Source organism: Erpetoichthys calabaricus, chromosome 11 (assembly GCF_900747795.2).
Source record: "Erpetoichthys calabaricus chromosome 11, fErpCal1.3, whole genome shotgun sequence".
In the NCBI taxonomy this organism is placed as follows: domain Eukaryota; kingdom Metazoa; phylum Chordata; class Cladistia; order Polypteriformes; family Polypteridae; genus Erpetoichthys; species Erpetoichthys calabaricus.
In genome coordinates, this window is record NC_041404.2 from 141,584,249 (window position 1) to 142,006,748 (window position 422,500).

A 422,500-nucleotide genomic window follows, 5' to 3' on the forward strand; every position below is an offset into this window, starting at 1 on the left:
TCTGCTGAGGACTGAAGCTGATGTCATAAAACTGACCTTTACGTTGGACAACTTGGGAGTTTTTAATCTAGAAGTGACGCACCGTCCAAAGACGTCTTCCTCTGGTTTACCGTGTGGTGCTTTTGTTTTAGTAGAGACCTGCTGTACATTGGGGTGGAGATGATTTGTTGAATAATCAACAGGAAGTGGTGACCCACTCAGGTGCAGTAAACCCAAGAAAACTAAAAACTTTACAATTTAGCCCGTGTTAACGAAAACAAACAGAGTGACACGGTGGAGCAGTGTCAGTGCCGCTGGCTTTACAGTAAGGACTTACTGTACTGGTGCATCTCAATAAATTAGAATATCATCAAAAAGTGATTTTAGTAATTCAATTCAAAAAGTGAAACTCACATAATATACAGATTCCTTACACATGCAGTGAAATATTTCAAGCGTTTATTTTCATTTTGCCGATTATGGCTTATAGCTAATGAATACTCAAAATTTAGTATCTCAGAAAATTAGAATATTGTGAAAGTTAAATATTGTAGACCTCTGGTGTCACAACTCCACTCAGCTAATTAACCTAAAACACCTGCAAAGGGGTCCCGAGCCTTTAGATGGTCTCTCAGTCTGCTCCAGTAGGCCCATTCAAGAATTTGGGGGACATAAACTAGTTTGCAACTAGTGCAGAATGCAGCTGCTAGAATCCTAACTAGGAAAAGAAAATCCGAGCACATTTCTCCAGTTTTGATGTCACTACACTGGTTACCTGTGTCATTCAGAATTGACTTTAAAAATACTGCTTATCTATATATATAAAATCCCTATGTGCGTCCAGGTGTCCGTGTGTGGGTGTCTTCTGGTGACGTGCGCATGCGCGGGGCACGATGCTATGTGCGATATTACTGTCAGAGAAAGTTAGAGGCGTTTTACGGAAATACAAACCAGTATTACTGCGAGAGGAAATTAAAGGTACACAATACAGTGACGCATATTACAGCCACATACAAGCCAGTATTACTGTCAGAGGAGATTAAAGGCATATTACCGACGCGCACGCCTGTATTACCACCAGAGAAAATTAAAGGTATATTACGGACGTACAAGCCAGCGGACGTACAAGACAGTATCCTTCAATAAGGGCGCGCACAAAAAGGCGAGCCTCAAAAGGACAACCTCAATTGGGCGCAGCGAATAAAGGCGCGTGTAAATAAAGCTCTGCACCTGTTGCTCTTCACATATTCCAGAGCCATTTGAACTAAATTATCTACGCGCCCTTATTGAATAGAGCCGTACAAGACAGTATTACTGTCACAGAAAATTAAAAACACACAATACACAGCGGTGGCCCACAAAGAACGGTCAGCTCAGCAAGTAAACATCAACAAAAGAAAGGCTGAAAGAAAGAAAAATACGACCAACAAAAAGAATGAGGTCAAAGTCCCTTGCCATTTAATATAGACTGTTCCTACTAATGTTTATGCACTACTGTTCTAGCACCCGTTATTGTAAAGAGCTAAATGACTAGTGGTTTATAAAGCCTTAAATAATCTCGCTCCATCTTATATATCGGAATGTCTGACACCCTTATATTCCAAATCGTAACCTCAGATCCTCAAATGAGTGTCTGCTTAGAATTCCGAGAGCTAAACTTAAAAGAAGTGCTGAGGCAGGCGGCCTTCTGCTGTTATGCACCTCAAATCTGGAATAGCCTGCCAATAGGAATTCGCCAGGCTGATACAGTGGAGCACTTTAAAAAACTGCTGAACACATATTACTTTAACATGCCCTTCTCATAACTTCACTTTAATTTAATCCTGATACAGTGACCCCTCCTCGATTGCGAGGGTTGCATTCCAGAACCCCCCGCGAAAGGTGAAAATCCGCGAAGTAGAAACCATATGTTTATATGGTTATTTTTATATTGTCACGCTTGGGTCACAGATTTGCACAGAAACACAGGAGGTTGTAGAGAGACAGGAACTTTATTCAAACACTGCAAACAAATATTTGTTTCTTTTTCAAAAGTTTAAACTATGCTCCATGACAAGACAGAGATGACAGTTCCATCACACAATTAAAAGAATTCAAACATATCTTCCTCTTTAAAGGAGTGCACGTCAGGAGCAGAGAATGTCAGAGAGAGAGAGAGAAAGGCAAACAAACAGAAATCAATAGGTGCTTTTTGGGCTTTTAAGTATGTGAAGCACCGTGCGGGACGCATGTCGCTTGACAAAGCAGCTGCAAGGAAGGGAGCAATGTGAAGGTAGTCTTTCAGCATTTTTTTAGACAAGCGTCCGTATCCTCTAGGGGTGCACACAGACCCCCTCCGTCAGGAGCAGAGAATGTCAGAGCGAGAGAGAGAGAGAGAAAAGCAAACAATCAAAAATCAATAGGGCTGTTTGAGCTTTTAAGTATGTGAAGCACCGTGCGGGAAGCATATCGCGCAACAAAGTAACCACAAGTAAGCCCAGCAAGGAAGGGAGCAATGTGAAGGTAGTCTTTCAGCATTTTTTGAGGAGCAGCTGTATCCTCTAGGGGTGCGAACAGCCCCTGTGCTCACAATATATTTGAGGAGTTTTATTTAATACATAATACGTGCTCCGACTGGGTAGCTTCTCAGCCATCTGCCAATAGCGTCCCTTGTATGAAATCAACTGGGCAAACCAACTGAGGAAGCATGTACCAGAAATTAAAAGACCCACTGTCCACTGAAACCCACGAACCAGCGAAAAATCCGTGATATATATTTAAATATGCTTACATGTAAAATCGGCGATAGAGTGAAGCCGCGAAAGTCAAAGCGCGATATAGCGAGGGATTACTGTACTCTGTATATTCAATTCATTATAATAAATATTCATGGTGGCTCTAAAATCCGTACTAACCCCTACTCTCTCTTCTGTTTCTTTTTCTGTTTTTTTTGTGGTGGCGACCTACGCCACCACCATCTACTCAAAGCATCATGATGTTCCTACATTGATGGATTAAAAGCCAGAAGTCTGCATGACCATCATCATCAAGTCCTTCCGTGAGAACCCTAAATACAAAGAGGACTGTTTTCATTTATGTGAGGTAGAATGCCCAGAGGGGACTGGGCGGTCTCATGGTCTGGAACCCCTGCAGATTTCATTTTTTTTGTTTTTTCTATCCTCCCTGGCCATCAGACCTTACTCTTATTCTATGTTAATTAACGTTGTCTTATTTTAATTCTTACTTTGTCTTTTATTTTTCTTTTCTTCATTATGCAAACAACTTTGAGCTATATTATTTGTATGAAAATGTGCTATATAAATAAATGTTGTTGTGGACTACGGTTGGAGTCAGTGCTTCAAGAGCCACCAGACACAGACGTGTGTATCCGGGACATGGGCTACAACTGTCACAGCATTCCTTGTGTCAAGTCACTCCTGAACAAGAGACAAGGTCAGAAGCATCTTACCTGGGCTAAGGAGAAAACAGACTGGACTGTTAACAGCTCAGTGGTCCAAAGTCCTCTTTTCAGATGAAAGTCAGTTTTGCATTTCATTTAGAAGTCAAGGTCCCAGAGTCCGGAGGAAGAGCGGAGAGGCACAGAGTCCAAGTTGCTTGCGGTCCAGTGTGAAATTTCCACAGTCAGTGATGATTTAGGGAGCCACTTCACCTGCTGATGTTGGTCCTCTGTGTTTTCTCAAGTCAGTGTAGCCATCTACCACGAAATTTCGGAGCACTTCACACTTCCCTCTGCCGACAAGCTTTAAGGAGATGCAAGATTTCATTTTCCAGCAGGACTTGGCACCTGCGCACACTGTCAAAAGTACCAATACCTGGTTTAATGACCACGGTATCACTGTGCTTGATCGGCCAGCAAACCCGCCTGACCTAAACCCCATAGAGAATCTATCAAGAGGAAGATGAGAGACATCAGAACCAACAATGCAGACGAGCTGAAAGCCGCGATCAAAGCATCCTGGGTTTCCATAACACCTCAGCAGTGAAACAGGCTGATCGCCTCCATGCCACGCCGCATCATGCAAAAGGAGCCCAGACCAAGTATTGAGTGCGTACTTGGACATACTTTTCAGTAGGCCAACATTTCTGTATTAAAAATAATTTTTTTATTGGTCTTTAGTAATATTCCAATTTCCTGAGATACTGAATTTTGAGTTTTCATTACCTGTAAGGCCATAATTGGCAAAATGAAAAGAAATAAACGCTTGAAATATATCACTCTGTGTGTTATGAATCTATATAATATAGGAGTTTCACTTTTTGAAATTAATTACTGAAATACACTTTTCGATGATATTCTAATTTATTGAGTTGCACCTGTAAGTGTGACATGCCTTCCATGTAAAACTTGTTTCGAGACGTAAATCTGGCACTGCCTTTAGGCAACAATGTGATTCTCCCCAACTCGCCTCAAAGCAACTGCATTCCTATAATTCTCACCCTCTTTAAATACTTTACTATAACACAAAGCAGAGTTTATTTAGAGGACGTCAGAACATGTGACTGAATTTAAAATCTGTATGCCCTTTATGGGGACAGGCCCTTTGTAAATATGACAATTTACATTAAATTTGCTGAGCGGACGCTTTTATCCAAAAGTGACTTGCAGACCAGGTCAACATAATCAAGTCCACAGCAGACCGTAACAAGCGTGACATGACAAGGGTACAAAAAGGAACATCACAAGCGATGAGCTCTGAGCAGAATACAAGCGACTCACAACTCTAACAGCTAATCTCAGTTAGGCAGAAATTCACCCAACACGCAAATCTACACCAGACTTCTTAAACACGCCAGGGGAAAAAAGTATTCGGAATGGAGGTGGGCGGCTTGTTCCACCAATAGACCAATAGCGGGGGGGGGGGGGGGGGGGGGGGGGGGGGTGGGGGGGGGGGGGGGGGGGGGGGGGGCTACACGTGAGGCGTCTGGATTGAGATTTGATGCCATGCAGACGCATCGAAATTGGCTTAAACGTTCTACGTATGGCCTCTTTATTGGGTAGGCCTTTAACTGTAATTCAGTTTAAAACTTGTGTTGTTTTGTAAAAAGCCCTTCTTTGACTTATTTAATTATTTATTGCATCTATTTTTTAAAAATGTATCAGTGCCATCTCCCTAAAGAAGGGAAAGAAACCTCCATTCTACCCGGTCAGCAATCAATGCCACTCACTAATAAACATTCTGTGTTCTAGACAGGCAGATACACACACACTCGAGTACACCAGGGCTCTATGTACAGTGTGCACATGCACATATAAAGATTATGATTTTCTTTTTTCTTTATACACGAAGGCTGCACACCATCACATTCAGGCGCTCCACCTCAAACCCCCCAAAAGAGTTTAAGAGCGAAACTTGACACCTCTTATTGAGGAACACGAGCCTTTTAGTCACCCTGCACAGCTGCCACCACCGCCTTCCTAATTCTCTTTTTAGTTAATTTTCTAATCATCTGACAATCACTCTCATAATGAAAGGGACGCCAGGGTCAGACACTTGGAAATCTCATCAAAGAGCAATGCGAGGCCCGCGTTGTGAAGACGATACTCGTTTTTGGTTCTCCTTAAGCGGTTAAGCCTGTCTAATTGCACAGATCACTAAAGACTCTGGCATGACCTCTGGATCAGTGACGGTGAGCCGTGGAGGTTTTCACTCAAGAGACTGGGGCAGTCTGTTCAACCAAGTGGACAATTCAGCCTTAAAATATATAAATCAGAGACCAGGGTTTTTATGGGGTACTATTTTTTTTTAGGGTTTATTATTAGAGGGTTATGCTACAGACGGGAATTGGGGGAAGCCAACCCCTCTTCCATTGGCAAGGGAGTGGACTTCTCGACACAAAAGAGCGAAATCCCAAGCACCTCTTACATTAGAAGCACTCAGTCTCGCGGCTCCACTCACGTGACGTGTACCTTTGGTGCGCTGTTATTTGCCATTTTTAAAAGATTCATGCCTGATAAAATCCCCTCTGAGAATATCGTTCTGACTCCTGCTGTCAGCTAGTCTTCTGTGCGAATAATTTATTTAAAGAGGAAGGCAAAAAAAATGAAGGAAGGGGAGATCAAGATGACTTTCCGGCTCTTTTGGGATGGGGTTTGTGATGCTGTCGTTCTCAAAAGATGGGGAAGTGTGGGTGTGTTTGTTTCTGGGGGGTTTGACTGAAGATCCAGTGCCTACAGAAACACATCACACCAAAAAAGTTAAAATCCCTACCTTTTGTCACATTAAGCCCTTTAAATGATAAATTAAATAATTACTTTCAGCTCTATGTACACTTTATAACCCTCTGCATATCAAAGTGAAAATAACATTTAAAAATTATTAAAATTTAATTAGTGAAATAACCGGTTTGGATATGTGATCAACCCCTTAGACCAGATGCTCTTAAACTTTTTAATCGTGAGGACCCAAATACGAAAACTGGTCCCATACTGGAACCTGAGAAGAGGATGTCACAGGCGGCTGGGGGTGGAACCCAGCCGGGATGCCCGGAAGGACCGGAGGAGGGATTACGCCTCCTCCAGACTGCGATGGGTGACCACACTGGTGGCTTTGGGGACCACGGGAACTGAGCTCGGAAAGCTCAACCCTATGGGGGCCCGTGGTCACCCCGATGGCTGAGAAGCCCTGGCCCTCAGCACTTCCGCCACACCCGGAAGTGCTGGGGGGAAGAAGACCAGGAACACCCGGAGTGCTTCTGGGTGCGCAGCCAGTACTTCCGCCACACTGAGGAGTGCCGGCAGATGCTAAACAGGAGGCACCTGGAGCACATCCGGGTGGGGATAAAAGGGGCCGCCTCTCTCCATTCGATGGCTGGAGTCGGGTGGAATTGGACAGAGTCTTGGAGGAGGCAAAGAGAGGGACTGCATTGTGAGAGGGCCTGGACTTTGGGGGAGTTTAGGGGTTGTGTGCACTTGTAAATATGGAGTTTGTAAATAAACGTGTGTTGGGTGATGAACCATCGCTGTCCGCCTGTCTGCGTCCGGGCTGCTTTCCACAAGGATTAACATCATACTAGAAACGCACACCATAGCATACGTCGGTGTAAGAATAGGAACGGAAAACAGTGAGAAAGGAATTCAGAAATCAAGAAGAAATAAATACTTCTTGAAAGACACAGTGTGCATGTAGAATTTCCGGCCAAGTAGGATTACATGTGAAAGTGATAAATAAATCAGGCTTTCCGAATTTACATACTATGGCCATGGCATCCTGATAGTTTTGTTGCATGTATCTTGGACTTCCTGGAAATGTGGACGGTAATATGATCATTTTGCCTACACGTACGTTGTTATTTTCAGAGTTTGCTTGCAGTGCGTCTGTATTCAAACATTGTATTGTTCCACGCGCAGATCTTGTTGACATAATCTGAGATAGTTGAGACGCGTGCCCTCTGTTTTAACATACGCATCTACGACGTACTGTTGGAATAGTTTGCCACTGGACTGCAAAATACTAAATGTATTCCTCATAGCTAATCTGTATGCGTAAAATTGGCATTGAGTAAGCCTTATTCGCTTGGCGGTTCTTTCATCGGGAACATGTTATAAATCTTTGTGCCAGCCAATGTCTCCGTAAGGGAATAAAAGTGGGTAAACCATAGGATCGCAATTCATATTGAGCGTGGAAATCTGTTTACAGGAGTTGCGTATGGGATAGATACAAATGTCCCTTTCGGCAGGCGGTTCGCCATTTTCTCCGACGAAAATTGCTGCAATGTCGGGGCATTGTATCGTCGTAAATTCTGCCCAGGGTTTTCCTTGAAAACCATTCGTACAGATGCTGTGGGATTGGACTGAGCGGGGTTGATGGTTCTAAGCATGGAATCTAGCTGGAGAAGTACATTTTCGCTGCATGCAGAGTTTGCTTTATTTTGTAAGGGCACTTTAGTAGCTTGCGCTGTGTCAAAAACATACAACTGTCCATATCCTGGAGAGGTAGAAGTGTTAGCGTATAGTGGAGAGATTTGGTGATAAATTTGCCCATGTATTTTAAAACAGTATGGTCCGTGGCCTGGAGGTTGAGTTATCTATGCACCCATGGAAGCAAAGCTAGAGTTGTATTCTCGAATGTGTGTTAATTTTTAGCTTCTGATGTTTGCTGTGTAAGAAGCTGTTGTAAAGACACAGGTGGCTCCCGCAAAGCTGGTAAAGCTACTTTACCGTTGTGGCAGCACCTCGAGTACTTGTTGGATGTATTATGCTCAGAAAGCCAGTATAGTGAATGACATGGAAGATGACGAATAGGAATCGAGAAATGCCGTGTCTGCTGCGTGTGGGTGGGACCGGTTTTGAAGTGGAAGCAGGACGAACCAGAAGAGAAATATATATAAGAGACTGGCATCGAAGCCACAAATTGACAAATAACAACAGCCATCATATAATAAAATACACTGCCGATCAAAAGTTTTAGAACACCTCAGTTTTTCTTCAAATGTCATCAGTTGAAATGCAGTGCATGGCCTAAAATGGTGAAAAGGTAAGCAGTAGACTTCCAGAAGTTTAAATTTAAAGTTTAGATTAGCAGAAACTAGAAAAAAGGAAACTTCAGAATATTACAAACGGGCCTTCTTCAAGGAACAACTAATAGATGTTCTGCATCAATTCACATAAATGAAGCCTTGCAAGCGGAAGCAAACAATTTGCACAGGTGTCCTAACTTCTGTTGATTACTTAATAACCCTCCATGTGTCTTAAAGCAGAGTTGGAACAGACTGTCACTACACCCTCTGAAGTCCTACTTGGGACAATATATGGCAATTAACAAATGAAATGAGACAGAGCATTACCACCCTTAGTCGTGTAGGCCTTTCATTTAGAGAAATTACAAAACAAAATCAAGTGTGTCGTCAGTGAGTAGAGTGGTGTCCTACACAATTCAAAGGCAATTGGAAACTTGAAGAAACTCTGATAGGAAGAGATCTGGCAGAGCCAAAGTCACCAGCCAATCAGATGACAAGTTTCCTGGGGTCACCTGCTTGTGAGATCACAGCACAACAGCTTCAAGCACAGCTTAACAGTGCAGGTTGACAAAAGCGAGCGTCAATTTGGACTGTGAAGAGGAGAGTTTGTGCTGCAGGTCTGACCGGGCGAGTGGCAGGAAGAAAGCCAATCCTTAAACAGGGCCTTCAAATAGCAACTGTGGACTACAGCAGACTGAGAGAAAGTCTTACAGACCAATGAATCCAAATTTGAAATCTTCAGTTCATCATGCAGGGTGTTTGTACGTCATTGAGTTGGTGACAGGATGGTTCCTCAGTGTGTGTCGCCAACTGTCACACATGGAGGAGGAAGTGTGATGGTCTGGGGTTTCTTTTGCTGGAGGCAGCAGAGTTGGTGACTGGCATTCTGAATCAAACAAACAGTTTGGCTGTTAGATCAACAGAAGGGGGCTAATTTGATGAATCAAAAATTTGTACACTTAATGACTCCTTGACTTCCCGTATACATTCGTGTATAAGCTGGGTCTTGACACCTGAAAAATCGATCATAAAATCAGACCCCGACTTATACGCCCGCTCAAAAATACGACACTAATTTTTTTCCCCATCTTCTTGCTTCCTCCAAACTCCCACCAGTTCCTCAGACACAGCAAAGTTTGTTGCAGCAGCGCAGTTATCAATTTCTTTCGCCACTTCAACGACTTTTAATTTAAAACAAGCTTTATATTTTTTTCTGATCGTAGATAAGGGATGCTCTTACGATACAGGTGCATGAAAACAGTGCAAACGTCGCTTCAGAATAGTTCTGGTATTACCGTGTGGTCATGTAGGCACAATAGAGAGAGAGGGAGGTTAGGGGCACACACGCTGATACAGCGCATTGCCGCACCCACATAGAAAAAAAAGGCCATGTGCTCCGTGGTTACTCTCTCAGGTGGGCGGCCATTAGCATATCGGAATCTCTTACACCAATAGCGTGAGTTTTCTGCATTCGACTTATACGACCAACATTATAAAATACTGGAAATTATACGGTAAAATCAAGTCCGTGGGAGAACTTAAAAGTGAGTATATACTGTATTTTTTTTTTTATTTGCCATTGTTTATTTGTTCTATGTTTTGATTTCATGAAACATTAAGACATAAAACTGCATGTATTTCCATTAAAACTTTAAGGTGTTGTAAAAGTTTTGACCGGTAGTTTAATTTACGCTTCAGTCAAGGTGGGGTGCGGCATCAGGAAATGACAATTTTTTGAAAGGATAGTATGAGTGATCACTTAACTTAGTCACTTGACTCTTGATAAGGCAGTGAAAGGCAACCTTTTTCGAGTTGCGGCGCACTAAGTCCAAAAATTTTGTTTCGCGGCGCACCTGAGGGACTGCTCATAAATAAAGTTGTGACGACACAATCTATGGACAATCGCCAATAAAAACAGTTAATTTTACAAGTTTGAAAGACATTTTATTAATAAAGGAATCAAAGGATAAACTGAGTTTACTGTGTTGATCAGCGGTGTCAGAGCGAAAATAAGGTTGATTTTTCCATAGTAATACTCAGACGATTAAGTGGCGAGAGCTGTAGCTACAGCGATACTCTCTCGTCGGCAAGAGCCGAAATGTAGCGTTTGTATTTTCTCGTTCTATATTTGCTCTGCCTTCTCCTATCCGTACAGTGAGCGAGATCTTCTAACAACGAGACTTTTTAAGTCTCACAAGATGTGTTTTTGACACCGCTGGTGTTGATATTATGATGAATGGTGAACAGCGAAAATTTTAACTTGCATTCAAAATAAATACATTAGTTTATTCGACAATCTGATTAACCATTATCTGTTTTTCCATCCATCCATCCTCTTCCACTTATCCGAGGTCGGGTCCCAGGGGCAGCAGCTTGAGCAGAGATACCCAGACTTCCCTCTCCCTGGCCACTTCTTCTAGCTCTTCCGGGAGAATCCCGAGGCGTTCCCAGGCCAGCCGGGAGACATAGTCCCTCCAGCGTGTCCTGGGTCTTCCGACGGGGCCTCCTCCCGGTTAGACGTGCCCGGAACACCTCACCAGGGAGGCGTCCAGGAGGCATCCTGATCAGATGCCCGAGCCACCTCATCTGACTCCTCTCGATGCGGAGGAGCAGCGGCTCTACTCTGAGCCCCTCCCGGATGACTGAGCTTCTCACCCTCTCTTTAAGGGAGAGCCAACATAAAATTAAAAAAAAAAAAATTTTTTTTATTTAAATTTTTTCCAACATAAAATATTTTTTTTTTAAACATTATCTTTTTAATCAACCAAAAGTTCAAACACACTAGCAATTTTAAATATTTTACAAAAGTTTTCGTGGCGCCCCTAGAAAATTCCGTGGCGCGCTGCGCAACGGTTGCCCGACAATGTGATAAGGAATAAAGTACTCCAAAATAATGAATTAATGCAGCGTATTTGCCTTGTTGTATTAGCATCATTTTTATATAGCGGTTTTCAAATGAGCTTCACCTTTTTAATAATAATAATTAATAATTCATTACATTTATATAGCGCTTTTCTCAGTACTCCAAGCGCTATCCACCCAGGGAGGAACCGGGAAGCGAACCCACAATCTTCCACAGTCTCCTTACTACAAAGCAGCAGCACAGCCACTGCACCACCATTTTTCTAAATGAGTTCACAAATACTGTAGTTCAACGTATCCTGGTGTTTTTATTTAACAATTCAACAAAACTGAGTAAACAGTAGTACCATTATTCCTACTTGCATTTCATTTAGTGATAAGATTACATTCTGATGTCTAATTTGGTGAATTGTGTCATTTGCAATGTGAAGTCCTACTCAGAGACGCAGTGCTGAATGTCTAGAGCTTGTGTTAACCCTTTGATATTTCTTGGTGTTCTTTCAGTCCTCGGTGGTCCAACAAACATGTCCTTCACACTAGCAGTAGACTGAACTTGAAGATTCATTTAATGGCGTAGCAGTGAATTTGCGATGAAGCACCGAGACTGCTTTTAGTGTAGAACGTATAAATCTCGCCTTTCGTCAAATTCTTGTGCCATTTCCGTTATTTTCACTTTAACATTTCCAGCTAGCGGCACGGCCTCTTCAATCTCGACATGTTCTAAGCCTAACCATAAACCAGGCAACCCCTCCCCTTCCTTACCTTGTAAACTTGCACATGGTGGCTGCCTGAAACTTCCAGGCCAGCACTAACACTCTGAACTCAGCGGGATCGACGCAGAGGTCATTGCAGAAGCGTTCCATGCCCTCCTCCAAGATGGCATCGTCCTGCTCATCCTTGTAGCACTTGAATAGCTCTTCAATCCGCTGCAAAGAAAACTCCTCGCCGTTGGATATCGCCTTGTCCCCGGGCGAGGCCAGAGGCTGGGCGAAATCCTGGCTCATGTCTGGCTTCTTGGTGCCGTTGGCCAGGTCTCCGGAGCTCTTGCCTGCGGGGCTCAAGTCCTCCTTGTGGCTGGTCCCTTTTTTACCCTGCGACTTGCTGCTCGGCTCCTTGTCACCACTTTTGCTTCCCAGGGAGGATGATGGGTTTTTGCACTTGGTGACACACTGGCCCATTTTGCTCAAAGGCAACGGCTCAGAAGCGGTCTTCCCACCTTCAGGCTGAACTCCCTCTCAACCGGTGTCGAGCTGCGAGCCTCAACATGCCATCAGCAGCTGTTTTGGGGACAGAAAACAAACAAGGAATCAGTGACGCGTGAAGACATTAGATCACGTCATGGTGAGCAATACCACTCCACACAGAAAGGAGGCCAACTTCCTCTCAGTCCAGAAGGGCCTGGCACAGATGACGCCTGACCCCCCACTTCCACCACACTCCGATAACCCCTCCCCTTCCCACATATAATCGGGGCACCCAGAGGAAGTGGCCGTCATTTGAGGGACCAGGCGTAAGAGGAACCGGAACTCCACATTTGCTGCTACTGATTTTGAGAGGGCGATTGCTGAACGTTTACGTTTTGTAAAATATTCTTTACTTTTGAGTTCAAATTGGGCGGGTACACTGAAGTGTGGGGGTGGGTGGCACATAACACTTGACCCCGTGTTTGCATTTTCTTTCCCTATTGTATATTATAAAAAAGCCAATGTCTTCAACGTTCAGTGCTGAACATTTAAGGGTCTTTTGACCAATTATACACGTGGCTCCTTATGGGTGTGTGTCTGTCCTTCAAGCTCATTTGGCACAGCCTGCCTGATGCCACGTTAGACCCACAGTGCTACCAGGATTCACTCGTGGTCATTCAGACACATTATATAGTGCATTTGATGGCAATTACCTTCTAAAATTGATGTCATTCAGCTTATATGTAGATAAACTAATAATAATAACTAGCCAACCCGCGGCGTAGCATACGCCGCATAATTATGTATTGATGGGTGAACACTTCCTGAAAGACACAGTTGTCCAAATGGGGTGGGTTTGAGGATACAACTGTAGGTGTATGAAAAGATGGAACTCTGGAGAGGGCAACATACAATTGTCCGTGACTGACAACTGGAAGACCGCCGTCGCACCCTCATTTAGCGATTCACATCCGCGACAAACATGATTTTTCTTAGATGGTCCTGTCGCGTCCACCCTCGCACTTGAAGCATACACACTGCCTGGTCATGTGCCCGCTCGCAAGAGCAACTCACAGAGACCCGCCCACCAACTGTAAGACCATGGGATACCCCTTGCAAACTGTTTTACATGCCGCGTACGGTGAGTCACATCTGCGACAAACATGCTTCTTCTTAGATGGTCCTGCCGCGTCCACCCTCGTTCTCGAAGCATACACACTGCCTGGTCATGTGCCCGCTTGAAAGAGCAACTCACAGACATCCGCCCACCAACTCTAAGACCATGGCGTGTAAAACAGTTTGCGATGGTGGACGCGGTCGTGCGTCATAACCGAAAAGAATAATGAAAAGTCAACGTGGCTCAGAGGTGCATGTGGAGTGTAGCAGAGACGAACGCGAATGACGCCCTGTTTTGTGAGTTGCTGTGTCCGAGTTGGCGGGCGTGGCTCTGCGAGTTGTCGTTGTATCCAATGGTCTTAGAGTTGGTGGGCGTGGCTCTGTGAGTTGTCGTCGTATCCAATTATCTTAGAGTTGGTGGGCGTGGCTCCGTCCTGCGTGCTCCATGTGTGTCTTGCTCGCTGGCGGCTTAGTGAATTATATATATATATAGATAATATGGGTGGAGTGGTGGCTCTGAGGCTAAGAATCTGCGCTGGTATCCCGAAGGTTGCCGGTTCGAATCCCCGTCACTGCCAAATAGGCCACTGCTCTGCTGGGTCCTTGAGCAAGGCCCTTAACCTGTAATTGCTCCAGGGGCGCTGTACAATGGCTGACCCTGCGCTCTGACCCCAAGGGGTATGCGAAAACTACCAAATTCCTAATACAAGAAATTGTATAAGGCGAAATAAAGAACAAAAAAAAAATAATAATAATTCATTATATTTATATAGCATTTTTCTCAGTACTCAAAGCACTATCCACACAGGGAGGAACCAGGAAGTGAACCCACAATCTTCCACAGTCTCCTTACTGCAAAGCAGCAGCACTGCCACTGTGCCACCTGTGAGGACTAGAGCAGAAGGAGCACGACTTGTTGGGTGGGAACTGGAGGTGGGCTGAGTGCACCAAAAACATTTCTCTTAAGTGTGTATGAATTAAAACACAAAAAGAAATAATACAGCAGCAGAGCGGCAGAGTTCAAATTACAAAAACAGACTAATCATGTGCATAACTGCATGAGACAAAAGGGACGGCAAACAAAAACAACATGTTCTGAAGCAAAAAGTTACACAAGGCAAGCCATACGGCGGGGGTAGAAATGAGAATGCGTGGCGCTATAAATGTGAAGCACACAGGAGGAGGAGGAGGAGAAAGAATGTCACTCAGATGTCACACCAAGAACATCTGGGCTTTATGGAAAGAGATAACCGTGGTGATGACAGAATGCAGGCCTGCTGTCCTGAGATGCACAACTGGAGGGCCGCATCACCGTCTTTATTTGGTGTGCTCGTTGAGGATGGTGCCATAAAGAAAAAGACCAGCAAAAAAACACATTTACCCAAATCCCTGAAATTCACATTAAGTGTTTTAAACAACACCAAGCGGTACCCTGACAATAAGGACAGCCCTCACTACAGGGGCTACATGGGCACCACTCAAGCATTTACATTTATTCATTTGGTGGATGCCTTTTATCCAAGGTGACTTACATTTATGATACGTGTCTTTGGTTTTCCAATTCAAGCACAGGCAGGTGAAGCGACCTGCTCAGGGTTCACACTGGTGTCAGCATCGGGATTTGAACTCACAACCTCAGGTTTTGAAGTCCAATGCCTCAACCACTACACCACACTGCCCACATGAAGACAGAGGAAGCCGCACCAGCGCACAGGTGACCTGCTTGAACTCACAACCTCGGCTTTACACACAGACACAGTCATATAAGTAACACACGTTAACCGCTCGTGCCACTGGCGCCAACAAGCAGTGTGCCCATCAGGTTATGCTGTATACAGTACATCTGGGTCCCAACATGCGTCCTCTGGTGGGACAAGTTTTGTGTTAAAAAAAAAAAAAAAAAAAAAAAAGGACCTTCTAAAACTCATCATAGGGTGTCAAACTCCAGGCCTGGAGGGCCGCAGTGGCTGCAGGTTGTCATTCTAACCATCTTCTTAATTAGTGACCAGTTTTTGCTGCTAATTACTTCTTTCAATTAGCTTGACTCAGGCCTCTTAGTTGTTTCTTTTTCCTTAATTAGCGGCCAAACAATAATGAGACACGAAACAAGGTGCCACATGACCAGCTCACCTCTGCCCATCACACAGAATCTGAAAATAGAGAAAGGTGGAGGTCTCAGTAAGGCTGATCTCCCAGGTCATCAAAATGGTGTTCTTGGAAAAAAAACATAAAATCATCAGTTTTGGAAATGTCTGCTGTGGCAGAGTGAATAATTAAATAACGGGTTTAATTAACAGCAAGCATTGGCTTCTCATTAAGAAACTGGTTGGAGTTTGAAGCCCCAGTTTAAACTGGTCATCTGTTGGCTCGTTTCACATCTCATTTCTGTTTGGCTGTCATTTAATGAGGAAACAAATCACCCTAAGTTCTTGTCTATAAGCCGGACTCATGTATTAGCCGGAGACCAAAAATCATACGAATTTTTAAAATAAAATCGTATCATAGATAAGCCGGACTCATGGATAAGCCGAACGTACTATAACCTATAACTAATAGAAGGGAGGGAGGTCAGTGGTCTCACTCGCGCCCATTTAATTTCTTTAAGGGGGGAGAGAGTGTGAGATATTGCCGTCTCTCTCACTCCCCGCATGGCGCGGTTGGAGCGGCCGGAGCGCGTTCTTTCTGCTCTGGGCGTCGCCGAGTCAACACGAGCGCGTAGCGGTCATTTAAAATTGTGATTTTATATGTAAGCATATTTAAATATATATCGCGGATTTCTGCGGACAATGGGTCTTTTAATTTCTGGTACATGCTTCCTCAGTTGGTTTGCCCAGTTGATTTCATACAAGGGACGCTATTGGCAGATGGCTGAGAAGCTACCCGGCTTACTGTTCTCTCTCTCTTGCGCTGACTATCTGTGATCCTGACGTATGGGGATTGAGCAGGGGGGCTGTTTGCACACCTAGACGATACGGACGCTCGTCTAAAAATGCTGAAAGATTATCTTCACGTTGCTATCTTTTGTAAAGCTGATTCCTGAAAAGACATGCTGCACAGTGCTTCGCATACTTAAAAGCTCGAAGGGCACGTATTGATTTTTGACTGAAAAACAAACTCTCCCTCTCTCTCTCTTTGTCTGCTCCTGACGGAGGGGGTGTGAGCTGCCGCCTTCAACAGCTTTGTGCCGCGGTGCTTCGCATACTTAAAAGCCAAACAGACATATTGATTTGTTTGCTTCACTCCTTTGAAGAGGAAGATATGTTTGCATTCTTTTAATTGTGAGACAGAACTGTCATCTCTGTCTTGTCATGGAGCACAGTTTAAACTTTTGAAAAAGAGACAAATGTTTGTTTGCAGTGTTTGAATAACGTTCCTGTCTCTCTACAACCTCCTGTGTTTCTGCGCAAATCTGTGACCCAAGCATGACAATATAAAAATAACCATATAAACATATGGTTTCTACTTCACGGATATTCTTATTTCGCGGGTGGCTCTGGAACGCAACCCCCGCGATGGATGTATAAGCCGGACTTATGTATAAGCCGATATTCTATTTTTTCATTTTCACAACTTTTTTCCTTAGATAAGCCGCGGCTTATTGACAAGAACTTAGGGCAATTCAGAGGACCGAATCCTTAAAAGCAGGGCTATTAAAATGAAAGGGAAAGAAGTTCACATTGGCAGTGAAAACTACTCACTGATTAGGAAAAGGGTTAGAATGAAAACCTGTAGCCACTGTGGCCCTCCAGGCCTGGAGTTTGACACCCCTGAAATAAAGGAAATGGGGGAGATAAATATTGAAGGGGAAAATAAGCCCATTAAGAGTTTAATTTTATTTAAATGTCTTTAAAAGCCAAAAAATTCCTTGCAAAAAGAAACTTCTAATTGTAAATACAGTAAACAGGCAGGACACCCTTCAGAGAATCCCGACACGGTGCTTCACATTCACTGCCTACATGTTAGACAGACAGACATGACAATATTAAATACAGACAGACAGGAATATGAAAGACACAACATGACAGCTCTGTCTACTACACAAAAAAGATAAATGAACGGCACTGTATGTAGAAACAGCACCTCACATAACATATTCGGCTATGCCACTTTCTAAGCCTGCTTAACCCAGAGTAGGGTCGCAGGTTTCTGGAGTCAATCACAGCAAGCACAGGGCACAAGGAATAAAAACTGTGGACAGGTCGGCAGTCCATCATAGGATGAACACACACACACACAAAAAGGGACCAGTTTAGTGTTACCAGTCCAGCTAACCTGCATGTCTTTGGACTGTGGGAGGCCCCGGGACGTGGACCCTCATCTCCTTACTGGCAAGGCAGCAGCAGCACAACCACTGCGCCAACTTGCTGCCCAGCATCTTTCATATTTAAACTGACAGATATACAGTCGACATGAAAGGCACTATATAATCCAGGGAGGTATGAAAGGCAGTATATAACATAAATAAAAGACCTTAAATGTCTTATTTGTATCACAGTGTGCCTTTCATACATCCCTGCATTAACTATACAGTGCCTTTCAAGTCCATCTACTGTATATCTATAATACAGCATCTTTCATATTTTCATATTTCCACCCACCCATATATATAGTGTCTCGTCTCTTTCATTATATAGTGCCTTTAAAATATTTTCTATAGGGTATTTTATGGTTATCTAATTTACAGAAATAAGACACCATATACTGTAACGGAGACAAGAAATCTTATATATATATATATATATATATATATATATATATATATATATATATATATATATATATATATATATATAAATAAACGTCTACACATGGAAATGCGTGTCTGTCTGTCTGGCCCAGAAGTGCGAGGCTACAGCATGAAGCTCAAACAAAGCAACTCTGTCTCCAAAGTGAAAGCGCTGAGAAAAAAGAAACTCACTTAGCTTCTAATACACAAGCGAGGCGAGCACATCGGTAAAACGAAACCTCCGAGGAGAGAGAAAAACTCACTTAGCCGCTGATAGACAAGGGAGGTGAGCACGTCAGCAAAACGAAATTGTCAAGGAAAGAGAACCTTGCTTAGCCGATGTGACTAACTGATTGAAGTGCCACAATCCATAGTTTCTAGGAGGCTTTTTACAGCACAGGCTTACACAGCTAGTATATTATATACAGTAATAGCTTCAGATATAAAAGGAACTATATTATACACAGAGTAGACAGACATGAAAAGCATGATACAACAAGCAGATGTAAAAGGCACAATACAAAACAAAGAAATGGAAGGTTTCATGTGATCTTATATATAAACGTCTATGCGTGGAAATGCGTGTCTGTCTGTGTCTCCGGCCCGGAAGTGAAAGGTGGAGTCGGGCTAAGGGCTCCACCTTCGAGGATACACAAGCGAGGCGAGCACGTCAGCAAAAATATGGTATCCCTTTTACATTTCCTCTCACCGCTAATGCAAAAGCGATGCGAGCACGTCAGCAAGACGTAACCTCCTAGGAGAGAGATGCCCAGAGAAGTTCCTTTTAATTACCTGACATCTCTATCAATTTTTTTTCTGACAATACCAATAGTTTCTAGGATCCCGTGCTGCCTTACACAGCTAAATATAAATTTATAAAATCCAATCATCTGTCAGTCGGTCTGTCTGCTTTTCATGAGAGAACTACTTAATTAGATTGGATTTTTTTCTAGAATTTGCTTGAACATTCCAGTTGATTTGCGACTTACCTCATCGCGCTAAGAATCATAGGTCACGTATGGTACCGATTTATTCACACGAATCCAAGAAAGATGCAGCGGGCCGAGGGACGGGGCCCTGCTCACTCACCCGCCAGTCTCGGGGTGCATCCTACCTCTGTTTAGACTAATGAACTACTTAACGGATTTAGATCGGGTTTTTTTCTATAATTTGCTTGAACACCCTGGTTGATTTTGCTACTTGACTCATCACACTAAGAATTACAGTTCGCTTGCAGGAGCGATATATTTGCGCTAATCCGAGAGAGAGGCTGCGGGCCGAGGGAAGGGGGAAACATGACGTCAGGAGTAAGGAGCCGGGCAGGCCCTACTCACTCATGTGCCACCCTCCGTTCGAGTTGGTCTACCTCTGCGTTTTGGAGTGAGTGTACTGTGCCTCCACTTAGCTAGCGAAACCAGTTTGTTTTTTAATTTTTAAAGTTTGTCCTGTTTCACTACTACACGGGTAGAGCTGTGGGGGACGGCTAGTATATATATATTGAATAGTTTACTGTCAAATAATGCAAAGAGTACACGACACGTGTTTCGCCCTCATTTGGGCTCATCAGGCGTACACACACTACTGCTCCCCTCTCAGGGATCGAACCTCGGATGTCAGCGTCAGAGACGAAGCCCCTTTACGCTGCCCCACGGCATGTGGTTCGTTTATTTGACAGCTTGTAGGTCTGGAGTAATTACATTCATTGCATTTGTAATTGTGTAGGTGGTTACCTACCCGGTAAGGCTTGTGGTTGGTCTGCCATTCAGCAAACATCTGCCACGGTGCCCTCTTCAGAACCACCCACACAATTCAGGTCGGGACTCAGACTATGAATGCAATGTGTATGTATATATATGTATTATTATATATATACACTGCCTGGCCAAAAAAAAAGTCGCCACCAAAAAAAGAGGTCACACACTCTTAATATTTCGTTGGACCGCCTTTAGCTTTGATTACGGCACGCAGGTAGAATACCTAGAGGGGGCTGGGTGGTCTCTGAACCCCTGAAGATTTTATTTTTTTCTCCAGCCGTTTTTTTTTTTCTGTCCTTCCCGCCCATCAGACCTTACTTTTATTCTATGTTAATTAGTGTTCCCTAATTTTAATTCTTATTTATTTTGTCTTTTTTCCCTTTCTTCATCATGTAAAGCACTTTGAGCTACATAGTTTGTATGAAAATGTGCTATAGAAATAAATGTTGTTGTTGTTGTTGCTTGGCAGGCACCGCAGGCAAAGCGGCGTCGTGCGTTCCAAAAGGAGCAGTAAATCTAGGAAGTGTTGAACCTGGCTGGCGTGATAAACCCATCAAAAAATGTAAATATTTAGTGCTTGTGTACGACTGACAAAAAAAAAAAATTAGAGTCCAGATAAAGAGTAACAATCAGTGTCATTTCTTGCAAAAATCACACGAAGATCTTCGCAAACAGGAAGGACGTGGATGCCATTTTAGGGCACAGAGAGCTCTGCCCAGCTTAAAAAAAATATGCCTTCACCTTCACCATCACCCCAACGACTTCAGATTTAACAGACCAAATCACAGCAGCAGCAGCACAGCAGCACTCCGACTTGTTCCTGGGCGTACGGTTCCTCATAAACATTCATCTTGTTAAAATGTGTCAAGAAACGTCTGCCACCTTTAATCAGAGCTGCTTGCTTCCTTTCCTCTGAGTCCCCCCCCCCCCCCCAAAGCGTTTCACTTCTGAACACCAAATGACAAAAGTGTGAAGCGTCTCCCACGGCAACAGATACTGGCACCACACATGCGGCTCAACAGATTTTATTTTTTTTTTTTTTTATTAATGTCAAATATGTTTAAGCAAGTTCTGAAAGCGCCTGATTTATCACCAGGATCTCAGAGTCACACCACGTCTGGCACTTGGCCCACCCTGATCAAAAAGAAAATAAGCGCGGGATCGCATTCAAGTGTGGAACGACGGCACTGAAGTAACAGACCGGCCACTGGAGAAACAGCCCCCAGTAATTTTCCTATGGACATAAAAAGAACAACTCAGAACACGCTTTCCGCAGACCCGCTCTCACTCCACCTTCAGACGGCAGGGTATGGCAAATGCCATGTGTGTCTATGGCTTGATTAGCCAGGCATCAGTTCACCAAAGTGGGAACTCGTCCCAAAAGAATTAGGCAAAAAAAAAAAAAAAGATAGAATTCCACAAAGACCACTCTCTCCACCTTCTGGAGTCTGGAAGTGCTAGAGCACATCTGTCCAGCAGGAAAAACTGGGATTCAAAAGATGGTGGGGCGTGAAGTGGTGATCAGAGACCCCCCCAACCCCCAACTCTTCTCATCAGCAGGAAGGCACTGCCGCCCAATGCCAGTCGCCTCATTGTTGAAAACCCGCAGATATCCCAATTTACCCTTCTCCCCAAAATCCAAAGTCCCGGACACCCTATTGCTTCTGCATGCACCACTATTAACTAAGCTTCCTTCCTTGACTGTCTTATGAGACCACTGGTTGACAGTGTGTGTCCCCCTTCATGCTTAAAAGATACCAGCCATGCTCTCCAGTTCTTTGATGGCTTCAGGTTTCCCTGTGCTTACTGCTTTGTCTTTACCATTGACATCACCTCCCTGCACACACTCATTCCTCACGATGAAGGGTCTCATTGTCCTCAGACGGGCATTCAACAGACATCCATTCCAAGATTCTCCCATCAGACTGGCAGCACTGGTTCTTACTCTCAATGCCTTCTGTTCTGATAACTTTTTTCACCAGGTCAGTGGAGCTGCAATGGGTACTACAGTAGAATGGGACCTATGTAGCTATGCCAACGCCTTTGTCAGCTGGTGGATAAGCGTTTCTTTTCTTTCTACCAAGGCTTTGTACCAGACATGTAGAAAAGATACCTCCCATGATTGTGTCGGTGCCTCCTCTTACTCCACAAGCCAGCTACAGGGATTCATAAATGATTCTACTGCTGTCCATCCACCTCTCAAGTTGACAGTCGATGTTTCCACCACAACGCTAACAGTCTTTCTATTAGCTTTCTAGGGTTCAAAGCCTCTTTCTATCACAAGGCAACCGACACACTCAAGTTATCTTCTCTACCGCTCCTTCCATCCCCGGCATACTCAAACCTCTCAACCCCCTTTCTCAGTTCCTCAGACTCTGCTGCCTCTGAAGCAATGAGGTTGACTTGTAATGAAGCACTCGGAAAGAGGAGTTCTTCATCCACAGAAGACATCCATCTCCTGTTGTGGTCAGGACCCTCAATCAAGCCAGGAGTAGACCCCTGTAGCATCCACCCTGGTAGTGAACCCTGCCCCACTGGACCCATCATTCATCACTAACCCAACCCACTCACTTCTCCTGCAGATCTCCAAATGCAACTTTCCCATTTTGCTGCCTGATCCTTCCACGAGAGCCTTTTCTTCCTAACCCTCCCTCGATCTCCTTCTGTTGATGACTTAACCTACTTCTCGAGCCGCAGCTCACTTCACAGAGGAGAGCCCAATGCCTCACTAGGCACTCGTGGCTGTAACCGAAACCGCCGAACCACCTGCAAATGTGTCACCATTAATACTTCAATATGATCATCTTCTTTCGGCTGCTCCCGTTAGGGGTCACCTAAGCAGATCATGTTGTTCCATATCATCCTGTCCTCGTCATCTTGCTCTGTCACACCCAACACCTGCTTGTCCTCTCACCACATCCATAAACCTTCCTCTTACCAGTCAGCTCTATCCTTACCACCCTTCTCACAATATACCCAGCATCTCTCCTCTGCACATGTCCAAACCAACGCAATCTCTCTCGCCTCTCTGACTTTGTCTCCCAACCGTCCAACTTGAGTTGACCCTCTAATGTCTTCATTTCTAATCCTATCCATCCTCGTCACACCCAATGCAAATCTTAGCATCTTTAACTCTGCCACCTCCAGCTCTGTCTCCTGTGCCACCGTCTCCAACCCATATAACACAGCTGGTCTCACTACCGTCCTATAGACCTTCCCTGTCACTCTTGCTGATACCCGTCTGTCACAAATCACACCTGACAATCTTCTCCACCCACTCCACCCTGCCTGCACTCTCTTCTTCACTTCTCTTCAACAATCCCCATTACTCTGTACTGTTGATCCCAAGTATTTAAACTCATCCACCTTTGCCAACTCTACTCCCCTCATCCTCACCATTCCTCTAACCTCCCTCTCATTCACACACATGTAAATCATTGATCTGATCCGGCAGGTAAATTCAATGTTAAACAACAGGACTCTTTGCCAGTCTGAAAATCTAATTTCTTGTAAGTAACAATTTATTTATAAATAATAATAATTCATTATATTTATATAGCGCTTTTCTCAGTACTCAAAGTGCCTATCACAGTGCTGAAAATTAAGACTTAATAATAAAATTAAATATTAAAACAAAATACAGAGCAATGACAATACAAAAAACACCCACAGATGACAGCACTACCCAAATGCCAGTCTAAACAAACGCATCCCAAGTTGACACCCAACGAGTTCAATAGCACTGCTACTTTGCAGTAAGGAGGTTGTGGTTTCACTTCCTGGGTCCTCCATGCGTGGGGAGCGCTGTGAGTATTGAGAAAAGCACTATATAAATGTAAAGTATTATTATAATTATTATTACTATAACAGATTCTGCTGATCTCAAAGTCAGTGGAAGACTGTTCCAGAACCTTGGAATATGTGGGCTCCAGAGACCGCCCTTGAATCCACATGGAGACAATCTGATCCATACTTGGCCAAAAACGTATCCTTCCCAGAAAATAAAGCCAGATGAAATCCAATTCTCACCAACAAAACCACCACGTTTTCCCTGCGTCCCCTCCGAGGCAGACAAACTGGAGCGCCCCAGAGGTGAGCAGGTATAATTTCAATAGAAGCGGCGAGACAGATGCTTTCTGTTCACCCAGATCATACCCCGTCAGTTATTCGGCAGCAAAGTCGAATGTCAAAGAGTGCTCAGCGATCACAACAAAGCAAAGAACTTGAACACCATTCACAAATGATCAACAAAAAGAGAAACAAACGCAAGCAGAGCTGAGAGTGGCAGACGGCAAGCCAAACATAGGCACAATCTTGTCCAAGCAAAAGAAACGTGTCCAGCCATCTACAGAGGTGAGAACAGGGAGGCAAGCAAGCAGACAATTTCAGGAAGCACATCCAAACCATTAAAATTTAAGGCCTTACAAAGCCTATTGTAGATCACATCCCCTTGATCAGAGGCACACGGATGTCTCTGTGTTCTCTCACAGGATTTCAAAGACACTTTCCAAAGAAAATCAGAAGAAGCGAAGCTCATTCTTGGCCTAGGATCACAATATTTAACACAAATGGGAGGACCGTGTAGAAAAAGTGACCAAAATGAACGCAAATCCCCTTATATGAAAGTCTACAATGTGCACTTTAGTCATGTCTGAATTGTTTGGTTTGTAATTTTAAACTGCGAATCAGACTGTGGGGTAAATCAAAATAAAATGTGTCTTTGTCCCAAGCATTTTGGAGGGCACTGTAGCTTTATATATAGAGAGATGAGTATAACTGTCTGGGAGATCTGGGGTCCTGGGTTCGATTCCCGGGTCCTCCCTGCGTGGAGTTTGCATGTTCTCCCCGTGTCTGCGTGGGTTTCCTCCGGGCACTCCGGTTTCCTCCCACATTCCAAAGACATGCAGGTTAGGTGGATTGGTGATTCTAAATTGGCCCTAGTGTGTGCTTGGTGTGTGGGTGTGTTTGTGTGTGTCCTGCGGTGGGTTGGCACCCTGCCCAGGATTGTTTCCTGCCTTGTGCCCTGTGTTGGCTGGGATTGGCTCCAGCAGACCCCCGTGACCCTGTGTTCGGATTCAGCGGGTTGGAAAATGGATGGATGGAAAAAGCCCATATTATAGATCTGCATCTTTATCATAAAAACATATTTTTGTATCTTCTTACTTTGCTTTAAATATTCATAGATATAAATGAGATTACAAACTACTGTACATCAATTATTTTTTTAAATGTATGTTTATTGGGTGTTTGTGTCTCTTTCAATAATTGAAAGCAATGTCCCTGTTGCATATTACCCACATCACCCACCTGACATCCATCCATCTTCTAAACCTGCTCTATCCTGAACAGGGTCACAGGGAAGCTGGAGCCTATCCCAACAGGCACCAGGTACAAGGGAAGAACAATCGCTGGAATGGACCCCAGTCCATCACAGAGTACCAACTACTACATGTTAAATATTTTTTGCTAATTATGTTTTGGGTACTTCATTGGAGTATCTGGTGTCAAATGCCTGGATGTTCTTCCACTCATCAATAGTCCTTTACCTTTATTAGCGGAATACGCCTGTATATCAGGGGTCGCCAGCTCCGGTCCTGGAGGACCAGCGTGGCTACAGGTTTTCATTCTAACCCTTTTCTTAATGAGTGCCCTGTTTGTGCTGCTAACTAACTTCTTTTGAACTCATTTTAATTGACTTGTTCTTGAAGACTCTGATCCCTTAATTGTTTCTTTTTCCTTAATTAGCAGCCAAACAATCATGAGATTCAAAATGAGCCAAAACAACTGGTGTCCATCATACAATATCTGAAAATAAAGAAAGGTGAAGGTCTCAGGAATGTTGAACTGCTCAGGTCCCCAAAACATTTTCACAGAAAAGAGAAAATCAACAATTTCGGACATGTCTGCTAATGCACCAAGGAAGCAGCAACAAGGCACAGAATTAAAGAACGGGTTTAATTAACAAGACTCAGCACCTTATTAAACAACTGGTTGGAGTTAAATTGGTTGGAGTTTGAGGCCCTGACTTAGCTGGTCTTCTGTTGGCTCACTCACTTCACATTCATTTCTGTTTGGGTACCATTTAAGGAAAGAAATGAAGCAATTCAGAGGAACGATGAAGAAATCTTAAAAAAGCAATTCAATTAAAATGAATTCATAAGAAGTTAATTAGCAGCACAAACAGGGCACTCATTAAAAGAAGAGTGAGAATGAAAACCTGCAGCCACGGTGGTCCTTCAGGACCGGACTTGGCGATCCCTGCTGTATATTGTGTGTGTGTTCCTTGCACATTTGTGTATCTCCACATATTAAATACTTTGTGACGAGACTGACCTGCTCCATTTTCCCCATGAACACATCTCGGATTCAAATACACAACAGATTTTTAAATCTGCATCACCTCCACTTCTACTTTTCCACTTTTATAAAATGATATGTTAACACTTTCCGGCACCCCGTCTATCATTTTCCCCGTGTCACCAACTTTTTTTAATTAAAAGTGCAGCTTTATTGGTGGGGGATATTGAAAAGCATCAACAGCACACTCCTCCATTTACCTGTCTCCATCTGCACCACCCACCTTCATCAAGCGGGGCGTGTTGCTCTTCTTCCTCCTACAGAAGAGTCCACAGAGACATACGACGACTAGCATGAAGAGACAGATATGTCCCACCCTCATTATTCACTCAGTCCCTCCAGCTGCTGGCACCACTAGAGCAGCACTTCAAAAATTTGTAAAGTGATAATGAAGGAACTAAAACAGCACAAATGCTGTGAACTGTTAAATTCTTTACAAGGCAATTAACAACCAAGATCAAGTTTCTGGTGAGTAAAAAAAGAGAGAAGCCATGATGAAATACTGAATAAGAGGAATGATGCAAGCAAATGAGCCATGAAAAATGGTTGAGAGTGTGGGAGTGGCGCGGACAGCACAAGTGCAAGTCATGCTAAGCTACAATGAAACAACCTGAAAGTAGCCCACCATCTTATAAGGAAAGAGGGCAGTGACTTCTGTCCACACTGGATCTTAGACTTGAGAAGCAAACTTCTGTAGAAAGACGAAAACAGAAGAAAATGAAATATGAAAACGGCTTTGTGAGTGAGTGCTGCTGCTGCTGCCCTGTAATGTTGGACTGCAGGGTTCCTGTAGGTGTGACTCCTACAACTTAAGAGAAAATCAAAACTGTTTTTATTTTTTTAGGGTGAATCTCAGACTGGACGGACCGAGTTTCTGGGGATGCCAAGCTGCATGAGTGGTACTCACGGGAGTGCGGCACAACTTCCTCCGACTTGCTAAGATAGTGTAATGTCAATGAAAGATCGTAGCGTGACTGGGCCTTTTCAACATTTTTCCTACAGTTTACTTAACCAGCTTAAGCAAAATGTCACATTACGTGAATTCTGGACACAGGGTGTATCTGATGACTTGCCGACTGCCATTGCTGATGTCACCACCGGACACAAATGAAAACTGCAACCCACGTCACATTTACTGAGTCATCGCTTGCCTTCCAGGACAGTGGTGCTGACCCTATTTTTATCACAGCCAATAGCTGATGGAGCTGGCGCTATATGAGGGGTTAACAGATACAAGTGAGTTCAGCTGCAGTCTCTTCCCTTTTCCTTTTTAATTTCTTGTATACAAAGTATAGGGAAAGTATTGTAATCGTCCAAAAATTCGACCTCAATATTTTGATGAATCTCGATGTTTTAGACCTCTCTGCATCCGATTTACTTCCTTGTAGGGAAAGTATTGTAATCGTCCAAAAATTCGACCTCGAGATTTTGATGAACCTTGATGTTTTATACCCCCCTGAGTCCGATTTACTTCCTTGTAGGGAAAGTATTGTAGTCGTCCAAAAATTCGACCTTGAGATTTTGATGAATCTCGATGTTTTAGACCTCTCTGCATCCGATTTACTTCCTTGTAGGGAAAGTATTGTAATCGTCCAAAAATTCGACCTCGAGATTTTGATGAACCTTGATGTTTTATACCCCCCTGAGTCTGAAAATACAGTTTCTGGAATTATGTATGTGTGTGTGTGTGTGTGTGTGTGTGTGTGTGTGTGTAAACCAAATAAACTTGAGTTCACTTTCAATTAGATCAACCAAATTTTGCATACAACTATCAGGTACAAAATGTAAATTTCTTTCAACCGTTGAGCTATTTCTGCTACCGGAAGTGGTACTTTTTTTATTCATGCAGCTGCAGAGTCCGATTTATTCACCTTTACTTTCATAATAATTGCTCAATACATTATTAATTTGATTTGATTTGTTGTTGATGGTTCTTTAATGTACATAATATAAAAATAGAATCATTGTCTTGCAGTTTACTCCTCAAATATCCCTCCCCATATCGGAGTATATGAGAAAGTCTGAGGGAGAACACTCCCAACTTTTTCCATTCTGTAGTGGAATGTAAAACACGAACATCAGACAGAGAAGCTTTTGTTCTGTTTTTGACGTTCAAAGTGGGGTGTTCCGGACTCCTTGCATTGTAATTCTGGACGAGCATTCATTGGCTGTCAGCTCTCATGCACACAAGGCCACCCTTACAACTAAAGACAACATCAAACCTGTTTGAGGGGCGAGTCACTGGTCACGTCAGACTACACAGCCGGCCGACCTTCATGACAGCGCTCTGCCGACGGCCTCCGACTCGCCAAGATTATTAAAATGAAGGCTACGCCAGAAAAGTCACATCATGTGACCCCAGCCTCTAGGTGCGTGTTGTCTCTGGGAACTGAACTTTCATTTCCGGCATTCAAAGCTCTTTAGCTAGCTGTGGCGACATGTTGCTTTTGGATTGGCATATGCAATTAAGAACTTCACTCAACTCGGTACACGTGACTATAATGACCTGTAAGTCACAAGGGACTGACTTTCTGAATTGAAGATCTGACCAACAACCACCCAAAAGCTCACATAATTTCGTAGGTCAAATATTTTACCTTCAATTCTAAAGCTCAGTCCCATGTGACCAGCGTTTCAAGATTCAAGATTTTTTATTTGTCACATGCATAGTTATACAGGACAACACGCAGTGAAATGCATCCTGATCCGCTTGTGCAAAGTTATAAGAATCAGTGAGATTAACAAAAAAGTGCTAGATTGAAAAATAACAGTATAATAGGACATAATAAATAAGTAAAATTAAGTGAATAAAGTAGAATTAAGTGTTAAGGTGCAATAGTGCAGTGATTACTGTGCAAAACCAAAGTTAGACAGGTGCATAGTTAAATGACAGACCAATTCCAAAACAAGGTAAGGGTAGACGGCATAGTACAACTTACAGTCCAGTCTAAGTATGTGGAAGGTCATGGATGAGATGGCATGTTCTGATTTAACAGTCTTATGGCTTGAGGATAGAAACTTCTTCTGAGTCTCTCTGTCCTGTCCTGGCCAGGATGCTATAAAACCTTTTGCCTGATTTTAACAGATGAAACAGGCTATTGCTGGGATGACAGGAGTCTTTGATAATTCTGAGAGCTCTGGTCCTGCATCTTCTGGTGTAAATGTCCTGCATAGATGGTAGAGCTGACCTGCAGTAGCGGTCTGCTGCACGGATGACTCTCTGTAGGGCTTTAAGGTCCTGAACACAGCAGTTTCCAAACCAGGATGTAATGCTCTGTGTCAGGATACTTTCCACAGCGCCAGAGTAGAAAGTCTTTAGGATTCCTGAAGAGACCCCAAACTTCCTAAGCTGTCTGAGATGGCAGAGTCTCCGCTTTGCCCAAATGGTCTGAACTTGGATGTGTTCAGACCATGTCAGGTCCTCGGAGATATGAAGCCTCAGGTTTTTAAAACTGTTCACCCTTTCCACTGGAGTCCCGTTAATGATGAGGGGCTTATAGTCCCGCTGCTGTCTCCTGCTGAAGTCCACCACCAGCTCCTTGGTTTTCCTGACACCACAATGTCAGGTTCGCAACTTCATCCATGTAGGCCGTCTCATTGTTGTTTGCGATAAAGCCCAGTATCACTGTGTCATCTGCAAACTTCACGATAGTGTTGGAGGAACACGTGGCCGTGCAGTCATGGGTGTAGAGGGAGTACAGCAGGGGGCTAAGAACACACCCTTGTGGAGCTCATGTGTTGGTGGCGATGGTGTTGGAAACACAGTTACCAACCCTCACTGCCTGTGTTCTGCCTGTGAGGAAGTCCAGTACCCACGTACACAGGCGGTTGTTGAGTCCTAAGTCCCTCAGTTTCACGAACAGCCTACAGGGTATTATTGTACAGTGGTACCTCGGTATACGTCTGCTTTGGAATAAGTCCAACTTGGTATATGTCCTGTTTGGACTTGAAAAATTTTGCTTGGTATACGACCTTTGTTTAGAATACGGCTCGCATGCTAGAACACCGCGTGTGGTATAGCGGGTCCGCGGTTTCAAAAAAAGGGCCAGGTTTTAACTCGTATAGCCGTGTCGTTCTCCGTGGGCGTGATTGCAAAACCATGGGGAAGTTAATGAGGTAATTGGAGCGAGTCACACCTGCACAGGTGGGCTGTGATCGGGAAGAGTGAGACTGCATTTTTAACCTCGGATTTTATCGGATTTATTTATTGTTGTTTTTATCCCCACAGAACATTTGTTTTTATGGATGTTTATTAAATAATTATTTATTGAAACCAGATGTACTGTACTTTTTGTTTGGACACCGATTTTTGTTTTAAATAAAAGCACTTGGCATTCTTGCACTATCCCCTGGCTTCATTTGAGAATTGCCCTCATTTGTCAGCTCATCTCGGTGACATTACCGACGCTGTCGGGTTCAGGACTCCCCGTAAGGACGTATAGGAGCGTGGAGAGACCTGCATCATCACACCGTGCACTACCCTACGCTGCCTACGAGCGTAAGTATGCCAGTTGCTAGCATTCAGCGAACAACCCGCGCTATAACTATGTGAATTTTCACGTGATTTTGTGTTTTTTCGCATAAATTTGAATTGATTGTTGAAAAGTATGAAGGTGGCATGCGTATCCGGGACATGGCTGCTGCATACCGTATGCTGAGAACGATGGTATCTACGATTGTGACAAACAAAGACTTTACTAAAAAGTAAAGTGAGGTTAAATTTTAATTTATTTCATATACTGTAATTGCTTTTGTATTTATGTATTTTAGTATTAAGCAGTGTTTAAATTATTTTATATAACCCCATCAATGTATATAATATGGCAATAACAATAGGATTTTTTTTTTTCATGGGAACAGATTAATCATTTTCCCTTTATTTCTTATGGAAAAAATCTGTTTGGTATACGTCCCGTTTGGTATAAGTCAAAGGATCTGGAACGGATTAACGTACACCGAGGTACCACTGTATTAAATGCTGAACTATAGTCAATGAACAACAGTCTCACATGTTTCCTGTTTATGGTTTTTCCAATAGTTTCTATTTAATAATATTTTAGTAAAATAAATGCATGTTGTTTGCATGTCTTGAACATAAGACTGGACAACTGTACATTTGGATTGCACAAGTAACGTGACAGTGTTTTTTGTTTATTTTTTTCCCATGGCCATTTTTCACACTGTAAAGCATTGGTCACCATTGGTTTGTATTATATCTCATTTTTTTTTTAATCTTTGTTCTCCATGAAAACACAAGATTAATTTTTTTCTGGGCCATCACTACCAGCAACATCAGGTAAGTAACATAAAATGTCGCAATTGGATGGAGTGTTCAGAAAAATACAAAGCACCAAACCCTAAACAGAAGCTGATGTCAAGAAATACGTGGGACTGAGGTTCATTAGTCCTCAATACAGTTAAGAGACAAATTACGACCGAAAAAAGCTGAGGCCAAGGGCCCTAATAAAACAAAGGGGTAGTAATGTTCTAGAAATTACCAAGACCAGCCGCTACAGGGAGTACGCCTTTGTTTGTCACCTACAGTACCTGCGGCAGCACAGCCAGCCACAGAACGATACGCTCAGCACACAAGCCGTGAGAGAAGCTCTGTACCTTCCTGCACTGATGCGACACCCAACAAATGGCCACAAACTATCAATAAATAATAAATATCCCTGGGCTCAGTCTTTGGGGAACTGATTGGCTGTACCCCCCAGAATTATTTTTGAAGCCACACTTCACACAGTTGGCACGTCTTTTTTGTTTCTGTTCTGTGCAGGTGGTTCACACTTTCTTCTTCCATCAGGAAGATATAAGTGCCCCACAAATAATAATAAGTCTTTCGTTATTATTTTTACTGTTTTACAGGGTCTCATGTTTTGATTAATTATTATTACGGTTTGTTCGATTGGCTCTTCTCCACATGGTTACTTCTTTTGTATTCGGCCAGCGGCCACCAAGACTCAATGATTGGTTTATGCTGCTCTGCTCTGGTAGTTAAAGTATGTGTACTGGTGACCCCACACCGGCCCAAATGTAATACCCTGCATACTTTGTGACCAACATGTCACCAAATGGCAAGTCCCAAATGAAGCCGTAAAGCTGGCGCACGACTGTATAGCTACTTGTGTTTGGACCACCTTGGACCACCTGAAAGTGCACAGCACCGAGCTTTATACTGTGGCAATGACATCATCACTTGTCACACACTTCCTGTGGTCAAGTGGCGGCTACTACAAACAAAAGATCAAAAGGTGCTGGTCCTCAAGTAAGAACAAAATGGCAGAAATTAAAATAAAATTATTTTTTAAATTATGTTAAAACCAAAAAAAAAAAAAAAATGTAAAAAGGTACTAACAGAGTAACAATCGGCCTGGCACCAAAGCCCACATTACATGACAACAATGTTATTGAACACAAAATACAATGCTCAGTCATAACAATTTTCACTAATTAATGTAAGGGCAGCATGATGACACAGTGGTTAATGCTGCTGCCTCCTGTGTCCTGCATTAGAAGCCCAAGCCTGTCCATTGTTCTTGTGGAATTTTGCATGTCGTAGATACGTGGGCTACTCCCGATTCCAAATTTGCTCCCTAAATATAAGAGTGAGTTTGACATTCCTGCCTTGAACCCAATGCTGCCATGACAGGTTCCACCAGCACCCTGTGACCATGAACTAGACTCCTTTTTATTGAGATGTTTGCCAAAGGCCAGTACCAATTTGAAACCCCCCACCCTGATTTCAATTTGTTTATGGACCTCCCATACTTTTTTTTTTTTTTTTTTTTTTTTTTAGACTGACAGCGTCAAGTTGAATCAGCAGGAGTTCAAAAAAGGATTTGGAGTGACGGGCAGTTTCACAGGCCTGACAGGTAACACGGGCGGTGAAACGGCTGCAGGGCTGGGTGCGGCAGGACAGCGGGCCTGAGTCAACCATCCTGGGAGGAATCCATTCTGCACAAATCATAATACCAGCTAATGTTTCAGTGTTTATCGGAGATGATGAGGATGTCGTAAAGCTTTGAAAACAGGAAGTATGAATGTGATGACACCTTAGGAGCACCGAGTCAATGTGGGTGTGAGTTAAAATGATAAACCTGCACCTGCTTTGTGCTCAGTGATGGACTCCAGCTCCTTGTGACCCTGAACTAGATAAGCAGGTTCGATTATGGAAGATTTGCTGTTTTATCATGAATAATGAAGTATGGGTGATGCACGATGCTATTTGAAAGGCTCTGTGTATGGTCACTCTGCTTTTCATCTAAAAGCCTTTGTGACACGTGGCCGGAAAGGTCCTGGTAACCTCAATACCAAGAAAGGTCACAACTCCTGCTATAATGCTAAGCATGGGAATCCCGGAGAAATCCAAGCCCCTTCTGCTCCAGCCTTCCCAACTGTTCCTCACACTACAGAGACTCAGAGCCTCCTGACAGAAGCATCATTTGGAGGTCCGGTTCAAGTCAAAGGTCACAGTTGTCACTGCTGGAGTAGCATCTACAGTATGTTCTTGGCCAGAACCTTCATAGTTTAATGTCGGCGGTTTTTCCCAATCAGTGAGTCCATTTGTCGGGCAGACCACAGTTTGTGAGACTCCGGGCCTGAAGATTGTCTCTCTGGGACTGGGACAGCCAAGTCAGAAATTTTCTTTCTTTTTAATTTTCTTGATTCTTAGTCATTCTGGTGTGTTTTCAGAACACTATTATGTCTTTGATATTTACCTATTTACTTATGTATGTATGTATTTATTTATTTAAAGAGATTCTGTAAAATGCCAAAATTTCCCCTGGGGTCAAATAAAGTTCTATCTATCCGTTTTCCCTCTGACTTAATCCCACTGCTGAATTACCTGAGCTCCTTTACCTTTTCTTATTATAAAAAGAACAGGGGTGCAAGTTTACCTTTATGAGAGATGTACAAATATTTGCATTTCTGTGACAGCTTTAAATTTGTCGCTCTCATGTCATTCTTCCATTAGTTCATCTTTTTTCCTGTGGACTTTGCTCTTTTAATTTTACCCTAATAATGGCAATTAATGATGAGTAGGCAAGGGGGACACTGAAGAGATGGACAGAAGTGACAAAACTTGCCTTACAAAATGTTACTGAAACACACGGTGACAAGTTTGTATTTTTTGTGTCTTGGTTTTATGGATGTTCATCGTCACGATTTTCACCCTGCTTTTCCTGTCATTCTTGTTTTTTTTTGTTGTTACAGTAATAACTCCACCCCAAAATAACTTTTTTTTACCCCCCCCCACAAAATTTGTAGAAATAGCCAAGAGAAAAAAAAAACTTCTAACGTCATAATATTATGGAGAATAAAATTCATGACACATCAGGCTTCTATGGGGAGTGACACTGAACAAAGAGCTGGCAATATCAAAAGGAACATGAAAACAATTTCAATTGAGTCATGTCGCATAAACCATAAGACAAATATTCAGTCGTAGACTCACACCCAGGAGTATCACGTGAACGAACACTTTGGCCCCAAGTCGATACCAAAATTCAGAAAATTTATCAGTACTAACTTTTATATTCGGTACTACACTCCCACATGACTAGAAAGAGATAAATTATTTCAAAAGGCACAATAATCCGTGAGAAATTGTGAGTAAACACTACATCTGAAAACGACTCACTGTGGTGACGATACAAGATGAGAAGAAAAACAGCAGAGTGTGGAAATGCCTTGAAATTGAAGTAGAAGAATTTCAGCATGCGATTCTGGGAATTGTGCTCATTATTTAAAAAAATCGGGAGTGGTCTCCCCTTGACTTTCTTGCATACTCCGATATTAGAATGGATATTTGAGGAGTAAACTGCAAGACAATGATTTTTATATTATGTACATTACAGAACCATCAACAAAAAATTCAAGCAAATTAATAATGTATTGAACATTATAAAAGTAAAGTTGAATAAATCGAGTTCTGCTTCTGCATGAATAAAAAAAACAATCAAGTATGTGTTCAGGTAAAGTACCACTTCCGGTTAGCGGAAACAGCCCAAAATGCGATAGAAATCAACATTTTCTACCTAATACTTGCATGCAAAATTTAGTTGACCTAAGTGAAAACGTACTCAAGTTATCGTGTTTACACAGACAGACAGATACCCAGACATAATTCCAAAAACGGTATTTTCGGACTCAGGGAGGTCTAAAACATTGAGATTCATCAAAATCTACAAATGGAATTTTTGGACGATTCCAATACTTTCCCTATAATTTGTATACGAGAAAGTCAGGGAGGTCTGAAACATTGAGATTCGTCAAAATCTTGACATCGACATTTTGGATGATTACAATACATTCCTTACACTTCAAACACGAGAAAGTCAGGGAAGTCTAAAACATCAAGAATCGCCAAGATATCTTGATGGAATTTTTGGAGGATTCCAATACTTTCCCCATACTTTGTACACAAGAAAGTCAGGGAGGTCTAAAACATCAAGATTCATCAAAATCTCGACACTGAATTTTTGGATGATTATAATAATTTCCCTATACTTTGCATGCGAGAAAGTAAAAAAACAAAAGTGAAAACACATGCACACGCTTTCGTTATTGCCACCTTAATTTGATTCTGCAATAAATTCGGAAATAGATTTGTGCAATGATGCGATGCATGAGTAGTGAGCTGGGAGATGAAACGATGATGAGATGAATTGCTTCTTAATGCAGCGCCCGACAGAGTGCCCGGCATTCATTCTCCATTTACAGTAAGCATGTTAACAGATATCTGTCTGAGCAGCCACTCATTTTCTAACTGGCATATACAATTGAAGGTCAAGGGGGAAACCTCACACGCATCCCAAATTGTGCATATAGGACTGTAGGGAATTGCAATGCTAAAAACAGACGTAGCAAGTTAAAAAAAACCCGAGATGGTTTTCAAATCAAGAGGCACTTTGGCTTGTACACACCGTTTGTTAATAGCAAAATAAAACTCATTGTTTCAATGCTTCGAAGCACAAAGCCTACATACCTATTGATTAAATATGGACTGCGTTAACAGAAATGCTGAATCGACGACACACACAGTTAGCAGGATGGACAAATGGCACACTCCATGGCTGAATACGAATCTGCAAACACTACATTTGTGGCATTCGTTTGGTGTACAACTCCTAAAATGTGCTGCACGTAGGAAAAGCAAATGTCATATATTTGAATGGCTAAGATTTCTAATTCTGAGTTGGTATGCAGCCTTCTGCACAAACATTAGGAAGTTTGTCTTTGTGGTATAGCGGGTCCATAGCTCAGATGAAAAGGCCAGTTTTTAAATAATCGCCGCAGTCATGGCTTATTGAGATGGCGTGGTAGTGTGGCCGGAGCGGTTCTCGGACGCTACGTGATGCAGGCATTTCCTTGCTGAAGTGCACAAGTGGGGAATCGCCCGCATCCATAATTGATGCTGAGAGCTGCTAACTGCCACACCTGTGCCACGTCCCCATAATAAATAGGATAAGCATTAGTGCGGAGGGGGAGAATGATGAGCGAAAGAACGCAGGTTAGAGGAGGTGAAAGAAGAAAACGCTGGAAGCAAAGGAGTCGGTGCATGCGTGTGAGAGAGAGAGAGAGAGAGAGAGAGAGGGTGGGCTTGCTGATCAGAGAAGGCAGTTGGGAAGTGAGCCCTAGCAGGGTGTTTGGCTGACACCCAGGGGACAGCACGAAGTGGTTGCTCCTGCTGAGCACTTTGGAGGAGCAGGAGTGACCGGAGGGTGGTTGGCTCGTCATATAAGGTAGCGGGAGTTAGGAGGCTTGGGAGGTGGAAGCACCAGTGTGAGCACCCTGGTCGCTGGGGAACCCAAGTCAGTCTGGAGAGCCCTACGGAGCCAGGGACCACAAGGCTACAGACTCGAACGAGAAGGTCAGCTGCAGGTAGGGTGACTCCCCTGGTGCACGGCCCGGATAGAAGAAGCAGGGGAGCTGCCAGTAGTAGAAGGCACCGGGTTTTGTTTCTAAGGGACTGCTTCTAGCCATTGGTTTAACCTCATTTTTAAAGGATTTTAACCTCCACATTCTTCACTGCTTTAATGGATTATTTATTTGACATATTGAACCACTGCACTATTTATTTTTATTTTTGGTTTTGTTGTTTTTAATAAAAACACTCTTGCCCCTTTTACACTATCCCCTTGCTTCATTGGTGTCCTCACTGTCCAGCTCATCCGGATACATTACCAAAGGTGTCGGGTTCAAAAGCTCCCAAAAGCGAGATGGGAGCATAAAGCTGAACCCGCATCGTCACAGACGACACACAGAGAACCACGGACACATGGAATACGTGACCAAGTAGTAAGGTCCCGGGTCAGGAGGACTTTAGGGGCCTTTAAAATTCGACTTGATGTTATTTTGGAGTAATTAAGTGGATTGGACTGGAAGGCTTCTTTAGGCTGAATGGCGTCTTCTCGTCCAGATTGACCTAATGCTCAATTCCACAGTCTGATTGCTCCTATCAGATTCTCTAAAAACAGAACGACAAACGGAATTTGACAAGAGTTCTGAAATAACGGAATACTGCAAAGCTGACAAGGCAGACTTCAAACCAGGCAGTCTGGCCAAATATTAAAAAAAAAAAAAAGAAGCACAAGATTTGACCAATTAAAGTATCAGGAGTCTGTGAACCTTTAAATTTGAATTAATTTGACTCCTCTGTTAAACATTATTATTGAGCAAGTTTATTTAACCAGCTAATAATGCAAACAGAAATTTTACAATTACAAATGCCGTAAATCCGACTGTGTGATTCTATGACAAGCCAGATTTTTAAAAGTAAGTACAATTATTTAAAGAGATTGTTTAAATAAAAAATATCCAAAATTATCCCGGAGTTTACGAATTTAACAAACACTATTAGTAATACTGATTTTAAGTAGTGCTTGTGGAGAGAAAATGTCGGAGAATAAATTTGGAATCTACACATCCACCTTAATAGAAGGACTAGTGTCTGCATGTGTTCATTTGGTTGGTTGGGTTAGCAGGAAAAATTTTAAAAAAGGCAAAAGATGTAGAAAGGTCAAAATAATCAAAAATAATAATAAAAATTGCAAATAAGGGTCTAAACATAAGAAAATGCATCTAATCAGCCTATTCAGTTGTCTTACATTACATGCCGACAACAGCAGAGCGGTAGTCACTTTCCTGCATGTGAACAAAGTTTATAGCTGCAATGCTAATGAGTGATAACTTCACATGGAGAAAAAGAACGAGTGAACATAATGAAAAGACACACGTCAGAAAATCAAAGGCTAATGCGGTAACCACTACTGTCACATATCCACAGCAAAACACTCTGACTACATGAGTGGTCAGATCGACAAACAATGTGGCAAAAATGGGCAGTTCTATACGAGGAGGAAACATCAGCTGTGAGGGAACAGGATCAAGCGCGTATAAATATACCAGACCAAATGGACAATCAAAAACAGGAGGTCTACAACTATTACTGGGAATTCAACCCGTCTTGGACAGGGAGCTCAGCTAGTGTCAAAATGAATCAGGAAATCCTTCACGATATCATCCTTTATAAACTCTACCTTGAAATCCCGTGTTATAACGTCCCCCCGGACTTCTTGTTACACTGGACAAATCCTGAGGTCTACACACATTAAAAATTCAAGCCCTGCATTGTATTTGGATATTTATGAATGTCAATACTAGTTTCCTTAAATGACGGTTGGGTAACTACTTGATGGATATGCCAGTATTTTAAAGCCAGTGTTATTGTTAGTATTTCAATATTTGATATTCCATTATAGAAAAAGAAACAATATTGCTCACTTGAATAATGGAGGTCCCTTTAACAAAAAGACGTTGAATGGGATATTTGTTTGCCGTGGTATTGAATAAGTATCATGCATCGTAAAATTTCAATGGGGTTGGAATTGAATATAAAAATTCTGGTATCATGATATCCCCTCTAACATCATTTCTTTCTCTAGCACATTTTTATATAATATATGTAACTTAAAGTGCTTTACAAGAGGAAAAACAATCCAAGAAAAATACATAAAATGAAATATACAAAAAATAAAAAATAAACACAAACCTTCATCTATATCTATCTATATATATATATAAAATCCAACATCTGTTTGTTCGACCGCTTTTCACAAGAGAACTACTTAACGGATTTAGATTGGGCTTTTTTCTAGAATTTGCTTGAACATTCTGGTTGATTTTGCGACTTCTCTCATTACGCTATGTATCATAGTTCGCTTGCGTCAGCAATTTACTTGTGCAAATCAGAGAGAAATGCAGTGGGCCGAGGGGAGGGGGGCGGGTCCCTCCTCACTCATGCGCCAGCCTCAGGGTGTGTACCTTACTTCTGCTTAGCTACAAGCATAAGAGAACTACTTAACGGATTTAGATTGGGTTTTTTTCTATAATTTGCTTGAACATTCTGGTTGATTTTGTGACTTCTTTCATTTCGCTATGTATCATAGTTTGCTTGTGGCACTGATTTATTTGCGTGAATCCGATAGACACACAGTGGGCCGAGGACCTCCTCATTCACATGCCAGCTTTGGTGGGTGTTTCTTACCTCTGCTTAGCTAGCGAACGAGAGAACTACTTAATGTATTTAGATCAGGTTTTTTTTCTAGAATTTGCCTGAACATTCCAGTTGATTTTGCGACTTCTGTCATCGCGCTAAGAGTCATAGTTTGCTTGTAGGAGTGATACACTCGTACTAATCTGAGACAGAGACTGCAGGCCAAGGGGAGGGGTAAGCGTGACATCAGGAGTGGGGAGCCGGCATGGCCCTCCTCACTGTTCTGTTTCACTTCTACGCAGGTGGAGCAACGGGGGACAGTTAGTAACACATATAATAAACAAACATTTAACAAAAATATTGTTAAATAATCCACTTTTTGAAAATCTCCTTTGTGAGCAGCTGGTGACTGTGCTCAAATGAGATTAAGCTATGGAATTGAAGACCGGACTCCCTTGTCATTCATTGATCAGTCCTGACCAGTAATGGCTCATTAATTGGACATGGTGCTTCACATCCTATCAGTGTGGTCTGACAAAAATGAAAAATTAGGAAAGAAGCTTGATAAGGTGAAAGCCTCTGAGGTGCTTCAACAAGCAGAAAGGTCAGGTCAACGATGCATTTTAATAAACTGCCTTGAAAAAATGAGAAATATGGCATTGCAGCTTAATGACCAACAAATGATGGGAGAGGCAGGTCTTCCTTTCAAAAGCTCGACTCCATTTCAGCGCACTCCCCAGCCATTCACAAGAGCATTTTCTGGAGGTGGTTCATGTAACGATATTTTGGCCAAAATGCATTTGTTTGCTTGCTGTGAGCATATGCTTGAACAACTGATAAGTAAATTATACAATACGAGTAACTGGATTTTTTCCCCCGTATGGATGTTTTCATATAATACTAGGGGGCTTTGCCCCCTGCTTGCTTTGCTAGCTAACCCCCCAACTCTGCCGCTCCCGTTGTTAAGAAGGGGTTGAGCGCACTCCAAGGAGACGCAGTCGCTCCTCCGAAACCCCCTCTTAAACGGTGATACAACGGGAAACAAAATATATATATTTTTTTTAACCTCCTCTTTGCTCGATCAGCTGCTGGCTTGCAATTGCTCCCGTGCCGCACAATCTGCATCTCGCGCAACGCACTTTTGTCATATCACCTACGTTCATACATTCAATCTCTTTTCGCTTTTACCTTTTCGTCAATATTGCACTGAATTTTGGTTCCGTGTTTGGAATTACATCGTGCCAACGCAACGTATAACTGCCCGTGAGTGAATATCGTTTCTCTCTACAAGAAATGTGTCTGATAATAGCATTCATACAAATGAAAAATGATTTCTCTTGTGGGATTTCACTTTCACCAAACAACAAATCTTTTAGTTCTCGCAGATACAGTGTAACCTCAGTTCACGACCATAATTTGTTCCAAAACTCTGGTCGTAACCCGATTTGGTCGTGAAACGAAGAAATTTCCTCCATAGGATTGTATGTAAATATAATTAATCCATTCCAGACCATACGAACTGTATATAAATATAAATTATTTTTTTTTTTTTTAAGTTTTTAAGCACAAATATAGTTAAGTAAACCATAGAATGCACAGTGTAATAGTAAACTAAATGTAAAAACATTGAATAACACTGAGAAAACCTTGAACAACAGAGAAAACTAACACTGCAATAGTTCGCGCTATAACGCTACCAACCGCTGGCTAAAAACACTTTTTTTTTTTTTTTAATGAGTTTTAAGCACAGGGAAAAAAATGAACATTTATTAAATTACGGATTTTTTCAAACCACCAAGAAAAGTAACATTCCAACAATGCACGCTACGAACCAATCGCTGTAAACAGAAGTGAAAACAGAGTCAAGCCCAATGCATTCTTTAACCACCTTCCTACCTTATGCGTCCAGCGCTCTCTCTCTCGTGCTGCCTGTGTGTGCGTGTGTGTGTGTGTGTGTGTGTGTGTGTGTGTCGTGCTCTCTCGCTCCTCTCTCTCTTGCTCGGAGAGACTGAACATGTACAAACCGAAAGGGAAACTGGCTTGTTCGTATACCGAGTGTGTGGTCATGAACCGAGGCAAAAGTTTGGTGAACTTTTTGGTCGTAAACCGATTTGTACATGTACCGAGACATTCGTGAACCGAGGTTCCACTGTACGCCTCTTTATTGGGAAGAAACACTACTTTTTTTTCCCCTCATGGCAACACGAATTAGACGATCTACAAGTCTCCGACTTAAAAGTTTAAATCTGAACAATATATTCGATCTCTTTTCGCTGTTCCGTTATTTCAGAGTAATAATTTCCGTTTGTTTGAGCTAATGCGATCTTTACTATTCTCTTTTTGAAACTTTCAAATTTTTGTACTTCCATTATCTCTAACCTGCTCTGCATGTGTACCGCGCCAACGTTTTTTGAATCTTTTAATTCTCGCGGAATAAGAAGATAAGAAAGGAAATAAGAAACACTACTTATTTTTCCCTGATGGCAACACGAATTAGATGATCTACAAGTCTCCGACTTAAAGTTTAAATCTGAACAATATATTCGATCTCTTTTCTCTGTTCCATTATTTCAGAGTAATAATTTCCAATTGTTTGTGCTAATGCGATCTTTACTATCCTTTTTTTGAGACTTTTGAATTTTTGTACCTCCATTATCTGTGACATGCTCTGCATATGTATCGCGCCAACGTTTTTGAATTCTTCACAACTTTCTACTTTGTCATCTACTGTTTTATTTCTGGCCCTGGGCGTTGGTTAAATCTCTTGGCACAAAGACTCATCTTGCGGGACGTGAAAGAGAAAATCACGTCTCGTCTCCTTCCAACCTTCCAATATTTTTTTTTATAATAGAGAGATAAAGCAGTACAGTAGGCCTTGTTGAAGACCATTGTACCAGGAACTTTGTTCACTTCTGTTCTCCATGAAAACACGAGGTTAAACATTTTTCTTGGCTGTCACTACAAACAAAAACAGTTGGTGACAGTTCCAAAAATGACCATTACTAGGGGGCTGTGCCCCCTGCTCTCTTCGCTAACCAGCCCCTGGGGGTGGGCTCTGTCTCGCGATTGAGCCACTTGAAGGCCGTTGGGGCGCTCCTCCATTACAGAAAGTGATTGTATTTAAAGGGTTGGCATATAGAGGAGTATGTGGGGCGTGGGAGGAAGACGGTTTGGTCCTCAGTTATTACGAATAGAAAATCAGTTACTTGAGTGTTTCACCAAACTGTCTATTTTAAATAACAATGAATAATAAAATGTAGTAAAAAGTAAAAGTAAAAAACTAAAACGTAAAGTAAATAAATTAAATTACATTATCAAAAACAATATTATGAATTACTTTATCCTCTAACTTACATTGTATAAATGTTGCTTCTTTACATTTCTGTTCGCATATTGTTCAGGATAGTTTCTCTTTCTCATTTATTGGACAATTTCCTTTGTTCTTGATTTTTATTATATGCAGATCTTTTTTTGTTCATTTTCTTGTTTCGATGTTCTTTATCAGCTCTCGCCGCTCTTTTTCTATTGCGGTCTAAAATTTGACATTCTTGAATCGATAATTTCTGCCTTGCCATCATAACCGACTGCGTTGAAGGGTGGGTTAGCAGCACTGAGTGTGTCACGTGGTGGGACGGAGGGAGGATTTATGCAGTAGGAGAAATGACTGACCGAGCGGTGTGGAGGGGAGTGGTCAAGGCTGACTAACGCAGACACAATGGAAAACTTTAATATAATAGAGAGGTTGTATCTCTTACTGCATGTTTTTTGTGGTGATGACCGAGAAAAATGTGTAATCTCATGTTTTTGTGGAGAAAGGAGATAAAAAAAAAAATGTAAGACACAAAACGGAGATTAAAAAAATTCAAACAATAGGCTTTGTTGAATCGAACAACAGCAAATCATTAAAAAAATCCATAAAAGAAGGTTGTGTCGCCTAATCCACATGTCAGATGTCCAGGCGTATGCACACAGCATGCCAAACAAATGTATTTTGGATAATTTATTTTTGAATAAACTATTTAAAAATGCATTTTTGGGAGAGTATTCCTTTAATGTCGGAGCTTTTAGAGGCATGGCCACTTGTCTACATGTGCATTAAAAAAGGAAATTAGTTTACTTGAAGTATTTACCTAATTAAAATTTTTAAAAAACGTATTACAATTACTTCAATAGTCAATCAAATGATCAGGTAAAAAGTTTAATTATCTACTCCTTTTACCGTATTTATTATGTCACATATAATTGGTGCAGGTCTTGTGAGCGGACCTAAAGACAACTGGCAAGCACAACAACTGCATGATTGGGAGCCGATAACTCACGGCTGTTACGAGGACGACGATTAGCCATTGACACTCAAAGCGAAGAACAAAATAGGAAGACTGCATTTGATGAAAACATGCAAAAAAATGTGGCACTTTCTTTAAAATGAAATCAAATTAAGCACGGTTTCCTTTGTGGGACTACATAACTTTTTTTGTGGAAATGTAGAGCTTGTTTATCAAGTTGCGGTTGATATTCTTCAATTTCGGGAATTCCGCATTTTGTAATTTTAAACCGTCCAGCACAATATTAGGCAGTATAGTACACTTGACGATTGTCAATTTCAAATTTTAAGCATTATGTTTCACCAAATAAACAAAACATGTAATGTGAGGGCTCTTGGGCCTCTGTATATCTTCAGAGTACCTCAAATTTGATCTAAACGCAACATACGTGTAACACAACCTTTTTGTTTACAAATTAAAGCCCTGTCGGTAGTGTTCAATGACCTTGGGCTCAGCTCCTCGTTCTTCAGGTGTCTAATGTACTACAAACTTCATGGGGGGCCTACCACTCACTCCAAGCTCCTCAATCCAAACCATCGACATATGAGGTGGAAAATCCATGGTGGAACACACCCCACCAAACAAATCCCCCAAGTGGTTCAATGAACTGGTGAATTCAAAGGGAAACTGCTGCTTGACTTGCATCAAGGAAAAGAGGTACACAAATGTGCTGCTCTCTGGGAAGGTGCACAATCGTGAAAGGCATCAGGGACGATGGAGTGATATGGGGAGGGGGCGATTGGGTTCTTCGGTGCCCTGGTATTGAGGTACAAAAGCTGGCATTGACACTAAAGTCAAAAGTTTAAATATAAATGACTGCCCTATAAAGGAGCGCAGTCTCTTGAGAACAAAGCCTGCTCTGCCCTTTCTTAAATGGTTCCTCTGTGTTATTAGACTGGTCCAGCATGTCCATTGATATAGAACCCCCGCCACCCACCCAAGCATTTACAGCAGTGCATCACCTCACATCTAAATCCACTCCCTGACTAGACACAGAGGCTCTTCGGTGCCGTCAAAGTCAATAACCTTAGTTCCTTGGTTTTGCTAATGAGCTGCAGACAGTTCTCAATGTCCCCCTCCTGACTCCTCTCCTCTGTCTCATCCCCCTTGCCAGTACATGCCGTTTGTGACATTTGTCGTAAAGGTAGGTCAAGCAGGCAAAAACCACCACCATGGGATGAAAAAAAATCAGGCCTCCACCAAACATACTGAGATGTTTTTAGATGGCACATGGGGAAGAACAGCTGTCACGTAACAGGCCGGGTTGAACTGGTGCAAAGACATCGGGTGTTAGGGAGGTGAAAGTGGTCACAAACACACAAAGGGGGCTCAGAGATTTTTCCGTTAAGCAAGACGCAAGCTTGCCCTGCTCACTAATCATGGTCACACGTTGCACGTCAATCAGCAAAGGAAGAATTTCACTGAACTCCACACACGTGACAACAATGGGCCTATAAAGTTTACTGCACACCCCATGAGGTTGGTCAGCGGGCAGGCAGATGCGTTGTTTTCTAACTTGTTGGTTTGGCCGACGTGCTCCGCATCTTGGGTAGGAGGCCTGCCTCCTGCTAAGCTACCTGGAGACGTGAGCCCAGGAGGCCTGTGCATTTCCCACGCTTCACTGGGACAAGTTAAGACACGCTGCAGCAAAGTCACACAAGAGAAGAGATGGATGGAGCCGTGACTGGAGGCTACATCACCGTGCGCTTGTAAAGCCAGAATCCACAGACAGATGGACCGACCAACTGCCCGTCAGCTTCCTCCTCCTCACCTGAAACCAGGAAGCTCAGTTCGTTCAGTAAATACCAGCCTGTGGGCCCCGAAAGAAAGCAACTATGTCGCTGCTATGCAACACGCCAGCCTGTTTACAAGGCAAACAACCCTTGGCCATCCAGCAGACAGCTTAACCCTTTCAATTTTCACGGAGGGAAGTCAACTTGTTTGGTGGTTAAGAGTCACTGGGAAGGTCCGACTGTGGGGGAAACTGAGAAAAGGAGCCAAAAAGACACTTTTTTGTGTTATCTTGCCATCCATTTCCTGAACCCCCAATTAATCTCATTTTTAGGTCCAATTTAGTGCAGGAGTGGACAGCAATGGAAAGATGGGATTCTTTGGGGCTGCAAACTCAAATGCGAAGCGGCACCACTGTGCCACCCTACAGCAACCATTTGAGGCGAGGAGTGACAGGCAGAGTGGTCTCCTTCCTGGGCAAAGGATTGCTTTCATAATGCATCACCACAGATTTTCACTCGTCACTGGATACTTCTTTCAGAAATTTTTACGTTTAACAAATATGAACTACAATTCGCCACAGGCTCTCGACATCCAGCAATTAACAACGGTACAAAAAAAAAATCTATTTTTACCAAACCTGCTGTGTATGAGAGCCATCTCAGACACCACAAGCCTGTCTGAGTGCGTTTATACCAACAAAACATTGTTTGTTCAGAATAAGTACTTATAGACACTTTCACATCAATTCTATTTTTTTTAGTCTTGCACCTCTTTAACCCCCACATATGAGATGCCATATCCTCACAGGTGGCGCAGTGGTAGTGCTGCTGCTTTGCAGTAAGGAGATTGTGGGTTCGCTTCCCAGGTCCTCCCTGTGTGGAGAGCACTTTGAGTTGTGAGAACAGCGCTATATAAATGTAAAGAATTATTTATTATTTCATCTTCATGTCTAGTCATGTAAGACCTCAAACATTTTGGTGCCCCCCCCCCTTATTTTTGACCTTCTAGACCCAAAGAACCCTATTTTTGAGACCATTTTCAGACCATACCTTATGTAGGAAAGGACACCCATATGATAAAAGAGTAAACCAATAGGTGCCCTCAGAAAAAGAAGTTTAAATCCCAACAACATCTCCATACTTCTGTCAAATCACCTATGTCCATATATTTGAGCTCTTTTCGCTTTTACCTTTTCGTCAATATGGCATTGAATTTTGATTCTGTGTTTGGAATTACATTGCGACAATTCAACGTATAACTGCCCGTGAGTGAATATCGTTTCTTTCTCTCTACACGAACTGTGTCCGACAATAGCATTCACACAAATGAGAAATGACTGAACCGTGTGCGTGATGGTAAATGTTTTAGATGTGGGCGGGATATTTTCCAAATCTCTTTGCATAAAGTCTTGTCTCGCGGGATTTCACTTTCACCAAACAACAAATCTTTTCATTCTCATGGAATCGCCTCGTCATTGGGAAGAAGCACTACTTCTCCCTGATGGCAACACGAATTAGACAACCTACAAGTCTCTGACTTAAACTTTAAATCCGAACAATATATTCAATCTCTTTTCGCTGTTCCGTTATTTCATCGAGTAATAATTTCCGTTTGCAGTAATGCAATCTTTGCTATTAGTTTGAGACTTTCGAATTTTCGTACTACGAGGGCAATCCCAAAAGTAAGGTCTCCTATTTTTTTAGAAATACAAACAACCGTTTATTTCCTATAATGTTTACATCATTTTAAAGGTTAAAGACTTACTTGTTTTTCTACATAATCGCCATTTCGGTCGATGCATTTTTGGAGACGCTGTGGTAGTTTTAGAATGCCCATGTCATACCAGCTCGCCGCCATGTCCTTCAGGAAGCGTTGAACCTCATCTTTCACCTCTTCGTTGGAGCAGAATCGCCTTCCAGACAAATGTTCTTTCAACTTAGGGAACAGGTGGTAGTCACTGGGTGCCAAGTCCGGACTATAAGGTGGGTGGGTGATGAAGTTCCAACCGCCGATCTTTACGCATGTTTTCCTCAACCTTCGCGACTGTCTCGTCGGAAATTGACGGTCTCCTGTGCAAACTTCGCACTTGGCGGTAGCGTTCAACGGGAGCTCCATTTTCAAGGGCTGCCAAGCCAAGATTGAGCATCCCAGCGAAGCCGCACATGCTTGTTTGGGAGTGGAGGAAGCACCAATCACAACAGTGTGGCCAACAGCCGTATGAACAGTTTCTCTACGTCCCCACCGCTTTGGAGACCTTACTTTTGGGATTGCCCTCGTATCATTAACTCTAACCTGCTCTGCATGTGTATCGCGCCAACGTTTCTGAATTCTTTACGACATTCTACTTTGTCTTCTACTCTGTCATTTATTTCCAGTCCCAGGCGTGGTTACATCTCTTGGCACAAAGTCGTCAAGTCTCACAGTGACGTGAAAGTGTCTCCCTGAGAAAGTCACGTCTCGTCTCTCTTCCCAAGACTTTTTTTATTATAATAGAAAGATATTGCAATTCTATTCTATTCTCTGTTACTTCCGAAAATATAATACACTGTTAAAAAAGAAAGGAAAAAAAACCACACACACACCTAATAAACACAAATTTAACTAACTCTTTGATGAAGTAAATAAAGTAAATATTTCAACTTTCCTTAACTAAATCGCCGAACGCACCCAAACATTATGCACATTCCCTGGCTTGTTCTAAATAAATGCTTACCTAAGAAAACATCATAATGAAACAGTCTCGCAGACAACTTGCTAGGATTTTCTAATTCATCATCATGTTAACAGCACAACGTACTTCTGCAGGCTCCCCATAGTGGATGCAGCAATGTAAAGGGCCTCTGCAGGTCAGACCTTCAAACAATTAGAAACATGCAGGCCAAGTCCCAGTGGGGATTCACAGTATGCTCCAGAACACTGCCACCCTAAAAATAAATGGGTCCTAAAAATAGAAGAGTGGGTACTAGAGATAGTCAGTCACTTGATTAGATCATCACAGGTTGCAGGAGCCCAGCCTGACTGTACGCCTGGATATAGCGGTGTTATGGCGTGTATATTCTCCATCTTGGGACGACAGGCACTAGATTGAAAAGTAAGCCACAATCGGGCCTTGTCTATAGGATGTCCAGCGATGAGCTGCTTATGAACTTGAACGAGAGGCTTCATACATACAGCAATGACTATGGGAATCGCCTTCATTTTTTGGTTTACAATTCTATGTATTTTATCCAAGTCTTTTTTTCCTGATGTTCTAACTCACATTAACCTTAGCTTAGAATGACTGCCCTACAATGCCAGTTGGGAGGATCTACCCCAAAGGAAATGGAAACAGTACAGACAAACACTCCTGACAAGATATGGAGTACTTTCGAGATCAAAGCTATCGGTAGTTAGCCAATTAGCTCCGTGTAACAACACGGGGTCCAGTGCACCATGTGAAATACGGCGAAGGACAGACCACCTAAAGGTGAGGGAGAGACTCTACTCAGCTGGACCGGAGTGACACTGTCCGTGTGTCAGCCTGACTCAGACCTCCTCCCTCCCTGATGCTTCTTCATCTTCCTTATCTTTACATCGAGTATTTCGTAAGCTTTCTGACTTTGAAACATGGGTGTATTTAGGGTGTTGTATTTAGAGTTTGCTTCTGTTGTTCATTTTTTTTTTTTGGCTGCTCAATATTGCTTTGCCTTAAACTTCAATACTTTGTTCAGCCATCTTGTGTAATTGCTGTAATACTGAGCACCTGATGTGGGCAGGTAGACCCTTCTTCCTCACTGGGTTAGTGGCTGAGCAGGGCCACTTCCAATAGAAGGCAGCACGGGAAGGAGTTACATGTTGTTTATAGGGGTATCAGCCTCCAGGGTCTAGGGCAGGGGTGTCAAACTCCGGGCCAGGAGGGCCGCAGTGGCTACAGGTTTTCATTCCGACTCTTTTCCTAATCAGCGACCAGTTTTCACTGCTAATTAACACCTTTTCCCTTCATTTTAATAGCCCTGTTTTTAAGGATTCAGTCCTCTGAATTGATTTGTTTCTTCATTAAATGGCAGCCAAACAGAAATGAGACATGAAACGAACCAACAGATGACCAGCTAAACTGGGATTTCAAACTCCAACTAGTCTCTTAATGAGAAGCTGATTCTTGCTGCTAATTAAGCCCGTTATTTAATTCCAATGGCTTGTTGCTGCTCTCATTCTGCCACAGCAGACATTTCCAAATCTGTTGATTTTTCTGTTTTTTTCTGTCATATTGTGGCTTGTTTGAGGTTTCATTATTGTTTGGCTACTAATTAAGGAAAAAGAGATAATTAAGGGGCCTGAGTCAAAGTTAATTAAAACTAAAACAAAAGAAGTTAATTAGCAGTAAAAACAGCTCACTAATGAAGAAGATGGTTAGAATGAAAACATGCAGCCACTGTGGCCCTCGAGGACCGGAGTTCGACACCTGTGGTCTAGGGGGGTCACCCATGTGTCTAACTCAAGTTAAAGGTAGGGAGGTCCCTAAGTGCAGTAACAAGGCATCACTTATAAACAATCCTCAAGTGCGTGTTAACAGTGCATGAGTGGGCTAATCCAGAATGAATCTGTTGGCATGGTAGACACCTGTAAGTCACTGGGCACACACTCGCCCACTGGCATGGCATTGATTTTATGCGTTTTCACACCTAGTGTGTTTGGAGTGTTTATTCTTCAAACTCTGGAATGGCTGCCTTTGTAGATAACTATGTTTACTACTTGCGCCGCCACCATCTACTCAAAGTACCATGATGTTCCAACAATGATGGATAGTCTGTATGACCATCAGCATCAAGTGATTCCGTGAGAACCCTAACTACAAAGAGGACTATTTCATTTATGTTAGGTAGAATGCCCAGAGGGGACTGGGTGGTCTCGTGGCCTGGAACCCCTACAGATTTTATTTTTTTCTACAGCCTTCTGGAGTTTTTTTGTTTTTTCTGTCCACCCTGGCCATCGGACCTTACTCCTTTTCTATGTTAACTAATGTTGTCTTATTTTAATTTCTTATTTTGTCTGTTATTTTTTCTTTTCTTCATTATGTAAAGCACTTTGAGCTACTTTTTGTATGAAAATGTGCTATATAAATAAATGTTGTTATTGTTTAAAGGTTGTTGGTACCTTTAAATCTCATCAAAAAAGTGCCGTGTGCCTCCTGAAAAGTGATGAAATGAAAAGCAGTTGCCCCCTGTAGACCTGCATGCCTTTCATACGTCACCGAGTAAAACAAAGCAATTGTGACAAAAGGTCACGTATTGCTTATCCTACAAATATGGCCCGGACACATTTGTTGATAACACTAAAGAATTGGATTTGAGTGATTTTTCAAACTCTCCCATTTTTTTGAATTCGTATCACACACATTTCCAATCACGCACTCAGTCATTCAGCCGATTCAACTGGAGAGAAGTTGTCACGCACCATGTGTCCCACACTGAACACGGACCAGAGAAAGCAAAGGAGAGAGTCGTCAGAGGAGTTCAGAAAGAGAATGATAGACAAGCATGTGAAAGGCAAACGCTAGCACACCACCTCAAAGCAGCTTGATGTTTCTGGGATAACAGTTGCAAATATTATTGAGGAGTTTACAGTTCACGGGACTGCAGCCAACCTCCCTGGACATGTCTGTAAGAAGAAAATATCAACCCCAGAATGGGCAGAAGGATAGTGAGAGTAGCAGACAAAAAAGCCAAGGACAACTTCCAAAGAGATGAAAACTGAACTCCATGTTCAAGGTCCATCAGTGTCTGATCTGTTGCTTTTTGAGCAACAGTGGGCTCAATGGAAGGAAACTCCGGAGCCTCCCACCGTTGAAAAGAAAACGTACAAAAGCCAAACTGGAATTTGCTAAAATGCATATTGACAAGTCACAATGTCTTCTGGGAGGATGTCCTTTGGACGGATGAGATACAACTGGAGCTTTTTGACATATCCACAGAATAAAAAAAATATATAGCTTTCAAAGTAAAGAACACCGCAGCTGCTGTCAAACATGGAGGAGGCTCGCTTATGTTTTGGGGCTGCTTTGCTGTGTCTGGCATAGTGGGGGGCCTGGGGTCTGTGCAGGGAACAATGCAATCTCAAGACTGTCAAGAAACATCCTGCCCAGTGTCAGAGACCTCAAGGATTCTCCACCAGGATAAGGAGCCAAAACACACAGCAATAAGCACCCAAGTATGGCTAAGAGCACAACAGTAGACTATTTTGAAGTGGCCTTCTGGATTATCTATGGAAAGAACTGAAACATGCAATCTGGAGAAGACCCCCTTGAAACCTGGCCCAGCTGGAGCAGTTTGCTCAGGACGAGTGGGCCAAACGACCTGTGGACATGTGCAGAAGTCCCATGGAGAGCTCCAGGAATCGCTTTGTGTGTAAAGGTTGTACCACAAAATATGAGGTCAAGTGTCCGATTATTTTTGTCCGTGCCATTTCCATATGTGTTACGATTTGAAATATTCTGTAGAATCCAAACTCAACAGCAAAATCCGATTTCTGTTAAACATGAAACAAACAACGATGGATGCCAACTACTTTTGTCGGTTTCAAGTTATTTCAGAGACAATTGTGGGTTCTTCTTTTTTGTGGAGAGTTACCAACCGATCTGAAAATGTCAAGCACACTCTTGTGTGGACCATAACAACTGGAACAAGACCCTTGGGCAAACTGTGGTCTCGGTGCGGTACCAAGTCAACCCTGGAGCGATTCACGTGATCCAGCACTGGACCAATCTAACTACAGGAAAATACTGTGCATTATGGGTAATTAGGTAATCTCCACACATACGTATGTAGATCGCATAGAACACCTTGCACAAGTCAATCAGGTCAATCCTAGCAACTGATTCAGCCTCATAGCCTCTTTATCTCTCTCATGATTGGATAAGCAGTTGACCACATTAAAAAGTAGGCTGAAATTCAGTTGTGATTGGGCGGATTAAACCAACCACACACAGAGTTGGTGAGAAACAAATACTTTGATCGGCTGACAATTTAAAATCTCCCAATCAGCAGCACAAAGGGGATGCGTGTGAAATCTCTTCCCTTTCAAAGGTGATTTTCATTTTGGGAAAAGCCAGAAGTCGCAGGGCGCCAAATCTGGGCCCCCACCCCCCCAATCCCGAGTCGCCTGGGTGAGTTGACGTGATGTTTAGGACAGACTTGCACCGTCTCTGTTGTTCGCAGCCTGTACACGTCCAACATTCTCAGGTGTTCTGCCTGTTGTAGGCCTTCCAGAATGAGGATCACTTTCAGCAGATTCTCGGCCATCTTTGAAGTGTTTGTGCCACACTTTTATTTGCGTTGTACTCATTGCATCGTCCCCGAAAGACTTCTGAATCATCCAAATAGTTTCAGATGACGAATGTTCAAGCTTAATGCAAAATGTGATGCGGATTCATTGCTCTGATCGCTCAGTCATTTTGAATGTGACAGCCACACAGTACACCTGCTTACTCAACAGCATCTAGCGCCACCCCCACCCCACTGACTGGTCCAGTGAAGTTGTCATCGTTCACGCATGCGCATTCCAGGCCACTCTCCTTGGCTGCCAGTTTACATTGATGCCGCCCAAACCATTCTCATTATATTAACAATGGCTGGACTTTTCTCGGACAGACCTCGTATGTACTGTGTGTGTGTGTCTGTGTGTGTACACATACATCTATAGATGGACAGATTGCACTTTATTTGTTCCACTGGGGAAATGACACTTTTGACAGAAGCTCGCTCGATCAATCAATAAACAAATATTGTCAACAAACAACAACAATCACCCTAAAGTACACACCAGAATTACTAAAAAATAAAACATCTGACTTGGATAGAAGGCGCAATCCACAATGAGGCGCTCTGAAGACGTATTGCTTGTAGGTGTAACTGAGCACAAGCAGCAGTTTATGTCACCCTTTGGCTGAAGTCCTCAATGCTAGTGGGTCACAGAGAGGATTGTTCATAATGGCACTCAGCACTGGAGGAGACAATGAACACAAAACTCTCTCTGGCGGGTCTTAATTAAGTTATTGCTTTAAGTGAGGCCCACCGAATCAACGTCACCTACCTAGCCCACCACGACACTGAAAACTGCCACTGGCCGTCACAGAGGTGGAGAATGTGTTAAGGATGTCACTACGCACATTAAAGGAGCACAGTCTACAATAATAAAGATTCCACTCTGCCCTTTCCCCCACAGTTCCTCTGTGTTACGAGAGCAGTCCAACCGGTCACTGATGTGGACCCCCTTGCCACCAACTCTACATCAACTCCTTGAATAGTGACTGGACACAGGTTTTTTTTTTTTTTTTGTGTGACAAAAGTCAATGACCAGTTTCTTGGTTTTGCTGATATTAAGTTGCGGACAATTCTTTGGACACTGAGAAACAAAGTCCTCCTTCTTGTCTTGTATCCATTGCTACTAGAAAAGGTTTTGGTTCCCTGCAATCCCATATTGGAAAAAAAGGGGCTAGGAAAATTAAAGGAATTTATAAACATTGTATATACCTCACACGTACAGTACATATGCTCAACTTGTACCTTTCCAAGCAGTACAAACTCCTACATATATGGGTAGCTGCAATATCAGCATCTATTAATATACGCAAATATTTGCATACACACCTACCTACAAGTCTTTAACTGCTTTAAGCTAACATACATACACACCATCTGAAACAGATGTAATCCAGTTTAGTATCCCAGGAGGGGTTTGTTCCAGCGTGTACCCTGGTAACACTGGGCACATGCACATATACACACACACACACACATTAACTCCATAACAATACCCCTCTCTCCAGTTCACATACCAGGAGAAGGTGGGAGTGGAGGATACCATCATCTACATGTTACACCAATCCCTCTCCCACTTGGACAGAGGCAGTGGTGCAGTAAGAATTATGTTTCTGGACTTCTCTAGCGCCTTCAACACCATCCAACCTCTGCTCTTATGGGATAAGCTGACAGAGATGGGAGTAGATTCATACCTGGTGGCATGGATCGTGGACTATCTTAAAGACAGACCTCAGTATGTGCGTCTCGGGAACTGCACGTCTGACATTGTGGTCAGCAACATAGGAGCACCGCAGAGGACTGTACTTGCTCCGGTCCTGTTCAGCTTATATACATCGGACTTCCAATACAACTCGGAGTCCTGCCACGTGCAAACGTTCGCTGACGACACTGCTATTGTGGGCTGCATCAGGAGTGGGCAGGAGGAGGAGTATAGGAACCTAATCAAGGACTTTGTTAAATCATGTGACTCAAACCACCTACACCTGAACACCAGCAAAACCAAGGAGCTGGTGGTGGATTTTAGGAGGCCCAGGCCCCTCATGGACCCCGTGATCATCAGAGGTGACTGTGTGCAGAGGGTGTAGACCTATAAATACCTGGGAGTGCAGCTGGATGATAAACTGGACTGGACCGCCAATACTGATGCTCTGTGAAAGAGAGGACAGAGCCGACTATACTTCCTTAGAAGGCTGGCGTCCTTCAACATCTGCACATAAGATGCTGCAGATGTTCTATCAGACGGTTGTGGCAAGTGCCCTCTTCTACGCGGTGGTGTGCTGGAGAGGCAGCATAAAGAAGAGGGACGCCTCACGCCTGGACAAGCTGGTGAGGAAGGCAGGCTCTATTGTAGGCACGGAGCTGGACAGTTTGACATCTGTGGCAGAGCGACGGGCGCTCAGCGGGCTCCTGTCAGTCATGGAGAATCCACTGCATCCACTGAACAGGATCATCTCCAGACAGAAGAGCAGCTTCAGCGACAGACTGCTGTCACCGTCCTGCTCCACTGACAGACTGAGGAGATCGTTCCTCCCCCAAACTATGCAACTCTTCAATTCCACCCCGGGAGGGTTAACGTTAACATTATACAAAGTTATTGTCTGTTATACCTGCATTGTTATCACTCTTTAATTTAATATTGTTCTTTATCAGTATGCTGCTGCTGGAGTATGGGAATTTCCCCTTGGGATTAAAAAAGTATCTATCTATTTATCTATCTATCTAACTCCCATGTTGCTAAAGCACTCTGTCTCAATTCTCTCAAGCAATCCTGGAATCTTCACCCTGATGACTTTTTACAGGATGACAACCTGCCCACTTGGGAAAGTGTGTGCCAAAGACCAGTGTGATCATCAAAACCAACACGAGTCCTCTAGTGAAGGATTTGCAGACCCCATCCCAGACCTCCAACTAAGACTACACAACATCTAAGCGGCAGACTCTGTTCCTTAACATGAGACCAAAAGCTAAAGAAGCCATTTAAGCTCTGAGAACAAGACTACTTTGCTTTCTGTTTTCCGTCTTGCGTTAACACGATTTTTTGAACCTACCTGGAATGGAGTCTTTCTTTGACATGCCCGTCCCAAAGATCTTACCCTTTTAATTTTTTTTTTTGCCTTCTTTGAATGTCAAAGCCGGTGTCAGAGCCTGTTAAAAGCCCATTGGGTCACTCATTGTGCGATTTTGGGCTATATACGGTTAAAAAATAAATTGTTATTTAGAATCAATCATTACCACAAGCTGTACATCTCTGGGAATGTGGCAGCAAACGCCACACTGGAAGAAGGTGCAAAATCCACAGGGCAGTGTGGGTGAAGTGTTTAATGCTTTGGATTTCAATCCCTGAGGTTGTGGGTTCAAATCCTGCTACTGACACAGCGTGACCATGAGAATGACACTTCACCTGCCTGGGTTCCATCTGGGAAAAACGAAATGTAACCAGTTGTATCTCAAACGGTGCAAGTCGCCTTAGAGAAAGGTGCCAGCCAAACAATAATAACTAACTAAAACCCCACGACTCGGCATATATATAAGCCAGCAGGGCTAACCACCGCACCACGGAGCAGCCCTCGTATTTCATAGACCGTGTAAACGAATGGACAGACGTTATACAGAAATGTTCACACAAATACCAACTTTACACAGGTACACAAAGGCTATGTGCCATCAAATATGCGCGCACGTGTACGTGCAGTAAGTTTACACAAACAAACACACACCCACGTCAATTGCTTTAATTCTAATATGCCATCTAATAGCGAAACTGCCTACAGCCGTACACCGCCGGGTAAGTTACACATACAGATTTATGTGTTTATCTTGTCATGTGTAACTACGTCTATGCACACAACGTTGCCAATGACCAATAATTGCCAGAGGAAATCAAACCAACGCAGAAAAAGGAAATCCGCATTTGCCTCTCATTCCTTCCCCATTCACACGATTAAGTGATCGATGTAAAAACTTACAACTAAACGGACACCTTGAAACGAGTGGCAGGCCGATTAACTGCACTTTTTGGACAGACACATTTGAGAAGATGCAAAAAAGGACTCCGATCACACATCACGCCCACCAAGACTTTTCCGTTTTTGGGACGCACCACTCTGCAGTCTCGTGCAGGAAAGAGGACAGAATTTAAGACTTGTTAAACGATGCCAGCCGTGAAAGAGAAACTTACACAGAACCCCCACCAGATGCAGAGGGGAAGACACTGCTGTGTCTCCGGGGCGAGCACACCCTGGGGCGCCCTGACGCAGGCGCTCCACAGGACGGATCAACGAGTGCAGGTCTACCTTAAACCCCCGGAGCGGCTTTGCGATATTCGTGACGATAACACGGAAGAGCCTCTCCGCTCCTTTCAAACAGTTTCAAACACGCACATTTTCCTCCTTATTTTTATCTGGGTGTCGATGGGGTGGCCCGTCTCGCTGTTTTTGTCTTTATTTATTTATTTATTTATTGAAAGAAACAGTTCAAAGCTCAGCATGCCCCTCGGCGACGCCTCACCTGCTCGCCCTGCTCCGGATAAGGTATCCTGCTAGGAAGCGCAGCCCATGGTCCCGCTGCTCTTATCCGCCTTCGGTTTCCACCTCTTTCTTTCTTTCTCTCTCACTCTCTCTCTTGTTTGACGACTTTTAATTTTCTTCGCCTCTCCTGGACGATTCCATCTCCCAGGCCCCTCAGCCGAAAGCTCACGCTGTCCCGTAGCCCTGCCCCAGAAGGTACCGCGCGAGACGGAACCGTCGTTGTTGTCTCGGCGTTTCTTTGATTTCTTCGTTTTTTTCTTTCTCGCTCTCTCTCTCTATTGAGTGGATATTAATGGGAATTTTCCCTGCATCACTTCCTGCAGCCAGTCGCTGTTGCTGCCAAGGGGCTCAGCTGCCTGCGTGCTACGTCAGTGGGACGTGTCTGCGCGAAACGCTTGCATCGGTGCGTAGCGACGCGATGTGACGTCACAAGGAGGCGCCAGATAATCTTGCGTGCCCAAACGCTTCACAACATCATCTCCGATGTCCGAAATGGGAGCACAGCATCGCGCAATGTAGAGGTACGTGGCACTGCGACCTTCTGTTTGTCCACTTTTTAGCATTTATTGTCTTGTTTGGTTATGTAATTTATTTTAGTTTTACGCAATCTTATGGCATAATATTTCTATTGTACCACATGTAGGCGATCACGATTGTCATTCAATGAATGGCCGGCGATTCGAATTCTCCAAACTGTTTCACTTTAGGCAGCGGAGGACCAGGAGGGGGTATGACTGTCATATATTTGTGGCGTTCGCCATCCAAGTGCAGAAACCCCTTTCACTGACAGTTTTGCCATTTCCACGCGGTTCAAGCCAAGAAGCGACGACTGTATTGCATTTCATCAAGTTGATCTTAGAAGACATTTTCGCCGTGTTTCTTCTGGGTGTTTGCTTTGACAACTGGGAAAAGAATGAGGGACGACATGGCCATTTAAGTAAAGCTGATGGCGAATGCGGTGGCTCTGAGGCTAAGGATCTGCGCTGGTATTCGGAAGGTTACCGGTTCGAATCCTCGTTACTGCCAAACGAGATCGCAATCTGTTGGGCCCTTGAGCAAGGAAGGCCCTGAACCAGGGGTGCTGTGCAATGGCTTACCCTGCGCTCTGACCCCATTGGGTATGCAAAAACTAACAAATTCCAAATATAAGAAATTGTATAAGGCGAAATAAAAGAACAAAAAATGCAATATTCTCAGTACTTTAGTTATCTGCTACTATCGGTATGGCTGTTTACTTACTTGATGTGTAGGGTGTAGGGTGGAGGACATTTAAGCCAATGGCTTGTTCTCGTCAAAATGTTCCTAATTTTCTGAGTGCCAATGTAAGTGAGACTGTCTAGTGTACTGAGGTGCCCAAGTTTCGTCTCTTTGCATTGGTAAAACATTAGCTTGGTTTGCTGCATTTCTTCATGCTTGTCATGAACTTCTCTTGGATGAGTCTACCTTGACTGAGCTAAGAGAAGAGTCGCCATATAAGTCTGGTTTTTGACTTCTGGGGTGCACGTTATATCTGGTCCAGCACACCCAATGGCAGAGGATAATGATGTTATTGTGATGTTCCTCCATCCTGATTAGTGGGATCTTCCACTGACGGTGTTTGCAATATGGTTCAAGTTCTGTAAATTCAGGAATGATTGTGAGCACCATTTGTTAGTTCGTTCGCCATGTAATAAGCATCAAACATTTGATGAGCATTTCACTGAAGGAATGAACTGCTGCAACTGAATTCTCCATGGTTAAAACCTCCGAAAACCTACGTCCAGAAGATAGCAGAAAAATTGATTCTTGGAAGAATAAAAGTAAGTGTGCTGAAGCATAACTGATATGATGTCACAACACACACAACTTCTGTGATATCTGATGTTAGTGAAGCTTACAATAAACTCGCAAACATCTTGATTTCTAACTCATACGCTTGTCATGTTGGCCTTCTTTATTGAAGAAATTGAATGGTATTAATTTGACTTCTGATAGTGATGGCGATGGCTGTGTCATGAACTGCTGGGTATCTTGAGAGTCCCCTCGGTGGATACAGGCTGACCTATTCGTGTCCTTTGCTTAAATGGATGCCGTAATTGTGTATTTCTTGATGGTGGTGAAGTGCGTATTTAATGACCTTGGTGGAAACTAAGGGAAGTTGCAACCAAACCAAATGCCCTGAAGCAAATGTTGACATGTAAAGCAAATAATAGGATACCCTAACAGCTTTTAATGAATGCCTGAGTGACATTCAGGTCTGCAAGAGTGTGAAGAAAGGCACTTTGCAAAAAAAAAAAAAAAGTCCTCCGCTCTGAGGAGTCGTCGGGCACAGGGTGACAGGTACAGTCCCAGAACTTTTCAACCAACCCTTGTACATAAGATGCCTGAGTGACATTCGGGGACACAGGTCAGCCAGATGAAGTGAATAATCCTTTCTCATTTTATTTACTGGTATGTTTTTTGTGACCAGCTTGCTTTATTTTCTCTGTTGATGTCAGCTTTCTTTCGCCGACAACCTCCAGAATTTGCAGTGCATTGCGTATTTTCCTTGATCTGATCAATGATTCAGTGATATTGGAGACTATTAATGGGGAACTATGGCTGTCTTGATAGTGACTGCGTGGCTGTTTCTGAGAAGGCACTAAGCACAAGGTCTTCAGTAAATAGCACCAAATTACACAGCAGTGGGAAAAGATGGTGATGATGATGATGAAGAAGGTGCATACTGAAGGTAGAGTTAGCTTTGGGTTGGAGTCATCTGTTTGATACAGTAAGTGAGCCAGACATTTTCTTTTAATGGAGAGAAACCTGACAATGTAGGAGATGGAAATCAAAGTTTCCAGAGTAATCCAAACCTATTTGACTCTTAACTTAACATAAAGCATAGAACCAATATATAGTACATGCACAAAATAAATAAATAATTAATATAGTGGAATACCAGGACACTTACAGCTCTCAAAACTCTGACACAGACCGGCACAGAGGCACAAGACCAAAGCATCACACGTTTATTTTTCGTGGGGTATTGCATTTTCCTCGCTCCCCACTACAGAGCACAATACAGAAGCACAAGCATGAATGCTCAATCCCATTCCCATCCCCATCGTCATCATCATCATCCTCCTCCCAGCGTGGAGTGAGGCGGCTCCTTTTATTCAGCACCTGGGGTTGCTCCAGGTGGTTCATCTGGATTACCTAGAATCACTCCCAGGTGTGTTGGAAGTCCATGATAAGGCTCTGCAGCTCCCCCTGGCGGCCCCCACAAAATCCAACAGGGCTACACCAAACTCCAGCTCCCAGCGTGCCATGCGGGAATCCTCGGTGCCCCAGTCGCCCAAGAGGGTTGCCCTCTAGTGTCCCAGGTGAGGTATGGCCTCAGCAACCCTCTCTACCCCTGACCTTCCATTCCATTGGCATCCCAGTGAGGTAATGGCTGTGGCTCCCTGCCATAATATATATTAAAATTAATAAACAAATGGGTATTGCTAGCTAAGCAGAGGCAAGGTACGCTCCAGAACGTGGTGAGAGGTAGACCGACTCAAATGGAGGCTGTCGGGTGAGTGAGGATGGCATTCGGCCCGCAGCCCCTCTCTTGGACTCGCATGAATAAATCGGTGCCGCAAGCAAACTATGATACTTGGTGCGATGAGAGAAGTCGCAAAATCAACCTGAATGTTCAAGCAAATTATAGAAAGAAAAACCCAATCTAAATCCATTAAGTAGTTCTCACGTAAAATGCAGATAGACGTTGGATTTTTTTATATACAGTATAATATAAATGTCTATGCGTGGAAGTGTCTGTCTGTCCGGCCCAGAAGTGCAAGGCTATAGCAAGAAGCTCAAAGAGCTGGCAAGGAGGTCCCAAGTTAACGACTTGGAAGAAGAAAGAAGTGCGAGGCTACAGGATGAAGCTGAAAGAAAGCGACTCTGTTGCCAAAGTGAAACCGCCGATGAAAGACAAACTTGCTTCGCCGCTAATACACAAGTGGGGCGAGCACATCGGCAAAACGAAACCTCCGGGGAGAGAGAAACTCGCTTAGCCGCTGATTTGACAATGAGGGGTGAGCACGTCTGCAAAACAAAACCACCGACTCTGCATTTCAATTTTTTTTCTGACGACATACACATACAGTGGAACCTCGGTTCCTGGCCATAATTCGTTCCAAAACTCTGGTTGCAACCTGATTTGGTCGTGAACCGAAGCAATTTCCCTCATAGGATTGTATGTAAATATAATTAATCCGTTCCAGACCATACAAACTGTATGTAAATATACATTTTTTTTATAGTTTTTAAGCACAAATATAGTTAATTAAACCATAGAATGCACAGCGTAATAGTAAACTGTAAAAACATTGAATAACACTGAGAAAACCTTGAACAACATAGAAAACTAACACTGCAATAGTTCACGCTATAGCGCTACCAACCGCTGGCGAAAAACACTTTTTTTTTTTTTTTTCAAAGAGTTTTAAGCACAGGGAAAAAAATGAACATTTGAAAAAAATCCGTAATTTAATAAACCACCAAGAAAAGTAAATTTGCAACAATGCACGCTACGAACCGATCGCTATAAACAGAAGTGAAAACAAAAACAAGCCCAGTGCATTCTTTAACTGCCTTCCTACCTTAGATAGATAGATACTTTATTAATCCCAAGGGGAAATTCACAAATGCGTCCAGCCCTCTCTCTCGCTCGCCTCTGTGTGTCTCTCTCTCTCTCGCTCGCCTGTGTGTGTGTGTCTCCCTCTCACTCGCCTCTGTGTGTCTCTCTCTCTCTCTCTCTCTCTCTCTCTCTCTCTCTCTCTCTCTCACGCGCCTCTGTGTGTTTGTCTCTCTCTCTCTCGTGTGTGTGTGGCGCTCTCTTGCTGCACAGGTAATGCACAGGGAGAGACTGAACACGTACGAACCGAAAGGGAAACTGGCTTGTTCGTATACTGAGTGTGTGGTCGTGAACAGATGCAAAAGTTTGGCGAACTTTTTGGTCGTAAGCCGATTTGTACGTGTTCCGAGACGTTCGTGAACCGAGGTTCCACTGTGTGTATATATATATATATATATATATATAATTTTATTTTTTATTTTTTTATCTCGACAACACCTTTCCAGGTCGATGGACAGGTCATGGTGGACCATTGCCATGGCCTCCACACTCCCCTGATTTGACACCCTGTGATTTCTGGTTATAATAATAGTAATTCTTTTTGCAATTATATATCGCTTTTCTCACTACTCAAAGCGCTCAGCAATTGCAGGTTAAGGGCCCTTGCTCAAGGGCCCAACTGAGCAGAGTCCCTATTGGCATTTACGGGATTCGAACCGGCAACCTTCCGATTGCCAGTGCAGATCCCTAGCCTCAGAGCCACCACTCTGCCTTATGGTGAAGGAGCGCGTGTGTACTGTATAGCAGGAAAGTTTGTGATATCAATGACCTGCAGGACAGAATACGGACTGTGGTGTCCTCTATTCCCTGCGAAATGTGTATCCGAGCTTTAAGCAGTACTGTTGCTCGTTGGTTTTTGTGTGTTGAACATGAGGGTGAACAGGCTTGCACATATGAAATGTGTTTTATGAATTAATTGTTTCCGCCATTCAAATGTTAACATAATATTGACTCACCCTGTACATATAAAGACTTTGGTGGAAACTAAGGAAAGTTGCGACCAAACCAAATATTGTGGAGCAAATAACCAAGTGAAGTTGCTGAGGTGGATACCCTAACAGCTTTTAATGAATGTGTGAATGACATTCACAAGAGTGTGAAGAAAGGCACTTTGCAAAATAAAAGGTCCTCTGCTCTGAGGAGTCGTTCTAGGACACTACCTGTCATTCTGCGCCAGACGTTTCAACCAACCCTTGTGCATAAGAAGACATATTTTGGACAAAAAGGAACAGAAAACAAACCATCCTGTAAAGTGTGTCACGTGTTTTGAATGTCACTTGGAATGCGATGGTCTCCTATTTTTCTGGGTTATATAATGTTTGACATTTATCATCGCATGTGCATATTACAATAACATTTTTACTTTCGTGTCTCAAATGCAGATTTTTAAAGTCCTCAATCATGCCATTTACAAGCATCCATATCGTTGCTCGAGTCTCTCTAAATATATGAGAATTCTGCTTCTGTAATTCCATGCCATTAGACGTTAATAACTTGGGTAATCTGAATGTGTTACACTTGCGTTTTGACATGAGGAGGTTAAAAAGGTTTAGTGCCCTGCTCCAGGTCAGTCAGTAGTACACTGAACTGTTGGCTTGACTGGCACCTGAACAGAGAGGCGCACTCCTCTTGGGCTGTCTGCATTCTAGTTTGCTGATTTTTGTCGTCTTTTAAGATGTCTGGAGCAACACGTCAAGAAGTTCTTGGTCTTTACCGGAAAGTCCTCCGTATAGCCCGGCGTTGGCAGTCGCAGTCTGGCTTAGACAAGGACTCTGATGTGGAGAAGAAGTACATCTGCCAGGAAGCCAGGAATTTATTTAAACAAAACAGAAATGTAAGTATGACTGGCTCAGCCTCAATATATTCCGTAATTCTACAAGTCATTTTGTTGTTCTTATGGAATGGATAGCATGGAGAAGCGGAAAATCTGTAGAATATTAAAGATCTGCTTATGAACTGGAATGATAATTTTAAACGCCCAGCTAAATAACCATCGCCTGAATGTATCCTTATAAAGCGCCATGATTTTGTGGGCAGTTCATAGAGTAGGCCGAAAACGAGTAAACACATCCATCCATCCATCCATTTTCCAACCCGCTGAATCCGAACACACGGTCACGGGGGTCTGCTGGAGCCAATCCCAGCCAACACAGGGCAGGAACCAATCCTGGGCAGGGTGCCAACCCACTGCAGGACACACACACACACACAAACACACCCACACACCAAGCACACACTAGGGCCAATTTAGAATCGCCAATCCACCTAACCTGCATGTCTTTGGACTGTGGGAGGAAACCGGAGTACCCGGAGAAAACCCACGCAGACACGGGGAGAACATGCAAACTCCACGCAGGGAGGACCCGGGAAGCGAACCCAGGTCTCCTTACTGCGAGGCAGCAGCGCTACCACTGCCCCACCGTGCCACCCAGTAAACACATAGCATAAAATAAATTACTAGCAAATTGGCAAATAATGATGGAAGTGTATTGGGGCCACATGGAAGAAAAAATATTTTGTGATTTAAAGTCAAAATTTCAATCAGAATTTCACTGGAAACTTCCCTTCCTGTTGCTTTAATGAAATCAGAACTCCACAGTGGCCCAACCAACCTTTATTGGTTTCAACGTGATCAGGACTTCATCGACGATCCTCTTATTGCTTCGACACGATTGGGACTTCATACCTCTAGGGTGGTGCAGTGGCGTAGCACACCAGGGTGGCTGGATGATGAGCGGATGTGAATTAACACAAGCTGGTCCTTAGTGTTCATCACAGATTTCTTCAAATCCAAGCCGTGAATTTCAGGTGCCATGAACCACCAACGCACAAATGATAAAGGGTGGGTGGTCAGGGGTCCCTGGTGGAGTTACAGGAGCATTGCCAAAGGGTGAATGCACGATAATAGTTTTGCATCACTTTCTGAGTTCCTTTGGGGGATTTGGGGTTAGGGGGGTGGGGGATAACGGCCACAGATGCATGGCAGTTCAGAAGTGTTTCATGGCACACCAGAAAAAGGTGCAGGCCCACGCAGCTTAGAGGGAACATGGGCTCTTGTGCTCTGTTGGTGCCAGTTTGTTATAAGCCATTGTTGGCACCAGACCTATGTGTATTACCTGCTGTGTGTGTGTTTTTGTTTTGCTTATTCTCTGGGTATCAATACCTTTTAATAAAAACTCTGCACTGTGGTGGATACTGAAAGTCTGTCACCATTTGCTGTTGCTGTTCTTTAACAGCTGATACAGGTACCCTACTGATGCTACTCGGCACAAACTTTGTTTCATGGCCAAATTATTTAAACAAATTGACTAAAAAGGAAGAAAACTAACAAGAAAGTAAAACTTCTGATTAATGGTCCATCACAGTGAGGCACTATATAGGCGTACTACTGTTGGTGTAAAGGACCCCCGTTGTGTTTCTTGACACACTTCTGCTGAATAATTCATTGGCCGAAAGTCCTCAGTGTTGATGTGTCACAGAGAGGATGTGCAGCATTGTTCACAGTGACACTCGGTTTTATCTTCATTCTCTTCTCCACTACGAACTTCAGCGGGGCCCAGACTGCGTCCCATAACTGAGCCTGCCCTTTTTGATTAGCTTGTTATTTCGGTGGGCCTCTCTTGAAGTGATGTTACCAGCCCAGAAAAATGTACCGGCCACTGACCAGGGTTGGAGAATGTTCTGTTGTATTATGTTGAATGACATAATATGATCTGCAAATCAATTTAGAACTTTTATGTAATGTGTTTTTCTAGATTTTTTGGTTGATATTCTGTCTGTCTCCATTAAAATGAAACTACCATAAAAATTAGAGACTGTTCATTTCTTCGTAAGTGAGCAAACGTGCAAATTCAGCACGGGATCAAATACTTATTTCCACCACTGTAAATCTGCATGGAGGTTTTAGGCAGATCATGAAATTGGCTTGTGCCCACTTAAAAAAGTAACTGATGATAAAAATGAATGAATGATTAGAACAAAACAGGATTATAAATATGATTGACCCAGCCTTAATTTTATAAACAGTCTTGATGTATTATGTGGCTTTGCCCAGTAAGTTTCCAAAGAGAATGGGCCTCTGCTATAGTGGCGTTGGTTAATCAGAAGTACCTGAAGTACTATAAAGCTAGCTGAGTACTTATCGGTATATGGTATGTATTCATTTATGTATTGTAACAAGGTGCTATATAGGCGCCCGACCCGACACAGATAGACACGGAGGCACGTATAAAATGCACAAAGACTTTATTTTTCTTCACCCGTGGGCGCACGTCTTCCCCATGACCCACAGGCAATACACAGTCCACAAGCACAATTACCACAGCACCAACAGTTTCTCCCTTTAACCACCACTTTTCCTCAAGTTTTGTCTCCTTCCTCCCAACTCTGGGTCCTCGAGTGGTGGTGGCTGGCCCTTTTTATAGCCCACCTGGAAGCGGTCCAGGTGCTTGACCACCTGGTCCTAATTGCACTTCCGGGTGGGGCTGAAGATTCGTCTAGCCAGGCTGTTGACTCCATGCAGCTCCCCCAAGCGGCCATCCACACCTCCAACCAGGCTGTGGAGGACTCCATCTCCCATGGAGCCATGCGACAGGCTGGGGGATCACCGTCCGCCAGGGAGGCTGCCACCAAGCGTCCCAGGAGAGGTATTGAGCTGCCCATGGTTGCTTCCCCAGAACAGATGCAGAAGGGGCGTCCCTGCCGGGCATGGGACCCGGCTGTCTGCCACAGTATTTTATTAATTTCTTCCTTGCTTCCTTCCTAACCAGGGGCTAATATTATCAGTTCGTTGAAGCTCCTTACTCTTCAATATGCTGCATATAATTGCCTATCAATGAAACACATAATGTTAGATTAGGTAAACTTAATTATCCTAAGGGGGAATTTAGGTGTGTAAGCAGTAGAAACATAAAACAAAGATCTCAACAGGACAAATGATACAATCAATCAGTCCAGTAATCTTCTTCTATAATACGCTACCGTGGCTGTTCGTTTGTCTGTCCAGGATTTTAAATCACCTGTAGCTCGCAAACCATTTCACATATTGACTTAAAATTTGGTACACATATACTACGTGACGTCTACTATCCGCTTTCGGGGTGATGATTTTATTACTCTTTTTATTTTATTTTATTGTGGAATCAACTCTCGGCAGCGCGCAACAGGGCGGCCGTGTGGCAGATGCATACAGGCGCCGTTCTCATTCCCTACCACCTTCGCTAATCATTCTTGAGGCAGATTGAAGACTTAAGTGCCAGATTAAAGAAAACGTACTAAGTAATTGCAACACAAACACTGACTTAATCAGTTTTAACACGAAAAGATGCCGACGAAAGAAGAGAAGCAGCGGGCCGCTAGGGTGAAGTAAAGAAGAGCTGCTCAGGAAGCAGCAAGCACATCAACCTCTGATCAAACAAATGCTAAACGTACAGAGAAAGAGGATGAATACTATGAATGCTCAAGTTAAGTGTAACGTGCAGTGCGCCGTTACTGGTAAATGTATATTATGCCAAAATTGCAAAATGAACTTAAAATATCAGCATTTAGTTTGAGATGCCTACTTTGGGAATAGATGACAGTGAATTGGATTGAGCTTCTTCAAGAATATTATATATGTGAGTGAAAACTTTAAATGTATAAAATACCAATCCTACTCATTGTTTCTCTTTTAGATTACAGATCCACAGTTGATCAAGAATTGTATTGAAGAATGCAATGCTAGGATAGAAATTGGTAAGCGGTTTCCTGCATCTTTCTCATCGTTATTTGTGTTGGTAATTTTTCGAATGTGACTTCACTTTCTGGTTAATTTTATTAATTGCATGCATACTCTGGAAGATCAGCCTGACTACAGACAGACACCAGGGCACACAGAATTCCAAACACATGCTTTTTATTTTGTTTTTTCACTACACAGTCCTTTGCACCTCTCACACAGTGCACAACCCACCAGCACTATTGCTCATAGTCTTTTCTTTCCTTCTTCTCTGCTGTCCTCACTCCTCCACTTGCAAGCTCTGTCCTCTGCCTCCCAACTCCGGCTCCCTGAATGGAGTGAGGCGGCCCCTTTTATAATGCACCCGGATGTGCTTCAGGTGCTCCTTGATGACCTTCCTGCAGCACTTCCTGGTGTGGTGGAAGTGCTGCATGGGTACCCAGAAGCACTCCGTGTGTACCCTCTTCCTGGTCTGGCAACACTTCCTGGTATGGTGGAAGTGCTGCATACCATTACTTGTGAACCATCCAGGTGCCCCCCCTGGCGGTGGCTACGGGTCCCCTCAAGGTTGAGCTTCCTAGCTCTGTTCCCATGGCCCCAACACCCACCAGGGCAGCTGCCTTCTCGTGTTCCAGGGGAGGTACTGCTCCTCTTCCGGTCCTTCCATCCTCCAGGCATCCCGACTGGCTATGCACCCCAGCCATCCGCCACGATACATACATACATACATTAAAGGACAATCCTAATATTGTTGGCCTTACTTGCGCCGGTTTCACAGTTGCGGGGCTGCTGCCCATCCTGGGAGCCAAGTGTGGACCAGACGCTAGAGCAGTGCACGTCCTGCTGCCCCCCACACCCATACTTCCACACTCACATGGGGCGGAGTTGGAGTTGCCAGCTAACCTGAACTACGTGTTTTTGGGGATGTGAGAGCAAAGCCAAAGTACCAAAAGAGAAACGATCCAATCAAGTGAAAACGACAGCCCGCCTGTAATATTAACAGGAAACATTCAACCTCTAATATAAACGCACACTCCAGAGAGCCCCATCATGAGTCTTGTGACATCCAGATCCTTGATTGTCCACTGCGATTTACCTGAAGGCAAAATGGAAGAACAGTTCAAGTGCAGGGTGAGTGGGGTCTTATGTTGTTGAGATGGTGTAACACCTGATGTAAGATTTTCACCACCATTTCAAATTTCAGTGATTGGAATGTGAGCAGTTGCTGCGTCAGACTCTGATAATTCAAGGGAGTAGTCTGTGGAAGTCATTTGGTACTTTGGTGAGAATGCCCCTTTTTGTTTTTTACTTAATCACCTGAAAGAGTAGAAGTGGTGATGTACCCTGGGAATTACTATACAGTGGAACCTCAGGTCACGACCGTAATTCGTTCCAAAACTCTGGTCGCATCCTGATTTGGTCGTGACCCGAACTAATTTCCCCCATAAGATTGTATGTAAATACAATTAATCCGTTCCGGACCGTACAAACTGTATGTAAATATATATTTTTTTTTAAAGATTTTTAAGCACAAAAATAGTTAATTATACCATAGAATGCACAGTGTAATAGTAAACTAAATGTAAAAACACTGAATAACACTGAGAAAACCTTGAACAGAGAAAACTAACATTGCAAGTTCACGCTATAGCCTTACGAACCGATCGCTGTAAACACTTTTTTTTTTTTTTTTTTAATGAGTTTTAAGCACAGGGAAAAAAATTAAAATTTGAAAAATGCTTAATTTATAAAAAAACTAACCATAAACAACCAAGAAAACTAACCTTGCATAAGTTGAGTTCTGTCATGAAGGACGTGAGGTGGAAGCTGGGTGGAGAGGAGGTTACAGTTTTGAGGGAGAGTCCCTCTGCGCGATGGAGGGATGTTCTCCTTCAGGTGTTTTCTCTCTTGTGATTTCTTGGATTTCTGGTGTTTTTAGCTGTTTAGCTGGTGGATCAGACTTCGCCAAATAGCGGTCTAATGTGACTTGCCTTTTCCTACGCATTAAAACTTTTCGGAAATACGAGACGACATGGTCATTAATCATGTTTATCACTCTGTTCGCAACTGCTTTGTCAGGGTGGTTCTTCTCGAAAATATCCTGGCACTCGTTCCGTTTTTCCATGATGGCTTTTATTGCATCATTTTTTATAACCGCCCTTTCCTCTTCTTCCCCTGAGGACTGCTCCTCGGTGAGCAACTTATGCTGCTCCTGCTGGAGTTCAGCGAGTTCCTCCGTTGTCGGCTCCTCCTTGTGATCCAGGACCAGCTCCTCGATGTCCACTTCAAAACCCATGCTCTTGCCCATGGACACAATCTCATCCACAACAGGAGGCTCAAATCTTTCTAAATACTGTTCAGGAACGCATTTGGGCCAAAGTTTCTTCCAGGCCGAGTTCAAGGTCCGGTATGTGACGTCTTCCCTGGCTTTATCAATGAGGTTGATGCAATGAACGATATTAAAACACTATCCGCTGCAAGTTTCTTTTCGTTCAACCACACTAGCAACGGTTTTTCCACCTCTTCCAGCACTTGAGGCCTCTGCTTGGTTAACACTGTAACTCCTTTTGCAACATCAGCTGCTTTAATGGCCTCTTTCTGCTTTAGAATAGTCGAAATCGTAGATTTTGACTTTATGTACTCGGCAGCAAGATCAGTAACACGAACGCCACGCTCATACTTTTCAATCATTTCTTTCTTTAATTCAATTTCAATTTTTTTCGAACCTTTCTTCTCACCAACACTACCCCTCTTCACTTGCTTAGAGGCCATGGTTAATTGCAAAATTAATGCAAAAGCACACGAAATAGAGCCCAAAGAGTTCACAGCGGATGTACACACGTCTGACCGAGAACAATGTACAGGGAGAGACTGAACACATGCGGAAATCATCGGCGTGTACAAACCTGAAGGGAAATTAGCTTGTTCGTCACCCGAGCGTGTGGTCGTGAACTGATGCAAAAATTTGGCAAACTTTTTGGTCGTAACCCGATTTGTACATGGTCCGAGACATTCGTGACCCAAGATTCCACTGTACTTGGGTGGCTGGGCCAAGCTATATCACAAGCAGCATCATTGACAACAATGGATGTGTGCGCCTCCCCAAGTCCCCCCACATCCACTCCCTGAAGCTGACAATTAATGACGACTCTGCAGTGATAATTTGGGGGGTTATTATTCTTTCCCTACCCCAAGAGGCCTAGGCACTGGTGATCAGGCCGAGGTTGGCAGTGTTGTTAGTAAATGTGAATTTGGAGTCTTTTAAATTAAAGTCATTCAGTTCTCCATTTTCTGACCTTTGTATTTTTGTGAAGATGTTGGGAGGTCCTGTGCCAGCAGCAGCAGTCATAAGAGAGGAACCGAATCACATAACCAGACTGTCTGGTAAATGACTCAAGAATCCAAGCACACTGCAAAGGTCACTTAATAAGAAATCCTCAGGCTTTACTCAAAAGAGATCAAAATAACTGAATTGTGGAAGTTGCACTGTTTTATTCCTTTTTTTAAAATCTGTTTCACTATAAGAATGAATTGCATGTAGGAAGTAAAATTTTTAGATTTGAATACACAATGGGAGGTCTGAAACTTGAAGGTGCCCCTTATGAGCGGATCTGGGAGTCGTTGTGGACTCGTCACTACCTTCACCACAGGTGGCACAGTGGTAGTGCTGCTGCCTCGCAGTAAGGAGATCATGAGTTCACATCCCAGGTCCTTCCTGTGTGGTAGCACTTTGAGTACTGAGAAAAGTGCCATATAAATGTAACAAATTATTATTATCCGTCCATCCATTTTCCAACCCGCTGAATCCGAACACAGGGTCACGGGGGTCTGCAGGTGCCAATCCCAGCCAACACAGGGCACAAGGCAGGAAACAATCCTGGGGAGGGTGCCAACCCACCGCAGGACACACACAAACATACCCACACACTAGGGCCAATTTAGAATCGCCAATCCACCTAACCTGCATGTCTTTGGACTGTGGGAGGAAACCGGAGCACCCAGAGGAAACCCACGCAGACACGGGGAGAACATGCAAACTCCACGCAGGGAGGACCCAGGAAGCGAACCCAGGTCTCCTAACTGCGAGGCAGTAGTGCTACAACTGCGCCACCGTGCTGCCCACATTATTATTATTATTATTATTATTATTGCACCAAGACAGTGGACAGAAGCACAAGAAGACTAATAGAATATGTAGCACCACTCATGAGTGGAGTACAAGTCAGGAGATGTTATACTTAAGCTATGTAATTACTGGTGAGGCCTCACCTGGAGTACTGTGTGCAGTTTTGGTCTCCATTTTACAAAAAAAGACATAGCAGTGCTAGAGGAAGTCCAGAGAAGAGCGACTAGGCTGATTCCAGGACTGAATGTTTTGAGCTATGAGAGAAGATTGAAGGATTTGAATCTTTTAATTCAAGAAAATCAACATTACTGTGGTGGGTTGGCGCCCTGCCCAGGATTGGTTCCTGCCTTGTGCCCTGTGTTGGCTGGGATTGGCTCCAGCAGACCCCCGTGACCCTGTGTTCGGATTCAGCGGGTTGGAAAATGGATGGATGGAAATCAACATTAAGAGGTGACATGATGAACTGTTTAACGTTATAAATGGAATTAGAGCAGTAGATTCTTAATAAATTCTTCAACACAAACACTGGGACACAGACGGAAACTGGTCAGAGGTAGATTTCAAATAAAGTCTAGGAAGTTGGAAACAAAACAGAAATCATAGACACGTGGAATAAGTAACTAGTGTGATAGACAGAAGACTTTGGGGAAAGATGTCATTTTGGAGGGATTGGGTGAATACGACTGGCAATTGGCCTGTTCTCCTCGAAATTGTTCTAAAAACGTTTGGTAAGCAAACTACAATTTATCTCACATTTCCTTTCTCTTTGTTCTATGCATTTTTTAAACCCTCTTGTTCCAATATGGGGTTGTGAGGGTTAAAGCCTGCTGTGGCAGCATCAGGCATAAGGCAGGACCCAACCAAAGATGCCAGTTCATTGCAGGGCACTCTCAGTCACACACCCATACTTGCTGACCTGCACACACGTCTTTAGGATCTGAGAAGCAAACAAAGCAATTGGTCTGTATGCCTCCAGTCTTATGTAGCCTTCGGAGTCTGACTTTGTCCTTATGTTTTGCAATAAACTTTTTTAAAAAAAATATATATATTCTAGTTGCCTGCAGTGGGTTGGCACCCTGCCTGGGATTGGTTCCTGCCTTATGCCCTGTGTTGGCTGGGATTGGCTCCAGCAGACCCCCGTGACCCTGTGTTCGGATTCAGCAGGTTGGAAAATGGATGGATGGATGAATTCTAGTTGCATTTAGTTGATTGAGCACCATTTAAGCATCAGTGCATTAACCTTTTTATGAATAAATGGCAAAAATAACTCCTCTACACTGTTCACCAACGTTGGTGTTCCGCAAGACTACTGCCTAAGCCCACTTCTATACAGTCCATTCACCTATGACTGTGTCAAAGCATGAGGGCAACAGCATCATCAAGTTCACAGATGACACCATTGTGATTGGCATCATCAGTGACAATAATGAGGCTCCTTATAGGAGGGAGGTAAAAGAACTGACTGAATGTTGACAAAACAAAGGAGGTCATTGTTGACTTCAGAAAGAATAATAACAAGACCAATTGTTTTTTTACATTAATATAGCACCTTTTCTCACTACTTAAAGCACTTTAGTGACAGGGGAGCCACTTCAAGCACCTGGGTGATGGGACATCAGCCATTTTTTGCACTAGTATGCTCGCCACACATGTGCTGTTAGGTGGTGAAGGGGTGAGAGAGAGAGACAATTAGAGACAGGTAATGATTATGGGGCCAGAATGACTAGTCCATGGAAGGCAATTTAGCATGGACATCGCGATACACCCTACTCTTTACAAAGGATGCCCAGTGATCAAAAGGCTATTATTTCCCAAGAGGTTTAGGGGTGGGAACCAAAACACTAATGAACCTGTACCACTGTACTACTGAAAGTTTCCTGATCAGATGCATCATGGTGTACTTTGGTAACGTGACTTGCCAGTATTGAATGGACATTCCTTTGGAGGAGACAGCATATTCTAAAGTCATTGGGGCTGACCTTCCACAGTTTCATACCATCTGCTTACCTAGACGTCGGAGGAGAGCTGAATCCATCGTCTCTGATGACAGCCATTCGGCTTATTCAGTGTTTTGCCTTCGGGGAAAAGTGTCACTGGAGCCTCACTGCGTGCACCATTCTCTTGAGGGTCAATTCTTCCCCCTGTCCATAAGGTCACGGAATTCTTGTTAACCCGATCTCACCTGCCTGGCACTGTGTGCTGTACCCACCTGCTGGTTTATATGTAATTGTATGTTACTTTTTTCTCTTATTTACTATAAGTTACTTATTAATTCATTTATCTTCTGCTATTCTTACTTATTTATTGTATTTATTTATACATCACTGACTTTCCCTTGCTCTTGCAGTGTATGTGACAATAAGGGCTCGGTTGTACTTCACGCTTAGAACGCGTACGCGTCATGACTACCACACGTTTCCAGCGTTCATTTGACGCATCCTCTGAGCAGGTCCTCAGAAATTAACACGATGCATGTGCGAGTTGCAGTACCAGCAAAAAGTCGGGCACGCAGTGTGATAAAATTTGGAATGTGACGTCAGAGTCTCTGTTTACTATCTACATGCAACAGAAAGTCGCTATGTGGATCCTACGGGATGTGCACTTCGATGTTTGATGAATGGTTCGATGTGGTGAAGCAAAATGCCGACATACAGATGCATTCGTGGTGCTTTTATATTTAAGTGTTGCATATTCCCCATCGTAATGACACGATACATTTTAAAAGTCTTACATACCATCTTTTGTGCCATCTTTTTTCTTTTTTTCTTCACAACAGCAACATAATGTACGGCCACAGAGAAAAAAAAAACTTAAGGACATGGTGAAAAGGTGTATTTTGTGATTAAAGTGGAAATTTCAGCTTTAATCTTGAAATGTCCACTTTAACCTCGTAGTTTACTTTATCATTAAAGCAGACCGTCATAAATGTCATCCCAGTTTTTAATCGCAATAAGCTTCTGGGACTTCCTCCTCACCTGACAGCAGCGGCAAGCAGCAATAGATAACCACACTTAACACATTAAATGTATGACATTCCAACTCTCCGCACATTTAGAATCCTTAGATTTATGCTTGATATCACTTTCATGATGAAATGCATCAAAATATGATACATTCTACAGATAAATCATTAATTTTGTTTAAATAATGAACAACTGTTAATAATTACACGCATGGGGGTGACATGATGGCGGAGCGGTAGCGCTCCTGTCTCACAGGGAGTCACATCACTGGTATTCCCTGCCTGGAGTTTACATGTTTTCCTGCTGGGTTTCCACAGAGTGCTCCGGTTTCCTTCCAAAGATAGGCAGATTTGGTGACACTAAAATGACACCAGTGTGTGAGTGTGCTTGAATTCACCTTTACGATGAGCTGATGTCCCGTCTAGGGATTGTTTCTGCCTTGTGCCCAATGCTTGCTGGAATGGGTACATCCCTGGATTGATGGATTTAATCATTAAACATCCTTTTCAGAGATCTTGCGGCAAGGTGTCATCGGAATTTAATGGATGTTCCAGGCAATTCATAACACAGCGAAGCCGAACCTTTTCTCACCATGGTAATATCTTGCACTGTCACCTGGTGGATTCTTCCAGATTTATGTAAAGTACACGTGCAAGTGTAAACAGTAAAAAGCTTGCGTAGCAGGAGCGTCCACTGGAGCATGAGTCGCGTCGTGTGATGTATTAACCCGGCCCAAAGATCTCGTAATCTACATACACAAATGAACAACCTTTGTTAAAAAACACAACTCCTCATTTTAGCACCTGTTTTCCATGTTAGTAGTAGTAGTAATTGTCGTATTTTGACAAGTGCATGCTGGTAAGAGTAAGAATTTAACTAACATGTCTCCACTCTAGGGCACCATGATGAACAAGAATGTATTCAAATTAAGAACTTCATTTTATTTGATAGAGAAACCCAAATTGACCCACAAGATGTACTCCTTACTTGTTCCCATTTCGCTCGTTCAGTTGTTAGAACATCTCAACAAGCTCGCCCATTCTGTTCATTGAGTTGTTAGAACATCTCAACAAGCTCGCCCATCCTGTTGATTGAGTTGTTAGAACATCTCAACAAGCTCGCCCATCCTGTTCATTGAGATTGTCCTAAGTAAAGTCGAGATTCGCAGATCCCTAAAGTCCTGTCCTCCACCGCACTACTTTGTAATTTATTCTGTGTATCTGTGGTTCCTTGCGTGAATAAACCATGAACTGGTTTATGGAGATTCAGTAATGTGTGGATGGTTTGCACTCCTTTTCTGGAGATTATTCTTGATGTGTAGAAAAACTTAGCAAAGTTGTCAGTCCAAGGATGATAAGTGAGAGTGTTTCTCTTTCTTCTTCCACAGGGCTTCACTACAAGATTCCCTACCCGAGGCCGGTAAGTCATGGAAATGTCAAATAGGATTTAATTTTTTTGACAGCGTTTGTTGAAAAGTTGTAGAGCAGCAAGAATCGGCCTAAAGTACAAGAAGTCACTTCGTATGGAGACTTGCCTGTTGTTCTTGGAATTCCCTTCCTTTTATTTTCTGTTATCTTAATAGCAGTATCCTCTTCTCTTGTATCATCCACTGGCACATCCAGCTAAGTTTTTTTCAGGGTGGCTGGCCGGCCACATCCTCATCCTGTTCCAGTGAGCCTTAGCCACCCACCGCCTCCTCATCGGCAGCACTCTTGTCAATTCAGCTCCAGTCCAGCCTCTCATCTCCTTTATTGAAACTTGGCACCCACACCTTAACCATTCTCATCTCGGTCCTTTTCATCTTTTCTTCAGGTCAGCTTCTACTGAATAATTGAAATCTTTGCCTGCATTAACGGTCAGCTCATTTTCTTTGAAGCTTGTAGCAGATTCACAGGGGGACCACTGGATTAATCAATTTAAAGGACACAAGGCCTGCAGATATCAAACATCCATTCAGGTAGTTCAGCTAAGCTGGTGGCCGATGTTAGTGAGACGTTGGGTTTTGTTAGATGAGAATCAATATTGTGTGTCCGGCGCCGTTTGTCTAAAGAACCTGAGCCGTCAGATAAAAAGGCCCGAGCTCCACTCCTTAGGGGATTGTTGGATGAGCTGCTATTTAATACCAAACGTACAATATTCACTCAGAAAACAAACAGTGCACCCTCACAAAATGGCCACATTGGGTCACTATAACGAGGGGGACCGACTAAAATTGGGATGTGTGGAAGGCGCAGAGCATCTAACAAGACTCATTAAGAGTAACTAAGTAACATAAAGGACACACACACACAGACTAATACACACTCCTTGAGCAAATTCAGGGCCCACTCTACTTATACTGGGTGGAGTCCCCACTTACTCTCCAAACAGCCTCAATTCTTTGTAGCATGGATTCCACAAGATGTTGGAAAAGTTCCTTCAACATTCAGGTCTACGTTAACATGACTGCATCATCATGCAGCATCTGCAGACTTCTCAGCTGCACATTTGTGCTGTGTGGCTCCTGTTCCACCACAACACAAAAGAGTTCTATATTCAGCTCCGGTGATGAGAAAAGCCACTGAAGAACCCTGACCTCCTTGTCTTGTGCATAAACCCAGTCTGAGATGACTCTTGCCTTATGCCATGGTGCTTATCATGCTAGAAGTAGCCATAGATAATGATGTCAGTTTTGGCCATGAAGGGATGCACATGGCCAGTGACGATACTCTGATAGGTCCTGGCACTCAAACGATGATTGATTGATAGTAATGGGCCCAAAGTGTGCCATTAAAACATTCTCCCCACCACCAGCCCAGACTGCTCACACGAGGCAGGTTGGGTGCAGGGATTCATGCTGTTGATGCCAGCCATCTGTGTGCCTCAACAGACCAGGCTACGTTTTTCCAGTCTTAAACTGTCAAGTTTTGCTGAGCCTGTGCCCAATGCAGCCTCGGCTTTGTGTTTTTGGCTGACAGGATTGGAGCCTCAAGGTTTGATGTGTTTACTGCTCATCACACACATTATGAGTGGTTACCTGAGTTACTGTAGCCTTTCTTTACAACTCTGGCCATTCTCCTGTGAACTCTGTCATCAACCAGTTGTATCCGCCTTTCAGTGACTGATGTTTGTAGAGTTTACTCAGAATGGAGCGAATAAACAAAGTGAAAATCCCAGGAGCTCAGCAATTCGTTACAGAACTCTTCAAACCGGCCTAATCAGCCCAAGTCTGAAATCACTGGGATCACGTTATTGGGTTTGATGAGAACATAAACTGAAGCTCCTGACCTGTATCTGCATGATTTTACAATTTGCACTGCTGCCACATGATTGGCTGATTTAGATAATAATTGCAGGGTGTTGTGATGTGAGATTTTGCATACAAGTTGATAAATATTTTGTATGTTGTAGGCAAAGCAATGTAATATTAGTGTTACATTAGTGAGAAGCATTCATGCTTACAAATCCCAAGCCACCCTTTGAATTTTACGACATATGGTTTTGGGGGCAGGTGTGACGATGTTCTATTCTCCCATTGGTCCAGACTTCTTTTGTTTTAGTTTTAACAAGGGGGCTTCGCTCGCCTACCCCCGGCGTTGGGTATCCTGAAATACATTAGTCGAGCTCGTTCATTTTGGAGCCGTGCCCGCTTTACCCGCGGCATTTCAGACGCGCGTTGTAGGCGCCTGCGTTCATTGAGTTTATCCAGGCGGGCTTGTGTTTGTATATCCGTCAGTCGAGCTCGTTCGTTTTGAACCCGTGCCTGCTTTGCTTCCGCAGTTTCAGACGCGCGTTGTAGGCGCCTGCGTTCATTGATCTTATCCAGGTGGGCTCGTGTTTGTATCGTTGAGCTGTATTGTGTTTGAATTTGGTATAAAGCGTTCATCGGTTTGTACAATCCCAAGCAGCACATTATTCCTAACTTCACTCTGCAGTAGTGCCACTCACAATATGGCGGTGACGCCTGGGCCTTCCGTACTATGTCGGGTTTCACTATGCTGTGTGGGCGCCTTTGCCTTTCGTACTTTCCCGCGCCTTCTGACGCACGATGTAGGCGCCTGCACCTTCCGTACTATGTCGGGTTTGCCTCTGCTGTGTGCTGTGGACGTTTAGGGTTCCGTATTTTCTGGGCTTGTTGCTTTATTTCTTATTTCTGTTAGTTCAGCTCTTTCATTGTTGGCGGTGTATAGCGCATTGTAGGCGCCTGTGCTTTCCGTACCATCTCGGGTTTGATTATGCTGTGTGTTGTGGATTTTTGTGGACTCTGTAGTCTGTCCCATTTTACTCTGGGGCAGGGGGCTGTATCCTCTTTTTTTGTGTGGCTGTGTCGTTACCGTTTTCCGTACTATCTCGGGTTTGATTTGTGAACCTTTGTAGACTCCGTAGTCTGTCCCGTTTCACTCTGGGGCGGGGCGCTGACTCCTCTTATTTGTGTGGCTGTGTCGTTCGTAGTCTCTCCCGTTTCACTCGGTGGGGGGCGGGTGGGGGCTGATTCCTCGTTTTTGTGTGGCGCCTGCGCACTATGTCTCCTGCGTCCATGGGCATGTACCTGCGTCCATATCTGGTTTACCATTCTCGGTTAGTAATATGGATTAACTTGACTCAGGCCCCTTAATTGTCTCTTTTTCCTTAATTAGTACCCAAACAATAATGAGACATCAAACAAGCCACCATATGACAGCAAAAACAGATTTGGAAATGTCTGCGGTGGCAGAATGAGAGCAGCAACAAGCCATGGAATTAAATAACGGGCTTAATTAACAGCAAGAATCAGCTTCTCATTAAGAGACTGTTTGGAGTGAAATTGGTTGGAGTTTGAAATCCCAGTTTACCTGGTCATCTGTTGGCTCGTTTCACGTCTCATTTCTGTTTGGCTGCCATTTAATGAAGAAACAAATCAATTCAGAGGTCTGAATCCTTAAAAACAGGGCTATTGAAATGAAGGGAAAAGGAGTTAATTAGCAGTGAAAACTACTCACTGATTAGGAAAAGGGTTAGAATGAAAACCTGTAGCCATAGACACCCCTGGTCTGAAGTATGGCTGTTTGGAACTGGCTTGTATCAGAAGTCTTTAAATACCACGACGCCCTATTGGCTCTAGGGGTTGGACAGAAGACCTATAAATTTGCTCATCTCCCTCACTCTCTCTCTCTTACCAAACTGCTGAATGATCATCACACACCATGAACTGAAAAGGACAACACAATGAAGAGCGCAGCTCGGCAGCCATATTGAGACAGGCATGTGGCCTGTTCTGAAGAAAGCTGACCACCAATGATGACTTAACTAGAGACGTTTTAAGTAGCTAACAAGTCTGTGTGCCGCCTGAAACTACACATCACCATTTATCAGGTTGTATGGTTGCCAATATTCAAATGTACTTTGCATATTATTATTTATGAATATTACCAATAAAACATTGTTCAAATTGTAACTTAACTCCTGCTTGTCTTTTACTACGCCTAATTGCCTGAGGTTATAGATGTAGAAGGGAAGGTGGGGAGAAGTTATATGGTACAATACCTTATATGCAGTGGTAAGTCTGTGAGATTTGAGGCATTCTGACAAAGGCTACATATTAATAATACAAAAGGGGAAAGTAGAGTAAAATAATACTCTACCAAGACAAAACACAGGGATAAGCAGGAGTGCAGGTGCTCCTAATAATTTGCTCGGGGAGTGTAATCCCAGTGCTTTCTAGTGCCTAAAATCATACACAACATCCAATCTTTCAATATGGTGCGGCTTCCACTTGACAATTTTTCCATCTTCTTTATAAAAAAAATGTCTGCTAACTCACCCTCCACTAGAAGTTGTCACAAAGCATGTTGGGGTGCATGGATTTATGCTGTTAACGCCAACCATCTGTGTGCCTAAAATCATTCAGACACTCCTAAAGGTCAGGAGCCATTGATTTAGAAGATTTTTGTTGACATCTCCTTGTCCTCTTGTTTTCTAGACGCACCTCCCTCCAATGGGCCTGGCCACGCAGAGCGGACGCCGACTACACAGGCAGGTGGAACTGAGGAAGCAGGCAAAACCCATCTACCTGCACTCTCACCATGAATCGGGATGAAGGTCACAGGGGCGTCTCCAGCAGGTGGAAACGGCCATAAAGTTGTTTTCAGTCGGGCTTTATGCTTTAGGCGGCAGTGGGTTATGGACTTCACACCAATTCAGGTGTCATACGGATTTCAATTTCATGAGTTGTTTCCTTTTAAATGTGAAATCTTTTGATTTGGTACTGTTTAATGATAAAAACAGAATTTTTCCAACAGTTATTACATTTTTCGGTGTCACTCACTGCACTTGTGTCCCAATCCAGGTGGTTCGTCTTGTGGTAGGTGCGGCAATGCGCTATAAATGCATACTCACAACATCTCTCTCTCTGTTTCATTTTCCATGTTCAAAGCATGCTGTGCCCTCTTCTGTTGTGACTTGTTACACTCACTTGGCTTTCTTTATCAAGACTGTTAAATAGCCAAGGTGGCCCCCTAGTGGCTGCTGCATTGCTTTTAAACTAATGGTGTGTTTACACTACCACTCCAATGTGACCAGATATCCACGTATTTGGGCTAAACACTCAAAAATTGCACGATTTGGCTGCTTTTGTATGTGGTACTGAATTCTGATTCAGTTCTGATCGTCCATAACTGATGCAAGTTTAAATAGTTAGATCTGTTTTTTTTTTTTTGCTCAAGGATGTGGCCCGATTACGTAACTTTTGTGCATCGTGCTACACGTTAAAAGGTTGAGACGACTGCACAAATATTCAAATGTTATTAATTTTTCCATTTTCTGCAGGATAAACTTTTCTCCTCCTGAGACTTTTAAATTGTTTATTTTTTTGTCTTCATTTTATGGTTGTTGGAAATGTTATTTTTTCGTGAGCTTCACCTTTTTCCAACAATGTTTGTGTACTGTTGCTGTTTGCGCAACTACAAATGGACAACTGGAGGTGATGCGGTGATGGATACGAACAAACTACTTGAGATGTGTTATGTTGAGTCGCTGGTTGACGACTTCTTGCTTTCGACTTCTAGCCACATTATTTCTTTGTGATTTGGTTGAGAATGATTGGTTAGTATGATCCTTGGCCTGACTGAGAAAAGACTCCGCTTAATCTTCTAAACGCTTTTCAGACACATCTGCCTTATTCCTGTCCTGCCAGAAATGTTCACCAACCATTATCGGGCATCAGTGCAGCTAACGATCCTTGTCCCACCATTATTGGCTCCTGCCATTCTTGGCTCCTGCTGTGTATCCAAATTCTTCTCCGAATGGAGGAAATCTGGCCAGCAAATGTCAAGTCTTTATGCCAATACCATAACTCTCATTTTAACATCTGCAGACGAGACCCAAGGAGCTCCTTGTTTGTGACTTCCCTGCATCACAGCACCTGGGCAGTGCATACTTTTCACATAAGCTCGCTCTGTTTGTGAATGCGCCAACCACATTTAGAATGTGGGATGGAAACATCGCAGACTTTGGCTCGGATTTCTTCAGCTATCAAGGCCTGGTAGTGTAAATGTGTCCTTTAGATCAGTGCTTCCCAAACTCGGTCCTGGAGACCCACTGTGGCTGCAGGTTTCTGTTCCAACCAGTTAATTGGACTCCTGGGCTAATTAATTGAACTGTTACTTCCCACGTTCTATGTTTTGGGAACAATATAGAAATTAGAAAACAAAGTTTGGTAAAAATCAATATAAATATCTATATAAAAGCTAAATACCACTGACTCACTCATCACGAAATCTCCTGAACCATGTGGACTTGGGACTTGAAATTTGGCTCATAGGTGCTCGCTAAGAAACGGTTTTAAAAATTTCGTGGTCCAAGCGCCAAATTTCTTAGTTTTTTTTAGACCCGTTTGTCTGTCTGTCTGCTTTTCATGAGAGAACTACTTAACGGATTTAGATTGGGTTTTTTTCTATAATTTGCTTGAACATTCCGTTGACTTTGTGACTTTTGTCATCGCGCTAAGTATCAGAGTTCGCTTGCGGTAATGATTTATTAGCGCGAATCCGAGAGAGACTCATCGGGCTGCAGGCAGGGATGCGGGGCCCTCCTTACTCGCGCGTCTGCCTCGGGGCGTAACCTTAACTCCGCTTCGTTAGCGAACAAGAGAACTACTTAAGCAGTGGTTCCCAAACTTGATCCTGGGGACCCACTGTGGCTGCAGGTTTTTGTTCCAACCAATTTCCATTTTTCATTGGACTCTTAGTGTTTTGGAGTCAGTGTAGAAATTACAAACTAAGTTTGGTAGATTTTTATTAAACTAAAAGTATTTTCAAACCTAATTTTCATTCTGATTTTCCAGGCGTTCTGGTTATTTAATCGATTATTTACTAATTAGTGAGTCTCACACTGTCGTTGCTGCTTTCATCAACCTGGGTGTCAACTGTGCTGGATGTTAATTGTCACTATTAGGGTTAAATGTAAATGAAGGGAGCAAACTACACAGGAAAAGGGGAAAATAATAGGAAAACAACAAGAGAGTTAAGCATTTATAACTTTAGAAAAAAAAATAGAAATTATTCTAAATGTCTTATAAATGTAAAAAACATATTTGTTTTGTTTTTCTGAATGCAGAATAAAAGAAGAGTAAAAAAAGACTAGCTAATTAAATGAGTTGTTATCTATTATCACCGATTGTGAATCTGGCTGGAACAAAAACCTGCAGCCACAGTGGGTCCCCAGGATTGAGTTTGGGAACCACTGACTTAACGGATTTAGATCTTTCTTTTCTATAATTTGCTTGAACATTCTGTTTGATTTTGCGCCTTCTCTCATTGCACTAAGAATCACAGTTTGCTTCAGGAGCGATATACCTGCGCTAATCCGAGACAGTGGCTGTGGCCCGAGGGGAGGGGGAAGAGTGACATCAGGAGTAGGGCGGGGCGTTCCTCACTGTCCTGTTTCACTAATATGCGGGTGAAGCCGCAGGGGGTGGCTAGTTTATATATAAAAAAACAAGCAGTTATATGGGAATAATGTATTTTTTTCTTTTTAACAATATTTACATCTTGATTTTCATTCTACTTTTCCAGGTGTTCTAATTGTTTAATTAATCCATTATTTACTAATTAGTGGGGCCGACGCTAAAGTATTTTCAGCCTTTGATTACTCCGTGTTGTTTGCCTGGGTGTCTGCGCTGCTCGTTTTTAATTGTCATTAATAACAGACAATGAAGCACAGAGAAAGGGTAAAACATAATGAAATCAACAAAAAAAAAAGTTAAGTATTTAAATCTGTAGCAAAAGCAGAAATATTTCTAAATGTCTTATAAATGAAAAAAAATCATGCTGCTGTGCTTTTCTGAATGTAGAATAAGACAGCTGATTAAATGAGAAATTAGGTGTTGTCACTGTTATGAGTCTGGTTGGAACAAAAACCTGCAGCTGCGGTGGGTCCCCAGGACCGCGTTTCGGAAGCACTGCTTTAAATTCAAATGCGAGCCGAATTAGCATTTTGCTCCCAAGGATTTACCAAAATTCAGCAGCACTGAAAACATAATTTGGTTTGTTTGGACTCTGACCAGGTTTGACGACGGAGTCACACAACAACACAATTAATAGCATTTGGGGTTAGTGTGTGTTTCAGCCATCACGTCTTTCACACTGAAACTGACCAAACCTGCTGGTGATGATGATTTCTAATATTTGTAGACTAGTCCTTTAGCCCGTTACAATAACGGGCGCTAGAACAGTAGTGCATAAACATTAGTAGGGAGAGTCTATATTAAATGGCAAGGGACTTTGACCTCATTCTTTTTGTCGTATTTTTCTTTGTCTTTCAGCCTTTCTTTCGTTGATGTTTACTTGCTGAGCTGACCGTTCTTCGTGGGCTGCCACCGTCTATTGTGTGTCTTTAATTTTCTGTGACAGTAATACTGTCTTGTGCGTCCGCTGGCTTGTACGTCCGTAATATACCTTTTTCTCTGGCGGTAATACAGGCGTGCACGTCGGTAATATGCCTTTAATCTCCTCTGACAGTAATACTGGCTTGTATGTGTCTGTAATATGCGCCACTGTATTGTGTACCTTTAATTTCCTCTCGCAGTAATACTGGTTTGTATTTCCGTAAAATGCCTGTAACTTTCTCTTGACAGTAATATCGCGCATCGCACCGTGCCCCGCGCATGTGTACTTCACCAGAAGACACACACACACGGACACCTGAACGCACACAGGGATTTTATTAAAGAGGCTATGAAGTAAAAACAATGTATCTATTCTCTTTAATTTATTTAAGTACTTGAACTTACACATATATGGCTTTAAGATTTATATTTGTATTACATTTTTTTGAAACAAGCATATTTAAAGCATTTTCATTTGTTACATTCCTGTTGACATCATAGGAACTTGATAAAGAGCCGACATCACATTGGAAGCCCACTTGTCCCTTTGGGTATACAGCTTTGGGACCACAATGTGGATTTTTTTTTTAAAGTGCAAATATAAAGAAACACACACAGGAGATCATCAGCAGCTGTGAAACTGTTATACACGTTCTCATTTTGTTTCACATAAAAAAGGATAAATCAAAAAGTGAAGACAAATTACAGAGACAAACCTGCAGGGTGATCATACCTACTACGCTACATGGCTTCAAGCACTTCTTATCCAACATTTTCACCAAGTCTGTATGGTGCAGTCAAGGCAAACTCGCGTCTGCTGTACTTGTCCACACCAAAATGCCGTATTCGGATGTTGGTGATCACAAAAGGGCAGAATGTTTGTATAATTTGGAGAAAAAGTTAATTGAAAGAACAACGTAGGGGCAGAGGAAGCAAATTTGACAGAGGAAACAGATTTGTTGTTTGTAGTGCTGGCCAAGAGCATTTTGTAATCATATGTATTAATGTAGAATACAGAGAGCAAAGTTTCTGATAGAAGAGCTGCCTGTGGTAATCAATGCTGGATAACATCAAAACTCCGTGTAAAAAATCTCACATTACTCATCCATCTATCTACTGTTTAATAAAATGTGAAAGTCTGTAGGTGTGTCCTGTCCCTCCGAGCAATCTGATTGGCTCGTTTGTCTTTGGCGTGATTGGTCAGTTTGGCTTTGGTGATGCTATCAAAAGTGGAATTGCAAGGGCGAGATACGCAAGGAGGAGTAAAGGCGTTGGAGGCCCGCTGAGAGTCGCCAGCAGAGACGGGAAGTGTAAAAGAAAGTGGACGGGAGGCGAGCAGGACACCTTGAAATAATGGAGGAAGCACCTGGCAAGTGATAGATAGATAGATAGATAGATAGATAGATAGATAGATAGATAGATAGATAGATAGATACTTTATTAATCCCAATGGGAAATTCACAATGTTCAGACACATGGGGATAACAAAGCAAAGGTGCATGTCAGGTCATCTACTCCTATGCCCGCAATTGCACAAACACGTATTTTTACCAAAATATTGTTAAACAATTTCTGCAAGACACTCATGAACAAAAATGGGACCACTCAGACACAATCGAGCTTTGAATTGAACTGAAGTTCCTCCTCCACAGCTCATTTGTTGGAGCTTCAGGTGATGTCAGCATTGCTGAGTGCAGTGAGAAATGAGTACAAGTAACAGATAGCAAGAGGGGACGTTATCATGGAGAGAATACGCCACAAACTGTGGTGCTCCAACAAGCACAAGCCCAATTCACGCGTGTGGTGTCACAGACTGCCGTGGGTATAAATTTACATCTGTAAATGTAACACCAGAAGGTGGGCTGCAATTCAGATGCTCGGTGGTGTTTGATCCCATTCCATTTTCGTGTCTACAAGGGAGTAGTTTACTGTGGGACATGTTGAGCACACAACTAGATGGCCTGACGTGTGGAATTTGAACATTTTTGATATTCTTTGCTACTGTCCAGATTTGGTGACCACCGACACCTACTCTGTCACAAAGTTTATCTCTGCTCTCTGTGAAAACAAGATTTCACTTTTTTTTCCCTCAGCCCATCACTACAAACCACGTGGGATAAGTAACAAAAAAATGATTTTTGGGTGAAGTATTCATGTTGGCTTTGAAGTGTCTGTGCAAAATAAGTATTCTTATTTTATTACAAAATTTTCTTTGATTTCCCTCCCGCAGTATTTTTTAAAAAGATACATTTTCACATTTTGCAGGTCTCCTGTGCCACTTCATCATCTGTTAATGCCTCGCGTCAAGCCCCTGTAGCCCCCTTAATCGTCGAGCTGACAAAGACTGGCCACGCCTCTGTTTGTCCAGTGCTTCTGCGGCTTGTCTGACGGGAGCTCGATGGACAGCACATAGTTGGTGGAGTGCCCGGTGGTCGAGAGAGTTCCTCTGCGGGCACTCGTTTTGTACACCGGACAAAAGTAGACATTTTCGTGTAAAAACTTGCTGCTCTCTCCTGGCTTTAGCCAGATAATGGGAAGGGGGTCGTACAGGATTTTTGGGAGAGACTCGTCAATGACCATTTTCTGGCGGTCCCATCTGGCACCTTCTAAGAAGAGTCCTTTGATATAAGCACCATCTTCTGGTTTCGTCTGCATTTCGCTTTCTTGAGACATAACCTAAACGATGCAAGGAAGGGTTCAAATAAAAAAGAAAGAAACATGTCAGAAAGGATCATTTAAAGAAAATGTTAAACTACTGATGTGGCTCTCTGTTCATGCAGGAAGATTTTCATGTTTTTTTCATCCTTTACATGATTTACACGTTCAAAAGCTTCAAGCAGCAGCGATCCATCAGGCCTTACCTGCGAAGGGCTATGGTAGAAGTAGGGTGTTGTACTGTGTTAGCCATTATGGATGTATAGGGAAGTCAAGTAAAATGACACCTTCTATTGGCTAACTGAAAAGATTACAATATGCAAGCTTTCAAGGCAACTCCGGCCCCTTCTTCAATGCAGATTGGTGGTCTTTGTCATTAGTCTTGAATCTGAAGGCATGCAGTGCCCTCTGTTGGTCGATCAGAGAATTAGCATGGCAGCTCTTTTTACTTTCTCATATACAAAGTATTGGGCAAGTATTGTAATCGTCTAAAAATTCGATGTTGAGATTTTGAGGAATCTTGATATTTTTCACCTCACGGATACAGATTTAATTTCTCGTAGGGAAAGTATTGTAATCTTCCAAAAATTTGATGTTGAGATTTTGAGGAATCTTGATGTTTTAGACCTCACGGAGTCCAATTTACTTTCTCGGAAGGAAAGTATTGCAATCGTCTGAAAATTCGATGTTGAGATTTTGAGGAATCTTGATATTTTAGACCTCACGGAGTCCGATTTACTTTCTCGGAAGGAAAGTATTGTAATCGTCTAAAAATTCGATGTTGAGATTTTGAGGAATCTTGATATTTTAGACCTCACGGAAACAGATTTACTTTCTTGTAGGGAAAGTATTGCAATCGTCTAAAAATTTAATGTTGAGATTTTGAGGAATCTTGATATTTTAGACCTCATGGAGTCAGATTTACTTTCTCATAGGGAAAGTATTGTAATCGTCTAAAAATTCGATGTTGAGATTTTGAGGAATCTTGATATTTTAGACCTCACGGAGTCAGATTTACTTTCTTGTAGGGAAAGTATTGTAATCGTCCAAAAACTCGTTGTTCAGATCTTGATGAATCGTGATGTTTTAGACCTCACGGAGAACGATTTACTTTCTCGTAGGGAAGTGTTGTAATCGTCTAAAAATCCAGTTTTCAGATTTTGATAAATGTTAACGTTTTAGGCCTCCCTGAGTCTGAATATACCATTTTTGGAATTGTGTGTGTTTGTGTGTGTGTGTAAACACAATAACTTGAGTACGCTTTGAATTAGGTCAACCAAATTTTGCATACAAATGTTAGGCACAAATTGTAGATTTTGATCAACTTTTGGGCTATTTCCATTAACCGGAAGTGGTACTTTACCTTTAATTCATGCAGCTGCAGAGTCTGATTTATTCAACTTTACTTTTACAATAATTGTTCAATATATTACTGATTTGATTTGTTTGTTGATGGTTCTTTAATGTACATAATCTCTTTATATAATACGCTACCATGGCTGTCCGTTTGTCTGTCCAGGATTTTAAATCAGTTGTAGCTCGCAAACCGTGTGACCTATTGACCTGAAATTTGGTACACATATACTACGTGACGTCTACTATGCACTTTCGAGGTGATGATTGACCTCCAAGTTTATTCCTCTTTTTATTTTTATTTTATTTTATTGTAGAATCAACTCTCTGCAGCAACCAGCCGGGTGACGCATGTGTACGGGTGCCGTTCTCATCCCTACCACCTTCACCATCACTTCCCCTACCTCATTATGTTTTAAATCAATCTTGAGGCAGGTTTAATTTTTCCATTAAGCTGGCAGTAAAAGTCTTCAAGAAAACGTAGTAAGGTAACTACAGCAAACACTGACGTAATCAGTTTTAACGTGAAAAGATGCCGACGAAAGAAGAGAAGAAGCGGGCCGCTAGGGTGCAGAAGAGAAGAGCCGCTCAGGAAGCAGCAAACACATCACCTCTGAGCAAACGAATGCTAAACGTACAGAGAAAGAGGATGAAAACTAGGAATGGTCAAGTCAAGTGTATAGCGTGCAGTGCGCCGTTACTGGTATAAAAATATAATCCTTGTCTTGAGGAGTAATATCCATCCCCATATGAGTATATGAGAAAGTCAAGGGGAGACCAATCCCGATTTCCCCAACCCAGTTTCTTGTGCCAAACTGAACAATTCATTAACGACTCTTTTATGAATGTCTCTGTCCTTGTAAAAGTAAGGAAGACAGAAGCGGTGAGTGGAGATCACCAGAAGATTAAGTAACAAGCGAATATCGAAGCCACAGGTGTCAAACTCCAGTCCTGGAGGGTCGCAGTGGCTGCAGGTTTTCATTCTAACCATCTTCTTCATTAGTGACCAGTTTTTGCTGCTAATTAACCGCTTTTGCCTTAGTTTTAAGCATGAATCAGGCCCCTTAGTTGTCTATTTTTCATTAATTAGCAGCCAAACAATAATGAGACACAAAACAAGCTGTCACATGACCAGCTGTGCCAATCACACAATTTCTGAAAATAAAGGTGATGGTCACGGTAAGGTCGAACTCTCAGGTCACCAAAACATTTTGATGATGTTCTTAGAAAAAACAGAAAAATCAACAGTTTTGGAAATGTCTGCTGTGGCAGAATGAGAGCAGCAACAAGCCATGGAATTAAATAACTGGTTTAATTAACAGCAAGAATCAGCTTCTCATTAAGAGACTAGGTGGAGTTAAATTGGTTGGAGTTTGAAATCTCAGTTTAGCTGGTCATCTGTTGGCTTGTTTCACATCTCGTTTCTGTTTGGCTGCCATTTAATGAAGAAACGAATAAATTCAGAGGACTGAATCCTGAAAAAACAGAGCTATTAAACTGAAAGGGAAAGAATTTAATTAGCAGTGAAAACTGGTCACTGATTAGGAAAAGGGTTAGAATGAAAACCTGCAGCCACTGCGGCCCTCCAGGCCTGGAGTTCGACACCCCTGATCTAAGCGATGTCTCCAGGCAGCGGAGGAGTCTCAAAATGTGACCGAGAAAGTAGAAAAAAGCGCGCCGTATCACAGTGTGAGAATGGACCAGACATAGACAATGGGGTTCAGGCCCACTCGTCCTGCATCTACTGACAGTGCACACCAAAAAAACAAACTATATAATTTAATTTGAGCATCTTAATTATGAATATTAAATGTGAGTGCAAACGCTTTGAAAATGACAATTTTCAAACAGAAGTAGTTTTAGCCTACAATAAGTTCTTAATTTCCAAATTAATTTGAGTGACATTGTGTCCTGATTACAAATATTAAATTTAAGTATTCAGGCTTCCTTTTTTTTTTTTTTTAATCAGACCAATGGTAAATTGCTCACAATATATTAACTCTTTGAGGACTGAATATTTTTTGCAGGCAACTCACTTTTCTGAAAAGCACACAAAGGTTTCACATGTAAATGACGTAAAACGTCTGTTGCTGTGGCTGCTATCGGCGCCTGTTCAGGGTCTCTGGTGACTGTGTAGGGGCAGCTCGATGGCCGGTAGGAATGTGTGTTGGGCTGGCCGTCTTCGTATGGCAGTGCAACGCAATCTGACTTGTACCTCTTGTCATCGTAAGTGGCGGTCCTCCCAGGTGAACGTGGCCGTAGGCGCATCAGCTACACAGGTGTGTACAGCACCACGATCAGCTGAAGCCGGTACCTCAATCTCCACCTCCAGATCACTTGCCTGAAAATCGGAGTCCTACAAGTCCGAGTCAGATTTGGCAATAATAAGCAAAACGTCGTCCACAGAGTATTTTGCTTTGTTCGTTCGCTTTGGTCTCTCGCCAGATGTCGATGCCATTTTAGTGGTCGTTCGTGCTTTGCTACTCACACATGCACAATCGAGGTAAAATCAATGAAGCTAATTTTCCTTCTAGTAAAGAGAGTTGAACTAAAACATAACAGCAAGTTTTACGGCTCATTACTGTCCTCTACCCCTGAATTTTAACAACAGTCGACATCTGCTCCGAAAGAGTTAAATATGTGCGCTTTATAACTGACGCCATGGTATCCATATGACAACTATTGTAGTGTCCTCCTTGGCATCAAACTTAATGGCACGCCGAGGTCACAGCATAGATAGATATATAGATAGATAGATACTTTATTAATCCCAATGGGAAATTCACATTCTCCAGCAGCAGCATAATGATACAATAAATAATATTAGATTAAAGAATGATAATAATGCAGGTGAAAAACAGACAATAACTTTGTATAATGTTAAATGTTAACGTTTACCCCCCCGGGTGGAATTGAAGAGTTGCATAGTTTGGGGGAGGAATGATCTCCTCAATCTGTCAGTGGAGCAGGACGGTGACAGCAGTCTGTCGGTGAAGCTGCTCCTCTGTCTGGAGATGATACTATTAAGTGGATGCAGTGGATTCTCCATAATTGATAGGAGCCTGCTGAACACCCTTCGCTCTGCCACAGATGTTAAACTGTCCAGCTCCATGCCAACAATAGAGCCTGCCTTCCTCACCAGTTTGTCCAGGCGTGAGGCGTCTTTCCTCTTAATGCTGCCTCCCCAGCACACCACGGTGTAGAAGAGGGCGCTCGCCACAACCGTCTGATAGAACATCTGCAGCATCTTATTGCAGATGTTGAAGGACGCCAGCCTTCTAAGGAAGTATAGTCGGCTCTGTCCTTTCTTGCACAGCGCATCAGTATTGGCAGTCCAGTCTAATTGGAATTCTAATTCTAATCCATGCCGAGTGTTACTTCATCTCTGACAGAGAATTCAGTCTGTTTGGTCTCGAGCAGAGGAGACAATGTGGGGACCTACTCCAGGTCTTCAAAATCCTCAAAGGCATCGACAGAGTAGGTTCAGACAAATTCTGTCAAGTAAACAGTGAATCGCGTGCTCAAGGGGACGATGGGAATATGCATTTAGGTCTGAAGCCGGGGAGCAGTTGCAGGGAGTCGGGAGCAAACCACCGAGACGTGGAGTTGAAGCAGAGACCTTTATGAAGGCTCTGCAGGGGCCACTTGCTAATATTCCTAAAGTCCTGTTTTCATTTTGTCATTTTGAGTGTTGTTTGATGAGGGGAAAAAAATGAACTGAAATGAATTCAGCACAAAGCTGCCACATAACAAAAAAGCGTAGAAGAGTGGAGGAGTCTGAAGACTTTGCGAATGCTCAGCAGGTTAGTTGGGGATGAAGGCGGGCAGCGCTCTGCGCCAGTCCCCACTGAAGAACGCCTTACTGTTCATTCTTTTAGTACACGGGCCTAGCTGCATAAGATGGCGCTTCTTTGTTCCTGTTTTTATTTTGGGGTTTGTCCGTTTCTTCACCTTAGCGATAGCACTGTGTGTGTGTTTAATTGTACGTGTAATGACTTACCTCAAATTCAAAGCCTATATGGTCGATCGGGATTGTGTATTTCCTAGCAAAATTTTGGGATACTCCAGTAAGGAAAGACTGAGTGAAGTAAAATCCTGATATCCAGAATACATTGGGAGGTCCGTTGTCAATCCAGTCCTGCATGGAATAATTGAAAAGAAAAAAAAAGATCAACATCCCATAATGTACAGGACACAGGCTTGGGTGAGTAAATGATTTAATTGTTCAGCTGACGCTCTTATCATCAGTGTCTAATAATTTAGCAAGTTACATTTTCTGTATTGGGCGGCACGGTGGCGCGGTGGGTAGCACTGCTGCCTTGCAGTTAGGAGACCCGGGTTCACTTCCCAGGTCCTCCCTGCGTGGAGTTTGCATGTTCTCCCCGTGTCCGCGTGGGTTTCCTCCCACAGTCCAAAGACATGCAGGTGAGATGCATTGGCGATCCTAAATTGTCCCTAGTGTGTGCTTGGTGTGGGTGTGTGCCCTGCGGTGGGATGGCACCCTGCCAGAGGTTTGTTTTGTGCCTTGCACCCTGTGCTGGCTGGGCCTGTGTCCCTGTGTTGGGATATAGTGGGTTGGAAAATGACTGACTGACTATATACTGTAGCAGACAGATACATCACTGAAAAAGACATTATGTAGGAACATCTCAGGGATGATCAATAGAATGGGCTGCACCCACGCCAGACTTCAGAGTGAAGTGTCCGAACACTTGTGTCAGCGGCATATTCCAGTTTTTTGTTTTGTCATTCTGAGGTACCGAGTGTTGGTTGATGAGGGGGAAAAAAATTAAACTTTTTTTTAGCACAAGGCTGCAACATAACAAAATGGGACATAAGTGACATTATGTGACAGTCTGAGATCTGAAAGGCACTAAATACACGGATAGTTGGCTAGCTAGATATGGAAGACACCACATTTAGATTGTGTGTGTGTGTGTGTCCTGCGGTGGGCTATCGCCCTGCCCAGGGTTTGTTTCCTGCCTTGCACCCTGTGCTGGCTGGGATTGGCTCCCGTGACCCTGTAGTTAGGATATAGCGGGTTGGATAATAGATGGATGGATTTTCTGTATTTCTGTGTTGTCAGTGGAGATTAGTGGTGGGGCGGCACTAAAATGTTCACTTTAGTATCGATACCAGCTGTTGCACCCCATTACTGGTACCAAGTCAGCTCTGAAGCAAATAACAGACCACTCCAAAACCCCCCAACTTAACTCCAGCCTGCTTGGTGTGCGGCCCGATTGCACTGACCTACACACTGCTTCTCTCTTCAGACCCCAATCTTGTCCATGCAGTAAGGGGGGTAAATGGACGTTTTTCCACAAATGCAATAAAACGAGTGTTGAGAGAGGGGCCGAAGACGTTTACTTCCAGTACCGAACATGCTGGTACCACACCGTTTTTAAAATTTGTGTTTTTCGGTATTCCCCTCGTACTGGTATACTTCACAACCCAATCGCAGACCACTGAAGTGATTGGGTCTTGTAATTCTATACAGTGAATGCTATTCTGTAGTCCATTTACCTGCTAGTTAAAGTCGGTAAGGGTCTTCATTTAAAGTAAAGCACATGGCTGACATTACCTGAAGAACATGTAGGCGTGCAAGGAGATCGGTGATATAGCTGCCCAGGGGCTTCAGGGAAGGGTAGGACTTTGAGGCCCACATGGCCGGCACCTTGCCGATAAGCATGCTGCTGAAGACATTCTCCAGTTCGGCAGACATGAGCACTTGACCCTTGAGGGCTTTGCGTATGTTGATCAGACTGCTGCGGACCACCTGTGTGAGCCTGCAAAAGACAACAAAGCTTTGTTTTTTCTGTAGTCTGTCTGCTCACCTGATGACACAGAGTTCTGCTTGGACTTAGCAAATATAAAAGAGAAACAGTCTAAGATAAAAGGCGTCACATACCATAACTGGACACGGGCATTGGTGGTCCTGAAGTCGTTCTGCTGCAAGGCTCCTAATGGTGTTAAAGTGAAGTGGGTGGGGGGGGGGGTGGGGACTCCAGCTGACACAAAGTGGCCCCCGAGCCCCACCATGGGTGTCTTTAGTACAGGGTGATGAGGAGCCAAGAGCAAAGCAGCCATCAGGCCACCCCTGGAGCTGGTCATGTTGAGTCACTGCAGGCCCGTTTTAGTTGTGACTACCATACTAGATCTGAAGGGGCAGGGCTGGGATCTGAACCCGGGTGTGAGCACATATGGGGGACCAGAAGCACAGCGGAGGGCCAGCTTGGCCTGGAAAAGGCCATCTACTACAAGGATTCAGATGATGGATGGATGGATAGATAGATATGAAGGTGCTATACAGCATCTTCAGAAAGTCTTCAGCCCCCTTCACTGTTACTTGTTAGTTATCCTTGTGTTAAAATCATTTCAATTCATTTTCTCCCTCATCAAGAATCACTCGGTACCCCTAAATGACAACATGAAAGCAGAACTTCTGCAGATTTATTCAAATTAAAACACTGAAATATCCCCACATTGACAATGCCAAGCATTCAGAGCGTTTACTCAGTACTTTGGCAGCCATTCCAGCCTGGGGTCTTCTCGAGTCTGACACGACAAGCTTGACACACCTGAATGTAGAGATTTTTCTTCCATTTTCCTCTGCAGATCCTCTCAATGTTGGTCAGGTTGGATGGAGACCCTCAGTGGACAGCTATTGTTAGGTCTTCTCAGAGATGTTTGTGTTCCAGGTCCAGGCGCTGGCCAGGCCACACAAGGACACGCTGGTGTAAGCCACTCTGTTGTTGGAAGGTGGACCTTTGGGCCAGTCTGGGGGGTCCAGAGTGCCCTGAGCAGCTTTTCATTCAGGGTATCTCTGGACTTTGACCCATTCAGCTTTCCCTCAAACCTGGGTAGTCTCCCAGACCTTCATGCTTCACTGTCAAAATGGTACTCCGCAGGTGATGAGTGGTGCCTCGTCCCTCCAAACATGGCGCTTAGAATTGCAGCCAAACAGTCCAATGTTGGTCTTATCACACCAGAGAATTTTGTTTTTCATAGTCTGCAAGTCCTTTAGGTGCCCAAGAGGGGTGTCATGTGTCTGTTACAGAACCTGACAGGCCTAGATTAGTGGAGTGTTCTTTCTGGAAGTTTCTCCCATTTCCATTCAAGTTCTCTGGAGCTCCGCCCTAGTGACCATAGGTTTTTTGGTCACCTCTCTTACCAAAGCCCCCCCCCCCCACAATTGCTCAATTTGGCCGGGCAGCCAGCACCAGGAACAGTCACGACTGTCCCAAACATCTTCCATTTAGGAATCGTGGAGGTCACTGAGCTTTTGAGGGTTGGGGGGGGAGGGGTCCAGTGCTGCAGGATTTGTTTTGTAGTCTTCCCCAGCTCTGTGCCTCGGACCTTCTACAGGCAGGTGTGTGCCTTATCTAATCAGTCCAGTCAGACTGGCCACCAGACAAGGTGTAGGAACATCTCAGGGATGATCAATAGAATGGGCTGCACCCACGGCAGACTTCAGAGTGAAGGGTCCGAACACTTGTGTGTCAGCGGCATATTCCAGTTTTTTGTTTTGTCATTCTGAGGCACCGAGTGTTGGTTGATGAGGGGGAAAAAATTAAACTTTTTTTTAGCACAAGGCTGCAACATAACAAAATGGGACATAAGTGAACGGGTCTGAAGACCTTCTAAATCCACTGTAGGTGTTGGGCACCATATAACAGTTACCTGTGAATGTCACTAAATGGTAGCTGCATGGATGGCACCATATAGCAGATATATGAAAGGTAGTCAGGCAGTGTACAGGATACGGGTATAGATGAAAAGCACTGAATAGTAGACAGACCGTATATGAAAGGCACTATATAACAGAAATAAGTGACAGGCACTTTTTAAGACAGATAAATGTGATGGGCACTATTTAAAACAAATATCTAGATAAATATCTAGCACCTTAATGTGACGGACACTATTTAGACCAGATATCTAGATAAATATATAGCGCCTTAATGTGACAGGCACTATTTAAAACATGTCTACATAAAGATATAGTGCCATAATGTGACGGGCACTATTTAGAGCAGATATCTAGATAAATATATAGCGCCTTAATGTGCTGGGCACTATTTAAAACATATTTAGCTAATATATAGTGCCTTAATGAGCTAGGCACTATTTAAAACATATCTAGATAAAGATATAGTGCCTTAATGTGATGGGCACTATTTAAAACAGAGATCTAGATAAATGTATAGCGCCTTTCCTCTGTATCTTCTCCACCTCCCCTGACCCTGTGCCATACCTGTTGAAGCGGATGAGCTCCTGCCTCAGGACGGTGTTCATGGATTCCTCGTAGATGACAGGGTACTTTTTCATCACCGTCTCCAGGTCAAAGTCCGGGGGCAGCTTTGATAAAATATCTGATGCCAGCTCTTCAACAGTTTCCTGAGGTAGATGATAAAATAAAAAGAAAAATTAAAACAAATATCCATTGATTTTATCATATTGTTGATCAAGCTGCCCTGTGGGACATCCTGAGATTTCGCTGGATCCCCCCAAAGTTGCTGGATATCATGGCCGGCCTGTACTCTGGTACTGTGAGTGCTGTGCAGAGTGGAGGAGAACCTCTGCATTTTTCCCAGTTGATTCTGGGGGTCCATCAGCTGTGTGTTCTGCTCCTACTGTGTTCAGTGCTTGTATGGACTGGGTGTTGGGCAGGTCGTGGGGTCCAGTGGCTCTGGGGCATCGGTTGGTGAAGAAAGATTCGCTGATCTTGACTTTGCTGACGATGCTGTGATCTTCGCGGAGTCAATGGAGGCTCTGAGTGAGGGGTCTGAGGGTCTGGGCTTGCGAGTGTCCTGATAAAAACCAACATCAGGACTTTAATGACCTCTTGGGCATGGCCATCAGCAGTGTGTCTGTCTGAGGAGAGAGTGTCGACATTCCTATCCAGTGACATTCCTGTCTCCGGTGACTTGTCCTATGAAGTCAGTAGACGGATTTAGAGAGCGGGGGGGTTGGTCATGAAGTCACTAGAAAGGGGTGTGTGGTTCCCCCGATATCTCTGCAAAAGGACGAAGGTCCAAGTCTTTAGAGTCCTGGGGCTTCCATTTTGTGAGACATGGACGCTATGCAGTGACCTGAGACTCTACGGAGAGTCCTTGGGTCCCGCTGGTTTCACTTTGTGTTGCTCATGGAGTCCCGAATGAGGCACATGACCTGCATTGAGAGGGAGCATCAGTTACGGCACAGCCAGCCTCATTGTTGAGGACCTGAGTGGCTGGACCAGGCCAAGGGGATGCCCACGTCACACCTGGCTGCGGCAGATAGATGGGTTATTTCCGGGGGTGGGATTGGACCACGTGTCTGCCTGAGGGGGGATCTTAAGCTGTTTCATCGTATGGTGGATGCAGCAACACACTGTACCAGTGCATGTTCCCTGACCTGATTTGATCATGTGTGTATTATTCCAGTTTGGGACAGTGTCAGAAGTACATAGAGAGCAGAAACCTTCACTGCAGAGGGTATCACGGGGTCCACTCTCACTTTAACACAGTGGGCCCATTAACAAGATATGGCTGGGCAAAGAAACCCAGAGAGAGAGCATGCCAATTTACACCAAAACTGGGAATCAAATGGGGCTACAGCGCTACCTGCTGTGTCACCGTGCCTCCCTGGTGATCAAAAATTCCATTCCAACTAGATGTGTCACACTGTAAGCTGCCCCACCTTATGAGCTTGTCATTGATAGCAGAAGGAAATTTCTAGTTGCCTTTTGTAACAAATCACCACTTCAGTCCCAAAATGAATGTCTGAATAATTTATAAATGGCAAACTTTTATTTGCTGTAAGTTTCAATCCAGTAGAGGGCAGCAACGATTCTCATTCTGGTCCTCCTACTTTGGCTCCTCTGGTCTTACTTTCTAAAAAAACACACAGCAGCTTCTCCAATAAGCGAGTCACTACACCAGCCAGAAGGAAAACTGGCTGCTCGAAGACAAAGAGCTGAGAAAGTAAAGCAGAGGTTGACGAATCAAAGCCAAGGAAGCAAAACAACAAGAGACTGGGAAGAGGCAGAGAAGTCAATCGGGAAACCGGTAGTCAGATGTGGAAGGAAAAAAAACAAAACATCGAGACCAACAACACAAGGCAAAGCTCTCCTGAACATGGCTGAAGAACTCTGCCACCGTGTAGAGCCTTCATGTTCTCTCACGTCTGTGTGCACGGGCTGTCAACCACTCACCTGGGAGGACTTGCCGCCTCCTTCCGACTGCCTGGGCAGGGTCAGCAGGACCCCCTCAAAAAGCTGAACGGTCTCCTGGTTGTCTTTGGTGATGTCGGCGTTCTCATGGAGCCCAAACACCTCTGGCTCGGCGATGATGGGGAGATTGCGGATGTACTCGACGTAAGACTGTGAAAGGAAAAAAAAACAGAGGCGGGCTCAGGTGGTCTCCGGTTTACAAGTCGTCCGATCTCTCTTTTTAGTGTGAAGTCTAATCCTCCTTGAAGTGATTTCTATGGTTTACTTGCATTCTCAGACCTACGTAATCCAGTTCAGGGTCATGGGAGTCTGTACTGGTAGCAGTGGGCACAACACAGAAACCAGTTCCGTGCCAGACCATCACAAAGGGACAGTATGCAGTAGCTCTGAATGTTTACATCAGCAGTGTCCAAACAGCGTAGGGTGGGCAGTCCTGGGTCTCGCACTCGTGTTGTCCGGCAGCACTGAAGTCTCACGCCTGTCACTCTCGTCTGTCTGATATAGTGCCTTCCATCTGCCATATCTGTCTATCTAATACTGTAGTGCCCCATTTTTATTCTTTAATATTGATCTGTTCTATATCCTTTCAATACTATCTGGTCATCTGTTTTATACTATATATTGCCTTTCATATTTATCTATTATAGTGCCTTTCCTATCTTTTTGTCTGTCATATAGTGCCTTTCACATTTATATGCCTTACATCTTTCACATCTATTATAAAGTGCCCTTCTCATTTACATGACTTATGAGGTCTCTGTCAAATAGTGTCTTTCACATCTTTTTATCTGTCATTTCCTATTTATGATGGTGCCTTTCATGTCTGTTATATATTGCTTTTCCCATCTGTCTAAGTACCTATAATATAGTGCCTCTAACATGTATATGTCTTATAATATCTATGCATTATATAGCACCTTTCACATCTATCTATCAATTATGTAGTGCCTTTCACATCTATCTATCTGTTGATTATATAGTGCCTTTCACATCTATCTATCTATCTGTTATATAGTGCCTTACACATCTATCTATCCATCTGTTATATAGTGCCTTTCACATCTATTATATAGTGCCTTTCACATCTGTCTGTTGATTATATAGTGCCTTTCACATCTAGGTATCTATAAATTATATAGTGCCTTCCACATCTAGCTATCTATCGATTATATAGTGCCTTTCACATCTATCTATCTGTTGATTATATAGTGCCTTTCACATCTATCTGTTGATTATATAGTGCCTTTCACATCTAGCCATCTATCTTATATAGTGCCTTTCACATCTATTTGTTGATTATATAGTGCCTTTCACATCTAGCTATCTATCGATTATATAGCACCTTTCACATCTATTTGTTGATTATATAGTGTCTTTCACATCAATTATATAGTGCCTTTCACATCTATCTGTTGATTATATAGTGCCTTTCACATCTATCTATTTATCTGTTGATTACATAGTGCCTTTCACATCTATCTATCTATCTATCTATCTCATACTGCAGTTGTGTGTTTTTCAACCTTTCTGGTGTTGCTGTCCACCTTTTCCCACCAGAGTGGGAAGCCCCTTGGTAAGTTGAATGAGATCGTTAGACTCACAGTGACCAAAAGTGGTTCACACTGATGTAATTCCTTTCAAATCAATTATATAGTGCCTTATGCATCTATCATGAAGTGCCTTTTACATCAATATATCATTTCTTTTATATAAATTATATAGAGCCTTCCACATCTATCATGACATCTATCTGTATTATATACAGTAGTGCCTTTCATATTCCTCTTTTACACATTTCTCATTAAACATGCTGTACATCTGACCAGTTCATGTTAAGTGTATTCAATGACAGAGAACCCTAAATGAGCCCATCACCCTGGGGCTTCTATAATTACAGTCCATGTGTAAACGTCAGGGCCCCCTCTTTTAGTGTTGAGGTCAGGACGTCGCCAACAACCCCCTGGACCTCCTAAATGTAAATGCTGCACACCCAACAGATTTTAGGTCTCCATTATTTATCCCCCAACAGGAAGCCCGCATGCTGTTGAGCCCCTCCTGACCGTCTCCAGACCCCTGTTGCACTGGACTGCAGTCAGGTCAGCTCAGCAGTCACTTTAATCACGGATGCCAGGCTGAGAGGGCAAACTGGCAATCCGGTGTGGTGCCCCTCGGACTCAGAGAGCCAGCTGTCTCCCCCGCATGTTAACCACACAACGATCAATCAGGGAGATCCTGCTGCCCATCATGGCAGGAGAGAGCATGACGCCACTTGGCAGCCATTCTCTCTCAGATGCCACCACAATGCCAGTATCTTTCCCAACGAAACTGATGGCAGATATTCAGGACTGCTGTCCAGCCATGCCTTTGTTGGATGTGCCACAGGATGCATATTGCCAGTTTAGCAGATACTAAAGACCCCATTGTGTAGCCCCCACTATTTTGTTCTTCCTTCTTTCTGTTTTCGTGTAAGGAATTCTAAGATTGTGATTTGTAGGTAACTGGATAAAAATGTCAAGTCAAGAAAACAAAAAACAATACCCTGGCTGCTAAAATCCAAGTGCCACACACACACACACATCTAACAAGAAGATGCCCTCACTGATTAGGTGGCTCTCTTGTTTCACAGCTCGGAGGTTTGGACCCCCAAGCAGATGTGCACACCACTCACCTGGTATGAGCCAGGAGGAGGAACAAAATACACATTTCCTGACAAAAGCCGATATCCGTCCTGCTGCACCAGCTCCTTGCTGTAGAAGATGGAGAGCAGGGATAAGAGGAGCCGCCGGTCCTTGTCGTCCGTCACTCTCCCACCATAGTTGCACTCGCCTGTTGAAGTGAGACAGAGACATTCAGACCTCAGGCTCTCACTTCTGAGACCCACTGCTGTTAATTGTGGGAGGTGTCATACCACAGGTGGCCACTGGAGGGCGACATTGTGTCACATACCTGTCAGATACGTCAGCGCCTCGAGGGGGACGTCTTCATATTCGTTTAGGAACATCTGAATCTGCCGCATGCTGATCCTCAGGTCCGACTCATTGAACTCATACGGGATGTTCCAGCCTGGAAAGAGGAGAACAGGCGATTAAAAGTCGAGAGGAGGATGGCAGGTGTAAGACGCCATTTAGGCACATCACATTCACCACTCCTGTCCCAGGCCAGGGAGCCGTGACAACCCTCCATACAGACCCTGCATCCTCATCACAAATATCTTTAAGGCGAGAAACAACCAACAATCGCCCCATCCCTGGTTGACGTATCGTACTATTCATCGGATGAGCCTCCCGCCCCCTGGAGTGTCCTACCCAGAGGTCCGAAGTTCCTCCTCTCCTGCACCAGCGCGTGGAAGAAGCAGAGGCCAAACAGCAGCTTCTGCCAGACGCCCTGCTTCGTGCAGCTGTTGAAAAAGGCCATGTCCGAAATGGGGTCATTGAGGTACGAGCGCAGAAGGTTAGCCCTGAGACCCTTGGGGGGCTCATTGGTCATCTTCACGCCATTCTGGAGAATGCTGACAGGGAACTTGTCCGAGGGGTAGCTGGTGAGCCAGAGCCTGCAAGAGAGAGAGAGAGAGAGAGATGGACACACAGCATGAAACACTCCTACTTTAGGAACACTGTTTTATATAGCGCCTTTCTAGGTAGAGGCCCTCCCAGTAGACAGTGAAACATGACGTGTGGCGGCACAGCATCAGAAATGAATCGACATAGAGACCTCTGTCCAAAGGTCCACTCTGCTCCATCTAAGTCCTCGGTGTGGACATCGGCCATCACTCTGTCACTGAGGCAATCGGGAAAGGCCAATGGAAACTCTGCAGCATCGGGTGCAACGCCCCATCTGTCATTTAGCGTCTTACACGTCTATAAATCTACCTGTCATCGAGCTTTTCATATCTATTAATTATATCGGACAGAACTACTGTACAGTGTCTTTTATCTGACTGTCTGTCTTATAATGTCTTTAAAAAGTTCCTTTCATATCTGTCAAATAATGTCTTTCATATCTACTATATAGTGCCTTTCATGTCCATTATATAGCGTCTTTCATGTCTGTCTAGCTAGCTGTCTATCAGCTACTGTATATAGTGCCTTTCAGCTCTTGCTCTATGATCATATATCATATGTTGTATCCATGTATCTATCTACTGTATAGTGCTTTTCATATATTCATTTATGTATCTGTTATGTAGTGCTCTTCATATCTGTCTATGACTGTATACTGTGCGTTTACAGGTTTCTGTCATTCTTTCTATATAATACATACTGTAATTCATATGTATTACTGTATATAGCACCTTTCATATCTGTTACTGTATATCACTCCTTTTAGTTCTCTTTATCATGTTTTTTTCAAATCTATCTAAATGTGGTGTCTTCCATATCTAGAGAGCCAACTATCAGTGTGTTTAGTGCCTTTCTGATCTCAGACTGTCACATAATGTCTTTTTCAGTGATGTATCTGTCAGCTACAGTATATAGTCAGTCAGTCAGTCAGTCAGTCAGTCTCCAACCCGCTACATCCCAACACAGGGTCACAGGCCCGGCCAGCACAGGGCACAAGGCAGAAACAAACCCCGGGAAGGGTGCCAGCCCACCGCAGGGCACACACACACACACCAAGCACACACTAGGGACAATTTAGGATTGCCAGTGCACCTCACCTGCATGTCTTTGGACTGTGAGAGGAAACCCACGCAGACACGGGGAGAACATGCAAACTCGGGTCTCCTTACTGCAAGGCAGCTGTGCTACCCACTGCGACACTGTGTCACCCACAGTATATAGTGCCTTTCATATATTCATCTATGTATCTGTTATGTAGTGCTCTTCATATCTGTCTATGACTGTATACTGTGCTTTACAGCTCTCTGTCATGTAAGGTCTTTCTATGGAAGACAGATCTACGTACCGTTATTCATATCGATTATACAGCATCTTTCTTATCTGTTTTACTGTATGTACTGATAGCTCCTTTTCATTTGTTGTCATGCCTTTCATATCTTATCTAAATATAGTGTCTTCCATGTCTATTCAGCTAATTCTCAGTTTCTGTATTTAGGGCCTTTCAGATCTCTGCCCGAAATATGAACTGTTTTTCAGCTATGTATCTATCTACTATATAATGATTTTCATATCTATTGTAATTTATCCATCCATGCATCTTTTATATAGTGTCTTCCATGTCTACACTATTACTGTATATAGTGCCTTTCAGATCCATCTTGTATAACTTCTCCCATTTTTGTGTTTCTTTTACAAAGTGGCTTTCATATGCTGATTGTCAGTTACTACATATAGCGCCTTTCAGATCTGTCCATCTGTCATGTTACATAGTGTCTTAATCTAGCTAAGTGTTACTGTATTTAGTTTCTGTCTCCACTATATAGCACCTTTCATATCTAGTATAATGTATTCACATAGGTATGTTATATGCCTTTCATATCTGTCAAACAAGTGACTACAGTATATAGCGCCCTTCAGATCTGTCTTGTGTAACATTTTTTTATGTCTGTGTTTCTGTCACAAAGTGTCTTTCATGTGCTAATTGTCAATTACTGTATATAGCACCTTTCAGATCTCTCCATCTGTCATGTTACATTGTGTCTTTATCTAGCTGTTGCTGTATTTAGTGTCTCTGTACTATATAGCACCTTTCATATCTACTATAATGTATTCACATAGGTATCTGTTATATGCCTTTAATATCTGACAATCTAGTGACAACTGTATATAGCACCTTTCAGATCTCTCCATCTGTCATGTTACATTGTGTCTTTATCTAGCTGTGGCTGTATTTAGTGTCTCTGTACTATATAGCGCCTTTCATATCTACTATAATGTATTCACATAGGTATCTGTTATATGCCTTTAATATCTGGCAATCTAGTGACTACTGTATATAGCGCCTTTCAGATCTCTCCATCTGTCATGTTGCATTGTGTCTTTATTTAGTGGTTGCTGTATTTAGTGTCTATCTGTACTATATAGCGCCTTTCATATCTACTATAATGTATTCACATAGGTATCTGTTATATGCCTTTAATATCTGGCAATCTAGTGACTACTGTATATAGCGCCTTTCAGATCTCTCTGTCTGTCTGTCATATCATCCTGTGTTATATCGCCTGTCATTTTCTATCCATGTATCTGTTATGTAGTTCCTTTCATATCGATCTAACAGTCTACCTCTAATTATTACATTTTCACACCCCGTATAATATAGTGCCTTTCACACCTTTGAAATGAGTATATAGTGCCTTTCACATCTATCTAAATGTCTACTTCAACAGATCATTTATTTCAGATACAAAGTGAAGTAAAAGCCAGCAGTGCCATCCTTTCAAAGCCTGTGCCCACCTCTGTAATGCTGCTTTCCATGCCAGGATGTAACCACGAGCCCACCTTTGATAAATGTGCCCCTACTTGACAGGGCCGGGACCCCCGTGTCCATCCCCTCTAGGTGACAGTCTCTCTTGGAGAAATTTTAGCCACAGGCTCATCCCACCATGGTGTGCTAAGATGCACCTCTGGGGGTCTTTTCTGCCACTGCTATCAGGCAATTCAATGTTTCCACCTGATGTACTCGTTGATTTTTTAAATTTTTAATGTTTCTGCTGTTTTATGTATCTGAATTTCCTCATAGGCTTAATAAAGTTTATCTGATTTAATAATTGGGGGGTCGACCTGTGCAGTCCTTCATGGGTGCACATCGTCACCCACACAGAGCCAGTCTGCCATGCCAGGTCACCCAACCCTCACACCTTTGGCATTTGGGAGAGAAAGGCAGCAGAGACCGGCAAAGAACAGCAGCGGGCCTGAGAATGAGACTAGAAAATGGCTGGCAGGGTCTTTGACCTCGAATGCCCCCCTCGCCCCCCCCCCCCCCACCATCGTGACTGTGACAGACAAGCCCGTCTTTACCTGAAGCTTGGGTTTGTGTTCTCCGGTGTCACAACCTCTTCACAGATTTTTTCCAGAGCTGGCATCCAGCTGGTGGCCAGGTGGCAGTTCTGTAAGACCACCCAGGTGCCCGCCTTGATAGCACTGTGTATCATGTTAGCAGCGATGGGGCCTTGCCCCTGGCCCAGGGAGATGGTCTGGATTTTCGAGCCGCCCATCTCCAGGTCGTCCGCAAACTTCAACAGACCTGCAAAAGAAGCCAAAAGGCATTAAGAGAGCCACAGACCCCCACACAACGAGTCGCTGGCCTCCTTCCTGACTGGGGCGCTCATTCCTTTTTTGTGTCTTTTTTTTTTGTTCATTTTTGATTTTGTTATTTTTCTGTTAATTTTGCTTCTGTTTATGATTTGCAGGATTTGTTTGCTTTTTAGGCCTCCACATTCATGCCTTTGTGAGGTGCCTTGTGGTTTGTGGGTGTTACCCTAAGAGGCGGGGCCACCTGTCCATCACCACAAGGGACGGCCCTCAGCCCTATAAAGGCGGCGGTCAACCCAAAGTCCTTTGTGGTTCATTCAGATGCCCTTGGATTTGTGATTTACTGGATTTGTGTCCCTTTTGCTCTGTTTTTACTGTTTTGGGCCTTTGCCTTTGTGCTCCCTGGGGCTGATTTTGTGCTACAGGGCATTTCTTTATTATTACTTATTATTATTTATTCATTATGATTACTTTTTATTTAGCTGATAGTTTTATCCAGGGCCACTTTCAGTACACCATCAGAGAGATACAATCAGTTCAATTTCTTTTGTTTTTCCAATTGGAGCACATGCAGGTGACGTGACTTGCTCAGGGTCACACAGTGTCAGTAGAGGGACCTTAACTCCCACCCTCAGGGTTTTTAAAGTCCAAAGCTGTAACTGCTACACCACCCTGCCTGCCCATTAATACATCTGTGTATGTATAAATATTACATGGGGCCTCTGCATTACTAGCTGGGGTTTTTGGGTGGTATTTCTCCCTCTAGTGGGCATTTTGAGTATTTTTGGGACCTCTTGAATTCACATCACCTCTCTGCCTACACCAGTCCGGTGTTCAAAAAGCCCCTCACTAAGCTTTGATGCGCCCGCGACCAGCTGTTTTACAAGAATTCATCTTTGTGTTCATCGGCAGCTTTCAAAAGCCCTGAATTTGCTCCATTTTGTCTTTCAGCCTAATGGACGGTGCCGGCAGATTCTTTTTATTTGCCCTTCCTGCTGGTTCTCCTCACTTTTGTTTTCTTAGCCGCAGAATCAACTTCAATCTGTGAGAATCAAATGAGGTCTGCTGATTGGGCGCCTGCCAGTCAGGTGCTGCAGAAATTCACTCAAACCTTTGCTAGGGACCACCTGATAGGGTCGGGTATCTTGACAAGTGCACACTGTTAGGGTCACTCGTCACGTCTGTGTCCTACAGAGCAGATGCCTTAGCAAGTCTCTGCCTTATTGTCCCTCTGCTGCTCCTGATGCGCGCGCGCGCACACACACACACACACCTTCTGGACACTTCGTGGGTCACGCAGCTCAGGCAGAGCCCTCTGATCTCAAGACCACTTCCCCTCTTGTTTCAAAATAAGAAGAAAGAAAGGGTAACCATCCATTTAATTATAGTGCCTTTTACACTACATATCAATCTATCTATTGTACAGTGCCTTTTACACTATATATCCATTTATTATGGAAAGAATTATTATTATTATATAGTGCCTTTCACACTATCAGTTATTTTCATACTGTATATCAAGCTATCTATTGTACAGTGTCTTTTACAGTATATATCTATATATCCATTTATTATATAGTGCCTTTCACACTATTATATAGTGCCTTTCATACTGTATATCAAGGTATTATACAGTGCCTTTTACACTATATATCTATATATCCATTTATTATATAGTGCCTTTCACACTATTATATATTTTCATACTGTATATCAAGCTATTGTACAGTGCATTTTACAGTATATATCTATATATCCATTTATTATATAGTGCCTTTCACACTATTATATAGTTATTTTCATACTGTATATAAGGCTATTATATAGTGCCTTTCATACTATTATATAGTTATTTTCATACTGTATATCAAGCTATCTATTGTACAGTGCCTTTTACAGTATATATCTATATATCCATTTATTATATAGTGCCTTTCATACTATTATACAGTGCCTTTTACACTATATATCTATATATCCATTTATTATGCAAAGAATTATTATTATTATATAGTGCCTTTCACTCTATTATATAGTTATTTTCATACTGTATATCAGGATATCTATTGTACAGAGCCTTTTACACTATATATCTATCTATTCATTTATTATATAGTGCCTTTCACACTATGCATTATATGGTGCCTTTCACTCTGTATATCTGTTAATCTATTATATAGTCCATCCATCCATTATCTGACCCACTATATCCTAACACAGGGTCACGGGGGTCTGCTGGAGCCAATCCCAGCCAGCACAGGGCGCAAGGCAGGAACAAACCCCGGGTAGGGCGCCAGCCCACCACAGGGCACACACACACACACACACACACACACACACACACACACACAATAAATAGTCAGATTTTGTGAAATGCACTAAGTGGTGCCTTTCACACTGTATTATATAGCGCCTTTCACACTGTTTCAATCAATCTATAATTATAGAGTCTTTCACATCAATCTCTATTATTGTTCTGTTCATTTATCATTTAATGTATTATTGTTTCTGCTACATTTAAGGATATTTATGCACCATCTTTATTTCCTCTGTGTTTTCCCAAGGGGCAGGACCACCCCTTGCCTCTCTACTAGGGACTGCCCCCAATCTCACAAAAGGCAGGCTGGGAAGTGGAGACCCTGCGACTCACTGAATGCACTTTGGAGGAGTTGGGAGGCTGTTCCCCGAGTATTGGATTTCCTCTTTTTCTTTTCCAACTCTTTCTGCTTCTGGTTTAGATTACGATTTAGAACTTTGCACTGAGACTTGCTTCTTTTTTGGATTGCCTGTTTGGCGACTCCTTTTGCCTCTTTTGATCCTTTTCCTTTAGCCTGGGGTTTATGGTAATCCTCTCCCCTTATATTTTGGGTGTCTGTTCACATACGAGAGTGAGTGGAATGGAAACCTTTAAAGTGTGACAGAAATTCTAAACGTTGTGCCAATGTCATGTAAGTTGGTAACATAGTTAGTTAACAATGACATTAGGAGTGTCCAGCAGGTGGCAGCACAGGGCAGATGAGCTTCACACAGGGAACCACAGCCACATGGAATAAGTGACCAGGTAGTGTGGTGGACAGGAGGACTCGAGGGACCTTCAAAACTCGACTTGAGGAGTGAAGTGGACAGGACCTGGCGAGCTTTGGTGGGCTGAATGGCCTCTTCTCGTCCAGATTGTCCTCATGACATCCTAGTAGCCTTATAAAGATGGCAGCCCTCCTTGAAAACTGCACCAAGGAGAAGCAGCATCCCGCTTTTTGAACCGTGAATGGGTAATGAGGGTCCAGCATGGCGATTTGTGGGTCTGTCACTCCTGCAAGTGTATGAATGGAGTAGGAAGTTCTGAAAACGGGGGGAGTTTGGTGACAGACCCTCCTCGACTGCTTTAGTGACATCACCGTACTGAACCTTCATTCACTGATGAACCCCCCCTTTTCTATTCCAACGTACCTTTGGTTTTGTTGAATTTCTATCCACGATTTTTGCCTTTCGTTTTTGTGCTCGTGTTATTCGATCTCCCGGTTTTGACCCTTTTCTGTTTAAACGTCTACCTCCTGGTTCTCCCTAACTCGGTGTGCAGACATAGCAGATCTACAGTGGGATTTTTTTACGTCTTTTTACCTGCCATTGGGTCGGCTCCGGGCGAGAGGACGAATATCAGAGGCGCGCAGCAGTTGGAGTCGTCGTAGCTCCCTGCCAGGTCAAACGTTGGTGGCTCGATGAAGGTGCTCCCCATGTTATCCGTTATAAACTCTTGCACCGCCGGGATGATCTTGTCGGGTCGGAAGCACCGGAGTACCACCATGCGGTCCATGCCGATAAGCCCCGCCCACTCATCCGGAAATGTCTCCTCGTGCGGCTTGGCGGAGTCGTAGATCCGCTTCCAGTTCGGGACATTGGCCTGGACGTGCTCCATGAGCCCCCGCAGGTTCGGCAAGTTGGAGGCCCGCACGATCTCGGACCAGGACTTGTCAGAGAGCCAGTCGGGGGCGGGGTTAGGGTGTGGATTCTCCAGAGCCACGCCTCCGGTCAGAAGGAATCTCCAGACCTGATCGTCCACCTTCCCTTTGCCCTTCAGGATGCCAATGGTGAGCAGGAGGGAGAAGAGCAGCTTGTCCTTCTCGAAGAGGGAGCGGCAGACGTTGTTGTAGATGCTGACGGTGAAATGGTCGATGATGTTCTCGATCCTGCCCTGCAGATCCTCCGTCTTCCTGCTGTGGGCGATGGAGTGCACGTAGAGGTTGATGAACCAGGTGAGCGAGTACTGATACATGGGCTCGATGTTGGCCAGGTCAGAGATGCAGAAGAAGATGATGGACGAGTGGATGGCGACAGGCCGGTAGCCCATGCGGGTGGCGTCAATCTCCTTCTCAGTGATGGAGGCGATCTGCTGCTTCTGGGAAATCTCCTCGGACAGAAGCTTCGACGACGACAGGACCTTAATGGCCGTCTCGTCCTCCAGGATGTTGCCCTGGGAGGAGGAGAGGACCTCGAGGATTTTGTCTTCGATTTCCTTCAGCTGCTTCTTGTTGGCGGCACTTTCCACAATGAGCTGGTTCTTCTTCTCTTCCAGCTCTGGCTTCTCCTTCGCCGCCACAATCCCCAGCAGCTGGTCCTCGAGGCCCAAGGGGGTGATCATGAAGTTCAAGAGGCACACCTTGACGGCCACCTCCGGCAGGTAGTGCGGGTTCCGTAGACGAGTGGTCATGTAGAACCTGAAGTCCTTGGAATACTCGATGATGTTCTCGCCCAGGCGAATGTACTCCACGCCTTGCTGTTTGAAGGTCTGCTTCAGCAGGATGGGCTCCAGCAGAGCATCCAGTTCTTCTCCGATGTTCTCCAGAAGGACGGGGTTCCCAAACTGGACGGCGTTCTCCAGCGTCCTGACGTAATTCGGGTCGGACAGTTTGATGGCAGACAGCTTGCTGGCCTTCTCCATGTTCTTGATCCACTTATTGGCCTGACCCTGCGGATCGATCATAAGGGGCCAGCGCCTCGAGTTGGACACGATTATGCCATTGTCAATGGAGAACAAGTCCACTGGGAGGCCGGCAATCTGCCAAACTCGGATTTTCACCGGGTCCCCCAGGGTGCTGCTGAGGGTAAAATCGTCCGAGCAGGGGATTCTCTTCTCCTTGCACAAAATGTGCCACTGCTTCTGGCACTCCTGCCGGTAGTCCACTGTGAAAGCCCCCAGGTACGCCACCATGCCCGAGGACAAAAGCACGTCGCCCGTCAGGTTGACGTATCTCACCCCCAGCAGTCGGGCTGCCTCAGTCCATCGGTCCTTCTCCCCTCCCAAGCCCCCAATCAGCTTCTCGGCCCGCACCAGCTTCTGAGAGCAGATCTCGATGTTGCTCTCCAGGTCCTTCTTCTTGTTGTTCATGACCTGGAAGTCGTCGTTGAGCACCTGCAGCCTGTCCTGGACGGCCTTCAGCTCCGCCCTCTTGATGTTCAGCTTCTCCATCTGGACAGCGTGCTCGGCCTCGGCCTCCCGTAATCGCTCGCGCTTGGGGGCCACGATCTTGGCCACACGGTCGTATTCCTCCATGGCCCGCACCCACTTGCACAGCCCCTCGCAAGCGGACGAGACATTTTTGATGATGGCCGGCTGGAATTCGGGGTGGTCGATAAATTTCTCTCGAATCTTTTTAATGTTAGCCGCTGGGATGTTGTCCTTGTCAAAGGTTTTCAGATTGTCGAGGAACTTCATGTCACCAAGCAGCTTTTTGGACGAACCCCAGTAGTCTTCGATCATTTTACCTGCAAAAGGAGAAAAGGAACAAAAAGCTGTGAGTGGCAGATGGGAATCTGCTGAAGAAATGATGTGAGCGCCAGATGTGGGTAAGGGGAGACCCTCTGGTCAGTGCTGCTGCCCAGGGTTCAAGTCCCTGCCTGGTTACCCTCTATGTGGTGTTTGCATGGCCTTCCTGTGTCTGACTGGGCTTTTCTTAGGGTGGTGCACCCACATACCAAAGACATGAGGGTCAGGGTGGTGGACCACTCTAAATTGGTTTGGAATGAGTGTGCCTGGTGATACACTGCGGTAGACTGGCACCACGTTCACAGCTACTATGGGCGTGTAAAGAAGTCTGCCCAGCAACAGACTGGGTTAGTAAAGGAGCCTTGCATTCAGTATGGGTATTACTGTGCCTAGAAATACACTGGCACTTCACTCAGGGTAAGTATGGTTGTGTGCATGTGGCCAGCAATGAAATGCCAACATGTTCAGGGTAGGTATCGGTGCCCTGTAATGGACTGGCACCTTGCTCAGGTAAGTATGGGTGTGTGCAGGACTGTGCTCAGTGAGGGACTGGTGTCCCTTTCTGGGATCTGAAATGGACTGGCACTTTGTTTAAGAAGTATGGGTGTTGGTAAGTGTGCCCAGCAATCCATATAAGAAGGTAAGTAAGAATGGGTACCCTATGACAGACTGGTCTGGGTTAAATCTGAGTCTTATCCATGAATGTGGCCTGCAATGGACTGGTGCCAGCTTGAGAGAAAGAATGCTTGTGTGCCCTGTGATGTACTGGTGCCCCATTCAGAATAAGTATGGGTATTTATATTAATGTGCCCATTCAGGGTAAGTATGGGTGCCCGCTAATGGACTGGCACCTTGTTTAGAGTAAGTATGGATGTGTGCAGGAGTGTGCCCGGCAATAGAGTGCTATCCCATTCAGGGTCACTATGGCTGCCCTTTAATGGACCAATGCCCTTTTAATAGTAACAATGAGGGTGTGCCCCATTTCAGGGTAAATATTTGTATGAGCATTTCCAGCAGTGCCCAGTTCAGGGTAAAGGGGCTGTGTGTGGGTTGTGTGTGTAAATGTGTCCTGTTCAGGCTACGAATGGGTGACTTGCAATGGACTGCTTCCCCATTGGGGGTAAGTGTGGGCAAGTGCATGGGTGTGCCAAGTCATGGAGTGGCATACCATTCAAGGTTGCACCCAAAGCTCTGCAGGTGGGTTTCAGGTCCCAAAGACCCTTTAATTCATAAAACAGACAGCGAGGCTGAGTCGCTGCCCTAAGAGTTACCGGCCCACTTGGTGTTTTTAATTCCCCTATGAGGGTCTTGACCTCATCTTAGAATTTTTCAGATCTGAACGATCGGTACCTGAGCCGCTGGGATCGGGCTTGCGCTCGGGTTTGATGCCCTTCATGACGCAGATGCTCTCCATGACGAGCTTCACTTGACTGGGCGGGTTCTGCATGGACTTCACGACGGTGATGTCAGCCGGCTTGAGGGTGTCCAGTGCCGCCAGGGCCGATTCTAACGCTGGCATCACTTCGGCCAGGTCTCCTTCACATTCATCCTGTAAAGCAGGAGAGTTAAATGTTTAAATCCGACAACCCGACCGAGCAGGAATGTTACCATAATAGCAGCCGAGCCGCACGCCGACAAACATCGGCCGTATGATAGAAAACGCGTCCATTCAAGCATACGAATACAACCAGAAAAGTAAAGCGGACAGCAATGGGGGAATTTCTCTGACAAAAATATGCAAATGTGACAATATCTCTCTGTTATAATAAAAAAAGAGAGACGAGACGTGACTTCCACAGAGAGACACTTTCACATCACCGCGAGATGGGACTTTATGCCAAGAGATTTAACCAACACCCGGGGCCGGAAATAAAAGACAAAGAGTAGATGACAAAGTAGAACGTCGTAAAGAATTCAAAAACGTTGGCGCCATTCACATGCAGAGCAGGTTAGAGATCATGGAAGTATGAAAACTCGAAAGTAAAGATCGCATTAGTGCAAACAAATGAGAATTATTACTCGGTGAAATAACGGAACAGCGACAAGAGATCAAATATCCATCCATCCATTATCCAACCCGCTATATCCTAACTACAGGGTCACGGGGGTCTGCTGGGGCCAATCCCAGCCAGCACAGGGCACAAGGCAGGAAACAAACCCCGGGCAAGGCGCCAGCCCACCACAGGGCACACACTAGGGACAATTTAGGATCGCCAATGCACCTGACCTGCATGTCTTTGGACTGTGGGAGGAAACCCACGCAGACACGGGGCATGCGAACATGCAAACTCCATGCAGGGAGGACCTGGGAAGCGAACCACAGGTCTCCTTACGGCGTGGCAGCAGCGCTACCCACTGTGCCACCGTGCCACCCGAAATCAAATATATTGTTTGGATTTAAACTTGAAGTCGGAGACTTGTAGATCGTCTAATTCGTGTTGCCATCAGGGAGAAGTAATGAACAGGCCTATCCACTAGAATTAAAAGATTTGTCGTTTGGTGAAAGTGAAATCCACATACGCGAGTGACAGAGACGCAAAGTTGCGGACGTGTAGTGCAGGACTGGGGGGGGGTTGGCGAGCTTCGCCCCCTAATAGAAGTAAAAACACAACAATATGTCATCATAAATAAGCAAACGCGTCATGAAATATATTTTTGGGGCTTAGTTCTGTACAGTCGCGGCCCAAAGTTCTGAGAAGAACCCCAAGTGTTGGTTTTCACAAAGTTTGCTACTTCAGTATTTTTAGATCTTTGTGTCAGATGTTTCTATGGGACACTGAAGAAGAATTACAAGAAGTTCAGACGTTTCAAAGGCGTTTATTGACAATGACGTGAAGTTTATGCACAGAGAGTCCATATTTACAGTGTTGGCCCTTCTTTCTTTTTCAAGACCTCTGCCATTCGCCCTGGCAGGCTGTCAGTCCATCAACTTCTGGGCCCAATCCTGACCGATGGCAGCCCATTCTCGTATAATCAGAGTTTGTGGGTTTTTATTTGTCCCCCCGCCTCTTGAGGATTGACCACAAGCTCTCCACTGGGAGTTTCCTGGCCATGGACCCCAAATTTCAATGTTTTGTTCCCTTTGTTCGCTTTCTCCCCTCCACTCCCCCCAGTAAACTCTGTCTTTCCTTCACACCCTGCACTAGCCCAAGGTGAAGCAGGGCAGTCTCCTTTATACCAGACCTGGGATTACTGATGTGCCATCCAGCAAGCACTTCCGGTTCAGGTGGAACCTCCTTAAAGTGGGGACACCTTCTCCTGCCACCTGCACACACAACCCAATAGGGCTGCAAATCGGAACTACAACTCCCATGCAGCTCTGTGGGTGGGCACACGGAACACCCACCAGAGAGCTGTAGTCACCTATGGTGCTCTGGGGGAACACATGGAAAACGCGGGAGGCAAACTGGTGCCACCCTTCAGTTATCAAGGCCACCCGGGCAGGATTGCTGACCAACCGGAGTCTTCTCTGTCACTGGAATGAAAATCTACAGCCAGTGCGGCCTCAATCCCCCCCCAGGTCAGAATCTGACACCCCTGATCTTTCGGAGCTTGTTGGGCTGAATGGCCTCTTCTTGTCCAAATCACTCCAAAGGGACGCAGCTCAGGTCCTAACATTCACACAAAGGGGGCCTGGAGTGTAAAAGGCGGCCGCCATTTCATCAGGTACAACCGGATGAGCTGGGGTTCTAAACCTTCAGCCTGCAGTGAGATGACAGTGAAAGGCGCTTTACAAATAGGGCCATTGTGATGGGAACAGGACATTCAGCCCAACAAGCTCGTCCATCCTATTCATCTCAATTGTCCAAAAAACAAACCAAATTCAAGATCTGAAGGTCCCTCAAGTCCTGCCATCCGCCACACTGCTTGGTGATTCGATCAGTTCTCTCAAGCGAAACACAGACAGACATCGAGGCGGCACCGACGACCCACCTTGATGGCCTTGGCAGCAGCGGCTGCTTTGTTGGCCACTTGCTCATCCGCCTGCACCAGCTCTTTCTTGGCGTCCACCTCCACGGTCTCCTGCTCAATCTTGACCATCATCTTCTCGGTGTCGGCGGACGTCTTTATCAGCTCAGGCTGCAAGGCCGTCAGCTCCTTCTGCATCACGGATACCTGCGAAAAAAAGAAAAGAGGAATGGTGTGTCCCGGGTCCTCCCTGCGTGGAGTTTGCATGTTCTCCCCGTGTCTGTGTGGGTTTCCTCCGGGTGCTCCGGTTTCCTCCCACAGTCCAAAGACATGCAGGTTAGGTGGATTGGCGATTCTAAATTGGCCCTAGTGTGTGCTTGGTGTGTGGGTGTGTTTGTGTGTGTCCTGCGGTGGGTTGGCACCCTGCCCAGGATTGGTTCCTGCCTTGTGCCCTGTGTTGGCTGGGATTGGCTCCAGCAGACCCCCGTGACCCTGTGTTCGGATTCAGCGGGTTGGAAAATGGATGGATGGATGGAATGGTGTGCCATCTCACATCGACAGAGGCGCCTACTCCACGATGGCATGGATGCAAATCCATTTTTTAAAAGGGATGTGGCTTGAGACCCGTTCACACTCAATGAGTAAATCCACTGGAGTGTTAACACCACCTCCGAGAGGAGTCCTGTGAAGTGAGGACCTTTCTGTCCCAGCTGAGGAGCAAGTCCAGCCGGGTGTCATTGTAGAGCTGCGGATTGCAAACCGAATCTGTAAGTAGTTCTCCTGGATTTTGGGGAATTTTGAGAAAGGTCTAGCAGTAGATCCCTATAGTTCTGTGATTCAGCAGCTCCACTATGCAGCCAATCAGATTGCACAATTATGTCACATAGAGGGGGGTTAAGAGGTCGCTGGAAAGGGGAGTGTGACGTTCCTGATATCTCTGCAAAAGGACGAAGATCCAAGGCTTCCTGTTTGTGAGACATGGACGCTATCCAGTGACCTGAGATAAAGACTGGACTCCTTCGTGTGTGTCTTTACGGAGGGTCCTTGGGTGCCGCTGGTTTGACTTTGTGTTACTCACGGAGTCCCAAATGAGGCACATGACCTGCATAGTGAGGGAGCGTCAGTTACGGCACTACAGCCATGTGGCGCGATTACCCGAGGGTGATCTGGCTCATTGTTGAGGACCCGAATGGCTGGACCAGGCCAAGGCCACCATGGGGGGGGGGGGTCATGAGGTCCCTGAAAAGGGGCGTGTGGTGCCCCCGATATCTGTGCTAAAGGACGAAGGTCCAAGTCTTTAGAGTCCTGGTGCTTCCTGCCTTGCTATATGGTTGCGAGACATGGACGCTATCCAGTGACCTGAGAGGACTCCTGTGTCTCTCTGGAGAATCCCGCTGGTTTGAGTTTGTGCTGCTCACGGAGTCCCGAATGAGGCACATTGTGAGGGAACATCAGTTACAGCACTATGGCCATGTGGCACGATTCCCTGAGGGTGATCCGCCCCACAGGACCCGACCAGGCCAAGGGGATGCCCACATAACACTTGGCTGCGGCAGATAGAGGGTCATTTCTGGAGGGTCTGCCTGGGGGCCTGCAAACCAGAAATCCCAAGCTGTTTTGTCAATTGTACGGGAACGCTCTGTACCAGTGCATGCCCCCCCAACCTGACCTGAACTGAGCTGTTTACACACCGTGAAATCTGGGGAGCCTGCAGCACTACGTGACAGTGTCGGCACACGAGAGAGAAAGAGAGAGAGTCATGCTACAGGACACGCCCCCTGCAAGACACACCTACTCGACAGCCATCATTATTCATGAATCAGGTAGCTCCTCCCACACCCCTAATATTAACCGCAGAGTGAGGACATTTAGTGAAAACAAAGTGCCCTCAAAAGAAAGATGCAGAGAACCGGGATGAAAGCGTAACATCAGTCGGAGGAAAGGGACGATGAGAGTGCGGCTGTAAAACCGTTTTGTTAGTTTTGTTTTTCACAATCTGATTGTTTGATGAAACAAAAAAAAAATATATAGAGCCTCCAAAGAGCTAAAGGACACAGGTGAGAAATGGGATTGGCAGCCAAATGCATAGCGTAACCTCCAAGGGGGGAGATACGGGCGACGTACAAATTCAGATTGGGGCAGCTGGTAGGTGGGGGTCATCGGAGGACGCTAAAACATTGTAACGGATGTCCGTCAGAAGATAGGTGGGCACGCTGCCAAACTGAAAGGAAAGGTAGACATCTGGCAGATGCCACACGCAGACGGGCAAATCAAGTTTGGAGATAATAAGCAGGACATTTTATAAAGGGGGTGGCAATGCAGTGCAGAGGATACCGAGACCCTCACAGACTGATCTGATGTGAAGAGGACAGAAAAAGAAAGAATCAAGCTGAAGTTAAAATGGCCGCCTTGGCCTCAGAATGTGCTGTGAAATTCGGCGAGAATGCGACTGTCCAGTAGGCACGCTGGGCCTGTGCCGAAAATGTTTTTTTTTTGGACTTTACAGTGCATCCGGAAAGTATTCACAGCGCTTCATCACTTTGTCCACATTTTGTTATGTTACAGCCTTATTCCAAAATGGATTAAATTCATTTTTTTCTTCAGAATTCTCCACACAACACCCCATAATGACAACATGAAAAAAGTTTACTTGAGATTTTTGCAAATTTATTAAAAATAAACGCCTGGCATTCACACCAAAGAGTTCAATCTTTGTCTCATCAGACCAGAGAATTTTCTTTCTCATGGTCTGAGAGTCCTTCAGGTGCCTTTTGGCAAACTCCAGGCGGGCTGCCATGTGCCTTTTACTAAGGAGTGGCTTCCGTCTGGCCACTCTACCATACAGGCCTGATTGGTGGATTGCTGCAGAGATGGTTGTCCTTCTGGAAGGTTCTCCTCTCTCCACAGAGGACCTCTGGAGCTCTGACAGAGTGACCATCGGGTTCTTGGTCACCTCCCTGACTAAGGCCCTTCTCCTCTGATCGCTCAGTTTAGATGGCCGGCCAGCTCTAGGAAGAGTCCTGGTGGTTTCGAACTTCTTCCACTTACGGATGATGGAGGCCACTGTGCTCATTGGGATCTTCAAAGCAGCAGATATTTTTCTGTAACCTTCCCCAGATTTGTGCCTCGAGACAATCCTGTCTCGGAGGTCTACAGACAATTCCTTTGACTTCATGCTTGGTTTGTGCTCTGACATGAACTGTCAACTGTGGGACCTTCTATAGACAGGTGTGCGCCTTTCCAAATCATGTCCAGTCAACTGAATTTACCACAGGTGGACTCCAATGAAGCTGCAGAAACATCTCAAGGATGATCAGGGGAAACGGGAGGCACCTGAGCTCAATTTTGAGCTTCATGGTAAAGGCTGTGAATACTTATGTACATGTGCTTTCTCAATTTTTTTACTTTTAATAAATTTGCAAAAATCTCAAGTAAACTTTTTTCACGTTGTCATTATGGGGTGTTGTGTGTAGAATTCTGAGGAAAAAAATGAATTTAATCCATTTTGGAATAAGGCTGTAACATAACAAAATGTGGACAAAGTGATGAAGCGCTGTGAATACTTTCTGGATGCACTGTATTTGCCTTTTGTGGCAGGCGGCCAGAATTCTTGCCCGGCTGGGACACCCAGAGTGTTTTGGGACAGTTTCTCCCCCGGGATGACTGACAGAGGGGCATCCATCCATTCAGGGGGCACATAGACCTTTCCAGGGCCTTATTTGGCCACACATTTGCCGTACCCAGAAGTGTGGCCGTAAGAAGCCCAGAATCCCTCCAGGTGCCCTATAAAGAGGGGGTCAGTCCCCACCATTTGACAACCAGAGTCAGGAGGGAGGAGACAAAGCCTGAGGAGGAGTGGAGGCGGATGAAGTACGGAGTTTTGGTGTGGCACGGTGTTGGCAATTTGTGCACTTTTGCTGTAAATAAATACGGGGGTTGAGTTGAACCCGTGTCCTGCCTGTCCGTGTCTGGGTTAGGGTGGCTGTACGCCCCCTGGTGGCGTCACACTTTCAAGAATCATTTGAGATGGTCGTGTAGCTCTCTGGGTGGAGCAGCGGTTACCAACTAAATTTCATGGAATGTCTCCTGAAGACGCATTCTTTTCATGTCGATCGGGTTGCGTTTTGGTTTTTGCACAAGGGGTCGACGTCCGCTCACCTGTGAAGCTGCAAACTCCAGTTTCTCCAAGCCCACCAGGTAGCGGTGCCTCATGGTGTTCACCTCCTGCCTCTTTCGGTTCAGTAACGTTTTAAAGGTCAAGATGAGCTCCAGGTAGGAGGTGGGCGTCACGTAGTTGTGTCTCCTCAGGGTGGCGTAGTACTTCTCGGACAACTGCCGGACGCTTTCTTGAAAGTACTTACACATGGAGACCACCCTGAAAAGGAAGAGAGAGAGGGAGACAGAAGTTCACATGTGGGTTGTCAGAGTAACATCATGACCACCAAGCACATCACTTAGCGTTCCGCTGCTCAGTTGGCCATCACCTGGGGGGGCGACAGTCATTCCTGAAAGGTGCTAGATACCACCACTGCCACAACCGGACCCTGCTGATGGCACTGCACTGCCAGCCCCAAGGTCGTGGGGTTCACACCCCTGGTGAGCCCAAGTGAGTCTCGTAGCACGTCTGGGGGTCCAAATGGAGAAGAAATAATCAATGCCAGCAATTGTATGTCATCTCGGAATTTGAAAAGGTTTGCTGGTAGCCCCCAGAGAAGTCATTTGTTTTACCAGGGCCCACCTTGTGGAAATCGGATGTGCGCGGCACCTTCACAAAGACGTCTGACCCTTCGCTTTTTAGACATGTTGTGATTTTGCAGCCTCTGTGCTAAAATCATTTCAAGTCAACACTCCAGAATAACAAAGTACAAGTAAGACTTAGGAATCATGTCAGATTTATCAAAAACTAGCTGTCCCCCCCTGCAGCTCCACCCGCTTGGTGGTGAAACAGGACAAACTTTAAAAATCAATAAAAAAACTCTCTATTATAACAGGAAATCCTGAGACGAGATGAGACTTTGTCTTTTTTTTTAAAAATTTTATTGAATTAAATGTAATCATTCCATACAAATAGATCAACTGTTACAAAAAAAATAGGATTAAAAACAAAAACAAATAAACCAGAGTCCTGTGGTTGCGAGACATGGACGCTATCCAGTGACCTGAGAGGACTCCTGTGTCTCTCTGGAGAATCCTTGGGTCCCGCTGGTGTGACTTTGTGCTGTTCACGGAGTCCCGAATGAGGCACATTGTGAGGGAACGTCAGTTACGGCACTACGGCCATGTGGCACGATTCCCAGAGGGAGATCCGCCCCACAGGACCCGACCATGCCAAGGGGATGCCCACGTAACACCTGGCTGCGGCAGATAGAGGGTCATTTCTGGAGGGTCTGCCTGGGGGCCTGCCAACCAGGAATCCCGAGCTGTTTTGTCATGTGGGTGGAGAGGGTACGGGAACGTGCTGTACCAGTGCATGCCCCCCAACCTGACCTGAGCTGTTTACACACCGTGAAATCTGGGGAGCCTGCAGCACTACGTGACAGTGTCGGCACACGAGAGAGAGAGAGAGAGAGAGAGTCATGCTACAGGACACGCCCCCTGCAAGACATGCCTACTCGACAGCCATCATTATTCATGAATCAGGTAGCTCCTCCCACACCTGAGAAAGAGAGCATGGCGAACAGAATAAAATTTAGTAATAGTAAAAATAAATAAATTGATGAGTTTAATAGGCAGATACAGATAAATGGAGAAGAAAAAGAAATGGGGAGAGAATCTGCATCCTCAGTGCTTTAAGAGCTTCTTCTAAGAGGTTATTGATCAGATCCTGCCAGGTTCTGCACAGATCCTCCAAGTGAGAATTTGATTTTTTCCAATTTCAAATAATATACAACATCAGTTCCCCACTGACTTAAAAGAGGAGAGTTAGGATTCTTCCACTTGAGCGAGAGAAGTCTGCGTGCCAATAGTGAAGTAACGGCCATTCCAGTTTGTTTGTTCTTCTCCACTTTATGCCCATCGGGAAGACCACCAAACACAGCTATGAGTGGGTTAGGAGGGATTGGGACCCCAAGGCTGTCTGAAAGGCATTTAAAGATTTTTGTCCAGAATGATGTTAATTTGGTGCACACCCAGAACATGTGACCAAGTGAGGCTGGAACGCGATTGCAGATTTTTTCAAGTCTCGCCCTCCTCTCCACCATTTCCAGTTCACGGCCCACGCCCGCGGTCCTCTCGCCTCTCATTGGTGTGAATGCTTTTGTCAGACACAGTTCCTGCTCCCTTAGCTTTTCCTCACTTTAAGTTCCCAATTAAAGAAGACTTATTATGTCCAAATCTTATTGAATAATTTCATCACGATGTGTTATCAACAGAAGAAATGAGTACTAACGTAACTCCGTACTAACCCCTACTCTCTCTTCTGTTCTTTTTCCGAGTTTTCTGTGGTGGCGATCTGCGCCACCACCACCTAATCAGAGCACTGTGATGTCCCTACATTGATGGATTAAAGACCAGAAGTCCACGTGACCGTCATCATCAAGTCCTTCCATGAGAACCCTGAATACCACGAGGACTGATTGAGGTCATTGATGTTAGGTAGAAGGCCTAGAGGGGGCTGGGTGGTCTCATGGCCTTGGAACCCCTGCAGATTTTATTTTTTCTCACCTAACCCTAATTTTTTTTGTTTTTTTCTGTCCTCCCTGGCCATCGGACCTTACTTTTATTCTATGTTAATTAGTGTTCCCTTATTTGAATTCTTATTTTGTCTTTTTTCTCTTTCTTCATCATGTAAAGCACTTTGAGTTCCATCATTTGTATGAAAATGTGCTACAGAAATAAATGTTATTGTTACACAGGCAACGATGAAGTCAAACGAATTAACGCGAAAAGTGTCGATCGCTTACACAGCAAATTGGTTAAAAGCGTATCAATAGACTCTTCTGAAACAGTTGGTGGTGATGGTGCGGAAGATGAAAACATCAACTTACAAAATCACGAAGAATATCTACAACCGTTAACACCATCTGGTCTTCCATTGGCCGAATTACTGTTGAAAGAAGGATGTATCGTAATGTTATTGTGTCATTTATGGCTATGCAGTAGGACAAGATTAGTTGTATTCAAAATTAGTCAAACAATTCTAACATGTAAAATTAACAGGGTGGCATGGTGGCGCAGTGGGTAGCGCTGCTGCCTCACAGTTAGGAGACCTGAGTTCGCTTCCCGGGTCCTACCTGCGTGGAGTTTGCATGTTCTCCCTGTGTCTGTGTAGGTTTCCTCCCACAGTCCAAAGACATGCAGGTTGGGTGGACTGCTGATCCTAAATTGTCCCTGGGGTGTGCGCTTGGTGCGAGTGTGTGTGCCCTGCGATGGGCTGGCGCCCTGCCCGGGGTTTGTTTCCTGCCTTGTGCCCTGTGTTGGCTGGGATTGGCTCCAGCAGACCCCTGTGACCCTGTAATTAGGATATGGCAGGTTGGATAATGGATGGAAGGAAAATTTTAACAGGTGACAAAAAAGGTAATGCAGTCCATCTAACATGAGACACCAAAGGAGATCTTGATATGCCAGTCGTATTTAAACGTTTACAGTTTCCCGTTAGAAGAGCTTTTGCTCTGACAATTAACAAATCACAGGGGCAAACATTTGAAAAATCGGTTTATGTATTAGAGAGAAGGAAACGGAGTTCAATCACAGGCAGTCATACGTTATTCACCGTAATGTAAAATACAGTAGTTGGTTCTATTATGCATACTGTATGTAACAATTCTCATGAAAAAAAAAATCTGTTTAAATTGTACATACGCGAGCGGTAGAAACGCAAAGTGGCTAGTGCCAGCCCAGGGATTGGCGAGCAAAGCAAGCAGGGGGCATAGCCCCCTAGTTTTAAAAAATGTAATTCTGGCCAAGCAGAAGGCGGGTACGCTCTAATGTCAAATGTCACCACTGTATCTGATGGTGCTCAGCTCTGACTGGAGAGCGTCCCCACACGTGGCTGTGATATCTCTGCCAATCAATCAGCAGCTACCCTCTAAAACACACGGAGCTCTGATCTCTCTCGCAAAAATGTCAGACGTTACTCCATAACAATTTGTAGATGAAGACGTCTGCTGAACAAACAGGTATTCTGGGCCACATTCATTCTGGATTGGATGTTTTCTTGGGGCTCGTTTATACTTCACGCTCAGAACGCGTATGCGCACACATCATGGCTGCCATGCATTCCTAGTGTTCATTTGACGCGTGATTTGGAAAGGCACACACCTGTCTATAGAAGGTCCCACAGCTGACAGTTCATGTCAGAGCACAAACCAAGCATGAAGTCAAAGGAATTGTCTGTAGACCTCCGAGACAGGATTGTCTCGAGGCACAAATCTGGGGAAGGTTACAGAAAAATGTCTGCTGCTTTGAAGGTCCCAGTGAGCACAGTGGCCTCCATCATCTGTAAGTGGAAGAAGTTCGAAACCACCAGGACTCTTCCTAGAGCTGGCCGGCCATCTAAACTGAGCGATCGGGGGAGAAGGGCCTTAGTCAGGGAGGTGACCAAGAACCCGATGGTCACTCTGTCAGAGCTCCAGAGGTCCTCTGTGGGGAGAGGAGAACCTTCCAGAAGGACAACCATCTCTGCAGCAATCCACCAATCAGGCCTGTACGGTAGAGTGGCCAGACGGAAGCCACTCCTTAGTAAAAGGCACATGGCAGCCCGCCTGGAGTTTGCTAAAAGGCACCTGAAGGACTCTCAGACCATGAGAAAGAAAATTCTGTGGTCTGATGAGACAAAGACTGAACTCTTTGGTGTGAATGCCAGGCGTCACGTTTGGAGGAAACCAGGCACCGCTCATTACCAGGCCAATACCATCCCTACAGTGAAGCATGGTGGTGGCAGCATCATGCTGTGGGGATGTTTTTCAGTGGCAGGGACTGGGAGACTAGTCAGGATAAAGGGAAAGATGACTGCAGCAATGTACAGAGACATCCTGGATGAAAACCTGCTCCAGAGCGCTCTTGACCTCAGACTGGGGCGACGGTTCATCTTTCAGCAGGACAACAACCCTAAGCACACAGCCAAGATATCAAAGGAGTGGCTTCAGGACAACTCTGTGAATGTCCTTGAGTGGCCCAGCCAGAGCCCAGACTTGAATCTGATTGAACATCTCTGGAGAGATCTTAAAATGGCTGTGCACCGACGCTTCCCATCCAACCTGATGGAGCTTGAGAGGTGCTGCAAAGAGGAATGGGCGAAACTGGCCAAGGATAGGTGTGCCAAGCTTGTGGCATCATATTCAACAAGACTTGAGGCTGGAATTGCTGCCAAAGGGACATCGACAAAGTATTGAGCAAAGGCTGTGAATACTTATGGACATGGGATTTCTCAGTTTTTTATTTTTAATAAATTTGCAAAAACCTCAAGTAAACTTTTTTAAGTTGTCATTATGGGGTGTTGTGTGTAGAATTCTGAAGAAAAAAATGAATTTAATCCATTTTGGAATAAGGCTGTAACATAAGAAAATGTGGAAAAAGTGATGCACTGGGAATACTTTCCGGATGCACTGTACCATCTTCTGTGCCAATGCTTGCTGGAATGGGCGCATCCCTGGATTGACGGATGTAATCATTAAACATTAGACCTTTTCAGAGCTATCGTGGCAAGGCGTTCTGGGAATTTAATGGATGTTTCAGGCAATTCACAACACAGCGAAGCCAAACCTATTCTCACTGTGATGATATCTCGCACTGCCACCTGGTGGAATCTTCTAGATTCACGTAAAGTACGCGTATGAACAGTACAGCGCTTGAGTAGCAGTAGCGTCCGCTGGCATACGAGTCGCGTGGCGTGAAGTATAAACCCGGCCTTCGTCACTGTGGATGAAGTGCAGTGGACTCGCTCAGATGCACACTTACTCTTTCTTCACGTCATCCTCCAGCTCCACCTCCTCCAGAAATTTATTGGCTACCATCTCCAGGGCGTCGGTGGGCCAGGCCTGGAACCAGTCGATGGTGCAGCAGTTGATGAGAGAAGGGAACATGCGCAGCCGATTCCGGAAGGCGTCCCCAATGGGACTCAGAGCTGGAAGAGGGAGATCAGAAGAAAAGATGAGGGTTAATGTTCTTGTCTATAGCGCCTTTTATCACCGCACACACGTCTAGGCGTCTTACAGAGCATAACAAGACGACAGCAGAATACCAAAATGGAGGAATCTGTTCAAACAAGCAGACACCAGGGGGCGCTAACCCGGCACGCCGATGCACACATTCAGTGCCCTCTCTTTTGATTTCTCTCGTTTGATTTCCGCAGTTAATAAACCTTCACTCTCGCTTTGTTAGGCCTTCAAAGATGACAATGCTGCCCACGGAGCGGCGTGACGTCCGCCCAGCCATCTGCTCCTTACAGCCCGCCAGCTCTGGCAGATGTGCTGATCCTCCAGATGAGTCCTTCATCCTTGTCCTCAATATCTGATGCCCTGCTGTCTCCTTCATATCATCTTTTTCATTAAATTTGGAGTGTCTGTTGCTGTTTGAGGTCTGCTTGCAGTGAAAGGCCAGGTTGACTCATCAGAGCTTGGGCGTCTTTGCCGTTACAATTTATTTCTTCTTGTGTTTAATTCGTGACGCCAACTCCACTCAGTTATTTTAAACCTCGCAATTGAATTGGAGACTTTATCGGTTTTGAGGGCCGTGCTGACCTCCAATCCTTCCTGTCCAGGGTTTGCTCCTGCCTTGCGCCCAATGCCGCTGGGGCAGGCCTCCCACCAATCTGACAGCGTTAAGTTTTGGATTTGTCCATCCATTGTCTTTATCTGCCTTTTCCTTTGCGGGGTTATGAGGGCAGGAGGCCACTCTGGGACTGGCAATGGAGGGCTGCAGGGGGTCCGGCCAAGGCCTGCTTTTATCTGCCACTCCTAAGCAGAGCCCACTCTTAATTTGTAGCATCACACCTTCATTTACAGGTCAGCAGACAAGTTTTACTGTGAATTCAGTTCCGGTTCTGCCGTCACTACATCTTCAGTCGTGGCCAAAAAGAGAAGGACCCAAGTTTTGATTTTGACAAAGTCTGCTACTTCAGTCTGCGGTGGGTTGGCACCCTGCCCGGGATTGGTTCCCTGCCTTGTGCCCTGTGTTGGCTGGGATTGGCTCCAGCAGACCCCCGTGACCCTGTGTTCGGATTCAGCGGGTTGGAAAATGGATGGATGGATGGATGCTACTTCAGTGTTTTTAGATCTTTGTGTCAGATGTTTCTGTGGTCTACTGAAGTAGAATTACAAGCAGTTCAGAAGTTTCAAAGGCTTTTATTGACAATAATATGAAGTTTATGCCCAGAGTCCATATTTGCAGTGTTGGCCCTTCTTTCTTTTTCAAGACCTCTGCAATTCGTCCTGACATGGTGGCAAACAACTTCTGGGCCAAATCCTGACTGATGGCAGCCCATTCTTGCATAATCAGAATTGGTGGGTTTTTGATTATTTACCCGCCATGGGCCCTGCGGTGGACTAGCGCCCTGCCCGGGGTTTGTTTCCTGCCTTGCGCCCTGTGCTGGCTGGGATTGGCTCCAGCAGACCCCATGTGACCCTGTAGTTCGGATATAGCTGGGTTGGATAATGGATGGATGGAAGATATTTGGTTGTCCTGGTCATTCCGAGAGATGCACACAATCCTCATATCTGGCCTTAAAACTCTTGTCTCCATTTAAGCCGTGTTGTAATGTGTTCATTTCTAGCACGAGTTTAACTTCCCGTTCTTTTCTCTCTTGTTCTGCTCTGAAGTTACCCATAATCCCTGTGACTTTAAAGTCCCCCTCACAGTGTCCATGGCTGCTACAGGAACATCTGTGTTGCCAGGCTTGACGTGGCACCTGTGGAAGTTCATTCTTTGGCCGAGTGTTTGCCCAGTTTCTCCCATGTAGAGCGCAGTGTCGGGACATTTCAGAAGGGGTCTGCGTTGCCTCGAAAGCCTGCATATTGTAATCTTTTTAGTTAGCTAATAAAAGGGGTCATTTTGCTCGACTGGGTCCTTCTCTAAACTTTAGGCCACGACTGTAGCCCACATCAAAACGTCACCACCAGCCATGACTAAGCCTAACGGAGTTGTGGGAATGGCGACACCCTTTCAATTTTCACTCCGACGTCAAGTAGGCCAGCATGTTCAAATAATAACCATGTAGTCGTGGTCTGCCCCCCGCCCCGAGCCACTGGCCCACCTATAGCTACACTACTGGCTGCACTGGCACTCCTTCCATCAGTTTATTTGCTTGCCCTGCTCAGTTCAAATGGTGTGGCATCTCCATCCCGGTGAACATTCTTCGAAACAAAATTCAGTTGATAACTAAAGTTGGAGTGTCTGGGAGTTTTAGTCGGTGTGTTAGGGACTGGGAAAGTGACAGATGTCCCCCCAAATGAAACTCAAGTGCTGCAAGTCCATCTCTGGAGCTTTGGTCACACTGAAGGTGAGCTCCCCTCAGATATACTAACCCTAACCCTAACCGGCCCCCTCCAGTTAAAGCGCTACAGAAGATTGGTCAGCATACACACTGGCCCCCCCCAAAATACCCCCGCGAGCCCACCCATACTCACCTAGGACGATGTGCAGGTTGGCTTTCACCCTGTCGATGAAGTAATTATACATGGACAGGGGAGTCGCTTCTATCTTCTTGCCCTCCATCCTGGCCACCCCTTGCATTTTCTCAATGATCTCGGCCCGCTCGTCGGCCGGGAAGATGTTGGGAACGTCGCCGGTGTTGAGCAGCATGTTGATGTCCTCCACGAAGCCCTCGTCCTTGATCTGCGAGTCACTGAAGAGGAAGACCGTACTCTTGCCCTCCGCCCCGGCCTTCAGCATGACCCTCTTGAGGTCGTCCCGCCACTCCGAGGTGCCGTAGTTTTTGGTGATCTCGATCTGGAACAGCTCAAAGTCGTTGATGAATGTGGCCAGCTTGGTGGCGCTTTGCCGGCCCGAGCCCCCGATGCCCACCAGTAAGAGGTGTCCGTTGTCCTGCTTCAGCACGCGGCAGATGCGGGAGATGTGCTCGATGGCGAACTTGAACATGACCAGTGACATGGGAGCCTTGCTGACGTTGTTGAACTCCTCCAGGTAGTACTCCATCACCCCTGTCAGCTGCCTCAAGTCAGTGATCTCGTCGTAGGCCCGGGTGTCGGCGTCGGGCTTCAGGTAGTCCCCAAAAAAGAGGCTGCGGATGTTTTCATCGTTGACCTTACCAGAGGGCGTCAGGTGGCTGAGCAACTGGACAGAAAAGGAAAAGAGGAGGAGGATTAGTGTAACGATAAGAGGGGGACGTACAATAACGATAGAGTAGTGTCATCACCCCCTCTCTCTGCCGTGACATCGGGGGGAACATTGTTTTCATTTTTCTCCCCCCTTTTTATTCTCCAACTCCGTATCTCTTCCTCTCCATCTCACACTACTAGTCTGGGAGTCTCCACCTTAGCAGAGAGGCCTGCTAAAGACCCTAAAAGCAGGCCAGGACCCTCCAGGTCCCAGCCAGAAGAGGCTCACAAACTGAAAGCTGGATGGCTATCCTGAAATGCATTTGATGTTTCTCAGAATTAACATTTTAGCATCAATTTCAGACATCGTAAAATGCATTTTGAGCTGCCTCTGCTAATAAACTGCACCAAAAAAATGAAAGGACCACTTTGACAACCCATGGGAAACAAAATCCTGCTGGCTCTCTCTACTGATCTGGACTGATATGGCAATGTGTGAGGATGGAAATGAAAATGATCAACCAACAGAGGGCTGAACTCAAAGAGAGAAAATGATGCAGCGGGCAGGCAAGCGAGCCCATTTGGCCGAAATGTCATTAAACCCCCACCCACCTCCCCGACAACGTCAAAATGAGATGACGGATGGTGTCCTGAGGGATCTCCTCCCAGATCTGGACCAGGGCATCACTGAGCTCCTGTACAAGCTGAGGTGTAGGAGGGACTGAAACATAATGTCCCACCCAGAGGTGTTCTACTGGATTGAGGTCAGGTGAGTGAGCGTGAGGGTAGTCAATGGCATCAAGTCCTTCGTCCTCTCGCCACATGAGGCCGGGCATTGTCGGGCACCAGGAGGAACCAGCATAGGGTCTGACAATGGGTCCAAGGATTTCATCCCGATACCTAATGCCAGTCAAGGTGCTGTTGTCTAGCCTGTAGAGATCTGTCTGTCCCTCTATGGTTATGCCTTCCCAGACAATCACTGACCCACCACCAAACTGGTCGTGCTGAACGATGTGACAGGCAGCATAACGTTCTCCACGCCTTCTCCAGACCCTTTCCCGTCTGTCATGTGTCTGACTATCCCTCTTCTTCTTTGCCATCCTCTTCCTCTGTATACTCTCCTGTATTTCCTCATTCCACCACCAGGTTTCCTTTTCCTCCTTCCACTGTCCAGATGTCACACCAAGCACCCTTCTTGCTGTCACCCTTACTACATCTGCTGTAGTTTCCCAGCTGTCTGGTGACTCTTCACTGCCACCCAGTGCCAGTCTCGCCTCCTCCCTAAACTCAACCTTGCAGTCTTCCTTTTTCAACTTCCACCATTTGATCCTTGGCTCTGCCCTCACTCTCTTCCTCTTCTTGATCTCCAACATCATCCTACAGACCACCATCCTATGCTGCTGAACTACACTTTCCCCTGCCACCACTTTGCAGTCTTCAATCTCCTTCAGATCGACTCTTCTGCATAGGATGTCATCTACTTGTGTGCATCTTCCTCCACTCTTGTACGTCACCCTATGTTCCTCCCTCTTCTTAAAATACGTATTCACCACAGCCATGTCCATCCTTTTGGCAAAATCCACTATCCTGTGACCTTCTTCATTCCTCTTTGACACCATACCTACCTATCATCTCCTCGTCTCCTCTGTTCCCTTCACCAACATGTCCATTGAAATTCGCTCCAATCACCACTTTCTGTCCCTTGAGTACACTGTTCATCACTTCATCCAACTCACTCCAAAAATCTTCTTTCTCATCCATTGCACACCCAACTTGTGGTGCATATGCACTAACAACATTCATCATCACACCTTTAATTTCCAGCTTCATAATCATTACTCTGTCTGACACTCTTTTCACCTCCAGAACACTCTTGACATGCTGTTCCTTCAGAATAACTCCTACTCCATTTCTCCTCCCATCCACACCATGACAGAACAATTTGACTTCACCTCCGATCCACCTGACCTTACTCCCCTTCCATTTATATCAACCTTCCTTCTCTCCATCATATCTGCTAACTCTCTCTCCTTACCAGTCACACTGCCAACATTCAAAGTTTCTACCCTCAGTTCCACTCTCTTTACCTTCCTCCTCTCCTGCTGCCTCCGGACATGTCTCCCCCCTCTTCTTCTTCTCCTTCAGTACTGGTGGTGGTCGTTGTTAACCCGGTGCTTGACCGATCCAGTATTGAAATTTGTATTGTTGTTCGCATATTGATTTGGCAAAATTTTACACCGGATGCCCTTCCTGACGTAACCCTCCCCATTTATCCGGGCTTGGGACCGACACGAAGAAACACACTGGTTTGTGCATCCCCTGGGTTTGCTCCTCACCCTCCATGTGTTCTAAATTTGCTGTTGTAATTCCACAATTCACACTCATTCAGTACAAATGAAAGTATTGAGTAGTGTCTAAAAAAACGGATTTCATTTCTGAACTTAACTGAAATATTTAGTTGTTTTTAAAAGCTTTTCATTCTGATGCTTTAATCAATTTTAGTACTGTTCAACAAAAGGGTAACAAGGAAAACAAAGGAATATTTTATTTACAGTCAAAATGTAGTTTTAATATTTTGGATTTTTTTTTTTTTCTTAGTCTGATCCCATTTTTTATAAAATTGAAAACCATTTCTGGTCTTAACTCTATTTGTAAATGAAGTCCATGCGCCTCTCCTTCTCCATGAAAATCTCCGTCACTTTCTTGTAAAAGTCCCTCCTTATTTTCCTTTAATTTTAAAAATCTTAATCTTCCATTTTGGCAGTCAGTCGGAACCAAAAATAAAAATAAACGGCCCGCTGCAGCGCACTTGACTTTCTGATATCGCGAACTTATCGGCGCCTCTGAGTAGAAGAACAGCAGCAACGAGCACCTGTTGGGCTCACATGCGCCCCCTTCAGGGCGGTACGGTACCGTCTGCCTCTCCTTGTGCCTTTTCACTGCGGTTTTGTGTCCGATCAGCAAGACTAAATATGTCACCCACATTCATTAAAGATATTAGTCAGACTGTGGAAAGTCGGGGTGTATAATAAACGTGTCTGCACACATCATATTGGCGACATACTGAGAGACAGCGACAGGCACGCGCCGATTGAACACATCAACCCCGTCAGTGAGGAGAGCGCAGTCCGACGGGAGGTGAGACTCGTCGCTGCCGCCCCTCGCGTTTCTCTCCTCTATTTGAACAGGAAATGCGCCAATTCAGCGATTTTGACTATAAAAATGATCAAAGTTATTGGAATCATACAGAAAACAAATTTATAGCACAGACGAGTGGACACATTTATTTTATGTTATCATTATTCGTTTTTTTTTTTTTTTTACTTTAAATGACCGCACGTCCCTGACCAAATCCACTGTCCCAGGAGTCTCTCATGCCAGCCTTTGTTTTAATTTTCGCTTATTTTTGGAGACAACCGAGCTGCCACCCACCCAAGCCGTTAGCTTCCCTCAGGCCACACTTTACCTTGTCCAGGCTTTGCTTGAAATAATTGGACGTGGTCTCCTTGATGATGTGAAAGAAGGTCTGCCGGTCTGAGTTGTCAATTAGCCGGTCGTAGAAGACCCGGTAGACTTCGTGAATCCACAGCCTGATGAGTTTATCACCTTCCTGGAGGAAGAACATTTGATTCAAAATTTGACAAAAGGAACTCGGACATTCAGATGGCAAACCCCGTGGGACTGGGAGGGGGCATTGTTTTCATATATGAGTGCAGGTACAGAGCGCTGTGACAAGTACAACACAATACAATACAAGTTATTTGTGTAGAGCCCAAAAATCACACAAGGAGTGCCGCAATGGACTTTAACAGACCCTCCCTTTTGACAGCCCACCAGCCTCGACTGTTTAAGAAGACCCCCCCCCCCAATAAAAACCCTTATAAGGAAAAACAATGGAAGAAATAATGACAAGTAATAAATGACAAAATGAGTTCACATAAATGCGCAGATTTGTTTAAACAGGCGAGAAGACAAAATGATTCACACAAATGGCCCCCTGTAATATCTCTCCATGGATCAAGCTGTGGCCCCGGGGGACAATGGAGGAGAGGCAGGGCTGTCTTAACGCTGGGCAGTTACCCAGAGGCCCCATGCTACTCTATGGATGTTGTGACTTGCTGAGTGGTTGTGTAGGTAGGGGGTCCCAGTGTGCCGCTTTGCCCTGAGGGGGCCTGAGGAGGGGAAAATCTTTGCTGTGTTAACCCTGCGTGATGCTCTTTAGTCCACAGCTGTCACATCGATGGAATAAAACACCACCAGAAGGGGGCTAAGCGGATTCTTTTTATTTGCCACTGTCACACACGTGGGCATGGGTGGCAGCTAAAGGGCTCTCTTGAGATAAGGGGGTGGACCAGGGGGTGGCAGAGTGGACTGAGCCTTTCTCTTTTTTTCCCTCTACAGACCAAATGCCGGAACCTCCACCTGGACCCTTCAACGTCACTTCCGGTCCCACCCCTTATGATGTCACTTCCTCTACCCATCTTTAAAACCCACCCCGTCTGTGCCAGACCTCAGTTCTGTTTTGGATTCTTCTTGTCTGTAAAGGCCATTTTTTCTGCAGGGGTTCTTTCATCAGATTGGCTGGCCCAGCATTGACTCAGCTGTGGAATGGCCAATTGGATGAGGCGGCTTGATGGCCGAGGTCCTCAGGACTCTGAACAAATCCAAATCATATTATGGGATTGTTGATCTACTGTTCAATTCTGCTCTGTGCTGTAATATTTTTATTGCACTGCTAGGGGGTTTGTCTCCAGCTCGCTTTGCATCTCTGCCGCTCGTGTTGTGAAAAGCGGGGCTGAACGCACCCCAAGAAGATGCGGTCACTCCTCCAAGACCCCCTCTTAAACGGAGATACAATGGGAAACACAAAGTTTCTTTTACCTCTTCTTTGCTCCATTAGCTGCTGCCGTGTGATCTGCATTTCGCGCGGCACTTCAAACGTTTAAAAGCCTGTACAGCAGCTGTCCTACTCTTTCTCTTTTATTTCCGGCCCCGGGCTTGGTTAAATATCTTGGCACAAAGTCTCGTCTCACAAAATGTGAGTCCTTGATATTTTTTTAGTTTATAATTTAAAAACGGAATAAGAATCTAAAAATCTAACAACATCACATGAAAGTTCGATAAATTCTGAAAAGAATGATAGCAAACATATATATGTAGATTTTAAAATAAGCGTGACAAAAAACGTGACATAAAATCATTGCACTTTTAGGCTTAGGATTTTATTTATATAGAGTAGATACTGTATTGTATGGAATACAATACATATCGTGTAATATCGTTATTTTTTTTAAACGGTCTCCTCGAGATAACAGACTCATTTTATCGTGATCTCGAGAAAACGAAACATAACCTTTGATCAGGTTCGCTCAGATTGCAACGCCTATACAGCTGAAGCCTTGCTAACCGTCTTCTTAAATGACAGACACTAATGTTATTATTTTCTAAACTAAGGCATAAACATATTTCAACCTGCGTCAGCCCTTGATTGAACAAAACTGTGACACACTGTTCAGTACAGTTCTGCCATTTCAAACAGGACGTGGCTTCAATACGCTACACATTAAACTTTAGATACAATTATTTCATAATTTTGAGAAAACAAGACCTTTTCTTTTATCGAGATTTCAATAAAATTATTCTGTTATCTCGAGAAAACAAAGTTCATTTCTTGAGATCTCGATAAAATGAGTCCGTTATCACGAGGAAACAATTAAAAAAAAATAACGATATTGCACGTCCTCTCTCGGCTTCCGTAGTATTGTACTGAGGACGACTTCTGCTCTGTGTATTGTGTTGACCCCCTTTTTTTGACCCCTCACTGAATGCCCAACCAACCTGGAAAGGGGTCTCTCTCTGATCTCCCTTTCCCAGGGTTTCTTCGATTTTTTCCGTACTAGGGTTTTCTTTTTGGTCTTCTTAGAGAGTCCAGGATGGGGGGCTGTCAAGAGGCAGGGCCTGTTAAAGCCCACTGCGGCCCTTCTTGTGTGATTTTGGGCTACACAAAAATAAATTGTATTGTATTGTATTTGTAGTGCGGCACGGTGGCGCAGTGAGTAGCGCTACTGCCTCGCAGTTGGGAGATCTGGGGACCTGGGTTCGCTTCCCGGGTTCTCCCTGGTTGGAGTTTGCATGTTCTCCCTGTGTCTGCGTGGGTTTCCTCCGGGCGCTCTGGTTTCCTCCCACAGTCCAAAGACATGCAGGTTAGGTGGATTGGCGATTCTCAATTGGCCCTCGTGTGTGCTTGGTGTGTGGGTGTGTTTGTGTGAGTCCTGTGGTGGGTTGGCACCCTGCCCAGGATTGGTTCCTGCCTTGTGCCCTGTGTTGGCTGGGATTGGCTCCAGCGGACCCCCGTGACCCTGTGTTCGGATTCAGCGGGTTGGACAATGGATGGATGGATGGATGTATTTGCAGTTGGATACAAAATCTGTACATTTTGGTTTAATTTTCCATTATATTTTGTTCGAGACAAGACAACAGATGAACTACATTCAGGACAAATCAAAGCATGTCTTTTTTTCCCCCAGTTATACCTCACTTTTAAAACAGCTGTTCCAACATAGAAAGGAAGACGTGCTGGTGGCTCAATTACTTTATAACCTGGGAAAGGAAGACTGAGCCGATGCCTAATTATTTTACAGCTTGGGAAAGGAAGATCTGCCGACACCTCAGGGAACATAAAAGGTTTAATTGTTTGGGAAAACGGGCAGTGAATTAATTCTTCATATTGGCAGCCAGCCAATCAGAATATCGATCAATCACATCTTGCAAAACCCCCCCAGTAGAATTTTAGAATAAATATGCCTCATCTGAGGAGTGAGGAGAAAAAAGTAAGGACGTAAGGAAGTAAGGAAGGAGGGAGGAAGAAGAACGGACGAAGACGTCACTGGTCGTCAGAAAAGCATCCTGAACATTGATTGCTAAATCAAACGCCTCCCTGTGACATTCATCCTTGTCCTCTTTTTCGGAAGGTTTTTCTAATGGCGATACATATCCAGACTTTCCTATCAGTACCTATTTTCTATTATTCTTTGTTCCAGTGGTATTATTATTATTCTTGTAATAAATACCATGCTGCTTTTCACTTTCTGTGCTTTGTCTTAATGTCTATAGAGTGACTGAAATAATAAGTTAAGATTTCTTTGAGCACCTGGTGCAGCCGGATATTTGCCAAACGCTCTGTGCTGCAAGGTTTATTAAGGCTGAGGGTGAGAGGGAACAGGACATAAAGAAGGTATTCTTGACTGATAAGTGGCCAATAGTCAAGAGTGCTGAGTCTTTGTAAGTTTAAATGTATTCTCGTAGACCAAAAGTAATATTTAGTTCTGAGATATCATTAACACATCGTATGTTGTTCGTGCCGATAAGTAAGTCTCTTGAAGTGCTGAATGCCAGGCGGTGTTATTCCTAAAGCACTTGTGTGGTTTAAAGTGCTAGATTAATCAGCGTGTGTGTGTCATTCATGGGGCACTGTTGTGATTAGGGTCTGCGTGTCTGCATATATCTGTGTATGTGTGTGTTCATCTTAAAGTGCAACAGTAGACCAACCCGATAAACTTGACGAGTACACTTACCCTTGAGGAAAAACAGGTAAACGGTACGATAATACAGCATTGTATTGTAATTATTTAGCACACCACCTGTGTGTCTGACTGACCTTCCACGTGATTTGATCCTTTTGTGCTCGGTGGCCTCCCCTGGAACGAGTCATCTGTCTTACCACCCACCAGACGGATGCACAAACAGAATGCATCTCAAACCAAGTGTTCCAGAATGGGGGCCTACCTGTAAGTGGGTGTGCGGACACAGCAGCACACCTCGGATCACCCGGGAGAAGTCGCGCAGGTTGAACACGTAATGTGATTTGCTGGGCGTAGGAAGGAACACTTCCATGGCGGACTTGTAGACTGCCATCGTCGCCTGCACCATGATCTTGCCGAGCCTGAAACGCAGAAGCGGTTAGTCAGTCAGTCAGTTTTCGCACTTAGTGGACTCTCATCTCACTCCGGAAAATCAATCGTTTACCTGAGGAAAGCGACGTCAAAACCTCTGGAGAAGTGCCAGTCCGTAATGGAAGTAAAAATCTTGCTGAGGGTTTCATCGTCGAATGAGTCGATGGAGATGATGTTCAAATGGCGGGTGAAGCGACCTGTGGAGAGAAAGGGAAAGTCACCCTGCTGTGGGCTCCATGGATGCCTTACCATCACCATCCTTAAGAGGGTGCTACCCAGCTGAGTTATACAATTATTAGGAGATACGAGTGCAGTGGATGTGGTGAAGACCACCCTGAAGATGTAATGAGAGCACCACTTTGATGGTAGGCACTGGGCAAGTGACCTCTTATTGTACCCAAGGGTTTGCACCCCATTTTCTGTTTCATCCATCCATCCATCCATCCTCTTCTGCTTATCCGAGATCAGGTTGCGGGGGCAGCAGTTTGAGCAGAGATGCCCAGACTTCCCTCTCCCCGGCCACTTCTTCTAGCTCTTCCGGGAGAATCCCAAGGCGTTCCTAGGCCAGCCGAGAGACATAGTCCCTCCAGCGTGTCCTGGGTCTTCCCTGGGGCCTCCTCCCAGTTAGACGTGCCCAGAACACCTCCCCAGGGAGGCATCCAGGAGGCATCCTGATCAGATGCCCGAGCCACCTCATCTGACTCCTCTCAATGCGGAGGAGCAGCAGCTCTACTCTGAGCTCCTCCCGATTGACTGCGCTCCTCACCCTATCTTTCTGTTTCATTGTTATTTTTAAAATTATTGATGATGTGTTCTTTGTTTTTACATCATTTTTGTTAATACCACTATGTTAATTAATTGTTTAGTATCTAAGTTGTTGAATCTGTTTCTTGCATTTTGTGGGTGGTCCGACTCGCAGGATCTTCATTGTTGAGGACCTGAATGGCTGGACCAGGCCAAGGGGATGTCCACGTAACGCCTGGCTGTGGCAAATAGATAGGTGGGACTGGATCATGTGTCTGCCTTGGGGGGGGGGGTTGCCAACCAGGATCCTGAGTTGTTCTGTCGTGTGGTGGGTGCGACAGCATGTTCTACAAGTGCATTCACCCCACCCCGACCTGACCTTCATCTCCTCTAATGTCCTCTTTTTTCATCTGCCCTGGCTTTGTCTTCCTCTTCCTCGCCTGTGTATGGTACCTGCTTTTTCCTGTTCAGTTGCACACCTGATGAAGGCTTTACAGCTGAAACGCGGTGCCTTCTACCTTCTTATCTTTTCAGCTTGTTTTCCTTTGCAGACGCACGCTGATGTAGCGCTACGCCAACTCCATAAAACAGAAGATACGCAAAAGCCAAGGAACCAACCCTGAATGAAACTCAACAAATGGAGAGGCTGTGAGAGGCTGGTGAGCTCCAACATTTGAAAAACTAAAGTGGGGATTTGGGAGAGTCTTCAGGTCTACAGACTAAAGAGTAAGAATACAGTCAACCCGCGGACATTTCAGAACTGGCCAGGCCCACCAGCGTCCACCCGGCACTCTACCTGTTATGTCGTTTCTTCCTCCACCAGGTGGCCCCATCGCAGAGATGAACAAGACATCCACAATGTCCAGTCTGGATGTGTCCTTCTTGTCGTACCAGTGGCCATGATCTACCCACTGGCGCAGCAGCTCAATGGGGGGCTGAGCGCCGTACACCTCTTTGGCAGGCATGTTGAGGTCATCTGTAAAAACAGAGAGATGGTGAGGGCGGGCTGAGTTGGTGGGGCTGTAAGGTTACACAAATGGATGTCACCAAACCTGAACCCCACCCCCCCCCCCCAGGACTTGCTCAGAAGCAAGTATATAAAGTCAACAACAGAAAATTGCTGGAAATGTTGTGTAATGTAATGGGGCCTTCAAAAGAAATCCAAAAATAACCAGTTAAGCATTCACAGATTTTCTTTTATGTATGCGTAACCTTGGATGCTTTCGATGATCGCGTCACCAGCTATTTGAATGATCGCTCCTCTGATGTCACATGTGGCACACTTCTGGCTACCGGAGACACAGCGATGGTAACAATATGGTGACGTCCATAACCAAAACAACACAGCATCCGCTAAGACACGATTGTAATTCACAATGTAACCATTGCACATGGAAGGAGCATCGTTAGTAAAGCCAAACAGTTCTCTGTATTAACAAAGCAGAAAAATACCTCGGAAAATAACAATATTATATTTGGAGATAAGTTAATAAAAATATATATACAGTACTGTGCAAAAGTTTTAGGCAGGTGTGAAAAAATGCTGTAAACAAAGAATGCTTTCAGAAATATAAATAATGATTGTTTATTGTTATCAATTTACAAAATGCAAAGTGAATGAACAAAAGAAAAATCTAAATCAAATCAATATTTGGTGTTACTACCTTTTGCCTTCACACCAGCATCAATTCTTACAGGTCCACTTGCACAAAGTCAGGGATTTTGTAGGATTCTAGTCAGGTGTCTGATCAACCAATTCTACCAAACAGGTGCTAATGATCATCAATGTCACACGTAGGTTGAAATACAGTCGTTAACTGAAACAGAAATAGCTGTGTAGGAGGCTTCAAACTGGGTGAGGAACAGCCACACTCTGCTACCAAGGTGAGGTTGTGGAAGACAGTTTCACGTCATGGCAAGATTGAGCACAGCAACAAGACACAAGGTAGTTCTACTGCATCAGCAAGGTCTCTCCCAGACAAAGATTTCAAAGCAGACTGGGGTTTCAAGATGTGCTGTTCAAGCTCTTTTGAAGAAGCACAAAGAAACGGGCAAAGTTGAGGATCGTAGACACAGTGGTCGGCCGAGGAAACTTAGTGCAGCAGATGAAAGACACATCAAGCTTATTACCCTTTGAAATCGGAAGATGTCCAGAAGTGCCATCAGCTCAGAACTGGCAGAAACCAGTGGGACCCAGGTACACCCATCTACTGTCCGGAGAAGTCTGGCCAGAAGTGGTCTTCATGTAAGAGTAGCAGCCAAAAAGCCATACCTCCGACGTGGAAACAAGGCCAAGCGACTCAAGTATGCACGAAAACATAGGAACTGGGGTGCAGAAAAATGGCAGCAGGTGCTCTGGACTGATGAGTCAAAATTTGAAATATTTGGCTGTAGCAGAAGGCAGTTTGTTCGTCGAAGGGCTGGAGAGCGTTACAATAATGAGTGTCTGCAGGCTACAGTGAAGCATGGGGGAGGTTCCTTGAATGTTTGGGGCTGCATTTCTGCAAATGGAGTTGGAGATTTGGGCAGGATTAATGGTGTTCTCAATGCTGAGAAATACAGGCAGATACTTATCCATCATGCAGTACCATCAGGGAGGCGTATGATTGGCCCCAAATTTATTCTGCAGCAGGACAACGACCCCAAACATACAGCCAAAGTCATTAAGAACTATCTTCAGCGTAAAGAAGAACAAGAAGTGATGGTATGGCCCCCACAGAGCCCTGATCTCAACATCATCGAGTGTGTCTGGGATTACATGAAGAGACAGAAGGATGTGAGGAAGCCGACATCCACAGAAGATCTGGGGTTAGTTCTCCAAGATGTTTGGAACAACCTACCAGCCGAGTTCCTTCAAAAACTGTGTGCAAGTGTACCTAGAAGAATTGATGCTGTTTTGAAGGCAAAGGGTGGTCACACCAAATATTGATTTGATTTAGATTTTTCTTTTGTTCATTCGCTACATTTTGTTTATTGATGAAGATAAATGATTAACACTTCCATTTCTGAAAGCATTCTTTGTTTACAGCATTTTTTCACACCTGCCTAAAACTTTTGCACAGTACTGTATATATGTGTGTTTATATATTATATATATATATATATATATATATATATATATATACATACACATACATATACAGAGGGAAAATAAGTATTGAACGTATCAATGTGTTTCTCAGTAAATATCTTTCTAATGGGGCTATTGACGTGACATTTTCACCAGATGTCGGTAACAACCCAAGTAATCCACACATACAGAGAATACAAAATAAATAAGTCCATACATTAAGTTCTCTCTATAAATATAAAATCCAATGTCTGTCTGTCTGTCTGCTTTTTATGAGAGAACACCTTAACGCATTTAGATCTGGTTTTTTTCTAGAATTTGCCTGAACATTCCGGTTGATTTTGCGTTCTTCTCTCATCGCGCTAAGTATCAGAGTTCGCATGCTGTACCGATTTATTTGCGCAAATCCGAGAGAGACGCAGCAGGCCAAGGGAAGGGGGGGGGGCCTCCTCACGGGGCATGTCTTACATCTGCGTAGTTAACGAATAAGAGAACTACTTAATGGATTTAGATCTGTTTTTTTTTTTTTGATAGAATTTGCTTGAACATTCTGGTTGATTTTGCGTTCTTCTCTCATCGCGCTAGGTATCACAGTTCACGTGCTGTACCGATTTATTTGCGCAAATCCGAGAGAGACGCAGCAGGCCGAGGGGAGGGTGGCGGGGCCTCAGGAGTAGGGAGCCGTACGGGGTCCTCCTCACTCACACACCAGCCTTGGGGTGTACCTTCCCTCCGCTTAGCTAGCGAATGAGAGAACTACTTAACACATATAGATTGGGCTTTTTTCTAGAATTTGCTTGAACATTCCGGCTGATTTTTGCGACTTCTCTCATTGCACTAAGAATCACAGTTCGCTTGCAGGAGCGATATATTCGTGCTAATCCGAGAGAGAGGCTGTGGGCCGAGGGGAGGGGTGACGTCAGGAGTGGGGAGCCGAGGGGGGCGGGGCGGAGCCCTCCTCACTGTCCTGTTTCACTACTATACAGGGGGAGCCAAGAAACCAGCTGAGTATTTAGAAAGCAATCCTGATAGCTCCCCATCAGTGCAAATGAATATCCGCTGGTTTAGTCCTAACTGATGGTTTCTCATTCCCAAGGTGTCACACAAGAAGCATCTCATGATGGGTAAAAGCAAAGAGCTCTCTCAAGACCTTCGCAGCCTTACTAATGGCATTGGTGACAGACGTCTTTCTAACTTTTTCATTGTTCCAGTGAGCACCGTTGGGGCTGTAATCCGGAAGTGGAAAGAACATCATTTCACCATAAACCGGCCACGACCAGGCAAGATTTCTGACAGAGGAGTCAAAAGAATCATCAGAAGAACCAAGAACCAAGGACCACTCACGGGTGGAGAGCTTCAGAAAGACCTGCAGTTAGCAGGTCCAGTAAGTAAAGCACTCCACCGCCATGGCCTCTATACACACCGGTCTCCATTCAAGACTCCACTACTGAAGAAAAAAGCATGTTGAAGCTCGTTGAAAGTTTGCTGCTCAACATTTGGACAAGCCAATGAAATACTGGGAGACTAGAGTCTGGTCAGATGAGACCAACATTGAATTCTATGAATGTCATTACAACACACCATGTTTGGAGGAGAAATGACACTACACATCACCTCCAAAATACTGGCAGACTTCCTAGAATTGCAGGAAGGATGAATGGAGAAATGTAGCGGGACATTCTTGATAAGAATCTGCTGCCATCTACCAGGATGCTGAAGATGAAACGAGGGGGTGGGGGGACATTTCAGCAAGTCAAGGACCCCAAACACACAGCCAAGGAAACTCTCAATTGGTGTCAGAGAATAAGCTGCTAGAATGGCCCAGTCAGTCACCCGACTTCTAAAATCTATGGAAAGAACAGAAGATCAGAGTTCATAGAAGAGGCAACCGAAACCTTCAAGATTTGAAGACAGTTAAGGTGGGAGAAGGGGCCGAAATCCCACCTGAGCAATGCATGCGACTCGTTTCTCCATACAGGAGGCGTCTTGAAGCTATCATCACCCACAAAGGATTTTCTACTGAGTATGAAATACATTTCAGGAAGCGTGTTCAATTCTAATTTCCGGTGTCATTCCACTTTATCACACATAATTTATGGACTTATTTGTGTTGATTTCTTTGTATGTGTGGATTACTTGGGTTGTTACCGACATCTGGTGACAATTTCATGTCAGTAGCCCCATTAGATTTCCTGAGAATAATGTTGACGCATTCAATGCTTATTTTCTCCACTGTACATTTGGAAATATAGTGCATAAAGTGGGAATTATTTTGTTTTGAAGACTTTGGGTGTCCATACAGTAGCACACCCTAAAAATGACAGCAGGGGAAATTACTGTTTTACTTCTGGAAGTTTCATCTTTTCATATTACATAACATAATAACCCTAACCCTAATCCTAACCCTAATTGCACAATTACTGAGAAACACATTGACGCGTTCAATACTAATTTTCCCCGCTGTATGATCAAAACACGCTGAAACAGCAGTGCTAAGGACTGTGCCACCCCAACATATAACAGCGTGCATGCTGGGTATCTGACACCAGCACCATGTGATGTGATGGGCGCCACGGAGAGATGTTTGCCATTAATTAGAAAAGCCGAGCTCTCAAAAAGGCTGGATTTCCAACTTCCCGTTCTTACATACCAACGTAGACCACTGACTTCTTGCCCACAGGTGGTCCGAACACCCCCTTCCGTCTGCGGTCCAGTTTGCTCATGATGATGTCCTGGGTTTGGTTGGCGGAGGTCCTGGCAGAGAAGTTGATGCAGTTGGGTGTGTACTTCTCCTTGGGGAGGCCGATGAGGAAGTTATTGTTGATGGCGGACTTCCCTGTGCCGGTGGGCCCCACGAACAATACGGGGACTTCGTGCTCCAGGTAGGTTTTCAGGAAGAACTGCTGGCGTGCCGTTTCCATGGTCGGGATGATGAGATCGGAGACCTTCAGCAGGAGAGAAGCAAAAGCAAGAGAATAAATGCGACGGGGTGGACGGGGCAGCAGGAGGGGCAGTCAGAGAGTCAGACGCACCCACCTTTGTGCCGGGGGCGATGGTGGTGTCGTTTTTTGTGATGCAGTCTGTCCAGGAATTCCACTGGCCGCTGGCCTGCTTGTGGAAGTAGTAGTCGTAGACATTTCCTGCAGGTTAGGGTTTAAAGAAATGAGCATTAGCTTTACATTTTCTCAATTGGCAGATGATTTTATCCAAAGCGACTTACAGAAAGAGGTCAACATAATTGAGTCAGCATCAGTCTGGGGGACTCTTTACGGGACGAGTGTACAAACTTGACCATCACGTGTGAGGAGCTCAGAACACAACAGAGCGACTCAAGACTTGCAATTCTTATTGTGGCTACAATGGACCTGGCGCGGAGGTAAAGTGACGTCTGCGGCTGATTGGCTCCTTTTAAATGAATAATCGGCAGACTCGCGTCCTCAAGTGGGGCGAGAGCGGCTCCCGCGCACGATGTGGGAGCAGACGGCCCTGCACTAAGTGCAATGTTCTAGGATCGCCCGCGACTGTAATTTCTTAAAATTTGAGTTTATGGGGCCCTGATGTTAAAAACTGACCCAGGGCCCCTAATATTAATCACATCCCTATGTTATTTTAAAAATGTTTTTTGAGCCCTAATGTTAAAAATGTGTTTATTTATATATATTTTCCCCTCCCACTATCCTTACCTTAAAGTTTGCATTTATGGGGACCTGAGGTTAAAATTTGAACCTGGGGCCCTAATATTAATCACACCCCTATGTTTTTTTAAAAATATTTTTTTAGCCCTAATGTTAAAAATGTGTTCATTAATATAAATTATATATATATATATATATAAATTATATATATATATATATATATATATATATATATATATAAATTATATATATATATATATATATATATATTCCCCTTCCCCTATTCTTACCTAAAAGTTTGTGGTTATGGGGACCTGATGTTAAAAATTGTGAGCACCTATGGGCCAAGGGCAACCGACATTCCAAATTCCAAGTCCTCCTGGTTCGGGAGATTTCGTGACGAGTGTCTCAGTGCTGTTTGGCTTTTTTATAGATAGATAAACAGATTTAGTGACAACTTTTGGAGGGCTGCACCGTCTTGAACCGCCTCTATTTTCATCGAACTGCTTGGACACTTTGCACCGTCCCATTACTTCATGTGTGCTGTGTCCTCATCTGCCCCGCTCATCTGGATTACGTTAGAGGGTGTTGGGTTCAAGAGGCTCCCAAAAATGAGGAGGAGGCTTGGAGCCCACCCACACCGTCACAGGCGCCAAAGCCATTATCTGTTAAGAGTGACAATCACAGAACAAGAGGACTTCAGATGCCTCTTTAAACACACTGAGGGCATCAGCTGCTCAGATGGAACCAGTCGGGAACTCCAAATGAAGAGCCTGGATGGAGATTTGATGTCATGTTGAGGTGATGCCACTCACTACGAGACTTTGGTGGGGAGCACAGGAACTTGTTAGCCCCTCCATTGACACAACGTGGTCAAGTATGCGGACGCTCCTCCAGACGATTGGGTTCAGGTGTTTCGTTGTTAACAGATGCCTCATGTCAGGCACATAATCTGAAGAGTACTGAAGAGCTCAGACGTGAAACGCTCTGCCAGGTCTGCCCCGGTCAACTGTGAGAGGTGCTGTCGTGAAGTGAAAGGAGAAACAACATCTCAGCTATGACATGGCTGACCACACAAACTCACAGAGCCTCATCATCCAGCCTCCTGCCAACTCAAGCATGAAGACCCTGCCCAGCGTATTGCCACTCAAGCATGTAGCCCCACTCAACTTTCTGATGGGCACTGAATGATTTCTAACACCTGAACATTATGTTAAAATTTCCAGACCCCCTTTCCCTGACAATTTGATTTTTAGGTGTTCTGGGCATCCTGGCAACAACCTTGGTGTTACTTCAACAGCATTACGACAGGAAGCTCTGGCCAGCAATTCGTTCTTTCAAAGCTGCCTTCCTGTCATGATGCTGAATTCTGTAAAAAAAAAAAAAAAAAGAAAACTTTGAAGACGGGACGCCCTCCCCTGGCCTGGCAGCAGGCAGTACCTCTCTCGGGGAAGACGTTGTTTTTGGTGAGCTTTACGCTTTTTGGCCGAGGGTTATTATCGTCCATGCCCATGATCAAGTTGCGGTAGAACAAGTCAAACTTCTTCCTGCTCTCGCCGTTTATTGTGCCACCGATGGTCCAGACAACCGAAAAGAGAAAAAGGCCCTGGAGCCACAGCGTCATCTGCTGGCTGGACATGGGATCTGCGCCAGTCTTTCCAGTCTCTGCTATCTCATCTACAAGAAGAAAACCATGAAAATCAGCCTTTGAAAACAGTAATGGACTTCAGCAAAGTGAGGAGAGCAAGCTGTGGGCATCCATTACAAACCGCCGACTGGCTCATTTCACAAATTTACAAAAGGCTAACAACATCGCAGGACCAAATCTCAAGTCGGCTTTAAATTCAATAATACAAATGGCATCGGATCTAAGCCCCTCGGTCTGACTCCTGTGCCCGGCACCCGTCTGTGTGCACATCACCCTGTGCCTGTGTGTGTCTGTGTGTTTTTCTTCAGGTACTTTCCAGCCAATTCCAAAGTGGAACAGCCCGGGAACAGACTGGCATCCCATCTCAGTTTATTCCTGCCTTGTGCCCAGTGCTGCCAGGACAGGCTCCACGCCTTCGTGACCTTGAACTGGATGAAGTGGGTTTGAGACTATTGTGTTTTATAGAAATTCTGACTGGTCAAATGTCAGAATTGTTTAAAGTCCAAATAATAATAATAATAATAATAATTCATTACATTTATATAGCGCTTTTCTCAGTACTCAAAGCGCTATCCACACAAGGAGGAACCGGGAAGCGAACCCACAATCTTCCACAGTCTCCTTACTGCAAAGCAGCAGCACTACCACTGCGCCACCTGTGAGGACAATACCAAATAGACAAAAAAAAAAAGTTTACCCCCCCCCTTACCACATTCAGAATACTTTTACATTGTATTATATAGCGCCTTTCTGTAGCCAGTGTGACCAAGCAGCTAAGTTTGCCACAAGCGTCTCAGTACAGTTGCCACCGCTGACTCCCTGTGTGACCACGAGCAAGTCACTTAACATACCAGCCCCCCAATTCTACAGATTTTTAGAGCCACCCAGGATTATGTTCATTACTGATAGGCACTATAAGAAACAAAGACTGTTAGTTTGTTGGTTTCAATATGAAATGGCATTTCGACAAATACACCAGGAAAGAAAACAAAAGTGAATTTAAAATTAGAGCACAAGAAAGTTGGGTGGTCAGATACAAGGACTGAGCTATCAACTTTTTGCTTTAAAGGAGGGTATCTTAGCCACTAGGGGGCACACTGCTTTATAAAAACTGCTTCCTCCTGGTCCTGCCCATATTGTCCCATTGAGTGGGCATCCTGCTGCTCCAACGTGCAACACTTTATTTTATACTGCATATCCCCATGTTATTCCACAGAGGTGGTCCAAAGCGCAGTTATGATTCAGCAACTAAAGGGCACAACACCTTTAAGAAATATTTTATACTGCCCCTTTCTTTATTGTTCCTATGAGCTGGCAATATAATGTTCTAAGGTAGAAGGCATTAGCCACTAGGGGGCACAATGCTGATTACAATCTGCTTCATGTTGTTCTTTATGAGTTTGTTCATTGAGCTTGCATCCTGGTATTAGGAGTCCAAAGTGCAGCACTTCAGCCACTAGAGGGCACAATGTCAGTAGAAAGCCATTTTATGGGGCACTTTTCAATATTCTCCTACCGAGCCAGTAATGCAGTGCTCAAAGGTGTAATACATCTGTCACTAGGGGGCACAATGCCTACCTACCTACCGCAAGCTGTTTCATATTCATTTCAATTGACGTTTATTAATAATATTTATATAGCGCTTTTCTCAGTTGGCTCTAAAAGGAAATTTGGTTCGCTGATTGGACCTTCTAGGTTACCTGCTCCATGAAACAAAGTACAGTACTTTAGCAAGAAGGGGGCATAATGCCTATAATAAATGATTTCATTTTAAATATTTCCTTATTGTTTCACTGTGGTGGTAACAAGGTGGTACTAAGTACAGTGATTTAGCCACTAGAGGGCACAATGCCCGATTTTAAACTACCCCTTTCTCAATTTTAAGTAATGTGATGGTCCAAGGGAGAATGCATTAGCCACCAGTGACCAGTGGGCACAATGCCTACAGCTAGCTATTTTATATAGTATATTGCCTGCAGATATTATTTTGTTCTTTCTATAACATGAGCAGTGCCACATTAAGTGACTCGCTCCTCATCACACAGGGAGGCAAATGTGGAAAGTGAACTGGCAGCCTGGTGGTCCAAAGTGCAATGCTTAATGCCAGTTGGGCGCACACTGCACAATAAAAGATTATTTCATTTTGCAGATTTCACTCTTTGTCCCCTGAGATGGCAACAACGAACTCCAAAGTGCATCACTTTAGCCACTAGGGGGCACCATGTCTATGACAAACCACTTTGTATTGTTTCTTCAGCTATTATTCAAATGTTTATCTGCTGTAGTTTTTAATATTTCCTTATTGTTTCACTGTGTTGGGTAAAAAGGTGGTACTAAGTGCAGTGATTTAGCCACTAGAGGGCACAATGCCCAATTTTAAACTACCCCTTTCCCTATTGTAAGTAATGTAAGGGTCCAAGGGAGAATGCATTAGCCACCAGTGGGCACAAAGTTCGTTATGAACTCCTTCATGTTGTGCTTTATTATTCTGGTGGTGCAAAATGTAGCCACTAGAGGGCACCATGCCTACAGCCACTAGGAGGGCACGTGCCTTCATTCCTCTCCTCTACATGAGTGTTCTGCTTTGTGTCTGGCACAGGGGGGCCACAGACTTGAGTTTTCGGACCTGGGGTTCAGTTCCCAGCCTGCCCAGTCATCTGGCTGTGGGTTTTGTGCCTTCTCTCCATGTCTGTGCCCTCGGGTTTCCTCGCATATCCCTGAAGACTCTAAATGGGCAGAGTCCAGGTGTGTGTGAGTGAGTGTGCCACGTGGTAGACAGGCCCGACTGGTTTTAGACCCTTCCCCATGACCCTGTAATGGAATAAGAAGATCCATAAAAATGAATGAATGAATGGGGGGGCTCAGCAGACCAGTATGGGGGTGACGCTGCCTCACATCTCCTGGCACTCAAGGTTCTGTGCTTTGACGTTCTACTTGTGTGTCAGGATGCGGGTTCAATGCAGAGTGTTGGCATGATTGGTGTGGAGTCTGCATGTTCTCCCTGTGCCCCAGTGGAGGTGCACTTTAGACTAAATGGTGGCTACACTGGACCAGTATGAATAACTCTGGGCTGAATTGAACACATGGTCCCAAAAGGCCACTGTCACTCAAGCCTGTAGCCCATCCTGCCACCAGTCAAGCATGCAACTCCAGCCAGCTTGCTGCATCTCAAACAAGTGGCCTCCCAAGCCCATTGCCATTCAAGCATGTAGGCCTGCCCATCTTCCTGCCAGTCAAGCATTTAGGCCCGCTCAGCTTGTTGCCACTCAAACATTTCAGGCCTGCTATTGTTTCTGCCACTCAAGCATGTAGGCCGACCCATCTTTCTGCCACTCAAACATTTCAGGGTCGCCCATCTTTCTGCCACTCAAGCATTACAGGCCCGCCCATCTTTCTGCCACTCAAGCATTACAGGCCCGCCCATCTTTCTGCCACTCAAGCATTTAGCCCCACCCATCTTTCTGCCACTCAAGCATTTCAGGCCCGCCCATCTGTCTGTCACTCAAGCATGTAGGCCCACCCATATTTCTGCCACTCAAGATTTCAGGCCCGCCCATCTCTTTGCCATTCAAGCATTTAGTCCCACCCTTCTGTCTGCCACTCAAGCATTTAGCCCCACCCATCTTTCTGCCACTCAAGCATGAAGGCCCGCCCAGCCCATGAAGCACTTTCTCACAAACTGAACGTTGTTTTTTGTGAGCTTCACTCTTTTTGGCCGAGGGTTCTTATCGTCCATGCCCATGATCACATTGGGCTGGACTGAACACCGAGCTCCTGCTCCAATGGTCCCACTACAAAAAGAAGGGGGGTTTCAAAAGGCTGCTGTCACCACCCGTCTGAGTGTAAACTGCCGCCTTCAGAACTCCCATCTTTAATTAATGGCACATAAAAGTGATGCGGCTGACTGCCGGCCCACGCTAACGTCCCCCCAGACATGGTTAATATTTACACATGCCCCCAGAATCAACATTATCAGGGCTACTCATTGAAAAGGACAGCTGCAAGCTGCTGTTCACAGACAATTTAACATCCCGCCTGCCGTGTCACGTCTGAGACATCCCAGTGATGACTCTGGAGAGGAAAAAAATCGAGGAAACAAGGCAACCGAGCTGTGACTGCCACTTCCCTGCAGCTGGTAAGCGGAGCCAAGAATGAGGTGCCACCCACCAGCAGCTGCCTCGAGCCCCCCTGACCCGTCACATACCTAAGAGACACGTGAAGAGCTTCATGGTGCTGAACGCCAGGTGAATCGGCGACGTCTGCACCAGGAATCGGCACTGAAGGCGGACGAAGTCCAGGCAGGGCTGCACGAGCCAAGTGAACATGTCGTTGACCTGAAAACACAAAACGGGGGGGGGGGGGGGGGGGGGGGAATGTTAGCTGGACTGAACCTTTTAGGGCTTCTCACTCCTTCAAAAAGGAGGTTTAGTGGGGGGGGGGGGGGCTGGGGGCAATGCTCAAGGAGCCACCTGGAAATATCCTGCAATTTATCCGGATGGGCATTAAGGTTGGCGCTCTTGGGCACAAAGCCACGTCCTGTTCATGATGCCCACAAAGATTTGGTAAACATTAAAATTATACAAAGTTATTGTCTGTTTTTTTATCAATCTTTAATTTAATATTTTTTTTTGTATCAGTATGCTGCTGCTGGACAATGTGAATTTCCCTTTGGGATTAATAAAGTATCTATCTACAGTATATCTTTCTGTCCTTGTCATCTTGCTCTGTCACACCTATCACCTGCATGTCCTCTCTCAACACATCCATAAACCTTCTCTTAGGCCTTTCTCTTCTCCTCTTCCCTGTCAGCTCTATCCTTAGCACCCTTCACCCAGTATCCCCAGCATCTCTCCTCTGCACATGTCTAAACCAATGCTATCTCTCCTCTCTGACTTCCAACCTGAGCTGACCCTCTAATGTCCTCATTTCTAATCCTGTCCATCCTCGTCACCCCCAATGCAAATCTTAGCATCTTTAACTCTGCCACCTCCAGCTCTGTGTCCTGTGCCACCGTCTCCAGCCCATATAACACAGCTGGTCTCACTACCGTCCTGTAGACCTTGCCTTTCACTCTTGATGATACCCGTCTGTCACAAATCACTCCTGACACTCTTCTCCACCCTCCCTGCACTCTCTTCTTCACTTCTCTTCCACACTCCTCATTACTCTGTACTGTTGATCCCAAGTATTTAAACTCATCCACCTTCGCCAACTCTACTCCCCTCATCCTCACCATTCCACTGACCTCCCTCTCATTCACACACATGTATTCTGTCTTGGTGGTCCTACTGACCTTCATTCCTCTCCTCTCTAGAGCAGATCTCCACCTCTCCAGGGTCTCCACAACCTGCTCCCTGCTCTCACTACAGATCACAATGTCATCAGCAAACATCTCAGTCCACGGGATCTCCTGTCTAATCTCGTCTGTCCACCTGTCCATCACCATTGTAAATAAGACCAGGCTCAGAGCCGATCCCTGATGTAATCCCACCTCCACCTTGAAACTCCATTTCATTTGGTTACAGACATCAATATCCTATATTATAGGCCTGCAACACGTTCTAAAAAGAGTCGGGACGGTAAAGCATTGACCCCTTTGCAGCACCGCCCTTCCTTCTCACAACACCTAAAAGATGTTTTGGCACTGTAATCCCACCTCTGTCACTCTTACCACAGATCTCACCACAGTCACACTCCCCTCGTACATGTCCTGTACCAATCCTACGTACTTCTCTGCCACTCCCGACTTCCTCATTCAGTACCACAGCTCCTCTCGACCATTTTAATAATAGTAATAATTAATGTTATTTATAAAGTGCTACTCAAAGCCCTTTACATAGACAGTGGGCAGCCATGTCAGGCCTCCTTAATGTGTAGCACCCACCTGGATGCCATTCCTGTGCCAGTATGCTCACCACACATTACCTAGTAGGTGGTGAGCCAATAAGGGACAGGGGGGGATTAGGGGTCCAGAATAGTCATGGTGGGCCGATTTAGCCAGGACACTGGGGATGCCCATGGCTCTTTTATCAATCTGTTTTTACGTCTCATCAGAAGGATGGCACCCGTGTTTACAGCATGGTGACCCCAGTTTAAGTACCCCCTTGCTGGGCTCACCGACACCTCTTCCAAAAGTAACCCAAAGCTTTTTCTGGGTGGTCTCCCAAGCCAAGTATTGCCCGGGGTCAAACCTGCTTAGCTTAGCTTTCACTCTGCACCTCGGTGGCGACAGACCAAGCCGGAGGTACAGTATGCGACTTTAGGACATTGTGTCACATCAGCCTCATTACCAGCTCTCGATGTTCAGCGCCAAGAGTGTCTGGCAGGGTCTCCATGTACGAGTCCTTGAGCGGTGCCCAGCCGAGCTGATGGGGCTCCATGTAGATCATACCGCACCTGCAGAGAGGGGACAAACACTCGCGTCACAGGAGAAGCAGCAGCTGGGACTGTCACCTGGTGTTAAGGGGGGGGGGGGGGGGGGTTTGGCTCAGGGCACCTGCTGACTGTAGCTGGGGACGCCTGCTCCAGATCCGCTGGCTCAAATATCAGACTCATCTTTGGGCTCATCTGAATGATTTCACCGCTCATGAGGCAAAGCTGAAAGAAAAAGGCAGAGAGCCGTAAGTACAGGAAACGGAAGACTTCAAAAGGGCCGCCAGCCAGTGCCCCCCCAAAAAAAGAGCAGCAGGCACCTGCTCAACGGTGTAAGACAGCAGCGAGCCGCCAGTGGTGGGCTGTGAACTGGCTGCTCTGCCTGGTGTGTGGTGTGGCCCACCGGCAGAGGACCGCAAAAGAGACCACGTCATGGGGGCAAGTCCTGCTGCTATAGTTCAGTCCTTGAAGAGCACCGAGCAGGAAGGCGCTATATAAGATCACAGATGGTGTTTGAGGAGAGCTATAGAAAATAAAAGGGCAGCGTGTAAGGTGGTGTGGTGACTCATGAATGAAAGGCGCTATACAATACAGCTGGCTGTAAAAATCCAGGGGTTGAGTGTGTGATTGATTTTAGGAAGGTGCTATGCCAAAATACATGGAAGAAAAAACGCCCCGTGCAAGGCAGCGATTCAGTGATCCAGTTGTTAAGGTTGTGATTCATTATTGAAAGGTACAAAGTGTGGTGAGGGGCGACGTGCAGGGCCGTGGTTCATCACAGAAAGGCGCTATATAAAACACAACTTGCTGCAAAATGCAATTTCTACTGTCATGATACACCATAGAAAAGTGCTATATAAAATAAAATGTATTAATATTACTTTAAGGCTATGATTCATTAGAGAAAGGCGCTATATGAAATGCTGGTTGCTGTAAAATCCATTTCATTCATTATAGAAAGGTACAACATAAAAAAATAATGTAGTAAAACGCAAAAAGTAAAGCTGTGGTTCATTGCAGAAAGGTGCTACATAAAATGCAATTTCAACTGTCATGATACTGTACACTATAGAAGGGCGCTATATAAAACGCAGCTTGCTGCAAAATCCCATTTTTCAGCTTCACTCCTCAGTGGTTCGATATAAAATGTAATAAAAAGAACAAGACTGTGAGTCAATAGAGAAAGGCGCTATATAAAGTGATGGTTGCTATAACATCCAGGTTGTAAGGTTGTGATTGGCTATAGAAAGGCACTACATGCTACACCGATCCCTCTCCCACTTGGACAGAGGCAGTGGTGCTGTAAGAATTATGTTTCTAGACTTCTCTAGCACCTTCAACACCATCCAACCTCTGCTCCTTAGGGACAAGTTGACAGAGATGGGAGTAGATTCATACCTGGTGGCATGGATCGTGGACTATCTTACAAACAGACCTCAGTATGTGCGTCTTGGGAACTGCAGGTCTGACATTGTGGTCAGCAACACAGGAGCGCCACAAGGGACTGTACTTTCTCCGGTCCTATTCAGCCTATATACATTGGACTTCCAATACAACTCGGAGTCCTGCCACGTGCAAAAGTTCGCTGATGACACTGCTATCGTGGGCTGCATCAGGAGTGGGCAGGAGGAGGAGTATAGGAACCTAGTCAAGGACTTTGTTAAATGGTGCGACTCAAACCACCTAAACCTGAACACCAGCAAAACCAAGCAGCTGGTGATGGATTTTAGGAGGCCCAGGCCCCTCATGGACCCCGTGATCATCAGAGGTGACTGCGTGCAGAGAGTGCAGACCTATAAATACCTGGGAGTGAAGCTGGATGATAAATTAGACTGGACTGCCAATATTGATGCTCTGTGTAAGAGAGGACAGAGCCGACTATACTTCCTTAGAAGGCTGGCGTCCTTCAACATCTGCAATAAGATGCTTCAGATGTTCTATCAGACGGTTGGGCCAAGCGCCATTTTCTACACAGTGGTGTGCTGGGGAGGCAGCATAAAGAAGGACACCTCACACCTGTAAAAACTGGTGAGGAAGGCAGGCTCTCTTGTAGGCATGGAGTTGGACAGTTTGACATCTGTGGCAGAGCGACGGGCGCTGAGCAGACTCCTGTCAATCATGGAGAATCCACTGCATCCACTGAACAGGATCATCTCCAGACAGAGGAGCAGCTTCAGCGACAGACTGCTGTCACCGTCCTGCTCCACTGACAGACTGAGGAGATCGTTCCTCCACCACACTATGTGACTCTTCAATTCCACCCGGGGGGGGTAAACGTTAACATTATACAAAGTTATTGTCCGTTACACCTGCATTGTTATCACTCTTTAATTTAATATTGTCTTTATTAGTATGCTGCTGCTGGAGTATGTGAATTACCCCTTGGGATTAATAAAGTATCTATCTATCTATCTAATGCAATTTCTACTGTTGTGATACACTATAGAAAGGCGCTATATAAAATTAAATGGATGAAAATGACTTTAAGGCTGTGACTGATTAGAGAAAGGTGCTATATTAGATGCTGCTTGATGCAGAATCCCCTTCATTCATTATAGAAAGGCACCACAGAGAGCAGGGTAGTGAAATTCAACATGTACGGCTGTGGTTTGTCAGAGAAAGGCGCTATATAAAATGCAGCTTGCCGTAAAATGCAATTTCTTTATTACAAGAAGGTACTGTACAAAGCAGAGTGTGACGAGATGCAACATGTAAGGCTGTGGTTTGTCAGAGAAAGGCACTATATTAGCACAGCTTGCTGTAAATTCCCATTTTTCAGCTTTTGATACACTCCTCAATGGTTCGATATAAAATAAAATGTAATAAAAAGAACAATTTTAACATACAGGTTGTAAGGTTGTGATTCACTATAGAAAGGCGCTAAATAAAATGCAGCTTGCTGTAAAATGCAATTTCGAATGTTGTGATCCACCACAGAAACATTCTATATAAACTAAAATGTATTCAAAATATTTTTCAAGACTGGGACTCATTAGAGAAAGGCGCTATATGAAATGCTGGTTGCTGTAAAATCCACATCATTCATTATAGAAAGGTACAACATAAAATAATGTAGTAAAACACGTGTTAAGCTGTGGTTCACTACAGAAAGGCGCTATATAAAACGCAGCTTGTTACAAAATGCACTTTCTAATGTGCATAAAGTGAAGTGTGTTGTAAAATGCAGACGTGACGGTCTCTCTGTCACGTTTCTGTGACGTTGTTGTGCAGCCCGTGGGCTCGTGTAGCTGAGGTGACTTACAAGATGACAATACGGCACCATTAACTATTACCGTGCTGTAACGTGAGCACCACCGGGTCAGCCAGCACGTCAGAGGGGTGAACTGAACCCCCATCTTGTGGTTTACAGTCCAGTGCCTCCGATTTAGATCTGAACTGGGGTCCTCCCAGTTTCAAATGTCTTCATTTGCTGGTCCAGTCCCCCTCTTCTACTCTACCGTAGTCAATGGGAGGCAGAGGCTCAGCGGAGATTTGAACTGGGATCTTCCCAATCCACCTGGCTGTGCCACCCTCCTTACTGGGCTCAAGGCAATGTGGACACCTAACACCAGGAGTCGATAGGCTGAGCTGGGACTTGAACCTGACGCCCCCCTCCCCGGTGGCGTCTTGGAGACCCGCTGATTATGGCTGAGCTTCTGTCTGCTTCTGGGGGGACTTGACAAAATGGAATAGGAATTTAACAAATTACAGCGGTGGGTTGGCATCCTGCTCAGGATTGGCTCCTGCCTTGTGCCCTGTGTTGGCTGGGATTGGCTCCAGCAGACCCCCGTGACCCTGTGTTCGGATTCAGCGGGTTGGAAAATGGATGGATGGATGGATGGATTTAACAAATTATGGCTTACAAAGCAAAGAATCGACCAAACGCTCATCTGCCAGTGAGAGCCCTCGACGGCCTTTTGAAGCCCACTTGCCTTTTTGTTGTCATCCAGCACGGTGTTCATATTCTCAATCCAGACGGCGTCGACGGGCCCATCGAAAATGATCCACTGCCTGTCTTCACTGGTGGTGCTGGCCTGCTCGCGGAAGGTGGTCGCCAAGACCCCATCTGTCCACTCATGGCTGACCGGATCGAAGCAGCCATACAGCTGGCCCATGGTGATGGCCTTGGGGTTGATCACTCGGTACTCCACGGCCGACTCGCTCATCAGTTTGGCTTTGAAACAGAAGAGAGGGGACAGGGCTTCATTAATCCATTTAAAGCAGGCCGGACCCCCATTTATATCCTTTATTTGAAATTTTATTAGCGGCCTTTGTTTTATGAGTGCCAGAAGAGGTAGAAGTGCCGCTGCCTCACATAAAAGAGACCAGAGTTCACGTCCCGGGTTCTCCCTGTGTGGAGTTGGCATGTGCTGCCCGTGTCTGTGTGGGTTTCCTCCTACAGTCCAAAGGAATGCTGGGTAAGTGGACTGGTGAGGCTAAACTGGCCCCTGATGTGAGGTGTGTGTGTGTTCACCCTGCAAAGGACTGGCACCCTCCCCAGGGGTTGTTCCTGCCTTGTGCCCTATGAGTGCAGCGTTAGTCTCCAGAAGGCGACCCACCTCAGGATTAAATGGGCTCAAGTATTTTCTTTTACTTTAAGTACTTTGAGCATGAGAAAGGTGCTATATAAATAAAGTATATATGATAGCCCCCTCCTCCCTAAACTATGAACAAAGACTTTATGGAATTTTGTGTATAGGAAAAAGATCTGCTAATACTCCTTGTAATGACACGTGGACTTACAGGTAGGTGGTGCCACCCTGAGAAGAGAGCGGGCGCTGTTTGTGAACTTCCTCTTCTTCTTCCTTTCGCAGTTCTAAAGAGCAAAGCCTGGAAGACACCTGACCTCATTCCTCATGCAGCCCCAGACACCCCGCTCCTTCTGGAAGATTCCCTATGGTGTCGAACTCCTGGCCTCTGCTGCTAATTCACTGCTTTTCCCTTCATTTTAATAGCCCTTTTGTTAAGGATCCAGTCCTCGGAATTGATTCCTTTTTTCATTAAATGACAGCCAAGCAGAAAGGAGACGTGAAACGAGCCGACAGATGACCAGCTAAACTGGGATTTCAAACTCCAACCAGTCTCTTAACGAGAAGCTGATTCTTGCTGTTAATTAAGCCCGTTATTTAATTCAATGGCTTGTTGCTGCTCTCGTTCTGCCACAGCAGACGTTTCCAAAACTGTTGTTTTTCTGTTCTTTCTAAGAGCACCGTCAAAATGTTTTGGTGACCTGAGCAGATCAGCCTTACCGACACCCTCGCCTTTCTTTATTTTCAGATATTGTGTGATGGGCACAGGGGAGCTGGTCATGTGGCGGCTGGTCATGCGGCGACTCGTTTTGTGTCTCATTATTGTTTGGCTGCTAAGTAAGGAAATAAAGACAACTAAGGGGCCTGAGTTAATTAAAATGAAGGCAAAAGAAGTTAATTAGCAGCAAAAAACGGTCATTGGTCAAGAAGATGGTTAGAATGAAAACCTGCAGCCACTGCGGCCCTCCAGGAACGAACTTCAACACCCGTGGTCTACATATTCAGACCCCTCAGAGGAAGGGACCACGCGCTTTGAGACCTGATTGACTTTAGTGATCTGAAACTTTCAAACTACCCAATTAAGTGAGTGCACTGTTCTGATTCATTTCAAGTCTGCCATATTTGGGGAATTTTTTGGGGGGGTGTGCCATGTCCCCTCAGATCCCAACACAATTATATAATTGTCATTGACATTATCTGCAGTATGTATGTATGTATGTGTGTAAATAAATAATACAATTGCTTCTTTATTAATTATACAGTGCACACACAGATAGATAGATAGATAGATAGATAGATAGATAGATAGATAGATAGATAGATAGATAGATAGATAGATAGATAGATGTGAAAGGCACTATATAATAGATAGATAGATAGATGTGAAAGGCACTATATAATAGATAGATAGATAGATAGATAGATAGATAGATAGATAGATAGATAGATGTGAAAGGCACTATATAATAGATAGATAGATAGATAGATAGATAGATAGATAGATAGATAGATAGATAGATAGATAGATAGATAGATAGAAAGGCACTATATGATAGATAGATAGATGTGAAAGGCACTACAGTGGTGTGAAAAACTATTTGCCCCCTTCCTGATTTCTTATTCTTTTGCATGTTTGTCACACAAAATGTTTCTGATCATCAAACACATTTAACCATTAGTCAAATATAACACAAGTAAACACAAAATGCAGTTTTTAAATGATGGTTTTTATTATTTAGGGAGAAAAAAAATCCAAACCTACATGGCCCTGTGTGAAAAAGTAATTGCCCCCTTGTTAAAAAATAACCTAACTTTGGTGTATCACACCTGAGTTCAATTTCCGTAGCCACCCCCAGGCCTGATTACTGCCACACCTGTTTCAATCAAGAAATCACTTAAATAGGAGCTGCCTGGCACAGAGAAGTAGACCAAAAGCACCTCAAAAGCTAGACATCATGCCAAGATCCAAAGAAATTCAGGAACAAATGAGAACAGAAGTAATTGAGATCTATCAGTCTGGTAAAGGTTATAAAGCCATTTCTAAAGCTTTGGGACTCCAGCGAACCACAGTGAGAGCCATTATCCACAAATGGCAAAAACATGGAACAGTGGTGAACCTTCCCAGGAGTGGCCAGCCGACCAAAATTACCCCAAGAGCGCAGAGACGACTCATCCGAGAGGTCACAAAAGACCCCAGGACAACGTCTAAAGAACTGCAGGCCTCACTTGCCTCAATTAAGGTCAGTGTTCACGACTCCACCATAAGAAAGAGACTGGCCAAAAACGGCCTACATGGCAGATTTCCAAGACGCAAACCACTGTTAAGCAAAAAGAACATTAGGGCTCGTCTCAATTTTGCTAAGAAACATCTCAATGATTGCCAAGACTTTTGGGAAAATACCTTGTGGACTGATGAGACAAAAGTTGAACTTTTTGGAAGGCAAATGTCCCGTTACATCTGGCGTAAAAGGAACACAGCATTTCAGAAAAAGAACATCATACCAACAGTAAAATATGGTGGTGGTAGTGTGATGGTCTGGGGTTGTTTTGCTGCTTCAGGACCTGGAAGGCTTGCTGTGATAGATGGAACCATGAATTCTACTGTCTACCAAAAAATCCTGAAGGAGAATGTCCGGCCATCTGTTCGTCAACTCAAGCTGAAGCGATCTTGGGTGCTGCAACAGGACAATGACCCAAAACACACCAGCAAATCCACCTCTGAATGGCTGAAGAAAAACAAAATGAAGACTTTGGAGTGGCCTAGTCAAAGTCCTGACCTGAATCCAATTGAGATGCTATGGCATGACCTTAAAAAGGCGGTTCATGCTAGAAAACCCTCAAATAAAGCTGAATTACAACAATTTTGCAAAGATGAGTGGGCCAAAATTCCTCCAGAGCGCTGTAATAGACTCATTGCAAGTTATCGCAAACGCTTGATTGCAGTTATTGCTGCTAAGGGTGGCCCAACCAGTTATTAGGTTCAGGGGGCAATTACTTTTTCACACAGGGCCATGTAGGTTTGGATTTTTTTTCTCCCTAAATAATAAAAACCACCATTTACAAACTGCATTTTGTGTTTACTTGTGTTATATTTGACTAATGGTTAAATGTGTTTGATGATCAGAAACATTTTGTGTGACAAACATGCAAAAGAATAAGAAATCAGGAAGGGGGCAAATAGTTTTTCACACCACTGTATATAATAGATAGATAGATAGATAGATAGATAGATAGATAGATAGATAGATAGATAGGAAAGGCACTATAAGACAGATAGATAGATAGATAGATGTGAAAGGCACTATATAATAGATAGATAGATAGATAGATAGATGTGAAAGGCACTATATAATAGATAGATAGATAGATAGATAGATAGATAGATAGATAGATAGATAGATAGATAGATAGATAGGAAAGGCACTATTAGATAGATAGATAGATAGATAGATAGATAGATAGATAGATAGATGTGAAAGGCACTATATAATAGATAGATAGATAGATAGATAGATAGATAGATAGATAGATAGATGTGAAAGGCACTATATAATAGATAGATAGATAGATAGATAGATAGATAGATAGATAGATGTGAAAGGCACTATATAATAGATAGATAGATAGATAGATAGATAGATAGATGTGAAAGGCACTATATGATAGATAGATAGATAGATAGATAGATAGATAGATAGGAAAGGCACTATTAGATAGATAGATAGATAGATAGATAGATAGATAGATAGATAGATGTGAAAGGCACTATATAATAGATAGATAGATAGATAGATAGATAGATAGATAGATAGATGTGAAAGGCACTATATAATAGATAGATAGATAGATAGATAGATAGATAGATGTGAAAGGCACTATATAATAGATAGATAGATAGATAGATAGATAGATAGATAGATAGATGTGAAAGGCACTATATAATAGATAGATAGATAGATAGATAGATAGATAGATAGATAGATAGATAGATAGATAGATGTGAAAGGCACTATATACTTTTTGCACCATTTGTTTATTTGTTCATTTACTTGTTGTGTTCTGCAGGGTGCGCACAGAGTCCGTATACCCCTATCTTTGGGAGGATTTTGAAAGCTAAAGGTTACCTCTTAGGAATCCAAAACATCTGTATGGGTCCCTCCATGATCTCTGTATAGCCGAATGCACCGCCAGGTTCTCCTGCTCATGTTCTGCAACATTTGCGGAGTGACTTTCTGGAACGCTGCGCGAACCGCATGTTTCAGTTCATCGTTCGATGAATAACGGCGTTTCCGCACGTCTTCTTTGATAAACCCCCAGAGTGCATTATCTGGAGTTGTGAGATCAGGGCTTCTTGGAGGCCACGGAAGAGGAGCGAGATTGTTGTTTGATCCTCGTCCGATCCAGCGATACCCAAAAACATCGTTGAGGCGATCAGGCACGGTGATTGCGAAATGGGCATGTGCCCCGTCTTGTTGAAACCAAACACTGTCAAGGACGCCCTGGTTTCTCAGTTGCGGGATGAGCCAGCCATTCAGCATTTCCAGATAACTGATTTGGTTAACAGAACCATCAAAAAAATAAGGGCCAAACAAATGCTGTGCTGTCATTCCGGCCCAGATCATCACGTGTGGTGGGCAATGCTCAATTTCTTCAAAGAAATGTGGATTTTGTTTTCCCCAGAAGAACACGTTTTGATTGTGGGAGCTGCGATAAATCACGCACTCGTCAGAGAACATAACCTTTTCTTTCTCAGCATTTGTTGGAAATTGGTGCAGCATCAGATCACAAGCTTCCTGACTTGTGTCACCCATCGCTTCGTCTTGGAACAACCGCCACGTTGTTGCGATTTCTTGAGCGGCAGCAGGTGGCAGCACCAGACGGGATGTCGGAAACACACCTCGAAATACCGGGAAGACTTGGGCTGATGTCCACAGGAACCAAATTGTCATGAATATTCCTGTAAATGCTCCTAAAGATAGGGGCATACGGACTTTGTGCGCGCCCTGTACATATATGTCTGCACTGAAGGAATGCTTTTAATCTCATTGTACATGTGCATAGTGACAATAAAAGGCATTCTATTCTATTTCCCTGACTGTGATCGTGATCGTGCCCACCATGGACTTTCTTTCTTTCTTTCTTTCTTTCTTTCTTTCTTTCTTTCTTTCTTTCTTTCTTTCTTTCTTTCTCCCTCCCTCCCCAAAGGCACTTGGCAAGTAATAAAATCAGAGAATGTCTACATGTGGAAAGCTCAGTGCACAGCGGCCCCCCAGCTAAAGGCCATACCTGCACAGAGATCACCGAGCGCGCCCGCCAGCACTTTGTACGCACAGGTCTTTCCTCCCAGGGGATCTCCGACAATCATAAATCCGTGGCGCACCAGCATCATCTCGTAAATCTGAGGAGGCGAGAAAACAGAAAATTGGAAAATAAAATGTGGCCAAGGCAGCACCTCATGTTAGCGCGTCTGTGCGGCTCTTCATTACCGAGGATGGATGGCAGTAAACACGCCTTGATGGAGCCTCTCCCTTCATTCATTTCGCATGCATGGAAAGAACCACGAGGGCATTCAGCCAATGGTAATCACACAGATGAAAGGCCCACTCTGTCTGCTTGTAATACCAACAATCTCCAGCAGGGGGCCGCTGCATGTTCAGTTGGGGCCACTAACAGATGACAATACCTGAGAAAAGCGTCACAGTGCTTCAGTGTAGAAGGTCACTGCACATGCAGCTCATGGAGGCTCCCAGACGAGGACAGTGTGGGTGACAGCAAAGGGCTGCCTTGATGGCATTTATCAGCTCCCTGGGCAAAGCAGTGCACTGGGACCCCTACCTACACAACTACCCAGCAAACCACAACATACATAGATTAGCATGGGGTCCCTATGTTCGTGGGGTAGGGGGGCCCCCAGGCAACTGCCCAGCGTGCCCATGCGTTAAGACGGCCCTGGTGACAGCAGCTGGGATACTTAAGACAAGCTCAGGGGGAAGTGACCTGGTGAGGGTGAGAGAACGCCACCCCTCCTTGACCCACTCTGAACCCACACTGCCAAGGACTGGATTCAGGATAGAAAGCTATCACAGCCCAGGACTGGCATGTGTGATCAGGGAGCACAGGGTGAGCATGAAGTCCTCCAGACAACCGAGACTGAGAGTGGAATGGATGGCACACAATGTGGCTCAGCTTAGGGTCACATCATATGAGGAGTCGTAAAATGGCAGCAGAAGTATACCAAGGCCATTGCTTCATGCCATTTATTGACTTCCAAACTGTAGCAAGAGATGAAAGGGTATCAAGAACAATGAAGCCAACCTGAATGATTTTCCCGATGAACCATGGCACCGGCTGGAGTTTCATTTTTCTAATGTTGTCGTGCAGGGCCTGCATGAAGAGCTCATAGTCGGGTGCTGGGAGGACCACACCGGGGAAGAGGTCGGAGATAATGCCCTGAGAAAGAAAATGCAGATGAGAAGTTTGTCAGTGAGTTTACCCTTACTGCTGTGAACAGGGGTGTTAGGCTTCGACCCACAAAGCAGGCCAGGACCTTCACTATCCTGACTAGAGATGGCCTCACCCCAGGCAGCCAACCTTCCAACTACCTGAACAGGCCTAAAACTGGGCCTGGCATATTAGAACTACCAACTATACTTTATATTCAGAAAATGCACAACAATGCCTTTGTCATGGGAGAGAATTACCATCAGCCTGTGGCTTGATAAGACAAGTCCAACAAGAATACTTAATTAAAAAAACAAACAAAGCAAGGTATGAATTAAATAAGTCCCAATATGAAATCCAAGAAATAAAAAAGGGGAACAGAAGCACAAAGTCCACAAAACCGCCTCCTCCGCCAGAAGATACAGATGGTGGGCGGTCTTTCAGAGGTGATGTAATCGTGTCCCCGCCCCCCCCCCAGAGGGGCTCCACCCACAGAAAATACAGAACTATGATAATAATAATAATAAGATCTAGTAGCACATATGAGTGAGCGTAATGAAGCAATTGTTAAAGGCTTGTCTTTTTCCTTCTTTCTCTCAAGCGTGAAGCACTGTGTGATGGTTTTTCGCCGCTTGGCCCTCATCAGTGAAGCTCTGCGCTGCCCGCTCACTGGCACAGTCGTCTATTATGTTAGCCAGCCTTACAGGATGCTAGTGCAAGAAGTAATCATTTATTGAATTATTAATTAGGCAGTCCGATTTTCATACATGGGCCCTTCCGATCTCAACTCAGTTGTTAAGAATTGAATATTTAAGAACTGATTAACTGAAAGGCCATCGATCTTAACAGCTCAGGATTAGGACATAAGAATGAAGGAAGGGCTTATCGCTGGATGGCAAATATGTCCTGCCAGCAAAAATATTGTTATGGAAATAAGACTGTTATGGGGATGTCTTCAGGGGCAAGAATATTGTAATGAGAACATCACAGGCCTCATATATAATGGCGTGCGTAGAATTCACACTATAACATGGCGTAAGCACAAAAGTGGAAATGGTTGTACGCACAAAAAAATCCAGATGCATAAATCTGTGCGAACGCCAACTTCCATGTTCTTCCGCTCCATAAATCCCGGTCAACGTGAAAAGTAACGCACGTGTACGCGCCTGCTGTCCTGCCCCAACTCCTCCCAGAATTACGCCTCTTTGAATATGCAAATCAATATAAATAGACCTTAAGCTCAGCCTTCTGTGAAAAGACAATGGTAAAAGCACGGGGGAAAAAAGAAGAATTTCAGTGAATACCAAGTGGAGTGAAGGAAAAAATGTATTTGTTGGTTTAAACAGTGATATAGACAACAAAAGGAAGTTGATCGAGTGACACAGCGTGTTGGAGAAACTCAAAAGCTCAAGTTCACAAAGTCGCACAGTGCCCGAAATAAAAAAAGAAGTTGTCAGAGATCAAAGTCGCCGTGAAAAGGCGAGTTGTAGCCCACCGTCTGAGTGGGTACAGAGAAAAGAAATAGGGACACAGTGGGGAAAAAGCACGAAATGTCAGCTTTAATCTCAACATTTCCACTTTAATCACGTAGTTTATTTTGTCATTCAAGTAGAACATTATAAACTTCATCTTAAAATTGTTTAATTTACTACTTTCTCTAATCCCATCGTAACTAAAGTAGCACGTTAAATGCTTTGTTTTGTATTTGATCTTCTATGTGCTCTGTGTGTGTGAATCACTACGTGCTTCTTAAACGGGCTTTCTCTTCCTCCAACAGGACACAGAATCCATTACATTCGTGATATTACAGCTCTCTGAATAATTAAAATACTGAGATGTATACTTGATATAATTTCCATGAGGATAGGAGTTAAAGCATGTTATTAAACATGGGAACACGGTGGTGCAGTGATTGTTCCTGTCTCATGCAAGATGCTTGCTGTGCCGTGCGCGACCTTTGCTGAAATACTTTATTGCAGCAGTACTGTCTCTTTCAAACGTATTAACCCCCAATTCCTGTCCTTACTTTTCTTTCTCCAAATACCCAATCGCCACACAATCAGCTCTGTAATAGACGTTAAGCCATCTGTAAGCTTGGAACGCAGATTCTTCAAAACTTTTAAGGAACATTGAAATATCTTCATAGTACGTGTTTAATTATTCTATCCATCTGTCCTTCCAGTGTCATTCCAGCCACAGCAAGAATACAGCATGAGGCAGAAACAATCCATGAACGGGGCACCAGATCGTCGCTAGCACTGCAGCACTGTGTCCTCACATGTTTAATTGTTAACAATATAGATTATTTAAATGAAGTTTTATCTGTATAATATAAACATGTTTTCCTGCATTTCATCTTAAAAATGATATCGTCATCATATGTAAATACGCGCTTTATAAAGTGGCTCAGGTTGTGCAATATTATAACTGTATTGCAAGTTTACAGTGAGGTAATTGTATTTATAAGTACAAACAGTTCTACAAGGAGCACTTGATGGACTGATTGAGTGCGTTTAGAGTTCTTGGGATGAAACTGTTTGTGAACCGCGAGGTCCCTACAGGAAAGTCTCTGAAGCGTTTGTCGTATGAGAGCAGTTCAAATAGACAACATGGCTGAGGCAGCGTGTGCTTGATGCTGTAAACTGATAATTCTTTGCTTTAGAGCTGTGATTCACACTCAGATACAGTGATATAAATACTCCGAGTGGTGCAGTGAGAGTAATATGAAAAAAGATGATCCGCTGTGGCAACCCCTAATGGGAGCAACTGAAAGAAGAAGAAGGTGCAGTGAGAGTAACAACGTTAAAGCAGTTATGGTATTTGGAATAGTTTGGGCATTCCCTGGACCATTATATTGTTACGGGTTAATTACAATCAGATGCCTTAAACTAATAAACAATATGCAGTTAGTTTCAGTGTATTTATAAAGCCGCGTCAGGGATATGGATCTAAAAAAGAAAGGGAAACCACATTGGAACAAAAGCACTGCTTTGACGCTGGGTGCCGGCAATTTGCAAAACTGAGCGGAGAACTTGCGTACGCAATGATTGGAGCTACTGTGGAAATGTGCGTGACTTTACGCCAAGTTTAGGTTTTATACATTGCGATTTGAGTGTGGAAATGGGAGTCCGCAACATTTTTGTGCATACGCATCATTTATACATGAGGCCCCAGGTGATTGTTATGGGTAGAGGTGCTAAGTGGGGAAAACATCATGGGAACCTCTGTACAGTAGATGTTGGGAAACTAGTCTGGAAAGGGGGGCATTTGGAGATAAGAATTGTAATATATTCAGGGCTCTCTGGACACTCAGGGCTCACTTCATGAACTGAGACAGGCTTTGTGTCTCTGCTGTGCAAAAGTCTTAAATTCTGTCTGCCTTTCTGAAGACTCTGCTTGTTTTTTCTGAGATTTCTCCACAACAATGACATGTACTGTAAGTAGACGGGATTGTTCTGCTAGTAAAACTGGCCAGAGCTATTTGAAAAGTAAAAGGATGGAAGGGACATCGTCAAAAGTCGAAAAACATGGGAATAGAGTCGCACTGCTGCCGAAGCCAACTTGCAAGACAAACTTCAAAGTCAATAACTCTAATATGAGTCGAGTCCAGAGAGAACTTTTGAACAAAAACAACGATTGACAAACACGTGTTTTGGAATCCGCCAACTCGGATAATGAAGTGAACCTTTCCAATGACCTTTAAACCCCTCAAAGTTCATGATCTCTGAGGACACGCTCCTGGAAACGTGGGAGCTAACCTAAGGACAGGTGAATGACCTGGTGACTACTGTAATTAAACATAAAGGTAACGTTAACATCACAAATAAAATAACAAAAAAAACAAAAGTGAGCTTCTGATGGAAAAACTAAAGAAACATCCAGAACCTGCTGCATCCAAAAAAAAATATGAGAACAAAATAACAAAGGAAAATATGAAAAGAAAAAATTAAATAAGTAGTCCGATTAAAACAGGGTCCAACTTTATCCCCTTGTTTAGGAGTGCGCCCGAGATAAGATTTCCCAGTAAACACAACGATTTATTGCAGCAAAACCATAATGGTGTGGCAGCAAGACACAAAAATATTTAAATAATGCATTCTGGTGATAAAACAAATGTCATACTCGGATTCCTTGGGGTAAGAAACACCCCCCCCCCCCCCGTCCCCCCCCCCCATTAGATGCATTCTTTTTCAACAAAATTTCAGAGAAAACTTCCATTTTAACAGCAATTTTATCTTCAAGTCGGTGGAAAATGTAAAAAGTCTGAATTAACGGAAGCCGCCCTCATTCTTGGTGTTCATAAGAAATGTAAACATTCACTTCATGAGGTAGAAGTACATAATAAACAAAAATAGCTGTGACAAATTTTTAAAATGTGTGCTTCAATTTCAATACTTGCAGTTTAAAAATTCTCGATTGTAACAGAAATTTGTCATTTGTCACCCTTTGATAGGCCCAAACAGGGCTACTGAAGGATCAGGAATCAAAAATGACCTCCTATTCATAATGTGGAGTGGTCTGCCTGCTACTGTAAGAGATGCCCCTTCGGTCTCAGCTTTCAAATCCCGGCTGAAGACTCACGACTTCAGTTTAGCACACCCTGACTAGAGCTGCTGAATAACTGTGCAGACTGCATCTCTGTTGTTAGTCATCAGCACTAAAACAGAAGTAACATGATAGTTAGAATTTGTTATTAACCCTCACCTACTCGGTTTCTCTTCTCGGTACTCAAATGTGGCACTTGGTGCCACGGCCCACCTGCCAAGTTGTTTTGCCTGCCTAAGGTAAAGTCATCCCTGATGGAGGATTGCAGGAATCGCCGGGTAGAGGGGTCCTTTCATCGGATTGGCTGGCCCAGTGCTGTCTCAGTTGTGGAATGGCCAATAGGGGGAGGCAGCTTGATGGCTGAGGTCTTCAGGACTCTAAACAAATCCAAATCCTATTATGTGAAATCATCTCCTGTTGGATTCTGCTCTGTACTTGTAATATTTCTGCTGCACTACTGTAATCTATTGAGAATGACTTGTGTTCTGTTCTGTGTATTGTGTTGTATTGACCTCCTTTTTTTGACACCCACTGCATGACCAACCTACCCAGAAATTAGTCTCTCTTTGAACGGCCTTTCCTGAGGTTTCTTCCATTTTTTCCCTACAAGGAGTTTTTTCTTGTCTTCTGAGAGAGTCAAGTCTGGGGGGCTCTGAGAAAGCAGGGCCTGTTAAAGCCCATTGCGGCACTTCTTGTGTGATTTTAGGCTATACAAAAATAAATTTTATTGTATTGTTTTACATATAAGTGGGAGTGTGTGTGTGTCTGTCTGTCTGTCCAGTCCAGAAGTGAGAGGTGGAGTCGGGGCTCCAACTCTGAGGAAGCAGAAACTAGCTTAAGGAAATACACAAGAGAGGCGAGCACATCGGCAAAATGAAACCCCCGAAGAAAGACAAAGTCGCTTATCCGCTAACATCGACAAAACAGTATACTTTCTACTTTTTCTCCGGCCGCTAATGCACAAGCGATGTGAGCACGTTGGCAAAATGAATCCTCCTAGGACAGGGGTCCTCAATCACAGTCCTGGAGGGCCGCAGTGGTTGCAGGTTTTTGCTCCAACCCAGTTGCTTAATTAGAAAGCAATTCTTGCCAATAATTTAATTTCATGGCTTGTTAGTGCTTTAACTCTGCTATGTCAGTTAATTCTCATATCCTAGATTTTCTTCCCCTTTCTAAGGATAACATCCAAATGATTTGAAGGCTAAAATGGAGGAGTAATTCTCAGTGCTTTACTTTTTTCTCTTCACTTTCCTTCCAAGTATTTAATTAAACCCAATAGTGCATGATAAATACACACAGGTGTAAATGGAAACAAGCTAAATTGAGACATGCTGGTCTCTTTTGTCATTTGCATGCTATTGCTAATTAGTAGCGATTAAAAACCAAGAATACAGCTGTTTAAGACTAAAATAAGAAATAAGGGTTCAAAATCTTAATGAGCGAGACAACTAAAGTGAAGCAGAAGTGTTACTTGAGCAATACGTGCTTCTTATTAAGCAATTGGGTTGGAGCAAAAACCTGCAGCCACTGCGGCCCTCCAGGACCGTGATTGAGGACCCCTGTCCTAGGAGAGAGACACCCAGAGTAGACTACTGCAATGTGGTGTTCACTGGATGTTCAAACTGTTCTCTATACAGCCTCCAGTTAATACAAAATGCGGCTGCAAGAATTATTACAAAAACTAGAAAATACAAACACATAACTCCAGTTCTTAAATCCTTACACTGGCTCCCGGTTAAGTTTAGGGCAGATTTCAAAATCCTTCTTTTAGCATATAAAGCATTAAATGGCCAAGGTCTGGCTTACTTGTCTGAACTTATCATGAATTACAAAGATGAGTGCACATTAAGATCTCAAGATGCTGGTCTGCTTATGGTTCCAAGGATTAATAAAATAACAATGGGAGGTCAAGCTTTTAGTTACAAGGCCCCTAAACTGTGGAGTGGTCTGCCTGCTACTATAAGAGATGCCCCTTCGGTCTCAGCTTTTAAATCCCGGCTGAAGACTCACTACTTCAGTTTAGCACACCCTGACTAGAGCTGCTGATTAACTGTACAGACTGCATCTGTGTTGTTTGTCATTAGCACTAAAACATCAGTAACATGATAGTTAGAATTGGATACTAACCCTCACCTATTCTGTTTCTCTTCTCGGGTACTCAAATGTGGCACTTGGTGCCACGGCCCACTTGCCAAGTTGTTTTGCCTGCCTAAGGTAAAGTCATCCCTGATGGAGGATCGCAGGAATCGTGAGAAAGAGGGGTCCTTTCATCGGATTGACTGGCCCAGCGCTGTTTCAGCCATGGAATGGCCAAATGGGCTTGATGGATGAGGTCTCCAGGAGTATAAATTATCCAAATCTTATTATGTGATATCATCTACTGTTAAATTCTGCTCCGTACTTCTAAAAAATTTTTAATTTTTTATTAAGGATTTGCTCTGTTCTGTGTATTGTATTGTATTGACCCCCTTCTTTTTGACACCCACTGCACGCCCAACCTACCTGGAAAGGGGTCTCTCTCTTTGAACTGCCTTTCCCGAGGTTTCTTCCATTTTTCCCTACAAGGTTTTTTTTGGGAGTTTTTCCTTGTTTTCTTAGAGGGTCAAAGCTGGGGGGCTGTCAAGAGGCAGGGCCTGTTAAAGCCCATTGTGGCACTTCCTGTGTGATTTTGGGCTATACAAAAATAAATTGTATTGTATTGTATAGTAGGTCCTATCAATGACCTGATTTCTCTACATTTCAATTTTTTTCTGATGATTTCAATAGTTTCTAGGACCCCGGGCTTTTTACAGTATGGGCTTACACAGCTAGTAGACCTTGAAATTGTCTGAACCGATACCCTACATGATTATGTTTGTCATTTTTAACCCTCTCGTGGTGGCACTTAGAGGGCTAGGACCACCAATAAAGAATCATGTATCTCAACATTGCATGACACGACAGTCCACATGTTTATCGTCACAGATCCCTCTTTTTTGTGAAGTTTTGTGAAAAGGAGCACCTTTTTTACCCCTCGTATCACATTAAGGGGTGAACCCGTAAGGGTCGGTTGATGTGGCAGCACAATTTCAAGTCCTTCTGACTCATCTGAAGTAAACCTACTGCTTTACTTGTTATCATAAGGGTGTCATTTCCTGCACAAAATATTGTACAAAAATGGTTTAAGAATAAAGGTTTTTAGGGTCTAAAGGGCCCAAAATATAGGCGAACCCTAAAAAGCTTGAGGTCATGTATATCTAGACATCCAGACGAGTCCAACAGTATCTCTTATACGTGGGGGTTTTCTTGTACCAGTGAGTCAGGAGGTGCTGAACACAGAAAATAAAAAGACTGAAATAATTTAATTTAAATAATTCTTATGAACACATTATTAAAAATTGACCATAAATCCCCACCTCCCCCCAATTGTTCAGAGATGACCCTCTCAGCGGTGCTTGTGCCTCATTTGTCCCCCCAGCTTACCTGAAACAAGGGTACATCTTGGGCCAGGAATTTGGCCAGGTTGACGTCCAGCAGGGCTCGGAGCAGCAGGACGCTCTCGTCCTCCTGTTGATACTTCAGCTTCAGGTTCCCTGCGGCGGTCAGCACGGATTTCACGGCCCGCATGCCGTAGTCGTAGTGGTGCTGGGATGACAGCTGCTCTGAGCACAGGCGGTAGGTGGCTACGATTTTCTGGGCAAGGCTGAAGAAAGAGAAACCGGCAAAAATGTCAGAATCCTTGAATATTGAATAGAAACAGAACAAAGTGTGGGGGTGTTATGTTGAACCCTGGCTGATGTTTATGCTGGATTTATTTAGTTTAATTTTGTTAATTATTTAAGTAAGATTATATATTCTACTAGTCATTTAGCATGTTACAATAACGGGCGCTAGAACAGTAGTTCATAAACATTAGTAGGAACAGTCTGTATTAAATGGCAAGGGTCCTTGACCTCATTCTTTTTGTTGGTCGTATTTTTCTTTCTTTCAGCCTTTCTTTTGTTGATGTTTACTTGCTGAGCTGACCGTTCTTCGTGGGCTGCCACCGTGTATTGTGTGTCTTTAATTTTCTGTGACAGTAATACTGTCTTGTACGGCTCTATTCAATAAGGGTGCGCACAAAAAGGCGAGCTTCAAAAGGGCGACCTCAATTGAGCGCAGCGAATAAAGGCGTTCGTAAATAAAGATCTGCACCAACAGAGTAGAGTCACTTCAGACGTTTACAGGCTTCGAAGCGGTAGCTCACTAGAAATGATGCCTTAACCCTTAAACTGCCACATACTTTTTTTTGGGGGGGGGGGTTAATGCATCCTGGACACCAAATACTTTTTTGCCGCACTTTTTAAACGGCACAATTCACAAAGAAAATGTGAAATTTCAACGGATCACATATTTTTTTTTCATGCAATTACTACAACACTGATCATTTCACACACTGCCAATGAACTTTAAGAACTATTAAAAAAACTACGGCAACAATCTATTATTCTATGTAGAAGATGCAACTGACGCCATTGATGAAATTCAGTAAATCACCAAGCCAACTGCGCTTGAACTGGCTGCACACAAGCACACAGAGGTAAGCGTTGATGCTGGCAGGCCAGTCTAGTGCAGCGGCTCAATCCCAGGGACAGTGATGCTGACTCGCTAGGGGGCACCAGTGGTCACGAGCTGGCTGCTCGACGAATGTGCGGCACGGACTGATCAGCTCCGGCGTGCTGGCAAATTGCACTGAGACACGACTTTAGCCGGTTACAGAGTTCAATGAGTGTACGTTGCCGAATATACTCAGGTCCAGTGTGCTTCCAAATTGCAGTAGAAACCGACTTTAGCCGGTTGTGGCGTTCAACAAATGTACCTGTGTGGATAGCGCTTTGAGTACTGAGAAAAGCGCTATATAAATGTAATGAGTTATTATTATTATTATTACTTTGCCGAATATACTAAGCTCTGTTGTGCTGGCAAATTGCATTGGGAACCGACAATAGCTGGTTCCAGCAGATTAAGGGTCAACTCAGAGACATTTGAGTAACTACAAGCATTTGTTCCTCCTGAAACAACACATCTAGCATTTATCAGGCAGTATGGTTGCCAATATTCACATGTACTTTGCTTATTGTTATTATTTTATGCACATTATCAGTAATATATTATTTAAAGTTGTTTTGTCTTGGTAGAGTAATATATATTGCTCTACTTTCCCCTATTGTATTATTAATATGTAGCCTTAGAATGCCTAATCTCACAGACTTACCACTGTTTATAAGGTATTATTGTATATAACTTATCTCCACCTTCCCTTCTAAATCTATAACCTCAGGCAATTAGATGTAGTAAAAAGACAAGCAGAAGTTAAGTTACTATTTAAACAATGTATTTTTGATAATATTCATAAATAATAACAAAATGCAAAGTATATTTGAATATTGGCAACCATACAACCTGATTAAATGGTGATATGTAGTTCAGGCGGCACACAGTCTTGTTACTTAAATGTCTCTAGTTAAGGCATCATTGGTGCTCAGCTTTCAGCCACATGTCTGTTCAAAATGGCGGCTGATCTGTGCTCTTCATTGTGTCGACTTCATCACAAGTTAGCAAGAGAGAAATACTTCTTCATCATATGTTGGTTGGTAAGAGAGAGTGTGAGCTTAAACAAGTAAATATTTAGATTTTCTGTCCAGCCCCTACAGCCAATAGGGCATCGTAGTACTTAAAGGCCTCTGAGACAAGCCAATTCCAAACAGCCATACCTCAGACCAATGGGGGAAACAGAACATCTTAACACCTGCCCCCAAACCATATGTTAAAGTACACCTTAGCCCATTTACGGGGGTTAGAAATGACTTTAGCAAAGAAACACTTGGCAAACTGGATTAAAACACATCCCCCAAATCCTGTCGTAAAATTCAAACAGACCCATCCCTAAGGTTAAACACTAAATTACATTGCTTTGTCTAAATTACAAATAAAGATATACAGTACAAAATATTCATCAAGTTATATGTAAAATCTCACATCACAACAAAAGTTATAACTGAACTCCTGCTTGTCCTTTTACTCTCTGCCTGAGGTTATAAATGTAGAAGGGAAGGTGGGGAGAAGTGCTGCAGTACAATACCTTAGAAACAGGGGTAGGTCTATGGGATTTGTGGCATTCTGATAAAAGTCTACACAATAAAAAATATAAAAGGGGAAAGCAGAGTAATATAGAACTCTACCAAGTAGACAGAACGTGTTTCTTAACTCCTGGTCTTTTAGTTCACTCGCACAAATATCCAGAGACTCTTATTAAAAATGGAAACAAAAGATGAACATAACCACTGGATTTCTTGGTCTCCAAAACCCCTAATAAGGATATTTCAAGTATTTGTAGAGACCAAGGAATAGCTGCCAAAAATAAAACAAACACATATTGACAGCTATAACAAGCTCGCCAGGGCCGGCGAGATTGGACTCCCACTGTCTTCTGTCAAGCTAGACCTGGCCGCCTGCGCTGACGCTCAGTTACGAATGCTGGGTAACACGTAGACTGGGCCCGACGGACCTCTTGCACGTAGAGGGTCCACACAATCCAAGCAAAGCACAAGGTAAGAAGATAACTTGTGGCATCGATTGATAAGATGCTGAAGAGGAGATGTTGGCACAAAAATCAACTTTACTTGGATTTTCTCCACACCGTCTTGTTTGCCTAATGAGCTCTTGTGGGACAGGGTGAGTGGCAGCAGCAGGATGAGCGTTTTGAAGAACTCCGGCAGATGAAAGTGTGCCGTGGGCAATGTCAGGAGGCAGACATCCTTACCTTCTGGAATCAATGAAGCCCATGGAGTACAGCGAGATCTCCCCAATTAAGGCATAGTCTGGGACCATCATAGCCACGGTACGGAACAGGGCCTGCAACCACAAAAAGTGTTGTCATGCACTGAAGGTCAAAAAGTCAAAAGCCCGCAGTCACAGACACAACATGAGAAAGAAAGCGAGTGCCCTGATGGGAAAACAGGATACAGAGACGATTCAGCTACGGATTCAGGGGGTGTCCCCAACAACAATCCCATCAACCCTTCTTAAGCGCTCCAAAGGACACTGGATGGCCTGTCGGATCAAATCTTTGAAACCTCAAGGCTCTGCGGCTGAAAGGCGGCTCATCTCCTACCTCACCGAGTCTTCCCGACCCACCATTGACAGCTTAGCTGGGGTTCAAGTCACCCACTGTCGGCTCTCTGTGCAGCTGCAGACTCCATCACTTTAATAAAAGCCTTTGAGTTGTCATACAGCATAGCCAGGGTTCAAGTCCCCCTTGTGGGCTCCATTGGTGGACTGCACATCACATGACTCAATCAAAACCACATTCAAGTTACCAGGTGGTTCAGCTCATCCGGTGTAGTTACCCACCATGGGATTTATTAATTCATATTAATTACTTACATTTATATAGTGCTTTACATTGACAGTGGGGCGTAACTTCAACCACGACTAATGTGTAGCACCCACTTGGATGATGCGACGGCAGCCATTATTGCTCCAGAATGCTCACCACACATTAGCTATTAGATGGTGAACGGTGAGAGAGAGAGAGAGATTAGGGACAGGGAACGATTCAGGAGATAGAATGGTCATGGTGGGCAATTCAGTCAGGACCCTACTCTTTACGAAGAATGTCCGGGGATCTTTTATGACCACAAAGAGTCCGGACCTCTGCTTTACATCTCATCTGAAAGACGGCACCATTTTGACAGCACAGTGTCCCCGTCGCTGCACTGGGCCATTGGGATCCACATTCAGACAACAGGGTAGTTGCCCCCTGCTGGCCTCACCAACACTTCCTCCAGTAGCAACCCAAGCGTTTCCAGGTTGGCCTCCCATCCAAGCAGTGGCCGGATCTGACCGTGCATAGCTCCAGGGGGATGTAGGTGGTATGTATGGCTGCTAGCAAGTGGTGGACGGCACATCACATGACTTAATGAAAAGCCCTTTACCTTCAAGTTGTCAGGGAGTTCAGCTCGTCCCGCGTAGCCGGGGTTCATGGTGATGAAGACGGAGCAGGTGGGATTGAGTGAGAGCTCGGTTCCCTCGAACAGGAAGCGCTTTAACTTGCGAATGATGGCCTGCTGAATGCTGAGAATCTGCTGGGCAACAACTGACAGCACTTCCACCTGTGCAGGGAAAGACAAAGAAAATGCACTCGTCTTCATTTACGGCAGGCCTTGAAAGGTGTAGAGGAAGTCGGGCTACTAGTCTCCAGCCGGCTGAGCCCTACTACATGGGTCACGCTCACGGCGTTCAGTCACATTACTGAAATCAGAGGAATTCACACAACAAAGAACAGAGCCAGCCGTAAATCCTTCAGATACTTCAGACCTGATATTCTGCCCCTTTATTATGGGATGGCCACTGCATCCTGGGTCTTTATCTTTATCTCGGGGCATAACGTGAGCTACCACAGGTACTGTATGCTGATGACACACAACTGTATTTATCAACAGCGCCTGATGACCCCGACTCTCTTGACTCACTGACCCCCAACGTCTTACTTGTGTTTCTGACTGGATGAGTAGTAATTTTCTCAAACTAAATAACAAGAAAACACAAATTTTAGTGATTGGATTGAAAAATTGTTATAATGAGGTTATTAGAAATAGACTTGATGCATTAGGATTAAAAATCAAGACGGTGGTAAAGAATTTAGGGTGTGATATGTGGCCGGCTTTTCATTCCGGCCAATACCCCCAGGCCGCCAGGTGGAGCCTTCCCTGCAGCATGGACGTGCCCCGAGTTCCAGCAGGGACTCATGGACTATGTAGTTTTTATGCACAGCTCTGCTGGATGCCTTGGGGACCACCAGGAGTCGCTGTAGGGAAGCTCGTGGACTCTTACATGCCCCATAACCCGGAAGTGCGTCATAATCCCATGACAGGAAGAAACGGCGTGCTTCCGGGTTGAAGAAAAGGACTGTTTACCCTGACCCGGGAGGAATAAGGACTTGTGGGTTGTGGAACAGAAACCACTTCCGGGTCAGGGGGTATAAAGGACCATGGGAAAGCCCAGTACGCTGAGCTGAGCTGGGTGAAAGGGTGGCAACGCGTCTGGGAGAGGAGGATTGATTATTGTATTGATTATTGATTTATTTATATGAGTATTGGGGAGTGTAGGGTGCTTTGTGCACGGTTTATAGATAAAATAAAGTCATATTGGACTTTTATATGGTGTCTGACGTCTGATCAGAGGGTTCAAGGGGTCACGGAGGCCTCAAACTATCACAAGGGCTAACTAATGACTCGGACCTGAACTTTAAATCACATGTTAATCAGATTACTAGGACAGCATTTTTTCCATTTAAGAAAATAGGGGGCTGTGTCCCCTGCTCACTTCGCTCGCCCACCCCCGGGTCTGGTTTACCGAATATACACTGCCTGGCCAAAAAAAAAAAGTCGCCACCTGGATTTAACTAAGCAAATAGGTACGAGCCTCCTATTGGATAATTACTGCGTGGGCGATTATCTTCAGCTGGCAACAAGTTATTTAACCCTAACTGGTGCAATGAGTGGCTTCTCATTTCTTAAACAACCATGTTGAAAGACATATCTCGTGGTCGTGGAAAAGATGTTAGTCTGTTTGAGAAGGGTCAAATCATTGGCATGCATCAAGCAGAGAAAACATCTAAGGAGATTGCAGAAACTACTAAAATTGGGTTAAGAACTGTCCAACGCATTATTAAAAACTGGAAGGATAGTGGGGACCCATCGTCTTCGAGGAAGAAATGTGGCCGGAAAAAAATCCTGAATGATTGTGATCGGCGATCACTTAAACGTTTGGTGAAATCAAATCGAAGAAAAATAACAGTAGAACTCAGGTCTATGTTTAATAGTCAAAGTAAGAGCATTTCCACACGCACAATGCGAAGGGAACTCAAGGGATTGGGACTGAACAGCTGTGTAGCCGAAAGGAAACCACTAATCAGTGAGGCAAACCGGAAAAAAAGGCTTCAATTTGCTAGAGAGCATAAAGATTGGACTCTGGAGCAATGGAAGAAGGTCATGTGGTCTGATGAGTCCAGATTTGTCCTGTTCCAGAGTGATGGGCGCATCAGGGTAAGAAGAGAGGCAGATGAAGTGATGCACCCATCATGCCTAGTGCCTACTGTAGACTGTGATCTTGGTGAAAAATTAATGCAACACTGGATGGAACTAAATCTTGTGATATTGCAGAAGCTTATCGAAACAATGCCACAGCGAATGCGTGCTGTAATCAAAGCTAAAGGCGGTCCAACGAAATATTAGAGTGTGTGACCTTTTTTTTTGTTGGCGACTTTTTTTTTTGGCCAGGCAGTGTACAATTTAAAGAGATTGTTAGTTTCATGGGAATTGTTACAAATGCATTATTTCCACTTTTACTTTAAAACTTTTGTAAAAACAATACTTGTCCTTTTATTTCCGACCCCGGGCGTGGTTACATCTCTTTCTCGCAGGACGTATAACGGCGCTCGCATTGTGAAGGGGGGTGCGGCTGAACGCACGCTAAGGAGATGCCGTCGGATCATCTGCTGGCTTTCTGCTGCTGGTGAGCTGCCTGTTCTGCTTGTCGCTTGTCGTTGTTTTAAGAGCTGGGAGCACTTGAAGCGTGTCTTATGTACATGGGATTTCTCAGTTTTTTATTTTTAATAAATTTGCAAAAACCTCAAGTAAACTTTTTTCACGTTGTCATTTTGGGGTGTTGTCTGTAGAATTCTGAGGAAAAAAATGAATTTAATCTATTTTGGAATAAGGCTGTGACATAACAAAATGTGGAAAAAGTGATGCGCTGGGAATACTTTCCGGATGCACTGTACACACATTTAAAAGATCGAGCCATGGCCATCCTGAGGTCGCTCCCTCTCCTGGCATTTTTTACCCCCCAGACTCCCTACCGCTCCGGCCATTGCTGCTGGCTGGCCGGACCCCCTTGATGAGGAAGACTTTGCGTTCTTTTGAGCAGGAGTCGGGCCCGGTGCGTCAAGTTTGACTGATCTTCCCAGTGAGGCCGGGTCACCTCTGTAAGAGACTCGTGTTTGTAACTGGCAGAGCAGCAATAAAGTTTCAACTCCTTGAACTCTCCTGTGCAACTTTGTGACCCAAGATTGACAAAAGGCTTTGATCGAGGAGGTGACCATAGGGCCCAATGGTCACTCTAACTGAGCTTCAGAAGTCACCCGCTGGGATGGAAGACTCTGTTGGAAAGAAGCCCACCTCAGCAGCACTCCATCCATCAGACAGTTATGGCAGAGATGCTAGAAGGCCTAGAGGAACACGAGGACAAAAATTCTCCGGTCTGATGAGACAAAAATGGAACTCTTTGAGAAGAACCAGGCACTGCTCATCACCTTCCTAACACCATCCTGATGCTGAAGCATGGTGGTGGTGACATCATGATATGGGGGTGCAGGGGCAGGGAGACCAGTCAGAATTGAGGGAAGGACGAATGCAGCAAATTACAGAGAGGGCCTTGAAGAAAACCTCAGATTGGGGGGACACATTTCAGTATGACGATGACTCAAAGCAGACAACTAAGACATCTAGAGTGGTCCAGCCAAAGCCCAGATTTAGCTCATTTGTGGAGAGAGCTGAAGACAGGAGTTTACAGACACTTGCCATCTAGTCAAATGGAGCTTGAGAGGTTCCACCAGGAAGAATGGGATAAACTACCCAAATCCAGGGGAGCAAAGCTTGTAAAGACTTACCAGGAAGACTCAAAGCCCGGAACTGCTGCCACAGGGGCTTCTACAAAAAGTACTGAATTGAGGGTCTGAATACTTCAAGGAAGGAGAAATCTCACTTTTAATTTCTAATGAATTTGCAGACCTTTCTGAAAATGTGTTTTCACTTTGCCATGATGGGTTATTGAGTGTAGATTGATCTATAGATGGAAAAGGTATCCATTTAAAATTAAATCTACAACAGCATGAAATGTGAAGATTGTGAAGAAATCTGGATACTTTCCAAATTCACTGTGTGTTTGCTCAAAAATAAAAACCACAACCATACTTTTCCCTGCAGACAAATGTGGACCTGTCGACACTCGGTGGCACAGACCCCTTGCCAGCCAGCTCCGTGCCACAGCAGTTTGCCTCTTTTCGGTATTGGAGGAGGATGATCCATTGGTTTGTGCCACCTAAAGTTCAAGTGAGGTTAGATTGAAGGAGGAGGATTTCCAGAAGTTTACAGAGCGAGTCAGGAGAGGTCCGGTAAGAGGTGAAGATCAGAGATGGCACCAGACAGAATAACCTCTTCTGGATAGAAATCAAGGTAAGAGAAGAAGAGAGGACCAGGAGAAGAAATAAAGGAGGCAAAAGGAGAAGACAAACAGAAAAAATATTAGATAAACAGATAGGAAACATTCATCCAAAGAAATACTTAAACTGGAGGGCAGACCCAAAGCATAAGGAGGAAAGTGCCAGGGACATTTACAGGACGCCAAGTGACAGAAGGGATTAGCAGCCAAACACAAAGAATAACGTTTAGAGAGCTGAGGTATGCTGATAGTTGGGGTTTGTGGAGGATGTTGAAATATTGTTAAGGTTTTCTTTACACAAAAACAGTTGTGGAAATCTCCAGAAACCCGGATAACCGTTGAGAAAGATCTGGATGAGACACGGGACAGCTGCACTATTAACTAAACAAATGAGCGTCAAATGGTCTCCTCTCGTTTGTCAAATTTCTTACGTTCTATAGGATGCAAGGAAGAAAGTGACCCACCTCAATGCGGTTAAACTCATCAAAGCAGGCCCAGGCCCCGGACTGTGCGAGGCCTTTGAAGAATTTGCTCATTGCCTTGTAGTCCAAGCCGTCAGAGCAGTTGAAAACAACGCACTGTGGACAAAAGAAAATCACACAAGAGTCATAACGTGATGTAAAGCATAAAAGTCAAAGAGGAAAGCCTGGATTAGCACAAACAGTCCCATCCCATCATGGCACTGTGGGGTCTACCACTGCGTTCTTAACACTGTGATGGTGGGCCTAGCAGAGACCGCAACTTCAGGAGGTTTGACATGGTGGAGTAATGGAGACATGATAGTGGGCTGTGCAGTGGCATTAACACTGTGAGGAGTGACACCAGAACTAACACCACAGAGAGCCCCGTGCTCTAATATAATGGATGACACCCAGGGGGCTCATTAATCCTGAGACTTGAAAGAGATACTGATAGAGAACCGTGATGGAGGGCACTGTGGAAATCCCCCTAAACTGTTAGGTGGCAGCAGGGAGACCTGTTAACAATTCATGGCTCCCTACTCCCTTGCCAAATTTCCCACCGGGGGACAAGGAAAATTTCATTTATCTATCTCTTACACGGTGCGTGTCATATCCATCTATTATATAGTGCCTTTCTCAGCATCTGTCCATCTATTATATAGTGCCTTTCATATCTATCTATTATATAGTACTTTTTCCATTAGCTATCTATTATATAGAGCCTATCTTCATATCTATCTATTATATAGTGCCTTTCACATCTATCTATCATTATATAATGTTTTTAATATCTATCTATCAATCATATAGGGCATTTCTCACTATCTATTATAAAATGCCTTTCATATCTATATCTATTATATAGTACTTTTTCCACTAGCTATCTATTATATAGAGCCTATCCTCATATCTATCTACTATATAGTGTCTTTCATATCTATCTATTATATAGTGCCTTTCACATCTATCTATCATTATATAATGTTTTTAATATCTATCTATGTATCATATAGGGCATTTCTCACTATCAATTATAAAGTGCCTTTCATATCCATATTTATATCTATTATATAGTACTTTTTCCATTAGCTATCTATTATATAGAGCCTATCTTCATATCTATCTATTATATAGTGCCTTTCACATCTATCTATCATTATATAATGTTTTTAATATCTATCTATTATATAGGGCATTTCTCACTATATATTATAAAGTGCCTTTTATATCTATATCTATATCTATTATATAGTACTTTTTCCACTAGCTATCTATTATATAGAGCCTATCTTCATATCTATCTACTATATAGTGTCTTTCATATCTATTTATTATATAGTGCCTTTCACACTATCTATACATCTAAGATAAACGAGGTGATGGAAGGCGTACCTGTCGCTGTAAAAGAAGGTTAAGACCCAGGACTGCAGGGACCCTGAACCTACAAAAATAAAAGTGGGCAGCAAGTGGCGAGGTCCGAGTACTTTCTGAATCCACTGTACGTTCATATCCACAAGGGGATCATTTAGCAGTGTCATGTCTCCCCCAAGACTCCTCCCCTGGCTGGGATCTTTTGTTCATTTTTGACTCTTTGATTTATGTCATTTATGTGCATTATTCTTTTGTTTAATGTATGTAAGCTGTCTGCGTTATGGTCCATATGTCGGGGGGGCACCTGCCAATCGTCACCAGGTACTACCCTCCAGCCTTTAAATCCAGAGGGTCTCCCACAGTTCCTGGTGATTCATTTCAAACTTCTTCAGCATTTCTAAGCTTAGTTTTGTGCTTTGGGGATTCATTTAGATTTCTGACCATTTCACTCCGTGTTTCGATTTCGCCATGGGATTGAGTATTGAGACTTGTCCCCCTTGCTGGCAACACTTTTTGGCCTTATGTGCTTTACGGAGCTTTTTGTGAAATAAACCTTTTTTATTTTATGTAGCTTTGGTGCTTGCCCTTTTATTACTTGCCGGGGTTTGCTGGTATATCCCCCTCTAGTAGACATTGTACAACAAGCAGCAGTCTCTGAAACTGCACAAGTGAACTGATCTCTCTGACATCTCACATGTGCACAAATACGAGGCGTATTTCACGTTCTTGATAAGGTCGTCATTTGATTTTCTTAAACTTTTCATTTTAGTTGTGCTCATCTCTCAGGGATCTTTGCGTTTTTGACACCACATGAAGTGCAGTGTTAGCTGCTACCAGGCTGGACTGCACTTGTGACTAATGACTGGCTGTGACGGTGCAGGTCCTGCTCCATGCTGCCAACTCTCCTTTGGGAGCCTCTTGAACCCGACACTGTCGGTAATGTAACTGGATCAACTGGACAATGAGGACACCAGTCGAAGCAAAGGGAAGGTGCAAAGTGCAAACAGTCCATGTCCAAAACAATAGTGCAGTGCTCAAAACATCAATAAATAAATAATCCATTAAAAACAGGGTGAAAATATGGAGGTTAAAATCCCAATAAATAACTCCATTTAAAACCGAGGTTGAAATACTGGCTGGAAGTCGTCCCTTCTTTAAAAGCCCGGTGCCTTCTTGTTTTAACTGGCGGCTCCCCTGCTTCTTCCATCCGGGCCCTGCCACTGGGGAGTCGCCCTACCTGCGGGTGCAGCTGACTTGCCTTCCGACCCCTGGCTCCGTATGGCTAATCCGCCTGACCAAGACTCGGGTTCTTCAACGACAAGGGCGCTCACGTCGGGACTCTCCCTCCTCCCAAGCCTCCTGCGGTGAGTCGTCCTCGATCCTGGTCACTCCTGCTCCTCTGAAAAACTCGGCAGGAGTGACCCAATCCATCCACCCCCGAGTGCCAGCCAAACCTCCCAGCTGCCTGCTCTTCCTGCTCTCTCGCGCCCACACTGGCTCTCAGCCGCCAGCCTCCTCCTCTAACCTCCGCTCTCTCTTTCGATCTTTTTTACCCCTCTACACTCGCGCTCCTACTATTTAAAATGGGGACAGGCGCGGCGATTAGCAGCTCCCGGCATCAATTACAGACACGGGCCATTCCACCCCTGTGCACTTCAGTGCGGAAACGTCCATGCCCGTATCGCGCCAGGGAACCGCTCCTAAATAAGCGATTACTTATTTAAAAAACTGTCCTTTCCTTCTGAGCCGTGGACCCGCTATATCACACTGGCACTTCAATGCCAGTTCTCAGTCCCGTCTCAGCCTGCTCCATTTTCACTGGTGTGGCATCCCTTTAACTTCCAGCAACTGAGTTTAGAAAAATGGCGTTGTGTTTAAATGGAACCCCGGGTGGTAAGCGAGGCAATGCACTGTAATCGACACACGCTCCCAACCTCCTTCTCCTCCTCCTCTTCGGTCACAAGTGAGTGGTCCTTTCATGGAGGCCAGGAAGCGTGATAGGGACGGTCATAGACGTTATGGGTTGGCTGGCATCCCGGTTTTGATGAATGGGGTCTTTCCTGGCTGGGAGGCCCCAGTAATGGAGGGGTGGCACGAGTTTGCTTGCCAGTTTCAGGCATAAAGAGAAGCAGCCTGTGTGACAGACGAAGCGAGAACAAAATGGCGTAAAGAAGCCGAGTGACTTCTGGATGAGCACAAAATGGCAGCCAAGCTTTTCGACAGACCATGTGATCCCTCCAGCACAACAGGTGGAAACACCTTTCTGGTGGGTCTTCTGTGTGCCCACCCCCTCACAGGGCTGAGTGGGAGTTGTAGCTCCAATGGGCAGCCCAGCTGGGTGGCATGAACTGGTGGGAGAAGGTGTCCCCAGTTTAGGGAAGTTCAGCCCTGCCGGGATGCAGTGTGGTGGCACCGGTATAAAGACGACTGCTCTGCTGCACCCAGAGGAGCGGGTCTTGGGTGCAATGGAAGGACAAAGGGGAGTGAAGGGGGAAATGTTTGAAGGGAAATTTTATTGTAACACGTAGTGGAGAAGAAAGACGCCTTGTACAGTTAACAAAAAAGCCTAAATCATGTCTGGAGTTTGGGGTGCTGCTGCGCCCCCTACTGGCCACAGAACGTTTCTTAAATTAAGGACGTGGTTCATTATTTTTTTTTGGAATAGCCAAGTCAAGTGTTTACTTACAAGAACCTGAAGCTGCAATGGGGAAAAGCGAAAATTCTGCTCATTTACTGTTTTTAATTGAATTCAAGGCGAAGAGGATTTCAGAATGACAGCTGCGGGTCCCCACTGCTCTGCGACGCTTTAGCTCTTCCTACGGGCAGCTATGGGCTGTTGTGGCAGCCCCTGATCTCAGAGGCTCGCTGTCTGCCTGCTTAGTCCATAACTGCGATGCTTGCGGCCTTTTTACATTTTTTCATTTATCATTCCATTAATACGAGTTCTACGGCTTAGAGCTCATTTGCAATCCCACACAGGCGACGGGGACCCAAAGGTGGTTTGTGACCTTCAACGACTCCATCTGCTGACATCTTCTTCTTGCCATCCGTATTTATGGCATTGAAGCAACAAGAGGCATTTCGGTTACTTTAAAACGAGCCAACATGTCAGTTAATCCTCCCCAATTGTTTGCCGCACAGCACTTATTAGTCAGAAACTCTTCTGCTAGCAGGCATCCATCAGAGCGAGTCATCAGCAGGCTGGCTTCTCCTTTCTTGGTCTTTTTTAAATGAACTCTTCTTGACAGGCGTGGTCACTGCGCCATTTTTCTGCCCCACTGCTACCTTTAACTCTTTGAGGGCTGAATTGTTTTTTTTTCCTGTTTTCTGAAAGGCACAGCAATGGTTTCACACATAAATCAGCATAAAAGGTCTTTTGCCACATGCTGTGGCTTCTGTTGGCACCCGTTTGGTGTCTCTGGCGACAGCGGCACTGCGGTGGCAGCTCGACAACCAGCAGGAATATGGACAGCAGTAGCAATCGCAGTGTAACGCAATCTGGTTTGTACCTCCTGTAATCGTAAGAGGCAGTCCTCCCAGGTGAACGTTGGCGTAGGTTGTGACAGATTGAGGCCCTTATCGTCCTCTTGAACCCTCGGACAATACTCCAGACACCATGTAAAAGTCCAAATATTACTTTTATTGGAACAATAACGTGCAAAAGCACCCTCCACTTCACAATACTCATAAATCAATAAACACTATACTAATCAATCCGCCACACTCCCAGACACTTCGCCACCCTTCCTCCCAGCTCAGCTCAGTGTACTGGTTTCCCAGAGTCCTTTATATAGTCCATGACCCGGAAGTGTTTCTCCCTTCTGTCCATGTGATCATGAACACTTCCGGGTCGGATAAAAAGCTCCTTTCTTCAACCCGGAAGCACGTCGTTTCCTCTTGTCATGTGATCATGACGCACCTCCGGGTTATAGGGCAAGTAAGAGTCCGGCAGCCTCCCCACAGTGACTCCTGGTGGTCTCCATGGTATCCAGCAGGGCTGTGCATATAAACTACAAAGTCCATGAGGCCCTGCTGGAATTCGGGGAACGTCCACGCTGTTGGGAGAGCTCCACCTGGCGGCCTGGGGGTGAGGGCTGGAATATTTAGCCGGCCACCCACCACAAGGTGCATTAGCTACACGGACATGTTCAGCACCACGATCAGCTGACGCCAGCCCCTCATTTTCGTTTTTGATCTCCAGATCACTTACATCAAAATCCGACAACTCAGAGTCCAACTCAACGACACGATATGCTAAATGTGCATTTCGTTTTGCGCATTCGCGTTGGGCTTTCGCCAGATGTCAATGCCATTTGAGGGGTTGTTTGCTCTTCTCTACTCATGCATGCGCAGAAAATCTCGGTCAAATCAACAAAACTAACTTTAAAGAGAGTTGAACTAAAACAGAACGGCAAGTTTTGTCACAGTTTACAGGTGATTACCGTCCTCTACCCATGAATTTCGACAAAAGTCGACATCCGCCCTGAAAGAGTTAATATTTATTTCATGACATTCTTTAAAACAGACTTAATTCAATTCAAGATGTGCTGTTATGACTGAGAGTCCCGAAGCACTCCAAGAATACACTAGAGGGGGAAATCCAGTGAAAACCTCTGGCCAGATACAAAGAGGGTGACAGAGAATCTTTATAAAATGAAAGATTTCTTCGTCGCAAAAAATGCTCTGCAAGTACACGAGGCTCCATAAAGCAAAAAGGGAGTTGCCAGCAGTGGCAGCCCAAGGTGAACAAGTCCAAAACACAATCCAAAAAGTCAAAAAAACAGAGCCAAACGGTCAAAAATGCAATAAACCAAAAATGACACAAGCAAAGCAAACACACAAGTAGCCTTCACCAACTCCCAAGGGCATTCAAAATGAACCGACCGGCACTCTGGAAGACCCTGTGGATTAACAGGGCAGGGGGCAGTTCCTGGCAGTGGTTGGCACATAGCCCCGTCACTTGGGGGACCACCCATAAAACACATAGAACATAAGAAAGGCATAGAACGGAAAGCAGACGTGACATTGACCTCAACCTCAACCTTAGTAACAGGAGCAAAGCAGGAAACAGTCCTGGATGGGGCGCAAGTCCGTCGAAGGGCCCACCGACGCACAGAGTCGCCCAGTGATTGACCCAACCTGTAATGGAGTAACGGAAGGACGAACCACAAAGACGTAGAATGGACTTTCATGTGATGAAGCCGGTTCCATACAGACTCCCTCTTTCCATATGGGAGTCTGCTGAACCAACACCGTCGATAGTTATGACCGAGATGAGCTGAACAAATGAGGACAAATCTCATTGACGCCAGGGGATGGTGGAAAATGCTCAGGTGCTTTTATTTAAAAAAAACAAAAGTAAAACCAAGAGTGTCCATAAAATCATTGAAACGTGGAGATAAAATCTATAAGAAATAAATCCATTAAAATAGAAGTTAAAATGCACCCGATGGCAGCCCACCACCTTCTGTGTCTCTGGCTCACCCATCACAGGCGTTGCCGGCACAGCCTCGGCAGCACAAACTCCTTTCTGCCGACCTCCATTTTGGGTGCCGCCACACTGCACAGCCAGACCGTCCGAGGTCAGCACACCTCCAGTCTTCCTTCGCGCTCACGCAGTCGCTTCTCGGATGCACTGGGAGGTCTTACATCCCACTCACCCCACTATACACGCTTAGTCAATGGGGTAAGCCAACCAGCCCCTAGAGCGCCTCAGCCTGTGCTCCTTTCCGGAGGCCCGGCTCGAGCTGCCTTCTTCTTCCTGGTGTCTGGATCATCTCCCATGACTGCCTTTTCTGTCCTTTAACCTCCTTCTATTCTTTTTCTCTCTTTTATGTCCCTTTCTCTCTTTTGCATCATTTATAGCTCCCTCTGGGGCGCTGCCTCGCAGTTAGGAGACCCGGGTTCGCTTCCCAGGTCCTCCCTGCGAGGAGTTTGCATGTTCTCACCGTGTCTGCGTGGGTTTCCTCCCACAGTCCAAAGACATGCAGGTTAGGTGCATTGGCGATTCTAAATTGTCCCTAGTGTGTGCTTGGTGTGTGTGTGTGTGTCCTGCAGTGAGCTGGCACCCTGCCCGGGGTTTGTTTTTCTGCCTTGCGCCCTGTGTTGGCTGGGATTGGCTCCAGCAGACCCCCGTGACCCTGTAGTTAGAATATAGCGGGTTGGATAATGGATGGATGGATGGATGGATATCTTCTTCTCCCCTTGGGCCGGCCCGTACAGTATATACACACACACACACGTCTCTGGCATTAATCACACGCCGCAGGAAGTCAATGAAGCCATTGAGAATGATTGCACCCGCACATGCAATTAACCTCACTAACTCGCCACAGCTGTGCAATCGCACCCACGGACAGTGACACGGCTTTATGGATTTAAAATCTGGCCGTATTTTGTTGCTGCCGCAGACCCGCAATATGTCAATTCAAACTCCACGCGGATAACACCCAGGCCAGCACTTGACGCCGAGATGCTGGATCTGTGAGGTCGCAGAGCTAATCACTGTGCCACCAGAGGCGTAGTTAGGGTTTTTAGTGCCCGGGGACAACTGAAGATTTCGCGCCCCCTCCTGTTTGCCAAAATGCAATGGGGAACATCAATTCGGCACCCCCTGGATGCTGCGCCCAGGGACAGATGTCCCCCCCTTGCCCCCCCCCCCTAACTACGCCACTGTGTGCCACCATGCTGTCTAATTCTCATCCCTTGATACGAGAGAGCAACAAAAGCAAACAATCGGAGTGATGCATATGGAGGCATTCATTTTGATTTTCAGAAGGCCTTTGATAAGACACCACGTGAGAGGTTGGGCGTCAAACTAAAAGAAGTGGGGGGTTCAGGGTGTGGCGTGTAGGTGGTCTAAACATGGGAACAAAAGGGTTATGACCTCACGGAGACTGGCACGGCTCTCTGGATTTTTTAGAAACTGGCCACTGTTTTGCAGCCGAGGACCCGCTACACCACAGAACCATAATGTGTAAAGAGTCACGCGTCTACGGTCCCGATTGTGACATCGAGCTGTGCGTTGGTACTGCATCAGTACAGCAGTGGAGACTCAACCCGCCTTCCTTACCGTATTTATGTTGTCGCTTTTGGCATTTGTATGTTTCTATTACATATAACAAGGAAAAACGTGCGTTTTTGGCTCATTTTTCTGAGTGTAAACATAACCCTAAGGAGGTTAAAGGAAGGGCGGCGCAGTGGGTAGCGCTGCTGCCTCGCAGTTAGGAGAACCGGGATCTCCCCATGTCTGCGTGGGTTTCCTCCCACAGTCCAAAGACATGCAGGTTAGGTGCATTGGCGATTCTAAATTGTCCCTAGTGTGTGCTTGTGCTTGTGTGTGTGCCCTGTGGTGGGCAGGCACCCTGCCCGGGGTTTGTTTCCTGCCTTGCGCCCTGTGTTGGCTGGGATTGGCTCCAGCAGACCCCCGTGACCCTGTAGTTAGGATATAGCGGGTTGGATAATGGACGGATGGATGTTAAAGGAAATGGTGATGTGCCAGAGTGGGAAACACTCCACTGGCTCAAGTTTTATGGAGCATCAAATTTGACATTAAAAAAACCAATTACATTCACAAGGTAAAACATCAACTGTTTTTGGAATTGGGGGCATGCTGTGACCATCTGGGTAGTTCGCTATTTCAGTTTCCTGAACAGCTGTACCATCATGGTGACCCATTAATGCAACATATCCAAAAAGAAGACAAAACCAGTTCTTGTTTCTGAAGTCCAATTGTCGTATTCTGAATAACACAACGGCCCAATGTAGGCAGTGGGTATATATGAAATATTTTATTTTAGATCAAAATTTAGGCCACGAGGGGCACGAAAAAGTAGAAAGTGGTTACCCGACTCCGAATTCACAAAAATCGTCGTCAAGGCCGGCTGCCTACAATTCTGGCAAGCAAGGCGGCTTAGAAAAAGAACAGACATACTGGAGCGCGATTAGCGGAGCACAAAGTGACAGCAGATGTCTCACTAGCGGTGGCATCTGTGCTGAGGCTGGCATAGAACTCAAAGGGACACATGCTGATGGTGGCGGCCGACTCTGGACTGCTGTATTATTTGTATGGTTAAAAAAAATAGAAAAAAAAAGTCTGGGACAGCTATAATCGTTTGGGCCGAAAGCAAACAAGCCCCATGGATGGAACATCAGAATGTGAGAAAGTGTGTGGGGAGAACACGATATTCAGGCCTGGAAGGTCCAAAAGGGCGATGTGCGGTGAGGTTCAAATGAAATCAAATGAAGTTTCTCCGATGTTGCCTTTAATTAGTTGTGTTAGAGAATTAAAGGAGTGGATGAATGAGAACTACTTGTCTTTAAACACAGATAAAACAGAGATGTTAATTCTGTCATCATTTAACTCAGTTGGAATCCCCATTAATTTTACTGAATCAGCCCACAATCTAGGAGTTATCTTTGACTCTAGCATGTCATTTAAAGCGCATATTACAAAGTTGTCCAAATCATGTTTCTTCCATCTTAAAAATGTTGGGAAATTAAGGCGCTTTCTAAATAAACAGGATTCTGAGAAAATAATTCATGCATTTATCTCTAGTAGGATTGACTACTGCAATGCGGTGTTCACTGGATGTTCAAACTGTTCTTTATACAGCCTCCAGTTAATCCAAAATGCGGCTGTAAGAATTATTACAAGAACTAGAAAATACGAACACATCACTCCAGTTCTTAAATCCTTACACTGGCTCCCGGTTAAGTTTAGGGCAGATTTCAAAATCCTCCTTTTAACATATAAAGCATTAAATGGCGGTCTGTTATAATCATCAACATTAAAAGAAATAAACATTTGAAATACATCAGTGTGTGTGTAATGAATAAATCTAATAACAAGTTTCACTTTTTGAATGGAATTACTGAAATAAATCAACTTTGTCATGATATTCTAATTTTATGACCAGCACCTGTGTATGTATGTATGTATATATATATATATATATATATATATATATATATATATATATATATATAGAGAGAGAGAGAGAGAGAGAGAGAGAGAGAGAGAGAGAGAGAGAGAGAGAGATGTTACTGTTACTTTTATGTTGAATTACAGTAGTCACCAGTTCATTCACCCGTCGTTAGGGTAGCTCCCACGTTTCCAGGGGCGTGCCCTCAGAGGTCAGCAGCTATGGTGGGTTTAAAGGTATTGGGAAGGTTCACTTCCTTATTCGAGTTGGCAGATTCCAAAACACGTGTTTGTCGATCGCAGTTTCTGCTCGTGTTATAATTTCTGACTTTGAAATTTGTCTTAAACGTTGGCTTCAGCAGCAGTGCAACTCCATTTTCGTGTTTTTCGACTTGCCTTTCGACGACAGCTTTTCCGTCCTTTTTTTTTCCGCTAAGTAGTCCTCTCATTTGCTAACTAAGCAGGGGTAAGGTTAAACCCCGTGTCTGGCGGGTGAGTGAGGAGAGCCCCACCCCCTCGGCCTGCTGCGTCTCTCAAATACATCGGTACCACAACTGAACTAAGATACTTAGTGCGATGAGAGAAGTTGCAAAATCAACTGGAATGTTCAGGCAAATTCTAGAAAAAACACCCGATCTAAATCTGTTAGGTAGTTCTCTTGTGAAAAGCTGACAGACAGACAGACAGACAGACAGACAGACAGACAGACAGACAGACAGACAGACGTTGGATTTTATAAATAGAGAGATGGATTTTTTAATGTCCACTTATTGCACCTGCTTTTATGGATTTTTTCTTTATTAACCTTGAAGCACTGCACTATGGACACCATTTTGGTTTTGTTAGGTTTTTGTTTTTAATAAAAGCACTTGGACACTTTGACGCTGTCCCCTTGCTACAAGTGTGATTTGTCCCCATCTGCCAGTTCACCCGGTTACATTACCAATGGTGTTGGGTTGAAAAGGTTCCCAAAACGAGAACAGGGAGCATTGGAGCGGGACCCGCACCGTCACAGTCACCTCCCCAGTTCTTTTATGATTTATGATTAACTGGGCTATCGTTTTACTTGAGCTCTGCGCTTGTCACATAGACGCCATCACGAGAATGCACAGCCAGTTACAAAACAGAACGGCTTGCTTTATCCCAACAGACACACTTGAAAATATTTTCCCTGACAGCTCATAAATCGTTAAATTGGAGCAAAATACACCTTCAGAAATGCACGGCAAAGCTTGACGCGGATCCACAAAAACAGTTCAGGAAGGAGCTTAGGAGGCGTCACTTGTGACACAAATCATCGCTAACTCAGTCTGCTAGGAATAAAACAAACTTAGAGCACAGCATGAAAGAGAAATCAGGAAGGCTAACCGTACTGCAGATCTTTTCAGGGTGTTTTGTTTTCTGCAGGGAATGCGAGTGAGGAGTACATCAGGTAAGCTGATTTGGGTTTTTATCTCCATTAAAATGAAGTTTCGGATTTGAAAATGTCTTTGTTTATCGTGGCACAGGAAAACAGACACGTGTTGAAAGTTCATGTGATGTACAAGTAAGAATTTCCCCATCCTCTGTACGTGTGGCATTACTCATGTTACGACTTGGGTCAATCCTCGAGTTCTTAAGGCCAGCTTTGTGGTGTCCTATGTCACCTCCTCAGTCTGTCACTAAGGACGAGAAAAGTGCCACTGCTATGGAAAACAATCCTGCATTGTTCCTGTCCCAAAGGAAGGCAGGCGCCCCTTTACCTAATGACTACAGACCAGTGGCACTTACTGTACGTCTCACATCATGAGGACCTTTGAGAGGCCGGTCCTGGACTATAGAGGAGTCCCCTTGGGGTAGACCACCTGGACCCACTACAGTACAGTTTCCCAATCAGACAAAGATTGTAATGGAAGATGTACATAATTATCTAGCTGCTCCACCAGGCTTATTCTCATCTGGACAAAGCTGGCAGCACTGTGAGGGTTACTGTAAGTTCTTTGATTTCTCCAGTGCCTTCAATGCCATCCTGCCATCCCTCAGTCTACGGAGAATGGACTATCAGGCAGACAACAGTTTGTGAAGATTAAGGAGTGGAGCTCCACACGGAACTGGCCCGTCTCCTTTTCACTTCACACCTCACACTAGAAGTATAACAGCAGGTGACGTCACTCGCAGAAACTCTCAGATGAGTCTACACTTATGGGGTACATTGATAAGGGGGATGAGACAGAGGAAAGGAGTCAGGGGAGAACTTTGTATCTTAATGCAGATAGAACTGTCTACACGGTGAGGGTTACGTTCTTCGATTTCTCCAGTGCCCATAAAAAACCTCACACTGGTTCCATTCCATCTGAGCTTGTGTGGTGCTGAGGTGTCACCCATTGCATGGCTACACTCGGGTCCCAATCTGGGATCCTGAATTGGTTTGTCATGTGGTGGGTGCAGCAATGCGCTGGATCAGCACGTGATCCTAACCCTCTAACCTAACCTTCAATACCCTCCAGCCATCTCTGTCAATTCAGAGATATGCAGGTGGATAAGCCTGTGGTGTCCTGGATGATGGACCATCTGTCAGACAGACCACAATTTGTGACACTCTGGGACTGTGCGAGGAACACTGGGGTACCACATGGACCAAGCCTGTCACCTTTATTCTTCACCCTGTACACCTCAGACTAGAAATATAACAGCAGGTCAGGTCACTTTTAGAAATTCTCAGATGATTCTGCACTTATGGGGTACATTGATAAAGGGGATAGGACAGAGGAGAGGAGTCCGGAGGAGAACTTTGTATCTTAATGCAGACAGAATTGTCTACACTGTGAGGATTACGTTCTTTGATTTCTCCAGTGCCTTCAATGCCATCCAGCCATCTCTGACAACTCAGATATATGTAGGTGGATGAGGCTGTGGTGTTCTGATGATGAACTATCTCTTGGGAAGACCACAATTTGTGAGACTCCAGGACTGTGTGAGGAACACTGGGGCACCACATGGACCAGGCCTGTCACCTTTACTCTTCACCCTGTACACCTCAGACTAGAAATATAACAGCAGGTCAGGTCACTTGTTAAAAATTCTCAGATGATTCTGCACTGATGGGGTACATTGATAAGGGGGACGAGACAGAGGAGAGGAGTCAGGGGGAGAACTTTGTCTCTCAGATAGAATTGTCTACAGGGTGAGGATTATGTTCTTTGGTTTCTCCAGTGCTTTTCAATGCCATCCAGCTATCTCTGAGTCTACGAGAATGGACTGTCAGGCAGACAACAATTTGTGAAGCTTAAGGAGTGTGTCACTGATGTGAATGTGAGCAGCACTGGAGCTCCACGAGGAACAGGCCCGTCTCCTTTTCAGTTAGAAATACAACAGCAGATCAGGTCCCTTGCAGAAATTCTCAGATGATTCTGCACTGATGGGGTGTATTGATAAGGGGGATAGGACAGAAGAGAGGAGTCAGGGGGAGAACTTTGTATCTTAATGCAAATCGAATTGTCCACACTGTGAGGGTTACGTTCTTTATAATTCTTTCATTCTTTACATCTCCAGTGCTTTCAGTGCCATCCAGCCATCTCTGAGTCTACGGAGAATGGACTGTCAGGCAGACAACAGTTTGTGAAGCTTAAGGAGTGTGTCACTGATGTGATTGTGAGCAGCACTGGAGCTCCACATGGAACAGGCCCGTCTCCTTTTCTCTTCACACCTCAGACTAAAAGTGTAACAGCAAGTCAGGTCACTCACAGTAATTCCTTGACAGTTCTGCACTAGTGGAGTATTATGGACGAGGGGGATTGAGAGAGTATAGGATTCGGGTGGTGAACTTGATGCAGAAAGAATTGTCTGCAACTTAAACACCAGGAAGGAACTGCTTATTGACCTCAGCCATACCATGGAGCCTCTATGTCTGGTCACAATTCAAGGAGAGGATGTGGAGGTGGTGGCACTCCAACGAGTACTCAGGGGTCCACATCAATGCCAGGCTGGATTCCAGAAGGGCAGAGCAGGCTCTTTTTTCTTAGGAGACTACATTTCTTTAATGTGAGAAGTGACATCCTTCACATCTTCTATAACTCAGTGATGGCCAGTGTGGTGTGCTGGGCCGGTAATATCACGTCAAGAGAGGACAACCGAATTAACAAACTGAAGGGCAAAGCTCAGTTATGGGATGCACTCTGGATCCTTGGAGGTCGTAGTGAAGGAAAGAATTAAAAACAAAATGGAGTGCCAATATGAACAATGCTGCACATCCTCTCTGTGACACACCAACACCGAGGACTTTCAGCCAATGAATTGTTCAGCAGAACTGGGGCTTGTCAAGCATTTGAAAAAGTAAAAGCGTTACCTGCTTGGCCAGGGCTTTAGCCAAATCTTTGGTTGTCTCCGTCTTCCCAGTTCCTGCTGGGCCTTCTGGTGCACCTCCAAGGTTCAGCTTCAGAGCTCCCATCAGTGTCCTAAAAAAGCATAAATAGGGGTTAAGACAACAAGCTTCAGTGTTACCCCGTCCACTTGTTAGAGGGTGAGGTTGGGGCAGGACAGGACAAGCAGGCACAGTACAGTACTTTATATGAAACATGGTGTCAAACGGTGGAAAGACGTTTCCTCCACTTCCTCTAAGTCAGGGATCTCAAACTCCGGTCCTGGTAGGTGCCCCAAGAGACAGGACCACCCACTAATCACCACCAGAAACTGCCCTTCGTGCTCTGAGTCTGGTGGGACTCCCACAGTTCCTGGCGGTTCACTGGGAATGCGCTTTGGAGTTGGTGATTTTATTTGTATTTTGCTCTGCCTGTGCCATTTGTAGTTTTTGGTTTTTAACCCTCCTCGTGTTTTTGTTGACCCCTCTATTTGGATTCTGATGTGGGATTTTGTCCACCTTGGATTGTCTTTGCCCGCAGCTCCTTTATGCCTTTGTACTCTTCAGACCTTTACAGTATAATGGATCATTTTGTGAGAGTAAAACATTTTATTTTATAAGGATTCTGCGTTTAGCCTCTCTAATAGCCAGGATGTTGACAATAAACCCCCTCTAGTGGGTGTTATTGGAATTGTTTTTGGAACTGTTGGGACTCTTTAGTGCTTTGGGACTCCATGGAATAACAAAAAAAACAAAAACTTGTTTAATTAAACTGTTATGATGTCCAACTTTAATGGGTTTGGTAATACATTCCGGTGCAGTTCCTATAAATCTCCACAGGGAGTTCAGATATGAGTTTGATTTGTCCACAATCCGTTTCTAGAAAGTTCATTATTTCCTCTCGTTTAGTCACAACAGCATTTTTTTTTTTTGTTTCCATTGTGGGTGTCGCTATGTTAAGTTTTGTTTTCACTGTCTCCATGGAGATCTTTCCCAGAATTCCTTGGGGTGGGCTCATCTGTGACTTGAAACTGGCGACGAAACAAAAGGTTACCCAGGCGGGACGGATAAACCGCGTGTCGCTGCTCTAAAAGATCTTTATTTAGCCTGTTTTTTTTTTTCGAATTCCCTTATTGTTTTTGACTCTGACTTTTCCCATCGTGTTTTGGCTTCGACGAAAAATCTCCTCGACGGCCCACTTTGAGCTTTAGCCTGCCATTCGACTTACGATTCATTTTCATTTCCATTGTACTGTCCCTCCTGAGTCACTATAAATATCGTAATGAAAGGCGTCAGTGAACGACTAGTGAGCTTCATGGGACAGACGCATGATAGGTGTAGCCATAAATGAACAATGGCAATGGGCACGAGGGGACAGCGCTAACTGCCATGCAGACAATCCTCAAAATGACAAACTGCATTCGGATATTGGAAGCAGTGTGCCACTTCTCCAGAAAACTGGGCACAACTAAGGATCAGAGGACACCAAGTAGTTCAATAAATTCATCCGAGTTGATCTGTCAGTTTCGTTGAAAGTCTGATTATTATCCGGGCTGTATTTTGTCCTGGAGTCCCAAAAATCACACAAGTCCCAATAGATTCCCAAACCGCTTATAAAAATGCCCACTAGAGGGGGATATCATTGTCAAACCCCGGCTAGTAATAAGGGCATCTTTATAAAATAGTAGCTGTGTAAGCCCATGCTGTAAAAAGATGGGGTTCCTATAAACTATGGATTCTGGCACTTCAATCAATCAATCAATTGCATCGGTTTCTCTTTCCTCGGTGCTCACCTCGCCTGTGTATTAGCGGCTAAGCGAGTTTCTCTTTTGTCAGTGTTTTCGCTTTCTTTGAGCTTCATGCTGTGGCCTCGCACGTCCGGGCTGGACAGACAGACAGACACACACACACTTCCACACGTAGACGTTTATATATAAGAAAAGGATTCTTCACCAACAACGAAGCTCCATGGAGGACAGGAGTAGCTCAAAAACAAAAAGGCAATCCAAAGCAAACAAAGTCCCAATACAGCAATCTGGAAACGTAGTTAAACACGGAGCATGAAGGTCAAAATTCCAAAAAAAAATACTAAAGGCACAAGCGGAGCAAAAACACAAATTACAGCCAAACACAAGTCATCTCTCTGACTCCAGGACACATTGCACCAAAAACTGCCTCCTTTGATTTATTTGTATGCGTTACTACTGCTGAAGTCAAATCCCGGCTAGTAATCAGGGGGTCTTTATAAAATACTAGCTGTGTAAGTCTGTGCAGTAAAAAGCCGGGCTCCTAGAAACTATGGATTCTGGCACTTCAATCAATCAATCGCATCAGTGGTGCATTAGCGGCTAAGTGAGTTTCTCTTTCCTTTTTTTAGTGATTGGCAAAAAATGATATAATGAGGTTATTAGAAATAAACTTTATGCATTAGGATTAAAAGTCAAGACAGAGGTAAAGAATTTAGGGGTAACTATTGACTCGGACCAGAATTTTAAATCACATATTAATCAGATTACTAGGACAGCATTTTTTCACTTAAGAAATATAACAAAAGTTAGACCTCTTATAACATTGCAAGATGCTGAAAAATGAATTCAGGCTTTTGTTTTCAGTCGGCTAGATTACTGTAACGCACTCCTCTCAGGACCACCCAATAAAGACATCAATCGATTGCAACGAGTGCAGAATGGAGCGGCCAGAATTTTAACTGTCCATCCATCCATCCATTGTCTTCCGCTTATCCAAGGTCGGGTCGCGGGGGCAGCAGCTTGAGCAGAGATGCCCAGACTTCCCTCTCCCCGGCCACTTCTTCTAGCTCTTCCGGGAGAATCCCAAGGCGTTCCCAGGCCAGTCGAGAGACATAGTCCCTCCAACGTGTCCTGGGTCTTCCCCAGGGCCTCCTCCCGGTTAGACGTGCCCGGAACACCTCACCAGGGAGGCGTCCAGGAGGCATCCTGATCAGATGCCCGAGCCACCTCATCTGACTCCTCTCGATGCGGAGGAGCAGCGGCTCTACTCTGAGCTCCTCTCGGATGACTGAGCTTCTCACCTTATCTTTAAGGGAAAGCCCAGACACCCTGCGGAGGAAACTCATTTCAGCCGCTTGTATTCGCGATCTCGTTCTTTCGGTCACTACCCATAGCTCATGACCATAGGTGAGGGTAGGAACATAGATCGACTGGTAAACTGAGAGCTTCGCCTTGCGGCTCAGCTCCTTTTTCACCATGACAGACCGATGCAGCGCCCGCATTACTGCGGATGAGGCACCGATCCGCCTGTCGATCTCACGCTCTATTCTTCTCTCACTCGTGAACAAGACCCCGAGATACTTGAACTCCTCCACTTGGGGCAGGATCTCGCTACCAACCCTGAGAGTGCACTCCACCCTTTTCCGGCTGAGGACCATGGTCTCGGATTTGGAGGAGCTGATTCTCATCCCAGCCGCTTCACACTCGGCTGCGAACTGATCCAGAGAGAGCTGAAGATCACGGCCTGATGAAGCAAACAGGACAACATCATCTGCAAAAAGCAGTGACCCAATCCTGAGCCCACCAAACCGGACCCCCTCAACGCCCTGGCTGCGCCCAGAAATTCTGTCCATAAAAGTTATGAACAGAATCGGTGACAAAGGGCAGCCCTGGCGGAGTCCAACTCTCACTGGAAATGGGTTTGACTTACTGCCGGCAATGCGGACCAGGCTCTGGCAACGATCGTACAGGGACCGAACAGCCCTTATCAAGGGGGCCGGTACCCCCCACAGGATTCCCCGAGGGACACGGTCGAATGCCTTTTCCAAGTCCACAAAACACATGTAGACTGGTTGGGCAAACTCCCATGCACCCTCCAGGACCCTGCTAAGGGTGTAGAGCTGGTCCACTGTTCCGCGACCAGGACGAAAACCACACTGTTCCTCCTGAATCCGAGGCTCGACTATCCGACGGACCCTCCTCTCCAGGACCCCTGAATAGACTTTTCCAGGGAGGCTGAGGAGTGTGATCCCTCTGTAGTTGGAACACACCCTCCGATCCCCCTTCTTAAAGAGGGGGACCACCACCCCGGTCTGCCAATCTTAACTGAGAAAAGAAAATCTGAGCACATCACCCCAGTCTTAGCGTCACTACACTGGTTACCTGCGCCATTTAGAATTGACTTTAAAATCCTGCTGATGGTTTACAAAGCCTTCAATCATCTCGACTCCATCTTATATCTCAGAATGTCTGTCACCTTACACTCCAAATCGTAACCTTAGATCTTCAAATGAGGGTGTGCTTAGAATTCCAAGAGCTAAACTTTAAAGAAGTGGTGAGGCGGCCTTCTGCTGTTAGGCACCTCAAATCTGGAACAGCTGACTGATAGAAATTCACCAGGCTGATACGGTGGAGCACTTTAAAAAACTGCTGAAAACACATTACTGTAACATGGCTTTCTCAGAGCTTCATTTTAGTTTAATCCTGATATTCTGTATATGTATTTAATTATCATTATTATTCATGGTGGCTCCAAAATCCGTACTAAGCCCCTACTCTCTCTTTTGTTCTTTTTCCGGTTTTCTGTGGTGGTGATCTGTGCCACCACCACCTAATCAGAGCACCGTGATGTCTCTCCATTGATGGATTAAAGGCCAGAAGTCCACATGACCGTCATCATCAAGTTCTTCCATGTGAACCGAGTACCATGAGGACTGATTGAGGTCATTGATGTTAGGTAGAATGCCAAGAAGGGGCTGGGTGGTCTCGTGACCTCGGAACCCCTGAAGATTTTATTTTTTTTCTCCAGCCATCTGGAGTTCTTCTTTTTCTTTTTTCTGTCCTCCCTGGCCATCGTACTTTACTTTTATTCTATGTTAATTATTATTGCCTAATTTTATTTTCTAATTTATTTTGTCTTTTTTCTCTTTCTTCATCCTGTAAAGCACTTTGAGCTCCATCATTTGTTTGAAAATGTGCTCTAGAAATAAATGTTGTTGTTGTTCCTTGGAAGTTTCGTTTTGTCGATGTGCTCGTCCCCCTTGTGTATTAGCGGCTAAGCGAGTTTCTCTTTCCTCTGTGGTTTCGTTTTGCCGATGTTCTCGCCCCCCTTGTGTATTAGCGGCTAAGCGAGGTTCTCCTTCATTGAAGGTTTCGTTTTGTCAATGTGATCGCCTCGCTTGTGTATCAGCGGCTAAGCGAGATTCTCTTTCATTGAGGGTTGCGTTTTGCTGATGTTCTCGCCCCCCTTGTGTATTAGCGGCTAAGCGAGGTTCTCTTTCATTGAAGGTTTCGTTTTGTCGATGTGATCGCCTCGCTTGTGTATCAGCGGCTAAGCGAGTCTCACAGTCTGCTGCTGAATGACTCTCAGTATCGTACTTTGGCCGTTTTGACTTTTATTAACAAACCTGCAGAGTGGCAATGAGGCAAGCATTGGCAGCCCAGATATGAAATATCAAAACCTTGCCCTTGGAAATAATTTTATCACAGTGAGCCAGGTTTAAACTTTAATTTCATCTGTTGAGCGCACAAATGTACATCCAGCTCCATGTCCTCGGAGACTTAAAGATCAACAGGCGAGCTGTTGAGAATCTGAAGGAACATTTTAGAGGCCATAAATTGTTTATCAGCTACATTATACATCCCGTAATGGCTTCCCATCAGTTACAACTCACCTTGTTATCACGGGCGGCTCAGTTCTGCTTCAAGGCCCTGAAATAATCCTCCTATATAATTAATCTGGCGTGAACATCAACACTTTTTTCAACTGGAGTCGAACGTGCAAAGAAAATCAATGAATAGAAGAAACCCCATGAAAATGTTCCATGTGTGCAATTTTCCATGCTGTACTCTCGTAGATGCTGCTTAAGCTGAGCAATAACAAGGGCATTTTGTGATTCTACGATTTCCTATTCACAGCTAGAGAAGTAATTATTAGCCAAGGCGTATTTACTTCAACACATTCAATTCAAAAATGAAATTTAGAATAAATCTTGCAGTGAAAACATTCATCTCTGCCACGCTGGATGCTCTGCCAGGCGGTTTGAAACAGTAATGGGATTGAAAAGTGGAGAGAACTCCCTGCTGGCCCCTGGAAAAAAAATATATTTTAGGGCAATTGTGTAGTCGGGAGGAGGTTTGAAAGGTTCAAGATACTCTCAGAATGAAAAGTGAAGAAGAAACATTCAGGTGTAGGATTTAACGTAAGATGGAGGGCTCCAAAGGTGGATAGAAGACTCCGATATGGTGTGGGACCAAGCGACGAGAGATCAAAGACCCGCCGAGAACAAGACGGGAGCCAAAGTCAAAAACGTAGAAGAACAACAGCCACAATTTCTCAGCTTTCTTGCCCTATCAAGCATTAACACAAATACCGTCCTTAAAGAATGAATGCTGACGGCTGCACACCGCTATATTTTATAAGGAGAACAAGACTGTTAGGGGACAAACGAGTTGTCCGAGGATCACTGTGAGTAGCAGAGGCCCAGGAGATGGGAGTCTGGTCACATTCATTCATTTCTTGTGAGCTCTTTACAGATTTGATGTATCCGGCAAGAGTTTTCAAGGTTAAAGATTACATTTATGGTGTTTAGTTTGCCCTTAGCCTGGAAAGTATCATGAATGAAATGTATCATTCTGGAGTATGTGAATTTCCCCTTGGGATTAATAAAGTATCTATCTATCTATCTATCTATAGTCATGTAGGCACCCCTGGAATTTTCCCTGAAAATGCACCATTTCTCCCAGAATATTATTGCAATTACAAATGTTTTGGTATCCACATGTTTATTTCCTTTATGTACATTGGAACAACACAAAAAACAGAGGAAAAAAGCCAAATCTGACATCATGTCACACAGAACTCCAAAAATGGGCACTGACAAAATTATTGGCACCCTTTCAAAATTGTGTGTAAATCGTTTTATTTCAAGCATATGATGCTCGTTTGAACTCACCTGTGGCAAGAAACAGGTGCTGGCAATATAGCAATCACAGCTGAAGCCAGTTAAAATGGAGAAAAGTTGACTCAACCTTTCTGTTGTGTGTCTGAGTGTGCCACACTAAGCATGGAGAACAGAAAGAAGAGCAGAGAATTGTCTGAGGACTTGAGAACAAAAATTGTGGAAAAATATCAACAATCTCAAGGCTACAAGTCCATCTCCAGAGATCTTCATGTTCCTTTGTCCACTGTGCACAACATAATCAAGAAGTTCACAACACCTGGCACTGTAGCTAATCTCCCTGGACGTGGACGGAAGAGAAAAATTGATAAAAGACTGCAACGAAGGATAGTCCAAATGGTGGATAAACAACCCAATCAACTTCAAAACATATTCAAGCTGTTCTGCAGACTCAGAGTACAACAGTGTCAGCTCGAACTATCCGTCGACGAAATGAAACGCTATGGCAGGAGAGCCAGGAGGACCCCACTGCTGACACAGAAACATAAAAAAGCCAGACTGGAGTTTGCCAAAATGTACTTGAGGAAGCCAAAATCCTTCTGGGCAAACGTCTTGTGGACAGACGAGACCAAGGTAGAGCTTTTTAGTAAAGCTCATCATTCTACTGTTTACAGAAAACGGAATGAGGCCTACGAAGAAAAGAACACAGTACCTACAGTCAAACATGGTGGAGGTTCTAAGATGTTTTGGGGATGTTTTGCTGCCTCTGGCACTGGATGCCTTGACTGTGTGCAAAGCATCATGAAATCTGAAGACTATCAAAAGATATTGGGGTGCAGTGTAGGGCCCTGTGTCAGAAAGCTGGGTCTGTGTCAGAGGTCCATGGGTGTTCCAGCAGGACAATGACCCCAAACATACCTCTAAAAGCACTCAGAAATGGTTGAAGACAAAGTGCTGGAGAGTTCTGAAGTGGCCAGCAATGAGTCTGGATCTAAATCTGATTGAACACTTATGGAGAGATCTCAAAATTGCTGTTGGGAGAAGGTGCCCTTCAAATCTGAGAAACCTTGAGCAGTTTGCAAAAGAAGAGTGGTCGGAAATTCCAGTTGAGAGGTGTAACAAGTTTATTGATGGTTAGAGGAAGCTCTTGATTTCAGTTATTTTTTCCCAAAGGGCGTGCAACCAAATATTAAGTAGAGGGTGCCAATAATTTTGTCCAGCCCGGTTTTTGAGTCTTGTGTGACATGATGTCAGATTTGGCTTTTTTTCTCTGTTTTTTTTGTGTTGTTCCAATGCACATAAAGGAAATAAACGTGTAGATACCAAAACATTTGTAATTGCAAAAATTCTCTGGGAGAAATGGTGCATTTTCATGGAAAATTCCAGGGGTGCCGATAATTTCGGCCATTACTGTATCTATCTATCTGTCTGTCTAGCCTCGGAGAGGAGAGAGAGAGAGGTTGGGAGCGTGCGCTGATTACACCCACCCACCACACGGCAAACCACATGGATTGAGATCCGACTGCAGCTGTGTAATGGGTGACACCTCAGCACCATACTGGAACAGTGGGAGGTTTTTTTTTTTTTTTTATAGTGGCTGGAGTGCCAGTCCTCCCACCAACCCCTGGGTTTTCCCTGCAAGTTGGAGGACCTGTTTGCAGGGCTGGAGGAAGGATAACGTCATACCCAGGATGGAGCAATTGCAGGTTAAGGGCATTGCTCAGGGGCCCTATTGCCGTTTATGGGATTTGAACCAGCAACCTTCCGATTGTTGGCACAGATCCGTCGCCTCAGAGCCACCACTCTGCTTCACTTCATTCAGCCGGATGTATAATACATTCTGTACGTCTGGAGACAACTGTGGGTGGATTTCGCTTAAAAGTGGCTGGGGAACAATTAGCTCTTTGAGGGCTGAATATCCATCCATCCATTCACCCATTATCCAACCTGCTATATCCTAACTACAGGGTCACGGGGGTCTGCTGGAGCCAATCCCAGCCGACACAGGGCGCAAGGCAGGAAACAAACCCTGGGCAGGGCGCCATCCCACCGCAGGGCACACCAAGCACACACTAGGGACAATTAAGCATTGCCAATGCACCTGACCTGCATGTCTTTGGACTGTGGAAGGAAACCCACACAGACACAAGGAGAACATGTAAACTCCGAGGGCTGAATATTTTAATTCTATAAAAAAAATCCTGGGACGAGACGAGATCTTCTCAGAAAGACACTTTGAAGTCCTGCGAGATGAGACTTTACAACCTTTGGAAGCAAGACCCGTGAGATGGTCACTTTTGCACGTCACGCCCTACTTACAAACAATTTAAAACAAGATCACGGACATCTAACCTCTCAGTTGATGGAATGCTTTTGGCAGACACACTTCATGTGCTCCCAGCTCTTAAAAATTGTAAACATTCTGGATGACACGTCAACAACTAAGCAAAGAACAAAGAGCAGCTATGTGCAAATTCTGAAAATAAGGAAAGTAATAATCAGCCCGGACCAAGCGGTATTGAAAACCTCATAGGTCCAATCGGGGTCAGAAATAAAAGACTTCATAAAGACGTTCAAAAACGTTGGCACGATACACATGCAGAGCAAGTTACAGATTATGAAAGTACGAAAATTTCAAAGTATCAAAAGAAATGAAAGTAAAGATCACATTAGCGCAAACAAATGGAAATTATTACTCGGTGAAATAACGGAACAGCAAAAAGAGATCGAATATATGGACATAGGTGACATGGCAGAAGTATGTAGCTATTGTTTGGCTTTAAAGTTTAAGTCGGAGACTTGTAGATCGTCTAATTCATGCTGCCATCAGGGAAAAGTAGTGCTTCTACCCAATGACGAGGCCTATCTGCGAGAATTAAAAGATTTGTCGTTTGGTGAAAGTGAAATCCACAAACACTACAGGCAAACTATCCGAGTCTACAATAATCTGTTCACGTTCGCATCTTTCAATGCTCAAAACGTAGATTTACACAATAATGGACCATACGCGATGAGAATCTGTGGTCCTGCAACAATTAAAGCTACAAGTTTAATTTCGAAGACGCGACAATTCGGTCAAGTGTATATTTATGATCACGGAGAAGTGATGCAACATAGAATCAAAAGAGTATGTAACAATTCCCATGAAAATAACAATCTCTTTAAATTGTATATCCGGATAACCAAACCTGGGGGTGGGCGAGCGAAGCGAGCAGGGGGCTGAGCCCCTTTGTCTATTATACATATTGTGAGAGCTAGCCCGGCCACAGACAGACACGACACCGCAATGTCCACAACACACACGTTTATTATACTATTTACAAATATTAGTTACAATTTTGCCCTCAGTCCTTAGGGTCACCTCCACTCCTGCCTCGCAAGCTTCGTCCTCTTTCACCCGACTCCGGCTCCCCGAATGGAGTGAGGCGGCCTCTTTTATAATGCCCCGGATGTGCTCCAGGTGCCTGTTGATGAACTGCCGGCAGCACTCCCCAGTGTTGCGGAAGCACTCCAGGCGTACACCATCCCTGGTCTGTCAGCACTTCCTGGTGTCCCAGAAGTGCTGTCCCCCAGGGATCAAGGACCATCCAGGTGCCCAGGGATGAGAAGTGCCACTCTCCCGGTCTCTCCTTCCTCCATGCATCCCGGCGGGGCAGGGTTCCTGGCCGTCTATCACAATATAAAAAAAATCCTGGGACGAGATGTGACTTTCTCAGAGAGACACCTTCACGTCCCATGTCCTCAAGAGGCGGGTGGACAAACAAAAACCCACCAATTCTGACAAACTCCAAGCATTGAGTCTCCAAGAATGGGCGTCGGCCATCAGTCAGGATTTGGCCCAGAAGTTGATGGACAGACAGCCTGCCAGGGGGAATTGAAGAGGTCTTGAAAAAGAACGAAGGGCCAACACTGTAAATATGGACTCCAGCATGATGGAGCACCGGGCCATAAGGCAAAAGTGAGAACTAAGTGGCTTGGGGAACAAAATGTCGACATTTGGGGTCCATGGCCAGGAAACTCCCCATTGAGAAGTTGTGGTCAATTCTCAATAGGCGGGTGGACAAACCAAAACCCACCAATTCTGATTATGTAAGAATGGGCATCGGCCATCAGTCAGGATTTGGCCCAGAAGTTGATGGACAGACAGCCTGCCAGGGTGAATTGCAGAGGTCTTGAAAAAGAAAGAAGGGCCAACACTGTAAATATGGACTCTATGCATAAACTTCATGTCACCGTCAATAAAAGCCTTTGAAGCTTATGAACTGCTTGTAATTCTACTTCAGTATCCCATAAAAACATCTGAGACAAAGATCTAAAAACACTGAAGCAGCAAACTTTGTGAAAACCAACACTTGGGGTCCTTCTCAGAAGTTTGGGCCACGACTGGGATGAGTGGAGTCAGTTTCCCTCACTGCCCTCTTCTTCTTGGAGCTGAGGGCTGAAGAAGAGATGATATCATCAGCGACTGTGCTCCCTTGTCTTCCAGGGTGGTACTGCATACCACAGGATAATAATAATAATAATAATAATAAATAATTCATTACATTTATATAGCGCTTTTCTCAGTACTCAAAGGAAGAAACCAGGAAGCGAACCCACAATCTTCCAGTGTCTCCTTACTGCAAAGCAGCAGCACTACCACTGCGCCACCTGTGAGGATGAGCCCAGAAGGTGACCCTCTGATGTGCCCGCTCTGATGACCATCCTGGCAAAAAGCAGGAACCAAACCGAGGAAGGGATGTCAGGTTGAAACAAGGAGCCAAGTCAAATTTGTAATTTCATAAACTGACGTTCTACCCCAAGTCAAATTCAACAAAACAGTGAGGGGGAGTCACTCATTTCTCACGATTCTGACAGCCCACAGAAGTGAATTTATTCATATTAGATATACACCACTCCTCAAAAACAAACAAAGGCGGCTATTAAAATTAAAACAAATGCAAATGCATGCAAATGAGCGTTACATGGAAGAGCCAAACATATTTCATGCCAAAAATGTTTCAAACATTAAAAAAAGACAAAAGGTAATTCATGCAAATTAAGCTCAGCTTTTCTTTACTCCCAATCTGTGCAAATAAAAATGAACTGGATTGGCATGACATGCCGGCGAGTGTGACACAGTGGCGCAGTGCTTAGTGCGGCTTCCTCACAGCTCTAGGTCAACGTCAATGTCTCTGTGTTGGGGATTTGCTTTTGTTTTAGATTTATGATTTCATGCTTCTGGTTGATATCTGGTGTGACAGGTTCACAGATGAAATGAAAAGCAGATGAAAAATTAAAATTCAACAGTAACAGAAATGACAACAAAAACAGAAACAAGCATAACTTCCAGGATTTCATGCACGGTTAGTTGACATTGAGTGTAGGATTATATTTTGGATTTGATGTTCGGTTTTCCGAATGACTGGTTTCGACTTTGGCTTATTTTTCTTGTTACATGAGGGACATTCAAAAAGTTTCTGCAGTTTTTTTTTTTTGCCGTATATACTTGCATATAAGTCGGGTCTTGAAACCCAAAAAAATCGATCATAAAATCAGACCCCAACTTATACGCCCGTTCAAAATTACGGCACTTACTTTTTTTTTTTTTTATTAGGAGGCTCCACCCCCTGCTTGCTTCGCTCGCCAACCCCTGCGTTTGGTTAACCGGATATACAATTTAAAGAGATTGTTATTTTCTTATATTATTGTTACATTTGCATTATTTTTACTTTTACTGTAAAACTTCAGTTAAAACAATTTTTTGGAATTAACTTTTCTTCAAGATCGCATTGAATTTTGATTCCGTGTTTGGAGTTTGTTGTGATGTGAGATTTTACATATAAGTTGCTGAATATTTTGCATGTCTTTATTTCTAATTTAGGTAAAGCATGTAATTTAGTGTTTATACCCCCGCCCCCCCCCCCCTTTAGGAATTTGTCTGTTTGAATTTTACGACAGGATTTGGGGGATGTGTGTCTTAAACCAGTTTAACGAGTGTTTCTTTGCTAAAGTCATTTCTACCCCCGCAAATAGGCTAAGGTGTACTTTAACATATGGTTTGGGGGCAGGTGTTACGATGTTCTATCACCCCATTGGTCTGAAGTATGGCTGTTTGGAATTGGCTTGGTTCAGAAGCCTTTAAGTACGATGACGCCCTATTGGCTGTAGGGGTTGGACAGAAAATCTATATATTTACTTGTTTAACCTCACACTCTCTCTCTTACTAACCAACATCTGAAAGAAGCATCTCTCTTGCTAACTTGTGATGAAGACCACACAATGAAGAGCACAGCTTAGCAGCCATTTTGAACAGACATGTGGCTGAAAGCTGAGCATCAATGATGACTTAACTAGAGACATTTAAGTAACAAGTCTGTGTGCCGCCTGAACTACATATCACCATTTAATCAGGTTGTATGGTTGCCAATATTCAAATATACTTTGCATTTTGTTATTATTTATGAATATTATCAATAATACTTTGTTTAAACTGTAACTTAACTTCTGCTTGTCTTTTTACTACATCTAATTGCATGAGGTTATAAGTATAGAAGGGAAGGTGGGGATAAGTTATATACAATAATACCTTATAAACAGTGGTAAGTCTGTGAGATTAGGCATTCTAAGGCTACATTTTAATAATAGGGGAAAGTAGAGCAATATATATTATGCTACCAAGACAAAACAGAGTTACATCGTGACAACGCAACGTATAACTCCCCGTGAGTGAATATCGTTTCTTTCTCTCTAATAAATAAAATGAATTTTTTGAAAGTTTGTCCCTGTGATCTGTTAATTGCCTTTGCGAAAGCGATTTCCCACTTACCTTTTCTGTCAAAAGTTCTTGAGTGTGTTGTAGCTTCCCAACTACAGTATCTCACAAAAGTGAGTACACCCCTCACATTTTTGTAAATATTTGATTTGAAAACACTGAAGATATGACACTTTGCTCCAATGTAAAATAGTCCGTGTACAGCTTGTATCACAGTGTGAATTTGCTTTCCCCTCAAAATAACTCAACACACAGCCATTAATGTCTAAACTGCTGGCAACAAAAGTGAGTACACCCCTAAGTGAAAAATGTCCACCCCTCAGATAACCAGGAGAACATTTTTTCACTTAAGAAATACAGCAAAAGTTAGACCTCTTATATCATTGCAAGATGCTGAGAAATGAATTCACGCTTTTGTTTCCAGTCGGCTAGATTACTGTAACGCACTCCTCTCGGGACCACCCACAAAAAGACATCAATCGACCGCAACGAGTGCAGAATGCAGCTGCTAGAATCTTAACTCTGAAAAGAAAATCCGAGCACATCACCCCAGTCTTAGCGTCGTTACACTGGTTACCGGTGTATTTAGAACTGACTTTAAAATCTTGCTTATGGTTTACAAAGCCTTCAAACATCTGCTCCATCTTATATCTCAGAATACCTCTCACCTTACACTCCAAATCGTAACCTTAGATCTTCAAATGAGGGTCTGCTTAGAATTCCAAGAGCTAAACTTCAAAAAAGTGGTGAGGTGGCCTTCTGCTGTTATGCACCTCAAATCTGGAATAGCTGACCGATAGAAAGTCACCAGGCTAATACAGTGGAGCACTTTACAAACTGATAAAAACTCATTAGTGTAACATGGCTTTCTCAGAGCTTCATTTTAATGTAACTTTGATGCTCTGTATATTCAATTAATTATCATTATCATTCATGGTGGCTCCGTAATCCGTACTAACCCCGACTTTCTCTGCTGTTCTTTTTCTGGTTTTCTGTGGTGGCGACCTGCACCACCACCATCCGATCAAAGCACCGTGATGTCCCTCCATTGATGGATTGAAGGCCAGAAATCCACATGACCGTCATCATCAAGTTCTTCAGTGTGAACCCTGAGTACTATGAGGACTGATTGATGTCAGGTAGAATGCCAATCGGAAGGTTGCCAGTTTGAATCCCATAAAATGCCAAAAAGGGACTCTGCTCTGTTGGGCCCTTAACCTGCAATTGCTAAGCGCTTTGAGTAGTGAGAAAAGCGCTATATAAATGCAAAGAATTATTTATTATTATTAAAGTTAATTCGCAGTGGTAGTGCTGCTGCTTTGCAGTAAGGAGACTGTGGAAGATTGTGGGTTCGCTTCCCGGTTCCTCCCTGTGTGGATAGCGCTTTGAGTACTGAGAAAAGCGCTATATAAATGTAATGTATTATTATTATTGTTAGGGTGGCACAGTGGCGCAGTGGGTAGCGCTGCTGCCTCGCAGTTGGGAGACCTGGGGACCTGGGTTCGCTTCCCGGGTCCTCCCTGTGTGGAGTTTGCATGTTCTCCCCGTGTCTGCGTGGGTTTCCTCCGGGCGCTCCGGTTTCCTCCCACAGTCCAAAGACATGCAGGTTAGGTGGATTGGTGATTCTAACTTGGCCCTAGTGTGTGCTTGGTGTGTGGGTGTGTTTGTGTGTGTCCTGCAGTGGGTTGGCACCCTGCCCGGGATTGGTTCCTGCCTTGTGCCTTGCGTTGGCTGGGATTGGCTCCAGTAGACCCCCGTGACCCTGTGTTTGGATTCAGCCTGATTATTATTATTATTAGAATGCCTAGAGGGGGCTGGGTGGTCTTGTGGCCTCAGGACTCCTGCAGATTTTTTTTTTTTTTCCAGCCATCTGGAGTTTTTTTTTGTTTGTTTTTTCTGTCCTCCATGGCCATCAGACCTTACTTTCATTCTATGTTAATTAATATTGCCTAATTTTATTTCTTATATATTTGTCTTTTTTTCCTCTTTCTTCATCCTGTAAAGCACTTTGAGCTCCATCATTCGTATAAAAATGTGCTCTAGAAATAAATGTTGTTGTTGTTTATGGGGGGCTGTGGTTTTGGAGGTTGTGACCTGTGACTCACTGGTGCAGCAGTTTAAAGGTCGGTACAATTCAATTTCTGCTATCCGAGATTACGGATACACCGCTTTCATACTGGTGTTTCCTGGTACACAAGTCATTTGACTTCAAATCAGATATTTTTTTTTTTTTTTTTTTGTGTTGTGTCATCTTAGACTTTCTCAATCCGACTCTTGCCTACATTTTATCTTCCGGTTCTTTCCTGTTTCAAAAAAACAATAAAAATGCCACCTCCATGTGCAGCAGGATAAAAATGGATCGATAGAGAAGGCAGAATATCAAGCAATTCCTGTAACTGTTTTTTTTTCCCCTTGTAAAATAAATGTGTCCCTGAAGAGAAGGATCATCATGGTGGCAGTGCCAATTTAGTATTCTAACATAGTTTTCCAAACACCTCTGCTGAGAGTCATTTGTCACCGCTAAAGTGACAGCACAGCAGGTGTCGCCGTTACAGTAAGCACAGAGCTAATAAGGTGTAGGAAGTGACGGCTCCGCTCCTCCAAGTAGATTCTGTCCCTGCAAATGATACGCTAGAAAACAGCAGGAAGCCTTCAACTTTAGACATTGTGTCCGTTTCCGAGTAAACAAAAGAAAAATGTCACTGAAACACAAGTAGAACATGCAAAGTCCACAGAGACGACAACCCAGCCTGGGATTTGAATTCATAACACCGAGTCCATGAGGCAGCAGCACTGCCGTTGTGTTAGTCCAATTCAAAACACTTTAATGGACATACAGTACATCCAGAAAGTATTCCCAGCGCATCACTTTTCCACATTTTGTTATGTTACAGCCTTATTCCAAAATGGATTCAATTAATTTTTTTCCTCAGAGTTCTACACACAACACCCCATAATGACAACGTCAAAAAAGTTTACTTGAGGTTTTTGCAAATTTATTAAAAATAAAAAAACTGAGAAATCCCATGTCCAGAAGTATTCACAGCCTTTGCTCAATACTTTGTCGATGCCCCTTTGGCAGCAATTCCAGCCTCAAGTCTTGTTGAATATGATGCCACAAGCTTGGCACACCTATCCTTGGCCAGTTTCGCCCATTCCTCTTTGCAGCACCCCTCAAGCTCCATCAGGTTGGATGGGAAGCGTCGGTGCACAGCCATTTTAAGATCTCTCCAGAGATGTTCAATCGGATTCAAGTCTGGGCTCTGGCTGGGCCACTCAAGGACATTCACAGAGTTGTCCTGAAGCCACTCCTTTGATATCTTGGCTGTGTGCTTAGGGTCGTTGTCCTGCTGAAAGATGAACCGTCGCCCCAGTCTGAGGTCAAGAGCGCTCTGGAGCAGGTTTTCATCCAGGATGTCTCTGTACATTGCTGCAGTCATCTTTCTCTTTATCCTGACTAGTCTCCCAGTCCCTGCCGCTGATGCTGCCACCACCATGCTTCACTGTAGGGATGGTATTAGCCTGGTGATGAGCGGTGCCTGGTTTCCTCCAAACGTGACGCCTGGCATTCACACCAATGAGTTCAATCTTTGTCTCATCAGACCAGAGAATTTTCTTTCTCATGGTCTGAGAGTCCTTCAGGTGCCTTTTGGCAAACTCCAGGTGGGCTGCCATGTGCCTTTTACTAAGGAGTGGCTTCCGTCTGGCCACTCTACCATACAGGCCTGATTGGTGGATTGCTGCAGAGATGGTTGTCCTTCTGGAAGGTTCTCCTCTCTCCACAGAGGACCTCTGGAGCTCTGACAGAGTGACCATCGGGTTCTTGGTCACCTCCCTGACTAAGGCCCTTCACCCCTGATCGCTCAGTTTAGATGGCCGGCCAGCTCTAGGAAGAGTCCTGGTGGTTTTGAACTTCTTCCACTTACGAATGATGGAGGCCACTGTGCTCATTGTGACCTTCAAAGCAGCAGACATTTTTCTGTAACCTTCCCCAGATTTGTGCCTCGAGACAATCCTGTCTCGGAAGTCTACAGACAATTTCTTTGACTTCATGCTTGGTTTGTGCTCTGACATGAAGTGTCAACTGTAGGACCTTCTATAGACAGATGTGTGCCTTTCCAAATCATGTCTAATCAACTGAATTTACCACAGGTGGACTCCAATGAAGCTGCAGAAACATCTCAAGGATGATCAGGGGAAACAGGATGCACCTGAGCTCAGTTTGGAGCTTCATGGAAAAGGCTGTGAATACTTATGTACATGTGCTTTCTCCATTTTTTTATTTTTAATAAATTTTGCAAAAACCTCAAGTACACTTTTTTCACGTTGTCATTATGGGGTGTTGTGTGTAGAATTCTGCGGAAAAAAATGAATTTAATCCATTTTGGAATAAGGCTGTAACATAACAAAATGTGGAAAAAGTGATGAAGCGCTGTGAATACTTTCCGGACGCACTGTAAAATGACATATCTGATATCTATGAATTACAATAAGAACGAGCCGAGTGGAATTTGTATGATACGTCTATAAGTGGAAATGTGGCAGAAAGGTAAAAAAAAAATAAGATTTGCATGTAAAGAAAACGCAGAAAATAAAAGTGCGACCGTCTCCACTGAAGAGTGGGCTCTTAACCTTTAGCCAAAGTCTGCCCTCTTTGGAATTGTACATATGGACAGCAGCCCCCCTCTGTGGGGAGGAGCTCTCCCTTCTGGTATTTCTTAATGAGCCGGTGTGGCATGTATGGATCAACATGCTGGAAAGATTAGAGTGAAAATGGCCACAGTCCACTCTTAGGCCTCAGCCCCATTCATAAACCTGTTGTCATATTGGGACATTTATTTGTATTTTTTCTGCCTTTCCTTTTGCTTGTTTTGAGAACTGTTCGACCCTGTAATTTATTCTTTAGGGTCATAAACTATTCATTTATTTATTTTTTTTCCATTTAAAACTTACTACAGCTGCCGAAGTATAAGGCGAGATCAAGCACGGGTAAAAATGCGTGTCAAAAGAAATCTCTCAGTCCAAAAGTTTGCTTTAAAAGATTTAAAAACAAATAATCCACACAAGAAAAATTAGTTACACACGTAGAATAAAAGGCAAAAAAAAAAAGGAAAAATGTATCTTCTCTAAACTTAGCTTTTCTTAAGAAACTTTAGTTATTTCTGTACTTAAAAGTTCTTCATTTCTTCTTTTGTACTCTTTAAGCGTACGGCTTCGTGCTTATATAAGTGCGTTATCTTTACGAGTTACTTCACACACTCAAAGAGCCCGTTGGCGTGGGCACGAGCACGGTTTAAAACCGTATGCCCTCTACACCTTACACATGGAAAGGCTGTCACTAACTGAAGAATAAGATTTAGTCAGAGCTGTTAGAAATGGCAAGAATATACCAATACAATTCTATTTATGGGGGCTTTAGGAGCCTCCTATAGATTATGCTTTGTCATCTAGTAAAATATTTATGAATCTTAGATAACTAGGAAAATGGCTCTTACGCTTACTTTTATTTTTGCTAATTTATTTTTATTGTCATTGCTGCCTTATGGTCTGAGCTATCCACTTTTCTTGCATCAAGGGTCGCTCCTGTGTTTCTAGGGCTGTGCCTTTAGAGGTCCTGACGTTTGATTATTTACTCTGCGGGATTAAAAGTCGCTCCAAGAGTTTTGTTTCCAATCCGACCAAATTTATTCCAAAACTTTTTTTTACTTTCTCATATATGAAGTATAGGGAAAGTATTGGAATTGTTCAACAAAATCTCGAGATCAAATTTTTGAATCTCTGCGTTTTAGACATCCCTGACCTTCTCGCATACGAAGTATAGGGAAAGTATTGGAATCCTCCAAAAAATTGCATTTTGAGATTTTGATGAATTTTGGCTTTTAGACCTCCCTGAATCCAAAAATACCATTTTTGCAATTCTGTCTGTCCATCTGTGTGTGTCTGGGTATTTAAACATGATAACCTGAGTGTGCTTTCACTTAAGTCAAACCAAATTTTGCATACAAGTGTTAGATACAAAACACAGATTTCTATCAACTTTTGGGCTATTTCCACAAAATGGAAATGGTACTTTACCTTTTACTTGTCTATTATTTTTATGTTTTCTTCCGAAAGATGTTCTTTCTTCCCCATGCATGTGGCCGTTATGTGACCAGTTAAACCCCTTCATGTCTCGGACTGTGGACGCCTAGAGGCATTCAGCAGGCACACGTGTACAGTGCAGCCAGAAAAAGATGGCCTGCCTTCTTACTTACAGACAAGCACATGTCATTACTTATCAATGAAAATCTGATATTAATAAAGTACACCCTCACCCTAATAAAATTAATCAATCGACACTTCTTATATATAAATGGCTACGTGTGGAAGTGCATGTGTCTGTCTGTCTGGCCCGGAAGTGCGAGGCTACAGCATGAAGCTCAAAGAAAGCGACTCTGTGAAAATTCGCCAAAGGTGAAAGTGCCGAGAAAAGAGAAACTTGCTTGGCCACTAATACACAAGCGAGGTGAGCACGTTGGCAAAACAAAACCGCCAAGGAAAGAGAACCTCGCTTAGCCGGTAATACACTAGCGAGGCGAGCACATCAGAAAAACGAAACCTCTGAAGAGAGAGAAACTCACTTAGCCGCTGATAGACAATGGAGGCGAGCACATCGGAACAACAAAACCTCCGAAGAGAGAGAAATTTGCTTAACTGCTCATAGACAATGGAGGCGAGCACATCGGAAAAACAAAACCGCCAAGGACAGATAACCTCACTTGGCCGCTAATATACAAGTGAGGCGAGCACATTGGAAAAACGAAACCTCCGAAGAGAGAGAAACTTGCTTAACCGCTGATAGACAATGGAGGCGAGCACATCGGAAAAATGAAACCGCCAAGGAAAGAGAACGTCACTTAGCCGCTAATATACAAGTGAGGCGAGCACATCGGAAAAACAAAACCGCCAAGGACAGATAACCTCACTTAGCCGCTAATATACAAGTGAGGCGAGCACATCGGAAAAACAAAACCTCCGAAGAGAGAGAAATTTCCTTAACTGCTCATAGACAATGGAGGCGAGCACATCGGAAAAATGAAACCGCCAAGGAAAGATAACCTCACTTAGCCGCTGATAGACAATGGAGGCGAGCACATTGGCAAAACAAAACCGCCAAGGAAAGAGAACCTCGCTTAGCCGGTAGTACACTAGCGAGGCGAGCACATCGGAAAAATGAAACCTCTGAAGAGAGAGAAACTCACTTAGCCGCTGATAGACAATGGAGGCGAGCACATCGGAAAAACAAAACCTCCGAAGAGAGAGAAATTTGCTTAACTGCTCATAGACAATGGGGGCGAGCACATCGGAAAAATGAAACCGCCAAGGAAAGATATCCTCACTTAGCCGCTAATATACAAGTGAGGCGAGCACATCGGAAAAACAAAACCTCCGAAGAGAGAGAAACTTGCTTTACCGCTGATAGACAATGGAGGTGAGCACGTTGGCAAAACGAAACCACCAAGGAAAGAGAACCTCACTTAGCCTGCAATACACAAGCAAGGCAAGTACATCGGAAAATCTAAACCTCCGAGGAGAGAGAAAAACTCGCTTAGCCGCTGGTGGACAATGGAGATAAGCACATTAGCAAAACGAAACCGCAGAGAAAAGAGAACGTCACTTAGCCGCTGATACACAAGGGGGGCGAGCACATCAGAAAAATGAAACCTCTGAAGAGAGAGAAACTCGCTTAGCCAATGGAGACGAGCACGTTGGCAAAACGAAACCACAGAGAAAAGAGAACCCCTCTTAGCCATTAATGCACAACCATGGTTTCTAGGAGTTTGGGCTTTTTAAAGCACAGGCTTCCACAGCTAGTATTCTATAAAGAGTAATTCACAGCAAACACCATCTTAACGTGGTTTGTGACTCCCAGAAATGAGCGCCCGTTACTCATGTGTGATTTAATGCTCCTTTAAAGTTTGTGCAGTAGTGGTGTAGCCTGGTCACAAAAGTCACGGTCACTTAAAAATCCCAAAAAGGGAGATCCTCAAGGGTCAAGAACTGAAATTTCACAGGCTGTTTGGGAAAAGGGATAAAAACAAAAACGAAACACAACCAACCCCACTGCAGACCCTGATGTAGGTTTCTAAGAGCCCACCTGTAACACCTGTCTGTCAGTGGAGTGATGACCAGCCGCGGGGAGTTTCCCAGGTATTCGTAGCCGTACTTCACATCGGTGGTAATCATTCGGACCATGACGTCTTTCTCCACCCAGTAGTACCGCAGCTGGGAGATCCACTGGAAGTCGTTCAAGTTGGTGACTTGGTCCTTGGCCAGCTGGGCCACAACATCTCTAGCTGTTGAGGATGGAGGAATGACATTGGTTTGTTTAGGCCAGTAGCCAGGAGGATTTCCTTTCGCCACCACAATCATTTCAGAATCAAGAAAAGACGGAGGTAACAATGAATCAGGAGTTACCATGAACATCGATGACGGTTAAAGCCCCCAGGGTCATTCGGGCCCCACCCGACAGTTTTCCTCTGACCAGCTCTACAATGTCATTGATCTGTTCGTTGCTTTTCCTTAAGTACTCCTGGGAGACGCAAAAAAAAAAATATTACAACCACATTTCATCTTTTTACAATCGCACTAACTAAAAGTAAAAGTGAAGAGAAGTCCACATACGAGGTGAGACACAAAAATAACCGGACTGAGCTTGGGGCCCTCTGGAGGTCGACCGAACGTGAATCATAGAACTATATCCCCTCCTACGCGCCCCTTCAAACTGCCAGCTGGCTAGGCATATCCTGTGAAGAGCCCAGTCAGTATTTGCACAACAATCGCTACACGAGTTGCCACAATAATGTCGGGTGAAAGTAATCGAACAGCGAATCAACATCAAATTTCTCTCGAAATTGGACAAAACGGCCACAGAAACTTATGAAATGATAAAAACTGTGTACGGTGGTAACAGTTTGTCTCGCGCACAAGTGTTTGAGTGGCACAAACGTTTCAAGGAAGGACAAGAAAATGTACTATGTCCAGGTCACCCACGCTCGTCTTGGACGGATGAAAACATCAAAACGGTGAATCAGATTGTTCGAAATTTCGAAATGATCGTACTGCTTTTTCGGGTAAGCATTCCTGTCTTCCATCATCCTCCCTGTTTGCCCGATTTCGCTCCCTGTGATTGTTACTCATTCCCGAAAATCAACAGTGACCTGAAGGGAACACATTTTTCTACAATGGATGAAGTGAAGACGAAAACGGTAAGCCTATTGAAGAGCCTCAAGCAAGAAGACATCCAGCACTGTTTCAATCAATGGAAGACACGTCTGGAGCAGTGTGGAGATCGGGAGCGGGAGTATAGAGAAGGTGACAATGTTTAGAATGCTGGAATCATCAATAAAGATTTGTTTTTTTTTTACCAATCTGGTTATTTTTCTGTCTCACCCCTGTAATAGATAGCCCGGTCACAGATAGACACGACACCAAAGTTCAAAACACACGGGTTTATTATACGCTCTACACAATGTGTTCCACACATTCGCGACTCCTCAGTCCTTTAATTCTCTCTTCGGCCGCCTCCACTCCTCCCTCGCAAGCTCCGTCTTCCTCCTCCCGACTCCGGCTCTTCGAAGGGAGTGAGACGGCTTTTATCATGCCCCGGATGTGCTCCAGGTGCTTGATGATGGTCATCGGGCAGCACTTCCTGGTGTGGCAGAAGTGCTGTCCTCCAGGGCTCAGGAACCATCCAGGCAGCCTCTTGGTTGGGTCCTTGATGGAAATCAGTGGGGGGGGCTGCCCTCTTGCATCCAGGGAAGATATTGCCACCTTCCCGGTCCTTCCCTGATCCAGGCGTCCCGGTGGGGCAAGGTCTCTGGCCACCTGCCACACCTCATATAATATGTTTGACAGAAGAGGAAAAAAAGATCGAGGAAGAGCCCAAGACATGAAATCAATGAAGGGAAAAAAGAAACCTCTGGGAATACATAGAAAGTCCAACAGGAGTAGGCAACCCATAATCCCGAGTGCTTCCTGGGAATGTTCAAGCTTGGAGGTGTTCTGACACCACTCAGGTAGGCAAAGGGTTATTGGAAGGACCAGGAAATGAAACAAAAGTCACAGCTCCCTCTCTTATGTAAGCGTCAAGTAGGACAGCGTAGGGTGAACTTCATGGGTGTCAGGTTGGCTACTCTTATGGGGAAGTATTGGAATGTGACGTCGCAGCCAACCCCGCGTTCATTTGCTTGTGACTGGAGAAGAAGCACCTGAAGGGCTAATGAGGTCATTTCCACCCAGGACAACAAACACTCCATCTGTTCGGCTTCTGCTCCACCATAAAGATCACTGACACCAGTAATACGCAGTCAAAAATACAAGAGCGCCGCCCCACGAAGTGCTATAAAAGCCTTGGCGGGCTGACGTGACCATCTATCGTTTTTTTTTTTTTTTTGCTTTAATTTCCATCCAATTTTAATGGACATTAAATGGTACCCCCAACTCTTGTTTTGTTCTCCTTTTGTCTCTTTACAATACTTTCAGCCAAAAATGGTGCTTTCCAAACATCCAATGTGATAGGGTGAGGATTGGTGCAGTTAGTCGACTGTTCCGTACAGTGTGCACACACTATGCTCTTAGGAGCTACAATACAATACAATACAATACAAGTTATTATTGTATGGCCCAAAATCACACAAGGAGTGCCTCCATGGGCTTTAACAGGCCCTGCCTCTTGACAGCCCCCCAGCCTTGACTCTCTATGGAGGTTCCATTTAGGACCGCTTGGTCGTACACACACTCTGTGTTATGATTTGCTTTCTTTTTTAATATTCTTTTGCCTTGCACGTGTTGACATACGCTGATTCTGATTTTGCACACTAAACGTTTATTACACATATTTAAAGACTTTCATTAAATTTCACACGTTTTGTGACTTTTTTTTTTTTTTTTTTTTTTTTAAATGGGCGATGCCATTTAGATCATGTTAGAGATCTTTTTGTCACATATGCGTCAGAGCCCAGTGAAATTCTTGTGCCATGGTAGTGCTGCCGCCTTGCAGTAAGGTGACCACACTTCACGTCCAGGGTCCTCCTCCCTGCGTGGAGTTTGCATGTTCTCCCCAAGTCTGCGTGAGCTTCCACTGGGTGCTCCTGCCATCCGAAGACATGCAGGTTAATTGGCCCCTGTGTGTGTGTTTGGTGTGAGTGTGCATTCGCCCTGTGATGGACTGGCGCCCTTTCCTGGGTTTGTTCCTGCCATTCACCCTATGCTAGATGGGGATAAATAAAAATAATAATTCATTACATCCTCGTGATATCACAAAACGGGTGGATTTTTCATGAGTTATGAAAGCGGACTACCAGTGGCACACGTGTTTTTGAGACACAACTTCTTGGAAGCATCTCTGCTATCCATGAAAGGCACTGTATAAAACAAAGACGGGCAGAGATACCCAAAATACAAAGGTGATTCAAGATAAATGTATCGATGTGCGTGTGCCCCACCAGCAACATGAGAGATGTCCATCTTTATCACAGTTCGGATTGGTATAGGAGAGATGCGTAACCACAATGCATATCAGACATGCTTCATTTTAAAATCTATCAATCCATTATATAGCGCCTTTCCTGTCTATCTATCTATCTATCTATCATACAGTGCCTTTCTTATCTACTGTATCTATCATATAGTGCCTTTCCTCTCTATCTATTATATAGCACCTTTCCTATCCATTATATAGTGCCTTTCCTATCTATCTATCTATCCATTATATAGTGCCTTTCCTATCTATCTATCTATCCATTATATAGCACCTTTCCTATCTATCTATCTCATATAGTGCCTTTCACATCTATCTGTTTTTACATTAATACTAATACCATTCTATCATATAGTTCCTTTCTTATCTATCTATCTATTATATAGTGCCTTTCCTATCTATCTATCTATCCATTATATAGCACCTTTCCTATCTATCTATCCATCCATTATATAGCACATTTCCTATCTATCTATCCATCCATTATATAGCACCTTTCCTATCTATCTATCTATTATATAGTGCCTTTCACATCTATCTATCTATCTGTTTTTACATTAATACTAATAACATTCTATCATATAGTTCCTTTCTTATCTATCTATTATATAGTGCCTTTCCTATCTATCTATCCATTATATAGCACCTTTCCTATCTATCTATCTATTATATAGTGCCTTTCACATCTATCTATCTATCTATCTATCTGTTTTTACATTAATACTAATAACATTCTATCATATAGTTCCTTTCTTATCTATCTATTATATAGTGCCTTCCCTATCTATCTATCCATTATATAGCACCTTTCCTATCTATCTATCTATCTATTATATAGTGCCTTTCACATCTATCCAGCTGTCATGAACAAAACAAAAAAAAAAAAAAAAGGGTACCCAAGACCCCCACTGACTGCGCTTTCACGATGTTTGATGCCTTTTTTTTAATTTATTTTAACCATTTTTACCTTCAGGATATTCCATTGTGTTATTTTTAAGTCTGCAGGCCTACACAACCTGAACCCCCCCCCCCCGCCCCTCAGTCCCCTCAGCCCCCTCAGTCCTGTCACTTGAATCCTATTGGCTCGTTTCATCAAACTCCTCCATAGACTTTCTACAGCTGATTCGTCCCCCACATGAATTCTACCGTCACCTGTAGCTTGTTGGCCTGGATGGCTTCTGAAACTTCACTGGTCCAGTAGATGGAGGACACACAGATGACGACTTGACCCGGCCACTGCAAGACCCATTTTTTACGTGGAACCTTGAAATAGACGAAAGTGGGAAAAAAAGAAAGAAAGAGACGTGAGCACCACGTGATGTACTCATATTCCAGATTTGAGAAAAAGAAAATTTATGGTAAACCCCTGACCAAGAGGACAACAGCATTAAGTTTATTTTCAGGGTTTGCCCTCAGAGTTGTACTGCCGATGGCAAGTTCAGCTCGTCTTGATCTCTGTGTATTAACTGGTGCACACACTACACATGTTAACATCTACCACTGACATGTAACGAACAGTAAATTGTACAGTTGTGGCCAAAAGCTTTGAGGATGACACAAATATGAATTTTCACCAAGTTTGTTGCCTCCATTTTTATGAATGCAATTTGAATCGACTCCAGAATGTTCTGAAGTGTAAATTGCAATTCATTACAAAGTCCATCTTTGCCATGAAAATGAACTTCATCCCCAAAAAACCACCAATGCATGCCAGCCCAGCCACAAAAGGACCTGCTGTCGTCACTTCAGTGGTCCTCTCGTTAACTCAGGTGAGACGAGGACGAGGCTGGAGGTCACTCTGTCACACTGATTGAGTTACAATAGAGAGATGTAGGCTTCAGGGTGCCCAAGAGAGTCCAGCAAGTGCCAGGAACATCTCCTAAAGTGGACTCAGCTGTGGGCACCGCTAGGGCAGAGCTTGCTCAGGAATGGCAGCAGGCAGGAGTGAGGTGAAGACCTTTGGAGGATGGCCTGGTGGGTGTCAAGAAGGGCAGAAAAGAAGCCATCAGAGACAGACTGATATTCTGGGATTGGACTGCTGAGGAATACTGTGGCCAAGTCATTATCTCTGATGAATCCCCTTTCTGATTGTCCAGAAAAGAAAAGGTGAGCGATGCTACCATCAGTCCTGTGTCATGTCAACAGTAAAGCATCCTGAGACCATTCATGTCAGCCAAGGCAGTGGGCTCACTCACAATTTGGCCTAAGAACACAGTCAGGAATAAAGAATGGGACCAAAACATCCTGTGAGAGCAACTTCTGCCAACCATCCAAGAACAGCTTGGTGACCAACAATGAACAATCCAGCATGATGGAGCACTGGGTCATAAAGCCAAAGTGAGAACTAAGTGGCTCAGGGAACAAAACATTGAAATTTTGGGTCCATTGAGAACTTGTGGTCAATCCTCAAGAGGCGGGTGGACAATCAAGAACCCACCAATTCTGATTATGAAAGAATGGGCTGCCATCAGTTAGGACTTGGCCCAGACGTTGATGGACAGACAGCCTGTCAGGGTGAATTGCAGAGGTCTTGAAAAATAAAGAAGGGCCAACACTACAAATATGGACTCTTTGCATAAACTTCATGTCATTGTCAATAAAAGCCTTTGAAACTTCTGAACTTCTTGTAATTCTACTTCAGTATCCCATAGAAACGTCAGAGACAAAGATCTGAACACACTGAAGCAGCAAACTTTATGAATGCCAACACTGGGGGGTCCTTCTCAGAACTTTTGGCCATGGCTTTGTGGGTCCCCTGTGCCATTTCTGACCTGTAGAGCGTTCATTTCAGCCGCACACACAAACTTCACACGTCAGCGATGAGATGGACTGTCTTCAGGTGTGAAACATTCTGGAGTCCACTCCATAAAGTAGGGGGCAGAAACACATTTCTCCTCGATTTACCCAACAGTCTGCTCCACATATTAAAATTACAAACAATTGGGATTTGATTAAAGTGCACATTGCAGACTTTCATTTAAGGGGATTTGCAGACATTCAGTCACACCATAGGAAAATGACAACACACCCACGTACTCAGGTGTCTAACACGCTGCACCATGAAAGACTCAACCATACCTCCACATAGGCCAGGATGCCATCTTCAATAACCTGCCGGACACTGCGCAGCATCATTTCTTCAACTTGCAGAAGCCATTTCTCCACCATACCCTGTAGGTAAAGAATCAAAGAAGCCGAGTGTCAGACTTGGGGCCAAGTGGTTAAGACACAGGGCTGCAAGTTAAAGACAGTCACTTCACCTGCCATTTAAAAAAATAAAAACATAAAGTAAATGTTTTGGTCTGACCTGGTGCCTTGTGCAGTTTCCTGTCATGACCAGAAGGGTGGCAGAGGATGCCAGCACTATGATAGGAGGGACTCTATAAAAGACCCTTAAAAACGTCCAGGAGGCCAAAATAGAGGAGAAACAAGAAGAGGAAACTTGCCTGGACTGTTTGCTCCCCCCCCCCAGCAACACAATAGGTGGCAGCATCCCTGAGCTTCAGTACCCATTCAGACACCCGCAGAGCATGCTGGGATTCGCAGTCCCACCAAACAGCCCTGTTGGGTTTCATGGATGCCGCCAGGGCGTGCTGTGGGGATTTGCCACCCCTACTTTATGGGACTTCCAACAAACCGTGTGTTCCCAGATAAAAGGAGACGCTCTGCCTCACCTTAGTAATCCCGAGTTGGGAGTGGATAAAGCTCAATTAGAGGAGCAGAAGAAGAGGGAGAGGAAGAAGAGGGAATTGTGCTTTTAATTTGTGCACGTGGATAACCTGATGAGCCATTCTGTTAAAATAAACACTTTATTGAACCTTTATGTGCCCCCTACTGATCACGATCGATAGATAGATAGATAGATAGATAGATAGATAGATAGATAGATAGATAGATAGATAGATAGATAGATAGATAGATAGATGATAAGAGTTGTACTTGCATCTAAGTCAATATTCTTCCTCATCTCATCATTAGGCCAGTAAGGTTAACGAGCATCACAGGCAAATTAATGGAAGGAATTATTAAGGATAAGATTGAGCAACACCTGGCAAGGACAGGAGAGTTAGTGACCAGTCAGCATGGGGGTCAGAAGAGGGAGGTCATGTTTTACTAACAGGCTGGAATTCTATGAGGAGGCAACAAAAGGATACGACCAGAGAGGAGCAGATGAGATTATTTATCTGGACTTTCAGAAAGCATTTGATGAGGTGCCACATGAGATGGTGGGCATCAAATTAAAAGAAGTGGGAGTTCAGGGTGATGTTTTTAGATGGGTGCAGAATTGCCTCAGACACAGGAAGCAGAAGGTGGTGGTGTGTGGAACCTCATCAGAACTGAAGCCTCATCATCATTGTGAATTTCCCCTTGGGATTAATAAAGTATCTATCTATCTATCTATCTATCTATCTATCTATCAATCATCTGGAGTACTGTGTGCAGTTTTGGTCTCCAGGCTACAAAAAGGACATAGCAGCACTAGAGAAGGTCCAGAGAAGAGTGACTAGGCTGATTCCAGGGCTACAGGAGTTGAGTTATGAGGAAAGATTAAAAGAGCTGAACCTTTACAGTTTAAGCAAAAGAAGATTAAGAGGAGACCTGAGTGAAGAGTTTAAAATTATGAAGGGAATTAGTCCAGTGGATCGAGATGGTGACTTTAAAATGAGTTCATCAAGAATACAGGGACACAGTTGGAAACTTAAGGGGAAATTTCACAGAAACATTAGGAAGTTTTTCTTTACACAAAGAACGATAGACACTTGGAATAAGCGACCAAGTAGTGTGGTAGACAGTAAGACGTTAGGGTCTTTCAGAACTCGACTTGATGTTTTTTAGGAAGAAATAAGTGGACAGGACTGGCGAGGTTTGTTGGGCTGAATAGCCTGTTCTCGTCTAGAGTGTTCTAATGTTCTAATCTGACTCCTAGTACTCCGTTGCTCCAGTCGTTCCCCTAATTGATCCCACCAATCATTCTCAGTTAAGGGGGGTCAAACCCTACTCTGTCTATGTTATCTGTTTGATACGGGGCCATTCTTGCTTGCTACTATAATTTACATTCTCTCGCGCTTTACTTCTATGTATGGAAATGGAGAAATGCTTTGGTCTCATTTCTATGGCAAGCCGAATTAACATTTAGAGATATCTCAAATTGAATTACAGGCATCTGAAAATGCATCTATTTTAAGATATCAAAAAGCATTTTATGATATCTCAAGATATCTTGAAATGATATGCTGTACATTTTGAGATATCTCGAAAATCACTTCCTGTAAAATTTCCTGTTCTTTCAATAGGACTTTCTGTTTATTTTAAGATATCTCAAAATGAATTTGAGATATCTTAAAATGAGTGTAAAGTTATTTTAGGATATCTCAAAATATAATTAAGATATCTTAAAAAGCATTTAAGATAACTTAAAATTCACCGTTGTTTGAGATATCTTTAGATATGTAAAATTAATTTCATGATATCTTAAAATGGGTCTCTGCTCCATTTCAGATATCTTACCATATATTTCTAGGTATCTCAAGTTGTATTTCAAAATATCTAAAATAAATTTTAGGAAATCTTTAAAAGGACACTTAATTATTTCAAGATTTCTCAAATACATGTTAAGATATCTTATAATAAACAGGAAGTCCCATTGAAAGAATAGGCATTTTTACAGGAAATGGTTTTAAGATATCTTGAAATGCATTTGAGATACCTAAAAATGCCTGATGGGTCAATTTTTAAGACATCTGAAAATTCATTTGAAGATATCTTGAGGTGCAGGCACGGTTATTTTGAGATATTTGAAAATGTATTTGAGATGTCTTGAATTCCATTTAGAGATATCTCAAACTGTATTACAGATATCTGAAAATGTAAAGGAAATTATTTTACGATATCTCAAAGCGAGTTACACAGTGGTGGGCCGTCAGGGCCTTCAAGGCCTTCTCTGCTGGCCTAAAAAAATATCTGAATCACAAACTGATGTTAATTATATTTTGTCCATGAATACTTATTAAATAATTCCAAATACTCTGTCCGCTTCCTTTCATAGCTTTTCCGATGGCTGTGCTGCTTCCAGACGTGTATTTTCGTATTAAAGCATTTAAGCAATCACATTTCAGCCATCATTTGTTGCCAGACAGGCTCAAAGTCAAAGAAGTCTGCCAGGAGGCCTTCACAATCCGTTCTGCAGGCCCTCTAACACAAAATAGATGTCGATTAAACCGTTGCTTCAACCAATCAGATTTTGAGTTGGTTTCACTAGGGCCCTCTAGCAGGCGTACGGCAACGTCACCGTATTCAGACCCGTTGATTGGATAGGGTGGTGCAATATAAAAATCTAAATGAGAGCATCATGGGGCAGCTGTACACATTGGTATGTTTGGCGGTGACCATTTCCGTGTCCACTGCTTCTGTCAAGCGGACATTTTCAGCCCTAAAGCGAATTAAAACTTATGCCAGAAATACGACAGAGCAGGTTTGACTTTCAGCATTAGCTTCAATGGGGACAGAAAGGGACTTCGTGATGGAACTGAAGCACACGGATGATCTGTACGACAGAGTAATTGAACTGTTTTTGAGGAAAGAGAAGAGGATGGATTTTGTTTACAAATAATCCGAATTTTTGGTGAGTAAAATGTTGCGATTTTCCTAAATAATATTGCAAGTTTATGAGTTATTATTGATGTTGTTTATGTGTGTCGTGGACTGTAGCTGCAGTAGAAAGGAACTTGTTCACCCCTGGTTTGTCTATTCAATAAAGGCATTTATTGTGGCTATAGGAGTTACCTATCTGCGATGCAACGGCTCTTTATACTGTATTTCTCCATATTAAGATGGTTTTTATAACCATAAATTAGTTTTTGAGGGGCGGGTTGATTCAGACGGAGCACTACTGAAGGCCTAGGTGTGAAATGCATGGTCCACCACTGGAGTTACAGATATCTTAAAAAGTAAATTACATTTTAAGATATCTGAAATTAATTTTGAGATATTTCTAAATGTTAATTCAGCTTCCCAACAGCATGCAAATGCAGCACCAAAGCACAGTCCTCTTCTTCTTCCTCTTCTCTTTCTCTCTCTCTCTCTCTCAATCCTTCCACTGCCACGCCAGTTTCCCCAAATGGAGTCAGGCAGCTCCTTCATTCAGCTCCTGGGAGTTGGGTGTACGTTACCTGGAATCACTCCCAGGTGGGGTGAAAGTCCACTGTAGGGCTCTATAGCTTCTCCCCTTCCAAAACCCCCTGGCGGCCCCAACAGAACTCAAACTCCAACTCCCAGCATGCCCTGCGAGAATCCATGATACCACACACTGCCCCAGGAGAGCTGCCTCTAGCGTCCCAGGGGAGGTAGTGCCTCACATTGTCGGAGCGTCCCGGCCGGGTAAGGGCCCCAGTTGTCCTCCACACTATCAGTCAGATAGAAAAGTGGCTACACACAGGCAAAGAGAACTTCTTCTTCTTCTTTTGGCTGCTCCCGTTAGGGGTTGCCACTGTGGATCATCTCGTTCCATCTCTTCCTGTCCTCATCATCTTGCTCTGTCACACCCACCACCACCACATCCATAAACCTTCTCTTAGGCCAGTGGTTCTCAAACTGTGGGGCGCGAAGTAACAAAAAAGGGGGGTGTGAATGTTGCCATATGTGGCGTAATTGCACTACTCGTATGGAAATTTTAAACTTGTAGTGGTGTATCGGAAGCAAAAAATATACGAATAAAATTTATTAGGGTTTCAAAAAAAGTTAGGGGGGTGCGATTAAAACTGTTATGAAAACTCGGGTCGCAAATACTTAAAGGTATCTTCTCCTCTTACCTGGCAGCTCAATTCTTAGCATCCTTCTCCCAATATCCCCAGCATCTCTCCTCTGCACATGTCCAAGCTCAACACAATCTCACCTTTCTGACCAACCTGTGCTGACCCTCTAATGTCCTCATTTCTAATCCTGTCCATCCTCGTCACACCCAATGCAAATCTTAACATTTTTAGCTCTGCCACCTCCAGCTCGGTCTCCTGTTTTTTTGGGTCAGTGCCACCATCTCCAACCCATATGACACAGCTGATCTCACTACCGTCCTGTAGAACGTGAAGTATAAACGTGAGAAGGCCAACGCTGTCCCACAGGGCGTAGCTTCTGAGAAGGGTTTAAAAGTTTACATTGACACAACCTTTCTCATCATCTTCCGGGCCACAAACCAATTAAAATGTTAGGCTATTCTGTAAAAATGGCTGATCTCCTCAGAATGTGTGTGTTAACCCAACGTGGCTAACGGTGGCAGACGGTTACTTTTACAGAGTGTTTCGAGTTATTTGATTGCACCTACTGTTGTTATCTTCATTCAGTGGCGGTTTGTGGTGTTCTGTGCCCTTAGGCTGCTGGCAGTCAAGTTATTACCCACCGGCTATGAAGAGCTGAAGCATCTGTAGTGCTGCCAAGGGATGTCAACGGAGTCAGTGGCAGGGAAAACTGGCACACTAGGAGTGTCACGGTGGAGCAAAGCTCAAGACAGAATTATCAGGCAGGAGAGGAAAGCAAGGAACAGAAGAACAACGAAAAACTCTGGGCTAGGGCTAAAAAAATAAATATACTGGTATCAAGAGTACGAGACACTCAACAGTTCATTCAAACTTTTAACAGAAACTCCCAATAGCCAACTATGAAAAGACTGGCATAAGAAAGAAAAAAATATCAGCAATTTAGAACTCTGCGCCTTGCGGTCATGAGGGTGAAGCTGGCATAAGGAGGCGCTCACCTTCGCTTTGGCTGGAAATATCTTCTGCACGAGTGGCACGGTTTCTTTCTCCGAGCTGATCACCCCTGTGATTTCCATCTCCTCTGAAAATTCCAGTTTTGCAATTCCTTCAAAGCACTTTTTTAGATGAGGCTGAACCCGCAAGGGGTCTTTAGTTTCGGACAGAATCTCCAAAAGTTCATCATTGGACAAGAAGAAAAACCTGCAGGGAATGATTCAAGGGGAAGATACTGTGAGTATGAATTTGCGGACAAACAAAGATCAACATCCAAATGAAAATTATATATAAAGATTAGTTAATTTAAAGCACAACAATTTGTTTAGTTTGAATGTTTGTGTTTTGAGGTGTGACTGCAGTACTACAGTCTTCAGTAGTATAAGCCTGGAGGAGATTCTTAATGCAATGCCTATGTTTTAGCCGTCTCTCTACTGCCATCTAATGCTTCTTCTTCTAATTCATTCGCGGACAAACAAAGATCAAGATCCAAATGAAGATTATATATAGAGATATATGTATATATATGTAAGTGTGTGAGTCAGTCAACTTTATATTATACAGTACTGTGCAAAAGTAAACAAAGAATGCTTTCAACATTGGAAGTGTTAATCATTTATTTTCATCAATCAACAAAATGCAGTGAATGAACAAAAGAGAAATCTAAATCAAATCAATATTTGATGTGACCACCCTTTGCCTGCAGCAATTCTTCTAGGTACACTTGCACACAGTTTTTGAAGGAACTCGGCTGGTAGGTTGTTCCAAACATCTTGGAGAACTAACCCCAGATCTTCTGTGGATGTCGGCTTCCTCACATCCTTCTGTCTCTTCATGTAATCCCAGGCACACTCGATGATGTTGAGATCAGGGCTCTGTGGGGGCCATACCGTCACTTCCAGGACTTCTTGTTCTTTTTTACGCTGAAGATAGTTCTTAATGACTTTGGCTGTATGTTTGGGGTCGTTGTCCTGCTGCAGAATAAATTTGGGGCCAATCATACGCCTCCCTGATGGTATCTCATAATGGATAAGTATCTGCCTGTATTTCTCAGCATTGAGAACACCATTAATCCTGACCAAATCTCCAACTCCATTGGCAGAAATGCAGCCCCAAACGTTCAAGGAACCTCCACCATGCTTCACTGTTGCCTGCAGACACTCATTATTGTACCGCTCTCCAGCCCTTCGACGAACAAACTGCCTTCTGCTACAGCCAAATATTTCAAATTTTGACTCATCAGTCTGCGTGGGTTTCCTCCCACAGTCCAAAGACATGCAGGTTAGGTGGATTGGCGATTCTAAATTGGCCCTAGTGTGTGCGTGTGTTTGTGTGTGTCCTGCAGTGGGTTGGCACCCTGCCCGGGATTGGTTCCTGCCTTGTGCCCTGTGTTGGCTGGGATTGGCTCCAGCAGACCCCTGTGACCCTGTGTTCGGATTCAGCGGGTTGGAAAATGGATGGACGGATGGATGGACTCATCAGTCCAGAGCACCTGCTGCCACTTTTCTGCACCCCAGTTTCTATGTTTCGTGCATACTTGAGTCGCTTGGCATTGTTTCCACGTCGGAGGTATGGCTTTTCGGCTGCAACTCTTTCCTTGGCCGTCCACTGCGTCGACGATCCTCAACGTTGCCCGTTTCTTTGTGCTTCTTCAAAAGAGCTTGAACAGCACTGCATTGCTTGATTTGTCATCTTAAACTATACAGCAGATGGGGATATCAAGGAACATGTTTGTCCCAAACATTATGGATGCCATTGCATATACTGTATATAACCTGTGCAGATTTAAGAATGTATATGTAAATGTAAAACTGTCAAAAGCGAGAGGCTTCTCTCCACCTTTGCCGCTCTCCATGCACCGGTATCGACTGCTAATTAAACTTTTGCCCTCCTTAGCTTCATCCTGCCATCAGCCAAGCACGATTACATCCCACTGAGTTCTCCTTTCTGCACACCTTCTGATGCCTCGAGGTCTGTTCCTGCTTCCCTGAGTTACTCTCTACGGGTCGCTCTCAGCGTCACAAGCTGCCTAACTTCCTGATGATGGTTGCCAAGTTCAGATTAGCTTACTTAGTTCACCTTTTTAACATTTTTTTCTCTTCAGCGCTTTCCTTTCTTTGCCTTTGAGGGATCCTACTGCTGTGAATTTAAATGAAGATGAACTGATTAACTCACAGCCCCAGCCACATCTGCCTCCTCTTCCTCCTCCTGGTCAGTCATCCTCAAACCCACAAAGGCAGAAAGCAGCCCTGGACAGGATGCCCAAATACCCCCTGGCCATTGTGTGCAGACTATGTGCTGTTATACTCCATTCTGCACTTTACAGTGTCTACAAGGGCCATCCATCATTCATACTCACGCATGCAAGCATTACATCTGTTCAGACTTAAAAAAAAATGGCAGAAAAACTCTTCAACGGGAAAAGAAATTGTAAAAGGTGAGGCCAGGCAGCACAGTGGCAGTCAAAAGAAATCGGAGAAGAAAATAACAGCCATAAATACAGAAGACCTGATTAGAGCTCGGCCACCAAAACAGTCTGAGCTTCTTTAGAGTCTCTGGACAAAGACATTGACACATCTGACAGAGACGGCTCGGAAAGGCACTATATATCATATCTGTGCAAGGCTCGGGGTAACCAACAGACATAAAACAGAAGGTGACACAATCGGACAGCCTGTGTAAGGGGCTATGTAATATTTATAGGGATAGGAAGACAGATGACAACCACTACTGAAGTGACAGAGAGAAAGAAGTCCCTAAAAAAGCACTTCTAACCTGACAGACAGCTGTGGAAGGCACTATATACACAAAGTCCAAATGAGAGGACACTGAATATCAGACAGAGAAGGCTCTGAAAGGCACGACATAACATAGGTATAGACAGAAAGACCGACCTTAAAGGTACTAAATAAGAGACAGCATAGATAGATAGATAGATAGATAGATAGATAGATAGATAGATAGATAGATAGATAGATAGATAGATAGATAGATAGATAGATAGATAGATAGATAGATAGATAGATAGATAGATAGATACTTACTGTATAGTGTTTCCTTAAGAGGCATTAGCTCTCCGGAAATGTGTTCTTTTGAAATTGCGGCATGTTAAGTAACCAAAAAATATATAAATATGACATAAAAGGCGATATCCCTCCCATAGTGATTATGGCGGTACAAAAAAAAAAAAAAAAAATCACATGAGCGAAAAAGATATACTTTAGCTTACTTTACTGACGGTTTTACGCGGTATTACAGAAGCTTATGACAGACTCTATCAAGGCGGGAATCTTGATCTACGCAGTCTGCCATCTTTCATCGCCACGTTGAAAGGATTTTCCGGACAAAGGACATAATCTTACGTCCTTCAAGTAGCTTCAAAGTGTATTGGCAGTAGGTCCATCCTTATATACTGGTTGCTCCACGTGCAGGCTCTTTCCGGTCTCCAAACAAGGACAGGAAAGGACTCAAACCCTACCTTCAAAAATGCAGTAATAGCACAATGCCTACATGCAGTTCTCATTCTCCCAACAAGGAAAGAGGATTTTGTGCTGACAGAGGAGATTAATGTATATTAATCTGTCTTTAGGCTGACTATTCAATCCTCCAGTTGTCTTTTGGCTATCTAATCCTGTGCTTGGCTTGGCAATTCTAAATGCTGAGCCCCTGCATACCATACTTGGTCTGCCTGTATGAATGAATCCATAATAGTGTGTACAGAGACAGTGACATTAAACTTAATATTATAACAAACATGTTATGAGATAGATAGATAGATAGATAGATAGATAGATAGATAGATAGATAGATAGATAGATAGATAGATAGATAGACAGACAGACAGACAGACAGACAGACAGACAGACAGACAGACAGACAGACAGACAGACGGCAGCATCCTTGAGCCTCAGTACCCATTCGAACAACTGCAGAGCATGCTGGGATTTGTAGTCCCACAGCCCTGTTGGGTTTCGTGGATGCCACCAGGGATGCTGTGGGGAATTGCCACCCCTACTTCCGTGTTCTCAGATAAAAGGAGAAGGAGATGCTCTGCCTTACCTCAGGAAGCCCGAGCTGGGAGTGGACAAAGCTCAACTAGAGGAATGGAATGAGAGGAAGAAGGAAAGGGAGAGGGAGATGAGGGAATTGTGCTTTTGTTTGTGCACATGCATAGATAGATAGATAGATAGATAGATAGATAGATAGATAGATAGATAGATAGATAGATAGATAGATAGATAGATAGATAGATAGATAGATAGATAGATAGATAGATAGATAGATAGATAGATAGATAGATGTGAAAGGCACTGTATAACAAATAGGAAGGCAGAAGTCCCTGAAAGGCTCTATATATAACATATACACTGCAACAAATCCCAAAGGCACTATATAAGAGAAGTGAAAAAGTGCTGTGTTACAGATGGTTTCATGCATGTGTGTCTGAGGATCACCATCCAAGTTCTCCCTAGGTATGTAATACCACCCCGGGCTGAAAGCGGGCGCTGCTGCTAACTGTCTTGTCATTTTCTTCCTCCACCGCCTTCAGAAACTGCCCAGTGAGGCCAACTGACCCCAACACTTCCAGTCCCAGAGTTTTTAAAGGACGACAGCCCAGAAGGAAGTGTCACTTATCCAGAGACGACATGACCAAAGAAGCTCCGAGTCTGACAAAACCATCGGAAGAGCCGAATTAATCCGAGGCCACTCCACCACGTGGCTATGGCCCTCTATCTTGTTTTCTTCTGCCATCGAGTGTTTTTGTTGAGCACAGTAAGTAATCAGGGAGGGCCGTGTTGACACCCTAAAATATTCCAGAGTTGTCAGCATTTCCTTACTCGGATGACCCCAATGGATTAGATTGCATTCTGTAGCTAGCTCTGAGGCATTACATCGACAGGTGGCTTGCATTCCTTAATTAATCAATTTATTTATTTAATTATTTGCAATTACAGCTTTTTTGATTTGACTGGTACTGAAACAACTGCCCTGCGGAAGACTCAGCATGCTGATGAGCGCTCCGCTCCCATTAAAGCCCACTGTGTCAGATAATAATCCCTAATTAGTTAAGCTTTCTTGCTTCAAATGCAGATAAAATTTGTTCAATGAAAGCTAAATATTAGCTAATGAGAGAAACTGGGAAAAGAAATCAATTAAGAGAAAATACAAAAAGGAGGCGATGGGGGGATTAAGCAGTATCAGGCCCCATTGCCTCAGTTTTGGCATAAATGACTATTTGTGTCTGAAAAAATTGGCGGACACTGACAGAAACATCCAAAGCTCAAACTGGAAGCTGCTAGCCGCTGTGCGCCCGTCTCTGCCGCTCTGCTTAGACCTCATCTCAGATCAAACGCGAACCTCCGGCCTCATCTCAACGCTACACTCGGCCGATGGCTTCAGCTGCTACAATGGACACAGGGTGTCAGGCGTGTCATACCTGGGGAAGAAGAGCCTTTTCTTTTCGAGGTAGGTGTTGAGCCCCTTTTGAATTTCCTCCAGCAGGACGTTGGATTCTTGCAGTCGCCCCAGCATATTCGTCTGGGACGTGGCTACCAAGACTTTAGTGTCTTTTAACTAAATAAAGAGAAAAGAGAGTGATGCACCCGATTAGAAGGACATAGTTGAGCACAAAACGAAATGGAAGACACTATGAGCCAACATCATAAACCTGAGGGCAAAGTCTGAGGGCAGCAATTTGGTGTTTGTGCCTCTGTGACAAGTGAGACGTCTGGCACTGCAAAAGGCCAGGAGTGCGGGAGGAGACCCCCAGCCCAATCCTGAAGAGATGGGCAAGCATGAGAAGCAGACACATCCATCCATCCATCCATCTTCTTAAGGTGCTTATCCTGGGTAGATGAAGCCCATCCCAGCTAGCATCGGGTATAAAGCAGGAACAATTCCTGGACTGAGGCGCCAGGGTGACACAAGCATTAGGGGCCACCGAACCTGCATGTCGTTGGGATGAAACCCATTCAAGCACAGGTTGAATGCACAGAGTCCATGCAGGGAACACCTGGGATACAAACTCTGCTCACCTTGACGCAAAACAGCAGCACTGGCACTGTGCCACCCTGCCACCCCATCTCATTTGTTACATTGTTTAATACTTATATTATGAACACATGGCATGCATACTGTACTGTACTTCAGCCATGAGAGCCATGACGCAGTTCACAGTATTATTTGCAAAAGTAAATGAAACAGAGATAACGGTACAACACTCAAGAGACATGTGATGCACAAAACTGGGTGCTGCTGCCTACGAGTCGAAGCACACACCACTATACGGTAAACTTTGAATTTCTAAGTAGGGAAAGTTCACATTAAAATAATGATAGAAAGTACAGCACAGTAAATATGTAAGCCAATAACTTGGGTATTTACTAGGCGGATGGTCCATCCCTGCAGCTCCCCCTGGTGGCAACACTTGACACCTGGCAGGGCGGTCCCATAGGGCTACAATTCCCAACATGCACTGCAGGCAGGTAAATTGGAGTAGCAACATAGAAGCATGATGGCACACATGACACCTGGCAAGGTGGTCCCATAGGACTACAATTCCCAACATGCACTGCAGGCAGGTAAATGGTAGTAGCAACACAGAAGCATTATGGCACACATGACACCTGGCAGGATGGTCCCATAGGACTACAATTCCCAACATGCACTGCAGGCAGGTAAATGGGAGTAGTGACATAGAAGCATGATGGCACACATGACACCTGGCAAGGCGGTCCCATAGGACTACAATTCCCTGCATGCATTGCAGGCAAGTAAATGGGAGTAGCAACACAGAAGCATGATGGCACACATGACACCTTGGGTATTTACCATGGCTATGTATTCTAGGTTAACCATTATATGCCTGGCAGCACCATCGTTTTGATTACAAGAGCTACATGTTCAACGGGCAGGAAGCTGTTGCGTTCACTACATCCAGGTCTCCGAGTGGGATTTCTGGATGTTGTTATACCCTCATGAGCCCGCTGTGCTGTCCGGACAGATATTATGTGGTGTGTAGATGTATTGGCGTTGACATCTCAACGATGGGCAATAGAATGGGATGCACCAAGTGTCAGAGCATTGGAACGGAGTACTTGTGCCAATGGAATATTACACTTTTTTTCATTTTTAAAAAATTTCCAAAATTTCCTAAAATCCTCTTTTCGCTTTGTCATTCTGGGGTGTGTGACAAGGGGAAAAAATTACTTTAATGATTTTAGCACAAGGCTGCAACAGGACATAATGTACAAAAAGTGAAGGGGCCTATTGAGCTTCTGTGTGATGCGATTCATCCATTCGCTTCATTCTCTCCTGTTTAAGATGCAATGGCACATCAAACCAACTAGCCAATGTGTAAATGCAGAGCTCGCGAGACGGGTGATGGGCACAGGATTGCCCAGGTGCCTCTGTAACTTACTGCTTCAGCGATGATATCCTTCCAATAGCAGTCCACGATGCCAAATTTTCTGCCCTCTTCTGGCATCTGAGCAATAATGTCTTCGGAGCTGAAGATGGGCTCTAGGTAGAGCCAAGTAGCCTGGCACTTGAGCATGGCATCCAGGATGTCTTGCATCAGCACCAGCTTTTCTTCCCACTCCTGCAAAAGACCACCCAAAATTAAACCAATTGCAGATGTGAGTGATCCACAGGTATAAACACTCGGCACTCTGCTGGGCTATGCTGGACAAGGGTGTTAAAGCCCCCTGGTTTAAGGCAGCACTTTCACCCTATTAGGGTTGGTGTGGTGGTGCGGTAGGAGTGACGGAGGTGGGATTACATCAGGGATTGGCTCTGAGCCCTTCCTTATTTGTAATGGTGATGGGCAGGCTGACAGACGAGATTAGACAGGAGTCCCCGTGGACTGTGATGTTTGCTGATGACATTGTGATCTGCAGGTTGAGGAGACCCTGGAGAGCTGGAGATATGAGAGGAGAGGAATGAAGGTCAGTAGGACCACCAAGACAGAATACATGTGTGTGAATGAGAGGGAGGTCAGTGGAATGGTGAGGATGAGGGGAGTAGAGTTGGCAAAGGTAGAGAAGTTTAAATACTTGAGATCAACAGTACAGAGTAATGGGGAGTGTGGAAGAGAAGTGCAGAAGAGAGTGCAGGCAGGGTGGAGTGGGTGGAGAAGAGTGTCAGGAGTGATTTGTGACAGACGGGTATCAGCAAGAGTGAAAGGGAAGGTCTACAGGACGGTAGTGAGACCAGCTGTGTTATATGAGCTGGAGATGGTGGCACAGGAGACAGAGCTGGAGGTGGCAGAGTTAAAGATGCTAAGATTTGCATTGAGGGTGACGAGGATGGACAGGATTAGAAATGAGGACATTACAGCTCAGGTGGGACGGTTGGGAGGGATTGCATTGGTTTGGACATGTGTAGAGGAGAGATGCATGCTGGGTATATTGGGAGAAGGGTGCTAAGGATAGAGCTGACAGGTAAGAGGAAGGCCTAAGTGAAGATTTATGGATGTGGTGAGAGAGGACATGTAGGTGATGGGTGTGACAGAACAAGATGACGAGGACAGAAAGATATGGAAGAAGTTGAGCCGCTGTGGCAACCCCTAACAGGAGCAGCCAAAAGAAGAAGAAGAAGAAGAAGAAGAGGGTTGGTGTGGTGGTTATGACTTTAAGCAGGTGCCACAATTCCTCCTCATTGTGACCCAGGTGGATTCCTCTAAAGTATGGGAGCTCTTCATTTTGCTATTTTTTTATCAAACCATAAAGGGCATAAACAAAAAAAACATCAGGATAATGAAATCAAGAAAAACGAGAACTGGAAAAGACCAAAGCCACACGGTGCCCACCCATCTTCAACAGCAGCTCTTCATTTACCCAGTTACCTCCATCTGTTTGTTTCAGCACTCCACCCTTGGCAGATAACTGATCTTATCTGCTTGTAGAATTAGGAGGAGTGCATAGAGAATCGATAAGGACAAATAAAAAGGAAAAAGAAAAATGCAACCTGGAGGAACAGAGACATAAATCATGGAAGGAGTGAAAAGAAAAAAGGTCACCCGGTCATTTTCCCTCCCAGCACATTCGCTGTTCCACAACGACACAAAAGTGTGGGGTGAATGGAGTTTGCTCTGCATGAACATTAAAATTCAAAATGCCATTCGTCTTGCTTTTTATTTTTTTTACGAGTTTGATGTCAGGTTGGCAGCACTGTGTTGTCATTTTGATCAGAAAAACAAAAACCATGCAGGAACGACAAACCTCATGAGCAGCAAAGCCAGCTTAGTGTAAAAAAAAACAAATAGGCCGCGATTTTGGTCAAGGAAGTCTGGTATTTCACAGTCGCCCACTTCCAGCATTCAGCCCTTGGAAAGTATTCACGTTTCATTGTTATACAGCACAGCACTGAATCCCAGTGGATTCAATTTGGCTTTTTTCACATAAAGGTGGAGTGGTGGCCCTGAAGTTATGGATCTGCGCCGACAATCGGAAGGTAGCTGGTTCAAATTCCACAAACGCCAGGAGTGACTCCACTCCATTGGGCCCCTGAGTAAGGCCCTTAACCTGCCACTGCTCCGTCCTGGGTATGACGTGAATCTGTATCCAGCCCCGCAAACAGGTCCTCCAACTTACAGGGAAAACTTGGGGGTCGATGGCTGGATTGGCACTCCAGCCACCTTAGTGTGGTGCTGAGGTTTCACCCGCTATACCAGGTGGTTTGTTGGCGCCACGCTATAATCAGCGCATGCTTCCAACATCTCTCTCTCTGTCCTACATAAAAAAGACTCTTTAATGTCACAGTGAAAGTTTATCTCCTCTAAGAGGTCTACATTAAATGATATGTTCTAACAAGTGTTCACACCCCAAGTCAGTGTTTAGTAGATGGCCACCATGACAGCATAGAGACGGTGTGCACAGGTCTCTATGAGCTTTGCACATCTCCACGATGCCATTTTTCCCCTTGTAACCACCATGGGGCCCCCACAGAGCCCCCAAACCTCAGACACGATATCACCCAGAACAAAGACCTGGGTTTAAATAAAGGGTTTTTACTCATCATGAACACTATTCCGATAAACACAACCAGTAAACACAATTGTGGAATGAAATAACAGTTCTCTTACACCTTCTGCTCCTCATGGTGAGTGTCGCTTTAAGGTGAGGCTGGGTTAGGGAGGGGTCTCCTTTTAAGTTGGACCCAGGAAGTATATCCCGAGTTTGGGCAAGGTTCGCAAGAGGAACTTCCAAGTGAGGCGGATGGTCCATCCCTGCAGCTCCACCTGGTGGCAACACATGACACCTGGCAGGGCGGTCCCACAGGACTACAATTCCCAACATGCACTGCAGGCAGGTAAATGGGAGTAGCGACATAGAAGCATTATGGCCACACATGACACCTGGCAGGGCGGTCCCATAGGACTACAATTCCCAACATGCACTGCAGGCAGGTAAATGGGAGTAGCGACATAGAAGCATGATGGCACACATGACACCTGGCAGGGAGGTCCCATAGGACTGCAATTCCCAACATGCACTGCAGGCAGGTAAATGGGAGTAGCGACATAGAAGCATTATGGCCACACATGACACCTGGCAGGGCGGTCCCATAGGACTACAATTCCCAACATGCACTGCAGGCAGGTAAATGGGAGTAGCGACATAGAAGCATGATGGCACACATGACACCTGGCAGGGTGGTCCCATAGGATTACAATTCCCAATGTGCCCCACAGGCAGGTAAATCGGAGCAGTGACACCTTAGCGTGTCAAGGACTTATGTATTCTAAAAAAGATTCTCTCACTTGTTGTCTGTCCAGTATCTCCAATTTCAGCCACTGTAGCTTGTTACTTCTTTAAAGTTCTCAAAGGTCTCTTGGTGGCCTTCCTCACTCGTCGTCCTCAGTTTTTGTGGGAGGCCTGCTCTAGCTAATTTCCAACTGTGTAATACTCTTTCCATTTTGTAGTGACTGACTTAACCACACTGTTCAAACATGCCTTTCAGTCACCACTTTTGGTGTCATCAGACCACAGAACCTCCTTCCAAAGGACTTCAGAGTCTCCAATGGACATTCTGCAGAGATGTCCTGCGAGTGTTTTTCTTTGTCCGTCACTCCTGTAAAGCTGTGACTGGTGAAGCACCTGCACAACAGTAGTCGTCTTCACATTCTCTCCAATGTTATCTACTGTAGCTTGTAACTCCTTCAGGTTTCTCGTAGCTATCCTAGTGACCTCCTTTATTAGCCACCTTCTTCACTCAGTTTTTTTTCCTTCTGGATCAAGGTATGTCAGACTTTCTATATTTAGGGTTATTCTCTATGTGGCCTTTATGGCCTGGGTTATATCAGATGACATCCATGTATCATGGATAGTCCTGTGTGGAGTACTGAGGAGTGACCGGTTGTGTAGGCATCACTCATAATCACTACTCAAGTGCATAGGGACTGAGTGAGAGTGTGTGTGTGTGTGTGTGTGTGTGTGTGTCTTTCCACATCCTTGTTAAGCTTATAGCATGCGAGAGTAGGCTAACCCCTGAGGGGGTTACGCTAACCCCCCCAACAATACCTCCCTTCAACAATAGTATTAAGACGGCCTTCACCCACCTTGCACTCTGCTTCAATTGGCTTGATGAATGGAGATCCACGCATAGTCTGTGCTTTGATGATGTGATCATCCAGCAGTACTTGTATGTCATCCACCGCCGACAGAATGCTGGTGCCCTGTGGAAAATCAAAAGAGAGCACACTCCGGCATCAGAACTGTGCATTAGCAGATGGAGGAGACAGATTATTATTACATTTATCAGAGAGGGAGCTTGACAGCTCAAAAAAAGAAGGCACAGTGTTATGAATCCTTAAAGTGGTCAATGAACTGTGCAGCTATAAAGGAGCTCAGTTATAAACCCAAATCTGAAAGATGCTCTCCCTGGGCTGTACTTAATAATAATAATAATAATACATTTTATTTATATAGCACCTTTCCCATGCTCAAGGCACTTACAGAATATAATAAAGAACGGCAGCGTATACAGTATATAGCATTGTACAAACCAGATAAATAAATAAAGAAGATTAAGACAGTGAATTCTGAAAAAAAAAAGAAACAGACAACTTAATTGACGGTCTCACACACACACATACAGGTTACATGAGCATCTTGACAGAGAAGTAAACTGAGAGAAGGGTGATAAAGTCAAGCAGAGCTAAAAGCCTTAATGAACAGATGAGTTTTGAGTTGTTTTTTAAAAGAATTCATGGAGTCAGCCGACCTGATTAATTTTGGTAGGTCATTCCAGAATCTTCTGTCACCCATGGAGTGTAGATTAGTGTGGGGTATAACAAGATTACCAGAATCAGAGGACCTCAGTGGGCGGTCAGGCACATAGTGATGGAGAAGGTCACTGATGTGCGAGGTTATTTAAGGCTTTGTAGGTTATTAGTAGGATTTTATATTCGATTCTGTAAGACACAGGGAGCCAGTGGAGACGGAGCAGGATGGGTGTGATGTGCTCGCTGCTGCTGGTCTGTGTAAGGACTCTTGCAGCCGAGTTTTGAATAAGCTGGAGGTGTGATATAAGATTAGAAGGGACACCTGCCAGTAGGGAATTACAATAATCGATGTGGGATGTGATAAAAGCTTCTTAGCATTAGAAAAGGAGAGGAAGGAGGGAACACGGGATATGTTACGGAGGTGAAAGTAAGAAAGTTTCTTAATGTGATTTATGTGGGCGGAATCAAAAATGAGATTCTTTACAGTAGAGGCAGCTCTGATGAGATCACCGCCAAGATAGACTGGGAAGGAGCTTGTTTTATTACGTTGCATTTTAGTCCAACTTTGCAGGAGTTCAGTTTTATTGCAATTTAATTTTAAAGAGTTCTGCTCCATCCAGGTTTTAAGTTCACTAAGGCAGGTTGTGAGCTGAGAAAGCTCTGATGAAGTTCCACTTTTAACATTGAAGTAGAGTTGAGTATCATCTGCATAAAAATGATAACCCAGTCCATAGCTACGGATAATATGGCCAAGGGGAAGCATGTAAATACAGAAAAGCAGAGGACCGAGGACAGAGCCTTGAGGGATTCCTTGTGTGACTGGCGCTGAGCTAGATCTGCTGTTGCCAAGACTAACAAAACTCTTGCCTATCAGTCAGATAGGACTTGAACCAGTGGAGGGCAGTGCCAGAGATACCCAGCATGTTCTCCATTCTGGACAGTAGGATGTCATGTCTGACCTGAGTGTCAAATGCTGCACTGAGGTCTAACAGAATTAATATGCTGGTTTGTCCAGAGTCTGCTGCCATAAGCAAATCATTGGTTACCCGTAGCAGAGCAGTTTCACAGCTGTGCCGCGCCCTGAAACCAGACTGAAAGGGTTCTATCAAATTATTAGAGGTTAGGTAATTGGTGAGTTGGGAAACTACAACACGCTCAAGAACTTTTGACAGGAAAGGTAAGTGGGAAATAGGCCGGAGATTGTTAAGATTGTCAGCATCAAGACCAGACTTTTTTAACATTGGGGTTACAGAAGCAATTTTAAAAGTGAGCGGCACAGACGAGTTTATTATTGTTGTAACAGTCGGGATTATGGCATGAAGGCAGGATTTAAGTAGTGTGGTGGGGATGTGGTCCAGTACACAAGTAGTCGGCCTCATCTTACAAAGCAGGTTATTAACAAACGCAGATGTGACTGGTGAGAACTTAGAGAAGGAGCTGGATGGAGTGGGAAAACAGGGAGAGATATAAACAGATGATGTATTTATGTTAGTTGAATTATTTAGATTGTTAATTTCATTACGGAAAAAGTGGAGGAATTCCTTACAGACTTCAGTAGAAGAGGTAGTTGGGCCAGATGCGGGTTCGAGTAGTTTATTAACTACAGAGAACAGAACCCTTGGGTTATCGTGGCCACTTTCCATTATTCTGCCGTAATGGGTGTTCTTGGCAGAAGTTAGGTCTTCTCTGTAAGCTCTTTGGTGGTCAGAGAAAGCCTGGATGTGCACGGTGAGGCCAGTCTTACGTGACATTCTCTCAAGGCGTCGGCCAGCTGCTTTCATAGATCGCAATTCTGAGTTATACCAAGGAGCTGAGCGTTTAAAGGAAACCTCCTTATGTTTTAAAGGAGCTGTTTTATCTAATGCTGAGTGAAGGGCTGAGTTATAGTGGTCAACAAGACTATCTAGTGTTGGTGGAATAGGTGAAGACAGTAAAAGATCAGAAATGGATCTGTTGGATTTTCATGTCATCCACACTTAGGTTCGGTTTTCTCACAATGAAAAATCAGGAATGTCTCGACAGGCAGTGCGGCCTGCTGGTGGGAGAGGTGGTCTTGTGTGCCCAAGTTTACAGCCCTCCACTGTTCCACCATGACATAAAGTCACTTTAAATATGGAATGCAGAGGAGCAAACATGATTGATGGGGGGTGGGCAATGTTTGGCTCCTGTGGCGCCAGAGGAGGGGTACGGGTTGTTGGAGATTGAGAAGAACTGTATTAGGCTCCGAAGAAGATCTGAACTGACATCCCCTACCTTTCTTTTGGAATTTCAGGTTAGGTGGTGAGGCTTGAATAAGCCTCAAAGTGGGGATTTATGGAAAATAGAAACTCATGTATTAGCATAAAAAGACATAAAACTAATTAAGAGCTTCTATAAGCATTAAAATTTAGGATGAATTAGAAATGTCAAGCAAATAGTTAAAAAAAGGCATTTGCCATAAGTCTTTTTTAATTAAGCTCAGAGCAAAACCACCAATATGGAGTAACTCAGTAAGACAGAGCAGGAAGAGAATGACGTACGGAAACTACCCGAGGACAGAGAAGAGGGAACACCTGCTGTTTGAAGGCCGGCTAAGAAATAAGGGAAGCAGAAAATGGTATTGAGTGACGACATGCAGAAAATAGTGGTGGCCAAGAAAGGCCCGTGAGAAGCCAGCTGGAGTAGTGAGTCAGAATAGACAACAAATGCATTGTTACGAGCGAGGTCAAGATGATAAGAAATGATTATATAAATTGTGATTTTTGGCTTGTTCGAGGCTCAGCTCAGTTTGGCCTAATTTGGTCGCGTCTGTATTATTATTTATTACAATAAAACGAATCACTCTGTTTGCCTATCCTTCCAACTCCTGAGAGCCCTGATTCAAACTGTGTATTTTTCGCTTCAACACATGGTGGCGCAGTGGTTAGCACTGCTGCTTCACATACAGTATCCACAGCCTGGATTTGAATCCTCTGTCCAGTAGTCGTCCATGTTTACATGTCCGCCCTATGTCGGCATGGGGTTTCCTGCAGGGTCACATTCCGAAAGACAACCTGGTTATGTTAACTGCTATGAAAGACGGTGTGCTTATTAGAAAGACCTGCAGATTAGAACATTACGACAGTCTGGACAAGAACTGGCCATTCAGCCCAGCAAAGCTCTCCAGTCCTGCCCGCCTAATTCTTCTAAAACAACATCAAGTCGAGTTTTGAAAGTCCATAAAGTCCTAATGTCTGCCACACTGCTTGGTCTCTTATTCCAGGTGTCTGTGGTTCTCAGTGTGAAGGAAAGCTTTCCTAACGTTTGTGCGAAATTTACCCTTAAAAAGTTTCCAACGGTGTCCCCATGCTCTTGATGACACTCATTATAAAGTTGGTCAGTGTCCAACCCGCTATATCCTAACACAGGATCACGGGGGTCTGCTGGAGCCAGTCCCAGCCACCACAGGGCGCAAAGCAGGAACAAACCCCAGGCAGGGCGCCAGCCTACCACAGGGCACACACACACCCACCCACACACCAAGCACACACTGGGGACAATTTCGGATGGCCAATGCACCTAACCTGCATGTCTTTGGACTGTGGGAGGAAACCCACGCAGACACGGGGAGAACATGCAAACTCCACGTAGGGAGGACCCGGGAAGCAAACCCAGGTCTCCTAACTGTGAGGCAGCAGTGCTACTGCCCTCATTATAAAGTCAGCCCCCCAGCCTTGACTCCCTAACGTAGAACTCCAGAGGAGGCCTCACCAGCATGTTGTAAAGGTTGAGCGTCATCTCCTTGGACTTGTACTCCACACATCAAGGCGCTATATAACCTGACATTTTGTTAGCCTTCTCAATGGCCTCTGAACTCTGGCTGCCAGCTGATGGTAACAAGTCCACTATGACTCCTTAGTCCTTCTCATAAGGTGTACTTTTGATTTTCAGACCCCACATTGTGTATTCAAACCTAACAAGACCCAAACCTTATGCAAGCGTTAGGCTCAGCTCTTTGAATCTTTCCTCATAACTCATCCCCTGTAGCCCTGGAATCTTCTCTGGACTTTCTCCAGTGCTGTTGTGTCTTTATGTAGACCAAAATGTCACCCAGGACTCCAGATGAGGCCTCACCAGTGTGTTATAAAGCTTGAGTGTCACCTCCTGTGACTTGTACTCCACATATCAAGGCGCTATATAACCTGACATTCTGTTAGCCTTCTCAATGGCCTCTGAACCCTGCCTGCCAGCTGACAGTGTCGAGTCCACTATGACTCCTTAGTCCTTCTCATAAGGCGTACTTTTGATTTTCAGACCCCACATTGTGTATTCAAACCTGCAAGCATTAGGCTCAGCTCTTTTAATCTTTCCTCATAACTCATCCCCTGTAGCCCTGGAATCAGCCTTGTTGCTCATTTCTGGACTTTCTCCTGTGCTGCTATGTCATTTTTGTAGCATGGAGACCAAAACTGCCCACAGGACTCCAGACGAGGCCTCACCCGTGAGTTATAAAGCTTGAACATCACCTCCTGGGACTTGTTCTCCACACATCAACGCGCTATATAACCCGACATTCTGTTTGCCTTCACAATGGCCTCTGAACCCTGTCTGGCAGTTGTTGGTGACGAGTCCGCTGTGACTCCTAAGCCCTTCTCATAAGGTGAACTTTCGATTTTCAGAGCTCCCATTGTGTATTCAAACCTCACATTTCTACTTCCTACATGTAGTACTGACATTAAACTTCATCTGCCACAAATCAGCCTGAGTGTATCTGCTGTCCAAGACCCCTGGAATAATTCAATGGATTCTTGATTATCTGCCAGTCAGCCAACATTGGGTATCATCTGCAAACGTCACCAGCTTGTTCTTTATATTCCTATCCAAATCTCTAGTGCTGTATCTTTATGGAGACCAAAACGGCACCCAGGACTCCAGATGAGGCCTCACCAGTGAGTTCTAAACACTTCAGCAGAACGTCCTGTGACTTGTACTCCACGCATCAAGGCGCTATATAACCTGACATTCTAGTTAGCCTTCTTAATGGCCTCTGAACTCTGGCTGCCAGCTGTTGGTGACAAGTCCACTATGACTCCTTAGTCCTTCTCATGAGGTGCATTTTTGATTTTCAGACCCCCACATTGTGTATTCAAACCTAACAAGACCCAACCCTTATGCAAGCGTTAGGCTCAGCTCTTTGTATCTTTCCTCATAACTCATCCACTGTAGCCATGGAATCAGCCTTGTTGCTCTTTTCTGGACTTTCTCCAGTGCTGCTATGTCATTTTTGTAACATGGAGACCAAAACTGTCCACAGGACTCTAGACGAGGCCTCACCCGTGAGTTATAAAACTTGAGCGTCACCTCCTGTAACAAGACCCAAACTTTATGCAAGCATTAGGCTCAGCTCTTTTAATCTTTCCTCATAACCTTTTGTTTGGCTTAATTTCAACTTCGTGTAATTGCCCTCAAACGGGAATCTCTGTAAGACCCCCCAGCTCTTCACCTTGTCCCGTCTCAGTCCTCTTCACAGTGTGTATGATAATGTTATGCTCTGTTACGTTAAGGCAGACAGGAAACAGCAGATCAGTCCCACTGCCTTTCTTTATTTTCAGTTATTGTGTGATGGACGCAGGTTGTTGTTTATGTGTTGGTACATTTTGTGTCTTAATATTGTTTGGTTGCTAATTAATGAAATAAGAAATAATGACGGGGCCTGAGACTTAAGTTGTGCATCAATTAAAATTAAGGCAAAGAGTTAATTAGCTGCCAAATTTGGTCACTAATTAAAACATTTAGAATGAAAACCTGCAGCCACTGCGGCCCTCCAGGACTGGAGTTGGAGACCCCTGCTCTACAGACATGTCAAGTCAAGTCAAGTCAAGTGGCTTTATTCTCCTACCATCCATCCACTTTATTGCAGCACACAGTTGCACAAAATAGCGTTTCCCGGGAATGCGGTGCAAGACGTATGCAGAAAATCTCATTACGGTCAGAAGGGATCCTACTCTACTGAGCAAGTCCCTTAACCTGAACATTGCTCCAGGCGGTCTTGTACAATGGCTGACCCTATGCTCTGACCCCTAAAGGTCATGCGAAAAGACAATTCAGTAAATTATATCATCATCAGGGCGGCACAGTGGCACAGTGCCTTGCAGTTAGGAGACCTGGGTTTGCTTCCCGGGTCCTCCGGGTGCTCCAGTTTCCTCCCACAGTCCAAAGACATGCAGGTCAGGTGCACTGGCGATCCTAAATTGTCCCTAGTGTGTGTGCGTGTGCCCTGCGGTGGGCTGGCGCCCTGCCCGGGGTTTGTTTCCTGCCTTGCGCCCTGTGTTGGCTGGGATTGGTTCCAGCAGACCCCCCGTGACCCTGTAGTTAGGATATTGCGGGTTGGATAATGGATGGATATCATCATCATCATATTGGCACGTTTTTGGCAGTGGCCATCAGAAATGTTCCCCTCTAAGCACCCTGCAGTTATCACCCATGTCATAATGTTGACAATTACCGTCCTTTTCTGATTTTAAAACCTTCATTCTTTTGGAGCCAGAAGTAAAAAAGCAGCAAATCCGTAAGTGGAGAGGCACTTATGTATAAAAAAGTAACTCGAACAAAGTGATTTTTTTTATTTTCTGTCACTTTGAGTAGCTTGAAAGGAAAAAAAAAAACAGAAAATAAAAGAGCCATTCAGACTGCTGTAATAAATAGTTATATATATATATATATATATATAAAAAACGCAAGCAAGAAACACTTCACCACAAAGCAGCTGCAGTCATCTGAGGTGACATTAATGAGCTTTTGTTCTTTCAGTGGCCGGAATGACTAAATTCAAATAGCTGGGACTGCCAGATTGGGCCCAGCGTTAAAAGAGATGGAAATTGTTTTTTAGCTGTAAAACTTTATTTGCTATTTTGTTGTTGTTGTTTTTTTTTTTTTTTTAATTCTTCCATTGATAAGCAGCATTTGACACTCTGATAGATTACAAAAAAATTAAAAATTTGAAAATGGAAATAGCAGTTGAAAGACTGGGAGGGGGTCCAATTAAAAGAAGCAGCGTTAGTGGGGGGAGTGCTAAGGGTTCTGCACTTCAACCAGCCAGTCGGTCAGTTCACGTGGCACGAGGGATGAGGCGCTGGGCTATACAGCACGTCACAAGGCTGCTGTGGTTCAGTCTCCTCCAGTCTCTCTCGCTGTGTAGCTCTGAGAGAAACAATAAAGGAGCAAACAGATGAGCCACACCTGTTAAGGGCCATAGGACAGGGCTCATTTTGGAAAGGCGCTATATAACAGCTCATGGACCAACCTTCTATGCCACTATATGACATTTTTATAAAGGCTCAGGGACCAATCTCCTACACCAGGGGTCGCCAACTCCGGTCCTGGAGGACCACCGTGGCTGCAGGTTTTCATTCTTACCCATTTTTTAATGAGTGCCCTATTTGGGCTGCTAATTAACTTTCAATTTTAATTGAATTGCTTTCTTAAGATTTGTTCCCCTGAATTTCTCCATCGTTCCTCTGATTTGCTTCATTTCTTTCCTTAAATGGCACCCAAACAGAAATGAAATGTGAAGCGAGGGAGCCGACAGAACACCAACTAAGTCAGGGCCTCAAACTCCAGCCAAGTTCACTCCAACCAGCTGCTTAATGAGGCGCCAATTCTTGTTAATTAAACCCGTTCTTTAATTCCGCAAACTGTTTCTGCTCTCGTGGTGCATTAGCAGACATTTCTGAAATTGTTGATTTTCTCTTTTCTGTTAAAATGTTTTGTGGACCTGAGCAGATCGACATTCCTGAGACCTTCATCGTTCTTTATTTTCAGATATTGTATGATGGACACCAGTTGTTTTGGCTCATTTTGTATCTCATTATTGTTTGGCTGCTAATTAAGGGGTCTTAGTCTTCACGAGCAAATCAATTCAAATGAGTTCAAAAGAAGTTAATTATCTGCAAGAACAGGTCACTAATTAAGAAAAGGGTTACAATGAAAACCTGCAACCATGGTGGTCCTCCAGGACTGGAGTTGGCGACCCCTGTTCTACACTACTGTACCTATAAAGTGCCGATATGGTGTCCATTATGGAAAGGCACTATATAAAAAGCTCCGTGAACAATTCTTCACAATGCTGTACACATAAAGTGTCTTGGGATGGAGCTCATTACAGAAAGGCACTATATAAAAACTCAATGACCAATCTTCTATAGTACAGGGCCCATAAAGTGTCTTGGAATAGTCTTCATTATGAAAAGGTATTATATAAAAGTGGGCGGCACGGTGGCACATCGGTGGCGCTGCCACCTTACAGTAAGGAGACTTGTGTTCACATCCCAGGTCCTCCCTGCGTGAAGTTTGCATGTTCTCCTCGTGTCTGTGTGAAGTTCGAAAGACATACAGGATGGGTGAATTGGCGATACTAAATTGGCTCCTACTGTGTGGTTAGGGAGGGTGTGTATGCTTGCCCTGCGATGGACTGGTGCCCTGTCCACCCCGCCTTGCACCTTATTCTAGCTGGGATAAGCTTATATAAGGACTCTGCTTTTCTATTAATTATACAGCATGGCAGACGACCGGGGACCTTGCCCCACTGGGATGCCAGGAGAGCGGAAGGACCGGGAGAGAAGCTATACCTTCCCTGGGGCACGAGAAGGCAGTGCAACCCACCCAGACCCCCCCCCCAGCTTACATCAGAGGTTGGACTTTCAATCCTGTTGGGGACCGTGACCACTGCCAGGGGGGCGCTTGGACAATCCCGGAGCCTTGGACTGCAGCACTTCCACCACACCAGGAAGAGCGTCAGGGAGCACCAGGAGCACATCTGGGTGAACAATAAAAGGAGCCGCCTCACTCCATTTGGGGAGCCGGAGTTGGGAGGTAGAAGACAGAGCTTGCGGGAGAGGAGTGGAGTGAAGTGAAGAGGAGAGGAGAAGAAAAGAATAAGGAAAGGACTGAGCATTGTGGGTTTGTGCTGTGAAGAAAATAATAAACGTGTGTGCTTTTGGGATTTCCGAGTCTGCGTGTCTGTCGTGTCGAGTCTGATCTTTCACAATAGCTATGTCATTTATGCTTGTATTGATTTATTTTGTATTACTTTTCCATTATTATGCTCAGCTAATTTAACGTGCTCTTCTTTTCTAGTGACTGTTTCCTTGACATCTTGTAAAGCACTTTGAGCTACAGACTGTGTTATGAAAATGTGCCACAGAAATGAAAGCTGTCGTAATTGTTCCCCCAACAGAGCTCATGGGTGGCAATACAACAAAAACCAACCCAAGGGAAAGAAGAACTGTGAGCTTAATAATAATAATTCTTTTTGCATTTACAGTATATAGTGCTTTTCTCACTACTCAAAGCGCTCAGAGATTGCAGGTTAAGGGCCTTGCTCAAGGGCCCAACAGAGCAGAGTCCCTATTGGCATTTACAGGATTCGAACTGGCAACCTTCCAATTGCCAGTTTCCATCCATCCATCCATTGTCTTCCGCTTATCCGAGGTCGGGTCGCGGGGGCAGCAGCTTGAGCAGAGATACCCAGACTTCCCTCTCCCCAGCCACTTCTTCTAGCTCTTCTGGGAGAATCCCAAGGCGTTCCCAGGCCAGCCGAGAGACATAGTCCCTCCAGCATGTCCTGGGTCTTCCCCGGGGCCTCCTCCCGGTTAGACATGCCCGGAACACCTCACCAGGGAGGCGTCCAGGAGGCATCCTGATCAGATGCCCGAGCCACCTCATCTGACTCCTCTCGATGCGGAGGAGCAGCGGCTCTACACTGATGACTGAGCTTCTCACCCTATCTTTAAGGGAAAGCCCAGACACCCTGCGGAGGAAACTCATTTCAGCCGCTTGTATTCGAATTGCCAGTTTAAGAGTGAAAAATGGAATTGATGAAGCGGATGCTGGGGAAACCTGCTGTTTCTACTTAAGTTAGAAGCTATGAGAGTGATGAGCCCCTGCGCCCACTCCATACGTTAGTCCAAGTGCAGGCAGATGAGCCTGGGGAGCTCGGCATTAGCGTCCTACTGGGAAAGACCTCTCGACGGGCTACTCACGGTGTCTCTGTACTTGACAAAGTTGAAGTGTGTGTCAGCCCACTCCAATTTCATCTTCTCCATGGCTTTCTCCAGTGAGTACTCTTTACTTGCAGAGGCACCAATCTCTTCCAGCCTAAAACGAGAACATCAGGAAAGCTTCAATTCAACATTAAAGTGATGAGATACAACAGCTGGACTGAAAAAAATTGGGAGTGGTCTCCGCTAGACTTCCTCAAATACAGTCAGTCAGTCAGTCCGTCATTATCCAACCCGCTATATCCTAACATAGGGTCATGGGGGGGTCTGCTGGAGCAAATCAACAGCCAGAACAGGACACAAGGCAGGAACAAACCCCGGGCAGGGTACCAGCCCACCGCAGTCCTCAAATACAGTTGTGGCCTAAAGTTTAGAGAAGGCCACAAGTGTTGGTTTTCACAAAGTCTGCTACTTCAGTGTGTTTAGATCTTTGTGTCAGATGTTTCTATGGGACACTGAAGAAGAATTACCAGAAGTTCAGACGTTTCAAAGGCTTTTATTGACAATGACATGATGTTTATTCAAAGAGTCCATATTTGCAGTGTTGGCCCTTCTTTCTTGTTCTTGACCTCTGCAATTCACCCTGGCAGGCTGTCTGTCCATCAACTTGTGGGCCAAATCCTAACTGATGGCAGCCCATTCTTGTATAATCAGAATTGGTGGGTTTTTTGTTTGTCTACCTGCCTCTTGAGGATTGAGCACAAGTTCTCAATGGGGAGTTTCCTGGCCATGGACCCCAAATTTCAATGTGTGTGTGTATGTGTTTTTTTTTTTTTTTGTATAAAAAAATCATAGGAGGCAGGGTGGTAGACCTGGTCTCCTGGAACTCCACTCCAACCCACCCTTAATTTGTGACCCTTAATAGTCTTTGTATGGGATGGACTGCAGCCACACAGATAGGTTGGGCCCTGCTTTACTCTCAGATCTGTTAAAATACAGTCGTGGCCAAAAGTTTTGAGAAGGACCCAAGTGTTGGTTTTCACAGAGTTTGCTGCTTCAGTGTTTTTAGATCTTTTTCTCAGATGTTTCTTTGGGATACTGAAGTAGAATTACAAGCAGTAATTCAGAAGTTACAAAGGCTTTTATTGATAATGACATGAAGTTTATTTGCAGTGTTGGCCCCTCTTTATTTTTCAAGACCTCTACAATTCACCCTAGCATTCTGTCTGTCCATCAACTTCTGGGCCCAATCCTGACTGATGGCAGCAGCCCATTCTTGCAGAATCAGAATTGGTGGGGTTTTGTTTGTCCACCCGCCTCTTGAGGATTGAGCACAAGTTCTCAATGGGGAGTTTCCTGGCCATGGACCCCAAATTTTCAATGTTTTCTTCCACGAGTCACTTAGTTCTCACTTTTGCCTTATGGCCCGGTGCCCCATCATGCTGGATTGTTCATTGTTGGTCACCAAAGTGTTCTTGGATGGTTGGCAGAAGTTGCTCTCGCAGGATGTTTTGGTCCCAATCTTTATTCCTGGCTATGTTCTTAGGCCAAATTGTGAGTGAGCCCACTGCCTTGGCTGACATAAATGGTCTCAGGATGCTTTACTGCTGGCGTGACACAGGACTGATGGTAGTATATCTGGATTACAAAGGTCCTGAGAAGAAGCCCCCCTTTTTGTTTTAAGCCAGTGGCAACAGGAGAACTCCTGAGTTGCTGTGCAGAGGGCCAGCCTGTAAAAAACTTCATGTGAGGGACTTCCTGCCTCTCATGAATTTGGAGTCCCAGCAAGTTCTAGAACTTCTAAAAATGACCACTAGAGGGGGATATCTCCAGCAAAACCTGGCTAGTGAAGGAGTGGGGAAAAAACTTTCTCCCCATCAATGTCACAGCCTGCTAGGCCATTCTAAGAAACATGAACTTGTGGGGGCAATGGCAGCTATTAACATAAAATACACACATACGGTTCATGGACAATGATATACAAAGGACCAAATACAAAGTTATACCTGCATTGTTATCACTCTTTAATATTGTTTATAATCAGTATGCTGCTGCTGGAGTATGTGAATTTCCCCTTGGGATTAATAAAGTATCTATCTATCTATCTATCTAAATTTACAAAAAAGAGGTTTACTTTATAGAGTGGATAAAGGGGAGATGGATGAGGAGTTGGGTGAGATTAGATGAAGCTCAATGGAGGCCTGCCATGGGGGGCGCTAGAGGGTGTAATAAACCAATTACTGTACCTACACTGAGCGCTCCAAGTATACGCTTAGTCGTGAAGCTCCAGCAGGTCTGTCAAGGACTTTCCCGAGGTAAAGTATTTAATGGATGGTCTTTTTGGAATTCCAAAGAAAAGGGTTTTAACTTCAGTGGAGAATTTCAATGTGGGAGAAAGTGGAAAGCATTGTGCTAACAAAGTTAATCCTTATCTTCTTCATCTTTGTCTTTCGGCTGCTCCCGTTTGGGGTTGCCACAGCGGATCATCCTCTTCCTTATCTTCCTCTCCTTGTCATTTTGCTCCGTCACTCCCGTCACCTGCATGTCCTCTCTCACCACATCCTTAGGCCTTCCTCTTCTCCTCTTCCCTGGCAGCTCCATCCTTAACATTCTTCACCCAATATACCCAGCATGTCTCCTCTGCACAGGTCTAAACCAACTCAATCTCACCTCTCTGACTTTGTCTCCCAACCTGAGCTGACCCTCTAATGCAGGGGTCGCCAGTTCCAGTCCTGGAGGACCACCGTGGCTGCAGGTTTTCATTCTAAGCCTTTTTTTTTTTTTTAATGAGTGCCCTGTTTGTGCTGCTAATTAACTTCTTGTGAATTCATTTGAATTGACTTGTTTTTTAAGATTTGTTCCCCTGAATTTCTTCATCGTTCCTCTGATTTGCTTCATTTCTTTCCTTAAATGGCACCCAAACAGAAATGAAATGTGAAGGGAGTGAGCCAACAGAAGATCAACTAAGTCAGGGCCTCAAACTTCAACCAGTTGTTTAATTAGGAGCCGAGTCTTGTTGTTAATTAAACCCACTCTTTAATTCCGTGGCTTGTTGCTATTCTCATTGTGCAATAGCAGACATTTACGAAATTGTTGATTTACTCTTTTCTAAGAGCTCTGCTAAAATGTTTAGTGGACTGATCAGATTCCTGAGACCTTCATCTTTCTTTATTTTCTGATATTGTATGATGGACACCAATTGTTTTGCCTCATTTTCTATCTCATTATTGTTTGGCTGCTAATTAAGGAAAAAGAAACAATTAAGGGGTCCGAGTCTTCACGAGCAAGTCACTTAAAATGAATCAAAAGAAGTTAATTAGCAGCAAAAACAGGTCACTCATTAAGAAAAGGGTTAGAATGAAAACCTGCAGCCACGGTGGCCATCCAGGACCGGAGTTGGCGACCCCTGCTCTAATGTCCTCATTTCTAATCCTCTCCATCTTAACTGGTAAACAAGAGCAGGGAGATGCTGTGTTGTGTTACTGAGCCGCTTGATGACACCAAGCAAGCCAATGAAATGCCATCTAGCACTTGGTGAGGACGTCTGTGCCAAAGCACCCACCGGACCCCCGGCTTTATATATGGCTTTGTGAACAACCTGGTCTTAAATACCAAAAAGACCAAAGAAGTTATTCTGAACTTTACCACCACTAAAAAGACCGATTACAGTCCGATAATCAATGCAGATGCTGTGGAGAGAGTTTCCAGCTTTAAGTTTCGAGGAGACACCATCTCAGAGGACCTGTCCTGGGCTGACAACAACTTGGCTATAACAGGTAAAGCACAACGACGCCTCTGTTTTCTCAGGAAGCTAAGGAGAGCTGACCTCCCCCAGAAGCTGCTGGTTAATTTCTATAGGTGCACTATAGAGAGCATCTTAACTAACTACATGATGGCCTGCAGGTACAACAGCTACACCAAGGATGCTAAAGAAGCCTTGCAGCGGGTCGTAAAAACAGCAGAGGCCATTATTGGGACTGAACTGCCAACACTCGAACTCTTGTATAAGACTCGCTGTGTGAGAAGGGCCAAAAACATTCTCAAGGACAAAACTCATCCTGGAAATTCTTTGTTTGAGCTCCTCCCGTCAGGCAGACGCTTTAGGGCAATCCGTGTATGCACAAACAGACTAAAAAAGAGCTTTTTCCCATCTGCCATAAACTTTCTGAACTCTGAATCTCCTCAGTCTGAGATCATTTTTAATTGAACATGTGCAATAAGCTAAATAGGTAATATGCAATCTACTAATGTAATACAATATGTAATACTAGCCGATGCCCGCCATAACATACGGTGGTGTAAGAACAGGAACACAAAACGGTGAGAGAGGAATTCAGAAATCAAGAAGAAATAAATATTTCTTGGGCGGCACGGTGGCGCAGTGGGTAGTGCTGCTGCCTCGCAGTTAGGAGACCTGAGGTTCGCTTCCCGGGTCCTCCCTGTGTGGAGTTTGCATGTTCTCCCCGTGTCCGCGTGGGTTTCCTCCGGGCGCTCCGATTTCCTCCCACAGTCCAAAGACATGCAGGTTAGGTGGATTGGCGATTCTAAATTGGCCCTAGTGTGTGCTTGGTGTGTGGGTGTGTTTGTGTGTGTCCTGTGGTGGGTTGGCACCCTGCCCGGTATTGGTTCCTGCCTTGTGCCCTGTGTTGGATGGGATTGGCTCCAGCAGACCCCCCTGACCCTGTGTTCGGACTCAGCGGGTTGGAAAATGGATGGATGGATAAATACTTCTTGAAAGATGCAGTTGTGAATAGCATGGAGAATCTCGGAAAGACTGCGGTGGGTTGGCACCCTGCCCAGGATTGGTTCCTGCCTTGTGCCCTGTGTTGGCTGGGATTGGCCCCAGCAGACCCCCGTGACCCTGTGTTTGGATTCAGTGGGTTGGAAAATGAATGGATGGATGGATCTCGAAAAGAGCTTGAATTTCAGCTACACCACCATAAACTCCAGATGTTGCCATGTATTGATAGTACTCCTGTCTTGTTGTGATAACTCGACTTGCGTTAGAAAGAACAACAGGAAGAACGTCTCCAAATCTGTCTCAATGTGATGCAACGAAATCTACTGCCCTATGTCGTAGTGAGAGTGCAAGAAATAACCCACTGATAGGAACAGGCAGTTGCCGGATCCTGGAATAGAGAGGACGTTGTACAAAACCCCGTCGACAGAGAAGATACTGTCGTTCATTTTATAACAAAGGTTTAAGAAACAACCGTCGCAGTATAACGAAAATACGAAGGAGCGAAACCAATAGCAAGGAGCGAAACCAATGCCAATGGTCGACAGAGTACCTTTCTGTAGCAGGCTACGGAAAAGACTCCCAGGTGCACACATGGTTGAAGTGAAAGGTCACGCGGTCAGGCTAGATATTGGGCGGTGACGTGACACCAATGGGGTCATGAGAGAGGAGCGGGGAATGCGGTAGTCCGAAGGAGGAATAGGAATCAAGAAAAGCGGCGTGGGGGTGTATGGGAGGCCTCAGGCAGTGTGGGGAAGGGTTTGGAAGAGCAGGAATAGGAATCGAGAAATGCCGTGTCGGCTGCGTGTGGGCCGCTTTTGAACAGGAAGCAGGACGAACCAGAAGAGAAATAAATATAATAGATGTAATGTACTATTCATTGACAGGTGCAATAACAATTTATGCTGCTGTACTTTGAGCAATAATAATTTGCTCTGGTTACTTGATCACGTAACACTGTATACGACATATTTGGAATGATTTGACTTTTCTTTAAATGTCACAAAAAGTAATTTCGTTGCGTTACACAATGACAATAAAGTCAAACAAAGTGAACGGACAGAAGCGACTTCTCCATCCACAAGCGAGGTATTTTAGGGTCGCCTCTCCTGCGTGTTAGTGTTGATGTGTGCTCAGAATCGATGGGGTTGACAAGAAAGCACAAACCGGCAAGCCTGTTGTCGAGCGATTCGCCTTTATTAATGTATCAAACGCACTTGGCGGCTTTCCTGGATTTTATGTTTATTACATGGGTATTGCAGAGAAAGCGTAACTTCTATTATTTTATAGGTAATGTTTTTGTTTCTGTGCTATTCCCATGAGTTGGCTTCCTTGCCTTATAAAGATTAATATGAGTCCAGCGAACTCATTTATAATTTGCTTTCCGTTATGGCAAGCGTGTGTCACAATAATAACACTGCGGTGCAATCTCGTATTAATTACCTCAGTCCTGTTCCTTATTGGACTTTCAGATGTGAATCTGTAAGCTCCCCTTTGCTTTATTACTGCAGGATACCAGAAGCTCAGATCTGAGGCATTGTGTGCCCTGCAGATTTCAAACCATGTGGCCTGTGCAAACCTTTTTATTACTTTCTTTGTTGTTGCTTATTCATTTTTTTTTCCAATTGAATGACTTTCTGTCCCCTAGTGCACTGAAGAGGAACAAAACAAAAGGAAAACAACCATTTTGTAAAAAAATTTTGCAAAACTGAGCAGGTTGGGCCTGAACAATTGGATCCTGGATTTCTTGACAGAGAAGCCCCAGTCAGTTCAGATGGGCTGCAACACTTCCAGCATCATCACACTGAGCACTGGAGCGCCGCAGGGCTGCGTGCTTAGTCCACTGCTGTTCACCCTGCTGACTCACGACTGCACAGCCACGCACAACACCAACCACATCATCAAGTTTGCGGATGATACGACGGTGCTGGGACTGATAAGCAGGGATGATGAAAGAGCATACAGAGATGAGGTGGAACGGCTGTCTGCATGGTGTGAAGACAACAATCTGTCTCTCAATGTCGACAAGACAAAAGAGATAATCGTGGACTTCAGAAAAATCACATCCCACTCAGCATCAACGGTTTAGATGTGGAGACTGTTAGGAGTACCAAGTTCCTCGATGTGCACATAACTGAGGAACTTACGTGGACGCATAACATCTCATCACTAATCAAGAAAGCCCTGCAGAGACTACACTTCCTGAGGCGGCTGAAGAGAGCAAGTCTTCCCCCTTCCATCCTCACCATGTCCTACAGAGGCACCACAGAGTGTTCTGACCAGCTGTATCACTGTCTGGTATGGCAACAGTAACATATCCAACCACAAGCACCTGCAAAGGATAGTGAAGGCAGCAGAGAACATTATTGGGGTGCCTCTCCCTTCACTACAGGACATATTCTACAAACGCAGTGTCCGCAAGGCCTGCAGCATTGAGCAGGACCCCCTTACACTCCACACATGGACTTTTCACACTTCTGCCATCCAAGAGAAGATGCATCAGAGTCAGATCTTCCAGGCTGCAGGAGAGTTTTTACCCCCAAGCTGTTAGACTCCTTAACACCAGGCTGCCCCCTGGGATCTTCCACACGGCCTCAACCACCTCTAAAAACAGAACTTTTATACGTACGAGTCACTGTCCTGTAAAAGCGAGTGTGCAGGTAGAAAAGAACTGAAAATCTCATACTGACCTTCAAGGATTTGACACTCTTGATATCCTTCTGCTGTGAAACACTCTGACCTGTCATTGCTTACACGTCTTAAACAACTATTATCATACACTGATCATTTCTGTATTATCTATATCTATTATTTACTTATTATATTACATATCTATTGACTATATTTATGTATCTAGATTGTAAATACCTACATTGCATCAATGTTCATATTGCTAACTACACGTCAATATTGCTGCTACTTCTTTGTCTTGTCTTTGTACAATGTCTTGTCTTGTTTGTGTTTTAATTTTAAATTTTAATTCTATTTTTAATTTATTATTTGCACGTCATGTTGTTACACTGTGGACCCTGAGCTTCGCAATTTCGTCTATCTGTATACTTGTATATGGCTGAGATGACAATAAAGTTCACTTTGACTTTGATTGTCTGATTGGTCAAAGCCCTCTGGAGGGGCTACCCAACATACAAATACCCATCTCAGCAACTTTAATAAAAGCTTTGCTTTTCACATCGACCCAAACCTCCGGTTCTTTGTTATGTGGGGGTACATACAGCCATGTGCCAATTTACCGCCCACAGAATTGAGGCAATTCGTACTTACGGCCGAAGAAAATAATCAGGTAAACGTCATACAGAAATTGTCAAAACCAGTTGAAGTAATAAATCTTCTTCTTATTATTATTATTATTACAGGGTGAGCCAAAAAGAAGACACACATTTCAAACGCTTATTCTACAAAAACGCTACAAGATAAAATAAATTTCATTACGACATGGTATCCAAAATAGATTTTTTTCACTTCACTGACTTGTTTTTGATCCTTTTAGTTAGGATCTAGACCCTCTGTGCACCTAACCGAGGGTGAAACATACAGTGCATCCGGAAAGTATTCCCAGCGCATCACTTTGTCCACATTTTGTTAATTTACAGCCTTATTCCAAAATGGATTAAATTCATTTTTTTCCTCAGAATTCTACACACAACACCCCATTATGACAACATGAAAAAAGTTTACTTGAGATTTTTGCAAATTTATTAAAAATAAAAAAATTGAGAAAGCACATGTACATAAGTATTTACAGCCTTTGCCATGAAGCTCAGAATTGAGCTCAGGTGCCTCCTGTTTCCCCTGATCATCCTTGAGATGTTTCTGCAGCTTCATTGAAGTCCACCTGTGGTAAATTCAGTTGACTGGACGTGATTTGGAAAGGCACACACCTGTCTATATAAGGTCCTACAGTTGACAGTTCATGTCAGAGCACAAACCAAGCATGAAGTCAAAGGAATTGTCTGTAGACCTCCGAGACAGGATTATCTCGAGGCACAAATCTGGGGAAGGTTACAGAAAAATTTCTGCTGCTTTGAAGGTCCCAATGAGCACAGTGGCCTCCATCATCTGTAAGTGGAAGAAGTTCGAAACCACCAGGACTCTTCCTAGAGCTGGCCGGCCATCTAAACTGAGCGATCAGGGGAGAAGGGCCTTAGTCAGGGAGGTGACCAAGAACCCGATGGTCACTCTGTCAGAGCTCCAGAGGTCCTCTGTGGAGAGAGGAGAACCTTCCAGAAGGACAACCATCTCTGCAGCAATCCACCAATCAGGCCTGTATGGTAGAGTGGCCAGACGGAAGCCACTCCTTAGTAAAAGGCACATGGCAGCCCACCTGGAGTTTGCCAAAAGGCACCTGAAGGACTCTCAGACCATGAGAAAGATAATTCTCTGGTCTGATGAGACAAAGATTGAACTCTTTGGTGTGAATGCCAGACATCACGTTTGGAGGAAACCAGGCACCACTCATCACCAGGCCAATACCATCCCTACAGTGAAGCATGGTGGTGGCAGCATCATGCTGTGGGGATGTTTTTCAGCGGCAGGGACTGGGAGACTAGTCAGGATAAAGGGAAAGATGACTACAGCAATGTACAGAGACATCCTGGATGAAAACCTGCTGTAATTGCTGCCAAACGTGCATCGACAAAGTATTGAGCAAAGGCTGTGAATACTTATGTACACGTGATTTCTCAGTTTTTTTTATTTTTAATAAATTTGCAAAAACCTCAAGTAAACTTTTTTCACGTTGTCATTATGGGGTGTTGTGTGTAGAATTCTGAGGAAAAAAATGAATTTAATCCATTTTGGAATAAGGCTGTAACATAACAAAATGTGGAAAAAGTGATGCGCTGGAAATACTTTTCGGATGCACTGTAAATCTCTCTATTATAAAAGAAAATCCTGGGACAACACTTTCTCAGAGATAATTTAAACTCCCGTGAGACGAGACTTTTTGCCAAGAGATTTTGCCAAGTCCCGCCCTCCTCTCTAACATTTACGACCGCTCCCACAGTCCAATCACGTCTCATTCATGTGAATGCTATTGTCAGACACAGTTCCTGTGCTCTCAGCTCCAAGCGGGGTCAGAAATAAAAGACAAAGAGTAGATGACAAAGTAAAACTTTGTAAAGAATTCAAAAACATTGGCGCAATTCACATGCAGAGCAGGTTAGGGATAATGGAAGTACGAAAAATCGAAAGTCTCAAAAAATGGAAATGATTACTCGGTGAAATAACGGAACAGCAAAGAGAGATTGAATATATGGACATAGGTGAAGTAACAGAAGTATGTAGGTTATTGTTTGGCTTTAAACTTTAAGTTGGAGATTTGTAGATTGTCTAATTTGTGTTGCCATCAGGAAAAAGTAGTGTTTCTTCCTAACAAAGAGGCCTATGCGCAAGACTTAAAAGATTTGTTGTTCGGACCCTGAAAAACATCTGCCAGGCACACACTGCCCTGAGCGGCCCACAGAAGTGGGAGGACGTCAGTGCCTACAACTCTGGAATGTGCCCACCCAAGGCTTTACTTACTTTTGGGATGACAAGATTAGAATTAAAAAACAGTAAACTCCGTACTTGACCCACTTCTGAGAGCGGCTACATCCTCCTACTGTGTGGACCTTCTGCCAATACAAAATATCCAGTACACTGTTGTGAGACTTCAGTGTCCCAAACGTGCTCCAGAACTACACCTACAAGCACTTTGAGAACACGGCTCTCTACCGTACCGAAGACTGAGTTTGGTACACTAGAATGTTGGCTGGACAAGAAATTAAACCAATGAAAGTCAAAGGTCAGTGATATCGCAGAACTGAAGACCCCCGAGTAACGCTTGTTGTGGCAGGTCTCAGTATCTATGCAGCACTCAGGGCTGGCATGCAGCAGTCAGACATTACCCAGCAGCGCCAGAGCACGACATTACCTGTCGATGTACTTGGACAGCCCGATGTCCACCATGTTTATCAAGGAAGAACTGGCATCTGGTTTGACATCGAAACCAACAATTTCACTGATCTGCAGTTAAAAGAAATAAATAAGCAAAAATATCAATAAACACACACCTATACATACATACAGTGCTGCATTTATTAAGTTCAAACTAAAACAAATGTTCTGCTCCTCCAAACACCAATCACAATCCTGTTAAAAAGTAAGCACACCCTTTGAAATGCTTTTTTCTTTTTTAACATCTTTGTACATGTCGAGATCTCATTTAAACAACATCTATAGATAAAGGTGATAAAGGAAAATTTGACTTTGCAATAACTTATTTATAGAGTAAAATACATACATTTTTTTTTTTTTAAGTAAAACAACTTTATTTACCTTAGTTATAGATGCACTAATAAGCAAAAAATTATTTTTTCTTTAACCACAATTTTCATGGTTATATGTGACTAAAAAAAATCATGGGGTGCACATAAATTAATTGACTCAAACAATTCTGGAAACCAGTTCAGCATGGCGGAGAATTACAATTGTTTTTGTTTATTTATATTTTATGATGAAAGTAGCTATTCTATTAATTAATTTGTTTCCCGAGCCACTTAGTTCTCACTTTTGCCTTATGGCCTGGTGCTCCATCATGCTGGATTGTTCATTGTTGGTCACCAAACTGTTCATGGATGGTTGGTTGCTCTCAGAGGATGTTTTGGTCCCATTCTTTATTCATGGCTCAGAATCGGAGGGCACCGCCAGGGCAGAGCTTATTCAGGAATGGCAACAGGCAGGTTTGAGTGAGGTGAAGACTTTTGGAGGATGGCCTGGTTGGTGTCAAGAAGGGCAGCAAAGAAGCCAAGAAAAACATCAAGGACAGACTGATATTCTGGGATTGGACTGCTGAAGACTGCTGGGGTCAAGTCATTTTCTCTGATGAATCCCCTTTCCTGATTGTTTGGCGCATCCGGAAAAAAGAAAAGGTGAGCGGCGCTACCATCAGTCCTGTGTCATGTCAACAGTAAAGCATCCCGAGACCATTCATGTCAGCCAAGGCAGTGGGCTCACCCACAATTTGTCCTAAGAACACAGCCATGAATAAAGAATGGGACCAAAACATCCTCCGAGAGCAACTTCTGCCAACATGAACAATCCAGCATGATGGAGCACCGGGCCATAAGACAAAAGTGAGAACTAAGTGGCTCGGGAACAAAACGTCGACATTTGGGGTCCATGGCCAGGAAACTCCCCATTGAGAAGTTGTGGTCAATTCTCAATAGGCGGGTGGACAAACCAAAACCCACCAATTCTGATTATGCAAGAATGGGCTGCTGCCGTCAGTCAGGATTTGGCCAAGAAGTTGATGGACAGACAGCATGCCAGGGTCAATTGTAGAGGTCTTGAAAAAGAAAGAAGGGCCAACACTGCAAATATGGACTCTGTGCATAAACTTCATGTCATTGTCAATAAAAGCCTTTGAAACTTCTGAACTGCTTGTAATTCTACTTCAGTATCCCATAGAAACATCTGACAAAAAGATCTAAAAACACTGAAGTAGCAAACTTTGTGAAAGCAACACTGGGGTCCTTCTCAAAACTTTTGGCCACGAATGTACGGGGCAAGGTGATTGTTACGAGAAAAGATATTGAGCAAGGTCATTATCATGAGAAACTGTGTGAAGAAGGGATATCTTGAGATAAGAATTGTAATAAATATGAGACTCGCCCAGAGCAAGGGGCTCACTTCATTGAACTGAGACAGGCTTTCTGTGCTCTGCTGTGACTTCATATGCTGTGTAATGAAGTCAATTCTGACTGCCTACCCAGAATCTCTGTGTGTTTTTTCTGAAGAGGTTTTCTCCATGACAAGCTCTGTCCAGGGATTGTTCCCGCCTTGTGCCCTATGCCAGCTAGGACAGGCACCGGCCCTCTCCCGCGACCCTACTCAGGATCAGTGCAGTATGACATGGGGTGTACTTACTTTTACAGGACTGTTGATAGATAGATAGATAGGTAGGAGGGAGAGATCAGATCATTTTAAATAATACACAAACAACTGCAAACCTCATACACACACAGGTAAGATAAAACAACTCGATAAATAAACAAATAAATAAGCAATCAATCCTGGTTACTTAATTTCATTGTAATTGGGGTCTACACTGGCAGCATGAAATGCTAGTCCTGAATGAGCTGCCAGTCTATTACAGGGCACACACTCTCACACATACACACTTATGCCCTCACTCCCTCATACCAGGCCAAGCTGCTAATGTAACAACCTGGGTCCAAAATGATACCAAAGCACAGACTGGTCAAATTTAAAGAGCCCCCCCCTCACCTGCTCCCAGTGTCTGTCCTTGATTCCAGGGTTGCAGATCGTTGACAGGACAGGAAGATATTGCTTAAACTTCTCAACTTTAGCCTTGATATTGTCGGCCACTCGTCTAGGGCCTGGCAAGTCTGAGAAGGTCTTTGTCAGCTTGTACGCTGTGCGCCCCATGTTGCCAATCTCTTCGGTTATCTCTTCTGCATTTAAGTCCAGGAATGGCCCTGCAAGGACAGGAATGTGTAAGAATTACCTTTTGAATTGATAAGCACTGTTGTAATCTTGTAAACAGCAAACTCTGTGTGTGCCACCTCAGAGAAGCAGAATATTTCATTACTAAATTAAAGGATGAGTTCGGTATTTTTCAAGTCAAAGTTATTTCTAGGCAAACATGCTATATATGCATTTGCCACGGAAAACTGTGTTCTAAAATGAAGTGCTTTCTTCGTCTTCTCCTTTTGGATGCCACAGCAGATCATCTCTTTCCATATCTTCTTGTCCTTTACATATTGTTCTGTCACACCCATCACCTTCATGTCTCTTCTCACCACATCCATAAACCTTCTCTTAGGCCTTACTCTTCTCCTCTTGCCTGGCAGCTCTATCCTTAGCACCCTTCTCCTAATATACCCAGCATCTCTCATCTGGACATGTCTAAACCAATGCAATCTCGCCTCTCTGACCAACCTGAGCTGACCCTCTAATGTCCTCATTTCTAGTCCTGTCCATCCTCGTCACACCCAGTGAAAATCTTCACATCTTTAACTCTGTCACCTCCAGCTCTGTCTCCTGTGCCACCGTCTCCAACCCATAAAACGTAGCTGGTCTCACTACCGTCCTGTAGACCTTCCCTTTCACTCTTGCTGATATCCATCTGTCATAAATCACTCCTGACACTCTTCTCCATCCACTCCACCCTGCCTGCACTCTCTTTTTCACCTCTCTTTCACAACTCCCATTACTCTATACTGTTGATCCCAAGTATTTAAACTCATCCACCATCGCCAACTTTACTCCTTGCATCCTCACCATTCCACTGACATCCCTCTCATTCACACACATGTATTCTGTCTTGCTGGTCCTACTGACCTTCACTCCTCTCCTCTCTAGAGCAGATCTCCACCTCTCCAGGGTCTCCTCAACCTGCTCCCTACTATCACTACGGATAACAATGTCATCAGCAAACATCATAGTCCACCGTAGTCCTGCCTAATTTCATCTGTCAACCTGTCCACCACCATTGCAGATAAGAAAGGGCTCAGAGCCGATCCCTGATGTAATCCCACCTCCGTCACTCCTACCGCAGACCTCACCACTGTCACACTCCCCTCGTACATATCCTGTACAACTCTTACGTACTTCTCTGCCACTCTCGACTTCCTCATCCAATACCACAGCTCCTCTCGAGGCCCCCTGTCATTTGCTTTCTTCAGGTCCACAAAGGCGCAATGCAACTCCTTCTGGCCTTCTCTAAACTTCTCCATCAACATCCTCAGAGCAAACATCACATCTGTGGTGCTCTTTCCTGGCATGAAACCATCCTGCTGCTCACTAATCATCACCTCACTTCTTAACTGAGCTTCCACTACTCTTTCCCATAACTTCATGCTGTGGCTCATCAATTTTATCTCCCTGTAGTTACTGCAGTCCTGCACATCCCTCTTATTCTTAAATATCGGCCCACCAGTACACTTCTTCTCCACTCCTCAGGCATCCTCTCACTTTTCAAGATTCCATTAAACAATCTAGTTAAAAATGAAGTCCTTTCTATTCATTAAAAAAACCATGTTGCCCGTGCTGACACTTTACATCGTAGGCCATGGAGAAAAAGCTTAAAAACTTACCGAAAACATTTTTCAAACCAAGACAGTTGTCAAGTATTGATCCATGTCTTGAGATTTCAAATACATTGTAAAACAGGTTACACAAGTTATTTTTGGGCAAAAAAGAAAACACAACAATTGTCACACACGTGCGCTTAGGAGACAGTTTATACTGTGAATCATTTTTGTTTTTGAGCCTGTAATTCACAGGGTGTCAAACTCCAGGCCTGGAGGGCCACAGTGGCTGCAGGTTTTCATTCTAACCCTTTTCTTAATCAGTGAGTAGTTTGCACTGCTAATTAACTCCTTTTCCCTTCATTTTAAGGATTCAGTCCTCTGAATTGATTTTTCTCTTCATTAAGTGATAGCCTAACAGAAATGAGATGTAAAACGAGCCAACAGTTGACCACCTAAATTGGTGCTTCAAACTCTAACCATTTTTTTTTTTAATGAGAAGACGATTCTTGCCTTTAATTTAACTCGTTATTTAATTCCATGGCCTGTTGCAGCTCTCATTCTGCCCCAGCAGACATTTCCAAACGGTTGATTTTCTGTCAAGTGAATTAAAATGAAGGCAAAAGAAGTTAATTAGCAGCCAAAACAGGTCACTAATGAAGAAGATGGTTAGAATGAAAACCTGCAGCCACTGTGGCCCTCCAGGACTGGAGTTTGACACCCTGTGAATTACAGGCTCAAAAACAAAAATGATTCACAGTCGAGCCAAGGGGTGGCGCTGTCCAGTGATACTCTGTCCTCTTTTCACTCTGCACACCCTCAACAGAACCCGCCTCCTAATGACATCACTTCCACCAACCAAGACCCCGCCTCCTGATGACCTCATTTCCGATGCCGGTTTCACCAGCTCCCTCCTCTTCCTGTCTCCAACATATATATCCACCATTTTACCTGCCCATGTCAGTTCCGTTTTGAACTCATTGCCAGTAAAGACGTTACTTTATTATATTGCCATTTTTTTTTTTTTTTTTTTTTAAGTATATGAGGTACAAATTCCCCAAACCTTTATAGTCCTCCCTCTCTGTGTTACGCAATATTATAAGAGTCAGCCATTTTAGAAGAAGACCAGCTATGCGCGACACCTCAGCACTTAGTCTTCCTACATAACAGCCATTCACTTGACCGGGTGTCAAGCACTGATGGGTGCCTTCCGTGTTTTTTCGACATGTGTGACAACAAATGGGATCCAGAAATAATCGTTTTATCGCATATTCCTGCTACTGTTTTTCTCGTGGTAAAGATGTGTTTTTAATTCGCTTGAGTGAGTTCTCACAAAAAATACAGAAGTAAAAAAGCAAAACCAACCACCTGGCATGAGCAGTTTACTAAAACATAACTAATATGATCATTGTAATTTGTTACTAACCCTCACCTATTCTGTTTCTGCCAAGTTGTTTTGCCTGCCTAAGGTCTCTGATGAAGGATCACAGGAATCGTCAGGTAGAGGGGTCCTTTCATTGGATTGGCTGGCCCAGCGCTGACTCAGCTGTGGAATGGCCAATAGGGGAAGGCAGCTTGATGGCCGAGATCGCCAGGACTCTGAACAAATCCGAATCGCATTACGTGATATCATCTACTGTTAAATTCTGCTCTGTATTTGTAATATTTCTATTATATTGAGGATTACTTGTGTTCTGTTCTGTGTATTGTATTGTATTGTATTGTACCCCTTTCTTTTTTGACACCTGGATAGTTTTTTTTCCCTGTCTTTTTAGAGAGTCGAGGCTGGGGGGCTGTCAAGAGGCAGGGCCTGTTAAAAACCCATTGCGGCACTCCTTGTGTGATTTTGGGCTGCACAAAAATAAATTGTATTGTGTTGTATTTACTGTGATTTGGTCTTTCGAGAGGAAACTGCGTCCCAGTCGGGTGAAAGGTTGTTGTGTAGGAAGACGAAGTGCTGAGCTATCGTGCACGGCTGGTCTTCTTTTAAAATGGCTGAATCTCAACTTTTGAACCCACTGTAGCTGATTTTGACATTTCTTCCTATGCCCCCTTAAGGAAAGAACCTAAAAGTTTCGTTGGTAGCCTTCACGTCAGGTGTATCTGATAACACAATAAAACACCTACTGTAGAGATTTTCAAAGGCCTCTTAATGCATACCGCGACACAGACTCTGTTCAGGTGGTCTTCACCTGTTGCATCCTGCTTTAGGTAGCCTTTTATACATTAAAGATTTCTGTTCTGTAGACGTCTTAGGAAACGTTTCAAAGCCCAAAGAGCCAATTCCATATTCAAAGAACCCTCCCCAGCATGAAACGGTTCAACGGTTTGGAGAGGCACCACATACCACCAAAAGAAAAAGTGCCACTAAAGACCCACCATTTTTAAAGCTGTAGTTTATGCCCACCCATTATCTACTGGTACAGAAGTAACGACTGACCATTAAGCCACATCTCGGATTTGCTTTGGAAGTTGTAGGCAGTCATCCAGAGCTGGTCAAAAGGCTGTTTATTGGTCATTATCGTCTGAAGTAGTGGAAACTGGCTCTGCTCCCTTTCCAGCAGACTTTCCTCCTTGTTGATGGCCTAAAGATCACAGAAAAAAAATGCATTAGGTCCTTCACTGGCATTAGTCTGTAATTTATTCTGCATGAATAAGAGAGTTTGGATTAGCAAGCTAAATGTTGCTTTTAGAGGGGCACTCATGTCTCGGCTCCATACAGAAGGGAAGGCATAAAGGGAGATGCGCTCCAGTTGGCGGAGAAGTCCCGGCTGACAAAAGATGGCCTGATTGTAAAGCCTCCATTAGTAATAACAGAGGTGAGTCTGCCTGAAGGCTTTCAGGCCAACAGCGAGTGACATCAAACGCCTGGCACCGGTAATCAGCAGTGTGCCAGCTCCCTGTCTCCATCGGCAACATTCCTTTATTTGATTCACTCGCTCGTTGTGTGTGTCCCACTGGGCTCTCATTTCTTGGACTTGTCACACTTCCAGCTTCTTTTTCCTTCTCTAGAAAAGTATATCCTTAAACTTGATGATTTGCATATATTCAAAGAATGTACGCTAGTATAGTAAGGGTTAAACCATAAAAAGCCACTGCCTGCATATTTGATTAATTTTCTCTTTACAGCTGCAAACCACCAATACAGTCATATGAAAAAGTTTGGGACCCCTCTTAATTCTTTGGATTTTTGTTTCTCATTGGCTGAACTTCCTTCTAACATCTGACATGCCTTACGGAGACAGTAGGATTTCAGCAGTGACGTTACGTTTATTGGATTAACAGAAAATATGCATCATAACAAAATTAGACAGGTGCATAAATGTGGGCACTCCAACAGAGATATGACATCAATACTTAGTTGAGCCTCCTTTTGGCCTCTCGATGCTGTTCTCCTATAGCCTCTGATGAGTGTCTGGATTCTGGATGGAGGTCTTGTTGACCATTCTTCATACAAAATCTCTCTAGTTCAGTTCAATTTGATGGACAGCCTGCTTCAAGTCATCCCATAGATTTTCGATGATCTTCAAGTCAGGGGACTGTGACGACCATTCCAGATCATTGTACTTCTCCCTCTGCATGAATGCCTTTGTAGATTTCCAGCTGTGTTTTGGGTCATTGTCTTGTTGGAATATCCAACCCCTGCGTAACTTCAACTTTGTGACTGATGCTTGAACATTATCCAGAAGAATTTGTTGATATTTGGTTGAATTCATCCGACCCTCAACTTTAACAAGGGCCCCAGTCCCTGAACTAGCCACACAGCCCCACAGCATGATGGAACCTCCACCAAATTTGACAGGAGGTAGCAGGTGTTTTTCTTGGAATGCGGTGTTCTTCTTCCGCCATGCAAAGTGCTTTTTGTTCTGACCAGATAACTCCAGTTTTGTCTCATCAGTCCAAAGCACTTTGTTCCAAAATGAATCTGGCTTGTCTAAATGAGCATTTGCATACAACAAGCGGCTCTGTTTGTGGCGTGAGTGCAGAAAGGGCTTCTTTCTCATCACCCTGCCATACAGATGTGCGCTGAAGTGTAGAACGATGTACAGATACAACATCTGCAGCAAGATGTTCTTGCAGGTCTTTGGAGGTGATCTGTGGGTTGTCTGTCACCATTCTCACAATCCTGCTCATATGCCACTCCTGGGTTTTTCTTGGCCTGCCAGACCTGCTGGGTTTAACAGCAACTGTGCCTGTGGCCTTCCATTTCCTGATTCCATTCCTTACAGTTAAAACTGACAGTTTAAAATCTCTGAGATGGCTTTTTGTAGCCTTCCCCTAAACCAGGAGACTCAACAATCTTTGTTTTCAGATCTTTGGAGAGTTGCTTTGAGGATCCCATGCTGTCACTCTTCAGAGGAGAGTCAAAGGGAAGGAAGCCCAACTTGCGATTGACCACCTTAAATACCTTTATATCTCCTGATTGGACACACCTGTCTATGAAGTTCAAGGCGTAACGAGCTCATCACACCAAGTAATCAGCATTGAGCAGTGACAGGCATTCAAATCAGCACAATGACAAGGGGACCCACATTTGTGCACAGCCAGTTTTTTCACATTTGATTTAATTTCATACAACTAAATACTGCGTCACTAAAAATCTTTGTTCAGAAAACACCGCAGTACTCAGATGTTCCTAGGAAATGAAAGACATACCACTGTTATCTTTTTTATTGAAAGGAGAGTCAATTATTATGCACTTTTATTATAAAGCGCTTTGAGTAGTGAGAAAAGTGCTATATAAATGCCAAGCATTATGCATTCTGAGAGGGGTTCCCAAACTTTTTCATATGACTGTATCCTGCTGCTAAGCTTAAAAACTTTAGTCAAGGATACTGGGTACTCTGAGAGGGCTAAACAGGCCATTGTTTTAGAAATGTAGCTGCTGTAATAGACGGCCGGGACGCCCATAGAATGGAAGGAGATGGCAGATGGGAGATGACGTGAGATGGCAGCTTCCCTGCAGTGTAACGGTGCCTCAGATTCCCACAGGGCACCATGGGACATGTCGTTTTATACCACAGCCCTGCTGGGTACCGTGGGTGCCGCCAGGGGATGCTGCAAGAGAAGAAGAAAGCCACGAGGACGGAAACCCCAAGTACTTCCGGGCTGATTAAAGAACTGGGATTCTCCATCTGTTTTGGATCATGGCATGGGTGACATCTCTCTGGACATCACAAGGCATGCTGGGCTCATACAGGGCCAGTTATAATATCAGGCACATACTTGAAGAAAATCAGCACAATAGAAGAATTAGGACGAGAATAACAATGACTAAAATGACATTTGGATGAAATTTGAAGGTCTCTAAGGTCCTGCTGTCCACCTCCCTACTTTGTCACTTGTTCTGAGTGTCTGCCCTTCTGTCCTGGAGCCTCATTTATAAACCATTGTGTTAATTCGAGAATGAAAATATGTGCACTCAAAAAAAAAAATCTGAATTTTAAAGCCTGCCGTATGCACATTTCCATGCAGCTTACCCTTTACAGATCACAGCCACCTTGTAAATCTGCATTTGTGAAAACGTCTCGATGCTAATCAGCCTCATGCATATGCAATCACAATGCTGCAGATGTTCATTGGCTGGTAGAGCTGCCTTCTCCCGTCTCCTGCATCCAAGACCATCTGCTGGCGCTCTGCAACTGAGCAGCAATAATAGTGCCTCTCCTCTGCATTCGTTGGGGGGCCCGGGGGGGTAAACGTTAACATTTAACATTATACAAAGTTATTGTCTGTTTTTTACCTGCATTATTATCAATCTTTAATTTAATATTGTTTATTGTATCAGTATGCTGCTGCTGGAGAATATGAATTTCCCCTTGGGATTAATAAAGTATCTATCTGTCTATCTATCTATCTATCTAATACCTGGTCCAGGAAAGGTGTAAGGTGCCAGCTTCTGAGTGGGTAGCCGTGAATACCTGGTGCAGGAAAGGTGTAAGGTGCCAGTGTCTGAGCGGGTAGCCATGAAAACCTGGTCCAGGAAAAGTGTAAAGTGCCAGTGTCAGAGTGGGTAGCCACTAATACCTGGTCCAGGAAAGGTGTAAGGTGCCAGCATCAGAGTGGGTAGCCATGAAAACCTGGTCCAGGAAAGGTGTAAGGTGCCAGTGTCTGAGCGGGTAGCCGTGAAAAACTGGTCCAGGAAAGATGTAAGGTGCCAGCGTCAGAGTGGGTAGCCATGAAAACCTGGTCCAGGAAAGGTGTAAGGTGCCAGTGTCTGAGCGGGTAGCCGTGAAAAACTGGTCCAGGAAAGATGTAAGGTGCCAGCGTCAGAGTGGGTAGCCATGAAAACCTGGTCCAGGAAAGGTGTAAGGTGCCAGTGACTGAGTGGGTAGCCTCTAATACCTGGTCCAGTAAAGGTGTAAGGTGCCAGCATCTGAGTGGGTAGCCGCGAATACCTGGTCCAGGAAAGGTGTAAGGTACATGAAATGATAGGATTGCTGGTACAATGAATAAATAGTTCAGGTCAGGTCAGTTACCTTACTAGAAAGCTAGAAATCACGTACAGCACCGTCACGTCTGCCAAAGCCAGTTGGCCTCAAAATAAATGAATCACAAGTTGACCCTGGCCACCAAGATGTGATGTTTGCCAGTCTCATCTTGGCATTGCGTATGACTTGTGTGTTAATGGAATGTAACAGTTTATCGCTAGATGCCCTTATTGCAGTAGGAGTGCAGACAAGTGATCTGATTACGTTAGGAGGACCGCTGACAAAAGTATGTTATGTTTTAGGTACGCACACTCATAACTCATACGATTTTCAAAGTGGATGTAGTGCCTCCTCAGTCAGCTAATGGCTTCAAGCACAGAGGGCACGACGGAGTGAAGTTTGACCAAGATATTCCTAACCCGTCGGCCAGCGCCCTGAGAAGTGACAACAGGCAGCCGACATCATTAAAACTGACCATAAAATACGCAGTAAACTTTTCAGGTGGAATATGTTTGTCTCGTTAATGCACATTGTAACAGCAGCTCAGTGATATGAATTATTATATAAGTAGACAAAGAGCCCGTTTCGACAACGTAAGATGAATCGGGCACGAGTGGAATAGTAATAAGTATAAGCACCACAAACCTGATATAGGTGTATTGAATCAATGTGTAATTAGGCCTCGAGCTGTAGTCGAAATCACCTTTCAGGCCTCTAGAGCTTTAATCGAAGTCGCCTTTCTCTTTGAATTTTCACGGCCGTAAATCCGCCGCCTGCCGTGATGTCGGTCTCGTAAGGTTTTTCGGACAGCTGCGCAGAAGGCGACTGCGCATTCGGCTTCGGACGGACGTGAGTGAGTGAGTGAGTGAGGAGGCTGGCGAATTATATATAAGATAATTCTACTTTTGTGATATGAAACAAATAGCAGAATGGAAGTGTGCTGCTGCCCTCATCTCCCCCCCCCCCCCACTCCACTGACTGGTACCTGTAGCTCATCCATTGCAGTATCCAGATTGGTGCTCAGGTCATTCAGCTTCTCCACGTTGTTCTTCATCTCCTCAATGCTCATCACCTCCCGTTTCTTGAACGCCTCCAACTCTTTATTGTAAAGGTGCAGTTTTTTCTCATATTCGGAAATCCTAACGTTGAGATAGAAATAAGAAAGCAAGACTTGTAATTTGTTGAGCACGTAATCATCTGCCAAGTAACACTTTCTGACATGCGCCGCCTGCTGTCACATTCAATTCAAGTCTCATGAAGGAGCTACATGGTCTATTCTTCCATATCAATATACATAAAATCGTAATACCTTCTTGTCTGTCTTTGGAATTTTCGGAATTGCTTGATGTTATTTATTTATCTTGCGCGCTATGAACCTCACTTTCAATGCTCAGATCACATCTCGTCTGTTCAGGGTGTCATAAGAACAACCCAAAGACATCAAAAAGGTTTGGGGCAACCACACGGATTTTATGCCCTGGCTGCAAATGGGTCATTTTGTGAGAGATCCATCATCATCTAAACTAAACTGATAATTACCTGATTGTTTAACATCAATCAATCAATTCTTCTTCTCACATCCATACACCATTTTAATATTCATTTGGTGTCCCTTGGTGGGCGAATCAGAAATCCCTCACATTTCCTACACTGCATGTGCTTTCCATTGCTGGCTTCCAGGTGAGCTTGACTGCTGGCCTGTTATTTCTCATATGAAAACTATTGAAGAAAGGGTGGGTTGGGGGGGGGGGGGGGTTATTTTTTCACACACAGCTCAATAAAACTTTCAGATAACTGGTATGCCATTTACAGAAATTGGCTGTGACAGTATTGGCCACACGAGACTCCGAGAATCGATAACTACAAATTCTAAATTTCTTCCCATCATAAGCCCACGGAAGTACAAAATGGATTGATGACACTCTTTGGTGTACACAAGACTCATCAATAATACTTAGAGATGAATAACGCCAATCCCAGAAGACGAGTTCCGCTCCAAGCGAGCTGCCATTCATCACAAGGAAAGCATTGTAAAGCGATTTCAGATGCCACACTTTGGGAAAGCCTTGATGATATCAAATGCTGAAAAAATGAGAACATCAGAACACTCTGGACGTGAACAGGCCATTCAGCCCAACAAAGCTCGCCAGTCCTATCCACTTATTTCTTCCAAAAAAACATCAAGTCGAGTTTTGAAAGTCCCCAACATCTTACTGTCTACCACACCACTTGGTTGCTTATTCCAAGTGTCTATCGTTCTTTCTGTAAAGAAAAACTTCCTAATGTTTGTGTGAAATTTCCCCTTAACAAGATTCCAGCTGTGTCCCCGTGTTCTTGATGAACTCGTTTTAAAGTCACCGTCTCCATCCACTGGACTAATTCCCTTCATGATTTTAAACACTTCAGTCAGATCTCCTCTTATTCTTCTTTCTTTTTAAACTGTAAAGGCTCAGCTCTTTGAATCTTTCCTCGTAACTCATCCCCTGTAGTCGCTCTTCTCTGGACCTTCTCTTGTGCGGTTATGTCCTTTTTGTAGCCTGGAGACCAAAACAGCACCCAGGACTCCAGATGGGGCCTTACCAGTGCATTATAAAGGTTGAGCAGAACCTCCTTGGACTTGTACTCCACACATCAAGGCGCTATATAACCTGACAAAATGGTGGACAAACCGCACCATGCGGATTCAGACTGTGTTTTTGGTTCACCAAGTGGTGTTTGTTCAATCCACCAGCCCCTCTAAGGGCTCGTTTATACTTTACGCTCAGAACGCGTACGCGCCCGCATCATGGCTGCCACGCATTCCCAGCATTCATTTGACGCGTCCTCTGAGCAGGTCCTCAGAAATTAACGCGACGCGTGCATGAGTTGCAGTACCAGCAAAAAGTCTTGGGGGGGGGGGGGGGCGCAGTGTGATAAAAGTCGGGACGTGACGTCAGTCTCTGTTTACTATCTGCAGTACATGTGACAGAAAACCACTATGCGGATCCTACGGGATCGATGTGCGTTTCGATGTTTGATGTATGGTTTGATGTGGTGAAGCAAAATGCCGACATACAGATGCATTTGTGATGCTTTTATATTCAAGCGTCGCATATTCCCGATCGTAATGACACGATACGTTTTAAAGGTCTTACATACCATCTTCTGTGCCATCTTTTTTTGTTTTTTGCTACTTCACAACAGCAACAGAATGAACAGCGCTGTATTGGAGCCACAGAGAAAAAAAATTAAGGACACGGTGAAAACGTGTATTTTGTGATTAAAGTGGAAATTTTGGCTTTAATCTCAATGTCCAATTTAACCTCACAGTTTATCATTAAAGCAGACCATCGTAGATGTCACCCCAGTTTTTAATCGCTACGGCAAGCAGCAATAGATCACCACACAGAACACATTAAATGTGTGACATTCCAACTCTCTGCAAATTTAGAATCTTTAGATTTATACTTGATATCACTTTCATGATGAAATGCATTAATTCAGCGTTTCTCAACCTTTAAGTATTTGCGACCAGAGTTTTCATAAGTTTTAATCGCGCCCCCCTAACGTTTTTTTTGAAACCCTAATAAAATTTATTCCTATATTTTCTGCTGCCGATACACCGCCTCAAGCTTAAAATTTCCCTACAAATAACGAAATTACGCCACATACAGCAACATTTGTAACTTCAGTAACAAAAGTGCCCCACAGTTTGATAACTGCTGCATTAAAGTATGTATGTTACATTTTACAGATTAATCATTAATTTCGTTTAAATAATGAATACTGTTAATAATTACACACATGGGGGCGGAGCGGTAGTGCTGCTGTCTCGCAGGGAGTCACGTCGCTGGTGTTCCCTGCTGGGTTTCCACAGTGTGCTCCGTTATGCAGATTTGGTGACAAAAAAATGATAGATAGATACAGTAGATCGATAGATCGATGAATCAATAGATCGATAGATAGATACTTTATTAATCCCAAGGGGAAATTCCCATACTCCAGCAGCAGTATACTGATACAAAAAACAATATTAAATTAAAGAGTGATAACAATGCAGGTATAACAGACAATAACTTTGTATAATGTTAACGTTTACCCCCCCAGGTGGAATTGAAGAGTCACATAGTGTGATGGAGGAACGATCTTCTCAGTCTGTCAGAGGAGCAGGACGGTGACAGCAGTCTGTCACTGAAGCTGCTCCTCTGTCTGGAGATGATCCTATTCAGTGGATGCAGTGGATTCTCCATGATTGACAGGAGTCTGCTCAGCGCCCGTCGCTCTGCCACGGATGTCAGACTGTTCAGCTCCGTGCCTACAATAGAGCCTGCCTTCCTCACCAGTTTGTCCAAGCGTGAGGCGTCCCTCTTCTTTATGCTGCCTCCCCAGCACACCACTGTGTAGAAGAGGGCGCGCGCCACAACCGTCTGATAGAACATCTGCAGCATCTTATTGCAGATGTTGAAGGACGCCAGCCTTCTAAGAAAGTATAGTCGGCTCTGTCCTCTCTTCAACAGAACATCAGTATTGGCAGTCCAGTCCAGTTTATCATCCAGCTGCACTCCCAGGTACTTATAGGTTTGCACCCTTTGCACCATCTGTGCCACCCACCTGATAGGCACGCTGACTCACACTTTATGGCAATGCCCGACCTTTCTTGCACATATGTAACGGTTGTCACATATTTTTTGTGTGCTTTTAACTGTTTCTGCCGCTTGCTCCCTTTAGAGTTTATGTCCAAGGGCATAACTGTCTGTTGGGATATCTCTTTAAGGTGAGCAGGGGGCCAAACCTCGCCTGTGGGTCCTTGCCAAAACGCGCATTGGTGTGACGTAAGGGGAACTGACTTTAAAAGGCAAGAAGGTGCGTATTTTGAAAGGAGTGAGAAGAAAGATTGTTTAAGAAGGAGCTGGGAAGGTGAATGTAAACAAGAAGCTAGCGGTAAAGCAAATAAGACTCCGTAATAAGGACGGTTGGGTGCACGGAGAAGGAGTGTCGGCTAACCTAGAAGGATCTTCAGAGCACACGGCTCTACTTTGCTTTTATGGTGCGGGTGTCTGCCATGGATGGACGCTAACAACGAGACACCCGGGTGAGATGGACTTCATCTTTCAACAAAGGAATCATCGCCAGGCCGGTGAGATCGATTCTTTTACATATACAGTTGGGTCCATAAATATTTGGACAGAGACAACTTTTTATCTAATTTTGGTTCTCTACATTACCACAATGAATTTGAAATGAAACAACTCCGATACAGTTAAAGTGCAGACATTCAGTGAGGTGAACAAAACAATTGCATAAAAATGTGAGGCAACTAAAGCACTTTATGAACACAATCCCTTCATTTCAGGGGCTCAAAAGTAATTGGACAAATTAAATAACTGGAAATCAAATGTTCATTTCTAATACTTGGTTGAAAACCCTTTGCTGGCAATGACAGCCTGAAGTCTTGAACTCCTGGACGTCACCAGATGTTGCGTTTCCTCCTTTTTAATGCTCTGCCAGGCCTTTACTGCAGCGGCTTTCAGTTGCTGTTTGTTTGTGGGCCTTTCTGTCTGAAGTTTAGTCTTCAACAAGTGAAATGCCTGCTCAGTTGGGTTAAGATCAGGTGACTGACTTGGCCATTCAAGAATTTTCCACTTCTTTGCTTTAATAAACTCCTGGGTTGCTTTGGCTGTATGTTTTGGCTCATTGTCCATCTGTATCATGAATCAATTTGACTGCTGTATTTAGCTGGATTTGAGCAGACAGTATGTCTCTGAACACCTCAGAATTCATTCGGCTGCTTCTGTCCTGTGTCACATCATCAATAAACACGAGTGTCCCAGTGCCACTGGCAGCCATACACGCCCAAGCCATCACACTGCCTCCCTCCACCATGTTTTACAGATGATGTGCTATGCTTTGGATAATGAGCTGTTCCACGCCTTCTCCATACTTTTTTCTTGCCATCATTCTGGTAGAGGTTGATCGTGGTTTCATCTGTCCAAAGAATGTTTTTCCAGAACGGTGCTGGCATTTTTAGATGTTCTTGAGCAAAGTCCAATCTAGCCTTTCTATTCTTGAGGCTTATGAGTGGCTTGCACCTTGCAGTGCACCCTTTGTATTTACTTTCATGCAGTCTTCTCTTTATGGTAGACTCGGATATCAATACGCCCGCCTACCCCCTGGAGAGTGTTGTTCACTTGGTGGGCTGTTGTGAAGGGGTTTCTCTTCACCATGGAAATGATTCTGCGATCATCCACCACTGTTGTCTTCCGTGGATGTCCAGGTCTTTTTGCATTGCTGAGGTCACCAGTGCTTGCTTTCTTTCTCAGGATGTACCAAACTGTAGATTTTGCCACTCGTAATATTGTAGCAATTTCTCGGATGGGTTTAAGGATGGCTTCTTTCACCTGCATGGAGAGCTCCTTTGACCGCATGGTGTCTGTTCACAGCAAAATCTTCCACATGCAAGCACCACACCTCAAATCAACTCCGGGCCTTTTATCTGCTTAATTGATAAGGACATAACGACGGACTTGTCCACACCTGCCCATGAAATAGCCTTTGAGTCAATTGTCCAATTACTTTTGAACCCCTGAAATGAAGGGATTGTGTTCAAAAAATGCTTTAGTTGCCTCACATTTTTATGCAATCGTTTTATTCACCCCACTGAATTAAAGCTGAAAGTCTGCACTTCAACTGCATCGGAGTTGTTTCATTTACAATTCATTGTGGTCATGTACAGAACCAAAATTAGAAAAGTTGTATCTGTTCAAATATTTATGGACCGAACTGTGTATGTAAAAGAAGCGATCTCACCGGCCTGGCGACGATTCCTTTGTTGAAAGATGAAGTCTGTCTCACCCGGGTGTCTCGTCGTTAGCGTCCATCCATGGCCGACACCCACACCATAAAAGCAAAGTAAAGCCGTGTGCACTGAAGATCCTTCTAGGTTAGCTGACACTCCTTCTCCGTGCACCCAACAATATTTATGGACATAACTGTAGATACAGTATACAAGTCAGTGGAACATATCTGACTTGATAGCTGGATTCATTGCAGACTTCCCAGCTGTGTGAATAGAGACTTAAAACAAAGTTAATAAAAAAGAGACTGGGGAACGTGTGGGGAAAGGGTGTGTGTCTAATTTATATTTGTATATAGAGGTGCTGTATATATAGGGGTATGTACTGTGAATATATTTGTGCTGTCTGTAAATAGGGTATATTTCCGTTTCTTTTTCTTGCTGGTTTTGTTTCTTTCTTTTCTGTTTCGCCGTTTTCTGGGGGAGTATATTATAGAAGTGTGTAAGGGGGTGGCATGTTAATCAGAGGCATAGCTAGGGTTTTCAGCACCCGGGGACAACTGAAGATTTCGCGCCCCCTCATATTTGCCAAAATGCAATGGGGAACATCAATTCGGCGCCCCCTGGATGCTGTGCCCGGGGACAGATGTCCCCCCTTGCCCCCCTCTAGCTATGCCACTGATGTAAATTAGGGTTTGTATACTTGTTCTAGATTTGATAAGAGTTGGTTAAAGGGTGTTTATTGTTTGTTTGATTGATTTATAATATTCTACTCCAGCTGAGGACATCAAATTGGGGCTAAGGTTCTATCTGGTTCCGTTCCTAACAGAATTATTTTTGCTAAGAGTAGGAGATTTTTTTGTGTGTGCCGGGCTTCTCATCCAACTAAAGAGGAACTCGCTACACATACGCGCATAACTGGTCCTGTGTGTGTGTGTGTGTGTTAGCAGACCTTGCAATGGACCAGCACCCTAACCATTACAACTTGTGGCCATTGCTTTAGAAGACATGGCCAGCACAAATCTTCCTTAGTACTTAAGCGGTGGTCCCACAGCATTCCCATGAGCATCTCTGCTGCTCGTCAAAAACATTTGTGTGTGTGTGTGTTGTTTATAACACATCTGCGGTCAACAAGGACACAAAAAAAAAATAATGGAGCTGTGCGCAGAGTCCTCTGGGTGAGTGCAGTCGTCCCCATTGACGTCAACAGCCACCCTTTTGTCTGCACCCACGAATGTGAATCTGCATGAATCTGAAGCACCAATTGGCCCAGAAGCTCATTTCTATCAAGAAGGTATGTAAACCCAGAGCTGAGAGGGCGGGATACTGTCAGCTGGCTCATCTCCACATAATATTAATGAATGCTCCTGCGGTAATTACCTCGGAAATTATGGCAATTATTAGGTATTATCCTCCTTTGAATCTGCCTGAATGGACTCAAGACAGAATGACAACAAAATATGCAAGGACAGCTGGAGTGATCGGCAGATGGAGGAAACAAACATGAGTCCCAAAAACGTCCTTCAGATGTGCCTGCTTACCCACTGTTGTCAAGAAACCAGAACACTTGGCCCACTGTGAAAAGCTTGGCCTAAAAATCAAATTGGTTTGTGGAAAATACATACATATACACATATACATTGTGGCGGACGGCTAGGACCCATGCTCGGCCGGGACACCCCTCTGACACTGGATCCAGGGGAGCAGCCGTGGGATGCACACTACGTCCCCCGGAACACTTGGTGGCAGCCCCCGTGGGTTGCATAAGGACCACAATCATGGAACACTGGAGTTCATCCCTGTTGGGCTCTGTGGCCACCGCCAGGGGGAGTTGCACGGCCTCCTGAGCCCATAGGGGTGGGAGCGCAGCCACACCTGGGTGGGCTATAAAAGGAGCCTGCAGCTACTAATCAAGGCGCCAGAGTCGGGAGGAGGAGGACGAAGCTGCCTGCGAGGAGTGGAGGAAGAAAAGAGTCAAGTTTGCTTTTGCTTTTGTGCGATTTTGGGACTGTGTTGTGTCTGTGGGTACGAGGAAGTTGAAGAAAATAAATCTTTTTGTTTATTTTTACACGTGCCTCTGTGTCTATCTGTAGGGTCGGGCACTAATATAGCGCCTTTCACAACATATACACATATACAGTTAGGTCCATAAATATTTGGACAGAGACAACCTTTTTCTAATTTTGGTTCTGGACATTACCACAATGAATTTTAAATGAAACAACTCCGATGTAGTTGAAGTGCAGACTTTCAGCTTTAATTCAGTGGAGTGAACAAAATGATTGCATAAAAATGTGAGGCAACTAAAGCACTTTATGAACACAATCCCTTCATTCCAGGGCCTCAAAAGTAATTGGACAATTGACTCAAAGGCTATTTCATGGGCAGGTGTCGGCAAGTTCGTCGTTCTCTCATTATCAGTTAAGCAGATAAAAGGCCTGGAGTTGATTTGAGGTGTGGTGCTTGCATGTGGAAGATTTTGCTGTGAACAGACAACATGCGGTCAAAGGAGCTCTCCATGCAGGTGAAAGAAGCCATCCTTAAGCTGCGAAAACAGAAAAAACCCATCTGAGAAATTGCTACAATATTACGAGTGGCAAAATCTACAGTTTGGTCCATCCTGAGAAAGAAAGCAAGCACTGGTGAACTCAGCAACGCAAAAAGACCTGGACGTCCACGGAAGACAACAGTGGTGGATGATCGCAGAATCATTTCCATGGTGAAGAGAAACCCCTTCACAACAGCCAACCAAGTGAACAACACTCTCCAGGGGGTAGGCAGGCGTATCGATATCCAAGTCTACCATAAAGAGAAGACTGCATGAAAGTAAATCCAGAGGGTGCACTGCAAGGTACAAGCCACTCATAAGCCTCAAAAATAGAAAGGCTAGATTGGACTTTGCTCAAGAACATCTAAAAAAGCCAGCACAGTTCTGGAAAAACATTCTTTGGACAGATGAAACCAAGATCAACCTCTACCAGAATGATGGCAAGAAAAAAGTATGGAGAAGGCGTGGAACAGCTCATTATCCAAAGCATAGCACATCATCTGTAAAACACAGTGGAGGGAGGCAGTGTGATGGCTTGGGCGTGTATGGCTGCCAGTGGCACTGGGACACTCGTGTTTATTGATGAGGTGACACAGGACAGAAGCAGCTGAATGAATTCTGAGGTGTTCAGAGACATACTGTCTGCTCAAATCCATCTAAATACAGCAGTCAAATTGATTCATAATACAGATGGACAATGACCCAAAACATACAGCCAAAGCAACCCAGGAGTTTATTAAAGCAAAGAAGTGGAAAATTCTTGAATGGCCAAGTCAGTCACCTGATCTTAACCCAACTGAGCAGGCATTTCACTTGTTGAAGACTAAACTTCAGACAGAAAGGCCCACAAACAAACAGCAACTGATAGCCACTGCAGTAAAGGCCTGGCAGAGCATTAAAAAGGAGGAAACCCAACATCTGGCGACGTCCAGGAGTTCAAGACTTCAGGCTGTCATTGCCAGCAAAGGGTTTTCAACCAAGTATTAGAAATGAACATTTGATTTCCAGTTATTTAATTTGTCCAATTACTTTTGAGCCCCTGAAATGAAGGGATTGTGTTCATAAAGTGCTTTAGTTCCCATTTTTATGCAATCGTTTTGTTCACCCCACTGAATTAAAGCTGAAAGTCTGCACTTCAACTGCATCGGAGTTGTTTCATTTAAAATTCATTGTGGTAATGTACAGAACCAAAATGAGAAAAAAGTTGTCTCTGTCCAAATATTTATGGACCTAACTGTATATACATGCATATATACATACTAACAGAAGTACCTCCCCCGGGACACGAGAGGGCAGCCCCCTTGGTTTACATTGGGTCCACGATTTTGGAGCTCAGAAGCTTAACCCGCTGGGGGTTCATGGCCATCACCAGGGGGCACCTGGACAGCTCCAGAGTCTGGGCATGCAGCACTTCTGCCACACCCGGAAGTGTTGCCGGAGGTTAATTAAGAGACACCTGGAGTACTTCTGGGTGCACTATGAAGGAGGCCGCCTCACTCGATTCAAGAGCGAGAGTCGGGATGAGGAGGACGAAGCTTAGGAAGAAAGGAGTAGAGGCGGTGAAAGGAAAGACGGAGTATTGTGTCTGTCGGAGCACTGTGTTGTGTGCGGGACCTTATTGTGAGAAATAAACGTGTGTTGTTTTGGACATTCGGAGTCCGTGTCTGTCTGTGTCCAGGTCAGTCTTCTACAATACATATATACATACATACAGAAAAAAAGGAGAAAATAGAGAGAGAAATGTGTGTATTGTGCTTATTTACTTGCCTGTTTACTGTGGCTGTGGTGCTTGGGGAGCACTAATGGAGAAGAAAAGAATTAAAAATACTTCTTTGTGCTTTTAATCTGTGTCCTGCGCGTCTGTCTGTTGAGTTTAAAGGGGCAACAGTGACCCCCTAGCGTCCACAATATACACACATATATACATATATATATATATATATATATATACACACACATATATACATTATATATATATATATATATATATATATATATATATACACACACACACACACACACGCACACACATACAGTATATATACACACACACACACATATATATACACATATATACACACACACACACATATATATATACACATATATACACACACACATATATATATATTTTGTGGCGGGCCGCCGGGTCCCCTGCCTGGCCGGGATGCCCCTTCTGTTTATGTTCCGGGGGAGCAGCCATGGACTCCTCAGTACCTCCCCCGGGACACTTGGTGGCAGCCTCCCTGGTTGACGATGATGCCTCAGTTTCCCACAGGGTTGCGGAGAACTCCATCTCCCATGAAACCTGGGATGGCCACCAAGGGGCGTGGCAGAGATCGTTAAGCCCAACTGGTCTAATCATCGGCCCCACCCAGGAGTGCGATTAGTAACAGGTGAGCAAGCACCAGGAGCACTTCTGGGTGGGCCTTAAAAGGAACCAGCAACCACCACTCAGGGCCAAAATCAGGAGGAAGAGGACGAGGTTGCCTGAGAGGAGTGTTGGTGGTGCCAGAGGTATAGCGTGGTCTGTGACTAAAAGTGTTTTGGGGACTGTGTTGGGCCTGTGGGACACAGGGAAGACGTACCCCACGGCTGAAGAAAAATAAAAGATTTCTATTCCTTTGACACGTGCCTCTGTGTAAGTCTGTGCCGGGTAGGGCCCTATACAGCCCAATACCTCAATATATATATATATATATATATATATATATATATATATATATAAATATATTTTATCATCCTTCTCTAACTATTGTGTATTATTCTGCTTCTTACAATGACTGGGTACCCTGATATACTTGAAGTCTAAAATCCAGAGACAACCTCCTCCTACAACAGACAAATGTAAGTTAAATAAAGCAGAAGCCTTGCAGAATTATTGGATGAATTACCGACATTACCAAAGGCAAAACTGATAATTAATTAACATTTAAACTGACTGTCCTTGGGTGTTGTGGCGAGTGGCTGGTGGGGGGTGGTGGTACCCAGCCGGGACACCCAGGAGGACCGGAGGAGGGCTTATGCCTTCTCCAGACCACATGGGGGTGACCACCCCGGTGGGTTTGGGGACCACGGGAACAGAGTTTTGAAGCTCAACCCTATAGGGGCCCGTGGTCACTATGCCCGAAAGTGCTGGGGGAAGAAGACCAGGGACACCCGGAGTACTTCCGCCACACTGGGGAGTGCCACTGGAAGCTAATCGGGAGGCACCTGGAGCACATAACGGGTGGGTTTAACTCCCTCCATTTGATGGCTGAAGTCGGGAGGAGAAGAGAAAGAGGCCTGGACTTAGGGGGAGTTTGGGGGTTGTGTGTGCACCTGTGTAAATATTAATTTGTATAATAAACGTGTTGTGGGTGATTATATGATGTCTGCCTGTCTGTGTCTGGGCCAGCGTCCACAGTGTGTAAGTTAAGGTTTCTTTTTCCTCCAATATGATGTATGGCCTCTTCCTTTCCCTCCCGCCATGCCACTTCAAACATTGAGCTTACCTTTTTTGACAAATCTAATGAACATTCCGCGATATCAAAATGCATTTTCAGACATCTTATAATGGATTCTAAATAACAATTCCCCTATTTCTCGTAATCTTAAATGTATTTTCAGATAACTCGAGTGCTTTAAAATGCCATCCTGGTCACTTTTGGGAGTCTGAAATGCATTATAAGACACCAAGAATACATTTCTAAATTCTTTTAAATGCCTTACTGTTACATTTCCATGCTTTCAATAGGCCTACCTGACATTTTAAAACCTCCAGAGCTGCACTTCACCAACAGCGGGCACAGAGAACCTTCAAGCTCCTTCACTTTCTGGACACTTCACCGAGTCGTAGATTTCATTTCAAATGACTACATTTGCCGTTTTTGCTCATTAATCTACACTCAATATCCCATAATGACAAAGTGAACATGTGTCTTTCAGAAATGCTTGCAAACTTTTTAAAAGGTAAAAGCTGAAATCTCTCATTCCTAGAAGTACTCAGACCCTTTTCTACTGTGCTCAGGTGCCTCCTTGAGATCTTCCCAGAACTTGACTGGAGTCCATCTGTGGCAAAGTGAACTAACTGGCCACCTGTCCCTGTGTATAGAAGACCCCGCAGTTCACACTGCATGTCAGGACAAAAACCAAGTCATGAAATCCAAGGACCTCTCTGTAGACCACCAACATAAAATTGTGGTGAAGCACAGAGCAGGGCAAGGGGGTAAAGCCATTTGTAAATCTTTTACTGTTTTGAGGAGCACAGTGGCCTCAATAATCAGGACTGTTCCTAGAGGTGGCCATCTGTCCAAACTGAAATTGCTGGACAAGAAGGGCTCAGGTCAGGCAGAGGTGATCATCTAACAGAGCTTCACAAGTCCTCTGCTGAGATGGAAGAACCTGTTGAAAGGAAGACCATCTCGGCAGCACACCAAAAAAACAGGCATTTATGGGAGAGTCGCCACTCTTCAGTAAAAGGCATGTGACAGTTTAAAGGACACTGAGAGCGTGAGGAGAAAGGTTCTCTGGTCCAAGGAGACAAAAATTGAATTCTCCAGACAGAAATCCATGCATTATACCTAGCGAAGAGTGGGCACTGCTCATCACCTGCCTGATGCTAACCCTACAGTGAAACCTGGTGGTGACAACATCAGGCTATAGGAAGGCTTCTCAGCAGTAGGGACAGGGAGATTGGTTAGAATTGAGGGAAGGAGGAGTACCGTCAACCACAGAGGGGTCCTTGAAGGAGACCACAAACTGGGGCGACAGTTCACCTGCGGCATACAGAAAGGACAATACAGGCAGTCCCCGGGTTGCGTACGAGATCGGGACTGCAGGTTTGTACTTAAGTTGAATTTGTATGTAAGTCGGAACAGGTCCATTATTTTAACAAATGCTATTGTTGACCGACTGTAACCAAGTGCTCTGCCAATGAATGATGGAGTGTCACCTCTCTGACGTTTTTATTAATTCTACTTTATTTTCAATGGTGATGGTTTTTCTCTTCTTTACTGTATCACCAGCAGTTGCGTCAGATTTGTGTTTCAGAGACATTGTTGAAGGGTGAAGACAAAAGGTTAAGATGAGCTCTTCTGCACAGCTATCACAGCAGGAAGGCACCAGTTGCCAACACGTCTGATGTATAGGGTGGTCCAGATCTAATTATGCAATTTTCATTATGCTACTGTATAACTTATTCAGTTTATTACATAGAAAATCACCCGAAAAATCCCGGTCCATCAAGAAGTGAATTATGTGAATTTCCCATTGGGATTAATAAAGTATCTACTATCTATCTAAGAAGTGTGCGAACTGATGACATGAAGAATCGTCTTTGTGCCAAACTGGAATCGTCCCCGCATAAATTAAAGTCATCCAGACGATCTGGATCTGCATAATTAGATCTGGACCACCCTGTACTGACAAGAGACAACTTCCTGCTATTTGTGTAACAGTACAAGCATGATAGCTATTGAGAATGAGCAAAGTGTCATATCTTCAGTGTTGGCCCATGAAAAGATATCATAAAATATTTACAAAAATGTGAGGGGTGTACTCACTTTTGTGAGATACTGTATATACATATTATTTTACAAACGGTTTGCTTTATGATTATTTAGCAGTCGATTGGGGAAGTTTATTTGTAAGAAGTACGGCTTGTCGGGTCTAACGTTCCTCAGCTTTCCAGGCCACGGGTCTCAATGGTGTAGCTGCCATTCTGGGTGATTGGGTCGGCCGTTACATTTAAAAAGAAACCTACAACACAAATAAGTGTGCAGACCATGAAGGGCTCTGAAGATTTTCTCAATCCACGGTATCTCCAAATGATCTGGATGTTTTCAAGATATCTCAAAATGGTTGCAACCGAAGATACCTGAAAGGCATTTCCAGGTATCTCTAAATTATGAAATACCTTAAATGCTGTGGCGGATGGCTGGGACATTTGCCCAGGCTGGGAGGCCTGGAGAACAGAAGGACCGGGAGAGAGGTGCTATCTTCCCCGGGACGCAAGAGGGCAGCACCCTCTGGATTGTATCGGTGCTGCCACGGGAATGGAAGCTTGGAAGCTCAACCCTGTTGGGAGCTCGTGGCCACCGAGATCATTCCGGAGCCATAGACACCAGGAAGTGCTACAGGAAATTCATCAGGGTGCATCTGGAGCACATCTGGGTGCAACACAAAAGGAGCCACCTCACTCGATTCAAGGAGCCGGAATCGGGAGGCAGAGGACGGAGCTTGTGGAAAAGGAGTGGAGGCAGCAAAGGAAAAGAGAAGAAATGGAGAGAAAAGGATACGGATGGAGTTTTGGTGGCGAATTGTGCACAGTGTGTGCTGTAGACGCAAAGGAGAAATAAATGCGTGTGTTTTGGACTTGTCTGCGTGTCCTGGTGTCTGTCAGTGATCCAGGCTTCTTCCACAATGCATTTTGAGATGTTTTAAAGATACAGAAAAACACGTAGCATTGAAGGAATAGGACATTTTACTGCAAATGAGTTTCAAATTGCTTGAAATGATTTTGAGGTATTTTGTGTCAGATATTTTAAAATGTATATGTGAGGCCTCCTCATGTATGGTGGGTATCCTTAAAGGGTAAAGGAACATATTCTGAGGAATCCTTAAGTGGACTTTCAGAAAAGCTGACCTGCATTTTAAGACATCCTGACATGCGGTACAAAAAAGGTCGGAAACTCAGTTTGGCCTGCCTCAGTTTTGCTTTTTTACTCTGTTCAGAGTGTGGTCTGCAGGTAAAGGACTGGCACACGCCAGCTGGCACCACTGGGCGTTCACATTCACTCATTGGACTGCGCATGTAATGCTCTCAGGGGTGGTGCCAGTCAATCGATCATCTGTTTTCAGAGGTTGGCCAGGACCACTGGGAGCCAAAGGTGCATTTCTGCAGCAAGCCAGGAGACTAACTTGCACAGATGCCAGTCCATCACAAAAACCCCCTCACACACACACACACACATACGCGCCCCCTCACTTCCAGTGGGCCAAATTAGAGCTGTCAGTCAACCTAAGAGCATACTGGGAAAGGAAAGCAGAATCCAAGGAGGAATCCCACGTGAACACATGGAGCAGCTGTGAGCTCTGCACAGAGGGCATTCCATCTGGGAATCGCGCCCACTACGCCAAATCGCTGCCCATCAATCAATGTTTGCTTTACCTTTTTTAATAAAAGTTTTACTTTTAAAGAACAAGCTTTATAACATGACAATCAAATACGTATTAAGATTCAATCGAAAATACAACCATGTTATCGTCTTTTTATTTCATTTTAAAAGGCACAGTCATTAAATTAGAGGAGAGTTGGGCTAACAGACCTAAAAATAAATATTATTTATTATCTGTAATTTTCCAGTAAACATAAGTATGACATTTCCTTTTTACTTTTGAAAAATATCTATAGAATGATTCAGGTGTTGATCATTTCACTTGAATCATCCCTAGATAAGATTCAAAGAGTAATTTATATACAAATTAATAAATCTGTTAAAACAGATCTCATAATGCGTCTTAAAATTAAGAGGTTCTATGTTTATATAAAAAAAGTGCTCCCTATAGTCTGAATTATGAATATCCTTTAAAAACAGATTTTAAAATTCAATTTTAGATGTAATTTTAGAAATAAACATTAAAATAAATAAATAAAAATGACCCTAAAATACCATATAAAACATAAAGTTCACTTACATATCTCAAATGAGGTGTTTAAAAAATAAGATTTAAAGAGTGATAACATAGGGTTGGTATTAGGCCGAAGGTCTGCTCTTATTTAACCTTAAATATTTAAAATTAGGGCTGAAGTAGAGTGGACTGTAAGATTAGGATGGGGTGAGACTGGTGAAGATAAGGGAAGGGGTAGGGGGTCCAAAAAGATTAAGACAAGGAAGGAGTAGGGGGTCCTAAAAGATTAAAATGTTAAAAGGAGTCAAGTCGAATCAATTCCATTTATAGAGCACATTTAAAACAACCGCAGTTGATTAAATTGCTGTACAGTTTCCATACATACATCAATAAATATGTAGATACTATAAATAAATATGTCAAAATATAAAAATAAATTTAAAAAGCAAGTTTAAAAAGCTAAGGCAAAAAGATCAGTTTTCAGACTGGATTTAAAAGTGAACAAAGTTGGTGCTGACCTCTGCCACTGCAATGGCACGGCCCCCTCTAAGCTGAAGCCCAGGCCGTGTGGCGCAGTGGTTAGTGGTTGAAAGCAATGGTATCATAAATGTGACAAGTCGCCTTACATTAAAGGGGTCACCCAAATAAGTAAATGTAAAAAAAATCCCGGATCTCGGCACGACCAGTACCGTGTGATCAGAGGACCTGAGGGTCAGTACGTAAGATCAGGCCCGGTCTTCGGTATTATGGGGCCCTAGGCGAAAGGGGGGTCCAGGGGCTCAGCGAAATGCATGTAAATTAGACCAAGGAGACGTTTTCTTGTAACGTTATGAGGTCATCACCCTGCGTCCCTTTTTCGCCCGGAGTAGTTAGCTGCTACAATTTAGCCAGTTTGAACTGTTAAATATGCGAGGGGAGGGGCGGGCCGGGGGCCTGGCCGCCGTCGATCCGGGGCCCTAGGCGGTCGCCTACTTCGCCTATGCCTAAGGCCGGGCCTGGTAAGATGTGAGGAGGCTAACGCATTCACAGACTTAAAAACAAACAATCACATTTTTAATTCAATCCTATAGTGAACAGGAAGCCAGTGAAGAGAAGCTCAAGCTGGTGTGATGTGATTCTGATTTCATGTGCCTATTAGAAGTCTGGCCGAACTGAAGATGAGAAAGGGACGACTGATTAACTCCGATGTGTAGTGCCGTGAAGAGACAAAAGCATGAATTAGTTTTTGAAAATCATCGCCAGAAAGAAAAGGCTCGACTTCAGCCAATACCCTGAGCAGACTGAAACTGGCTTTAACAATGGAGATAACTTGTTTCTCAAATTTGAGGGCATTATCAAAAATCATGCCAAGAGTTTTTGCAAAAGCTTTACAGTACATGGTCAGGGATGTCTGGGCTTGTGAGGGTCCTGATAAAAACCAACAATCCAGGCCTTTAATGAGCTCGTGGGCATGGCCATCAGCAGTGTGTCAGTCTGTGGAAAGAGTGCTGATGTTGATGAGAGGTTTACTTACCTCAGTAGTGACATTCATGTGACTCTAGTGACTCTTCCTATGAAGTCAGTATATGGATTGGGAGAGCATGGGGGGGTCATGAGGTCGCTGGAAAGGGATGTGTGGTGCTCCTGATATCTCTGCAAAAGGACGAAGGTCCAACTCTTTAGAGTCCTGGGGCTTCCAGTTTGTGAGACATGGATGCTAAGCAGTGACCTGAGATGAAGACTGGACTCCTTCATGTGTGTCTCTTCAGAGACTCCTTGGGTCCCGCTGGTTTGACTTTGTGTTGCTCATGGAGTCCCGAATGAGGCACATGACCAGCACTGTGAGGGGGCGTCAGTTACGGCACTATGGTCATGTGGTGTGATTACCCGAGGGTGATCCGGCTCATTGTTGAGGACCCGAGTGGCTGGACTAGGCCAAGGGGACGCCCACGTAACACCTGGCTGTAGTGGGTGGCACTAGACCGTGTGTCTGCCTGGGGGGTTACCAACCAGGATTCCGATTGCCATTTCGTCGTATGTGTGTCCTCGGAGTATCATTGGGTATCGTTGGTTTGACTTTGTGTTGCTCACATGGTCTCAAATGAGGCACATGACCTGCATTGTGAGGGAGCGTCAGTTATGGCACTACGGTCATGTGGTGCGATTACCCGAGGGTGATCTGGCTCGCAGGACCCTCATTGTTGGAGCAGGCCAAGGGGACGCCCACATAATACCTGGCTGCGGCAGATAGAGGGTCATTTCCTGAGCGTGGGACTGGACTGAGTGTCTGCCAGGGGTGTTGCCAAACAGCTGTTTTGTCGTGTGGTGGGTGCGGGAACGCGCTGTACCAGTCCCTGCTCCCCAACCTGACCTGACCTGTGAGGGGGCCAAAATTACTTGGAGGAGCAAATTAAGGAATTAAGATGAAGGTTTCAATTTGCTTAAAGTCCTAAATAAGGGCACGGGTGTCAAGCTCCAGGCCTAGAGGGCCGCAGCGGCTGCAGGTTTTCATTCTAACCATCTTCTTAATTAGTGACCAATTTTTGCTGCTAATTCACTTTTTCCCCTTTATTTTAACAGCCATGTTAGAAGGATTCAGTCCTCTGAATTGATTCGTTTCCTCATTAAATGACAGCCAAACAGAAATGAGATGTGAAATGAGCCAACAAATGACCAGTTTAACCTGGGGCTTCAAACTCCAACCAGTTTCTTAATGAGAAGCCGATGGTTGCTGTTAATTAAACCCGTTACTTAATTCCACGGCTTGTTGCTGCTCTCGTTCTGCAACAGCAGACATTTCCAAAACTGTTGATTTTTTGTTTTTTATAAGAACATCGTCAAAGTGTTTTGATGACCCGAGAGATCAACCTTACTGAGACCATCACCTTTATTTTCAGATAGTGTGTGATGTGGCAGCTTGTTTTGTGTCTCATTATTGTTTGGCTGCTAATTAAGGAAAAAGAAATTAAGTTAATTAAAAGAAGTAATTAGCAGCAAAAAATGGTCACAAATTAAGAAGATGGTTAGAATGAAAACCTGCAGCCATTGCGGCCCACCAGGACTGGAGTTCGACACCCCTGTTCTAGGGTACTGAGTGTTGCTTGATGAGGGGAAAAAAAATGTTTTGCAAGTAATGAAAATAAAGGCGGGTACATTTTCTTTTAGAAAGGTTCTACACACCACGACTTGTGATAGTGTCATGCGTCACGTTGTCTAGTCGAATGACAAAAGCAAAATGGCTGTAATCACAAGAATTGGGCTGGAAATGGCGGCGCTCACCAGAATAATCAACAGCAGCACAGTGCGGCAATAATGCCACCAAAATGACACAACAATAAGAGAAATCGCTAAGTTAAATAAACAATCGATTAAAAATCAAAGTAAACATCCAAGAGACAAGTTTGTAATCCTTTCTGAGTTGTCACACACGTGCGCTTGGGAGTCAGCCCAAGTTACCTTCTTTACCTTCTTCCCCTTGGCAATATTTTTCGTAAATATAACATTAATTTTCACTGTAATGCTGATGACTCCCAGCTCTACCTTGCTAGTAAACCCACCTCTTCTTTTCCACCATCTTCACTTATTGACTGCATTGCTGAAATTAAATCCCGGTTTTCTTCCAATTTTCTTAAATTAAACAAGAACAAAACTGAGGTTCTCCTCATTAGTACAAGATCATCATTATCCAAGGCCGATAATCTTTCACTTGCTATTGATAACTCCTTTGTTTCCCCTTCACCTCAGGTCAAGAGTCTGGGTGGCATCCTTGACAGGACTCCAATCTCACATTACTTACATACAGGCAGTCCCCGGGTTACATACGAGATCGGGACTGCAGGTTTGTACTTAAGTTGAATTTGTATGTAAGTCGGAACAGATCCATTATTTTAATAAATGCTATTGTTGACCGACTGTAACCAAGTGCTCTGCCAATGAATGATGGAGTGTCACCCCTCTGACGTCTTTATTATTTCTACTTTGTTTTCCATGATGATGGTTTTTCTCTTCTTTACTGTATCACCAGCACTTGCGTCAGATTTGTGTTTCAGAGACATTCTTGAAGGGTGAAGACAAAAGGTTAAGATGAGCTCTGCTGCACGGCACTGGACACGTGATCACAGCAGGAAGGCACCAGTTGCCAACACGTCTGATGTATAGGGTGGTCCAGATCTAATTATGTTTAATCATTGTCTTGTTGGAAGGTAAACCTTCGGCCCAGTCTGAGGTCCTTAGCACTCTGGAGAAGGTTTTTGTCCAGGATATCCCTGTACTTGGCCGCATTCATCTTTCCCTCGATTGCAACCAGTCGTCCTGTCCCTGCAGCTGAAAAACACCCCCACAGCATGATGCTGCCACCGCCATGCTTCACTGTGGGGACTGTATTGGACAAGTGATGAGCAGTGCCTGGTTGTCTCCACATATACCGCACATCTCCTCAGTGCAAGACACATGACAGCCCGCATGGAGTTTGCTAAAAGACACATGAAGGACTCTGAGATGGTGAGAAATAAGATTCTCTGGTCTGATGAGACCAAGAGAGAACTTTTTGGCCTTAATTCTAAGCGGTATGTGTGGAGACAACCAGGCACTGCTCATCACTTGTCCAATACAGTCCCCACAGTGAAGCATGGCGGTGGCAGCATCATGCTGTGGGGGTGTTTTTCAGCTGCAGGGACAGGACGACTGGTTGCAATCGAGGGAAAGATGAATGCAGCCAAGTACAGGGATATCCTGGACAAAAACCTTCTCCAGAGTGCTAAGGACCTCAGACTGGGCTGAAGGTTTACCTTCCAACAAGACAATGACCCTAAGCACACAGCTAAAATAACGAAGGAGTGGCTTCACAACAACTCTGTGACTGTTCTTGAATGGCCCAGCCAGAGCCCTGACTTAAACCCAATTGAGCATCTCTGGAGAGACCCAAAAATGGCTGTCCACCAACGTTTACCATCCAACCTGACAGAACTGGAGAGGATCTGCAAGGAGGAATGGCAGAGGATCCCCAAATCCAGGTGTGAAAAACTTGTTGCATCTTTCCCAAGAAGACTCATGGCTGTATTAGCTCAAAAGGGCGCTTCTACTAAATACTGAGCAAAGGGTCTGAATACTTAGGACCATGTGATATTTCAGTTTTTCTTTTTTAATAAATCTGCAACAATTTCAAAAATTCTTTTTTTTGTCTGTCAATATGGGGTGCTGTGTGTACATTAATGAGGAAAAAAATTAATTTAAATGATTTTAGCAAATGGCTGCAATATAACAAAGAGTGAAAAATTGAAGGGGGTCTGAATACTTTCCATACCCACTGTATATATATAATTCACTAAGCCGCTAACAAGTATCCACCCATGGAAAGCACGCAAGACAGCCACGCCCACCAACTCTAAGACCATTGGATACAACAACAATTCGCAGAGCCACGCCCACCAACTCGGACGCAACGCCTCGGAAAACACGCCGTCATTTATGTTCATTTGAGCTACAGTCCACATGCACCTCTGAGCCATGTTGACTTTTCGGTTACGACGCACGACTGCGTGCACCATCGCAAACTGTTTTACATGCTACATACAGCAATTCGCATCCGAAACAAACATGCGTCTTCTTAGATGGTCCTGCAGGAGCACGGAAAACGTTTCCTAGCCCACCAACACTCCTTATTCCCCAGCCCGTGTCCACCCTCGCTCTCTAGGCATTCACACTGCCTGCTCATGTGCCCGGACGCTACAACTCACCGACCACCCCGTAAGTCGCTTTCGTCTGTGCTAGGAGTCCACATGCACATCTGAGCCACGTTGACTTTTCATTATTCTTTTCGGTTACGACACCCGACCCGAATGGATCAACGTGTGTCTACCCAGCGCAGAGAGGCGTGGGTGAGTCGTTGAACCCCATTTGTGCTGGAAACCGGGGCTTGCATTTGTTCCCCACGAACGAGGAATTCCCAGTAAGTGCGGGTCGTACGCTCGCACCGATTACGTCCCTGCCCTTTGTTCACCCCCCCACCCCTCGCTACTACCATGGTCGGGTGACACAAAACATGGCGTCAATCCAGCTGTGAGCCACGTTGACTGTTCATTTGCCTTCCATTGCCACCGTTCAAATGTATTTCATGGAAACAACACTTCTTTCAATGTTATACAGATTCCTGCATCAGGTAACTGCACGTGCGCTACACTGAATGGATCAATGTGTGTCTACCCGGCGCAGAGAGGCGTGGGTAAGCCGTTGAACCCCATTCGTGCTGGAAACCGGGGCTTGCAATTGTTCCCCACGAACGAGGAATTCCCAGTAAGTGCGGGTCATACGCTCGCACTGGTTACGTCCCTGCCCTTTGTACACACGAACCCCCCCCCCCCCTCGCTACTACCATGGTCGGGTGACTTGGTGGATTATATATAGAAAAGCAGCCAGAACCGCAAAGAACAATGAAAAGTCTACGTGGCGCAGAGGTGCATTTGGACTGTACCAGAGACAAAAGCGAATGAGGCGCCGTTTGGAAAATGAACAGTCAACGTGACTCACAGGTGCATGTGGACTGTGCAAAGACGAAAACGACTCCAGTGACGAGTTGGGGGTGGGCACATGAGCAGGCAGTGCATACTGAATGAGAAATCGGCAGACTAGCATGACGGAGGGGGCGGAATTGGCCCCGTTCCGTCCTCCACGCCCTATGAGCCCAAGCGGGAGGAGAAGGCGCGACGGCGGTCCTCCAGTTTTCAGTCACAGACAATTGTATGTTGGTTCGTACCGTGCATTGTTACAATGTTACTTTTCTTGGTGGTTTATTAAATTACGGATTTTTCAAACGTTAATTTTTTCCCTGTGCTTAAAAATCATTAAAAAAGTGGCCTGATTATGCGCCGTATGCTAGGCTAGTTATTATTATTAACCAAAGGGACAAGGACACGCCAATTCCATGCCAGGCCAGGGGGCGGTGGGGTGCATTAAACCTCTCTCTCTTTTCTCTCCGCAGACCAACCACGGGAAGTCCCTCCTGTCTCGGCCCCGAGGACATCACTTCCTGTGAACTACCTAAAACAAACCCTCATCCTCCATACTTAAAACAGTTCTGTTTTGGACTCTAACCTGCACATGTTGTACACAAATTTATGTCTTTTGCAGCCAAGGAAACCATAAGGGTGGCTGCCCCAAACCTTCGTTGTGTATCCGGCTATTTCTTTCACATAGTCCAGTAACAAAGACAATTATATAAGGCTGGTGTACTGTGAGAGCCAGTACACAGAACTGATTGATTCAGAATTAAAATTAACTTTGAATCATCAAAAGCTTCTTCTAGGCCAGCAGCCATTTTGGGTTTAAGGAGGATTTGCAGTGTAGCCAATGAGACGCTTCAGAAGTCAAACCGACAAAATCCACAAACAGTGCACTTTCAGAGAATTAGAGATGTGTAAGAAAACACTCAGCCTTTGGGTACACAGAGCAAAGCAAATCAGGCTCTGATGAAAAGTGACCAAGGAGACAGAATGCATCATTTTTCATGGCATTCAAGCACTGGGTGATAATCACTTTGAAGAATTTCTGGTACCTTAAGGGGGCCTCACTGAAAGCGCTGGAGAGGTGAAGGAGTTCAGCACAAGAGCTTCATATCATCCAGAGTCTTTCCAGAGAAAAGTGAAGGCTGAGACTTGTCCAGCAGACCCAAAATTACTTCCAGGCCCGACAAAATTGAAGGCCAGGCATAGCACCGAGGATAAGCAGATGGAGGCACTCATCACGTAGAATATGTGGAAGATCATCCTCTACACAGAAGGAACCGTATTTGCACAGTCCTTTTAGGATTGTTTATTGACAGACACGTGGGGGGACATGGCCAGTGCCAATGCCACTAACTTTTATTCTCCTTAGAATGGAGGAGGAGAGAAAAGCCTGGAAGACCAATAAGGTCACTTCCTTTGCTCCAGAAACCACACCTCTTCCCGTCGCACTTGGGAGTCAGTGCAAAGCTTCTGAGGACCACTAAGCTCTGAACCTGTGAAGACCTCTCTCTGTACTGCATTAAGTCGTGTTCATTCAACAATGGGGGTGTGAGATATGGCCGGCTATTTATCCCGGCCAATACCCCCAGGCCGCCAGATGGAGCCCTCCTTGCAGCATGGAGGTACCCCGAATGCCAGCAGGGAATTATGGACAGTGGACTTTTAATGCACAGCCCTGCTGGACACCACGGTGGCCGCCAGAAGTCGTTGCAGGGAGGCCCAGGGATTGTTATTTGCACCATAACCCGGAAGTCCGTCTTAATCACAGCGACACAAGGAATGACATGCTTCCGGGGTGAAGGAAAAGGATTTTTATCTGACCTGGAAGTGTCCCATGTCACGTGGACAGAGAAGGCGAAACACTTCCGGGTCAAGGACTATAAAAGGATGATGGGAAATCCCAGACGCTGAGCTGAGCTGGGTGGACAGGGTGGCAACGCATCTGGGAGTGGAGGATTGGTTATTGATTAGTTTATTGTTGGAGTATTGTGGAGAGTAGGGTGCTTTGTGCACCTATTTATAATAATAAATATTCATTTTTGACTTTTATCTGGTGTCTGACGTCTGGTCTGAGGGTTCGAGGGGTCATGGGGACCCGTAAACTGTCACAGGGGTAAAACATATATATATATTGTGGGAGATGGCCGGCTGTTCATCCCGGCCAATACCCCCAGGCCGCCAGATGGAGCCCTCCCCTGTAGCATGGAAGTGCCCCGAAGACCAACAGGGAATTATGGACAATGGAGTTTTTATTCCCAACCCTGCTGGACACCGTGGGGCCCACCAGAGGATGCTACAGGGAGGCTCAAGGACTTATACGTGCCCTATAACCCGGAAGCACGTCATGATCATATGACCAGAGGGAACGATGTGTTTCCGGGTTGAAGAGACTTTTTATCTGACCTGAAAGTGATAAGAAATCACATGGACTGTAGGATGGGAAACACTTCCGGGTCAGGAAATATAAAAGGACTGTGGGAAAGCCCAGACGCTGAGCTGAGCTGGGAGGTAGGGTGGCGAAGTGTCTGGGAGTGGAGGATTGGTTATTATTGATTATTGTAGTGTACTTATATGTGTAGTGTGGAGTGGAGGGTGCTTTGTGCACATAGTTATTATAAAATAAATAATAATTATACTTTTACCCGGTGTTTGGAGTGGTACCTGAGGGTTCAAGGGAGCTCTAGCGCCCCCTACTGCTACAATATATATATTTTTTATTTTATAAATTTACTAGCTGTGCAAGCCCATGCTGTAAAAAGCCCCGGGGTCCTAGAAACTATTGAAATTGTCAGACAAAAAAATTTAAATGTAGAGATGTCAGGTGGAGGGTTACGTCAGGAAGGGCATCCGGTGTAATATTTTTCAAAATCAATATGCGGACAACAATACAAATTTCCATACTGGATCAGTCGAGCCCCGGGTTAACAACGACTGCCACCTGTACTGTTAGCCAACAGGGTGCTGGCAGAAATTGGGCTACTGTTGGCCGACGAAAAAGACGGGTATCAGCAAGAGTGAAAGAGAAGGTCTACAGGACGGTAGTGAGACCAGCTATGTTATATGTGCTGGAGACAGAGCTGGAGGTGGCAGAGTTAAAGATATTAAGATTGGCATTGGGTGTGACGAGGATGGACAGGATTAGAAATGAGGACAGAGGGTCAGCTCAAGTTGGGAGACAAAGTCAGAGAGGCGAGATGGCGTTGGTTTGGACATGTACAGAGGAGAGATGTTGAGCATATTGGGTGAAGGGTGCTAAGGATAGAGCTGACAGGCAAGAGGAGAAGAGGAAGGCCTAAGAGAAGGTTTATGGATGTGGTGAGAGAGGACATGCAGGTGATGGGTGTGACAGAACAAGATGACGAGGACAGAAAGATATGGAAGAAGATGATCTGCTGTGGCAACTCCTAACGGGAACAGCCAAAAGAAGAAGAAGAGATGTTAGGTAATTGAAAGGAACTACTCTGGACGTCTCTCTCCTAGGAGGATTCGTTTTGCTGATGTGCTCGCCTTGTTTGTGTATTAGTGGCTGGAGGAAAAGTAAAAGGGATACCGTTTTGCCGATGTTAGCGGCTAAGTGACTTTGTCTTTCTTCTGAGGTTTCGTTGTGCAGACGTGCTGGCCCCGCTTGTGTTATTAGCAGCTAAGCAAGTTTTCTGTTTCCTCAGAGGTGGAGTCCTTATCCCGTGTGGCAGACGACCGGGGACCTTGCCCCACTGGGACACCTGAAGTAAGGAAGGACTGGGAGTGGGGCAATATATTCCCCTGGACGTAAGAAGGCAGCCCCCCTGGATTCCTGTGGGGGTCCGTGGCCGCCACCAGGTGGCGCCTGGATGGTTCCCAAGCCATGGACTGCATCACTTCCGCCACACCAGGAAGTGCTGCCGGAAGATCATCAAGGAGCACCTGGAGCACATCCGGGTGTGCCATGAAAGGGGCCGGCTCATTCCATTCGGGGAGCCGGAGTCGGGTGGAAGAGGACAGAGCTTGCGACGAGAGGAGTAGAGGCGGCAGAATTATTGAGAGATTGAAGGGACTGGTTGATTTAGGCATTGTGGTGCTGTTTAGTATATAAAATAATAAACGTGTGTGTTTTGGGACATTCGGTGTCTGTCTGTCTGCGCCCGGGGGCTGTCTGTCCACAAGAGCGTATTTCTTTGGTTCAGATTGCTTCAACAGCAGTTACAACAGAATTTCGAGCAAATCTTCCTGCATCTTTAAATAGGAGTGAGGGTAAGATATCTAGCGGATAATTGGAAGGTTTCATATGCAGGATTATATCAGCTCACTCGCTGAGAAGAAGAAATAGCTTGAAAGGAGGTGTGCCATAAAAGGGGCCGCCTCATTCCATTCGGAGAGCCGGAGTCGGGTGGAAGAGGACAAAGCTTGCGACGGGAGGAGTAGAGGCGACAGAAGAAATACAAAAGGGACTGTGAGCTATATTGGGGTGTTTTGTGCACTGTGCGTGTTGTGTGCAATAAACAGGTGTGCTTTCGACATCTGGAGTCCGTGTCAGTCTGTGTCGAGGCTGATCTTTCACACCCGACTCCACCTCTCACTTTCGAAGTGGACAGACAGACACGCACACGTAGGTGTTTATATCAAAGATAGGAAAAGCTTAACTTTAAAGCACAGTTTTGCACGGTAAATGCATGTATACCATGTGTGCAAAGAAAAAGGTTTGGCATTAATGAAGTCAAAGTTATCGATTAACTGGGGCACAGAATAAAGCATGAAGACGAGATACAGAACAGGATTTCTTTCTGACAGCAAACCAAACATTCTCTCAGTTTCCAATTTTTATTTTTTTGTTATAATGTCAGTGCATACTCCTGGTGATTGACGTAACGGGAAGAGAAAAGAGTGAGGGAAAATAAATACCTTTTGAGAAGGTTTTCTTCAGAACGCTCCCTTCTGGCAGCCAAACGGTTTCTGTTCTGTTCAAAAGCTGCCTGGATGGACTCTGGCCAGTGGAAGACACTGCTGTTCAGTTTAACATCCTCATCTTAAAAGAAATAAATCAAGAAATAAATACATTTGAGACTGATAGAAGAGTATTGAGACCATAAATGGTAAAGTCAGAAGTGCCACAAGAAATGCGATAAATAGTTCGAATCCAAAAGTGTTAGTCATTCTCACTCCACTCAGTCAGCCCCTCATTTTGACACTTTCCGGTATTTTCGGTCTCCCTGTTTATTGCTCACCCTCGATTTTACCCTCTCAGTCATCCTAATGACTCCAACTTACATGGCAGAGTGGCGTAGTCCAGCAGGAACTCCAGCCGGTTTGCAGCCTCTGAAATTTCATCTCTCAGCTTGTGCACCGTGACTTCACTGGCCTGCTTGAGGTACTCCTCCAGAAGGACCAGCTCCTCGGTGCTCTGAGGGACGCTGCTGATCTTCTCTACTATCTCATCAAACCTCCGGCAAATGCTACCGAAAAAAAAATAAATAAAAAACACAAAATGTAAGCTGTCCTAGCTTGGGGTTGTTGTGGGGTACAAAATCTGTACATTTCGGTTAATATTTCCATTATACTTTGTTCAAGACAAGACAACAGATGAACTACATTCAGGACAAATCAAAGCATCCCTTCTTCCCAGTTATATCCATCCATCCATTTTCCAACCCGGTGAATCCGAACATAGGGTCATGGGGGTCTGCTGGAGCCAATCCCAGCCAACACAGGGCACAAGGCAGGAACCAATCCCAGGCAGGGTGCCAACCCACCGCAGCCCAGTTATATCTCACTTTTAAAACAGCTGTTCCAACAAAGACAGGCAGACATGCCGGTGGCTCAATTACTTTATAACCTGAGAAAGGATGGACATCGAATTATTTTACAGCCTGGGAAAGGAAGACATAGTGACACCTCAGAGAAAATAAAAAAAGGTTTATTGTTTGGGAAAACGGACAGCGACTTCATTCATCATATTCACAGCCAGCCAATCAGAATATCTAACAATCACATCACCCTAGTAGAATTTTTGAGTAAATATGCCTCGCCTGAGGAGCGATATAGTGAGTAAGTAAGTGAGGAAGGAGGGAGGAAGAAGAAGGGACGAAGACATCACTGGTTGTCAGAAAAGCATCATGAGCAACTACGAGTGCGAGATCACAAGCCGCTTGCGACATTCATCCTCGTCATCTGTAAGTTTTTTCGTAAGCTTTTTCTAAAGATGATACATATCCAGACTTTTCTATCAGCCCTATTTTCTATTATTCTTTGTTCCACTGGTATTATTATTATTATTACAGTAATCCCTCGCTACTTTGCGGTTCACTTTTCGTGGATTCACGAGTTCGCGGATTTTATATGTAAGCATATCTAAATATATAACGCGGATTTTTCGCTGCTTCGTGGGTTTCTGCGGACAATGGGTCTTTTTACTTCTGGTACTTGCTTCTTCAGTTGGTTTGCCCAGTTGATTTCATACAAGAGATGCTATTGGCGGATGGCTGAGAAGCTACCCAATCAGAGCACGCAGTTAAGTTCCTGTGTGCTGCTGATTGGCTCAGCGACAGAGCGCTGCATTAACCAGGAAGTCTCATCTCACTCATTCAGCATTAACGTGCTCCTGCTACTGCTTCAGGGGCCGTGTCCAAGCGCCAACAGAAGATGCAAATGATTGCAGAAAAGGTAAAAGTTTTGGATATGTTGAAGGAAGGGAACAGCTACACCGCTGCAGGACACCATCACAGCATCAATGAGTCCACGATTCTTTTTATTTAAAAAGGAGGAAAAGCATATAAGATCTACGGCCGCAGTGTACTTTAACCAGGGCGCAAAACGAGTTGCAAGTGGATGTGATAAGGCAGTAGTCTGGATGGAATCTGCTTTAGGAATCTTTGCAACAAGGTCGACGACGTCATGACCGCCTACAAGCTGCTACGTGTACTTCGCTATACAGTAAGTGTAAACTTATCTACCGATTTCATATTGCTTAGCAGTTGTCCCTGTTATTAATAGAGTAAAGGGTGGGTTGTAAACAATACAGGGAGGGTTTAAAAACGTCCAAACACACGTTAAATAATTAAATAAATACGGTGTCCCTACTTCGCGGAAATTCAGTTATCGCGGTCGGCCTTGGTCTCCCGCGATAAGTGAGGGATTACTGTATTGTAATAAATACCATGCTGCTTTTAACTTTCTATGCTTTGTCTTAATGTCTAGTGTGATTGAAATAATAAAGTAGATTTCTTTGAGCACCTGGTGCAGCCGGAGATTTGCCATACACTCCGTGCAGCAAGGTTTATAAAGGCTGAGGGTGAGGGCTCCACCCAATAGTAGGGAACAGGATGTCAAGTAAGGCATTCTTACTTTAAATAATAAACTATATATAGTCAAGAGTGCTGAGACTTTGTATGTTTAAATGTATTCTTGCAGACCAAAAGTAGTATTTAGGTCTGAGATATCATTAAAACATCGTATGCTGTTCGTACCGATAATAAGTAAGTCTCCTGAAGTGTGGAGAGAGTGACAGGCTGTGTTATTCCTAAAACACTTGTGTGGTTAAAAGTGCCAGAGATTAATCAGCTGTGTGCTCGTCATTCACAGGGCACTGTTGTGGTTAGGGTCTGTGTGTATGCGCATATCTATGTACTGTATGTGTGTTCATCTTGAAGTGCAACAGTAGACCGACCCGGAAAAGAACTTGGCGAGTACACTTACCCTTGAGAAAACAGGAAAAGGGAAAGTACAGGAAAATACTACGATAATACAGGGGTGTTCATAAGAAATGTAATGATTTACATCACGAGGTAGAAGTACATCATAGACAACAATAGAAGTAAACTCTGAATATGCTCAATTGGAATAGAAATTGTATAATTTTTCACCCTCTGACAGCCTCATACTTGAAATCACTGACTTTGAAATTGCCAAAAACCGATACCCTGCATGCTTATGTTTGAGGTTTCTCATTTTTAACCCTCTGGGGGTGGCTTTAAGAGGGGTAGGACCACTGATAAAATAAATCAAATATCCAAAATGGGATCATATTCATGACCAGCAATCTCAAAATAGTGTAAAACGACACTGCGCATGCTGATATCACCAATTTTTTTTTTGAAGTTTTGTGAATAGGAGTAACTTTCTTCTTATTTTTTTTTTCTATTTTAAACATTTTATTCATTTTATTAGAATCAAACAACAATCCATACAAGCAAGCCACATAGGAGTAACTTTGCCCCCCCTAACATCCCATTAGGGAGTCGGTTGAGGTGGCCTGCACAACTTCAGGTCCTTCTGGTCATTTTTGCTAAGGGCACCTATTGGTTTACTTTTTATCACAAGGGTGTCATTTCCAGCCTGAAACATGGTGCAACTAAATAAAAAGTTTTTCTTGGGTTTAGAAGACTAAAAATAGGGGGGAACCCCAAAAGCTCGACATCGTGCATAACTAGACATCAAGATGAGTCCAATGTCATATCGCGTGTGCGAATTTTCTTATACCGGTCAGTCAGGAGGCGGCGGACAAAAAAAACCTGAAGTGCTTTCAGAGCATTCATAATTAATTTCTATGAACACAAAAAAAATAAACATTTTATTTAGATCGATGTGAATGATAGCCAAATATTCACTATCTATATATGAATCATATATAGTGTCACACACGGGCGCATGGGAGGCAGCTAGAGGGGTGGTTCTTCTTTCAGCTGCTCCTGTTAGGGGTCACTACAGCAGATCATCTTGTTCCATATCTTCCTGTCCTCTACATCTTGCTCCGTCAGACCCACCACCTGCATGTCCTCTCTCACCAAATCCATAAACCTCCTGAGGGCTTAAATAACAGTAATACCACGCCAGACCAGGGGGTGGCGAGCTGCACTAACTCTCTCTCTGTCTCCATTCTCTGCAGACTATCCTCAGGAACAGTGCAGGATTTACGTATAAGCTACACAAGCTATAGCTTAGGGCCCCCGCCTTCTTGGGGGCCCCCAAAACAAATTGTCCGAGTGAGCAATTGTCATATATACTTAAATATACTACAGCATTATTTGTCCCAATCAGGCCCGGCCTTAGGCATAGGCGAAGTAGGCGACCGCCTAGGGCCCCGGATCGACTCCTTGGTCTAATTTTCATGCATTTCACAGGGCTTCCAGGGGGGCTCTGCCCCCCTCAGGGGGCCCCTGGACCCCCCTTTCACCTAGGACCCCATAATACCTAAGACCGGGCCTGCTCAGGAAACCCCATTAGATGCCAGCGTTCTGACATTTCAGCATACCTATCAGAATGGCATACTGTGGATTAATGTGCATGCGCAGAATGTTAACACGGTATTTGCGCATGCGCTAAACTTTGTTTTGCTCTTGTCTGTCATTTCAGGATACCACCGACTAAAGGTAAGTAATTGCGCATTATTAGTACCATTTTTACTGTCCATTTGTTATATAGCTACAGTTTGAGAGAAAAACGTAGTTGTACTGTTTGAAAGTGAAGATTTATTATAGTTTTCTGAAGTTGTTTCTTGTGAGTTCAGCAAGATACTTCATGCACGTTGCGCGTCTGCTCCAAACAGTTATTAAAACTTGGATGTTTTTGTTCATAACTGAGTTTTTTAATATTTTGTTATAGTTTTTGAAAATATACTGACTGACAGTATCTAACACTGCTGTTAGGTAAATTTATATTTTGTGTAGAATTACCTAAGACAAATTTGGGCTGTAGGAGTAAATGTAGGAACATCATACGACTTATAACAGGACAGATATGCTATTCTGACAGTATAAATGTAGCCATCAGAACGTCATACCGCTTATAAAACAACAGGTAGGTATGTTATTTTGATAAGGTATCTTGAACTGGTAGATATAGCTATCAGTTTGCACTACCGGTATGCTATTCTGACAAAGTATGCTGAAATGTCAGAACACCGGCGCTTTTGACAACATCACCTCTGGTGGGGTTGGAGTTTGTGTGTGTGTGTGAGGAGTGGATTTATTGTGAGTAGTTATGGGGTGGGTTGCATTGATGACGTCACTTCCGGTCCCAGCGACGTCACTTCTGATCCCAGTCCAGAGGACGTCACTTCCTGTCATGGCCTTTAAAGCCGCCATTTTATCCAACCTGAGTCACTTCTGTTTTGGACTTCAACCTGAACACAACTCATACAATTAACCTTTTGCAACCAGGGCACAATATATGGGTGGTTGCCCCAAACCCTTGCTTTCTCAATTTTTTTATTTTTAATAAATTTGCAAAAACCTCAAGTAAACTTTTTTCACGTTGTCATTATGGGGTGTTGTGTGTAGAATTCTGAGGAAAAAAAATGAATTTAATCCATTTTGGAATAAGGCTGTAACATAACAAAATGTGGAGAAAGTGATGCGCTGGGAATACTTTCCAGATGCAATGTAGATAAACACAGGGTGAGTCAAAATTATGTTAACACTAATGGTACTGCTATGTATATACTTACTGTATATACAATTTTTATGGACAATTTATGTCCCACGTGTTGAACATGATGGCGAACAGGTTGAGACCTTCCTGTAAATCATCTTGCAATTAGGTAGTATGTTTTGAGAATACATTTTTTCCGCCATTCAAATGTTAACATAAGGGCGGCACGGTGGTGCAGTGGTAGCACTGCTGCCTCGCAGTTAGGAGACCCGGGTTCGCTTCCCGGGTCCACCCTGCGTGGAGTTTGCATGTTCTCCCCGTGTCTGCGTGGGTTTCCTCCCACAGTCCAAAGACATGCAGGTTAGGTGGACTGGCGATTCTAAATTGGCCCTAGTGTGTGCTTGGTGTGTGGGTGTGTTTGTGTGTGTCCTGCGGTGGGTTGGCACCCTGCCCAGGGTTGGTTCCTGCCTTGTGCCCTGTGTTGGCTGGGATTGGCTCCAGCAGACCCCCGTGACCCTGTGTTCGGATTCAGCAGGTTAGAAAATGGATTGATGGATGGAAATGTTAACATAATTTTGACTCACCCTGCACACACACACACACAATATTTTTTTGCACAGATCAGTCAAAAAGAAGTAAAACCTCTAAACCAGAAATCATTGTTTGTACCTCAGTGAGACTGTTGAGAAGACAAATGATCAAAGTGCCGCATCTCTAGTAACACAGGAAAATATTTCAAAGGCCCTTCTCACTCTGCCGTGGCCTCAGGTGAAAATTTAAAACAGCAGAACCTCCTACTGCCTCTTGGGATGGAGGCCTCCCAGCACTTCTGCTCATTGTCTCCTGCCGATTCTTTGGTCAAAGCACAATCACAATGGCATCAGGATTTTTTTCAGGGCTTCCAGTTGTACCAACGTCTCAAGTTTTAAAAGTATCTCAAAACCAATGAAAACTAAGAAAACTTGCCTCTGAGAAAGTGAAAAGCACAAAACTTTCCTCGGTGCGTTTCTAGGACAGGGACCATCCTCGCTAATCCCGTCCTTGTGACGGCGTGGTCTTACGGAATCTCCTCTCAGTTTCATTTTATATACAAAGTAGTCATTTTCAGACCATTAAGAATGTAAAGATGCAAATGTTAATAATGAAAGTGGTTACTTCTGGTGTCACAAAGAGGATCTTTCATTTTTTGAAGTACTGTAGGTATACTCCTGACGAAGGGGCCTGAGTTGCCTCAAAAGCTTGCATATTGTAATCTTTCCAGTTAGACAATAAAAGAGGTCATTCTGCTTGTCTTCTCACTTCATCCATAATGACTAACACAGTACAACACCCTAGTGCTATCATCAATGTATTGAAAGAAGTCAAATTCACAAACAGCTTTATGGGGGTTGTACTGTCCTGTGTTAATGAAGATTATGGAGCCTGGCTGGTGCTGGGACCATCTCTGTAGCGGAGGTCACTGCAGCGATTAAACAGCTCCATGGCGTCAAGGATGCAGGGTGGACGAGATCCGACCAGAAATATTGGAGCAGTTTGGGCTTACTCACCTCTTTAGTGTGAGGAAGTTGGGTTCGGTGCCCAGATTTGCACCCGGCCACAGGCGCTATAAAGCAGCTATACAGAAGTCTCATTTTGCTTAATGTGGCTCCTCACATGCCAGTAAAGCTTTACATGTGGGGTGTTATAAAGCAGATGCACCATGTAGTCACACACACACAACACACTGTAGTTTGTAGCAGGGGTGAACCAAAATAACGAATAGGTGAACTTCTACGAGTTCATTAAACGTGGATATCATACATCACTGAGGGTGCATGTTGTCTCCTCTCTTGCTCATGATTCCCACAAACGAGACAAGAAGGTACAGCTGGCATTTGGAGAGCTTTCAGTTTAGGAACTTAAGGGTTACATGTCTGCTGGTCAGTTGACATCCTCATCCTCACCTGTGATTGTAAACTCTGGACAGAGACTGCAGAGAATGAGACTGCAGGCACAAGCAGCTAAGACGATTGTCCTGGACAAGGCTTCTGGGTTTATTCTCCATGGTGGGGTAAGAGATTTGACAATACAGGAGGACCCCTTGGTGCACATGCACTGTATATGATGCCTTTCACAGCTTTTCACCTGTCATATAGTGCTTTCCTTACCTATCCATCCATCCATTATCCAACCCGCTATATCCTAACTACAGGGTCACGGGGGTCTGCTGGAGCCAATCCCAGCCAACACAGGGCGCAAGGCAGGAAACAAACCCCAGGAAGGGCGCCAGCCCACCGCAGGGTGCATACACACCCACACACACACTAGTGACAACTTAGAATTGCCAATGAACAATTGAGAAATGTGGTACTTCATTTTGGCTCACCCTGTATAAGGTGGCACATGCAGAAAGCACAACATACAGCCCTGAATATACCATTCTGTATAATGGAAGATCCATCCATTTTCAAACCCACTATGTTCTAACTACAGGGTCACGGGGGTCTGCTGGAGCCAATCCCAGCCAACACAGGGTGCAAGGCAGGAAACAAACCCTGGGCAGAGCGGCAGCCCACCGCAGTACCTATCCATCTATCTATCTAGTATACAGAGCCCTTCATACCGATTTATGAATCACGCTGGCGCACGATAACGCTGCTGCCTCACAGTTAGGAGACCTGGGTTCACTTCACAGGTCCTCCCTGCATGGAGTTTGCATGTTCTCCCCATGTCTGCGTGGGTTTCCTCTCACAGTCCAAAGACATGCAGGTTAGGTGCATTGGCGATCCTAAATTGTCCCTAGTGTGTGCTTGGTGTGTGTGTGTGTGTGCCCTGCGGTGGGCTGGCACCCTGCCCGGGAATTTATTCCTGCCTTGTGCCCTGTGTTGGCTGGGATTGGCTCCAGCAGACCCCCGTGTTAGGATATAGTGGGCTGGAAATGACTGACTGACTGGCTCGGATATCTGATGAATGTTCTAGCAGAGCCATAATGTTAATAACAGACAATGCCACAAACACTGAAAAGCCATACCCCTGCACGGCCTGGCGTCCTGTACCTCTTATTTAACTGTCTGTTTTCCTCCACTTCAAATAAGATCAGCGTCTCCTTGAGCTCCTGGGCACGGGCACAGAGGTCCTCATGCAAGCTCACTGCATCCAGGCAGAACATCGCCAAGGGCACCGTGATGTGAAGAGAGGCAATTTCATTCTTTAGATCTTGGATGCTCTCAATTTTCTGAAAAGAAGAAAGTCAAAAGGTGAACGCTGGAGTCTAAGAATGAGCTCGACTAGCTTCTGCACAGGTGAAGCCGATTTGTTGGCGTGGCAAATGTGACAAAAGGTTAACGGCTCCTGAAATTTACAGGACATCCGAGTTCAAGCGGTACCTAAGCGTCAACATAACAGGAGGTAGGGATAGCACAAATACCACCCGGCACGTCTAAAAACATGTCGTCTTCTACGGCAGCTCAAAAACGTTAAAAAAGTAGGTACACCCCGTAGAAATTGTTGGCCCTTTCAAATTATCGGATCATGCAGACAATGCCTTCAGATAACAGTGACACAGAAAACGGACATGGTGTGTTCATTCTCATAATCTAAATCACGGGTGTCCAGCTCCGGTCCTGGGGGGCCGCAGTGGCTGCAGGTTTTCATTCTAACCGTCTTCTTCATTAGTGAGCTATTTTGGCTGCTAATTAACTTCTTCTGCTTTAGTTTTAATTCACTTGAGTCAGGCCCCTTAGTTGTCTCTTTTTCTTTAATTAACAGCCAAACAATACTGAGACAGACACTTGGCCTATACAGACGTTGCCCCTGTGGAAGAAAATAATTAATAACAATTATAATAATTCTTTGCATTTATATAGCGCTTTTCTCACTACTCAAAGTGCTCACCAATTGCAGGTTAAGGGCCTTGCTCAAGGGCCCAACAGAGCAGAGTCCGTATTGGCATTTACGGGATTCGAACTGGCAACCTTCAGATTGCCAGTGCAGATCTCTAGCCTCAGAGCCACCACTCCGTCTAATTATGAATAAAAAATTATGAATACAGACTCCCCAACCCCCTTCCGATGGAATGGACTGGAATGCCCCGATTTAAGCAATAAAACACAAGCAGGAAAAGCGCCAATCGCTATTTTTTATCTAAATCTCCGAAGAGGTAGCAAGTGCATTACATGTTAGCCACATGTCTCCTCTGCGCTCTGTTTATACAATTCATTGATTAGGTCACTATTCTTTAAAAGGAATTCATTCTATAATAAGAAAACTTTTAACACGATTGGTTACATCCACTCTGCTAACGGGACATGGCAGATGTTGATACCTTAGATGACCACAATTTATTTGATAGTTCTGTTTGCTTAGAAGTACGTGACATTTTAAATGTATTATTTTTATTTTTATTTTAGGAGATGTGCGAGTTTCTCCATGCACACACTGTTTCTCACGATTAAAAAGAAAATAGAACAATGGCCTATATACACAGTGGGTATAAAAAAGAATCCCCCCCCCCCCTTCAAAATATTCCCATTTTTTTTGCTTTACAGCCTTAAATGAAAACACGCAAACTAATATTTTTTCCAGCTTTACTTCCTCAACGCCATCTCTAACATCCAAGTGAAAGATATCACAGTTCAGAAGAATTTTAAAAAATAAAAAACAAGAAATCCTGAGATTAATAAAGGACCCCCCCCCAAACTCAATCAGGTGTCAGTGCCCACCATTTCCATTGCAGTTAAGTCTTCAATAAGTTTTGTTTTTGATTTTTTATTATTCTTCTGAACTCTAGCTGTGATATCTTTCACTTGGATGTTAGAGATGGCATTGAGTAAATAAAGCTGGGAAGAAATATTAGTTTGTGTGTTTTCATTTAAGGCTGAAAAGCCAAAAAATGGGAATATTTTGAAGGGGGGGGGGTTATTTTCTCTGCCTCACAGTTAGGAGACCTGGGTTCGCTTCCTGGGTCCACCCTGCGTGGTGTTTGCATGTTCTCCCCGTGTCTGCGTGGGTTTCTTCCCACAGTCCAAAGACATGCAGGTTAGGTGCATTGACGATTCTAAATTGGCCCTAGTGTGTGCTTGGTGTGTGGGTGTGTTTGTGTGTGTCCTGCGGTGGGTGGGCGCCCTGACCAGGATTGGTTCCTTGCCTTGTGCCCTGTGTTGGCTGCGATTGGCTCCAGCAGACCCCCGTGACCCTGTGTTCGGATTCAGCGGGTTGGAGAATGGATGGATGGATTCTTTTCTATACCCACTGTATATTATGATCCAGCTGGGATCATCAACAGGAATGGTTATGCCATAAATAACATATTTCTCTTAAGGGGTTATATAAAATAACAAGAAATACATTTATCATAGTGAATAATAAAATAACAGCATCAGCTTTTAAGCATAAACTCAGAAGGATATGAGACAAGTTTGCATGTTCTCCCCGTGTCTGCGTGGGTTTCCTCCGGGCGCTCCGGTTTCCTCCCACAGTCCAAAGACATGCAGGTTAGGTGGATTGGCGATTCTAAATTGTCCCTAGTGTGTGCCTGGTGTGTGGGTGTGTTTGTGTGTGTCCTGCGGTGGGTTGGCACCCTGCCCGGGATTGGTTCCCTGCCTTGTGCCCTGTGTTGGCTGGGATTGGCTCCAGCAGACCCCCGTGACCCTGTGTTTGGATTCAGCGGGTTGGATGATGGATGGATGGATATGAGACACCAACACATGCCAGGTGCACATTGGACCAGGGTTCAAATTCAACTCTTACAAAGCTTGAATGCATCTACCTTGGTAAAGGCTTGAAGGGAATGTTGCTCCTTCAGAAATTTGAGGACATCTAGTTTGGCATTGCTGTTGAGAAGGTCGCTGTACTTTTTGTATACATTTAAATACCTGAAATGAAAAAAAAAAAGAATCTTGTTGAAATTTTACAATTATAAATTAAAGGCCTCCATTAATCAGACTACGATATTTAACACCAACTACACCTTTGCGGAGGATTTGTTAAATGACAGTAGGTGTAGATGTGGGCAGCCGCTCCTATAAATTGGTGGTGGTTTGTATATCTTAATAACACCAAATAACTAATTTTTAAGGTCTTATTAAAAGAAGTGTCTAAAACAGAGGTCCCCAAACTCGGTCCTGGGGACCCCCTGTGGCTGCAGGTTTTTGTTCCAACCAACTTCCGTTTTTCATTGGACTCCCAGCCTAATTATGTGAGTCGTTATTTCCCAGTTTCTGTGTTTTGGAGTCAGTGTAGAAATTACAAACTAAGTTTGGTAGATTTTTATTAAAATGTAATAAGCAGCTATATGGGGCAGGGGTTACCAGCTCCAGTCCTGGAGGACCACCATGGCTGCAGGTTTTCATTCTAACCCTTTTCTTAATGATTGAGTGCCCCGTTTGTGCTGCTGATGAACTTCACTTGAAATGACTTGGGGCGGCATGGTGGAGCAGTGGTAGCACTGCTGCCTAGCAGTTAGGAGACCCGGGTTCGCTTCCCAGGTCCTCCCTGTGTGGAGTTTGCATGTTCTCCCCGTGTCTGCGTGGGTTTCTTCCCACAGTCCAAAGACATGCCCTCGTGTGTGCGTCCTGCAGTGGGCTGGCACCCTGCCTGGGATTTGTTCCTGCTTTGCACCCTGTGTTGGCTGGGATTGGCTCCAGGGGACCCCCGTGACCCTGTGTTGGGATGTAGCAGGTTGGATAATGGATGGATGAATTGACTTGTTCTTGAAGACTCTGACCCCTTAATTGTTTATTTTTCCTTAATTAGTAGCTAAACAAAAATGAGATACAAAATGAGCCAAAACAACTGGTGTCCATCATACAATATCTGAAAATAGAGAAAGGTGAAGGTCTCAGGAATGTCAAACTGCTCAGGTCCCCCAGTGCTCTTAGAAAAGAGAAAATCAACAATTTTAGAAATGTCTGCTAATGCACCACGAGAGCAGCAACAAGCCACAGAATTAAAGATCGTGGACTATCTTACAGACAGACCTCAGTATGTGCATCTCGGGAACTGCAGGTCTGACATTGTGGTCAGCAGCACAGGAGCACCGCAAGGGACTGTACTTTCTCCGGTCCTGTTCAGCCTATATACATCGGACTTCCAATACAACTCGGAGTCCTGCCACGTGCAAAAGTTCGCTGACAACTCTGCTATCGTGGGCTGCATCAGGAGTGGGCAGGAGGAGGAGTATAGGAACCTAATCAAGGACTTTGTTAAATGGTGCGACTCAAACCACCTACACCTGAACACCAGCAAAACCAAGGAGCTGGTGGTGGATTTTAGGAGGCCCAGACCCCTCATAGACCCCGTGATCATCAGAGGTGACTGACTGTGTGCAGATGGTGCAGACCTATAAATACCTGGGAGTGCAGCTGGATGATAAACTGGACTGGACTGCAAATACTGATGCTCTGTGCAAGAGAGGACAGAGCCGACTATACTTCCTTAGAAGGCTGGCGTCCTTCAACATCTGCAATAAGATGCTTCAGATGTTCTATCAGACGGTTGTGGCAAGTGCCCTCTTCTATGCAGTGGTGTGCTGGGGAGGCAGCATAAAGAAGAGGGCCACCTCACGCCTGGACAAGCTGGTGAGGAAGGCAGGCTCTATTGTTGGCATGGAGCTGGACAGTTTAACATCTGTGGCAGAGTGACGGGCGCTGAGCAGACTCCTGTCAATCATGGAGAATCCACTGCATCCACTGAACAGGATCATCTCCAGACAGAGGAGCAGCTTCAATGACAGACTGCTGTCACCGTCCTGCTCCACTGACAGACTGAGGAGATCGTTCCTCCCCCAAACTATGCAACTCTTCAATTCCACCCGGGGGGGTAAACGTTAACATTATACAAAGTTATTGTCTGTTATACCTGCATTGTTATCACTCTTTAATTTAATATTGTTCTTTATCAGTATGTTGCTGCTGTAGTATGTGAATTTCCCCTTGGGATTAATAAAGTATCTATCTATTATATAGTGCCTTTCACATCTATCTCCCAGTATGTGGACTGTAACACCCGGGGAAATAAGACTATTGATTTACTGTATGCAAACATTAAAGACGCATACAACGCCACCCCGCTGCCTGCGCTTGGGAAAGCAGATCATAACCAGGTTCTGCTTCAGCCTCACTACAAACCAAAAGTGAGGGTCCTACCTGCAACTATTTTTTTTATTAATCCCAAGGGGAAATTCACAAAGTATCTATCTATCTATTATATAGTGCCTTTCACATCTACCTATTGTGAGACTTTCCCGGACACCACCAGTCGGAGACCACATCTTTATAAGTAGCACACGTTTATTAAACATTAAATAAACACAAATCCTCACTCCACACAAAGCACAAAGCAACAATCACCCATAATCAAGTCTCTCTCAGTCCTTGGCTGCCTTTCCTCTCCTCTCCTCCTGGGAGCTTTGTCCTACTCCCACTCCCGACTCTGGCTCACTGACTGCAAGGAGGGGGCCCCTTTTATTCCCGCCCCGGATGTGCTCCAGGTGGCTGATGATGTCCATCCAGCAGCACTTCCTGGTGTGGCGGAAATGCTGCCCTTTGAACCGGAAGCACTCCGGGCGTCCCTGGCCGATCCCTCCGCCATCTTGCCAAGTGTGGTGGAAGTAATCACATCCGGGTCTCCTGAGGCTTAAAGCGCCCCCTGGCGGTGGCCACGGTTCCCAATGGGTCAAATCCTTTTTGTCCCTTTCCCGTGGTCCTCTTTTTATCCAGGGCGGCGGCGCCCTTGTGCCCCGGAAGCTATTAATGTCTCTTTCCGGTCCCTCCATGCATCCCGGCCAGGTAATTACCGCAGTCGTCTGTGACACTATCTCTCTATTATATAGTGCCTTTCACATCTATCTATTATATAGTGCCTTTCACATCTATCTATCTATCTAACGACAAGAAGCGGCACCTCATTAAGCAACTGGTTGGAGTGAACTTAGTTGGAGTTTGAGGCCCTGACTTAGTTGGTCTTCTGTTGGCTCACACTTTTCACATTTCATTTCTGCTTGGGTGCCATTTAAGGAAAGAAATGAAGCAAATCATTTTTTAAAAAAAAGCAATTCAATTAAAATGAATTCACAAGAAGTTAATTAGCAGCACAAACAGGGCACTCATTAAAAGAAGGGTGAGAATGAAAACCTGCAGCCACGGTGGTCCTCCAGGACCGGAGCTGGCGACCCCTGATATGGGGAATGTGTCATTTTTTTAACTTGTTAACAGTATTTCCGAATTCAGTGGGGCTCTCTGTCCACAGCATAACGTTCTCCAATGCGTTTAAATCAAATCAGGGTTGAGGGGAGGCTGAAAGTTCCTCTGCAATTGCTATGTTTTATTATACATGTTGAAGAATTCATTTTTAGTTAACGAGACAATCCACAATCAGGCTCTCCAACTCTGAAACAGTTGTTGTGTACATTTGTTATAATTTAAAAGGACATGTTTTGATTACCCACATTTCAAAACCCTTTAAAATTTCCGACATTTTTTAAAACTACAGATAACGAAGGCAACACGCATCGCTGGCAAGCTTCACTTTTCAAGCTTGCCTTCCTTACCTCTGGGGACCGAGAGAATTCTCTTTGAACACTTCCATGCATCTGCTGACAACCTCACTGACTAGCATCTCATCTGAAGTGACGGTCCGCAGGGTGAGCTTTTCTCCTTGAATTTCTGGGAAGAGGATGGATTCAACCTGCGGAAGGAACAATAAAGGAGGCTTCACAACAAACAATGGATTCCCACGCAACTCTCCATGGAAACAGGATCAAAGGGCAAGACGAGGCCTCTGTTGTGATGTCGCTTCATTCCGTAAACGAGGCACAAATGTTGAATTTCTCTCTTCAAAAATGTTATAATGTGTAATAGAAACATATACTGTAACTACCAAAATGGCAGCATACATACAGTAGGGAAGGTGTCCACTGCTGTCCTGATGCAGATTTAGTGCGTGTCCTTCATGTGACATGCTTTGAAACCGTCGCCAACACACAGCAGAAGCATGCTGCTCAAATTCCTTTCCTTCCTCATCCGAGATTACGGATTCCTAAACCCTTTTTGCCTCGCACACTTTTCCAAAACTAACTTTGGTCCTTAGCTTGCCTTATATTTTCACTCGTTTTGGTTTTGACGCTAGTGCCTCTTGATCTCCGCTGTATTGTTAAATATAAACTACCCTTTATAATAAGCAGATTCCATACGATACGAAAGGTGCAAGATGATAAACTGATAAACAGAAAAGGTCTTATTGTGGTATAGCGCCACGGTTTTCAAACTGTGGTACGCGTACCACTGGTGGTACTTCAAGTCATGCCAAGTGGTACTCGTGTGGCCCTTTATTTTCCACGAATCGATGTTGCTAGAATGCCAATATAATCATATATAGTATAAGTTTACTACTGTAAATGCATGGAAGACTCCAAGCCGGCTTTTATTAGGCACTTTAACGTCATAATTATAGTCATTATAGTGATTATAGTGACTTTTTCTTCCAAACACCACGGGCGTAAATTAACGATTCATTGACAGTGGTACTTCAGTTTAATGGTCCTCGCGGAGTGGTACTTGTTTAAAAAAGTTTGAAAACCGTGGGTACAGCGGGTCCACAGCTCCCATCAGGAAGGTCACTTTTAAATAAATAATCACCGCACTCGCGGCTTAACGAGGGGGCATGGTTGTGTGGCTGAAGCAGGTCTTGGGGAATTTGAGATGTGGGCATTTCTCACCTAAGTGCACAGGTGAGACACCGTCCACATCTGTAATTGTTCCCGGGGGCTGCTGATTTGCCACGTCCTCTTCATAAATAGAAGCGCAAAGCGGTTTGGGAGAAGAAAAAGAAAAAGAAAGTTAAAGAGAAAAGAGACGGAGGTTGCAGGAAGCAGGATGGAGATAGAGCCGGCGTGGACGAGCGAGAGTGAGCGTGTGCTCGCAGGCAGGCAGCTGGACATTGCAGCCCTAGCAGTGCGGTTTGGCTGACACTCGGTGGGGCAGAAGGCTGAGCGAACAAGGAGCTGGAATGACCGGGGATGAAGGACGGCTGGCCGAGATAGCAACGGGAGTCATGGAGTCTTGGGAAGGTGTGCCTCAGCGTAAGCGACCTGGCCGTTGAGGAACCCAAGTCTCGGTCCGGTAAGGAAGCCGTACGGAGCCAGGGAAGGGAAAGGCAACCGGACAGTAGAGAAGGTCAGCTGCTGAGAGGGCGACTCCTGTTGCAGGGCCCAGATGGGAGAAGCAGGAGAGCCGCCAGATAAGACAACACCAGCTTGTTTTTTTTAAAGAGAGACTGCCTCCAGCATTGTTTTAACCTCGTTTTAAAAGATTGTTGCTTTTTCTATTTATTGGTTTTTACCTCCACGTTTCAATTTTATAGATTATTTATTTAGTGACTTTTTGAAGCACTGCACTTTGTTTAATTTGGATACTTTTTCTTGTTGTTTTAAATAAAAAGCACTTTGCTCCATTGTTATGCCTCACTGCCGAGCTCATCGGTAACATTACCAACGGTGCAGGGTTCAAGGGCTCCCAAAAAGCAAGATGGGAGCCTGGAGAACCAGCATCGTCACACTTACATGTTAGAGAGGACAACATGTGACAAATGACAGATAAGAAAGCCACTTGGCACTTAAGATCTGGGGGGTGGGGAGGGGGGGGGCACATCCTACAGCAGACGTTCACATACCCGGGGAAGCTCCTGTGCGCTGTGCAAAATTTCCATGAAGCTCCAGTTGACAAGATCCCAGCATTCCCGGAGGCTTGGCTCAAATGTGATTCTCGGTTCCAAAACTTTCAGCTTGATTATTAACACCTGGGGATTGATGAAGTCCAGGTCTTTGTAGGTCTCTCCAAAATCATTTCCATCCTGAGGGAGGTGACAAAAATAAAAAAAATAAGTCTAAATACGTATGTATCATTGCCACCACTTCTGGTCATTACAAGGGAACAAATGACTAATCGTGTGAAGTTAATTTGACTTGATTAATATTCTTGGGGAAGTGTTAATGTTGAAATATCGCCATTTTAATACATTCTGGTTTATCATGGCACAGTTTTTACCTGTTGGTTGGACATGCAAGTAACTCTGCGCACGTGACAGTAGTCTAGAAAGAGTGGCTTTGCTGATACCATAAAGGCAGGAATTAGAGTAATCAAGCCAGGACGTAATAAATGCATGGATTACTGATTGCAGGAGATGGTTAGACAGAATAGGCTTGAGTTTGGCGATACGCCTGAGCTGGAAAAAACAGGATTTTACTGTGCTGTTGACTTGAGCAACCATTTTCAGGAACAAATCCATTTTGATTCCGAGATTAAAGACAGACGAAGTTACTGGAGTGGGAAGAGAGTCGAGGCCAAAAGATGGAATCTGTTTGTAGTCGGGACTAAAAACAATGACCTCGGTTTTTTGAATCATTCAGGTGAAGGAAATTTACAGCCAGCCAATCCTTAATGTCAGATAGGCAGTCGAGGAGAGGTTTGGTGGAGTCAGTTGGCTTAAGGGAAAAATAAATTTGGCAGTCGTCAGCATATAGAGGATATGAAATTGCATGTTTTCTAAAAATTGCACCTAAAGGCAGAATGTAGATTGAAAAAAGTAGTGGCCCTAAAATGGAACCCTGGGGGACCCCACATGGAAGTAGGACTGATTCAGATGAAAAATCGTCCAACATGACTCTAAGAGTCCTGTTGCAGAAATATGACCTGAACCAGTCGAGGGCTGAGCCAGATACACCAGCCCAGGATTCGAGTCGGGAGATCATGATGCCATGATCGATTGTGTCAAACGCAGCAGATAGGTCGAGAAGAACCATAATCACATGAAGTCCTGAGTCCAATGCCAAAAGGACGTCATTTAGGACACGTAAATGCACGGTTTCTGTGCTATGTTGGGGCCTAAAGCCTGACTGAAAAAGATCCATTACCTGATGGTCCTGTAAGTGATGAGTTAATTGCTCATAAACTACTTTTTCTAGTATTTTTGACAAGAAAGGTAGTTTGGAAATTGGACGAAGATTGGAAAGAACGGCAGGGTCTAAATCAGGTTTTTTCAGAATAGGATGTACAACTGCATGTTTGAAAGCACGAGGAACTATAGCCGAAGATAGACTACTAGTTATGATCTTTAGGACGTCGTATCGAATCGCAGGAAACACATCTTTCAAGAGTCTGGGCGGCACCACATCGTCCGGAGAGCCCGAAGGCTTCATTGAGGCGACAATTTTTTCCAGATGGAAGAGCGAAATGGGTTCAAAGCCCTACCCTTAGTGGTTAGGCAAGCCACTTCAGTTGCCACATTCAAATTACGCTTAAAAACGCACTTCTTCACATTGGCTTTTAATTCTTAACTTGTTTCATTTTCTACTTGTTTTTCGCTATTTTCTCTATTTTATTGGATCCTCTGACCTGTTTTTAGTTTTCAGTTCAAATTCTCTCTTAATGTTTGCTTTAATATTTTGTTTTTAGTCCCGTTTGTTTTAACTGTACAGCGCTTTGGTCGGTTGTAATGCTGTGTTTTTAAGCGCTCAACAAATAAATATGGTATGGTATGGTATGGTATGGACAGTACTGCTAGTGCTAAATACATCTGAGGTAGAAGGAGTGGCTGACAGGGGTGGGAACCTGATACAGTGCCATCTTCTTCATGTTCATTTCTCTAATGGACATGCTTACACTTAACTAATACATTTCAAAGCAGAGCGATTGTCCAAACACCTCTCTACCTAATTTACTAACCTGATCATCCAGTCAGGCAGCAGAGCACAGCACAGCACAGAAGGTGGGTACCAATCAGGCCAGGGCCGCCAATCCATTTCTGGACTCACCTACTTATGCGGAGCCAATTTCCATCCATTTTCATAACCTGATTACCCAGGGTAGGGCTGCAGGGGCAGATGGAGCCTATCCCAGCAATCATCGACCACAAAGCAGCAACAACACCTGCTTGAGCAACTCAGATTGGCCAATTAATCCAGAATGCATGTCTACAGGATTACTTTCAGTATCAGAATCAGAATATCTTTATTGTCATTGTAACAAATACAACGAAATCAGGTGCAGGCCCTGCGGTGTGTGACCCAAAGTTTGTCAATGTATGGCTGTCTGCTTGATTTTATGCAAATGTTAACAATGAACTCTGTCATTTCGAGGGGTCTCCACAGACTTCTGCTCATATAGTGGAAGTACTGGCATCTCGTATAGAAACTGTCCTGGTTTTGTACCTGGTATAGCCTCCTAAAGGGTTAAAGTGGAGGTTGGGATGATTGATCCTAAAAGCCAATTTGAAAGACTTCAAATTTAGGTACATGAATTTAGCAGACATTAGCAGCACCTTTTAAGATGGCATGTTGATGGGGTACTTAGTTCCGAGTCTCGCGGGCTAATAGAGTGGCTTAATGCACGGTTGAGGACGGCGGGCTGAAGGTTGTGTCCACTACTAGGAAAAGGTCCATCTACTTTTGGCCTCACACCAGAAAAATCAAGTTTAGAAAACGGATGAACAGCTCGTCTATATCTGTAAAGATCTGAGATACACTGTTCAGTATCTCTTAATAATACATGATGCTGACATAGCTGATCGGTGATTTGGCTTGGGACTAGAACACCCCTAAAAGTGACACCATTAAGGTGTGTGCATGTCATTATCAGCATGATTAATTCATGCTTTTAGTTAAACCTCACCTATGGAGAATAGCCTTTGGATCTGTTTTCACACAGTATTGGATGACTGGCTGCACTTGAGATCTGAGATCACATTTAAAGGCTATTTTAAAAAGTAACTATGCAGTCAAATCTATACTGGCAAGTCAAAGCTTTAATGGCAGTTCAAAAATCAATTCATCAGAAAACTAAATGGAGTGGAATGTCCAAAAAAAAAAAAAAAAGGAGTTGACCGGGAAAACAGCAGTGCCACCTACCTGCTAATATTTAGGCCGTTAATCACCAGGAAACAGAAATCACACAACAGAGAACCAAGCTCTGCTCAAAATGGTGCACCCTACCATCCGTTTTACTGACAATAACCCAGGAAACAGAAATCACGGAACAAATGACTGAGCTCAGTTGAATAGAGTGCCTGCTCCTATCACACTGCCTTAAATACCGATAATAATCAGGAAAGTGAAATCACGCAGCAGAGGACGGAGCTCACATCCGGCTGCCTTTCATACCCGTCGTAATAACTGGGGAAACGGAAATCCATACAGGGGACTCAGAAGGTTCACTTTCGGCACACTTTATTGTGTTGTACGTTTCGTTATAAATAGGTAAACGTGCTATTTTTTCCTATTAATCTACACTCAATATCCCATAATGACAAAGTGAAAACATGTTTGTCAGAAAGGTCTGCAAATTTGTTAAAAATCAAAAACTGAAACTTCTCATTTCTACAAATATTTGGACCTTTTTACTGTGGCACTGCAAATTGTGCCCAGTTGGCTCCGGTTCGCTTTAATCCTCCTTGAGATGTTTCCAGAACTTGAATTGGTGCCCTCCTTTGTTAAAAACTGAGTTGATTGGACATCATTTAGAAAGTCACATGTGTATAGAGGGTCCCAGAATTCATACTGCATGTCAAGACAAAAGCCAAGCCATGAAGTCCAAGGAGCTCCCTGTAGAACCTCAGTAAGCAAACTGTGGAGAGGGATGGATCAGGACAAGGAGACAAAACCATTTCTAAAGCTTTGAGTATTCAGTAATTGTGAAATGGAAGAAGATTAGAACTACCGGCACTTTCTCTAGAGTTAGTCATTTGGCAGTCCAAGTAACCAGGCAAGAAGTGCCATATGGTCAAGGAAGCGACCAAGAACCCAATGATCACTCTAACGGAGCCTCAAAAGTCCTCTGCTGAAATGGGAGAACCGGTTGGAAGGACAATCATCTCAGCAGCTCTCCACCAATCAGGATAGCTTAAATAGCTTTCTGACCTTATGGGTTATTTAGTTTAGATTGATGGGTAAAAAAATGGCAAATTTCTCCATTTCAAATGAAATCTACAACACAATTAAGGGTGCTGAAAGTGAAGGGGTCTGAATGCTTTCTGAATCCACTCTGTTTAAGCGCCCATTTGTTTAGTGGCCACACAAAATCCAATTTGATGGGGGCGGCAATCTCATGCTGTTGCTTCTTTAAATTTTCACTACCTTGTGAATCATGAAGAAGGCCAGCAGGTCTTGCAAGGAGCTGATGACCATTCCTCTGAGCTGCAGCGACATCAGTGATGCCACACAATCAAAGAGCTCCTGGATTCGCTCTGTGGAGCTGTGGTCATTCTCGGGCACTAAGTGAAACCAGTCGTCCTTGTGTGCCAGAAAGAGAGAGGCACAAGCTGGTATCCATCTACAACAGAACAAAAGCAAATTAGGTTGATTAGAAACTCTGCAGTGAAGAACACTTCCAAGTGGTGGCACTAGAAGTACAAGCCCTCAGACAAGCTGGGCAATTCCATGCCCTGTGGCATTATTTGGGCATTGGACTTTTGGTGTGTTGCTGTTTGACGCAGTGTGTTCTCCCTGAATGATGGGCTGATGTTCAGGTTGTCTGGCGGGAGGGTCACAGGGTCACCTCTCTGCCCAGATTTCAATGAAAATGGAATTTCTTGACAATGCAATTAAAGAAGCTAAAAGCATACACACTTACGCTTACGTGTGGCAGCGTGACAGACTGTCCCTATCTGTGGGATGACAGCTTGATTTATTGGATTATTTTCTGAATGATGCCACATGGCAACTTCCTACACTTACATTAGCTCAGTGTATTGCTAAGAACATTCCAAGAGGACTGAAATACAGGGTGAGCCAAAATGAAGTACCACATTTCTCGAGGTCATTGCGTGAGGTAGAGGCAGCCAAGTGGGTTGGGGTGGGAGGGTCCTTTAATAGGCGATCCCTTGTTGCCTTGGTCTGGTGTGCACCATGTTTTCGCTGTCGAAGCGTTCTTCAAAAACGAGTCCATCATTGCTACACAACACACTTCAGCATTCCTCCTAACGGTGACGTCCCAAATTAGAAAACAATTTTTCAGTGGGTGGCTAAATTTAGACAGATGGGTACGACATTGAACAGAAAATCTCCAGGCCGTCTTCGGACTGTACGAGTGCCTGAAAACATCCAAGCTCTAAGAGCATCAATTTTGCAGTCTCCTAGATGTTCAGTGTGCGTCAGCCTTGGGCTTTTCCAGCACGTCTTTTGCATGAGGACCTTCATATCCATCCATACAAAATGATGGAAGTGCAGGAACTCACTGAGGGAGACTGGGAGAGCCGTAGAGTTGTGCGCCGGGATTCTGCAAATCGTTCATCGAGATGCCATCATTGTTATGTGACATCAGCGATGAGGCACATTTCCATTTGAATGGTTGCATAAATAAGCAAAGCTTTTAATACTGGGCTGAAACCCACCCTCATGAACTTCATCAGAGACCCCTGCCCAGTGAGCACACGTGTTACAGTTTGGTGCACTGTAGCAGAATTTGCCATTGTAGGCCCTTACTTTTTTGAGGAGGTGGGTGGGAACGGTCACCGTCACTTCAGAACGTTACATTGAAATGCTAGAGAACTGGAAGAAAAGGGTGTGGTGGATGCCTGGTGTCAACAAGATGGAGCGACCGCTCATACGGCCTGTGCGGAGATCCATGAGTTTTGCGGGTGATGTTTCCGGGGAAGCTGATCCCCCTGTGTGGCGATGTCAGGTGGCCTTCATGTTCGCCTGATCTCGCTGCGTGCGATTCCCTCTTCTCAAGTCGAAGGTACACACACACCGACCTCAAAACCGTGAAGCCCTCAAGGACGCAATTCGCTGTGAAATAGCCGCTATTCCCCTCAAAATGGCTGAACAAGTCATGCGAGCATTCAGAAATCATCTCAAAGAGCGTATCGCTAATGATGGCCACCACCAGGAAGACATCATTTTTAAAATCTGTTTTGTATACCCTTTCTTGTGTTGTAATGAAATTTATTTTACCTTGTAGCGTTTTTGCAGAATAAACGTTTGAAATGTGGGACTTCTTTTTGGCTCACCCTGTATTAGATATCCCTACGAGAAGCCCACAGAATGCTAACAACTGTGCAACAGGTTGGATCTGGCCTTCGGGGGAATATGAGGGCTGACTGAAAAGTAAGGAGACTGTCCACGTTTCTCTTTGATGGAGGGAGAGGTGGGAATGCTGCACAGGTGTCTGCGAATGCCACGCATTTACGTGTGCAGTCCTACAGATGGACTGGCATATTCTTCCGTGGTTATTGCAGCAAGTGGAAGCACCTCATATGTGTCATCACGGCGGATGAAGAAAATGTTCCTGTGGGAGTACAGCAGAGGGGTGCGATTGAATTTTGCGTTAAGCTTGGAAAGAGTGGCAATGAAAGTCTTAAAATGTTGTGGCAAGCAGACAACGATTAAACTGTTAGCCATGCTGCTGCATTTCAGTGGTGGAAGCACTTTGAGGTTGGCAACATGTAAGAGGGTGATGAAGTGCATATGGGGAGGCCATCCACCACGGTTATGGATGTCAATATTGCTCAAGAAACAGTGTTGTTCACTCCATGGCAATGCCAGGCCGGGTGTTGCTGCTGTTGTATTGGTAGAAATGATTGAAGTTGGGGGGACTGCATAAGACCACCCGGATAAAGCGCAGTGTGACTTCTGGGTTCTCCTCTAACAATGAAGTGAAAAACGCCACGGCCGCATCGCTAAACGTGATGTTGCAAAACGGTCTGCTACTGGTCTTTGAATACATTTTCGTTTCAGAAACGATTGAGTGTGGAGGACGCCAATTTTAAAACAGGAAAGTGTTCTGAGCCTGTGAAGTCATTTTATTCTGAATAATAAATAAATAAATAAATAAATAAATAAATAAATAAATAAATAAAATCAGTCTCATTAGGGTGCCTCAAGAGGAGCTGTGGTATTGTATGAGGAAGTCGGGAGTGGCAGAGAAGTACGTAAGATATGTACGAGGGGAGTGTGACTGTGGTGAGGTCTACGGCAGGAGTGACGGAGGTGGGATTACATCAGGGATCGGCTCTGAGCCCTTTCTTATTTGCAATGGTGATGGACAGGCTGACAGACGAGATTACCCAGGAGTCCCCTTGGACTGTGATGTTTGCTGATGACACTGTGATCTGTAGTGAGAGTAGGGAGCAGGTTGAGGAGACCCTGGAGAGGTGGAGATATGAGGAGAGGAATGAAGGTCAGTAGGACCACCAAGACAGAATACATTTGTGTGAATGAGAGGGAGGTCAGTGGAATAGTTAGGATGAAGGGAATAGAGTTGGCGAAGATGGATGAGTTTAAATACCTGGGATCAACAGTACAGAGTAATGGGGATTGTGGAAGTGAGGAGAGAGTGCAGGCAGGGTGGAATGGGTGGAGAAGAGTGTCAGGAGTGATTTGTGACAGACGGGTATCAGCAAGAGTGAAAGGGAAGGGCTACAGGACGGGAGTGAGACCAGCTATGTTATATTGGCTGGAGATAGTGGCACAGGAGACAAAGCTGGAGGTGTCAGAGTTAAAGATGTTAAGATTTGCATTGGGTGTGACGAGGATGGACAGGATTAGAAATGAGGACATTAGAGGGTCAGCTCAGGTGGGGCGGTTGGGAGACAAAGTCAGAGAGGTGAGATTGTGTTGGTTTGGACATGTGCAGAGGAGAGATGAGGGGTATAATGGGAGAAGGATGATAAGGATAGAGCTGACGGGGAAGAGGAAGGCCTAAGAGAAGGTTTATGGATGTGCCGAGAGAGGACATGCAGGTGATGGGTGTGACAGAGCAAGATGATGAGAACAGAAAGATATGGAAGAAGATGATCTGCTGTGGCAACCCCTAACAGGAGTATCCAAAAGAAGAAGAAGAAGTCTCATTACTTTTCAATCAGCCCTGGTAGTTTGCCCACCCGTGGTGCCAGTTTGTTAACAGCATTGTTTAGCTTTATTTTAAGGCTTAACTGATTTATTAATTTTTTAAAAAAAGCAAAGGCATACATTTTCATAAAGCTCAATGTTAGGAAAAGAAATACCATTTAATAAAAGCTACACTGTACAGAGTGCAGCTTTCAGTCCTCGATAAATGATTGCCAGGGTTTACTGTTTGTGAGGACAATCTGAGAACCACACTGAATGCCCAGCGAGGCAAATGTGCTCTCGAGTTTGGGCCTTCTTGGGTGTCGTTCCAGTGGTCTCCGTGTTGCTAGTGAATTTAGTGAATTTCACCTTCACTACTTAAAAAGCATTGTCAACTACTGACTTGTTTCTCAGAAGCTCCCGGGCCCCCAGGCAATGCTTGCGGATGAGTTCACGATACTCAGCAGGAAGCAATGGAAGGCTGGCTGAAAGCAGATCTTGGCGTTGAACAAAACGCTGGTGAGCAAACCTACAAAACAGAAGACAGAGAAGACAATGAGTGGCGAAGGGCAAACGTGTGAACTGCAGGAAATATGAAAACACTGTGGAGAAGTGTTATAAAAAGCACTTTACAGGGGGCAAGGTGCCCCCCATAATGACACATTGGAACAGCCAAGATAAGAATGGGCCATTCAGCCCAAGAAAGCTCACCAGTCCTATTCATTTAATTCGTCGGATTGTGTTTTGAAGGTCCTACTGTCTGCCACTCTACTTGGTCATTTATTGCATGTATCGGAGGTTCTCTGTGTAAAGATAAAACTTCTAAATGTTTGTACGAAATTTCCCCTTAAGTTTTCATCTGCCTCCTCCTGGTCTGGATGAACTCATTTTAAAGTCACCGTCTCCATCCACTGGACTAATTCCCTTCATAATTTTAAACACTTCACTCAGGTCTCCTCTTAATCTTCTTTTGCTTAAACTGTAAAGGCTCAGCTCTTTTAATCCTTCCTCATAACTCATCCCCTGTAGCCCAGGAATCAGCCTAGTCGCTCTTCTCTGGAACTTTCTCTAGTGCTGCTATGTCCTTTTTGTAGCCTGGAGATCAAAACTGTGCAAAGTACCCCAGATGAGGCCTCACCAGTGTGTTATAAAGATCCAGCGTCACCTCCTGTGACTTGTACTCCACACATCAAGGCGCTATATAACTGGACATTCTATTAGCCTTCTTAATGGCTACTGAGCACTGACTGGCAGCTGATAGTGTCGATGTCCAAATCTTATTGAAGAATTTCATCACGAAGAGTTATCAACATAAAAAGAGTACACACGCAATCCTAGCACCGAGAAACAAGGAAGTCAAAGGAATTAGCACCAAAAATGTCAAACGGTCACACGGCAAATTGGTTAAATGCGTATCAATAGAGACTGCTGAAACACTTGGTGGTGATGGTGCGGAAGATGAAAACAACAACTTACAATATCATGAAGAATATCTACAACTGTTAACAACGTCCAGTCTTACAATGCACAAATTACTGTAGAAAGAAGGATGTATCCAAGAAAGGTAATGTAGTCCATCTTCAGGGGGATAGATAGATAGATAGATAGATAGATAGATAGATAGATAGATAGATAGATAGATAGATAGATAGATAGATAGATAGATAGATAGATAGATAGATAGATAGATATGAAAGGCGCTATAAGATAGACAGACACAGACAGACAGACTTTATTAATCCCCAAGGGGAAATTCCCATACTCCAGTAGCAGCATACTGATTAAAAACCAATATTAAATTAAAGAGTGATAACAATGCATTAGACAACAAAGGAGATCTTGATATGCCATTCATGTTAAAATGTTAATAGTTTCCCGTTAGAATAGCTTTTGAAAAGACAATTAACAAGAGCCAAACATTCAAAAAAGTCGTTTTATTTAATAGAGAGTGTGGCACCCAGCCGGGACGCCCAGGAGGACAGGAGGAGGGCTCATACCTCCTCCGGACCACGAGGGGGCGACCGCCCTGGTTCCTTTGGGGGCCACGGGTACAGAGCTGGGAAGCTCAACCCTGTATGGGCCCGTGGTCACCGCCAGGGTGCGGAAGAAGACTGGGGACACCCGGAGGGCTTCCGGGAGCACAGCCGGCACTTCCGCCACACAGGGGAGTGTCTGTGGAGGAGTGTCGGGAAGCACCTGGAGCCCATCCGGGCATGTATAAAAGGGGCCTGAAGAAGGAAGGCACTGGAAGGAGAGGCCTGGACTTTGGGGGATTGGTGCTGGAGGCACTGGGTTTGTGCAGTAACTTTTGTAAATAGTGTAAATAATAAATGTGTGTTGGGTGATAGAACGATGTCCGTCTGTCTGTGTCCGGTCTGCTTTTCACAAGAGAAAGAAATGAAATTCAGTCACGGGCAGTTATATGTTGCGTTGATGCGTATGTAACAATTCCCATGAAAATAATCTGTTTAAATTGTATATCCGCATCGCCATACGTGAGCGGCAGACCCTCAAAGAGGCTAGTGCATCGCTCAGGCATGGGGGTTGCCGAGCAAAGCCCCCTAGTTTATATGAATAGTTTTGGGTTGTGGAACAAATCATCTGAGTTTCCATTATTTCTTATGGGGAAATTCACTGTGATATGCGAGTGCTTTGGATCTCAAGCACGTTTTTGGAACAAATTACCAAGGTGCCACTGTGTGGGAGTTTTGATGCACAGGTGAGTTGGGTGACTTCAGAACGTTCAGAAGTAATTCTTATAAAACACAGACATATTGCCCATGCTGTTCCAGGTATGGAAAGAGAATCAGAATCCGATTTTATTGGCCAAGTGTACACACATACAAGGAATTTGACTCCGGTTTGGGTGACTCTCCAATTATAAGCTACATAAATCGACAAACACACCACAGTTAATCACACACCTGAGATGATAAAAAAGCAAGACAAAGAATGTAAAAATATATATACATTAAAAACTGGAAATGGAAGATTATCAGGGTGGAGGTGTAGATGAAGGACAGGTCACTAGAATCTCAGCCAGCAATGACAAAAGGGCCAACATTGAACAAACATAAAAATATTGGCTTTCGCAGCTTTACCCATCATACACACATATGCAGGCCGGGAATGTCGGCCTCTGACAAAATAAGTTCAACCAAAAATAATGCAATCAAAGGTCAGTCTTACTCAGTGAACCAGAGGTGCTGCAGCCGGAGCATCAGAGGGTTAATGGTAAACAAATGGCACTGCGTCCAGGCCTTGGCGTCTCGGTAGCTGCTGTTCCATGGGACTGGCGCTCGGATGATCCTCTGAGGGTATGGATGGGGGATGCTGGCAATGTAAAGCCTCTCCTTCTCGGACTCGTCTTTTAAAATGTAGTCGACTGAAATGAAGAAAAGGCATTAGTCCCAGGCTAGGCCTTACTTGGCAAGAGTGTGCAAAATGGGTGAAGATCGGCTTAAAGCAGTGTTTCCCAAACTCGGTCCTGGGGAACCCCTGTGGCTGCAGGTTTTTGTTCCAACCAGCTTCTGTTTTTAATTGAACTCCTGGGCTAATTAAGTGAACTGATATTTCCCAAGTTCTGTGTTTAGGGAACAATACAGAAATTAGACAACTAAGTTTGCTAAAAAAAAAATATTAAAATGTACCAAGCAGTTATATACGAATAATGCATTTTTTTTCTTTTGAACAGCATTTTCATCTTGATTTTCATTTTACTTTTCTAGGTGTTCTAATTGTTTAATTAATCCGTTATTTACTAATTAGTGGGTCCGACTCTAAAGTACTTGCAGCCTTTGATTATTCAATGTGTTGTTTGCCTGGGTGTCTGCTCTGCTCGTTTTAAATTGTCATTATTAAGATACAACGAAGGGGAAAAATGGCACAGAGAAAGGGCAAAGTATAATGAAATCAACAAAAGAGAGTTAGGCATTTAAATCTATAGCAAAAGCAGAAATCTTTCTAAACTAGACAAAGAGCCCGTTTTGACAACGTAAGATGAAACAGGCACGAGTACAATAGTGATAAGTATAAGCACCACAAACCTGATATAGGTGTATTGAATCAGAATGCGTAATTAGGCCGCGAGCTGTAGTCGAAATCGCCTTTCAGGCCTCTAGAGCTTTAATCGAAGTCGCCTTTCTCTTTGAATTTTTGCGGCCGTAAATCCGCCGCCTCCCGCGATGTTGGGGTTGGATGTCGGTCGAAGTCGCCTTTTCTCTTTGAATTTTCACGGCCCTAAATCCGCTGCCTGCCACGATGTCGGTCTCGTAAGGTTTTTCGGGCAGCTGCGCAGAAGGAGACTGCGCATTCGGCTTCGGACGGACGTGAGTGAGTGAGTGAGGAGACTGGCGAATTATGTATTAAGAGGTCTTATAAATGTAAAAAATCCTGCTGCTGTGCTTTTCTGAATGTAGAATAAAAGAAAAATAATCCCAGCTAATTAAATGAGATCAGTGCTATCGGGTGTTGTCACAGATTAGGAATCCGGATGGAACAAAAACCTGCAGCCACAGGGGGGCCACAGGACAGAGTTTGGGAAACATTGGCTTAAAGCCTCCTTGATGGGCAGCTCCTGATTTTCAGAGGGCAATGCCAGTGTCTCAAGGCTCAGTGGGCGTGGGGTCAATTCACTGGCTAGTCACCATTTTCATTAGGTTTGCACAATCCACTGAAATCCATATAGCGCAGGTCACAGCCTCCTTCAGCATCCCAGAGATGTCTGTGTTAGGTAAGATGGCCTCTACAATGTAGCTGGCTATGAAACAATGAAGGTGTGTGTGTGTGTGTGTGTGTGTGTGTGTAGCCCACCCATCACTGGTTGATAGGATGTAACCACCCATGACCCTCTGACACAACACTCAGGTAACAGGAACCTGATAGGCAATCAGTTTCATTAATGTTTAATGATTTATTAATGATACCCTAAACTCCATTATGCTGACAGCACCACTAACAGCATCATTACACACTTCTGCACCATCAGTGAAGCGTTTGCCACCGTCACTTCCCAAACCCTGACTCGATGGTCAGCGGAAAAAGTATTTAAGTCCCACTGACAGAATCAGGAAGGCCACATATGCCAAGACACCAAAGGACTGCTGGGTCCTCAGGGTGCTACTACAGTAAAACAATTTCAGAGGAATGTTAAAAAGGGGCAGATCATCAATAAAAGGTCCACAAAAGTCTTTTATCCTTGGCAGGCTAGTTTTCCTTGGTTTAAAAGGAGGCAACCCAATTATTACAACCTTCATAAAAGAAAGATTGCAAAGGGCACTATATAAAAGAGACAGACAAGGCACTATATAAAAGAGAGATATAGTAAAGGGTACTATATATAAAAGATAGACATGAAAGACACTATATTAGAGACAGATAGTAAAGGGACTACATTAAAGATATACAATATACACTAAAAAAAAAATAGGAAAAGTCATATTTTGTTGATAAGCAGAAAATTCTCCATATAATTGATAGATAGATAGATAGATAGATAGATAGATAGATAGATAGATAGATAGATAGATAGATAGATAGATAAAGACGCTATACAGTTGTTAGAGAGGTATGAAAGGAACTACATAAATCAGTATAGAAAGAATTTGCACTTAATTATAAGCACATAGACATAAAAGGCCCAATATAAAACAGATTGATAAGGTAATATATTATTCATGGATAGACAGATGTGAAAGGCACTATATAGAAGATAGCTTGACATAAAAAACTTCAAATAAATCAACAGACAAACAGATAGACATAAAAGGCACTATAAAAGATAGAAAGACAGATATGAAAGGAACTATATAATTGATAACTAGAAGGTAAGGCACTACATAAGATACAATCAGTACAGAAAGTAAAGGCCCTGAATTATAGCTCGGCATAAAAGGCACTATATAAAGCAAATAGATTGAAAAAGCAATATAAATCTGATCAGATGTGAAAGGCACTAAAAAAACAAGGTAGATATGAAACTTGCTAAGATAGATACATCGATATGAAAGGCATTACAGAAGACAGATATACAGTGCATCCAGAAAGTATTCCCAGCGCATCACGTTTTCCACATTTTGTTATGTCACAGCCTTATTCCAAAATGGATTCAATTCATTTTTTTCCTCAGAATTCTACACACAACACCCCATAATGACAACGTGAAAAAAGTTTACTTGAGGTTTTTGGAAATTTATTAAAAATAAAAAAATTGAGAAAGCACATGTACATAAGTATTCACAGCCTTTACCATGAAGCTCAAAATTGAGCTCAGGTGCCTCCTGTTTCCCCTGATCATCCTTGAGATGTTTCTGCAGCTTCATTGGAGTCCACCTGTGGCAAATTCAGTTGACTGGACCTGATTTGGAAAGGCACACACCTGTCTATAGAAGGTCACACAGTTGACAGTTCATGTCAGAGCACAAACCAAGCATGAAGTCAAAGGAATTGTCTGTAGACCTCTGAGACAGGATTGTCTCGAGACACAAATCTGGGGAAGGTTACAGAAAAATTTCTGCTGCTTTGGAGGTCACAATGAGCACAGTGGCCTCCATCATCCGTAAGTGGAAGAAGTTCAAAACCACCAGGACTCTTCCTAGAGCTGGCCGGCCATCTAAACTGAGCGATCGGGGGAGAAGGGCCTTAGTCAGGGAGGTGACCAAGAACCTGATGGTCACTCTGTCAGAGCTCCAGAGGTCCTCTGTGGAGAGAGGAGAACCTTCCAGAAGGACAACCATCTCTGCAGCAATCCACCAATCAGGCCTGTATGGTAGAGTGGCCAGACGGAAGCCACTCCTTAGTAAAAGGCACATGGCAGCCCGCCTGGAGTTTGCCAAAAGGCACCTGAAGGACTCTCAGACCATGAGAAAGAAAATTCTCTGGTGTGATGAGACAAAGATTGAACTCTTTGGTGTGAATGCCAGGCGTCACGTTTGGAGGAAACCAGGCACCGCTCATCACCAGGCCAATACCATCCCTACAGTGAAGCATGGTGGTGGCAGCATCATGCTGTGGGGACTGGGAGACTAGTCAGGATAAAGGGAAAGATGACTGCAGCAATGTACAGAGACATCCTGGATGAAAACCTGCTCCAGAGCGCTCTTGACCTCAGACTGGGGCGACGGTTCATCTTTCAGCAGGACAACGACCCTAAGCACACAGCCAAGATATCAAAGGAGTGGCTTCAGGACAACTCTGTGAATGTCCTTGAGTGGCCCAGCCAGAGCCCAGACTTGAATCTGATTGAACATCTCTGGAGAGATCTTAAAATGGCTGTGCACCGACGCTTCCCATCCAACCTGATGGAGCTTGAGAGGTGCTGCAAAGAGGAATGGGCCAAACTGGCCAAGGATAGGTGTGCCAAGCTTGTGGCATCATATTCAAAAAGACTTGAGGCTGGGATTGCTGCCAAAGGGGCATCGACAAAGTATTGAGCAAAGGCTGTGAATACTTATGGACATGGGATTTCTCAGTTTTTTTATTTTTAATAAATTTGCAAAAACCTCAAGTAAACTTTTTTCACGTTGAAATTATGGGGTGTTGTATGTAGAATTCTGAGGAAAAAAATGAATTTAATCCATTTTGGAATAAGGCTGTAACATAACAAAATGTGGAAAAAGTGATGCGCTGTGAATACTTTCTGGATGCACTGTATGTCAATAAATATGAAAGGCACTATATAAGTGATAGAGAGGTATGAAAGATACTCCATGAATCAGTAGAGAAAGAACCCCCACTTAAATACAAATACACAGACATAAAAGGCCCACTATAAAACAAGCGGATTGAAAAGGCAATACATTATTAATGGATAGACAGATGTCAGATAGCTAGACAGACGTAAAACTTGCTAAATTAAACAAAACAAACAGGCAGACAGACAGATATATGAGAAAGCATTTTAATGGTAGATAGTTGGATGTGAAAGACGTTGTATACAATAAAGCAAAAGACAGACAGAAAAGATATCGTATAAACACTGATATAGTAAAACACTTCACAGACAGACATGAAAGGCACCATATAATGTAAATGTAGACAGGCGGATGTGAAAGGCACTATATGACAGACAGACTTAGCTGTAGTGTACACTAAATGAATAAGCTCACCGATGGCCTTCCGCAGACTGAAGTCATAGTCGTGCTGAATCTCTTCATGGATTTCTTCTATCAGTGGTCTCAGCTTTGGGCTGCTCTTCAGGTGAGGTGGCAGAAGCTCCTCTATGTTTTTCATCACTTGAGTGTCTTGGGTGGCAAGCATACTGTTGGGGACTCCATGGTTTATATAATAGACATACCGCTGGGGATAAAGAATGGAGAAGAAAGCAAATCAGCAGCAGGGAAACATTCATGAGTCCTGGCATCTCCGACTGTAAATAAGAAAAAACTTATCAATTCATTTTTAAAGTGAAAACTCAGCTTAAGAAAGTCACTTCCACCCCCTCCACTGCTCTAGTAAGCCTTCTTCACTAATACCACACAGGAGGGTCATCATCTTCATCACCCTTCTCTTCATCATTCTGAACTGGTCCACTGTCACTTCTTGTCCATTTTTTGGTATTCTCTGTGGCATTATTAATTCAAGCCATCATCTGCTAAAATGTGTAACCCAACTCAAACAACATTCAAAACTTATTCAGAGTTATGCTGATGCCATCACGACTACATCAATTTTGGGGAAGGACACCTTTCAAAAAGAAAAGTTTCAGAAGTTCAGTTATAGGACAGGTTGGCATTACCCATTTTGCTTTGCATTGGCGCACAAGTACTTTTGACGTCAGAGTCTCCGTTTACTATCTACATGTGACAGAAAGGCGCTTACAGGATCGATGAGCGCGCTTCGATGTTTGACGAATGGTTCGATGTGGTGAAGCAAAACACCGACATACAAACACATCCGGGTGTTTTTATATTCAAGTGTCGCATATTCCCCATCGTAATGACGCGATACATTTTCAAACTCTAACATACTATCTTCTGTGTCGAATGCTTGCTGGAATGGGCGCATCCCTGGATTGACGGATGTAATCATTAAACATCCAACCTTTTCAGAGATATTGTAGCAATGCATTCTGGGATTTTAATGGATGTTTCAGTCAATTCACAACACAGCGTAGCCAAACCTGTTCTCGCCGTGATGATATCTCGCACTGCTACCTGGTGGAATCTTCCAGATTTACGTAAAGTACACACGCAAGTATCTCTTATATATATTTCTCTTCTGGTTCGTCCTGCTTCCACTTCAAAACCGGTCCCATCCACATGCAAGCGACACGACATTTCTCGATTCCTATTCGTCCTCTTCCATGTCATGCACTATACTGGCCTGCTGAGTGTAATCCATCCAACAAGTACTCGAGGTGCTGCCACAATGGTAAAGTAGCTTTACCACCTTAGCGGGAGCCACCTGTGTCTTTACCACTGCTTCTTACACATCAAACATCAGAAGATAAAAATGATCGTGAACACATTCGAGAATACGACTCTTCTCTAGCATTTGCTTCGACGGGTGCACAGATAACTCAACCTCCTGGCCACGGACCATACTGTTTTAAAATACACGGGCAAATTTATCACCAAATCTCTCCACTATACGCTAACACTTCTACCTCTCCAAGATATGGACAGTTGTATGTTTTAGACACAGCGCAAGCTCCTGAAGTACGTTTATAAAATAAAGCAAACTCTGCATGCAGTGAAAATGTACTTCTCCAGCTAGATTCCATGCTCAGAACCATCAACTCATTCGCTAAATCATACAAACACATGCATGAAATCGCTCAGTCCAATCCAACAGCATCTGTACGAATGGTTTTCAAGGAAAACCCTGGGTAGGATTTACGACGATACAATGCCCCGACATTGCAGCGATTTTCATCGGAGAAGATGGCGAAACACCTGCCGAAAGGGACATTTGCATCTATCCCATAGGCAACTCCTGTAAACAGATTTCCACGCTCAATATGAATTGCGATCCTATGCTTTACCCACTTTTATTCCCTTACAGAGACATTGGCTGGCACAATGGTTTACAACATGTTCCTGATAAAAGAACCGCCAAGCGAATAAGGCTTACTCAATGCCAATTTTACGCGTACAGATTAGCAATGAGGAACACATTTAGTATTTTGCACTCCAGTGGCAAACTATTCCAACAGTACGTCGTAGATGCGTATGTTAAAACAGAGGGCGCGCGTCTCAACTATCTCAGATTACATCAACAAGATCTGCGCGTGGAACTATCAGACGCACTGCAAGCAAACGCTGAAAATAACAACGTACATGTAGGCAAAATGATCATATTACCGTCCACATTTCCAGGAAGTCCAAGATACATGAAACAAAACTATCAGGATGCCATGGCCATAGTACGTAAATTCGGAAAGCCTGATTTATTTATCACTTTCACATGTAATCCTGCTTGGCTGGAAATTCTACATGGACTGTCGAATACCCAAAGACCAGATATTGTAGTACGAGTCTTTTGGATTAAACTGCAGGAATTACTCAGACACATTCTACAACAACATCTTTTTGGGGTTGTTATATTTACATAATCGAATTTCAGAAGCGTCAGTTGTACGTGGCTTTTTCTAGGGTTAGATCTTTCGACTCATTATCTGTCGTCTCCACCAAAACACCTATTCACAACTGCATCTTATTTATTTCTTCTTGATTTCTGAATTCCTTTCTCATCGTTTTCCGTTCCTATTCTTACACCGCCGTATGGTACGGCGGGCATCGGCTAGTGAACAGTAAAGCGCTTGCGCGGCAGTAGCATCCACTGGAGCGGGCGTCGTGTCGCGTGAAGAACCCAGCCTTAAGAGACGACGTGAGGTGGCAGTCCATCTATCAAGTCCACCTATTGTACTACATGACCTTAGCATTAAATTCAGTTTCTTTTTGTTTTCTTGTGTATCACTCTTTATCCGAGTACTGGTTCTCAGTGTGTGAATGCTAGGAATGAGCAAGTCTATGTCAGCAGCATCAAGTCCAAGGCAGGAACCGCCTGAAGCACACACAAACGCTCACACCCAAATATTTTTGGACGTTTGCCTGGCTGTTGAAGCCCGTAGTTTACCTCCAAATCTCTCTCTGAAGGTCCTCCGTTGTCCCTCAAAGTCATCTCCTCCCGAGCCAACATGACATTCAGCTGTTCAACAGGAGTCATCGGCCGACTTCCTGGCAGTTCTAACGTGCCAGGATAGTTTCCACGTGAACTGGCTCGAGACTCCAGTGGAGGGCTCATTTCCCTGAAAAGACACAATGAAAGTGTAATGAAACACAGCAGTCACGTCAGAATGGCTTCTTCTGTTCCGCATCGGACGAGTGAAATAAATTGATACATCCATCCACTTTCTGACCACAAGTTTAAGGTCTGAACCAACCCAGGACAGAATGCCATTTCCATCACACACTCAAGCACACACACACACATGCATACCTGGACAATTTAGAGTTGGCGATGAAACTAAATGTGCACACCTTTAGGATACTTGAGAGAACATTCAAACTCCACACAGAAGCTATGGGTCAGGATTTGAACCCAGGACTCTAGATAGATAGATAGATAGATAGATAGATAGATAGATAGATAGATAGATAGATAGATAGATAGATAGATAGATAGATAGATAGAGATACTTTATTAATCCCAAGGGGAAATTCACAAGAAGAAAAAACACAAAAATGTGAATCAAAAGCACCAGTTAAGTGGAATTCCTAGGAGATGAGGCTTCTATTAATCATTCAGTTTCTAATTTGGAGTCATAACTAGTCAGTGTATTTACTTTAATTACTCCAGCGTCTGCTGGAATCACCTTTAACTCTCCTTTAGTTCTCTGTCACAAAACGTACTTTTGTCCCCAAATGAGAATTTCCCAAACATTAAGAAAAGCCAAGTAAAATGACCCCTTTTATTGGCTAACTAAAAAGATTACAATATGCAAGCTTTCGAGGCAACTCAGGCCCCTTCTTCAGGCGAGATGTAATTAAGGGACATTAATTACATTAAAGGATTTCTGGCTGAAGGTTTTGTTAAAATCTAAAACACTGACACACATCAAAAGAACTGACTACTGAAACAACAAACTCACATTAAGGCAGTTCTAACTTTCACGTTAAACCATTTATTCTCCATCTAGCCATCCATCCATTGCTACGCATTTCTTGTTAAATATTCAGAGTTTGTTTCCCTGCAATGGTGCAAATGAGTTTCAATTCATTACATCAAATCTATAGCAGCACAGAAAGGCCACCGGACCGGTACCAATAAGATACAAGAAATGGCGGCACTGATCAAGATACACAGAGACTGTGAAAAAGCATTCACCCCTTGGACGTTTTCACATTTTATTGTTACACGAATTTCCGTCAGAGTGGATTGAATTTGGCTTTTTTGACCTTGATTGACAAAAAAAGAGACTCAATAATGTCAAAGTGAAAGCAGATCCCTGAGAAGCAATTCTAAGTAATTACAAATACAAGAGTAATTAAAAAGTAAAGACAATTAGGTAGATAGGCAGGCATGAAAGGCACTATATCATACATAGATAGGCTTGAAAGGCCCAATATAATAGATAGATTCCTGCCTTGTGCCCTGTGTTGGCTGGGATTGGCTCCAGCAGACCCCCGGGACACTGTGTTAGGATATAGCGGGTTGGACAATGGATGGATGGATAGGCATAGATAGTATTACATAATGTCTTCCATGCCTAAGGAAAATTAAAAAGTGAAGGCAATTTGAAAATTAAAGTTAGATAGATAGCCAGGGATGAAAGGCACTAATTATACATACTGTAGATAGGCATGGAAGGCACTATATAATAGATAGAAAGGCATGGAAGGTACTATGTAAACTGAAGGCAATTTGAGAATTACACAGTAACCCCAATTAACGGGTAGTTTGACCACAAACAGCAACAACAATAGAAAGATAGGCATAGATAGGCATGGAAGGCACTATGCAATACTAAGGAAAATTAAAAAGTGAAGGCAATATGAAAATTACAGTTAGATAGGCAGAGGGCGGCACGGTGGCGCAGTGGGTAGTGCTGCTGCCTCGCAGATAGGAGACCCAGGTTCGCTTCCCGGGTCCTCCCTGCATAGAGTTTACATGTTCTCCCCGTGTCTGCGTGGGTTTCCTCCGGGTGCTCTGGTTTCCTCCCATAGTCCAAAGACATGCAGGTTAGGTGCATTGGCGATCCTAAATTGTACTTGGTGTGTGGGTGTGCCCTACGGTGGGCTGGCACTCTGCCCAGGGTTTAGTTCCTGCCTTGCGCCCTGTGTTGGCTGGGATTGGCTCCAGCAGACTCCTGTGATGCTGTAGTTAGGATATAGCGGGTTGGATAATGGATGGATAGATAGGCAGACATGAAAGGCACTATATTATACATACTGTAGATAGGCATGGAAGGCACTATATAATACTTGGGAAAATTAAAAAGTAAAGGGAATTTGGGAATTACACAGTAACCCCATTTAAAGGGAGCCAATGTAATACAACACATTTGCAATGGCTTATGGGTAGTTTGACCACAAACAACACAGGGCTCTACCATTAATCTATTGGAAGCCAAGGTCAAATGAACACAGACGCTCCGCTGTGAGATGGCACCATCATTAAACGACGCACCGAACGGAGATTTCTTTGGGCAAATTTGAGTGAATCCGGTCTGAAATTCACTGAAGGATGTTGGCTCAGTACTGAAATAAAAACAGCAGGCCTCAACAAAAAGTTTATGACTGGGACGAAAGGTTTAAAGTGGGACGAACAAGCATAACCTACGAAGCTTGATCTGGTCCACCGTCACGCCCATATCGACATGGGGAATGCCTTCATCAGAGAAGGCCAATGGAGGACGTTGACCACTGTTAAATCACCAGGACCAGATAATATTTACCCTCAAGTTCTTAAGGAGGCTGGTGAGTGCCGATATTAAACCCTTGACACGTATTTTTAGGAAGTCACTGCGCACTCGAGAGATTCTGAAGGACTGGAAAATGGCAAATATCATCCCGTTATATAAAAAGGGTGACAGGGCACATCCAAGCAACTACAGGCCAGTAAGCTTAAGGGGCATCAGAGGAAAATTAATGGAAGGAATTATTAAGGATAAGATTGAGCAACACCTGGCAAGGACAGGAGAGTTAGTGACCAGTCAGCATGGGGGTCAGAAGAGGGAGGTCGTGTTTTACTAACAGGCTGGAATTCTATGAGGAGGCAACAAAAGGATACGACCAGAGAGGAGCAGATGAGATTATTTATCTGGACTTTCAGAAAGCATTTGATGAGGTGCCACATGAGAGGTGGGCATCAAATTAAAAGAAGTGGGAGTTCAGGGTGATGTTTTTAGATGGGTGCAGAATTGGCTCAGACACAGGAAACAGAGGGTGATGAGGGTGTGAGAAGTCTCATCAGAATTGGCCGATGTTAAGAGTGGTGACCAGCAGGGGGCAGTGCCGGGGCTGCTGCTATTTTTAATATATAGAAATGATTTAGATAGGAATATAAGTAACAAGCTGGTTAAGTTTGGAGATGATACCAAGATAGGTGGATCGGCAGATAATTTGAACTCCGTTATATCATCACAGAAGGACCTGGATAATAGACAGGCTTGGGCAGATGAAATTTAATGTCAGTAAATGTAAAGAATTACACATAGGGCAGTTGGAAAATCGAGAGTCAACCTTATGAGAAGGATTTAGGAGTCATAGTGGACTCTAAGATATTGAGTTCCCGACAGTGTTCAGAAGCCATTAAGAAGGCTAACAGAATGTGAGGTTATATAGTGCCTTGATGTGTGGAGTACAAGTCACAGGAGGTTCTGCTCAGTCTTTATAACACACCAATGAGGCCTCATCTGGAGTAATGAATGAAGTTTTGGTCTCCTGGCTACAAAAAGGACATAACACTAGAGAAGGTCCAGAGAAAAGCGACTACAGGGAAAGAGCTATGAGGAAAGATGAAAAGAGTGGAGTCTTTACAGTTTAAGTAAAAGAAGATTAAGAGGAGACCTGATTGTAGTGTTTAAAATTATGAAGGGAATTAGTCCAGTGGATCGAGACCGTTATTTTAAAATGAGTTCATCAAGAACACGCGGACACAGTTGGACACTTGTTAAGGGGAAATTTCACACAAACATTAGGAAGTTTTTCTTCACACAAAGAATGATAGACACTTGGAATAAGCGACCAAGTAGTGTGGTAGACAATAAGACGTTATGGACTTTCAAAACTTGACCTGATGTTTTTTTGGAAGAAATAAGTGGATAGGACTGGCGAGCTTTGTTGGGCGGAATGGCCTGTTCACGTCCCGATTGTTCTGATGTTCTAATGCACATCTGGAGATCAGCTAAGGACCTGCACAGGCTGTAGTGCACGACAACTTGGGGTACTGTTAAGTTTACACGAGAAGGGTACCCAAGCAGCTTACTGATCTGCACAAACCAACGTCCTTCAGTAAATGTCAGCAGCTTTTCATTCCCTCTGCCCAAAGAAATCTCACTACGGCAACTTGTTTAACAATGGTGCACTCTGGCAGTCCAGCGTCCATGTTTATTTGGCCTTGGCCTTCAACTAGACTACAGTGTCTCTGTAGGACTATAAGTGAGTTAAGAAAACTGAAGGGCAGATAGGTGTGTATGTGTGTCTGTGGATTTTTCCAGTTTGCATTGCCCTGAGCCAATGTACCTTACAGGGCACGATATAAAAACGGACTTCCTTTAATTTGTGTCACATAGCACTTTGACGTGTGGAGTACAAGTCACAGGAGGTTCTGCTCAGGCTTTATAACACACTGGTGAGGCCTCATCTGGAGTCCTGGGTGACGTTTTACTCTCCATAGAGACACAGCAGCACTGGAGAAAGTCCAGAGAAGAGCGACGAGGCTGATTCCAGGGCTACAGGGGATGAGTTATGAGGAAAGATTCAAAGAGCTGAGCCTAACGCCTGCATAAGGTTTGGGTCTTGTTAGGTTTGAATACACAATGTGGGGGTCTGAAAATCAAAAATACGCCTCATGAGAAGGACTAAGGAGTCACTGTGGACTCAACACTATCAACTGGCAGACAGTGTTCAGAAGCCATTGAGAAGGCTAACAGAATGTTGGGTCATATAGCGCCCTGATCTGCACAAACCAACGCCCTTCAGTAAATGTCAGCAGGTTTTCATTCCCTCTGCCCAAAGAAATCTCACTATGGCAACTTGTTTAACAATGGTGCACTCTGGCAGTCCAGCGTCCATGTTTATTTGACCTTGGCCTTCAAATGGACTACAGTGTCTCTGCAGGACTATAAGTGAGTTAAGAAAACTGAAGGGCAGATAGGTGTGTATGTGTGTCTGTGGATTTTTCCAGTTTGCATTGCCCTGTGCCAATGTACCTTACAGGGCACGATATAAAAACTGACTTCCTTTCATTTGTGTCACACTTAGACTCACTTCAGTTTCCATTCCTTTCTCTAACTGCACTTCCAGTTCAAGGTGGCAGATATCAGGTGTCCACCTTTGTGTCAACAGGCATTACGTAATACCCAACTCTGGATAGGGTGCCAGTCTTTTCTATTCTTAGTGCCAGTCTCTCAGTTTCCGTTCCCGTTCTGTAATCGTCTTGAGACTAAAGGCGCATGTAAATAGACTGTGAGAGGAGAGGCTCAGGAGTAATCTGCAGACAAAAGTGATGGTAATGGGTAGTGACAAAGCCCGGGCCCCATTCTGTCACTAATAACACTGGGGGTGATGCTGCCGAAAAAGCTTTCAAAACGCCTTGCATCACCCTAATGGGCTCATAATACTGGAATCCCCATTCCTGAGATGTTGCTGCCGCCATCTCACTAGAAAAGAAGCCTTCACATTGGGGCTTATTGACTAGCATTTCCCATGAGCACTCAGCCGGTGTGCTCTGTTGCATTGGTAACAGCAAATATTTAGAGAATTTATAATGAGACATACAAACAGGCTCGAATGCTTCGGCGAGCACGCAATGCAGCAAACATCTTAATGGAAAAAAGTAAAACCCCCACCTGCCATTTGAATGTCTAGAGCAGGGGTGTCAAACTCCGGTCCTGGAGGGCCACAGTGGCTGCAGGTTTTCATTCTAACCTTTTCCTAATCAGTGACCAGTTTTCACTGCTAATTAACTCATTTGCCCTTTGTTTTAATAGCCCTGTTATTAAGGATTCAGTCCTCTGACTTGATTCATTTCTTCATTAAATGACAGCCAAACAGAAATGAGACGTGAAACGAGCCGACTGATGACCAGCTAAATTGGATCTTCAAACTCCAACCAATTTCACTCCAACCAGTTCCTTAATGAGAAGCTGATTCTTGCTGTTAATTAAACCCATTATTTAATTCCATGGCTTGTTGCTACTCTCATTCTGCCAAAGCATCCATCCATCCATTTTCCAACCCGCTGAATCCGAACACAGGGTCACAGGGGTCTGCTGGAGCCAATCCCAGCCAACACAGGGCACAAGGCAGGAACCAATCCCGGGCAGGGTGCCAACCCACCGCAGTCTGCCAAAGCAGACATTTCCAAAATTGTTGATTTTCTGTTTTTTCTAAGAACACTGTCAAAATGTTTTGGTGATCTGAGGGATCAGTCTTACCGATACCTTCATCTTTCTTTATTTTCAGATATTGTGGATAGCTGGTCATGTGGGGCTTTCGCTTGCGGCCACACTAGTGTGACTGCGCCTGATCTCGGAAGCTAAACACGCTTGGGCTCGATCAGTACTTGGAAGGGAGACCGCCTGGGAACCCCGAGTGCTGTAAGCTTTCAGCCATTAATGTTGGGCGGCACGGTGGCGCAGTGGGTAGCGCTGCTGCCTCGCAGTTGGGAGACCTGGGGACCTGGGTTCGCTTTCCAGGTCCTCCCTGCGTGGAGTTTGCATGTTCTCCCCGTGTCTGCGTGGGTTTCCTCCAGGCGCTCCGGTTTCCTCCCACAGTCCAAAGACATGCAGGTTAGGTGGATTGGCGATTCTAAATTGGCCCTAGTGTGTGCTTGGTGTGTTTGTGTGTGTCCTGCGGTGGGATTGGCTCCAGCAGACCCCCCGTGACCCTGTGTTCGGATTCAGCGGGTTGGATAATAGATGGATGGATGGATGGTCATGTGGGCAGCTCGTTTTGTGTCTCATTATTGTTTTGCTGCTAATTAAGGAAAAAGAAACAACAAAGGGGCTGCGTCAAGTTAATTAAAATTAAGGCAAAAGAAGTTAATTAGCAGCAAAAAATTTGTCACTAATGAAGAAGATGGTTAGAATGAAAACCTGCAGCCTTACTGAGGCCCTCGAGGACCGGAGTTCAACACCTGTGGTCTAGAGAGTTGTGTTCAGAGTAATGAACGTCCGCCCAAGAATACCAAATCACGTGTCCCGATAGCGTCCTATTATCTGAGCCCAAAGAGAATGCATTCTTGGGGACAATAGAGGGTGGCCTGCGGAAAACACCGACTCACGTATTTGGACAATTTATCCACACAGGCGGCACATTGGAAGTGCTGCTGCTTTGCAGTAAGGAGATTGTGGGCCCTACCAGAATGGAGGAGTGAGAAAGGCGCTATATAAATGTAAAGAATTATTATTATTATTAACAAATGTTTGCCGATATTCTGCAACCTTACCTTTCATGGGATGAATCACGTTTAGACGGCAGTTTCAGTTTCTTCTGAGCTGGAGGAGAATCCTTCGGAGCTAGAATGAATGGTTAAGGAATGACCGAGGCCCTCGACCCACCAGCAGTGGGAATTTGAAATCCTGAAAAACAGAAAGGGTACAGCGCACTTGGCCGCTTCGAGACTCTCATTTCTAAACACTTGTGTTATTCGATTTACCATCTTCACTGTTTCACATCTGCTTAGTCATCCTGTTAATCCCCCGACAGCAGAGAGTAAAGCTAACTAATGACATCGGAGTGCCTCTAGTCAACTAGCTCCTGTTGAGCTACCCCTGTAATAGGAAGATTACCATAAACGCCTGAAAGGTTGACTGGAAGGAAAGCACACTTACACATCTCTATATATAGAAAATCCAACGCAAGTCTGTCTGTCTGTTCGCTTTTCACGAGAGAACGACTTAATGGATTTAGATCGGGGTTTTTTTTTTTTTTTTTTCTAGAATTTGCTCGAACATTCCGGTGATTTTGCGACTTCTCTCATCGCGCTATGTATCATAGTTTGCCATCGGTACCAATTTATTTGCATGAATCCGAGAGACACACAGTAGGCCGAGGGGAGGGGGCGGGGACCTCCTCACTGACGCACTCGCCTCAGGGCGTATTTTACATCCACATGGACTGCTCAATACCTCACCCGGGACGCTTGGTGGCAGCCTCCCTGGCTGAGGATGGTGCCTCAATTTCCCATGGGAGATGGAGTACTCCACAGCCCTGCTGGGATCTGGGGTGGCCACCAGGGGGTGCTGCATGGGTCGCTGAGCTGGCCTGGACAACTCTACAGCCCCGCCCGGAAGTGCAATCAGAAGCAGGTGATCAAGCACCTGGAGCACTTCCGGGTGGGCTATAAAAAGGGCCGGCAACCACCACTTGGGGCCAGAATCGGGAGGAAGAGGACGAGGTTGCCTGGGAAGAGTGGTGGTGCCAGAGGAAGGGTTGTGTGTTGTGGTTTAAGTACTTTTGGGACTGTGTATTGCCTGTGGGATCCCAGTGATGAGCTTCTAAGCTCTGACTCAGTGGCCCCCATTTAGACCAGGGTGGCGGCCCTCTGGTGGTCCAGGAGAGGTATTGTCCTCCTCCCGGTACTTCCAGGCGTCCCGACAGGGCAGGGTCCCCTGCCGTCTGCCACAATATATATGTAATATTGAACATTTGTCTGTCCTTGTCCCTGCGCCTTTCATGCCTATCTATCTAGATATCATATAGTGCCCTTCACATCTATCTGTCTATCTATTATATAGTGCCTTTCATGCCTATCTATCTATCTATTATATAGTGCCCTTCACATCTATTTATTATATAGCGCCTTTCATGCCTATCTATCCATCTATCTATCATATAGTGCCCTTCACATCTACCTATCTATTATATAGCACCTTTCATGCCTATCTATCTATCTATCTATCATATAGTGCCCTTCACATCTACCTATCTATCTATTATATAGCACCTTTCATGCCTATCTATCTATATCTATCATATAGTGCCCTTCACATCCATCTATCTATCTATTACATAGCGCCTATCATGCCTATCTATTATATAGTGCCTTTCGTGCCTATCTATCTATCATAGTGCTCTTCACATCTATCTATCTATCTATTACATAGCGCCTTTCATGCCTATCTATTATATAGTGCCTTTCATGCCTATCTATCTATCATATAGTGCCCTTCACATCTATCTATCTATTATATAGCACCTTTCATGCCTATCTATCTAGATATCATATAGTGCCCTTCACATCTATCTATCTATCTATTACATAGCGCCTATCATGCCTATCTATTATATAGTGCCTTTCGTGCCTATCTATCATATAGTGCCCTTCACATCTATCTATCTATTATATAGCGCCTTTCATGCCTATCTATCTATTATATAGTGCCCTTCACATCTATCTATTATATAGCGCCTTTCATGCCTAGCTTTCTATCTATCATATAGTGCCCTTCACATCTATCTATCTATTACATAGCGCCTTTCATGCCTATCTATCTATTATATAGTGCCTTTCATGCCTATCTATCTATCTATCATATAGTGCCCTTCACATCTACCTATCTATCTATTATATGGCACCTTTCATGCCTATCTATCTAGATATCATATAGTGCCCTTCACATCTATCTATCTATCTATTACATAGCGCCTTTCATGCCTATCTATTATATAGCACCTTTCATGCCTATCTATCTATCTATCTATTATATAGTGCCCTTCACATCTATCTATCTATTACATAGCACCTTTCATGCCTATCTATCTAGATATCATATAGTGCCCTTCACATCTATCTATCTATTATATAGTGCCCTTCACATCTATTATATAGCGCCTTTCATGCCTAGCTATCTATCTATCATATAGTGCCCTTCACATCTATCTGTCTATCTATTATATAGCGCCTTTCATGCCTATCTATCTATCTTATAGTGCCCTTCACATCTATCTATCTATTATATAGTGCCTTTCATGCCTATCTATCTATCTTATAGTGCCCTTCACATCTATCTATCTATCTAGTCATTTGCAGAGCAGCCAGATACTCTTGAATGCAGGTAGCAGGGTCTTGACGTGTCAGGTGGGGAGTCTGCTTTAACAGCCAATGACATTCTGCGGCATTGTGATTGGATGTGTATGAGGTTGATTAGCATAGTCCTCCATCCATTATCCAACCCGCTATTGGGGGGGTCTGCTGGAGCCAATCCCAGCCAACACAGGGCGCAAGGCAGGAAACAAACCCTGCGATTGAATTTTGTTTCTTTCTCTCTAATAAATAAACCGACTTTTTTGAATGTTTGCCCCTGTGATTTGTTATTTGTCATAGCAAGAGCTCTTCTAACAGGAAACTGTAAATGTTTTAATACGAAAGACAGATCAAGATCTCCTTTGGTGTCTCATGTTATTTACAGAAGATGTGCTACATTACCTTTCTTGTCTCCTGTTGAAATACATTGCCTTTTACTCTTTGTCTTTTATTTCTGACCCCAATTGGACCTGCGAGGTTTTCAATTCCACTTGGTCCAGGCTGATTATTACTTTCCTTATTTTCAGAATTTGCACGTAGATTATTATTATTCTCTGCGGTGGGCTGGCACCCTGCCCGGGGTTTGTTTCCTGCCTTGCGCCCTGTGTTGGCTGGGATTGGCTCCAGCAGACCCCCCGTGACCCTGTAGTTAGGATATAGCGGGTTGGATAATGGATGGATGATTTGCATTGCCTATTACTTCATCACTTGGGGAAAAAGACTGTTTGTAAGGGGCATGGCTTGTTATTATGTTGAGAATCCTCAGTTGAGGCAAGTCACTGGTCTTGGTGGTGTAGTTGCTGGTCTGGGTAAAGGGGTCGGCCATTACAAAGTGACAACAATGAGAGCTTAGATACACCGTAGAAACAACGCCACACAAGAGCTTAAGTCGTTTAAAGCAAAAACTTCTCCGAGTTCACTCAACGAACAATTCTGATTTCCACCACTGCTTCATTTCAACTTTACTGTGTTTTTGTCTTTGAATTTTTGGTGAGCACTTCCACCTTGACAATTCTTTATCTTTCGCCTTTAAAGAGAAACCTTCTTTTGATCTCTGACTTCAGAAATTTTAAAAACCGGTCGCATTGAACGCGTCAGGGAGGTTGGCAGTGGAAAAATCTAAAAGAACTAAATCAACGTGGCCCAAAGAACGTGTCTGGAATTTTCGACAATTCACGCCTTGAAGGGTTCACCCCAATCTGCAGGTAAAAGGGCCTCCTATGTGGCACTAAAGTGGGCCACCGCAGCGAGATGATACTCCGCTTTTCAAAGGTAAAGCTCAGAAGTGGCCTTAAGGTATTTTTTGAAATTGCATGAATGGCTCTTTCGGAGTTTTCTTAAGCACTTTAGGAGACAATAAAGCCGACTTCAAGTCCTGCTCACCTGCATTAACCACCGAGGTGTTCAAACAAATGAAAAGCACCGTCTGTAGCAATCAGGAGATGAAGAGGAGCAAACAAGAAAAAAACCCGATCTCAGTGTTCAGAAGCCAAGAAAATGTCAAGGAGCGTTTGAGGGGAGCTGCATAAGGGGCTCCTTGGAAAGTTTCAGAACGTGAAGGCTTTGAAACGAGTGACCGTTACAGAGATATTAAAAATAAATGTCCTCCCTGCAGCCTTCTTTCCGAGGCGGCTTCCTTTAAGTGCATTGTGCTTTTCAAGGCTGCTATGACAAGCCAGGACTGGTTTGTTCCAAAGTCCTATGCATGTAGCATTTAGAAATGGGAGCCAAAGAAAATGTTTTTGTGTTCCTGAAGTGAATGGCAGTCCTTGGCACACAGTGACGTGCGGTGAGGCACTCACTCCGATTTACAAATATATGAACCCCAAAGAGTCGCTTATTCACTAATCAATTGGCAGCCTGCACACCGACTACTGGTTATGGGTCATATCTCATCAGCATTCTTTACACTGTGGTGGACGGCCGGGGATCATGCCCAGCCGGGACGCCTGGAAGGACCGGGAGAGGGACACTACCTCCCCTGGACCATGAGAGGGCAGCTGTCCTGGTCTACATGAGGAGCCACGGGATCACCACCAGGGGGCGCCCAGATGATTATGGAGCCCTGGACGGCAGCACTTCCACCACACCAGGAAGTGATGCCAGGAAGCACCTGGAGCACATCTGGGTGAAGTAGAAAAGAGAGAGTCGGAGTCGGGAGGCAGAGGATGGAGCTGGCGAGGGGAGGAGTGGAGGCGGCAGAAGAGACAGAGAAGCCAAAGAAAGGACTGAACAGAGAGTTTGGGGGTTTGTGCACCATATTGTGGGTACGGAAGGAGAAGGAAATAATAAACACGTGTGCTTCTGGGACATTGTGAGTCGGTGTCTGTTTGTGTCCGGGTTCAAAGTCCACAACACACACATCGGTAATTTGCTCCGCACCCTCCACCTGCTCTAAATTTGCTGTTGCACTTCCACAATTCAAACTCATTCAATACAAATGAAATTATAGAGTGGTGTACGGATTTGAAATTTCATTTTAGAAGCAAAAACGAAAAAACGAAAATGAAAGGAATTTTGATTAAAGAATAAAATGATGGAAAATAATCCATCCATCCATTTTCCAACCCGCTGAATCCGAACACAGGGTCATGGGGGTCTGCTGGAGCCAATCCCAGCCAACACAGGGCACAAGGCAGGAACCAATCCCGGGCAGGGTGCCAATCCACACAAACACACACACCAAGCACACACTAGGGCCAATTTAGAATCGCCAATCCACCTAACCTGCATGTCTTTGGAATGTGGGAGGAAACCGGAGCGCCCGGAGGAAACCCACGCAGACACGGGGAGAACATGCAAACTCCACGCAGGGAGGACCTGGGAATCGAACCCAGGTCCCCAGATCTCCCAACTGTGAGGCAGCAGCGCTACCCACTGCACCAGGTATTTTTTAATTCTGTGGTAACAAATAGCAGTCATAAACTTAAAATTGCACATACTTTTCTGGATTCATCTGTGATTCAAATAATGAAAGTGTTATAGCTCAAAAACAACAAAACAGACACATTTTCGTTGTCTGGCACCGGAGGTACTACTTCTTCTGCGCGATTTTTGACGACACGTGCGAACACGAACAGTCCTCCTCCTCACAACTCACCAACCGACGGCCTTGAAGTTACACTGCATGGCATCAGCACAGGATGGACCGTTATGTTGTTTTTCAGAACATTGAAATGTTCTTTCAATGCTCACTGCGAGACGAGGACATGACTGTAGAAAAACGGAGTCGCATCTTTCAGGTAAAAATACAAGCTTTGCAAACTTTGCTTCACTGATGTAGCAGTTCTTTTATGAACATTATTGCTGTTACTTACTACGAAACAGCTCACATTTGGTGATTTCATTTACTAACACTAAGTCTGGCAAATTTTGTAGTGCTAGCATTTTGAATGTGTGTAAATGTGTGAATGGTTGCTCATTGACAAGTGTAGCACATGTTAAGAAAACTTTCTGTAAATTACGTTGCTCTCCTAACGTGTTACACTTGTGCGCACTGTTAATACTCGAAACGATTACTCGCTATAGTAGCCGGTAAAAGTCAATGAGCAACCATTCAAAATCTCCAAAAGTGTTGGAGAGAAAAGAATGCAAAAAAGAGCAAAAATAATCCATCCATCTATCATCCAACCTGCTATATCCTAACTACAGGGTCACGGGGGTCTGCTGGAGCCAATCCCAGCCAACACAGGGCGTAAGGCAGGAAACAAACCCCGGGCAGGGCGCCAGCCCACCGCAGAGAATAATAATAATCTACGTGCAAATTCTGAAAATAAGGAAAGTAATAATCAGTAATAATCAGCCTGGACCAAGTGGAACTGAAAACCTCGCAGGTCCAATCGGGGTCAGAAATAAAAGACAAAGAGTAAAAGGCAATGTATTTCAACAGGCGACAAGAAAGGTAATGTAGCACATCTTCCGTGAATAACATGAGACACCAAAGGAGATCTTGATCTGTCTTTCGTATTAAAACATTTACAGTTTCCTGTTAGAAGAGCTCTTGCTATGACAAATAACAAATCACAGGGGCAAACATTCAAAAAAGTTGGTTTATTTATTAGAGAGAAAGAAACAAAATTCAATCACGGGGTTTGTTACCTGCCTTGCGCCCTGTGTTGGCTGGGATTGGCTCCAGCAGACCCCCCAATAGTGGGTTGGATAATGGATGGAGGACTATGCTAATCAACCTCATACACATCCAATCACAATGCCGCAGAATGTCATTGGCCGTTAAAGCAGACTCCCCACCTGACACGTCAAGACCCTGCTACCTGCATTCAAGAGTATCTGGCTGCTCTGCAAATGACAAGATAGATAGATGTGAAGGGCACTATATGATAGATAGATAGGCATGAAAGGCACTATATAATAGATAGATGTGAAGGGCACTATATGATAGATAGGCATGAAAGGCGCTATATAATAGATAGATAGATGTGAAGGGCACTATATGATAGATAGATAGGCATGAAAGGTGCTATATAATAGATAGATGTGAAGGGCACTATAAGATAGATAGATAGATAGGCATGAAAGGCACTATATAATAGATAGATAGATAGATGGATGTGAAGGGCACTATAAGATAGATAGATAGGCATGAAAGGCACTATATAATAGATAGATGTGAAGGGCACTATATGATAGATAGGCATGAAAGGCGCTATATAATAGATAGATAGATGTGAAGGGCACTATATGATAGATAGATAAATAGGCATGAAAGGTGCTATGATAGATAGATAGATAGATAGATAGATAGATAGATAGATAGATAGATAGATATGAAAGGCGCTATATAATAGATAGATAGATATAGAGTAAGATCATACGCAGCATTACAGTGCCTCTCTTCTGTGCTCTGGGCATAAGGCACTAGCATTTGAGCTGGTAGACGCTATTACCTGGCACGTGTAACTGGCATGACTGATGTTACGATGAACAGTGCAGGCCATATGAAACCCTGACAGTTTAGCCACTTATCTTACCAATAAGCCAGACATCAAATGCAGTACCATCATGTCTGCCAAAGCTACTTTGCCTCAAAATAAATGAATCGCAGGTTAACCCAGGCCACTGAGCCATGACGTTTATCAGACTCATCTTGGCATCACAGATTTGTGTGTTAACAGAATGGCACTGCCCACGGTTAACAAAAGCAGCTTCATCCTTGCTAGGTGCTCTTATTGCAAATTCAGTGCAGTAAAGTGTTCCAATTACATTATGAGAACCAGACAAATGGATCAAATTGTCTTTTTATGTTGGCAAAAACCCGTTATGTGTTATGTTTGGCCACCCACACAATACCAGAACTGGATGTAGTACCGTAACGGTCAGTTAATGGCCTCCAGCACCGTGGGCATGACAGAGTGATGGAGTGAAGCTTAGCGGAGATATTTCTGACGTGTCTGCCACTTCCTTGAGAAGCGACAACAGGTACCCGATATAAACTGACAAATAACCAAAAGAGCCTCAGTTTTATACGTCTGACCCCCAGCTTGTAAACGGCTCACTCCTGCTGGACTTTGGTGATCTGCCAATGTGAGGCCGAGGGAAGAAATTCCTGATGGGCAGAAGTCAGCCAACTGGCAGATAAGACAGTGACCAACATGGCACCCTGCCCCTGTGGATGCCTGGAATCTTTTTCTTTTTAGGGAGGTGTGTGCAGAGCAAGTAGAGTGGGTGCTAAAGGTTTCATGTATTTCCTCACATTCACATTTCTGGTGCCTACTGCTCTTTCATTCCAGATCTCCTGTGAAGTGTCACTACTCCAACTATACAACGAAATAAAGACCAAATGAAAGGAATACATTCAAAGTAAAGGATACAAGAAAGAGGTCTAGGAGAGGCAACAGAAGCAGCCGTCCGAACGCCGAGGGGCTTTCTGTGCAGGTCCTTGATTTTGAGTTTACTGGCACTAGGGGTGTAGTTGTTCCCAATGGAGTCACTGGGACTTCTGTGGTGTCTCTGCTCTTTGAAAGGAACCGCCAATGTCCAGGCAGTGCTCTGCAGAATAGGCGGGTGGAAGCTGTGCCTCAAAACAATCTGAAAAGAGAAAGAAAATAGAAAAGTTTACCAGGACGACTCTCATGTATGGCGGACTGAGATGAAAAAGTGTCAACAGGGTGTCACAGATGGCCGGGATTCTTGTCCGGCCGGGACACCTCTTCATTGTATGGACCGGCCTTATCAGGACAGTACCTCCCCTGGAATGCTAGATGGCAGCCCCCCTCTGGGTTGCAGCGGTGCCTGGGACTCCCGCAGGGCTTCATGGGAGTTGGAGTTTGGTGCATCCCTGGTGGGATCTGGGGGTGCTGCAACAGCTGCTGAGCCCTCTCGGGCGGGTTTCTCACCACACAATTCACAATACAATTTACTTGTGTGTAGCCCAAAATCACACAGGAAGTGCCGCAACGGGCTTTAACAGGCCCTGCCTCTTGACAGCCCCCCAGCTTTGACTCTCAAAGACGACAAGGAAAAACTCCCAAAAAACCACTGGAGGGTGTGAGGGATGGCCGGCAGTTTATCCCGGCCAGCACCCCCAGGCCACTAGATGGAGTCCTCCCTGCAACATGGAGGTGCCCCGAATTCCCGCAAAGGCATCATGGACAATGGAATTCGGATTCACAGCCCTGCTGGATACCATGGGGGCCCCCAGGGGACGCTGCAGGGGGGCACGACTGTTTCTATTATAGCCCGGAATTACTACCTCATCACGGGGACGGAAGAAATGAAGTACTTCTGGGCTGAAGAAAAGAAGAGTTTTCATCTGAAGTGCTATGGAATGACATGGACTGAAGGACAGAAGCACTTCTGGGTCGACGACTATAAAAAGGACTGTGGGAAACCCAGCAGACGGAGCCGGAGTTGGGAGGAAGTGCAACAGAGCTGCTGGGTGGAGAGGAGGATTGTGTGTTATTATTGATTAGTGTTTACTGTTTATTACGGAGTATTGTGGAGGTGGAGGTGCTTTGTGCACATTATTGGAAAATTAAAATTATTTCTTATATTTTACATGGTGTCTGGACATGTTGTCTGCGGGTTTCACGGGTCAATGGCGACCCCTGCTGTCGCAAGGGAAAAAAATGGAAGAAACCAGTTCAAAAAGAGACCCCCTTTCCAGGTAGGTTGGGCATGCAGTGGGTGTCAAAAAGAAAAAGGGGGTCAATACAATACCCGGAGGTACTGCCGGAAACTGGTCAACAAGCACCTGGAGCAGGGAAGGCGTTGTCCACAGGCGACTTTGTTTTTATACAGTGCATCCAGAAAGTCTTCACAGCGCGTCACTTTTCCCACATTTTGTTATGTTACAGCCTTATTCCAAAATGGATTAAATTCATTTTTTTCCTCAGAATTCTACACACAACACCCCATAATGACAACGTCAAAAAAGTTTGAGATTTTTGCAAATTTATTATTATAAAAAAATTGAGAAATCCCATGTCCATAAGTATTCACAGCCTTTGCCATGAAGCTCAAAATTGAGCTCAGGTGCCTCCTGTTTCCCCTGATCATCCTTGAGATGTTTCTGCAGCTTCATTGGAGTCCACCTGTGGTAAATTCAGTTGACTGGACATGATTTGGAAAGGCACACACCTGTCTATAGAAGGTCCCACAGCTGACAGTTCATATCGGAGCACAAACCAAGCATGAAGTCAAAGGAATTGTCTGTAGACCTCCGAGACAGGATTGTCTCGAGGCACAAATCTGGGGAAGGTTACAGAAAAATTTCTGCTGCTTTGAAGGTCCCAATGAGCACAGTGGCCTCCATCATCCGTAAGTGGAAGAAGTTCAAAACCACCAGGACTCTTCCTAGAGCTGGCCGGCCATTTAAACTGAGCGATCGGGGGAGAAGGGCCTTAGTCAGGGAGGTGACCAAGAACCCGATGGTCACTCTGTCAGAGCTCCAGAGGTCCTCTGTGGAGAGAGGAGAACCTTCCAGAAGGACAACCATCTCTGCAGCAATCCACCAATCAGGCCAGTATGGTAGAGTGGCCAGACGGAAGCCACTCCTTAGTAAAAGGCACATGGCAGCCCACCTGGAGTTTGCTAAAAGGCACCTGAAGGACTCTCAGACCATGAGAAAGAAAATTCTCTGGTCTGATGAGACAAAGATTGAACTCTTTGGTGTGAATGCCAGGCGTCACGTTTGGAGGAAACCTGGCACTGCTCATCACCAGGCCAATACCATCCCTACAGTGAAGCATGGCGGTGGCAGCATCATGCTGTGGGGATGTTTTTCAGCGGCAGGAACTGGGAGACTAGTCAGGATAAAGGGAAAGATGAGTGCAGCAATGTACAGAGACATCCTGGGTGAAAACCTGCTCCAGAGCACTCTTGACCTCAGACTGGGGCGACGGTTCATCTTTCAGCAGGTCAACGACCCTAAGCACACAGCCAAGATATCAAAGGAGTGGCTTCAGGACAACTCTGTGAATGTCCTTGAGTGGCCCAGCCAGAGCCCAGACTTGAATCTGATTGAACATCTCTGGAGAGATCTTAAAATGGCTGTGCACCGACGCTTCCCATCCAACCTGATGGAGCTTGAGAGGTGCTGCAAAGAGGAATGGACGAAACTGGCCAAGGATAGGTGTGCCAAGCTTGTGGCATCATATTCAACAAGACTTGAGGCTGGAATTGCTGCCAAAGGGGCATCGACAAAGTATTGAGCAAAGGCTGTGAATACTTATGGACATGGGATTTCTCAGTTTTTTTATTTTTAATAAATTTGCAAAAACCTCAAATAAACTTTTTTCACGTTGTCATTATGGGGTGTTGTGTGTAGAATTCTGAGGAAAAAAATGAATTTAATCCATTTTGGAATAAGGCTGTAACATAACAAAATGTGGAAAAAGTGATGCGCTGGGAATACTTTCCGGATGCACCATATAAACTAAAAAATATCAAGAACTCACGCCCCACGAGACAATACTTTGTGCCAAGAGATTTAACCAGGCCGGGGGCCGTAAATAAAAGACAAAGAGTAGGACAGCTGCTGAACAGGCTTTTAAATGTTCGAGGTGCCCTACGAGATGCAGATCACGCGGCACGGCAGCAGCTTCAAGCCAGCAGCTGATTGAGCAAAGAGGAGGTAAAAAAACCCACAACTGTACGTGTTTCCCATTGTATCACCATTTAAGAAGGGGTTTCGGAGGAGCGACCGCGTCTCCTTGGGGTGCGTTGAGCCATCCTCTTCACAAAGTGAGCAGCAGACTGGCCAGAACTGGGGGTTGGGTGCCAAAGGTGCCAAGGGGGGTAAGCCCCCATAGTAAGGATGTAAATCTGTTCATCCATGTTCTGAATTCATATTTTTTTTCGGTTACAGGGGATCCAGGGTTTATCCCAGTGGTGACCTGCCAGTGCTTCCTAAGATATGCCTGCACACACACACACACACACACACACACACACACACACACATGAATACAGGCCAGTGAAGGCCTTCTAAATTACCTAAGAGCAGGTCTTGGTGGTATAACCTGAAACTGGGAGTCAAACCCAAGTCCCTGGGGCGGTCAGGCAGCAATACTAACCCCCTGTCCACCGAGTCACCATTGTCTTTTAGTGTTTACCGTCAAAAGCAGTGAATAAAATGTGTGGTAGGAGTGTGTGGGGCCTAAGTAGGGTTCAGCCCAGCCAGCGACGGTGATTAGGGGTCTGCGTGTGGCATTACGGTTGCAGGGGGAGATGTGTCTTATCTACAAAGAATGAACTTCTCAAGCACTTCATGTTTTTTTTGTGCCTTGACAATTCTTTTCCTGATAATCTGATCTGTGAGGAATGTGTGTCATCGCACCGCCATCACGTTCATATGGATGTCTGCCTGGTTTTAGTTTGGCCGTCTCAAATACGGATGGTTGTGTGTGTTAATAAGAATGAGGGCTCAGGGAGCAATGGGGGACTAACCACTCGGCGCTGAATAAATGACATTTAATAACAGACTTGGCTGTTCTGAGCCTGAGTTATCAGATTTATCTGGACTTGTCAGAAAACGAAAAAAAAAATCAACCTAACTTCTTGATGGGCGCCACATTCAGGGTTGATCACTCCTGCTTCGCACCTAAAGATTTGTGTGGCTCATGAAAGCATCTTCTCATGAAAAAGAGTGAATGGCCATCGATAGCAAACATTAGAAAACACAGAAGAGAATACAAAGTCTGTGATGAGACAGGGAAAGACAATCGAGCAGACATTCATTTAAAGGGCAAAACCAGAAAAATCGGAAGCGTGCCCCCCCACCCTCATCTTTCTCGTATACTGAAAGAGAGGAAAAGGACATCGGAACCACTTCCAGTTGCGCGATATTTCTCAAATCTCATCTCTGTTTCTCACCATAACTAATTGAGAATATCGATACACAGTCATTTATCTCTGTTTATAATCTGTCAGACACGTGCGAGTAGGAGACAGCTAAAGGGCCTAAAACCACCACCGACCAGGAGGTCGCCGACTGTCTTTCTCAGTTACTTGCAGACCGTTCCAGGGAAATCCCACCATGTTTCAGCACACTCGGTTACATCACTTCCAGGCCCAGCCCCAGAGATGATGTCACTTCTGGTCCCGATGACATCACTGCCAGCCCCAGAGATGACGTCACTTCTGGTCCAGATGACATCACTGCCAGGCCCAGCCCCAGAGATGACGTCACTTCTGGTCCAGATGATATCACTGCCAGGCCCAGCCCCAGAGATGATGTCACTTCTGGTCCCAATGACATCACTTCCAGGCCCAGCCCCAGAGATGACGTCACTTCTAGTCCTGATGACATCACTGCCAGCCCCAGAGATGATGTCACTTCTGGTTCCGATGACATCACTTCCAGTTCCGGCCCTAAAGAGGACGTCACTTCCTGAGTGGGCTTTTAAAGCCGCCATCTTTCTTGTCTTAAGTCAGTTCTGTTTTGGTCTGTTCAACAATTTCAACTTCTGCAGCCAGGATACATGATATGGGTGGCTGCCCCAAACCTTTATCATGTCTCATGGTATCCTTTATCACAAATCAAACTTTATATTAAAATGATATTTTTGCACTTATATAATCGGAGGTCGAAAATGGTGGTGGAATTTTTTTCATGATTATATATGCATTACCTTGATTACGTGTAAAGTAAAGAGAGTTATAGTCACCTAAAAACACAGATAAGGTGTTAGTATTATATATTATTAGCCGTCCCCCGCGGCTCTGCCAGTGTATTAGTGAATCGGGACAGTGAGGAAGCCCCCCGCCCGGCTCTCCACTCCTGACGTCAGGCTTCCCCCTCCCCTCGGCCCGCAGCCTCTGTCTCGGATTAGTACAAATATATCGCTCCTGCAAGCAAACTATGATAACGCAATGAGAGAAACCACAAAATCAACTGGAATGTTCAAGCAAATTCTAGAAAAAAAACCCGATCTAAATCTGTTAAGTAGTTCTCTCATTCGCTAGCTAAGTGGATGTAAGACACGCCCGGAGGGTGGTACATCAGTGAGGAGGGCCCCGCCCCCCTCCTCTCGGCCGCTACATCTTTCTCGAATTCACATAAATAAAATCGGTACCGCAAGCGAAATATGATGCTTACCATGATGAGAAAAGTCGCAAAAAATCAACCGGAATGTTCAAGCAAATTCTAGAAAAGAACCCCAATCTAAATCCGTTAAAGTAGTTATCTCGTGAAAAGCAGACAGACAGGCAGACATTGGATTTTATATATATAGAGATTTGTTGTAATAAATTGCTATAGGTACAACTGTATTTAGCTACATTTAATTATGACAATGATGGCGGAAATTAAAAAAATATATATATCATAAAATTAAACGTATTGCCAGCAACACGACGGGGACATAGCGGCTTATTGTTCCCATGACATCTTAATATTTACATGGCATGTTCAGCACTCACATGTTATTGTTAAACTGATGATGTATTAATTAAAATAAAATGAACATGTGTTATATTGAACACAGTTTTTAATATCGTGTACACATTTATATTTCTATGATACAAAAAATTCAGAAAACACTACTTCTGGTTGAGTAATTTTTCTCAAATTTCATATCTGTTTGCTTTTTATCATTATAAATATCTATACAAAATTTGAATCATCTCTCTGTAACTATAACCATAGTTTATTTGAAAATTCGCAAAAGAATTCAGTTAAAGTACCACTTCGGGTCGCCTGAAGTGGCCCATAAGTGGATAGGATTCCCTATTTTTGATATAAAGCAGGTGTACAGAATCTCACTGACCGATATCAAAGTGTTCGAGTGATCGCGTTTACACACAGACACACATTCATCCATCCATTATCCAACCCGCTGAATCTGAACAAAGGGTCACAGGGGGTCTGCTGGAGCCAATCCCAGCCAACACAGGGCACAGGGCAGGAAACAAACCCCGGGCAGGGTGCCAGCCCACCACAGGACACCCACACCCACACACCAAGCGCACACACTAGGGACAATTTAGAATCGTCAATCCACCTGACCTGCATGTTTTTGGACTGTGGGAGGAAACCCACGCAGACACGGGGAGAACATGCAAATTCCACACACAGACACACATAATTTCACAAAATGGTATTTTCAGACTCGGGAAGGTCTAAAATGTCGAGATTCATCAAAATCTCGAGGTCATGCTATACTTTTGCTATACTCTGTGTACTAGAAACTAAAAATCATGGTCTGTAATTCTCAGCCAACGCCTTTATTTTTATCAGACAAGAATATTTCTGTTAATTTGAGGAACGGCACACACAGATTTTTTGCAGCTCTTGCTTCTTCTTATGAATCAGTGCACTCAAGATGGCAAAAAGGGTGTAAGGACTCCAAAAGACCCCTAAACTAGGCCAGGGCCTTCTTCAAACTGCCGAGAATAGGCCTCCCTCCAGGCAGCCGAGCCCCAAACTCTACAGGCAGACCCTCAGCCTACAAGGCAAGTCAAGTCAGGTTGGGGAGCATGCACTGGTACAGCGCGTTGCCGCACCCACTACATGACGAAACAACTCGGGATCCCGGTTGGCAACCCTCCAGGCAGACACACGGTCCAGTCCCACCCCCCGAAAATGAAAGTCGATCTGCCGCAGCCAGGTGTTATGTGGGCGACCCCATGGCTTGGTCCAGCCACTCAGGTCCCCAACAATGAGGATCTTATGAGCCGGATCACCCTCGGGGAAACGCGCCACATGGCCGTAGTGCCGTAACTGACGCTCCATCACAATGCAGGTCATGTGCCTACACAGACTTAAAATGGGATCGGGCTCCAAAAATTCAAAACTCTTCTTTAAAAGTCCCATATCTGCCAACAAAATGTCCCATGAGGGAGGGGACCACCATTTGGAAACAAGTCTGACACAACATCTTTAAAAATACTAATACTTAAAAAAGGATAAAAGCAACAGCAATAAAGAGCACACAAGCCGGTAATAAAAGGCAATGCAAAGGGAGCGACATTTACATCGATTTGCTTAGCAGACCCTTTTATCCAAAGCGACCTACAAAAGAGGTGAACACATTCAAGCAAACATCAGCCTGGGTATTTGGGAACACTTTTTACCAGACAGGGTTAATGAGAACGACAAGCAAAGAGCCGAGAACAAAATGCAAGCTAGTTACACCTTCTTAGTTACAAGAACCTGACAAAGCCATTAACAATTAGACAGAAACTCAGTGGGCAAGAAAGTCTTCCACTGCTTGATGAGCAAAAACAGACGCAAAGAATCCAGAATCGAAAGAACAAGACAACACTCACAATGCCGTAGTCTCCTCAAACGTCAGTCAGTCAGTCAGTCAGTCAGTCAGTGACCAACTGAGAGATCTGCCACTCCACACAGACAGAGGGCGGTCCTTCAACTGTGACATCACAGTGGCCCCGCCTCTTGGGCCCAACATTTGTGCTTTCTAAAGAGACGTTTTGATTGTTGACAGTTCATCGTAATCAGAGGCCTGTTAACAAGAGCACCATCGCTCTTTACACTTCAAAATCGCTGCCCCTACTTTGAGTGCCGCCTTCATGAGGCGTAAACGTGATATTTGGTGAGACGACTATTTGTCCCCAACCAGTTTTAAGCGAAATTCACTCACGGTTGTCTGCAGACATACACATATTAAACATTTGGCTCAGCCACAATAATAGAGTAGTGAAACATGTGGACCTAGAAATTGGTACAAAGGTGGTACAGACGACAGATATGACAGCCAGTGATGACAATAAAAGGCCCACATTTGAAAACACATACAAGTTTGCTTTCCTACGTCCAACCCAACCATCCATTTTCTTAACCTGCTTACCCAGGACAAGGCTGCAAGTGAGCTGGAGCCAATCCCAGTAATCACTGGGCTCAAAGCAGGAACAATTCCTGTACAGGGTATCAGTCCATCACTGGGTGAACACACACACACACACACACCAGGAACAATTTAGTATTGCCAAGCCACCTAACAGGCAAGTCTTAGGCCTGTGAAAGGAAAACACGAGAACCTGGAGGAAATCGACATGGACACAGGAGGAACATACAGATATCACGCACCAGAGACACAAACTAGATAGATAGATAGATAGATAGATAGATAGATAGATAGATAGATAGATAGAAAGGGCACTATATGATAGATGTGAAGGGCACAGACAGACAGACAGATGTGAAGGGCACTATATGATAGATGTGACACTCACTTGGACAGAGGCAGTGGTGCAGTAAGAATTATGTTTCTAGACTTCTCTAGCACCTTCAACACCATCCAACCTCTGCTCCTTAGGGACAAGCTGACAGAGATGGGAGTAGATTCATACCTGGTGGCATGGATGGTGGACTATCTTACTGACAGACCTCAGTATGTGCGTCTCGGGAACTGCAGGTCTGACATTGTGGTCAGCAGCACAGGAGCGCCGCAGGGGACTGTACTTTCTCCGGTCCTGTTCAGCCTATATACATCAGACTTCCAATACAACTCAGAGTCCTGCCACGTGCAAAAGTTCGCCGACAACACTGTTATCGTGGGCTGCATCAGGAGTGGGCAGGAGGAGGAGTATAGGGACCTAATCAAGGACTTTGTTAAATGGTGCGACTCAAACCACCTACAACTGAACACCAGCAAAACCAAGGAGCTGGTGGTGGATTTTAGGAGACCCAGACCCCTCATGGACCCCGTGATCATCAGAGGTGACTTTGTGCAGATGGTGCAGACCTATAAATACCTGGGAGTGCAGCTGGATGATAAATTGGACTGGACTGCCAATACTGATGCTCTGTGTAAGAGAGGACAGAGCCAACTATACTTCCTTAGAAGGCTGGCGTCCTTCAACATCTGCAATAAGATGCTGCAGATGTTCTATCAGACGGTTGTGGCGAGCGCCCTCTTCTATGCAGTGGTCTGCTGGGGAGGCAGCATAAAGAGGGACAACTCACGCCTGGACAAACTGGTGAGGAAGGCAGGCTCTATTGTAGGCACAGAGCTGGACAGTTTGACATCTGTGGCAGAGCGACGGGCGCTGAGCAGACTCCTGTCAATTATGGAGAATCCACTGCATCCACTAAACAGGATCATCTCCAGACAGAGGAGCAGCTTCAGCGACAGACTGCTGTCACCGTCCTGCTCCACTGACAGACTGAGGAGATCGTTCCTCCACCACACTATGTGACTCTTCAATTCCACCCGGTGGGGTAAACGTTAACATTATGTAAAGTTATTGTCTGTTTTTCACCTGCATTGTTATCAATCTTTAATTTAATATTATTTATTGTATCAGTATGCTGCTGCTGGAGAATGTGAATTTCCCATTGGGATTAATAAAGTATCTTATCTATCTATCTGAAGGGCACTATATGATAGATAAATAGTGCCTTTCACATCTATCTATCTAATAGATTTTCTTTTTCCAGAAGCCCTTTAAATAAACACATCACTAATACATTATTAACATAATTCCTGGGCAATGTCAGCTATTTCCGCTTGTCAAATTTAACTTTGCATTGCCACTTTGTGTCCTCAGAGTGAACTCCCATTAGTAATCAGTTTCAGTGACTGCATCCAGCTTTTAGCAGACCTCTCATGATAAGTGCCGTCATGAAGGACTTAATATGATTAATATGTAATAGCTGGCAAGTCACTCAAGTGTATGACAAAAATGGCAAAAAATGAACAAAAATGGGTCCAACCGCCTTGTGCTTTGTGCGTCAAGAACAAAATGTCAGAGCAGGAATGCTAAGATGCTTAAACTCAGTTACTTTTGATGTCACCTGCTCTTGGGCACATTTAAGTTCTGTGTCAAGGCTTTCCATAAAAACTCGCAGCAGTGTACTGCTTCCGAGATGGCTGTAGATTTATTTTATAAATCACATTCCAAGTCACGGTAGTAATCTCAGCATGCTTTCCCACTCCCGCTACTCTCCTACAGATGAAATAAAAGATTATGGAACTTGGAATGCAAAAAGAGACTTCAAATTCACTGTTTTTGAAAAGGTTACAATGAGCTTCTTTTCATCGAGTTTAAATGTCATATTCTAAAAAAAATGGAATGGAAATCAATTGACTCGAGAGTCAGCACACTACCAGAGATCAACATGAGGCCATACAGAAGTCTGCAAGAGAGACAGAAAGGCACTATATAACAGATAGATAGATAGAGATAGATGTGAAAGGCACTATATGACAGATAGATAGATAGAGATAGATGTGAAAGGCACTATATGATAGATAGATCGAGGTAGATGTGAAAGGCACTGATAGATAGATAGAGATAGATAGAGGTAGATGTGAAAGGCACTATATGATAGAGAGAGATAGATAGATGTGAAAGGCACTTTATGATAGAGATAGATAGATGTGAAAGGCACTATATGATAGAGAGAGATAGATAGATGTGAAAGGCACTTTATGATAGAGATAGATAGATGTGAACGGCACTATATGATAGATAGATAGATACTATCTATCTATGGTGCCTTTCACATCTATCTATCTATGTGGAAACCTTAATTGACGCAGGTGGCATGTGAGCCACTAGAGGGCAGCGGCCTCACTTATGTAGAATAGAGATTCTGTAAGCAACACCTCAGCATCAGCATAGCATAAGCCAGCAGGCTTCATTTACTTTTTCCATCATGGCTTCCAGTTGGTGTGTATATCAAATTGTTACTTCTGACCATACAGCAGTACAATGGAATACTTGGGCCGACTGCCAGTTACATTTATTTTACTTAGAGTCATCTGAACACAAGTACACCCCATGAAATGTGTTTTTCTTTTTTAACATGTGGACATATGAAGATGTGATTTTCATTTAAACAGAATCTATTAATAAAGGTGATAGAATACAGCATTGGGCCAGATTTATATTTTGCAGTCCATTGTATAATTTCAATAAACATAAATTGAATATGGAAAGAATAAGTAGACCCTACATTTACCCCCACCTCAATTACCTCAAATTAGAGAGGATCTTGTATGAACCCCGTCCTCTTATTTAAACCTCAGACATTTTGTTTGCTTTGGTTGTTGCTATTAAAGTGTATGTTCACCAAGCCAAGGTCAAAACAGCTCTCTAAGTCCTTCATGAAAAGATTATAGATGCCTAGGAGTCTGGGAAGAGATTTAAAAAGATCTCCAAATAACTGGAAATGAACCATTCCACTGTCACCTACAAATGGCCCGAGAGCAGAACAAAACAGGCTCTTTGAGAACCCCCAAATGTCACCCCTGAAAGTCCATAGCTCTTTCTGCCATTGATTTCGAAGTACACAAGCCTATCATTGGACAGTGCCACCCTGTATTTGATCTACATGGGAGGTGTGCCTTGAGAGAACATTTGCTGTCCAGAATAAACACGTAGGTGGAGACCTGAACTTCTGGAACAAAGTGCTCTGGACAGACAAGGCAAAGAGTAAGTTATGTGGTCAAAGCACCAAATCACATGTTTGGGAAAACCAAAGGCCAGCATTTGACCAGAAGAAACTGATCCCAACTCTAAAGCATGGAGGTGGAAATTTGTTCTCGTCTGGGGGCCGCTGCATCAGGGCCTGGTCAGCTCACCATCGTAGGATCCACAGTCAACTCTTCATTCTAACAGAAGGTGCTTGAGGATAATGTGACACCATATAAGAACATATGTTAAAAAAGGAAGAAAAAAAAACATTTCATGGGGTGTACTTACTTTTTCACATGACTGTATAACACAAGTCAGTATGTCAACGGACAGAGGAGTGCTCTAATAAGGAGCTAGTAATGAAATAACTCACTGAAACACGTCTTTAATTGGGTATCAGCAAAAGTGACAAGGAAGGTCTACAGGACGGTAGTGAGACCAGCTGTGTTATATGCGCTGGTGACGGTGGCACAGGAGACAGAGCTGGAGGTGGCAGAGTTAAAGAGGCAAAGATTTGCATTGGGTGTGACGAGGATGGACAGGATTAGAAATGAGGACATTAGAGGGTCAGCTCAGGTTGGAAGACAAAGTCAGAGAGGAGAGATAGCGTTGGTTTGGACCTGTACAGAGGAGAGATGAGGGGTATACTGGGGAGAAGGGTACTAAGGATAGAGCTGCCAGGGAAGAGGAAGGCCTAAGAGAAGGTTTATGGATGTGGTGAGAGAGGACATGCAGGTGATGGGTGTGACAGAACAAGATGACGAGGACAGAAAGATATGGAAGAAGATGATCCGCTGTGGCAACCCCTAACGGGAGCAGCTGAAAGAACAGTGATTTGTGACAGACAGGTATCAACAAGAGTGAAAGGGAAGGTCTACAAGATGATAGTGAGACCAACTATGTTACATGGGTTGGAGATGGTGGCAGTGACCAGAAAGCAGGAGACAGAGCTGGAGGTGGCAGAGTTAAAGATGCAAAGATTTGCATTGGGTGTGACGAGGATGGACAGGATTAGAAATGAGGACATTAGAGGGGCAGCTCAAGTTGGATGGTTGGGAGACAAAGTCAGAGAGGAGAGATTATGTTGGTTTAGACCTGTGCAGAGGAGAGATGCTGGGTATATTAGGAGAAGGGTGCTAAGGATAGAGCTGACAGGCAAGAGGAGAAAAGGAAGGCCTAAGAGAAGGTTTATGGATGTGGTGAGAGAGGACATGCAGGTGGTGGGGGTGACAGAGCAAGATGATGAGGACAGGAAGATATGGAAGAAGATGATCTGCTGTGGAGACCACTAATGGGAGCAGCCGAAACAAGAAGAAGAAGAGGAGATGGTCCACTTGGATTAAAAAAAGTAAAAACAGTGACCGGAGCAGTCTGGTTTGACGCCTAAGAAGTCTACCATTGACCACATCCTGGCACTGAGGGTTCCAGAAACGCGAGTTTCTTTGCAGCCTTTGTCAATTTTTCGTAAAGCGTTCAATTCAGTTGATTGAGCCACCCTGTTGGACATCCCGAGACTTCGCGGGAGGTTGCTGGATATCATGGCCGGCCTGTACACTGATACCGTGAATGCTGTGCAGAGTGGAGGAGAACTTCGGTGTCTTTCCCAGTTGATTCTGGGGGTCCGTCGGCGGTGTGTTCTGCTCCTACTCTGTTCAATGCTTGCCTGGACTGGTGGTTGGACGACGCTGTGATCTTCATAAAGTCAATGGAGGCTCTGATCGGGCCTCTCAAGAGATTGAGTGAGGAGTCTGAGGGTCTGGGCTTGTGAGGGTCCTGATAGACACCAAGATCCAGGCCTTTAATGACCTCTTGGGCACGGCCATAAGCAGTGTGTCTGTCTGCGGAGACAGTGTCGACCTCGTCAGTGTGTTTCCGCTCCTACTCTGTGCAATGCTAGCATGGACTGGGTGTTGGACCAAAGGTCACGAGAGTTGTAATGGCAAGAGCCATCTATCTGTGTCTCCACCCCATCTGAGGTTTACACGTCTGAGGTACACCATAAGAACGTTCCTGTTCTTATCTGATAATCGACCACCGGTTATTAAAGAGCAAAATCATTCTTGGATGCATAATCATTTAGACTTAACACTAAAGGGTTCAACTGTAAACCAAGGAAGTTGCCCAGTGAATGAAAAGTCACCTCACCTGATACAATTCAGATGGTTTCTCAGAAGAGGCAGCCGGAAGTGGAGGAAGCCCCAGAAATCCTTTTGTATGACTCATATTGTGGAGGGAGTCGTCCTTCAGCTGAAAAAAAATAATGAGAGATTACAATATCCAGTTAGAATAGGACAAGGTCCTTCATGGTGCTAATAGCAACAAGAAAGAGGAAGAAACCAATCCTGAATGGCTGCCTGACAATACCCATCCATTTTCTGAGCCCACATCCTCCATTACAGGTGAGCGACATGGTGGGTCACATCATGGCCTCACAACTCTGAAAGAATGGAGATCGCGTTGGTGTGGAGTCTGCCTCTTTTCTACGTGTCCTCGAGGGGTTTTCTCTGCAAATTCCCCCTCCACATCCCATATATTTGTATTAAGGTTAACTGGGTTGGCACCCTGCCCGGGATTGGTTCCTGCCTTGTGCCCTGTGTTGGCTGGGATTGGCTCCAGCAGACCCCCGTGACCCTGTGTTCGGATTCAGCGGGTTGGAAAATGGACGGATGGATGGATGGATGGGTGGTTCTAAAATTGCTCTGGCGTGAGGGAATGTGGAAATGTGATGGCCTGACATCCAACTTGGTGTTGACTTCTGCCTGATATCCCACCCAGCCTGCGTAGGCGCCGATAACACAAATGGATTGAAGGGACTTAAAAATGAATGCATGGACTTTCCTTTAGAATGTGTGTGGCGAGACCTGAAGATGTTAGTTTAACAGACGCTTCCTATCTAAACTAACGAAGCTGAGAGGCTCTGCCAGAAAGAAAGGAACTGACTGCCCAAATCCAGGTGTGCAAAACTTGTAGAAACTTACCAGGAAGACAAAGGGGCTCCGATCTAGCATTGAATTAAAGGTCTGAATACTGCTATGAATGCAACATTTCAGTTTATTTATTTGTAATAAATTGGAAAACCGTTCTGGAAACACGTACAGTACTGTGCAAATGTTTTAGGCAGGTGTGAAAAAAATGCTGTAAACAAAGAATGCTTTCAGAAATATAATGATTGTTTATTGTTATCAATTTACAAAATGCAAATTGAGCGAACAAAAGAAAAATCTAAATCAAATCAATATTTGGTGTTCCTACCTTTTGCCTTCAAACCAGCATCAATTCTTATACAGTGCATCCAGAAAGTATTCACAGCGCTTCATCACTTTGTCCACATTTTGTTATGTCACAGCCTTATTCCAAAATGGATTAAATTCATTGTTTTCCTCAGAATTCTACACACAACACCCCATAATGACAACGTGAAAAATGTTTACTTGAGATTTTTGCAAATTTATTAAAAATAAAAAAATTGAGAAAGCACATGTACATAAGTATTCACAGCCTTTGCCGTGAAGCTCAAAATTGAGCTCCGGTGCATCCTGTTTCCCTGATCATCCTTGAGATGTTTCTGCAGCTTCATTGGAGTCCACCTGTGGTAAATTCAGTTGACTGGACCTGATTTGGAAAGGCACACACCTGTCTATAGAAGGTCCCACAGTTGACAGTTCATGTCAGAGCACAAACCAAGCATGAAGTCAAAGGAATTGTCTGTAGACCTCCGAGACAGGATTGTCTCGAGGCACAAATCTGGGGAAGGTTACAGAAAAATTTCTGCTGCTTTGAAGGTCCCAATGAGCACAGTGGCCTCCATCATCTGTAAGTGGAAGAAGTTCGAAACCACCAGGACTCTTCCTAGAGCTGGCCGGCCATCTAAACTGAGCGATCGGGGGAGAAGGGCCTTAGTCAGGGAGGTGACCAAGAACCCGATGGTCACTCTGTCAGAGCTCCAGAGGTCCTCTGTGGAGAGAGGAGAACCTTCCAGAAGGACAACCATCAATGCAGCAATCCACCAATCAGGCCTGTACGGTAGAGTGGCCAGACGGAAGCCACTCCTTAGTAAAAGGCACATGGCAGCCCGCCTGGAGTTTGCCAAAAGGCACCTGAAGGACTCTCAGACCATGAGAAAGAAAATTCTCTGGTGTGATGAGACAAAGATTGAACTCTTTGGTGTGAATGCCAGGCGTCATGTTTGGAGGAAACTAGGCACCGCTCATCACCAGGCCAATACCATCCGTACAGTGAAGCATGGTGGTGGCAGTATCATGCTGTGGGGACTGGGAGACTAGTCAGGATAAAGGGAAAGATGAGTGCAGCAATGTACAGAGACATCCTGGATGAAAACCTGCTCCAGAGCGCTCTTGACCTCAGACTGGGGTGACGGTTCATCTTTCAGCAGAACAACGACCCTAAGCACACAGCCAAGATATCAAAGGAGTGGCTTCAGGACAACTCTGTGAATGTCCTTGAGTGGCCCAGCCAGAGCCCAGACTTGAATCCGATTGAACATCTCTGGAGATCTTAAAATGGCTGTGCACCGACGCTTCCCATCCAACCTGATGGAGCTTGAGAGGTGCTGCAAAGAGGAATGGGCGAAACTGGCCAAGGACAGGTGTGCCAAGCTTGTGGCATCATATTCACAAAGACTTGAGGCTGGAATTGCTGCCAAAGGGGCATCGACAAAGTATTGAGCAAAGGCTGTGAATACTTATGTACATGGGATTTCTCAGTTTTTTATTTTTAATAAATTTGCAAAAATCTCAAGTAAACTTTTTTCACGTTGTCATTATGGGGTGTTGTGTGTGGAATTGTGAGGAAAAAAATGAATTTAATCCATTTTGGAATAAGGCCGTAACATAACAAAATGTGGAAAAAGTGATGCGCTGGGAATACTTTCTGGATGCAGTGTAGGTCCACTTGCACAAAGTCAGGGATTTTGTAGGATTCTAGTCAGGTGTCTGATTCACCAATTCTACCAAACAGGTGCTAATGATCATCAATGTCACACGTAGGTTGAAACACAGTCATTAACTGAAACAGAAACAGCTGTGTAGGAGGCTTCAAACTGGGTGAGGAAAAGCCAAACTCTGCTACCAAGGTGAGGTTGTGGAAGACAGTTTCATGTCATGGCGAGATTGAGCACAGCAACAAGACACAAGGTAGTTCTACTGCATCAGCAAGATCTCAAAGCAGACTGGGGTTTCAAGATGTGCTGTTCAAGCTCTTTTGAAGAAGCACAAAGAAACGGGCAACGTTGAGGATCGTAGACGCAGTGGTCGGCCAAGAAAACTTAGTGCAGCAGATGAAAGACACATCAAGCTTATTACCCTTCAAAATCAGAAGATATCCAGCAGTGCCATCAGCTCAGAACTGGCAGAAACCAGTGGGACCCAGGTACACCCATCTACTGTCCGGAGAAGTCTGGCCAGAAGTGGTCTTCATGGAAGAATTGCAGCCAAAAAGCCATACCTCCGACGTGGAAACAAGGCCAAGTGACTCAAGTATGCATGAAAACATGGGGTGCAGAAAAATGGCAGCAGGAGCTCTGGACTGATGAGTCAAAATTTGAAATATTTGGCTGTAGCAGAAGACAGTTTGTTCGTCGAAGGGCTGGAGAGCGGTACAATAATGAGTGTCTGCAGGCAACAGTGAAGCATGGTGGAGGTTCCTTGAACGTTTGGGGCTGCATTTCTGCAAATGGAGTTGGAGATTTGGTCAGGATTAATGGTGTTCTCAATGCTGAGAAATACAGGCAGATACTTATCCATCATGCAGTACCATCAGGGAGGTGTATGATTGGTCCCAAATTTATTCTGCAGCAGGACAACGACCCCAAACATACAGCCAAAGTCATTAAGAACTATCTTCAGCGTAAAGAAGAACAAGAAGTCCTGGAAGTGATGGTATGGCCCCCACACAGCCCTGATCTCAACATCATCGAGTGTGTCTGGGATTACATGAAGAGACAGAAGGATGTGAGGAAGCCGACATCCACAGAAGATCTGTGCTTAGTTCACCAAGATGTTTGGAACAACCTACCAGCCGAGTTCCTTCAAAAACTGTGTGCAAGTGTACCTAGAAGAACTGATGCTGTTTTGAAGGCAAAGGGCGGTCACAGCAAATATTGATTTGATTTAGATTTCTCTTTTGTTCATTCACTGCATTTTGTTGATTGATGAAAATAAATGATTAACACTTCCAATGTTGAAAGCATTCTTTGTTTACAGCATTTTTTCACACCTGCCTAAAACTTATGCACATTACTGTATATACTTTGTCACTATGGGATACTAAACATAGATTAATGGACAAAAATGGCAAATATATCCATTTAATATTAGAGCTATAGCACCAGAACGTGCCCAGTGAATGATGGGGTCTGAGTACTTTCTGAATCCACTGTATATTGTCATAACTTATTAGTCAAATATAAATTGTTCTGCTGTACTGCGTGTTTAACATATTTTAGGTTTTCATGTTTGTAGATGGGGCTGCTGCCTCACAGTAAGGAGACCCGTCTGGGTTTGCTTCCCGGGTCCTCCCTGTGTGGAGTTTGCATGTTCTCCCTGTGTCTGCGTGGGTTTCCTCCCACAGTCCAAACACATGCAGGTTAGGTGGATTGGTGACCCTAAAATTGTCCCTAGTGTGTGCGCTTCATGTGCCCTGTGGTGGGCTGGCACCCTTCCCAGGGATTTGTTCCTGCCTTGCTCCCTGCGCTGGCTGGGATTGGCTCCAGCAGACCCCCCCCCCCCGTGACCCTGTGTTATGATATAGCAGGTTGGTAAACGACTGACTGACGGACTGGTGACATTTGTAGACGTTATTGTGTGACGACGCAGGTTCTCTCCACGCTCCCAACATCCTTATGGGAGCCATGAACCCAACACCGTCGATAGTTATTTATATAGCGTCTTTCCCATGCTCAAGGCACTTACAGAATATAAGAAAGAATGGCAGGGTATACAGTATATAGCATTGTACAAACCAGATAAAGATTACAACAGTGAATTCAGAGAAGAAAAAAAAGCCTAACAGACAACATAATTGATGGCATAGCGCGCACGCGCACACACACGGAGGTTACGTGAGCATCTTGACAGAGAAGTAAACTGAGAGAAGGGTGATAAAGTCAAGTAGAGCTAAAAGCCTTCCTCAGAGGAGTTTTGAGTTGTTTCTTAAAAGAATTCATGGAGGCAGCTGACCTGATTAATTTCGGTAGGTCATTCCAGAGTCTGGGCGCTATACAGCTGAAGGCCCTGCTGTCACCCATGGAGTGTAGATTAGTGAGGGGCACAACAAGATTGTCGAGATGAGCTGACAATTGAGGACAAAGCTCACATGAAGCCAGGGGATACTGTATATCCAAAAGGTGCCAAAGTGCTTTTATTAAAACCAACAAAAAGTCAATAGTGTCCAAACAAAAGGTGCAGTGCATCAGTTTCAATAAATAAATCCTTCAGAACAAGAGTCCAGTGGGGGATAAAAAAAAAAATCAAATAAATAAATCCTTTAACATACTAGGTTAAAAAATGCAGTAGTTAAAATGTACTCTCACTCTCTCTTTACTCCCCGGCTTACCCATTGGCTCCCTCAGCCGGCGGAGACCCAACAGCCACGAGCTCCTTCAGCCAACCTCCGTCTTGGCCTTCTTACGGACGTCACTGCCAGACTGTCTCCCTTCATCTTTCGGGCTCCTCAGAAGGAAACCTGCCCTGCTCATCCCACTCACTTGAACTTTCAGTGGGGCGAACTAGCCCCCAGAGCGCCACCGGCTAACAAGCTCGTTCGGCTTCCTCTTTACAGTTGACCAGATCGTACTTCCAAAACTCACTCACTCACTCACTCACTCACTCACTCACTCACTCACTCACTCACTCACTCACTCACTTTCTTTCTTTCTTTTCCTTCCTTGCGTCGACCCGTATATATATCCCCGTCTCACCCGCACCACCGTGGGCGCAGCGCCTTAATTACACGCCGCAGGAAGCCAATGAAGCAGTCGAGAACGCACGCACCCACACGTGCAGGTGCGACTCGCTCCAACCACCTCATTAACTCCCCGCGGTCGCGCAATCGCGCCCACGGAGAACGACACGGCTCTGCGGATTTAAAACCCGGTCTTTTTTATTTATTTTTTTATTTATTTATTTTTTAAAGCCGCGGACCCGCTATACCACATATTGCATTATAACTGTACACACAATAAAGGTGCTGAAAGCGATGGGGTCTGAATACTTTCCGAATCCACTGTTAGCCCAAACCCTTCCACATCATTTCTTTCTTCTCTCTAGTCAATCTAAACCACTAGCAGTTGCAGTGACATCGTCAGGGTCAATCCATGGTGACCACCGAATTGACAGCCTTATTCAAACTTGGTAGAGTAGCCTATCCTTCCATAGTGGACATCAGTCCACGACATTTTACTGGGATAGCACAATGGTTTCCACATAACGTCACATGCTCAGTGTCACACAGTAAATTAGTAATGGATACTGAACTCCATGCTTTAGTCCCCAGATGTTTTTAATATTTAATCGTATCCATTCATTTTCTAAATGTGCTTCTGTGAATCTCAGGATAACTGAATGCCCGCATCATATCTCAGCACCACTGGCTACAATTAAGTAACTTATTCTGAAAATGAAAGTGGAATGGCTGGAGTCCAGTCGCACACATACTGTAGCAAACACGTTAGCTAATCAGGGTAACCGATCTGCTATTCTTTGTTGTGGAGGAAAAGCACAAGTAGACACACAATGGGAATCCAATTCAGGAGGCGCTAACACCAGTACCACCAGCAAATGATTACAACAAACTGTTTTATTTTATCTAGTGCTATAGTGCTCAGCTGTTTTAGTATTTGTACAATGTGAGCAATGGCGGGTCAAACGGCAGCCTGAGATCACAGCTTGTCTGTAGAGCTTTCTCGGCTTCATCGTCCCAAGTTTTGTTCACTGTAGGTAGGCTATGCCTCTTGTATCATTGTCTGAATAATAAACACGTTAGCCAGAAAAAAAAATCACAAAGAATCAGCTTTAGACAGCAGAACACATTCGGGAAAATGAAACAAGGTTTACCTGAGGAAGGTGATGACCTGAGGACACTGACGTCTTCATCATCACCGATGTCTCTTCAACCCCGTTCTAGCAGTTCTGTCTGGTGACCTCACATTCGAAACCTTATATTTTTAAAACTCACTTTCAGTCGGCTCACTAAATGAGCCTAACGAAACCTTAATTACACACGCTTTTTCTTTAGTGCCTTTTATTCCGGTAATTAAGTATTATCGGCGCGCTTACATATCAGATACAGCGCTTGAAAGATGAAAAATAAAAAATAAACGTGTTTGCACTTTTTGTCAGTGATTTTCTGCGTTTAAAAACTGCCTCCTTTGTAATTTCCCCCAGGAGTCCTGCAGCTCAGTATCGGCATTCGAGGTGCCAGCCACACGTTTGCCTCGCTCTGTCAACATCCGGCGTTTCCTTGGACACCGCGTGCTTGTTGCTAAGAGACTGACGAGCACGTGCCGGCGCGCCTCACGGCGCCCCAAGTGGCCACATCTGGTACAACGGGGAGCCTTTTCTATTTTTGAGACGCGGAGATTAGGACCACCAGTTGTTGCTGACCCGTAGTCACAAAAACTGATATTCTCAAACCCAGTTTACCCATTTCAGGGTCGTGGAGAGCCGGAGCACATTCTTGTCGTACTGGGGCACCATTTAACTGAAGGTCTAACGTACAAACACCCAAAATCGCGAATCATTACACGCACGGCTTGGGAAAACCGGAATGGCCGGACAAACAAGACAGGGAAAATGACGGTGGCCAAGCGAGGAATCAGAACCCAGGACGCTGGATGAGTACGGTCACATCGCTAACCACTGCGGCACCATTCACGTTTAGAGGTTTGATTTCAATTAGACATTAAGTAATTCACTTTATTGGAGCGCCCTCGTTCATGTTTATAGTTTTTATTTAGGTGACACGAATTATAGTACATTCATTTTTATAATTATGATTTTAATAATACTTTAAATAATTACTATATTGCACAGTGTCGTCATCCAATGTTATTTTTCTTTCATTAAGACATTAAATAATTCACTGTATTATTAGTACTGTATTATACTGTGCTGTCATTCATTTTTATAGTTTTAATTTCAATAAGACATTAAATAATTCACTGTATTATACTGTGCCGTCATTCATTTTTATAGTTTTAATTTCATTAAGACATTAAATAATTCACTGTATTATTAGTACCGTATTATACTGTGCTGTCATTCATTTTTATAGTTTTAATTTCAATAAGACATTAAATAATTCCTTATATTACACGGTGCTATCATTCAGTTTTTATAGTTTTATATGTTTCATTCTGACATGAAATCATTTACAATGTCATAGACTGGCATTATTCATTTTATAGTTTTGATTTCAATAAGACATTAAATAATTAAATTAAATTGTGATTTTCCCCTTGGGATTAATAAAGTATCTATCTATCTATCTATCTATCTATCTATCTATCTATCTATCTATCTATCTATCTATCTAAATAATTCATTATACAGTGAATTCATTCATTTGTACAGTTTTAATTTCAATAAAACATTAGATAATTCACTACATTACACAGTGTCGTCATTCATTTTTTTATAGTTCTGACTTCATTCAGACATTAAATAATTCACTATATTACATAGCACCATCATTCATTTTTTTATAGCTTTAATTTCAGTCAGACATTATATAATTCACTATATTATACTGTGCCCTCAATCATTTTTAAAGTTTTAATTTCTAGAAGGTATTAAATAATTCACTATATTTATACAGTGCCACGAAGTTAATGGAGAAGTATAGAGAAGGCCAAAAGGACTTGCATTGTGTCTTTGTGGACCTGGAGAAAGCATATGACAGAGTGTTGGTTGTGGAATATTGGGGGTCTTACAGCCCCCCAAACCCAGGCACAGACAGGCACAGTGACACACAAGTGCAACAGCAACACGCTTTTATTTCTTTTCCCTTGTGGGGGGACATCTTCATCTCCCAATACTGCTCAACCCTTTTCTTCTCTTTCTCTCTTTCTTTTTCTCTGCCGCCTCCACTCCTCTCCACTCCAGCTTTGTCCCCCAATTCCTGACTTTGGCTCCTTTATGGTGCTTCAGGTGCACTCTGATCTTCTGATTCCTCTGGAGTACGTGCTGCAGTCCAGGGCTCCGGGACTGTCCAGGTGCCCCCTGTAATGATAGTTGATTAGTAAGGTCTATTAAGGAATACTTACAATATGATTAGTAATGCCTACAGATGGGTGTGTGTACGTAAGCGGATGCATTATTTAGATTGGATGTGGGCTAAAGAACCTGCAGTAAAAGTAATGCCTCTAAGTACTGTCTATTAAAAAGTTATTATCTCTTTCAATCCTGTGTAATATTAGAACATTAGAACGTCTAGACGAGAGGAGGCCATTCAGCCCAACAAAGCTCGCCAGTCCTATCCACTTATTTCCTCCAAAAAAAACATCAAGTCAAGTTTTGAAAGTCCCTGAAGTCTTACTGTCTACCACACTACTTGATAGCTTATTCCAAGTGTCTATCGTTCTTTGTGTAAAGAAAAACTTCCTAATGTTTGTGTGAAATTTCCCCTTAACAAGTTTCCAACTGTGTCCCCGTGTTCTTGATGAACTCATTTTAAAATAACCATCTCGATCCACTGGACTAATTCCCTTCATAATTTTAAACACTTCACTCAGGTCTCCTCTTAATCTTCTTTTCCTTAAACTGTAAAGACTCTCTTTAATCTCTTTTAATCTTTCCTCATAATTCATCCCCTGTAGCCCTGGAATCAGCCTAGTCGCTCTTCTCTGGACCTTCTCTAGTGCTGTTATGTCCTTTTTGTGGCCTGGAGATGAAAACTGCACTCAGTACTCAAGATGAGGCCTCACCAGTGTGTTATAAAGGTGGAGCAGAACCTCCTGTGACTTGTGCTCCACACATCAAGGCGCTATATAACCTGACATTCTGTTAGCCTAATGATTAAACTACGAACCTAACAAGATCACCACACCCCCTGCCGGTGGCCACGGGCCCCAGCAGAGTTGAGCTTCCAAGCTCCAGGCCTGTGGCCCCGATGCAAACCACCCTCTCATGTTCTGGGGGAGGTATTGCCATGAACCTGTCCTCTCCCCCAGTCCTTCCATCACAGGGGCATCCCAGCCAGACAAGGATTCCAGCCGTCCGCCACATGGTATTGTATGAGAAAGTTGGGAATGGCAGAGAAGTATGTAAGAGTGGTCCAGGATACGTGAGACAGTGGCAAGGTCTGCGGTAGGAGTGACGGAGGTGGGATAACATCAGTGATCGGCTCTGAGGCCTTTCTTATTTGCAATGGTGATGGACAGGTGGACAGACGAGATTAGACGGGAGACCCCGTGGACTGTGATGTTTGCGGTTGACAATGTGATCTGTAGCGAGAGTAGGGAGCAGGTCGAAGAGACTCTGGAGAGGTGGAGATCTGCTCTAGTATGGCAAGCAAATTAACATTCACAGATATCTCAAAATACACTTCACTTTCAGATATGTGGAAATGCATTTTAGATATCTCTACATGTTAATTTGGCTTTCCATACCTGTGTGAATGAGAGGGAGGTCAGAGGAATGGTGAGGATGCAGGGAGTGGAGTTGGCGAAGGTGGAGGAGTTTAAATACTTGGGATCTACAGTACAGAGTAATGGGGACTGTGGAAGAGAAGTGAAGAAGAGAGTGCTGGCAGGGTGGAGTGGGTGAAGAAGAGTGTGTAAAATGATCCAGACAACACAACACAAGGAAGAGGTCTGGGGGCAGCCGTCCGTATACTTGAAATTGGTTGCCAAATCCTAGCAAAGATTTGATTCAAATCGGTTGTGGATGCTAGGGGCCGATGTTGCCCCATGAAACCCACCAGACAGACGTCCAGGACACACTTGTAAAAGCACCAAGATGAATTCTTTAATATTTTTCTTCTTATACAGTGCACAAAGCACCACACACTCTACAATTCTCCAATACTCAATAATCAATAATACAATAAATCAATCCTCCATCTCCCAGCAGCTCCGTCACACTACCACCCAACTCCGGCTCTCCTTGTTGGGTCTTCAGCAGTCCTTTAAATAGTCCATGACCTGGAAGTGTTCCTCCCGGGTCAAACGCCACATCATTCGTCCTCAAGTAGCCCGGAAGTACTGTGGGCTTCCGTCCTCGTGACTCCGAAGTAGTAGTAACAGTAGGAGCCCCCAGGTTCTTTGTGAGCTCCCCCTGGCGGCACCCACGGCACCCAACAGGGCTGAGGAAATGAACTCCATCTCCCAGGATGCCCTGAGGGAATCCATGAAACCGTTACCGTCCAGGGGAGCTGCAACCAAGCATCCCGGGGAAGGCAGTGTCCTGAAAATGCTGCCTTCTTCCATTCTTCTCATTCAGGGATGTCCCGGCTGGACTGAACCGCCGGCCGTCCATCACACGGTACAGATCAGTCCATAACAAAGAACAAACAGTATAGGAAAACATGGCCCTTATATATGTGGCAGACGGGAAATGATGTCATCAGGCAGGAACTGGCAGTGATGTCCTTGGAGCCAGAACCGGAAGTGGCGTCAATGGACCCAAGTGGAATTTCCCGCGATCAGTCTGCTAATGGAAAAGAGCAAAGATTAATGCACTCTGCCATCCCCTGGTTTGGCGAGGAATTAACATCTTTTGAGCCTTTAGCTACCTCTCATGCACACGTGCGTGACAAGTGTCATTGGTGATTTGTGACAGACGGGTATCAGCAAGAGTGAATGGGAAGGTCTGCAGGACGGTAGTGAGACCAGCTATGTTATATGGGCTGGAGACGGTGGCACAGGAGACAGCGCTGGAGGTGGCAGAGTTGAAGATGTTGAGATTTGCATTGGGTGTGATGATGGAACGATCCTTACGGATGTCACTGCAGTTGTGACCCACGGGGCTGACTACTCTGTGCAGCTGTGCCCTCCGGCTAGGATGTTGGATCCTTCAATTAGCTGTGAACCCCCCAGTCTCACTGAGATGGCACAAGTGGTGAACCAGCTGAGGGGAGGAAAGGCTGCAGGGATCTCTGGTATCCTGGGGTGAACCTCTCCAGGCTGGTGGTAAGGCTGTCCTCCTGGCATTGCAAGCAATCTTTGCTTCCATTTGGGAGAAGGGTGTCATCCCAACTGACTGGCAAACGGGACTTGTGGTCCTTATCTGGAAAGGGAAGGGTGATCACCTGGATTGGGGGGAATACAGGGGGATAACACTGCTCTCGGTGCCAGGTAAGGTCCTCACTAGGGTCATCCTTAATAGGATCCGTGATCACTTGCTCACCTACCAGCGACCAGAGCAGTCTGGTTTTACGCCTAACAAGTCTACCATCGACCGCATCCTGGCACTGAGGGTTCTCAAGGAGCACAAACGCAAATGTCAGCGGAGTTTCTTTTGCAGCCTTTGTCGATTTTCGCAAAGCGTTCGACTCAGTTGATCGATCTGCCCCTGTGGGACATCCTGAGACTTCGCTGGATCCCTTCGAGGTTGCCGGACATCATGGCCGGCCTGTACGTTGGTACTGTGAGTGCTGTGCAGAGTGGAGGCAGAACCACTGCATTTTTCCCAGTTGATTCTGGGGGTCTGTCAGCGGTGTGTTCTGCTCCTACTCTGTTCAATGCTTGTATGGACTGTGTGTTGGGCAGGTCATGGGGTCCAGCGGCTGTGGAGCATCTGTTGGTGAAGAAAGATTCACTGATGTTGATTTTGCTGACGATGCTGTGATCTTCGTTGAGTCAATGGAGGCTCTGATCGGGGCGCTCGAGAGACTGAGTGAGGGGTCTGAGGGTCTGGGCTTGTGAGTGTCCTGATAAAAACCAACATCAGGCCTTTAAGGACCTCTTGGGCACGGCCATCAGGAGTGTGTCTGTCTGCAGAGAGAGTGTCGACCTCGTCGAGAGGTTTACTTACCTCGGCAGTGACATTCAGGACACTGGTGACTCTTCCTATGAAGTCAGTAGATGGATTTGGAGAACATGCGGGGGTCATGAGGTCGCTGGAAAGGTGCGTGTGGAGCTCCAGATATCTATGCAAAAGGACGAAGGTCCAAGTCTTTAGAGTCCTGGTGCTTCCTGTTTGTGAGACATGGACGCTATCCAGTGACCTGAGACGAAGACTGGACTCCTTCAATACTGTGTCTCTTTGGAGAATCCTTGGGTACCGTTAGTTTGAGGCACATGACCTGCATTGTGAGGGAGCGTCAGTTACAACACTATGGCCATGTGGCGCGTTTCCCCGAGGGTGATCCGGCTCATAAGATCCTCATTGTTATGGACCCGAGTGGCTGGACCAGGCCAAGGGGTCGCCCACGTAACACCTGGCTGCAGCAGATAGAGGGTCATTTCCGGAAAGGGGTCATCTGCCTGGGGGGTTGCCAACCGGTATCCCGCACTGTTTTGACGTGTAGTGGGTGCGGCAACGCACGGTACCAGTGCATGCTCCCCAACTTGACTTGACTTGACTTGTTATCCCCTCGCCATATCCTATATCTCACTACGATTTGATCATGGAGGTCCACAGAGAGTTCCTTGGACTCCATGGCTTGTTTTTTTTTTTAATTGTCCTGAAGTGCAGTGTGAATTATGGAAGCTTCTATACACAAGTACGGGTGTGCATTTCTGAACAATGCCCTATCGATTCAGGTGGACCTTCTCTAGACACATCTGAAGGAGAATAAAAGCAAGCAGGATGAATCTGAGCACAAAACAGCAAAGGGCCTGACTACGTCTAGGAAAGAGAAATTTCAATTTTGGATTTTGCAAACCTTTCTGAAAAAATCTTTTCACTTTGTCATCGTGGGTATAACGAGTGTAGATTGATAGGCAACAATGGCAATTGTCTCCACTTGAAATCAAGTCTGTAACACAATGAAGTGTGTAGAAAGTGAAGGGGCCTGAATACTTTCTGAATCCAGCGTGCAAAGCCTCCATTGGTTATTCATCTCTGTGCTGCTAATCAGCTCATATCTAAAAGTGCTCTCGTGTTAAATAGAGTGTAATTTTTCTGTCAGAAGATGTCACAATTTTATATTTTTGAAAAATTCTTATACTGTGATTATTTCTGTGAGACGATGCCACTGGAAATGCCTCATGAAATAATAAATGCAGACTGAGCTCTTGATGCTGCCACGTTTGCACTGTCTTCTGTCCTGGATCTCCAACTTGTGGTGCTCATTCCGTGTAATCCACCAAAGATTATTCTCTCCTCTTCAAGTATTTGATAGATAGATAGATAGATAGATAGATAGATAGATAGATAGATAGATAGATAGATAGATAGATAGATAGATAGATAGATAGATAGATAGATAGATAGATAGATAGAGATATTTTATTAATCCCAAGGGGAAATTCACATAGATTTGCCTGCAATCATGAATCTTCCGGAAAGTTGTAGAAAGCAGCACACCACATACCTGTGTGCCAGGCCCCTGTCAGTCATACTTATAGCCCAGTGCAATCAGCCGGCTTCAACAATTAATTATTTCCATGAGGTCAGTGCTTCTACGTTTTTGCTCATTCAAATTTCCTTTGAGTACCAGCAGTGTTTGAAGTCAGCCATTAGTTACCAGCATGCAGTACCAAAAAAATGAAAATCCTGTTTCCGCTTTGTCATTCTGGGGTACTGAGTGTTGATTAATGAGGGTGTGGTGGATGGCCTCAGGCCCCTGAATAACATCACAAGGTGGTTGCTGGGGTATGCCCCTAGAGGTCTGCAGTCAAACTCCATTGGAGCCATGATAAGTTCTTAATCTTCACCAGCTGCACAGTGTAACAGACGGCCGGCAGCTCGACCCTGGCCGGGACGCCCGGAGAATGAAGAGATGGGGGAAGGTGGCTACTTTTGGACACTGCCTCCCCCAAGACACTAGATGGCAGCACCCCTGAAGTATAGCAGTGCCCCGAATTCCCACAGGGCATTCTGGGACTTGGAGTTCGTTATGATGTCACTGTATTTAACATAACAGAGTATTTTTTTTAGTTTCTAAATGATGACATCATCTCATGAAAAATACTAACTTTAACATGACTTTCAGATATTAGCTGGCTAAAAGCATGTGCATTATAATTAGTTTTAAGAAGGATTTCTTTAGATAGATAGATAGATAGATAGATAGATAGATAGATAGATAGATAGATAGATAGATAGATAGATAGATAGATAGATAGATAGATAGATAGATAGATAGATAGATAGATAGATAGATAGATAGATACTTTATTAATCCCAAGGGGAAATTCCCATACTCCAGCAGCAGCATACTGATAAAGAACAATATTAAATTAAAGATTGATAACAATGCAGGTATAACAGACAATAACTTTGTATAATGTTAATGTTTATCCCCCAGGTGGAATTGAAGAGTCGCATAGTGTGATGGAGGAACGATCTTCTCAGTCTGTCAGAGGAGCAGGACGGTGACAGCAGTCTGTTGCTGAAGCTGCTCCTCTGTCTGGAGATGATCCTGTTCAGTGGATTCTCCATAATTGACAGGAGTCTGCTCAGCGCCCGTCGCTCTGCCACAGATATCAAACTGTCCAGCTCCGTGCCTACAATAGAGCCTGCCTTCCTCACCAGTTTGTCCAGGCGTGAGGCGTCCCTCTTCTTTATGCTGCCTCCCCAGCCCACCACTGCGTGGAAGAGGGCGCTCGCCACAACCGTCTGATAGGACATCTACAGCATCTTATTGCAGATGTTGAAGGACGCCAGCCTTCTAAGAAAGTATAGTCGGCTCTGTCCTCTCTTGCACAGAGCATCAGTATTGGCAGTCCAGTCCAGTTTATCATCCATAAATATACAGTACAAATATAGAAAAAGTACACTACCACGAGGAATCAAAGCCTGTAACTTGTTCATTTATGACTTAAGGCTTTATTAGCAAAATGCAGCTACATTTATTTATGCTTAAACATATTTGCCTTGACATCCATCCATCCATCCATTTTCTAACCCGCTGAATCCGAACACAGGGTCACGGGGGTCTGCTGGAGCCAATCCCAGCCAACACAGGGCAGGAAACAATCCCAGGCAGGGTGCCAACCCACCGCAGGACACACACAAACACACCCACACACCAAGCACACACTAGGGCTAATTTAGAATCGCCAATCCACCTAACCTGCATGTCTTTGGACTGTGGGAGGAAATCGGAGCGCCCCGAGGAAACCCATGCAGACACGGGGAGAACATGCAAACTCCATGCAGGGAGGACCTGGGAAGCGAACCCGGGTCTCCTAACTGTGAGGCAGCAGCGCTACCACTGCGCCACCGTGCCGCCCTTGCCTTGACATGCATAGGTTTATCAACTAAATCAATCTTTTAGTCCATTTTAAGTTGACTCTATGCCACTCCACACCTCCAGCCCCAGGCCCCTGAAGAACATCACAGGGTCATGTGGTTGCTGGGGTCTGCCACTGGAGGTCTGCAGTCAAACTCCATTGGCACCATGATAAGTTTTTAATCTTCACCAGCTGCACAGTGTAATAGCTCAGCCCTGGCCGGGACACCCCTGAGATGGAAGGATGGGGGAAGGCAGCTACGTTTGGACACTGCCACCCCCCAAGACGCTAGATGGCAGCAACCCTGGAGTAATAGCAGTGCCCCGGATTCCCAAAGCGCATCCTGGGACTTGGAGTTTGGTTTCTCAGCCCTGTTGGGTGCCGTGGGTGCCGCCAGGGGGTGCTATGGAACAGTGGCGTAGCTAGAATGCAGAGAGAGTGTAGTGGCACCCTGGATTTCCACAGGGCATCCTGGGACTTGGAGTTCGGTTTCTGGAGTCCTATTGGGTACCATGGGTGCTGCCAGGGGGTGCTATGGAAGGACTGGAGGAGTTGTGCTTCCCTTATAGCCTGGAAGTATTAGGAAGTCACGAGGACGGAAGGCCCGAAGTACTTCCCGAGCTGATTAAAGAACTTTAATTCTCCATCTGACTTGGAAGTGTGGCAAGTCATGTGGATGGAAGAGCAGAAGCACTTCCGGGTCGGGGACTTTTTAAAGGACTATTAGGAACCCAGCAAGCGAGCCGGAGTTGGGTGGAGGCAGACAAAGCTTGCTGGAAGTTGTGGAGGAGATATATATTGTAAGAAAGGCGCTATATTGCACCCGACCTGATACAGATTCACACGGGAGGCACAGGTAAAATAAAACAAATATTTATTTTTCTTCAGCTGGAGGGCACGTCTTCCCCGTAATCCCTCCAGCCACAACACAGCCCCAAAGCACAGCACACCAAGTATCACAAAAGCACTAAACACTCCTCTCTGGCAACCTTGTCCTCCTCCACCCGACTCTGGTCGCTGGCTCCCTTTTATTGGGTACCCGGAAGTGCTCCGGGTGCTTGATCACCGAGTTACGGTTGCACTTCCAGGTAAGACGAAACCAGTGCCCAAAAGGGGCCAGCCACTCCTGTTGCAGCACCCCCTGGTGGCGCCTGTGGAACCCCACAGTGCTGCACAGAACTCCAACCATGTTGAAGCCCTGGGGGAGTCCGAGGCATTGCTACAACCCAGGGAGGCTGCCATCTAGTGTCCAGGGGGAGATATTGGGCTTCCCACCCTTGTCCCTCTGGCAGATGTGGTGAAGGGGCATCCCGGCCAGGCATGGGCCCTGGCCATTTGTCACAATATATATATATATAAAGAGAGAATTGTGTCTATTATTATTATTACTTGCCTGTTATTTGTGGCTGTGGTGCTTGGGGGCACTGAACAAAGATGACCATGGCCGGATTAAGGTGGGTGCTATTGATGCTGCAGCACTAGGCCCATTCCTGAAATAGGCCCAGATGAAAACAGACAAGAATTTTCCAGAAGCTGAACAGTTTTCCTTTGCTATATTAACCTCAAAATAATTCTTAGAATGAAATTTGGAGTCCGACTTTTGGACGCCTAGACACAGCGTTACTTCTTATACAGTTACTATTGTTCTTTGCGCTGTGACGTAACTATAACGTCATTGTGTTTATTGTTAACCGAAGATTTCAAGTTAATGCTATCAATTTTACGTTAAACAGTTTACTTTGCGTTTTTTGCAATATCTTTGGGATTTTTGCCACTTTATTATTGTTCGGTAAGTGCCACGTAGTAAGTTTCTCACCTTGAAAGTTAGTTGTACAGTAAAAATCGATGGCTATTTAAATGGTTATCTGTAAAGGTAAAACTAAAAGCCGACCCACGGGCCCGGCATGGATGTTTAGAATTTTTAAAATCCTCGACAGGATTCTGGTCTATTATGAAATTTAAATCGTGGACAAATTTTTACCCTCAAGAGCCTGAACTGAGTCACTTTGACCCAATGTCTCTGCAAAGTCATTTTTTCTTACTCTGTTTCGTAAGAGAATTGCAAAATGTTGTGTATTTCATTGTTAGGTTTTCACGTGACGTCACTTTGTGATATCTTTCGTACTGTTTCGCGCACGCTTGCAGGAAAGGCTAAACATGCTGGCGCGTATGAGCATTGAGCATGAGATGCTGCGCAGCCTTGACTTCACTGACACGATCCAAGAAGTCGCGCTTGCTAAGGCTCGAAAAACAGCAATATAAGTAAGCAGCACTAGCGCAGTTAGGGTGACAGTATGCCTAGGTTAAGTTGATCTGGTTTACACTTTTCTGCATTAAGTGCACTTTTCAGATAATTGCTATCGAATGTTGATGTTACATTGTTTGATGTTAATCTCGAGTTGTTACGATACTACATCGTTATTATTATTTATGTTCAATAAAGGCTGGCTGGTTGCGTCGCAAGCCACTTGGTCGGTCTGAGTGCGCATGTACAGTGAGTGTCGAATGCACATGTACCAATGGCGAGAAAAAATAGGCCTTTTTTGCGCAGCAGCATCAGGCCCAATTTCGTCTTAATCCGGCCCTGACCAAAGATATTGGGGTTCACGTCCTGGGTGCATTCTTCACATCTTACATCTTGCCTGAAGAAGGGGCCTGAGTTGCCTCGAAAGCTTGCATATTGTAATCTTTCTAGTTAGCCAATAAAAGGTGTCATTTTGCTTGGCTTTTCTCTACATTCATAATGGCTAACACGGTACAACACCCTAGTACTTCATGTCCTTCACATATCCATGTTGGTTCCCTCCGGGTGCCCTGGTTTCCTTCTGCAGTCCAAAGCAGGGGCGGACTGGCCATTAGGGCTTTTGGGCAATGCCCGGTGGGCCGCGGACTCTAGTCTGGTCACGGGCCAGCTGTTTCATGAAATAAATTTTATGTGCTGGTTACTGTTTGACAGGTTCGGTCTGAGTGCGCATGTACGGTGAGTGTCGAATGCACCAATGCCGAGAAAAAAATAGGCCTTTTTGGCACTGCAGCATCAGGCCCAGTTTCATCTTAATCCGGCCCTGAAGATGACAAAGTATTATAGTAATCCCTCCTCCATCGCGGGGATTGCGTTCCAGAGCCACCCGCGAAATAAGAAAATCCGCGAAGTAGAAACCATATGTTCATGTGGTTATTTTTATATATTTTAAGCCCTTATAAACTCTCCCACACTATTATGAACATTTCACGCACAATTATACAGCATAAACCCTTTGTATTCTCTTAGATATTAGGTAAGATTCGTTGAAATTATGTATGTAAACACAGTTTACATACAGTAAAACCTAAATATTATTTTAAAGATATCGAGCGTCTCCGATATCACATATGTTACAGCCATTACGACAGACAGGCCACCAGCAATAAATACGTACAATGCAAGAAAAATTGTATACAGTAAAATGTGTGTACAGCGACACTAAACTATGTACATGTAATAAGTACTGTACGTAAATAATTAATTATGGTTACTCACCAACAATGACACGACGACTTGTCCGATAACGATGAGTTTAATTTTACTGCACAACAAAGGATAGCGTTACAGCTCTTCTAAAGGAGCCTCTTCAGGCGACTGTGTAGCACCGCCGTTGTTCTTCTTCCATCAGTCTTCAATCCAAATCCCTAAAGCAGGTTCCATCCAGACTACTGCCTTACAACGTCCACTTGCAACTCATTTTGCGCCCTGGTTAAAAGACACTGTGGCCATAGATCTTATATGCTTTTCCTCCTTTTTAAATAAAAAGAATCGTGGACTCATTTATGCTGTAATGGTGTCCTGCAGCGGTGTAGCTGTTCCCTTCCTTCAACATATCCAAAACTTTTACCTTTTCTGCAATCATTTGCATCTTCTGTTGGCGCTTCTGCACGTTAATTCTGAATGAGTGAGATTAGTACTTCCTGGTTAATGCAGCACTCCGTCGCTGAGCCAATCAGCAGCACACAGGAACTTAACCGCATGCTCTGATTGGGTAGCTTCTCAGCCATCCACCAATAGCGTCCCTTGTTTCAATTCAAATGCGTCCCTTGTTTCAATTCAAATGGGCAAATCAACTGAGGAAGCACACGTACTGTAGACCGCAGACATCCGCGAAGCAGTGAAAAATCCGCGATATATATTCACATATGCTTACATTTAAAATACGCGATGGAGTGAAGCCGCGAAAGACGAAGCGCGATATAGCGAGGGATCACTGTAAAATACTTCTTTGTGCTTTTACTTGGTGTCCTGAGTGTCTGTCTGTTGGGTTTAAAGGGGCAACAGTGACCTCTAGGGTCCACAGCAGGTAAGGAGAATAGCTAAAGGGAAATGAGTTCAGTTGAATCCTACAGGTGTGAATGGCCAGAAGAGCATCTAAAGGGTCCTTATTGTCACCTGTACAGAACACAGTAAAATTCTTCATTGCGTGTGCGAATCAACATGATAGGTAAGTTTAACTACATTAGGAGAAAACACTCTCAAAGCACAGCTGTCATAACTCAGCTTCTCTCCTCCACTCACGAATACTACAATCCCAAAGAGGCACACTTCTGGAATTTGAAAGTGGGTTTAATCGCCTGTCCTGAGGGTAATCATTAACCCACTACGATTCGAGGTAAAGCTACGCCAGTTTCAAGGATGCCGACGAGTAAAAAACCGGGACAGTTAACGGAGAGATCAGCAGTCAGGTAAGCTCCAGTTGGAAGAGCACTAGAGGTTTATTTGTTTTGATATTCAGTGGCAAAGATGTCAGCTTCCTCAATTTGAATCATTTGAATCACTTTTGAAGCCATGCAGATTATTAAACGCTCACTTTGATGCACTCCAGTAACTACAAAATGAAAATAAATCTGTGTGTCAGCACCAAGCTGAAAGTGGCTAATATAAGAAGCAGAGTCACTAATATGCGCTCTCATTAAGAGGCGCCGCTCCTCTCTCAAGTGTTTGTGATCTGCACTCCAATTTAACACAATCTGCCTGGACTGGAGGGGAGGTGGACACGCATTCCATTTTTAAAAGCCAAAAAAAATCCAAAATCGGCGTGCGGCTGGTGATCTGTCATCTGACGTCCCTCAGGTTTCACGGCTTAATGAAAGGAGAGGGCGAGGAAATAGAGGAATTCTCCACGAAATCACATGGTGGAGTATGGCAATGCGGGCCCCTGTTCTCAATTACTTAGACCCTGCATACTGAAGAGGATATCTGGCGCCCACGGGAGCTGGTATTCTGCTAACTTGCTCAGCCTTGATATTTACTCTTCTTCTTCGATAAAATATTACAATTAAAAGCATCTGCTTAACATGCGCTTCCACCTCGCTTCATCTGAAGTAGACATTTTATACTGCCTTTACAAATCCCTCGGTCACATGAACCTTTCAATGTTTTACAACTTAATGTTATCTTAATGTACTGTAATTAATTTGTATTTTTATGCCACTTACAAAAACAAGTCAACAATAAGGCATAACTCTGGCGACGATTTCATTTTTTATTACAATACTAGCTGTCCCCCTGCAGTTCCACCTGCATAGTAGTGAAACAGGACAAACGTTAAAAATCAATTTTAAAAAAAATGTAATTCTAGTCAAGCGGAAGGTAGGTACACTTGAACATCAAACGTGGCCACTGATATCTGATCGTGTTCTGCTCTGACGGGAGAGCGGCCGCCACGTGGGGAGAAAAGCATGTGGCCGTGATCTCTCTGGCAATCAGCAGCTACCCTGTAAAACACACGTAGCTCTGATCTCTCTCTCAAAAAACGTCAAACGTTACTCCTTAACAATCTATAGTTGATAATGTCTGCTGAACAAACGGGTACTGCTAGCTAAGCGGAGGAAGAGGTGCACTCCAACACATGGCGACAGGTAGAACGACTCGAACGGAGGCTGGCGCTTATGTGAAGAGGGTCCTGTCCGGCCTCCCCCTCCCCGAGGCCCACAGCCTATCTCTCAGATTCGCGCAAATAAATCGGTACCACAAGCGAGCTATGATACTTAGCGCGATGAGAGAAGTCGCAAAATCAACCGGAATGTTCAAGGAAATTATAGAAAAAAACCTGATCTAATTCTGTTAAGTAGTTCTCTCGTTCGCTAGCTAAGAGGAGGCAAGGTACGTTCCAACATGTTGTGAGAGGTAGACCGACTCGAACGGAGTCTGGCATGTGAGTAAGGAGGGCCCTGCCCGGCTCCTCACTCCTGACGTCACGCTTCCCATTCCCCTCTGCCAGCAGCCTCTGTCTTGGATTAACGCAAATAAATCGCTGCCACAAGTGAACTATGATACTTAGCTTGACGAGAGAAGTTGCAAAATCAACCGGAATGTTCAAGCAAATTATGGAAAAAAACCCGATCTAAATCTGTTACGTTGCTCTCCTGTTTGCTAGCTAAGCAGAGGTAAGGAACGCTCTGAGCCTGGCATGTGACTGAGGAGGCCCCCCTCACCTCGGCCCCCTGCATGTTTCTCAGACTCGCGCAAATAAATCTGTACCACAATCAAACTATAAAAGTGCGATGGGAGAAGTCCCAAAATCAACAGGAATGTTCAAGCAAATTATAGAAAAAAACCCAATCTAAATCCATTAAGTAGTTCCCTCGTGTGGTAGCTAAGCGGAAGTAAGGTACTCCCCGAGGCTGGCGTGTGAGTGAGGAGGACCCGGCCCCCTTCCCTCGGTCTGCTGCGTCTGTCTTGGATTTGCGCGAATAAATCGCTGCCGCAAGCGAATTATGATGCTTAGCCCGATTCGCGCGAATAAATCTGTACCACAATCGAACTATAAAAGTGCGATGAGAGAAGTTCCAAAATCAACCGGAATGTTCAAGCAAATTATAGAAAAAAAACACGATCTAAATCCGTTAAGTAGTTCTCTCGTGAAAAGTGGCCAGACATACAGACAGGCAGACAGACGTTGGATTTTATATACAGTTAGGTCCATAAATATTTGGACAGAGACAACTTGTTTCTAATTTTGGTTCTGTACATTACCACAATGAATTTTAAATGAAACAACTCCGATGCAGTTGAAGTGCAGACTTTCAGCTTTAATTCAGTGGGGTGAAGAAAACGATTGCCTTAAAATGTGAGGCAACTAAAGCATTTTATGAACACAATCCCTTCTTTTCAGGGGCTCAAAAGTAATTGGACAAATTAAATAACTGGAAATCAAATGTTCATTTCTAATACTTGGTTGAAAACCCTTTGCTGGCAATGACAGCCTGAAGTCTTGAACTCCTGGACGTCACCAGATGTTGGGTTTCCTCCTTTTGAATGCTCTGCCAGGCCTTTACTGCAGCGGCTTTCAGTTGCTGTTTGTTTGTGGGCCTTTCTGTCTGAAGTTTAGTCTTCAACAAGTGAAATGCCTGCTCAGTTGGGTTAAGATCAGGTGACTGACTTGGCCATTCAAGAATTTTCCACTTCTTTGCTTTAATAAACTCCTGGGTTGCTTTGGCTGTATGTTTTGGCTCATTGTCCATCTGTATCATGAATCAATTTGACTGCTGTATTTAGCTGGATTTGAGCAGACAGTATGTCTCTGAACACCTCAGAATTCATTCGGCTGCTTCTGTCCTGTGTCACATCATCAATAAACACTAGTGTTCCAGTGCCACTGGCAGCCATGCACACCCAAGCCATCACACTGCCTCCCTCCACCGTGTTTTACAGATGATGTGCTATGCTTTGGATAATGAGCTGTTCCACGCCTTCTCCATACTTTTTTCTTGCCATCATTCTGGTAGAGGTTGATCTTGGTTTCATCTGTCCAAAGAATGTTTTTCCAGAACTGTGCTGGCTTTTTTAGATGTTCTTTAGCAAAGTCCAATCTAGCCTTTCTATTCTTGAGGCTTATGAGTGGCTTGCACCTTGCAGTGCACCCTCTGTATTTACTTACATGCAGTCTTCTCTTTATGGTAGACTTGGATATCGATACGCCTATCCCCTGGAGAGTGTTGTTCACTTGGTTGGCTGTTGTGAAGGGGTTTCTCTTCACCATGGAAATGATTCTGCGATCATTCACCACTGTTGTCTTCCGTGGACGTCCAGGTCTTTTTGCGTTGCTGAGTTCACCAGAGCTTGCTTTCTTTCTCAGGATGTACCAAACTGTAGATTTTGCCACTCGTAATATTGTAGTAATTTCTCAGATGGGTTTTTTCCATTTTCGCAGCTTAATGATGGCTTCTTTCACCTGCATGGAGAGCTCCTTTGACCGCATGTTGTCTGTTCACAGCAAAATCTTCCACATGCAAGCACCACACCTCAAATCAACTCCAGGCCTTTTATCTGTTTAATTGATAATGACATAACGACGGACTTGACCACACCTGCCCATGAAATAGCCTTTGAGTCAATTGTCCAATTACTTTTGAGCCCCTGAAATGAAGAAGGGATTGTGTTCAAAAAATGCTTTAGTTGCCTCACATTTTTATGCAATCGTTTTGTTCACCCCACTGAATTAAAGCTGAAAGTCTGCACTTCAACTGCATCGGAGTTGTTTCATTTAAAATTCATTGTGGTAATGTACAGAACCAAAATGACAAAAAAGTTGTCTCTCTCCAAATATTTATGGACCTCACTGTACGTTGAGCCATGTAGGCATAGGGTCATTAGTTCACTTCAGGCTGGGCCACTGTGTCTGTTCCAGAGCCTCGTTTCCAACACCAGGCAGCAGCAGCCTGCAGTGGCGACTGATGATAAATCCTGTGGAACGACATGATGAAAGTAGCCCGATTCCCTTTATCGAACTCTCACACAAAGACAGGTTTCACAAAATGTCTATAAATCCATCAAAAATCCCCACCAGAGAGGAGATAACTGTCAACTGGCATGTAAACAAAAGAGGCAACAAAGGATCTTTATATATAAATGTAATGAATTATTATTATTATTATTATTAAATCAAAGATTTATTAGCAAAAATTAACAATTAAGCAAAAATGTTCAACAGAGCAGACAAAAGGCAATCAGCAAACTAGTCCCAATATACAATCTGTAGGCAGAATACAAGAAAAACAATGAACTAATGATCTTCTATTCCTGCTGTTAGGGTGGCCCTGCCTCCAGGGGTTCCAACCACAAAGGACAAGGACCAGAGGTACATTTAAAAAGAGTACATAATAATAGATATAATGGAAAAGGCATACAATATAACATATATGTAACTTAAAAACAAGAAAAACAATGATAAAATATATAAACTCACATTAATACATAACAGGTAAAAGGGAGAGCAGGAGAACCAAAGTCTTAGGAAGATTCATTGTTTAAGAGTGACAGCTAGAAAAGAGGTCAGAAGTCCTTGCTGTACCATGAAGACTCTTTTAGAACTCGTAAAAAGTCTTCCATTTATTATTTCCAGGAGCTGAAAAAAGTTTGTTGATTGATCAGCTGAGTACTTTTTTTGGCACTAAGACTCCCACAAAGATACAAATTTGATTTTGCCATCTAGTTACTACAGTATGGAGTTCTCCTGTTCCCTCGTGTCCTAATGGCTTGCAGTTTTTTTCACTAAATTGTCTCAGTTGTAATATCGTGGGCTTAGTGGAACTCGCCGAGTTCATTTTGGGTTGCTCTTACATTTTAAACTTAACACACACAGATACGCGCACACACACTCACATACACACTTAAGTACTGATTATGCCCGTACACTTTTCAGTACTCCACATAGGGACTCTCCAGCTTCAGCACGAACAACACACACAAGACCTCGGATAAAGCTAATGACTGATAATATTCCACAATAGAACCATAGAGATCTTTTTTAAAAAGCTACCAGGAGAAAAGATGTAATCGAAAGAAAAAAAATAACGAGTCGAAAACCGGTAGGTCAGACACAGCGAAATTGCGAGACAAACATAAAATCAAAAATACTATTGAGACCAGAGAAAACTTACAGGAAAAATGTTTGATTTGAGCAAAAGACTGAAAGACAAAAAAAAGTTTTTGGTATCCATCAGCTTTGATAGAAAATGAACTTCTCGATGAGCTTTGTGGTATTAGCCTAATTGATAAATGTTTTGTCTTGGTAGAGAAATATATTACTCTACTTTCCCTTTTGTGTTATTAATATGTAGCCTTTGTCAACCCAGCCACAGAGGATGCACAAACCAGTGTGTTTCTTTGCTCCGGTCCCAAGCCCGGATAAATGGGGAGGGTTATGTCAGGAAGGGCATCCGGTGTAAAATTTTGCCAAATCCATATGTGGACAGATGATCCGCTGTGGCAACCCCTAACGGGAGCAGCCGAAAGAAGAAGAAGAAGAAGAATATGTAGTCTTTGTCAGAATGCCTCAAATCTCCCAGACATACCACTGTTTATAAGGTATTATAGTATATAACTTCACCGCACCTTCCCTTCTACATTTATAACCTGAGGCAATTAGGTGTAGTAAAAGACAAGCAGGAGTTAAGTTACAATTTAAACAATGTATTATTTGTAATATCCATAAATAATAACAATATGTAAAGTACATTTGAATATTGGCAACCATACAACCTGATAAATGGCGATGTGTAGTTTCAGGTGGCACACAGACTTGTTAGCTACCTAAAATGTCTCTAGTTAAGGCATCATTGGTGGTCAGCTTTCTTCAGAACAGACCGCATGCCTGTCTCAAAATGGCTGCCGAGCTGCGCTCTTCATTGTGTTGTCCTTTTCAGTTCATGGTGTGTGATGGTCTTTCATCAGTTTGGTAAGAGAGAGAGCGCTGGGTAAAGCAAGCAAATCTATAGGTTTTCTGTCCAGCCCCTAGAGCCAATAGAGCGTTGTGGTACTTAAAGGCTTTTGATACAAGACAGTTCCAAACAGCCATACTTCAGACCAATGGGGGGACAGAATACCTTCACACCTGCCCCCCAAAACCACATATTAAGGTAAAGCTTGGCAGTTAGGCAGCCTGGCTTTCCTGTGGGGGTTGACTGAGAGACTTTTTAGTAGAGAAATATTAGCCAAACTTGTGTGAGGCACTTCACCCCAACCCTGTCATAAAACTACAAAGAGACTCAGTCCTTAAAGGGGGGAAAGGGGTTCTTAAACCATCAAACCATTGCTGTTGTTATCAATAATGTAACACTAATATTACATTGCTTTGTCTAAGTTACAAATAAAGACATACAAAATATTTATCAACTTGTATGCAAAATGTCACATCACAACAATAAACCTTTGGTGTCGAGGGTTAGAATGTATTAGCATTGGATAAGCTGCTTGTATAGAGAATTTAAATGTATGAATCAATGCATTCGCAATCAAGTTAAAGCAAAATGCGTTGTATTAGCTAGCTTTATGTTACATGCTGTAAGACATCTTGCCTTTCATCTATCTATCTATCTATCTATCTATCTATCTATCTATCTATCTATCTATCTATCTATCTATCTATCTATCTATCTATCTATCTATCTATCTATCTATCTATCTATTATATACTATAGCACCTTTCACATCTATCTGTTTTAAAGTGTCTCTCATATCTAATAAATGTATCTATTATATAGTGCCTTTCATATCTATCAGTTTATCTGTCTATTATATAGTGCCTTTCACATCTATCTATTCAGGCAGAGTTGAATCTACTAGTTCAGCGTGAGCAGGAACACTCAATAAAACTGAATACAAAAATCAGTTGACGGTGAGATACGAAGAAGGCAGATTCACCAGCGTTTGTGTGTCAGCTTTTATCCCTCCAGATCAGAGAATGTTGTGGCACCCGGATGGGGCTCATGCCCGGCTGGGACGCCCAGGAAGACAGGAGGAGGGCTCATTCCTCCTCCAGACCATGAGGGGGCATCTGCCCTGGTTATATTGGGGGTCACGGGTACAGGGCTTGGAAGCCCAACCCTGTAGGGGCCCGTGGTCACTGCCAGGGGGCGTCCCCCTGCCTGAAGGACTCTGGACCCCAGTACTTCCGCCACACCAGGAAGTGCTGGGGGGAAGAAGAGAGGGAACACCCGGAGTGCTTCCGGGAGGACAGCCGGCATTTCCGCCACACTGGGGCGTGTCCACGGGATTGCTGGTGCACACCTGGAGCACATCCGGGTACGGATAAAAGGGGCCGCCTCCCTTCATTCGAGGCTGGAGTTGGGTGGAAGCAGGACAAGGTTCAAGAAAGAGAGAAGGCGGCGGTCCGAAGAGGCAGAGTGGTTGACCTGGACTTTGGGGAAGCTTGGGGTTTTTGGGGTTTGTGGCACAATAAGTGTAAATAGTACAACAACAACAACAACATTTATTTCTATAGCACATTTTCATACAAAAAGTAGCTCAAAGTGCTTTACATAATGAAGAGAAGAAAAATAAAAGACAAAATAAGAAATTAAAATAAGGCAACATTAGTTAACACAGAAAGGAGTAAGGTCCGATGGCCAGGGTGGACAGAAAAAACAAAAAAAAACTCCAGAAGGCTGGAGAAAAAAATAAAATCTGTAGGGGTTCCAGGCCACGAGACCGCCCAGTCCCCTCTGGGCATTCTACCTAACATAAATGAAATAGTCCTCTTTGTAGTTAGGGTCACTTGATGCTGATGGTCATACAGACTTCTGGCTTTTAATCCATCCATCATTGTTGGAACATCATGGTGCTTTGGGTAGATGGTGGTGGTGCACGCCACCACCAACAGGACACCGGAAAAGGAAACAGAAGAGAGAGTCGGGGTTAGTACAGATTTTGAATGAATAGTTATTATAATGACTCTGGATTGGATATACAGCGTATCAGGATTAAATTACAGTGAAGTTATGAGAAGGCCATGTTAAAGTAATGTGTTTTTAGTAGTTTTTTAAAGTGCTCCACTGTATTAGCCTGGCGAATTCCTACTGGCAGGCTATTCCAGATTTTAGGTGCATAACAGCAGAAGGCCGCCTCACAACTTCTTTTAAGTTTTGCTCTTGGAATTCTGAGGAGACACTCAGTTGAGGATCTGAGGTTACGAGTTGGAATATAAGGTGTCAGACATACCGATATATAAGCCGGGGCGAGATTATTTAAAGCTTTATAAACCATAAGCAGAATTTTAAAGTCAATCCTGAATGACACAGGTAACCAGTGTAGTGACATCAAAACTGGAGAAATGTGTTCGGATTTTCTTTTCCTGGTAAGGATTCTAGCAGCTGCATTCTGCACTAATTGCAAACGATTGATGTCTTTTTTGGGTAGTCCTGAGAGGAGTGCGTTACAGTAATCTCGCCGACTGAAAACAAACGCATGAACTAATTTCTCTGCATCTTTCGATGATATAAGAGGTCTAACTTTTGCTATGTTTCTTAGGTGAAAAAATGCTGTCCTAGTGATCTGATTAATATGCGATTTAAAATTCAGATTACAATCAACGGTTACCCCTAAGCTTTTTACCTCCGATTTGACTTTTAATCCTAATGCATCCAGTTTATTTCTAATAGCCTCATTGTATCCATTATTGCCAATCACTAAGATTTCAGTTTTCTCTTTATTTAACTTGAGAAAGCTACTATTCATCCATTCTGAGATACAGGTTAGACATTGTGTTAGCGAATCAAGAGATTTGGGGTCATCAGGTGCTATTGATAAATACAGCTGTGTGTCATCAGCATAGCTGTGGTAGCTCACGTTGTGCCCTGAGATAATCTGACCTAATGGAAGCATGTAGATTGAGAAGAGCAGTGGACCCAGGATAGAGCCTTGTGGAACACCATATAGAATATCATGTGTCTTTGAGTTATAATTACCACAACTAACAAAGAATTTTCTCCCTGCCAGGTAGGATTCAAACCAATTTAAGACACTGCCAGAGATGCCCACCCATTGACTAAGGCGATTCTTAAGAATATTATGATCAATGGTGTCAAATGCGGCAGTCAGATCTAAGAGGATGAGAACAGATAAATGGCCTCTGTCTGCATTTACTCGCAAGTCATTTACGACTTTAACGAGTGCAGTTTCTGTGCTGTGATTTGTTCTAAAATCTGACTGAAATTTATCAAGAATAGCAGGTTTATTGAGGTGCTCATTTAACTGTATAATGACTGCCTTCTCTAGAATTTTACTTAAGAAAGGCAGGTTGGAGATGGGTCTATAATTTTCAAGAGCAGAGGGGTCGAGATTATTTTTCTTAAGTAGGGGTTTAACTACCGCAGTCTTAAGACAGTCTGGGAAGACCCCCATATCTAATGACAAATTTACTATGTCAAGAACATTATCAATAAGCACGCCCGATACTTCTTTGAAAAAATTAGTTGGTATTGGGTCAAGGGCAGTAGTGTAAATAAACGTGTGTTGGGTGACATGAGCGTGTCTGCCTGTCTGTTTCTGGGCCAGTCTCCACAATGTCCAGTTCCATTGCCTCAAAACACCACTCACATCTCCAGTTACTCCCAGTTTTAAATAAAAACTAACAGCTTCAGATCCCTGTGTTGGGGGGCGGTAGTATGTATCGTGATCGTGAGTGAGGGAATAAAAGTGAAAAAAAGGTAACTTTCACAAGTCCTACAAATGCACACGGTCTGTTACAGACGCAAACCAAATGTATGTGTGTACTGTATAATATTAACAATAACAGCAACTCACTACTGAAAACGGTAAATATAGCAGACAGTCGGGATCGAACCTGGGACTCTTGATTACAAGTCAGTAATTCTTACCGCTATGCCACGGAAGCTGTTGTCTTTTCCTTGAACCTTTTGTAAAAGTGTTTATTTGATCTTTGGACTTCAGGCTTCACACATTATATAGTTTATGCCAACATTTTGTCATTTACTACTAAAATATGAAAAACGTTTCTGTTTTAACAATGTGTTTACACAGATTATTGTAGAAACGGAACACACATGAAATGCATGTGTTCTAAATAACGATCTATTATTTCCACTCTAAAACTCCAGCTCTTCACTCCCAGCTTTGATCATGAAGTTATTCTAGTGGTAAACCTCCTGTAAGTGCCCAAGAGGAATGACAGGCATCCCAGAAGAAATGGAGAATGCTTTCTTGTCTGGATGGATGGCCATAGCGGAAGGATAGCAGAAGTTGAGACTTGGCTGGAATGCCTTACAATCTTCATCCCTGCACGGAGAGTAGAGTGATAAGTGGACTGGGCAAACACGAGTGCAGAGACCAATTCATACGGTAGGTGGCAATGCTCCCCCAAGCTAAACCCAGTTTGTGGTCTTGGGGTGCTGCAAGGTCGTATCTGCTGGGGGGGGGTAGGAGTACCCCAGTTTATGTCTGACCTGGAAGGGCTCCAGATGACTAATCCCAGGGTACCAGAAGCAGTCCTGGGTCCAGTCTAAAAGAAGCCCACAGCTTCACATTGAGAGGAAGTGGGGCAACACTCACCTGGAGGCAGAAGGAGAGAGAATCTGTTCATTTTGAAGTTCTTCGGCTGGTGCTTGTGGGGAAATGGGTTAGTAAAAAATAAAATCCTTTGGTCGTGTTGGGTAATATTGTGCCTGTGGTTTGGGCCTGGTGGCACCTCCTTGCAATTACACTACAAAACACTTCATCTTCTCCAGGGAACTGGTCGGTTGTATCCCTATTTCCCATCTAAAATTTAAGTTATAGGTTGTTTGGTCATTCTGTTCAAAGATTATGTGAGTTATGCACTTAACATAAAAAGGAAAATACACAAAGTAGGAAACATTAAGTCAGCGTCTCACAGCGTTACTCATTATAGTATTTCATAGCACTGCTCTGTATAAGACCGTCCTAGAGAGTTCATTTACACATCACTGTAGTCTGTCTGAAGAAAAAGATCGCAACTTGCTATTAAAATAGTGTCTGCAAGCCAAAATAAATTGTCCACACCACAACACGGGTTTATAAATGAATGAGCACTACAATGGAATGACTATCCACCTAGGGTTTGTTCCTACCTTGTTCTTATCCCTCACTGTACTCACTTGCCCTCCAAATAGCACAGCTCATAGAAAATAACATTAGAAGAAGGCAGCTTGTACACGTTCAAAAAGTCTCACTTTACCTCGACTGTCTGTGTCTGTGCATGTTTGGTTAAAACCTGCTTGTTCGTCATTCAGTGAAGTGATGGGTAAGCTTCAGCAGGAGTTGGCTCTCATTTTTCATCCTACCTTGACCTGAATGCTTATAGGATAAATGTCCAGTCCCTTAAACAACTCTAATGTGTTTGAAATATGAAAGCCACCTTTAAGGCAATTCATGGCAAATTTGCTACGGTCGTATTCTTTTCTCTCTCTCAGGCTGGAGTCTCAAGGTAACCAAAAAACGTGTATCTGTCAGCTGTGAGGCCCCACCACTTCTGATTGTTAGTTACATATTTAATAAAGGAGTTATCTTTGATACATACAGTACTGTGCAAAAGTGTTAGGCAGGTGTGAAAAAATGCTGTAAACAAAGAATGCTTTCAACAATGGAAGTGTTAATCATTTATTTTCATCAATCAACAAAATGCAGTAAATGAACAAAAGAGAAATCTAAATCAAATCAATATTTGGTGTGACCACCCTTTGCCTTCAAAACAGCATCAGTTCTTCTAGGTACACTTGCACACAGTTTTTGAAGGAATTCGGCTGGTAGGCTGTTCCAAACATCTTGGAGAACTAACCCCAGATCTTCTGTGGATGTCGGCTTCCTCACATCCTTCTGTCTCTTCATGTAATCCCAGACACACTCGATGATGTTGAGATCAGGGCTCTGTGGGGGCCATACCATCACTTCCAGGACTTCTTGTTCTTCTTTACGCTGAAGATAGTTCTTAATGACTTTGGCTGAATGTTTGGGGTCGTTGTCCTGCTGCAGAATAAATTTGGGACCAATCATACACCTCCCTGTTGGTACTGCATGATGGATAAGTATCTGCCTGTATTTCTCAGCATTGAGAACACCATTAATCCTGACCAAATCTCCAACTCCATTTTCAGAAATGCAGCCCCAAACGTTCAAGGAACCTCCACCATGCTTCACTGTTGCCTGCAGACACTCATTATTGTACCGCTCTCCAGCCCTTCAACGAACAAACTGTCTTCTGCTACAGCCAAATATTTCAAATTTTGACTCCTCGGTCCAGAGCACCTGCTGCCATTTTTCTGCACCCCAGTTTCTATGTTTTCATGCATACTTGAGTCGCTTGGCCTTGTTTCCATGTCGGAGGTATGGCTTTTTGGCTGCAACTCTTCCATGAAGACCACTTCTGGCCAGACTTCTCCGGACAGTAGATGGGTGTACCTGGGTCCCACTGGTTTCTGCCAGTTCTGAGCTGATGGCACTGCTGGACATCTTCTGATTTCGAAGGGTAATAAGTTTGATGTGTCTTTCATCTGCTGCACTAAGTTTCCTTGGCCGACCACTGCGTCTACAATCCTCAACGTTGCCCATTTCTTTGTGCTTCTTCAAAAGAGCTTGAACAGCACATCTTGAAACCCCAGTCTGCTTTGAAATCTTTGTCTGGGAGAGACCTTGCTGATGCAGTAGAACTACCTTGTGTCTTGTTGCTGAGCTCAATCTTGCCATGACATGAAACTGTCTTCACAACCTCACCTTGGTAGCAGAGTTTGGCTGTTCCTCACCCAGTTTGAAGCCTCCTACACAGCTGTTTCTGTTTCAGTTAATGACTGTGTTTCAACCTACGTGTGACATTGATGATCATTAGCACCTGTTTGGTAGAATTGGCTGATCAGACACCTGACTAGAATCCTACAAAATCCCTGACTTTGTGCAAGTGGACCTGTAAGAACTGATGCTGGTGTGAAGGCAAAAGGTAGTAACACCAAATATTGATTTGATTTAGATTTTTCTTTTGTTCGCTCACTTTGCATTTCGTAAATTGATAACAATAAACAATCATTATTTATATTTCTGAAAGCATTCTTTGTTTACAGCATTTTTTCACATCTGCCTAAAACTTTTGCACAGTACTGTACATATATAAAGAATTGAACTGTCATATCTTGGATGTTCATGTTATGCCATCCTTCATATTTTATTTATTTACACTCTTATTTCATTACTCATCGTGGTAAAGTAGCAATGATGTGTCTATAAAGTGAGTGACATTTCAATAAGACACATCATGAAAATGTTCTCCTTGGCTACCATTCAATAAAAAAAATGTGTTCAAATCCTTCACTATTCTCAGCTTTCTTTTGCCTTTCTGAGGTTATACAAGTGTAGATGTACACGATTGGTCAAAAGTTTTAGAACACTTCAGTTTTTTCACTTTCTATGGAATTGCACACAGTTTGACGTCTTAATCTATCTATCTATCTATCTATCTATCTATCTATCTATCTATCTATCTATCTATCTATCTATCTATCTATCTATCTATCTATCTATCTATCTATCTATCTATCTATCTATCTATCTATCTAATCTCTCTATTATATAAACATATCCTGGGACGAGATGAGACATTTTTGAAGAGATTTTTTTCATGTCCCGTGAGATGAGACTTTGGTCATCTCTTCTCGGTACTCAAATGTGGCACTTGGTGCCATGGACCACCTGCCAAGTTGTTTTGCCTGCCTAAGGTAAAGTCATCCCTGATGGAGGATCGCAGGAATCGTGGGAAAGAGGGGTCCTTTCATCGGATTGGCTGGCCCAGCGCTGTTTCAGCCGTGGAATGGCCAAGAGGGGGAGGCAGCTCGATAGCCGAGGTCTCCAGGACTCTAAACAAATCCAAATCCTATTATGTGATATCATCTACTGTTAAATTCTGCTCCATACTTCTAAAATTTTTATTTTTATACTGTATTGAGGATTTGTCCTGTTCTGTGTATTGTACTGTATTGTATTGTATTGACCCCCTTTTTCTTTTGACACCCGCTGCACGCCCAACCTACCTGGAAAGGGGTCTCTCTTTAAACTGCCTTTCCCTGGTTTCTTCCATTTTTTTCCCTGTTAAAGCCCATTGTGGCACTTCTTGTGTGATTTTGGGCTACACAAAAATAAATTGTATTGTATTGTATTGTATGAGATTTTTTCAAGTCCTGCCCTCCTCTCAACCATTTCCGGTTCACGGTCCACACACGCAGTCTTCTCACCTCTCATTCGTGTGAATGCTTTTGACAGACACACTTCCTGCGCTTTCAGCTCTTATAAATGTTAACGTTTTCCTCACTTTAAGTTCCCAATTAAAGAAGACGTATTATGTCCAAATTTTATTAAAGAATTTCCTCACAATGGGTCATCAACAGAAAAAATGAGTACACGGGCAATCCTAGCACCAAGAAACGATGAAGTCAAGCGAATTAACACCAAAAATGTTGATCGGTTACACAGCGTTAAATGCGTATCAATAGACTCTGCTGAAACAGTTGGTGGTGATGGTGCGGAAGATGAAAACATCAACTTACAATATCACAAAGAATATCTACAACCGTTAACACTGTCTGGTCTTTCGCTGCATGAATTACTGTAAAAAGAAGGATGTAACCAAGAAAGATCTTCCGTGGATAACATTAGACAACAAAGGAGAACTTGATATGCCATTCGTATTAAAACGTTAACAGCTTCCCATTAGAATAGCTTTTGCAAAGACTATTAACAAATCTCAGAGCCAATCATTCGAAAAAGTCGTTTTATTTAATAAAGAAAAAGAAACAAAATTCAATCACGGGCAACGAATACGTCTAACGTAACATGAAACATAATTTTCTTTCAATTTATTACATTTTACTATTTTTTACTATGGTTAATTACTCGTTGTAATGTAAAATAGTTAGTTCTGTTATGCATATGCAACAATTTCCATGAAAATAACAATCTGTTTAAATTGTACATCCGCATCCCCAAATCCGCAGGTCTTAAGAGGTTAATAAAGCAGAGAGATTCCCATTCAGGTTATTGTAAAATCCTTTTAGGGTAACCAGTCCCTGGTAAGAGCAGTTCAGCCCTTGGAAGGAGGAAAACTGAGAACAAGATGACTTACTGCCATTGCTAAGGTATTCAGGGTCAGGCCTTGCAGAGGTTAAAGACTCCAAAAGTAAGTATTACTGGGCATTCATGTGGTGAGATGTTAAGCAAAATGACCCCTTTTATTGGCTAACTAGAAGCTTTCGACGCAACTCAGGCCCTTTCTTCAGGCAGGATTGTAATCATGTAAAACAAGCTTAGTAAGCTCAGGAGAGTTATTTAGGCACATCAATGATTAACTTGTTCATCAATAAATAAGAACATTAGGAGGCTAAAGTGCCTTTCATAGACACTTTTACTATCTATCTATCTATCTATCTATCTATCTATCTATCTATCTATCTATCTATCTATCTATCTATCTATCTATCTATCTATCTATCTATCTATCTATCTATCTATCTATCTATCTAAAACAGCTTCTTATTATAAAACTGGCTGCAGTGAAAACCTGAAGCTATTTTGGCTCTCCAGTCTGAGACTCCATCAATAGAACTTGGCAGTGACACATCAGTCGTTTCTAATGTCATCCTAATGATGCCTTGGAGCAGCTGTTAACTAGGAGCTCTTTACGGAAAAAATACCCAATTTACTTTTTAGCATTTTAAAAAGCAAGTCAATTAAAATCAAGGCAACAAAAGTGTGTTCCATTAGCAGCAGTAGTTTGCTACTAATTAAGAAATTGAAAAAAAATTAAAATGAAGACCTGCAGCCACTGTAGCCCTCCAGGATCTGAGTTTGTCTAGGATTATGCAGTAATTTACCGTAATTATAAAGAAAGACAAAAGAAAATGTGAAGGAATATTACTGGGGTCGGCTGTGCGGTATCAAAGCATACAGCCAGTCAGTTGTGGCTGCCCATCAACCTGATGATGGCTGTCACGTGGAAGGAAGAGCCTGCACAAAGGAGTTGGTAGTGAGGGTGCACAATCCTCGATCAAACCGCTTCGCTTTCTGTTGGGACTCAATGTGGTAAGCTGTGTGCAGGACCATCAGGGACATTAGGAAGCTGCAACACTTCGGATGGACCCTTGGTGGGATGGGGGAGGTGGTTGGGTCAGTCTCAGTCAAGACCTCACTTCTGACCTTTCCACCATGGGTCATCCTACCGTTCATTGATCATGAAAACTACTACCACATTAAGACACTGAATCAGTGGAGGGCAAAACATCTCTACACTGTACATATAAAATCCAACGTCTGTCGTTGCTTTTCATCCAACATGCTTTGATACTTTCCCTCTGTTATGATGGTAGATAACATATCATGAATGGAGATGTGGGAAGTATTATTGTCCCTTTCTGCTGTAAATTGGGACGCAAACAACGATAAACAGTTGGGACACCACCTTGGTGACCCCATAGAATTGAAAGACTTAAATCAAAAGAAAAGCACACAACAACTGCGGAAACATCTTCACACGCTCAAGTTCATAAAAGATTTCTGAGTTATCAATTCATGAGGCAGGAAGGAGAGAGCCTGGCGAGCAAACACAGAAATGACGTCAGAGATGGAGGGGCTGTCAGTCTTCCGTTCTGCATAGGGTTGAGAAGAGAAGGCATTAGTATGCAGCGCCAACCCCTGGTCCGGCGGGTAATTACCATCACTAAAGCCCTTACGCTGTCTCCCATGTACACACGTATGACATCTCTATATATATAAAATCCAATGTCTGTCTGTCTGTCTGTCCGCTTTTCATAAGAGAACTACTTAACGGATTTAGATCAGGCTTTTTTTCTAGAATGTGCTTGAACATTCTGGTTGACTTTGCAACTTCTCTCATTGTGCTATGTATTATAGTTCGCTTGCGGTACTGATTTGTTTGCGCGAATCCGAGACAGACACAGTGGGCCGAGGGGATGGGGGCGGGGCATTCCTCACTCACGCTCTAGCCTTGGCGTGTGCCTTACCTCCACTTAGCTAGCGAATGAGAGAACTGCTTAACGGATTTAGATCGGGTTTCTTTCTAGCATTTGCTTGAACATTCCGGTTGACTTTGCAACTTCTCTTATTGTGCTATGTATTATAGTTCGCTTGTGGTACCGATTTATTTGCGCAAATCCGAGAGAGAGAGATGCAGCGGGCTGAGGGGATGGGGGCATGGTCTTCCTCACTCACGCGCCAGCCTTGGGGTGCGTACTTTACCTCCGCTTAGTGTGGTACCCGGCTGGGGTTCATGCCCGGCCGGGATGCCCAAGAGGACCAGAGGAGAGCTTGTGCCTTCTCCAGAACACGAGGGGTCGTCCGCCCTGGTTGCTGTGGGGGCCACGGGTACAGAGCTTGGAAGCTCAACCCTGTAGGGGCCCATGGTCACCGCCAGGGGGTGCCCCGATGCCTTGGGAGCCCTGGACCTCATCACTTCCGCCACACCCGGAAGTGCTGGGGGGAAGAGGATTGGGGACACCCGGAGGACTTCCGGAAACACCGCCAGAGCTTCCGCCACACAGGGGTGTGGCTACAGAAGCTCCTTGGGATGCACCTGGAGTCCATCCGGGGTGTATAAGAGGGGCCGCCTCCCTCCAGTCATTAGCAAGAGTCGGGTGGAAGTAGGACGGAGCTCAGAGGAGAGGAGTGGAGGTGGACCAGAGACAGAAGGCATTGTGTTGTGTGACCAAGGACTTAAGGGGTGATTGGTGCTGTGGCACTGGGACTGTGCTCTTGAAATACTTGTGAATATGTATAATAAACTTGTGTGTGGTGAAACTAACATGTCTACCTGTCTGTGTCCGGGCTGTTCCCCACATTAGCTAGTGAACGAGAGAACTAGATTTAGATCAGGTTTTTTTCTATAATTTGCTTGAACGTTCTGGTTGATTTTGTGACCTCTCTCATTGCGCTATGAATCATAATTCGCTTGCAGGAGTGATATATTCGCACTAATCCGAGACAGAGGTTGCGGGCCAAAGGGAGTTTGTCCTGTTTCACTACTATGTGGGCTAGTACTAGATAAATTACCTCTACCTATTGGGGAATTCAAGCATAACAAAACTTTATTCTATATATGTTCTTTCTCTTGCAAACACCAAGCCAATATTAATGCTCTTAGCCATGTAATAGGGTGAAGAGCAGTACGGAAAAATCATATTACAATTTCTCAGATTAAAAGTATATTTTTCATGCAAGTACTGAGAGATTGATTTAGTGTAAGATAAGCCTGTCAAGGGGATCCCTGCTACAGTATTGCTGTGTGTTAATTACTTGCTACTTCATCTCCATTTCCATTGAGCCAATTTGTACATGGCCACTTACCCATTTTACTCACAAGCTGCAATGTGTTTCTGTTGACCTTGCAGTACGATTATAGATTGGACAACATTTCATTTCGATTTAAATCTACTGGTTTCTGTAATTAAATTCAACATTGCCTTTGGTCAACCTACCTTGCAGTATAATTTCCATGACAAGCATACTTCTGTTGTTCCATCTAAACTGTGTTGGTAAATCTCAATGTTTTGCCTGTGCTAGAATTTCCTAGAAATTCTGTTATTGCGCCTGTTGCTTCACAGACCACAGAGCTCACTCACAGACAGACGTTTCTCTTCTTATTATAAGATGTCTGTTTGGCAAGCGGTTACTCCTAGGTGGACATAGGATGAATGCCGCTAGTGCTGTTATTTGAAAATGGATTTGATAATGTAAGATGGACAACTGGAAGTTATAGAAAGACTAGGGGGCTTCGCCCCCTGCTCGCTTCGTTTGCCAACCCCTGTGTTTGGTTTTCCGGATACACACTTTTAAGATTTTTTTTTTTCTTTGAATTGTTGCTATTCGGCATGGTGGGACAGTGGTAGCGCTGCTGCCTCACAGTTAGGAGACCTGGGTTCGTTTCCCGGGTCCTCCCTGATTGGAGTTTGCATGTTCTCCCCGTGTCTGCGTGGGTTTCCTCCCACAGTCCAAAGACATGCTGGTTAGGTGGATTGGCAATTCTAAATTGGCCCTAGTGTGTGCTTGGTGTGTTTGTGTGTGTCCTGCGGTGGGTTGGCACCCTGCCCGGGATTATTTCCTGCCTTGTGCCCTGTGTTGGCTGGGATTGGCTCCAGCAGACCCCCGTGACCCTGTGTTTGGATTCAGCGGGTTGGAAAATGGATGGATGGATGGATTGTTGCTATTTCATTAGTTTCACTTTTATTTCAGAACTTCTGTAAAAACAATTATTTGGAATCTTTGGAGTCCCAATATGCTGAATCTTTTAAATGAGGTCAGTGAGCTTAATGTGTTTAATGACTTTGTACCACAATTCAGGACAGCTTTCTCTGTTTGGAATTTTAGCACAGACAAAATGATCAACATCATCAGCAGTTAATAATTTTTTTTGCAAAGTAACCAATAAATGCATGTGAGGTAAACTCCATTTTTGAAATTCTCTGACTTAAACTTACAATATTTACATGACATATCACCTGTGTCCATATATCCGATCTCTATTCGCCTTTTCGTTATTTCTCTGAGTAATAATTTCTCTTTCTTTGCGCTAATGCGATGTTTACTTTCTTTTTTTGACACTGTCGTTTTTTTTCTGCTTTCCTATTCCATATCTTGCTCAGCATGTGTATCGCGCCTACTTTTTTTGTCTTTTGAATTCCACTGTTTTCATGATCTCTAACCTGCTCTGCATGTGTTTCACCCCCTTTGTTTTTTAACCTCTTTATGACGTTTTACTTTGTTTTCTACTCGTCTTTTAGAAGGTTTTATCCTGTTTTTTTTTTTCAATGACACCTGGTCAGTGGTGATTATTTTCCCTTTTTCGAGTAATAATTTCCATTTGTTTGCTCCTGCGATCTTTACTTTCTTTTTTATATACTTTCTAATTTTCCTACTTTCATATTCTTTAACTTTCTCCACATTTGTATCACGCCAACGTTTTTTTTTTTTTTGAGCCTTTCGAATTCCACTGCTTTCATAATCTCTAACCTGTTCTGCATGTACAGTATATAGAGTGAACATCTTTATGAAGTTCTACTTTGTCTTTTACTCTCTATCTTTTAATTCTGAGCCCGATTGGACGTGCTTTGTTTTTTGTTCCGGGCTGATAATTACTTTCCTTATTTTCTGAATTTGCACCAAGATTATTCTTTTTCTTTTTTGCTCTTTTTTCTCTCCAACGCTTTTGAGTCTCTTTTCTCCACACTGCTTTCTTCTTCGCTTAGTCGTTGAAGTTTCATTTATAACGTATTGTCCTTATAAGCTTTATATGCACTGAGACCCTGGTTCTGTGTGTGCTCAAATCCTTTAGACGATTGAATGTTTTGCTGCCCGTTGTCTTATTTGATATTGGTTGTAAGTAGGGTGTGTCTTGCAAGAATCTCATGTTCTACGTCATCGTGAGATGGTCCTGGGTCAATCTCTTGGCACAAAGTCTCATGTTTAAGGTCCCCACGAGACGCTCCGTGACCTTTCTCTTTCATCTTGCGGGTCTTTTAAGCGTCTTCCGTGATCTTAACGTGAAGATAGATAGATAGATAGATAGATAGATAGATAGACAGACAGACAGACAGACAGACAGACAGACAGACAGACAGACAGACAGACAGACAGATAGATAGATAGATAGATAGATAGATAGATAGATAGATAGATAGATAGATAGATAGATAGATAGATAGATAGATAGATAGATACTTTATTAATCCCAATGGGAAATTCACAAAAAAAAAAAAAAAGGCGAGTCTCGGCATGTAAAAATCCATGCCCACGTTGTAAAAGTAAGTGTGTCCAGCGAACAAATCCACATAAAATAAAGTGATAGGATTGATCAATAAATAAAAATAGAAAAATAAAAGTAGAAAAGTACACATGCACATACAGTCGTACACGGAGCTGCTGAAAAGGCTGCCACTCTCGGCGACCCTGGGATATATATGACATCTCATCTCCCGTCTTTCTCTCCCAGGATTTTATTTTATAATAGCGAGATAGCTCAATCAATCAGTCGTTTTCTAAACTGCTTTGTTCTGAACAGGATAGCAGGGGTTCCTGGAGCCTATCCTGGTCAGCACAGAGCACAAGGCAGGAACAAACCCTGGAGAGGGTGCCACTCCATGACAGTTGAAACAGAGCTGAAGTGGGCAAATGTAAGGAAGTAAACAGGAGTAAAACCAGTCATAGACAGAGCAGATGATGATGTTGTGGAAAATCGAGGTATCAATTCAAGTGAAAACACTAAAACCACAGGATTGGAGAACTAGACAGAAGTTGAGGCTGAAAAGGCCCTTTCACACAACAACTTCAACCTGGGATGTTACTCCGTATTCTTCACCCAAGACTGAAGCTGCTTTGTGTTTTATTCCCCACCACATTACACAACTTTTCCAGTGATTTTCAGTTACAGACCTCATTTATATAATCTTAGTGATTCAGTTTCGTGACATCCACAGCGACAAAGTCCAATTACAATTTTAAATATAATGGTTTTAAATATAACAGTTCTGTGTGGTTCCTCATAGATCCATTGCTTCATGCTGGGAAGGGTTCTTTGAATATGAAATTGGTTTCTTGGGCTACAAAAAGGTTCCTAATATGTGGTCAAAACAGAAATCTTTAATTGTAGTTGGCTTTATAGCTGGATACTGACAGATCAAGAAAACTTGAACTTATTCTGTGTTATTATTTGCAGGAAGACTTCTTTTAAAATCAGGAACCCACTGCAATTATACAAATCAATCTAATCAAGGTTATTTTTGGAGCCAGCTACAGCTCTGTAAAAATAAAGACTCTTTCCAAAACCTTCATGTAGATGATTAATTTGGGAACCAAAAATGGTTCCCTAGGCCAGTGGCTCCCAACCTTTTCTATGCCCCGTACTCCTAGAAAATGTCAGATATATGTTTGCACTCCCTACAAAAGTAAAGATGAAGTGTTTGAAGAACAAATTGAACCACATCTCTCTATTATATAAAAAAATCTTGGGACAAGACGAGACTTTTTCAGAGAGATGAGACGTAACTTTCTCAGAGAGACACTTTCACGTCCCATGAGACAAAGAGTAGATGACAAAGTAGAATGTCGTAAAGAATTTAAAAAACGCTGAGGCAATACACATGCAGAACAAGTTAGATATGTAAAAACAAAAATTCAAAAGTCTCAAAAAAATGATAGTAAAGATCACATTAGCACAAACAAACGGAAATTATTACTCTGTGAAATAAAGGAACAGTGAAAAGAGATTGAATATATTGTTTGGATTTTAACTTTAAGTCGGAGACTTGTAGATCGTCTAATTTGTGTTGCCATTAGGGAAAAGTAGTGTTTTTTTCCCAATGAAGAAGCGTATCTACGAGAATTAAAAGATGTGATGTTTTGGTGAAAGTGAAATCCACATACGCAGTCACGCTTGGGTCACAGAGTTGCACAGGAGATTTTAGAGACAGAAACGTTATTCAGACACTTCAAACAAACATAAGTCTCTTTCAGGAGTGAATCGACCTCCATGTGCAGCCAGAGGGGACAGTTTCATCTCTCAATTAAAAGAATAGTACTAGGGTGTTGTACCGTGTTAGCCATTATGAATGTAGAGAAAAGCCAAGCAAAATGACACCTTTTATTGGCTAACTAAAAAGATTACAATATGCAAGCTTTCGAGGCAACTCAGGCCCCTTCTTCAGGCAAGATAAAATCAATTACATCTTGTGAAGAAGGGGCCTGAGTTGCCTTGAAAGCTTGCATATTGTAATCTTTTTTAGTTAGCCAATAACAGGTGCCATTTTGCTTGGCTTTTCTCTAAATTAAAAGAATAGAAAATCTTCCTCTTCATAGGGGCAATTCTTCGGGAACGGGACCCCCAACAGGAGCAGAGGATGTCTGGGGGAGAAGAGAGACAAGGCAGTGAGACAAGAGGACAGCTGCTGTACAGGATTTCAGATGTTCGAAGCGCAGTGCGAAATTTAGATCACACGGCACGGCAGCAGCAGCAGCAGCAAGCCAGCAGCTGATCAAGCAAAGAGGAGGTAAAGAAAAACTATTTGTTTCCCATTGTATCACTGTTTAAGAGGGGGTCTCGGAGCAGCAACCGCATCTCCTTAGGGTGTGTTCAGCCCCCACTGTCACAACACGAGTGGCAGAGATGCGAAGTGGCTGGCGCATAGCTCAGCCGGTGGGGGGCTAGATGGGGGATTGGTGAGCACAGCGAGCAGGGGGCAAAGCCCCCTAGTACAGTGAAAAAATTGAACTAAAAAAATAAGCTTTTAACTCTTAACTTACTTAAATATAAATTATAAATACCTTTAGGAATCTCAATAATCTTCTAAATTCACTTTCCAATAATAGCACTTACAGTGGACCGTGGAATATCCAGAAGGGATGAAATTTCACAAACTGTCTTATTGCAGTAGTGGCATCCTATCACAGTACCACACTTGAAGACACTGAGCTCTTCATAAGGACCCATTTTGTTTCACAAACGTTTGTAAATAGCGACTGCATGGCTAGGTGCTTGATTCTATAGGGTGGTCCAGATCCAACTATACAACTTTTAATGCAATGCAGTACACCTGTGGCAATGGGGCTGATTGAAACACCTGAATTCAGTAATTAAGAGGAGTGTCCCTGTACTTTTGTCCATATAGTGTATATCTAATTCAAAATGTAAATAATCGTAAACCATGAAATAAAATTGTATTTTGCAAAATGAAATAAAACTTACAGTAAAATGGAAAATAATGTTTATTTTTGAATACTGCCACTTTATTTATATTTGAAAAGTTGTCTCTTACTTTTTCTAATTGTAAACTCTTTGACCAGATCCTCAAAACTAATCTTATGCAACACATCTGCTTCTACACTTAGTAGAGATAAGGCATCCAGCACAATTGTTCTGTTGGGACTTTTAATATACCTCAACGGAGAAAATGAACACTCGGCTCAGCAATCTGTGACCATTAATGTTAAAAATATACAAAAGCAAATGTCTACATTGGAATGGCATACTCAGTATTGTCTTCTACAATCTTATATATAAATGTCTACACATAGAAGTGTGAGTGTGTGTGTTTGTGTCTGTCCTGCCCAGAAGTGAGAGGTGGAGTCGGGGTAAGGGCTCAATTCTCGAGGATACGCAAACGAGGCCAAAGAAAGTCACTCACTTAGCCGCTAATACAGACGCGAAGAGAGCACATCGGCAAAACGGTATCCCTTTAACTTTTCCTCCCGCCGCTAATACACAAGCGAGGCGAGCACGCCGGCAAAAGGAAACCTCCGAAGAAAGACAAAGTCGCTTAGCCGGTAATGCACAAGCAATCTGAGCAGGTCGGCAATACAAATCCACCTAAGAGAGAGATGCTCAAAGTAGGTCCTTTTCAATTACCTGACATCTCTACATTTCAATTTTTTTTCTGATGATTTCAATAGTTTCTAGGACCCCGGGCTTTTTACAGCGTGGGCTTACACAGCTAGTTATTTTATAAAGTTCAGCATGACAGAAAAAGACAGCCGACCTGACCAAGACAAGAACGATACATGAGCCTCAGTGCATTGTGTGGCAGTTACCATATTCTAATTTTGTTGCATTCCCAAAATTAATACAACCTCTATTATTTCTATTTTATTATTATTTTTTATTACTGTACATATGTATGTAATTTTTTCATTTAGTTTGGGAGCCCCTTTTTGCACAATTTGGTTCAGCTGCACCATTTTGAGTTTTGCACCATATGGCAAATCCGGCAAAGAATTATCGATATTCTATATGAGTGTTTCCCAAACTCGGTGCTGGGGACTCCCAGTGGCTGCAGGTTTTTGTTCCAACCAGATTCCTAATCAGTGACAATACCTGACAGCACTGATCTCATTTAATTACCTGGTATTTTTTTCTTTTATTCAACATTCAGAAAAGCATAGCAGCATGATTTTTACATATATAAGACATTTAGAAATATTTCTGCTTTTGCTAGAGACTCTCTTTTGTTGATTTCATTATATTTTGCCCTTCCTCTGTGCAGTTTTCCCACTTCGTTATATCTTATTATTGACAATTAAAAACGAGCAGAGCAGACACGCTGGCAAACAACACTGAATCACGAAAGGCTGCAGCTACTTTAGCATCAGACCCACTAATTAGTAAATAATGGATTAATTAAACAATTAGAACACCTAGAAAAGTAGAATGAAAATCAAGATGAAAATATTGTTAAAAAGAAAAAAAACATTATTCCTATATAACTGCTTGGTACATTTTAATATTTTTTTAGCAAACTTAGTTTTCTCATTTTTATATTGTTCCCAAAACACACAACTTGGGAAATAACAGTTCACTTAATTAGCCCAGGAGTTCAATTAAAAACTGAAGCTGGTTGGAACAAAAACCTGCAGCCACAGTGGGTCCCCAGGACCGAGTTTGGGAAACACTTTTCTATATGGTGGTCCATAAAACTCTATCCTGGGTCCGCTGCTCTTTTCGATTTACATGCTTCCGTTAGGTCTGATTATCTCGGGGTATAATGTGAGCTACCAGAGCTATGCTGATGACACACAGCTGTACTTATTAATAGTGTCTGATGATCCCGACTCTCTTGATTCACTGACCCCCAATGTCTCACTTATGTTTCTGAATGGATGAGTAGTAATTTTCTCAAACTAAACAAGGAGAAAACAGAAATTTTAGTGATTGGCAAAAAAGGATATAATGAGGGTATTAGAAATAAACTTGATCCATTAGGATTAAAAGTCAAGATGGAGGTAAAGAATTTAGGGGTAACTATTGACTCAGACCTGAATGTTAAATCACATATTAATCAGATTACTAGGACAGCATTTTTTCACTTAAGAAATACTGTAAAGGTTAGACCTCTTATAACACTGCAAGATGCTGAGAAATGAGTTCACGGTTTTGTTTTCAGTCAACTGGATTACTGAAATACACTCCTCTCAAAACCACCCAAAAAAGACATCAATCGATTGCAACTAGTGCAGAATGCATCTACCAGAATCTTAACTGGGAAAAGAAAATCTGAGCACATCACCCCAGTCTTAGCGTCATTACACTGGTTACCTGTGTCATTTAGAATTGAGTTTAAAATACTGCTGATGGTTTGCATAGCCTTAAATAATCTGCTCCATGTCTGTCACCTTACACTCCAAATCATAACATTAGATCTTCAAATGAGGGTCTGCTTATTATTCCGAGAGCTAAACTGAAAAGAAGTGGTGAGGCGGGCGACCTTCTGCTGTTATGCACCTCAAATCTAGAATAGCTGACTGATAGAAATTCGCCAGGCTAATACGGTGGAGCACTTTAAAAATCTGCTATAAACACATTACTGTAACATGGCTCTCTCATAGCTTCATCTTAGTTTAACCCTGATATTCTGTATATGCATTGTGGCGGGCCGCCGGGTCCCCTGCCCGGCCGGGACACCCCTTCTGTTTATGTTCCGGGGGAGCAGCCATGGGCTCCTCAGTACCTCTCCCGGGATGCTTGGTGGCAGCCTCCCTGGTTGACGATGGTGCCTCAGTTTCCCGCAGGGTTCCATGGGAGATGGAGTTCTTCACAACCCTGTGGGGATCTGGGGTGGCTGCCAGGGGGAGCAGCATGGATCGCTGAGCCCAGTTGTTCTAATCTTCGGCCCCACCTGGAAACGCAATTGGAAACAGGTGAGCAAGCACCGGGAGCACTTCCAGGAGGGCCATAAAAGGAACCAGCAACCACCACTTAGGGCCAGAATCGGGAGGAAGAGGATGAGGTTATCTGGAAGGAGTGGTGGTGCCAGAGGAAGAGTGTGGTCTGTGACTTAAGTGCTTTAGGACTATGTTGTGGCTAGAGGGTTCACGTGGAAGACGTGCCCTCCAGCTGAAGAAGAAAAATAATGGTTTTGTGTTCCTTTTATACGTGCCTCTGTGTGAGTCTGTGCCGGGTCGGGCGCTGTATAGCGTCAATACCATAGCATTTAATTATCATTATCATTCATGGTGGCTCTGAAATCTGTACTAACCCCTACTTTCTCTGCTGTTCTTTTCCGAGTTTTCTGTGGTGGTGAACTGTGCCATCACCACCTGATCAAAGCATCGTGATGTCCCTACATCGATGGATTAAAGGCCAAAAGTCCACATGACTGTCATCATCAAGTTCTTTCATGTGAAGCCTGAAAACCATGAGGACTGATTGAGGTCATTTATGTTAGGTAGAATGTCTAGAGGGGGCTGGGTGGTCTCGTGGCCTTTATTTTTTACATTTTGTCTTTTTTCTCTTTTCATCCTGAAAAGCACTTTGAGCTCCATCATTTGTATGAAAATGAACTATAGAAATAAGTTTTGTTGTTGTTGGTGCCCCCCTACTCTTGATGCCCTAAGCACGTGCTTATTTTGCTTAATGGTTAATCCAGCCGTGAGTTAGGGCATCCCATAAAGCAACAAACAATGCAAGGAGATGACACATGATCAATGATAGAGGGGTTTGGGTGCTTGGAGACCACCCGTGAACCAACGGGTCAAGAAGAAAGACATTAAAGGTTATTCATTTATGAATCCAAATCTTGAACAACTAGGATGTGCAAGGTGCTGACCTTTATGCTGTCCCGGTAACAATGCCCCAGGTCTGTCACTGCGGATCGTCAACCTTAGCAACAGCATAGGAATCGTCAACAAATCCATTCCATAATCATGACACCCATAAGAGAAACAAAACAGGCCCACATAACATTTAACACTGGTAAAAACACATGGGAACAAAAAATAAGTATCACCAATGGATTTCAATCTGGTTTCCAATCTTCTCACAGTACAGAGACAGCCCTGGTATGAGTCACCAATGACCTCCTGATGGCTGCTGACCAGGGCTCTCCATCACTCCTTATACTCCTGGATCTCACAGCTGCACTTGATACAGCAGACCATAATATTCTTCTCCATCATCTCCACCATATAATTGGACTTTCTGGTACTGCTCTGGAGTGGTTTGAGTCCTGTCTCACAGATAGGGCTGAGTATGTGGCCCTGGGGGATGCTAAATGTCGTACCCACACTATCTGTGGGGTCCCACAAGGATCAGTCCTTGGGCCGACCCTTTTTAATATCTATATGCTACTCCTGGGTCACATCATCGGCAGGCATGGAGTTTCATTCCATTGCTATGCCGATGATACGCAGCTCTACGTGAGACTGGATTCGATTTCTCTTACACCTCCATCAACCCTTTCCTCCTGCTTGGATGAGATTGAGGCCTGGATGTCCAAGAACTTCCTTAAGCTGAACAGCACCAAAACTGAAGCTCTTTTACTTGGTACCCCCCATCAACTTCGTTCCTCTGTAAATTGTATTTCCTTTTCTGGTCATACTATTACCCTCTCCCCCTCTGTTACTAATTTGGGTGTCAAATTAGACTCCCATTTGTCATTTGATACAGATGTCCACCACCTCTGTAAAATTGCATTCCTTCATCTTCGAGAACGCAGCAGATTATGGGCTGCTTTAAAAAACAGCTAAAGACTTTTCTGTTTAGGAAAGCATATTAACAAGAATGTCACCATTTATTGCTGTTTCATCTCTGATTTTATCTTGTTCTGTCTTTGTTAAATATTTTTTATGTAGCACTTTTGAGATTTACTACTAAAGTAAATCCATTTTCCAACCCGCTGAATCCGAACACAGGGTCACGGGGGTCTGCTGGAGCCAATCCCAGCCAACATAGGGCACAAGGCAGGAACCAATCCTGGGCAGGGTGCCAACCCACCGCAGGACACACACAAACACACCAAGCACACACTAGGGCCAATTTAGAATCGCCAATCCACCTAACCTGCATGTCTTTGGACTGTGGGAGGAAACCCACGCAGACACGGGGAGAACATGCAAACTCCACGCAGGGAGGACCCGGGAAGCGAACCCAGGTCTCCCAACTGCGAGGCAGCAGTGCTACCCACTGTGCCACTGTGCCGCCCTACTAAAGTAAAGTGCCTTATAAATAAAATGAATTATTATTATTATTTCTTGGCCTTCACAAACCCAGGAACAACACATAAATAACCTTTCAAGGTAACGAAACACTTTGAGGACACTGCATGTACAAAACTCCTATAAATATCAGGTTTTTCCCATCTGGGGCCACAGCACTTCATTCTGTTCTTGTCTTTTATTTTTACAGACAGTGTAATCAGTTTACTGAGGAGACAAGGACATATTGCACCAGACACAAAAGCAAATAAGTTGAGGGAATGTATGCAAAGCACACATCATAAATAAGCAGGCATCAAAGTTTAAAAATGCACATCACTGATGATTTTTTTCCATCTGTATTAAAGGGCTTCAATCTGTGTGCCGAGAGAATTTCTTGTTTGATTACCTGGTAGTTATAAAACTCAGCAAGGTAAATAAATGTTTTTGTGTCTGCAAATTAAACATTTGTTCTCCAGAAGACTGGAGCTACAGTGCAGGTGAAACGGGGCTCGACTGAGGATGCCCCGGGGTCCCCCCACCAGAGGTGTACTAAGCACTGCTTAATTGGGAACTGTTCCACAGACTGACCCCGAATACACAGGAGAGATCGATTATACGACTCGCTTATCCTGGAAGCACCTGAAAATTCCTCAGGAACAGCTGGACTGTTAACCCTGCAGGCCAAGAAAAGCAGGCAGAAAAATGAGATAAATAGATGTGCGTGATGATATTCTGCCTGCAGGCAGAGAAGAGAGAAAATGAAAAAGAATAAAAGACCAGGAGACAGTCAAAGTGTCAGAAACGGATCAACACCAAAGAGACATTAACTCAAATACCAAAGCCAAAACGAAAAATGTAAAAATCCAAAAAAGCAAGCTATTTTAAAACCCATAAATCAAATAGAAACACGAATCTGCATTTTATCCATAATCGTGGATGCTAAACGATCCACCGCAACGGTAATTTATGGAGTGTCACATTGATGATGCCAGATTTACAGTAGTAACATTTGAAACCAGAAACAGCATCTTGCCAATGCGACTCATAACATGGTGGCGTCCATTAGCAAAACAAAATGGTGTCCCGGTAATACAAAAATAGAAAATAATTAATACAAGTTTCTACAAAATTAGATAAATTAGACTGGACTGCCAATACTGATGCTCTGTGTAAGAAAGGACAGAGCCGGTTATACTTCCTTAGAAGGCTGGCGTCCTTCAACATCTGCAATAAGATGCTGCAGATGTTCTATCAGACGGTTGTGGCGAGCGCCCTCTTCTATGCGGTGGTGTGCTGGGGAGGCAGCATTAAGTATAAGGACACCTCACGCCTGGACAAACTGGTGAGGAAGGCAGGCTCTATTGTTGGCATGGAGCTGTACAGTTTGACATCTGTGGCAGAGTGACGGGCACTGAGCAGGCTCCTGTCAATCATGGAGAACACACTGCATCCACTGAACAGGATCATCTCCAGACAGAGGAGCAGCTTCAGCGAAAGACTGCTGTCACCGTCCTGCTCCACTGACAGACTGAGGAGATCGTTCCTCCCCCAAACTATGCGACTCTTCAATTCCACCCGGGAGGGTTAACGTTAAAATTATACAAAGTTATTGTCTGTTTTTTACCTGAATTACTATCAATCTTTAATTTAATATTGTTTTTTGTATCAGTAAGGTGCTGCTGGAGTATGTGAATTTCCCCTTGGGATTAATAAAGTATCTATCTATCTATCTATCTATCTATCTATCTATCTATCTATCTATCTGTCTACAGTCGTGGCCAAAAGTTTTGAGAATGACCCAAGTGTTGGTTTTCACAAAGTTTGCTGCTTCAGTGTTTTTAGATCTTTTTGTCAGATGTTTCTATGGTATACTGAAGTAGAATTACAAGAAGTTCAGAAGTTTCAAAGGCTTTTATTGACAATGACATGAAATCCATATTTACAGTGTTGGCCCTTCTTTCTTTATCAAGACCTCTGCAATTCAACCTGGCAGGCTGTCTGTCCATCAACTTCTGGGCCAAATCCTGACTGATGGCAGGCCTTTCTTGCAGAATCAATGCTTAGAGTTTGTTAGAATTGGTGGGTTTTTGTTTGTCCACCTGCCTCTTCAGAGATTGACCACAAGTTCTCAATTGGGGAGTTGCCTGGCCATGTACCCCAAATTTCCCCGAGCCACTTAGTTCTCACTTTTGTCTTATGACCCGGTGCTCCATCATGCTGGATTGTCCATTGTTGGCTACACCAAACTGTTCTTGGATGGTTGGGAGAAGTTGCTCTCGGAGGATGTTTTGGTCCCATTCTTTATTCATGGCTTGGGATCGGGGGGCACCACCATTGCAGAGCTTGCTCAGGAATGGCAGCAGGCAGGTGTGAGTGAGGCGAAGACTTTTGGAGGATGGCCTGGTGGGTGTCAAGAAGGGCAGCAAAGAAGCCAAGAAAAATATCAGGGACAGACTGATATTCTGGGATTGGACTGCTGAGGACTGCTGGGGTCAAGTCATTTTCTCTGTTGAATCCCCTTTATGATTGTTTGGGGCATCCGAAAAAAAAGAAAAGGTGAGCGACACTACCATCAGTCCTGTGTCACGCCAACAGTAAAGCATTTACTGAGACCATTCATGTCAGCAAAGTGTGTAAAATGGGGGTGCTCTCATCCCCTTGAACCCTCAGACAACACGTCAGACACCTGATACAAGTCCAATATTTTATTTATTTTGTAATAATAATGTGCACCAAGCACCTCCGCTCCACAACACTCCAATAATAAATCAATAATCCAATACAATACCAACTCCTCCACTCCTCCCAGCAGCTCTGTCGCACTCCCTCCCAACTCCGGCTCACTGTTGGGATCTCCCACAATCCTTTTATAGTCCATGACCCGGAAATGCTTCTGATCCTTCAGTCCATGTGATTACCCAGCACTTCCGGGTCAGGTGAAAACTCCTTTTCTTCATCCCGGAAGTACGTCATTTCTTCTGTCGCTGTGACTAAGATGTACTTCCGGGTTATAGGGCAGGTAGCAGTCCCCGGGACTCCCTGTAGCAACCCCTGGCAGTCCCCATGGTATCCAGCAGAGCTGTGAAGGGAAACTCCAAGGTCCATGATGCCCTGCTGGAACCCGGGGCATCTCCACGTCGCAGGGAGGGCTCCACCTGCTGGCTTGGGGGTATTGGCCGGGATAAGCTGCCGGCCATAGTCCACACAGGACAGTGGGCCCACTCACAATTTGGCCTAAGAACCCAGCCATGAATAAAGAATGGGACCAAAACATCTTCCGTGAGCAACTTCTCCCAACCATCCAAGACCAATTGGTGACACACAATGCCTTTTCCAGCATGATGATACAGGGCCATAAGGTAGAAGAGATAACTAAGTGGCTTGGGGGAACATAACATTGACATTTTGGGGTCCATGGCCAAGAAACTCCCCAGACTTTAATCCCATTGAGAACTTGTGGTCAATCCTCAAGAGGTGGGTGGACAAACAAAAAACCCCAAATTCTGGCAAACTGCAAGTATTGATTCTGCAAGAATGGGCTGCCATCAGTCAGGATTTGGCCCAGATGTTGATAGACAGCATGCCAGGGTGAATGGCAGAAGTCTTGAAAAAGAAAGAAGGGCCAACACTGCAAATATTGACTTAAGGTAACTGTCAGTAAAAGCCTTTGAAACTTCTGAAATGCTTGTAGTTCTACTTCAGTATACCAAGGAAACATCTGAAAAAAAGACCTAAAAAAATTGGAGCAGCAAACTTTGTGAAAACCAACACTGGGGTCATTCTCAAAACTTGGCCACGACTGTAGTAACAATCAGTAATGAGGATTTGAGAGAAGGGACTTGTCAAATGGAGCTGAGTGATATAGGCATTGTGGGAAATAGCCCGGACACAGACAGACGGACATTGTTATGTCACCCAACACACGTTTATCCATCCATCCATCCATTTTCCAACCCGCTGAATCCGAACACAGGGTCATGGGGGTTTGCTGGAGCCAATCCCAGCCAACACAGGGCACAAGGCAGGAAACAATCCTGGGCAGGGTGCCAACCCACCGCAGGACACACACAAACACACCCACACACCAAGCACACACTAGGGCCAATTTAGAATCACCAATCCACCTAACCTGCATGTCTTTGGACTGTGGGAGGAAACCCACACAGACACGGGGAGAACATGCAAACTCCACGCACGGAGGACCTGGGAAGCGAACCCGGGTCCCCAGGTCACCCAACTGCGAGGCAGCAGCGCTACCCACTGCGCCACCGTGTCGCCACACACGTTTATTCTGTACACTATTTACAAAGTCAATTGATTGCACAACCCAGTGCCGCAGCACCAATCACCCCAACAGTCCAGGCCTCTGTCCACAATATGCCTTCAGGCCGCCTCCTTTTCTCTTCTCTCTCTCTCACTCTCAGACCTCGTCCTCTTCCACCCGACTCCAGCCTTGATTGAAGGGAGGCGGCCCCTTTTATAGTTACCCGGATGTGCTCCAGGTGGCTCCCGGCAATCTTCCGCTGACACGCCCCTGTGTGGCGGAAGTGCCGGCTGTCTCTCCGGAAGCACTCCGGGTGTCTCTTTTCTTCTTCCAGGGGGCGTCCCCATGCCTGGAGGACTTGGGACCCCAGCACTTCCGCCACACCAGGAAGTGCTGGGGTCCCAAATCCTCCAGGCATGGGGATGCCCCCTGGTGGTGACCACGGGCCCCTACAGGGTTGAGCTTCCAAGCCCTGTACCCGTGAACCCCCAATATAACCAGGGCGGTCGCCCCCTCATGGTCTGGAGGAGGCATGAGCCCTCCTCCTGTTCTCCTGGGCGTCCCGGCTGGGTACCACCCCCAGCTGTGTGCCACAGCGTATCAAGAAGAATGAGATGGGGAGGACATGTATGGCACATGGACA

The 422,500-nt window shown here is 44.1% G+C and overlaps 3 protein-coding genes and 1 pseudogene across 5 annotated transcripts in view; 2 read left to right on the plus strand and 2 right to left on the minus strand.

Annotated features, from left to right (window-relative positions):
* The window catches only part of dcun1d3 (defective in cullin neddylation 1 domain containing 3), a 64,334-nt gene extending 6,155 nt beyond the window's left edge, over positions 1 to 58,179 (minus strand). The window contains exons 1-2 of the mRNA XM_028814156.2: positions 57,800 to 58,179; positions 12,061 to 12,575 (exon numbers count right to left, since the gene is read on the minus strand). Coding sequence (XP_028669989.1) covers positions 12,061 to 12,476 — 416 coding nt within the window. The 5' untranslated portion in view covers positions 12,477 to 12,575; positions 57,800 to 58,179. The remainder of the gene's footprint in view (positions 1 to 12,060; positions 12,576 to 57,799) is intronic.
* A 31-nt stretch (positions 58,180 to 58,210) lies between these two features.
* Positions 58,211 to 81,529, plus strand: lyrm1 (LYR motif containing 1). Of its 3 annotated transcripts, none has more exons than XM_028814157.2 (5): positions 58,218 to 58,340; positions 64,140 to 64,298; positions 68,137 to 68,197; positions 76,657 to 76,688; positions 81,208 to 81,529. In XM_028814157.2, exons 2-5 carry the CDS (start codon positions 64,140 to 64,142, stop codon positions 81,322 to 81,324), a joined length of 369 nt encoding a protein of 122 aa, XP_028669990.2. In that variant the 5' UTR covers positions 58,218 to 58,340; the 3' UTR covers positions 81,325 to 81,529. The 3 variants fall into 3 exon arrangements, with proteins under 3 accessions (XP_051789772.1, XP_028669990.2, XP_051789771.1); XM_051933811.1 differs by lacking the exon at positions 58,218 to 58,340 and adding an exon at positions 60,120 to 60,219; XM_051933812.1 differs by lacking the exon at positions 76,657 to 76,688 and having other exon boundaries at positions 58,211 to 58,340.
* A 5,665-nt stretch (positions 81,530 to 87,194) lies between these two features.
* dnah3 (dynein axonemal heavy chain 3) lies at positions 87,195 to 374,939 on the minus strand. The gene is made up of 61 exons (XM_051933798.1): positions 374,577 to 374,939; positions 367,651 to 367,752; positions 353,493 to 353,709; positions 345,085 to 345,154; positions 337,546 to 337,717; positions 334,575 to 334,764; positions 329,659 to 329,854; positions 326,873 to 326,998; positions 322,777 to 322,972; positions 318,321 to 318,500; positions 316,201 to 316,337; positions 312,421 to 312,526; positions 309,710 to 309,888; positions 301,578 to 301,762; positions 301,212 to 301,335; positions 273,909 to 274,062; positions 268,933 to 269,077; positions 264,727 to 264,938; positions 262,373 to 262,464; positions 251,745 to 251,859; positions 241,081 to 241,197; positions 236,941 to 237,120; positions 234,958 to 235,094; positions 229,526 to 229,727; positions 223,858 to 223,950; positions 221,932 to 222,042; positions 217,716 to 217,830; positions 217,396 to 217,594; positions 195,625 to 195,733; positions 181,010 to 181,123; positions 176,258 to 176,434; positions 175,084 to 175,175; positions 171,765 to 171,984; positions 163,632 to 163,766; positions 162,603 to 162,714; positions 156,720 to 156,961; positions 152,912 to 153,012; positions 152,706 to 152,811; positions 150,620 to 150,749; positions 146,208 to 146,444; positions 144,169 to 144,272; positions 143,783 to 144,077; positions 138,859 to 139,038; positions 137,392 to 137,515; positions 137,152 to 137,308; positions 132,833 to 132,976; positions 128,716 to 129,382; positions 126,050 to 126,215; positions 120,311 to 120,527; positions 116,177 to 116,359; positions 113,594 to 113,792; positions 110,101 to 112,242; positions 106,249 to 106,474; positions 102,637 to 102,881; positions 102,278 to 102,394; positions 102,000 to 102,157; positions 99,314 to 99,481; positions 97,373 to 97,515; positions 94,700 to 94,904; positions 93,119 to 93,256; positions 87,195 to 87,786 (listed from the first exon to the last, which is right to left on the minus strand). The coding sequence occupies exons 1-61, from the start codon at positions 374,616 to 374,618 to the stop codon at positions 87,433 to 87,435; spliced, it is 12,201 nt and encodes a 4,066-aa protein (XP_051789758.1). The 5' UTR covers positions 374,619 to 374,939; the 3' UTR covers positions 87,195 to 87,432.
* Positions 344,132 to 344,240, plus strand: LOC114641982 (uncharacterized; annotated as a pseudogene).
* Positions 374,940 to 422,500: the final 47,561 nt, after the last annotated feature.

What these genes read in the sequence shown, in the direction of transcription:
- lyrm1 (XM_028814157.2), top strand. Translation starts at nt 64,140, where the DNA reads ATGTCTGGAGCAACACGTCAAGAAGTTCTTGGTCTTTACCGGAAAGTC. An exon ending in CAATGCTAGGATAGAAATTG is followed by an intron (nt 68,198 to 76,656) that starts GTAAGCGGTTTC and finishes CTTCTTCCACAG; the next exon opens with GGCTTCACTACAAGATTCCC. An exon ending in AGATTCCCTACCCGAGGCCG is followed by an intron (nt 76,689 to 81,207) that starts GTAAGTCATGGA and finishes CTTGTTTTCTAG; the next exon opens with ACGCACCTCCCTCCAATGGG.
- dnah3 (XM_051933798.1), bottom strand. Translation starts at nt 374,618, where the DNA reads ATGATGAAGACGTCAGTGTCCTCAGGTCATCACCTTCCTCAG. An exon ending in CAATTGAAGCAGAGTGCAAG is followed by an intron (nt 237,121 to 241,080) that starts GTGGGTGAAGGC and finishes GGTCTTTTGCAG; the next exon opens with GAGTGGGAAGAAAAGCTGGT. An exon ending in GCTCGGTGATCTCTGTGCAG is followed by an intron (nt 156,962 to 162,602) that starts GTATGGCCTTTA and finishes TCTGTTTCAAAG; the next exon opens with CCAAACTGATGAGCGAGTCG.